The following is a 576,716-nucleotide window of genomic DNA, read 5'->3' as shown; positions in this document are numbered from 1 at the left end:
TTCTTTTTCTTTTTTTTTTAATTGAGTAAACTCATATAAAGGGCATATATCATGTGGGTATTGAGGTTTTACTTCTTTTTATTTTAATATGTTAAATTTTCAGCTTTATTGCAGTATAATTGACATATAAAATTGTAAGATATTAAAGTGTACATCATGGTGATTTGATATACATATACATTGTGAAAGGATTCCCCTCATCTAGTTAATTTTAAGAGATTCTGCATTTCTATCAAGCTCCTAGGTGACACCAGTGCTGCTGGTCTGAGGACCCACAATTTGGGGAGCAAGTTTTCAGATCAGGATTTGGCAAAATTTCTCTGGAAATGGCCAGATAGCAAATGTTTTAGGCTTTGAGGATGTGTTGGTTTCCTATTGCTACTGAAACAAATTACTACAAATTTAGTGACCTAAAACAATGCTCATTTATAACCTCACAGTTCTTTGGTAGGAAGTCCAGCACTAATGAGGCTCAGTTGGTTAGTGTCGCAAAAGACCAAAGTCAAGGTGGTGGCAGAGTTCTGTTCCTGGCATCTCTGGGGCCAGAATCTGCTTCTGCGCTTGTTCAAGAGGGTGGAAGAATCCACTTCAATGTGGATGGGTGCCATTGAGACAGGTTAGTTAGCTTGTCTTTAGGTAGACAGGGAGGTCCCTGGTGGAATAAACAAAAACAGCCATATCCTAAAACTCCAGGTTTTGAAATCATTCCTTGGCTCCCGGACAAAATGTAACAAGGCCTTGAGGTTAATCATAAAATTCCTTTTGGCCTGACAAATGGAGCAGATCTGATAGATAAGAGTGGGTTACTTTGCTAATTCCTTCAGGATGGGGCAAGCAGAACAAACCTCGTAGACGAATTTCATTAGAAGGTGCCAGTTCCCTTCTTCAAACAGCTCCCCTTCCTCAAACAGGCAAGGGAAGGTATAAAAGTAAGAGCTTTTGCCTCAGTCACAGGGCACCCCTATTCAGGACCCCCTCCCGCTAGGGAGCTCTGACCCTTTGCTTTCAATAAACTATCCTCTTTTTAAAACTCTTTGCCTCTCCTGGGTCCGTGCTTCCATTCTTTGGTCTCACGAGACACGATCCCGGCACTCACTCACTCAAAAGTCCCCTACATCATTTGGGGATCACAGAGACTTATTCCATCTTCACCCCCCACTTTCTTGGTGGCTTTTAGCTTCTCTCAGCTTCTTAAGGCAGACTGCATTCCTTGTCACTTGTTCCTTCATCTTCAAACCAGCAACAGCATGTCAAATCCTTCTCATACTGAATATCTCTGACTTTTTCACATTTCTCTGACCCCAACTGAAGAAAGTTCTCTGCTTTTAAGAGCTCATATGATCAGATTGGGCCTACCTGGATAATCCAAAATAATCTCAAAATTCTGTAACCTTAACTACATTTGCTTAAGTCCCTTTTTACATTTAAAGTCACATATTCACAGGTTCCAGGGATTAGGCTGAGGGATGGGGACATTATCTTGCCTACCACAGAAGATCATTGTCAAGGACAGTTGTCTCTGTTGCAACAACTCAACTGAAAGCCACCATAAACAATATATAAACGAGTGAGCGAGGACATGTTCCAATAAAACATTATTTATGGACACTGAAATCTGAATTTCACATATTTTTAATGTGTCACAAAGTAACATTCTTCTGTTGATTTTTTTCAATTATTTAAAAATGTAAAAATTATTTCTTAGCTTATGGGCAGTGGGAAGTAGGTACACAAATAGGCAGTAGGCTAGGCCTGTCTGCTGTAGTTTGCTGACCTCTAATCTAGATTTAATCCCTCTTGTCTCAGACCAGAAACCTATAAAGGGCAAAAATGTTCTCTTTGAATTGTGCTGCACTGTGGATATGTCTTAAAATGATCAGTTAACCAAAGCCCTCACCAGTAGGAAAATTCTGGATGCAAAGGTGATGTTTATGAAGATTGTGGGAAGAAAAATTTTTGCTCAGGAAACTGGTCCTTTTGTAAGAGCAAAGATTTTGAAAAAAAAATGAGCTTTAATGGAAAGAAACGCAAATATGCAGTTGTTAAATTAGCTGCATTCTACTTTGAGCTTTAATGACATAATGATAGGGGGAATCAGGTCTCATGCTTCAGGAGGTTAGCAGATAACCCAAGATGATATGGGAGTTTTTTTGTTGGTGTTGCTGTTATTTCTGTATTGATCTACCTGAAACATTTTGAGTTCCATTTATGCAGTTTTTTAAAATATTAGACCCTAGGGGCAAGATTTTATGTTAACCAAATTGGTACTATAATTAGGTGTGTAGTGAAGCCCATTTGTTCATAGAAGCAAGGCATTGAAATTATTATTCATCATAAAATAATTGCACAATGAGGTATAATCTGTAGTATTTGCAATGTATGAAAGGTGAGATTGGAATTTATAAGGATGATGCCCCAATTTCTCAAATCTGTTAGGAAAAAAAACAAATTTTGTTGTCATATTACAGCCATTCCAAATCTAATAAACCATATGGCTTTGGTGATGTTCTCCAGAAATGGACACTAAGACATGGATTCATATACAAATTATTTACTGAGGAAGTCCTCCAAGGAGAAACCAGTCAGGGAGTGAAAGGAGTAGGGCATGGAAGGGGAAGAAACCAAGAAAGTGTGCAGTTTCAAGGAAAGTCCCAGCCTCAACCTGATCCTGTGGAGAGCTCTGGAATGTATGTAAATCATACCTCCAAATTTGTTCAGACCAGAGGCAAGGAGCTAGGATTTCATACTCCTGCACCAGCCAAAGTTGCCTCTGGAGTTCATAACTAAGTCAATAAGGAAGGAAACGTAGAATCTTTTTTATTAATGTTTGTTTTTAACATTTTCTGTTAATTCTGGTTATTTATTTTTGAATTTAGTTTTTGGATAGGTAATATATTCACGTGATTCCAAAATCTGAAAGTACAAAAGAATACACAGCTAAAGCCTCTTACTAATCCTTGACCCCCACCTGCCAAAACATCTCCCCTCACTACTGTTCTTAGTCTATATATTTATGTATGTATGTATTAATGTATGTATGTATGTATGTATGTATTTACTTATTTACTGTTCTTAGTTTATATGTGGACATATATATATATAAACAAATATGCATATAGACTTTTAGTCTTGATTCTATGCCAAAGGTAGGATAGTATAATAACTGTTCTGCATATAAAAGACTGTTGTATTTTTTCACTTACTATATTTTAGAGCTCTTTCTAAATCAATACATAGAGAGTTTCCCCCTTATATCTCTGTTTTGACATCTGCGCGGTATTCCACTGGATGGATATGTAAACATTTACTTCACCAATTCTCTATGGATGGATATGTGAACATTTACTTCACCAATTCTCTATTGATGGACATGTGCATTGTTTTCAGTTATAAGCAGTGCTGCATTAAGTAACTTTGTGCTTGTATAATTTTTCTTGTGTGCAAGTATATCTGTAGAATAAATTCCCAATGTTTAATTGCTCATTGAAAGGCAAATAAATTTATAATTTTGGTATCTCTTACTAAATTGCCTTCCAAGGAGGTTATATTCCAATTTGTGTTCTCATCAGTAATACATGAGACTGTCAATTGCCCCACATTCTCACCACCACAGTGTGTTACCAAACTTTTAGATTTTTGCCAGTCCCATAGATAAAATATGGTATCTCACTCAGCACAGTTTTGATTTACATTTCTTTAATTTTGAGCAAAATTGAGCATCTTTTCATATGATGTGTTGATTCTTAATATACTAAAACTTTTCCTGTTGATTCAAAGACTGATATCCTTGCCTGCAATTAGAAAAGTAGAGTGAATGCAGATAGCCTTCTTGGAACACATGGGGTCAGAAAGTACCTTAGTGGTCATCTAGTTCAGTCCTGGTCTGATGCCTAAATGAACTCCCTGCCTTCCCCAGCAGACATGTTCAGAGTTAGAAAGTTCACAAATTGAAGACATTGTTATGTGGCTCTAAGATTTAGAAAGGTTTTTATGTTGAGCCAAAATCTTATGTAATTACTGTATGACAGTAATTACAGTATGCTCTTGTTAAAGTATACTATTCCTTTAGATAGCAATGAATATACCACAGGGAAATAATATTGGCTTCAAATATAGGTAAAATAACTTTTCTGTCCCTCAAATATAATTCTTCAGCTGATAGTCTTTAATGTGATATAATTATGACATATTGTCTTCATCACAATTACAAATAGAATTTCAAATGTAAATGTCACCTATGTATTATTCCTGCTAAAAATGAATAACTCAAATCTAACCACAAGGAAATCTCAGCTAATACTAAATTGAAAGACATTCTAGGAAATAACTGGCCTATACAACTCCAATATGTTGATGTCACAAAAAGGAGCTGCTCTAGATCAAAAGAGACCAAAGACATGTGCCAATTAACTGCAATCTGTGATCTTGAATTGGATTCAAGATTCCAAAGAAGGGGGAAAATGCCATAAATGATATTATTGAGACAATTGGCAAAATTTAAAAACAGGTTGAATATCAGACTGTAGCATTATATCAACATTAAATTTTCTGATTTGAATAATTTAGCTGTGCTCATGTAAAAGAATGTCCTTGTTCTTAGGAAATGCACACTGCAGAATTTAGGGGCAAAAAGGGCTTGAGGTCTGTAACAGCGACCCTATATCTTCTATTTTTCAAATTTAAACCTCTGATGTAATTCGATTTGACAGTGGTTTGGCTTGGGACTTTTTGAAAGTTTTTTTTCCTTCTTTGCTCCCCTTCCCTCCCGCCAAAGCTTGATGATTCTGTTTACTGTGCATTTGCTATGCATACCAGTTCCAAAGGTTCTGTTTACTTCGGACCAGAGTACACACCTGGCCCGGTAACTTGGGGGGAGTTTTTTGCATCTGTATGGGATTTACTCCTGACCCCTGGGGCAGACCACCCTCCAGGGAGCACTTTTTCCTGATGTTGCCTGGCCAACTTTTCCTTTCTTTTGCTCTGCCTATCCTTGCATGCCTATGAAAACTTTTGACAGTATTAAGAGCAGAAAGGCAGTCTTTGTGACAGGGAGTCCACTGTCTTCCCTTAATGCTAGCATTTTGTGATAAAATCTGCTTTTCTTTCCACTAACCTCACCTCTCGAGTTTTGGCTTTCGTGCGGCGAACAGTCGGATCTTTTGCATGGTAACAGGTCTGCGATTTACTCTCAAGTGGTTCAGGAAAAAAATAGAGAAGAAAAAGAAAAAGAGAGACAATAATTAAGCAAATGTAACAAAACGTTAATTGCTGAATGTGGGTGAAGGGAGTTTAGGATTTCACTGTAATATTGTTGCAACTTTTCTGAGTGTGTTTGAAATTATTTCAATATAAATTGAATATAAATTTTTGGAGAGAGTGACTTGAATATAATATCCCTTTAGAAGAGTGACTTAAGTTTCCACCAAAATGTAAATGACTGTTATAGGCACATTTACTGCAAAGGGACAGGTGATAATTGATTAAATCTAGACCAGTTGGAAATCACATATGGTCCTTTAGAAACACTTCATAAACTAAGAGAAATCAGTGAGTTGTTGAGTTTTGAAAACTGACCTCTGTATTTTCTTCTTGAACATACTTGTTTGAATTATTTTAACCAATAAGATCACAGTGTGCATAAGAGTAGAAAGGAACGGTGATCCGTTGTGGCTCCAGGGTCACAGTGTCACCAATCCCATCACAGAGGTAGTTGTGGATCAGGCAGAAGTGCTAAGGAGAAGACAAAGATGAGTGTGGCGATATAAAGTCATATTAAGGAGAAAGGTGATAGAAGAGGGAAAGATGGCTGTATTTGCTGTACTTAAATATAGGCAAATGTGTCTGAGTGTGTTCATGGATAGGAGGAATTGGTACCTAAAATACAAAAGAAAATGAAGTAAGTTATCTATCAGTTATCTAATCTTACTGTAAAACAAACCACCTCAAAATCTAGTGGCTTAAACAGCAATCATTTCTTTTCACTCACGTATCTGCAGGCTGGCTGGGGGTCAGCCGGTGCAAGCTGGGCTCAGCTGGGCTTGGCTCAGAGACCTGCTCCATCTCCTTGGAGCAGCCAGCTCCCCAGAGCATGTAATTTTCATGGCCGTGGCCAGCAAAAGGAAAGCAGCCCAGCTGTGCAAGCACATTTCAAGCTCCTACTTGCATCACTTTTGCTAAGATCCCTTTGGCCAAAGTGAATCATGTGGCTGAGGTTGAAGTCAAGAACTGAAGAAATAGATTCCATCTCTAGTGAGAGGAACCACAAAGTTAAACAGCAAGGGGTATGGAGATGGGGACGGAGGGAGAGATGGGAACAATAATGCCATCTACCACAAAAGAAATCAATTAGAAAGGGGAGAAAGGCTTAGGGTTTTCTTTTTTCTCATTAGAAGGCAAATTATTCTAGTCATCTGTATTTGAAGATTTACACTTTTGTTTTTCCAAATAGACTGCCAGGCAAAATCTTTCTGGTCCATGGAAAAGAGACTCTCCTTAGCTGCCAACCCTGTCCTCTCTGCCAAGTCACTTCACAGTAGGGACAGCATAGCCTAAAGAGAGGTCGGGTTGCGTAATGATTTAAAACACATTTAAATTTGGGTGTCACTACTGACTAGCTGTGTGACCCTGGGCAAATTGCTTAACATACCTGTGCCTTGATTTCTTCACCTGTAAAATGGGGATGATGATAATGGAACCTACTGCACAACTCTGAAGATGAAGAGAGTCAACTTAGAACAACACTTGGCACGTAGGTAGTACTATGTAAGTGTTCACTGTTATTATTACTCTTACTAATTCTAAGAACCCACGGCTTTAAAGCCTCATGGTGATTAAGCGACCCTTGGTGTGTGGCCCTCCTAAAAGATTTTAAATATCAGCTTGTTTTTAAGTCAAACCTACTTTCCAAAGGTTCTAGTGGTGATCACTCAGGCAGTCCATAAGCCAATAAAAAGATGCTATTTGAATTTTACCAGATTACAGGAATCAACTCAATTAATAGAACTCATTAATTTCTAACTCTTAATTCATTTACACTAATATGCTCATTCCATGGATGAATAGTTCCCCTAGCTATGTTCATGGCTTAAATTTTATTACATGTTTTAACATTATCCTCCTAATACTTTTCTTTGGCCTTGCTCCCTTCCACTATGTTTTCTAATTTCATAAGCTGAAAAGCACAGCATTGGATGGTGCACGGCATGGGTGTCTTCCAAAGAGCTCCCAGAGGAAACGTGGCAAACCCTCATTTATTTGGATTCCACTGACTCTGAATTTGTGATAATTTTGACACAGGGTAAATGAGAAGTTCTTGGTGTTATTATTATAGGATAAGGGTGCTGCACTCAAGTGTTGCCAGGTTAAACTTAACATATATCTGAAATGAGGCAATAAGAAAGGAAACTTGGAAGGGCAAAAAAGTCCCACATCTTTAAGGAAGACTTGGCCCAGCTTCAAGCTTGGACATGCACACAGCAGGTAGAATTAGGACATACAATTATAAACCACTCTGAGAATAAAGCAAAGTGACTAACTTTTAAAACTCTTCTGAGAGCATTTATGACCCAATTGGCCCCATAGAAAGCAGTTTGGAGACCTGAGGACCAGCCCTGCCTCAGGACAGCTGGAGTTACTTGGACATGTTGTCCAGCTTCTCTGACCTTGTTTCCTTATCAGTAAAATGGGGGTAATTTTTACCCTGCTGAACTATTTGAAGGATTTATTGTAATAATCTGTGTGAAGTCCCTGGCATTGCATCTGGTGAGAAGCCAGAGGCTCATTCCAATAATACTGTCACTACTCCAATTATTTTTTTTAAACTCATATTTTTAAAGTGACTTCAGATTTAATTTGAGTTACCCGGGAAAGAAAAGTTTCATTACCCTAGAGTCATATTTCATTTTTGACATTAAAAAATGTTCTCCAGATTGGTCTTTTGACCTACTTATCAAACATAGGTGGCTTTTGACTATTTCCAAAAGGTGAATCATCATTAAAGGACAGATATTTATTGCCATTCAGGATATTTTAAAAATCACGTATCATGGTTTGGAGGCAAACCTAACACAATAAGATTTTCAAAAATGTTTGAACAACGATTTCATCAATCTTGGTATTAATACAAAACCTCATAAAAGGACTACCTAAAAAGTGCTAGAACTTCTTAGACATGTGTATCCTATTGGGCTTGATTTAAAAAAACACATATAATATTATAATCTTTTTTTTTTTTTTTTTTTTTAATTAAATTTATTGGGGTGACAATTGTTAGTAAAATTACATAGATTTCAGGTGTACAATTCTGTATTACATCATCTATAAATCCCATTGTATGTTCATCACCCAGAGTCAGTTCTTCCATCACCATATATTCGATCCCCCTTACCCTCACCTCCCCCCCCCCATTACCCTCTGGCAACCACTAAACTATTGTCCGTGTCTATGAGTTTCTGTTTCTCATTTGTTTGTCTTGTTCTTTTGTTGTTTTTGGTTTATATACCACATATCAGTGAAATCACATGGTTCTCTGCTTTTTCTGTCTGACTTGTTTCGCTCAGCATTACTCTCTCAAGATCCATCCATGTTGTCACAAATGTTCCTATATCATCTTTTCTCACTGCCGAATAGTATTCCATTGTGTATATGTACCACAACTTCTTTATCCATTCATCTATCGAAGGACATTTTGGTTGTTTCCATGTCTTGGCCACCGTAAACAAAGCTGCAATGAACATTGGAGCACACGTGTCTTTATCTCTAAATGTTTTCAGATTTTTTGGGTAGATACCCAGGAGAGGGATTGCTGGGTCATATGGCAATTCTATTCGTAATTCTTTGAGGAACCTCCACACTGCCTTCCATAATGGCTGCACCAGTCTGCATTCCCACCAACAGTGTATGAGGGTTCCTTTTTCTCCACAACCTCTCCAACATTTGTTACTATTTGTCTTGTTGATGATAGCCATTCTGACTGGGGTGAGGTGATATCTCATTGTGGTTTTGATTTGCATTTCTCTGATGATTAGTGATGTTGAGCATTTTTTCATATGTTTATTTGCCATTTGTATGTCCTCTTTGGAGAAATGTCTCTTCAAGTCCTCTGCCCATTTTTCAATTGGGTTGTTTGTTTTTTTGTTGTTGAGTTGCATGAGTTCCTTGTATATTCTGGATACTAGCCCCTTATCGGAGGCACTGTTAGCAAAAATCTTCTCCCATTCAGTTGGTGGCCTCTTTATTTTGTCAATGGTTTCTTTTGCTGTGCAGAAGCTTTTAAGTTTCATATAGTCCCATTCGTTTATTTTAGCTTTTACTTCCGTTGCCTTTGGAGTCAAGTTCATAAAATGCTCTTTGAACCCAAGGTTCATAAGTTTAGTACCTATGTTTTCTTCTATGCAGTTTATTGTGTCAGGTCTTATGCTTAAGTCTTTGATCCATTTTGAATTAACTTTGGTACATGGTGACAAATAGCAGTCCAGTTTCATTCTTTTGCACGTGGCTATCCAATTCTCCCAGCACCATTTATTGAAGAGGCTGTCTTTGCTCCATTGTATGTTTTTAGCTTCTTTGTCAAAAATTATCTGTCCATATTTATGTGGTTTTATTTCTGGGTTCTCAATTCTATTCCATTGGTCTATGTGTCTGTTTTTCTGCCAATACCATGCTGTTTTGATTATTGTGGCCCTGTAGTACAGGCCAAAGTCAGGAAGTGTGATACCTCCATTATAGTTCTTTTTTCTTAAGATTGCTTTGGCTATTCGGGGTCTTTTGTGGTTCCAAACAAATCTGATGATTTTTTGTTCTATTTCTTTAAAATATGCCATTGGGATTTTGATGGGGATTGCATTGAATCTGTATATTGCTTTGGGTAATATGGCCATTTTAACTATGTTGATTCTTCCAATCCATGAGCACGAAATGTCTTTCCATTTCTTTGTGTCTTCTTCAATTTCTTTCAAAAATGTCTTATAGTTTTCAGCATATAGGTCTTTCACATCCTTGGTTAAGTTTATTCCTAGGTATTTTATTCTTTTTGCTGCAATTGCAAAAGGAATTGTTTTTTGTATTTCTTTTTCTGAGGTTTCATTGTTAGTATATAGGAAGGCAATGGACTTTTGTGCGTTGATTTTGTAACCGGCAACTTTACTGTATTCGTTGATTGTTTCTAATAGCTTTTTGGTGGAGTCTTTAGGGTTTTCTATATATAGCATCATGTCATCTGCAAAGAGTGATAATTTAACTTCTTCATTCCCAATTTGGATGCCTTTTATTTCTTTCTCTTGCCTGATTGCTCTGGCAAGGACTTCCAACACTATGTTGAAAAGCAGAGGTGATAGGGGACATCCCTGTCGTGTTCCTGAGCGTAGAGAAAAGGGCTTCAGCTTTTCTCCATTAATTATGAGATTAGCAGAGGGCTTGTCATATATGGCCTTTATTATGTTAAGGTATTTTCCTTCTATACCCATTTTATTAAGTGTTTTAATCATAAATGGATGTTGTATCTTGTCAAATGCTTTTTCTGCATCAATTGATATAATCATATGATTTTTGTCCTTTATTTTGTTTATGTGATGTATCACATTGATGGATTTGCGGATGTTGAACCATCCTTGTGCCCCGGGGATGAACCCCACTTGGTCGTGATGAATAATCTTTTTAATGCATTGTTGTATTCGATTTGCTAGAATTTTATTTAGGATTTTTGCATCGGTATTCATCAGAGATATTGGTCTGTAGTTTTCTTTTTTTGTGCTGTCCTTACCAGGTTTTGGTATCAGGGTAATGTTGGCCTCATAAAATGAGTTAGGGAGTACTGTCTCTTCTTCAATTTTTTGGAAGAGTTTGTGCAGAATTGGTATTAGATCCTCTTTGAAGGTTTGGTAGAATTCACTAGTGAAGCCATCTGGTCCCGGACTTTTGCTTTTGGGAAGGTTTTGGATGACTGATTCAATTTCGTTACTGGTGATCGGTCTGTTTAGATTTTCCAGTTCTTCATGGTTCAGCCTTGGAAGGCTATATGTTTCTAAGAACTTGTCCATTTCTTCTAGGTTGTTGAATTTGGTGGCATATAGTCCTTCATAGTATTCTTGGATGATTCTTTGTATTTCTGTGGTGTCCGTGATAACTTCCCCTTTTACGTTTCTGATTTTGTTAATCAGTGTCTTCTCTCTTTTTATCTTAGTAAGTCTAGCCAAGGGTTTGTCAATTTTGTTAATCTTTTCAAAGAACCAGCTCTTTGTCACATTAATTTTTTCTATTGTCTTTTTGTTCTCTATTTCATTTATTTCTGCTTTAATTTTTATTATTTCCTTTCTTCTGCTGACCTTGGGTTTTACTTGTTCTTCTTTTTCTAGTTCTTTAAGGTGTAACATGAGGTTATTTATTTGGGAGTTTTCTTGTTTCTTGAGATAGGCCTGTAATGAGATAAATTTCCCTCTTAAAACTGCTTTCGCTGCATCCCAGAAATTTTGGTAGGATGTATTTTCATTGTCATTTGTTTCTATGTATCTTTTGATCTCTCCTCTAATTTCTTCTTTGACCCAGTCCTTCTTTAAAAGTATGTTGTTTAATCTCCATGTATTTGTGTTTTTTCCCGCTTTCTTTTTACAGTTGATATCCAATTTCAAAGCCTTGTGATCAGAGAATATGCATGGTATGATTTCAATCTTCTTAAATTTGTTGAGACTGATTTTATGTCCCAATATATGGTCTATCCTTGAGAATGTTCCGTGTACACCAGAAAAGAATGTATAGTCTGATGTTTTAGGATGAAGTGCTCTATAAATGTCAATTATGTCCATTTCATCTAATGTGTCATTTAGGGCTACTATTTCGTTATTTATTTTCTGTTTGGATGATCTATCCATAGCTGTCAATGATGTATTTAAGTCCCCTAGTATAATTGTGTTTTGGTCAATTTCTCCCTTTAGTTCTGTTAGTAGTTGCTTGGTGTATTTCGGTGCTCCCTGATTGGGGGCATAAATATTGATGACTGTTATGTCTTCTTGTTGTACAGTCCCCTTCACCATTATGAAATGTCCATCTTGGTCTCTTGTTACCTTTTTCACCTTGAAGTCTGTTTCATCTGATATCATTATGGCTACACCTGATTTTCTCTGGGTACCATTTGCTTGGAGTGTCAATTTCCACCCTTTCACTTTGAGTCTATGCTTGTCCTTGTAGCTGAGATGTGTCTCTTGGAGACAGCATATGGTTGGGTTTAGTTTTTTGATCCAATCTGCTACTCTGTGCCTTTTTATTGGTGAGTTCAGTCCATTTACATTTAGGGAGATTATTGATATGTGAGGATTTCCTGTCATTCTATCTTTAGTTTTCTGGTAAGGCTGTGTCTCCATTGTTTCTTTGCCTTTTTGTTGTTGTCTATTATTTCTGTGTGGTGGTATTCTATGATGTTTCCCTCTGTTTCTTCTTTTATTTCAGTATATATTTCAATTCTGGATTTATTTTGAGTGGTTACCCTTAAGTTTATAAAAGAAAGTTTGATATTTAGAGTATTCCATTTTCTTCAGCACGCTTACTTTCTCCATTCCCATATTCCGGTTCAGGCCTTTACTCTCCCCCTTTTTGAGTTTTGGTTGCCACAAATTGTCCCTGTTGATGGTGGTCGAATAGCCTCCTTTAGTATTTCTTGTAGTGCAGGTCGTGTATTAGAAAATTCCCTCAGCTTCTGTATGTCTGGAAAGGTCTTTATTCCTCCTTCATATCTAAAGGATATCTTTGCTGGATATATTATTCTTGGCTCATGATTTCTCTCTTTTAATAGTTTGAATATTTGGTTCCACTCCCTCCTGGCTTGTAGAGTTTCTGCTGAAAAATCTGATGATAATCTAATGGGCTTTCCTTTGTATGTTACCGTCTTCTTTTCCCTGGCTGCCTTGAGGATTCTTTCTTTGTCGTTGATTTTAGACAGCTTCAATACAATGTGCCTTGGAGAAGGCCTGTTGGGATTGAGGTAACTAGGTGTTCTATTTGCTTCTTGGATTCGAGGATCCAGTTCTGTCCACAAATTTGGGAAGTTCTCATCGACAATTTGTTTGAATATATTCTCTGTTCCCTTCTCTCTATCTTCTCCTTCTGGTATGCCCATTATTCTTATATTGCTCTTTCTGATGGAGTCAGAAAGTTCCTGTAGAGTTCTTTCATTTCTTTTAAGTCTCAAGTCTCTTTCTTCTTCTCTCTGTGTCATTTCCAGGTTTCTATCTTCGATGTCACTGACTCTTTCCTCCATCTGGTCAACTCTATTACCTAAGCTGGTTATTTCATTCTTAATTTCTTCTATTGAGTTCTTAATCTCCAGAAATTCTATTTGGTTCTTTTTTAAGATTTCAATCTCTTTCGTAAAATGCTCATGCTGTTCTTTGATTGAGTTTCTGAGTTCCTTTAACTGCCTATCTGTGTTTTCTTGTATCTCGTTGAGTTTTTTCAGAACTGCAATCTTGAATTCTCTGTCATTTAAGTCACATATTTCTGTATCTTTAAGTGCCTTCTCTGGAGATTTTTCACTTTCTTTCTGAGTTATCTTGTTGCCTTGGTTATTCATGGCGATTACTGGTTTACTATTTCTCTTCCTAGACATCTACAGAAGTGGCTTCTGCAACAGGTTGATAGAAAGCGGTCTTTCTTTTGTTTTGCAGTACTTGTTGGTAGAATGTTTTATTATTTCTCCAACTGCAACTTATTTTCCTTCTCCCACACAGTGGTGCTATGTTTTCTCTGCACTATTCCAACTTCTCACACAATGGGGGGATTCCCTGGGAGACGGGCTTCTCCTTTGTTAATAGTTCGTCTAGGTCACAGGGCGCAGTGTCCCGGTGGGTATGCGGAGAGCTTTTGATGTTCCAAAGCTCTTCCAGCTCCTGATTCAGAGCCCGTAGGTTTCAGCAGTTCTGTTTACTCCTGCAGGGATCCGCCCAGATAGGTGGGGTCAGAGGCGGGGTGAGTTGTGAGAGGTGGCCCAGAGCAATGGCGGCGACCACCACCACAGCCGGTCCTGCTTCCACAGCTCTCTGCCCTTTGCTGGAACTAGTTGGGCTGTGAAATTGTGTTTGCAGTCCACAGTTCTCAAAACAGCAAATTTTCTGTTGTTTTGATCTGACACTGCTACTGTTTCGCTTTTAGCACCGGGCAGGTGGGGGCGGGGCGAGCTCTGGGAGGGGAGGGAGGGGGCGGCTAGTCTCAGTGCCTAAGGCTCCGTTCTCTGCTCGGCAGTGCGGGCATGAACCACCGTTTTCAGCCTTTTTCCCTCAGTCTTTTCTCCGAGGTCTCTGCCGTGAGCATTGGGTTCAGCCGTGTTATATGCTGTCCCCTCAGCCCTGTGGAGCCCTGGCGGAGCCCTAGCAGTCCGAGTTCTTCCTTCACTCGCAGCTGCGGTGGTTCCGGGAAGCAGCGAGCTCGGCGCACTGAGCTAGGTCTGCGTCCTCCGCCCGCGCGTCTCCGTCTCCGCGCACTTCTCCCTTTCCTCCTCCCTCCACTCGCGCGAATCTCCCACCTGTAGGTGATTTCAGTCGGTAGTGGGCCTCTTCGTGTTGCCTGTGTGCTGTGCAGGGAGTCCTTTGTGGAGTTTTTGTTGTTCAATTCGTTGTAAATTCCAGGGGAGCTTTACAGAGGCTCACCTCACGCCGCCATTTTTCCGGAAGTCCCAATATTATAATCTTATCTCATTTAAAAAATAAACTCTCAAAAAAAAGAAAGAAAGAAAGAATAAACTCTCAGCTTATATAAGAAACGCTGGGTTTTCAGTTGTAAAAATGATGTCATTTCCCTGATATCACATTTGGTAAGAAACCAGTTTCAATTTCTAAGCATAAAGAGGAATTTATAAAAACACAGTTGTTCCCTTTTTATTGATGCAGAAGTCAAACCTTGATACAGAGAAAGTTCCTTACCAAGAAAGTTCCAGAAGTGCTTAGAATCCAAAATAGGCGACTCAGGGAAGTTATAGAGGAAGATATGTGGCATAAAATAACAGTCACTGAATGGCCATCAGCAGAAGGACGAGGCTACCAAGAGAAGAACCAAAATACAAGAAAAAATTTTTTTTTAAATCTTACTGCTTGATTTTTAAAACAGCTTTATCCAGATATAAATCACATAACATACAATTCACCCATTTAAAGTGTACAAGCCAATGGTTTTAAGTATATTCATCGTGAGCAACTATTACTACAATCTAATTTTAGAATATTTTCATTACCCTCAAAAGAAATCCTTTAGGAGCTACCCCCCATTCTTCCCAACTCTCCCTCTCCCCAACAGCCCTAGGCAACAACTAATCTACCTTCTGTCTCTATATATTTACCTATTCTGGACATTCCATATAAGTGGAACCATAAAATGTGTGGTTCTTTGTGTCTGGCTCCTTTCACTTAGCGTAATGTTTCCAAGGTTCATCCACATGGTAGCATGTGTCAGTACTTCATTTCTTTTAATGGCTGAATAATATTCCATTGTATAGATATACCACATCTTTATCCATTCATCAGTTGATATGCATTTGGGTTGTTTCTGCTTTTTTTTTGGCTACTGTAAATTATGCTGCTATGAATATTCATGTACAAGTTTTTGTGTGGACATATGTTTCATTTCTTTTAGGTATATAACTAGGAGTGGAATTGCTGGGTCACAGGGTAACTCTGTGTTTAATGTTTCGAGGAATGGCCAAATTGTTTTCAATGGCAGCTGCACCATTTTACATTCTCACTAGCAATGTATAAGGGTTCCGATTTCTCTACATCTGATTTTGTTTTAAATCCAACTTTCAAGACTGCTGACAGTAGATCCAGACTATTAAGATGCAACGAATTAGAAAGATAACAAACATATAAAGTGTTTCAGGACTGCTGAAAATGTCATGAGCCTGTTGGGTGAAAAGGAGTCAGGAATAAATCTGATGTAAAATAAAATATTTTGAACATTATCATCATCAACCTAGATTGCTTGTCGCCACCTGTTCTTTTGGGTTTATTGGAAAAGTAAGACCAACCGTGTGTCTACCTCCTGGACAGCATGCATATTCATGTATAGCAACTTGAATTTAGGAGGAAAACTGAAAATGAAGAGGTCTTAATGGGAATAAATAATTGAGGATAATCATAATTGAGGGAGAAAATGAAGAACTATTTATGATATTATTTCAATGTGATATATTACCAAGGTAAATGTCCATATTCCCTCCCTGAAAACTCTGTCCCAGCCAGTCCTTCAGCTCCGACTGTTCCTGTCCCACCATCTGATGACTCTACTGCCCCATTTACCCCAGATTCTTTGGCATCTTCTCCACTTCTGCCTCTGAATACACAGCCTCTACTCCTCAGATTACTCTTTTGGCACCTTTTGACATATTCTAACGTCTGTTGTATTAATAGTTACTTAACTTTCGATGCACATATGCATTGCCTCTCTTCAGCACCTCCTGAATGCTGTCAGGGTATTAAATCTGTATTAAACTTCCTAATTCACCAAACACAGCTTGGGATTATGATGTGAGAATTTCAGAAGGGCATTCAATTTATCTTTGTTGGATGATTTAATTTTGGAGCATGACTTACAAATTTCAGTGATGTCACAAGATCACAAGGCACAATTTTTTTTTTTAACTTTTGGACCTTGAAAATAAGCCCCCCAAATGCCTATTTTTTTTTAAAAAAAAAAAACCAATATAACAATTTCCAAATAACAATACACACTAGCAGCCAGAAATAAATATTGACCATAAACTGACACCTAATCAAATGTCTGATTCACCCCATGTGCGGTTCACTTCCCGTCTGAGTACACACGCGCACACACACAAACACACACACACACACACTGCATCCACACAACTCCAAGAAAATTTACTTGCCAATATCTGCTTGTGAGCATACAAAACTTGAGCAACAACAATAAATTGGAGTTGCCACTTTCACAAAAACCTGAAAATCTAGTCCCAGAACTTGGAAGATAATTTTCATCCTCTTGAAACCATTGAGAGATTTTATTTGCAACTTTTTATGCTGCAGAGCTTATAAAATAAAATAATAATGCAACACAGTATACTTTGGTTTTATATAGCATCTTTCATCCAAGGAGCTTAAAGAAACTTACAAACATTACTCATTCACCTTCATAAAATTTTTTTTATTGGATTAACAAGATAGTCTGCCGAACAAAAGTTAAAAGCAATAAAAACAACCATATTTTATGGAATGACTGTTCCAAACATATCCAATTTCCATCTTATTGACTTACATGAAATTATTCAGCCTCTCATTAGTTTCAACCTCCAGGAGATAAGGCAACAATGAACCACTGAAGTATATACATAAAAAAAATGAAATAAAAATCAGAGTTTGTGTTTTATTTGTCTTTCCCCCATCTAATTTAGAACTTTAATTCTGAAGAATGAAAAAATCTATGCTACGTTTCTTACTTTTTCAATCCAATGTGTATTTTATGCTTCATGACAACCCCACTAACCCTGTAATTAATGGGGTTTGAGCTCTTGGGGAAAACTCTGCTGATGCAAAAGTGGCATATTCCTGGGACTGACTACCTAATACTTTTATGGCCTAGCCATTTGTTCTTTGATCCTGATATCGCAAAGCCCAAGTTTACTTAGGTCATATGTTTATGCATGTGGGGATGAGGTGGGGAGACTCTTTTACCAGCTGGAGAAAACATAATGAAGCTACTTGAGGATGCTGATTTATACGGTATAGCTACATTGGAGGTTTGTCTTCTCAGGGATTTCTGTCTATATCCCTAGGACTTTTAAGACCTGGTATTGGGCTCCAGTAATCTCCAGGGGTGTTTTCTTCAAGGAGGGTACTAGTCATTCAAATAAATTTTTTCTCAGACTAACACAAAAGCAAGACAATGCTCAAAATTAACATTAAAATAACATTGTCTTAGAACTAACTGCTTGCAACAGCAATAATAACACGGATTGTCCCTAGGAAAAGAGAAGCCTCCACACTTGAGTCACCTTGTGCTCCACCCCCAATGTTTTTCCATCCACATTTTTGTTTGTGGTCGGTTTGTTGGGAAAACTTCTCACTTTTTTGCATGTTGAGCTAGACCAGAAATTCTGAAAGTGTTTTATGATCACATATTTATGAGGTTCTAGGCTTTTATAAATGCCAAGGCAAATGTTTAGATGAAGGTAAAGTAAAATATTGCCCATAGCTTTATTTTTCCAAATGAATTATTTTAAAGGAATATTTAACAATGTTCAAATGTTCTAGCTGATGTGTGATTGTAGCTCTATTTAAGCTATGCCAAAATAGTTATTTTAGAGGGAAACAAGACAAAAGGTCCCGCTTGTCATTTGGCATGGTGCAAATAAAAAAGAATGAGGATTTATTGGTTTTAAAATATTTTATTAAAGAATATTAAAAACATACAAAAAGAGAATAATGAATACTTACATATACTTCACCACAAAAGAACAGATATTAACAGATATTGGCTTTGGTGACTTTATTTTCATAAAATGAAATGAAATACGGTTCTTCTTCAGCTAAAGACCCTTTTCCCTTACCCTTGTGGATGAAAAATACCAAAAATGGCCACATACCAAACCTGACAAGTTCAGGGGAGGCCTGTATAGTGGACTTTACAAACTCAGAGTAACCGCATATGATGGTCTGAACATAAAAATTCCTGAGTAGAAGCAGGTCATGGCTAGTAGTCACATCTTAAGCCTGTGGCTTCCTTGACAAAGGTCAGTCTTTACCGTAAGTGAGCCTGTCTATCATCTTTTTGCATTTAAGATAACATGCCTTTGAAATGTCAAAGTAATCCTCTTTTCCAGATCCCTCAGGACACAACCCACTGCACCACAGCATAAGACCACAGAACCTCTCATTGTAATCTGGTTCCCCGGAATACCACCTCTATGTGCTGTAAATATTAATTATTAACTATCCTGTACCCACCAGTGTAAAAGATGTATGTGTTTCTCTGTTTTGTCTTTTTTATCCAATCCCAGAAATTTCCCCGCTTTGCTTTCTCATACCTCCTTAATCTATCACCAATGGATTTCTTGTAACCCTTCTTATGTCTCCTCCTTTTATTCTAATGTATAAAACAAGCTGCAAAACTGCCAGTTTCTGGAGCATTTTCTCAATTTGTTGAGATTTTGCTTCCTGGCAGTTGTCATCAGTTTAGCTCAAATAAATTCATTAAAGTTCTCTACAGGTTTGGACGTTTCTCACTTCGACAACCTCTTTTCATTCTAAAGATAACCAGGATCCTAAGGTAGGTAGGTGTACATCATACTCATACTATATGAATCAACTGAAAAATTATTATTGTTGGCTATTTATTTATTGATCCTTAAACTGATGGAAGTGAAATTTATTTCCACTTTTCCCCACCATGACAGTGTCGCAATAAACACATGTACGTGTTTACTTGGGCACCTGTGGGAAAGTTGCTCTAAGGTGAATGTGAACACATGGAATCGTGGGTTGTTGGGTAGATATATAATCAATTTTGCTGTGTATGGTCAACCTGCTCTCCAAATTACTCATGTAAAAGCTCTTATAGGTTCAGCTCCTCACCATCACTTAGTGTTTTCAGACTTTCATACGTGTTAAATTTTTGCCAGTCTGCTGTGTGTAAATTATGTTTAATTTGCATTTTCCTGGTTACAAGAGCAGTTGATCTTTGAACATATTTCATATGTTTATTGCCTATCTCGGTTTCTTCCTCTGTGACTTGCCTATTCAAACCTTTGGCCATTGCTTTAATGGGTTGATTGCCATTTTGTTATTGATACAATGGTGTTCTTTATATGTTGAGATTACCAATCCTTTATGTTATATATATGAAAAAAAATATTCTCCCATTCTGTATCCTGACTTTGTTTTTAAGCCTCATCTATTTTTTCCTCTCTTTTTAAAACTACTGTTAATGGAGAATTTCAAATTATACCAAACTAGAGAAAATAGTGTAATAAACCTCTGTGTACCCATCACCTAGATTTATAATAACAATTATCGACTCTCCAGCCAGTCTTGTTTGACTTATACCCAGCATGCTGCCTAGCCTTTCCCCTACCCTCCACCAGTTCCTTCTCTTGCTTTCTGGGTTATTTTAAAGCAAGTCCCAGATATCGTATAATTTCATTCATAAATATTTCAGTATGTATATTTAAAAGGTGAAAACTTTTTTTTCAATGAGTAGTCAATGACTTTGTTTCTTTTCTTTTCTTTTTTAGTTTCAGGTGTATAGCATAATGGTTAGACATTTATATAATTTATGAAGTAATCCCCTCAATAAGTCTATTACCTACCACCACACATAGTTATTACCATGTTATTGACTATATTCCCTGTGCTGTACTTTACATCCCCGTGACTATTTTATAAATACTAATTTGTACTTCTTTTTTTTTTCAAGGCGGGCACAGCTCACAGTGGCCCACGCAGGGATCAAACTGGCAACCTTGGTGCCACCAGCACCACGCTCTAACCAACTGAGCTAACCAGCCACCCCTAATTTGTACTTCATAAATCCTAAAGGTGAAAGCTTTTTTAAAAAATGATGTGGCTTGATTTGTCACTTTGTTTTTGTCTTTTTCATACAGAAGTTTAAAATTTTTAATATGTTCTAATATGTCATTTCAAAGTTTTATTTTTCACATTTAGGTCTTTAATCAACTGAAATTATTTCTTTTGTGTGGAGTAAGGTATGATTATAATGTTTTTAAATTTGTTCCCATATTTAGCAAATTGTTACAGCACCATTTAATGAATAGGTCAGCCTTTCCAGACTTATTTAGAATGTAATTTTTGTCAAATACCAAATTTGAAACTATATGTAGGCCTGTTTCTATTCTTTTCCCATAGCCTATGAATCTAGCTTTGTGCCAACAATAATAATAATTTAAACGACTACAGCTTTATAATTGGTTTTATTATCTGAAAGACAATTTTTCCCATCTTCTCTTTGAGATTGCCTTGGCTAGTCTTGGTCCTTTACCTTTCTCATGCATTTTAAGTTAAGATTGTCAAGTTCCTTGAAAGATCCTGTTGAGATTTTGATTAAAATTACGTTGAATTTATAGATCAATTTGGGGATACTTTATATCTTTATGATGCTAAGAATTCCAATTTACAAATATTGCATATCTTACCATTTGTTTCTTATCTTTTATGTCTTTCATTTAAATTACATAATTTTTCTTTATGAATATCTTATGAATTTTTGTTAGATTTATTTCAAAGGATTTTAGCTTCTATTGCTATCTTAAATGTTATCTCTTTAAATAATAAAAAAAATTACATTTTAACATTTTTTGATGCTGGTATAGAAGAAGGCAATCGGTTTTGTATTTGAATTTTACATCTAACAACTGTGGTGAACAATCTCATTAGTTTTAATAGTTTGTCAATTCTATAAAGATAACCATGTCATCTGCGAATGACAACAGTTTTATTCCTAATATATTTTAACTATTTTTCTTTTCTTAATTCACTGGCAAGAAACACTAATACAATATTAAATAAAGTATTGATAGTGAGGATCTTTTTCTTGTTCTTAAGTTTAAAGGGAATATTTATAATGTTTCATGTTCATAGGGTTCAATCAGAGGAGCAGAACCACTGGGAGATATGTATTTGTTATGTATTTGCTACAAGGATTTGAACTTACACAATTGTAGGAGCTGGTTAAGCAGTCTCTGTTAGGCTGTTGTCCTCCCATCTGATGCTGGACCTTGAAGTCTACGGGCAGACAGTGGAGAAGGGAAGATGGATGTACAGGACAAAATTGAATTCATAGTCAATTATATCTCAATAAAACAAGAAAAAAAAACAAGATTGAACGCATCACAATGCACAAGCTGGAGCCCACAAGGACAAACTGAAACCTATGTTAGTTATTACCTCTGACTTTGGTGGCCTGGCCTCTGTTATAGAGCTCAATATACACACCTCACCCAGGAGTCAGGAAAATCCCTCTAGAAAAGAACCATGTTTGCTGAGAGCAAAGGGAATATGGAATGGATAGTGGAAGAAGATATTTATAAACACCAGCTATGACTACATGACTAGTTGCAGAAACAAAGAAAGCAATAATTCTTCCTTATTTTAATGTGAATAAGTTTATATATATTAACCAAATATTTTTGTTTTCTTTCCCTCTGAGTGTTAGTTATCAGGGAGCTGATAACTAAGTTATCCCTTAGTTATCAGGGAGTTATCAAATCACCTCACCCATCCCTATAACTATAATGGCCCTTATTATTGGCATAGTTGTGCTCTCCCCTTTTTTCTCAGGTGTTTTCCCCATTATTGCATTTGTCCCTTTTTGTTAACCAATTCACATATTTTTGGGGAGGAGAGTTAAAGTAAACATTAAATAAATAATGATTCTAGCAATAACTAGATCTTGGATAGCGCATTTATTTTCTTTTTTATACAATATCGATTTACAGTGATATTATATATTTTTATATTATATAGCTTTGGAACATATTAACATAATAACAATGAAACAGTGGCTGGATGATGATTTTTTCCTAAAGGGGCTATATCAGTTAGTGTTCAATCAGAGAAGCAGAACAACCAGGAATAAATATATGTACTTGTATGTATTTATTACAGGGATTTAATCTTACGCAGTTTAAGGAACTGGTAAAACAGTTTCTGTAAGTTTGTTGTGTTCACACCTCATGCTGGAAATTCAAGTCCACAGGGCAAGCTGAGGGCAAGGAAGGATGGATGAAAATTAGGGGAGAGCAAACACAAGTTGGAATGCACAAACACAAGCTGCAGCCGATTAGGACTGACTGAAATCCTTGTTAGTTCTTGTTACCTCTGACCTTGATGGGGCACTTGCTGCCGCTGCCTCACACCAACAAGGTGAGCCAGAAGACAAGTGAAAATATGTGTGAATTATAAAATGGTTGCTGTTTCACTTTCACCCTCCAAATCTCACCCAAGCATCTCTCTCGAGGGCCACTCTAACTGGAAACATACAGGAAAGGGACTGGGAAATGCAGTTCAGCTTAGCCAAGTCAACAAATGACAAACCAACAACAAATGCTTTGTTTTTTAAAAATCAACTTCATTGAGGTGAAATTTACAATAACATGTGCCCATTTTAAGTGTACAATTTGATGAGTTTTGACAATTGTTACTGATTACACCCATGTACAATCAGGATATAGAATATTTCCATTCCTCAGCCCCACCCCAAAGTTCCCTCCTGCCTCTTTATAGTTAATTCCCCTCTCACCCTCAGCTCCAGGCAACCATTGATCTGTTTTCTGTCAATACAGATTAGAAATGACAGTTCTAGGATTTTATATAAATGGAAGAATACAGAATTGCACTCTCTTGTGTGTGGCTATGTTCACTCAGCCTAAGAATTTTGAGATTCATGTATGTTGTTGCATGTGTCAGTAGTTCATTCTTTTTACTGATGAGTAGTATTTCATGGTGTGGATATATCACAATTTGTTTATCTATTCCCTTGTTAATGCACATTTGAGTTGTTTTCATTATTTTGGCTATTGTGAACAGAGCTGCTATGTTCATTCACGTATAAGGCATTGTATGGACGTTCCTTCTCTTGTACAAATGCTTAGGAGTAGAATTTCTGGTCTATTCAAATACTTTTCCATTTTAAAATGTGGTTTTGGGGTGGCTGGTTAGCTCAGTTGGTTAGAGCATGGTGCTAATAACACCAAGTTTGCTGGTTCGATCCCCGCGTGGGGCACTGTGAGCTGCACACTCCTTAGAAAGAAGAAATAAATAAAATAAAATGTGGTTTGTTTTTCTTCTTATGATCAAGTTGATAGAGTTCTGTATGTGTTCTGGATACAAGTCCTTTGTCAGATACATGAATTGTGAATATTTTATCCTAGTCTGTGGCTTGCCTTTTTATTTTCTTAAAGATGTGTTTCAAATAGCGGAAGTTTTTAATTTTGATGATGTCCAATTTATCAACGCTTTCCTTTTGTTTAGTGCTTTTTGTGTCCTAAGACATTTTTCCTACCCAAAGGTACACAAATGTTGTATGTTCTCTTGTATACGTTTTATAGTTTAACTTTTACATTAAGATACGTCTTCCATTTATTGTTATATATGTAGTGAACACTGAAGTTCATTTTAAAAAATATGGATACCTAGTTGTTCCAGTATTACGTTGTCATCTTTTTCATAGATCAATTGACCGTATATGCGTGGGAATATTTCTGGACTCCCTCGTCTGTTCCATTAATCTATATGCCTGCCCTCAGGTCAATATCACACTGTTTTGATGACTGTAGTTTTATCACAAGTCTTATAAAACCTTCAAGTTTATTCTTGTTTTCCAAAAATGTGTTTTATATTCTTGGTCCTCTTGCATTTCCATATAATTTTTATAATTGTTTATCAGTTTCTGTTAAAGAGTCTGCTGGAATTTTGATTGAGATTGCATTAAATCACTAGATCAATTTAGAGAGAATTCACCTTAACAGTACTGAATGTTCCAAACCATAATTGTTCTATCGCTCTTCATTTATTTCTGTCTTCTTTAAAACGATAAACCATGTTTTATCATTTTCAGTGTAGAAGTTTTGCACATTTGTTAAAATTGTCCCTACATATTTCATTTGTTTTGTTTTTTTTGCTTTTATAAACTGTATTTTTTTAACATTTCGATTTCCAGTTTATTGATTGTCACTGATCACTGTTCTTATCTTTATCGTTTCCTTTTTTTTAAATTTTTTTGGGTTTAGTTAGCACTACTTTTTCTAGCTTGTTACAGTGGAAACTTAGATAATTGATTTTAAACCTTTCCTTTTTTTCTAAAAATAAGCATTTATACCTATAGATTTCTTTCTAAGCAATGCTTTAACAGCATCCCACAAATCTGATATTCTATTTTTATTTTCATTCATTTTGAATTTTTTAAAATTTCTTCTTTGACCCATAGATTTCTTTAAAGCATGTTGTTTAATGTTCAAATATTGGAAGTTTTTAAGTTATCTTTCCATTACCAATTTTTAATTTTATTCCATTGTGGTCAGAGGGCATATGCTGTTTGATTTCAATCCACTTAAATTTACTGAGACTTTTTTATGGCATAGTATATAATCAGTCTTGGTGATTCTTCCATGTGCACTTGAAAAGAATGCGTATTCTGTTGTTGGGTAGAATTTTCCATAAAAGTCAATTATCTCAAGTAGGTCGATGACATTTAAGTCTTCTATATGCTTACTGATTTTCTGTCTACTTGATCTAATAATTATTGAGAGAGGAGTGTTGAAATCTTGAATAACTATGAATTTGTCTATTTCTCCTTAAATTTTTCTCAGGTTTTGCTTCATCTTTTTTGTAGCTCTGCTGTTCCGTGCATATGCACATAGGATGTATGTTTTATTGATGAATTGACCCCTTTATCATTATGAAATGTCCCTCTTCATTTCTGATAGGATTTTTTTTTTTTTTTAGGCTCTGTTTGTAGTAAACTCTCTCAGTCTTTGTCTGAAAAAGTCTTGATTAAATGATGGTTTAGTTGGATATTGAATTCCAACCTGATAGCTATCGTCTTTCAGTCCTGTGATGATGTTATTTCATTACCTTCTGGCCTCTAATCTAACATCGCTGTTGTAATATCTCTTCTCAGTTTAATTGTTGTTTTTTTATTTTTAAGGTGCTCTGTTATTTCCTGATGATAGCTTTTAAGATCTTCTATTTAACTTTGGTATTTTGATGTAACTTTGCAATGTGTCTAGGTTTGGGTTTATTTTTATTTTTCCCTCTTGGCATGGATGTGCTTCTTAAAACGGAGATTTATGACTTTAATGAATAAAGAAAAAATTGCCAGCCATTATATCTTAAAATATTGATTCTCCATCATCCCACCATTACCACAATCTTTCTATTTTTTCCTTGGGGAGTTCCTGTTGGAGATATATTTGACTATCTAATTTATCCTTGGTATCTCATAACCTCTTTTTCATATACTCCATAATTCATATATTTCATCTTTTTATATTGCTGTTTCATTTTGAGTAAATTCTTTAGATGTATTTTCCAGAGAGTTCAGTAATTCTCTTCAGCAATGTTAAATTTGATTTAAAAATCCACTGAGTTTTAAATGTCAATAATTATATATGTAATTTCTAGGAGATTAGTTTGGTTCAAAATCTGCTTGTTACTTTTTAAATAGTGACTTGTTCTTATGGATTACAGTGCTTACTTTATGTCTTTAATCATTTTAAACTTATTTTATCCTTTGCGTTAGGGTATTCTAGTAGCTGAAGTATATGGGGGATATAGAGCTGCTATTCATGTGCCCACTTAGTTTACTCATAATGGAATCTTTCTGCCTTACGTTTTGTAATTTCAAGTTTAAGCAAAATGTCAGTGGAGCTTTGTGCAATCCTGTGCATCTCAGACTTGGGATGTAGGCCTCCAAAGCATTCTTGCATTTGATTCCGCCAGGCAATAGAGACTGGGAAGAATTTTTATGTTAACTTATCATTTTAGGTGTTCTGGAGATTTTTTTCCCCAGAGGCCAGGCAAAGAAAGAAAAAAAGAAAGACTCTTCATTGTGAGCTTGTGCCAGCGGGTGGATGTTTCCCTTTCCCACCTTTTACTAATGGTTTATCCTTTCAAAGCCTTGGATTTATGTGGAACATGATAACTCTAGTTCCTTGCTCATGCAAGTCAAAGGAATTCATTATGCAGATAAACCACCATTCAATCAAAGGGTAAGACATTTATAGACAAAGACTTAGACAAATTCACCACTAACAAATCATTGTTGAGAAAAGAATCAAAGGATTTTTATGACGACGAAAGATGTTTGAACAAAGAAACAATAATTCAGATAGAAGTATGAACCATTTCTCTCTTTAGATTTCTCTTTATTCCATTTATCTGGGTATTTCCATTTCTCACCTAGAAGTACTTCTTCTGTGCAGGTATATATTTTTTTCTCCCTAAATTGGAATCATGCTGTACATACCATTTTGTTATCTGTCTTTTAGAAAATATGATCATTAAAATGTTTAGCATTACATATGAGAAAGTCTTTGATTTTTCATTTTTCAAATGGCTGTTTTGAAATTGTGAAGAGTCCTTAAAAAACTTTGACTCAAGCTACAATTTAATGTAATTTATTCTCATCTGTTCACTGAAATAAAAATAAAGGAAGAAATATCCACCTACAGAAGGTGGAGGGTTAAGAGAATAAACAAGTTGGTGAATACTTACACAAGTAGGGAATAAATACAAATCAGGAAAATTTGTTTTCACTAAGATAGTTTAATAGTCTTTTTTTTCCACTGTAAGATTCGGATTCTGATGTTAGTGTTTTAATGTCTTTATTATAACATGCTTTATCATTGCATTTATTTTTAGGGTTGTGCAATAAGATTCAGTATCTGTGGCTTTTATTTAATCACTCTGAAATACTTTGTTTATTAGTGGTTTCTTTCCATATGTAACAGTGACCCTATATCTTCTAGTTTTGAAATTTAAACCTCTGATATAATTCGATTTGACAGTGGTTTGGCTTGGGACTTTTTCAATTTCTTTTTTAAACATCTTTTAGAGTTTCTTTCTTTTCTTTCTTTTTTAAAAACTTTTATTTATTTAAGTGTGTTTTTCCAGGATCCATCATCTTCAAGTCAAGTAGTTGTTTCAATCTAGTTGTGGAGGGTGCAGCTCACAGTGGCCCATGTGGGGATTGAACCGGCAAGCTTGTTAAGAGCAAGGCGTGCTAACCAACCGCTCCCTTGAAAGTTTTTTTTCCCTTTCTTTGCTTCCCTTCCCTCCCACCAAAGCTTGATGATTCTGTTTACTGTGCATTTACTATGCATACCAGTTCAATGGGTCTGTTTACCACTGTGCACACCTGGCCCTGTAACTTGGCAGGGGTTTTTTGCATCTATATGGGATTCACTCCTGACCCGGGTGCAGACCACCCTCTAAGAAGAGCCTTTTCCAGGAGTTGCCTGGCCAACTTCTCCCTTTGTTTTGCCCCTCCTTGAGTGTGTCTCTAAAACCTTTTGGTGATATTAAGAGAAGGAAGGCAGTCTGTGAGAGGGAGTCCACTGTCTTCCCTTAATGCTGGCAGTTTGGAATAGAACCTGCTTTTCTTTCCACCAACTTCGCCTCTTGAATTTTGGCTTTCATGCGGTGAGCAGTTGGACCCTTTGCACGGTAATAACACATATAGTACTGTGACTAAAGGCCTACCTACACAAGATGTTAGAAACTTCCTTGTGGGCCTGAGTTTGTTAGGGGAGGGTGGCAGCTGCTGCGGCTTTCTGTTTCACAGAAACAGAAAAGGGTCATCAGATGTCATGGAAAGAGTCTCAGCTTTCTGGATGTAAGTATTTCCATCATGAGAAGAATGGTTAATTTAAGTATAAACTCTTTTTTTTAAATTTATTTTTAATCTAAGAAATTGTATTTTTTTCATTTATATTGCATTGCTTGAGACCATTGCCAAAAATTTCAAATTTGTGCATCTACAACATATTACAAATAAGATGAAGCTATTCACATTTCCCTTAATATAGTATATTACATTGGCAATGAATTAGCCAATAGCTAATTGGAAAGTTTTTGGGGGAGTAATTCATCCATAAGATCAATAGTGGAAAGGGGAGGAAACTCCTACTCCAATTTAACAGCTTGGCAATGACTTAACAGTAAACTTGACAGGGTTCCCAGAGTAAATAATTTCCATTTCCATCACTGTTTAAGAGAGTTTGTTAGGTACAAAATGTGTGAGTAGTAAGACATCATGAATTACTTGTTGGAGACCTTCTTAGGGTGAGAAGATAATTTCTTGTACAAGGGTGGGGGATGTTGCTAATAACACATAGAGAACAAAAGGTTTCGGCTAAGACTGCGGGAAATTAGTGACCACAAGACACATTTCTGGCACAAAGAAGGATGAGACTGTCATGCGTGGCGGCCTGCGGTGTCTCTAGCCCAGCTCCCCACATAAGAACGCAGGATATGGTGAGGCCAAAAAGGAACACCCACGGAGCCATGGATAGGAGAATCATACTACTATATTCTCGCTGATGGCTGGGTTGGAGAAACAGGAAGCAGGAACCACACTCTTTGCAACCCTCACTGCACCGCTTGCAGGCTCAGCCACCATTTTCTTGCTAGCCCCCATTTTTTCTTAGCATAGCCACAGTAGTTATATTAGTGGCCAATGGCTCACTGGTTACAGCTGACGGCCAACTAGCCACAGCTGATGGCCATCCAATCACAGTTGATGGCCATTTACTACCTGAGCCAGCACCTTTCTACGTGAGGCCAAGAGCCTGGAAACTGCACTCCTGGCTCTGTCCCCACAGAGACTTTGTAAAACCAGTAAGAACATTATGAGAGAAGCAAGTCTTAAAATCCAAGGCAAAGGGTAATGAGATAATAAAAGTATAACTGGTTATATGGAATGTACAGAAGTCCTGTGAGTCTTCAAAAATGCATTAGAGGCTGAACTGATATGAAAATTGGGAGAGGAGCTAGGAAGATCTCCGTTTCTAGACTGACAGGCAAAAGTGCCCCATGTACTTAATCTTTTCAGAAAGAATGAAAATCATATATCCTGACATTACTATTTTAGTAATTTTTAAAACACATCTTTTTATTGGGGAATATTGGGGAACAGTGTGTTTCTCCAGGGCCCATCAGCTCCAAGTCATTAACCTTCAATCTAGTTGTGAAGGGCGCAGCTCAGCTCCAAGTCCAGTCGCAGTTTTCAATCTTTAGTTGCAGGGGGCGCAGCCCACCACCCCATGTGGGAATTGAACCGGCAACCTTGTTAAGAGCTTGAGCCCTAACCAACTGAGCCATCCGGCCGCCCCTCCAGTGACTCAGCGGCAGCTCGTTGTCTTTAATCTAGGTGTGGAGGGCACAGCTCACTGGTCCATGTGGGAATCGAACTGGCAACCCTGTTGTTCAGAGCTCGCGCTCTAACCAACTGAGCCACCCGGCCGCCCCGACTATTTTAGTAATTTTTGATGAGATTGAAAAAATTTCTAGTTGTTATAATTTATATCATCGCAACAGTTAGTGTTGTTTCACATACATTTCAGTACTTTTAAAGATTCTTGTTCTTATTTCCTTCCTACCAGTCCCCTTCACTAGTTGCTCCATTTGCACACTTACATTATACAGATGTTCCTCAAGGTTTGTTTCCTTCCCTTTTCTTGATCATGCTCTCTTCCCTTGGGCAATCTCATTCAATCATTTGGCTTTGAATGATAGTCTATCCTGGTGACTTTCAAAACACAGTTCCAGAGCTGATCTCTCTTGTTAATAAAGTTGAATTTTCAACTGCCTGCTGGCCACATAGATGTTTATCTGCTTCTTATAATACAGGTTTGCTGTATTCTCCCTCAGATTCTTTGTTTTGTATTTTCGTGGTTTTTTGTTTGTTTGTTTGTTTGTTTGTTTTAGGAGGGTATAGCTCACAGTGGCCCATACAGGGATAGAACCGGCAAACTTGCTGTTATTACCACCACGCTCTAACAAACTGAGCTAACTGCCCACCCCTCTATTTTCATTTTTAAAAAGATTTTTATTAAAAATAGAACACACAATATTACATTAGTTTCAGGGGTACACCATAGTTATTCAACATATATATACCTAAAGAAGTGGTCACTGTAAGTGTCACGATAGCGTGACACCATACCACGCTATCACAATATTATTGACTATAGTCCTCATGCTGTACGTTACATCCTCATGACATTTGTTTTGTACCTGGAAAGTTGGAGCAGGATTTGCCCCAGTGGGCTCTGGTGCCTGTTGAGAACACCCTTTGTGTGTGTCACTTGTGGAGCTAATTGGGCAGTGTTCTGTTGTAATCTGAAGCCAACCTCCAAGTGTGTTAGTTTTGGGGCCTTTTAGGAGGGGCTCCAGTGCAGGCTCAGGTCACCCACTGCCTGTGACTGTTCAGGGACTACCTGATAGGAGCTACAAAGCAATCCATGTTTGTTTGCTGCTTGTGCTAAACCTAGAGGCACACGGGAGAGGCAACGCTATGAAATGAGGACATCTGCCACCTGCCAGCTCCCTTAAGGATCAGCCGCTGATAGAGCCTCATGCAGTATGTATGTTGGGTGAAGCAGGGTCTCAGGGAGCCACTAGAGTGGGAAGAGTTGTGGTTACCAGGTGAATGTAAATTCTGGTTTTGTGTCAGTGCTGAACCTAGAGCTCCTCAGCAAAAGTCTCAGAGCATGCTGAGGCCAGTTGCAGCCTGCTGGGGGCCTTCCAGACTCCAATAGTTTTCCAAGAAAGAGTTCAATGCAGACAGGCCTGGCTGCTTGGCGTTGAGGAAGTTTGGTGGAGCGGGGTCCCAGTGAGTCAGCAGGACGGAGCCCCAGAGCTCACCAGGCCAATCAGATTCGGATTTAGCCGCATGGGGGTGGGCTTAACACAGGGAAGATGGCTCCCACCTGCTGGCTGCATGGGAGGAGGACCTCACACAGGGAAAATGCCGAATGTCCTCCAGTCCTCCCCTCTGCAGCCACACACTGCAGTCTGCCGTCTCCCCGTATTTCTTCAATGTCTCCCGAGTCACTGTCCCTCCACCAGAGCCCAAGGTGAGTGCCTGCAAGTTAGTCCGTGCACAGGCCACTTAAGGGGACATCTGTGTTTCCCACAGCTTTCTGCCCCCGCCAGATGGTTGGAATTTCCACTGTTTTTCACAGCCAAATGTTGTGAGGGCTCCTCTTCCCAGCACCAATACTCTGGCTGGGGAACCTGGTGTGGAGGGCTGGGGTCCCTTGCTTCTCCAGGTGGAACCTCTGCAGCCAAGATATCCCTCCTGATTCTGAACTGCCACAGGGAGATTTGGGGCCCATTCAGGTTCTCTGCGCCTCCTACCAGTCTCAACATTGGTTTTTTTAAAAATGTTTTTAGTTATAAGACTTCTGTTCAGCTAGACTTCAGATGGTTGTCCAGGTTGATTGTTCTATAATTTAGTTGTAATTTTAATGTGTTCACGGAAGGACAAAGGCATAGTGTTTAACTACTCTGCCATCTTGTATCTCTCTAACTCTGTTTTAAAAAAATCTTGAATTCTAACAGCCAAAAGGTGGGAAAAAAACCAAATGTTCATTGACAGATGAATGGATAAACAAATTGGTATATGTATACAATGAAATAGTGTTCAGCCTTAAAAAGGAAAATACTTCTGACATATATTACTATGAGGATGAAGCTTGAGGACACCACACTAAGTGATATAAGCCTGTCACAAAAAGACAAATACATACTCATATGATTCCACTAGATGAGGTCCCTAGAGTAATCAAAATCATGGAGATAGAAAGCAGAATGGTGGTTGCCAGGGGCTGGGAAGAGTAGGGAAATAGGAGGTTGTTGTTTAGTGGGTATAGAGTTTCAGATTTGCAAAATGGAAAATTTCTGGAGATCTGTTGTACAACAATGTGAACATTCTTAACACTACTGAACTATACACATAAAATGGTTAAAATGGTCAATTTTATATTATATGTATCTTACCACAATTAAAAACAATTTTAATGGGGAAAAGAAAAAACATCTGATTTCTATTCTGAATAGGCAATACATACATGTGGCACCAAAATCAGAAGGTGCAGAAGTGTATACAGTGTCCTCACTATGTGCCTTACCTGTCTCTTGGTCTTCTTACCTGTTCTACAACCACCCAGCCCATCTCCCTTTAGTTATCAATTGATACCACTTTCTTTCTGTTCTTCATAGGTATTCTATGACTTGTTCTTTTGAATAGCTGCATGGTATTTCATCATACATATGCACCATATTTCCACCATTTCCCTGATAGTGGTCATTTAGTTATTTTTAGTTTGGCATTTCTTTGAAATCTCATCTTCTAATAAAAAATATGTATGTTTATTTAATTTACTATTTTTATTTTACTCATTTTGACAGGCACTATATTCACAGAGTTCAAAAATCAGAAAGCACAAGCGGGTAAACATTAAAATGTCTCCATGCTACTCCTGTCTCCCAGGTCAACACATTCTCTTCTGGACTGGTCATTTGCTTGCTTCTTCACAAATCCATTCACTGCCCTTTGTCTACTCTGTACTGCAGGAAACTACATTTCCCAAGATCCCTTGCCTGGTGGCTTCTGGGTAGCTTCAGGCAATGGGATGAGAGGCACTAGTAAAGACTGGAGTTGGGAGGAAGGCAGAGCTGAGATGTTTCTCTCCTCCCCTCATGCTTGAGTAAGGCTTCCTGCAGTTGCTGCAAGTTCTCCTTAGCTTCAGCCTCCTCAGTCAATCCCACCCCCACTAGCTCCCCAACCATGGTTCTACTACTGCTGCATTGGCCTAGCCTCTAGGGTCTGGTAACACCACCTCCTCACTGTATCTTTTCAGACCTAAAGGTGGTAGACATTTCTTGTTATTAATAACTTCTGTGTTACCTCATAGTCTCTTACTTGGCATTTTAACTTTTCTATTACCTACGTAACCAATTTCCTGTATTAAATTCCCTTTGAATGAAATCTTTAGAGTGGTTTCTTTGGCTAGATCTGACTGATAGTCACCTCTGGAGACAAACAATATTATTGATTTCTTATATGTCCTGTTAGAGGTATTTAATGCATATACAAGCAAATTACATCCATTCTCTCCCTCCCATTTTTTCACAAATAATAAAATATTATGCATACTACTTCTGTACTTTGCTTTTATCACTTAACAATAATCCTGGGATCTGTTCTATATAATATTCAAAGATCTTCCTCATTCCTCTTAATCTGTCACATGGATCCACAACACTTAAATAATTTGTTGGAACACAGCCATGCCTATTTGTTTGTTTCTATGACTATTTTCTCACTGATCCCTTATTGATGGATATTTAGGTTACTTAAGATTTTCTGCTATTACAAATACTTCTGCATTGATTAACCTTGAACTATACCACAGCAGGAACTTGGGATAAAATTTGAGAACTGAAATTGTTGGGTCAGTGTGTCTTTGAAAACTTTTTAAGCATAAAATTTCAAAAATGTATTCTTGATAAGCATGAGAACAGAACTTCCAGGGTTCCGAGGAAACAGGATGTTAAATTTCATTTGGGGGGGGGGTTATTTTGCATATGAAAACATGGTCAAAATAATTTCTCATGCAACAACACAATTTTGCATTATTAAATGTTCTTTTAAAATTAGGTATTTAAAAAAATCTTTCATGTATACAACAAAGTGAAGGCAAAAGGGCAAGCCTCTATAATTATCTTTCAATTTTTTCAGAAAGTTCACATACTACTAGGTTAACAGAGTTTAAGTGCTCTGTTGGGTTCTGTGGATTGTGAATTGGTACAGTGATTATCAACTGAGGATGACCAATTTGCTTACTGAAAGATTAGAAAAGAAAATCTCTGAGCATAGAAAACCTACTGCAACTCTCTCCCCTGGAAAGAATGTGAGGTTTGCATGGAGACAGTGTGCCAGTGAAGCCTTGAGGACAAGTTCCAAAAGTGCTAAGGGTGCAAATTGGCTTGACTTAAAAACATCATGCAGATTTGCATTTTAAAATTCTATTACTGAAAGCTTTACATTCTCTTGCCTCTTCAAGGCATTGTATGGATTGGCCCAAGAGCTGCCTATTTCTGCCAGTTAAATGTGAACCCTGGGGTCAATGTAATTTCTGGAAACAAAATTAAGTATGAGAAAGAGTATCATTACTGAATATTATCCCCAGTGCTATGGGTTGGCAAACCTCTTCTGTAAAGGGCCAGACTATACATATTTTAGGTGTCATAGGCCATGCAGTCCCTTTTGCAACTACTCAACTTCGCTGTTTTAGTACTAAAGCAGCCATAGACAATATGTAAATAATCGAGCATGGCTGTGCTTCAATGAAACTTTACCTACAAAAAAGGCAGGAGACAGGATTCTGCCAGAGGGCTATAGTCTACCCACATGTGTCCTAGAATAAAATGAGTCCTCACAGTTCAATATCACTTTAAGCCACAGAGTGCTTGGTGGCCTTTGGTGCTCTGGCTCTCCTTCACCTGAGCTGAGTTCTATGGGACAACTGTAACATCTAAAATGACTTTCCCTGATGACAGCCTGGATATGCTCTCTCTTTAGCTCAGAAGTCTTTTGGATGAGAGTAAGTGCACAGGGGATGCTGATATGATGTCCTTCAATGAATTTGGGGATCCATGGAGAGAATGTCATTCATGACAGCATTAGAGAGTGAGAGAAGAAGAGAAAAACAAAACCAAACAAAACAGAGACCCCTGGAGTCATTGGTCCCTGAAGGGAATTGTTTCCAAAGATGGCTGCCAACAATCTCTCCTATTCCTATTTATGCCTGCTGCATCTCCCATCAAGAAGAGAAACCTATTTCCCTCCCCTTGAAATATTGGGCTGACCTTGGGACTTGCTTTAGCCAATAGAACATGGCAGAAATGATGCAGTGCCAATTCCAGGCTTTGGCCTTAAGAGATTTGGCAGCGTCAGCTTTCATCCTCTTGGAAACAAGTTACTATGTAGAAAAACTTGAGCTAGACTTCTGAATGATGAGCGACCACATGGAGAATGAGAGAAAGGTCACATGGAGAAGAACTCAGGTGTTTTAGTCACTCCTGCCAACAAGACTGCGGTGCCAGACATGCAATTGTTGTGTATCTTTATATATAACATGAGTGAGCCATCTTGGATATTCCAATTTCAGCCTAGCTCCCCACTCAGTGTAGCTAAATGACTCACTCCACATAACATCACATGGAGCAGAGGCATCATCTCTGCCAATATCCAGTCAAATTGCAGAACTGTGAACAAATAAATAGTTGTTTTAAGCCACTGATTTTGGAGATGGCTTGTTATGCAGTAAGCCATAATTCCTTTGATCCCATGCCCCAACTGCAGGGGACCCACACTGGGGAATTCCTGGACTGAAGCTACTCTTGACTTTCTGCCCTTTACAGCATCCATACTTAACAACGCCTTAATCTGGCCTTTCCATTGCTTGGCTTTTATTTACCTTTCCATCACTATCTCTGCCTGCTCCACTGCAGTAAACTTTCCTTCTAGAGAACAGTGCAGCTTAGATATAAGAGCATTGTGTCTGGAGACTGACTGCATTGCATTAGCTGTGTGACCTTGGTCAAGTTGCTTAACCTATCTATGCTTAGTTTTCTTCACATGAAAGGTGAATAATAATAGTCCCAACTTCATGTGGGGTGGTAGTGAGCATTAATTTGTTAATACGTGTAAAACACTTAGACTGTGCCTGGCATTGTGCTGTAGATGATTTTGGTAGTCTTTGCTTGAATATTCCCTTCTGTGAAGGTGGCTATCTCTGCTTCTTTTTCTTTTTGTCTTTCCTTCTCTCTCAGCCCATCTGGAGCACTACATTTGACATGGAGCCCCCTGATGTGATAGCTTTCACTCATCCAGGTCTTCCTTCTCCAGTTTCCTGTCTGGAATCCTAATTTGACTTTTAGGCTTTGAGATTCTGTGGTCTCTTATCTTTCTGGGGAGACTATTCTGCCACTTGAAGGCAGGGACTATTGTATAAAGTTCCATAACTGCAATGCTGCCCCTGTAGTATATGCACATTTTCTTGAAATGAAAAACTGAGTAAAGGTTTGTGGTAGATTAAAGCTAGTGGCAGTGCTTTGGGTTAAGTAAGACTTGAGTTGACCTTGGAGGCCTAACCACTTGGCAAAGTAAGGGTGGGTACTTCTTTTGATGCACATGATATAGACCTTACACTTGTGGACTCTGCAGCCAGGCTGCCATGTCCAGTTCCTTGTACTGTCACTTAGTAACTCTATAATATAAGGTAAGTACTTACCTTAACTTTTCAGTCTCCTCATTTGTAAAATGGGAAATTTTACAATAATATTCCCTTCATGGACTGTTGTGAGAATTTAACAGCTTACATTAACAATATCTGGCATAAGGACATACTTCATAAATGTGAAACATTTTTTTGGTCATCATTAAGTCCCTCAATTTCCACCAGCTGCTGTCAGCTCTATCATCTGATAAGCTGACCACAAAAGAGCATGTGTCTGCACTTGTCTGTCACGAAGATCATCATACCCAGGTATGACTACAGATTCCCCAGACCCTACCTGAGCTGGTGTGTGAGCAATCAATACTGCTTAAGAAGGAGTGCCCCAAGTACATCCTATCCGGCCATTTCTTAAAGTGCTCTCTTAGCCCAAGACTAGGAAGGCTACCAGAGATATTTATATCTAAACTGTTACTTTAGCCCTTTCTAGAGTTGCTTTTATTGGACTGTGCTAGGGTACTACACTTTTGGTCTACACTGCAGGACATTATAAAGAATAGCCCCAGGAACTATAGACTTCTCTATAAACTCAGTATTGAAGAGAATACTTTCATTTCAGTGTCCTCTGTATAGAGAAAACTTTCTCTCATGTTCCACTGCTGAGAATAATTGTTCTTTCTTTGTAGTTTTATTAACTGCATGGTCTTGAGACACATATGATGAACCAGGTATGACTCTTGGCCTTTATCTGACAAATTTGTGGCCCTCTAGCAAGTGGACAGGTTCTTACAAGATATTTTGGGGGGATTCTATCCTAACTTCTTGCTTCATCATTTTTTCTACCCTCATTTTCCCTTTTTCCTGAACATCTTGCTTAATTTTTAAAAACAGCAATCCAACGCAAGTCCTTTTGTTGGATTGAAAAGGTAAAAATAAAGATTTAAAAACTGCTATTTAAGATAATTTTAAATCAACACCTTTTAAAAATATGTGGATAACGTAAACATGCATTCTGCCATCTAAGTTTAGCTTTGTCTTATGCACCTGAAACTAATAAAAAAAAAGTTTTTAAAAAAAATCATACAACTTATCTATGAGTTTCTTCTTGGCCTCATGTTGTTGAAAAGTTAGTGAATAAGATTCAAAAGATTTGAATAAGACAGTGAAAGAACACACCCACTAATTCTTTTTTCTTTTTTTTAAAGATTTTTATTGGGGAAGGGGAACAGGACTTTATTGGGGAACAGTTTGTATTTCCAGGACTTTTTTTTTCCAAGTCAAGCTGTTGTCCTTTCAATCTTAGTTGTGGAGGGTGCCGTTCAGCTTCAAGTTGTTGTCCTTTTAGTCTTAGTTGTGGCGGGTGCAGCTCAGCTCCAAGTCCAGTTGTCATTGCTAGTTGCAGGGCGTGCAGCCCACCTTCCCTTGGGGGAGTCAAACCGGTAACCTTGTGGTTGAGAGGACGCGCTCCAACCAACAGCCATCCGGGAGCTCAGTGGCAGCTCAGCTCAAGGTGCCATGTTCAATCTTAGTTGCAGGGGGCGCTGCCCACCATCCCTTGCAGGACTAGAGGAATTGAACTGGCAATCTTGTGGTTGAGAGCCCACTGGCCCATGGGGAAATCGAACTGGCAGCCTTCGGAGTTAGGAGCATGGAGCTCTAACCGTCTGAGCCACTGGGCCGGCCCCCACTAGTTCTTGATTCCAGATTCGAAAGATACATTGGCATAACATCCACTATAACCACCATAGCCACCACTACCATTGAACACCTACTATATGCTAGGAATTCTACTGGGTACATTACATTCTTTGTCTTATTCATGAACAAACAGGTGCCATATTGAATATATTCAACAAATAAAACTTATGTTGGCCATGAAGGTGCTGGGGATACAGTAAAATAAAACCAGAGAAGATCTCTGCTTTCATAGTGCTATAGTGGAATCAGTTGTCTTTCATAATGAATGTATAACTGCCTGCCTTTGAGCACATTGTCTTTGTGCTCTGGGCTCTTAGCATCATTGTAGTGATGAAGATGATGATGATGTCAGCTTATAATTATTGAGCATATACTATATCTCAGATATTGTTCTAAGTGCGTTACATATATTAACTCATTGAACTCTCAGACAATCCTGAGATATATGTTAATATTAACTCCAAGTTTTAGTTTAGGAACCTAAGACACAAAAGATTTACATCAGGGTTTTTGAACCTTGGCACTATTGACATTTTGGGCCAGATAATTTTTTGTTGTGGGCCTGTCCTGTGCATTGTAGGATGTTTAGCAGAATCCTTGACCTCTATTCATGACTAAATGCTAGTAGCAACCCCCTGTCCCCAGTTGTGACAACTAAAAATGTCTCCAGACTTTGCCAAATGTCCCCATGAGGGGTAAAACTGCCCCCAGGTTGAGAATCACTGGGTTAGATGATTCACACTAGTGAGCATCAAAGCTGAGAGTCAACTCAGTCACTCTGGCTCCAGTACTCAAAATATTAACAACACTAAACTTTATGAGTAATCATCTTGCTCAAATTATATTTTTCAGCAGTGGAAGTGCAAAAATTGTGCCCTAACTTTCTGAAAATGGTGGACATAGCATTGATGTTGAGATTTAATAATTATTAGCATTTTAATTATTCCATGTGTATCATCAGTCAGGGTCCCAGCAGGAAACAAAAGACATCCTCTAAGATAATTTGAGGAAGGTTTAATAAGTCGACTGGACAAAGGCGTAGGGCAGGAATAGGGAGAGAGTGCAGTACTCTGAGGCTGTTAACAGTGGTTGGCTTTTACCACCTCTAGACCCAATGGGATGAGAGAGAGAGAGAGAGAGAGAGAGAGAGAGAGAGAGAGAGAGAGAGAGAGAGAGAGAGAGAGAGAGAGAGAGAGTTGGAGAGAGAGAACTGTAGAGAGAGAGGGAGAGCTGTAGAGAGACACCTTGAAAGAAGCACAATTTTCTGTTGAGGGACCCAGTTAACCCAAGATGACCCTGAGAGGAGAGTGTCAGCAGAATAGATACCATAACTTCACTCACTTTCCTCCCTCTGATCTTCTAGTACTGCTTGTTGGCTAAGCCCAAAGCCAGAGAACAATGGTGCCCACTAATGTGCTCTACTCAGGTCAGCCTGCTGGGTGGAGAGCAGGGGGAGAAGGGTGGAGAGAGATCTGTGTACGCCAGTAATGTTTCTCATGGGATTTCCATCTATCGGCTTTGAGATTTTAAATGTTAACCCATTGGCTTTACATATTGTGATTTTTTTTTGTGAGAAGTCAATTTCATCTATTATCTTTGTATAGATTTTTCAATGACCTCCAATTTGTATAGATAGTTAACCAGCTTGTGTAGACTCTGAGGGGAGAAAGAGAAAATTATTGTACTATCTGCTTTGGAAAGATGTCATCAAGACTCATCTGCTGCACAAACGTTGGACGAGTCACTGCCTTTTCCCTTTAATTTTTAAAACTGTTACCAAGACATAAGGTTCGATATTATGTGTTTATGTTGGCAGAGCTTCAAATGTGAAAATTCTTTTCTAAGCAGTTTTTTGAAATATTTGGATATTTGCTTCAAACTTTTTGTCATGCCCTCAATTGATTAAACTTTCAGTTTGAAGAGTTTTTGCACAGTGTGCCTGAATTTCCAGTCCTTCCTTAAGAATTTTAAAGATCATATCTACACAACAAAAATAGTCTGTCATTTCATTGAAATCAAATCAATTTATGGAAAAAAATCACCACTATATAGCTAATTATGTGGCATCCTGTGTGTGAAACAGCTCTTGGTTTGACCATAATTTTTATTTTTCTCACAGTGGATTTTGGCACTGTTGGGCATAGCTTGGCTAAGTCTCTTTCTTGTCTATTCTTGAGTGCTTCTGTCTTCTCCATCCCTTCTGTTATATTCCTTATACATTGTGAGTTCAAACTCTTGCTCTGAACTGTATGTTCTACAAACATACTCGTAGAACTTTGGAGTTGAAAGTGCTGTTAGTAGCCACCTAGTTCATTCTGCCTCCCAGTGAACACTCTCTTGTGTAATATCTCTGACAGATGGCTATGCAGCCTGTGTTTCAGCATCATCTAGGAAAGGGAAACCTCTGCTTTGCAAGGCAGCTTGTTCCAATGTGGGCGAGCTCATCCTGTTAAACAGGTCATCTTTCCATTGGGCTGAAACTCATTTTCCTCTAACTTTCAGACATTTGGGCGAGGCAGCAGAGAGCAGTGGTGAAGGTCCCAGATTCTGAGCAAGACTGCCTTTGTTCGCGTTCCAGTACTCCTACTTATCATCTGTGTGCCCTTGTGCAAGTTATTCAGTCTGCTACTTTGTTTCTCTGTAAAATGGTGATAACAGGACAGTGGTAGCTTAGCATTGTATCAACTTTGCTAAGTTAGAAGTAAGATTCCCCAAATTCCCTTCTTTGGTTGGTTGTGGGTCAGGGTTGCCTCCAAGAGAAATGGGAAGATAGAGTGAGGTAAGAAGAGGAGTGTAGAACTGGTTCTGTTGCGGTCCCCTGTGTTGTTACAAACCTTCTGGTTTACATTACTCGTGCAGGACAGCAAATGGGCCTGCAGATTCTCTAGCTCCTGCTGGGTCTTCTTTCGTATCTCTGAATCCTGGACCACCTTTGTGTGAAATTCTATGGTCAAGTATATCAGCTCTTCTGCAGGTCATGTGCATCTTCGAACTTGGAGGCTTAGAGATGGCAAGAGACTGACGAAGGCTTCAATGTGGGACCAGTCTAACCAATATGAGTTCTGATGGGAGACAGATGTGGGTTTCAGCTCCCTCTTGCTCTCTCTTACTTCACATCCATCTTCCCTTCCCATCTACTGGCCATAGTGACTTTCGATCCAATACCAGATGCAGAAGCAAGAGCTATACATAAACTATACAGCTCCCCCTACTTTGTAAGTTCTAATCCCTTGAATAAATGTCCTGTATTACTCACAGTGGTTCTGCTTCATGATCAAATCCTAATGATACCAGTATATTGAGAAGAATACCCCTACTTGGGCTCTGAATTCCTTAACTATTCTATTTAATCATGTATCATGAGCTGGTAGAGCTGGATTTGAACGCAGGTCTCCTTGAGCCCAGAGCTTAGGCTGTGATCCACCATGGTATGCTGTTATATGAAGCCTCTCAAGTCTTTTTCATGAATCCTCTCAAGTCTTTTTTTCCCTTTTTTAAAAAGTATTTTATTGGGGAAGGGGAACAGGACTTTACTGGGGAACAGTGTGTACTTCCAGGACTTTTCCAAGTTAAGTTGTTGTCCTTTCAATCTTAGTTGTGGAGGGCGCAGCTCAGCTCCAGGTTCAGTTGCTGTTGTTACTTGCAGGGGGCGCAGCCCACCATCCCTTGCGGGAGTTGAACCGGCAACCTTATGGTTGAGAGGACGCACTCCAACCAACTGAGCCGTCTGGCCACCCTGGAGCTGAGCTGCAGCTCATTGACTTCATTCTAGTTGTGGAGGGCGCAGCTTGCTGGCCCATGTGGGAATCGAACCAGCAGCCCCATTGCCCAGAGCTCGTGCTCTAACCAACTGAGCCACCCTTCCGCCCCTTTTTTTTCCTTTTAAGCCAAATATTTCCTTCTAGTTCTCAAGATCTTTCTTAAAAAGTTTATTTCCTTTTAGTTCTTATTTTAGTACTTTCAATGTGCCTCACTATCCTAATTTCCCTCCTCAGTACTTACTTCAGTTTTCAATATACTTCCTAAAATGTAGCAAACTGGACTATCATGGGAAAATTACCCATCTGGATCTGGATCACAGTGAGGGAGAGTGAGTTCAGTCATCCAAGATGCCATCTTAAAAACTCCACTTGCCCATGGGCTTGCTTCTTCTTCCTCCACTTCCTTATGATGTACTTTTAAGACAAAAATATGGCCTTGTTTTTCTAATTGTATTAGCCTTTGGTGTGTTGTGATAGAAAGGGTTGCAAATCAGTGATTTTGGTACTTTGGTTCTTTTAATAGAGCTCTGGTTTGAGCTGGGTTTTGGGGGAGGCCACATCAAAGTGTTAGCTCAAGTTGATCTTTTATGGAAATAAGTAAATTTTTTAATTTATACTCAAATTGCCTTGTCTTCTCCATTATGAACTTGTATAATTAAATTATTCAAACCAAATATGGAAACATGTATTAAATTTATTCCTTTAAAATTTCATCTTGCTTATGGGGCACATCATTCCAGCCTGTGGAATTCTCTATATCCTCACACTGAGGATATTGTCCTTCTGAGCTTTATTCTTGCTAACCTTATGATTTTATAAAGTCTTTGTATGTTCACTTAAATTGTTAGTAAAAGTGCTGAAGAGAACTGACCAAAAGTAGGTATGATCTTAGAGATTTCTATCCTTGTTGGTGTTGATCCATTAATTAAAACATTTTTTGGTATCATTAATTAATCAATTACAAATTTGCCAAATTCTTCTTGAATGCCATCCATATTTCTACATTTTGTCCATGATATCATGAGACTCTATAAAATATCTAACTGAAATCAAGATACTTTATATCTAGTACTGTCGACAAAAGAACATCCAGCCTATAGAAAAGTCTTATAAGTGTTTATTTGAGCCAAGTTTTGAGGACATGCTTGGAAGCAAAATCTCAATAGATTGAGAAAATGTTCCAGAGAATGACAGTTTTGCAGTTTATTTTATACATTAGAATCAAAAGAGAAGTGTAAGGAGGGTTATATTAAATCCATTTGTAGTAGATTAAGGAGGCCAGAGACAGCAAAGTGGGGAAAATCCCTAGGTTTGGATAAACAGCAGAGTGGAGAAACACGTAGTTCTTTTACGTTGGTGGGTACAGGATAATTAATAATTAACATTTACATAGTGATGGTATGCTGGCAACAAGGTAACAATGAAAAGTTGTGCTCTGGTGGTCTTGTGCTCTGGTGTCTGAGGTTGTGCTTTCAAGGGGTCTAGAAAAGAAAACTACTCTGATATTTCAAAGGTATGTTATCCTAGATACCTGAGAACAATGGGCAGGGCTCACTTAAGGTAAAGATTGACCTTTGCTAGGGAAGATATAGTCCTGGGACATGATTATCTGCCATGACCTGCCCAGTTAGGAATTTATGATCAGACCATCCTGTATGGTTACTTTTGGTCACTGAGATTGTCAGGGCTTCCATGTGGCCTCTAAGCTTGTCACTAAGCTTGTCAGGTTTATTACACAGACTCTTTTTCATTAACAGTACCTATCACAGTGCCAGATATAGTCTGTGACATAGCAGGTACTCAGTTGAGAATTAAATTAATGGATGTTCCATAGCATTTCATGACCATTAAGAGTGTTCTGGATCATTATATGCATTCTATTTCCATGTGCTTACCTCTAAAATAAATTAAAGCATATCTGGTGAACACTGGTTGGTAAAATAAATGCAAAATGTCATAGCTATATTACTATTAAGAGTACAGAAGTTCTGCAATATATAGGACAGTCATGGGTTCCAGTTAACCATAGGACTTTGACACATATTATTGTTCATTTTTATGGTCTTGCATAGAATGAAATATTGGTCTGCTTTGAGTATATTGTTATTCTTTTTACTCCTCGAGTTCACTAAATTTGGGCAACCAAAGGAGGTTCAATTTCAAGTCAAATGAGTTCACTATATTGGTTTATTTTAATATTTTTGTTTTGAATTTGTTTTATTGGGCAAAGGGCTTTTGCTCCTTACTAAATTAACTTAGTTCATTCTAGCTCTGGTTCATATCTTATGTCAACGTAAGTTTCATGTGAAACATTTTTTTTTAATTAAAGTTTATTGGGGTGACAATTGTTAGTAAAGTTACATAGATTTCAGGTCCACAATTCTGTATTACATCAGCTATAAATCCCATTGTGTGTTCACCACCCCGAGTCATTCTCCTTCCATCACCATATATTTGATCCCCCTTACCTTCATCTCCCACCCCCTTCCCCCTTACCCTCTGGTAACCACTAAACTATTGTCTGTGTCAATGAGTTTTGTTTCTTCACTTATTTGTCTTGTTCTTTTATTGTTTTCAGTTTTATATATCACATATCAGTGAAACCATATGGTTCTCTGCTTTTTCAGTCTGACTTATTTCGCTTAGCATTATAGTCTCAAAATCCATCCATGTTGTCACAAATGGTCCTATTTCATCTTTCCTTACTGCTGTATAGTATTCCATTGTGTATATATACCACAGCTTCTTTATCCATTAATCTATCAAAGGACATTTTAGCTGTTTCCATGTCTTGGTCACCATAAATAAAGCTGCAGTGAATATTAGAGCACAATTGTCTTTATGGATAAATGTTTTCAGATTTTTTGGGTAGATACCCAGGAGTGGGATTGCTGGGTCATATGGTAATACTATTTGTAATTTTTTGAGGAACCTCCACACTGTTTTCATTAGTGGCTGCATCAATTTGCATTCCCACTAACAGTGTATAAGGGTACCTTTTTCTCCACAGCCTCTCCAACACTTGTTAATATTTGTCTTGATGATGATAGCCATTCTAACTGGGGTGAGGTGATTATATCATTGTGGTTTTTATTTGCATTTCTCTGATGATTAGTGATGTTGAGCATTTTTTCATACGTCTGTTTGCCATTTGTATGTCCTCTTTGGAGAAATGTCTCTTCATGTCCTCTGCCCATTTTTCAATTGGGTTGTTTGTTTGTTTTTGTTGTTGAGTTGCATGAGTTCCTTGTATATTTTGCATATTAGCCCTTATCGGAGGCACCGTTTGCAAAGATCTTCTCCCATTCAGTTGGATGCCTCTTTATTTTGTTGATGGTTTCTTTTGCTGTGCAGAAGCTTTTAAGTTTGATATAGTCCTGTTCATTTATTTTAGCTTTTACTTCCCTTGCCTTTGGAGTCAAATTCATGAAATGCTTTTTGAACCTAAGGTCCATAAGTTTAGTACCTATGTTTTCTTCTATGCAGTTTATTGTTTCAGATCTTATGCTTAAGTCTTTGATCCATTTGGAATTAATTTTAGTACATGGTGACAGATAGCAGTCCAGTTTCGTTCTTTTGCACGTGCTTTCCAATTCTGCCAACACCATTTATTGAAGAGGCTGTCTTTTCCCCATTGTATGTTTCTTGCTTCTTTGTCAAAAATTATCTGTCCATATTTATGTGGTTTTATTTCTGGGTTCTCAATTCTATTCCATTGGTCTATGTGTCTGTTTTTCAGCCAATACCACGCTGTTTTGATTATTGTTGCCCTGTATTACAAGCTAAAGTGTGATACCTCCAGTATTGTTCTTTTTTCTTAAGATTGCTTTGGCTAGTAGGGGTATTTTGTGGTTCCAAACAAATCTGATGATTTTTTTGTTCTGTTTCTTTAAAAAATGCCATTGGGATTTTGATGGGGATTGCACTAAATCTGTATATTGCTTTGGGTAATATGGCCATTTTAACTATGTTGATTCGTCCAATCTATGAGCATGGAATGGCTTTCAATTTTTGTGTGTCTTCTTCAATTTCTTTAAAGATGTCTTACCGTTTTCAGCATATAGGTCTTTCACATCCTTGGTTAAGTTTATTCCTAGGTATTTTATTCTTTTTGCTACAATTGCAAAAGGAAGTGTTTTTTTATTTCTTTTCCTGAGATCCATTGTTAGTATATAGGAAAGCAATGGACTTTTGTACGTTGATTTTGTAGCAAGCAACTTTACTGTATTCGTTGATTGTTTCTAATAGCTTTTAGGTGGAGTCTTTAGGGTTTTCTATATATAGCATCATGTCATCTGCAAAGAGTGACAATTTAACTTCTCCATTCCCAATTTGTATGCCTTTTATTTCTTTCTCTTGCCTGATTGCTCTGGCAAGGACTTCTGACACTATGTTGAAAAGCAGAGGTGATAGGGGAGACCCTGTCATGTTCCTGTATGTAGAGCAAAGGCTTTCAGTTTTTCACCATTAATTATGAGTTTGGCTGAGGGTTTGTCATATATGGCCTTTATTATGTTCAGGTGTTTTCCTTCTATACCTATTTTATTAAGCGTTTTAATCATAAATGGATGTTGTATCTTGTCAAATGCTTTTTCTGCATCAATTGATATAATCATATGATTTTTGTCCTTTATTTTGTTTATGTGATGTATCACATTGATGGATTTGTATATGTTGAACCATACTTATGCCCCTGGGATAAACCCCACTTGATCATGAGGAATAATCTTTATAATGTATTGTTGCATTCGATTTGCTAGAATTTTGTTTAGGATTTTTGCATCTGTATTCATCAGAGATATTGGTCTGTAGTTTCTTTTTGTGTTGTCCTTACCATATTTTGTTATCAGGGTAATGTTGGCCTCATAAAATGAGTTAGGGAGTAGTGTCTCTTCTTCAATTTTTTGGAAGTGTTTGAGCAGGATTGGTATTAGATCCTCTTTGAAGGTTTGGTAGAATTCACTAGTGAAGCCATCTGGTCCTGGACTTTTGCTTTTGGGAAGGTTTTGGATGACTGATTCAATTTCGTTACTGGTGATCAGTTTGTTTTGCTTTTCCAGTTCTTCACGGTTCAGCCTAGGAAGGCTATATGTTTCTAAGAACTTGTCCATTTCTTCTATGTTATTGAATTTAGTGGCATATAGTCCTTCATAGTATTCTTGCATGATCCTTTGTATTTCTGTGGCATCCGTGATAACTTCCCCTTTTTCATTTTTGATTTTGTTTATTAGTGTTTTCTATCTTTTTATCTTAGTGAGCCTAACCAACGGTTTGTAAATTTTGTTCATCTTTTCAAAGAACCAGCTCTTTGTCACATTCATTTATTCTATTGTCTTTTTATTCTCTGTTTCATTTAGTTCTGCTCTGATTTTCATTATTTCCTTTGTTCAGCTGACCTTGGGTTTCATGTGTTCTTCTTTTTCTAGTTCTTTAAGGTGTAACATGAGGTTATTTATTTGGGATTTTTCTTGTTTCTTGAGATAGGCCTGTAATGATATAAATTTCCGTCTTAAAACTGCTTTCGCTGCATTCCAAAAATTTCGGTACGATATATTTTCATTTTCATTTGTTTGTATATATCTTTTTTTTTTAAGATTTTATTGGGGAAGGGGAACAGGACTTTATTGGGGAACAGTGTGTACTTCCAGGATTTTTTTTTTCCAAGTCAAGTTGTTGTCCTCTCGATCTTAGTTGTGGAGGGTGCCATTCAGCTTCAAGTTGTTGTCCTTTCAGTCTTAGTTGTGGAGGGTGCAACTCAGCTCCAGGTCCAGTTGCTACTGCTAGTGGCAAGGGGTACAGCCCACCATCCCTTGCGGGAGTCGAACCGGTAACCTTGTGGTTGAGAGGATTCGCTCCAACCAATCGAGCCATCCTGGAGCTCAGCGGCAGCTCAGCTCAAGTTGCCGTGTTAAATCTTAGTTGCAGGGGGTGCTGCCTACCATCCCTTGCGAGACTTGAGGAATTGAACTGGCAACCTTGTGGTTGAGAGCCCACTGGCCTATGTGGGAATCGAACCGGCAGCCTTCGGAGTTAGGAGCATGGAGCTCTAACCGCCTGAGCCACCGGGCCGGCCCTGTATATATCTTTTGATCTCTCCTCTAATTCCTTTTTTGACCCTGTCGTTCTTTAAAAATATGTTGTTTAATCTCCATGTATTTGTGCTTTTTCCCGCTTTCTTTTTGCAGTTGATGTCCAATTTCAAAGCCTTGTGATCAGAGAATATGCTTGGTATGATTTCAGTCTTCTTAAATTTGTTGAGGCTGATTTTATGTCCCAATATGTGGTCTATCCTTGAGAATGTTCCATGTACACTAGAAAAAAATATATAGTCTGATGCTTTAGGATGAAGTGCTCTACATATACCAATTATGTCCATTTCACCTTATGCAGGGGTGTCCAAACTGTGGCCGGTGGGCCAGCTGTGGCCTGCAATCCATTTTTTATTGGCCCGCAGCAAATTCCAAAAATATATTTCGTTTACTTAAATAAACAAGGTGAACAATACGTACTTCACCTCGAGTGAGTGGTCCGGCTGTATGTGTATTTTACCGCATATGGCCCTTGGTGAAAAACGTCGAAAAAATTTGGACATCCCTGATGTAATGTGTCATTTAGGGCTGCGATTTCGTTATTTATTTTCTGTTTGGATGATCTATCCATAGCTGTCAATGATGTATTTAGGTTCCCTAGTATAGTTGTGTTTTGGTCAATTTCTCCCTTTAGTTCTGTTAGTAGTTGCTTGGTATATTTCGGTGCTCCCTGATTGGGGACATAAATATTGATGACTGTTATGTCTTCTTGTTGTATAGTTCCCTTTACCATTATGAAATGTCCATCTTTGTCTCTGGTTACCTTTTTCACCCTGAAGTCTGTTGATATCAGTATGGCTACACCTGATTTTCTCTGGATACCATTTGCTTAGAGTGTCAATTTCCACTCTTTCACTTTGAGTCTATGCTTGTCCTTGTAGCTGAGATGTCTCTCTTGGAGACAGCATATGGTTGGGTTTAGTTTGTAGATCCAATCTGCTACTCTGTGCCTTTTTATTGGTGAATTCAGTCCATTTACATTTAGGGTGATTATTGATATGTGAGGATTTCCTGTCATTCTATCTTTAGTTTTCTGGTAATACTGTGTCTCCATTGTTTCTTTGCCTTTTTGTTGTTGTGTATTATTTCTGTGTGGTGGTATTCTATGATGTTTCCCTCTGTTTCTTCTTTTATTAAAGTATATATTTCGGTTCTGGATTTTTTTTGAGTGGTTATCCTTAAGTTTATGTAAAAGAAAGTTTGATATTTAGAGTACTCCATTTTCTTCAGCATGCTTACTTTCTCCATTCCCATATTCGGGTTCAGGCCATTACTCTTCCCCTTTTCATGTTTTGGTTGCCAGAAATTGTCCCTGTTGATGGTGGTCAAATAGCCTCCTTTAGTATTTCTTGTAGTGCACATCGTGTATTAGAAAGTTCCTTCAGCTTCTATATGTCTGGAAAGGTAGTTATTCCTCCTTCATATCTAAAGGGTATCTTTGCTTGATATATTATTCTTGGCTCAAAATTTCTCTCTTTGAATAGTTTGAATATTTGGTTCCACTCTCTCCTGGTTTGTAGAGTTTCTGCTGTGAAATCTGATGATAATCTAATGGGCTTTCCTTTTAGGTTACTGTCTTCTTTTCCCTGGCTGCCTTGAGGATTCTTTCTTTGTCATTGACTTTTGACAGCTTCAATACAATGTGCCTTGGAGAAGGCCTGTTGGGGTTGAGGTAATTAGGTGTTCTATTTGCTTCTTGGATTCGAGGATCCAGTTGTGTCCACAAGTTTGGGAAGTTATCACCAACTATTTGTTTGAATATACGCTCTGTTTCTTCTCCTTCTGGTATGCCCATTATTCTTATATTGCTCTTTCTGATGGAGTCAGAAAGTTCTTGTAGAGTTCTTTCATTTCTTTTAAGTCTCAAGTCTCTTTCTTCTTCCATCTGTATAATTTCCAGGTTTCTATCTTCGATGTCACTGATTCTTTCCTCTATCTGGTCAACTCTACTACCGAAGCTGGCTATTTTATTCTCCATTTCTTCTATTGAGTTCTTAATCTCCAGAAATTCGATTTGGTTCTTTTTTAAAAATTTCAATCTATTTGGTAAAGTGTTCAGTTTGTTGTTTGATTGTGTTTCTGAATTCATTAAACTGCCTTTCTGTGTTTCCTTGCATGGTGTTGAGTTTTTTCAGAACTGCAAACTTGAATTCTTTGTCATTTATTTCACATATTTCCATATCTTTAAGTTCCTTTTCTGGAGACTTTTCATTTTCTTTCTGAGCTGTCTTGTTGCCTTGATTATTCATGGCAACTAATTATTTATTATTTCTCTTCCTAGGCACCTGCAAGATTGGGTTCTGCAACAGGTTGATAGGAATAGGTCTTTCTTTTGTTTTCCAGTACGTGTTGGTAGAGTGTTTTATTTTCTCTCCAACTGCAGCCTTTTTTTCTCTCTCACACGGTAGTGTTATATTTTCTCTGCACTATTCCAGCTTCTCACTCAATGGGGGGCGGTTCCCTGGTAGACGGGTTTCTCCTCTGTTAACGGTTTGCCTGGGTCATCATGCACTGTGTCCGTGTGGGTGTGCAGAAAGCTTTTGTAGTTCCAAAGCTCTTCCTTCACCAGATTCAGATCCCGTGTGTTTCAGCAGTTCTGTTTACTCTTGCAGGGATCCACCCAGTTAGGTGGGGCCAGGGGCGGGGTGAGTTGTGAGAGGTGGCCCAGAGCAATGGCTGCGACTAGCAGCGCAGCCGGTCCTGCTTCCACAGCTCCCTCCCCTTTGCCGGAATTAGTTGGGCTGAGAATCTGTGTCTGTGGACCACAGTTCTCAGAACTGCAAATGTTCTGTTCTTTTGATGTGATACTGCTACTGTTCCGCTTCTAGCACCTGGCAGGGGGTGGGGCGAGCCCTTGGAGGGTAGGGCGGGGGCCACTAGTCTCAGTGCCTGAGGTACTCTGCAACTGTGAGGGCTTAAAGCACCGTTTTTAGCCTTCCTCCCTCAGTCTTTGCTCCGAGGTCTCTGCCGTGAGTGTTGGGTTCAGGCGTGTTATATGCTGTCCCCTCAGCCTTTTGGGCCATAAATGGAGCCCTAGCAGTTGGAGTTCTTCCCTCTCCTGCAGCTGCGGTAGTTCCGGGATGCAGCGAGCTGGAGCACTGAACTAAGTCTGCATCCTGTGCCTGCACATCCACATCTCTGCACTTCTTCCTTCCCTCCTCCCTGCTCACGTAATTTGCCCACGTTTAGGTGAATTCAGTAGTGTGCCTCTTTGTCTTGCCTGTTTGCTGTGCAGGGAGTCCTTTGTGGAGTTATAGTTCTTTAATTTGTTGTAAAATCCAAGGGAGATTTCCAGAGGCTCACCTCACGCCACCATTTTTCTCATGTGAAAGAGTTTTAACCTCAAGATTTCCCCCACACACTTCAGGATTTCACAATTCTTACATTTCATATTTCAATAGAAAGTCCAGGTTAGGTTTAATAAAACATGAAACAAACGTCAATAAGAATGAAATTTGATTCTTAAAATGTTAATACTTAAAAGTAAATTATCTTTTTTCTTGTCTGTTTTGAATTTTTTTTGGTGTTATATTGTGCATTTAATCAGCCAAATTGGCATTAAGTTGCATTTGGGTAGCAGTTTCTCAGTGTGTGTGTGTGTGTGTGTGTGTGTGTGTGTGTGTGTGTGTGTGTTGGGGGAGAGGAGGTGCAATAGTGGAATTAAATGTATGACAGTTCTTTATTGTGTTAATTTTTTTCAATTATAGTTGACATTAAGTATTACTATATTAGTTTCAGGTGTATAGTATAGTGATTAGACATTTATATAATTTATGAAATGATCCCCCTGATAAATCTAGTACCCCCGTGGCACTATATATAGTTATTACAATATTATTGACTATATTTCCTAAGCTCTACTTCTCCATGACTATTTTGTAATTACCAGTTTGTTCTTCTTAATTCCTTCATGTTTTTCATCCATCCCCCCAAAACAGACTCTTCAATTGCAGCATTCTTAGCATCTATAACTTCTAGTTACTAAATACTATTAGCAACCCTGAGTCCTAGTGACAACAATGCATTCCCATCCCTATAGGTGGACCCACCTGTTGAGAACCATTGGGTAGTAAAGGAATAATACACTGAGAATCAGTATACCTCGTTTCTGGTCTCAACACTACCACAAGCTGTTAAGACTTGATCTCCTTTGCCTACATTTCTCTGTAGTATAATTATGGGGTTGAATTATATCCCAGGAGACCAAATGCTCAAGCTTAGGGTATATACGGCTTACTTGAATCTGAGGAGCAGCCCAGTTGAAACTTTTTACACACACATGCCTTATCTAATAGAATTTTTAATTAATTAGTTGGTACTCATAATTAATAGACCACCCATCATTACTACGCCTGTCACCAGGTTTCAGTTAGAAGGGGTTGTCACTTAAAAGTTACTAATAAAATGGAATCCCAACAGTTATATTATTATGAGTTGATCACTATTAATTTTAGTAAAGTCTCATATGAAATTGGGATATTGTGAATGAAGAATAACAAAAAGTAAAATAATGTGGATGAAGCTACCTTCCCAACACATTGTTGTTTCAGTGAGATGTCTGTGGTCCTTCCACACATAAGGATTTCTTTTATTCTCATTTTATTATTCTGTACTTTAAACACATAGTAAAATAGAAAGAATAAGAAATTGAACATACTTATACCTACTAACTAGTTTCAACCATTGTTAACCTTTTGTTATATTTGCTTCATTTCTGAACTATTTTAAAGTACAGATATCATGATACTTCACTCCTAAAACTTTTTACATTCATCTCCAAATAAATAACTTTCTCCTATATCACCACAATAACACTCTAAACCTAAGAAAATGAGCAATAATTCCTTACTATCATCTAATCCCCATTTCCTTGACAAATGTCCCCTATTGCTTAAAATTGTCTTTTATCATTGTTTTTCAGGGTCAGAATCCAGTCAATAATCATTGACTGTCTTTTGTAATTATAGCACCTCTGTTTTTTTTTTTTTTTTTTAGTTTAGACCTTCTTTTTTCTTATTTTATGACATTGACCTTTAAAAAATAATCAAATATTTTGTGTAATGTCGTACATTCTGATTTTTTTTACTATTATTATTTTCTTGTAGTATCCGTTAAGTTCTTTTTTCCACAATGAATCAATAAAGGGAAAGTTAGATCTAAAGGCTGAAATAGATTCAGGTTAAACATTCTTTTCAAGAATACTATATAGATGATGTAGTACATGTCCCATTTTTTATGTGTCTGTTATTAGTGATACTTACTTTGTTCACTAAATTAAGGTGGATTCTGCTTGTTTAAAGGATAATTTTTGAAAAGGGTAAGCACAGGACTCGTACAAATATAAAATGGACATATGTCAAAGATTGTATTTAACTCATTAATTAAGAGGGAAAGATGTAATAACTGGTTCAAAGGAAAAGCCAAAGAGCAGACACATACACAGACTGAATAAATGCTGAAATGGATTTGCTTAAATTGGTCAATATCTATAGGGCATTAGTCAACTGTATCTCTACTAGACAATTTACAGTTCTATGGCCAAGAATCATTTGCATTATTTTTGGTATAATACAACTTAAAGTGTTGTAAAGTAGCTCAAAGACAATGAAAGGCTCAGAGAGCCAAGGGAATCAGATAACCTATACACCTACTTTTCTGTTGAAGAGTGGAATCTTAGGTCCATTTCAAAGTCTTCTTCTGCAAGTTTTCCCTACATTTTAGATCTCTCTATTACAAAATTAGCATTATTTGCTTTCAACTAACAAGTTACTTATAGTGCCATGGGAATATCCAGTTTTCCATGAAGTAATGGAAATGTAAGGTTTTCATGTAAGTGTTTTAGCATCCATTGATGATTTTTGTCTGAATCAATTATTTCACTGAGGGTAGCAAAATGGTGATTGTTCTACTTTTATCATTTCTTCTCCATTTATTAGCAGACATTCTAAAGAAATGACGAGCTCTCCCTTACAGCTGGTATTATTTTATTACCCCTGAAATACAATTTCTACTGAAAAGGAAAAAAAAATGTGCTCACATCTTCCCCTTTAATTACCAATTTTCAGAGATAGGAGTATGTATAATAATCACCTCTAACGTTGCAAGATAAAGTTTTGTTTGGGGCTTTTTTTGTGTGCTTTTAAAAATTTCATGTATTTTATTCAGTTATATTCATTATTTTTTTATACTCAAATTGTCCCAAATTTAACCAGTGGGGACCTCTTCAATCTAATTCCCTTATCCTTTCTACATGCCTCCATTAATCATTGAGCATCTTGCTTCTGGCACAAAAGTTACACATGGCTGATGAAGAAAAAAATGAGAGAAGACACAAAATACCAATATCAGGAATTAAGGAAGATTCATTACTACAGGTCCTACAGACATCAAAAGGCAAGTGAGGAGATACTACGAACAGTTTTATGCCAATAGATGTTTTAATATAGATGAAATGGAAACATTTAATTTTATTGATCTTTTCCAAGAAACAGCTTTTGGTTTTATTGATATTCTGGTTTTTTTTAAATTGATATTTCTAATTAAAATGTAAAATTAAGCCAACAATATGGAGGTTCCTCAGAAAATTAAAGATAGAATTACCATATGATGCAACAGTCTCACCTTTGGGTATATATCCAAGGGAAATGAAATCAGTATCTCAGAGATATCTGCAATCTCATGTTCATTGCAGTATTATTCACAAGACAATGAAACAAACTAAATATCCATTCATGAATAAATGGATAAAGAAAATTATATATATGTATGTTATTCAACCATAAAAAAGAAAGAAATCCTACCATTATGCTAAATGAAATAAGTCAGATAGACGAAGACAAATACTATATGATCTCACTTATATATGGAATCTGAAAAAGCCAAACTCAGAAATAGGGAATAGAGATTGGTTGTTGTCAGGGATTGGGGGGTGAGGGAAATAGGGAGCTGTTGGTCAAAGGGTACAAATTTTCAGTGAGAAGATGAATAAGTTCTGGGGATCTAATGTACAGCATGGTGACTACAGCTGACAATATTGTATACTTGAGAGTTGCTGAGAGAGTTCATCTTAAATGTTCTCATCATACACACACAAAAGGCAAATTATGTGAGGTGACAGATGTGTTAACTAACTTTATTGTGGTAGTTGTTTTTCAACATAATCGTATGTCAAATCATCACATTGCAAACCTTAAATTTACACAATGTTAAATGTCAATCATAGCTCAATAAAGCTGGGAAAAATGCAACATGAAAGTATTTTTTTATTGGGGGAGGGGAACAGGACTTTATTGGGGAACAGTGTGTACTTCCAGGCCTTTTTCCCAAGTCAAGTTGTCCTTTCAGTCTTAGTTGTGGATGGCGCAGCTCATCTCCAGGTCCAGTTCCTGTTTCTAGTTGCAGGGGTCACAGCCCACCATCCCTTGTGGGAGTCAAACCGGCAACCTTGTGGTTTGAGAGGACACACTCCAATCAACTGAGCCATCCAGGAGCTCAGCGGCAGCTCAGCTCAAGATGCCGTGTTCAATCTTAGTTGCAGGGGGCACTGCCCACCATCCCTTGCGGGACTTGAGGAATTGAACTGGCAACCTTGTGGTTGGAGCCCACTGACCCATGTGGGAATCGAACCAGCAGCCTTCGGAGTTAGGAGCATGGAGCTCTAACCGCCTGACCCACCAGGCTGGTCCGGAAAGTATTTTTACTTATATCTCTTTTACACTGAAAATCTTGGTTCCTAATAATGTTAACATAATTATTTATTTGCTCCATCTTACAATATACATAAAATGGTTTTGAAACAATAATACTAATATTACTACTCACAAACTATGGAATGACGTTAAAAATTTGTTTGTAGTTCTTTTTGTCTTAGAATATGTACCATTAATGATATATAGACTTCAGTATTATAATGTCATGTCAAGTAATTATTTCTTCTGTGTGGTAATATTACCAGATATAAAGTTAGGTTCATTTGTTCAGATTTGTTTTAAATTTTAGGGCTTTGAAAATATTTAGTTCTGTTTTTGAGTAGTAGAAAATTTACAAAACTATATAAAAAGGTATAATCAGAAGTTTCCCTTTTAGCCCTGACTTCTTACCTCTCTTCACCCCAGAGTTGAGCATTTTGATTATTTCCTGGTTTATTATTTTAATATTACTGTTTGAAAATATATGCACATGTATATACGTGCCATGTTTCCCCGAAAATAAGACCTAGCTGGACAATCAGCTCTAATGCGTTTTTTTGGAGCAAAAATTAATATAAGACCCAGTATTATTATATTATATTATATTATATTATATTATATTATATTATATTATATTATATTATATTATATTATATAGACCCAGTCATATAGTAAAATAATTTTACTATATTTTACTATAGGACCGGGTCTTATATTAATTTTTGCTCCAAAAGACGCATTAGAGCTGATTGTCCAGCTAGGTCTTATTTGCGGGGAAACACGGTATGTAGGGGTGTGTGTGTGTTTTCCTATTTCTCCTCCTTTCTCAAACAAAATGTAGCATACTATAAACACTGTTCTCCACATTGCTTTTTTAACTTAATGATGTATTCTAGAAATCGATCCATATCATTACATAGAGATTTTAGTGGGTTGAATTGTGTTCCCCAAAACATATGTCCACCTGGAAACTTAGGATGTGACTTTATTTGAAATAAGGGCCTTATGGAGGTATAATTAAGGTAAGGATCTTAAGATGAGATAATTTTGAATTAGGGAGAGCCTTAAATCAAACTGAGTATCCTTATAAGAGAAAGGAGAGGAGGGTTTGAGCCACAACGTGCGGCAAGGCAAAGTGAAGGCAGAGGCAGAGATTACAGCAATGAAGTTTGCTACAAGCCAAAGAACTCCAAGGAATGGGGGCAGCCACCAGAAGCGAGGAGAGAGGTGTGGACTGGACTCGGCTGTCCTCCAAAGCCTCCAGAAGAAATCAATACTGACAACGCCTTGACTTTGGAGTTTGGGCCTCCAGAGCTGTGGAAGAATACATTTCTGTTGCTTTAAGCCACCTAGTTTGTAGTAATTTGTTAAGGCAGTCAGTGTAAACTAATACAGAGATCCAGAGATCCTGATTCTTTTTTTTTTTTTAATGATTACATCGTACCCCTTGTGTGGCTGTACAATAGTTTATTCAATTCGTTGGCTATTGGTGGACATATGGCTTGCTACCAAACTTTTGTTTGTACAAATAATGCTCAATAAATAACCTTGTTCATGTGTTCTTTTAAATCTGTTCAGATGTAATTTACATTTGATTCTTAGAAGTGGGATTCCTGGGTCAATCTGCAAATGCATTTTCACTTTTGCTAGATTATGCAAATTCTCCTCCATAGGGGCTGTAACATTTTGCACTCCCACCAGCAATGAATAAGAGTGCCTATTTCCCCACACACTCACCAACAGAGTGCATTTTCAATCTTGAATTTTTGCAAATCTGATAAACAAGAAATGGTATTTTAGTGTAGTTGTTATTTGCATTTCCCTTATTATGAGTGAAGGTGAGCATTTTTTCATATGTTTGAGATTCTTTTCTTTTTCTGGGAACTCTCTGATCATGTCTTTTACCTATTTTTCTATTTTTTTAAAAAAAATTTAATCTTCTCAATTGTTAAGAACTTTTGCAATATATAATCTGGAAATATTTTTTCTGCTTTAAAAAAAAATTTCTTTTGACTATGTCTATGCCTTTTTACCATGCAAAACAAAAATGGGTTTTTCCCCCCTTCAATTTTTAACACACGAAGATTGTTGATGCTACTCCTGAGCTATATCCCTCTGAGTCATTGCTCACCAATGTCTGACTCCTTTCTTCTTATGAGCCTCTCTCAATTAGAGTCAGAGATTTTAGCTATACTATAGCTCCTATCCTAGAGCTGTACTCCGTTTTCTTTTTATGTCTTAGATTGATTTCCCCAGAAAGCAGAGCCTGAGGCAGAGGTCGTATACGCTGTTACTTCACTGGGGGAGTGAAGCAGAGAAAGACAGAGAGTCAATACCAGGGTGTGTTATCAAGCTGACTACCTCTAAGTGCAATAATTTGCTCCATCTGTGGGAGTGTGCCGCAGAGAAGCTTTATCAATTTTGTCTCGGGACTGTCATGCCTGGTGGAGGCAGGAGGAAGAGGGGGATAGCAAAGAAAAGGGAATGAACTTATCTACTTGCTGATTAACCTAGTCATCAAATTTAAACACTTAATAAGGTCAACTCACTGAAGAATTGTTTTCTGGAAGGGTTATAGATAGTTTATTCAAAATGAGCAGGGGTACCACTCTTTCACCAGACACCAGGCTATATTTTTATTATCTGACTTGACAGTCCAGAAATTTTCTCAATAGTTAAGAAATAAGTGATGCATCCTTTGTGCAGGCACATGATTAGAGATGAATGGGGGTGGGGGGGAAGCACTCCCCTTGTCCTGAAGGGGAGAAATGGAGCATGAGCAAAACTCTGTACAGAGCAGTGACTTGTCTCTAGGCCCACTATTAGGCTTGATCCTTTGAGTAAGGTAGTGTTTAACTGAAATCTCCATTCAGTAATGCATGGTGTTGTGGATTATTTCTAAATCTTCAGACAAAGCCTCAGGGAGGAAGTAAGAGCTGATTTTTGATGAAATTGGAAGATCATTCTAAGTTAGCAGGGAGAGGGCAGGGATGGATGAAGCATCACCAGGGTTCCCTGGGGGGTAAGCACTGGGGCCTCACACAGGCTCTGAAGAATGACATTTAGTCAATTTGGGCTGCTATAACAAAGTACCAGAGACTGTGTGGCTTATGAAAAATAATTTATTTTTCACAGTTCTGGAGTCTGGAAGACCAAGATCAGGGTGTCAGTATGGTCAGGTTCTGGTGAGGGCCCTATTCCTGGTTGTACACTGCTGTTTTCTCATTGTATTCTCAAGTGGGGGGGGAAAGGAGAGAAGAGAGGCAGAGAGAGAGAGAGAGAGAGAGAGAGAGAGAGAGAGAGAGAGAGAGAGAGAAAGAGAGCTCTGTGGGGTCTCTTATAAAGGCACTAATCCCATTCATGAGGGCTCTACCCTCATGACCTAATCACCTCCCTAAGGCCCCACCTCTTAATACTGTCACCTTGGGGGTAAGATTTCAACATCTGAATTTTAGGGAGACACAAGCATTCAGTCCATAACAGATGCTAATGGCAGAAGAGAGCAACAGAAAAGGAGTGAAGACAGGTGTTGTCTATGTCACAGTGAGGGTCATGCCTGCCCACCTCCACAGAGTTGACTCCAACACCATACCCCTGAGTAACACAGTGCTCTAGTATCATTATGGAGGGGGGAAGAACACCTATACAGAAATCATGCCCGAGAGTTTCATGTGAGGCTTAAGGCATTCAAAAAGTGTGTGCTTGTGTGTGTTGACGGAGGGGGGAGGCAATATCTAACAAAAATGCAAATACATTTATAGATTGACTCAGGAATCCCACTGCTAAGAATCAAATTTGAATTACATCTGAATAAATTTCAAAGAACATATGCACAAAGTTATTTATTGAGCATTATTTGAATAAGCAAAAGTTGGGGAGTAACCCACATGTTCATCAATAAGGAATGGATTGAATAAGCCACTGTACAGCCACTCAAGTAATACTGATCAGCAACATTTATCCCAAAGACATAGATCTGCATATTGTTGAGTAAATTCCTTTGGAAACATTTAATCCCTCTAAATCACATCAATAAGCAGGCATCATGTTTGGAGCTTTAGAAGTTTTAACCGTCTTCAGGACATGAATGACAGAAAAAGTGCACTAATGGAAGACTCCCTCTTGTACCAATCTCTGCCTCCATCCGATGGCCTCCTGGGCTTTGAGTGAGGCCAGAGGAACCTTAGCCTCAGCATTGCAAAGGCTTAGGACAAGGACTTAATATGGAAGGTAATTCTCAGCGACTCTAATTTGGGAGCATCACAATTTGATACACTAAGGGAGGAAAGTTATAACTTAGAATATAATACTCAGAAACCCAGGACCATAAGAACGGAAAACACACAAAAACTGAGGAAGTTAAAGAGTTTATGATCTTCAGAATTAAATAATTCTGGTATATATTCCAGAGCTCCAGCTATTTCAAGATTTGAGAGCATGATATATGTATTCCCAAGAAGACCTTGAAATATTTTCAAAACAGCAGATGTATAAATTCTTTTTAAAGGGTAAAGAATAAATGTTTTGAAAGGGGAAAAACTACAAAAATAATTAGAGAAATCTAGTTTGAAAATACTCAAGGGGTTGGGCCTCTAGCTTTTTAAAAAAATTTTCATTAAAGTTTTTGGGGTGACATTGGTTAGTAAAATTATATAGGTTTCAAGTGTACATTTATATAAAACATCATGTATCTATTGCATTGTGTGCTCACCTCCCAGAGTCAGTTCTCCTTCCATAACCATTTTTTGACCCCCATTTCCCTCTTCTACCACCCCCTCTCCCTTACCTCTGATAACCACTAAACTGTTGTCTGTGTCTATGAGTTTTTGCTTGTCTTGTTCATTTTTTTGCTTTCATTTTTTTAAAAAATAACTTCTTGTATTATAAGAAATATACTTTTTATTATTTTGTATTTAAATGGGAAAGTTATTATACACATTTATACTCTGGGAAAATTATTATACACATTTTAAGTAGTGTCAAAGATAAAATGGATCAGCAGTTTTATCAAAGGACAGTAAACACTTCTCAATGGTAAGATTTAGTTCTCCCTCTCTCTCTTTTTTTTTTTTTTTTGACTGCATGGGAGGAAAATAATTTTATTTTTGGGTCTGACTGCTATACTAGTGTAGAGTAGAGTTTGACTAAACTTACAGAATGGTTATTATGCTCAGAACATTCAGGTATAGTCTTCTCAGGCACCAGATTATACAGTGTCTAGCTGAATAATAAAACTAAATTCTGCGTTGTTTTGTTTTGTTTTGATTTTAGGCCCTAAACTCAATGTTGGAAATAAATGGAATAAAATAAATAGATACTTGGCATGGCTAGGACTTCAGTTCTTGTTTTGCTTTTTATATTGTACTTAGACACACAATTAAAGCTTCTTGGGAGATGCCCTTTTTTGAACTCTTAAAAGGAGAAAAACACTTCCACACGGCTATGCTAACATATGGCCTCCCTAATGACAGCACAAACAAGACACCTACTTATCTTCAACAAATTTTAGCATAAGATATGAACAAATGATACATGAGTGCTGAATGTTCCTGGGTACATCCCAATGGGAAATGAAGATTTATATGCAGCAGGCTGGATGGGCACCCAGAAAATGTAGGTGCTGAAATAAGAAAACATAATCTGACAATGATGTATGTTATTCAAGAGTTGACTGAATGTTACCATAAATTATAAGCATGGAACTTTGGGATGATATTCAGAGAGGTTCAGTCCTTTTTGTTAAAGGAGAATGAACATAAACACAATTAGTTCGGCCCTGAAAAATTGTTAGCATCTCCTTTAAAATTCTTGGCTTTTTTTGGTGAAGAATTCCAGAATTCTCCATTTCCAGTAAATTGTTGTAGTTCACTAACTTATCTTCAATTAAATATACTTTCTGTGATCTGAAGAATTTAGGTAGCAACACATACACATAGTTTTCTGATCTCACCGTATCAGGAGCACTTGTTTGTGTACAGTCAGTCTGCTACACACATTTGAACTGTGGACTTTTAAGTCTGTGCAAGTTTGTCCTTAGTGTTATTTCAAAAGTGTGGGGACCCAGATGAGGGCCTCCATACTCCCTGTTGAAAGATGGCAGCATATAGGCAGCTCCCTCCTCCACTCATGCCCACCTCTGAACCCCCACACATACAGCTCACGCACAGTTCTTTTTCTCCACGGCAACATTTCTGTATGAAGTGCGGACTAAGGAGCAAGACCCCTGATTCCTATTTCTCCCCACCCCATCAGTACTGGGAAGAAGTGATGGTCCCTGGGAAGTCCTTTGCTGAGAGTCTGTGAGTCAGCAGTAACCATCCAATTCCTTTCCCCTCCGAACCACAAGTAGTACCAGCCTCTCCTCCTGATGTTTTGCCTACAAGGATTCTCACCAGAGCTGGAAAATGTTTTATTGCTCCTGCCCACTCCTTGCCCATTTTCCTCTTTTAGCTCCTATGGAATGGGATTCTCAATTAAGAGATTCATTTTGTGACAAGAAGATTATGCCACCTCATTTACCAGTCTCCAATCCTGAATAAATTCCACAACGGCTCCTTTTTTTTTTTTTTTAATTCTAACCTTGAGTCAGAGAAATATCTTAATGCCTTGCTAAAACCATAAATTTAACACCTCTACTGAGAATTGAGACTCCCTTGGTTTCAGGAAACTTTGCCTGTTTTGCAACATCAGAAGCCTTCATTTTGTGGTAAAGTGGTGGGTTAAAGGGGTGGTGGTGGCTGTGTTGGGGGCGGATGAATGTGCATTTCCTCACCTTAGCCTACTTTTCTATCCAAGCTCACAATCAGCACCCTTGTCGTCGTCGTCGTCCTTCTCCAATCTCTTCCCATCTGCCATCTTTTAGGCCATCTGCTAATCTCCCCATAGCAGTCCCCACTTTCCTGCCTAGATCAAGTTGGGATCACTGCCTGAAAGGCCTCCCCACTGCCTTCCCCCATTTCTGCCAGCCTAGGTCCTCCTCGTCTTTTCAAGGCTGCAGCCTCCCCAAGATTTCATCACTTTCACCAGGCAGAATGACCTCCTGCCTCAGTGGGCTTTTAGTATTTGGATGGTACCCCTCTCAAGACTCAGCCTGTGGCCCGTGCCACAGTCCTTTGTGCACTTATTTTACCTCCGACCAGAGTGTAAAGTCTGTGGAGGCAGAGGTTGTTCCTGATTTGGGTCACTAGGTTCTGTACTTGAACATCGTGTTTAATGTGAATTTCAGATAAATAACAAATACATTTTTGGTATAAATATGTTCCAAATATTGCATTGTATATACTTACACTGAAAAAATTATTCATTGTTTATCTGAAGTTCAAATTTAATTGGGTGTCCTGAATGTTTTTTTGCTAAACCTGGCAACTCTAGGCCTTATTTATCTCTGACCTCCTAAAGCCATTATCTATGAAGGGGTATCGTTCTTGCCTAACTAGGGGGCTCTATTCCAGAACAATAACATGAGGCCAGAGACCATGTGGGCCAGTTTTAATGGGCTTAACATTTAAGGGCTGAGGGCTAGGTCTATAGGCCCTGAGAGCAGGCATGCAGCATTTACTTACCTTAGCCTACTTTTCTGTCCAAGCCCACAGTCAGCGTCCTTGTCGCAGTCTGAGGACCCAATCAAGTCTGGTACTTGGCCTCAGAAATTCTATTGATAACAGTAACACTAGAATCTGTTGTTCTGGCTACTCATCCATGTCCTTTGTTGATAGATCCCAATGGATTCAAAGCCACAGTGTGTTTTCCTCATAGAGCTTTCTTCTGAGCACAACTCCTGTGGTTTCAGTCATTGTTAGAGGAACTTCTGCAAGGCCAGGGAAGTGTATTTAATATGTCATGCATCAATTTTTGATGTTCCGATTATGAATTCCCACTAGATTTTCCCCTTTTGGTCATGCATATGTTTTATAAATTATTTTATAGGTAATATTTCCATATTGACTGCTTATTTGTAGTCAATTTCAGTAAACATTGAGAGCAAAGAGGGCACACATGAATATACCTTTATTAGTTTCCTGAGACTGCCATAACAGATTACAACAAATTTTGTGGCATAAAACAATAGAAATTTATTCTCTCACAGTTCGGAGACCAGAAGTGCGAAATCGGAGGTTGTACTCCCTTGGGGGGCTCCAGGGGAGAATCTGTTCCTTGCTTTTTCCAGCTCCTGGCAGCTGCCAGTGATCTTGGGCTTGTGGCCGCATCACGCCAATTTCTGACTTTGTATCAACATCGTCTTTACATTGCCTCCTCCTCTGTATCTGTGGTATCTCCCATTGGCTCTCACTTATACTAAGGACACGTGATGGCATTTAGTACCCGCCTAATAATCCAGGGTTACCGCCTCATCACAAGATCCTTAATTTAATCACAACTGTAAAGATCCTGTTTCTAAATTAGGTAACATTTACAAATTCCAGAGATTAGAATTTTTGCTATTCTTGGGAGAAAGTTAGTCAACATACTATAATACTCTATGAATTAGTCTCTTCTCTCACACTAGAGTTAAAACTGTTTAGAAATATCCACCTACAGAAACCCTGAGGATAGAAGGAGGAAAACAATTCAGAAAAGTTCATTGAAGAAAGAAGAAAGTAGGAATTCTTTGCAGTCAATGAAAGAGGCTAATATAAACTCAATGAGATTGAAGTCCTGTTAGAGAAACATATTTTGATTTCCTCAGTACAGCTCACACATTCCATGTCAGCCAGCTTATTACATTTTATTTTGAAAAATATCACCCTGGATATTAACTAGACTCATTGTGGTGATCATTTTGCGATATATACAAATATCAAATCATTATGTTGTACATCTGAAAATAATACAGTTATATGACAATTACAGCTCAAAAAAATCACCATAGAAGATACTTGAAGATTTTAAATGATCTCACTCACTAATTTTTATCTTATCACTTTTTATTTGAAAGTGAATGTTGTGTTTTGAAACATCCATATTTTGCCTTTGTCCAGAACTCAACTATTTTAGGAAGATAAATCCTTATGTCATGCTGACTAAAAAATAAGAATAAAAACATATAATGAATTAAAAAGAATAAAAGAATAAAAAGATATACTTTCCTCTTTAAAAGATCTAAGAGAAAATTTTCAAATGTACCAAATTCTGTTAAATTCTAAGGAAAATAAAATCAAAATTTAAAGTGAGTGAAAACATTCTGTGGCACGAGCACTCTTAGGCCTTGAATTTGTGCTTCAGTGTTAGTTCTGTGATCTTGGATGAGCCTTCTGAGTCGTAGTTTCTTAATCCTCAAAGTCAGAAAGCCTGATTTATTTTTATTTTTAATAGTGGTAAAAAACCACATAACATAAAATTGACCATCTTAACCCCCACCCCTTGTTTTACAGTTCTCTCATGTTAATTATATTCACATTGTTATATAACAGATCTACAGAACTTTTTCATCTTATGAATCTGTAACTGTGTACCCATGCAACACCCCTTTTACCCATCCCCTCAGCCCCTGGCAACTACCTTTCTATTTTCTGTTTCTAAGAGTTTGACAACTTATGTAAATGGAATCATACAGTATTTGTCCTTTTGTGACTGGCTTATTTCACTTAGTATAATGTCCCCAAGTTTCATCCATGTTATAGCATATGACAGTATTTCTTTCCTTTTTAAGGCTAAATAATATTCCATTGTATGGGTAGAGCACATTTTGTTTATCCATTCATCTGTCAATGAACACTTGGGTTGCTTCTACCTCTTGGCTGTTGTAAGTAATGAATCTATGAACACGAGTGTGCAAGTATCTTTTTGAGACCCTGTTGTCAGTTTTCTTGGATATATGAGTATACCCAGAAGTGGGCTTGGGGATTATATGGTAGTTCTATTTCTAATTTTTTGAGGAACCTCTATACTGTTTTCTGTAACGGTTGCACCATTTTACATTCCTACCAACAGTGCACCAGAGTTTTAATTTCTCCACAACCTCACCAACACTTGTTATTTTCTGTTGTTTTATTTTTTTGTTAGTGGCCATCATAATGTGTGAGATGATATTTCATTGTAGTTTTGATTTAAGAAGGCCTGGTTTTTAGAAAGTAATTATCGTCTCAACAAATTTTGGTGATGCACACAAAATGTTTGGCACAATGCCTGGAATACAGCACATTTTCAATGAATGGTGTTTATCAATAATGTCATTGTCTATCCTGGTCCAGGCATTATGCGGGAGGCTTGAGACTCATAAACAGGAAGATCTGAGGCCCTTGCTCTGGAGAAGCTAGGACAGATGTACACGGAGAGTATACTGGCCTCTAAAACTAAGAAGAGAATTACAAATATTGTAAAAATGAAAAATACTTACATTAAAAACAAAATTGATTAAATTCAAACTCAATATATTTAAGGGTGAAATGTGAGCTGTTATTAAGCCAACCCAAGAAAAAAGAAGTCTTTCAATATACATGCCTGCAAGTTAAACAGCAAAATTAAATTTTTACGTGAAAGATTCATCTTGAATGTAAGGTATATGACAGATTGGAGATTAATGCCTGTAGCGAAAATAACATTTAAGAAATTCAGTAATTTTGTTTAGGTTTAAATTGCTATCATTAATGTACGTCACCTGGGAGAAAGGGAGTCATTCTAGCTGAGTTCCTTGCTGGCCCTCACCACATCCCTGCCAGCAAGCTCAGAAGCCCGACTTTGCAGATGGGATAATTGAGCCCTCAGGGTCTTCTGTCCTGGCCAGCTCTCTGCCCTCCACCGAGCCTGGGGCCTACCCCACCCTGGGCCCCGCTGGCCAGGTAGATGAGGGACCAGTAGTCCAGGTTAAGCAAGGTAAAGAGGGTGAAGATGGTGTTCTGGAAATGCTTGGGGTCACATTGGTAGAACAGTGCCAGGAGTACCATAGAGAAGAGGACTGGCTATTCAAGGCCAAGCCAGGTTCACAGGGGCCTGTTTCCAGGGTCTATGTTAGGGTCCTGGTTACTTCCTGGAAGCTGGTGAGGAAGCTGCGGGCAAAGGTTGAGAGGGAGGTTGAATCAGCGGGAGTGGAAATCTGTGCCCAGATGTTTCGTATTGTTTCTTTTCAGCCTTTATTTCATTTATTTCCACTCCAATCTTTATTATTTCCTTCCTTATTCTCACTTTGGGCTTTGTTTGCTGTTCTTTTTCCAGTTCCCTTAGGTGTAAAGTTAGACTGTTTCTTTGAGACTTTTCTTGTTTCTTGAGGTAGGCCTGTATTTCTAGTTCTAATTTCCCATTAGAATTGCTCTCACTGTGTCCCATAGATTTTGGGTCATTGTGTTTTCATTTTCATTTGTCTCAAGGTACGTTTTATTTCTTCCTTGATCTCATTGTTGACTCATCTCTGCCTTTCTGTTCGTCAATATTTGTTTTATATATTTAGGTGCTTCTCTGTTGGGTATATAGATGTTTACTAGAGTTATGTCCTCTTGTTGGATTGATCCCTTTATCATTATGTAATGACCTTCTTTGACTCTTATTATAGTCTTCATCTTAAAGTCTATTTTGTCTGATATAAGTATTGCTACCCAGCTTTTTTCTTATTTCCATTTGCATGAAATGTCTTTGTCCATCTGTTTACTTTCAGTCTATGTGTCTCTTTCAATGTGAGGTGGGTGTCCTGTAGACAGCATATGCATGCATCTTGTTTTCTTATCCACTCAGCTATGCTATGTCTTTTGATTGCAGCATGTAATCCATTTACATTTAAATTATTGATACGTACATAGTTATTGCCATTTTATTATTCATATTTTTGATCTTGTTTTGTTTCTTTTCCCCCTTGTTCTTGTTAAAGAAGTCCTTTTAATGTTTCTTGTAATACTGGCTTGGTGATAACGAATTCCTTTAGCTTTTTCTTGTCTGGGGACCTCTTTAGCTCTCCTTCATTTTTTTTTATTTTTTATTTTTTATTAGTTTTAGGTGCACTAGACAAAGTAATACTTAGACGTTTATCATTTATATCCCTCACACTGTGTGAACCCCCCTCCCCCCATCCACTATCCCTCTGACATTGCACAGAGCCATTACATTTCCACTGTCTCTATTCCTAATGCTGTACTCTGCTTCTTGTAAGTATATACATACATATATATATATATATATATATATATATATATATATATATATATACACACACATAAAATTATAGTTGGCATTCATTATTGTTCAGCTTCAGCTTCAGGTGTACAGTGCAGTGATCAGGCATCTACATCATCCCTGAGGTGGTCTCCCAAATGGGACAAGTGTCCATCCAATACCCTACAAAGTCTTGACAACATTATTGATTACATTCCCCAAATTAATTTTCAAAACCCCGTGGCCATCTTGTGGTTACTCACTGTTTACTAATCCCCTCACCTTCCCCCTTATCCCTATCCCTGCTCCCATCTAGCAACCCTCACTGATTCCTCTATGTCTCCAAAACTGTTTCTGATAAGTTCATTCACTTATTCTTTTCTTTAGATTCCACATATAAGTGGAATCATATGGTATTTGTCTTTCTCTGTCTGACTTATTTCACTTAACATAATGTTCTCTAGGTCCATCCATGTTTTTGCAAATGGTAAGATTTCTTTCTTCTTTATGGCTGCGTAATACTCCCTCCATTGTATAAATGAACCACAGTTTCTTAATCCAGTCATTTTCGGATGGGCATTTCACTTGTTTTCATGTCTTGGCTATTGCATATAGTGCTGCAATAAACATAGGAGTGCATAAAGTATTTTGAATTAGAGTCTTGGATTTCTCCGGATACATACCTAGGAGTGGAAATGCTGGATAATAAGGTAGTTCCATTTTCAGATTTTTGAGATACCTCCATACTGTTTTTTGGTTTTTTTTTAATTAAATTTATTGAGGTGACAATTGTTAGTAAAATTACATAGATTTCAGGTGTACAATTCTGTATTACATCATCTATAAATCCCATTGTGTGTTCATCACCCATACTGTTTTTTATAGTGGCTGTACCAATCTGCAATCCCACCAACAGTGCACAAGCGTTCCCTTTTCTCCACATCTGTGCCAGCACTTGTTGTTTGTTGGTTTATTGATGATAGCCATTTTCATTGGGGTGAGGTGGTATCTCATTGAGGTTTTTATTTGCATTTCTCTGATGGTTAGTGAGGTTGACCATTTCTTCATATGTCTGTTTGCCATCTGTATGTCCTTTTTAGAAAAATGTCTCTTCATGTCCTCTGCCCATTTTTTAATTGGGTTGTTTGCTTTTTTGGAGTTGAGTTGAGTGAGTATTTTATAAATTTGTGATATTAACCCCTTATCAGACATATCATTGGCAAATATCTTTTCCCATTCAGTAGGATCGCTTTTTGTTTTATTGATGGTTTCCTTTGCTGTGAAAAAAATTTTTAGTTTCATGTAATCCCACATGTTTATTTTTTCTCTTACTTCCCTCAAGCGAGGGAATATATCAGTAAAAATCTTACTCTGGGTAATGTCTGTGAAGTTTCTTCCTATATTTTCTTCTAGGAATATTATGGTTTCAGATCTTACATTTAAGTCTTTAAGCCATTTTGAGTTTATTTTTGTATATGGTGTAAGGAGGTGGTCCAGCTTCATTTTTTTGCATGTGTCTGTCCAGGTTTCCCAGCACCATTTATTGAATAGACTGTCTTTACCCCACCGCACATTCTTGCTTCCATTGTCGTAGATTAAGTGGCCATATAGGCATGGATTTATTTCTGGACTCTCTACTCTGTTCCATTGATCTATGTGTCTGTTTTTATGCCAGTACCATGCTGTTTTGATTACTGTAGCCTTGTAGTATAATTTGATGTCAGGTATTGTTATACCTGCCACTTTGTTCTTATTTCTCAAGATTGCTGAGGCTATCCAGGGTCTTTTATGGTCCCATATAAATTTTAGGATTATATATTCTATTTCTGTGAAAAACGTCGTTGGTAGTTTGATAGGAATTGCGTTGAATATGTATATTGCCTTAGGCAGTGTGGACATTTTAACTATATTAATTCTTCCTATCCATGAACATGGTATGTGTTTCCATCTATTTGTATCTTCTTTCATTTCTTTCTTCAGCATCTTATAATTTTCTGAGTACAGATCTTTTACTTGTTTGGTTAAATTTATTCCCAGGTATTTTATAGTCTTTGAAGGAATTGTAAATGGGATTTTTAAAAAATTTCTCCTTCTGATGTTTTATTATTGGTATATACAAATGCAACTGATTTCTGAATATTAATTTTGCATCCTGCTACTTTACTAAATTCATCTATCAGCTCTAATAGTTTCTTGGTGGAGTCTTTAGGGTTCTCTAAATATAGTATCATGTCATCTGCATATAATGACAATTTTACTTCCTCCTTACCAATTTGGATGCCTTTTATTTCTTTTTCTTGTCTGATTGCTGTGGCTAGAACTTCCAGCACTATGTTGAATAGAAGTGGAGAAAGTGGGCAGCCTTGCCTTGTTCCTGATCATAAGGGGAGTGGTTTTAGCTTTTCCCCATTGAGTATGATGTTAGCTGTGGGTTTATCATGAGGGCCTTTATTATGTTGAGATATGATCCTTCTATTCCCACTTTCTTAAGGGTTTTTATCATAAATGGCTGCTGGATTTTATCAAATGCGTTTTCTTCATCTATTGATATGATCATGTGATTTTTTATTTTTCATTTTATTAATGTGGTGTATCACATTAATTGATTTGCGGATGTTGAACCACCCTTGCATACCAGGGATGAATCCCTCTTGATCATGGTGTATGACCTTTTTAACGTATTGCTGAATTCTGTTTGCTAATATTTTGTTGAGGATTTTTGCATCTATGTTCATAGAGATATCGGCCTGTAGTTTTCTTTTTTTTTGTGGTGTCTTTGTCTGGTTTGGGGATCAAGGTGATAGTGGCTTCGTAAAAAGTGTTTGGGAGTCTTCCCTCCTTCTGGATTTTTTGGAAGAGCTTGAGGAGAATAGGTGATAATTCTTTTTTTGAACATTTTGCAAAATTCACCTGTAAAGCCATCTGGTCCAGGGCTTTTGTTTGTTGGGAGATTGTTGATTACTGATTCAATTTCCCTGGTGGTAATCAGTCTATTCAGGTTTTCTGTTTCTTCTTGAGTTAGCCTTGGAAGGTTGTACGCCTCTAGAACATTATTCATTTCTTCCAGATTGTCAAATTTGTTGGCATATAGTTGTTCATAGTAATTTCTTAAAATTTTTTGTATTTCTGTGGTGTCTGTTGTCACTTCTCCTCTTTCATTTCTGATTTTATTAATTTGCGTCCTCTCTCTCTCTTTTTTTTCATGAGTCTGGCTAAAGGTTTGTCAATTTTGTTTGTGTTCTCTAAGAACCAACTCTTGGATTCATTGATCTTTTGTATTGTTTTTCTGGTTTCTATTTCATTTATTTCCGCTCTGATCTTTATTAGTTACTTCCTCGTACTCCCTTTGGGCTTATTTTGCTGTTCTTTTTCCAGATCCTTTAAGTGTGAAGATAAACTGTTGATTAGTGATGTTTCTTCTTTCTTTAGGTAGGCCTGCAATGCTATGAATTTCCCTCTTAGGACTGCTTTCGCGGTATCCCATAGATTTTGGGTCGTCGTGTTTTCATTTTCATTTGTCTCGAGACATCTTTTTATTTCTTCCTTGATCTCCTGCTTGACCCATTCATTATTTAGTAACATGTTATTCAGCCTCCATGAATTGGTGTGTCTTCCAGTTTTTTTCCCTGTAGTTCATTTCTAATTTCAAAGCACTGTGGTCAGAGAAGACAATTGGTATGATTTCAATTTTCTTAAATTTATCAAGACTTGTTTTGTGGCCTAACATATGGTCTATCTTGGAAAATGTTCCATGTGCACTTGAGAAGAACATGTAATCTGCAGCTTTGGTGTGATGCTCTGAAAATATCGATTAAATCCAAGTGGTCCAATGTGTCATTTAAGGCTATTGTTTCCATATTGATTTTCTGTCTGGAAGACCTGTCCCTTGTTGTCAGAGGTGTGTTGAAATCCCCTACTATGATAGTGTTACTGTTGATGTCTGTCTTTATGTCAGTCAATATATGTTTTATATATTTAGGTGCTCCTATGTTGGGTGTATAGATGTTTACTAGGGTTATGTCCTCTTGTCGGATCGATTCCTTTATTATTAGATAGTGCCCATCTTTGTCTTTTAATATGTGCTTCATTTTAAAGTTTATTTTGTCAGAAATAAGTATTGCAACTCCAGCTTTTTTCTCATTTCTATTTGCATGAAATGTCTTACTCCAACCCTTCACTTTCAGCCTGTGTGTCTTTTGATCTGAGGAGAGTCTTTTGTATACAGCATATACAAGGGTCTTGCTTTCTTATGCACTCAGCCACCCTATGTCTCTTCATTGGAGCATTTAATCCGTTTACATTTACAGTGATTATTGATAGGTACACAGTTATTGCCATTTTTAAATTTGTAGTTAGATTGTTTTCATCTTTCTTCTATATACAGAAGTCCTTTTAGTATTTCTTGCAATGCTGGTTTGGTGGTAATAAATTCCTTTAGCTTATTCTTTTCTGGGAAGCTCTTTATCTCTCCATCAACTTTAAATGATAGCCTTGCTGGATAAAGCAATCTAGGTTGTAGGCCTTTGTTTTCCATCACTTTGAGTATCTCCTGCGACTCCCTCCTGTCTTTCAACTTTTCTGTAGAAAAGTCATTTGACAGTCTTATGGGAGTTCCCTTGTATGTAACCCTCTGTCTTTCTCTTGTTGCTTTTAGGATTCTCTCTTTGTCTTTAACCTTTGCCATTTTAACTATAATGTGTCTTGGTGTGGACCTGTTTGGGTTTATCCTGGTTGGAACTCTCTGCATTTCCTGGGCTTGTATGTGGGTTTCCTTCATCAGGTTAGGAAAGTTTTCGGACATTATTACTTCAAATATGTTCTCAATCCCTTCCTTCCTCTCTTCACGTTCTGGTATTCCTATGATGCTCATGTTGTTGCGCTTGATGTTATTCCCAGAGGTCTCTTAAACCATCTTCATTGTTTTTTATTCTTTTTCCTTTCTGTTGTTCTGTTTGGGTGATCTCTGCTAACTTGTCTTCTAAGTCGCTGATTTGATCCTCTGCTTCATCTAACCTGCTGTTAATTCCTTCAAGTGAGTTCTTTATTTCGGTAATTGTGTTCTTTAGTTCTAACTGGTTATTCATTATGATTTCTACATCCTTCTTTATGTCGTCTCTAAGCTCCTTAAACATTCTTATCATCAGTTTTCTGAACTCTGTCTCTGATAGGTTGGTTACCTCTGTTTCATTGGGTTCCATTTCTAGAGGTTTCTTCTATTCTTTTATTTGGGACATGTTTCTGTTTCCCCATTCTGGCTGACTCTCTGTGTTTGCTTTGATGTATTGGGTAGATCCCCTAGAGTTCATAGTTCTTGCTGGGTTAGCTTATGTAGTATGTGTCCTTTATATTTGACTTGCACTACTTCGTTCTTCTCCTCTGCGTGTGCTCCAAAGGTGACTCTTGTATTGTGTATATTGTCCTGCTAAAGAAGCTCTTTAATTGCTTTTCTTTTGTGAGTAGGTGGGGTTAACTCCTAGGCTGGCTAGTTGTTAGATTTAGCTCTGCCCACCGCAGGGTGTTCTGCTACGTGAGGTTTGACCACTTAAATGTGGTTTGGCCTCTACGGGCTCTTGTGCCTGTAGAGAATTCCCTCTGGGTGTGTCACTTGTAGGTCAAACCCGGTAGTACTCTGGTTTGGTCTGGAGTTGGCCTCTGGGTGTGTTAAATCTTATGCCTCTTAAGCTGGGCCCTGGTATGGTAATTTCAGAACAAAGCAAATTACCAAGCACAATAACAACAACAACAAACAAAAAAATCAAATACATTCACATGTAAAAACAACCGACAACCCCAACTCAGATATCAAAGATATAAAGACAAAACAAAACAAAACAAAAGAAGCAGCACCAGTCTTTGCTTAAGCCCACCAAGTAATCTCCAGGTTGTCCTCTGCTGTACCAAAGAATCCTCTGTGTATTGTGCAGGCTGAGCCGGTCTCCTGGTGCCTAGAGTGACGTTGGGACTGCAGATTTAGATGCGTGGGGCTGAGGGGTCTGGATGGTAGTTTCTACAAAGTCAGTGCAGTTTCTGCCCTTGCCTTCACATGTGTGCACTGAGAGTAGCATCACCAGCCCTGTGTCCAGTTCTCCTGAGTCTTAGGGCACTTCTTCCTTGTGTGTGTGTGTGTGTGTGTGTGTGTGTGTGTGTGTGGCGGGTGGGAGATTTCTGAGCTGTTGAAAGCCCGGAGCTGTGTCTGCTGCCTACTGCTGATCCCTGGGTGTGCCTCCACAATTGTAATTGCCCCGCCCTAGGCAGGCCAGAAAGGGTAGGGGTTGGGGATGGAGGGGTCTTCTCTCTCCCAGCCCAGCCATGTCACACTCTTCCCGCAGGCCAGAAAAGGTGGTGGCTGGGGGTGGAGGAGTCTCTTCTCTCCTAGTCCAGCAAAAACCACACTCTTCCCAGCCTCTTTCCTGGGTCATAGCTGCCTGCCAGTCTTCCCAGAGCCTGAGCACTAAGGCTCCTCTGTAATCTGACACTACTCCTCAGTTCAGGGTCCATTTTAAGTCTCTGGAAGGACGGGGGTAGGATTGCAAGACTGGGGGGAGGGGCCCAGGTATATAGTTTGTGTCCTTTATCTGAGGTAGAGCCCAACTGGAGGTCTCAGCTGAGGTTATTGCCTCAAATGCTGGATATGCTGCCCCCTCGGCGGGAGAGATCAGCTGTGGGACGCAGAGAAAGAGCCCACCTGCTGGCTTTTGCGATCTCTGTTCCCTCCTGGTGTCTCCTGTGTCTGCGGATGCCGACCACGTTTCCACAGCCACAGATGTGGACTGCGCTTCCACAGCCGCAGATGCGGGCCGCGTCTCCACTCTGCTCCCTTCCCTCTTCCCCTGCTCGCCCAATTTGCCCACCTTCAAGTAATCCTTGCACGAGTCTCTTAGCTGTTCTGCGGGATGAGCAGAGAGTCCTTTGATGGGTTATAGATGTCCCATTTGTGATAAGATTCAGAGAAGATCTCAAAAATTGTGCCCCGCTGCCACCTTTCCTATTTCTCCTTCAATTTTAAATGATAGCCTTGCTGGGTACAGTAGTCTTGGTTGTAGTTCCTTGTGTGTGTGTGTGTGTGTGTGTGTGTGTGTGTGTGTGTGTGTGTTTAATCATTTTGAATGTTTCCTGCCACTCCTTTCTGACCTGCAAATTTTCTGTTGAGAAATCAGCCGATAGTCTAATGGAAGTTCACTTGTAACTAGTTGTCTTTCTCTTGCTGCTTTTAGGATTCTCTCTTTGTTTTTAAACTTTGCCGTTCTAATTATAATGTGTATTGTTGTGAGTCTGTTTGTGTTCATCTTGTTCGTGACTATAGTTCCTGGGCTTGTATATCCATTTCCTTCACCAGGTTAGGGAAGTTTTCAGTCACTATTTCTTCAAATAAGTTCTCTATCCCTTTCTCCCTCTCTTCTCCTTCTTGTACTCCTATGATGCAAATCATGTTACTCTTGATGTTGTCCCTGAGGTACATTAAAGTGTTTTTGTTTTTCTTTAATTCTTTTTCCTTTTTGTTGTTCCTATTTGGTGTGTTCTGCTACCTTGTCTTCTAAGTCACTGATTTGATCCTCTGCTTCATCTAATCTGCTATTGATTCCTTCTAGTGTATTCTTCATTTCAGTTATTGTATTCTTTATTTCTGACTGGTTCTTTTTCATGGTTTCTGCATCCTTCTTTATGCTTACTATCTTTTGTTGATGTTCTAAGTTCCTTAAGCATTCTTATAACCAGTGTTTTAAACTCTGTCTCTGGTAGATTGGTTGCCTCCATTTCATTTAGTTCTTTTTCTGTAGTTTTCTCCTGTTCTTTTATTTGGGATGTGTTTCTTTATTTCCTCTTTCTGGCTGCCTCTATTTCCTCTTTCTGGTGTTTGCTTCTATGTATTAGGTAAATCTCCTATGTCTCTCAGTCTTTGCCTGGTGGCCTTATGTAGTATCTGTCCTGTGTGGTCCAGTGGCCTGTGGGTGTATTTCAGGAGTGTCCCTTGTGTGTATTGTGTGTATTCTCCTGTTGTAGTTGAGCCTTGATTGCTCTGGGTATGTAAGGGGGTTGGGTTGACTCTCAGGCTGACTGGCTATGAGGATTGGCTATGCACATAGTGTATGAGCTGCTGTATGGGGGCTGACCCCTCAGCGGGGGATTTGCCACAGTGGGCTCTTGTGCCTATTGAGACCACCCTTTGGGTATACCACTTGTAGAGCTAATCTGGTAGTACTCTAGTATGGTTTGAAGCTGGCCTGTGGGTGTGTTGTTTTGGTGTCTCTTAGAAGGGGCTCCCATGCAGGCCAACCTCAGCCTTGCTTATGGCCAACCTGGGGTTCTCTGGGAGAAGCTAGAAAGCTATATGTGGTTGGTTGCTGCCTGTGCTGGACCTGGAGGCATGTAGGGGTGGCCTCACTGTGAACCGAGGCTGGCTGCCATCAGTATTGTGCCTGGGGCAGCTTAGCAAAAGGCCCAGCCCCTCCACCCCCAGGCCAGTTGCCACCTATCAGCTGCCTGTAAGGCTCAGCCACTAAAAGAACCTCCTTAGGTGTGTGGGCCAGGCTGGTTCACCAGGAGTTGAGAGTGCCCCCAGTGATGCAGTACTAGCTGGGTGGGGTGGGGTCCCAGGGAGTCATGGGGTTTGGGCAGTGGTTTATTTTTACAAAGTTCATTCAGATTCAGTTCTTGCATCATTGGCGAGCCTGTGACCATTCTTCAAACCTCCCTGAGAACACTGTGGCCAGCCACTGCTTGCCTTGGACCCAGGAGCCAAAAGTGCCCCCAGTAATGCAGCAATAGCTGAGCAAGGCGAGGACCCAGTGTGTCACCAAGGTGGTGCACATGGATGGATTTTACCAGACCAATGCTATCTCAGATTTGGCCCTTTAAGGGAGGGTTCAACGTAGGAAAGATGGCGCCCTCCTGTAGGCTACATGTGAGGAACGCTTCAGTGTCCCTCCAGCCCTTGCCTCAAAGCCACACAATTCAGTCTTTCCCCATGTGTCTCTGGTGCCTCTCGAGTTGCTGCCCCTCCACCAGAGTCCAGGTAAGTGTTTGCAAGTGAGTGAGTCTGTGTGTGGGCCCTTTCAGAGGACGTCTGGGTTTCCAACCACCTCTGTCTCAGTGGGATGGACAGAGGGAGTCCTCCCTGATTTTCACTTTCAGATGCTATAGGGACTCCTCTTCCTGGCATAGGACCCCAGGAATGGAGAGCCCAGTGTGGACCTGGGAACCCTTCTTCTTCAGGGGGGACCTCCCCTACAGAGATGTCCGTCCTGGTGCTCAACCACTACCTATGGGTTTCGTGTCAGTCCATTTGGCATCTCCACCTTCCTAACAGTCATGATGTGGGCTCTTGTTTATATCCTTAGTTATAGGAGTTCTCTTCAGCTAGTGTTTAGATGATTCTTGATGTTGTTTGTTCTATAATTTAGTTGTAATTTTAATTTGACCCTGGGAGGCATCAGGCATAGTGTTTACCTATTTTGCCATCTTGGACCTTTCTAGGCATTACTTTTTAAAAGAGAAACCAATAATAAAGATACTAAAACTAACAAAATACATTTCTAGTGAAAAAAGACAATAATTTTATGCAACACACTTATGGAAAATTTTCTTCATGAATTAAAAAAATCTTTAGCAAGCTTAATCAAGAAAAAAATGAGTGGAATAAAATTCAAATAGAAGCTAATTATTATGTTACTGTAGAAATTAAAAAAAACAAGAAGATAATATTGTTAAGAAATTTGTGCAAATAAATTAAAGAACACACAAAATGGAATATATATATATATATATATATATATATATATATATATATATCCAAAGTTGATTCAAGAAGAGGTAGAAAACTTGAGCAGACTACTAATCACGAACAGTAATTTAATTGGCAATAAAATATATTTATACTCACCAAAGTCCCAGGTAGTTTTACAGGTGCATTTTATGAAATTTCCAAAATTCATTTTATGTAAACTATGTCAGAGAATTTTTTAAAAGTTACTTAATTTATTTCATGAGGTATAAGAAAAATTATAGACTAATCACATCTTATTGTAGATTCAAAGATCCTTAATAAAATAGTAGCAACTTAACTATAACCCTGCATAAAAAAGTAATATAGTTTGACTAGGTAGGGTTGTCCAGAAGCAGAAAATTTTATCAACAGTATTCATTTCATTAGCAGAGTGAATTAGAAGAACTACATGTTCATGTTAGTAGATAGAAAAAGCATGTGATAAAATTCAGCACTGATTCAGAATTAAAACTTACAGCAAACTGGGAATATAAGGTAATGGCCTTAACTTTAAAAAAAACCTAGAGCAAACTTCCTGTTTAATGGTAAAATTTAAGAAACATTACCTTTTTAAACTAGTCATATATGCCCATAATAAGCATATCTATTACAAATTGTGTTAGTGTCCTCAAAAATGAAACAAAAAAGGGAAAGCAATTAGGAAGCATAGGTCACCAAGGGAGACATGGTGCTGTTATTTGTAGACAACATGATTTGTCTAGGTAGAAAGTCTAAAGAAACCTAAGAATTAGTAAGAAACTTTAGCAAGATTGCTGAACGCAAGATCAATATATAAAAAACAGTAATATTCTTAAAGCCAAGAATTATATAAAATGCAATGTGTGTAATTATAGCATTTGTAATAGCAAAAAAATTATAAGAAAAAGTACTAAACATTGTTAAAAGACAAAAAAGAAGAGCCATGTAAAATCTCCCCTTATGATATGAAAAATTATGTAGCTCCATTTAAAAAATTAACCATTCGGCTACAAATACCATTATTTATCAATTATAAACATATTTTTTAAAGCATGTCTAAGATTAAGATGTGTCTTACAACCAATGGCTTCTTACTTCTTGTCCCTTGGGATAGATTGTGATGTAGCTGTTATTGTCTAAGCCTGGGTAAACTTTTGGCCGTAGCTGGTCATATTCTTGATACTTCAATTGAGTTATGTGCATTTTTGGACTACATTTGTTGAGTTAAATGGCTGTTTAAAAGGTCTTTAAATGGTAACATTATGATCTAGCATGAAAATGAAATTTTATTGTGTGCAGAAAGGCACAGAAGCAGAGTAGGGGGCATAAATTTGGTACCAAAGAAGCAAATCTCTTTTTAGAAAAATGACTGAAATTGCACATTTTCCTGCAAAGAACAGTCAAGGACCTAAGAAGAGAAGATACTCACAAGTAGGTGAAGCTGAATTATGTTTTTGTAGTGTGGCTGGGAAGAACATTTCAGAGACTGCAGCGGATGGACATTATCAATGTCCTTGATGGCACAGAGGTTATTACTATGTGGAAAAACAGATATTGAAATTTTATAGTCATTCAGAAAAGTCAGACTCTGAATGTCAAGAAGTTTTAGGGATATCTGAACCAATTTATTTCACTTATATTTTAATTTCTATGGACACATAAAAATATGATAGAAGTATGTATCTAAATAAGTCTAAAGAAGCTTTCTCAAAAAGTATAAAATAAGAAGTCTAAGTAATGAAAAACAACATGTCATAGTTGAATGGGCAGCAATTTTTCTTTTTTAGTGGCACATAAAATAAAGATGTATCTTAAAATATAGCATCACAGAATAGATGAAATCTACAAATGTGATGCAATTCCAAAATAATAATAATAATAATAATAATAATAATAATAATTTTCTTGGAACTTGACAACCCAATTCGAAAACTGTAAAAGAGTAGAGCTATAAGGTGGAAGGTGCCAGGGACAAATCACAGAGGGCTTTGTGGTTCAGTATAAGGAATTTGAACATGTTTCTAAGTGTGGTGAGAACTGATTAATTCTTTTTAAGCAAATTAGTGCTCATTTATGATATAAAAATTTACAGTAAAAAGAATAAATCATCCTGTCTGTAATGCAAAGAAATTTTATAGAATACCCCCAAATCTCCTGAACAGCAAGGAGGTGAATTTTCTCTACCAAGTATTGGGACTTATTACAAAGCTATGGTAAAATAAACCAGCATGCTAATAGTTCAGTGATAGACATATTGATTGAACATAGTAAAAAATTTAGAAACTGACCCAAACAATTATGGAAATTTGATAAATACCAGAGGTAGCACTGTAAATCAACAGCAAAAGGCTAGCTGGATAATGGGGCAACTGGAACAAATAGAAATAAAGAACGATTTGATCCTTAAACAAAAATGAATTCCAAGTGAATTGAAGGCCTCAATGTAAGAAGAAAAACTTTTCAATAGAATATGTAGGGTTTCCTCAGGAAGACATAAAAATAAACACAAACCATAAAAAAACCAATACATTTGACAACATTAGAAATTTTTTAAATCTATACAAAAAAGAGCTCATAAACAATAAAAAAACAAATCAGAGACTAAGAAAAAGTTACTTACAATCCATATAACTGATTGAGGATCAGTATATCGATATATAAAGAAATCCTATAAATCCAAAGAAAAATAAAAGGGGACAATAAGGCTTTCACAGATGAGGAAACTTGAATGATCAATAAATATATGAAAGTGTATGAAAAGATGCTTAATATATGAAATAAAATGATGTATTTATAACCAAAATGTTGACAAAATTAAACAATCTGACAACATCAAGTAAGGTCATGATATGAAATAGGAATTCCCATCCATTGTCAATATAACTGTAAGTGAATACAACTACTTTGGCAGAGAGCAATGCTCTCTGACCTTACAAATTCCCATCATTGATGGGAACCTAAAGAGGTTCTCATTCATGTATACAAACGAAAATACACAAGGATGTATATTGGTTCTATTAGTAAAAAATTGGAAACCTCATTTAACTTAAATAGGAGAAAATATTAGCGATCTTGGATTAGGGAAACATTTCTTAGATATAGCACTGAAAGCAAAATCTATAGATATAGGACTGAAAGCCTTTATTTTGAATGGGTTTCTATAATTCCTTCCAGTCTTTTGACTCCCAAATCTTGCACCTGCTGCCTGGGTTGTGGTTATAACTACTGTATTGGCACAAATTTCTACATGTGTTGGCACAAAGTGTAGAATCAATTTTATATGAACTTGGTCATTGTATTTGAGTTTTAATTTTATTTTTCCTTTGGGTAAGAATGAAATTCTTTATCCTAATAAGAAAAGCGTTACTATTGCCTTCTCAGGGGACTAATACAGCATTCTTTTAATTTGTTTACAATCTGAAACTCATGATGACAAAATGGATCTTTGTATTTTCTATGTTTATTACATCTGTTGTCACAATGCAGTCTGCGTTTATTGTAAACACCAAACATCTTGTTGCATTAAAAGCAAAGAACCATGATATATGGTATCAGTTATGATTTAAAATTCTATTGTTTTTCAACTTTTCTTCATTAGTGTGTTGTATAATCATTTTTAGGTAAAAGAGAAATAAATTTTTACCTATCGATATTTGAATTATTACTTATATAAATTGAATTAGACATAGAAATATAGAAAGCATCAAACCACATTATAACCAGCTAGGATACAGTTTCACTGCCAAAATGGGAAATCATTGTTGTTAATTTTTTAAAAATTTACTGGGGTGACAATTGTTAGTAAAACTACATAGATTTCAGGTGTACAATTCTGCTTTATGTCATCGATAAATCCCATTGTGTGTTCACTACCCAGAGTCAGTTCTCATTCCATCACCATATATTTGATGTCCCTTACCGATCCCCTCCCCACTTACCATCTGGTAACCACTAAACTATTGTCTGTGTCTATGACTTTTTGCTTCTCATTTGTTTGTCTTGTTCTTTTGTTGTTTTTGGTTTATATACCACATATCAGTGAAATCATATGGTTCTCTGCTTTTTCTGTCTGACTTATTTCGCTTAGCATCATACTCTCAAGATCCATCCATGTTGTCACAAATGTTCCTATATCATCTTTTCTTACCGCCGAATAGTTTTCGATTGTGTATATATACCACAACTTCTTTATCCATTCATCTATCGAAGGACATTTTGGTTGTTTCCATGTCTTGGCCACTGTAAACAAAGCTGCAATGAACATTGGAGCACACGTGTCTTTATGGACAAATGTTTCCAGATTTTTTGGGTAGATACCCAGGAGAGGGATTGTTGGGTCATATAGTAATTCTATTCGTAATTTTTTGAGGAACCTCCACACTGCCTTCCATAATGGCTGCACCAGTCTGCATTCCCACCAACAGTGAATGAGGGTTCCTTTTTCTCCACAGCCTCTCCAACAATAGTTACTATTTGTCTTGTTGATGATAACCATTCTGACTGGGGTGAGGTGATATCTTGTTGTGGTTTTTATTTGCGTTTCTCTGATGATTAGTGATGTTGAGCATTTTTTCATATGTCTATTTGCCATTTGTATGTTCTCTTTGGAGAAATGTCTCTTCAGGTCCTCTGCCCATTTTTCAATTGGGTTGTTTGTTTTGTTGTTGTTGAGTAGCATGAGTTCCTTGTATATTTTGGATATTAGCCCCTTATTGGAGGCACTGTTTGGAAAAATCGTCTCCCATTCAGTTGGTTGCCTCTTTATTTTGTCGATGGTTTCTTTTGCTGTGTAGAAGCTTTTAAGTTTCATATAGTCCCATTCGTTCATTTTAGCTTTTACTTCCATTGCCTTTGGAGTCAAATTCATAAAATGCTCTTTGAACCCAAGGTCCGTAAGTTTAGTACCTATGTTTTCTTCTATGCAGTTTATCGTGTAGGTCTTATGCTTAAGTCTTTGATCCATTTTGAATTAATTCTGGTACATGGTGACAGATAGCAGTCCAGTTTGATTCTTTTGCACGTGGCTATCCAATTCTCCCAGCACCATTTATTGAAGAGGCTGTCTTTACTCCATTGTATGTTTTTAGATTCTTTGCCAAAAATTATCTGTCCATATTTATGTGGTTTTATTTCTGGGTTCTCAATTCTATTCCATTGTTCTATGTGTTTGTTTTTCTGCCAATACCATGCTGTTTTGATTATTGTAGCCCTGTAGTACAAACCAAAGTCAGGGAGTGTGATACCTCCATTATTGTTCTTTTTTCTTAAGATTGCTTTTGCTATTCGGGGTCTTTTGTGGTTCCAAACAAATCTGATGATTTTTTGTTCTATTTTTTTTTTAAATGCCATTGGGATTTTGATGGGGATTGCATTAAATCTGTATATTGCTTTGGGTAATATGGCCATTTTAACTATGTTGATTCTTCCAATCCATGAGCACGGAATATCTTTCCATTTCTTTGTGTCTTCTTCAATTTCTTTTAAAAATGTCTTATAGTTTTCAGCATATAGGTCTTTCACATCCTTGTTTAAGTTTATTCCTAGGTATTTTATTCTTTTTGCGGCAATTGCAAAAGGAATTGTTTTTTGTATTTCTTTTTCTGAGATTTCATTGTTAGTATATAGGAAAGAAATGGACTTTTGTACGTTGATTTTGTAGCCAGCAACTTTACTGTATTCGTTGATTGATTCTGATAGCTTTTTGGTGGAGTCTTTAGGGTTTTCTATATATAGCCTCATGTCATCTGCAAAGAGTGATAATTTAACTTCTTCATTCCCAATTTGGATGCCTTTTATTTCTTTCTCTTGCCTGATTGCTCTGGCAAGGACTTCCAACACTATGTTGAAAAGCAGAGGTGATAGGGGACAGCCCTGTCGTGTTCCTGAATGTAGAGCAAAGGGCTTCAGTTTTTCACCATTAATTATGAGATTAGAAGAGGGCTTGTCATATATGGGCTTTATTATGCTAAGGTATTTTCCTTCTATACCTATTTTATTAAGTGTTTTAATCATAAATGGATGTTATATCTTGTCAAATGCTTTTTCTGCATCAATTGATATAATCATATGATTTTTGTCCTTTATTTTGTTTATGTGATGTATCACATTGATGGATTTGCGGATGTTGAACCATCCTTGTGCCCCGGGGATGAACCCCACTTGGTCATGATGAATATTCTTTTTAATGCATTGTTGTATTTGATTTGCTAGAATTTTATTTAGGATTTATGCATCTGTATTCATCAGAGATATTGGTCTGTAGTTTTCTTTTTTTGTGCTGTCCTTACCAGGTTTTGGTATCACGGTAATGTTGGTCTCATAAAATGAGTTAGGGAGTACTGTCTCTTCTTCAATTTTTTGGAAGTGTTTGAGCAGGATTGGTATTAGATCCTCTTTGAAGGTTTGGTAGAATTCACTAGTGAAGCCATATGGTCCCGGACTTTTGCTTTTGGGAAGGTTTTGGATGACTGATTCAATTTTGTTACTGGTGATCGGTCTGTTTAGATTTTCCAGTTCTTCATGGTTCAGCCTTGGAAGATTATATGTTTCAAAGAACTTGTCCATTTCTTCTAGGTTATTGAATTTGGTGGCATATAGTCCTTCATAGTATTCTTGGATGATCCTTTGTATTTCTGTGGTGTCCGTGATAACTTCCTCTTTTTCATTTCTGATTTTGTTTAGTGTCTTCTCTCTTTTTATCTTAGTGAGTCTAGCCAAGGGTTTGTCAATTTTGTTAATCTTTTCAAAGAACCGGCTCTTTGTCACATTAATTTTTTCTATTGTCTTTTTGTTCTCTATTTCATTTAGTTCTGCTCTGATTTTTGTTATTTCTTTTCTTCTGCTGACCTTGGGTTTCACTTGTTCTTCTTTTTCTAGTTCTTTAAGGTGTAACATTAGGTTATTTATTTGTGATTTTTCTTGTTTCTTGAGATAGGCCTGTAATGATATAAATTTCCCTCTTAAAACTGCTTTTGCTGCATCCCAAAAATTTTGGTAGGATGTATTTTCATTGTCATTTGTTTCTATGTATCTTTTGATCTCTCCTCTAATTTCTTCTTTGACCCGGTCATTCTTGAAAAGTATGTTGTTTAATCTCCATGTATTTGTGGTTTTTCCCGCTTTCTTTTTGCAGTTGATATCCAATTTCAAAGCCTTGTGATCAGAGAATATGCTTGGTATGATTTCAATCTTCTTAAATTTGCTGAGGCTGATTTTATGTCCCAATATATGGTCTTTCCCTGAGAATGTTCCATATACACTAGAAAAGAATGTATAGTCTGATGTTTTAGGATGAAGTGCTCTATAAATGTCAATTATGTCCATTTCATCTAATGTGTCATTTAGGGCTGCGATTTCGTTATTTATTTTCTGTTTGGATGATCTATCCATAGCTGTCAATGATGTATTTAGCTCCCCTAGTATAGTTGTGTTTTGGTCAATTTCTCCCTTTAGTTCTGTTAGTAGTTGCTTGGTGTATTTCGGTGCTCCCTGATTGGGAGCATAAATATTGATGACTATTATGTCTTCTTCTTGTATTTTCCCCTTTACCATTATGAAATGTCCATTTTTGTCTCTTGTTATCTTTTTCACCTTGAAGTCTGTTTCATCTGATATCATTATGGCTACACCTGATTTTTTCTGGTTAACATTTGCTTGGAGTGTCAATTTCCACCCTTTCACTTTGAGTCTACGCTTGTCCTTGTAACTGAGATATGACTCTTAGAGACAGCGTATGGTTGGGTCTAGTTTTTGATCCAGTTGGCTACTCTGTGCCTTTTTATTGGTGAATTCAGTCCATTTACATTTAGGGTGATTATTGATATGTGAGGATTTCCTGTCATTCTATCTTTAGTTTTCTGGTAAGGCTGGGTCTCCATTGTTTCTTTGCCTTTTTGTTGTTGTCTATTATTTCTGTGTGGTGGTATTCTATGATGTTTCCCTCTGTTTCTTCTTTTATTACATATATATTTCAGTTCTGGATTTATTTTGAGTGGTTACCCTTAAGTTTATGTAAAAGAAAGTTTGATATTTAGAGTATTCCATTGTCTTCAGCACGCTTACTTTCTCCATTCCCATATTCCGGTTCAGGCCTTTACTCTCCCCCCTTTTATGTTTTGGTTGCCACAAATTGTCCCTGTTGATGGTGGTCAAATAGCCTCCTTTAGTATTTCTTGTAGTGCAGGTCATGTGTTAGAAAATTCCCTCAGCTTCTGTATGTCTGGAAAGGTCTTTATTCCTCTTAGTTATCTAAAGGACATCTTTGCTGGATATATTATTCTTGGCTCATAATTTCTCTCTTTCAATAGTTTGAATATTTGGTTCCACTCCCTCCTGGCTTTGTAGAGTTTCTGCTCAGAAATCTGATGATAATCTAATGTCCTTTCCTTTGTAGGTTACCGTCTTCTTTTCCCTGGCTGCCTTGAGGGTTCTTTGTTTGTCATGGATTTTAGACAGCTTCAATATAATGTGCCTTGGAGAAGGCCTGTTGGGATTGAGGTAATTAGGTGTTCTATTTGCTTCTTGGATTCGAGGATCCAGTTCTGTCCACAAGTTTGGGAAGTTCTCATCGACAATTTGTTTGAATATACTCTCTGTTCCCTTCCCTCTTTCTTCTCCTTCTCGTATGCCCATTATTCTTATATTGCTCTTTCTGATGGAGTCAGAATGTTTTCGTAGATTTCTTTCATTTCTTTTAAATCTCAAGTCTCTTTCTTCTTCCATCTGTGTCATTTCCACATTTCTATGTTCGATGTCACTGATTCTTTCCTCCATCTGGTCAACTCTACTATCTAAGCTGGCTGTTTCATTCTTAATTTCTTCCATTGAGTTCTTAATCTCCAGAAATTCTATTTGGTTCTTTTTTTTAAAATTTCAATCTCTTTCGTAAAATGCTCATGTTGTTCTTTGATTGTGTTTCTGAGTTCATTAAACTGCCTTTCTGTGTTTTCTTGCATCTTGTTGAGTTTTTTCAGAACTGTAATCATTTAAGTAACATATTTTCATATCTTTAAGTTCCTTTTCTGGAGACTTTTCACTTTCTTTCTGAGCTGTCTTGTTGCCTTGGTTATTCATGGCAATTACCGATTTAGTATTTCTCTTCCTAGACATCTACATGAGTTGCTTCTGCAATAGGTTGATAGGAAGAGGTCTTTCTTTTGTTTTCCAGTACTTGTTGGTAGAATGTTTTATTTTCTCTCTGACTGCAGCCTTTTTTTCTTTCTGACACGGTAGTGCTATATTTTCTGTGCACTCTTCCAGCTTCTCACACAATGGTTGGAGTTCCTGGGAGACGGACTTCTCCTCTGTTAATAGTTCGCCTGGGTCACAGGCCACAGTGTCCATGTGGGTATGCGGAGAGCTTTTGAAGTTCCAAAGCTCTTCCTGCACCAGATTCAGAGCCAGTATGTTTCATCAGTTCTGTTTACTCCTGCAGGGATCCGCCCTGATAGGTGGGGTCAGGGGCGGGGTGAGTTGTGAGAGGCAGCCTAGAGCAATGGCGGCTACCACCACCACAGCTGGTCCTGCTTGCATAGCTCCCTTCCCTCTTCCGGAACTAGTTGCGCTGCGTATCTGTGTCTGCGGCCCACAGTTCTCAGAACAGCAAATATTCTGTTCTTTTGATCTGACACTGCTACTGTTCCGTTTCTAGCACCGGGCAGGTGGGGGCGGTGTGAGATCTGGAATGGTAGGGAGGAGGCAGCTAAGGCTTCTGTTCTCTGCAGCAGTGAGGGCTTAAACCACCATTTTTAGCCTTCTTCCCTGAGTCTTTGCTCTGAGGTCTCTGCCGTGAGTGTTGGGGTCAGCGGTATTATATGCTGTCCCCTCAGCCCTGTGGGCCATAAGCGGAGCCCTAGCAGTCCGAGTTCTTCCCTCTCCCACAGGTGCAGTAGTTCCGGGATGCAGCGAGCTCGGAGCACTTAGCTAGGTCTGAGTCCTTTGCCCGCGCAGCTCCGTCTCTGCACTTCTCTCTTCCCTCCTCCCCACCCTTGTGGAATTCGCCCACCTTTAGGTGAATTCAGTAGTGGGCCTCTTCGTCTTGCCTGTCTGCTCTGCAAGGAGTCCTTTGTGGAGTTATAGTTGTTCGAGTAGTTGTAAATTCTAGGAGATATTTACAGAAGCTCACCTCACGCCACCATTTTGATGACATTCCTTCATTATTAAATTTATAATTCTCTGAAGGAAGAAATCTGTTGATTGGACCTGCTATTTGTTTTAGTGGATATCTACTTAACTAAGTACAGTGTTTTGTATTGAATTAAGGGTAGACCAGAACTTACTGTATTCTCTCTAGTAGGGAAGGACACTGTTAAAGATAATATTTGTTCATAGTGTAATAGTCTTTCACTACAGAAAGACATTTGTTATGATTAGTTGTCTATTTTACGAACATATAACACATCAATATGGAGCACCTACACAGTGGGAAACATAAAGATGAGTGAGACACACCTTGCCATGAAGAGCTTTATAATCTGGCAAGGAAAGGATGGACATAAGTAATGACACCATAATGACAACAGCTGCAGACGAGATAGAAATAAGAAGGGTACTACCATAAACATTCAGAAGAAAAGTCATGATAACCGCTATGTATTTATTGAGTATTATTTATATGCCATGTATCTTACAATGGTGATTACTAATGCTAATACTCTAATACTAATACCCAGAGATATGACTTGGATACTTACTGTGTGCCAGGCACTGTTCTAAGCATATTATGTTTGTAAGGGTTCAGAATATACACTCCCAAAATACACCACTTTGGCATAATGATTATGAGTATTTTGAGGTGAAGACAATTGAGAAATAGTAGGTGCCAGAAAAGGTTTCTGCTTTCCCCTCCATTTGCCTAAAAGCAGGCTCAGACTCTTAATCATCTGAGATGGAGACACTTATCAGCCCAGAGACTGCCCCAGGCGGAATCTGTATAACAAACCTGACTGAAACAACTCTTATTTTCTGTTAGTTGCCCCCGTATATTTACCTTCCCACAGTTTGCTGGTCTTGGAAGTTTAAAACTCTTTTGTTTTGTCTTGTCACTTCTCTAAAAATTTATTGTTCTGTTAAGATGTTGTTATATAAGCCCACATTCTAACCATCTCTTTGAGTTACTCTTCTTGAGCTTGTTTCCTCCCCTATATACATATGTTGGCAAAATCTTTTGATCCTCATGACAATGCCATGAGGTAGTTATAATTATTCCCATTTTATGGAAGAAAAAACTGAGGCTCATAAAATTTCAGGAATGTACCCAAGGTCATACAGCTAACTAAGTTAACAAATTACGGTGGAACCCAGATCTGTCTGAATTCAAGGTTTAAGCTTTCTGAAGTGGCTTTGGGTCTTGTCTTCCCCATACCAGTAACTTAATGTGTCAGTTATCTAGCGCTGGGAAGCAAATCACCTAAAACTTAGTAGATTAAGACAACAATGATTTATAATTTCTCCTGATTCAATGGGTTGGCTGACACCAGTTCTTCTGTTGGTGCGACCTGAGTCAGTCATGCTACTGCAGTCAACTAAAGGGTGAACTGAGGCTGCAATATCTAAGATGGCCTCATTTATATGTCAGGCCCTTGATAGGAGCGATATACTGGCGCCTCTGGACTCACCTCCATGTGGCCTTTCATTCTGAGTTCTTCACAGCCTAATAATTCAGCACAGGGGTATCAGGGGTCCAAGAAAGCAAGCCCCAGTACATGAAGGCTTATCAAGCTTCTGCTTGTGTCTCATTTGCTGATGTCCAATCGGTCAAAGAAAGTCAGTTAGTCAAACCCAGAGTAAATATGGGAGGAGACTATACTAGGGCCTGGCTACCAGAAGGAGCAATTCATTTGGAGACATTAATGTAACAATCTACCACATTTATCATACAACTTTTTAAAAAATCCACTGAAACTCAGGTTCTTCATCTGTAAAATTAAGTGACAAAACGGAGTTAACTCTAAGATCCTCCTACTACTTGTGATTGGGAAATAGAGGGCATGGGTGACTTCTATAAGTTTTCCTTCTGCAGCTCAGCTCCATACTCCTTGACATGTTGCCCACTAACTTCCTCCTTTCCCTCAAAAAGAACCTTCCTAAACTTTCTCAACAGTCTCTGCAAATATATTTTTATGATCTGTAATGTCTACCTTAACTTAGGGGGAAAAAGAAGAAAAGAAAAATGAGAAATGTAAAAGCTAAAGCACTGTAGTGCAGTCCTTCTAAAATACACATTGTAGATCACTGAAGACCCCGGGGATGGGGGGCAGGCGGTGCATCTGTGGATGGTGTGTTGACTTCAGAGGAAAAGGCAACAAAATAACTTCATTCATTCACTTTGGTCAAATTTGAAACATAAGATTATCATTTTCACAGGAATCCTGTTATTTTGTTAAGGATCATTGCCTTTGTAGTGTAGCTGGGGGGATGGTGGAGTGGTGAGCGGGGAAGACCCCTGAGCAGATCCTGCAAAAAGGTTAACTTTTCAGCAATGTATAAGGTACCATGTTGGCTTGACAATTGTTAACATTATCAGTAAAGGCTGTTAGATGTAGCAGTAGGAAAAGCTAGACCTTAACACAAGGAGCAGGTAACCAATGGTCTAGGTCCTTTTAATGTGCTCATAACATGCTCATTCTCCCACCAACCAGTGGTGTGGGCTCAGCCCACCGCGTACCCTCCCCAGCTCTGGCTTCAGAGCGCTGGCTTCAGCTGTTAATGTTAACAGTGTTCTTGGGCTTGGCTAATATTATCTCATATTGTTTCCAAGTTATTGAATATGTTTGTTAAATTTACATTTTTTTCATGATTACTATTGTGTTGTTATGGTGATCCACAATACATGTAAATGGGTCAATGACTCATGAGTGGTTCATTGAAAAGTAGTGATGAAAAGAGTGATATAAAAGCTTCAACTCAAAATAATACCATAAACAAAACCAACAGGCTCCAGTTTGATTTTACTGTGAGTAAATGCTACCGCAAGTGAATCTGCTAGTGATGCCTTCTGACAAGTGTTGAAAAAGTTTGAACTGGAAGTATAACAAAACAATATCTGAAAATTGGATTTTATTTGGCTTGTGATCTGTTTAAATTTTACCCCACTGCCCCCAAGGCATAGTCTGTTATGTAACTTTGTTAAGTAGTGGGACCAAGACATTGAAACTTCTGTCATTTTCAAATAAAACCTTTCTGGTAAATTTATTGTGTTTATTCAAAACAAAATAAAATAATGCTTCACATTATGTAAATTATTAATCTTATACCTAAAGAAAGAGAAGAAACTGATCTTAAGAGATATGATTCAAAGTCTCCTTTCCTGTGGACAAACACATACATAAATTACATTACTTCTGGAAGCTTGTAAAAGCAAACTCAAAATTCGTGATACGTATTACACTCAAAGAAAAATCAGATTCGATACTGGCAAAAGTATCACGCACTAAGTTGTTATTATGCATTACAGTGAGGTGAAACCACTACTGAAGTGTCAAGTATGACTCAGTGCTTAGCAAATATGCTGCACATATAGGAAGAGGAAGGCCTGGATGACAGCTTGTTCAGATTATAACTGAGAAGTCATGCAGGAGAGATGTTTTGTTCATTAGTGGTTATTTGGTGAGCCACGATGTAGCTTGGCAAAGTGAGAGGTGTACCTGGAGCATGTTCAACTTGATGCTAATCCACACCCTGATGTATTTCCAGAAAATAATCCAGGGGAAACAACCAAACCACGTGACTTTGTACATTACAAGAAAAGCGAATGCTCTACATGTAATTAAATCATTTCTTTTCCAGCATCATGTGCAAAGAAATGAGCAATAAATAAAAAACTAGAAGTCTTCCTTTCCAGACTGAAATATGCTCCCTGGTGAGGGGAAAGGTGTCCACATGAGTTTCTGAAATGAGGAATGTAATTACAAAAAGAAAGTCCTCCACACATCGATAATATCAGTCAGTAAAGACTATTTCAATGACTTCAAATTGCTTGTTCAGATAGTGTACCTCAGTCAAATAATCCGGGTCTTGAACAGAATGAACTTGTCACATGATGGCTTGTGTTCAATCATTCATTCTACAGCTATTTATTGAGTGCCAGCAATGTGTTGGATGGATGGTCAGCCAAAAAGCTCTCTTGCATTGCCAGCCTTTGAGTAATAGTGCACAGATGAGGTACTTACATTTCCAAAGTGGCTGGTATAAACTATTTTTTTCCTTTAAATTGTAAAACAAAGAAATGTAATTTTTCTGTATACCAATAATATACAAAGCAACCAACATGCTTACTGGTCAACAGGATTTATATAGTCATAATAATGTAAATACCTAATTGATCTAGCCAAAATCTAGCCACAATGCAACTATATTGAGAGAATAGCCATAATTGGGATGGGAGTCGCGCCTGTAGGAAAGAGATGAATCCTTGTCTACTGTAGAAGGAAGACCATAGATAGGGCCATAAACTTTAAAATCAAGAATATTTGGAAATATCAAAATTGTTAAAGAGAAAAACACAGGTCCAAAATGGTGTCACCCATGCTAAAAACCCATAATACCAAACCTAGATTTCATACCCAATCTAATTATAGTTTCAACTTCTCCCAGATACATAATCTTAATCAACCCATCTGGAATTTTCTGGTCAACACCAATGAGGTAATCTGTCATGTGGGCCCTCTCCATCCTTCCCCGCCTCATACAAAGAAGAGACAATCTGCGTGATCAAATCCCTTCCAATTCTCTTCCCCCCCCCCATAAAATGATGATGTCTGGTTCCAAAATAATCCTATTTTCTTTTGTTAATAGCTCTCTTGCTCCACCCTTCTTTTTAAAAGCTTTCCATTTTGTACAATCCCTGAGAGTATCCTTCTAATAGATGGGATGCTGCCTGATTCAGGAATCATTTAATAAAGCCGATTAGATCATCAAGTTTACTCCATGGAATTTTGTTTTGTTTTGTTTTGTTTTTTAACAAGATAAACACCAAAACAATCAGTTAAAGAGTTGAAAGTTGCTGACTCTGGAGATATGGGCTTGCAGGATTGGGGAACTACTGTTCTTTGCAACAATCATGTTATAATTATTAAACTATAGGTATGTATAACTTCGCTTTAAAATATTTTTAAAGTAATGTGGTAGAAAATTTGGAAAATAGAGAAAATCGTAAATAAGATAAAAATCTCATACAATCACTTCACCTAATTATTTAAATGCCATACAATCACTTTCAAATGGCTTTAAAACAGTTTCTTAAAATCAGCAGATTAGTATGTTTATCTTTCTCATTTTTCAATAATAAAAAGAATGACAACTTGCGTATCAATATTTGAAATATTTTTATGCAAAAAGAATTACAAAGCTGCCCACCACCAAAGCAGAATGTCTGTTAAAAATAAGCTAACTACCCTCTTACATGAAAGTAAAACATAATTGCACTGTCAGATTTTTGTAATGCTTGCAATTATTTTTAAAATATATCCAATGCTAGGATAATTATGAGTATGAGAAGATAGAAATGAACTCTACTAACTGCATTTTGTGGAATTGAAGGATCAGCATTTCCTCCAAGATGACTTTTCAACTGAAAGGATAAACCTGCACTGGCTCACCTCCCTCCTCCTACCTTCCACCTCTCTCCACCTCCATTTGTGGAGTGTTTGGATCCATTTGTAAGTAAAACAAAGACCCTGACGTTATATAGTCTTTAGGCAAACTTTCTTCTTAATATTTAGTCTTCCAAGTGCTGGTGACAATGGCTTCAAAATCACACACACACACACACACACACACACACACACACACACACACACCCCAATTTGGGGAAAGGTTCAAATCCAGAGGAACTGAATTGGCTACCTACCCTGGGTGGGGCAGCATCTCATTTAACTACTGGCCCTGGCTATACCTCCAGGTGATGATGACACAGCAGATTGTCGGAAAGACTGGTCTTTATTTTTGTTTTGTTCTGTTTGTTTTTAGTAGCCTGATGTGCTGAATGTTTCTGCACTGAAAGTAGGGTCTCAAAACTTTTGTAAGAGATATAATCTCAAAGCACCCTCAAAGAACAGACCCACTTCTACTGCTGTTAGGTGCTGTAGGTATTCCAGAGTGTGAAATTTTATTTTGAAATCTGCTTACGTGCAGGAAGACTTACATCAGGGAATGGGGCTGTTGGCAGCCTTCCCATCTCCTGACATATTCAGACCTGATTGTGCTGGTCATATGTTTGCTTTTAGTCCCCTGAGAAAGTATGTTGTTATTAAAAATACTAGCAAGAAACGATAAAGTCATAGAAGTTTTTCTGGAATCCACCAACTAGCTTTGGATAGCTTCTGATTAGTCAGGTACTGCAGCAAATTTTGTCTATCATTTTAAGGATTTGTATCTGATTGAGGACTATCTCCTTTGCTCCACCATCTCTGACTCATGTGAGCAATTGTCTCTTCTGTATACTCCTTAATAGTAGCATGTTCGCTGACCTGAGATGAGTGCTTCTATCTTTTTCTTTTTGTTGAATTCTTAGATGATATTATTATTAACCTTGTCTTCTTCCTTCTGTGCCTTTGAAAAGTGAATGATTTCTCTTTTGCTCTGGGTTTTTCTGGCTATGATAAGAGATGATGGCTTTTGAGTCTCCCTTTTCTAATCCTAGGCCATTAGAACCCTACTTTTTCGAAAGGAGATATAAGGCTATGTGAGTTTAATTTCTCTAGCAATGCTATGTACTTCTGACAACGATGGGGAAACTGACCTTAAAATGGTTCCCTGCCATGTGGAACTGACCTAAAATGGTGGCCCAAGCAGAGAAAGATGTCCCCAGCCTAAGCCCCAGCCCACTTCCACATAACCCCCTCCAAGCCACACACCGAGCCAATCACCAGATGACACCCACCCCTTCCCCAACTCAAGGAAGTCCCCAACCCATAAAAACTTGTTCAAAACCTTGCTAGGGGCTCAGTCTTTTGGGAAGGATCCCGCTGAGCCCGCCGGCGTAATAAAGCTGACTCTCCTAACTCTGAGTGATGCTTGGGTTCTTTCCGGTCTTGGATTCTGCAACAACAAAACCAGGAAAATTTGGCTTTCTTTTTTATTTCATTTGTTTCCTTGGGAAATTGACTTTTTTAAACCAGTGTTCTCATATGGATGTTATTTTATTTTCCATCCCAGATATTGTAACTTGAGAAAGAACAAGATAACATTATTAACAATACTGTGTGCTATTTATAAGAATCATTATTTTAATATAAATATTAGAGATGTGAGGGAGGAACTAACTTTCCTCTACCCTGAAGTTTCCTCTGGCTGGTTTGATAATCAAATAGACATGAGACAGGTTAGTAAGGGAAAATAACCAAATTTAATACATACATATGTATGGAAGTCTGCATACATGAGAAAGTCAGAGACCCCACATGCAGGAGAAGTTCAGAGATAGAAAAGGGGATTGAGGTATTTAAGACACCCTGATCTAGGGATGAGATAAGGTGGTTTGGGGCTTCAAAGGATCATTGCAGGATGATAAGAGCAGATATTTAGTAAACAGAAGTTTGCCCTGTCATATAGATAGGTCAACAAATGTTATCTCTGATAATCTCTTGTGGGCAAGGCCCCTAATTAAAATTCTTCTAGATAGTTAAAGGGAGGGACAGAAGTTTCTCTTGAGCCATAAGTTAAAATTGCCTTTAGCTCAAAGCAGTTTGCATACCACTGAGGCACTTCTTGTGGTGGGCCATTTTGAACTGCCACAGAGGTTAAAATAATCACTATAATTTGACATTCCTATCCTTTGCATAAAGAAAAGATTTAATAAACATTGAATGAATGAAGTAACTAAATTCTTCTTCTCTTTTTTATTAGTTTCAGGTGTACAAAACAACATGATGATTAGACATTTATATACCTCACAAAGTGATAACTCCAATAAGTCTATTATCCATCTGAACTATACATAGTTATTACAATATTATTGACTGTATTCCCTATGCTGTACTTTATATCCCGTGACTATTTTTTAAAAATTATATTTGACATTCAGTATTATTTTATATTAGTTTCAGGTGTACAGTGTAGTGGTTGCACATTTATATAATTTATGAAGTGATCCCCCCAATAAGTCTAGTACCCATCTGACACTACATGCTGTTTTTACAATATTATTGACTATATTCCCCATACTGTGCTTTACATCGTTGTAACTATTTTGTAACTATGTACCAATCTGTACTTCTTAATCCCTTCACCTTTCTCACACAGCTCCCAAACCCCTCCCATCTAGTAACCATCAGTTTGTTCTCTGTTTCAATGAAACTATTTGTTTTGTTTTGTTTAGTTTCAGATGTACAAAACAACATAGTGATTATACATTTACACACCTCACAAATTGATAACCCCAAGTTTACTACACTTCTGATACTGTACATAGGAATAAAAATACCATTGACTATATTTTTTATGTTGTATTTTATATCCCGTAACTATATATTTATTTAAATTATAGTTGACATTCCATACTATTTTATATTAGTTTCAGGTGTACAACATAGTGGTTAGGTGTTTCTGTAATTTATGAAGTGATCCCCCCAATAAGTCTAGTACCTATCTGACACAATACATAGTTTTTATAATATTATTGATGATATTCCCCATACTGTATTTCACATTCCCGTGACTATATTGTTTTTTTTTACACTTTATTTATTTGACATTCAATATTATTTTATATTAATTTCAGGTATACAGCGTAGTGGTTAGGCATTCGTATAATTTAAGAAATGATCCCCCTGACTACTTTAGTACCTACCTGGCACTATACATAGTTATTGCCATATCATTGACTATATTCCCTATGCTTTACTTTATATCCCTGTGACTATTTTGTAACTACCAATTTGTACTTCCTAATCCCTTCACCTTTCTCTCCCATCCCCCTAACACCATCCTATCTAGCAACCATCAGTTTGCTCTGGATATCTCTGAGTCTATTTCTGTTTTGTTTGTTCATTTATTCTGTTCTTTTGATTCCACATATAAGTAAGATCATACGAGTGGTATTTGTTTTTCTCAGTATGGCTTATTTCACTTAATGTAATACTCTCTAGATCTATCTATGTTGTAGCAAATAGTAAGATTTCATTCTTTTTAATGGCAGAGTAATACTCCATTGTACGAGGTTGGACAATTAAGTTCACGAACTCATCCTAGAAAAAGTGCTGCATACCTCGTTGCTGAATATCACTACAGTTACCTTTGAAGTACTCCCTTTGGAAAGCTATGCACCAACGCCAGCACCTAGTCCACCCTTCAAAGCAATTTTGGAACTCTTTTTCTGGAATGGCAATCAGAGCTGTCATCATATTACCCTTGATGTCCTGAATGTCATCAAAATGTCTTCCTTTCAATATTTCCTTTCTGTTCAGGTAAAGAAAGAAGTCATTGGGGGCCAGATCAAGTGAGTAGGGAGGGTGTTCCAATACACTTATTTGTTTACTGGCAAAAAACTCCCTCACAGACAGTGCCATGTGAGCTGGTGCATTGTCATGATGCAAGAGCCATGAATTGGCGAAAAGTTCAGGTCGTCTAACTTTTTTATGCAGCCTTTTCAGCACTTCCAAATAGGAAACTTGGTTAACTATTTGTCCAGTTGGTACAAATTCATAATGAATAATTCCTCTGATATCAAAAAAAGGTTAGAAACATCGTTGCAACAAGTTTGCGAACTTAATTATCAGACCTCAATATACAAGTATGTACCACCTGCTCTTTATCCACTCATCTATCGATGGGCATTTCACTTGTTTCTGTATCTTGGTAATTGTGCATAGTGTTGCTGTAAACATTAGGGTGCATACATCTTTTCAAATTAGTGTTTTGGATTTCTCTGGATAAATACCCAGGAGTGGAATTGCTGGGTCATAAGGTAGTTCGAGTTTTAATTTTTAAAGCAACCTCCCTACTGTTTGGCATAGTAACTGCACCAATTCATAATCCCCCAATAGTGCATTACAGTACCCTTTTCTCCACATCCTTGCCAAGACTTGCTGTTTGTTGATTTATTGATGATGGCCATTCTGACAGGAGTGGGGTGGTATCTCACTGTGGTTTTTATTTGCATTTCTCTGATGATTAGTGACGTTAAGCATCTTTTCATATGTCTAGTGGCCATCTGTATGTGCTCTTTGGAGAAATGTCTATTCAGGTCCTCTGCTCATTTTTTAATTGGATTGTTTGTTTTTTTGTTGTTGAGATGTATGAGTTTTTTAAATAAATTTTGGATATTAACCCCTTATCAGATGTGTCATTGGCAAATATCTTCTCCCATTCAGTAAGATGCTTTTTTGTTTTATTTATGGTTTCCTTTGCTGTGAAAAAACTTTTTAGATTGGTGTAATCCCACATGTTTTTTTCTTTTTTTCCCCTTGCCCAAGGGGATATATCAGTAAAAATATTACTTAGGATAATGTCTGCAAATTTACTTCCTATATTTTCTTCTAGGAGTTTTATGGTTTCAGGTCTTACATTTAAGTCTTTAATCTATTTTGAATTTATTCTTGTATATGGCATAAGAAGGTGGTCTAGTTTCATTTTTTTGCATGTATCTACACAGTTTTCCAAGCACCATTTATTAAATAGACTATCTTTACCCAATGTAAATTCTTGCTTCCATTGTCATAGATTAAATGACTATATAGGCATGGATTTATTTCTGAGCTATCTCTTCTGTTCCATTGATCTGTGTGTTTGATTTTATGCCAATACCATGCTGTTTTGATTACTATAGCCTTGTAGTATGATTTGATATCAGGTAGCGTGATACCTCCCACTATGTTCTTGTTTCTGAAGATTGTCATTGGTATTTGGGGTCTTTTATGTTTCCATATAAATTATAGGATTATTTGTTCTAGTTCTGTGAAAAATGTCATTGGTAATTTGATAGGGATTATGTTGAATCTATATATTGCCGTAGGTAGTATGGACATTTTAACAATATTAATTCTTCCTATTCATGAGCATGGTATACGTTTCCATTTATTTCTATCTTCTTTAATTCTCTCTTCAAAGTCTTATAATTTTCTGAGTATCTGCCTTTTACTTCATTGGTTAAATTTATTCCTAAGTATTTTACTGTTTTTGAAGCAATTGTAAATGGGATTGTTTTCTTAATTTCTCCTTCTGATGGTTTATTGGTGGTGTATACAAATGCAACTGATTTCTGAATATTAATTTTGTATCCTGCTACTTTACTAAATTCATTTATCAGTTGTAATAGATTTTTGGTAGAATCTTTGGGGTTCTCTACTTATAGTATCAAGTCATCTTCATATAATGACAATTTTACTTCCTCCTTTCCAATTTGGATGCCTTTTATTTCTTTTTCTTGTCTGATTGCTGTGGCTAGAACTTCCACTAATATGTTGAATAATGGTGAAAGTGGGCAGCCTTGTCTTGTTCCTGATCTTAAGGCAAATGCTTTTAGATTTTTTCCCATAGAGTGTGATGTTACCTATGGGCTTGTCATATATGGCCTTTACTATGTTGAGATATGATCCCTCTATTCTCACTTTGCTGAAAGTTTCTACCATAAGTAGATGCTGGATTTTGTCAAATGCTTTTTCTACATCTATTGACATGACCATATGATTTTTATTTTACCTTTTGTTTATGTGGTGTATCACATTAATTGATTTGTGGATATTGAACCAACCGTGCATACCAGGAATGAATCCTACTTGATCGTGGTGCATGATCCTTTTAATGTGTTGCTGAATTTGGTTTGCTAATATTTTATTGAGGATTTTTGCAATTATGTTCATCAGGGATATCAGCCTATAGTTTTCTTTTTTGTAATGTCTTTGTGTGGTTTGGGGATCAGGGTAATAGTGGCTTCATAAAATGAACTTGGGAGCCTTCCCTCCTGGATTTTTTGAAACAGTTTGAGGAGAATAGGTGATAATCCTTTTTTGAATGTTTGGTAAAGTTCACCTGTGAAGCTGTCTGGTCCAGGACTTTTGTTTATTTGGAGCTTGTTGAATACTGATTCAATTTCGTTGGTAGTAATAGGTCTGTTCAGATTTTCTGTTTCTTCTTAATTCAGCCTTGGAAGATTTTATGCTTCTAGGAATTTATCCATTTCTTTCAGATTGTCTACTTTGTTGGCATTGATATCAATAGTGTAGTTATGTAAAACTAAAAATTTTCTGTCACCTGCTAAAAGGAGAAAGTGTTCTTCTTGGACTATTAGTGTGTTCTTGATAATAAGAGATTGTTACAAGTTGTTTTTTTGCTTTTTACCTTTCAAGTAATCTGCTTAGAAAGCAAAGGTTTTCTGTCTAATCAAAATAATTTCCTGTGCTTCATGTTGTCTTTACCATCAGGTCTTTGATGCCTTAAGAAAATTGAGTTTTCTTAATATTAAAAGAGCTAAGGTTTGTCATAACTATGTACCTTTCTGTATTTATCTTTTAAATCTTTTATTGCCACTTTGGTTAAATAGATAATTTTGTATTGCTTCACAATGACCTGTGATCCTGTTTAGTCATGTTCAAACCTTTTGCTGTTTTTAACAAACTTCCCAAAACAAAATTCTAAGTAAAGTCTTTTTGACCTTGAACTAACTGAGATTTTCCAGAGTGCTCCTAGGACATGTTAAAGAATTTATTCTCTCTCTCCTTATGAAAAGAGTGATATTAAACCTATTAGGCTTATTTGATATGCTAAATTACGTGAGTAGCATTGTCAAATAAGAAGTAATGCAAAATTTTCTTAGGTTATATTTATATAGATATATGTTATTAATGTAAGTATTCTAGAAATCATGTGAAATTCCTAAAAATCTAGTATGTCCTTGTATAATGTTACCAGTTTTAATTCTGGTTATCTTAAAATGTTGTATGTCAGAGAAATAACCAAATTCCCTTGTCAATTGTATTATAAAATCTCATTGGATTTTTAAGTCCTTCCTCATCATTTTTAAGGCTTTTTCATTTACAGAAACTTGTTTTACTCTAATGCTTTTGCAAAAAAATGCTTAATTTTCAAAGAGTCCTTGGGAAGGACTCTGACAAATACAGGTTTCTGATGATTTTCAGAACATGCTACTGAACTGCATAAGAATTTATAACACTAGTGGAGAAACTGATGAATTTATAAAATTGCTAACAAGATCAAGATCAACAAGAATCAATTACAGAGGACTGAATGAACTGATGAAAATAATTATAATTTTTATGACTTTTTATTTGAAACACTGCTGATTATTTGATGTTTTGTTTTTCCAGATTTAGGAAACCTCTCTTACGCTATCTATAGCTTGCAGCAATTTGGGAAATTATATCTTTGTAAACAGAATTGAAACATTTATCTTTTTCTCCCTACCTTATCCCTCAAGAATTATGAAATTCTTATTGAGTATTCGTATTTTCATGGCAATATACTTCTTTGCATAAATTCAATAAAAATGTGTTCTCAATGTAACAGGACACAATTGGAAACATTGGTTATATTACCAAGGCTTTGCCTGGAATGTCGTTTTTGAAAATGATGTTCATAAATCAGATATGACCAGACAGCTTTAAGGAACTAAAGTTGATTTTATGGAACCAATAAAGCACGTTGGAAAAATAGCCTGGTACCTTGCTTACAGGGTTCTCAGTAGCCTTACTGGGTGAGTAAGGAAGGTTACTTCTTGGACCTCAAGATATTCTGGGGACCTAGAAAAGAGGAAATTTATAGGTATTGCCGGACAAGTCTGATGGCAAGTCCTTGGCTTGGCTTTTTAGCTTTGAGAAGCTTTTAAGAGTTCAATCTGAGATTCCTTATAAAAATTCCCAGCAAAGTATACTTTAAAAGAGTCTGTATGATCAATTGCTATACTTGCTGCACTTATATAAATAATCAGGCCAAGTTTAACGAGACTAGACTTATTTTGTAAACAAATTAGCTTTACAGTGACTATCTTTAGTAGAAATGGAGATGATTATATAGAGAAAAATTATGTTCCAATAAAAAAACATTATAATACACCTTTGTGGATATCAGATTCAAGTCTTATTAATTGTCTTTGAGGTTTTGTTACCTACTTGAAAACTAGACTGGATCCTGAATTTTGCTAGTTCCCTCAAATATCTGGCTACAACTCTCCAAAGTAACATTTCTATTTTTCCCCCCTCCTTTTTGACTTGGAATCACTAAGAACAAAAACTGCCCTTTCCCCAAAGCCCTGCAAACTAATGCTGAATAACTTGATATAAATTTCAGAGAGGGCACCACCAGAGCTAATGTTTAGACAATCTTCATGCTTATTGCTGTGTAAGCCATTCAGAAAGTTCAGCAAAATATCCAATGACACTCTTAGAGACATTCAAACTGCAAACCAGGAAAGTCGGTCAGGTTGCCACTGCCTGCCCTCACTCCATCTGAAGATGCTTTGGGCCCAACACCTAGAAGTCTTCTTAACTGACTGTCCTCTGGACTCAAAAACTGAGTTTATAGCTTGTTCTAATCATTAACCTTTACTTTTGTTTCATATGTCGACTTAAGAAATGTCCAAACATTTAGAGAATTTTTATGAGTTTGAGCCAAACTGACGACAATTGCCAGGAAGCAAAATCTCAACGAATTGAGAAAATGCTCCATAGAATGGTAGTTTTGCAGCTTATTTTATACGTTAGAATCAAATATATGGTGATGGAAGGAGAACTGACTCTGGATGGTGAACACACAATGGGATTTATAGATGATGTAATACAGAAGTGTACACCTGAAATCTATGTAACTTTACTAACAATTGTCACCCCAATAAACTTTAATTTAAAAAAAAGAATCAAAGGAGAAGATGTAAGGAAGGTTACATGAAATCCATTGGTGGTAGATAAGGAGGTGGGAGAAAGCAAAAGGGGAAATCTCTGGAATTGGATGAAAAGGCAAAATAGAGAAACACATGCTTTTTTTTTACATTGGTGGGTATAGGATAGTTAATAATTAACATTTCATAGCACATAGAGATGGTATTTGGGGAACAAGATAACAATGAATTCTGTGGTCTGTGCTCTGGTCTCCTAAGGGGTCTGGAAAAGAAGATTATTCTGACATTTCAAAGTATGTTACCTTAGATGCAAAAATATGATAGACAGGCTCACTTAAAGTAAAGATTGACCTTTGTTAAGGAAACCACAGGCTTAGGACATGATACTTGCCATGATCCGCTTTTAGTTAGGAATTTTTATTTATTTTTGAAAAGATTTTTTTTTAAATATAGCTAATATACAATATTATATACGTTTCAGTTTACACTATACTTATTCAACATTTATATACCTAAATAAGTGATTATCATAGTAAGTCCAGGAAACATCTGACACCATACCACAATATCACAATATTATTGACTATATTCCCTATGCTGTACATTACATCCCCATGACTTATTTGTTTTATACCTGGAAATTTGAACCTCTTATTCCCCTTCACCTTTGATCCCCACTTTAACAATTCTTTCAAGTACAGTTGACATTCAGTATTATTTTACATTAGGTTCAGGTGTACAGCATAGTGGTTAGGCATTTATATAATTTATGAAGTGATCCGCCTGACTAGTCTAGTACCCACCTGGCACTATACATAGTTATTACCATGTTATTGAATATATTCCCTATGCTTTACTTTACATCTACATGACAAATTTGTACTTCTTAATCCCTTCACCTTTTACACCTGGCCCTCCAAATCCCCTCGCAACTATCACTCCAATAAATCTAGTCCCCATCTGACACCATACATAGTTATTACAATATTATTGACTATATTCCTTATGCTATAACCTACATCCCCATGACTACTTTCTAACAACTAATTTGTACTTCTTAATCCCTTTACCTTTTTTACCCACTCCCCCAAAACCCTCCCATCTGGCAACCATCAAAATGTTCTCTATATCTATGAGTACGTTTCAGTGTTGTTTGTTTGTTTGTTTTGTTCTTTAAATTCCACATATAAGCAAAATCACATTTCACCTGTTTTCCTCTGTCTGACATACTCCACTCAGCACAATATCCTCCAGGTCCATCCATGCTGCTGCAGATGGCAAGAACCCATTCCCTTCCCTGGCCGAACAATATTCTATTGTATAATCATATATGTACCATCACCTCTTTATCCATTCTTCCACCGAGGGACACCCAGGCTGCCTCCACATCCCGGCCATTGTAAACAATGCTGCAATGAACATATGGGTGCACACATCCCTTTGAAATAGCATTTTGGGTTTCTTCAAGTAAATACCCAGAAGTGGGATTACTGGGTCCTTCTTTGCTCTTGTTATAGCCTTGTTCTAAAGTCTATTTTGTCTGGTATAAGTATTGCTACCCCAGGTCTTTTATTGTTTGTTTGTTTGTTTCCATTTTCATGAAGTATCTTTTTCAATCCCTTTACTTTTAGTCTATGTGTGTCTTTTGATCTGAAGTGAGTCTCTTATAGTCAGCATATGTATGGGTCTTGATTTGTATCCATTCAGCTACCCTATGTCTTTGATTAGCACATTTAATCCATTTAAATTTAAAGTAATTGTTGGTAGATATGTAGTTATTGCCATTTTATTATTCATATTTTTGATCATTTTTCACGTCTTAAAAAAATCCCTCTAACATTCCTTATAATACTAGTTTGGTGGTGATGAACTCCTTTAGCTTTTTCTTGTATGGGAAGCTCTTTATCAGTCCTTTAATTCTAAATGATAGCTTTACTGGATAGAGTAATCTTGGTTGTAGGTGCTTGCTTTTCATTATTTTGAATATTTTGTGCCAATCCTTTCTGGCCTGCAAAGGTTCTGTTGAGAAATCAGCTGACAGTCTTATGGGAGAGTTCCCTTGTAGGTAACTAACTGCTTTTCTCTTGCTGCTTTTAATATTCCCCCTTTGTCTTTAATTTTTGGCACCTTTATTATAATGTGTCTTGGTGTGGGCCTCTTTGGGTTCATATTGTTTGGGTCTCTCTGAGCTTCCTGAGCCTCTATGTCTATTTCCTTAATCATGTTAGGGAAGTTTTCTGTCATTATTTCTTTAAATAGGTTTTCAATTCATTGCTCTCTCTCTCTTCTCCTTCTGGTACCCTTATGATGTGAATGCTATTATGCTTGATGTTGTCCCAGAGGCTTATTTGTTTTATACCTGGAAATTTATCCTCATTTTCTTGGATTTTTAAACTGTCCTCATTTTTTTGGATTTTTTTCTTCTTTTTGCTGTTCTGATTGGGTTTTCTGCGATCTCATCTTCTATCTAATCTACTGTTGATTCACTCTAATGTATTTTTCATTTCAGTTATTGTGTTCTTCATTTCTGATCGGTTCTTTTTTATGTTTTCTATCTCCATTTTTATGTTTCCTATCTCTTTTTTGAAGTTCTCCCTGAGATCACTGAACATCCTTATAATCAATGTTTTGACTCACTGAGCATTCTTATAATCAGTGTTCTGAACTCTGCGTCTAGTAGATTACTTGTCTCCATTTTGTTGTTGTTGTTGTTGTTCTTTTTCTAGAGTTTTGTTCTGTTCTTTTATTTGGGACATGTTTCTTTGTCTCCCCATTTTGGCTGCCTCTCTGTCTTTGTTTCTATATTAGCCAGGGTTACTATGTCTCCCAGTCTTAGTAGAGTGGCTTTATGTAGTAGGTGTCTTATGGGACCCAGTGGTGTAGTTGAGTGTTGGTTACTGTTTGCATGTCAGTAGGAGGGATTCACCCTCAGGCTGATTGGTTGTGAGGACTGGCAGTGAATACAGTGGAGGAGCTATTGTGGAGGGGCTGACCCTATGAAACAGGATTCACTTTAGCAGGGCTCTGGTGCCTGCCCAGTTTTCCCTTTGGGTGTTTTGTCCTTGGAGGTGGCATTTGATGCTCTGCCTTGGTCCTAACCTGGCCATCAGGCATGCCAGATCCACTTCCTCCTGGGAGGGTCTGTGCCATAGGCCAAATTCAGTCATAGCCTGTGCCCTGCCTAGGGCCACCTGGCATAAGCCACAAAGCAATTGGGAGATGGCCACCACCGATGCTCTGTTTAGTGGTGCATTGAGAGGCCAAGCCATGAACTGAGGCTGGCTGCCACCAGTGCCTGGCTTGGGGCTGCTCAGCAGGAAGTATGGGACACACTCAAGCCAGATGCTGAGAAAGCTGCCCTTCCAGCCCTTGACCTGAAGCCAGACAACTCAGTTTCTCCCTCTGTGTTCCTGGTGCCTTTCGACCTGCTGTCCCAGTGCTGGAGCCAGTACTTCCTCAGAGCGAGTAAGGCTATAGCACAGGTCCTTTAAGAAGAAAGTCCGGGATTGCAGCTGCCCTCCATCATACCCAGCCACAATCTCTGCTAGTTTTCACATCCAGAAGTTAAGGGGGCTTCTCTTTCCAGCACTGGAACCCTGGGATAGGGTTCCTAGTATGGAGCTGGGTCCCTTCCCTCCTCAGGAAGGACCTCTGCAGCTGAGGTACGCCTCCGGATTTTTCACCACCAATTGTGGGTCTGGGACCAACCTGTTCCATGTCTCTGCCCCTCCTATCAGTCTTGGGTGGCTTCCTTTATATGTCCTTAGTTGTAGGATTTCAGTTTGGCTAGACTTCAGGTGATGCTCAATGATGGTTTTTCTGTAGTTTAGTTGTAGTTCTGATGTGGTCATGCGAGGAGACAAGCACAGCTTTTAGCTACACTGCCATCTTGACCAGAAGTAGTCTATATACCACAGTTTTTAGAAATTAATACTTAATATACTAAAAACAATTGAATTGTACACTCTAAATGAGTAAATTATATGACATGTGAATTACGTCTCAATAAAGTTTTTTTTTTTTAAAGTAGCACATTGTTCTGCATCTTGCTTTTTAAATTTTAACAACATATTCTGGGAACTTTCTAAGTCAGGACATAGAGAATGTCTATTTATTTATTTATTATTTATTTATTTATTTATTTATTTCAGCTGCAGCTGTGCAGATAGACTATGGTTTACTAAGCAGTCCTTTAATGCTGGACACTTGGGTTTTCCCCCTTCTCCCTCCAGTTTTTTGCTATCCCAGACAGTGCTACAGTGAATAACCTTGTACATTCATGCAAGGTATCATGTGAACATATCAAGTCTATTGTAACACTTATGCATCTTAATTAATTTGTTAAGTGAAAATTACTATGTCCAATTATTATGAGTGAGGTTGAGGGATTTTTGTGTGTTTAAGGGCCATTTGTATTTCTTTTTTGTGTGAATTCCTTAATGACTGTTGCTGTTTTGTTGGGGTGGTTGGTCTTTTTTAATCTATCTTCTGTTTTTAATTAATTAATTTATTTTAATTTATTATTCAGTTATAGTTGACATACAATATTATATTAGTTTCAGGTATACAACATAGTGATTAGACATTTATATACCTTACAAAGTGATCACTCTGATAAGTCTGGTACCCACTTGGCACCCTACATAGTTATTACAATATTGTTGACTATATTCCCTATGCTGTGACTATTTTGTAACTGGCAATTTGTACTTCTTAACCTCTTTTATATTTTTAAGGACCTTTTACATATTAGGGAGGCTAGTCCTTTACCTTCATTAGGAATTGCAAATGTTATTTTCAATTTGTAATTTGTCTTTGTTTATGTTTTTATGCCTAATTTTTAATTTTTATGTAGTCAAATTTATCAATCTTTTGGTCATTCATAAAAGGCCATCCCTGATGCAAAGTAATGAAGGAATTTGCCCATGTTTTCTTCAATTGTTTTTATTATTTCAGTTTCTACATCTAGATATTTGAGCCATTTGGAGTCTATCCTGGTACATATTGTAAGACATGGATCCAGCTGTATCTGTTTTCAGATGTCAGATATAAGCCTTAGTTGTTCTGACAACAGTTTTAATAAAGTCCGTATTCACCTGATTTGAGATTCTACCTTTATCATATACTCAATTTTGATATATATTGTTTTATTGGACTGTTTATTCTGGTCACTTACTCTGTTCATAAACCGGTATCACACTGTTTTAATTAGTAACTTTTAAAAATATTGTATTTTCATATGTGGTCAGGCTTGTTCTCTCTCACTGCACTTCCATTTTAGAGCTTTTCTGGCTATCTTTGCTTATTTTTCCATCCTGTACTCTTTTACCAATACCTTATAAACCGTTTAGTTCAGCCTGACATGGAGATAAATGGCAAAGGGCCAGAATCAAGTCTGCAACGTAATCCATTTCAGTTTATCAAGTCTTTATGCATCTTTAGCAGAAATTGAATAAATCACTTGCAATAGAACTGTAAATACAACTTGGTATATAACTTTTTTCACTTAAGCACTTTTCTGTTATTACAGTCTTTTCAAACATAACATTCCATAATTTCTATAACTATTCATCTATTGTAAAACACTTTCCATTTTCCCCTATTATTTCTATTCCTTTTCATTGTGAAAAACAAAACAACCCTGTAATGAATTTATACCCGTTTACACTCCAACAAGCTAGTGTATGCAGTATCAACTTTACCACACTTTGCTCAGTAGCAACTGATTATCTCATTCCTTTGAAAGGTCACTTAGAGCATTTTAAGTCTCACAAATGAGTGGTGACTGGGCTCCACTGTATTCGGATTAGGGTCATGCAATACCATTTAGAAAATAAATTTTGCACAGTTTTCTCCCTCATGGAATGCTGGTATGGTCTGCTGAGGAGTAGATTTATTTGCATAATGGCTCAGGTGTCTTATGGAAGTTAATGGTTACAAGCCCCCCTCTAAAAAACACTTCTAGAGACTTGAACTATGAACATTTATATGGATGAATGAAAGTGGAACTGATCAAGGCCCACTGGCTTAAACAAACAGCAAGAGTCTTGAAGTAAAGTTTTCAGAAAGGTTAAGAGAAATGGAATTAATGGGTTAGCCTTGGCACTGAACTGGAAGAAGAGGTAAAGGTTCTCAATTGCAGAGGCTGAGAAAGCTTGGGGAGAAAGAGCTGCAAAGCTCTTTAGTTTAGTCTGGCACAGGAAGACTGCTTTACCTACAAATACTATTTGTGTAGCTTTCATAGCTGTCTTAGTGGCTGAAGTTCTTGCTTCTGTGTCTGTGACCCTAACCCCCAAAACCCAGCCCCTTGTTGACAGCACAATCCTCTTCATTTGGGTCTAGATTCCAAGGCTGCACCAGTCTGAATGGGCCTTCTCTCACTCATACTTCTGGTACGTTCTTGGGAATCCTGAGGCACATAGAGTCGGTAGGGGCTAAGGAACTATATTAGTCTGCCAGGGCTGCCATGACAAAAATACCACAGACTGGGCAGTTTAAACAATACAAATTTATTTTCTCACAGTTCTAGAGGCTGGAAGTCCAAGATCAAGGTGCTGTCAGGGTTAGTTTCTGGTGAGAGTTCTTTCTGGCCTGTAGATGGATCTATCTCTGACAATGCCTAGGGCATTGCCTAGTCCTTTGTAAACGCTCAATAAAAATTTGGTAAATGAATAAATGACTGAATAATAAAAGCTAACCTGTAATGAATATTCATTATGGGCCATGCATTAAGCTCTTTACATGCTTGATTTTATTACCTTATTTTCAATTAATTTTTCTAACTTTTTAAAGGAGAAACCCCAAGCTCAAAAAAAGTTAAAACCTTTTCCAAAGACAAAGCTACGAAGGACAGAGCTGGAATTTGAACCTAGATCAGGCTGATTCCCAATACTTAATGAAAATGCTAAACTATCTGCTTCAAATTCAACACAAGGATCATAAAGAAGGGAGGGAGGTCTTTGGGGAAATAGGGAAAAACTATGCATAAGTTACTTCTCAAATGTATCTTAAAGTATGTCTGAGTGTTGCCTGGCAGAAAAGGGAGCCATTGCTTTTAGAGAGAGAAAAAGCATCAACCGAGTCATGAAGCTCGGAAAAAGGAATGTGTATTTAGAAAACTTAATAAGTTCAGTGGGCTTTTAAGAGAAGGAAACTCAGAGCAAGCTGTAGCAGGGGGAAAGAGAGGTCACTTGGGTCCAAAATGTGAAGGGTTTTATATGCCAGAGGTCAGCAAACTATGACCCAAGGCCAAATTTGCCCCACAGCTAGTTTTTGTAGTCTCTGAGCTGATAATGATTTTTACATTTTTAAAGAATTGTTTTTAAAAAATGTGACAATGACTATGCATGACTAGCAAGGCCTAAAATATTTACTCTCTTGCCCTTTTCAGAAAAAAAATGTGCCCACCCCTGCAGTACGCCTTGAGAGGTTTAGGCTTTATCTTTTTTTTTTTTAATTTATTGGGGTGACAATTGTTGGTAAAATTACATAGATTTCAGGTGTACAATTCTGTATTACATCATCTATAAATCCCATTGTGTGTTCACCACCCGGAGTCAGTTCTCCTTCCATCACCATATATTTGATCCCCCTTACCCTCATCTCCCACCCCCACCCCCCTTAACCTCTGGTTAGGCTTTATCTTGTAATGGGCAATTGTTGCAAGTATTTAAGTAGAGAAAGGATATACAGGTGACCCTTGAACAATGTAGGGGTTAAGAATGCTGACCCCCAAGTAGTATTATAGAAAATCGAGATACAACTTTTTTATATATATAATAACAACATAAGCATTTTATTTTTTCATTAAGCTTCTTAGTTTCTTAGTACCACAATGGAATGATGAGAAAACAAGAACAATAAAACCCCCCACAAGTCTGCAAATCTCTAACACAGAGCAGAGACTTCAAGGCAATTGGGGTGGGGGTGGGGGGGCATGATAGAAGTGCCAAACAGTTCCAACATCATGTTTCTCTGTTTCTCTTTAGCCAGCTTGGCTGGGGGGGGGGGAGGGAGGTGGAATGGTGAGAAGGTGGCACTGTCATAAGTTGTCCTTGGTGTTTCTGTCTCATGACTGATACACGTATGATCTGCATGACCACTACACACAACTTGCCGGGGCCTCGCAGGTACCTGGCCACATGACCCTCTGCCTGCCCCAAATGCCCTGGGCACTCAGACCAGTGTTAAGACACTTCCCGAAGCCAGTTCTGCTGGGTGGGCACAGGAGGAGCATGAAGGATGGCAGAGAGCGGGCACCGCTGCTCTGGGTGTGAGAATCCAGGGAGTAGCCACCACTCATCTGGGAGTCACTGGGGGGTGGAAGGTGAGGTAGTTCAGGTGGCAGCAGTATACCTCTGGTGCAAACAGGCCATGCCTAGAGCTTCGCAGTGCCAGGCAGCAGGCAGTAGTTGCAGAGTCTATAGTAACACAGGTCGTTGACAAGGCTGTGCAAGTTCTGGGTGAACAAGGGCAGGTCCTGGAAGGCAGGGGCACAGCTACAGTCCTCTGCATTCAACGCCCCGAGTCACGCACCCGTCCCTCAGCATTTCCCTCCCAGAGTGTGCCCCACGCATTCTTCACACGACTGAGGCACAACTCCCACCCCTTTCTGTACCCTGTGAGCAAAGGTGCTGTGATGGGAAAGAGTGCGACTCGGTACCTCCCTAGTGTGCGCCCTGGGCCACCTCCACCCAGGGACTCAGACCCTTACATCTGTCGTCCCCAGTGTGTGCCCTGGCCCAATCTCTGCCCAGGTATAACTTTTGACTCTCCCAAAACTTAACTACTAATAGTCTGCTGCTGACCAGAAGTCTTACTGATAACATAAACAGTCGATTAACACATAGACCAGCCTATGTATATTATATGTATTATGTAATGCATTCTTACAATAAAGTGTTAAGAAACAAAATTCAACCTGTTGCCAGAAAACGAGTTCTTGATATTATCACAGGAAAGAATTCAAGGACACACCAAATAAGCCAAGCAAGCAGTGGGTTTATTAAAGGACAGTACATTTTCAAGAAGGTGAGAGCGGGCAGGCCTGGAGAAGAGCAGCTGCCCCAAAGAACAAAGTGGCTTAGAAGTTTATTACTCTTAAAATGAGAGTGCAAAATATTCAAGTTTTAGGGGTGATGTTATAGGCATCCGTAGGCGGGCCCTCACTGACCACTCTTTCTTGGCGGGAGAAGGGATTTTTGTCTTTATTTGGCTGTTGTCAGAACTGTCCTGGCGACACAAGGAGCAGAGATTTTTCCTGGCTGCCATACTAATAATATTATAATCCATTATAATTAGCAAAAGTTCACCTTAAGTGACAAGATGGTGTCCTGCGTCTGCTCCCTGCCATCAAAATCTAGTTCTAGCTGATCTGGTAGCTGCACTTTTCTTAAAGATGACCTCTCCTTCCTCCTTTGTCTCCCCTCACCTCCTTTTTCCTTTCCTCCCCTTCTCTCCCTGCAGCCCTATTCTTTCTGCCTACGGTAACAAACCTAGTAAATTTGGAGATCTAATTGGGTCTATTAAGTGATTTGTGAATCAGGCAGCATCCCATCTAGCAACTAGAAGGGTGCTCTGAAGGGTTGTACAAAATGGAAGTTTTGGGGCCTGCCCGGTAGCTCAGGTGGTTGGAGTGCCATGCTCCTAATGCCGAGGTCCCTGGTTCGATTCCCACATGGGCCAGTGAGCTGTGCCCTTCATAGCTAAAATTGTGAACAACGGCTCTCCCTGGTGCTGGGCTGCTGTGAGTGACAGAATGGTGACAAATGACTGGTGACCGATTGCCTCAGCTGGAGTGGCCTTGAACGGGGGAAGGGGGGGAGGCAGAAGAAGTAAAAAATGGAAGTTTTATTTATAGGAAGTAGGGTGGGGCAAGGGAACTATTAACAAAAGGGGAAAAAGGATTGTTTTTTGGAGGAGGACTTCATTTTTTGGGGGGAAGAGAACTGAAAGGGCTTTTATCATGAAGAGTGCCTCTTCTTTTTATGGGGGGTGGGGTGGAATGGTAAGGGCCCAAGTAACAGATTACTTTAGTAGTGCTTGACCAGAAAACTCCAGACTGGTTGATTAAAATTACATTTCTGGGAGAGGTTGATCCTACAATTAGATCAGGTATTAAATCTAGGTTTGGTATTATGGGCTTTCAGCATGAGTGATGCCATTTTGGGCCAGTGGTTTTCTCATGAGCAAAAGTAAGCTAGAGAAAAGAAAATGTTATTAAGAAAATCATAAGGAAGAAAAAATACATTTGCAGCATTTATTGAAAAAATTCAGCATATAAGTGGACTCGTGCAGTTCAAACCTGTGTTGTTGAAGGATCAACTGAGATTTAGGTTTTAGAAGGGAAGATCTAGTGACAGAATAGATTGCAGTGAGGTGGGATTGGGAGAGACAAGAAAGTCCAGGAAGAAGCCAACTGAGAGGCCATTGCAATGGTCCAAAGGATGGCTTTGAAGAGCATCAAGGAGAGAACGGATGCTACAGCCTAGGTGGTGCAAGTGCAGGATATTTTAGTATATGTGCTGCCGAAGCGAGCACGCAAGTGCAGGATAAATGGCTGCTTCACTGTGGGAAAAAGGGAAGGAAAAAAGAGAAGTGACTCTAAATTTGTTGTTGTTCCTTTGGATAGCTTCAAGGACAGTGTGGAATTGGTTTGGACTTGTTGAATTTGTGGGTCATTCAAATGCAGATATCTAATAGGGACAGTTGTAGTAAATGGGGGGATTAGATTATCCAGGGAGTATGAAATGTTCTTGTTTGTTGTTTTGTCTGCTTTTTGTTTTTCTTAATTCTGACTAGATTGTTTTTAACAAATGAGGTTCCCAAAGACAATGAGGAAAGGTGGAGATCAGGAAAGAATAGTTTTCTTACAGTAGCTTCATTATGGATTATATAGAAAATGTTCTCTTTCAAATAAGTGACTCATAAACTTTTGAAACACTACCCATTGAAAAGTTGGGGACTACCCAAATTATGATTTGGTACAGTTGTAAATAAATGTCTTCACGATGAAAATGTTTATTAATGCTGGCTGGAAAAAAATACACTATTTAAAATGGGAATTAAAAAAGAAATCACCCGCTTGAACCCACCAGGAGGATCATAGTGTCTATTAATGTCTGTGTATACAATTTACACAATAAACCATTTGTCATGGAGCCAACAAAATGACAGCTTCTTCTCTACTGGGTAAGAAAAACCTTACATTTAGAAAACCATTATGTAAACAACTGCCTTAAGGTCATAGCAAGGGCATATCATTGTAAGAAGGAAGGGAAGAGCACTAAGAAGTTCCTTCTCAGCCCTCAAGGCCTTTAGAAAAATTATTGTCTTTTAGTTCATTTTTGGATTGACAACCAAAGGTAGTCTCCAATTCAATGCCAACAGGGGTCCTCAATTTGGGGTGCAGTGAGAGGAGAGGCTTTATTCAGTGAAAACAGCTCAATTATGAAATAGCTCAGCTGTGTAATAGCATGGCTGTGAGACAGCTCAATTGTGGAACCACACTGTTGTGGAACAGCAGCTGTGAGGTAGCACTGGCGAGGCAGCCTGGGCAAGGAGGCCTTGCTGTTGCTGGTTTTGGAGCTCTAGCCAAGGAAATATAGCCTTTGATGAAAATTGAAAGTGTGCTCCCTTGAGGCAGAGATGAAGCTGGCTTATCTAGAGGAGAATACCTGCCCTTGGTCCCTAACTGCTTCATTTCTATGCAAATGAAGACTCCAAATCTTCACTGTTTGATTGGTCCAAATAGCACTGACTGGTCAGAATAGAGCCACTCTGATTGGTCAGTGAATATGCAAATGATGATATAGCTGCACAGCCCCAATTGGCTGGGGCAAGTCTTCAGCCCATTGGTTCATTTACAAGCAGTAGGATTTCCTTTATAAAGGTTGGCTCAGATGGCAGGAACACAGTGCAGGAGGCAGACAGCTCAGGGCAGCTTTCCCCTGCAATACAGTGTGCATGAGGGACCTCTGTAAACAATGGTTGCTACACTCTTATTATGAATTTGAGCCCAGTTAACCATGAAGAGTCCTTTTTGGCATGTATATTCTTCTCTGGGTCAACGAGATCTATTTTGGATACAAAGGTTTATTCTTTGGGATCTTAAAGGCAGTGTTTTATTTCCATTTTCTCCCTAATTTCTCAATAATCATTTGATTCTAAATACTATTTATTGCCTTGAGAGGAAAAATGACTTCTTTCTGTAGTTGGCAGATATTGCTAGAAATACATGAAAGTATCTTTTGGATGTCATTGGCCCAGTCAGCCCTACATTTTGCTCTTTCCCCCCCCTTTCTTCCACCTCCCCCACCCCCATCCCCATCCCCATCCCCAGTTCAAGCCGTTGTTTCTCAGTCCAGTTGTGGTGCTCCCTGGCCCATGCTGGTATTATGAGTCGTGAGCAGCTCTCCTCGGTTGCCCACTGCAGCTCAGCTCCAGGGAGAGCTATTGTTCACAATCTTAGCTGTAGAGGGCGCAGCTCACGCCCATGTGGGAATCGAACCAACAACCTCGGTGTTAGGAGCACCAGTGGAGCACGGTGCTCCAACCACCTGAGCCACGGGATTGGCCCACATTTTGCTCTTTCAATTTGTAATTTTCCTCTGTCTTGTTTTACTCCTTTCTCTTCTTTCAATGGCCCATTTGCTAGTTCTCTATTTGTTAGCATTTCATTAGGAGTGGGTGGGCAATGGGGAGGAAGAAGTGTATGAACTCAAATTTATAACTTTTGGAAAATATTTCAGTCAGGACACCTGAAGTTATGTCCCTTAAAGTTTTTTGTTTGTTTGTTTGTTTTAAATTGAGGAACAGTGTGTTTCTCCAGGGCTCATCAGCTCCCAGTCATTGTCCTTCAATCTAGTTGTGGAGGGTGCAGCTCAGTTCCAAGTCCAATTGCCATTTTCAATCTTTAGTTGTAGGGGGCGCAGCCCACCATGCCATGAACGGGCAACCTTGTTGTTGAGAGCTCACGCTTTAACCTGCTGAGCCATCCGGCCGCCCCTCCAGAAGCTCAGGGGCAGCTCAGTTCACTGGCCCATGTGGGAATCGAACCGGCAATCCTGTTGTTCAGAGCTCACGCTCTAGCCAACTGAGCCATCCAGCCACCCCCAAAGTTGTTTAGTTTTTGAAAAGTGTAATCTTACACAAACTAACTGTCTTTTGAACACTAATATCTCCAGCCAGCCTTAGAATTGCATTTTGAGGGCCACAGGCTAAGGAACTTCAGAGAATCAACCCTTGCATTTAAAGCACTAGGATTTGAAAAGCTACCGTGTAATTATGTAAATCAATGTTTTAAGTAATGCAACCTATACAATAATTTGTTTTTCCATTAAAACGAATACTGAGAGGGATGTTTTAATTGTACAGCAAATGCAGGTGCAATGCAAGTTCAAAATAAGTTTTGGGCTGGTTTTTGTGAACCTGAGTTAGCTGCTTGGTGATCAACACGATTTTTCATTCTACAGAAGCCTATCGGGCTTCAAAGTGAAGAACTTGACCTTGCTCCTCTGTCAGAGTTAAATAAGAAAATGATGTTTAAAAATTACGTCCTCTTTGCGGCCGGATGGCTCAGTTGGTTAGATCATGAGCTCTGAACAACACCGTTGCTGGTTCTTCATTCCCACATGGGCCAGTGAGCTGTAGCTTCCACAACTAGATTGAAGACAATGAGCTGCCACTGAGCTTCGGGAGGGGTGGCCGGCTGGCTCAGTTGGTTACAGCACAAGCTCTCAACAACAAGACTGCTGCTTCAATTCCCTCCATGGGATGATAGGGCTGTGCCCCCTGCAACTAAAGATTGAAAATGGCAACTGGACTTGGAGCTTAGCTGCACCCTCCACAACTAGATTGAAGGACAATGACTTGGAGCTGATGGGCCCTGGAGAAACACACTGTTCCCCAATATTCCCCAATAAAATTTAAAAAATTATGTCAGAGGAATAACTCGAGTCAGGTCTGTTCCTACGGCTTTCTTTACCCCCCTCAGGTTACTGGGCAGGAAACGTGTGGAGAGGAAGTGGATAAAAAATTTTCAATTCCCAGCAGCAGAGCGTTAGAAAAAATTCCACCCATTAGTGAGCCCTTGCCTCCTTAGAACAGTGTGGTTTGAAAAAGGGTTTCTCTTATTTCTTTTTAAAAAGCCTTTTTTTCTCAAGGGCTTGAATTGTGGTACAGTGTTCAAAATGCCAAGCTGGTTTTCGCTTTATACCATGTAATGAAGCCCTCCTCTACAGCCCTGAGACTGTTTAAAATAAAGTAACAATTTAGGTCGTGGAAATTCTAGGGGGGGTGGAGTGGGAAGCTAGGGTTGCCGACGACAACGAACTACAGCTCCCACAAGCCCTCCTGGGACTGCTATCCGACCAACGTCCCACCAGTCTTGCGCTTGCGCAGAAGACCCTGCGCAAAGAGGAGGGGGCGGGGACAGGATAACGCGCTCGGAGGAGAAACAGAAGAAGGAGGAAAAAAGAGACCATAGACTTCCATCTGGGCCTAGAGCGGCTCTTAAAGTAGTGGGGAGAGGAGGGCGGGCGGGGACCACGTTCAATACAGGCCGCCGGCGGTATCATGGCGACCCGGAACCCCCCTCCCCAAGGTGAGCGGCCGGGGCCCGAAGTAGTATCTGAGACGCGGCTCACAGCTCTCGACCTTGTTCCAGGGGCCCCTCTTCCTTCCCCTGCTCCAGGGTTCCTGGGGCTGTTTTTCTGCGACAGCCCCTTTGAGCACCCCTCTGATCTATACTCCCCTCTCCTCTCGGCGGAACGCAGGCGAAAAGCGATCCCCACCCCCAACACAGCCCACCTCCGGCCTTACCTTCACCTGTGGCCCCTCATTTCCATCTTCAGACGCATTTTTCAGTCTTAACTCTGAAGTAATTTCTTCTTGACGGACCCCCTAATCGGTTCTGTCAGGAGAACCCCTTCTTCCACCGATGAAAATGGACCCAGTTCTAGCCCTGGCCCTGAGATTTGCGGGTTACCCTTCATGTTGTGAAACTGATCTGACGCTATTGAAATTTGGAGGTTAACCCCTTACTGCTATGTAACTTTGGCCTGATCCTACTGAGATTTGGGGGAGGGGAACGACCCCTCACTGCTGTGTAACTCTGACCTAGCCCTGGTTCAGGCCCCCAGGCCGGCCCTGGGCCTTTGCAAAGGAGATGCTAGGCCCTTTTACTCTTGAGGCCTTAGTCTCAGGGATTGGATGTAACAAACTCTTAATGTTTCCATCTAGATCTTTTTAACTGTAGTCGAAAAGTAACAGTGCCTTGTAACATAAAAATTGTGTAGGACGTTTCTGATTTTGGTTGACTCTAAATGTATTTTCCCCATTTTGTATTTTGAAGAATATGAAAGTGATGATGAATCTTATGAAGTGTTGGATTTAACTGAGTATGCAAGAAGACACCACTGGTGGAATCGAGTGTTTGGCCACAGTTCTGGACCTATGGTAGAAAAATACTCAGTAGCCACCCAGATTGTAATGGGTGGAGTGACTGGCTGGTGAGAATAACATCTTTTTCATTACATTTCACTGGGAGCCTGACTGCTGCCGTTTTGTACATGGGACAGTTACTGAGCTCACTTACTAGTGGTTTTACACTGTTAATCCCAGAAGAGCTCTAACTTGAGACTTTTCTCTGTGATATGATTAGTGTAATCTACACTCAGAGACTCAGTGTTGGGTTTTGGTGATCTCCCTCCCCGGTGCCCACAATTGTTCCACTGTTTCCTCCACACCCTTCCTTTGATTCTTTATATATTTTTCCCCTTCTCAAATTTAGCTAATGTAGTGGATCTGCTTCACTGATAGTAAAGAGAAAGAAATAGATGAGTTAATTATATATTTTACTTGTTCAGTGCTAACAACTGGAAAAACCTGTGATACTCCCACAGTAGAACTGGTCTCCAGGATTGTCAGCTCTACTGAGAGCACTGAAAATTCTCAGTAAAAATTATTGATTATGATACAGATGATTGTGTTGATTTTTATGGGCTAGTTTGGATTGTAATACTTGAAGAAGAGTTGTAGAACACTGAGCCTTTGTTGGAATTAAAGGGTGGGTTGCTTATTCTAATAATATGGAATACATTAAGCAGTTAATAAGCATTAACCTAACCAGTTAACATTTCAGATCACATGATTACATAATTGCTATTATAGATCTAATTCTGTTATTCCTAGAATAAAAGATTAGTTAAGTAACGGGTCAGAAACAAGTTTGACCGTTTATTTTGAAAATGTTCATGACCATAGAGAATTTTTGAAGTTAGTGTGGGTGCTTAACATGTGCACAATCATTTCTTTCCTTAGATTCTAAATTAAATTAATCTTACATTAATTTAAATATTTACATATTTAAACTTGATAAGTATAAAATTAATTCTTTAAATTTGTATTTTACGTGCACCTTGGAACAATGGTGCACTCCTCCGTGCCTTTTTGTAAATGCCATTTGATGGTAGAAACACTCATTGTGAAGGTTCTGTGATAAAGAAGTACAGTATTTATTCATGATGTGTACTTATTAATGCTGCTTATGAAGAAAGCCTGTAATTAAAAGAGATGCCTGGTTAGGGTCCTGGTTATTCAGACGATTCTCCATAGGCCAGTTGTACCTTGATCCCCATAATTCAGGGTCTGGTCCCCTGTTTAAATAAACTCATAATTTGGTGCCGTAGGTGATTGGTTAAAGTGTCAGGGCCTAAAGCCCTATACTAAAAGAGATTAAAAAGTACTTGAGCAATAGAATTAAATCATTGTATGTTTTCTCCTTGTAGCTCAAACTCAGTGAGAAACTCCGTAATTGGCAGAAGTTTGCTTGGAAAGCCTATGGATAGAGCAGGGAAGTTGATTCATTTTAGTGGCTTATGCCATCAAGGACAGACATGCTTGTGGAGCACGCTGCCTGGGATGTTGTTTAGACTTGACTGCTGCTTGCTTCCTCCACTCCTTTTCTGAGCCTTTGTTGAGGACTTCCCACCTGAGGGACAGTCTTTATACTAATGCATGTTTGGATAATAGCCAGACGTCAGCCCAGGAACTGTGTAATAGGACTAATACTACACAGGTGATTTGCTACAATGACTTTAGATTCAGTATAGTAAATTTTTGTAATTTTCTTAGGATATAAAACAGATGTGCTACTGTGGCATACATGAAGGAAGAATGGTTAATAGGCATTAACTTAACTAGTTAACAATCAGACCAATTCAGGACATGAGTGGGAGGCTGAGGAGATTATATTTAGCTGTAGGTAACTATAGTTTTTTTTATCATAATAAGAAATTAAAACTAATGTCAGGGTGGGTCGTTGCTAGGAGAAATGGAGGTGTGAAGATTAATTAGAGGGTCTAGAAGATTAGTTGGTGTGGTCTGGGAACAAGGTAATGATGACTTTGAGAGTGGAAAGAAGACAAGAGTCAAATAATGGTTTGAAGATAGAGTATATAGAATTGGCAGTCAGTTGGACCCTGAAGGCAATGAAGAAGCAAATTCTGAGATGAAGATGAGGTGGCCAGTGTAGAGAATGGTGCTGTCACTTACAAATTGGGACCTTAGCAACAGTTGGTTTGGTTGGAAAGATGATGTTTGCTCTGGGACATTTTGAATACAGGCATATCTTGGAGATATTGGGGTTTCCATTCCAGACCACAATAATGTGAGTGGTAATCTTTCTGCTGGTGAAGGGTCTTGCCTTCAATTTGTGTAAAAAAATGCAACATCTGTGAAGCGCAATAAAGTGAAGCGCAATAAAACGAGGTATGCCTGTATGTAGTTCTGGGTACTAGAGGAGCTCATCCTGTAATTAGAAATGTAAATTTTCCATTTATGAAAGCATATTAGTTTCCTAGGGCTGTTGTAGTAACAAAGTACCACAACTAGGTGGCTTTAAACAAGAGAAATTTATTCTCTCTCAGGTTTGGGGGCTAGAAGTCTGAAAAGTGTTGGCAGGGTTGGTTCCTTCTTGGAGGCTCAGATAGAGAATCTGTTCCATGCTTCTCACCTAGCTTCTGGTGGTTGCCAGCAACCCCTGGTATTCCTTGGATTGTAGACTTAGTCCAGTGTCTGCCCCGTCATCACATGGCCGTCTTCCCTGTGTGTTTCTGCGACATAATGGATTAAGCCATATTGGATTTAGGGCCACCCTACTCCAGTATGGCCTCATCTTAACAAATTACATCTGCAGTAACCTTCCAAATAACTGAGGTTCTGGGAAGGAAATGGATTCTGGGTGGACACTAACCCAGGACAGAAGACTAGAGTTAGCAATCAGATTCTTTTGCACGCTGTGGATCTGGAATACTGATGGGAATATGAGCTCACTGAAGGAAGGAATCACACAGGCAGTATGGGGTGACATTCTTACAGGATAGATGATACAGAACAAGTTTAATATAGAGATAGATATAGATTATAGATTATAGATATAGATACAGATATAGGTAAGGAAACCATGGGAAAGGTGGACTGAAGTGTAGTCATGAAGGTGGAACTCCAGATGGACCTTAAAGAGTAGAAAACCTTTAGATAATGCAGAGCCATTTAGAAACCCCTAGAAACAGGGAGAGTAATAGCTTAAGCAACGGTGATGCCCTGTTTGGAAACTAACTGGGTTGGAGCAGAAGGTTTGGGTAGCGTGGGGGTTGGCCAGGTGTGTAGAACATCTTGACTGTATTGAAAAAACAAAACAAATCCCCTTTATTGTGGGGAATTTCAACTTTACAAATGTAAATGTAATGAACCACTGAATACTCAACATTCAGTTTCAGTAGCCAACCTTTTTTTCCTATAAATTCCCCTCCTTTTATTTCCATTCCTGAAGCACACCTCAGACAATTTAATTGTGCACTTTTGAGTAGCTTATATAACTGAAGGGAAACATTGAGGGTTTCTGAGCAGGTAAGGAATATGAACAGAAGAAATGGGAAGACATTAAGATTTTATTAGGAAAGCAATGAAAAGTAGAAGAGGGAGAGAGTTTAATACATCATTGATCTCATCTTTTGTTATTTCTTTCATTAAAGGTGTGCAGGATTTTTGTTCCAGAAAGTTGGAAAACTTGCAGCAACTGCAGTAGGTGGTGGCTTTCTTCTCCTTCAGGTATGTCAAAGCTTTAGTTCCTTGCCTTTGCTTACATATATAGCACTTGGGAACTGAGAAAGTCAAGTTTAGCCATTTCACTCCTGTCCATTTTAATAAAAGATGGAATTTTTCTTTTAGGCACCAGTTTATGAAAAAACTAAAGTGAGTTTTCAAAGCTGGCACCTGTCATGAAAGACAACAATTAAAATACTTTAACTTTTTTAAGCATAGTATGATCCCATTTATTAAAAAGACAATTATTGAAATTCGAGGTGCCTCATTTCTTTGTTTCCCTTTAAGCATCTCCCTAGCAAAATAAACATTTCAGCAATACTATAAACCTATTCATCCTGACCATTTTAAACATACATTTAAAATTCATACAGTATATAAAATTCAAAAGGTCTCTTTCTTTCCCGTTTCCTAGTCATCAGTTTTCCTTCCCAGAGGAAATTGCTGTTAGCAATTTCTAACATGTTTTTTAAAACCAGGGAACCATAATAATATAGAAAGTGGAAAATTGGGTTTAAAAAAATCATCCATAATCCTATTTCTGAGGCAGGTGGATTTGAAATTTTAGCTTTGTTCATGTTCCTCTTAGGTTTAAAAATGCTTTGCTATTAGAGGATGCTTATCAGAATATTATCTAGCATTCATGTCTGTTTGGTATTTTCCCAAAAATATTGTTCCCTGAAAATCAAATATAGTAAATCCTGAAATTGAAAATCTCTGGGAATGAATGTTAGCAGCAATTTTACCTGTCAGTCATACCAGATTTTAAATATAATTGATGGTTGTAGCAATCAAAATCTGGCTTCATCACTTAAGCCATTGACCATGTAATAACCAGTGTTGTTGCCTGAAGTACAAAGGGACTGGACTTGTATGTGTTAAGTATATATTTTGAGTTGTTTTCTAAATAACTTTTAAAAGTACATATTTTTTCTCTCTCTTGGTGGCATTATTAGGAGTTACTGCTTATTGTGGTAAGAGGTAAAAAGGAATACGGTTAATATCTAAATATAGTCCTCTGAGTGAATATGCCAGCATTTGTGTAGAAGAGAATTTTATTTAAGCTGATTTTGACTTGGGTTTATACAGAATCAAGAATTAAGGTATTTATAGAATTATCAAGAATTAAGGTATTTAATTCTACAGCTATTTGAAAACTCAGTTGTCATTTCTGTTTAGTGGAAAGGGGTACTGGACTGAAGCAGAGTTTCCTGAAATGTTCATAAAGTAGAATTATACATTGCAATCTACTGCACGTCAGTTTTTCAGAAGTCCATTTCAGTCCACTTGTTATGCACCATTCAAATCCACATGGCCACCTTCTACTTCTCTGGGCTTAGTCTACATACTTTGAGTTTACTAAGCAGAAGAACCTGGGACTTGTCTGCATTAAACTATTTTTCCCCCACAAATATGACTTACATTGAAAATTCGATAGAAGGAAACAAAGAGGAAATAAAAGTGACAAATGGCTTTTAGTCTAATTCCCTCATATTTTTTAGGCTCACTTTCATATTTTTGTTACCTGTACTTATATTTAAAGATAAATACTAGTTTACTTAGAACTTAAAACTTTTCTAGTAACTCAATATTAGGTGTCTTCCAGTAGGTATTTATCACACTGCCATCTTAAAATAGACAGTGGTATATAAATCTTTTAAACTTATTTTTTTAGAGTTGTATATTCCCATAATTCAGAGTCAAACACATGTACAACGCTTGTTACGGATTAGAGTAATACTCTGCCTTCTTCACTAACCCCCCATTTTCCCCTCCTCTTGAGGCAACCACTTTGAACTCTTAGCTGACTCTTAAGATATTTATCTTTTTTTCGTAAACAAGTTACTTGAACATTTCTTGATATTTCAGTTTGAGGTATTAACTATTGGTTTACCAGTATGGAATATGAGAATTTAGCTATCATTTATTGAACTTCTCTGTGCCTCCCAACCCCCATATCACATACTACCGTGTTTCCCCAAAAATCAGACCTAGCTGGACAATCAGCTCTCATGCATCTTTTGGAGCAAAACTTAATATAAGACCCGGTCTTATTTTACTACAATATAAGACAAGGTATAATATAATATAACATATAATACCATGTATAATATGATATAATATAATACCGGGTCTTATATTAATTTTTGCTCCAAAAGACGCATTAGAGCTGATTGTCCACCTAGATCTTATTTTTGGGGAAACAGGATAGTATGCTCCTCCCCTCCCCCCACATAATCTGAGTGTCATTACTTGAATCTGTAAATATATGTCTTGAATTATATTTGGGAAGGTTTTGGCCATTATTTCCTTTAAATATTTGTTCACTCCTTTCTCTCCTCTCCTTCTGAACATGACTCTGATTACATGCATGTTAGCATTTTGGTAATGTCCCAAGGCTTTGTTCATTTATTTTTTCAACCTTTTTTTTCAAATTGTGTAATTTCTAATGATGTAGGTTCTAGTTCACTGACTCTTCTGTCATCTACCTTTTGCTATTAAGCCAATCCAGTAAATTTATTTCAGATATTGTATTTTTCAATTCTAGAATTTCCATTTGGTTCTTTTTATATTTTCTGAATCTCTGGTGAGATTTCGTACCTTTTCATTGATTATAAGTGTAGTTTCCTTTACCTCACTGAGCATAGTTATAATAGCTGCTTTAAAGTCCTGATAGTTCCAGTATCTCGGTCACCTCAGGGTTGGCATCTGTTGATTTTCTTTGGAAACTAGGCTGCATTTTTCTGTTTTATCAAATAACTTTGGATTTTATCCTGGGCACTGGGATTGTTTATGTTGTGGAGACTCTGGGTTCTGTTTTATTTCTCTGAAATATGTTGATGTTTTGGTTTTAGCAGGCAGTTAACTTAGTTAGACTCAAATTGCAAACTATTTCACCTGTGGTGGGTAGCAGCTCAAATTTCAGTTTGTTGCTTTTAGCCTTAGCCAGAATGCTTGGTTCTGCCCCTTGAATGTGTGGTTCAGGACTTGGGTAGAGTTTACACGATAGAATTTAGGACTCCCCTTCTCTAGAGCTCTCCCTTCTGGCAGCTGTTATTGTCCTGGGCTCTGCCTCTGGTTCTTTCAGGCCAGAAAGATGGCATATTTTCTGTTGAAGTGTTAGCCACCCTGCAACTGCGTCCTGCACTCAGAATAAAGCCAGAAAAATGGGCAACTCATCTTTTATTGGTCACCCTTTCTACAAGTTTGAACTCCCTTTCAAAATCTGCTTGCTTTTTTGAATTCTGGAGCCCTTGTATTTTATCCAGGGATTATAGTTGCTGTCTATGGGAAAGTCCAGTCCCTAAGGCTCATCATCACCTCCATGCCTGTGACCCAACAACTACTGCCAGGAAAAGCTTTCACTTGCCATCTGATTTAATCACCACCATTTTGCTGAGGCTGGAGTTTGAAGTGATAGTAGGTGAATAAATACAGGAAGAAATGCAGCTAAATAAATTCTTCTATGTAGTCATTCACAGTGAAAATGGAAGCTAAGATTCCCACCTTATTTATATAAAATTGGATGTTTTTATTATTTGAAGTATTTTATGTGTGGTTCATAGTCAAAGCGATGCATTAAAAGGTTACAAAGAAAGCCTAAGCTTGATAGAAGTGATTTATAATGGTATACAAGGCTTAATTTTTTTATTACTCATGTGATTATTTATATTTTGATTTTATTATTTGGAGGGACCAGCTTACTGTATTGGTTTACTATACGCTGTTGTACCTGTTCAGATTTTGTAGTGTCTCAGTAGCATCATATGGGAATTTTTCTTACGGTTAATAGGCATTTAGCTATAGTTTTATTAAAAGAATTTATGGCATGAAACTTGGGTAGAGCATATTTCTTTTATATTCTACTTTCAAAATCAATTACCAGAAAGTATTCTTAATCTAAGTAGAATAAGATTTAGTGAAGATCTTTTATCAGGCTACTTTAGATTTCTTTAGTGACCTAATAACTGATTGGTTTCTGATGCCTTGTAATTAAACATCTATTTAATTAAAAGTTACGTTTTTATTAGCTGTATAATTTTGATAATCTCTTCTTTTTAGTTAATTCCCAAATTCCAAAAGTTATGATAGAATTATAGTATAGTTATAATTCTTGAAATTTTCCCCTATCATGTACTATACTTTTCTTAACATAGTGTTCATCACATCTAAGTAATTATTTATGCTTAATGTCTGTTTTCCCTAATGACCTGAAGTTGTCTGAGGGTGGGGACTTATGTCTCCCTTGTTCTTGGCTATAGTTTGGAGGCCTAGAACAGTGCTTGGCACAGATTAGGCACTCAGTATCTGTTAAGTGAATTGTGAATAAATTGTGATTTCTTCTGAGCTTCATAGATTTTTTTGAAATCTGAATGTATATATATATTCCTGGGTAATAGATTCATTAGCAACCTAGTTGGTTTAGAATTAACCATTTTTATTACATTTTTGTAGATTGCTAGTCACAGTGGCTATGTGCAGATCGACTGGAAGAAAGTTGAAAAAGGTGTAAACAAAGCTAAAAGACAGATTAAGAAACGAGCAAATAAGGCAGCACCTGAAATCAACAACATAATTGAAGAAGTAAGACAATGTACATTTTTGCCTTCTTTTTTTGGATGGGTCTGGCTTAGCAGAAAATGTGACTAGGGATTTTCTTTTTTTAAAAAAATTGGTGTTTTGGTCATGTCTATAGTATTAAGTAAAATTTGGGACCAAGCTGCCATTTAAATCAATTGTTTTTTTTAGTAGTTAATACAGTTTTCTCTGCCTATCTCCCATCTACTTGGATCTGCGTTTAAAAGCTGGTAACATTCTTTCAGAGTATTTCCTTTGCTTTTACAATTATGTATGTGTGTAGATAAGCTGTGGTAATACTAAAGCTACCTATTTTTTTCTTGAGGCGAAATAGTTTTAAAATGTGTATATTTTATTAATATATTAGTTTTACTAATGTTTTTATGTATATTTGGTCTATTTTCTTCTTCTACTCTGTTTAGAATTGAATTCTCCCTTGTCTTTGTTTTTGTTCTGTACTTTTACTTCTCCTAACTTTTTATTTTGAAAAATTTCAAACCAGTTGAAAAGTTGAAAGACAAATACAGTGAATACCCAAATACCCTCATCTGTTCACCAAATTGTTCACATTTTGCAGTATTTGCTTTATCTGTGTGGGAGATTTACACGTTTTTTTTCTGAACTGTTTAAGACATCATGACTTTACTCTGAAGTACTTCAGCATATATCTACCCACAGTATGGATATTCTCCTATACAACTACTATTACTCTTATTAATTCTCAAATATTTAACATGGTACAATAATATTTCCTAATATACAGTCCACATTAAATTTTTTTCACAAAATATCTTTTATACCTTTTTTTCATAATCAAGAATTATATTTTGTATTTGGTTGTCATGTTTCTGAAATCTCCTTTAATCTTGAACAGTTACCTCATCTGGGTTTGTGTGTGTGTGTGTGTGTGTGTGTGTGTGTGTGTTTTCTGTCTTTCACAACACTGACATTTTTGGTTGTTTTTTTTTAATTTTTTAAATAGACTTTATTTTTCACAGTAGTTTTAGATTCACAGCAAAATTGAGCAGAAAATATAGAGGGTTCCCATGTCCTCCCTGCCCCCACACATGCGCAACCCCTCCATTGTGGACATCCCCCACTGCAGTGGTGCAACACTGACATTTTTGAAGCATCTAGGCAGAATATCCCATTGTTTGTCTGATTGCTTCATGATTTTATTTGTATTAAACATTTTGTCAATGTGGTATATTTTTGATTCTGTACATTTTTTTCTTATTGGCTAAGTAGATTGTCATTATTATGCATGCTGTGGGAATTTATTAAGTAATCTGTGTTAATAACTTGCTGAATGCATCATTTATATCTGCCCTACTATAAGTAGATTTCTCTTTACCCATGAGATTATTGCTTGGCTGTGGCTTGGGTCCTAGAACAGTGCTTGGCACAGAATAGGCAATCAGTATCTGTTAAACATACCTGTTATCTCAGTAGCTGAGAAGCTTACTGGGCCTGGCTGGGGGCTGTAGCCTCCTTCAGTTTGTAATAGACAGCCTTGGCATCATGTGTGGTGGTTGGCACATGCTGTAGTAGGTGTACAAGCATTGTTGCTAAGTATTTATTGAATTGAGGAAAACATCTGAAAATGTTATTAGCTCCAGATTCAATAATTAAAAGTATTTTTTAAAATTTTGCTTTGTTTTCTTATTGTGGTAAAATATGCATAACAAAAATTAACATTTTAACTATTTTTAAACGCACAATTCACTGGCATTAAGTATATCCCCACTTTTGTGCAATCATTACCACTATCCATTTCCAGAACTTTATCATCCCAAACAGAAACGCTAACCATTAAGCAATAACTCCCACAGTTAACTCCTCTCCTCAACCCTTGCTAACCTCTGTTCTACTTTCTGTCTCAATGGATTTGACTGTTTATGTAAGTGGAATCATACAACACTTGTCCTTTTTTTATTTTGTCTGTCTTATCTCACTTAGCGTAATGTTTTTGAGGTTCACCCATTTTGTAGCATAATTAAGAGTATTTTTGTTTAAACTTACTTTATGTTTCAGGCAACAGAATTTGTCAAACAGAACATTGTGATATCCAGTGGATTTGTGGGAGGCTTTTTGCTAGGCCTTGCATCTTAAGGATATGAATATTCTACCACAGTGGAGTCACCTAGAAGAGAAGTGGTGGCGACAAGATGGGCTGTCAACATTACACGCCGCTAGACTCTCCAGGGTGATGAGAAACAACTAGCTGGACAATATCAAACTCACAACTTAGCGTTTTGCCATCTGCAGTTTGGCAAACTAGTATCTGCTATAAAACAACCTATATGGTACGTGTACAATAGTATTACTGAGCAGAACATGGCTTTCATTTATTTAAATCAGATGTTCTTTATTGTGCTTTATAGTATAGTGCCGATAATTACAAATTTGTATTATAGCTTCAACATTAGGGTTGACTTGTTTTGAAAGATACGTTTGCAATAAACTGAAGAGCTGTAATGCCTTTTTGTGGAAGGATTTAGAAATAGCAGAATTATTAATGATATTAAGCAGATTTAATACCAATTTTTAGGTTGTTTTTCTCTGCAATTCTTACTCTGCTTATATAATGACTGTAGTAAACAGTTTCAAGAAAGGCTCTCCTAAGGAAATGTTACATGTTTAAAGCTCTTTTTCTTTTTTCTTTTTGGTGTCTGTAGTTGTAAAAGTATATCTTCTTGTATGTAAGCTTCTAATGTTTTTATTAATGTATTTATCATGGCAGCCTGAGCAGGACTATTTTGAGGGTACATATAGGTGGGTCATTGATTCATTTTACTAACTTTGAGTGAACCTCCTTTCCCATTTCTAAAAGTCATAATTATTATTTTGGCCTCTTCTTCACAAAGAGATAAAAATCACTTTAAAATACTTAGTAGTGTAGTATGAATTTACTGTCTAAAGAACAGTGATTTTTCTATATAATCATGAAATTATAGCTTAAAGAGAATTGTCTCCTTGATCTAGTCTGAGAGTAAGAGCTAAGGCTTTCAAAGTTTTGGTAGCATTATGCTGGTTGAACACTAGGCCATTTTGACTTGATTCTCAGGGCTGACATCACACTCCCTTTGTGGCTCTTTTGCCCAGAAAAGCTTTCTGTATTGTTTGTTTTGTCTGTAGAGTTCTAGGTTGGAATTGGAAAAAACATTAGAACAACAAGTGTTGGAGTCTTCAGATTGGAAAGACTTTGCAGATATTTAGACTATCTCCTTTTGATAGGAAGTGCCCATAGTATATTTTGTGTATTGTAAAAATAAGGCATTTGATACTTTCAAGATTGGTTACAATCTGTGTGCTTTCATTATTGTAAGACCCCTTAAAATTGAATGTGGGATTGGTCTTCATTTTCTTCTCTTTACTCTCATTAGTGCCTCAGATACAATGCTAAATAAAACTCAAACTTTCTTAATATGAAGTGATTTTGCTTATAAATATTTGTGTTTTTTTCTTTGAGCTTTTCTCGGTTTCTGCCTTACAAGCTATTCATTACTGTGGAATTAAAAGGGAAAAATATTCTAAGTTAGGTAGAACCTTGGCTGCGCTTCTCTGCTCCCTATCTGCGTGATGCTTTCATCTGGTATAGTAGGATGGGCTACTATGGGGAGATCTAGTAGCTGGTTCAATTTGTTCATTTTGGAAATATTTATAGTGTCATGTGTATGATACACTGGGAAAGTGGGGGGAGGGTTTCACAAAAATGTTTGCCCTCAAATGGAGACTAAAATATTTCTGTATGAAAAGTTGTATAATAATATAGGAGAACCTGGCATATGAGTTGTAGGGATAACTACTTTCAGAGTCCAAACATGAATGAAAACTGAAAAAGATAGCACTTCATTTTTCTTTTTAAAGCTTTTTATTTATTTTAAGTGTGGTTTTCCAGGACCCATCAGCTCCAAAGTCAAGTAGTTGTTTCAATCTAGTTGTGGAGGGTGCAGCTCACAGTGGCCCATGAGTGGATCGAGCCTGCGGGGATCGAACTGGCAACCTTGGTGTTATTAGCACCATGCTCTAACCAACTGAGCTGACCAGCCACCTTCATTTTTACCTATACATTTCCAAGTACATGTTGATTTGTTTTTAAATACTTGTATAAAATGCAAAATATTACCAGTGCTTTCCATACTGTCTCCTCTCTATTAGTGCCCCTTGTTCTGACTCATGCCTGCGCCATTTTCCCACTAGTTTGTACACTACTTAAAGCAGCTGTATGTATGAATCACTAACCTATGACACACACTATGTAATGCTTTGCTCATGGTAGGTATTCAGTTAATATGGATAAGTGAAGGAGAATGTGAAAAGTATATTATTGTGCTAAAGTTGGTGTCAACCTATAGGAAACCTTCTCTGTATAGCAGTCTAGTGAATCAGGCTTCATCAGAAAAGACTTGGTGGGGCTTGGTTGGAATGAAAAGCTTATAGCCTACCTTTGTCTAAAATGAGGATTTTTATGTTTGAGGGCATGAAGGCTGTTTGCAAGATATATTGAAACTTGAGTATATGGGATATAGGTATTTTGTGGTGTAGGCTTTGGAAGGTATATAAAGACATTTTGACTCATTTTTAATTTTTGTTCTTATATCCTTCTCCAACGACCCCGTCACAAGAAAAGATGATTTTTAATAAGGAATATGAATGAAATATGTTCATTATAGAAAAATACATCAGTGTAAAGAATATACAGAATGTTTATGATATGTCATATTTAGACAATTATTGTCCATATTTTGGCACATAGCCTTTGGAGTCTTTTCCACCTGTATATGAACACATACCATGTATATTTTGTATAAAAATTGAGTCATAGTTTATGTACTATTTTATAAGTAGTTATTTTCAGTTACATTTTAGGAATATGGTTTTATAATAGTAGGTATATTTTTGATGAAAGAACATAAGTGCCCACCCTTATCCCCTTTTATGAGACACCCATTAATAATAGTTCTTTTTATAGACTATATTTTAATACAATTATATTACTTTTATTGTCCAAGTTTGGAGAGTATATATTGAATGTCCACTATGAAAGGTAAGGAATTTTGTGCGCATCCACCCTGCACCCCCTTTTTTTATTGCTAATATATTTGTAGTTTTTTTTAGTAGATGCCTTTATTACTTTAAATAGTATACTTTTTCTGTCTTTATTTACCAACTTTAGATAATATCTGCTAACTCCCTATAATTAAAGATGAAGAAAATAAGCATACCTTTTCCCTGCTGTCCTCTGGCTTTCTGATTTTTATTAAATTACCGTTACTTTTAATTGTACATTCAAATGATAGAATTCTGTGCAATTATTAAGAGGAATGTAGAACTATATAAATCAATCTAATAAGATCCACATGATAGTGATAAAATCAGGTTATAAACAGTGCGATCCCACTATTTTGAAAAACTACAGGTGAGTATAAGTGTGTACATGGATATTCTAGAAGCTGTCTCTGAGAGGTTGGTCTATAAGGATTTTCACGTGGTATTTTCAATATTTTTATGTTGTCTGAAGCCTTTATAGTGAGTACATATTAATTTGTCGTTAGCAAAAGTTAATTTTTTTTAGAACCAGGAATAGGAATTTAATAGATTATTGCTATTTTAGGGGCCTTTTTTTCACTTTTCTGCTTCATTCACTGAATTTATTTTTAAGTTGTTTTTCTCAAAATAATGCACATAGTTCAAGAAGTCAAATGGTATTTGACTACAAATATGGCTTCTGAAAAAAGGAGTACTTCTCTACTCTACCTCTCTCCAACTTAGTGGCTTTTCCCCCAGCGGAGTGTCAACTGTATTGGTTGTTTGTCTTGGTATTTACTACAACCATATTTCTTAGACTTTCTACTATGAAAAATGACTTGACTTGGACTTCCTATTATGGTAGATATGGATTTAGCTCTATAATACCTTCCTTTTGCATCCTTGTAATAACAATTTATTAAATTCTTATGAAGTTTTGTACATTACCATGACAAATATTGTTTGCTGTTGAATAAGGACAAAACTTCCTACAGTACCTTTATGTGGGTTCATCTGGAGTCTAGCTTTAGCCTGATCATGCGAATAGCTCTGGAGCATGAAAGGCACTGTGGCTGGCAGCATAATGGCTCCTCAAAGATGTTCAGATCCTAATCCACTGAACCTGTGAATGTATTAGGTTATGTGGCAAAGGAGAGTAAGGTTGCAGATGGAATTAAAGTTGCTAGTTAACCAATCTCAAAGAGATTATTCTGGAGTATCCTGGTGGGCCCAATGTAATCAATCACAAGAGTCCTTAAAAGAAGAAGAGGGAAACAGAAGAGAAAGTCAAAGAGAGATGTGACTATGGAAGAATGATCAGACAGAGGCTGTGTTGTGGCTTTGAAGATGGAGGAAGGAAGCCATGAGCCAAGGAATGCTGATGGCCTCTCATGAAGCTGGAAACAGCAAGAACACAAATGCTCCTGTTGCCTCCAGAAAGGAACACAGCCCTGCTGACAAGTTGATTTTAGCCCAGTGAGACCTATGTTGGATTTCTTACCTCCACACTTATAAGGTAATAAATTTGTGTTGTCTTAAGCCAGTATATTTGTGATAATTTGTTACAGCATCAATAGAAAACTAATGCTGGCACCACTGAGTTGTCCTCCCTTGTGGCAAGGGAACTGGCTTTTTGTATTCCCATATCAAGCATTGGCTACAGTCTGCCCTTAGGGGTTGGGGTGGGTAACCTCCCAGCCAGGAAGGCCCTGTCCTGAGAGCAATCCTCAGGAGAATGGTACAACTGTCAGCCATCAGCAGCTGATACTACAGCTGGGCAGCTGGTATACTAGCCTAACAAGATGGATCTCAGTGGGACACCAACAGTCTCCAGTGCAGTAAATCTAAGCCAGCACTGCATGTGTAAAACAATAGTTATGTCCTCTTGGGGGTAGAAGGGCAATAAAACAAATGTAGAACTGAAATATTTGAATTTGTAACGTAAAATCCTAGTACGTTCCAAAACATTAACTTCACATTTAAGTATGCATGTTAAAAATTTAAAAGCAATCCCTAAATGAATTACTATTGGTTGTGAACAGATAGATACATTTCAAACATACAAAAAAGCAAACCAATTTAAAGGCAGGAAAGGAAGAAGAAAGAAGCAAAGAGAAAGAATAAATAGGAAGCATAAAATAAGATGGCGAAAATAACGCCAAATATATCAATAATCACACTTCAAAAGGAGAAGTGAACAGAATTCACAATGATTTTATATCAACATCACTCTATGCACACTCAAGTAGTGGGATTAGAGCCACAGAAAAGGAAATGTTTATAAAATATCACTGTTCAGTGGAGAATTATCCAAGCCTCCAGATGTAATAAAGCCTCTTAATTTTCCTTCTAATCTTCCTGCCACCAGCCCCAATCTGGGATAGACTCAGCATTTACTGTTTCTTATGTCTCATGTGTTCTTTCTTTTTTTTTTTTTTTTTTAAGGAGAAAGAGCTCTCTCTCTTCCTCTTCTTTTTAAAAATTTTGTTATTTTTATTTTTATTGGGGAACACCGTGTTTCTCCAGGGCTTATCAGCTCCAACTAGTTGTCCTTCAATCTAGTTGTGGAGGGTGCAGTTCAGCTCCAAGTCCAGTCGCCATTTTCAATCTTTAGTTGCAGGGGTCACAGACCACAATCTCATGTGGGAATGGAACCGCAACCTTGTTGAGAGATCATGCTTTAACCAACTGAGCTATCTAGCTGCCCCTCGAGAAGCTCAGTGGCAGCTCGTCTTCAATCTAGTTGTGGAGGGCATGTGGGAATCGAACTGGCAACCCTGTTGTTCAGAGCTCGTGCTCTAACCAACTGAGCCATGCGGCTGCCCCTCGTGTGTTCTTTCTTGGATTACTCATATTTTTTGGTTGAAATATTTTTAAATTAGTTTTTTTTGGTAACATCGATTAGTAAAACTGTATATGGGTTTTCAAATGTATATAGATGATGTAGTCTGAGGTCTGACAAGTTCACGAACTCATCCTAGAAAAAGTGCTACATACCTCATTGCTGAATAGCACTATGGTTACCTTTGAAGTACTCCTCTTGGGAAGCTATGCACTAACGCCAGTGCCTACTCCACCCTTCAGAGCAATTTTGGAACTCTTTTTCTGGAATGGCCATCACAGCTGTCATCGAATTATGCGTGATGTCCTGAATGTCATCAAAATGTCTTCCTTTCAATATTTCCTTTATCTTCAGGTAAAGAAAGAAGTCATTGGAGGCCAGATCAGGTGAGTAGGGAGGGTGTTCCAATACAGTTGCTTATTTACTGGCTAAAAATTCCCTCACAGGCAGTGCTGTGTGAGCTGGTGCATTGTTGTGATGCAAGAGTCATGAATTGTTGGTGAAAAGTTCAGGTCATCTAACTTTTTCATGCAGCCTTTTAGCACTTCCAAATAGTAAACTTGGTTAACTGTTTGTCCAGTTGGTACAAATTCGTGGTGAATAATCCCTCTGATATCCGAAAAGGTTAGCAACATCGTTGCAACAGGCTCATGAACTTAATTGTCAGATCAGACCTTCATATAATACATCATCTATATATTTCATTGTGTGTTCACCACCCAGTGTCAGTTCTCTTTCCATCACTATATATTTGATCCCCTTTATGCTCTTCTACTACCCCCCTTTCCCCTTACCCTCTGATGACCACCAAACTACTGTTTATGTGATTGTCTTGTATGTTGCTTTCAGTTTTACATCCCACAAATGAGTGAAGTCGTATGGTTCTCGACTCTTTCTTTCTGACTTATTTCGCTTAGTATGATAATCTCAAGATTCATCCATGTTGTCCCAAATGGCAGTATTTCATCTTTTCTTATGGCAGAGTAATATTCCATTGTATATATATACCACATCTTCTCTACCCAATCATCTATCGGGGGACACTTTGGTTGTTTCCATGTCTTCACTGTGAATAATGCTGCAGTGAACATAGGGGTAACATATATCTTTATGGATAAATATTTTCAGATTTTTTGGGTAGATACCCAGAAGAGGGATTGCTGGGTTGTATGATAATTATTATATTTTTAAATTTTTGAGGAACCTCCACACTGCCTTCCATAACGGCTGCACCAGTCTGCATTCCCACCAACAGTGTATGAGGGTTCCTTTTTCTCCACAGCCTCTCCAACACTTGTTACTATTTGTCTTGTTGATGATAGCCATTCTGACTGGGGTGAGGTGATATCTCATTGTGGTTTTGATTTGCATTTCTCTGATGATTAGTGATGTTGAGCATTTTTTCATGTGTCTATTTGCCATTTGTATGTCCTCTTTGGAGAAATGTCTCTTCAGGTCCTCTGCCCATTTTTCAATTGGGTTGTTTGTTTTTTTGCTGTTGAGTTTCATGAGTTCCTTGTATATTCTGGATATTAGCCCCTTATCGGAGGCACTGTTTGCAAATATATTCTCCCATTTGGTTGGTGGCCTCTTTATTTTGTTGATGGTTTCTTTTGCTGTGCAGAACCTTTTTAGTTTGATATAGTACCATTCATTTATTTTTGCTTTTATTTCCCTTGTGTTTGAGGTCAAATTCATCCTCTCTGAACCCAAGGTCCATAAGTGTAGTATCTACGCTTCTATGCAATTCATTGTTCAGGTGCTATGTGTAGGTCTTTGATCCATTTTGAGTTAATTTTGGTATATGATAACAGATAGAAGTCTAGTATCATTCTTTTCCATATGGCTTTCCAATTTTCCTAGCACCATCTATTGAAGAGGCTTTCCTATATGCTAACAATGAAATTTCAAAAAAAGAAGTAAAAAAGACATTTCCTTTTGCAATTGCAACAAAAAGAATAAAATACCTATCGTATTTCCCTGAAAATAAGACCTAGCTGGACAGTCAACTCAAATGCATCTTTTGGAGAAAAATTCATATAACACCTGGTCTTATATTGCATCATGTTATATTATATAAGACCCAGTATATTATATTTATTGTATTATATTATATTATGTTATATTTTAACTGGTGTTATATTATACCTGATCTTATAGTAAAATAAGACCAGGTCTTACATTAATTTTTGCTCCAACAGACGCATTAGATTGTCCGGCTAGGTCTTATTTTCGGGGAAACACGGTAGGAAGAAACCTAACAAAGGATGTGAAGGACTTATACACTGAAAACTATAAGACAGTATTGAAAGAATTTGAAGAAGACACAAAGACATTGAAAGATATTCTGTGCTCATAGATTGGAAGAATCAACATCGTTAAAATGGCCGTATTACCGAAAGCAACATACAGATTTAATGCAATCCCCATCAAAATGCCAATGGCATTTTTTACAGAAATACAACAAAAGGTCATCAGATTTGAATGGAATCACAAAAGACCCCAAATAGCCAAAGCACTCCTAAGAAAAAAGAAAAAGGCTGGAGCTATCACACTCCCTGACTTCAACTTATACTACAAAGCGACAAAATAGCATGACATTGGCAGAAAAACAGACATACAGACCAATGGAATCGAATTGAGAACCCAGAAATAAACCCACATAAATATGGACAGACAATTTTTGACAAAGAAGCCAAAAACATACAATGGAGAAAAGACAGCTTCTTCAATAAATGGTGCTGGGAGAATTGGATAGCCACGTGCAAAAGAATGAAACTGGACTGCTATCTGACACCGTGTACCAAAATTAACTCAAAATGGATCAAAGACCTAAACGTAAGAACTGAAAAAATAAACTGCATAGAAGAAAACATAGGTACTAAACTTATGGACCTTGGGTTCAAAGAGGATTTTATAAATTTGACTTCAAAGGCAAGGGAAGTAAAAGCTAAAATAAACGAATGGGACTATATGAAACTTAAAAGCTTCTGCACAGCAAAAGAAACCATTGACAAAATAAAGAGGCAACCAACCGAATGGGAGAAGATTTTTGCAAATGATGCCTCCGATAAGGCACTAATATCCAAAATATATAAGGAATTCATACAACTCAACAACAAGAAAAAAACAAACAATCCAATTAAAAAATGGGCAGAGGACCTGAACAGACATTTCTCCAAAGAGGACATAAAAATGGCCAATAGACATATGAAGAAATGTTCAACATCACTAATCATCAGAGAAATGCAAATATAAACCACAATGAGATACCACCTCACCCCAGTTAGAATGGCTATCATCAACAAGACAAATAATAAGTGTTGGAGAGGCTATGGAGAAAAAGTAACCCTCAAACACTGTTGGTGGGATTGCAGACTGGTGCAGCTGCTATGGAAGGCAGTGTGAAGGTTCCTCAAAAAATTAAGAATAGAATTAACATACAAGCCAGCAATCCTTGTCCTATCTACCCCCAAAAATTTGAAAAAATTTTATCTGTAAAAATGTATGTGCTCCTATGTTCATTGCAGCTTTATTTACGGTGGCCAAGACGTGGCAACAACCAAAGTGACCTTTGATAGATGATTGGATAAAGAAGATGTGTTATATATACTCAATGCAATTCTATTCTGCCATAAGAAAAGATGAATTAAGGCCATTTGCAACAAAATGGATGGATGTTGAGATTATTATGCTAAGCGAAATAAGACAGTAAAAGTCGAGAACCATATGATTTCACTTGATATGTGTATACAAAGCTGAAATTAACAAAGGAACAAGACAAACAAATAAAGAAACAAAAACTCATAGACACAGACTATAGTTTAGTGGTTACCAGCGGGTAAGGGGGGACCGGGATGGTAGATGAGGGTAAAGGGATCAAATATATCGTGATGGGAGGAGAACTGACTCTAGGTGGTGAACACACAATGTGATATATACATGATGTATTACAGAACTGCACACCTGAAACCTACGTAACTTTACTAACAATTGTCACCCCAATAAACTTTAATTTAAAAAGAAAGAAAGAGAAAAGAAAAGATACTTAAACAAAATTCAACATTTCTGCGTGATGAAACTTGCAAATACTTATTTACCATTTGTCTTTTTCCTTAGTTTATGGTGGTTTTGGAATGCAGTTTTTTTTTTAATTGTATGTGGTCAAATTTAGCAATATTTTTCTCTTCTTGTTTCTGGATTTTGAGTCCTACTTAGGAATTTTTTTTTATACCCCTGAACTGTAGAAGAATTCACATAGGATCTCTTCTAGACATGTATGATTTAATTTTTTACTTTTAAATATCTGTTGTATTTGGAATTTATCAGACCTCATTCCATCTTTTTTTTTTTTAATTTATTGGGGTGACAATTCTTAGTGAAATTACATAGATTTCAGGTGTACAATTCTGTATTACATCATCTATAAATCCCATTGTGTGTTCACCACCCAGAATCAGTTCTCCTTCCATCACCCATCACCATATATTTGATCCCCCTTACCCTCATCTCCCACCCCCCACCCCCCTTAACCTCTGGTAACCACTAAACTATTGTCTGTGTCTATGAGTTTCTGTTTCCCATGTGTTTGTCTTGTTCTTTTGTTGTTTTTGGTTTATATACCACATATCAGTGAAATCATATGGTTCTCTGCTTTTTCTGTCTGACTTATTTCGCTTAGCATTATACTCTCAAGATCCATCCGTGTTGTCACAAATGTTCCTATATCTTTTCTTACCGCCGAATAGTATTCCATTGTGTATATATACCACAACTTCTTTATCCATTTATCTATCGAAGGACATATTGGGTGTTTCCATGTCTTGGCCACCATAAACAAAGCTGCAATGAACATTGAAGCACACGTGTCTTTATGTATAAATGTTTTCAAATTTTTTGGGTAGATACCCAGGAGAGGGATTGTTGGGTCATATAGTAATTCTATTCGTAATTTTTTGAGGAACCTCCACACTGCCTTCCATAATGGCTGCACCAGTCTGCATTCCCACCAACAGTGAATGAGGGTTCCTTTTTCTCCACAGCCACTCCAACACTTGTTACTATTTGTCTTGTTGATGATAACCATTCTGACTGGTGTGAGGTAATATCTCATTGTGGTTTTTATTTGCATTTCTCTGATGATTAGTGATGTTGAGCATTTTTTCATGTGTCTATTGGCCATTTGTATGTCCTCTTTCGAGAAATGTCTCTCCAGATCATCTGCCCATTGTTCAATTGGGTTGTTTGTGTTTTTGTTGCTGAGTTTCATGAGTTCCTTGTATATTTGGATATTAGCCCCTTATCAGAGGCACTGTGTGCAAAAATCTTCTCCCATTCAGTTGGTTGCCTGATTATTTTGTCGATGGTTTCTTTTGCTGTGCAGAAGCTTTTAAGTTTCATATAGTCCCATTCGTTCATTTTAGCTTTTACTTCCATTGCCTTTGGAGTCAAATTCATAAAATGCTCTTTGAACCCAAGGTCCATAAGTTTAGTAGCTATGTTTTCTTCTATGCAGTTTATTATGTCAGGTCTTAAGTCTTTGATCCATTTTGAATTAATTCTGGTACATGGTGACAAATAGCAGTCCAGTTTCATTCCTTTGCACGTGGCTATCCAATTCTCCCAGCACCATTTATTGAAGAGGCTGTTTTTCCTCCATTGTATGTTTTTAGCTTCTTTGCCAAAAATTATCTGTCCATATTTATGTGGTTTTATTTCTGGGTTCTCAATTCTATTCCATTGGTCTATGTGTCTGTTTTTCTGCCAATACCATGCTGTTTTGATTATTGTAGCCCTGTAGTACAAGCCAAAGTCAGGAAGTGTGATACCTCCATTATTGTTCTTTTTTCTTAAGATTGCTTTGGCTATTCAGGGTCTTTTGTGGTTCCAAACAAATCTGATGATTTTTTGTTCAATTTCTTTAAAAATGCTATTGGGATTTTGATGGGGATTGCATTAAATCTGTATATTGCTTTGGGTAATATGGCCATTTTAACTGTTGATTCTTCCAATCCATGAGCACGAAATGTCTTTCCATTTCTTTGTGTCTTCTTCAATTTCTTTCAAAAATGTCTTATACTTTTCAGCATATAGGTCTTTCACATCCTTGGTTAAGTTTATTCCTAGGTATTTTATTCTTTTTGCTGCAATTGCAAAAGCAATTGTTTTTTGTATTTCTTTTTCTGAGATTTCATTGTTAGTAGATAGGAAAGCAATGGACTTTTGTGCGTTGATTTTGTAGCCAGCAACTTTACTGTATTTGTTGATTGTTTCTAATAGCTTTTTGGTGGAGTCTTTAGGGTTTTCTATATATAGCCTCATGTCATCTGCAAAGAGTGATAATTTAACTTCTTCATTCCCAATTTGGATGCCTTTTATTTCTTTCTCTTGCCTGATTGCTCTGGCAAGGACTTCCAACACTATGTTGAAAAGCAGAGGTGATAGGGGACAGCCCCGTCGTGTTCCTGAACGTAGAGCAAAAGGCTTCAGTTTTTCACTATTAATTATGAGATTAGCAGAGGGCTTGTCATATATGGCCTGTATTATGTTGAGGTATTTTCCTTCTATACCTATTTTATTAAGTGTTTTAATCATAAATGGATGTTGTATCTTGTCAAATGCTTTATCTGCATCAATTGATATAATCATATGATTTTTGTCCTTTATTTTGTTTATGTGATGTATCACATTGATGGATTTGCGGATTTTGAACCATCCTTGTGCCCTGAGGATGAACCCCACTTGGTCGTAATGAATAATCTTTTTAATGCATTGTTGTATTCAATTTGCTAGAATTTTATTTAGGATTTTTGCATCTGTATTCATCGGAGATATTGGTCTATAGTTTTCTTTTTTTGTGCTGTCCTTACCAGGTCTGATGTTTTACGATAAAGTGCTCTATATATGTCAATTACGTCCATCTCATCTAATGTGTCATTTAGGGCTGCTATTTCGTTATTTATTTTCTGTTTGGATGATCTATCCATAGCTGTCAATGATGTATTTAAGTCCCCTAGTGTAATTGTGTTTTGGTCAATTTCTCCCTTTAGTTCTGTTAGTAGTTGCTTGGTGTATTTCAGTGCTCCCTGATTGGGGGCAGAAATATTGATGACTGTTTTATCTTCTATTTGTATCGTCCCCTTTACCATTATGAAATATCCATCTTTGTCTCTTGATATCTTTTTCACCGTGAAATATATTTCGTCTGATATCATTATGGCTACATCTGATTTTCTCTGGGTACTATTTGCTTGGAGTGTCAATTTCCACCCTTTCACTTTGAGTCTATGCTTGTCCTTGTAGATGAGATGTGTCTTTTGGAGACAACATATGGTTGGGTTTAATTTTTTGATCCAATCTGCTACTCTGTGCCTTTTTATTGGTGAGTTCAGTCCATTTACATTTAGGGTGATTATTGATATGTGAGGATTTCCTGTCATTCTGTCTTTAGTTTTCTGGTAAGGCTGTGTCTCCATTGTTTGTTTGCCTTTTTGTTGTTGTCTATTATTTCTGTGTGGTGGTATTCTATGATGTTTCCCTCTGTTTCTTCCTTTATTACAGTATATATTTCACTTCTGGATTTTTTTTGAGTGGTTACCCTTAAGTTTATGTAAAAGAAAGTTTGATATTTATAGTATTCCATTTTCTTCAGCACACTTACTTTCTGCATTCCCCTATTCCGGTTCAGGCCTTTACTCTCCCCCTTTTTATGTTTCGGTTGTGACACATTGTCCCTGTTGATGGTGGTCGAATAGCCTCCTTTAGTATTTCTTATAGTGCAGGTCGTGTATTAGAAAATTCCCTCAGCTTCTGTGTGTCTGGAAAGGTCTTTATTCCTCCTTCTTATCTAAAGTATATCTTTGCTGGATATATTATTCTTGGCTCATAATTTCTCTCTTTCAGTAGTTTGAATATTTGGTTCCACTCCCTCCTGGCTTGTAGAGTTTCTGCTGAAAAATCTGATGATAATCTGATGGGCTTTTCTTTGTAGGTTACCGTCTTTTTTTCCCTGGCTGCCTTGAGTATTCTTTCTTTGTCGTTGATTTTAGACAGCTTCAATACAATGTGCCTTGGAGAAGGCTTGTTGGGGTTGAGGTAAAGGTGTTCTATTTGCTTCTTGGATTCGTGGATCCAGTTCTGTCCACAAGTTTGGGAAGTTCTCGTCACCAATTTGTCTGAATATATTCTCTGTTCCCTTCTCTCTTTCTGCTCCTTCTGGTATGCCCATTATTCTTATATTGCTCTTTCTGATGGAGTCAGAAAGTTCTTGGAGAGTTCTTTCATTTCTTTTAAGTCTCAAGTCTCTTTCTTCTTCCATCTGTGTCATTTCCAGGTTTCTATCTTCGATGTCACTGATTCTTTTCGCCATCTGGTCAATGCTACTACCTAAGGTGGTTATTTCATTCTTAATTTCTTCTATTGAGTTCTTAATCTCTAGAAATTCTATTTGGTTCTTTTTTAAAAGTTCAATCTGTTTCGTAAAATGCTCATGTTTTTCTTTGATTGTGTTTCTGAATTCATTAAACTGCCTTTCTGTGTTTTCTTGCGTCTCGTTGAGTTTTTTCAGAAGTGCAATCTTGAATTCTCTTTCATTTAAGTCACATATTTCCATATGTTTAAGTACCTTTTCTGGAGACTTTTCACTTTCTTTCTGAGCTGTCTTGTTGCCTTGGTTTTTCGTGGCAATTATTGATTTAGTATTTCTCTTCCTAGGTATCTACAGGTTGCGGCTTCTGCAACAGGTTGATAGGAAGAGGTCTTTCTTTTGTTTTCCAGTACTTGTTGGTAGAATGTTTTATTTTCTCTCTGACTGCAGCCTTTTTTTTCTCTCTCACATGGTAGTGCTATGTTTTCTCTGCACTCTTCCAACTTCTCACACATTGGGGGGATTCCCTGGGAGTCGCAGTTCTCCTCTGTTAATAGTTCGCCTGGGTCACAGGGTGCAGTGTCCTGGTGGGTAAGCAGAGAGCTTTTGAAGTTCTAAAGCTCTTCTGCACCAGATTGAGAGCCTCTGTGTTTCAGCAGTTCTGTTTACTTCTGCGGGGATCCACACAGATAGGTGGGGTTAGGGGCGGGGTGAGTTGTGAGAGGTGGCCCAGAGCAATGTTGGTGACCACCACCACAGCCCGTCCTGCTTCCACAGCTCCCTTCCCTTTTCCGGAACTAGTTGGGCTGCGAATCTGTGTCTGGGGTCCACAGTTCTCAGAACAGCAAATAGTCTGTTCTTTTGATCTGACACTGCTATTATTCTGCTTTTAGCACCGGGCATGTGGGGGCGGGGCGAACTCTGGGATGGTAGGGAGGGGGCAGCTATTCTCAGTGTCTAAGGCTTCCGTTCGCTGCTTGGCAGTGAGGGCTTAATCCACTGTTTGCAGCCTTCTTCCCTCAGTCATTTCTCCGAGGTCTCTGCCGTGAGCGTTGGGTTCAGCCGTGTTATATGCTGCCCCCTCCACCCTGTGGGCCATAAGCGGAGCCCTAGCAGTCCGAGTTCTTCCCTCTCCTGCAGCTGCGGTAGCTCCGGGATGCAGCGAGCTCGGAGCACTGAGCTAGGTCTGCGTATGCGCCCATGCAGCTCCATCTCCGCACTTCTCCTTTCCCCCCTCCCCCACTCGTGCGATTCGCCCACCTTTAGGTGAATTCAGTAGTCGGCCTCTTCATCTTGCCTGTCTGCTGTGCAGGGAGTCCTTTGGGGAGTTATTGTTGTTCAATTAGTTGTCAATTCCAGGGTAACTTTCCAGAGACTCACGTCACACAACCATTTTGATGACGTCTCTCCATTTTTTTTCAGTTGATTTTTATTATGGTCCTATGTACATGGCATAATTTTTATCATTTTAACCATTTGCAAATGTACGATTCAGAGGCATTAAATACTTTCACAATGTTGTATACCCATCACCACTATCTATACCCAAACTTTTCCATCATCCCCAACATAAACTCTGTACCCATTAAACAATAATTTTCCCTTTCCCCTTTCACCAACTCCTGGTAATCTCTATTCTGATTTCTGTCTGTTAAGAACTTCTTATTCTAGGTACCTCATATAAGTGGTATCATACAATATTTATCCTTCTTTTTCTGGTGTATTTCATTAAGCAGAAAGTTTTCAAGGTCCATCCATGTTGTAGCATATATCAAAATTTCTTTTTATGGCTGTCCTGCATTCCCTGATACATTTTTATCATAAAATATATTTATCATTCTTTTATTTGATGAATAACAGTTGTAGTTTCACCCAAATCCTTACCTGAGCTTTTCTCTTTTTTAAGAATGTCATCTAACGTTGATTCTCAGTAAATATTGAATGGATCAGTGTTTCAGTGTAATTAAAGAAGCATTGCTACATAAAACAAGTGAAAAGTTAAGGATGAGAAAGCATCCAAGGAAAAGAGCTTTCTCCAGTTAGGAATTTTCAGGCATTTATAATGTATCAGATAATTCAAAGCAGAATGTCCTTTCTTTTTCTCTTGATTGTCAATCCCAAGGAAACTTACTGTGTTTTTTTGTAAGGGAAATGTGAGTGTAGGAAAATGAAATCTATTACTGGTCACAATCCATTAAAATCTTCACATTATAGGCCGGCCCGGTGGCTCAGGCGGTTGGAGCTCCGTGCTCCTAACTCCAAAGGCTGCCGGTTCGATTGCCTCATGGCCAGTGGGCTCTCAACCACAAGGTTGCCGGTTCAACTCCTCGAGTCCTGCAAGGAATGGTGGGCTCTGCCCCCTGCAACGAAGATTGAACACGGCACCTTGAGCTGAGCTGCCTCCCGGATGGCTCAGTTGGTTGGAGTGCGGGCTGTCCACCCCATGGTTGCCAGTTCAATTCCTCGACTCCCGCAAGGGATGGTGGGCTGTGCCCCCTGCAACTAGTAACGGCAACTGGACCTGGAGCTGAGCTGCGCCCTCCACAACTAAGACTGAAAGGACAACAACTTGAAGCTGAACGGTATCCTCCACAACTAAGACTGAAGGGACAACAACTTGACTTGGAAACAAGTCCTGGAAGTACATACTGTTCCCCAATAAAGTCCTGTTTCCCCTCCGCAATAAAATCTTTAAAAAAAATCTTCACATTATAAAATAAAGGGTAGTTATAAGTATAAAGTAATACTTAAAAATAGAACAAAAAGAAATGATTTAGCAATGTCAAGGCCTGTTATGGAGTGACATGCATGCCTTGGTTTAATTTGTCCTCAGGAATGTTTTTGGTTTGTTTAGCAAACACCTAAATAATTTTTTTTTTAGAAAAGAGAGATGAGCTATCTCTTCCAAAATATACTGGTTTTGGGTGGCGGGGGTGGGAAGAGGTGGTATTAACTGTTTTAAGGATGGTTTTTTGTCACAGGCAAGCAGCAAGTATACTAAAGTTAGGGCAATTAATAAGCTCCACAAAATGTCATGAAGTATCATGAGATACGTGCAAACAATTTTGGAGTTTCCTTTGTCGTTTATTGTAGGTAGTGGTTTCTCATGCTTAGTGGTGATATTTATTTTGTTTTTGGAGGGGAAGTTGTGGGGGTGGGTATGTGCTGTTTGAAACTTAGTGAACTCTCATAAAGCTTTTAGATGACTGGATCCACTGTTCTAAATTTGCTCTACACACCAAGGCTGCCAGCTTTCAGCATCTCTAAGAATTCTAACTAAAAATTGTTCTTTGCAAAAAGAGTTAGATACTTTAAATGTATGTTCTATAAAAATGATAAAATTTGTTTTTCCTTATAAAAATAATACATGTTCCCCTTTATGTGCAGGGGATACATTCCAAGACTCCCCAGTAGATGCTTGAAACCGTAGATAGTACCAAATCATAGATATATCCTAGGTTTTTTCCTGTACATACATAACTTTTTTACATGGCGGCAGCACTTTACAGCTTCTCTTTGGCATATCTGCATTGCCATCATCACTACTCTTGTGTTTGGGGGCCATTATTAAGTAAAATAAGGGTTAGTTGAACACAAGCACAGTGATACCACGCAGTTGATCTGATAACCAAGATAGCTATTAAGTGATTAATGGGCGGGGAGCAAATGCAGCGTCCAGATGCTGGACAAAAGGGTGATTGACATCTTAGGCAGGGCAGAGCAGGAGGGCACCAGATTTTGTTATGCTACTCAGAACAGTGTACAATTTAAAACTAACGGATTGTTTATTTCTGGAATTTTCCATTTAATATTTTCAGACCGTGCCTGACCACAGTTAACTGAAGCTACAGAAAGCAAAACCACAGATAAAGGGGGACTACTGTAAGTGTAAATTTAGAAATAGAGAAAAGTATAATGAAAACAAATCCGTAATGTTATTTCCCACAGATAAGATAGTCACTATTAAATTGTCTTGGCATATGTATAAGGTTATTTATTACAGCACTGTTTATGATACCAGAAGTTTGGAAATAACCCAAGTGTCCATTAATCAGTGGCTAACTAAATAAATTATGATATATTCACACAGTGAAATACTATTTATCTATAAAAATGTTTTATGTACTGAAATAAAAAATCAGCAGACTTTATTATTAAATGAGAAAAGCAAAGCAAAGAACAGTGAGTGCTACCTTTCTGAAAGAAAGGGTTGGGATATGTGAAATATATTCATATTGGTTTGGATGTATTTACTTAGGAAACGGTAAAGATAGATAAGAAATAACTAAATGTGGTTATATGGGGTGGGGGAAGAAATGGAGGTAGAGAATTTACATTGGGAGTGCGACTTTTCAGTATCCATACTTTTATTTTGATTTTTGAATCATGTAAATGTTTAACCTGTTTTTAAAATGTTAAACCCATGAACACTGTGGAGCTGAAATATAGCCCCATATTTTCTGTTCAAATTGAGGAAAGGAACATAATTCTTAATCAGAAGTACAATAACTTATTACAGCCAACATTGGAAATTTTAAGGTATTCATCTTTTTGAATTAATGCCTTTATTATTTATTTTTTATTTTATTAAATTTATTGGGGTGACAATTGTTAGTAAAATTACATAGATTTCAGGTGTACAATTCTGTATTACATCATCTATAAATCCCATTGTGTGTTCATCACCCAGAGTCAGTTCTCCTTCCATCACCATATATTCGATCCCCCTTACCCTCATCTCCCACCCCCCACCCCCCTTACCCTCTGGTAACCACTAAACTATTGTCTGTGTCTATGAGTTTCTGTTTCTCATTTGTTTGTCTTGTTCTTTTGTTGTTTTTGGTTTATATACCACATATCAGTGAAATCACATGGTTCTCTGCTTTTTCTGTCTGACTTATTTCGCTCAGCATTACTCTCTCAAGATCCATCCATGTTGTCACAAATGTTCCTATATCATCTTTTCTTACCGTCGAATAGTATTCCATTGTGTATATATACCACAACTTCTACCCAAAAAATCTGAAAACATTTAGAGATAAAGACACGTGTGGTCCAATGTTCATTGCAACTTTGTTTACAGTGGCCAAGACATGGAAACAACCAAAATGTCCTTCAATAGATGAATGGATAAAGAAATGCCTTTATTTTTAACAAAGACTGGTGATAGGGTTCAGGGCAGACTATCCCAAAATATGGCATCTTGGCATATTGTGTATTTTAAGCTGAAGGAGTTTGAGGAAACAGCAGGTGCAGTAAGGTCACTCTAACCGTACCCCGACTCTTCCCTGAAACAAGTCTTAAAACCCTCATGTGAGAGATGCCCTCATATCCAGAGGAAAGGAGCATTCTTATTTCTGAAGATGAATCCTAATGAACAGGCTTTGCTAGATTTCCCGTAGTTTACTACACTTACCCCATACACCTTGACTTTCATCAAACCTGGAATAAAAATACTCAGGTCTGTTTCTTGAGTCTTCATTTCCTTATGAAGGCTCCTTGTCGTGTAACACTTAGATAAAATAAATTTGTGTGCTTTTTCTCCTGCTAATTTGTCCTTTTCAGATTTTCTGACCAAGCCAGGGACCCTAAGAGGGTTGAAGAAAACCTTTCCCTTCCTTACACTGGAGAGTTTCTGGTTTACGATAATCCGAGAAACAGATTACTTGTTCATTTTTAGATTCAGAGGAGTATAGGTAATTTTGTTTTTTGTAAAGCAAGAGTTGATTAGGAATTGAGATGAAACTGAGATAGGCTCGTTCGTAATAGATTCCTTTTTCTTTTAAGAGAAACTGATCCAATATGAATGAATGGGATCAGCTGGCTAGTAAAGTCAGGACTTAGCTGCCTGTTGGTAGTAATTTAATTTGTAATCTCTCACCCCCAGTCGGGGTTGCTTGAGAACATATTTTATGTGAGAATATTATGTAAATATTCAATAAAACATCAGGGAAATGGCACAAGTAACAAGTTTTCTGGAAGAGTCTGAAAAGATTTAGAGGGTAAAAGAAAAAATATGGTGATGGAAGGAGAACTGACTCTGGGTGGTGAACACACAATGTGATATATAGATGATGTATTACAGAATTGTACACCTGAAATCTATGTAAATTTACTAATGTCACCCCCAATAAACTCTAATTAAAAAAAAAAAAGAATCAAGGCACAAAAAACTATAGAAACAAAAATTTTATAGCTAGAGACACATATCAAAACAAACAACAACAAAAACCAAGTAACCAAACAAAAACCCTGTCAGTTTGGGTTATTTATTGACTGATAAAAAGTGGCAAAAAAATTGATGAAGTGCTTTTAATTTGGGAATGAACCGACCCCACCTGTGGGGTGGGGAAGGAAGAGGGGGGAACCAAGTCCCGAAGAACTGCAAGAGAGGGGAAGCTGCAGGAGTAGAAATAAAAGGAAACTACAGATATCCAGATAAATCTGCAAATCTGCAGTTCCATGAGTTCGGCTCTATAATGAAATTTGGTGTTTTGGATGAAGAACTGGAAGAACTGCAAGACCCTAAATTGATGAAAATTCTGTTTTCAGCATTTGGGTTTAACAAGGGAGAAAGCAGAACTGGGAGATTTTTTTTTTTTCTAATGAGTTGGGAAGTTGTGGTAGCTGACTTCAAAATTCTCTTTTAGTTCCCAAACTGATTCTACAGTTGCAGTGCTTGTAGAGTTACTTCTTAAACCAAAAGCTCGTAGTAAAATGGAGTGTCACTTCTGTTGCATCATGAGAAAGTATATCATGAAAACCGAGTAGCTCTGTGAGATTGAACAATTTGTATGTATTGGAGTAAAACAGTGGTTCTCAAAATGTGGATCCTCAGCATAATGTTTTTGAGATGAATCAATGTGCATATTACTAGTAGTTCGGCCATTGTTGTTGCCGAGTAATATTCCATTGTATGAACATACTTACAGTTTATCTATTTGCCTGTTGATAGATACAGAATATTTCTGGCTTTTATGTTAAAGCGGCTATGGACATTTGTGCCCAGTTCTTTGTGTAGATATATTTTCATTTTTGGGGGGTAAATATCTAGGAGTGAAATATCTGGGTCTTAGGTAGGTTATGTTTAACTCTAAGAAGCTGCCGTGCTGTTTTCCATAGTGGCTGAACCGTCGTGCATTCCTGTCAGTAATGCAAGGGCATTCCAGTTGTGCTGCATCCTTGCCAACACCTTGAATTATCAGGTGTTTGAATTTTAGACAGTCTAGTGGGGGTATAGTAGTCTCTTACTGTGGTTTTAATTTGCATTGCTCTGTGATGACTCATGGTTTGAACACCTTTGATTTCGTGCCTACTTTTTAAAACTTTGTAAAATACTAAGCTCAAAGAGAGCCTGTACCTGTGGAATCATCTGATTCCAGAAGTCTTAGGGTGACAACAGCATAGCCATGTCACATTGGTATAAATCTCTACAATTCCCAGTGCTCTTCAGGTGGGTACTGTACACACAGTTCCCGACATGGTACTTTCGATAAACATTGGCTGAATTACAGTCTATTGAACTTACCATAAGTTACAACAGTTACCATAAATACGGCTAGGAATGGTTTTTCAGAAGGTGATATATCTGATTTAACTTGAATATTTCAATATCTTTGATTTTATTAGGCAGTAAGGCTCCTTGGAGGAAAAGAGTGTTTAAGATTATTTATTTGTTTGGGGGGGAAGGGGAACAGGACTTTATTAGGGAACAGTTTGTATTTCCAGGACTTTTTTCCAAGTCAAGTTGTTGTCCTTTCAGTCTTAGTTGTGGAGGGTGCAGCTCAGCTCCAGGTCTAGTTGCGGTAGCTAGTTGCAGGACAAGGGAGTCGAACTGGCAACCTTGTGGTTGAGAGGACGGACTCCAACCTACTGAGCCATCTGGGAGGCAGCTCAGCTCAAGGTGCCATGTTCAATCTTAGTTGCAGGGGGCGGAGCCCACCATCCCTTGCAGGACTTGAGGAGTTGAACCGGCAACCTTGTGGTTGAGAGCCCACTGGTCCATGTGAGAATCGAACCGGCAGCCTTCGGAGTTAGGAGCATGGAGCTCTAACCACCTGAGCCACCGGGCCGGCCCCTTTAAGATTATTTTTAAATAAAACGTTCCGAATAATGACAGAGTCCTTGAAACTAGAAGACTAGAAAAAGACTCCTGTGTAAAGCAGTTCTTCAAAAATACAGGGCATGTTCTCAGTTTCTTCATCTACCAAATGGGACAATTATTGAATCTGAGTCCCCTTTTAGCTCCAGTCAATGCTTGCTAATTATTTATTTATAATTTTAAAAAGTTATTTTAAATTATAATTGACATGCAATGTTATATTAGTTTCAGGTGTATAATGTAGTGGTTCAACATTTATGTATCCTACAGAGTGATCACAGTAAGTCTAGTAGCCATCTGTCACTGTACATAGTTATTATGATATCATTGACTCTATTCCCTATGCTGTACCTTACGTCCCTGTGACTTATTCTATAATAGGCAATTTGTACTTCTTAGTCCCCTTCACCTTTTTCACTCGCTATTTTGAATTGCCCTACAACTATTAGGTAGTTTTTTATGTATTAGATTTAATAACATGGTTTTAGAGGAAAAACAATATCCTTGTTAGTGTTGACAGTGAAATAATTTCCTTTCTTCTCTATTTAGGATAATTAAGTTAAAGGAACCTATCGATTTTCTAGCTGGGATAGTCAAAAATGCATGAATGTTTCTCCTAACATTTTATTATGAAAAGTTTTCAAACACACAGAAAAGTTGAAAGAATGTTATGTACATTCATATACCTACCACCTAGATCCTACAATTAACATTTTACTATACTTGTTTTATCTCATATCTTTCCATCTATCGCTCGATCCATCATTGCTTTTTTTACATATTTCAAAATAAATGACAGACACCAGTACCCTTTCCCTTAAAAGCCTATAAATTCTTTTTTAAGGATGGAGTCTCTCGGTATACTGCTGCATGCATATACCTGTTTTCTGGAAATAAGAGATGCTGGTGTATTTCCTAGAATAAATATCTTTAGATATTAGCCTTTAGGACAGTGGTTCTCAACCAGGAGTGATTTTACCCCTCAGGGGCCATTTGGCAATGTCTGGAGACATTTTTGGTTGTCATGACTGGGGTGTGTAAGTGGCATTAAGAGGGTAGAGGCCAGGGATGCGGTTAAACATCCTAGGATAGCCCCCCACAACAAAGAATAATCCAGCCCAAAATGTTAGTAATGAGATTGAGAAACCCTATTTTAGGAGATGGTAAACTTATCTCTCGAGTTACCTAGAAACAAACTGGAATATAAAGTTCTTTTGACACTCTGTAGGAGAGCCCTGTAAAACTGAGAGGAACAAAGGCTTGGAGTAAAGTACTTTTGTTGTTTTTTAACTTGCTTTTCTGCTTGTGAAATTATTTTACTGAGATATCATGTGCTCATCATTTAATTTGTTCTGCTCCTTATTTTTTTCACTTAGATCTAAAATGATCACACATTTTCTTGCAAAGTGGTCTGAAATGTGCTGATAACAAGAGACAAAGAACTCAACATTTTAAAGATAACTGGCAGTTATCTTTCAACTGCCACACCCAAATACCTCCTAAGGAATGAACAAACCATCTCAGCAGTTAGGGAGGAAAGGGGCGAGTCATATAGGAAGAGGGGTCTAAATGAGACACATGGACTCATCTGTTTTTCTGGTTTTCATGTATGTCATTGTTACCTTAACCCCAATGGTATGTCAATTTCAGTCATCTGAACAGAGTTTGCTCTGAATTTCTCATCTTTACTTTGTATGACATACACATACTCAGGAAGAATAAAAAAGGAGAAAAATAGAAAATAAATAATATAATAGCAGGTGTAAATCAAACCATCTCAGTAATTACACTAAATATAAATGGACGACTGTGATATTGTGATTTATAATAAATATCTATTTGGTCTTTGTCAAAAAAAAAAAAGGAGGGAAAACAAACATTTGAAAGACTAAAGCAAAAATGTAAATTCATACTCAGCAACAATTATTCATTCATGGTAATTATCAATGCATGCTTGCCTCTGAAAAGTTAGATGTTCCTTTTCCCTGTACCCACCAACCTCATCCTTGTCCACTGTCATTAGCCGATTGTCATAACAACTACTGCGGAGAGGAGGAGTACAAATCTTTATCATTTCTCCTGGTAACTGTATTTGAAAATCACCTTGTGATTGCACTCCCTCCAAGCATCACAAATGCAGACTGATTTACCACATTTATTTTGGTACATTATGGTACATTGTGGTATTTTTGTGTTTTTTCCCTTGAGATTATTTACTTATCTTTAAAGTAGATAAACCACTTATATGGTAAACATTCACCGATGCAGGAGGATATACAACGCAAATGAGTCTCCATCCACTCTGCATCCTCTTTCAGTGCCCCAGACAACCATTGTTCCTAACTTTTTATGCATTATTCCAAACACATTATATGCCTATCCAAGCATGTACTTAGAGTCTCCCTGTTCCTTCTCATGCAAATAGAAACTATACACACTGTCCTGTACCATGCTTTTTGTTTTAAATGAGGTATATACATACAGTAAAGGGCACAAATCTTAAGTATACAATTCAATGAACTCTTATAGAAGTGTACACCTGTGAAAACAATCAAGATAGAGAATGCTGTCAGTACCACAGAGGTTCCATGGTATCCAGAGAAGCCAAGAATGTTCAGTCGAAAGAAAGACATCCTCCTGTGAAGCTTTGAAGTGGCAGTGAAATATTTTGAAATATTTATTTATTTGGGAATACAGTTTTATTTTATTAAATTAGCATGAGGATGGGATGTCTTCTCAAGGGGTGAGACTTCTCTCACCATTATATTTATAATACAGATTAATCCTCGCAATATGTAAACATATTACAATTAAAGCCAATTTTTACCCATAAGAAATTCCCTTTTGGTAGTTTTAAATTATTCATGTTCCTGCAATACAGATTTTAACATCTGTCCCAATGAGTAATATGTCACAAAAATATCACTATTGTAACATCTTGTTGAAAGTGTTTCTCAAAGGGATGATTTTTGTATTTTAGCTAAGACAAATATTTGCTGTGTGAGATTTTCCTGTGCACTTTAGGATTTGTAGAATTACTGAAAATGAAATGTCACTAGTCATCACTCTGGCTGTTATAAAACAAATACCCAAACAAGGATAGAAATAAAATTATAACAACAAAAAACAACATACTCATATCGCAAAAAATGAGTGATGGTTTCATTACATTATTCTCTCTTGTATATTGTAAAACTTTTCATAATTACAAATTGAAAAATGTCACCTTATGTTTTTAAATTCTGTCTGAGGAAGTAGGGACATCTCTCTTCCAAAACTCCGTACTCAAGTAAGCATTGAACTTTTCACAAGCAGATATAAATTATTAGGGTAATACATTACCTGAATTATAGTGTGAACTGAGCAAAATATAGTGTTAAATACCATAGGTTTTCTTTGTCTATTCTCTTTAAATCACTTCACTTTAAAATTACAAGTCAAGATAAACCATAGTTAATAAGAGCTCTGTTCAACTATAGTAGTAGGATCTCTAGAAGACTGAGTTATTCATAAATAGGATTTAAGTTATTCTTATATACCTATGCTAAAGTCAAATACTGTCCTCGGTGCTGTTGGTGACTAAAATTGATCTCCAAAGAAAAATACATCTTTAAAAATGCCATCAATTTATTTTTTTCCCAATGATAGGGGAAACTTATCATTGATTTTAAATATTTGCAATAATGTGAAGACTTTGACATTCTGAGCTTTTTTTGTGTGGTTTCTTCCTTTTTTTAGTTTCAGGTGTACAAAACAATGTAATAGTTAGACATTTCATCCCTTACAAAGTGATCACCCCGCTCCCCCAATCTATTGCCCCTCTGACATCATATACATCTATTACAATTCCATTGACTGTATTCCCTATGCTGTACTCCATATCCCGTGACTATATATATTAAATTATAGTTGACATACAATATTATTCAACTTCAGGTGTATAGGGCAGTGGTCAAGCATCTACACCGTCCATAAACTGGTCTCCCTAATAAGACAGGTGCCCATCTGACACCCTACAAAATGTTTATAACATTATTGATTATATTCTCCAAACTGTCATATCCCCGTGGCAATATTGTAGTTAACCAACTTATGCTGTCTAATCCCTTCCCTTTCTCCCTCATCCCCACCCCCTCCCATCTAGCAACCATCAAATTTTCCTCTATATCTCTAAGACTATTTCTGTTTACTTTGCTCATGTATTCAGTTCTTTTGATTCCACATATAAGCGAGAGCATATGGTATTTGTCTTTCTCCAACTGACTTATTTCACTTAGTATAATGTTCTCTAGGTCCATCCATATCGTTGCAAATGGTAAGATTTCATTCTTCTTTATAGCTGAGTAATACTCCATTGTATAAATGTACCACAGTTTCTTAATCCAGTCGTCTATCGATGGTGCATTTCGGTTGTTTCCAAGTCTTGGCTATTGTAAATAGCACGCCAATAAACATAGGGGTGCATATATTTTTTCGAATTAGCGTCTTGGATTTCTCTGGATAGATACCTAAGAGTGGGATCCTGGGTCATAAGGTAGATCCATTTCCAGTTTTTTGAGATACCGCCATACTGATTTCCATAGTGGCTGCACCAATCTGCAATCCCACCAACAGTGCACCAGGGTTCCCTTTTCTCCACATCTTTGCCAGCACTTGTTTGTTGATTTATTGATGATAGCCATTCTGACCGGAATGAGGTGGTATCTCATTATGTTTTTTATTTGTATTTCTCTAATGATTAGTGAGGTTGAGCATTTTTTCATATGTCTATTTGCCATTTGCATGTCCTCTTTAGAGAAATGTCTCTTCATGTCCTCTGTCCATTTCTTAATCGAGTTGTTTGCTTTTTTGGTGTTGAGTTGAATGAGTGTTTTATAAATTTTGGATATTAACCCCTTATCAGATGTACCATTGACAAATATCTTCCCCCATTCAGAAGGCTGCCTTTTTGTTTTATTGATGGTTTCCTTTGCTGCCAAAATCTTTTAAGTTTGACGTAATCCCATGTGTTTATTTTTTCTTTTACTTCCCTTGCCCGAGGGGATAGATCAGTAAAAATATCACTCAGGGTAATGTCTGCAAATTTACTCCCTACATTTTCTTCTAGGAGTTTTATGGTTTCAGGTCTTACATTTAGGTCTTTAATCCATGTTGAATTTGTTCTTGTATATGGCATAAGGAGGTGGTCTATTTTCTTTTTTTTTTAAAGATTTTTTTGGGGAAGGGGAACAGGACTGTATTGGGGAACAGTGTGTGCTTCCAGGACTTTTTTCCAAGTCAAATTGTTGTCCTTTCTATCTTAGCTGTGGAGGATGCCTTTCAGCTTCAAGTTGTTTGTCCTTTCAGTCTTAGTTGTGGAGGGCGCAGCTCAGCTCCAGGTCCAGTTGCCGTTGCTAGTTGCAGGGGCACAGCCCACCATGCCTTGCGGGAGTCGAACCAGCAACCTTGTGGTTGAGAGGATGTGCTACAACCAACTGAGCCATTCAGGAGCTCAGCGGCAGTTCAGCTCAAGGTGCCGTATTCAATCTTAGTTGCAGGGGGTGCTGCCCACCATCCCTTGCGGGATTTGAGGAATTGAACTGGCAACCTTATGGTTGAGAGCCCACTGGCCCATGTGGGAATCAAACCGGCAGCCTTTGGAGTTAGAAGCATGGAGCTCTAACCACCTGAGCCACCAGGCCGGCCCCTAGTTTCATTTTTTTTTTTTTTTTTTTTGCATGTATCTGTCCAGTTTTCCCAGCACCATTTATTAAATAGACTGTCTTTACCCCAGTGTAAATTCATGCTCCCATTGTCATAGATTAAATGACCATATATGAATGGATTTATTTCTGGGCTCTCTATTCTGTTCCATTGATCTATGTGTCTGTTTTTATGCCAGTATCATACTATTTTGATTACTATAGCCTTGTATGATTTGATGTCAGGTAGTGTGATACCTCCCATTTTGTTCTTATTTCTCAAGATTGCCGTGAATATTCGTGGTCTTCTATGGTTCCAAATAAATTTTAGGATTATATGTTCTATTTCTGAGGAAAATGCCATTGGTAGTTTGATAGGAATTGCATTGAATCTATATATTGCCTTAGGTAGTATTGACATTATAACTATATTAATTCTTCCTATCCATGAACATGGTATGTGTTTCCATTTATTTGTATCTTCTTTGATTTCTCTCTTCACTGTCTTATAATTTTATGATTACAGGTCTTTTACTTCTTTGGTTAAATTTTTTCCTAGGTATTTTATTGTTTTTGAAGCAATTGTAAATGGGGTTGATTTCTTGATTTCTCCTTCTGTTAGTTTATTATTGCTGTATACAAGTGCAACTGATTTCTGAATATTAATTTTGTATCCTGTTACTTTAGTAAATTCATTTATCAATTCTAATAGTCTTTTGGTGGAGTCTTTGGGGTTCTCTGTAGATAGTCTCATGTCATCTGCATGTAATAAGTGTACTTCCTCCTTTCCAATTTGGATGCCTTTTATTTCTTTTGTTTGTTTGTTTGTTTGTTTTATTGCTGTGGCTAGAACTTCCAGAACTATGTTGAATAAAAGTGGTGAAAGTGGGCAGCCTTGTCTTGTTCCTGATCTTAAGGGGAAAGCTTTTAGCCTTTCCCCGTTGAAGATGATGTTAGTTGTGGGTTTATCATATATGGCCTTTATTATGTTGAGATATGATCCCTCTATTCCCACTTTGCTAAGAGTATCATAAATGCTGCGGGATTTTGTCAAACACTTTTTCTGCACCTATTGATATAATCATATAATTTTTATCTTTCATTTTGTTAATGTGGTATATCACATTAATTAATTTGTGGATGTTGAACCAACCTTGCATACCAGGAATGAATCCCACTTGATCGTGGTGTATGATCTTTTTAATGTGTTGCTGAATCCAGTTTGCTAGTATTTTGTTGAGGATTTTTGTGTCTATGTTCATTAGGGATGTTGGCCTGTAGTTTTCTATTTTTGTAATGTCTGTCTGGTTTTGGGATCAGAGTAATAGTGGCCTCGTAAAATGTACTTGTGAGCCTTTCCTCCTTCTGGATTTTTTGGTATAGTTTGAGGAGAATAGGTGTTAATTCTTTTTTAAATGTTTTGTAAAATTCACCTGTGAAGCCATCTGGTCCAGGACTTTTGTTTGTTGGGAGCTTGTTGATTACTAATTCAATTTCTTTGTTAGTAATCAGTTTGTTCAGAGTTTGTTTCTTCTTGATTCAGTCTTGGAAGATTGTATGCTTCTAGAAATGTATCCATTTCTTCCAGTTTGTCTAATTTGTTGGCATATAGCTGCTCGTAGTATTTTCTTAAAATTTTCTGTATTTCTGTGGTATCTGTTGTCACTTCTCTTTTATTTCTTATTTTATTAATTTGAGTCCTCTCACTCTTTTTCTTGGTTGTTTGGGCTAAGGATTTATTGATTTTGTATATCTTTTTTTATAAACTTTTTTTATTTTAATAATTTCGGCAGAGGTTTTTATTTTTTTATTTTATTTTAAGATTTTATTGGGGAAAGGGAACAGGAATTTATTGGGGAACAGTGTGTACTTCCAGAACTTTTTCCAAGTCAAGTTGTTGTCCTTTCAATCTTAGTTGTGGAAGGCGCAGCTCAGCTCCAGGTCCAGTTGCCGTTGTTAGTTGCAGGGGATGCAGCCCACCATCCCTTGTGGGAGTCAAATCAGCAGCAACCTTGTGGTAGAGAGGATATACTCCAACCAACTGAGCCATTCAGGAGCTCAGTGTCAGCTCAGCTCAAGGTGCCGTGTTCAATCTTAGTTGCAGGGGAAGGAGCCCATCATCCCTTGTGGGAGTCAAGGAATCGAACTGTCAACCTTGTGGTTGAGAGCCCACTGGCCCATGTGGGAATCAAACTGGCAGCCTTCGGCGTAAGGAGCATGGAGCTCCAACTGCCTGAGCCACCAGGCCTGCCTGATTTTGTTTATCTTTTCAAAAAACCAGCTCTTGGTTTCATTGATATTTTGTATTTTTTTTTTTTTAGTCTCTATTTCATTTATTTCTGCTCTGATGTTTATTATTTCCTTCCTTGCACTCCCTTTGGGTTTATTTTCCTGTTCTTTTTCCAGTTCCCTTAGGTGTAAAAATAGCCTATTGGTTTGAGATGTTTCTTGTATCTTTAGATAGGCCTACATTGCTGTGAGTTTCCCTTTTAGCACTGCTTTCACTGCATCCCATAGATTTTTGGTTGTTGTGTTTTTATTTTCATTTGTCTCGAGGTATCTTTTGATTCCTTCCTTGATCTCATTATTGACCCACTTGTTATTTATTATCATGTTATTCAGCCTCCATGTATTTGTGTGTTTTCTGGATTTTGTCTTATAATTGATTTTTAGTTTCATAGCATTGTGGTCAGAGAAGACGCTTGATATGATTTCAGTTCTTCTTAAATTTATTGAGACTTCTTTTGCGGCCTAGCATTTGGTCTATCTTGGAAAATGTTCCATGTGCACTTCAGAAGAATGTATATTCTACTGCTTTGGGGTAAAATTCTCTAAAAATATAGATTAAATCCAACTGGTCTAAAGTGTTATTTAAGGCCACTGTTTCTGTGTTAATTTTCTGTCTGAAGGATCTGTCCATTGGTGACAACAAGATGTTCAAGTCCCCTAGTACGATAGTGCTACTTTTGACATCTGACTTCATGTTGGTTATAAACTGTTTTATATATTTAGGAGCTCCTATGTTGGATGCATAGATGTTTACTAGGGTTATGTCCTCTTGTTGTGTTGATCCCTTGTTTATTTCATAGTGCCCTTCTTTGTCTTTTACTGTAGTTTTCGTTTTAAAGTCTTATTTCGTATGAAATAAGTATTGCTACCTCAGCTTTTCTCTCGTTTCCATTTGCGTGAAATATCTTATTCCATCCCTTTACTTTCAGTCTTTGTGTGTCTTTTGATCTGAGATGAGTCTCTTGTAAACAGCATGTGCATGGGTCCTGTTTTCTTATCCACTCAGCCACTCTATGTCTTTTGATTGGAGCATTTAGCCCATTTGCATTTAAAGTGATTTTTGATAGGTACATATTTATTGCCATTTTGTTATGGTATTTCTGGCCTTTCTTTGTTAATTTGTTTCCCCATTTTTTTCTGTTTAAAAAAGCCCTTTTAACATTTCCTGCAATGCTGGTTTGGTGGTAATGATTTCCTTTAGCTTATTCTTTTTCTTGGAAGCTCTTTATCTCTCCTTCAATTTTAAGTGCTAGCCTTGCTTGGTAGCAATCTTGGTTGTAGGCTTTTGTTTTTTTATCACTTTGAATATTTCCTGCTACTCCCTTCTGGCCTACAGAGTTTTTGTAGAAAAGTCAGCTGATGATAGTCTTTTAGGAGTTCCCTTGTATGTAACCCTCTGTCTTTCTCTTGCTGCTTTTAGATTTCTCTCTTTGCCATTTTAATCATAATGTGCCTTGGTGTGGGCCTGTTTGGGTTCATCTTTTTTGGAACTCTCTGCACTTCCTGGGCTTGTATGTCCCTTTCCTTCACCAGGTTAGGGACGTTTTCGGTCATTATTTCTTCAAATATGTTCTCAATCCCTTGCTCCTTCTCTTCTCCTTCTGGTATTCCTATGATGCGAATGTTGTTGTGTTTGATGTTGTCCCACAGGTCTCTTAAACTATTTTCATTGTTTTTTATTCTTTTTTCTTTTTGTTGTTCTCATTGGGTGATTTCTGCTGTCTTGTCTTCTAAATCGCTGATCTGATCCTCTGCTTCATCTAATCTACTGGTGATTCCTTCGAGTGTGCTCTTCATTTTAGTTATTGTATTCTTTATTTCTAACTGGTTGTTTTTTATGATTTCGCTATCCTTCCTTATGTTCTCACTAAGTTCCTTAAACATTCATATCATCAGTGTTCTAAACTCTGTCTCTGATAGGTTGGATGCCTCTGTTTCATTTAGTTCCATTTCTAGAGGTTTCTTCTGATCTTTTATTTGGGACATGTTTCTTTGTTTCCTCTTTTTGGCTGTCGCTCTGTGATTGCTTTGATGTATTAGGTAGGTCACCTATGTCTCTCAGTCGTTGGTGGGTGGTCTTATGTAGTATATGTCCTTTATATTCATATTGCACAGTCTCCCTATTCTGTCCCGTGTGTTCCAGAGGTGTCACTGTTGAAGTTGATCTTTAATTGCTTTTGGCATGTCAGAGGCTGGGATTGACCCTCAAGCTGATTAGCTGGGAGAATTAGCTCTGCTCCCCGTGTATGAGCTGCTGTGTGGAAGTTGACCCCCTCAGAGGAGGCTTGGCCCCTGTGGGTTCTTGTGCCTGTGGAAAATTTCCTTTGAGAGTGCCGCTTGTAGATTCAACCAGGTAGTGCTCTGGTTTGGTCTGACACTGGCCTCTGGGTATATTGGTTCTGGTGTCTCTTGTGCGGGGCCATTTCAGCACTGTATGTTACTGGCCTGTGGCTACCTGGTAGATTCCTCAAAGCTGTATGCGTTTGGCTGCTGCCCATGCTGGACCTGGAGTTATGTGGGGTGGTCTCTCTATGAACTGAGACTGGCTGCCACCAATATTGGTCTTGAGGCAGTTTTGCAAAAGGCCCAGGGCCCCCTTTGCCTGTTGCCACCTGTCAGTTGCCCGTAAGGCCCAACTATTGAAAGAGGCTTTTTAGGAGCATTTGTCTGGCTGTTTGACCCGGTGTTGAGGGTGCCCTTGGCCATGCGGCACTATCTGGGCAGGATTGAGTTCAAGTGAGTTATGAGCCGTGATTGGTGGTTTTTAAGACGTTAATGCAGATTCAGATCTTACACCAATACCTGGCCTGTGACCCCCTTGTATAGCACCCTGAGGGCACTACAGGCAGCCTCCATCTCAAGCTCGCAAATTCCTGAGAGCTGCTCCCGAGTGGCTGTGGTGCAAGTTTGGGGTCAAAACACCACCAAGATGACCCCAGGGCTCTGTGGGCCATCTGCTATTTTAAAAAACCTTTCCCACAGTTTGTGGGGGTGGGGCCAGTCACCCAGGCACCCAGAGTGTCCGTGGCAATGCAGCTGTAGGTGGGCGAGGTGGTGTTACAGGTGGGTAAAGGCTGTGATCAGTGGTTTCTACAAATTCAGTGTAGTCTCAGCTCCTGGACCAGTTCTAGGCCCATGTCCACTTTGCAAAACAAATGCAAAGCAAGGCAAACCAACAACACCAAAAAACAAACACACCCCCACAAAAACATGATAAAAAACAATCAGACAGAAGAATCAAAAATATATAACAGAGACAAAAATAGAAGAACAAGGCAGAAAAACAGAAACCAAAGCAATAACAAGACAAACCTGAGAAACAACAACAAAAAGAAAACAGAAAACAACAACAACAAAAAGAAAAAGAAGAAAAAGGAACAAAAAGATGAAAGAGAAAGAAAAGAAAAAAGATAAAAAGGAAACTGTGGTAATAAAAAAGGGAGGGAAGAAAAAAGAGAAAGACTAAAATAAAATAAAAAAATCCCCCCATTAAAAAAAAGGCTCTCTGTGTGCTTTAACCTGCAGGCCGCTTGCTCAGCAATAGTCTCAGGGCAACTCAGCACCAGCTGTGTTGAGGGGAAGGGCCCAGTGTGTCCTACGCAGGCCTCCCTCTTAGGCTTGCAATGAGCTGCCCGCAATTGGCTGCTGTGGCCTTACTCACCACCTGCAATTGACTGCTGGGATCTTACTCACCACCCAAAATCTCCAGAGGTTGCTGTGGGCTGTCCGCTGCTGCCAAAACCCTCTGTGGCCTGAGGAGGTAGGGGCCAGGCACCAGGGGCCTAGGGTGCCCCCAGCAGCACAGCTCTAGGTGGGCGGGGCAGGCCCCCAGAGCACCATGGGTCGTGGTCAGTGGCCCCCACCAAGTCAGAGCAGCATCAGCAACCAGCCCGCACAAACGTGCCACAAATGCCTTGGCCAGATTGCGCCACTGTGCAGCTCCCGGCCCAACACTCAGAAAAACTCTTAGTCTCTGACTGTCTCAACCAGCAGCCCGTGGATCAGGTAGAGCAGCCCGACAGTCAGGCGCTACCCTGGCAATGCTGCACACACACTGTGGAGAGCAGGGACCCAAGGCACCATGCACGCACCCAGGCACACGAACACGTGCAGGCCTGCGCAGATTCCACCAGACCAATGTGGTCCTGAAACTGACCCTCTGTGGGAGGGCCCAATCCTGAAAAATGCTCCCTCCTATACACCACCCGTGTGCAAGCTCCACACAGGGGGAACAATGGTCCCTAAACCTCCGGCTCCCTTGCCAAAGGTGCTCAGCTCAGTCCTTCCCCGTAGGTTCCTGGGCCCCAGCCTGCAGAGCCATTCATTCCGCCAGGGACCGTGGGAGTGCTCGCCAGTGAGCAAGTCCATATGCCGGCTCCACAGGAGGGCAACTGGGTCTCTAGTTGCCCTCTGCCCCACTGAGTTGAGCAAAAGAGAGTCCTCACTGAATTCTACTGCCAGCTATCGTGGAACTCCCCTTCCCGGCAGAGGAACTCTGGGCTGGGGAACCCAGTGTGGTGCCAGAGGGTCCCTCCCCCAATAGGGGAAGCCTCTGCCACTGAGGTGTCCCTGGCGGGGTTCACCCTCTCACCATGGGCCTGGAGTCAGCCTGCCTCACGTCTCCGCCCCTCCAATCTTGATGTGGTCTCTTCCTTAAATCCTTAGTTTAGAGTTTCTGCTCAACTAGTGTTCAGATGAATTCCAAGGTTGAATGTTGTATACATTATTTGTAGTTTTGGTGTGATCCTGGGAGGCAGTTGGCACAGCATCCATCTATTCTGCCATCTTAGCTCCTCCTGCGAAGTATTTTTTTTTTTTAAGTCAGAAATTTCTACAGATGCCTTTGCTCCTTTGCCAAGCCAGTCAGAGGTGAATTCCTGGGTGTCTAACACCTATTGTAAATACAGTGTTAATTTTTTAAAAAGTATAAATGGTAGGACCGAAATCCCACTATTTACTCTGGATTCATGGCAGTCTGGAAAATGGCAGTTTTGAGAGAGGCAGAGTGCTTTGAAAAGCATCATTCTAGTTTTGGCTCTACCACCTAAAGGCTTTGTAATTATGGACAAGTTACTCAACCTCTATGAGACTGTTTCTTTATCTGTGTGAGTAACAATGCTTACATGGCAAGGAAGTTGAGAGAACTGCAAATAGTAAATATCCAGTGCCTGGTACATAGCAGCTGTGATCAGAAGAGAGGGTTGTGGACTTAAGAGGTAGAGAATTAGGAAGAGACAGTCTTTAGAGCCATAGCAGAAAGGGTTTTGCTTCAATGATAACCAAGTAGAATATTTAATTTCCTATACAAAGTTTGAGATTCTCTTTTCTCAACAAGGAAGTATGAATATGTTTTGGGAATTTATTAATCTCTTTTTGTTTGGGAAAATATGCCTGGAGGTGGCATGGCTGTGGGGCTCTTAGGATCTCTCTGGTTCCCTGATATCACCTTTTTTCTAAAGTGCTGTAGTGTGGAGATGGCAATATCATGATAGGATTATCCCTTGGGGCCTTGGCTGGCTGCCCAAACCAGGCCACCCAGGTTGACTTCAACCTTGCAGATGAAGAACCTGAACTTTATCTGTGGCTGCAGTGTGGATAGTACTCTGAAGGGGCTGGCCCATGTTTAAAAGACACGGAATGCCAAAGTATTAATTTTGCAGCCTGGAGGGTATTCTGTTTCAAAGGCCAGAAAACTCATGGCTCTTAGCCAGATTAACTCTCTTCTCATTGAGGGAATTTGGGGAGATGAAGTAGTTGTTACAAAACAAAGCGGTAAGGATGGAATCAGAAGAAATGGCTTGTTCATCCTTTCTGTGTGTTTCTTAGCCAGTGTTGGATAAACATGGCCTACTTCTGGGTTTCTGGGCTTTCTTTTCTAGTTTGGAGCTTTACTTCCCTTTCTGTGGTCACACTTTCTCCAACAGGTGAAAGTCAATTGATTTAGTTTCCATTTAATGTATTATAACCACATTTGGTCTTTTTCCTTTCTGAGATTATAACCAGGATACAGAGACAGATCTTGGGGTGTGTGTGTGTGTGTGTGTGTGTGTGTGTGTGTGTGTGTGTTTGGAGGTGGGTGAGGGCTCTCATTAAGAAAAATATCTACAGTTAGATTTTAGTGTGACTATTTAGAAGGAAACCCAATTTGAAGTATTTATTAAGAATGTCCACAGCCACTCCACTAGCACCCTACAGGAGGGAAAGTGTGATGAAGAGTATGTCGCAGTGGGAAGAGACAGTGGTCTTAGCTGATTGGAATTATACAGTCTGACTGGCATGAATTGAGTGTGCCCCCCCCTCCACCCGCCAATTCATATGTTGAAATCCTAACCACCAGCATGATGGTATTAGGAGGTGGGGCCTTTGGGAGGTGATTAGATCATGAGGGTGGAAACTTCATGAATAGGATTAGTGCCCTTATAAGAAGAGACACCAGCGAGCTCTCTCTCTGCTCTCCAACATGTGAGGCTACAACAAGAAGGCAGCCATCTGCAAACCAGGAAGTGGACCCTCACCAGACACCAGATCTGCCTACACCTTGGTCTTGAACCTCCCAGCTTCCAGCACTGTGAGAAATAAATGTTTGTTGTCTAAACCACCCAGTCTGTGGTACTTTGTTATAGCAGCCTGAACTGAGACACTGACTTTCATAAATTTTACAGAAACACCTGAATATGTGAACACATAGCTAGGACTCCTCCCCAAAGCCTTAGAACGTGCCCATGAAGTGAGGGACGCTGTAAGCTTCACAGTAAAACCACATCTGCCAGGTTAGAGAAGTCCCACCTGTAGCAACCCTGACAGATTGCTCCTGCATGTGGCCTCTTACATTTCCATGTGGATTTTGCTAGTTCTCTCATAGAGGTCAACTGTATTCTCAAGCCTCCCCATATAAGTGTTACAGAAGAAGCCAAATGTGTTAAATGACTAAATAATTGACACTTTAAAACCTTATTTTTACCAGTCCAATGACCATTTAATCTTTCCCCTTATTTTCTATTTCTTTAATACTGTACCTGGTTGGAGTACTGTAGGGAGGGAGGGATTGGGATAAAGGTTCTCTAAAAGGGGCATAAGAGATTACAGATGCTATGCTAAGACATAGTTGCCTCTTTCTAAATGCTTGTGGCTTTAAGGAGCTGCCCAAGGAGACATGCTATCTATAGCCAAGTGATCTTTCATTACCTCTGGCAGACTTTATGAATTATCATCCAGAAGTGGGTAACATGGAAGGAAGTGACAGACTGATATTCATTCTCTCTATACAAGATGTGTCAAGAAGAAATGGGTTTAGATAGTAGCAAGAGATTGGGGTTAGATATAAGGGAAAACAATTTTATTTTGAGGAAGTATAGACTATTAAAGCAATTGTGGATCTATCTTTCTTGTAGCTCTTAGTGGATCATCAGATTCTCATCTTTCTGAGACAATTTAAGACACAGGTTTATCTCATGTTAGGAGACTAATCAAAATTACTGTTCAAGATTCCTTCCAGTTGAGATAACATTAAGTATGGGTTTACCTTATTTAAAGCAAATCCGATATCCTAAATTCAATTTAAAAAGGGTTTCAAGGTGATGGACAAGGGGGAAGAAACAACAGAAATTCATTTTGTCACAGTTCTGGAGGCTACAAATCCAAGATCCACTGTCAGCAGGTTTGGTTCCCTCTGAGGACTTTCTCCTTGGCTTGCACATGGCTGTCTTCTACCTGTGTCTTTCACATGGCCTTTCCTCTGTCCTGCTGTTTGGTTTTGTAAATAAAGCTTTAATGGAACATAGCCACATCACCCATTTGTTTATGTTGTCTATGGCTGCTTTTGTGTAACAATGGCAGAGCTCAAGAGTTGCCACAGACACCATATGGCCTGTAAAGCCTAAGACATTTGCTCTCTGGCCCTTTATGAATAAAGCTTGCCGACTCTTGGTTTCTATTATGATTAGATTTACATAAATTTAATTACACACATAGTGTTTGATATGAGATACAGTTTGGTTTTACTCAGTTGCATAGTTCATGAAGTATTTAATTGGGGTACATTTTATAGGTTGAAGATTAAATTTTCACATTAGTGAAAAATCTAAATAAATAGTCCTCTCACAACGTCTGTCCTTTTCTAGTTACGGCAGCTCAATGTTGTGCTAACTAAATAATCGACACAAAGTATTTTATGTTGAATCAGATTATGTGGACATATAACAATGCTAGGATTCTGTGATTGGTTTCAGGAAGTACTCACATGCCATTCTTACCATAAATGAAGTAAATGGTTTAGATTATGGCATTGCTGACATGGTAAACTGCTTTAAACCAGAAGATGATTTGACACTAGACTGTACCACCTATTGCTCCATTTTCTATTTTGCTAATGTATCACCTTAAATTTTTTATGTTACTTTGTCAGCTTTTTTATCTGCATTGCAGTATGCTTCCTGACATCTGCCTGAGTAGAATATTCAAATTGCCTTTTCATTTTGTTTATTGCTATATCCTTAGAGTTTAGAACAGTGCCCGGAACCTAATAGGTACTTGATAAATGTCTGTTGAATAAACGAATTAGTAAAATAGTGAATAGTGACTTCCCTTCCATTTTCTCAACCATGGGATCTGTGTGAATGATTGCATGTATGTACATAGATGTGGCAGAGAGCGCCAAGAGAAAGGTCACATTTAATCCCAAATTAATGGAGCATGGGGAAGAACCTCCAGAAATCCACAAATTACCTGAAGCTGTTCAGATTAATGAAAGGAATGATTGGATAGTAGCTAGGTTGACCAGGTTTAAAGTCAATCTTTACCGCTAACCATTTGGGCAAGTATTTAACCTCTCTCAGCTTCAGTTGTATCATCTGTAAGATGGAGGAGGGTGTGTGTGTGTGAAATAAACAAAATAAATAATCATTGAGAAAAAGTATATAGCACTCTATGATTAAAAAATTTATTTACGTGTATTACTTCTGAATCCTGGGAGGCAGCCAGGGCAAGTAAATAGATGTGACAGAACACAAAACCTTTTTTGTGGTTGTTGTTAATCGTAGTCCCTCACTGGATTCTAAGGAGGGTGGGTCCCAGAAGTGGAGGGCCTTTAGTATGCTGAGCAGGTGATGGGGGACAAGTTTGGACTTGTGTCAGGGCTAGACTGACTGCTTTATATAAGAATCAGCCAATACTAAGAACAGGGCAAAAACCTGGAGCAGAAGGTGGGAGAAGCTGAAGAAGGCAGGTGGCAGAGACCTGCTTGTGGACGTCAGGAAGAGGCATTCTTGTGGCGAGATGAGCAAGTGGGGCATGGAAAAGAGAACTAGCAAGAAGGATTGAAGTTGCTCTGCCAGGTGTGATGTAACCCCTTCCGACATCTACCTCAGATAATTCACATTGCCTCTGAATGCTTTGGCCCAATGAAATTATATCAGGAGAACAGAAAGAGGTGAGGACCCCGTGTGGAGGCTACCAGAAGGGAGGGGACAGCCAACATTTTGGTCACGTGATGGGTAAAGGAGAACTAATGCTCAATTCAAGCAGGGCCGTGGCCCAGAAAGGGTGGCCAGCATGCACAGCTCCACCTATTCTTATACTTACTTCTTAGGATATAGTATTGCTCATTTCCCCCTGAATGTCATGGAAAGGGCTGCTCTAGACTGAATGTTTGTGTCCCCCTAAAATTCATATGTTGAAATCTAATCCCCAAGGTGATGGTATTATGAGGTGGGGCCTTTGGGAGGTATTAGGTTAGTGCAAAAGTAATTGCGGTTTAAAAGGTTAAAAATAATTGCAAAAACTGCAATTACTTTTGCACCAACCTAATAATCTGGTCCTCATAGCAGAGCCCTCATGAATTGGATCAGTGCCCTTATAGAAGAGACCCCAGACAGCTCCCCAGCCCCTTCCACCATGTGAAGATGGGCATTTATGAATCAGGAAGTGGGCTTTCACCAGGTACCGAATCTGTGGGTGTCTTGATCTTAGACTTCCCAGTCTCCAGACTTGTGAAAATAAATGTCTGTTGTTTGTAAGCTATCAGGTCTGTGGTATTCTGTGATAGCGACCCAGACTAAGACAGGCTCTTATTTATTTATTTTAATCTCTCATCAGTTTATTATAATGAGACACTCTACTGCCTTGCACTCAGTAATTGCTTTTAGCAGGAGAACCTTCCTTGGCCTGATGAAATAGTCATCATGTTAAGCGATTAGGGTTGGAATTGAAGAAATCTAGAGCCCTTGCTTAGCACTTTGACTTAGCAATTAATTTTTTGATTTTGCACACTTAGGTAAACTGGAAAAGCACTTTGAACTCACTTTTGGATAATTAGCAGAAAGAATAAATGGCTTTGCAAGTTACAATGTGGTATGATGCAAACTGGGCAAATAAGAACAAAAATCAATACTTTCATATTCATACAAACCTCTGCCACAAAGAATTTTCATTTAATTTAATGTGATAACTCTGGGTAATTATGTGATATGATTATTCATACAACTTAATCAAACTCATATTTTGTAGCATCTCATACATAACTGCGATTGGAATATTTTAGGAAAGTCTATTATCTGAATTTAAAAATATCCATTGTATCTATTTATCAGCAAAGATGGAAAAATGTATCTTGGCTAGTTCTGTTTAGTCAGTTATTGCAACGGAAGGTGTTAGATAGTATCTAAGAAATACAATTATAAATAATGCAATGTGTACCTGCTTCTCATGCATACCCCCTGGTAAACATCCAGTGTAAATAAAGAAATAGAAATTGGGTCTAGAATGGATATAAAAATGCTTTAAAAGTAAAAGTTTGTCATGGACATTTAAAGACAAAAAAATCCTTTCTCCATTTTCTTTATTCTGTTAAATACATACATAAGTATTTTTTGAGAGTATCTAATGCTTTTACTAGCCAGTATCTTATTCAGACATTTGCCATCTGAGATAGGAAGGTATAAATAGAACCAAAATAAAGGTGGAAAGGTCAGAGGTGATTTTAAAGGCTGGATGTGTTTGTTCTAAATAGCAGAACATGATTCCTGACATGTTTGGAAGAATCCACATATTCACTTTTAGACACTAAGCTTTGCTTATGCTCAGCCTCATTAAATGAAATTAATTCTCATGTGGACTTGGGGGTAGGCACCTTTCAAAAGCATATTCCCTTTTCAGTAGTTTAGAAGCTTTCATTTGCTTCACTTGGATTATCCATATTCTCTTTCGGCTCAGCAATTTCCAGCTCACTTTAGAAAGTCATTTCATCCTTGGGTAGAAGTGCATTTCCAGATATATTGGGCACTTTTGATCCCTGTTGGCTCAGAAGCCTTCTTTGAAGATCACAGTCAGTGAAAACATTTTTCTGTGGATGACAACAATTGAGAGAATTATGGGTAACTCTTAGAGCTGGTGAAATAAGCAGTTCATTTTTCAATTGGGGTGGTTCTCTTGCAGATTAGCAGATGGGTTGGCAGTCAAGATTAAGGGAACATATTGAGAATTGAAAAAAAAACTTAATTAACTTCACTTTCCTGTTGATGGACATTTAGGTTGTCTGCAGTTTTTCTACTGTTACAAATAATGTTGCAATGATACTTGTGGGTGTTCCCCTGAGACTACATAGAAGATTTTTCTCTAGAATATGTTCCCATAGGTAGAATTGCTGGGTCCAAGGGAATATATATCTTCAATTTTACTAGATATTATCACATTGCTCTCTAAAGTGCCTGTACCAATTTACACTCCCATCAGCAGGACATGAGAGATTCTGCTACTCTACATCCTTGCCCAAACTCAGTATCATCTGGATTTTTTATTTTTGCTGGTCCAATGGAGGTAAAATTGCATTTCATTACTGTTTTATTTTGTATTTCTCTGATGACTAGTCATATGGAGATCTTTATATATATTTATTGGCCTTCAAGCTTCCTTTTCTGTGAGTTACCAATTCATATTCTGTTGGCTTGGTTCCCCTGCCCCCACCCCCACTGATTTATAGGAGCTTCTTGAAAATTATTCTTTGTAATTTTATTTCTTGCAAATAGTATCTCCTAGTCCATCAATTTACTTTTTCACCTTATCTTTTGGTGCATCTTATAGCTCAGAAGTATATAATTATATGTAGTTGAATTTATTGGTCTCACCTTTTGTATTGTAACCAATCCTTCCCTGCCCCATGGCCATGAACATATTTTTCTAAATTTGGTACGTAAATGTGTAAAGCTTTGTTTTTCACAACTGGAATTTATTTTTGTTTATTGTGTATATTAGTTCTCTATTGCTGTGTAACAAATTACCACAAACATGGAAGCTTGTAACAGCACAAATTTATCAGCTCACAGTTCTGTAGGTCAAAAGTCTGGCACAACAGCTGAGTTCTCTAATGAGGCTCTCACAAGGTTGAGATCTAGTTGTTGACTGTGTGGTCATCTGGAAAATCGAGCCCTCTTCCAAGCTAACATGGTTGTGGCAGAATTTAGTTGCTTGCAGCTATAGGACTGAAGTGCCCATTTCCTTGAGGGCTATTAGCCAGAGGCTGCTGTCATTTCCTACAGGCCATCCCCATTCCTTGCCACATTGTCCCTCTATCTTCAAACCAAGAAATGAAGAATCTCCCATGTGTGGAATCTGATGCTTCAAAGGTCCCTGATACTGAATCTCTTCAGGAAGAGTTCCATCCCTTTTAAGAGCTCCCTGAATAGGTCAGGCCCACCCAGGATAATCTCCCTATCTTCTATTTAATTTGTTTTCAATTACAATTCACATAAAAGATTAGTTTCAGGTATACAACGTAGTGATTAGACGTTTATTTAACTTACAAAGTGATCACCCCAACAAATCTAGTACCCATCTGACACCATACATAGTTATTACAATTTACTGACTATATTGCTTATGCTATACCCTACATCCCCATGACTACTGTGTAATAACCAATTTGTATTTCTTAATCCCTTCCCCCTTTTCACCCACTCCCAATCTGCCTCCCATCTGGCAACCATCAGTTTCTTCTCTATATCTATGAGTCTCTTTTTTGTTTTGTTTTTTCATTTATTTTGTTCTTTAGATTCTATGTGTAAGTAAGATCATATGGTATTTGTCTTTCTCTGTCTGACTTACTCTACTCAGCACAATACCTTCTAGGTCCATCCATGTTGTTGTATGTGGCAAGATTTCAATTTTTTTTAGCTGACTAATATTCTATTGTATATATGTACCACCTCTTCTTAATCTACTCATCCATTCAGGGACACCCAAGTTACCTCCATATCTTGGCTATTGTAAACAATGCTGCAATGAACATATGGATGCACATGACCCTTCAAAGTAGTGTTATGGGTTTCTTCAGATAAATACCAGGAAGTGAGACAACTGGGTCCTTCTTTCTCTTTTGTTATAGCCTTTGTTTTAAAGTCTATTTTGTCAGGTATAACTATTGCTACCCCAGCATTTTTGTTTGTTTCTATTTTCATGAAATATCTTTTTCAATCCCTTTACTTTCAGTCTGTGGGTGTCTTTTGATCTGAAGTGAGTCTCTTGTAGGCAGCATATGTATAGGTCTTTTTTTCTTATCCGTTCAGCCCTCCTATGTCTTTTGATTAGAGCATTTCATCCATTTACATTTAAAGTAATTGTTGATAGATATGTACTTATTGCCATTTTATTATTCATACTTTTTAATCTTTTTTATTTTTTCTTCTCCTTCTTAAAGAAGTCATTCTAACATTCCTTGTGATTTGGGTTTGGTGGTAATGAACTCTTTTAGCTTTTTCTTATCTGGAAAGCTCTGTTTCTGTCCTTTGATTCTTTTTTTTATTTAATTTATTGGGATGACAATTGTTAGTGAAATTACATAGATTTCAGGTGTACAATTCTGTATTACATCATCTATAAATCCCATTGTGTGTTCACCACTCAGTGTCCTTTGATTCTAAATGATAGCTTTGCTGGATAGAGTAATCTTGGTTGTGGCTCCTCGCTTTTTATTACTTTGAATATTTGTGCCAATCCCTTCTTGCCTGCAAAGTTTCTGTTGAGAAATCAGCTGACAGTTTTATGGGAGCTCCCTTGGAGGTAACTAACTGCTTCTCTCTGCTGCTTTAATATTATGTTTGTTTTTAACCTTTGGCATTTTAATTACGATGTGTCTTTGTGTGGGCCTCTTCAGATTCATCTTGTTTGGGACTCTGCGCTTTCTGGGCTTGTGTGTCTATGTTCTTTGTCAGGTTAGGGAAGTTTTCCATCATTATTTCTTCAAATAGGTTTTCAATTCCTTGTGCTCCCACTTCCCCTTCTGGTACCCCTATGATGTGAGTATTCATATTCTGATTTTGTCCCAGAGGCCCCTTAAACTGTCCTCATTTTTTTGGATTCTTTTTTCTTTTTGCTGTTCTGATTGGGTTTTTCTGCTACCTCATCTTCTAAATTGCTGATTCAAACTTCTGCTTCAACTAATCTACTGTTGATTCCCTCTAGTGTATTCTTCATTTCAGTTATTGTGTTCTTCATTTCTGACTTTTTAAAAAATGTTTTCTATCTCTATTTTTGTGTTTTCTATTTCTTTGTTGACGTTCTCCTTGAGGTCATTGAGCATCCGTATAACCAATGTTTTGAACTCTGTGTATGTCAGATTGCTTATTTCTAATGTATTTAGTTCTTTTTCTGAATCTTTGTTCTGTTCTTTCATTGGGACATGTTTCTTTGTCTCCCCATTTTGGCTGCCTCCCTGTATTTGTTTCTATATATGATGTAGAGCTGCTATGTCTCACAGTCTTAGTAGAGTGGCTTTATGTCATAGGTGTCCTGTGGGGTCCAGTGGTGCAGTCTCCCTGGTCATCAGAGACGGATCCTCCAGGTGTGTCCCTTGTGTGGGCTGTGTGCCCTCCTCTTGTAGTTGAGCCTTGGTTACTGTTTGCAGATCAGTGGGAGGGATTGACCCTCAGGCTCATTGGTTGTGACAACTGGCTGTGATTTTGGTGGAATAGCTGTGGTGCAGGAACTGACCCTACAGAGCAGGATTCACTTTAGCAGAGCTCTGGTGCCTGCCCAGTCTACCCTTTGGGTGTCTCATCTGCAGAGGTGGTGCTCCAGCTTGGTCCGAAGCTGATCACCAGGTACGCCGGCTCTGAGACCTCCTGGGAGGGGCCCCACCACAGGCCAAGTTCAGTTGCAGCCTGTGCCTGGCCTGGGGCCACCTGACATGAGCCACAAAGCAATCCATGGATGGCCACTACCTGCACTGGGCTTGGAGTTTCCTGGGACAGGCTAAGCCTCAAACTGAGGTTACCAATACCAGTCTTAGGGTGACTCAGCAAGAGGTGCGGGTCACACAGAGGCAGATGGTGCTTGTTTGGGGTTTGTGAACCTTTGGGAGATTTTAGGAAAGTAATAGCATAAACCAAGACAGGCCGTTGGAAAAGCCACTAGGCGTGGCTTGTGTGGTCCCACAAGTTGGGCCAGGCAGGGTCTGGAATCACCAAGGCAAAACAAGTGGTGTTGTCCAGGTTGATGGAGACTTAGGTATGACGGCAGCCTGCATCTGTATGCTGGGAGGGAGGGCTTAACAAATAAACAATGGCTTTTGCCAGCACTTCTGTCCAGTAGAAAGCTGCCCCTCCAGCCCTCGATCTGAGGCCAGGCAGTTCAGCTCCTTCCTATATGTCCCTGGTGCCTTTTGAGCTGCTTCTTCAGTGCTGGAGCTCAGAGCGAGTGAGTTCATCAGCAAATAACTCCATTGGCGGCCCTTTAAGAGGAACATCTGGGACTCCAGCCACCCTCCATCTTACTCATCCACAATCTCTTCTCATTTTCACAGCCAGAAGTTGAGGGGACTTCTCTTTCTGGCACTAGAACCCTGGGCTGGAGAACCTAGGGTGGGGTTGGAACCCTTTGCTTTTCAGGGGGTACCTCCACAGCCAAGATATCCCTCCTGATTTTTAACTGCCACATGTAGTTGTGGGACTAGCCCATTCTGCATCTCTGCTCCTTCCTTTCAGTCTTGAGGTGGCTTCTTCTGTATATCCTTAGTTATAGGACTTCTGTTTAGGTAGATTTCAGGTGATTCTCGATAATGGTTTTTCTATAATTTAGTTGTAATTTTGATATGCTCATGATAGGAGGCAAGCACAGCGTTTACCTACTTCACCATCTTGACTGGAAAAAAACATAATCTCCCCATCTTAAGGTCAGATTTGGGATCTTAATTACAGCTGCAAAACTTCACAATATTACCTAGATTAGTACTTGATTGCATAACTGGGAGGTGTGTATTATGGGCCTATAATCTTGGGAACCATTTTAGAATTTTGCCTACCACATGGTGTAAAGTAAGGGTCCATATTTCTTTCCACCTGGATCACCATTTTATTTTTACTTTGGAAAATTTAAAACACATACAAAAGTAGAAAAAATAATTTCATGAATCTATGTTCCCAGCAGCCAGTTTTTATGATTCCACATGGCCAATCTTGTTTTATCTATGTTCCAACTTTCTTCTCCCCACCCTTTAGATTATTTTTCAGGAAATTCAAGACATACCAGTTCATGTGTAAATGCTTCTGTATGTATCTTTAAAGACAATAACATGTCCTTCCATGTCCTTAGGGACGCTTCCATACCCTCAGGGATGCATTACCATCCCAGCATTAATATGTGGCCATACATGCACAGAGTATTACCAACCCAGGAAACACACCTGAGCTTTGGTGTCTGGACTTTGTATTGGGGTTTCATTAAGTAGGCACGATTGATTGAATCATCACCCATGTGGTTGAACTCAGTCTCCATCCCCTCTCTGCTCCCAGAAGTCAGGCTAATATCATGTGGCTCATAGCCCCAACTCTCTAATCATGTGGTTGGTCTTTCTGGCCTGGACAGCCTCTATCCTGAGTCATTTTAGTAGCATAAACTATAGGGTGTGGTCTGAAAGACCCACAATAAATAACAAAGACACTCCTATAACTTTGGAAATTTCAAAGGTTTAGAGATTACCTCCCAGGAACAGGGATAAAGGCCAAAGAAATTCTTTTTTTACCTTCCTTCCTTCCTTCCTTCCTTCCTTCCTTCCTTCCTTCCTTCCTTCCTTCCTTCTTTCCTTCCTCCTTCCCTCCCTCCCTCCCTCCCTCCTTTCCTTCCTTCCTAACCACAATATCATTATCACACCTAAAAAATAAAGCAAGTCCTTATTTTCATCAAATATCAAATAAATGTTTTATTTCCCCCCCCATTATTTCATTAAAAACAAACAAACAAAAAATCCCCAGTTGATTTCTACAAATCAGTATCCTAACAAGCTTTACACATTGCACTTGGTTGATATGTATCTTAAATTTCTTTTAGCTTATAGGTTCCCCTTTCCTGTTTTTTTGTGTGGTTTTTTTTGCAACTTATTGGTGGAAGAAAATGAGTCATTTGTTCTATAGAGTCTACCACATTATGGATTTTGCATAAGTTGCATATCCATGAAATTCACCCAGGTAGTGTTTACACTTGACATATTTTAATTCACTTAGCTAGAGAAGACAGTTGAAACACATCTTGTGGTACAAATTTCACAGGCACAAGCAAATACTCTAAAGACCTTTGTGAAATAGTCACTAGTTTAGTGAACAGCTTGGTGACTTGGGAACTCTAGACTATCTATTCTAGTCTGTCCTTGATCCGTCCTACAAGCTTAACTTCATGTCACCCTTATGTTAATGTATACTCCAGTGCTTGGAAAGGTCTAGGTTGTCAAGGCCTGTTCTATATGACAGACACTTCATAGAATTCTGTCACTATAGCCCTGCTTAAGGGGATTTCTAAGAATAAAACAAACTGGCCTATCTGTGACTTCCCATAAAGAGATGAAGATTTGACCAAACAAAGGCTTTTTTTTTTGGGGGGTGGGAGTCCACTTGTATGAATTCTGGAAAATCAAAACTGGAATTCTGGCTAGATTGGGAATTGGGTGTTCTGGGCCTAGATGAGCTTCAAGTCAGGATGGCACACATTTACAGAATTCAACTGTCAAAAGCTCAACTGAATAAAACTGGCTCTGTCTTAAAAACAGACAGTCTTTTTAAAAAGGTCTTTGAGAAGTATTCAGAGGGCTAAAATCGATGTGATTTATCTAATTCTGCTCCACCATAAAAGCATTGAAATTATGTCTTCCTTTAATATGGCATGCCATGAACAGTCCTGTCCTATCTAATGCATTTATGGTAATGGTGAAAACTGAGCCCAAGATAAGTTCCTTTAAAAATCCTATCACAGTTATCTTAAGATTGATGTACTACATGTCTTTTGTCTAAAAGAGCTTCATTGTCATGTTCAGAGGGAAAATTTATCCTCACAATGAGTATACATTAAATGATCTTAATATATTTTTAAAGAGACAAGGCTAAGGCTCACTGCTATGGCTTTAGTCCAGGTTTTTTTCCTGTTGACCACACTGAGGATGGATGTACACCATGACCATTCCATGGATCCTCTTATGGCCAGCAGGAGCCCTTGGTCAGTGAGGCTCCATGAGGTACTCTGACCAAATGCCAAGGTTTTTGGCAGATTTAAAATGTAGGTATACAAACATTTTATACCATTTTATACCTGAGTTCCACAGAAACTGGAACTGAGAAACACATATGCTCCCATATTACAAACCCAGTACTCTCTCCATCCCAAGATCTGTCTCTCCATTAGCTGTCCAGCAACATAACTATGAAGCCCAGAGCACCAGGAAAGGTCCTTTTGAGGAACACAGGCTGTTAACTATGGTGGGCTTCAGGGATGAAGTCAGGATTTTGTTCCTCCCTGGCTCCCATCACTAGAATCTTTCCTTTACCACTAAAGCCAGCTTTTGGGGAACAGAAGATTTGTTTACTGTGGGCTTGGGACTGTCTTGTGGAGGGAGGCTCTATACTTAGGAGTAAGTTTTCAGGAGGAAATGGCGCTCTGAATTTTTATTCCTCCAGAACTGCTAGAAGCAACCCCATGTTGGGAGCTAGAGCCAAGAAGGGGAGCCTTGTAAGATAGCCCTGAAGAGTGGTAGAATGTCATTTTACCATGTGGCTCAGAGAAGAGGAAGATGAGGCTGGCATCGTATGAGATCTGTTTTGGGGGCTGGAGTGCCTCCTGAAGAGGCTGCCATGGAGGGATGGACACAGGAAGATTTTGGTTCTGGGAGGTCGTTGCCAAATGGAACTAGGTGGGGTGTGGGAGTGAAGCTTTATGCTCTTCAGTGCCTGCATACAAGACTGACTTGGTCTGGGCTCTGAGGTGTCACAATTTAGACTGTTGTTCTGGAAAGCTTTGCTGAGGGGAACCTGGTAGGAGAGCTCTTTGTAGCCAGAACTCTTGGGATTTTTCTCCTCAGTCTGCTCCAGTGCCACTGTCTGTTCAGACAGATTATTGAGGGTGTGGTTACAGAGAGCTAGAGAGTGATGGTCCAGAGACTTAGGCTTTGGAAAATTCCCTTTTTAAGTTCATACATAAAGACTTGTGACTTTTATGTAAAGCAGTTGGGCTGCCAATTTGGCTGATAGGATGAGAACCTTTTTACAAGGCTTAGTCTGTGATTCCTTCACCTTGACTTTGAAGGAGCCATTACTTTCTTCTTGGTCAGTATCCATGTCAGGGACCCATAGTGCGGTCTGCTCTCCTTTCACAGAGACCTGATCTGTACTCAGCTTTGGGACCACAGAGTTTGGACTTGAGTATCTAGAAAAGCTTTCGTGCAGTCCTGCCCAGTCTGGCTCTTGTTTCTTTCCAAATCATAGTCTTCCAGTTTCATCATAACCGCCTGACAGCATCTTCCTGATTTCAGCATTCCATTGCAATTTCTTACAGCCTCTGCTCCCCTTTTCTTCTTCCTTACTCAAACACATCTATTCTCTCGGCTCCTTGTCTTTCTCCTCTTCCAGCATCTCTGCAATCTTTGCTTGTGTGTGTACGTGGCATTCTTCCTGGTACTTGGCCATCTGCCCTGGCAGTGCCCCGCCAATAGCTTCTTTAAGTTTCTATAGAGTCTCCTTCAGATGCACCCCTTCAGCTCCCAGAGATGAAATTTTTGAGCAAATGTGACCAGGGTTTCCTTGCTGCAGGGCAGGAATGAAGTCAGATGGCCATGCACCTCAGATCAGACCTGGCTGTCTGGCTTCTAGGTTTGTACCTCCATCATGCCCAATTGGATACCCCTTATATCCTGGGTGGAAAACTTCTGTTCACACTCTCCCTTAGCCTGAACCAGCTCTTCATTTTGTGCATTTCCAGGGGCACTAGCAGACCTTCAAGGATGGAAGAGAACTGTCTGAATTCCTGGTCCAATCCCACTCCACAGTAATCTCTGATATCATCTATATCACAGAAGGGTCTTCCTTTGGGAGACTCAGTGAGCAGCTGTTTCAAGTCCAAATCAGTCAGAGGGACCATGGCAGTGACCTCGTGAAGCAAACTCTTGTCAGAAGCAGAGCAGAAGCTTGAAGCAAGGGTGGGAGGGGTTTCCCCATTCCCACAGGCTTATGCTCCTCGTGTCTGTTTTTCCTGGACTTATTTTTCTTTCTGAAATTTCATGCATATCATGTAGAGCCTTAAGAGTATTTATTATTGTCCTTCTCTTTACCAGCACTGAAAGCTCTGAAGCCACTTTGGGAAAACCTGTGCTTTGTTCATTTCTTCTCACTGTTGAAAGTGTCATCTTTTTTTATTTTTTCTCTTCTCACCACCTTCCTTCAACTTCTTTGGTGATTTTTCTTCTTTAATGAAGATATTGTCAGATTCTGATGTTTGTCATCACTGCAAGGTTCTCAAGTGAATGTAAAATCCTCAATGCTTGGAGGTCAGAGTAGCAGGAAAAAGCTCATCAGATGCTTCAAGTCAAAACCAGTCGGTGGAAGAGTCAGATTTATCATACTTAACCCCCACACCAATCAAGTCCTGTGTTGAGTCTTTTCTATGATTCTTTCCACCCTTGTTTCAGGATGAAGACCTCCCACTTTTTCCTGTGCACTCTTCACCAGCTGTGGGTAGAAGAATGCTGGGCAGCGCTCTCTGTGTGAGTAAAAGCAGTGAGTGTAATCTGAACAGTTTAGCCAGCTTAGGATCTCAATGCTCATCTGCTCTCCCAACCTCCACTTGCCCAGATTTCTTTAAAAATGTGGGATTTGGAGGGTCTGGGAGAGAGGTGAAGTGGATCCTAGGGGTGTTTCTGACATGACTACAAATAAGTCTTGGCAATTGTTAATGTTTGGCTTCTTTGTCACAAGTGTGATAGCACTGTGAGCTGAAAATGTTCCATCGCTAGCGGGATGGGCCAGATGCAGCGGCCGCAGCTCTAGTTATCAACTAGGCCTTGAAGCAAGTCTATCAACAGTGGCCCATGCAGTTCCACGGTCCATGTCCACAGATCAAAAATCTCCTGTGAGAGTCAGGAAAGAGGAGAAATATCAACTCAAAGCCTGTGAAACATCTCAGGTGACAGCACGGTGGCTTGTAGTTAATGCCCAAGAGAACTTAGAGATCTGGCTTTTCCAAAACCTGTCATTAGAAAAAAAAAAATCTTCAAATATATGGTGATGGAAGGAGAACTGACTCTGGGTGGTGAACACACAATGGGATTTATAGATGATGTAATACAGAATTGTACACCTGAAATCTATAATTTTACTAACAATTGTCACCCCAATAAATTTAAAAAAATAAATTAAAAAGAAAAAAGAAAAAAAATGAGCAAAAGATCTAAGCGGACACCCACCAAAGAAGATATACAAATGGAAAATTAGCATATGAAAAGATGGTCAACATCATATGTCATTAGGGAATTGCAAATAAAAACAATAGGGAGACACCACTGCACACCTATTGTGAATGGCCGAAATCCAGAACATTGGCAGCACCAAATGCTGGTGAGGAGGTGGAGCAACAGGAACTCTCATTCATTGTTGGTGGAAATGCAAAATGGTCCAGCCACTCTGGAAGACAGTTTGGCATTGCTTACATAATTAAATATACTCTTACCATGTGATCCAGCAATCACGCTTCTTGGTATTTATTCAGAGGAATTGAAAACTTACATCCACACAAAAGCCTGCACATGGATGTTTATGGTAGCTTTATTCATAATTGCCCAAACTTGGAAGCCACCAAGATGTCCTTCTGTAGGTGAATTGATAAATAAACTGTGGTACATCCTGACAGTGGATGTTACTCTGTACTAAAAAGAAATGAGCAATCAAGCCATGAAAAGACATGGAGGAAAAGACATACTTCTAAGTGAAAGAAGCCAATCTGAAAAGGCTACACACTGTCTGATTCCAGCAATAGTTTGTTCTAGAAAAGGCAAAACTATTGAGACAGTAAAAAGATCAATGGATGCCAGGGATTGGGGAGGAGAGAGGGATGAACAGGCGAAGCACAGAGGATTTTTACGGTGGTGAAACTATCCTGTGTGATACAGTAATGGTGGATACGTGTCATTCTACATTCTACAAAACCTATAGAATGTACAATACCAACAGTGAACCCTAGTGTGAACTGTGGACTTTAGTTAATAATAATGTATCAGTATTTGTTCATCAATTGTAATAAATGTACCAAACTAAACTAAGATGTAAATAAATAATAGGGGAAACTGGGTTGGTGGGGGAGAAGGGACATTTGGGAACCCTCTGTACTTTCTGATTGGTTTGTCTGTAAACCTAAAACTGCTCTAAAAAATAGTCTGTTAATTAAAAAAAGAGAAAGCACTCACACCATAGGAGAACAGAACTTCCACAAGGTGTCTAGCAGATGAGAGTGGCATCTGGAGTACAGAGGACAGCAGTCACTGAGCCCAGTGCCTAGAGGAGAGAAAAGGGAATGGGGCTTCTCTGGGCCATGCCCTGGGTGCACTGCACTAGACTGTTGACATTAAGGGAGAAGGGAGTGGGGTTTGGGGAGGAGGAGTTGCTTGTGGTCAGAAGTCCAAGGAGTAGGGAAGCAACCCTGCCCCCTTTTCTTTTCTTTTCTTTCTTTTTTTTTTTGTCCTCTTCTTAATAGATGTTATACCTTCACTGATCTCTTGGAGTATCCAAAACATAATTACTTTTAAGACTCTTTCTGTTCATAATATTGACTTCACTTGTATTGAGTTCATATCAGATTCTTTACTTTACTAGATGTTTTTTCCTCAGCATGAGATTTCTTAATATGTACTAGAATTTTTTTTTTCACGTTCATTTGGAGTGTCTTTTGCTTTCTCTTTGTTTTCCTTTTCCTTTGTTTTGTTTTCACTTACATTCTAACTTAGTCTGTTGAGCTGTTTGGCAGCTGCCTCAACTCAGCACTCCTTTAATAGCAGGAAATTGAATACAAGAGTCATGCACACCTTCTATTTCCTCGGTTTATTACTCCGTGTACTATTGAAGAACCATTGTGCTTCAATGTGAAAAGTGAAACCACTGCTTCCACGCTGAACCAGTGGTATCTGTTAGAATGTGTTTCTGCATCTGCTCAGACTTCTCTCTTACAAGGTCACCAGCCATGACTTTTTTACAGGCTGAGGCTTCTGTCTCTGTGTGCAGAGACTGCATTAAAATTTTTGTGAACTTGACCCATGTAGAAGTTTGGTGCAGGGCAATGACTTTCTTCTTATCTCTACCTGCTTCTTTTGTACCAACTAATCTAGAATCTTTGCTTTCATTTGCTTGGGACACAGGGAAAACTTTTATGCAGTGAAAGAGGAGGGCAAAGCAGAAATGCAGAGAGAAGCAAAACCTAAAGATGAGGACAGAGGAATTCATGAGTTCCCCATTTTCCTCAAGATCTGTTCTCTTCCCTTCCTAAAGTCTGATTGTTTAACTTTTCCTTCAATTCCAGGACACACCTCAGTATCCATATAATACATCTTCCATATATTTTTTGTATAAGCAAAAATGCACTGAGTCCAGTGTGTTTGTGATTCCTCTGCCAAGCACCACTGCATCCCACACTCTGGGAGTTCCTGCTCCCAGAACTCCTGCTTAGGAGTAGCAGCATTGGCTCTCACAGTGCAGTGGGAGAGTTTGGACATCTCTCAATACAAGGAAACTTTGACAGGAAAACAGGGTTTGGTCAGGAAAACAGAGCCACTCTATGTATTGCAGAAAGCTAAGAGCTTGAGAGTTTACACGACGTGGGGAAGCCGGGGGAGTGAGGGGTCTGAGGGCTGTTGCTGGAAGACTATAGAAATAGTCACTGGTGCTTCCTTTTAGCATGAAGCACTGGGTGTAGGAGGTGGTTCTCAGAAGTTCTCCAGGAAATTAGCACAATTTTCAAGTGTTTAGAAATGACCCAACCAACTTTCTCTTCAGCAGCAAAGTGGGAACTTGAGAAGTTTAGGAAGCTATGGTATTTGGCCACGATGACTGCAAAGTGGGAAATCATGGACAATTCTGACAGTGTGGAGTGCACAGAGAGCTCTGAGAAGACAGGGTTTGGAGAAAAGACCTTAGAAGTGGGTGGTAACCATGCAAAGTTAACAATTAAATCTAAGGACCTTTGAAGGTGTGAAAATTGTCATGTATTGAGAGCCAGAGGACTTTTCCTAAAGCGATATGGCTGAACCAGATGATCTCTGAAGTCCTTTCCAATTTTAAGGTATTATCAATCTTTAACATGGTCCAGGTAGTGTCCCCTGTAGACTCATCAAGAGCAAGGAAAACATGAAAGCTTGTAGAGCTGGACCACTCTTAGTAAAGTGACATGAGCCCCTTGGATACTGACCTGTGTTTGAGAAGGTCATGCTTAATGTTCAGCACAGTTTGTTTTTCTCATAACTTTCCTCATCAAGCCAACCTTGCCTCCAATCCAGAGCCATCTCCCATTGGTTCTGCCCCAGCTTACCTGCTCAGTGCTAGTCCATGAATGATATCGTTATACCCAGCTTGGCTGGAGGGTACAGAATCACTTTTGCCTCCTCTGTCTCCTTGAACAATTTGCTTAACCAAATGCACAAGGACCTGGGACAAAGATTCATGCCTCCTTCCCTTTTAAAATATTATTCCACCTTTTTCAAACCTCTTCTTCAGTTGACCTGTTTTACTCTCCTCCCTGCACTGAATATGTAAAATATTTCTTGTACATTACGAACTTTGTAAAAGATTTACTTGCCTTAGCCACATGATTTTCCAAATGTGTTAATTATGCATTACTCACATACTCTGAGCTTTTGCTGGTAATGTCGTTTTATTGGACTGGAGAGAATGTTCTTGTAATGGTTACATAATCCTCAACTTGCTGACTGGGAATTTTATAATATGCTTAAGTGTGGGGGTCCTCATTTTTGATTCATTGTCCTGATGAAATAATCCTTCTGGTATTTTCACCCTTTTGTTGGATGTTAAGAAAGTCAGCATTTACTTTTATCTGAATATTCAACTTTAATTCCATAGACAAATATCATTGACATATAGAAGTAATATTGAAGGTCTAAACAGAGAACTCAAAATTCCTATACTAAAGATTAATTTTTTTTTACCAAAGTAAACCACAGAACATATTTCTAACCCCTCAAAATAGTTTCAAAAAGGATGCATAATTCAATACTCATAAACATAGTGAAAATAACTGACCAGAAATGGTACAATTTCTTCATCGTTGCCGTAAAAGGTATAAATACTAAATAGACTGACAGAACACTTGACAGCTCTTTCTTATACACTGTTATTAATCTTGAAACCAGCTTTATTTGTCAATTAAAAAATAAGTCAATGTCATCAAAATGGCGGTGTGAGGTGAGATTCTGTAAAGCTCCCCTGGAATTTACAACTAATCGAACAACAATAACTCCCCAAAGGACTCCCTGCACAGCACACAGGCAAGATGAAGAGGCCCACTACTGAACTCACCTAAAGGTTGGTGAGTCACGTGAGCAGGGGAGGAGGGAAGGGAGAAGTGTGGAGACTGAGCCGCGTGGGCGCAGGACACAGACCTAGCTCAGTGCTCTGAGCTCGCTGCATCTAGGAACTACAGCAGCTGCAGGAGAGGGAAGAACTCGGACTGCTAGGGCTCTGCTTATAGCCCACAGGGCTGAGGGGGCAGCATATAACACGCTGACCAAATGCTCACGGCAGAGACCTCGGAGAAAAGACTGAGGGAAGGAGGATGAAGACGGTGGCTTAAGCCCTCACTGCCAAGCAGAGAACGGAAGCCATAGGCACTGAGACTAGTCGCACCATCCCTACCCTCCCAGTGCTCACCTCGCCCCCACCTGCCTGGTGCTAGAAGTTGAACAGTAGCAGTGTCGGATCAAAAGAAGAGAATATTTGCTGTTCTGAGAACTGCGGATCGCAGACATAGATTCGCAGCCCAACTAGTTCCAGCAAAGGGGAGGGAGCTGTGGAAGCAGGACTGGCTGTGGTGGTGGTCGCCGCCATTGCTCTGGGTAACCTCTCACAACTCAGAAAGACCTCTTCCTATCAACCTGTTGCAGAAGCCACTCCTGTAGATGTCTAGGAAGGGAAATAAAAAATCAGTAATTGTCATAAATAACCAAGGCAACAAGGCAGCTCAGAAAGAAAATGAAAAGTCTGCAGAAAAAGAACTTAAATATATGGAAATATGTGACTTAAAACAGAGAATTCAAGATTGCAGTTCTGAAAAAACTCAACGAGATGCAAGAAAACACAGAAAGGCAGTTTAATGAACTCAGAAACACAATCAAAGAACAACATGAGCATTTTACGAAAGAGATTGAAATTTTAAAAAAGAACCAAATAAAATTGCTGGAGATTAAGAACTCCATAAAATAAATAAAGAAAGAAATATCCAGCTTAGGTAGTAGAGTTGACCAGATGGAGGAAAGAATCAGTGACATTGAAGATAGGAATCTGGAAATGAAACAGATGGAAGAAGAGAGACTTAAAAGAAGTGAAACAACTCTACAAGAACTTTCTGACTCCATCAGAAAGAACAATATAAGAATAATGGGCATACCAGAAGGAGAAGAAAGAGAGAAGGGAACAGAGAATATATTCAAACAAATTTTTGATGAGAACTTCCCAAACTTGTGGACAGAACTGGATCCTCGAATCCAAGAAGCAAATAGAACACCTAATTACCTCAATCCCAACAGGCCTCTCCAAGGCACATTGTATTGAAGATGTCTAAAATCAACGACAAAGAAAGAATCCACAAGGCAGCCAGGGAAAAATAGACGGTAACCTACAAAGGAAAGCCCATTAGATTATCATCAGATTTTTCAGCAGAAACGCTACAAGCCAGGAGGGAGTGGAACCAAATATTCAAACTATTGAAAGAGAGAAATCATGAGCCAAGAATAATATATCCAGCAAAGATATCCTTTAGATATGAGGGAGGAATAAAGACCTTTCCAGACATACAGAAGCTGAGGGAATTTTTTTTTTTAATTTATTGGGGTGACAATTGTTAGTAAAATTACATAGATTTCAGGTGTACAGTTCTGTACTACATCATCTATAAATCCCATTGTGTGTTCGCCACCCAGAGTCAGTTCTCCTCCCATCACCATATACTTGATCCCCCTTACCCTTGTCTCCCACCCCCCACCCCCCTTAACCTCTGGTAACCACTAAACTATTGTCTGTGTCTACGAGTTTTTGTTTCTCATTTGTCTTGTTCTCTTGTTGTTTTTGGTTTATATACCACATATCAGTGAAATCATATGGTTCTCTGCTTTTTCTGTCTGACTTATTTCGCTTAGCATTATACTCTGAAGATCCATCCGTGTTGTCACAAATGTTCCTATATTATCTTTACTTGCCACCAAATAGTATTCCATTGTATATATATACCACAACTTCTCTATCCATTCATCTATTGAAGGACATTTTGGTTGTTTCCATGGCTTGGCCACCGTAAACAAAGCTGCAATGAACATTGGAGCACACGTGTCTTTATATATAAATGTTTTCAGATTTTTGGGTAGATACCCTAGAAAGGGATTGCTGGGTCATATGGTAATTCTATTTGTAAGGTTTGAGGAACCACCACACTGCCTTCCATAATGGCTGCACAAGTCTGCATTCTCACCAACAGTGTATGAGGGTTCCTTTTTCTCCACAGCCTCTCCAACACTTGTTACTATTTGTGTTGTTGATGATAGCCATTCTGACTGGGGTAAGGTGATATCTCATTGTTCTTTTTATTTGCATTTCTCTGATGATTAGTGATGTTGAGCATTTTTTCACATGTCTATTTGCCATTTGTATGTCCTCTGGATAAATGTCTCACCAGGTCCTCTGCCCATTTTTCAATAGGGTTGTTTGTATTTTTGTTGTTGAGTTGCATGAGTTCCTTCTATATTTTGGTTATTAGCCCCTTATCGGAGGCACTGTTTGCAAAATCGTCTCCCATTCAGTTGGTTGCCTCTTTATTTTGTCAATGGTTTCTTTTGCTCTGCAGAAACTTTTAACTGTTATATAGTCCCATTCGTTTATTTTAGCTTTTACTTCCATTGCCTTTGGAGTCAAATTCATAAAATGCTCTTTGAACTCAACATCCATAAGTTTAGTACCTATGTTTTCTTCTATACAGTTTATTGTGTCAGGTCTTATGCTTAAGTCTTTGATCCATTTGGAATTAATTTTGGTACGTGGTGACAAATAGCAGTCCAGTTTCATTCTTTTGCACGTGGCTATCCAATTCTCCCAGCACCATTTATTGAAGAGGCTGTTTTTCCTCCATTGCATGTTTTTAGCTTCTTTGTCAAAAATTGTCCATATTTATGTGGTTTTGTTTCTGGGTTCTCAATTCTATTCCATTGGTCTATGTGTCTGTTTTTCTGCCAATAACATGTTGTTTTGATTGTTGTAGCCCTATAGTACAACCTAAAGTCAAGAAGTGTGATACCTCCATTATTGTTCTTTTTCCTTAAGATTGCTTTGGCTATTCGGGATCTTTTGTGGTTGTAAACAAATCTGATGATTTTTTGTTCTATTTCTTTAAAAAATGCCATTGGGATTTTGATGGGGATTGCATTAAATCTGTGTATTGCTTTGGGTAATATGGTCATTTTAACTATGTTGATTCTTCCAATCCATGAGCATGGAATGTCTTTCCATTTCTTTGTGTCTTCTTCAATTTCTTTGAAAAATGTCTTATAGTTTTTCACATATAGTTCCTTCACATCCTTGGTTAAGTTTATTCCTAGGTATTTTATTCTTTTTGCTGCAATTGCAAAAGGAATTGTTTTTTGTATTTCTTTTCTGAGATTTCATTGTTAGCATATAGGAAAACAATGGACTTTTGTACATTGATTTTGTAGCCGGCATCTTTACTGTATTCGTTGATTGTTTCTAATAGCTTTTTGGTGGAATCTTTAGGGTTTTCTATATATAGCATCATGTCATCTGCAAAGAGTGATAATTTATCTTTTTAATTCCCAATTTGGATGCCTTTTATTTCTTTCTCTTGCCTGATTTCTCTGGCAAGGACTTCCAACACTATGTTGAAAAGCAGAGGTGATAGGGGACAGCCCTGTCATGTTCCTGAACATAGAGCAAAGGGCTTCAATTTTTCACCGTTAATTATGAGATTAGCTGAGGGTTTGTCATAGATGGCCTTTATTATGTCAAGGTATTTTCCTTCTATGCCTATTTTATTAAGTGTTTTAATCATAAATGAATGTTGTATCTTGTCAAATGCTATTTCTTCATCAATTCATATAATCATGTGATTTTTGTCTTTTATTTTGTTTATGTGATGTATCAAATTGATGGGTTTGCGTATGTTGAACCATCCTTGTGTCCCGGGGATGAACCCCACTTGGTCGTGATGAATAATCTTTTTAATGCATTGTTGTATTCGATTTGCTAGAATTTTATTTAGGATTTTCGAATCTGTATTCATCAGAGATATTGGTCCGTAGTTTTCTTTTTTTTGTGTTGTCCTTACCAGGTTTTGGTATCAGGATAATATTGGCCTCGTAAAATGACTTAGGGAGTACTGTCTCTTCTTCAATTTTTTGGAAGAGTTTGAGCTGGGTTGGTGTTAGATCCTCTTTGAAGGTTTGGTAGAATTCACTAGTGAAGCCATCTGGTCCCGGACTTTTGCTTTTGGGAAGGTTTTGGATGACTGAATCAGTTTTGTTACTGGTGATCCGTCTGTTTAGATTGTCCAGATCTTCATGGTTCAGCCTTGGGAGGCTATATGTTTCTAAGAATTTTTCCATTTCTTCTAGGTTATTGAATTTGGTGGCATATAGTCTTTCATAGTATTCTTGGATGATCCTTTGTATTTCTGTGGTGTCCGTGATAAGTTCCCCATTTTCATTTCTGATTTTGTTAATTAGTGTCTTCTCTCTTTTTATCTTAGTGAGTCTAGCCAAGGGTTTGTCCATTTTGTTATACTTTTCAAAGAACCAGCTCTTTGTCACATTAATTTTTTCTATTGTCTTTTTGTTCTCTATTTCATTTAGTTCTCTTCTGATTTTTGTTATTTCCTTTTTTCTGCTGACCTTGGGTTTCACTTGTTCCTCTTGTTCTAGTTCTTTAAGGTGTAGCATGAGGTTATTTATTTGGGATTTTTCTTGTTTCTTGAGATAGGCCTGTAATGATATAAATTTCACTCTGAAAAGTGCTTTCACTGCCTCCCAAAAATTTTGGTAGGATGTATTTTCATTGTCATTTGTTTCTATGTATCTTTTGATCTCTCCTCTAATTTCTTCTTTGACCCAGTCGTTCTTTAAAAGTATGTTGTTTAATCTCCATGTATGTGTGCTTTTTCCTGCTTTCTTTTTGCAGTTGATATCCAATTTCAAAACCTTGTGATTAGAGAATATGCTTGGTATGATTTCAATCTTCTTAAATTTGCTGAGGCTGATTTTATGTCCCAATATATGGTGTATCCTTGAGAATGTTCCACGTACAGTAGAAAAGAATGTATAGTCTGATGTTTTAGGATTAAGTGCTCTATAAATATCAATTATGTCCATCTCGTCTAATGTGTCATTTGGGGCTGCTATTTCGGTATTTATTTTCTGTTTGGATGAGCTATCCATAGCTGTCAATGATGTATGTAAGTCCCCTAGTATAATTGTGTTTTGGTCAATTTCTCCCTTTAGTTCTGTTATTAGTTGCTTGGTATATTTCGGTGCTCCCTGATTGGGGGCATAAGCATTGATGACTGTTATGTCTTCTTGTTGTATACTCCCCTTTACCATTATGAAATTTCCATCTTTGTCTCTTGTTATCTTTTTGACTCTGAAGTCTGTTTCATCTGATATCATTATGGCTACACCTGATTTTCTCTGGGTACCATTTGCTTGGAGTGTCAATTTCCACCCTTTCACTTTGAGTCTATGATTGTCCTTATAGCTGAGACGTGTCTCTTGGAGACAACATATGGTTGGGTTTAGTTTTTTGATCCAGTGTGCTACTCTGTGCCTTTTTATTGGTGAGTTCAGTCCAGTTACATTTAGGGTGATTATTGATATGTGAGGATTTCCTGTCATTCTATCTTTAGTTTTCTGGTAAGGCTGTGTCTTCATTGTTTCTTTGCCTTTTTGTTGTTGTCTATTATTTCTGTGTGATGGTATTCTGCGATGTTTCCCTCTTTTTATTCTTTTATTACAGTATATATTTCAGTTCTGAATTTTTTTGAGTGGTTCCCCTTAAGTTTCTGTAAATTAAAGTTTGATATTTAGAGTATTCCATTTTCTTCAGCACGCTTTCTTTCTCCATTCCCATATTCCGGTTCAGGCCTTTACTCTCCCCCTTTTTATGTTTTGTTGCTACAAATTGTCCCTGTTGATGGTGGTTGAATAGCCTCCTTTAGTATTTCTTGTAGTGCAGGTCGTGTATTAGAAAATTCCCTCAGCTTCTGTATGTCTGGAAAGGTCTTTATTCCTCCTTCATATCTAAAGGCTATCTTTGCTGGATGTCTTATTCTTGGCTCATAATTTCTCTCTTTCAATAGTTTGAATATTTGTTTCCACTCTCTCCTGGCGTGTAGAGTTTCTGCTGAAAAATCTGATGATAATCTAATGGGCTTTCCTTTGTTGGTTATCGTCTTCTTATCCCTGGTTGCCTTGAGGATTCTTTCTTTGTTGGTGACTTTTGACAGCTTCAATGCAATGTGCCTTGGAGAGGCCTGTTGGGATTGAGGTAATTTGGTGTTCTATTTGCTTCTTGGATTCGAGTATCCAGGTCTTTCCACAAGTTTGGGAAGTTCTCAGTGTGTTTGGTCCTTAGTATGGGGTTCTGTAACGAATGTTGAATAGGTATTAGGAATTGTGGTTATTATTGGAGAGCTTTAATCCATTATGATGAAAGGTCTCAGCACTAGGGAAGTATGTTTAGTTCAGAAGAAGGAGGCCTGTGAGAAATGCTCCTGGTCTTCAAGTGCCAACAAGCCCCACATTTCACGACTTCTTCATATTGTTCTATTCTAATTCTTTTACACTAACAAAGGCCCATACTTCCCTCCCTCTGCTTCAGTCTTCCAGTTCATTCAGGAGCTAGCATAGACAGCCAATAAAAGGAAGCCAGAGCATGTGTGTGGTAGGGTTTTCTCTTCTGGGAAATGTTTGGGAACCCAATGACCTGTACCCAAAAGGAAGGACTGACTCCCTATATAGTAAGGGGTTTTAACGGTGATAGTTTTTCCCATTTCCATTGAGGACAATGTGAAAGGAAATGGAAAAGCTGGAACAGAAGGGATTAGGATGGATTGAGCAAGATCTTCCAAGTCCCTCAGTGCTCAAAGATTCCATACTGTGAACACATTGCCTCTGAGTTTATTTGGGTATAGTCCAGGTTTATGATTCAGCATTGGTTTTGTGTTGTTTAAGCTACCCCAAAGAATCCCCATACATAATACAAAATGCATACATTAAGAATAAAGCCTAGGATTTTTTTAAACCATTATGTTTAAAGTCATTTGGGGTGGGGGGAGTTTCAAATTATCTTTTTTCATTATATTCCCCACTGTTGTCCTTCTCATAAATGTTGATGTTGCATAATAAGTAGGATTGTGAACAAGTTTATTTGCTTATTCGTTTTGGTGAAGGAAGGGGGACTTTTTTGAGAAAAGAAAATTGGAACATTTGTATAAGAAAAGTTTATGCCAAAAGAGTATTCTCTGTTTTGGAAAAATAAGAAAGTCAGATCTGTTCTGAGTCTTTCAAGTTAGATAACAGTTTTAGAGTATGTCTTTACATCTTATAAAATAATCATTGTACACACTGTGTATCCACTTTTCCAGAATAAAGTACTTCTTGGTACGTACACTTGAGTGAACTTAGAGATACGAGTTGGGAGAGGAGGGAGTGTGCTCCTAGCTTCTTTTTCTTCTGCAGTAGGGAAGGCAGATTGGGTAAGGGCACATGTGCACACATAGCATTCACTGAGATACAGGCTGTCATGTTGCACAACCCCGGGGGACATCATGACATTGTATCCTATGTGAATGGCACTCTCTGGAATACAACAGTGTCAATGGTGAGCCCTGGAATTGTGCCTCACTTCATAATGTCCACATTTTGCTTCTAAATGCCACTTTTGGGGTCATACGTCATTTAGTGTCCCTAGGAAGCATTATCTACAGTCCAAGCCACCATGGCAACAATTTGAAGTCAGTATTATTAGAACAGAAGCTGGCAACTAAATCCAGTTTAAGATCCCTTCTTCCTCTGCATACCTGCTGGGGTGCGGAAGACAGACTCAGGCTTAGTCCCTTGCTCATGATGCTCACAGCACAGGGGTTGAGCCATCAAAGGCAGGAGATTTTGGTCCTTTCGTCTAGAGAGTTTGGTGACCATATTTTTTCAAAAAAAAGTCAGGACAAATGGTCTAGCAAAGGATTATTTATGGTGTGTGAATGTATTTAAAAGGAGTCTTAGTGATTTATGTGACAAATCATTGTGTAGAAAAGAATGAAACTGTGAAATTGTCCCAGGAATTTTAATTTATACTTACTACCTATCCTATGAATCACTACCATTTATTAAAGGCTTATTATTGAACCACCAAATGAAGTGCTTTACAGAAATTATCTCATTTTCTCCTCAGGACAACTGTGGGAGGTGGGCACTATTAATCTATTTTATAGAGAGGATAACTGAAGATCTGACATGAGAAGTAGCTTACTAAGATCATGTAGCAAGTAAGTGGTAGAGCTGACATTCCTACCCAGGCTGGCAGAGCCCATTCTTTTCAAGGATACAACGCTATACTATCTGTTCTATTTAATGGGGCATTTTACTCTTTTGTGGGCAAGTTTTCCTCTTTTGTTTAGGTCTAGAGTGCAGCACAATGCTGTAATTCCATTAGGCCTAGAGAATTGCAACTTTCTCCTGTTGGTGGAGACTAAAACATTCATTATCTCTTCAATTTAGTTCACAACAACAAATATTAATTAAGTATCTACTTGGTACCAGGCACTGGATTAGTAGTTATGGAATATAAAGATCAATGAATATTAATACTGCATTCTTCCTACTCTCAATATGTATAAATTAGAGAGAAAAGGCAAGCACACAAATAACTATCATATAAGGCCAATTGTAATAAGTGACATATTTGAGAAGCTAATTGTTATGAGAGTTTCAGGAAGGTAGAAATTAAATCCCACTAGGGAGGCTTCGTATGGAATTGGCATTTAATGAGGGCACTGGCAGATGGTCGGGCTATCATAGTGACTATGGTTGTATAGCAATTTACCCTCAAAATTAGTGGCATTAAATAATCATTTTAGTTTGCTAAAATTTTTATGTTCAGGAATTTAGGAAGGTCTCAGCTGAGCAGTTCTTGCTTGGGGTCTTTTAAGCAGTTTTGATCTGCTGTGACTGGGGCTGCAGTCCTCTGAAAACTCAAGTGCCTAGATGTCCAAGATGGCACACTCACAGGACTGGCATTGATGCTGGCTGTCACCAGGAACTCAGCTGGAAGCTCAGCTGGGCTGCTAACTGGAATGCCTACACATGGCCTCTATAGCATGGTGATCACAGGCAAATGTTATGTGGACTTTCCTGCCCTAGCCTTGGAAGTCATGCAGCATGTTTTACTGGTAAGGACAGAGTCACTATGACCAGCCCAGATTCAGCGGGAGGGGCCATAGGCCTCACCTCTTGATGGAAGGAGGGTCAATGTCTACCACAAGGGTATGACAGGTAGAGGTAGGGGCAGGGGGCCTTCTGCCCAGATAAAACAGTAAGATCAGGAAAGACAGGTGTTCAAAGTGTGTTGGAGGAATGGTGAGTTGTCTGGTTTGGCTGGGGTAAGGAGTATGATGAATGGGGAGAGATAAACTTAAAAAATTATTTTGGGTCCTGTCCATAGAGGGCTTTGAAAGCCAGAATACTGAGTCTGGATTTATTGAGTGATAACCTAGTGATGACATTAAAAGCATGGCTTTGGAACTCTTTAGGTCAACCCTTTACTGTAAGCTGTGTGACCTTGGGAGAATTCCTTAGTTTTCCAGAGACTGAATGTTGTTACCTGCAAAAGGGGATAATTATAACTTTGTTGCAGTTTTACTTTACAGGATACAGGTAATGAATGTAAATCATTTAGTATATAATAAAGGGAGGCAATTATTATTACTTTGAGAGTAATAAGGTAGCCAGTGATAGTATTGGAGGATAAAGTAACATGATCATATTCGTATTTGTCATTCAGAAAGATATCAGCAGGCAGCTAATAGGTCTGAAGTTAGGAAGACCAGTTAGGAAGAAATGACATTAACCTAGCTGAGAAGCCACGAGAGCCTAAACTGGGGTGGTGACTGGGGAGAAATTAGAATGATAAGAGGTTAAGTAGACAGGTTTTATTTGGTGGCGCATTGGCTACTTGGGTCAGAGGTCAGAAGTCAGAGTGCAGGTAGGTGCTTCTGGTGGGGTGCTGCAAAGAGGCAGCATTTCTACTGTCTAGGATTGCTCTTGCTCTCCACATAAACGAAGTGTCTTCAGCAGGGTTCTAGAGGCAGAACCTGAGACAGGGATTCTTGGATAAGTGATTTATTGGCGGACTGTTCTCAGGAGAATGCGAGTAAGGGAAGAAGGATGGAGTAGAGGAAAACCATTAAGAAAGGAGGTAGTGTCACCTGGAGACTGGCTTCAGCCAGATCTCACGGGAGCTCTGTAGCTGGATTGTACCATATAATTAGTTGTACCTTGAGGCAAGGTGGCCTGACATTTGTATTTCCCAGTTAGTCCTTGGCTTTGGGCTACCTGGGGGTAGTGGGGTAAAGTGTAATCTCCCTTGCTATATGGCTTTATTTACCCAAGAGCAATTCTCTGGAAAAGGGGGCAACTATGAGCTCTCAGCAACCACCATTCCTGGCAGCCGGGGAATGGGTGCATTGGCCTGGAAAGGGGGATTGGATGAGGCACCACCGTTGTGTCTTAAAAGGGTCGGTGTTGCAGTCAATCTGCTTGACACCTTTCCTGAGCCAGGGAACCAGTGCAACTGAACTTCTGCTCGGCGTGATTATGTTCATTATAGAAAATTCTTTAGGTTGCAGGCTGTGACAATAACTAACATTTTGTGTTTGGGAGGCCATCTTTTCTTCTTAAAGGACCATAGGGTGTGGCATCATGCACGGCTAGACGGCTGAAATGGAGGCCAGCAGTATTGTCTGGAGAGCCTCTTGGCCTGCAGATGGGCAGAGAAAGAGAGGGAAAAGGAGAGAGGCCCGTAGAACAAACAGCACACAGAGATGTGCATTACATCGTACTTACTGAAGATCTTTCCCCCTTATAATTTATGTACTTCTCAAAGGACCCAGCAGGTGCTGTTTATTTCATCTCCGGCTCTGTGATCTTCTGTTCCATGCACACTGGGTTTGATTGAGATTAGACAAATCACTATTTTCTTTGAAACAGGAGACTTCTGAAGCAATCTCTGTATGTAGTGTGTGATAAATTTAACTTTTCATATAGGTGCTGTTCGCTTCTTTAAAGTCAATATAAATGATTAAATGGAAGTAACATATAATTCAAAGTAAACACATAGACACATACCAAATCTTTAGATGAATGGTTTGGCTGCCTGCCACCAGAAACCTACCACTTCCCTTTTATTATTAGAAGCAAACACAAAACCAAATCAACAGTATCAAGGGTTTGTCCACTTGGAAAGGATATTGCATTCCAGAGCAGTCCAAAGGTTACATTTCTCATGATGACTGTATATTGTTTTCTTTAAAGTTCATGGATAATAGCTATTACTTTCTGCCTTCATACCAGCTTTCCAGCACTCACAGTCCTTCTAAAAGGTAGAAGCACACCTTTTGTGTATTTTGCAAAGTGGGCTTCTGTGTGCAGTCTTTGGGAGCCCTCCTACAGGACTGAGCCCTTCTATTTACTACCATGGTCCTACCGTGTTTTGTTATAGGAGCCTGAATGAACTAAGATATCCTCAATTTCAGAAGGAGAGAAAATATTCATGAAAACCACTCACAGACTATCACCATTCCTATACTGGACAGATAACTATATAAGAATGAATTACTAGAGGTCAGAGGTTATGTTTTGACCAGATGACCACAATAAATGGTTTCCAAATGTGTTAGATTGCATCTCATTGAGTGAGCTAATTAAGTCCTAGAGGTTAAATGCTAGTAGTGGGGTTTGTCACTTCCACCAAGATTAATATTCAAGATGAGCATGTTCTGTATTAATTAAAATGAAAAACAATCACCTTCTGTTATCCGATGTGTAATGAAAATATGAAGCGTCAGGAAGCCCCGACTTGTAGTGACAGATTTTGGACAAGTCTTTAAGCCTCAGATTCTGTATCTCTATCTAAAGTTATAATATTTGTCTGACCTGTTACACAGTATCACTGGGAGCATCTCAGGAGTTAGAAATTGAAAGGAACTTTATAAACTCCTGAGCAATGTTCAAATATTGCAAACTAGGGGACATTAAAGAATTATACAATTAAAATGTCCTCCTTTATTCCATTACATAGGAAATATATACTCATAACAAAAATATAGAAAAGTGAAAAAAGGGGGAAACAATTATAGGATTAAAGGGTTATTAGATTAAAAGTGATACTTCTTTGAGTTCGATGATATAGTAGGTGGAATGGTGGCTACCGAAAAGGTAGGTCTGAGTCCTAGCCCCTGGACCTGTGAATGTCACCTTATTTGGGAAAAGGGTCTTTGCAGATATAATTAAGGATCTTGAGATGAGACCATCCTGGATTAACTGGGGGGGCCCTAAATCGAAAAGGCAAGCACCTTATGAGAACAGGAGAAACACAGAGAAAAATGTAGGGAAGGCCATGTGAAGATGGAGACAGAAATTGGATTAATCCTTTGGTCAAGGATTGCCAAAGATTGCCGGCAGCCACTGGAAGCTGAAGAGACAAGGAAGGAGTGTTCCTTAGAAACTTCAGATGGAACATGGCCCTCCTGACACTTTGATTTCAGACTTCTGGCCTCCAGAACATTAAGAGAATACATTTCTATTCTCGTGAGTCACCCACTTTATGGTAATTTGTTATGACAGCCTTAGGAAACTAATACAGATGCTCACAATAAACAAAGTCGTACGAATTTCTTCTTGTCACAATAAGAAGAGTATTGAAAAACAAGGAACACTTGTTGCTGACAATCTGCAATGCATGGCTTTTCTAATGAAAAAGTTTACTTTCTGCCCTTTTGTCATGCGGGGAGTCATGCGGGGTCTCTGCTCCCGCTCCCTGCACAAGAACACAGGTGTCAGTGCGGGGCTGCCTGCAGGGTCTCTGCTCCCACTCCCCACATAAGAACGCAGTATATGGTGAGGCCCAAAAGGAACACCCACGGAGCCATAGGTAGGGAAGTCATAGGACTATATTCTCGCTGGCGGCAGGGTTGGAGACACAGGAAACAGGAGCCACACATTCTCAACCCTCACTGCGCCGCTTGCAGGCTCAGCCACCATCTTCTTGCTAGCCCCCCATTTCCTGCTAGCGTAGCCACAGTAGTTATATTAGTGGCCAACGGCTCACTGGTTACAGCTGACAGCCAACTAGCCACAGCTGATGGCCATCCAATCACAGTTGATGGCCATTTACTACCTGAGCCAGCACCTTTCCACATGAGGCCGAGAGCGTGGAAACTGCTTTCTGGATCTGTCCCCACACCTTTTAAAAGAGAACAGTCACGGGGTGGCCAGATGGCTCAGTTGGTTAGAGCATGAGCTCTTCCCGCTTTCTTTTTACAGTTGATATCCAATTTCAAAGCCTTGTGATCAGAGAATATGCATGGTATGATTTCAATCTTCTTAAATTTGTTGAGACTGATTTTATGTCCCAATATATGGTCTATCCTTGAGAATGTTCCGTGTACACTAGAAAAGAATGTGTAGTCTGATGTTTTAGGATGAAGTGCTCCTCTATAAATGTCAATTATGTCCATTTCATCTAATGTGTCATTTAGGGCTACTATTTCGTTATTTATTTTCTGTTTGGATGATCTATCCATAGCTGTCAATGATGTATTTAAGTCCCCTAGTATAATTGTGTTTTGGTCAATTTCTCCCTTTAGTTCTGTTAGTAGTTGCTTGGTATATTTCAGTGCTCCCTGATTGGGGGCATAAATATTGATGACTGTTATGTCTCCTTGTTGTATCGTCCCCTTTACCATAATGGCAAGTTAGGAGAAGGTTGGGAAGGAAAGCAATCACAGCAAATCATAAGTCTGAGTCAGTTGAGTGGCCTTATCTTGGATTAAGGAAAGATTTTTGGCATAGAATTAAGTAGGTGAGCATTTCCTCTTTAAAGTGGAGCATGAAAATAAAAGAATAAAAGGGATTAGGAATGGAAGCAGTTAAGGGATAAAGAAATAACACCTAATTGATTCAGAATATACACTATCTTTGGCTCAGACGTAATCTTTCCTATTTTTGACTTTACATTTAGTTATGTTTAAACATTTTAATAAAGATATCAATTCTTGTTAAGTAATGGAAAAAATTAATTACTTAATTTGGGTGAGTTTGGGCAAAGAAAGTCCTTGGCTATTTGAGCAACCTTAATGTGTACCTGGCATGTACAGTTCAACCAGTTGAAGCTCAAATTTATAATATGGATTTTTTTTGTGTGTGGAATTGACCTCTTCCCCAGAATGATATTTAAGAGAAGTCCTGTCCAAGGCAGAAGTAACCTTAATTTAAAGTCTGCCTGGTTCCTATTTTGTCAATACCCACCCCTTCAGTTTCTTTTTCACTACTCACTCAATGATGTTCAATTCCTATTGTTGTTTTGTTATAAAATAAAAAGAATAATAAGCACCAGTTGCATCTAGTCAGTTATGTGTTAGTAAATACCGTTTGATTCTCCTGATGACCTTGAGAGGTACCTATTACCATCCCCATTTTAAAAACATTTTTATTAAAATATAGCTAACATACAATATTATATTAGTTTCAGGGGTACACCATAGTTATTCAACATTTATATACCTAAAGAAGTGATTGTCATGGTAAGTCCAGCAACCGTCTGACACCGTCCATACTATCACAATATTATTGACTATATTCCCTATGCCTTACATTACATCCCCATGAATTACTTGTTTTATACCTGGAAATTTGAACCTCTATTCCCTTTCACCCTTTTCCCCTCCTTTTTAAATTTTTTTCAATTTCAGTTGACGTTCAATATTATTTGATATTAATTTCAGATGTACAGCATAGTGATTAGACATTTATATAATTTAAGAAGTGATTCCCCTGAGTAGTCTACTACCCACCTGGCACTATACATAGTTATTACTATATTATTGACTATATTCCCTATGCTTTACTTTACATCCTCATTTTGTAACTACCAATTTGTACTTTTTCATCCCTTCACCTTTTTTACCCTACCCCCAAACCCTCTCACATCTATCACCCTGATAAATCTAGTCCCTATCTGACACCATACATAGTTATTACAATATTATTAACTATATTCCTTGCACTATACCCTACATCCCCATGACTACTTTGTAGCAACCAATTTGTACTTCTTAATCCCTTCCCTGTTTTACCTACCCCCAACCCCTCTCCCACTAGGCAACCATCAAAATGTTCTTTATCTATGAGTTTGTTTCTGTTTTGTTTGTTTGTTTATTTTGTTTTTTAGATTCCACATATAAGCAAAATCACATTGCATCTGTCTTTTTCTGTTTGACATAGTCCACTCAGCACAATACCATCCAGGTCCATCCATGCCACCACAGATGGCAAGAACCCATTCCGGTCCATAGCCGAGAAATAGTCCATTGTATATATGTACCACCTCTTGTTTATCCATTCTTCCATCAATGGACACCCAAGCTGCCTCCACATCTTGGCCATTGTAAATAATGCTGCAGTGTTCGTATGGGTAAACATGTCCCCTGAAAGTAGCACTTTGGGTTTCTTCAGATAAATACCCAGAAATAAGATCACAAGGTCCTTCTTTGTCTCTTGATACAGCCTTTGTTTTAAAGTAGATTTTGTTTGGTATAACTGTTGCCACCCCAGGTTTGTTTGCTTGTTTCCCTTTTCATAAAATATCTTTTTCCATTTTTTATTTTTAGTCTGTGTGTATCTCCCTATCTGAAGTGAGTCTCTTGTTGGCAGCATATGTATGATTCTTGTTTTCTTATCTATTCAGCCCTCCTATGTTTTTTGATTGGAGCATTTCATCCATTTACATTTAAAGTAATTGTTGATAGATATGTAGTTATTGCCATTTTATTATTCATATTTTTAATTTTTTTTCATCCCTCTAAGATTCCTTGTAATACTGGTTTGGTGGTGATGAACTCCTTTAGCTTTTTCTTGTCTGGGAAACTCTTTTTCTGTCCTTTGATTCTAAATGATAGCTTTGCTGGGTAGAGTAATCCTGGTTGTAGGTCCTGCTTTTCATCACTTTGAATATTTCATGCCAATCCCTTCTAGCCTGCAAATTTTCTGTTGAGAAATCAGCTGACAGTTTTATGGGAGCTCCCTTGGAGGTAACTAACTGCTTTTCTCTTGCTGCTTTAATATTCCCTCTTTGCCTTCAACTTTGGCATTTTAAATATGATGTGTCTTTGTGTGGGCCTCTTCAGATTCATCTTGTTTGGGACTCTCTCTGCTTCCTGGACCTGTATGTCTGTTCTTTACCAGGTTAAGGAAGTTTTCCATCATTATTTCTTCAAATAGGTTTTCAATTCCTTGCTCTCTTTCTTCTTCGTCTGGTACCCCTATTATGAGAATGTTGGTATGATGATGTTGACCCAGAGGCCCCTTCAACTGTCCTCATTTTTTGGATTCTTTTTTCTTTTTGCTGTTCTTATTGGGTATTTTATGCTATCTTATCTTCAAAATCACTGCTTCAAACCTCTGCTTCATCTAATCTACTATTGATTTCCTCTAATGTATTCTTCATTTCAGTTATTGTATTCTTCAATTATGACTGGTTCTTTTTTATGTTTTCTAGCTCTATTTTTATGTTTCCTACCTCTTTGTTGAAGTTTTCCCTGAGATCATGAGCATCCTTATAACCAGTGTTTGAACTCTGCAGGCTGGGTTGGGGGAGGGCTCAACAAAGAAATAATGGCTTCTGCCAGCACTTCTGTCTGGGAGAAAGTTGCCCCTCCAGCCCTCGCCTCAAAGCTAGACAATTCAGTTCCTCCCCATATGTCCCCGGCACCCCTCAAGCTGCTTCCCCAGCATTGGAGCTCTGAGCAAGTGATTCCATCAGTGAGTAAGTCCATGCTCTGGCCCTTTAAGAGCATCACCTGGGACTCCAGCCACCCTCCATCTCACTCAGCCACAATCTCATCTCGTTTACACAGCCAGAAGTTGTGGGGACTTCTCTTCCTGGAACTGGAACCACAGGCTGGCCAGCCTAATGTGGGGCTGGGACTCCTCACATTTCAGGGGGAACCTACACAGCTGAGATATCCCTCATGAATTTTAACTGCCACACATGAGTGTGGGACCAGCCCATTCTGAGTCTCCACCTTTCCTACCAGTTTTAAGGTGGCTTCTTCTGTATGTCCTTAGAGGTAGCACTTTTTTTCAGCTAGATTTCAGGCAATTCTCAATGATGATTGTTCTGTAGTTTAGTTTTAATTTAGATGTGATCATGAGAGGAGGTAAGCACAGCGTTTACCTACTCTCATTTTGACCAGAAGTCCACCATTCCTATTTTATACATGAAGTAGCTAAGAAACTGTGACATTGGAGGTACTGTGTAGTGAATGGCAGTCAAACAGACTTGGATTAGATTTCTGGCTCCCTGTGCAGAAATAGGCTGTGTGACTTTGGACAGAAAAGTGACATGACCACTGTAAGCCTCAGTGTTCTCATATATAAAATGGGACAATACTCCATTTTCTTGTGTTCTAAGGAGCCCTTTATCTTCACTTTTTATTTTGTTTGAAATTGAGATGTGCCTTCTAATTGCTGTGTCTCATAAAGTATTTTTTCACCCTGTAAAGCTGCTATTAAATTGATGAAGTCTTGCCATTGATAGCATTTGATAATTGAGGGATTTAATAATGCATACCCTCCAAGGTTCTTATGATGTTTATGTATTATATATGTAAGTGCTTGGTACAGCGTCAGAGCTCAAGAAATGTTAAATTTATTACGTCTTAGTAACTTGGTCATAGGTTATATTACTAGTAAGTGGCAAAGCCTAGATTTGAACCATGTTTATAACTGTAGTTACAGAGCTCCTCCTTCTCTAGCCAAAAATTGTAGCTCCAAGTAGTGAGGGAACTAGCTCATTATATTAGCTGAGAGTTGGTCCTCCATATCATGATCCAGACTCCTCGATTCTCATAATTCTGCCTGCTCTTCCTAATTTTTAATATCTTCACCAGACATAAATCCTGTTGAACTTATCAACATTCTAAATTTTAAATTGTAACCCTTAAATCAATGCACATAGCACTTTTATAATTATTATTTGTTATATTAAGTTGTCATGTTATCTTCTGGAGAGTGAGCTTGTGGAATAATAGGAACTAAATGAGATAAAATAAGCTAGAGCAAATAGGAAGGTAAATCTTAAAATTATTGAAATGAAGTTAAGCCTATAGCCTATTCCAATGTCCTCTGTTTTGTGGGGGGGGGGTTTCCTTACAGAGGAAGTCATCAGTTTATCATTGAGCTAATGATAGGTGTCAATGTCCCCTTACCCACTGAAAGTGACTCTGAACTGGGGAGGGGAGTATGGCCAAGAATCTCAACCACAAAGGTAGTGTAGTAGATATTATTATTATTATTTGCCTGCCCAGCATCCAATCTTTCTTCTTTTCCACTGGAGAAACTCTGTCCTCCCTCAGTCCTTGTAATTTTTTGGAGGTATGATTCATCCTAGGTGTGGTTGAGAAACCCAGGCCTGGACAATCAGCACATTTTATCCCTTTGACTGCAATATTTGGTTGAACAAATAACTTACAGTTTCTGCGTAAACTAGTTTGAGTTTTCACTTTCTAATACTTTCGATTGAAAGAGTCCATCTTCACTAATATAATTGGAAATCAAGGCCAGTTGGTGATTGGGGACAACTCTGATAGCCACAGGCCAACCCTGGAACTAAACCCTTAATGAGGAGTTGATGAAGTTTCAGGGTCCTCCGGCACCATCAAGGAAGAGGGTTGCTCTGATAGACTGACACAGGTGTAAAATCAGTCAGGCAGATATTTTCATTAGCAGTGAGGTTATGATACCACAGATCAATAATCATAATTTAAACCATAGAATTTCCTCTTTTTGAATCCAGTACTTCTCAGCCAATCATTTGGACTTAATTTAGTCTTTCTTTTCTGGGAAGGGAGTACAGATAGCAGGTGGGGGGTATTTGGTAGGGTAGTATAAATGAATAAACTCATGGTCTGGTTTGTAAGTGAAACTCCTATGAGTTTCATTATCATGAGCTAGTCCAACTGGTGATCTCAACTTCAGATAATTTAACACATTTGAATTTCTGACCCTTCAAATTTGAAAATCACATACAAAACAGAAACAATTAGTAGCAAGTAAAAAACCACCTTAAAGATTACCAAAGAACACCAAATTTTAAAATTACTATTTATTGTTTTCTCTTAAGGTGTTTATTCTTTGAAATGTATTCACTCATCTAAGATCCTTGGTGCATTGTATGGGCAATCAGTGAGGATTTGGGGGCTGATTGACTTGCCTACTTTTTCCCCAAGACCTCAGCCACCAAACTTTGTGATCCTTTGTATGGTTGCTGAGATGTTAGCTGTGAAAAGTGGCCGTCATAGCCCTGGTAAGATGTTCTAAGATGTTACTTGATAAAGTGATTCAGTCTTTCATAAAGATTATATCCATGATTACCTCGGTAAAGCATGAGGTTCCAGAGAAAGGGGTAGAAAATTGAATGTCCAATTTATTTTACAGTACGGCTTATGGCAATATCTTCAAGATAAAGAATGCCATTTAGAGGATTTTTCTCTTCACTAAGAAGGCTTGATATTCCCATGTGAATTGGAAATATTAAACTATTCATAGACTTGCTAGGATTTTTGTTTAAGTGCAACCGATGCTGAATATCCACTGTGTACATGGCATGGGTTAAATAAGTGTTCCTTTTTACACAATCTAAGTGCACAATACTGTCAAAATAATTTCATAATCATTTCATAAGCCAGATAAAGGCACTTGCCATAAAGGTTGTAATGTTTTTCAAATGTCACACCAGTAACTGAACAATTATAAAATTTAGGGCGCATCTTGTTATTAATGTATCATTCTTACTATGACATTAACTTCCTCAGAATTGCTTATTTGACATTTTTCTAATCCAGACTATGTGAAGAGCTTCACAATGCACATTGCCTGATTTTTTTCTTTTTTTTTACATTTTTTAAAAAACAGTGTTGTTTTTCTTTAAAAAAAAAACAACATACAAATTAACTGCAAACACCTTCTTGTAAAAATTTTTCAAATGATGTAAAAGCAAATGTACCCTTTTATTCCTACCCAATCTTATTCCCCTTTCCAGAAGGTACACTGTTAACTGTTTAATGTATCTACTTCCATATATGCATTTATGAAAATATATGTGCATATATCAGCATATGGTTTTATTCTTTGGTAAGTGCGTTTATAAATTGGATTATAGTGTATTGCTTTGCAACTTGCTTTTTTCATTTAATAAGATGTGTTAGGGATCTTTCCATATCAGTACATGTAAATTAGTTCATACAATAATTCAACAAATATCTATTGAGCATTACTGTGGATTTTATTGTTGTTCAGAAAATATTCACTTTCCTTTCCCCAGCTCCTCAGGGGAGGAGTATATTTCCCTGCTCCATTGATGCGGAACTTGCTCATATCACTTGTTTAGACCAATGGAATGTGGGTATTGGAAGGGGAAGTGTGCCAGATCCTAGTAGAGACTTTGAGAGGCATTGTAATTTCCATTAGCCTTCTTGGGCTTCTGCTGTCCGCTAAAAGAATAGTATGTCCTCCATGTTCTTCAGCCTGATCCCTGGCACAGGAAGACACATGGAACAGACCTGAACCCAACCCACTACCTGGAACAAAGTTGCTACAGTTGACTGTACGTGTAGAACAGTGAGCAATAAATAAATGTTTGTTGCTATAAGCCATTGAGATTTGGGGATTTCTGTAACTCAGCATGATCACAGTGAAAGTTGACTGATACAGACACTTGCTATTTGCCAGACTTTGTTCTAGATGCTGGGAGAACAACAAAAATCCCTGCCTCATGGAATTGACATGGAAAAGCTGGACAGTAGTCCATGGAATGATTGAACTATGCATTGAATTAAGGAATTGTTTCTTTTCAGTCTTATAGGCCTTTTGTAGAAAGTGCTTAGCACATAATGTCTGTGCCCTCAATGCTACTGCTAACTTCATCCCCTCCTTCCCACCACCACGGCCACCTATTCAGTTCTCCCCACTTCACCATCTACCTTGACTGACCGCAGAAGAGCCCACTGGTTCTTCCTCTAGGTTCTCCCCACCTTAAGTTGTCCCAATGCATTATGATAGGTGCAATTTCTAGCCATGACTGTGCCTCATGCAAGACTCAGTAAACCTTTTTTGTTCTTTACCAAACACAAAGTCTGGCCTTCAATGTTCATCCCCTCTCAAGTTTCCAACTTCATCCTTTCCTTAGTCTTGCACTCTTGTGTTCTGCTAGATGACCCTGCTTACTGTACAGGGCATACATCCTGTAGTGAACTTCGTGGTAGGCCACCCAGAATTTCCCCTTCTGAGATACTCACTTCCATAGCTGCTGGGAGTTTTGGCAGATGATGGCTTTCATACAAGTCTCTGTGGATTTTTCTCAGGTGAAGAGAAACAACTCATCCAAGACAGAGAACAGCTTACATTCAATGACTAGTTGAAAGAAGGGGCTCTAAAGACTTAACCCTCTTGTTGCAAGGCAAAACAACTCTGAAAAGTCATCCCAGCTTCAGAACTCATGAGATGGCTAATGCCTTTTTTGTGATTATATTGCAGCCAAACACCTTCCTCTGCCTGATCCTACTTCCTTCAGTCCCCACAGGGGCTGATACCAAGGACACTTTTTAATTCTTTTTTTTTTTTTAATTTTATTTTATTAAATTTATTGGGGTGACAATTGTTAGTAAAATTACATAGATTTCAGGTGTACAATTCTGTATTACATCATCTATAAATCCCATTGTGTGTTCATCACCCAGAATCAGTTCTCCTTCCATCACCATATATTCGATCCCCCTTACCCTCATCTCTCACCCCCCACCCCCCTTACCCTCTGGTAACCACTAAACTATTGTCTGTGTCTATGAGTTTCTGTTTTGTTTACAGTGGCCAAGACATGGAAACAACCAAAATGTCCTTCGATAGATGAATGGATAAAGAAGTTGTGGTATATATACACAATGGAATACTATTCGGTGGTAAGAAAAGATGATATAGGAACATTTTTGACAACATGGATGGATCTTGAGAGAGTAATGCTGAGCGAAATAAGTCAGACAGAAAAAGCAGAGAACCATGTGATTTCACTGATATGTGGTATATAAACCCAAAACAACAAAAGAACAAGACAAACAAATGAGAAACAGACACTTTTTAATTCTAAATGCTAAGCTCCATATCAGAGTCTGCTTCCTGAGAAACCTGACATAAAACACACCCTGTTGGTCCTTGGGCCTTTCTCACACTTTGGGACCTTTGATCATGCTGTTTTCTCCACCCAGAACACCTTCCCTATAATCCTCTGTTAGTTAAAACTGTTCCCATAATTCATGGTCTCCCCAGAACATCATCTATTCCATAAAGTTTACTTTGACTCCTCAACCCAGGAGCCCTTGCTCTCCCTTTGAACTCCCCATTAGTGACACTCTTTTCATACTTCTCACATAGTGTGATGGGAGCTGGCAGGTTGTAAAGGAAGAACTTGGGCTTTGGAGTCAAGCACACTGGGACTCCTCCACTTACTAACTGCATGACCACAGACTCCTCAGTTTTTCTCATCAATAAAGTAAAGGGAGAAAAGGCTACTTCATAAGCTATTGTGAACATTAAATGAGGTAACACAGATAAAGTGTCCAGAACAGAGGAGATGCTCAAGTTCAAGATCGTTCCACACTCTCCTTTCTTCTCTTCTTTATTATAGCTTGTATCTTTATTGATTACACCAGTCTTTTGTGGACTTGTCTCATGTGCCTATGGGCTTGGTAAAGGCTGGAATATGCCTTGATTATCTTTGTATTCATAGAGTATTCATAAATATTGAACTGAATACCACTGCTGGGAAAAATCTTCTAGTTTGTTTTTGGAATTAAGAATTTCCATATTGTATCCCATAATTCATAAACTTATCACACAAATAAGTGGGTTCAGAATGTCTAATTATGGGTTTTCAATAGGAACTCTAGCTGCAGAGAGTTCTGGTAACCCTCCTGCTGGTCTTGTCTCTCACTGCAAGCACCACATGTGAAGTCAAATGGCAAACAAATGTGCACTTAGAGAGTCTGGATTCAGATAACAGCTAAAAAATTCAAAGGCAAACCATATACACTGATATTCCTATGACTAAAGTTTCTTTTAACTGAATTTTTTTTGTAACCATAGTTAAGAATTCTAAAATAATCTTAACGGTTAGAACCGGGGCAAGAAGTGACCAAGTTAGCACAGTGCATAGCATACATATGTTCAGGACATGTTTTGTGAATGAATAAAAAAAATGGATGGATGAGTGTGGCTGAGCCATGGATGAAGTTCTTTGGAAGGAATACATTAACCTTCTCAGACACACTCAGATCATCTTCAGAGAAAACTGAAGGGCAGAGTCAGACTATTCTCCTATGTAGCCACTCAGGTTCCTGGGGTAAGTGAAAGACCCCTCTTGTGTCCAACAACATTGTTTGTGAAACATAGATGGTGATAATGCTGTGGTGTTGGAAGTTAAATTTATTTAAAACCCCAGTATAGCTTTAAGTCCAAGTTTCTTAATAGACATTAATGGCTTGTGTCACAGGTTGGGTTCTCTTTTTTTTTTTTTTTTTTGTTCTCTTTAGAAGATGAGACTGAGTGTAGTGTGCAAGATGTTTATTAAGGAGAGCCCTTGAGATCAACACCCATGGGAAGGAGGAGAGTGAAGCAGAAGTGAGCAAAGGGAGAAGTTGAGCTAGAATTCAGGCCCAAGGAAAGCTTTGGTCTACCTTACAGGGTGCTCTAGAGCTAGACAGTCCATCAGAGTTGTCCCAAGTTGGGCCAAAATAATTAGGCCTTTCTACCCTTGCCTTAATCAGTCATTGTATGTGGTTTGTCCCTAGAATGATGTGATTTGGGTGACTATAGAGCTCTGCAGCTGAGGAAGACCCTGAAGGGGCTGAGGGCTGTCTGCTTACTATACTCACACAGCTGAAGTATCACGTGCTTCCATATAGGGGGCTTGGGAGATGTATCTTCATATTCACATAACATTAAACCCTATCTCTGTCCTTCCCCCATACCTCTCCTCTGCCATCCTTGCCTTCCCTTTATACTACAAGCAGTGCTTGTAGTCTCCAAGCCTTTGCTCATGCTGCCTCTCTTCTTAGAATGTCCTTTCCTCCTTTTTGGGCTAACTTCCACTTGTCCTTTAAGATTAATCTCAGAACATTATCTTCTCTAAGATGTTTTTCTGGATTCCTCAAAACAAGATAAGATGTTTGTCCATGGTGCTTACAAAACATACTGCATCTCATGCTTCTTTACCACTCTATTGTGTGTCTGTCTCATTCCAGACTGGGAGCCCCTTCAGGGCCCAGCACCAGATAATGTCTGATTCAGATATGGGGATTCAATTAAATGAATGATTGGATGGAAGAATGATGGGGCTCGTTAACAGTATGAGTATGTGAGTGTGTAGTCCTATTTGCTAAGAAGTTACAAAGTAAGTCTATTATAACATCATAAGTGTTTATTCAGACTTTTAAACTTGAAATAAATAGGTCTCTTAAGTCCTCTGAATCCTTTTCATTTGGCTGGCAGGCTGTTTTGCAAAATGGATGGCATATATGATACTTTTCTGAGCTGCTATTTCCCAACCGACAGGTTGGGACACTTTGGTGGGCCACAAAGATGTTCTTGATGTGTCACAATATCCTCCATTTCCTCATTCTCTATTATTGATTTCTAACTGGTAGGGTAGAATGTGGTAGATAGAGGAGGTGGGACAACATAGGCAAATATGTGAGTGTCTAGAGGTTAGGTGTTTGAGGTTGGGTGGCTACAGAGCTGAATCACTGAAGGGCTGGATGGGATGAAGCATGAGGCAGGAGGCAGCACACCCTGCCTTGTTTGTATATCCTGCTTTGCACAAGGTTGGTGAACACAGAGATTTCAATGACTGTAAATGATGTTGTAACTGAAGCTTCCTAGTGTGGAATCCAGTACCACTGCCAAGTCAGGACTTGCTAAAGATGGAAAATGAAGCAGAGCATGAGTTGAGGATGTAGACCAGGCACAGAGGGGCTTTTACGTGGTAAAAAGGAAAATTAGCTCTGTATATGTCCGTGCAAAGAACACTCATATATTAGAACTCTTGTGGTTACAAATGATAGAAGATTACCTGGAACCACCTAAAGCAAAATGTATATGGCTTATGTAGAAAACCCAGGTAAAGGCAGAGAGACAACTGGCTTCTGGGATGACAGGAACAGAGGCTAGTCCCTCACTAGGGTGGAGAATGCTACTTTCTCTGTGTCAGTTTTCCTTTTTCAGACAGACTTTTCCATGAGACTGGACCATGGATGAGAGTAGCTGCCAGCTCTCATCTTCCAAGATTTCACTCATCCAATTCATAAAACACTTACCTATAGAGCACCTATTACATGCCAGACATTGTTCTAGATACTGGGAATAGCAGGGGAAGAAAAACAAGGGGAAAAAAACACAACACTTCTGTTTATATTCTAGGGGAGGAAATTTGGACAATAAACCAAAATAAAGAGGAATATTTTTTAATTTGTTTTTTTATTAGTTTCAGGTGTACAAAGTAATGTAATAGTTAGACATTTAAACCCCTCATAAAGTGATAACCACTCCCCCCAGCTATTACCCCTCTGACATCTTATATAACTGTTACAATACTATCAACTCTCTTCCCTGTATTGTACTCCACATCCCATGACTATATATACCTATATATTTAATTATAGTTGACATTCAATATTATTCTACTTCAGCTCTTTGGGTGTATAGTGCATTGGTCAGGCATCTACACAGTCTATGACGTGATCCCCCTGATAAGTCCAGTGCCCATCTGGCACCTTACATGACCTTTACAACATTGTTGATTATATTCCCCATACTGTATTAACTATAAATTTTTATTGCTTAATGCCTTCACCTTTTTCACCCTGCCCCCAACCCCATTCCCTTCTATCACCCTGATAGATCTAGTACCTATCTGGCACCATATCTAGTTATTACAATATTATTGACTATATTCTTTATGCTATACCCTACATCCCCATGACTACTGTATAACAACCAATTTGTACTTCTTAATTCTTTCCCCTTTCATCCATCCTTAATTCCCCTCCCATCTTAAAGAAGTGCCTCTAAGAGTTCTTGTAATATTGGTTTGGTGGTGATTAACTCCTTCAGCTTTTTCTTGTCTGGGAAGCTCCTTATCTGTCCTTCAATTCTAAATTGGCAGCCTTACTGGGTAGAGCAATCCTGGTTATATGTATGTTGCTTTTCATCACTTGGAATATTTCCTGCCACTTCCTTCTTGCCTGCAAAGTTTCTGTTGTGAGATCAGATGACAGTCTTATGGGGGCTCCCTTGAAGATACCTACAACTGCTTTTCTCTTGCTGCTTTTAAGATTCTGTCTTTGTATTTAACTTTTGGCATTTTAATTATGATGTGTCTTGGTGTTGGCCTCTTTGGGTTTATCTTGTTTGGGACTCTCTGTTCTTCCTAGGCTTGTATGTCCATTTCCTTCACCAGGTTAGGGAAGTTTTCTGTCATTATTTCTTCAAATAGGGTTTCAATTCCTTGCTCTCTCTCTTCTCCTTCTGGTACCCCTATAATGCGAATGTTGGTATACTTGATATTGTCCTGGAGGCCCCTTAAGCTCTCCTCAATTTTTTCAATTATTTTTCTTTTTGGTACTCTATTTGGGTGGTTTCTGCTACCTTATCTTCTACATCACTGGTTGGATCCTCTGCTTCATCTAATCTACTGTTGATTCCCTGTAATATATTCTTCATTTCCATTGTTGTATCCTTTATTCCGACTGGTTCTTTTTTATGGTTTCCATCTCAATTTTTATGCTTCCTATCTCTCTGTTGAAGTTCTCCCTGAGATCACTGAGCATTCTTACAACCAGTGTTTGGAATGCTGTGCCTGATAGATTGCTTATCTCCGTTTCACTTAGTTCTTTTTCTGGAGCTTTGTTCTGTTCTTTTATTTGGGACATGTTTTTTTGTCTCCCCATTTTGGCTGTCTCCTTGTATTTGTTTCTATGTATTAGGTAGGCCTGCTATGTCTTCTGGTCTTAGTAGAATGGCCTTATGTAGTAGGTGTGCTGTGGGATTCAGTGGTGCAGTCTTTCCGGTCACCTGAGCCATGTGCTCCAGGTGTGTCCCTTGTGTAGGTTGTGTGTGCCCTCCTCTTGTAGTTGAGCCTTGGTTGATAATTGCACATCAATGTGAGGGGCTGACTCTTGGGCTCAGTGGTTGTGAGGACTGGCCTTGACTACAGTGGAAGAGTTGTTGTGCAGGGGCTGATCCTACAGAGCAGGATCTGCCTCAGCAGGACTCTGGTGCCCCCACAGTCCCCACCATGGGTGTGTCCTACTTGGAGGTGGCTAGGTAATGCTCCAGCTCATTTTGAAGCTGGCCACTGGGAGGCGCCAGCCCCAGGACCACTTTGGAGGGGATCTACTGTAGGTTTACTTAAACCACAGCCGGCTCCCCACCCAGGGCCACCTAGCTCAAGCCAGAAAGAAATCTGCAGATGGCTGCTGCCCATGCTGTGCTTAGAAGCACCTTGAGAGGCCAAGCCATGAACCAAGGCCGTCTGCTGCTTATGCTCGCTTAGGGCTGCTCAGCCAGAAGTACAGGACATGCTCAAGCCACATGCTGCTTGTCTGGGTTCCATGAACCTTTGAGAAACCCTAGGAAAGTCTGCAGCTTGAGACAAGGGAGGCAGTCTACATGAAAAAGCCACTGAAAGCAGTCTAGGTGTGCCTGAATGTTGGGCGGGGCAGGGTCTTGAACCGCCAGGGCATGGCAAATGAACAGTGGAGACTCAGCTATGGCAGCCACCTGTGTCCGCACACCAGGAAGGAGGAGAGCTCAACAAAGAAACAGTGGCCTCTACCAGCTTCTGTGTCCAGGAGAAAGCCACTTCTCCAGCCCTCATCCCAAGCCTGACAACTCAATTTCCAACCATATGTCCGTGCTGTCTTTCCAGCTGTTCCTCCAGCACTGGAGCTCAGAGCGAGTGATTCCACTGATGGGTAAGTCCGCGTGTGGTCCCTTTAAGAGGAGCGCCTGTGAGTGCAGCTGCACTCAGTCTCACTCAGTCACAATCTCTGCTCGTTTTCACAACCAAAAATTATGGGGACTTCTCTCCCCAGCACTGGAACTTTGGGCTGGGGTGAGATTGGTAAATCTCGCTCCTTTAGGGGATGGGGGGCTGTGGGGGCAGAGCCCCAGAAAGAAGTTTCCAGGCTCTCGGCCTCACATAGAAAGGTGTTGGCTCAGGTAGTAAATGGCCAACTGTGATTGCATGGCCATCAGCTGTGGCTAGTTGGCCGTCAGCTGTAACCAGTGAGCCATTGGCCACTAATATAACTGCTGTGGCTACGCTAGAGGGGAGAAGGAAGAAGAGAGAGAAAGAATGGGGACTAGCAAGAAGATGGTGGCTGGGCTGGCAAGCGTGGATGGCGGTTTGCGGACAGTGTGGATCCAGCCTCCATTGAGAGTATAGAGCCGCCAGAGAGAATATAGTGGTATGACTCCCCTAACTATGGCTCCGTGGGTGTTCCTTTTTGGTCTCACCATATCCTGTGTTCTTGTATGGGGAGTGGGAGCAGAGACCCCGCCGGCCTCCCTGCATGACAGGGGCTCCACAGCCGAAATAGCCCTCCCGATCTTTAATGGTCACACGTGGGTGTGGGACCAGCCCATTCCGTGGTCTGCCCTTCCTACCAATCTGGAGGTGGTTTCTTCTGCATGTCCTTATTTGAAAGGCTTCAGTTCAGCTTGATTTTAGGTGATTCTCAATAATGGTTGTTTTGTAGATTAGTTGTAATTTTGACGTGGTTGTGAGAGAAGGTAAGCACAGTGTTTACCTACTGCGCCATCTTGATTATCTCTAAGAGGAATGTTTTATAGTATGTCAGAGAGTGATAAGTGCTATGGAAGAAAAATATCAAACATAGAAAAGGGATAGGGAGTGCTGGGTGCGTGTGCGTGTGTTGTGTGTGTGTGTGTGTTTCATTTTAAATAGACTAGTCAGTGAAGTCCTTCCTAGGAATAACATTTGAGCAAAGACCAGAAGGAAGAGAGAAAGTGAGCCACAAAGTTAACTGCAGTTTTGGAGAGAACAACAAGTGCAGAGGACATGAGGTAGATGTGGGTTTGGCATGTGTACAGAACATCAGCAAGGCCACTTAGACTGAACTGGAGGGAGCAAGGGGAAAGAGCAGGAGGTGAGGCCAGGGAGATAAGGGGAGGCGGGTCAGATTGTGCAGGGATTTGTGGGTCATAGTAAAGACTTTGACTTTTGATTTAGAGTAGGAGACGGGCAACCACTAGATGATTTTGTGAGGGGGAGCAATGTTATCTTATTTGCATTAGGCTCTGGCTTCTGTGTTGAAAATGAACTGTAGAGAGGCAAGGGTGGAAGTACAGAGATCAGTTGCCTATTGCAATAATCCAAGTGGGGTATGATGGGTGCTTGGACCAGATTGTGCCACAGGTTTGCTATCTGAGAGGGACTTCTCCTGTTTCCCAAGCTCCAATTAAAAGGGTAATGAGCACTATGAAGTCATAGGGGTCAAATGGCCACAAATATGGCTGGTTGCCCCAGTGGGAGCAGTTGAGTGGAGTGGGAGAAGGAGCAGTTTACCTTAAATGTGGAGAACTGTTTCTAGAAGAGTGAAAGACAGACCACAATAACTGTCTACTTCATTGTTTACTAAAGACTACTTTACAATTTTAGAAGCAGTCTCTTACCTTTGCCTGTATGTTTGAATCAATCTGAAAAAAATGACCTGCCTGTAACTCACATAATATATTCTACTACATCCATAGACTAATCTGCAGAAAACAGAGCTAAGACTTTTGTGAAGAACCGAGCCATAAGATTTCATCCTGGCACAATGTCTTTCAGAGTCCTTGTCTTCCTTCTTAGAGAAGTTTTCTTTGTTGAAACATAGCTTACTCAATTTCTTATTTACTGTCACAATAAATGACCTAAATGGTTCCATATGTGTGCACCCGTTTTTCTCAAAAATTACTTCTTTAGAATGCCATCTCATTGTTCTGAAAACAGAGAATGTGTGATGAACATTGCATTATTTGTCATCTTTGCTTCTGAGTGATTCTTGAAAATGCAGGACAAAAATTTAGGAATCAAAAGAGTAAAATAGGCTCTTCCAATATTGCTGTTACAATTACAATGAAAGATTCTAAATACAGAAATGGTCTCCCTTTCACTTATCTGGGTGGTCTTATATATTCAACCATTATGCAAACTCAATGTGTGGTCCTTGAACAGTGCATTCTTCCCTCTCAGTTCTTTTTCTTATTCAGTACTAAAATATTTATCACTTACAATTGTAGTGCGCTCCCACCTCAGCTTTTATTATATTTATTACTCTTGGTTTAGATTGAGTTTAATGTTATCATCTTGTATCCCAGAAGGAGAAGCTGTATATTTCTCTCTTCTTTGTTTACAAGCTTACCTATGGCCTTTCTAGAATGAGAAGTTCAGACTTCGTCTCTATTGTATACTCTCTGAGTACCACAAGGTACACCTCGGTGGGAATAATTCTTGGTAAGGCACCATTCTGTTCACCTTTGATTTTGTGGTCTACATCTTCTGACAGCCACAAACAGAAGATGGTATGTAATCAATTTATAATGTACGAAGGAAAATGTGACAAGTAGTCACCAAGCTATCTTCATAAATACTACTAGATACCCTGTACAGTGGTACCTCGGTTTTTGAACGTAATCCTTTCCGGAAGACCGTTCGAGTTCTGAAACGTTCAAAAACAATCGACAGCTAGGCCTCAGGATCTTGCACTCAACGGAAGCTGCGTGACATGTTCGACTTCCGAGGTGTGTTTGAAAACCGAAGCATTTACTTCCAGGTTTATGGCATTCGTAAACCGAAAAGTTTGTCAATAGAGACGTTTGAAAACCAAGGTACTACTGTATATCCTTGTCTTATAACCCTTTTCATTATTCCAGAGGCTACTATTATCCTCAATTAATCTTTCTCTACTTTTTCTATTTTATTATTTATTTATTTTATTTCTTGAGTGTGGATTATTTTGTACGTACAAAAGAATGTTATATAGATAACAGACACCCATGTGTCTACCATCTAGCTGAAGCAATAGACTATTACCAAGACCACTCAAATTTCTGTATTTCTCTATGAACTTAAAAAACCACTCCTCCAGCACTTCCCTAAATTTTGTGTTGATCACTTCCTTGCTTGTCTTTATAGGCTTACTACATTTTAAATGTATCCCTAAGTAATACATTCTTCAGTTTGACATTTTAAACTTCATGTAAATGGTGTAATATTGTATCTGTTCATCTGTGACTTGCTTTTTGTGATCAGCATTATGTGTGTGAGAGTCTAGGGCTGTGGAGACCAATTATGCTTGTTGCATACTGCACAATTCTAGGGGGAGCTCTTTGCTTTGAGGTCCAGGGAAATGGTAACTCCTGGAGTTGTATAGCATACAACCTGCTTGGCTGTACCTGATGGCTGTGATAGATTGTGTTTCCAAAGATGGCCATAAAAATCTCTCCCATCCCATGTGCTTTTTTGCAATGTGACTTCATCATGGCCCCTTCAAGATGTGTTTATTTCCCCTCCCCTTGGATTTGGGCTGGCCCTCTGACTTATTTTGACTAACAGAATGTAGGAAAAGTGATGTTAGATGACTTCCAAGGCTAGAAGTTTCTGCCTTCACCACTTGGAATGCTCCTTCTTAGAATCCAGTTACCATGTAAGACATCTGATTACTGTGACACTGCCATGCTGTGAAGAAGTCCAACCTAACCATATGATGAGGTAGAAGCCACTTGCAAGCGCATTATGTGCCAGATATATGAATGAAGCCTTATTGTACCTTCTACTTTAGCTTAGTCACCAACTTAATGTAACTGAGTAAATGACCCCAGCTGATGCCATGTGGAGCAGAACTGGTCAGCTAAGCCCAACCAAATTCCTGACTCACGAGCAAATAAAATGAAAATAGCGTGGCTCTTCAGAATATTCATGGTTGTTCTAAATTGGAATAGTTAGTCATTGTATATGGCTATCTCAGTAAGGAAGGTGACTTTGGACAAGGCAGTTCTCTGTAGCTGAGGCAGTCCCTGAAGGGTTTGACAGCTGAAGGCAGATGGCCAACAGTACTCCCAATAGTTGAGGCCACAAGTACTTCCTTGAAGGGGGATCTTGGAAGTGCATCACAGAGCCCACAAGTTTTTTTTTTTTTTTTTTTTTTTTGTATGTGACTATTAACCCTTTTCCTGTTGATGGATATTTGTATTTTTAAGATTATTAGATATTCTCTTGTATTTTCTAAATATGTTAAAGTTTTGCTATTCATATTTAAATTTTGAATGAATCTGGAAGTGCTTTTTTTCATGATATGAGGTAAAGATCAATTTTTTTCATACAAATAACTTAATTTGCAATGACGCCTGTCATATATCAAGTGTCTCTGTATGTTTTGGTGTCCTGCTGAGCCATCAGTTATGTTATTGTGTTCTGGCTCATTTGTCTTCTCTGATCCAATATCACAGTGCCTTAATGATTATAAATTTATAAGGCTTGGAGCAGGGTTCCCTCAACATTTTCCTTCTTCTAGAGTGTCTGGGCTATTCTTGACTCTGCTCTACCATATAAATTTTAAATCAGTTTTTCAAATTCTACACACACAAAATCTATTATGAATTCTTTGTTTTATACTGTTTTCTATGAAAATGTCTTTATTTTAGAAGTGGTCTGTATCTTACTGAAATTTGAGAAACATTGAATTGAGGTCATTGGCTAACCACTTGAAGTGGTTGAATGGTAGCCCCCCCCCCCCAAAGATATGTCCACACCCTAATCCCTGGAACCTGTGAATGTGACCTTGTTTGGAAAAAGGGTTTTTGCAGATGCAATTAAGTTAAGGATTTTGAGATGAAGGGTTATCCTGGATTATCCAGGCAGGCTCTGAGTCCAATGTTAAGTGTCCTTATAAGAACAAAAGGAGAGACAAAAGGGAAGAAAAGGAGGCAAAATATCCACAGAGGCAGAGATTGGAGTGATATAGTCACAAGCCAAGGAACAACTACAGCCACCAGAAGCTGGGAGAGGCAAGATTGTCCGTTAGAGCCTTGGGGGACGGGGGAGGGGGTGTCTAGCCCTGCTGACACCTTGATTTCACACTTTTGTGATTTCTCCACAATTGTGAGAAAATAAATTTCTGTTGTTTTAAACCACCCAATTTGTGTGATTTGTTACAGTAGCCACAGAAAACTAATACACCACTCATTCCTTATTTTCTCTAAGCTCTTCTGTTTGTTAGATCTCAAGAAAGCAACATGCCAGGGGCATATTATTATCAATATACCTATAAATAAATATAAATGTCATCAGTGAATTTAAGTCAGATATTACGTACTGGAATTTTCTAAAGAGTCTGTATGAGAAATAACCACATGAAAAAGATGTCTGCATCTTCTGCAAGACAGCAGCCCTAGTTACCAGGAGAAGGTCAAAGCAGAACATTCCTGTAGCTAAAATGAGTGCCCTCAGTCAATTCTGACAACAGAGCATAGAGAGGAGAGCCACAAGTTTGTAAGTTGTGCTCAAGACAAACCAACTTCATACCACATTTCCCTGAAAATAAGACCTAACCGGAAAATAAGCGCTAGCATGATTTTTCAGGATGACATCCCCTGAACATAAGCCCTAATGCATCTTTTGGAGCAAAAATTAATATAAGACCCGGTCTTATTTTCGGGGAAACACGGTAGAAAAACCTTGGTCAGTCTTACTCAGGTATGCAGTTCTCAGGTTAAAAAAAGATGGTGCAAAGGCAGTGGGCATCTTGGTAATGGCATCCCTCAACATTCCTATCACTTGAATCACCTGTTCCAGTTTGGACTGGTTGCAAATGTCTGATGCACAGCTGTCATCCCAGGATATCCCTTCACTGTCTACCTGGGGATTCTCTTAATCTGTTTCTTATGTTGGAGTTCCTGTTTCCTAAGTCTTATATCTTATTTTGTCTTGATTTACTCTTCTCATTTTGGTGAACACTTCTTAGGAAACTGTGCTTGAGGAATAATTATTTTGAGACCTTGCATATCTACAAATAGATTTATTTACTTACTCTAAAATGGTAGTATAATTTTCCTTCAGAATTTTGAAGGCATTGGTCAATTGTTTTCTTGTTTCTGTTGCTGTTGTAAAGAATAAAGTCATTCTGATATCAGATTTTTTTATGAAACCTATTTTTTTCTGTTGTAGAAGCTTCTGTTTGTTTCCGTTGTTCCAAAATTACCTTGATGTAGTCCTAGTTTCTTCCATTGTGCTGTGTTCTAAGTAGGCCTTTTTATCTGACAATTCATGTCTATATGTTTGGAGAAACTTTTTTTATTCCTTTCAGTGATGATTTTCTCTCTTCTACTTTCAATATTCTTTCTTTCTATAACTCACATTTCCAGATGTTGTACCTCTTGGTCTGGTGCTTTCATTCTCTTACATTTCTTACATTTCTCTTACATTTCTTTCCTCACCATTATTCCTTTTCTTTTGTTTATCAGCTTCACTATTGAGTTGTTCATTTCTGTTACCTTCTTACCATACTTTTACTTTCCAAGACCTCTTTTTTGTACTCTATTTTAATAGTAGTATTCTGTTCTTGTTTCTTTTCTCTGATTTCTTTTAATATGTAAATGAAATTGTTTTAAAGTTTTTCTTTGCCCTGTACAGATTATGTTTCTTTCAGGTCACTTTCATCAATTTGTTTACTGGTAGTTTTTGTTTGTTTTTTACTTTGGACTCTATCTTTTGTATTAGAGGTTTGCCTATGATGTTTGTTAGACCTTGTTTGCTCATGATTTAGTCTAGGATTAAAGAGTTGATTGAAAGCTCTGACCACATGAATGAAACTTTGTTGACTTTGAGCTTTACTGTTGAGTGATCAGAGTGAGTCATTTGGAGGTGGGGGGAATCCCTAATGTCAGTATCTTCAAGTATTTCTTTGTGGATTGGCTGATCTCCCTAGAGGAGTATCTGCTAGTTTTCTGCCAGGAAGGTAAAGGTTTGGCTGCCAGAGCTTTGTAATCCAGCAGGGGGAAGACTTAGGGGTGCTGTGGAATGGGATCTCAGTATTTAGCATTTAAAGATTTGGTCACCTACTCACTTGGTTTGCAGTAATGCACTCCTACCTTCAAACAATCCAATTCAAAAATGAGCAGAGGACATGAAGAGAAACTTCTGCCAACAAGACATACAAACGGTCAACAGATATATGAAAAAATGTTCAATTTCACTAGCTATTAGGTAAATGCAAATCAAAATCACAATGAGATAACACCCATACCAGTTAGAATGGCTATCAGCAAGAAGACAAATAGTAACAAGTGTTGGAGAGGCTATGGAGAAAAAGGAACCCTCATACACTGTTGGAAGGAATGCAGACTAGTGCAGCTGCTATGGAAAGCAGTGTGAAGGTTCCTCAAAAAATTAAGAATAGAATTACCATATGACCCAGCAATCCCTTTCCTGGGTATCTACCCCAAGAATCTGAAAAACATTTATCCATAAAGATATATGTGCTCTAATGTTCATTGTAGCATTATTTACAGTGGCCAAGACATGGAAACAACCAAACTGTCCTTCCATAAATGATTGGATAAAAAAGATGTGGTATACGTGTATCTATATAATGGAATATTACTCGGTCATAAGAAAAGGTGAAATATTGCCATTTGTGACAACATGGATGGATCTTGAGATTATTATTCTAAGCAACATAAGTCAGGCAGAAGAAGTTGAGAACCATATGACTTCACTGATATGTGGGATATAAAACTGAAGGCAACAAAGACACAAGACAAACAAAAATAAAAAAACTCATAGACACAGACAATAATTTAGTGGTTACCAGAGGGTAAGGGGGCAGGAAGGATGGTAAAAGAAAGTAAGGGGGTCAAATATATGGTGATGGAAGGAGAAATGACTCTGGGTGGTGAACACATAATGCAATATATAGATGATATATTATAGAATTATACGCTTATGTAGTTTTGTTGACCATTGTCAACCCAATAAATTTTAATTAAAAAAAAATTTGCCTATTGTCTGCAGTCCAGAGGCCCCCTGTTGTCCCTGTATAGAAAATAAACCTCCGTATTTGTATCATTTTGGGGAAGGACAGTTGCTTTATCTTTCAGCAAAGCTTTATAACTTTCTCTATAAATGTCATGCATATCTTTATTCAATTTAGTCCTGGGTAACTTTTTTTTTTGCTATCGTAAGTGGTGTGTTTTGAAACATGTTTTCCATCTGTTGTTGTTGTATACAAGTGAAATGAATTTTAAATCTTACCATTTTAATCAATCATTCTCAATTATTCTATTAACTCCAATCATTTGTCAACCGATTATTGCCTTGGGTTTTCTGTGTTAGCAATGAAATACTTTTCAAATTATGACAGTTTTTCTCTCTTTTCATTCCTTATAACCTATAAATTCTCTTTCTCATTTTACTTAACCAGATAGGATCTCTAGTTTGACATTAAATAGAAGTGGTAATAGTCCATGTCTTGTTCCTGATCTGATTTTAAAGGTGAAGTTCTCATGCTTCACATTTAGGTATGAGATTGGTTTTAGGTGTTTGGTAAGTAACTTATTAAGTTATGTTCTACTTTTAGATTGTTAAGCAATTTTATTCCAAATAAGTTTGGAATTACAATGAATGCTTGTCCTGCATTTATTAAGATAATAATTTGTTTTTTTCTCTCTTAATTAGTGAATAAAAGTAATGGATTTTCTAATATTAAAATAACTTTGCCTTCCTTGGATAAGCATAGCTTAGTTGTGATGTTTAGTTCTTCTATTCATTGCTAGAGTCAGTTTGCGTACATTTTTTTTAATTACTTTTTTTTCAAAGATTTTATTATTATTATTATTATTATTTTTATTGGGGAAAGGGAACAGGACTTTATTGGAGAACTGTGTACTACTTCCAGGACTTTTTTCCAAGTCAAGTTGTTGTCCTTTCAATCTTAGTTGTGGAGGGTGCTGTTCAGCTTCAAGTTGTTGTCCTTTCAGTCTTAGTTGTGGAGGGCGCAGCTCAGCTCCAGGTCCAGTTTGCAGGGGGTGCAGCCCACCATCCCTTGTGGGAGTTGAGGAATCGAACTGGCAACCTTGTGGTTGAGAGCCCACTGGCCTATGTGGGAATCGAACAGGCGGCCTTCAGAGGTAGGAACATGGAGCTCCAACCACCTGAGCCACCGGGCCGGCCCCAGGTTGCGTACATTTTGTTGAAGGTTTTTATATCTGTGTTGGTGAGTAACATTGTGCTGTAATTCTTACTCTGTTTTTTTCTGTGTTTGCTATCAAGGTTGTATAGCCTCATAACAGCTGGAGAACTGGAGAGTTTCATTTCTATTTCTATTCCCTGGAAGATTTTTCATGATATTGGAAAGACATATTTTCTTAAATACTTGGTAGAACTTTACTGCAAAACCATGTGGGCCTGATGTGTTTATATATTGATTTTATTTCCTTGGAGCTTTTAAGAATATCCTAAAGTTCTATTTTTCCTGAAGGTCAATTTGGGTTGGTTATACTTTCTAGGAGTCAGGCCATTTTGTGTAAGTTACAAATTTATTGACATTAAATTTTCCATAGTATTGTCTTTTCAATAAACCAACTTTTGACTTTGTTGGTCCTCTCTGTTGTTTGTCCTCTGTTTTGTTACTTAGGTCTATTATTTCTGCTTTTTCTATTTTGGGGGGTTTATCCTGTTTTTCTTTTATTAACTTCTTAAGTCCAATGCTTAGCTCATTACTTTTCGTTTTATCTTATTTCACAATTTAAAAAACTTTTTAGTTTGAAATGATTATTCAAAGGAAGTTACAACAATAGTACAGAGCGGTCCTCTACCATTTACCCAGTTTCTCCCACTGTTTACATCTTGGGTAACCATAGTATAATATCAAAATCAGGAAACTGTCTTTAATAAAATGTATGTATATAGTTTTATGCCATTTTATCACATGTATTGATTTGTGTAAACCACCATCATAATCAAGATACAGAATGATTCCTTCACTACCAAGATCTCTTGCCTGCTAGTCTTTTGTAGTCATACCTCTTCCTCTCTAATGCATCACTCTAACACCTGGTAATTAAAAATCTGTTCACCATCTCTAGTTTTATCCTTTTGAGAATGTTGTATAAATGGACCCATACAGTATGTGACCTTTGAAATTGATCTTTTTTATTTGGCATAATGCCCTGGAGTGCCATTTAAATTGTTGCATGTATCAGTAGCTTGTTCTTTTTCATTCCTGAGAAGGTGTTACACAGTTTGTTTAACTATTCATCTATTGAAGAACATTTTAGTTGTTTCCAGCTTTTGACTGGTACAAATAGCGCTGCTATGTACATTTGTTTACATGTTTTTGTGTGGACATAAGATGTCGTTTCTCTGTGATAAATTCCCAGCAGTACTTTTGCTGGATGATGTAGTAAATATGTGTTTACTTTTTTAAAGAAATTGCCTAATTATTGTCCAGAATTGCCATAACATTTTACATTCTCACCACCAATGTTTGAGAGATCTAGTTTCTCCACATTTGATTTTTTTATTTTAACTTTTCTGATAGCAGTATTTCTCTAATGGCTAGTAATGTTGAACTTTTTTTTTTTTCATGTGCTTAATTGTCATCTGTAAATACTCTTCAGTGAAATGGCACATCATGTCTTTTTCCCATTTTCTAATTAGATTGTTTGCTTTTTTTACCATTAAATTTTAAGAGTTCTTCCCTTTTTTAAAAAAACAACACAAAAACACATGATAGATTTTTATTTTAGTTAAATGCAGTGGACCAGTACACAGCATTATTTTTCGTTTTTTTTAAATTAAATTTATTGGGGTGACAACGGTTAGTAAAATTGCATAGGTTTCAAGTGTACAATTCTATAATACATCATCTATTTATCACATTGTGTGCTCAACACCCAGAGTCAGTTCTCCTTCCATCACCATGTATTTGACCCCCTGTACCCTCTTCTACCATCCCGCATCCCCCCCTTACCCTCTGGTAATCACTAAACTGTTGTCTGTGTCTATGAGTTTTTGTTTCTTTGTCTTCTTCTTTTGTTGCCTTCAGTTTTATATTCCATATATATATGTGAAGTCATATGGTTCTAGATTTTTTCTGTCTGACTTATTTTGCTTAGCATAATAATCTCAAGATCCATCCATTTTATCGCAAATAGCAGTATTTCATCTTTTCTCGTGGCAGAGTAATATTCCATTGTGTATATATACCACTTCTTCTTTATCCAATCATCTATAGAAGGACACTTTGGTTGTTTCCGTGTCATGGCCACCGTAAATAATGCTGCAGTGAACATCGGAGTACATATATCTTTATGGATAAATGTTTTGAGATTTTTCCATAGATACCCAGGAGAGGAATTTCTGGGTCATATGGTAATTCTATTCTTAGTTTTTTGAGGAACCTCAACACCACCTTCCACAGTGACTGCCCCAATCAGCATTCCCACCAACAGTGTATGAGAGTTCCTTTTTCTCCACAGCCTCTCCAACAGTTGTTATTATTTGTCTTGTTGATGATAGCCATTCTAACTGGTATGAGGTGATGTCTCATTGTGGGTTTGATTTGCATTTACCTAATAGGTAGTGAAGTTGAGCATTTTTTCATACGGGGCTGCCAAAAAAATGTATACACATAACTTATTATTCATCTTTTGTTATCGGTATATAGTGACTATTACAATTTTATACAGTTTTTTTCTTTTCTTAAAATGTGTATACATATTTCTGGCACCCTCTGTATATCTGTTGGCTGTTTGTATGTCTTCTTGGGAGAAGTGTCTGTTCAGGTCTTCTGCTAATTTTTAATTGGATTATTTGTTTTTTTGTTTTTGACTTGTACGAATTCTTTATATATTTTAGATATTAGACCCGTATTGGAGGTGTTGTTTGCAAATACCTTCTCCTATTTAGTTGGTTGCCTTTTTCTTTTGTTGATAGTTTCTTTTGCTGTATAGAAGCTTTTTAGTTTGACGTAGTCCTATTCATTTATTTTAGCTGTTACATCCCTTGCCTTTGAGGTCAAATTCATAAAATCCTCTTTGAACCCAAGATCCATAAATTTAGTTTAATTTTTTTGTTTTTTTAATTACAGTTGACATTCAATATTATATTAGTTTCAGGTATGCAGCATAGTGGTTAGACATTTATATAACTTATGAAGTATTCCCCCAATTAGTCTAGCACACATCTGGCATTATGCATAGTTATTACAATATTATTGACTACATTCCCTATGTTGTGCTTTATACCCCCCTGACTATTTTGTAACTACCAATTTGTGCTTCTTAATCCTTTACCTTTTTCACACAGCCCCCAAACCCCCTCCAATTTGGCAACCATCAGTTTATTCTCTGTATATATGAGTCTATTTCTGTTTTGTTTGTTTGCTTGTTCTGTTCTTTAGATTCCACATATAAGTGAGAATGATAAATGGTATTTGTCTTTCTCACTCTTACCTATTTCCCTCAGCATAATACCCTCTATGTCCATCCATATTGATGCAAATGACAAGATTTCATTCTTGTTTTATGGCAGAGTAATACTCCCTTGTATATATGTACCACAACTTTTTTATCCAGTTGTTTATTGATAGACATTTTGGTTGTTTCCATATCTTGGCTATTTTGAATAGCACTGTGGTAAACATAGGGATACATATATCTTTTTGATTAGTGTTTCGGATTTCTTTGGATAAATATCCAGGAGTGGAATTGCTGGGTCATAATTTAATTTTTTGAGGAAACTCCATACTGTTTTCCATAGTGACTGCACCAATTTGCAATCCCACCAACAGCACACGAGGGTTCCCTTTCCTCCACATTCTTGCCAACATGTGTTGTTTGTTGATTTATTGATGATAGCCATTGTGACAGGTGTGAGGTAATATCTCATTGTAATTTTAATTTGCATTTCTCTAATGATTAGTGATGTTGAATGTCTTTTATGTCTATTGATCATGTGTATGTCCTCTTTGGAGAAATGTCCATTCAGGTTTTCTACCCATTTTCTAATTGGATTTGTGTGTGTGTTGAGTTGTATGAGTTCTTTATACATTTTGGGTATTAAGCTTTTATTGGATGTGTCATTGGCGAATATCTTCTCCCATTCAGTAGACTGTCATTTCATTTTGTTGGTGGTTTCCTTTGCTGTGCAAAAACCTTTTACTTTGATGTAGTCCCATTTGTTTATTTTTTCTTTTGTGTGCCTTGTCTGAAGAGATATATCAGAAGAAAATATCACTAAGAGCAATGCCAGAGAGTTTACTGCCTATGTTTTTTTCCAGGAGTTTTATGGCTTCAGGTGTTAAATTTAAGTCTAATCCATTTTCAGTTTATTCTTGTACATGATGTAAGAAGGTGGTCCATTTTTTTGTTTTTGTTCATGTTTCTCTTACGCCTTTTATTGAGTAGACTGTCTTTGCCCCATTGTATATTTTTGCCTCCTTTGTCTTGAGAGTTCTTTATATATTCTAGATACAAGACTATTGTCAGATATGTTTTACAAATATTATCTCCAGGTCTATAGCTTATTTTTTCATTCTCTTTAAGAGTCTTTTACAAAGCAAAAGATTTAAGTCTTTTTTCTTATTTTTTTATTTTTTGACATTCAGCATTATTTTATATTAACTTCAAGTGTACACCATATTGCTAGACATTTGTATAATTTAAGAAGTGATCCCCCTGACTAGTCTATTACCCACCTAGCACTATACATAGTTATTACCGTATCATTTACTATATTCCCTATGCTTTACTTTACATCCCCATGACTATTCTGTAACTACCAATTTGTACTTTTTAATCCCTTCACCTTTTACACCTTGCCCCCCAACCCCCTCCCATCTATCACCCCAACAAATCTAGTACCCATCTGACACCATACATAGTTATTACAATATTATTCACTATATCCATTATGTTATACCTTACATCCCCATGACTACTTTGTAGAAATCAATTTGTACTTCTTAATTCCTTCCCGTTTTTCATTCACACCCCTACACCTCCTCCATTCCTCCTCCCATCTGGCAGCCATCAAAATGTTTTCGGTATCTATGAGTTTGTTTCTGTTTTGTTTGTTATTTTTATATTAGCAAAATCACATTGCATCTGCCTTTCTCTGATATACTCCACTCAGCACAACACCCTCCAGGTCCATCCATGCCACTGCAGATGGCAAGAACCCATTCCCTTCCATGGTCAAGAAATATTCCATTGTATACGGGTACCACCTTCTCTATTCATTCTTCCATGCCAGACACCCAAGTTGGCTCCACATGTTGGCCATTGTAAACAATGCTGCTGTGAACATATGGATGCATACATACTCTCGGAGTAGCATTTTGGGTTTCTTCAGATAAATACCCTGAAGTGGGATTAGTCAGTCCTTCTCTGTCTCTTGTTATAACCTTGTTTTAAAGTCTATTTTGTCTGGTAGAAGTATTGATACTATAGCTTTTTTTTAATTTCCATTTTCATGAAATATCTTTTCCATCCCTTTATTTTCTGTCTGTGTGGTCTTTCAATCTGCAATGAGTCTCTTGTAGGCAGCATATGTAAGGTGTTGTTTTTTGTTTGTTTTGTTTTGTTTTTTAATCCATTCAGCCCTCATATATCTTTTTTTAAATTAGTTTCAGGTGCACAAAACAATTTGCTAGTTATACATTTATCATTTATATCCCTCACACAGTGACAAACCCCCTCTCCTGATCCACTACCCCTCTGACATTACACACAGCCATTACATTTCCACTGTCTCTATTCCTAATGCTGTATTCCACCTTTCGTAAATATATATATATATATATATATATATATATATATATATATATATATATTTGACATTCATTATTGTTCATCTTCAGCTTCAGGTGTACAGTACAGTGATCAGGCATCTACATCATCCCTGTGGTGGTCTTCCTAATGAGACAAGTGTCCATAGGATACCCTACAAAATCTTTACAACATTATTGATTACATTCCCCAAATTGACTTTCATTTCCCCATGGCAATCTATCCCAAATTTATAAAAAAAAAACCTCACTCAACTCAACAACAAAAAACACACAACCCAATTAAAAAATGGGCAGAGGATGTGAAGAGACATTTTTCTAAAAGGGACATACAGATGGCAAACAGACATATGAAAAAATGCTCAACCTCACTAATCATTAGAAAGCACAATCAGTAACCTCCTATGTCTTTTGAATGGAGCATTTAATCCATTTACATTGAAAGTAATTTTTGATAGATGTGTAGTTATTGCCATTTTATTTTTCATAATTTGGTGTGTTTTTTTCTGTCTTAAAGAAGTCCCTTTAACAGTCCTTGTAATACTGGTTTAGTGGTGATGAATTCCTTTAGCTTTTTCTTGTCTGGGAAGCTGTTTATCTGTCCTTTGATTTTAAATGATAGCCTTGCTAGGTACAGTAGTCTTGGTTGTAGATCCTTGCTTTTCATCACATTGAATATTTTATGCCAATCCCTCCTGGCCTGCAAAGTTTCTGTGGAGAAATCAGCTGACAGTCTTATGGGAGGTCCCTTATAAATTACTAGTTGCCTTTCTCTTGTTGCTTTTAGGATTCTGTCTTGGTCTTTAACTTTTTCCATTTTAATTATAATGTGTCTAGGTGTGGGCCTGTTTGGGATCATCCTGTTTGGGATTATCTGCATTTCCTGGACTTGTATGTCTATTTCCTTTACCAGGTTAGGAAAGTTGTCAGTGATTATTTTTTCAAACGGGTTCTCAATGTATTGCTTTCTTTCTTCTCCTTTTTGTACCTCTATCATGCAAATGTTATTACACTTGATGTTGTCCCAGAGGTTTCTGAAACTAGCCTCATTTTTTTGTCTTTTCTTGTTGCTGTTCCAATTGGGGTTTTCTGCTACCTTGTCTTCCAAATTGCTGATTCCATCCTTTGCTTCATCTAGTCTGTTGGCAATTTTTTCTAGTGCATTCTTTATTTCAGTTATTGTATTATTCACTTCTGACTAGTTTTTTTTTTATGGTTTCTATGTCTTTCTTTTTTTTAATGCTTGCCATCTCTTTGTTGAAGTTCTCACTAAGTTCCTTGAGCACCTTTCTAACCATTGTTTTGAACTGTATCGCTGGTAGGTTGCTTGCCTCCATTTCGTTTAGTTCTTCTTCTGGATTTTTTCCCCCTCTTCTTTCATTTGGGATGCATTTCTTTGTTTCCTCATTTTGGCTGCCCCTCTGTGCTTGCTTCTCTGTATTAGGTAGATCTGCTATGTCTCCCAGTATTACCAGGTTGCCTTATGTAGCAGATGTCCCGTAGGGCACAGTGGCACAGTCTCCCTGGTCACCTGTACTGGGTGCTCCAGGAGTGTCCCTTGTGTGGGTCTTGTGTGCTTTCCTGTTGTAGGAGAATCTTGATTGCTATTGGCACATCAGTGGGTGGGATTTACCCTCAGGCTGACTGGCTGTGGGGTTTGGCCACATCCGTAGCTTACAGGCTGCTGTGCAGGAGGCTTACCCCACTGAGTGGGATTCACCCCATCAGACTCGGGTGCCTGTTGAGACCACCCTTTGGGTATGCCACTTGTAGGGCTAACTGGGCAGTGCTCTGTTATGGTCTGAAGCCAACCTCCAAGTATGTTGGTTCTGGGGCCTCTTGGGAGGGGCTGCAGTGCAGGTCACCCACTGCCTGTGACTGGCAGGGGGCTACCTGTTAGGAGCCACAAAGTGATCGGCAGTTGTTTGCTGCCTGTGCTAAACCTGGAGGCATGTGGGAGAGGCCATGCTTTGAACCAAGGACAGCTGCCACCAGTTTCAGACCTGGGGTAACTCCGCAAAAACTAGGACACCTGGAAGCCTGCTGCCACCTGCCAGATCACTTAAGGTTCAGCCACTGAGAAAGCCTTGTGCAGTATGCAAGTGGGTGAGGCAGGGTCTTAGGGAATCACTAGATTGAGAAGAATTTTGGTCACCAGGTTAATGTAGACTCTATTTTGGTGCAAGTAGTCAGCCTGGAGCTACTCAGCAAACGTCTCAGAACACACTGAGGCCTGGGGCCTGTGGGCTCTGGTAGTTTTCCACAAAAGAGTACAATGCGGCAAGGGCTGGCTGCTTGCAGAGAAAGTGCCTCTGGGGGGGTGCCCAAGTTGGGTGGGGCAAGGTCCCAGCTGAGTCAGCAGGATGGAATAGTGGAGCTCACCACGCCAATCAATTTCATATTTGGCCTGTGGAGGCAGGCTCAACATAGGAAATATGGCACCCACCTGCCGGCTGCAGGGGAGGAGAACCTCGCCAGGAAAATGCTGACTGTTCTCCAGTCCTCCCACTGAAACCATACACCTCAGCCTGCCCCCCCATATGTCTCCGATGCCCCCGAGGCACCATCCCTCCACTAGAGCCCAAGGTGAGTACCTATGAGAAAGTCAGTCTGTGCGCGGGCTGTTTAAGAGGACCCAGATGGGTTTCCCACAGCTTTCCATCCCTCCCAGATGGTTGGACTCTCCACTGTTTTTCACAATCATATGTTGTGGGGATTCCCCTTTCCCGCACAAATACTCCAGGCTGGGGAGCCTGGCTGGGTGTTGGGGTCCCTTGCTCCTATGGGCGGAATCTCTACGGCCAAGATATCCCTCCTGATTCTCAACTGCCACAGAGAGGTTTTGGGCCCATTCAGGGTCTCCGCTCCTCCTACCAGTCTCAACATGGCTTTTTATTTATATTTTCAGTTATAGGACTTCTGTTTATATAGACTTCAGATGGTTCTCTGGGTTGATTGTTCTATAATTTAATTGTAATTTTAATGAGTTCACGGAAGGACTCAGGCACAGTATTTACTCTGCCATCTTGGATCTCTCCCCTGCAATCTATTTTGTTGTTCCTTTTGATTTGGGTTGGTATTCTATTTCATAATTTCTATCTTCCCCTTTAAAAAAATTTTTCCTTCTACTTGTTTTATTTCTAACTTTTTGAGTTACTTTTTAGCCTTCCGACTTTTATTTTTCCCCCAGCTTTATTGAGATATAATTGACATATAACATTGTATATGTTTAAGGTGTACAACATGCTGTTTTGACACATTTATATATTGCAAAATGATTACCACCATAACATTAGCTACTACCTTCATCCTGTCACATAATTACCATTTCTTTTTTTGTGGTGGGAATATTTAAAACGTACTGTCTTAGCAACATTCAAGTATATGATACAGTATTACTAGCTATAATCACCATGCTGTATATTGGATTCCCCAGGACTTGTTAATCTTATAAATGGAAGTTTGTCTCTGTTAACCAATATCACACCATTTCCCCACCTCACAACCCCTGGCAACTACCATTCTACTCTCTGGTTTTATAAATTTGTTTTTTTAAGATTCTGCATATAAGTGAGAGTGAGATCATATAGTATTTTTCTTTTTCTGATTGACTGAAGAGTGACGTAATGGTTCATACTTATTAGAGCTGTTTTAGGCACAGTTTTTGTCTCTAATTACTTTGGTACTGCATATTCCTGAGATTAAATAGATTAGAAATAAGCAACGATATCACAGTGTTTATAAACCAGAAGAAACAGAATATGGGATGATTCGATTCTATCATTTTATGTTACCACTTGGAATTTGTATTTGTTTTTAAAATTTAAAACAGTGAAGCAAAGCACAAACTGTGATATTTAATATTTTTGTTGGTAAGTGAAAATATTAGTTCATACATTAAAATTTTTTAATTAAAATTTAAAGTTGAATTTTAAAGTTAAAGTTGAAATGTATTCTTTTTAATAATTAATTGTTCAGTTTAAAACTAAAGAAAGAATTAAGAACATAATGATATTATATTTTCTCATGTAGAGATGGGTGTGCTAAAAGATGATCCACTCTGGGTGTCAGATTCAGTAGGTAGATGTATTAGTTAATAATCTGGGTTCTCCAGAGAAACAGAACCAGTAGAATATATAATATATACTGGAGGTGCCAAAAAAATGTATACAAGTGGACACTTTGGTCAACGTTGCTCAAGTAGTAGTTCGCCATAATCAGAAGTGTCTGGGTGCTGATGGTAACCACTTTGAGCAGCTCTTATAATTGCAGAAGTCAAACGTGACTTGTACTCATCTTTTGCTATTGTGTATATTGAGTATTACAATTTTAATAGTTTTTTCCTTTCTTAAAATGTGCGTACTTTTTTTGGCACTATATATGTCATATATATATATATATATATATATATATATATATATATATGAGATATATATATATCACATATATATGAGATATATATGGATATATATATATCTCACATATATATCCATATATATCTCATATATATGTGATATATATATATATATATATATATATATATATATATATATATATCTCAAAGATGGGAATGCTCTTTGTATATATATATGTTACCCCTATATATATATGGTAAAAGTCCCAAGATCTGCAGTCAACAAGCTGGAGACCCAGGAGAGCCAGTGGGGGTAGTTCCACTACAAGTCCCAAGGCCTGAGAACCAGGATATCCGATGATGTAATTCCAGTGTGAGCCTGAGTTTGAAGGCAAGAGAAGACTGATGTCCCAGCTTGAAGATAGTCAAGTAGAGAGATAGAGTTCTTTCTTACTCAGCCTTCTATTCAGGTCTTCAATTGATTGAATGAGGCCCACCCACATTGGGGTTAGCAATATGCTTCACTCAGTCTACCAATTCAAATGTTAATCTCATCCAGAAACACCCTCACAAATACACCCAGAATAATGTTTAACCAAGTGTCTGGGCACCCAGTGGCTCAGTCATATTGATACATAAAATTAACCATCACAAGTGTGGGTTACTGGTTTGATCAGATAATATTTCTTTATACATTACTCTCTCCACCTCATACAAATCACAATACTGTGACCTCCACCCACATACATTAAAGTAGTTCAGGTCATGGGCTGTGTCCAAGTTAGCTTGGAAAAGTTATTATTGCCCCCTAAAGCAAAATACCCACAGCCTCTGAGGACATTACTCTTGGTAAATGCACTGTGTCCCCTGCAATTGTGATAACACTCATTCATACGTAAAGAGAAGACTTAATCAGAGTAAAGGAATGCACTCCAGTGCCCTACAGAAAATGTAGAATCTCAACACAAATATGTTCAAGTAAATAATTCTAGTGTAGAGAATGCTTGTACTGAAGCTAAGAAAATGAGAAATAAATTAGGCCATTTATAAATTCCGTGGCTTAAAGGACAAATACTATTTTGTGAATAGGAAGTTTGACATAAGACATTCTGATTAAGTGATCTTGGATATTTTGTAGGACAAATCTTTTGGCCTAAAATCAAAGAGTATATAATAAGTGCCTGCTATAACATGGTTAGTTTGTTGGATGGGTGTCACTCTTATCCTGTGTCTATATTAATATGGAGAAGGTCCTGCTGTATGCCTGACTGAATAAGCATATTCCCTCTGGAGCATACAGAATGAAACCCATATGGTTCCCTGGAAAATTTCTTTTCCATTTATGAACTGTTTCTTGGCTCTCAATAAACAATACAGGCCTCGTTTGTGTATGTATTTGACCTTACTAGTTTCTTTTTTTCCTTTAGTTATCTTGCAACATCATTCATTGTAATGTTATGTATCAATCTTGAGTGGCATTTATTACAGTCTCTGACTTACAGATCTTTATATAGATCCTTCTCCCTCAAAACTGTTGAAACCATAAAAAGCATCAGAATATAGGTATTCATACCTCAGCATAAATCTTTACTTTTTTTACTGCCAGGCAGATAGTATTCCAAACTATTTTTAGATGATAATTTGGTATCTGAAATGGTTAATCTACCCATTCTTTACACATAGCTATTTGTATGAAACATGGTCTTTAAAAAGACAAGTTATCAATATCTGAAACCTCTAAATGCATGAAGAACTCATTGCAACATGGCTCCCTTCTTTGGATCTGTGATCTTATGATCTTTCTGACACCACTGTCCCCATTCAGAAAAAAATTGTTCACTTGCAAGAGGCCCTTAGGCATAACATGACATTTATGATGTATAGAGTGTACATTTCATGTTTATTACTCATGTATTTCCTTTGGTTAAAAACTGATATGCAATCTACAATATTCAAATAAATGACTTGACACATTTTATATAACACATGTTCAAGTAATTAATTTTCTCATGGAAATGTCACACCATTTAACTCATAGTTATGAGCCAAATATTTGTGCAGTAGTTTATAATGAATATATGCATAATCACAGATTGCCCTATTTTCTTTGTACTCAAATGTAATTTAAAGGGACAGAAATAGGGTGCAGTGGACTTCACTTTATTTAATGCTTAATAAGTATTAGGCTGTCAATAACTCCTTGTTGGATGAATAAATAAATAAATGACTAACCAATATGGCAGATTTTATCAAATCCTATGAGTTTAGGTTTTTGGTTAGTCTTAATGGAATCTTATTATTATATTACTAACACAATTAACTGTGTGGGATATGTTTTGAAAATACTTGGTTACCAAAGAGTGTAGCAAAAATAATTATGGCTATATGGTGAGCAAAAAAAATGACACAAAAATCAATTTATATGCATCAAGTAGGGAAGCCCTGTATCAGTCAGATTATTTCCAGTGGCAGGTAAGAGAAATAGGCTCAAACTGGCTTAAAAGTAAGGAAATCCATTACCATGCCCAAAGGTAATACGAACTCCAGGCATCATTTGAACAGGGCTCTGCTTTCTTTCTCTCAATTCTCTTGGCTCTGCCTTCCTTAACGAGTTTCTTTCATCCTCAGTCTGACTTCCTTCATGGTTGCAAGGTGGCTGCCAGTGCCAGCAGCAGCTGGGACAATATGCTTCCTTGCTCATGTTCAGTGGGAGAGCAAGAAAGCATCTCCCCCGAATCATGGCCTAAAAGTCTTTTCCTGCAGTGTGATTGGCTGGGATAAGTTCATGTGAGCACAGTTGCTTGGGGAATGCCATAAACTGATTGCATTTAGCCTGGGTTTCTCAACCAATTGCTGGCAAGAATGATAGGATTAACCTATTAGCTAAGACTGACTAAGATCTATTCCTGGAGATGAGAAAAGAGTCAGCTTCTCTTGAGTCAATTGGGCTGTGTGGAAGTGAGGAGGATGTTTGAGCAAAGTTGGGTTCTATTAGGAAAGGGGAAGAAGGAAATGGATACTCTGCAGGCAAATAACAGTGTCCATTCCAACACTTCTTTAGAATTTTTTTATTATTTTTCTTTCTTTAAATTTTTTTTATTAGTTTCAGGTTTACAAAATAATGTAATAGTTAGACACCCCTCACAAAGTGATGACCCCCTCCCACAATCTACTATCCCTCTGATATCATATATAGCTGTTATAATTCCATTGACTCTATTTCCTATGCTGTACTCCATATCCTGTGAATGAATCTATATATATATATCTATATATAATATATTTAATATATTTAATTATAGTTGACATTCCATATTATTCTACTTCAGCTTCAGGTGTACAGCGCAGTGGTCAGGCATCTACACAGTCCATGATATGGTCTCCCTAATAAGACAAGTGCCCATTTGACACCCTACAAAATCTTTACAACATTATTGATTATATTCCCTAAACTGTATTTCATATCCCCATGGCTATATTGTGATTATTTAATAAACAAATTTTTAAGATAATAACCTTAAAAAAATTTTTATTAAATACTTTATTTTTCTACAGCAGTTTTAGATTAACAGCAAAACTGAGAGCAATACATAGACATTTCCTATGTATCCCTTTCCCCCACACATGCGTAACCTGTAACCTCCGCCATTAGCAACATCCCTTACTAGAGTGGTACATTTGTTACAATTGATAAACTTACATGTACACATCATTACCACCCAAAGTCCTTAGTTTACATTAGAGTTTATTCTTTATGTTGTACAATCTATGACATGTATCCACCATTACTGTATCATACAGAGTAGTATCACTGTCCTAGTAATCCTCTGTGTTCTACCTATTCATCTCTACCCCCACCCTAACCCTTGGAACACCTCCCGTCCAAAAGAAGATTTGAAAGAGTCAATCAGTCAGAAGTATTCCTATATCTCCACAAAAATTAGGATTGATTTTGTCCTAAAGGTACATTCATCAATGAATTAAAGAAATGAGGGCAGTGTGGGGGTTCCTCAAAAAATTAAGAATAGGATTTCCATAGGACCCAACAATCCCTCTCCTGGGTATGTATCTACCCAAAAAATCTGAAAACATTTATCCGAAAAGATATAGGTGCTGCAATGTTCATTGTAGCTTTATTTACCGTGGCCACGACATGGAAACAACTAAAGTGTCCTTCAATAGATGATTGGATGATGAAGATGTGGTATATATACACAATGGAATACTATTCTGTCATAAGAAAAGATGAAGTACTGCCATTTGCAACAACATGGATAGATCTTGAGATTATTATGCTAAGTGAAATAAGTCAGACAGAAAAAGTAGAGAACCATATGATTTCACTGATATGTGGCATATAAAACTGAAAACAACAAAAGAACACGACAAACAAATGAAGAAACAAAAACTCATAGACACAGACAACAGCTTAGTGGTTACCAGAGGGTAATGATGGAAGGAGGGGGTGGTAAGTGAGGGTAAAAGGGATCAAATATATGGTGATGGAAGGAGAACTGACTCTGGGTGGTGAATACACAATGGGATTTATAGATGATGTGATATAGAATTGTACACCTGAAACCTATGTAACTTTACTAACAATTGTCACCCCCATAAACTTTAATTAAAAAAAAAAGAATGAAAGAAATGAGGACAGGATGGGAGAATGTAGTCAGTCTTTTCCAAGTTTTTTTTTTTTAAATTCACTTTCCCCTTGACCTGTATCTATCAAGATCCCATCATACTTTGGTTCTTTTTACCTGCTATCTATTCTCTTACTCTCTTTTCAAGAGTGATCATCTTCTTTGTGTCATCTCTGGGGAAAAAAAAAGTCTAAGAATCACCAAAATAAAACCTTTAGCATTTCCTATATGTTTTCCTTCTTCAGCTAAACTTGATCTGAAAATTAAAAGCCTTGCCATCCCATCAATGTTTATTAAAAATAATGTGGGTTTATCAGTTGCATTCTGTAGGGTTTCAGCACTCCCACAGTTATTTAACTTTTTCTGAAATTACTTAAATTTATGACTTGCATAGAAAACATTGTGCCTACAGCTTGGATATCATGCTTGCCCACATCTGGTTTAAGAGGCAAAGAAATGGTGGGTCATTGGCTCACTGAAGAGCAGGTTGACAGGGCTCTGGCCACTTGGACGAAAGGATAGAAACCAAATGAGAGGTCTACTGAATCAAACAGAGGGACTTTGGGATGAAAACAAAACAGGCTTCCAGGATTCATCCACTTTCTGTGCAACCCAGTACAAGTTTTGGGTGAATATAGTGGACAAATAGGTACAGCTTATGGTTTTTTGAAAGAATGATTATATTTTCTGTAAGGTCCTACTTTATGTAACAACCAGGACCAAACATTAGGGAAGGCAAAATCTCTTATATGTAAAGAAGAGTGCTATCATTGCCTATAAAATTTTTTAAACTTTTCCATCTTTCCCCATGCATATGTTGTATAAAATGTTTCCTATGAAAAAATGGGGCCATTCTTATGTATGACTTTGTGTCTTGCCTTTTTTACATTTAAGCATTTCTCCATGTTATTAATCTTCAGAGAAATGATTTTAAATAGTCATGTTATGAGCCACACTATGTAAGTACCACAATGAATAATTATCTCCTTTTTATTCTTTAAAACATTTTAAAATAGAGATATAATTTACAGATTGTGAAATACACAGATCTAAAGCATACAGTTTGATGAGTTTTGACAAATACAGATAGACCCTAATCAAGACAAAAATATTATAAGTGGAATTATACAGTATACTTCTTTATATCTGGCTTCCGTTTTGCTCAACAAGTACTTTGAGATTCACCCATGATGTTGTGTTTTCCAGTAGTTCATTCCCTATCATTGCTAATATATCACAGTTTGTTTATTCACCAGTTGATGAACATTTGGGTTTTTTCCAATTTGGGTCTATTATGAAATATACTACTCTAAACATTTTTTAAAGCAATTTTAGAGGAGATGAGAAATGGTAAGAAATGACAGATAGGTCCATGATTATTTTCTTAAGAGAAGATACAGAGAAGTGGTTGAAAGACTGGGGATGGAGGGGTGATGGAAAATGAAACAAAAGGGGCTTTTGAGAAACGTACTCCAAAGGGAAATTAATTTTTTTAAAAAAAGAGAGGAATTAAAATGAGCAAGGATAAGATGAAACAGTAAACAAACAATAGAGAAATGAAAAAAGAAATGCCTATAAAAACTAGAAAAAGTAATAAAGAATTAGAACCATGAAACTTCTGTTTCTAATCATGTTCTTTGAGCACTCTGGAATGTAGACAAACTTTTGAGCCTCTTCAATTCTCATTTCAGACCCTCACATGTTCCTGATGCTCTCTATGTTTTACACGAACATTTTCTACAGGCAACACTCTTTCCCTTGCTTGCCAGAGCAGAAGAGTGTTCAAAGCGGCTTTGATCAGGGCAGCACACTCAGGGCAGTCTGTAAGAGAGGAAGCTAGGAGGCTTTTTAATTTAAAAATAAGTGCAGCTTTGTCTCCCAAGTTTCCTTAATTGAGGCAGAAGCTGAATCTAGGACACAGACTGGTGGGAGATTGGCTATGGCATAGTCACATGGAGCCTGGATTCTGAGTGAGAAGGGAATGGTGAGCACCAGAAAAGCATGTGTGAGTGAGTGAGTGTGTGTGTGTGTGGGGGGGTGGGTGTGTACAGTTATAGGTAAGTATCCTCAACTGTCAAGCCTGTCAGATTAAGATGTCAGAATGGGCTATGAGGGAGAGAAATAACTGCACCCACAGTAACTGTGTTATTTGATTTTGTAGACACGTTGTAGAAGGATTTAAATGCCTTCAGCCAGAGATGGAAGAAAGGAAAAAGGGTACAAGATGGCTGGAATTATTTTTGTCTTAAAGAGGCTGCAGGCCTGAGAGATGAAAATTTAGTTTTTACTGTGATGTTGCTGACATTTTGACCTAGAATATTTGTTTTCTCTTGAAAACAAAGAAGAGGCACAAAAGTAATTATAAGAAATGGGAGGAAAGAAGGGTGAGGAAATATATAACGTATATGTAAAGACATCGCTGATGGAGTTGGATGGTGCTTTATGGCAGTCTTACCTCTCCCCCCCCACACACTATCAAATGGCTTTGAAATGAAGTTGATGGATAAATGCATGACAGGAGGGAAGGGAATGGGCCATGGATGTGTTCTGGTCTACAACTACTGAAAGGTGTTAACACGGAGGAGGGATTTATTTGATCTATAAATCCCTGCGAGACATAACCATGAGAAATACGTTGTGGTTTACAAACATTCTGATTGAAAAAAAGAAGAATTTCTTGATGTGAGAACTATTGGAATACAAAATAAAATAAGATACTATATATTGTCACACTGGGAGGAGTAAAAGTGTTGTGCAAATTCAAAGCATCATTATCATTTAACCCTTAAGGGAGATGGTGGTAACTCCACCATTAAAACTCACCAGAGCTGCCAGGCTTACATCCTCACAGCTTCAAGTTCAGGGAGAAGAAAGCACGACAGGAGCCAGAGAAGAAAGATATAAGTTCAAGGTCAGGCTTGGGTCATGTGGCCACCCTGGGCCAGTGGTTGGGAGCAAGTCCCATCCAAGACTCACGGACTGAGTGAGGCGAGAGTGAAAAATTTCAGGAGCTATTATTAGCAGAAGGAAGGACAGATTATCAGTAGGCAAAAAGAAGAGATGCCACCTAAAGTAGAAATGAGGATTGGGCATTCAGAAATGATAATGGGAGGTTAGCAAAGCAGATGGGTGGGTCTAGAACCCAAATAAGCCTCTGAGAGCCAACAAGATTTGACTGTCACTGCCCTGCAGACATCAACACTACACCACTTGATAAAGCAGCTTGGCAACCTCAGGCACATATCACCTCCGTTTGTCTTTCCTTAAGTGATAAGACTTACAACCCAGCAGTAAGAAGATAAATTAAATCATTGCTTCTAACTTTTCCAGCAGAATACCCCCAAAAGACATGGAGAGTGAGCACTCTGGATTTTGGGGTGGGTGGTGGAACAGGAGGCTGGCAGTATATTTTGAAAGAGTCTGCTGCAAAACTGAAATTTACTTGAAGTCTCATGCTTTTTCTTGAAATGTTTATTAACTTTGAATTTTAGTCCATAGACTTACCATGTAATTAAAAAAAGTTTTTCATTACTAACCATTTAAAATTTTCTCATTTTTTAAAAATAACATTGACACTCCCAAGTGACAAAAAACAAAACAAAAAAACAAAAACAAAAAACAAAATCCATCAGGATAGTAATATAGATAACTGATCCCACAGTGGCTGCGGATCCCAAAATACAGGTGCTGGGGACCAGATGAGATCACAGTGTATGCTGGGATCCCTTGGGGAAGTGAAATATTCTGCCTGCTTTCCCAAATTCCCCAAAGGTTACCACTTCTATTTGATGGACTTTACTCCACCCCTGATGTAAATGGTTGCATCTGTTGAACAATCTTAAGAGATGTATGTAGCTGAAGACCATCTACTTGGTTTCAGGTGATGAGTTAGGGCAGACATTAACCTTTCAAGAACTTGGTGAATTTTCATATCATAAGTATTAAAGCATATTCTTCGCAGGAATCAAGCAGAGGTAGGGGGCATTTCCATACGCGGTGTTGTGGAGAAATTGGAACTGTGCATGTGAATGTGAAAAAGAGTTCTCTTTGGGAAACCACTTTAATACAGAAAGTACAGTTTTCTGTTCCATTGTATAACCTGGGGGAGGGAGTTGGGAGGCTCACAATAACAATATCATCCACTTTCAAGTTAATCCTATATTCTGGCCCTTTACACCTGTAATCCTGTTTAATACTCACAGCAGCCCTATGAGGAAGGCTATTATAAGTGAGTAAACTGAGACTCTGAGATAGTATATAACTTGACCAGGATTATAGAATTAGGATATAGACAGTTTGGGATTAGAGTCCAGCCCTATCTGACTCCAAAGCCTCAGGGGATATTGATTGCTTTCCTTACTGCAGTCAGCTTTAATGTCTGTGTTTTCATTTGGGTTCTCCCAGAAGCAATTCTGAGAAAGGGATTGGGAAGCATGTAGTTTATTCAGGAGGTGATCCCAGGAAACACTGGTAGGGAAGTGGGGAAGGGAAACAGGGAAGGGATGGCAGCCAAAAAATGCTCCATTATTAAGCATGTTCCCACTCTGGGTGACTGGAGCTCAGTCCTGCAGCAGAACTTTGAAAAATGACTTATCTTGCCTAGGGGAGGGGAAGGAAGCTGGTGCATTTTTAAAAATCGAGCTGTAATGGACCTATAATATTATATTAGTTTCAGTTGTACAACGCAATATTATGATGTTTGTATACGTTGTGAAACGATCACCACTATAAGTCTAGTTGATATCCATCACCTTATAGTTACAAAAAAGTGTTCTTTCTTGAAATGAGAACTTTTAAGATCTACTCTCTTAAAGCCGGTGCATTCATATATTGTTAACTCCTCTCCGTCATTGGTTGAAGGTTGTTGGGTAGGGATGGGGCATTAATTCCTGCAGGCAAAGCTGGCTCTGGTGGCCAGAGAATGCCCTCAGCCTAAGAACTGAAGGTGCTGGAAGTAGAGGTCAGGCTGCATGCACTGAAGTGCAAAGGGTGAGGGCAAATAAGGTACAGATGCTTGGGGACCGTGAACCTCTCCCCTGCCCAGAGTGCTGGCTAACTTTGTGTTCAGTAATGAGACTTAAATGGTGCTGATCCCCTGGCTCTGCACCGTGTTAGGCACGGCCAGAGGAATGAGTCATTGGAGACCAAAATTGGTCTATTAGAATTTATTTGGCATGTTTGAGCTGTGGGAGGTCAGGCTAGAAAAGACCATAACATCCATGTGCAAAAAGAGGTACGGAGTTCTATAGGAGGTGTTAAACGAGGTTGTTCCCCCTTCAATGCTTCAAGGAGGTTTCGTTACATTGTCTCTAGCAAAAAGGGTTTCGTGGCACGACCAAGCCCTCCTGCTCCACATCCTGGTCCCCAGGCCTCCATCTGGACTGCCCAGGCCCGCTGATCACAAGCCCCTAGAAAACAAATAAAGTACAAAGCAAGAAAGGATAAAATGGTAGGGCTTCTCCAGGCCTAAGACAAACACAAGCTGGCAGGTACAAGGTACAAAGCAAGACAAGATGGCTTTTAAGATAAGAAGGTTCCTGTTTCTTGCCTAAACATGGCCTAACACAGAGGCTCAATATCCCCCTCTGCACCACCATAGGAGAGTGGCAGGGAATCCAGACACCTCCTGGCTAAGAGGGAAGGCCACTATGTTGTGCATAGAGGGAACAATGGTGTTATTTTTCTTACTAGAGGAGTCTGTCTTAGACATATGATTGCCCAGAAACCCACTGATGTGCTCGCCACCTATAAGAGATACAAAAGCAAAATGTATGCAAGTTACTAGAGAGGATGGAGGTATGACAGAGGATACACTGACACTTCTAGATGCTGTGTTCTGGATGTTGTGTAACACTCTAAAAACTCTCCCAGGTCTCTTAGCAATTAGCATGTGTCATTAAAGTCTTATCTATAATTATACTCTCCAATCTAAATTCTAGCTTTGAGTTTTGCCTCATCTTTTCTTTCCAGAGCACATGAGTAGTTCACAGGTCTGTAAAATAGACAAACCCTGTAGGGGGTTTGATGTCCCAAATGACACTGAATATTTTACTGAGAAGGTGAAATTTTAAAAAGAATTCCTGAAAGGTAATGCTCCTTTCCTTTGAAGATCAAGCTTTGTGGTTGATAAGCTGTTACTGTTAGTTTGGTCAACACTCTATTTTAATAACAGAAAACTTGCCTTGAAAGGAGCCAAAGAAGCAATGGGGCTCAATGACAGGATGAGATGGTCTGCCTGAAGCTAGGTTTTCCAGGCAGGAATTTCCACCAATTCTCATGAATATTTTTTCACTTTCCCCTACCTGAAGCTATCAGAGCCAACTTTGAGACATATATATAAGGACACATTCAGAGAAAACAAACTGTTCCTACCTTTCTTGGACTGTTTTTTAAAAAAAAAAAAAATCTGAGGATTGCAGTATTTTAATATGCAAATCTAATGTAGCATTCACTATAGATAACACTGTATGACTTATCAAAAATGAGTAGTTTAGAGACGTCATCAAAATGGCGGTGTGAGGTGAGTCTCTGTAAATCTCCCCTGGAATTTACAACTAATGAAACAACTATAATGCCACAAAGGACTCCCTGCACAGCAGACAGGCAAGACGAAGAGGCCCAATACTGAATTCACCTAAAGGTGGGTGAATCGCGTGAGCAGGGGAGGAGGGAAGGGAGAAGTGCGGAGACGGAACTGCGCGGGCTCAGTACACAGACCTAGCTCAGTGCTCCAAGCTCGCTGCATCCTGGAACTACTGCAGCTGTGGGAGAGGAAAGAACTCGGACTGCTAGGGCTCCGTTGATGGCCCACAGGGTTGAGGGGACAGCAAATAACATGGCTGAACCCAACGCTCATGGGAGAGACCTCAGATAAAAGACTGAGGGAAGAAGGCTGAAAATGGTGGTTTAAGCCCTAACTGCCAAGCAGAGAACAGAAGCTTTAGGCACTGAGACTATCCGCCCCCTCCCTACCCTCCCAGAGCTCGCCCTGCCCCCAGCTGCCCGGTGCTAGAAGCAGAAGAGTAGCAGTGTCAGATCAAAAGAACAGAATATTTCCTGTTCTGAGAACTGTGGACCACAGACATGGATTCACAGCCCAACGAGTTCCGGCAAAGGGGAGGGAGCTGTGGAAGCAAGACCGGCTGTGCTGGTGGTCGCTGCCATTGCTCTGAGCCACTCTCACAACTCACCCGCCCCTGGCCCCACCTATCTGGGTGGATCCCTGCAGGAGTAAACAGAACTGCTGAAACATACAGGCTCTGAATCTGGTGCAGGAAAAGCTCTGGAACTTCAAAAGCTTTCCACATACCCACACGGTCACTGCACCCTGTGACCCAGGCGAACTATTAACAGAGGAGAAGCCCATCTCCCAGGGAATCCCCACATTGTGTGAGAAGCTGGAATAGTGCAGAGAAAACATAGCACTAATGTGTGAGAGAAAAAAAAGGCTGCAGTTGGAGAGAAAATAAAACATTCTACCAACAAGTACTCAATCCCAACAGGCCTTCTCCAATGCACATTGTATTGAAACTGTCTAAAATCAATGACAAAGAACGAATCCTCAAGGCAGCCAGGGAAAAGATGACGGTAACCTACAAACGAAAGCTCATTAGATTATCATCAGATTTTTCAGCAGAAACTCTACCAGCCAGGAGGGAGTGGAACCAAATATTCAAACTACTGAAAGAGAGAAATTATGAGCCAAGAATAATATATCCAGCAAAGATATCCTTTAGATATGAAGGAGGAATAAAGACCTTTCCAGACATATAGAAGCTGAGGGAATTTTCTAATACATGACCTACACTACACGAAATACTAAAGGAGGCTATTCGACCACCGTCAACAGGGACAATTTATGGCAACCAAAACATAAAAAGGGGGAGAGTAAAGGCCTGAACCGGAATAGGGGAATGGAGAAAGTAAGCGTGCTGAAGAAAATGGAATACTCTAAATATCAAACTTTCTTTTACATAAACTTCAGGGTAACCACTCAAAAAAAATCCAGAACTGAAATATATACTGTAATAAAAGGAGAAACAGAGGGAAACATCATAGAATACCACCACACAAGAATAATAGACAACAAAAAGGCAAAGAAACAATGGAGACACAGCCTTACCAGAAAACTAAAGACAGAATGACAGGAAATCCTCATTTACATTTACATAATCATCCTAAATGTAAATGGACTGAACTCACCAATAAAAAGGCACAGAGTAGCAGAGTGGATCAAAAAACTAAACCCAATCATATGCTGTCCACAAGACACACATCTCAGCTATAAGGACAAGCATAGACTCAAGTGAAAGGGTGGAAATTGACACTCCAAGCAAGTGGTATCCAGAGAAAATCAGGTGTAGCCATAATGATATCAGATGAAACAAACTTCAGGGTGAAAAAGATAACAAGAGACAAAGATGGACATTTCGTAATGGTAAAGGGGACTGACTATACAACAAGAAGACATCAATATTTATGCCCGCAATCAGGGAGCACCGAAATATACCAAGCAACTACTAACAGAACTAAAGGGAGAAATTGACCAAAACACAGTTATACTAGGGGACTTAAATACATCATTGACAGCTATGGATGGATCATACAAACAGAAAATAAATAATGAAATAGCAGCCCTAAATGACACATTAGATGAAATGGACATAATTGACATTTATAAAGCACTTCATCGAAAACATCAGACTATACGTTTTTTTCTAGTGTACATGAAACATTCTCAAAGATAGACAACATATTGGGACATAAAATCAGCCTCAACAAATTTAAGAAGACTGAAATCATACCAAGCATATTCTCTGATCACAAGGCTTTGAAATTGGATATCAACTGCAAAAAGAAAGCGGGAAAAACCACGAATACATGGAGATTAAACAACATACTTTTAAAGAAGGACCGGGTCAAAAAAGAAATTAGAGGAGAGATCAAAAGATACATAGAAACAAATGACAATGAAAATACATCCTACCAAAATTTTTGGGATGCAGCGAAATCCATTTTAAGAGGGAAATTTATATCATTACAGGCCTATCTCAAGAAACAAGAAAAATCCCAAATAAATAACCCACGTTACACCTTAAAGACCTAGAGAAAGAAGAACAAATGAAACCCGAGGACAGTAGAAGAAAGGAAATACCAAAAATCAGAGCAGAACTAAATGAAATAGAGAACAAAAAGACAATAAAAAATTATTGTGACAAAGAGCTGGTTCTTTGAAAAGATTAACAAAATTGAGAAACCCTTGGCTAGACTCACTAAGATAAAAAGAGAGAAGACACTAATAAACAAAATCAGAAATGAAAAAAAGGGAAGTTATCACGGACACCAGAGAAATACAAAAGATCATCCAAGAACACTGTGAAGGATGATATGCCACCAAATTCAATAACCTAGAAGAAATGGACAAGTTCTTAGAAACATATAACCTTCCCAGGCTGAACCATGAAGAACTGGACAATCTAAACAGACCGATCACCAGTAACGAAATTGAATCAGTCATTCAAAACCTTCCCAAAAGCAAAAGTCCAGGACCAGATGGCTTCACTAGTGAATTCTACCAAACCTTCAAAGAGGATCTAACACCAATCCTACTCAAATTCTTCCAAAAGATTGAAGAAGAGACAGTACTCCCTAACTCATTTTATGAGGCCAACATTACCCTGATACCAAAACCTGGTAAAGACAACACAAAAAAGAAAACTACAGACCAATATCTCTGATGAATACAGATGCAAAAATACTAAACAAAATTCTAGCAATCGAATACAACAATGCATTAAAAAAGATTATTCATCACGACCAAGTGGGGTTCATCCCCGGGGCACAAGGATGGTTCAACATCCGCAAATCCATCAATGTGATACATTACATAAACAAAATAAAAGACAAAAATCATATGATTATATCAATTGATGCAGAAAAAGCATTTGACAAGATACAACATCCATTTATGATTAAAACACTTCATAACAGAGGTATACAAGGAAAATACCTTAACATAATAAAGGCCATATATGACAAACCCTCTGCTAATCTCATAATTAACGGTGAAAAACTAAAGCCCTTTGTTCTATGTTCAGGAACACGACAGGGCTGTCCCCTATCACCTCTGCTTTTCAACATAGTGTTGGAAGTCCTTGCCAGAGCAATTAGGCAAGAGAAAGAAATAAAAGGCATCCAAATTGGGAATGAAGAAGTTAAATTGTCACTCTTTGCAGATGACATCATGCTATTTATAGAAAACCCTAAAGCCTCCACCAAAAAGCTATTAGAAACACTCAACAAATACAGTAAAGTTGCTGGCTACAAAATCAACGTACAAAAGTCCATTGCATTCCTATATACTAACAATGAAATCTCAGAAAAAGAAATACAAATAACACTTCCTTCTGCAATTGCAGCAAAAAGAATGAAATACCTAGGAATAAACTTAACCAAGGATGTGAAGGACCTATATGTGGAAAACTATAAGACGTTTTTCAAAGAAATTGAAGAAGACACAAAGAAATGGAAAGACATTCAATGCTCATGGATTGGAAGAATCAACATAGTTAAAACAGTCGTATTACTTAAAGCAATATACAGATTTAATGCAATCCCCATCAAAATCCCAATGGCATTATTTAAAGAAATAGAACAAAAAAATCATCAGATTTGTTGGGAACCACAAAAGACCCTGAATACCCAAAGCAATCTTAAGAAAAAAGAACAATACTGGAGGTATCACACTCCCTGACTTTAGCTTGTACTACAGGGCTACAATAAGGAAAACAGCATGGTATTCGCAGTAAAACAGACACATAGACTAGACCAATGGAATAGAATGAGTACCCAGAAATAAAACCACATAAATATGGACAGATAATTTTTGACAAAGAAGCAAAAAACATACAATGGATAAAAGACAGCCTCTTCAATAAATGGTGCTGGCAGAACTGGATAGTCACGTGCAAAAGAATGAAACTGGACTGCTATCTGTCACCATATACCAAAATTAATTCAAAATGGATCAAAGACTTAAGCATGAGACCTACACAATAAGCTGTATAGAAGAAAACATAGGTACTAAACTTATGGACCTTGGGTTCAAAGAGCATTTTATGAATTTGACTCCAAAGGCAAGGGAAGTAAAAGCTAAAATAAACGAATGGGACTATATGAAACTTAAAAGCTTCTGCACAGCAAAAGAAACCATTGACAAAATAAAGAGGCCACCAACTGAGTGAGAGAAGATCTTTGCAAACAGTGCCTCAGATAAGGAGCTAATACCCAAAATATGCAAGGAACTTATGCAACTCAACAACAAAAAAACAAACAACCCAATTGAAAAATGGGCAGACAACCTGAAAAGACATTTCTCCAAAGAGGACATACAAATGGCAAATAGACATATGGAAAAATGCTCAACATCACTAATCATCATAGAAATGCAAATAAAAACCACAATGAGATATCACCTCACCCCAGTTAGAATGGCTATCATCAACAAGATAAATAGTAACAAGTGTTGGAGAGGCTGTGGATAAAAAGGAACCCTCATACACTGTTGGTGGGAATGCAGACTGGTGCAGCCGTTATGGAAGGCAGTGTGGAGGTTCCTCAAAAAATTACGAATAGAATTACCATATGACCCAGCAATCCTTCTCCTGGGTATCTACCCAAAAAATCTGAAAACATTTATCCACAAAGACACGTCTGCTCCAATGTTCATTGCAGCTTTGTTTACGGTGGCCAAGACATGGAAACAACCGAAATGTCCTTCGATAGATGAATGGTTAAGAAGTTGTGGTATATATACACAACGGAATAATATTCAGTGGTAATAAAATATGATATAGGAACATTTGTGACAACACGGATGGATCTTGAGAGTATAATGCTAAGCAAAATAAGTCAGACAGAAAAAGCAGAGAACCATATGATTTCACTGATATGTGGTATATAAACTAAAAACAACAAAAGAACAAGACAAACAAATGAGAAACAAAAACTCATAGACACAGACAATAGTTTAGTGGTTACCAGAGGGTAAGGGGGGTGGGGTGTGGGAGATGAGGGTAAGGGGGATCAAATATATGATGATGGAAGGACAACTGAGTCTGGGTGGTGAACACACAATGGGATTTATAGATGATGTAATACAGAATTGTACACCTGAAATCTACGTAATTTTACTAACAATTGTCACCCCAATAAATTTGAAAAAAAAGTGAGTAGTTTAAGTGTGTCACTTAAATAACTGATTTCTTTGTAAAAATCCAAATTCTTAATCATATAGGGCATACTCATTGAGTCAAACACTCTGTAGGACTAAGTTACACAATTATAAATGAGGCATCTCAGTGATTTCTTAAATTCTTCCAGGAGATTTAGTATTAAGTCATTTCCTCAGGTAGTAAAGTCAATTTTTGGTTTAAAAATGACAGACTATTCACCTAAGCAGGAAGTAGTTGAGGCCCTAGGAGGTCTCTGATCCATGAAAATGATGTTTCTTCTTATACTATATTCACCCTCTGTGTACAGTTTTGTATAACAGGGATCATATTTTATGTATTATTGTATAACTTGTTACATTTACTGAATATATGTGTCCTGACAATTAAGTTCGCGAACTTGTTACAATGATGTTGCTAACCTTTTTTGATATCCCTTTTTTGAGGGATTATTCATTATGAATTTGTACCAACTGGATGAACAGTTACCCATCTTTACTATTTGGAAGTGCTGTAAAGGCTGCTTGAAAAAGTTAGACAACCTAAACTTTTTCCAACAATTCATGGCTCTTGCATCACAACAATGCTCCATCTCATACGGCACTGTCTGTGAGGGAGTTTTTAGCCAGTAAACAAATAATTGTTTTGGAACACCCTCCGTACTTACCTGATCTGACCCCCAGTGTCTTCTTTCTTTACGTGAAGATAAAGGAAATATTGAAAGGAAGACATTGTGATGACATTCAGGACATCAAGGGTAATACGACGACAGCTCTGATGGCCATTCCAGAAAAAGAATTCCAAAATTGCTTTGAAGGGTGGAGTAGGTGCTGGCATTGGTGCATAGCTTCCCAAGGGGAGCACTTCAAAGTTGACCATAATAATGTTCAGTGATGATGTATGTACTACTTTTTCTAGGATGAGTTCTCTAATTTAATTTTCTTACCTTAATATGGTGCCAGTTGAGCAGTAGACTTGTCAGGGGATCACTTTTTAAGTTGTACAAATGTCCATCCACTATACTGTACACCTGAAACTAATATTGAATGTCAACTGTAATTGAAAAATGAAAAAAAAATTTATAGAAATGTGGTAAGTCTGCTTTCATGTGTAATTCAAATCTACGAAGTATTCATTCACGATGAAAACGGAGAACAGCTATTGATCATCCTGCAGACTATTGTGTTTCCTGGGATTGGAAGCTATTTTTTAAAATATCCCCACTTTTCATTTTTCTCTCTTCTTAGAAAATTAATCCCAGTTTTTAAAGTAGTCCTTTGTTTTAACTTTTGGACCTTTGAATTCTAGTAAAGTGCATTGATCCTTTAGGTTAAAGTTTCTTTTTCACGGGAGTTACAGAAAGATTCAATTGTCTAAAAGTTGTTAAAAGGGTTACCGAGTCTTTTTGCTTTCAATGTCTAATCCCACGTTCTTCTCTTGTAGAGAACAACCATATTGATGAGTTTTAAGGAAAGTTGTCTGAAATGTGTGTCATCACACAGCAGCTTAACCGTTTGTTTCCTTCTACCTGCCCCCAAAGAAAGGAGAGTCTGTAAGATGGATCCTTTCAGGGACTTTGCTAAACCTTTGTGTTTGCACCTTATGCCTCCCTGTTTGGTCCCAGAAAGATGACTGGACAGTCAATGATGAGTAAGATTCCTCACGGAAGGAACAACTCAAGCCAGGCGCAGTCATGTGGGGACCAACAGGAGAACACACGGGGTTCACAGAGGTGGGCACAGCCCCCACCTTCCTCAGGCTAAGGAAAGCCTCAGCCTCTGTGGCTCCATTCCTTCCCAAAACCTGCAAGGGAAGTGATTCAATGAGGTGCTCTCCATCTATTCATATACATATAGGTTTTGTCCTTCAGGGAAGTTGAGACTTACAGTCCACCTGTCTGCAGGCAAGGGTGATTGACTTAAATCCATTTCCTATTATGATGTATAGGATTCACAGATCTTGAGATTGACAAGCTTTATCTCCTTTACTTCCCGCCAAACTAATAAAAGCTGATGCAATGCCAGATTCGGGGCTTCCAGTCCTTGAGATTGGGGGTCCCTTGGTCTGCTTAAACTCTATTCATGACCACTGTCTTTTCTTAACCCTGTGCCGCCCTCCTCACTCCCCACAACTCACGTAGTGTTGGATGCGACAAATATGGGCCAGGGTGATGGTGAAGCAAGTGAGGCATGTAGACCCTAGGTGGTTAAACATGGTTTGGCCTGGAGGCCTGGAAATGAAATGGAAAACTTCCTGGGTTCCTCCTGCTCTATGGACTGTCACTGACCTAGTCTTCTGAACTGGGAGGTGTTCTCAATACATGATATTGGCTCTGGGGAAAAAAGAGTTGCTTCTTGAAGAATACAGGGCCTGCAAATATTAAAGTAATGTTTTCTCTCACAGGGATTTTGTCCAACACAACCCTCTCTAGTGGGAACTGAGTTAACTCAGAGCATCATTTTCCTAATTAGAAGAGCCAAAGCAGTGGTCCTCAAGAGAGGAAAGCATGGAACAAAATCACCCAGGGAATTATACACATTATATCTTCCCCTTTCTCTGCAGAGTCTGATGGTAGTAAGCATGTCAGAATGACCCAGGCGAGTGGGTGCAGGTGATTTTGATAAGTTTCCTAGGCAACACAGAGAGGACGCTCTCTCTCACCCAACTGGGAATCACTGTGCAAAAGAAAGACCCAATGTTATTTATGAAAGTTTGACTCTACTTCTAGGAATCTATTATGCAGAAAAACTTGTACACACATTCAAAGATAAGTGCACAAGAATGGGAATTACAGCACTTTATTATAGCAATGATAGTAATAATAACAACAAAGACAACAACAATAACCTTAAAGCCCATGAGTACTGGTTAAATGTATGGTTTAGCCATACTATTGAATTTTATGCCTTGGTTAGAAAGAACAAGGTATCACTTGGTAGCTCTTCATGCACTAACATGAAGTGATCTCCAAGGAATATATTTGGGTAGAAATAGCAAGTTGCACAATAAAATGTATAATGTGATATATTTGTGAAACAAAAATAAACAGAAAACAATGAAATCATGTGTATACATGTTTAAGTACATAAAAAATTCTGGAAAGAGATACACAAATGCTTAACTCTGGCTACTTAAGATGGGAGTAGAATAGGGTGGAATTTTCAGTGTTTTAAATGGACTTCGGCACTTGACCTTTTTTTTTTTTTTACAACTCACATTCATTAATATATTTTTCATCCAATGAAAAATTAATTAAAAAGATAAATGCTCAAACAAGTCTCCTTTGCCTCACATGGTGCTCAGCTTCCTTTCTATTACAACCTCTTCAGTTATCTTCACCACCACTAGCTCCTCTTATTCACACCCACACCAACACTGCCACCATGAGTATCATGTGACACATGAATAAAGGGAAATAAACAAAAGTTCAAGATAGTCTACAGGGGAAGGAGAAAGGGAAGAGCCACAAAGTACACATCCTGTGACTGGCCACTTTCTGCTAGACATTGTATATGTGTTACTCAAGATGATCCTAGAGATAGCATTTTACAGATATTGTCCAAGCCAATCATAGTCTCTGTTTTGAATACACCTTAAAATATGGACTTGAATTAGGAATAAGTAGTTCTATTCTTAGGTCAGGCCCTCCTAATCCCCCATTGGGATTAGCCATCATCTTCCTAATTGGACTCAATGTCTTCTGTTTCATCCCCCTTCAGTCTGCCACAAGGGATATTTTTTTCTACTATAAAGCTCATCATATCATTTTCTTGCACAAAATTCTTCAAGCATTTAACATTGCCTATAGAACAACATCAACATTCATAAGCATAATTTCCAAGTCCCTTCACGATCTGGCCTCTGACCATCTTTTCAGTTCTGTCTCCTATCAGGTGCCCCACCCTTCAGGAGCTATTAATAGTTTTTCTAAGCTCCTGGCAATTCCTTGAACTGCCATGTTTTTGTTCTTTGGGTCATTGTATATGCAGAATATTGAGGATTCTCTGACGAATTCCTATTTATCTTTCAAGACTAAATTCAATATATCTCAAACCTTTTCTGACTCCTTTGAACTGTATCACCTTTACTTACTCCATGCCCTGAATACCTCATGTTTTACAGATATTTGTATTTTTAAAACCTGTTTGATTTTCGTATTAGACTTTTAGTTCCTTGAGAATAGTGACCTTGTTTTCTTTATTATTTGTATCCTAACATCTAGAAGTCATGTAATACACAGTAAATAAATGTTTATTCTATAAATAAATAAAAATGGATGTAGAATCTATTGAAATCAGTTTTGGGGGATAAGAATTTGAAGAAGAACATATATAGGAAGCTCATTATTTGAAATAATCTTGTAGGAGTAAATATTGAGAGTTATTGCTCTGTAAGATTTGGGCAACGGGTGGACCAGTTAGCTCTGTTGTTTAGAGTGTGGTGCTAATAAAACCAAAGTTGTGGTTCGATCCCCGCATGGGCCACTGTGAGCTGCGCCCTCCTTAAAAACAAAAAAAAAAGATTTGGGCATCAGATGAAACAGAAGAATTCTCAGGAAGTAAGAGTCTGACTTGAATAAAATGTGATTATCACTGATTTCAAATATTTCCCTGTTTACGAAGCTTTGATTTTTGCATACAGGTCAAGCACAGAGTAAACAAAGAAAGAGAAGTAAAAATCAGACCCATAAACAAACTCAGTACTGAAAATATAGTTCCTGTTCCACACACAACAGATGAGGTGTGGACCTTAAAGAAACAAATGTGACTAAAGTAAAGAAGAAATGTTGCTTAGAGTTATATTTTTTTGTTCTCACCCAGAGTACCTGTATTTAGAAAATTGATGTTAAAAGCAGATGAAACAAATTCTAATGACTGAGGAATGATTTTAAAATAGAACACTGATAGTAGGCCACAATACTTTCTTATAGTTACTCATCTGGGTAAGGACTTCAAAACATATTAGCTATAAACCAAAGACTCCAGACAAACATTTGCAACTCAAAATGTTTAGGCTGTCTCCAGTACAATGGCTATTGTAAACATATACAGACACACCCTCAAAGTTCAAATATGTGTTGATTAAATTCTATTAATAAGCCTTTGCTTTATATCTTAAGAGAGTGGAATAATGACACAACTCATGAAGAAAGAAAAAAGTACTCCTGGGAAAAGAGTTCAGAAAAGAGTTAACATACAACGCCTAACTGTTTATCCATAGAAAGGCCTACTTACAATGTTGGCCCTTGGCTAGTATCTGGGAACTTGGATTTCAGGAACATTCCCACCATTTCCAGAACTGATAAGAGTGGCTCACTGAGCCTGTTTGTGCAAACATTAAGGTTTATGCTGAACACCTGCTTTCCTGCTGGGAGTCTGGGGTTTGAGTACATGCCAGGCAAAGGGTGTCTATGTGTCCAGCCCCCAATAAAACTCCTGGGCACCGAATCTCTAACAAACTTCCACAGTTGGCAACATTTCACATTGTGTTGTCACACTCATTTATGATTCCACTGGAAGAGGACTCTTGGAAAATTGCCCTGGTCTCCTCTGGACTTTGCCCTGTGTGCCTTTGCCTTTAGCTGATTGTTGCTTTGTGTCCTTTCACTGTGATAAATCTTAGCCATGAGTAAAATTATACTCTGAGTCCTGTGAGCCCTCCCAGTGAAACTCTGGACCTGTGGATGTTCTTGTGGATACCTGCCACACACTCAAACACCAAATGTGGATGCTTTTATGACCTTACTTGAAGATTATTTTCCTTAATATTCTCATTGTCTCCCAGCATATCTTCCTCTTTGATGTGCTGCAAACATCCAGTCAAAGCAGAACCTGTTTTTTAAAAACAATCTCATTGTTACATATATAGTTCTACAAAACAAAATACAGTTGATCCTTGAACATCATGGGTCTGAAGTGCATGGCCCACTTATTTGCAGATTTTTTTCAATAAATATTGTAAATTGTTTTCTCTTCCTTATGATTTTCTTTTTATTTATTTTTTATTATTAATTTCAGGTGTACAAAACAACATGATGATTAGACATTTCACCCCCACAAGGTGATAAACCCAACAGGTCTACTATCCATCTGACATCGTACATAGCTATTACATACCATTGACTATATTCCCTATGCTGTACTTTAGATCCCTTGAATATATATATATATATATATCTATATATATATATATATATATATACACACTGGGGGTGCCAAAAAATGTATACACATGACTTGTATTCATCTTTTGTTATCGGTATATATTGAGTATTACAATTTCAATACAGGTTTTTCCTTTCCTAAAATGTGTATACATTTTCTGGTACCCTCTGTGTGTGTGTGTGTGTGTGTGTGTGTGTGTATCTATATATGTAATTGTCAAAATAATTGACATTTGACATTCAATGCTATTTTATGTTTCAGGTGATTTTCTTAATAACATTTTCTTTAACGTATGTTATAAAAATACAGTATACGAAGTTTGGACAATTAAGTTGCAACTCATCTTAGAAAAAGTACTACATACTTCATTGCTGAATATAACTATAGTCACCTTTGAAGTACTCCCCTTGGGAAGCTATGCATCAATGCTCATGCATAGTCCACCCTTCAAAGCAATTTTGGAACTTTTTCTGTAATGGCCATCAGAGCTGTCATCGTATTACCCTTGATGTCCTGAATATCATCAAAATGTCTTCCTTTCAATATTTCCTTTATCTTTGGGTAAAGAAAAAAGTCATTGGGAGCCAGATCAGGTGAGTGGGGGGGGGTGTTCCAATACAGTTATTTGTTTACTGGCTAAAATCTTCCTCACAGACAGTGCTGTGTGAGCTGGTGCATTGTCATGATGCAAGAGCCGTGAATTGTTGCCAAAAAGTTCAAGTCGTCTAACTTTTTCAGACAGCTTTTTCAGCACTTCCAAATAGTAAACTTGGTTAACTGTCCTGTTGGTACAAATTCATAACAAATAATCCCTCTGATATCAAGAAAGGTTAGCAACATCATTGCAACCAGTTCGCGAACTTAATTGTCAGACGTCGTACAATACCTATAATACAAAATATGTGTTAACCGACTGTTTATGTTATCAGTAAGGCTGTTAGTAGTTAAGTTTTGGGGGAGTCAAAAATTATACCAAGATTTTTTACTGCATGGGGGGGGGGTGGTCAGTGCACCTAACCCCTGCATTGTTTGAGGGTCAACTGTATAGTTAGAAGTTGAAATCTCCCCAAATAGGCCAGCCTTTTCTATCTAAACTTAAAGTATCTGAATATTGTAACTGACAATGAAAAAGTCTGTAGGTATATGCAGCTCTTTGGGGATATTCTCTTTTGATGTCAAGACACCTGACTCACTTTTCTAAAAAGTGAGATTTCCTTTTTTCTACCTGTCAAATCCTTACTCAGCCTTTAAGATTCAGTTAAAATGTCACCTCCTCAGTGCAGCTTCTAAACTACCCCAGGCTATAAGTTTATAAGTTGGAACATTGTATTTTGTGCCCATCGCTTCCATAGACTGATCATGTTACATTAATATCATTTACCTCCCTCTCTCTTGAATTTCGAGATTCAGAACAAGGTCTAACCATCCACCAATTCCCAGAGTGAAAAAAGCAGGTACCTATAAACAATTTGTCACATGATATTAAATGAATCACTAGGCATCTATTTGATTAACAGATGAATTTAAATATACTTATATTTGTGGGACCTTTTATTAATTGTGGTACTCTGAGATATAATTGAGTGAAATCACAATTTTGAAAAATTTCTGAAAATTCTAAAGCACTATATTACTCTTGATTATTGTTGTTAATCATCATAATCACTGAGAGTTTGTATTATTATAAAAAATATAAGTTCTGGCATTTTCAAAATGTGGAATTGAGAATCACTGTTCTAGCTCTTGCCTGAGCCTATATGGAGCCAGACAGTATCTCATCTATTTAGAAACTGACCAAATATGACCACAAAGGAAGTAGCAAAGGGCTCACAGTTGTACTACTTCAAAGCAAACCATGTAAGAAGAAAGCAGTATTGGCCAGTGGTGCTGGTCTCTTAAAAATCAGCAAGGACCGCCTACTTATCAAATACAGTGGCCTTTTCTCCTAAAACTCTGCAGTGTCTGAAGCTGTTCCCTTCCTGTTTCTTTTTATTTATATTTTTAAAAAGATTTTTATTAAAATATAGCTAACATCCAATATTACAATAGTTTCAGGTGTACACCATAGTTATTCAACATTTATAGATAAAGAAGTGATCACCATGATAAGTCCAGCAACCATCTGACACTGTACCACACTAGCACAATGTTATTCCCTATGCTGTATATTACATCACTATGACATTTGTTTTATACCTGGAAATTTGAACCTCTTATTCCTCTTCACCTTTTCCCCCTTTTTTAAATTTTCAATTACAGTTGACGTTCAATATTATTTGATATTAATTTCAGCTGTACAGCATAGTGGTTAGAGATTTATATAAATTAAGAAGTGATGCCCCTGACTAGCGTAGTACCCACCTGGCACTATACATCGTTTTTACCAAATTATTGACTATATTCTCTATGCTTTACTTTATATCTGCATGGGTATTATGTAACTACCAATTTGTACTTCTTAATCCCTTCACCTTTTCCACCCTGCACCCAACCCCTCTCCCATCTATCACCCTGATAAATGTAGTACCCATCTGATAGCATACATAGTCATTACAATATTATTGATTGTATTCCTTATGCTATACGCTACTTCCCCATGACTATTGTGTAACAACCAACTTGTATTTTTTAATCCCTTCCCCTTTTTTACCGCTCACTCCCCCAGCACCTCTCTCATCTGGCAACCATCAAAATGTTCTCTGTATCTATGAGTTTGCTTCTGTTTTATTTGTTTATTTTGTTCTTTAGGTTCTAACATACAAGCGAAATCCCATTGCATCTGTCTTTTGTTGTTTGACATACTTCACTCAGCACAATACCCTCCAGGTCCATCCATGACACTGCAGATGGCAAGAACCTATTCCCTTCCCTGGCTGAGCAACATTCCATTATATAGATTTACCTCCTACTCTTTCTCCATTCATCCACTGACAGACACCCAGGCTGCCTCCATATCTTGGCCATTGTAAACAATGCTGCAATGAACATATGGATGCACATGTTCCCTCAAAGTAGCATTTTGGGTTTCTTTGGATATATATGCAGAAGTGGGATTACTGGGTCCTTCTTTGCCACTTGTTATAGCCCATATTTTAAAGTCTATTTTGTCAGGTATAAGTATTGTAACACAGCTTTTTGTTTGTTTCTTTTCATCTTCATAAAATATATTTTCTCATCCATTTACTTTCAGTCTGTGTGTTTCTCTTGATCTGCAGTGAGTGTCTTGTAGGCAGCATATGTGAGGGGTCTTGTTTTCTTATCCATTTAGCCACACTATCTTTTTTTTTTTAACAGGACTTTATTGGGGAACAGTGTGTACTTCCAGGCCTTTTTTTTCCAAGTCAAGTTGTTGTCCTTTCAATCTTAGTTGTGCAGGGTGCTGTTCAGCTTCAAGTTGTTGTTCTTTCAGTCTTAGTTGTGGAGGGTGCAGCTCAGCTCCAGGTCCAGTTGCCGTTTATTTCTAGTTGCAGGGGGCACAGCCCACCATCCCTTGCGGGAGTCGAATCAGCAACCTTGTGGTTGAGAGGACACATTCCAGCCAACTGAGCCATCCAGGAGCTCAGCAGCAGCTCAGCTCAAGGAGCTGTGTTCAATCTTAGTTGCAGGGGGCAGAGCCCACCATCCCTTGTGTGACTCGAGGGATTGAACTGGCAACCTTGTGGTTGAGAGCCCACTGGCCCATGTGGGAATTGAACTGGCAGCCTTCGGAGTTAGGAGCATGGAGCTCTAACCGCCTGAGCCACTGGGCCAGCCCTAGCCACACTATCTTTTTTTTTTTTTTTTTTTTTAAATTAAATTTATTGGGGTGACAATTGTTAGTAAAATTACATAGATTTCAGGTGTACAATTCTGTATTACATCATCTATAAATCCCATTGTATGTTCATCACCCAGAGTCACTTCTTCCATCACCATCTATTCGATCCCCCTTACCCTCACCTCCCCCCCCACCCCCCTTACCCTCTGGCAACCACTAAACTATTGTCCGTGTCTATGAGTTTCTGTTTCTCATTTGTTTGTCTTGTTCTTTTGTTGTTTTTGGTTTATATACCACATATCAGTGAAATCACATGGTTCTCTGCTTTTTCTGTCTGACTTGTTTCGCTCAGCATTACTCTCTCAAGATCCATCCATGTTGTCACAAATGTTCCTATATCATCTTTTCTCACTGCCGAATAGTATTCCATTGTGTATATGTACCACAACTTCTTTATCCATTCATCTATCGAAGGACATTTTGGTTGTTTCCATGTCTTGGCCACCGTAAACAAAGCTGCAATGAACATTGGAGCACACGTGTCTTTATCTCTAAATGTTTTCAGATTTTTTGGGTAGATACCCAGGAGAGGGATTGCTGGGTCATACGGCAATTCTATTCGTAATTCTTTGAGGAACCTCCACACTGCCTTCCATAACGGCTGCACCAGTCTGCATTCCCACCAACAGTGTATGAGGGTTCCTTTTTCTCCACAACCTCTCCAACATTTGTTACTATTTGTCTTGTTGATGATAGCCATTCTGACTGGGGTGAGGTGATATCTCATTGTGGTTTTGATTTGCATTTCTCTGATGATTAGTGATGTTGAGCATTTTTTCATATGTTTATTTGCCATTTGTATGTCCTCTTTGGAGAAATGTCTCTTCAAGTCCTCTGCCCATTTTTCAATTGGGTTGTTTGTTTTTTTGTTGTTGAGTTGCATGAGTTCCTTGTATATTCTGGATACTAGCCCCTTATCGGAGGCACTGTTAGCAAAAATCTTCTCCCATTCAGTTGGTGGCCTCTTTATTTTGTCAATGGTTTCTTTTGCTGTGCAGAAGCTTTTAAGTTTCATATAGTCCCATTCGTTTATTTTAGCTTTTACTTCCATTGCCTTTGGAGTCAAGTTCATAAAATGCTCTTTGAACCCAAGGTCCATAAGTTTAGTACCTATGTTTTCTTCTATGCAGTTTATTGTGTCAGGTCTTATGCTTAAGTCTTTGATCCATTTTGAATTGACTTTGGTACATGGTGACAAATAGCAGTCCAGTTTCATTCTTTTGCACGTGGCTATCCAATTCTCCCAGCACCATTTATTGAAGAGGCTGTCTTTGCTCCATTGTATGTTTTTAGCTTCTTTGTCAAAAATTATCTGTCCATATTTATGTGGTTTTATTTCTGGGTTCTCAATTCTATTCCATTGGTCTATGTGTCTGTTTTTCTGCCAATACCATGCTGTTTTGATTATTGTGGCCCTGTAGTACAGGCCAAAGTCAGGAAGTGTGATACCTCCATTATAGTTCTTTTTTCTTAAGATTGCTTTGGCTATTCGGGGTCTTTTGTGGTTCCAAACAAATCTGATGATTTTTTGTTCTATTTCTTTAAAATATGCCATTGGGATTTTGATGGGGATTGCATTGAATCTGTATATTGCTTTGGGTAATATGGCCATTTTAACTATGTTGATTCTTCCAATCCATGAGCATGGAATGTCTTTCCATTTCTTTGTGTCTTCTTCAATTTCTTTCAAAAATGTCTTATAGTTTTCAGCATATAGGTCTTTCACATCCTTGGTTAAGTTTATTCCTAGGTATTTTATTCTTTTTGCTGCAATTGCAAAAGGAATTGTTTTTTGTATTTCTTTTTCTGAGATTTCATTGTTAGTATATAGGAAGGCAATGGACTTTTGTGCGTTGATTTTGTAGCCGGCAACTTTACTGTATTCGTTGATTGTTTCTAGTAGCTTTTTGGTGGAGTCTTTAGGGTTTTCTATATATAGCATCATGTCATCTGCAAAGAGTGATAATTTAACTTCTTCATTCCCAATTTGGATGCCTTTTATTTCTTTCTCTTGCCTGATTGCTCTGGCAAGGACTTCCAACACTATGTTGAAAAGCAGAGGTGATAGGGGACATCCCTGTCGTGTTCCTGAACGTAGAGCAAAGGGCTTCAGCTTTTCTCCATTAATTATGAGATTAGCAGAGGGCTTGTCATATATGGCCTTTATTATGTTAAGGTATTTTCCTTCTATACCCATTTTATTAAGTGTTTTAATCATAAATGGATGTTGTATCTTGTCAAATGCTTTTTCTGCATCAATTGATATAATCATATGATTTTTGTCCTTTATTTTGTTTATGTGATGTATCACATTGATGGATTTGCGAATGTTGAACCATCCTTGTGCCCCGGGGATGAACCCCACTTGGTCGTGATGAATAATCTTTTTAATGCATTGTTGTATTCGATTTGCTAGAATTTTATTTAGGATTTTTGCATCGGTATTCATTAGAGATATTGGTCTGTAGTTTTCTTTTTTTGTGCTGTCCTTACCAGGTTTTGGTATCAGGGTAATGTTGGCCTCACAAAATGAGTTAGGGAGTACTGTCTCTTCTTCAATTTTTTGGAAGAGTTGCCACACTATCTTTTGATTAGAGCATTTAATCAATTTTTATTTAAAGTAATTGTTGATAGATATGTAGCTATTGCCATTTTATTATTCATAGTTATGATTTTTTTTTTTCTGCCTTAAAGAACTCCCTCTAAGATTCCTTGTAACATTGGTTTGGTGGTGATGAACTCCTTTAGCTTTTTCTTGTCTGGGGAGCTCTTTTCCTGTCTAAATGATAGCTTTGCTGGGTACAGTAATCTAGATTGTAGGTCCTTGCTTTTTCACTTTCAATATTTTGTGCCAATCCCTTTTGGCCTGCAAATTTTCTGTTGAGAAATCTACTGACAGTCTTATGGGAACTTCCTTGTAGGTAATTAGCTGCTTTTCTCTTGCTGCTTTTAAGATTCTCTCTGTGTCTTTAACATTTGGCATTTTAATTATGATGTGTCCTGGTGTGGGCCTCTTTGCGTTCATCTTGTTTGGGACTCTCTGCTCTTCCTGGAAATATACCTATTTCTTTCACCATGTTAGGGAAGTTTTCAGTCATTATGTCTTCAAACAGCTTTTCAATTCCTTGCTTTTTCTCTTCTCCTTCCGGTACCTCTATGATATGAATGTTGGTATGCCAATGTTGCCCCAGAAGCTCCTTAAACTATCCTCATTTCTTTGGATACTTTTTTCTTTTTGCTGTTCTATTTGGGTGTTTTCTGCTACCTTATTTTCTAAATTGCTGATTCGACCCTCTGCTTCATCTAATCTAATGTGTCTTCCCTGTAATGTATTTTTCATTTCAGTTATTGTATTCTTTATTTCTGACTGGTTCTTTTTTATGGTTTCTATCTCCCTTTTTATGTTTCTTATCTCTTTGTTGAAGTTCTTTCTGAGATCACTGAGCATCGTTGTAACCGGTGTTTGAAACTCTGCATCTGGTAGATTGCTTTTCTCCTTTTTGTTTAGTTTTTTTCTAGAGCTTTGTTCTGTTCTTTCATTTGGGACATGTTTCTTTGTTTCCCCATTTTGGCTGCCTCTCTGTGTTTGTTTCTATGTATTAAGTAGGGCTGCTATGTCTCCTAGTCAGAGTGGCCTAATGTAGTAGGTGTGCTGTGTGGCACAGTCACTATCCTCACCAGAGTTGGGTGCTCCAGGTGTGTTTCTTGCGTTTTGTGTTTGCCCTCCTTTCATAGCTGAACTTTGGTTGCTGTTTGCACATCATTGGGAGGGATTGACTGTTGGGCTCATTGGTTGTGAGGACTGGCCGTGACTGCAGTGGAGGAGTAGTGTAGTGGTACAGGGGCTGACCCTACAGAGCAGGATTTGCTGTAGCAGGGCTCTGGTGCCTGCCTAGTGAGCTCTTTGGGTGTGTCTTCCTTGGAGGCGGCCTGGTATTGCTCTGGCTGGGTCCAAAGCTGGCCACCAGGTGTGCTAGTCCTGGGGCCTCCTAGGAGGGGTCCCACCTCAAGGCAAGTTCAGCTGCAGCCTGTGCCCTGCACAGGACAATCTGGCATGAGCCACAAAGCATTCCACTGATGGCCCTTGCCCATGCTGGGCTTGAAGATGCCTCAAGAGACTAAGTCACAAACCAAGGCTGGCTGTTGCTAGTGCAGGACTTGGGGCTGCTCAGTCAGAAGTACTGAATATGCCGAAGCCAGATGCAGTGTGTTTGGGTTTTGTGAAACTTTGAGAGATTTATGGAAAGTCCACAGCATGAGCCAAGACAGGCTGTTTATGAGGAAAAGCCACTGGAAGCAGCTTGGGGGTTCCCAAAAGTTGGGCAAGGTGGGAACTCAGGGGATCAGGGTGAATGAACGGTGTTAGCCAGGTTGATGGAGACTCAGTTATGGTGGCTGCCTGCCTTTACACACTGGAAGGGGGGTGCCCAACAAAGAAACAATGGCTTCTGCCAGCTCCTCTGTCAGGGAGAAAGCTGCCCCTCCAGTCCTTGCTCTGAAACCAGACAACTCAGTTCTTCCTCATTCATATATCTCTGATGCCTTTCAAGCTGCTGCCCCAGCACTGGAGCTCAGAGTGAGTCTGTCAACAAGTAAGTCCATGCAGAGGCCCTTTAAGAGGAGTTCCTGGGACTGGAGCTGCCCTCGTCTCACTCAGCCACAATCTCTGCTGTTTTCGTAGCCAGAAATTATAGGGACTTCTCTCCTTATCACTGAGACCTTGGGCTGGGGAGCCTAGTGTGGGGTTGGGACCCCTCACTCCTCTGGGGGTCCCTTCACAGCTGAGATATCCCTCCTAATTTTTAATGGTCCCATGCAGGTGTGGGACCAGCCCGTTCTATGTCTCTGCCCCTCCTACCAGTCTCAAGGTGGCTTCTTTTGTATGTTCTTAGTTTTAGGGCTTCAGATCAGCTAGACTTCAGGTGATTCTCAAAGATGGTCATTCTGTAGTTTAGTTGTAATTTTGTTATGATGATAAGCAGATGTAATCACAGCATTTACCTACTCTGCCATCTTGTCTGGATCGCCCCTTATGTTTCTTGAGACTCTCTTTCCTTGCTTTCTAGGACACCACACTCTTTTATCTGCCTTCCAATTCTTCTGCCTTTCTCTACTTTCCTGTCTGGCTTTCCTTTCCCTTCCCACCCCTTAAGTGTGTGCTCATTCACTCATGTTCTCTCCATGGCCCTCTTATCTTCCTATTCCCTCCCTTGGAAAACAAGATAGCTAACAATTATTGAGCATTTGCTATTTAATTTAACCCTCAAATTATTATATAGGTAGTATTATTATCCCCCTTTTAAAGATGAGAAAGCTAAGCACAAAGAGATTCAGTAAGTAGACCAACATCACATAGTTTGTAAGGAGACAGGCTGGGATTGAAACTCAGGCAGCCTGGCTCCAGAGTTCAGACTCATTAATTTACTGTTCTATCAGTCATTCTAAAAGGCATCTACAAAGTAAGACCCTTTGGTTTAAGATCTGGACATCAATGGCAGTAGAGTGCTGAGTCTAGAAGAACTGAGAATTGGCTGTTTTCTTGTGAATTCCTCAACAGGATCTCAAAATCAGCTTACTTAATACAGAAACCACCCTTTGCTCTAAAACTGTGAGACCAGGTAACTGAAAAAAATCTTGATAACACTGACCCCCCAACTAGTACCCTTTTTGACTATCTTGTCTCTGGTATTGATGCTACCATAATGGTGGAGACTTCACTGATGAGATATTTGAGTTCTGTGACTGTATCAGTCCAAAGTGACTTCTTAGCTCTCCATTTACTCTTGGTGTGATGGAAATATCACAACCACTGTCTATTGCACAGTGCTAGGCACTTTGTCATCTTCTGTGAAAAATATCGTGGAATGAATGAACACATTTCTATCAGATTGTAAGTGTCTGAAAAGTAGGGGCCATGGCTCTCCTACATTGTATTCTGTAAGGTTCCCACTAAGTAACACTAAGTAATCCTTCAATTAGGTACATGTCTTAAGTTCCATTGATTGGAATCAAACTTTTTGGGTGGACACATTTGAATGCAGTGGAAAGCTTATTTCAGGATTTAAGAAATATTTGCATCACTTTTAAGGAGCTTATTAAATTCTGAAAAGAGCCAATTTAAAAGCCTTTTTATTGAACCAAGAGTGAAAGTAATGAAAACCAATTTTACAAAGTTAAAAAAAACAGTGGCACTCTTAATAATAATTGTTTTTGAACTCCCCATTGCTTAACTCAATACATTTTGTTTCTGAGTAAAACTTTTCTTTTCCTCTTGGGAACATCTTAACCAACCCCAAAGTTACATAGTAATTGAAATTGTTAACTACTCTGCCAAATGCAGATCATCTGCCTGGGAGTCTGAATCACTTTTAAAAGCTCATGAATATTGCTCGTGCTGCAGAAATGTTCATGGATAGTTTAAAATATTCTTGCAGATTCACTTTAGTTTTTTTCCTCAAGTTAAATTAAGGTATTATTAAATTTCATATGTTTTATTAGATATAATATGTCTAGTCCAACTGTATTCTCATGAAATTATTTCAGGCTATCTGGATTGTTATATTCTCTGTCTCCCTCATTGCATGTGTAGATGCTAGCTTTTGCCATGTGATGGGACTCAGGGGGATTTGCAGCTTTCTTCTTTGTACTTTTATGTATTCCTTGACAGTTTTAAAAGAGCATTTCTCATCTTTTATAAAATCTTTATCATTACTTGGTTTAAAAATTTTTACTTTCTGTGTTTCAGATTCAGTTCAGACAGTAAGTACCTACTGAGCTTCTACTATATATACTAAGATGCACCACTGAGTAAGTTGGGGTGTTTTTCCTTAATGAGCTTTCAACTCAGTTGGAGAGAAAAACACATTACATGGATAAAAACACGTATGCTAGTGGTCTGCACAGGAGACTATGGAGATAGAAGAGTACTATTGGAAGAAAGAGCCTGGGTATGACAAAGAGGACAAATAGTAACTGATCAGGTGGCCTGGGACAGGAAAGGCAGAGGGGCCAGCATGAGAAAAGGCCTAGAGATAATAAACAGTGGGGTTTGTGTTGCTCCCTATAAGCCTCACTGGGATCACTGGTGAATAATGTGCTGAGCACAATCAGTATGGAGAGATACTAGAGAGGTGTCCAAGACCAGCTCAAGAAGGGCTTCCTTGCTTTTCCAAGCCAGCTATGCCATGCTACAAAGCTTGGCAGGAAATGAGGCACTGTGGAAGGGTTTTCTTTTCTTTTTTTTCAAAGGGACAGTGGGAATGTAAATTGGGTCAGCCACTATGGAAAACAGTATGGAAGTTTCTCAAAAAATTGAAAATACAACTACCATATGGTCCATCAATCCCACTTCTGAGTATATCTCCAAAGGAAATGAAAACAGGATATTGAAAAGATATATGCCCTCCCATGTTCGTTGCAGAATTATTTACAATAGCCAAGATATGGAAATAACCTAAGTGTCCATCAATGAATTAATGGATAAAGAAGATGTAGTGTATATATACAATGAAATATTAGCCACGAGAAAGAAGGAAATTCCGCCATTTATGACAACATGGATAGACCTTGAGGGCATAATGCTTAGTGAGATAAGCCAGACCTAGAAAGGCAAATATTGTATGATATCACTTATATGTAGAACCTGAAAAAGCCAAACTCATAAAAACAGAGTTGAATGGTGGTTACCAGGGGGTGGGGGAATTAGGGAGATATTGCTAAAGGTACAAACTTGCAAATAGAAGATGAATAAGCTCTGGAGATCTAGTGCACAACATAGTGATTATAGTCAACAATACTGTTATAAACTTCAAAGTTGCTAAGAGACTAGATCTTAAATGTTTTCACCACAAAAAAGAAATAATAATTATGTGGCATGATAGAGATATTTACTAAAGCTATGGTGGTAATCATATTGCAATATATAAATGTATCAAATCAACACATTGTACACCTTAAACTTACACAACATTATGTGACAATTATATCTTAATAACTAAATAAATGTTTTTAAAAATTAAACTTAAATTGAAAAAGCAAAAATAAAATAAAATAAAAAGGTCAGGTTTGCAATTTAGGTAAATCACTCAGGTGGCACTGGGTACGGATGTGAGACTGACAAGGCTAGAAGGTGAGACCAGTTAGGAGGTGTTTGCAATGATCTGTAGAAAAGATAGCTTGAACTAAAGCAGTGGAATCAGGTCAGGAGTAGACAAATGGGTGATGGGTGTGAAGTAGGTGGAATTACCAGGGCGTGTTGTTTGATTGGCTGTGGAGGGTGAGAAGAGAACTCTAGGATAATCCTCAGGTTTCTGTCTGTGTGCTTTGGTGAGATGAAAGACAGGAGAAAATTTTCAGGGGAAGGAATGATGAGCTCTGTTTCGGACTTTTTGGGTTACAGCTGTCTGTGGAACACCCAAGAGGGTTTGCATAGCAGGAATTTGGATATAGTATTCTAAAGTTCAGGGGACAGTTCTGGGCTAGGACAAAGATTAGGAAGTGTTTGTGATTAAATTCTTGAGGTCAGGTAAAATCAATCAGAAAGCGCATGTGAACAGTTATGGACTGAGGATGACACCTTAGAAAGAATCAGGTAGAGGGAGAGAGGAGCATGAAGGAGACAGAGAAACAACATTGGGGTGGAGGTGGGGTGAAAAGAGGACCAGGAGAGGGCAATGCTTTTGAAGCTGGGCTAGTAGAGACATTCTAGAAGAGACTAGTGGACCACTGTCAAATCCCTTATGACAATCCAGAAGGTAAAGGGTGGGGGTGGTGAATGTCCATTGGGTTTGGCAATTAGAGGGTCATTTTTAATCTTTGTTAGAGCAGTTTCAGCGCAGGAGGCAAAGTAGATTTTCTAACCCTGATCTGCATGAGGGCACACCTAAGGTTAAGGGGAGATTTTTTTTCCACCTTAAGCCAGTCCAAGTCAACCAAACTGCTTTGTATCTCCATAGGTGGTAGGAGGATTGTTTTCTAGTCTGTTTCATGAAGGGGTAGGGACCTGGAGGATTCCAGCCTTGTTTGGGCTCCAGGCCTCTCTCCTGGTCCTGCAGGCTGTAGGCTGTAGTAGTCTCTTAGTGACCACGGCTGAGAAACAGTCCAACTTGGGGTAGGGCAGCCAGCACCATGTTTGGTGGTTCACCACGTTAGTTTGCATCATCTTCTACATTTTTGTACTCCAGTAGTTTTCTTACTTCCTTTGCACTCAGTTATTATATAAAAGGAATTTGTGCTGGCAACTGTAACTAACTAACTAAAACTAACTAACTAACTAAAAGGAGATTGTCATATTTTTATCTAGGCTTTATATATGTCCCTTAGTGAAGGGTTTTAAAGGATATCTACTGTCTTATATTGCCAGAAATGGATAGATATTTTTTTCTGTACATTTAAATACACTGCATATATATATAGTGTTTTTTCTTGGCCCCATAGCTATCATATTTAACAAAACAACTTGCTTGAGCTTTTGTCGTATTAAGTTCTTGCAAAGCCTAAAATATTCTTGGGGAATTTTCTCTTATTTCTTGTCACGATGTACCACTCATTCAATATGTTGCTAGATTCAATTTTCTAATATTCTATATTTAGGATTTTAGTATCTACACTTGACCCTTGAACAACATGAGGGTTAGGGGCACCAACCCCTATGCAGTCAAAAATCCACATATTATTTTGACTGCCCCAAAACTTGGTTGTCCCTTGGTATCTGGGAGGGGTGTGTTCCAGACCCCCTGCGGATACCCAAATCCACAGACGCTCAAGTACCTTATATAAAATGGTGCAGAACATTGCATACAGTCAGCCCTCTGCATCCACGGATTCCCAACCACCAACTGAAAACAGTACAGGTAGTTGAAAAAGATCCTCATATAAGTGGACCCATGCAGTTCAAACATGTGTTGTTCAAATGTCAACCGTATATCAATAAGTGAGATTGACCCATAGTTTTTCCTTATTCTACTCACCCTTTTCTTTCTCCTTTCCTCCTTTTCTTCTTTCTTTCTTAGGACTCTTTTTTCTGTTGTCAATATTAGGATTATGCTAGTTAGCATCACAGAAAGAGAGTTAGAAACTTAATATTTTTCTAAGTTCTTTAACAGTGCAACAAGGAGAACATCTGTTCTCTGAAGGGTTAGAAGACATCTCCTATTAAGCACTCTGGGCTTGGTGACTTTTTAGCACTAGATTATGGATTATCTTTTATATTTCTTCAGCAATTATTGGTTTATTCAGTTTTCCACTTTTAATTTAAAAAATTATTATATAGTAAAATTGACTTTTTATTTTGATGTATGGGTCTATGGCTTTTAATACATGTAGGTTTGTGTTATTCTTACCATAATCAGCATGCAGAACAATGACAACATCTCCCAAACTTTCTCATGCACCACTTTATAGTTACACACTGCCCCTATCTCTGGTTCCTGGCAACCACAGACCTGTTCTCCATCACTACAGTTTTATCTTTTCAAGCATGTCATGTAATTGAAATCATACAGTATGGAACCTTATGTCAGGTTTTCTCCACTTAGCAAAATGCATCTGAGATTTATCCATGGTGTAGCATGTATTGGTAGTTTATTTTTATAGCTGAGAAATATTCAATTTTATAGATTATCACAGCTTGCTTATCTATTCATTCATTGAAGGACATTTGTGTTGCTTCTAGTTTTTCGCTATCAGAGCTAAAGCTGTTATAACATTTGCACCAGGTTTTTGAGCATATAAATTTTCATTTCTTTATGATAAATACCCAGGAGTGGAATTTCTGGGTCACATGATAAGTGTATGTTTAACTTACAAGAAGCTGCTCAACCATTTTTCCAGAGCCGCTATACCATTTTGCATTCCCAACGGCAATGTATGAGAGTTCCAGCATCACTCATTTTTGTTCACTTTACTTGTCCTTAACTATGTTTCCCTATAATGTTGACGGTGACTTTTTGCTGCATAGATACATTTTCATGGTGAGCTTTTGTGGCTGAGTTTTATTTTTATTCACTTGAACTGTGAGCTAACTAAGGATTCATGTCTTTCAACCATTGTGGAAAATCCTTAGTTATTACAACTTTGCAGTTTATTTTTTCCACATTTTAATTTATTTTTCTGGAACTCTATTAAGTATATGTTGAACACTTTCATGCTTTTCTACATGCCTCTATTTATGTCTCTTTCATATTTTCCTTCTCTTAATCTGTTTGTATTGCATTTTGGGAAATTTCCCGAGAAACGTCTTCCAAGTGACCAATTCTTTCTTCAAATATATCTAATTCCTTAAATTGTGCATTGAGGTTTTAATTTTAATTATAATATTTGTTATTTCTAGAAGTCATTTCAATTATTCCTTATCTTTTTTTGGTAACATAGTGTTCTTTTCTCACATTTTTATTTTTTTATTCTAAAAATATTTGAAATATTATTTTACAATGTTTATTTGTGATATGGTTCTCAGATTTTCTCTATTTCCTTGCTTTCTCACTCTCTGATTCTCTCACCTAGAGAATAAAGGAAAGAAAAGAAAAAAAAAGAAAGGGCATCTTTACTTAGAAGAAAAATACAGGTTTCCTCCACTATCCAAAAGTTCCTATGAAACCTTTCATAAGCCGAAATGGCATAAAGCAAAGAAACAATTACCTTTGGACAGGGCTTCCTAATGGATGCACATGAATAAGTCGAGATAAAGCACAGATGCTCACAGATACAGTTCAAAGCAATGGGGCTTGATGCTGAGTTGCTGAGTGTAGTTCCTGCGGAAGGAACTTGGTAGTGCCACTCTCACTGCTCATTCTCAGTTTTAACAGTCATCTCTGTTACATGTAACAGTTACATGTAAGTCATGTAACTTACTCCCAAATATATATTTTTTTCAGTTCTAACATCTCTTTTCAATTCCCTAATATTAAATATACAGAGAACAAACTGATGGTTGCCAGAGGGGCATGGGAGGATGGGCAGAAAAGGGGGAGAGGTTTAAGAAGTACAAACTTTCGGTTATAAATTTATGGGGATGTAAGGTACAGCGTAGGGAGTAGAGTCAATAATAGCATAATAACTATGTATAGTGACAGATGGATACTAGACTTATTGTGGTTATCAGATTTGTAAGGTTTATAAATGTTGAATCACTATGTTGTACAACTGAAACTAATATAATATTGTATATCAACTATAATTCAAAATTATTTTAAATGCTAGAAAAATAAAATTTGGAAAAAAAAAAGATGTGGAACTGGACGTTGCCTAATAGATATTAATAGGCAGAATTGGAAAACAGTTAAGAACAAAGGCCTTCGGTGTGGACTGCCAGGATTTGAATTCTACTTCCACCACTTCTCAGCTGAGTAACTTGGGCAAGTTGCTTCAATTCTCTGTGCCTATATTCTCACCTATAAAAGGAGAATAAGTTCGCTATTATGTCTCAAACACATCATTTCTAAAACTGATCTCTTCAACCTCCCCCTAAAAGCACATCTTCCCTCTTTCTACCTCCTCCCCTCATTAGATTTGGGCTCTTTCTTGTCTCATCAGTCCCTGGAGCCCTTCCATCACTTTCTTTCCATTCCTTGGCCACTACACTACACTATGTCTGGCTTACTTTAAGAACCCTTTTTTTTGCTCTGCTTTTAGACAGTTTCCCTTTTAATCCATCCAGTATTTTTGCCATATAATGTACTTTTAATACTTCCTGCTTATCTATGATTCTTTATTAAAATCTTTTTCATTTTCTTTTTCTTTCTGATAACAAATTGCAAAAACTCCAACTGCTACACAACAGAGAAAATTAAAGACTGCCAAACTTCCCCTAGGAACACTGTTCGCAGTTTGGTACACATTTTATTTAATATTATACATAACCATTATTAAAATCAGGTACATACTTTATTTAATATTATATAAAACCACTGTTAACATTTTTCTTTCATATTTCCACTATTAACAATTTGTGCATATTCTATGTAATATTCTACATTACCATTATTAACATTTTGGTTCATATTTTATTTAATATCATCCATAAAGCTTTTCAACATTATCACTGAACCATATAAGTTGTTGACATATTTCTACAGTAGTGATGTAGATATATATCGTTACTTTTCAAAAATTGGTTTTATTAAATATTGATTGAACACAAAAATATGAATGTGTGTAAAGTATAAAGAATTTTCATACAATGAACACTCATGTTCACACCACTCTGTTTAAGAAATCGAATATTATTTCTTTTTTAAATTTTATTTATTTTTAATTAAAGTTTATTGGGGTGACAATTGTTAGTAAAGTTACATAGATTTCAGGTGTACAATTCTGTATTACATCATCTATAAGTCCCATTGTGTGTTCATCACCCAGAGTCAGTTCTCCTTCCATCACCATATATTTACCTTCATCTACCTTTACCCTCATCTCCCACCCCCCACCCCCCACCCCCCACCCCCCTTACCCTCTGGTAAGCACTAAACTATTGTCTGTGTCTATGAGTTTTTGTTTCTCATTTGTTTGTCTTGTTCTTTTGTTGTTTTTGGTTTATATACCACATATCAGTGAAATCATATGGTTCTCTGCTTATTCTGTCTGACTTATTTCGCTTAGCATTACAGTCTGAAGATCCATCCATGTTGTCACAAATGTTCCTATTTCATCTTTTCTTACCGCCGAATAGTATTCCATTGTGTATATATACCACAACTTCTTTATTCATTCATCTATCAAAGGACATTTTGGTTGTTTCCATGTCTTGGCCACTGTAAGTAAAGCTGCAATGAACATTGGAGCACACGTGTCTTTATGGATAAATGTTTTCAGATTTTTTGAGTAGATACCCAGGAGAGGGATTGCTCGGTCATACGGTAATTCTATTTGTAATTATTTGAGGAACCTCCACACTGCCTTCCATAACAGCTGCACCAGTCTGCATTCCCACCAACAGTGTATGAGGATTCCTTTTTCTCCACAGCCTCTCCAACACTTGTTACTATTTGTCTTGTTGATGGTAGCCATTCTGACTGGGGTGAGGTGATATCTCATTGTGGTTTTGATTTGCATTTCTATGATGATTAGTGATGTTGACCATTTTTTCATATGTCTATTTGCCGTTTGTATGTCCTCTTTGGAAAAATGTCTCTTCAGCTCCTCTGCCCATTTTTCAATTGGGTTGTTTGTTTTTTTTGTTGTTGTTGAGTTGCATGAGTTCGTTTTGTATTTTGGATATTAGCCCTTTATCGAGGCACTCTTTGCAAAAATCTTCTCCCATTCAGTTGGTTGCCTCTTTATTTTGTCAAAGGTTTCTTTGGCTGTGCAGAAGCATTTAAGTTTGATATAGTCCCATTCATTTATTTTAGCTTTTACTTCCCCTGCCTTTGGAGTCAAATTCATAAAATGCTCTTCGAACCCAAGGTCCAGAGGTTTAGTACCTATGTTTTCTTCTGTGCAGTTTATTGTGTCAGTCTTATGCTTAAGCCTCTGATCCATTTTGGACTAATTTTGGTACATGGTGACAGATAGCAGTCCAGTTTCATTCTTTTGCATGTGGCTTTCGAATTCTCCCAGCACCATTTATTGAAGAGGTTGTGTTTCCTCCATTGTGTGTTATTTGCTTCTTTGTAAAAAAAATTATCTGTCCATATTTATATGGTTTTAATTTTGAGTTCTCAATTCTATTCCATTGGTCTACATGTCTGTCATGTTCCTGAACGTAGAGCAAAGGGCTTCAGTTTTTCACTGTTAATTATATTAGCTGAGGGTCTGTCATATATGGCCTTTATTACCTTAAGGTGTTTTCCTTGTATACCTATTTTATTAAGTGTTTAAATAAATGGATGTTGAATCTTGTCAAATGCTTTTTCTGCATCAATTGATATAATCATATGGTTTTTGTCCTTTATTTTGTTTATGTGATGGAACCATCCTTGTGCCTCTGGGGTGAACCCCACTTGGTGGTGATGAACAATCTTTTTAATGCATGGTTGTATTCGATTTGCTAGAATTTTGTTTAAGATTTTTGCATCTGTATTTATCAGAGATATTGGTCCGTAGTTCTCTTTTTTTGTGGTATCTTTACCAGATTTCGGTACTAGGGTAATGTTGGCCTCATAAAATGAGTTAGGGAGTACTGTCTCTTCTTCTAATTTTTGGAAGAGTTTGAGCAGGATTGGTATTAGATCCTCTTTGAAGATTTGGTAGAATTCGCTAGTGAAGCCATCTGGTCCCGGACTTTTGCTTTTGGGAAGGTTTTGGATGACTGATTCAATTTCGTTACTGGTGATCAGTCTGTTTAGATTTTCCAGTTCTTCATGGTTCAGCCTTGGCAGGCTATATGTTTCTAAGAACTTGTCCATTTCTTCTAGGTTATTGAATTTGGTGGCATATTATCCTTCGTAGTATTCTTGGATGATCCTTTGTATTTCTGTGGTGTCCGTGATAACTTCCCATTTTTCATTTCTGATTTTGCTAATTATTGTCTTCTCTCTTTTTATCTTAGTGAGTCTAGCCAAGGGTTTGTCAATTTTCTTAATCTTTTCAAAGAACCAGCTCTTTGTCACATTAATGTTTTCTCTTTTTTTCTCTATTTCATTTAGTTCTTCTATGATTTTTGTTATTTCCTTTCTTCTGCTGACCTTGGGTTTCACTTGCTCTTCTTTTTATAGTTCTTTAAGGTGTAACATGAGGTTATTTATTTGGGATTTTTGTTGTTTCTTGAGATAGGCCTGTAATGATATAAATTTCCCTCTGAAAACTGCTTTCGTTACATCCCCAAAATGTTAGTAGGATGTATTTTCATTGTCATTCGTTTCTATGTATCTTTTTATCTCTCCTCTAATTTCTTCTTTGACCCAGTCGTTCTTTAAAAGTATGTTGTTTAATCTCCATGTATTTGTGGTTCTTCCTGCTTTATTTTTGCAGTTGATATCCAATTTCAAAGCCTTGTGATCAGAGAATATGCTTGGTATGATTTCAATCTTCTTAAATTTGCTGAGGCTAATTTTATGTCCCAATATATGGTCTATCCTTGAGAACGTTCCATGTACACTAGAAAAGTATGTATAGTCTGATGTTTTAGGATGAAGTGCTGTATAAATGTCAATTATGTCCATTTCATCTAGTGAGTCATTTAGGGCTGTTATTTTGTTATTTATTTTCTGTTTGGATGATCTAGCCATAGCTGTCAATGATGTATTTAAGTCCCCTAGTATAATTGTGTTTTTGTCAATTTCTCCCTTTAGTTCTCTTAGTAGTTGCTTGGTATATTTCAGTGCTCCCTGATTGGGGGCATAACTATTGATGACTGTTATGTCTTCTTGTTGTATCGTCCCCTTTACCATTATGAAATGTCCATTTTTGTCTCTTGTTATCTTTTTCACTCTGAAGTCTGTTTCATCTGATATCATGATGGCTACACCTGATTTTCTCTGGGTACCACTTGCTTGGAGTGTCAATTTCTACCCTTTCACTTTGAGTCTATGCTTTTCCTTGTAGCTGAGATGTGTCTCTTGGAGACAACATATGGCTGGGTTTAGTTTTTTTCATCCAATCTGCTACTCTGTGCCTTTTTATTGGTGAGTTCAGTCCATTTACATTTAGGGTGATTATTGATATGTGAGGATTTCCTGTCATTCTATCTTTAGTTTTCTGGTAAGGCTGTGTCTCCATTGTTTCTTTGCCTTTTTGTTGTTGTCTATTATTTCTGTGTGGTGATATTCTATGATGTTTCCCTCTGTTTTTCCTTTTATTACAGTATATATTTCAGCTCTGGATTTTTTTTTTTGAGTGGTTACCCTTAATTTTATGTAAAAGAAAGTTTGATATTTAGAGTATTCCATTGTCTTCAGCACGCTTACTTTCTCCATTCCCATATTCCGGTTCAGGCCTTTACTCACCCCCTTTTTATGTTTTGGTTGCCACAAATTGTCCCTGTTGATGGTGGTCGAATAGCCTCCTTTAGTATTTCTTGTAGTGCAGGTCATGTATTAGAAAATTCCCTCAGTTTCTGTATGTCTGGAAAGGTCTTTATTCCTCCTTCATATCTAAAGGATATCTTTGCTGGATATATTATTCTTGGCTCATAATTTCTCTCTTTCAATAGTTTGAATATTTGGTTCCACTCTCTCCTGGCTTGTAGAGTTTCTGCTGAAAAATCTGATGATAATCTAATGGGCTTTCCTTTGTAGGTTGCTGTCTTCTTTTCCCTGGCTGCCTTGAGGATTCTTTCTTTGTCGTTGATTTTAGATAGCTTCAATGCAATATGCCTTGGAGAAGGCCTGTTGTGATTGAGGTAATTAGTTGTTCTATTTGCTTCTTGGATTCAAGGATCCAGTTTTTCCACAAGTTTGGGAAGTTCTCATCGACAATTTGTTTGAATATATTCTCTGTTCCCTTCTCTTTTTTCTCCTACTGGTATGCCCATTATTCTTATATTGCTCTTTCTGATGGAGTCAGAAAGTTCTTGTAGAGTTCTTTCATTTCTTTTAAGTCTCAAGTCTCTTTCTTCTTTCATCTGTGTAATTTCCATGTTTCTATCTTCGATGTCACTGATGCTTTCCTCCATCTGGTCAACTCTACTACCTAAGCTGGCTATTTCATTCTTAATTTCTTCTATTGAGTTCTTAATCTCCAGAAATTCTATTTGGTTCTTTTTTTAAATTCCAATTTCTTTGGTAAAATGCTCATATTTTTCTTTTATGGTGTTTCTGAGTTCATTAAACTGCCTTTTTGTGTTTTCTTGCATCTCGTTGAGTTTTTTTCAGACCTGCAATCTTGAATTCTCTGTCATTTAAGTCACATATTTCTATATCTTTAAGTTTCTTTTCTGGAGACTTTTCATTTTCTTCCTGAGCTGACTTGTTACCTTGGTTATTCATGGAAATTACTGATTTATTATTTATCTTCCTAGACATCTACAGGAGTGGGTTCTGCAACAGGTTGATAGAAAGAGGTCTTTCTTTTGTTTTCCAGTACGTGTTGGTAGAATGTTTTATTTTCTCTCCGACTGCAGCCCTTTTTTTCTGTCTCACAGTGTAGTGTTAGCTTTTCTCTGCACTATTCCAGCTTCTCACACAATGGGGAGATTCCCTGGAAGGCGGGCTTCTCCTCTTCACCTGGGTCTCCTGTTCACCTGGGTCACGGGGCACAGTGTTATGTGGGTATGCAGAGAGCTTTTGAAGTTCTAAAGCTCTTCCTGCACCAGATTCAGAGCCTGTGTGTTTCAACAGTTCTGTTTACTCCTGCAGGGATCCGCCCCCATAGGTGGGGACAGAGGCGGGGTGAGATTTGAGAGGTGGCCCAGAGCAATGGCAGCGATCACCTCCACAGAGGGGCCTGCTTCCACAGCTCCCTCCCCTTTGCCGGAACTAGTTGTTCTGCGAATCTGTGTCTGCGGACCACATGTCTCAGAACTCCAAATATTCTGTTCTTTTGATCTGACACTGTTACTGTTCAACTTCTAGCACTGGGCAGGTGGGGTGGGGAGAGCTCTGGGAGGGTAGTGAGGGGGTGGCTATTTCTGTGCCTAAGGCTCTCTTCCGTTCTCTGTGGCAGTGTGGGCTTAAACCACTGTTTTCAGCCTTCTTCATTCAGTCTGCTCTGAGGTCTCGGCCGTGAGCGTTGGTTTCAGCCGTGTTATATGCTGTTCCCTCAGTCCTGTGGGCCATAATCTGAGCCCTAGCAGCCCGAGTTTTTCCACTCTCCTGCAGGTACGGTCGTTCTGGGATGCAGCAAGCTTGGAGCTGTGAGCTAGGTCTACGTCCTGCACCTGAGCGGTTCCGTCTCTGCACTTCTCCCTTCCCTCCTCTCCTGCTTGCGCAATTTGCCCACCTTAGTCGAATTCATTAGTGAGACTCTTCGTCTTGCCTGTCTGCTGTGCATGGAGTCCTTTGTGGAGTTGTATTTGTTCGATTTGTTGTATATTCCAGGAGAGAGTTCCAGAGGCTCACCTCACACCACCATTTTGATGATGTCTGCTTTTTCACTTTCTTTTTTTTTTTTAATTAAATTTATTTAGGTGACAATTGTTAGTAACTCAAAGACGCTTTTTCACTTTCTTGATGTCCTCTGAAGCAGAAAAGTTTTAAATTTTGATAAAGTACAATTTATCTTTTTTCTTTTGTTCCTTGTGCTGTAGGTGTCCTACCCAAAACAACAACAACAACAACAAAACAACAGAGACAAAAAACATTGCCTAAACCAAGTTGAAGAAGATTTACTCCATATTTTTCTCCAAGAGTTTTAAAGTTTTAGCTCTTATATTTAGGTCTCTGATCTATTTCAACTTAATGATCATATATAGTGTGATTGACCATGTATTGGTGTTTAGCAGTGGTACAAATTTATTCTTTTGTACATGGATATCCAGTTGTTTCAGTATCATTTGTGGAGAAGATTATTCGTTCCCACATTTAATTATGTTGACACCCTTATCAAAAATCTATTGACCAGAAATTGAAGAGTTTGTTTCTGGACTGTCAATTTTTTTCCATTGATCTGTATGTGTATCCCCATGCCAGTACCATATGACATTGATTATTGTAACTTTGCAGTAAGTTTTGAAATTGGCAAGTGTGAGTCATTCAAGTTTGTTCTTCCTTTTCAAGATGGTTTTGGCTATTAGGATTTTCTATACACAGGATCACATCTTCTGTGAATAGGGATAATTTTACTTTTTATTCCAATCTGGATGCTATTTGTTTGTTTGTTTATTTTTGCCTAATTGCCTTGGCTGAAACCTCCAGAACAATGTTAAACAGATGTGGCAAGAGCAAACATCTTTGTCTTTTCCTGACCTTAGGGAGAAAGCATTCAATATTTCACTATCAGGTATGTTGGTAGCTGTGGTTTTTCATATATGGCTTTTATTAGGTTGAAGAAGTTCCCTTCTATTTCTAGTTTTTCCTGTCTTTCTTTTTAATCAAAAAAGGGTGCTGGATTTTGTCAAATGCTTTTTCTGTGTCTACTGAGATGATCATATGATTTTTATCTTTCATTCCATTAATATATCACATTGATTTTCAGATGCTAAACCAACTCTGCGTTCTTGGAATAAATCCCACTTGATCATGATGTATAATCCTTTTTATATATTGCTGGATTTGTTTCCTAGTATTTTGTTAAGGATTCCTGTGTTTCTATTCATAAAGGAAACTCATAACTCTTCTTTTTTTGTGTGATGCCATTGCCTGGTTCTGGAGTCAGGGTAATGCTGATCTAATAGAATGAATTTGGAAATGTTCCTTTCTCTTCTATTTTTTGGGAAGAGTTTGTGAAGGATTGGTGCTAATTCTTCTTTTAAATGCTCAGGATGAGGACTAGAAATGTGGATGTAACCCAAGTAAGCACAAAATAATAAAATGTCTCAGCTTTCAGAAGCTCAGAGGAATGAGGCAGTGATATTTATGAGGATATCAGGACGAGGAAGAATTGAGAAGCAAGGCTGCAATAGAGGAGAAAAGAAAGTTCTCACAGAAATACTGTCAAAGGTACTCCCTGCTTATGCCAAGGACTCTCGCATCTTGTAGAAAGGCTCTAGATTGCTGAATGACCTCATTCTTCAAAAGAAATTTTCCAACTGGGCAAATATTTCCCTATTATAGGCCAGCTTGAGCTTGTTCAGAAGTGTTAGCTCTGCTGACCTCCCCTGTGCTTTCTTCATCCATGGGTGTGTTTAACACAGATTCTTTGAACATCAATAACAGTGCTTCCTGGTGCTTGTCCTGACATGCACCAAAGTGTCTTCAGTTATTTCAGGGGATATCCTGTAATTCTTGGAACTAGTTTACTTTAAATTTATCTTAAAAAGAAATACTCGCCATTTTAGATGTTTCTTTGGGATAGATGTGTCAGGGGAGGTGGAATGGGAAAATAGGTGTCATGGAAAGAAAACAAAGCAAGAAGGTAAGTTGTATGTTACAGAAGACCAAGAATCTCAGATCTGGGTTGTTTAGAAGTGTTCACTCTGTCCTAATCATTGATTTATCTCTATGTTTGGAAGAGGTCCTGCTATATAAGAGTAGATACTCAATAAATATATTTGTTAAATGAAAAACTATTGAATCAATAATATAAAACTCTATGTGTGTGTGGGAGAATAGACAATAGGTGTGGAGTATCTATGGAAGTACAAAGGTGGAGGTGTCAGTTTGCCCAAGGCAGATAGCATGTATGAATACCCAGGGCAATAGGTGGATGTATTGTGGGAGCCTCAGGTTCTAGATTTTCAGGCAGCTCTAATTTAAGATATTTTGTTCTGTCACTCTCTTAAGAAAGCCATTCTTATTAGATCTGCTTTTCTGTTTGGAAAATATCCTCCTTGTGGAAGGCCTTGTGTGTATGTGGAGTGTGGCTGTGGTTGGACAGTGGTCAGTGTGTGAGCTGTTGCATCTTAGAGAGGACACTGGACTTGGAATCAGAGGGTTGGATGCCCAGCTCTACAACTTGCCACAGAGGCGGGATCACCAGAAACATTTATAAACAAGTAAGGGAACAACCTGTCATGGAAAAGAGTCAAATGACACAGGAAAGAGAAGTGGCACCCCAGGAACATAAAAGAGTAGAATTGTTGGTTAAGGACTCTAAATTAAGTATGCTTAAAATGATTAAAGAGATAAATTAAGCGAGAAAAATTACAAGAGCGGGATCCCATTTAAAAGAAAGAACATATAGATTTAAAAAGAATAAAAAAACTTCTAGAAATGAAAAATATATTTTTTGAAATTAAAACTTCAATGTATTGGCTATAATCACTTTTAAAAATGTAAAATTACTTGGTAAAATTGAAAATGCTTCATTCTTTTGAAGAAATTACAAGTACAAAAATAAACACTGGAACAAAAATGTAAGCGTTCCGAAATATCAAAAGAAATTTAAAATTTTTTTTATTTATTATTTTAAAAAATTTTTTTCATTTCCATTCTTTATTATTATTATTAGTTTCAGATGTACAAAACAATGTAATAGTTAGATATTTATTATTTATATCCCTCACACAGTGATAACTCCCCTCCCCCATCTACTACCTCTCCGACATTGCATACAGCCATTACATTTCCACTGCCTCTATTCCTAATGCTGTACTCCACTTCTTGTAACTATATATATATAATTGTAGTTGACATTCATTATTGTTCATGCCTGATCAGGTGTACAGTGCAGTGATCAGGCATCTACATCATCCCTGAGGTGGTCTCCCTAATGAGACAAGTGTCCATTGGATACCCTACAAAGTCTTTACGACATTATTGATTACATTTCCCAAATTGACTTTCGTATCCCCGTGGCAATCTTGTGGTTATCGATTGTGCTTTCTAATCCCCTCACCTTCCCCTTATCGTCATCCCCCCTCCTATCTAGCAACCCTTAGTTTTTCCTCTATGTCTCCAAGACTGTTTCTGCTTAATTCATTCATTTATTCTTTTCTTTAGATTCCACATATAAGTGAGATCTTACGGTATTTGTCTTTCTCTGTCTGGCTTATTTCACTTAGCATAATGTTCTCTAGGTCCATCCATGTTGTTGCAAATGATAAGATTTCATTCTTCTTTATGGCTGTGTAATACTCCATTGTATAAATGTACCACAGTTTCTTAATCCAGTCATCTACCGATGGGCATTTTGGTTGTTTCCATGTCTTGCCTATTTTGTATAGTGCTCCAATAAACATAGGGGTGCATAAATTTTTTCGAATTAAAGTTCTGAATTTCTCCGGATGGATAATTGGGAGTGGAATTGCTGGTCATGAGGTAGTTCCATTTTCAGATTTTTGAGACACCTCCATACTGTATTCCATAGTGGCTGTACCAGTCTGCAATCCCACCAACAGTACACAAGGGTTCCCTTTTCTCCACATCCTCACCAGCACTTGTTGTTTGTTGATTTATTGATGATAGCCATTATGACCGGAGTGTGGTGGTATCTCATTGTAGTTTTCATTTGCACTTCTCTAATTGTTAGTGAGGTTGAGCATTTTTTCATATGTCTGTTTGCCATCTATATGTCCTCTTTAGAAAAATGTCTCTTCATGTCCTCTGCCCATTTTTTAATTGAGTTGTTTGTTTTTTTGGAGTTGAGTTGAGTGACTTTTTTATAAATTTGGGATATTAACCCCTTATCAGATATATCATTGGCAAATATCTTCTCCCATTCAGTATGCTCCCTTTTTGTATTATTGATGGTTTCCTTTGCTGTAAAAAAAAAAAGAAAAGAAAAAAAACTCTTTAGTTTGATGTAATCCCACATGTTTATATTTTCTCTTACTTCCCCTGCCCAAGGGGATAAATCAGTAAAAATCTTACTCCGGGTAATATCTGTGAAGTTTCTTCCTATATTTTCTTCTAGGAGTTTTATGGTTTCAGATCTTACATTTAAGTCTTTAGTCCATTTTGAATTTATTCTTGTATATGGTGTAAAGAGGTGGTCCTGCATCATTTTTTTTGCATGTGTTTGTTCAGGTTTCCCAGCACCATTTATTGAATAGACTGTCTTTACCCCAACGTAAATTCTTGCTTCCATTGTCATAGATTAAATGACCATATAGGCATGGATTTATTTCTGGGTTCTCTGTTCTGTTCCATTGATCTATGCATGTGTTTTTATGCAAGTAACATGCTGTTTAGATTACTATAGCCTTGTAGTATAATTTGATGTCAGGTATCGTGATACCTCCCCCTTTGTTCTTATTTCTCAAGATTGCCAAGGCTATCTGGGGTCTTTTATGGTTCCATATAAATTTTAGGGTAATATGTTCTATTTCTATGAAAAATGTCCTTGGTAGTTTGATAGGAATTGCGTTGAATTTGTATATTGCTTCAGGCAGTATGGACATTTTAACGATATTAATTCTTCCTATCCATGAACATGGTATGTGTTTCCATCTATTTGTATCTTCTTTAATTTCTCTCTTCAGTGTCTTATAATTTTCTGACTACAGATTCAAAAAAAATTTATAAATTACAATAGCAAAGAAAACACATCATGAAGAAAAAGAAACAGTAAATATATATAATACACATGGTGATTACAATTTAAATAATCTATCAGATTTGAGACCAAAAATATTTGTCTTATCAGTAAATGTGAATGGGCTTAACTCAGCTACTAAAATAAAAATATTTTCAACATGGCTCACAAAGCAAGACCCAGCTATATGTGGTATTCAGGAGATACATCTAAATCAAAATGATTCAGACAGGCCCAAAATAAAGCCACATGCAAATGGAAATAATAAGCAAGTGGGGACAGTGATCCTTCATATCAGACAAAGTACAATTCGGCCAAAATAATTAAACATGACAAAAAATAGGATACTTTATAATGTTAAAAGCCAATTTCACAATGTAGGTATATCAGCTATGCAAATCTATGCACCAAATAACTGTCTTTAAAAAGCAGAAACCACTGATGCACGGAGATACAGATAGAAACACACTGATAATAGGTGTCTGTAGCACTCCACTCCCAGTGCAGAATAGATCAAAAGGGAGAAATATAAGTAAGAATATGGAAGAAGTAAACAACATAAAGTAGATTTCATTGCTCTTTATTGAAGTTAAAACCTACTAATATAGAATACACCTCCTTTCTCAACTATACGTGGAATAGTCAGAAAAATTGATTGAATATTAGGTCACAAAAAAAGCATCCATAAGTTCTATACAGTGGAAATGTTACAAACAATACTTTTTTATTCTTTAAATTAAAATTTATTGGGGCGACAACAGACAATACTTATTATAGTAAAATAAAACTAGAATTAGAAACAAAACCCCAAAAGCTCTTCCAACTAGAAATTTAAAATTTTCTATTAAACAACTCTTGGGTGAAAGGAAAATAAAGTCAAAATTACAGAACGCCAAACACACACACACACACACACACACACACACACACACACAACACCAAAACAAACCCAAAACAAATAATGAAAGTACTACATATCAGAGACTACTGGATACATAAAAAAAAACATTTTACTAACAATTGTCACCACAATAAATTAAAAAAAAATCACCAATGGGCTTTATTTGTCGCTGTGAAAAATCTGAATTTTAAACATTCTTGGACTGTGGGCTTATATCCGTCAGCTCGTTCAACTTTAGCACCTACTCATCCTCAGTAGCTTTTCCAGAACTGCTACCTTCACCATGAAGCTCCATGAATTCTCCCAATTCAAACTTGGGCTTCTTTAGCATCTTGACTTTTCTGTTAATAACAAAGACATCAAGGAGAGGATAAATAGATTGGCAAAACTTTTCTATGTTTTTTCCAATGCTATCTGGAATAAATTTATTGACCATTTCTTTCAAGTCATTTGTCTGCACCTCGGGTCATGATTTCCCTCATCTTCTTCTGGATTTGGCGGACCTATTGATGCTGAGCAAAAGAGGCCATTCGAATCTGATTGTTGTTTTTTTTTTTAGTAAAACCAACACAGGATAGATGAAGCAAACAACCATCGGTAGTCATGACATCAACATGAGCTTCAATCATGGGCTGCCATTTTTTTTACCATGGAGCACATTTTGTCACTGGTAAGATCCATGCCATGGAAATTAGCCAGTCAGTTTTTGCCCTGAACATCCTCAGTAACTAACTTGAGTTTTCTAAACGTAACTTCATCATTCTGCAGATCAGCTAGGCTCACTTCAAAAACACGACCCTTGAGACCATCAGATGCAATTTTAATTCCTTGAGTTCTCGTGACTAGTGTTTTCCCAATATTTCTTATATTGAACATAGATTGTGCTTTCACATCATACCAATCTTTCTTTTTTCTTTGCTCCCTTCTTACCGCCTTGTGTAAGGCACTATTCTTGCCGACCGCCATGGTACTGCTCAGAGAACCAAAAGGGCTGGATACATTTAAAGTAGAGATCAGAGGAAAATTTGTAGGCTTAAACACATCAATAAAAACAAAAGAATGAGATACCTCCATACTGTTTTCCACAGTTTATTGCAGCACTACACACCATAGCCAAGACATGGAAACAACCAAAATGCCCATCGGTAGATGACTGGATTAAGAAACTGTGGTACATTTATACAATACACAGCCATAAAGAAGAATGAAATCTTATCATTTGCAACAATATGGATGGACCAAGAGAACATTATGCTAAGTGAAATAAGTCAGACAGAGAAAGACAAATACCATATGATCTCACTTATATGTGGAATCTAAAGAAAAGAATAAATGAACAAACTAATCAGAAACAGTCTTAGAGACATACAGGAAAAACTGAGGGTTGCTAGATGGGCGGGGTGGTGGGAATAAGGGGGAAGTTGAGGGGATTAGAAAGCACAATCGATAACCACAAGATTGCCATGGGGATACAAAAGTCAATTTGGGCAATGTAATCAACAATGTTGTAAAGACTTTGTAGGGTATCCAATGGACACTTGTCTCATTAGGGAGACCACCTCAGGGATGATGTAGATGCCTGATCACCGCACTGTACACCTGAAGCTGAAGCTGAACAATAATGAATATCTATTATAATTATATATATATAGTTACAAGAAGTGGAGTACAGCATTAGGAATAGAGACAGTGGAAATGTAATGGCTGTATGCGATGTCAGAGGGGTAGTAGATGGGGGGAGGGGCTTATCACTGTGTGAGGGATATCAATGATAAATGTCTAACTATTACATTGTTTTGTACACCTGAAACTAATAAAAAAAACCCAAAAGAATGAAAATGAATTAATTATACAATCTTATAAAGTGAGAGAAAGAACAACAAATGAGTCAAAAGAAACCACAAGGAAGAAAACAATAAAGAAAAAAGCAGAGAAATAATGAAGATTTGGAATAGGAAAACAGTAGGCCCAAGTAACAAAATAAATTTCTGGTTCTTTGAAAAATTAACAAAACATAAACCACTAGCTAAAGTAATCAAACAAACACAGCTACAAAATAAGAAAGACAAAGAAGAAATAGACAAGGATGGAAGAAAAAAAGTTAATGTGAAATACAAATGGGTACAGAATGAACCAGACTGTTTTTCATACGTGTAACATGAGTTGCATAAACACTCTAAACATGGAGGGACAAGAGGAGTGGGGAAACAAACGTAAGTCATTTGGGAACACAGTATTTTGACTAACTACATTAAGACTAAGAAAAAAACAACAGCAACCTGAAAACATATAGTGAACTCTAGTTAGTAGGTTTGTTTTTTATAATGACATTAGTTACATATACTGAAATGGTTTTGGGGGGTCTTTTAGAGTGAGCAAATAAGTAAATATTTGGAGGGTAATTGGAATCAGGTTTCTCATTGTTTGAGAAAGGCAGTACAGATGTGGAAAAGAGAACTCGAGCATGTTCTCTATTGCGTTGATTCGAGTGTGAGGTATCAATATAAACCCAGGGTTTTACTATATCTATTTCTGTATATATCTACATCTGTATCTATCTAACTATAGACAGAAATGGAAAGAGATTTATACATCTATAGCTATATGTGCATATCTATAGCTACCTATATAGATATCTCGAATATTTTGTAGTGTCAGAGCAAAGGAAATGCTTGGAAAATGATGGGGGACAATCAAAAGAAAGAGGAGTAAGCTTAGAGGGACGCTCACTGACCAAATGTGGGACAACTTTAGGATCAAAATAAATAATAATAGTAACAGATGATAATCCACTGAATAAAATAAGAATCTGTAGACCATTCTGAATAAATGAATTAATAAATAAATAGAGAGGAAGAAAAACTTCCTTGTAATTGTATGCCAACTAATATATGTAGAAGGAATGATGGAGTTGAGAAATCACCATTTGGCAACCACCATGGCAATAAATGATTTGGGCAAAATCCTCAATTGACGTTAGTAGTTTATTGAGGAACTTAGTATTAACATAGCCTCAAAATATTTCCTCACAAAACTGTTATTAGTTGCAAAGGAAAAATAGTAACTTTACAGTGGACAAACTTCGCATACACCACCACTTTAAACCAGTGATCAAAGTTAACTTCACCACTGATGGTTAAAATACATATTATGTACCTACTCCTTTGATGAATGAGAAGGACACAACATTCCTCTTGTGGTGTTCCTGCCGAAAAGCCATAAACAAAGAGCCATTAAAAACTAACAAACATGAATCTATTCATGAGGAAACATCGGTCAAAGCTAAACTGAAGAACATTCAACCAAATATCTGGCCGATTCCCTTTAACAATATCAAAGTCAGGAAAGACAAAGAAAGATGGAAGAACTGTTCCAGGTTAAAGGAGAATAAAGAGACATGACAACAATGATGTTGGATCAGATTCTGGACCAGGTTTTTAAAATTAACTTTTTGCTCAAAAGGACATTTTGGGGGTAATCGACAAAATTTTAGTATTTTAGATTAGACAATAGTACTTCATTAATACTAATTTTCCAATTTTGGTTATTGTATTTCAGTTATGTAAGAGATTGTCATTATTAGTAAATATGCACTGAAGTAGTGAGTGGTAAAGGGGCATGATGTCTGCTATTTACTCTAAAATGGAAAAAAATGTATATAGAGAGGGAATGATAAAACAAATATGAGAAAATATAAAACAATTGGGGGAATCTGGGTGAAGGATAAGGTAAACAGGAGTTCTTTGTACTATTCTTGCAACTTTTCTAATTGGTTTGAAATTATTTCAATTTAAAAAGTAACAAAAGAAATATTTAAAAATATTTGTAAGAATATGTAGGAGAATAATTTTGTTCTATAGGATTTTTTGAATTCACATACAAAGTACAAATCATAACGGAAAGACTAATCTATTTGAGTAGAGTAAAATGACACATTCATGTATAATAAAGAACTCTGTAAATGGAATTAAAAGACGAACCACGAACAGTGAGAATATATTTGCCATGCCTAGAATTAGTATCCAGGTTATATTACAAAAATTACAAATGATCAAATAGAAAAATCAGCAAAGGATGTGAATAATGAGTCACAGAAGAAGGTAACAAGCATATGAAAAGATGACTAACCACACTAAGAATTAGGGAGAAACAAATTAAAATAACAATGGTACCCCATTTTACATTTATTTAGATGATTGTTCAAAATTATACAATTTGTTAATACCCATTGTGGAAAGGATGAAGGGGAAAGGGAAATTTCTTAATTGGTTCAATGATTCTGGAGATTGTTTAGCAAGATCTAGTGAAGCTGAATGTGTGAACAATTCCACTTTTGGGTATGTAGCCTAGATAATTTTTTTTCAGTTAAAGTTTATTAGGGTGACGATGGTTAGTAAAGTTACATAGGTTTCAAGTGTACAATTCTATAATACATCATCTTTGTATCACATTGTGTGTTCATCACCCAGAATCAGTTCTCCTTCCATCGCCATATATTTGATCCCATTTACCCTCATCTACCACCTCCCTTCCCCCTTACTCTCTGGTAACCACTAAACTATTGTCTATGTCTATGAGTTTTTGTTTCTTTGTTTGTCTTGTTCCTTGTTGTTTTCAGTTTTATATACCACATATCAGTGAAATCATATGGTTCTCGACTTTTTCTGACTTATTTTGCTTAGCATAATAATCTCAAGATCCATCCATGTTGTCACAAATGGCACTATTTCATCTTTTCTTATGGTACAATAGTATTCCATTGTGTATATATACCACATCTTCTTTATCCAATCATCTATCGAAGGACACTTTGGTTGTTTACATGTCTTGGCCACTGTGAATAAAGCCGCAATGAACATCGGAGCACATATATCTTTACGGGTAAATATTTTCAGATTTTTGGAGTATATACAGAGGAGAGGGATTGCTGGGTCATATGGTAATTCTATTCTTAATTTTTTGAGGAACCTCCACACTGCCTTCCATAGAAAGGAACAGGAGAGACTTGTTCATTGCAGCATTGTTGGTAACTAGTGAAAAACTGGAAACAACCTAATTGTTATCAACAGATGAGATCAACAGATGGATTGGTAAATTGTGATATTATCATACAATGTACTTAAAATGAATGGAATATATCTACATGTGTTAACATGTAGAAATCTCAGAAACAAAATCTTAGGTGAAAAAAGCAGGTAGCAGATAATTATAGTGTAAAACTTATAACTGCAGAAAACAATATATGTTGTTTATTAATAAAAAAGGAGATAGAGCCCCTGTCCTGGAAGAATTTGGGGGCATATGAAGAGAGGAAAGTAAACGCATGATTACAGTGCAGTACCACGAAAGTCACAATTCGATTGGGCACCTAGTACAGATAGGGAGCGGGGTGGAGAAGGTGAAGATGAACACCTTCCAGAAATGGCAAAGCCTTCCATGCCTCCTTCCCACACTGAACCAAGTCTTGAAAAAAAGAAGGGGTTACCCAGGTGAAAGATAGAAAGGAAGGGTGTTTCTTTCAAAATCCCAGAGGGGAGAAACCACAGAGCCTGGTTTGGAAACTGCCAGTGGTTTCTCAGAGCTGGAGTAGAGGAGGGGGGGCAAAGAAAGGGATGGAGGGCGGGCGTTGGAAGGCAACCCCTGACATACAGGCTTTGACCAGGCTAAGGAGTTTGCCTGCCTCCTGAAGGCGGGGAAGGCTAAAAGAATACTGAAACAGGAAAGTAACAGGCGCATGAATCGTAAGAGGATGGCTTTAGAGGAAAGATCAGTTCGTTGGGTTTTTTTTTAAACATAATTTTTAGAAAGAAAACTACGCAAGAAATAACGTGCCTCAAATGAGACAGCGGAGGTGGTGACTGAGAGATACCAACCAGCCTGTACAACGCTTAGGACTCAGGGAAGGATTAGCTGTAGGTGTGGGGAGAGGAATCAAGGAGGCTCCTAGCCTGGGCATCTTGGGTGCATGATGGAGTGACGGGGGCCGCATTTTGTGCCAACCGACCCCGCCCCTGGCCACTGTGATTGGACCAGGAACGAGCACGTTACAAATGTTTAGTTCAAATACAAAAATGTACAGAGGGCTGAAGATGGTGGTTACCAGTGAATGGGTTTTCAAGGGGGTGGGAGAAGACTGTGGGGACAGAACCCCAAAAAGCAGTTTCCAGGCTCTCAGCCTCACATAGACAGGTGCTGGCTCAGGTAGTAAATGGCCAACTGTGATTGCATGGCCATCAGCTGTGGCTAGTTGGCCGTCAGCTGTAACCAGTGAGCCATTGGCCACTAATATAACTGCTGTGGCTATGCTAGCAGAGAAGAGGAGAAGAGAAGAATGGGGGCTAGCAAGAAGATGGCGGCTGGGCTGGCAAGCGTGGATGGCGGTTTGCGGACAGTGTGGATCCAGCCTCCAGTGAGAGTATAGTGCCGCCAAAGAGAATATAGTGGTATGACTCCCCTACCTATGGCTCCGTGGGTGTTCCTTTTTGGCCTCACCATATCCTGCGTTATGTGGGGAGCGGGAGCAGAGACCCCACAGGCTGCCCCGCATGACAAAGACAGTTGAAGTCTGTGTGGCTTTGGATCCACCTGGAACGTTTTAATTACAAAATAAAAGCTGCTATAAATGCAACATTAACTGGTGTTACATTTCTGTAAGCACACGGGTGTCATGATTTTCTGCACTTTTCTGTGTATTTGAACTAAATTTAATAACCAAATGGCAAAAAATGGGGCAAGAATCGGAGGAGCAGAAGTCTTTGAGCTCTATTAAGGGGTTAAACCAGAAAGCGGCGGGGGTGAGGAACGCTGTAGCCGTCAGTCTTTGTGTGCGCAGAAAGCCTGCAGAGAGATAAGCTTTGAGAGGCCTGCACCCCACAGAGTGGGTGGTGGAGCGCGGGGGAGGAGGAGCGCGCGGGGAGCTTCCGGCCGAGCCCCACCCCGGTCCCGCCCAGAGTCCCGACCCGTCGCAACCACTCCCTCTTCTGTGACACCGCCTCCTGTCTCTAGGTAACGCGTTGTGAGTAGAGGCTTAAACATCGCGGCCCGCCGCAAAGCTGCTACCACCTGTGGGCCCCTCTCCTGTAGGACCCTTGACCCTTGGAAGCTCAGAGCCATGGCCTTGCCGCTGCTGCCGGGCTACAGTTTCAGCCGCAACGTGAGTAGTGAGGGTGCCCGAGGTCAGAAGAGGTCGGGGTCTGGGGTCCAGACGCGGCCACCTCCCGGGACCCTACTGGAAGCCTCTTGCCGCTGCTTCGCCAGATTTAAATTGGGCGCAACTCGGACCTAACTTAGTAGGCCAGTGGAACCCTTACTCTTTGCTTCTTTTTCCCCCGTCCCTCCGACTGCATCTGGATGCTTTTCCTACATGAGATACATGAGTACAGCCTTTAGAGGTGGCAGGACCCTAGAAAGTAGCAGATGGTAATGATGATAATCATTGTTGAGCATTTAAGGTGTGCGAGGCATTGTGCTTTAATTACCTTCCTTGCTCAGCGTTTGATGCTCCTTACAACCCTTTGTATTAAGTACTATTTTTATTTCCCAGTTGAGGAAACTGAGGCACAGAGCGATGAGTCACTCATTATCCAGAGCTACACAGTCTCAGTGGTGAAGCTGTATTTCTTCCAGACAACCTGTTTCCACAGCCCAGTAGGCTAATCGTTATTTTTAATATCTTGTGTGAAAGAGATACATTTAGTTTCTGTTACTAAATTGAAGAAACCTGGCACTCTCAAGGCTGGTAGGTGGCAGATAGGTAAGGGTTCTTTTATGGAGAGAAGCACCCAAACTTTGAGGAGTTTTCTCTTTATTTGGAATTGGGAGAGGTTCAGTTCAAAACAAGGTACAAAGCAACACAACACAACAACATAAAAAAACCCTGACCATGAAAAAACTTTTGCCAATAAATAGCATCTTGTTTAAGCAGCAGCAGAAAAAAAGATTCAGGCTTTTGTTTCCACTGGATAGTATTCTTTACTTGGGTTTTCCATCTGTATCTGTAGGAGGAAGGTAAGTAATACACCTATAGGAGGGAACTAGATGGAGCTGCTCAAGTTATTTCGGTAAATCTCTGGTAAATTTAGAAAGCAGGCAACAGATTGAAGCATTCAATTTTATGCATTTTGAACAGTGTCTTTATCTACTAAGTTGTGGGCCCCAGAGTACTGGTTTTCTTTGTAGCTTCAGCTCACTGCATTCTGACCCCTGCAGGTGAGCTGACCACTCGAACTTGTTTCTGGAACACTGGTTTGTACCTTTCTTGGCTGATGGGTAGAGAGAGGCTGGCCTTCCAGTTTAGCATTGCTCTTTGGTAAGATTAAGCCAGCTGCACAAATAAGAAAGACCCCTGAGAGGCAGCACATAAAAAAAAAAAAGATTCCAGAAGTAAAGAAGCATACTGTGTAAAAGTAATTGTAATCAAAATGAAAAGTAGAGCCCACAGCTTTGGGCCCAGCCACACTTGAGATTACCAACGCCTACCTCCTGCAGAAGTACCACAGCTCTCACGTGCAATGATTAAAGGTGGGAAGCAAAAACAGTAGTTGGATGTGATATTTTGAAATCTGCAAGGCTGTACTGACTGTACTTTTGCTTTTAACTTTTTTTTTTATTGTGAAGTACAACACGTATAGAAAAATGCACAATGGATGATCGTTGAGTGAACAACAAAAAATAAAATATTACCAGCACTTCTAAAGCATCCCCCTTGACTAGAAGTGCCAGATTCAACACATAAAAACACATATCCCAAATATTGCATGGGACCTATGTATAAGAAAAGTTTTCTTGTTGTTTATTTGAAATTCAAATTTAACTGAGCATCTTGTAATTCATGTGGCAATCCTAGCATTTCCCCTTCCCTATTCTCCAAAAGTAACCACTACCTTGGCTGCTATTATAAGTTTTGCTTGCTTTCGAAATTTGTGTCAATGGAAATGTCCGGGGTTTATTTTTTTGTGACTGGCTTTTTTTAGCTCAACATTATGTTGTTGAAGTTTGTTTGTGTGGCTGTCTGTAGACGTAGTTTGTACATCTACAGACATTTTTCATTGCTCTGTAGTATTCCACTGCATGAATATGACATCATTTATATATACATTTAATATTGACAGAGATTTGGTTCGTTTGGAGTTATTAATAATAGTTTTCTGTGACTATTTGCATGTATGTCTCATGATACAATTGCTAGATCATGTGGTATTCATATGTTTGGCTTTAGTAGATGCTGTCAAAGTATACCAATTTAAATTCCCATCAGCATTTTATGTTCCTATTGTTCCACATTCTTCCTAACACTTGTTACTGTTAGTCTTTTAAATTTTAGTTATTTTGATCAGTGGGTATAGTACAACTCTAATTTTAATCTGAATTTACACATTTATTGACCATTTGGATATTCTCTTTTTGTGCAGTACCTGTTTGTCTCTTGTCTAATTTTCTACAGGGTTGCCTGCCTTTTTCTTAGTGATTTGTAGGAGTTCTATATAGATTTTGGATATGACTCCTTTGTCAGAGATATGTGTTGCAAATATCCTCTAGTCTGTGGTTGGGCTTTTCACTCTCTGGATGGTGTTTTTGAGGAATAATTTTTCCTTTAGAGTAGTGCTTTTTGTTTCCTGTTTAAGAAATAGTTCCTTATACCAGGGTCATGATGATATTTTCCTGTGTTATCTTCTGGAACTTTTGTTGTTTTTTACTTTTAATGTTTAGATCTGTAATCTAACTAGAATAAATTTGTGAATAAATGTGTGTGTGTGTGTGTGTGTGTGTGTGTATGAAAATAGGTAGGAGTTTATCGTGCGGGGAGGCCTGTGGGGTCTCAGCTCCCGCTCCCCACACAAGAACACAGGATATGGTGAGGCTAAAAAGGAACACCCACGGAGCCATAGGTAGGGGAAGAGTCATACTGTCGTGCGGGAGACCCTGCTCGCTGCACCATTTGTCATGCAGGGAGGCCTGCGGGGTCTCTGCTCCCGCTCCCCACACAAGAACGCAGGATATGGCCAGGCCAAAAAGGAACACCCACGGAGCCATAGATGGGGGAGTCATACCACTATATTCTCGCTGGCGGCATCTGCCTCTCTGCAATCCGCTCTTGCTAGCCCCCATTTTTTCCTCTCTCTGCTAGCATAGCCACAGCAGTTATATTAGTGGCCAATGGCTCACTGGTTACAGCTGACGGCCAACTAGCCACAGCTGATGGCCATCCAATCACAGTTGATGGCCATTTACTACCTGAGCCAGCACCTGTCTATGAGAGGCCAAGAGCCTGGAAACTTCTTTCTGGGGCTCTGCCCCCTCACATACCACGATAGTTTTGCTGGCAGCTGGGTTGGAGACACAGGAAGCAGGAGCCACACTGTCCGCAACCCGCTGTTCTAACTGCAATCCGCGCTTGCCAGCCACTATCTTCTTGTTAGCCCCCATTTTTCTGCTAGCGTAGCCACAGCAGTTATATTAGTGGCCAATGGCTCACTGGTTACAGCTGATGGCCCACTAGCCACAGCCGATGGCCATCCAATCACAGTTGATGGCCATTTACTACCCGAGTGAGCACCTTTCCACGTGAGGCCGATAGCCTGGAAACTGCACTCCTGGCTCTGTCCCCACAGAGTCAGTTTGTATTTTTTTCCCCATATGGATATTCAGTTGACACAGAACCATGTGTTAAAGAACAAAATCCATGAATCAGGCAGCATCCAATCTAGCAGATAGAAAAAAATTCCAAAGAACTGTACAAAACAGATTTTATAGGCAGAAGGGAGCAGGAACCAGGAATCTGTACTAGGCAAAAAGCAGATTAGTTATTGCAAGGTTATTTTCCTTATAGTGGATGGCAGGGTTTATCAGGCAGGTTACCTAACTAATGCTGATCAGGAGATTCACGATTAGCTGGTTTAAGATTCTATTTCTGGGAGAATTGAAACTAATTAGGTTTCAGTTTGGTGACAGTTTGGTGACATGGGGCATATCATAAGTGACTCCATTTTCGGTCTGTTGGCTTGAACACACTTTTGGAAAAGGCTACCCTTTCTCCACTTCTCTGCAAAGCTTCATTTGTCATAATTCAAGTATTCAGATATGGGTGGGTGTGTGGGTCTGCTTCTAGACTCCTGAGTGTATTTACTTTATGCCTCAGACCAATAGAGGGAGAGAGAGGAGAGAGAGGAGAGAGAGGAGAGAGAGGAGAGAGAGGAGAGAGAGGAGAGACAGGAGAGACAGGAGAGACAGGAGAGAGAGGAGAGAGAGGAGAGAGAGGAGAGAGAGGAGAGAGAGACACACGGGAGAGTAGGGGAGGGGAGGGGAGGGAAGGGAAGGAAGAAGGGGAGAGCAGAGGGAAACTAGGGTGTGGGGATAGAGTTCCGGAGAGCAGTTTCCAGGCTCTCGACCTCACGTGGAAAGGTGCTGGCTCGGTTATTACATGGCTATCAGCTGTAATCAGATGGCCATCCGCTGTGGCTGGGTGGCCATCAGCTGTAACCAGTTAGCTATTAGCCACTGATATAACTGCCGTGGCTCCGCTAGGGGGTTGGTTGGTTGGGAGAGAAGTGGGGCGTATTGTGTGGCTCCAGTTTCCTGTGTCTCCAACCCAGCTGCCAGCGAGACTACAGTGGTATGACTCCCCTATCTATGGCTCCATTGGTGTTCCTTTTTGGCCTCACCATATCCTGCGTTCTGGTGCGGGGAGCAGCACCAGAGTCCCCGCACGACATAGGGAATGACAGTATACTTAATAGATCCCTGGGGTTGTCATTCAACAAATCAGTATTTATGTATTGAGTATCCTAGTATGTGCCCAAATCAGGTGGCTGCATTTTAAAAATTGTTGCAGTAGTCTTGGGACTAAATGTGCTGTGTGGCCGTAAAATTAATATTGTTTTAAAAACTTGTACTTGGGTAAAAGATTGAATACTGCCTGGCATAGAATGGTCAGAAAGTCAGTAAAGCCAAATCTGGCCCTTTTATCACTTTCCTCCCTCCCCCACTCCAATTACAGAGCCTTTCTCGCTGAATTAAATTATCAAGTGAAAAACCTGGGCCTCCTGGAGATAGCATAATTGCTGGCTGTTTGGGTTTAAAGTTATAACACAAGCTAACTTTCACTGCTTTTTCTCAGAAATTAAAAAAGGACATTGTTTTCCCTTAATTAGCTGCTGGTAGTAATGAGCAATATAGATTGGTTTCCGTCCACAGCTAGGTGATGTGCAACCTATACTTCTATCTCTGAAATATAAGAAGTATTGTGCTTTTTAAATATAAGCATTTATACCACTGATGACATTAAATTTAATGTGAATTAATTGAAAACCTTTGGGAAAGATCACAACTAAATTCCAGACACACAGTATTTCTTTTCCCAACAGTTTACATGCTGGATTTGTATTGAGCTAAGAGAATCTCAGGCATATTTGTCAAAAATGATAGGATATTGAAGTTAAAAAGGGACATTTCCAGCCAAAGCTGAAAATCCTTTTTCTCCATCATTTTGGACAGAGGTCGTGTAGTTGATCCTGAAAGTCTCTAATGAATGATGAGGAACACACTTTCTGTTTTTTATGAAGCTACCTTGCCACCATCTTTGGAGGATTTGTTGTAAATAGTCCATCATCTGATTTATAACGAAGCAACTGTTTCCTTAAGAAAAAAAATTATTTGAATTCACAACAGTAAAATAAAACAGAAATTCAGAATCTCTCTGTCTCTTACAAAAAGTTGCAGGCAATACCGTGAATTTTATTTTGATCTAGACTAATATAAGTCTATAAATATGCAGGGAAAACTGTTCTTTGGGAAATATACCAGTGATTTAAATGATAAACAGCTGAAAGAGAAAAACACGGTAATACATAGTACACATATTGTCTTCATTATGTGATGTTAGATAAGTCAATTTAAATTTAGCTCGATGACAAATATAATCATAAAACAATCACTCTATTCACAAGGTGGAGGGTTTTCCCAATCTAAAATTCTGCCTACAGATTTCTGATTATGTTCTTAGTGGTCAATTCCATTGCCTTAAAATAACCTGCATCAGGTCCAAACCCCTTAACCTGACACCTGGGGCCATTAGTTTGCCACACTCACTGTGTGGGATCAATTTAATGAATTATGACCAACATTTTTTTTAAAGAAACAGAGTAGAGTAGAACAAAAAATCAGAGTGTATTAATTATGCTTGGGAAGGGTAAGTATTGTTTTACAAACTTTTGTTTCTGTCACGTGTGTATGTGAACTGGATTGCGCTCAAATCTGTTTGTTACTGTGGTTGCAGTTAGTTTGAAAACCACTCTCATTAGAGCCATCTCCACCAATTTTTGCCTTTGTTTTAAATTTAGATCTTCAACTTCCTGCAAGACCATATCTAGTCTCTTGCCATTCAGGAAGCCTCAACAGATCCTGTTAACCATTAACATTTAAAAGTGTACAATGCAGTGGCATTTAGTATATTCACAGTGTTTTTCATCTATCACCTCTAACTAGTTCCAAGACATTTTCATCACCCCAAATCTCAATCTTTTTATCCCAGAAGAAACTTTGAAATGATTTTCAGGTCTCGGGGAACTCCTGAGTAAAAATGATTTCTACAGCCCATGGTACCTCAGCATGATCCATGAGTTGTAGATGTAATGATCCAGTAATAATGTTTCTTTTGAGTAAAGAGTAATAGTTTTCTGTACTTGTTGATTTTTGCCAACTTATTCACCTTCCCTGTGTGGTTTCCCTTTGCCACAAAGGATATCAACTCTAATGCAAATGGGAGTGTAATAGAGGAAATGTCAGGTGTTGTTTTTTTTTTTTTTTTTTTTTTTAATTTCTAATGGTAAAATTTCCTGCTTGATTTTTGTTGTTGTTGTTGTTCTTTTCCCCTTAGCTGAGTAGGACTAAAAATCCTTTCATAGTTTCTACTATAGAGGGTACTATGGTAGTAGGTATGAGATGTGATATATGCTATGAACAAGAGTAGCTTTCTCCCAGATTTAAAACTAAAAATGATGTTTAGCCACCTTTTCTCGAGAAACAATCAAATAAGTAGTTAAGCTTAGCTTACTTTTCTTTCCTTTTCATACATTTAAAAAATTCATAAGGCAGCATAATACATTTCTGTTAAATAACTGCTTTAACCCAAGATGGGATTTACTTTCTCAAAAAGTAGGCTCAGTTGATTTAATTTAACTAAAGGTTGTAAATTCATTTTAATTAATCTGCCTACAACATTAAAATATATTGACAATGTTAAATCAGTAAAGCTATTAAAACCATGACAAAGCAATATGAATAACGTAGCCTAAGACACAATTTTATATGTGTTGACATAAGAAATGTCCAAACCTGTAGAGAACTTTAATGAGTTTACTTGAGCCAAACTGATGATAGTTGCCAGGAAGCAAAATTTCAACAGATTAAGAAAATGATCCGGAAAATGGCAGTTTTGCAGTTTATTTTATACATTAGAATCAAAGGAGGAGATGTAAGGAGATGTACATGAAATCCATTGGTGGTAGATTAAGGGGATGGCAGAAAGCAAAAGGGGGAAATCTCCGGGATTGGATAAAAAATATGATGGAGAGACACATATTTCTTTTACATTGATGGGTACAGGATAGTTAATAATTAACATTTTACAGCACATAGAGATGGTATTCGGGGGAACAAGATAACAATGAGGGGTTATGTAGTCTGGTGCTCTGGTGCAGCGGTTGTGTCCTGAGGGGCCCTGAAAAAGGGGGATTACTCTGACATTCCAAGGGTGTGTTATCTTAGATGCAAAAAGACAATAGACAGGCTCACTTAATGTAAAGATTGACCTTTGTCAAGGAAGCCACAGGCCGAGGATGTGATTACTGGCCGTGATCTGCTTTTAGTTAGGAATTTTTATGTTTAGACCATCCTATGTGGTTAATTTCTGTCTCTGAGTTTGTAGGGCCTGCCATGCCCCTGAGCTTGTCAGGTTTAGTATGTGACCCCTTTTCATTCACATATGAGACTTAAAATTTAAGTTTTTTGCTGACTGACATGATCAGGCTCAAATATAGGCAGTTACAAAGTTATTGTAATCTTGAGCTCCTTGTAGACTTGTATATACTCGTACACAAGAACATTATTTTTAAACGAATAATTTATTCCTTATTGTAAGTTAATTACTTTTTCAATGTGAAACCTATGCTTGCATTTTGCCATATAAATACTCAACTCTGGGTCATATGTGAGATAAGCTCACTTAGATTTCGTTTTTAACTGAAATGAGATTATTTCTGGCCTTCCTCTTGAAACCTCTTAAACAAGGAAAGCTTTGCTTATACATGTGAGAAGTTGAAAACTGCAGCAAAGTGGTCACTGTTTTCCTATGAATGGCAGAATACTTGACTTTCACATGAATTTGGAACTGGCCATAGGTGTGTGTTTAACTTTATAAGAAACTGCCAAAATGTCTTCCAAAGTGGCTGTACCATTTTGCATTCCCACAAGCAATGACGACAGTTCTGTGACAATCTTTGTGAGCGATTGGCATTTTCAACGTTTTAGATTTTAGCTATTCTAATAGGTATGTAGTAGTAGCTCATCCTGGTTTGTTTTTATTTCCCTAATGGCTAGTGATGTTGAACATCTTTTCATGTGCGTATTTACCATTGTATATCCTCTTTGATGAAATGTCGGTTCATGTCTTTTGCCCATCTTTCATTGGGTTATTTGTTTCCTTACTGTTGCATTTTGAAAGATGGATATGTGGTTTGCTAATATTTTCTCCCGGTCTGTGGCTTGAATTTTCATTCTCTTAAAACAAGCCTAGAAAATATGTACACATTTTTAAAGATAAAATATGACATGAATCCAAACTGACATTTCCAATGAAATGAAGGATTATAAGGTTTTTATTTAACTTCTTGGATTCTTTAGTTATCTTTTACTTACATTGAAAATCTTGATTCATAAGGATGTAAGTATAACTACTGCTTTATCCTAAATGTCAGGGATGGGGAAATTTCCCCTTACCCCTCTTGGTTATTTCTGGCTGGTCCAATAATTAAATTGACACAAGACAGATTAATATGAGGGAAAAAAACCTAATTTTGGACATACGGAGGTTTCATAGATATGGGACCTAAAGAAATGACCAAAGCTGACAGCTTTTATACTTGTTAAACAAAGAAACAATAAATTCATGAAGTATTAATAAAACAAAGAAAATTAGGTTTGGATACTAATTAGTGTAAAAACTAGACAGAGTTTTGTCTACACAGACTTCTTGGCCCTGAATTTCCTATCTCTGGTGATAAGGATATCTGTCTACCTCCTGGTACAGGGAAAGTACCTTTCACATGGGAGATTTGTTTGCTGCTTTCAGGGGGGCAGAGAGAAGGGTAACAGTGTCCTTCATGTACTGGTTGTTTCTCAAGTAACTTTAATTCAAAATAATCAATATGTCACATTGGCATATTTTGGGGCAGCCTGCCCTGAGTCCCATCATACCATAAATAAAAATATATATCCATAGGATAGTTTTTGATTAACAGTAACATTATTATTAATAGTTTGAGTTTTGGAAATAGTTTCAGATTTCTTTGTAGTTCTTTTGTTTTTAGAATATATCCTACTAGGAATGTATGGTCAAATTATTAAGTTTTAATTTCATTGAAATGATTACTGATAGCATGGTTAAGTCACCAACTCAGTATACAGTTAAATTCATTTGTATCATTTTGCTTTTGATTTTTAAGTTAAAAAGTTTTGTTTTAATGTAAAAATAAAACATTTATGTGGCTTCAAAGTTAAATTTACAAAGTGAGGTGCGTTCAGACAAATGTAGCATTTATCCTGGTCCGTTTAATCTTATTCCCTCTCTCTATAAGTAACTTAAAAAAAACCACATCCTATTTATTTAGTTTTGGGTTATCCTTCCTGTTTTGTTTTTTAAAATAGTAAATTCTTAAATATTTTCACATAATCTCTTATTAAATAAATGGTAGAATACACATTCTCTTGCATCTTTTCTTTTTCCTTTTAGCAGTATATCTTGGAGATGTCTTCATTCCATTGGAATGTGTATTCCATTCACAGCTACATAGTACTCCATTGTGTGGACATACCACAGTTTATATAACCCATCCCATTTTGATATGTAATTGTGTTATTTCCAGTCTTTTGCTATTAGAAATAATGCTGCAATAAATAGCCAAAGTTGTGCTTCAAAAGAAACCGTCAAAAAAGTGAAAAGATAACCTATAATATGGGAGAAAATGTTTTCAAACTGTATATCTGAATAGCCCCAAAGTAGAAACAACCCAAATGTCCATCAACTGATGAATGGAGAGACAAAATGTATATCCATACAATGGAATATTATTTGGCCATAAAAAGGAATGGAGTACTGATACATGCTATGACATGGATATAAACCTCAAAAAACATATTACAAACAATATGCAAAAAACTTCATATTATGTGATCCCATTTATGTGAAATGTGCAGAATAGGCAAATCTACAGAGACAGAAAGTAGATTAATGGCTGCCTAGAGGAGTGTGGGGAAAGGAGGGAAAGGGGAACCAACTGCTAATGGATATGGGGTTTCTTTTGGGAGTGATGAAAGTGTTCTAAAATTAGTTTATGGTGATGATTGCACAGCTTTGTAATTATGGTAAACTCCATTGAACTGTATATTTTAAATGGGTGAACTTCATGATATATAAGTTACACCTTAATAAAGTTAAAACATAAATTGCTAAAGAAAGGAGTTGGTGGTGGAGAATTGCTAGGCAGACAAACAATAGGTGTCTATTTACCAGATCACAAGATGGTGTTGATTTAAAGTATTCTGTTAGTTGCTCCCAGTAACTATTGAAGTGTCCTTGAAATCACATTGTTTCAGACTGGACCACTTCTTTTTTTTTCTTTTTTTAAAATTAATTTCAAGTGTACAAAGCAACATAATAGTTAGACATTTAAACCCCTCATAAAGTGATAACCCATCCCCCAAGCTACTACCCCTCTATTATCTTATATTGCTATTACAGTACCATCGACTATTTTCCCTATGTTGTACTCCACATCCCGTGACTATATGTACCTATATATTTAGTTACAGTTGACATTCAATATTATTCTACTTCAGCTCTTCAGGTGTACAGCGCATTGGTCAGGCATCTACACAGTCTATGATGTGATCCCCCTGATAAGTCCAGTGCCCATCTGGCACCTTACATGATCTTAACAACATTGTTGATTATATTCCCATAGTATTAACTATCAATTTGTATTTCTTCACCTTTTTCACCCTGTCCCCAACCCCATTCCCATCTATCACCTTGATAGATCTTGTACCTATCTGGCACGATACCTAGTTATTACAACATTATTGAGTATATTCCTTGTGCTATAACCTATATCCTCATGATTACCCTCAAAATACCCAATTTGTTCTTAATCCCATCCCCTTTCACCCATCTTTAATCCGCTTCCCATCTTAAGCCCCTTTAAGAGTCCTTGTAATACTGGTTTGGTGGTGATGAACTTCAGTTTTTTCTTGTCTAGGAAGCTCCTTATCTGCCCTTCAATTCTAAATGACAGCCTTGCTGGGTAGAGCAGTCTTGGTTGTATGTCACTGCTTTTCATCACTTGGAATATTTCCCTGCTACTTCCTTCTTGCCTGCAAAGTTTCTGTTGAGAAATAAGCTGACAGTCTTATGGGGGCTCCCTAGTAGGTAACTGCTTTTCTCTTGCTGCTTCTAAGATTCTCTCTTTGTATTTAACTTTTCACATTTTAATTATGATGTGCCTTGCTGTTGGTCTCTTTGGGTTTATCTTGTTTGGAACTCTCTGTGCTTCCTGGGCTTGTATGGCCATTTCCTTCACCAGGTTAGGGAAGTTTTCTGTCATTATTTCTTCAAATAGGTTTTCAATTCCTTTGCTCTCTCTCTCTTCTCCATCTGGTACCCCTATGATGCGAATGTTGGTATGCTTATATTTTCCTGGAGGCCCCTTAAACTCTCCTCAATTTTTTGGATTCTTTTTTCTTTTTGCTGTTCTGGTTGGGTGTTTTCTGCTACCTTATATTCTACATCGCTGGTTGGATCCTCTGCTTCATCTAATCTACTGTTGATTCCCTGTAATATAGTGTTCGTTTCCATTATTGTATCCTTTATTTCTGACTGGTTCTTTTTCATGCTTTCCATCTCCATTTTTATGAGATCACTGTCCATTCTTATAACCAGTATTTGTAATTCTGTATCTGATAGATTGCTTATCTCCTTTTTGCTTAGTTCTTTTTCTGGAGCTTTGTTCTGTTCTTTTACTTGGGACATGTTTCTTTGTCTCCCCATTTTGGCTGCCTCCCTGTGTTTGTTTCTATGTATTAGGTAGGGCTGCTATGTCTTCTGGTCTTAGTAGAGTGGCCTTATGTAGTAAGTGTGCTGTGGGGTTCAGTGGAGCATTCTTTGTGGTAACCTGAGCCATGTGCTCCAGGTGTGTCCCTTGTGTAGGTTGTGTGTGCCCTCCTCTTGTAGTTGAGCCTTGGTTGATAATTGCATATCAATGTGAGGGACTGACCCTTGCGCTCACTGGTTGTGAGGACTGGCCTTGACTACAGTGGAAGAGTTGTTGTGCAGGGGCTGATTCTATGGAGCAGGATCTGCCTCAGCAGGACTCTGGTGCCTGCCCAATCCACCCTTTGGGTGTGACATACTTGGAGATGGCTAGGTGATGCTCCAGCTCATTTTGAAGCTGGCCACTGGGGGTGCCAACCCCGGGAATACCTTGGAGGTGGTCTGCTGTAGGTCTACTTCAGCCACAGTGTGAGCCCCACCCCAGGCCATGTAGTGGGAGCCAGAAAGAAATCCGCAGATGGCTGCCGCTCATGCTGTGCTTGGAAGCGCCTTGACAGGCCAAGCTGTGAACCAAGGCTGGCTGCCGCTAGTGCTGGTTTAGGGCTACTTGGCCAGAGGTACAGGACACACTCAAGCCAGATGCTACTTACCGGGTTTCCATGAACCTTTAGAGACCTTAGGAAAGTACAGCTTGAGCCAAGACAAGTGGTCTGCATGAAAAAGCCACTGGAAGTGGCCTGGGTATGCCCAAAAGTTGTGCAGGGCGAGCGAACAGCGGAAACTCAGAAATGGCAGCTGCCTGTGTCTGCACACCAGGAAGTAGGGGCTCAACAAAGAAACAGTGGCCTCTATCAGCTTCTCCATCCAGGAGAAAGCTGCCTCTCCAGTGCCCGTCCCAAGCCAGACAACTCAGTTCCCCACCATTTGTCCCTGCCACCTTTCCTGCTGCTGCCCCAGCACTGGAACTCAGAGCGAGTGGTTCTGTTGGTGGGTAAGTCCATGCGTAGTCCCTTTAAGAGGAGCGCCTGTGAGTGCAGCCACGCTCAGTCTCACTCAAATCACAATCTCTGCTGTTTTTCATAACCAAAAATTATAGGGACTTCTCTCCCCAGCACTAGAACCCTGGGCTGGGGTGGGGCTGGTATCTCTCACTTCTTTAGGGGATGGGGGGACCCCCACAGCCGAAAATAGCCCTCCCTATCTTTAATGGTCACACACGGGTGTGGGACCAGCCCGTTCAGCGTCTCTGACCTTCCTACCAATCTGGAGGGGGCTTCTTCTGCATGTCCTTAGTTGAAAGGCTTCAGTTCAGCTTGATTTTAGGTGATTCTCAATAATGGTTGTCTTATAGATTAGTTGTAATTTTGATATGGTTATGAGAGAAGGTAAATACAGCGTTTACCTACTGCGCCATCTTGGTTGTCTCTTGAACCCTGGGCCACTTCTTAAAGCTGCCATTCATACTTTGGAATTGACATAATATTCCATTGCTATTCCTAAATGTTAATTTGGGGTTCAGAAATATAGTCATTTTGCCTACTCGTATTCAGGGATTAAGCACCTAACTTTGCTCACTTTTGTATTCTGTCCTGAACTTTATAGCTGTGTCACTTATGATACTTTTGTCTATAAGTAACAGAATACCTGACTAGCTGTAGATTAAACCAAGTTAATTATCTCATATCATAAGAACTCTAGAGGTGTGGCAGTTTCAGGTTTAGGCAGTGGCTGATGAATGTCATAAAGGACTCAGACTCTTTTATCTCTCCATTCTGCTATCTTCATAACAGGCTTTTTTCTTTCTTAGGCTTGTGTCCTCATGGTTGCAAGATGGTTGCCTTAGTTCCAGACATCACAACTTCTCATAACTATGTTCAAGACAAGTAGGGAGGAGAGGGGAGGGGAAAAAAGGCTCTTACATCAGAAAAAGTGTTTCCCAGTCTCTTAGTAGGTTTGTCCCTTGCATCTTATTGGTTAATGTTGATTCATGTGGCTTCTTTGCTACAAGGGGATTTAGGAAGTTGATTTTTCACCATTTATTTTTGGAGCTGGGAAAGAGAAAAGGGAGTAAATAATGGCTGTTGGGAAGTAGCAAACTTTGCCACACCAGTCACAGACTCCATACCTGTGAGTTTAGATGCTCTCCTCATCCTTGGTATCCCTTTCTTTAAAATTTTTTTGTTTGTGTTTTTTAATTATACAAGTAACACATGAGTACGTCATCATTGTAACAAATTCAAACAATGCCATTCTTTCTCGACAATCTTCTTTTTCATAATTGAAAACAAGCCACATACTCTAGTTAACATGTTGCGTACGGATCACGAGAATCTTCGTTTTTTTCTGAGCCATGCGATAAGGACGGATAACGAGAATTCTCGTTTTTACTGTTGACTCTTTTTACTTTGCACATTTTATTGAATTATTTGTGTTTCGTTAATAACAAAGGAAGCTGCTTTCTGCAGTATCACACCAGGAGGGATTACTAACATCATAGGTGAGTAAATCCTAAAAAATTCCATAGAAAAATAATAAATGACATAGAAGCATTTACGCTTTAAAGAGAAGAGTGCATTTTAAAGTAGTTGCTTTTAAAAACCTGCTGGAACAGAGGGGTATGAGGGATTTAAACCCTGCTGTATGCAACGTGTTAAACCATCATGCTTCCTTTCAGTCCTTTGAATGTATTTTGGTCTTTTCCACTTATTTATTTTTGTAACTCGTCCCCTTCCTTGACAGAATTCTCATGCCTCTTCCTCTTCCCATCCAGATCCTACCTAGCCTTCCCTGGAAACTAATCCCCCTCCTTATTAAAGCCTTCCCTGATCATCTCAGCAGGAGTCATCTCTCTGTCTATATAATCCTGAACACTCATATTGTTCAGACCACTCATTTACTGCCTTATTGCCTGTGTTGTGTTTTACGTTCCTTGTGTAATCATGGCATTCTTCACTGGCTGAGAAACTGTGATTGACTGCTTTTTGGATCGCACTTCCTTACCTATGGCAGGCCCTTAATATGTGCCTGTCGATTGCCCCTGTCTACCTGTAGCAGCCATGCCTAAAAACTAGAGAGGATAAACATAGCTTGGGAGAATCACCTCTGGAATTAGTTTCTTGCTTGTGTCTTCCACTGCTGCTGTGGAACAAAATACGTGTTATTTTAGGAACAGTGCTTTTGTGGTTTAAATAGGTTATAAGCCTCTCAGGATGCATAGTTTATACAAAGTGACCAGGACAGCATGAAGATGTCACTTTGCAAGTTGTGACTAAAAGCCTCCCTGTGGCCTATTGTGTCATGCAGAGGGACATTGCTCTTTTCCTTGTTGGCATCCAGTTTGGCTTTTTCTGGAGGCAGCAGACAGATTGTTCTCTGAGCATTCATCAGGCAGGACCAGCCTCCCAACAACAGGATTCTAGATATGCAATTTTGCAAATGTAAATACATTTCCTGGGCCATTTCCTGAGGAGTTCATCCTATTCCTATAGTTGTAGAAAGAGCAGAGCCAACTTTGTATGTGTGTTGGGAATTCCCCACAGCAAAGGGAAGGGACAGGTTGTAATTTCACTCCCTCATTAATCAGGCCCCATGATGCCTGAATTTGACCTGGCAACTCCACTGTGACAAAGTGACCAGCTTGACCAGTTGAAGGCCAAACAAATTCTTTGCTTCCCTAACTGTGTGTTTGGCACCACAAAGGAGGGAATGATCACAACTGCTAGAGGTTTGGGGATCAGGTCAATTCACATGGCTTAATGGTTAATTTAGACTACCTTTTCTTCTTCACATGAGCTTGGTAATTGAAACAGATGTTTGTTTTATCATTTATAGAACCACTTGCATCTCATTTCTGTGAGACTTTAGTCATTTATTGCTCATCTGTGTTTATGTTCATACTTATAAACGGCACCTAAGTGGAACCTCTCCTAGTTACCAAGGAAAGTGGACCCTCTCTTTCCTTTTATTGTTAATTGAAATTTTTATTGAGATCACTGTTGATTCACATGCACTCATAAGAAATAATACAGAGAAATCCTGTGACCATTTACCCAATTTCCCATTAGTAACATTTTGCAAAATTATAGTATAATAGCACAACCAGGATATTAACATTAATATAATCCACCGATCTTAGATTTCCCCAATTTTACTTGTACCCGTGCATGTATATTTAGCCTACACGTTTCATCACATGTGTAGGTTACTGTGATCACTAAGACAGTTAAGATACAGACTAGTTCCATCATCACAAAGATACCTCCTGGTGCCCTTTTATAACCACACCCATGCTCTTTCCATCACCGCCCCCACCTAAACACACACAACATCCCTAACTCCTGGCAACTACTAATCTGTTCTCCATTTCCAAAATTTTATTACTTTGAAAATGTTATGTAAATAGAATCATAAAGTATGTACCTTTTAGAATTTTTTCCCCCCACTTGGCATAATTTCCTGGAGATGTGTCTGGGTAGTTATGTGTATCAATTGTTGATTTTTATTGCTGAGTAGTATTCCATGTTATGTACAACAGTTTCTTTAACCATTTACCTGTTAAAGGACAGCTGGGCCTATTCCAGTTTGGCTGTTATGAATAAAGCTGCTTACAAACATTCATGTACAGGTTTTTATGTGGACATATATTTTCATTTTATGGGTTAAATACCCGAGAATGCAATTGCTAGATCATACACTGTGTTTCCACAAAAATAAGACCTAGCTGGACAATCAGCTCTAATGCATCTTTTGGAGCAAAAATTAATATAAGACCTGGTCTTATTGTACTATAAGTAAAATGCTTATACTAAATTTACTTATAGAAAATAAGACCAGGTCTTATATAAGACTGGGTCTTATATAATATGATATGATATGATATAATATAATATAATATAATATAATACCTAGTCTAATATAATACCAGGTCTTATATTAATTTTTGCTCCAAAAGACACATTAGAGCTGATTGTCCGGCTAGGTCTTATTTTGGGGGAAACACGGTAATAATTGCATAATGAGTTTTATAAAAAAAATACCAAACTATATTTGATAGCAAATATACCATTTTATATTCCCAGCAGTAGTGTATGAGTGATCTAGTTTCTCTGCATCCTAGTCAGCATTTAGTGTTGTCACTATTTTTTATTTTAGCTATCTGATAGGTATGTAATGATATCTCACTGTGAGTTTAATTGGCATTTCTCTGGTGGCTAATGAGTTGCATATCTTTTCATGTGCTTATTTGCCATCTGTATATCCACCTTGGTAAAATGTCTATGTCTTTTGTCGGTTTCTAATTGGATTGTTTTTTTTTTTTTACTACTGTTGAGTTTTGAGAATTCTTTATACATTCTAGATATAAGCCCTTTGTCTAAGATGTGGATTGCACATATTTTCCCCCAGTCTGTAGCTTGTCTTTTCATCCTGTTAACTATCTTTTGCAGAACAGAAAAGTTTCTAATTTAGATGATATCCAATTTATCAATTTTCCCTTTTATACACTGTGCTTTTGGTGTTACATCTACGAACTCTCTGCCCAGCCTTAGATCCTGAAGATTTCCTCAATTTTTTAAATAGTTCTACATTTTACGTTCAAGTCTGTGATTCATTTTTTGTTAATTTTTGTGTAAGTTGTGAGATTTAGATCATGATTCATTTTATTTTGCCTATGGATATCTAATGACTCCAGCTCCATTTGTTGAAAAGGCTATCCTTCCTTCACTGAATTGCCTTAGCACCTTTGTAAAAAAAAAATCATTTAAGCATACTTGTGTAGGTCTCTTTCTGTGTTCTCTATTCTGTTCCATTAATCTATGTTTCTATCCCTCTGCCAATATCACACTGTTTTTACTACTGTAGTAATATAGTAAACATTAATAATAGGTATAGTGATTCCTCCTACTTTATTTTTCTTTGTCATGATTCTTCTTTGTCTAGAGCCTGTACCTTTCCATATGAATTTTAGAATAAGCTTGTCTATGTCTACAAATAACTTTGCTGGGATCATGATAGGAATTGCATTAAACCTTTAGATAACTCAGGGAGAATTGGCATTTATTATGTCATGTCTTTCAATCCGTGAACATGATATGTCTCCATTTCTTGAGGTCATCTTTCATTTTTTTCATCAGCATTTTAAAATTTTCAGCCTACAGTTCCTATACGTATTTTGTATTTCACTTTCCTTGGAGTGATTATAATGACACTGCATTTTTGTTTCCTTTTCCCTTATCTGCCCCCCACCCTGCCAGCAACCCTCAGTTTTTCCTTTGTGTCTCTGAGACTCTTTCTGATTAGTTTGTTCATTTATTCTGTTCTTTAGATTCCACATATAAGTGAGATCATATGGTATTTGTCTTTCTCTGTCTGACTTATTTTGCTTAGCATAATGTTCTCTAGGTCCATCCATATCGTTGCAAATGGTAAGATTTAGTTCTTCTTTATGGCTGCATAATACTCCATTGTATAAATGCACCAGTTTCTTAATCTAGTCGTCTACTGATGGGCATTTTGGTTCTTTCCATGTCTTGGCTATTGTGAATAGCACTGCAATAAACATAGGGGTGCATAGATTTTTTTCGAATCAGCATTTTGGAATTCTCTGGATTCTCTTTGGAACTGCTGGGTCATAAGATAGTTCCATTTTCAATTTTTAGAGCTACCTCCATACTGTTTTTCATAGTGGCTGCACCAATCTGCAATCCCACCAACAGTGCACAAGGGTTCCCTTTTCTCCACATCCTTGCCAGCACTTGTTTGTTGATTTATTGATGATAGCCATTCTGACCAGAGTGAGGTGGTATCTCATCGTGGTTTTTTATTTGCATTTCTCTAATGATTAGGGAGGTTGAACATTTTTTCATGTCTGTTTGCCATCTGTATGTCCTCTTTAGAAAAATGTCTCTTCAAGTCCTCTGCCCCCTTTTTAATTGGATTGTTTGTTTTTTTGGTGTTGAGTTGAATGAGATTTTTATAAATTTTGGATATTAACCCCTTATCAGATATATCATTGACAGATATCTTCTCCCATTTAGTAGGCTGCCTTTTCGTTTTATTGATGGTTTCCTTTGCTGTGAAAAAACCCTAAATTTGATATAATCCCATATGTTTATATTTTCTTTTACTTCCCTTGCCCAAGGGGATATATCAGTAAAAATATTACTAAGGGTAACGTCTGCAAATTTACTTCCTATGTTTTCTTCTAGGAGTTTTATGGTTTCAGATTTTACATTCAAGTTTTTAATCCAATTTGAATTTATTCTTGTATATGGTGTAAGGAGGTGGTCCAGCTTCATTTTTTTGCATGTGTCTGTCCAGGTTTCCCAGCACCATTTATTGAATAGACTGTCTTTACCCCACCATAAATTCTTGCTTCCATTGTCGTGGATTAAATGACCATGTAGGCATGCATTTATTTCTGGACTCTCTATTCTGTTCCATTGATCTATGTGTCTGTTCTTATGCCAGTACCATGCTGTTTAGATTACTATAGCCTTGTAGTATAATTTGATGTTAGGTATTGTTATACTTCCCACTTTGTTCTTCTCAAGATTGCCGAGGCTATCTGGGGTCTTTTATGGTTCCATACAAATTTTAGGATTATATGTTCTATTTCTGTGAAAAATGTCCTTGGTAGTTTGATAGGAATTGTGTTGAATCTGTATATTGCCTCAGGCAGTATGGGCATTTCAATGATATTAATTCTTCCTATCCATGAACATGGAATGTGTTTCCATCTATTTGTATCTTCTTTCATTTCTTTCTTCAGTGTCTTACAATTTTCTGAGCACAGGTCTTTTACTTCTTTGGTTAAATTTATTCCTAGTTGTTTTATAGTCTTTGAAGCAATTGTCAATGGGACTGTTTTCTTAATTTCTCCTTCTGATATTTTATTATTGGTATATACAAACACAACTAATTTCTGAATATTAATTTTGTATCCTGCTACTTTACTAAATTCCTTCATCAGTTCTAATAGTTTTTAGGTGGAGTCTTTGGGGTCCTCTATATATAGTATTATGTCATCTGCGTATAATGACAATTTTACTTCCTCCTTACCCATTTGGATGCTTTTTATTTCTTTTTCTTGTCTGATTGCTGTGGCTAGAACTTCCAGCACTGTGTTGAATAGAAGTGGAGATAGTGGGCAACGATGCCTTGTTCCTGATCTTCAGGGGAATGGTTTTAGCTTTTCCCCATTGAGTATGATGTTAGCTGTGGGTGTATCATATATGGCCTTTATTATGTTGAGATATGATCCCTCTATTCCCATTTACTTAAGGGTTTTTATCATAAATGGCTGCTGGATTTTGTCAAATGCTTTTTCTACATCTATTGATATGATAATATGATTTTTATTTTTCATTTTGTTAATGTGGTGTATCACATTAATTGATTTGCGGATGTTGAACCAACCTTGCAAACCAGGAATGAATCCCGTTTGATCATGGTGTATGACCTTTTTCATGTATTGCTGAATTCTGTTCGCTAATATTTTTTTGAGGATTTCTGCATCTATGTTCATTTGCATCCTGTAGTTGTCTTTTTTTGTAATGTCGTTATCTGATTTGGGGGTCAGGGTGATAATGGCTACGTAAAAAGTGTTTGGGAGCCTTCCCTCCTTCTGGATTTTTTGGAATAGTTTGAGGAGACTAGGTGATAGTTCTTTTTTGAATGTTTTGTAAAATTCTGCTGTAAAGCCATCTGGCCCAGGGCTTTTGTTTGTTGGGAGCTTGTTAATTACTGATTCAATTTCCCTGGTAGTAATCAGTGTGTTCAGGTTTTCTGTTTCTTCTTGAGTTAGTCTTGGAAAGTTGTATGCTTCTAGAAAATTGTCAATTTCTTCCATATTGTCTAATTTGTTGGCATATAGTTACTCATAGTAATTTCTTAATTTTTTTTTTATATTTCTGTGATGTCTGTTGTCACTTCTGCTCTTTCATTTCTGATTTTATTAACTTGGGTCCTCTTTTTTTGATGAGTCTGGCTAAAGGTTTGTTGATTTTGTTTATCTTCCTGAAAAACCCACTCTTGGATTCATTGATCTTTTGTATTTTGTTTTTTTTTTGGGGGGTCTCTATTTTATTTATTTCTGCTCTGATTTTTATTATCTCCTTCCTTGTACTCCCTTGGGGCTTATTTTGCTGTTCTTTTTCCAGATCCTTTAAGTGTAAGGATAACCTGTTGATTTGTGATTTTTCTTGTTTCTTTAGGCAGGGCTGTATTGCTATGAATTTCCCTCTTAGGACTGCTTTCACTACATCCCATAGATTTTGGGTCATTTTGTTTTCATTTTTGTTTGTCTTGAGATGTCTTTTGATTTCTTCCTTGATCTCATTATTGACCGCTTCATCATTTAGTAACATGTTATTCAGCCTCCATGTATTTGTGTGTCTTCCAGTTTTTTTCCTGTAGTTGATTTCTAATTTCATAGCACTGTGGTCAGAGAAGACAATTGGTATGACTTCAGTTTTCTTAAATTTATCAAGACTTGTTTTGTGGCCTATCATGTGGTCTGTCTTGGAAAATGTTCCATGTGCACTTGAGAAGAATGTGTATTCTGCATCTTTGGGGTGAAATGCTCTGAAAGTATCGATTAAATCCAACTGGTCCAATGTGTCATTTAAGGCCGCTGTTTCCATATTTATTTTCCATCTGGAAGACCTGTCCCTTGTTGTCAGTGGTGTGTTGAAGTCCACTACTATGATAGTATTACTGTTGATCTCTGTCTTTATGTCTGTCAGTCAGTATCTGTTTTATATAATTAGGTGCTCCTATATTGGGTGCATAGATGTTTACCAGTGTTATGTCCCCTTGTTAGATTGATCCCTTTATTATTATGTAGTGCCCATCTTTGTCTTTCAATATATTCTTCATTTTAAAGTCTATTTTTTCAGATGTAAGTATTGCAAGTCCAGCTTTTTTCTCCTTTTCATTTGCATGAAATAATCTTACTCCAACCCTCACTTTCAGCCTCTGTGTGTCTTTTGATCTGAAGTGAGTTTCTTGTATACAGCATATGCAAGGGTCTTGTTTTCTTATCCACTCAGCCACCCTATATCTTTTGATTGGAGCACTTAATCCATTTACATTTAAAGTGATTATTGATAGGTACCTAGTTATCACCGCTGTTTTGTTATTTGTATTTCTGTTCTTCATTAGTTAGATTGTTTTCATCTTCTGTTTACAGAAGCCCTTTTAACATTTCCTGCATTGCTGGCTTTGCGGTAATGAATTTCTTTAGGTTATTCTTTTCTGGGAAGCTCTTTATCTCCTTCAATTTTAAATGATAGCCTCACTGGATAAAGCAATCTAGGTTGCAGGCCTTTGTTTTGTATCACTTTGAATACCTCCTGCAGTCCCTTCTGGCCTGCAAAGTTTGTGTAGAAAAGTCATTTGATAATCTTATAGAAGTTCCTTTTTATGTAACCCGCTGTCTTTCTATTGCTGCTTTTAGGATTCTCTCTTTGTCTTTAACCTTTGCCATTTTAACTACAATGTGGCTTGGTGTGGGCCTGTTTGGGTTCATCTTGATTGGAACTCTCTGCACTTCCTGGGCTTGTATGTCGGTTTCCTTCACCAAGTTAGGAAGTTTTCAGTCATTATTACTTCAAATATGTTCTCGATCCCTTGCTCCCTCTCTTCACCTTTTGGAATTCCTATGATGTGTATGTTGTTGCACTTGATATTATCCCAGAGGTCTCTTAAATCATTTTTATTGTTTTTTATTCTTTTTTCTTTTTGTTGTTCCGCTTGGGTGATCTCTGGTAACTTGTGTTCTAAATCACTGATTCGATCCTCTGCCTCATTTAACCTGCTGGTAATTCTTTCAAGTGGGTTCTTTATTTCATTATTTATTAAAGTTATTGTATTCTTTAGTTCTAACTGGTTGTTCTTTATGATTTCTCTATCCTTCTTTTTGTTATGACTAAGCTCCTTAAGCATTCTTATCATCAGTGTTCTGAACTCTGTCTCTGATAGGTTGGTAACCTCTATTTCATTTGGTTCCAATTCTGGAGATTTTTTCTGTTCTTTTATTTGGGACGTGTTTCTTTGTTTCCTCATTCTGGCTGACTCTCTGTGTTTGCTTAGATGTATTAGGTGGATCCCCCAGGATTCTCAGTCTTTGCTGTGTGATCTTATGTAGTATGTGTCCTTTATATTTTCCTGATCGTGTGCTCCAAGGGTGACCCTTGTGTAGTGTGTATTCTCCTGTTAAAGTTGAGCTTTAATTACTCTTGGCTTGTGAGTAGGTGGGATTGACTCCTAGGCTGACTAGTTGTGAGACTTGGCTCTGCCCATAGTGGATGAGCTGCTGCGTGAGGGTTGACTAATCAGATGAAGCTTGGCCCCTATGGGCTCTTGTGCCTGTAGAGAATTCCCTCTGGGTGTGTCACTTATAGGTCAAACCCAGTAATACTCTGGTTTGGTCTGGTGTTGGCCTCTGGGTGTGTTGAATCTTGTGCTGCTTGGGCTGGACCCTGGTGTAGGGCAGTTTCAGAACAAAACAAATCAACAAGCACAACATGAACAACAACAGCAAAGAACAAACCAGACACACTCACCTGTAAAAACAGCCAGTAACCCACACTCAACATAGGCAAAAATATCAAAAAAACAAAGCCAAAAAAACCCCCCAAAAACAAAGCAGCACCAATCTTGGCTTAAGCACACCAAACAATCTCCAGGCTGTCGTCTGTTGTACCATAGAGTCCTCTGCATCTTGAGGAGGCAGAGCCGACCACCTGGTGCCCACCGTGTCCCTGGCACTGCAGTTCTAGATGAGGGGCTATTGGAGTATCGATGGCAGTTTTTACAAAGTCAGTGCAGTTTCTGCTCTTGTCCGCACATAACATGCTCTGAGAGTACCGCCACCAGCCACTAGGAGGTGGGCTTCTTCCCTGTGCCCAGGTCTCCTGAGTCTTAGGGCACTTTGTCCGTGGGGGGGTGTAGAGGGCACCAGATTTCTGAGCTGCTGAAAGCCCAGAGGTGCCTCTGCCACCTGCTGTTGACCTCTGTGTGTGTCTCTGTAGCTGTAATTGTCCTGTGCTGCAGCCCAGAAAAGCTGGGGGCTGGGAAGGGAGGTGTCTTCCATCTCCCAGCCCAGTAGGGTCACACTCTTCCCAGCCTTTTCCTTAGGTCACAGCTGTAAAGCGGCTTTTTCTAGGTCCTGAGCACTATAGCTCCTCTGTAATCTGATACTACTCTTTAGTTCAGATACCAGTTTGAGACTCTGAAAGGGCAGGGGTAGAATTGCTGTGGGAGAGTGGGGGAATGGGCCCAGGTATGGAGTTTGCCTTTTGTCTTTTTTGTGTGACCTAGGGTCCAGCTGGAGGTCGCAGCTGAGGTTACTGCCTCAAAGGCTGGATATGATGTTCTCTGGGCAGGAGAGATCAGCTGTGGGACGCAGAGAAGGAGCCTACCTCCTGGCTCTTATGATCTCTATTCTGTGTCCGGAGGCCTCCATGTCCTGGCAGCTACAGATGCGGGCGAATCTTTGCAGCGCTCCCTTCCCTTTTCCCCTGCTCACCGGGATGCCCACTTTCAAGTAATCCTCATAAGAGTCTCTTAGCTGTTCTGTGTGATGAGCAGAGAGTCTTTTGATGTGTTATAGATGTTCAATTTGTGTTAAATTCCGGAGGCGAACTCAGACCACCGCGCTGCCTCCATTCCTATTATGTCACTCTCATGACATCGTGTTTTTGTTTTTGGTTTTGGAGCTTAGATTTTCTTTTCTTTTCTTTCCTTATTTATTTATTTATTTATTAAAGTGATTTTATTGAGGAAGGGGAACAGGACTTTTATTGGGGAACAGTGTGTACTTCCAGGACTTTTTCCAAGTCAAATCATTGTCCTTTCAATCTTAGATGTGGAGGGTGCAGCTCAGCTCCAGGTCCAGTTGCCGTTTGTTAGTTGCAGAGGGCGCAGCCCACTATCCTTTGCGGGAGTCGGACCGACAACCTTGTGGTGGAGAGGATGCGCTCCAACCAACAGAGCCATCTGGGAGCTCAGCTGCAGCCCAGCTCAAGGTGCCCTGTTCGTTGTGGGGGTGAAGCCCACCATCCCTTGCGGGATTCGAGGAATCGAATCGGCATCCTTGTGGTTGAGAGCCCACTGGCCCATGTGGGAATTGAACTGGGAGCCTTTGACGTTAGGAGCATGGAGCTCTAACCACCTGAGCCACTGGACTGGTCCCCTCTTTTTTTTTTAAACTAAAGTTTATTGGGGTGAATATTGTTAGCAAAGTTCCATAGATTTAAGCTGTACAATTCTGTAATATGTCATCTATATATCACATTGTATGTTCAACACCCAGAGTCAGTTCTCTTTCCATCATCATATATTTGATCCCCTTCACCCTCATCTATGACCCCCCTTTTCCCTTACCCTCTGGTAACCACTAAACTATCGTCTGTGTGTATGAGCTTTGTGTCTTCATTTGTTTTTCTTGTTCTTTTGTTCTTTTCAGCTTTATATACCAATGTCAAGTGAAATCATATGGTTCTCTACTTTTTCTGTCTGACTTACTTCGTTTAGCATTATAATCTCAAGATCCATTCATATTGTTGCAGATGGCATTATTTCATCTTTTCTTATGGCAGAATAGTATTCCATTGTGTATATATACCACATCTTCTTTATCCAATCATCTATCGAGGGACACTTTGGTTGTTTCCATGTCTTGGCCACTGTAGATAAAACTGCAATGAACATTGGAGCACATATATCATTACAGATAAATGTTTCCAGATTTTTTGGGTAGATACCAAGAGAGGGATTGCTGGGTCGTATGGTAGGTAATTCTATTTTAAATCTTTCGAGGAATCTCCGCACTGCCTTCCATAGCGGCTACACCAATCTGCATTCCTACCAACAGTGTATGAGGGTTGCTTTTTCTCCACAGCCTCTCCAACACTTGTTACTATTTGTCTTGTTGATGATAGCCATTCTGACTGGGGTGAGGTGATAGCTCATTGTGGTTTTTATTTGCATTTCTATGATGATTAGTGATGTTGAACATTTTTTCATATGTCTATTGGCCATTTGTATGACCTCTTTGGAGAAATGTCTGTTCAGGTCCTCTGCCCATTTTTTAATTGGATTGTTTGTGTGTTTGTTGTTGAGCTGTATGAGTTCCTTATATGTTTTGGATATTAGCCCCTTATCACAGGCATTGTTTGCAAAAATCGTCTCCCATTTGGTTGGTTGCATCATTATTTTGTCAATGGTTTCTTTTGCTGTGCAGAAGCTTTTTAGTTTGATAGAATCCCATTAATTTATTTTAGCTTTTATTTCCTTGCCTTTGAAGTCAAATTCATAAAATGCTTTTTGAACGCAAGGTCTATAAGTTTAGTACCTATGTTTTCTTCTATGCAGTTTATTCTTTTAGGTCTTATGTTTAGGTCTTTGATCCATTTTGAATTTATTTTAGTACACGGTGAGAGATAGCAGTCTAGTTTCATTCTTTTGCGCGTGGCTTTCCAATTGTCCCAGCACCATTTATTGAAGAAGCTTTCTATTCTCCATGGTATGTTTTTTGCTTCTTTGTTGAAAATTATCTGTTCATGTGTCAGTTTATTTCTGGGTTGTTGATTCTGTTCCATTGGTCTGCGTGTCTTTTTTTGTCCCAGTACCATACTGTTTTGATTATTGTTGCCCTGTAGTACAAGCTGAAATCGGGGAATGTGATACCTCCAGCATTGTTCTTTTTTCTTAAGATTGCTTTGGCTATTCGGGTTCTTTTGTGGTTCCATACAAATTTATTGATTTTTTTGTTATATTTCTTCAAAAAGTGCTGTTGGGATTTTGATGGGCATTGCATTAAATCTGTATATTACTTTGGATAATATAGCCAATTTAACTATGTTGATTCTTCCAATCCATGAATATGGAATGTCTTTCCATTTCTTTGTGTCTTCTTCAATTTCTTTTAAACATGTCTTACAGTTTTCAGTGTATAAGTCTTTCACATTCTTGGTTAAGTTTTTTTCTAGATATTTTATTCCTTTTGTTACAATTGCAAAAGGAATTGTTTTATTTAAATTTATTTTTCTGATATCTCATTGTTGGTATACAGGAATGCAATGGACTTTTGTTCGTTGATTTTGTAGTCTGCAACTTTACTGTATTCGTTTATTGTTTCTAATAGCTTTGTGGTGGAGTCCTTAGGGTTTTCTCTATATAGCATCAGGTCATCTGAAAAAAGTGACAATTTAAGTTCTGCATTCCCAATTTGGATGCCTTTTATTTCTTTCTCTTGTCTGATTGCTCTGGCTAGGAATTCCAATATTATGTTGAAAAGCAGAGGTGATAGGGGCCAGCCCTGTCGTGTTCCTGAATGTAGAGCAAAGGGCTTCAGTTTTTCACCGTTAGTTATGAGATTAGCTGAGGGTTTGTCATATATGGCCTTTATTACGTTAAGATGTTTTCCTTCTATACCTATTTTATTAAGTGTTTTAATCATAAATGGATGTTGTATCTTGTCAAATGCTATTTCTGCATCAATTGATATAATCATATGATTTTTGTCCTTTGTTTTATTTATGTGATGTATCACATTGATGGATTTGCATATGTTGAACCATCCTTGTGCCCTTGGAATGAACCCCACTTGGTCGTGATTAATAATCTTTTTAATGCATTGTTGCATTCGATTTGCTAGAATTTTGTTTAGGATTTTTGCATCTGTATTCATCAGAGATATTGGTCTGTAGTTTTCCTTTTTTGTGCTATCCTTACCAGGTTTTGGTATCAGAGTAATGTTGGCCTCATAAAATGAGTTAGGGAGTACTGTCTCCAATTTTTCAGAACAGTTTGAGCAGGAGAGGTATTAGATCCTTTTTGAATGTTTGGTAGAATTCACTAGTGAAGCCATCTGGTCCAGGACTTTTGCTTTTGGGAAGGTTTTGGATGACTCATTCAATTTTGTTACTGGTGATCGGTCTATTTAGATTTTCCAATTCTTCGTGATTCCACCTAGGAAGGTTATATGTTTTTAAGGACATGTCCATTTCTTCTAGGTTATTGAATTTGGTGGCATATAGCCCTTCATTGTATTCTTGGATGATCCTTTGTATTTCTGTGGCATCTGTGATAACTTCCCCTCTTTTATTTCTATTTTGTTTATTAGTGTCTTTATCTTAGTGAGTCTAGCCAAGGGTTTGTCAATTTTATTAATTTTTTCACAGAGCCTGCTCTTTATTTCATTATTTTTTTTCTCTTGTCTTTCTGTTCTCTATTTCATTTAGTTCTGCTCTGATTTTTATTATTTTCTTTCTTCTGCTGACTTTGGGTTTCATTTGTTCTTCTTTTACTAGTTCTTTAAGGTGTAATGTGAGGTTATTTATCTGGTTTTCCTTTCATGAGATAGGCCTGTAATGATACAAATTTCCCTGTGAAAACTGCTTTCACTGCATCCCCAAAATTTCTGTAGGATGTATTTTCATTCTCATTTGTTTCCATGTATCTTTTTATCTCTCCTCTAGTTTCTTCTTTGACCCAGTCGTACTTTAAGAGTCTCTTGTTTAATCTCCACATGTTTGTGTGTTTTTTTGCTTTCTTTTTCCAGTTGATATCCAATTTCAAAGCCTTGTGGTCAGAGAATATGTTTGGGATGATTTCAGTCTTCTTAAATTTGCTGAGGCTTCTTTTATGTCCCAATATATGCTCTATCCTTGAGAATGTTCCATGTACACTAGTAAAGATATATAGTCTAATGTTCTCGGATGAAGTGCTCTATAAATGTCAATTATGTCCATTTCATCTAATGTGTCATTTAGGGCTGATGTCTTTATTTATTTCCAGTTTGGATGCTCTATCCGTAGCTGTCAATGCTGTATTTAGGTCCCCTACTATAATTGTCTTCTGGTCAATTTCTCCCTTTAGTTCTGTTAGTAGTTGCTTTGTATATTTCAGCGCTCCCTGATTGGGGGCATAAATATTGATGACTGTTATGTCGTCTTGTTGTATAGTCCCCTTTACCATTATGAAATGTCCATCTTTGTCTCTTGTTACCTTTTTCACCCTGAAGTTTGTTTCATCTGATATTATGGCTATACCTGATTTTCTCTGGATACCATTTGCTTGGAGTGTCAATTTCCACCCTTTCACTTTGAGTCTATGCTTGTCCTTATAGCTGAGATGTGTCTCATGTGGGCAGCATATGGTTGGGATTTGTTTTTTGATCCAATCTGTTACTCTTTGCCTTTTTATTGGTGAGTTGAGTCCATTTATATTTGGAGTGATTATTAATATATGAGGTTTTTCCAACATTCTATCTTTGATTTTCTTGTAGGACTGTGTCTCCCTTGTTTCCTTGCCTTTTTGTTGCTGTCTATTATTTCAGTGTGGTGGTATTCTATTGCTTTTTCCTGTGTTTCTTCTTTTTTTATGTTATATATTGCGGTTCTCGATTTTTTTTGAGTGGTTACCATTAAGTTCATGTAAAAGAAAGTTTCATATTTAGAGTATTGTATTTTCTTCAGTATTTTTACTTTCTCCATTCCCTTGTGCTGGTTCGTTCCTTTACTCTCTCCCCTGTTATGTTTTTGTTGTCACAGGTTTTCTGTGTTTGTGCTGAGTTGATTTCTGTGCTGCAGTTGCAAGCTGTCTTTTTCCTCCTTTTTTTTAAGCATTTTTTTTCCCTTCTTTACCCTGAATGTTACGTTTATGTGTATAGTGTGTTATTTCATGTAGGGTATGTTTTTTTCCATCCTTTTACTTTCAGTTGACCTATGCCATTGAATTTGATGTGAGTTTCCTGTGAATGGCATGTAGTTGGTCATGCTTTTCTAATCCACTCTGCACATCTCTTTTGATTAATGTATTTAGATCACTTGCATTTATGGTGATTATTGATATGTTAATGCTTAAGTCTGATATATTATTATCTATTTTCTGCCTTTTCCTTTGTTTCTCTTTTCTTGTCTTCCCTGTGGGTTACTGGAATATTTTTTTAGGATTCCATCTTGGTTTATTTATAGTGTTTGTCAGTGTATCTTAGTGTAGTTCTCACAGTGGTTATTATAGATGTTACAATATGTATGTGTAGACTTCTGTAGACTGTGGTTGATTACTATTAGTGTTTTACAACTTGAAATGAAGTGTGGAAACCTCATTCCCACCTAGGTCCCTATACCTTTCCCACTTTTAAATATGATTTTCATGAGTATCAGATTGTTGTAAGTTGTGTTTTAATCCTTACTATTGTGGGATCAGGGACTGTTGATGAAGATGGGACTGTTGATGAAGATGTTCAGATTCCAGTCCTAAAACATACTGAGCACAATTACAGAATCACCACCCTCTCCCACCCTTGGGCTTCTGTCATCCACTGTCCTCACAGCTATGGGATGAGGTTGCCTCTGTCCCTGTAAGTCTCTAGCAATTTACTCAGTATAGTTGGAAGCTGTGTTATATTGTATCCCACCTTTTCACTCTGACCCAGGATTTTGGAATCCATAGGTCCTACCCTTAGTGGTCCATGGTCTCTAAAGCCTACAGACTCTTTGCTGGGTGGGAGAGGGAAGTCACATGAGACTGTTGCACAGACTTCGTTTTCTGGTGTCAACTTTTTTGACCATAAGTTTCCATCAGATGCTATTATAGCCAGTGTGTTATTATAGGTGTTCTGAACTTCAATGTTATGAGGAGCTCACTTCAGCCTACCTACCCCTGACTCTGACTCTGACTCTGACTCTGACTCTGACTCTGACTCTGACTCTCCCTCTCCCTCTCCCTCTCCCTCTCCCTCTCCCTCTCCCTCTCTCTCTCCCCCTCCCCCTCCCCCTCCCCCTCCCCCTCCCCTCCCCCTCCCCCTCCCCCTCCCCCTGCCCCTGCCCCTCCCCCTCCCTTTATCCCATGAAAAATTCCCTAGTTTTACCTTGAGGTAGACTTTCCTTCATAATATCCATAAAGAACGTAGTGGGCCTGATCATGAACTCCTGGTTTCCATCTGAAGACGAACTGCCCATGTGTATACAACTCACAGCTGCCTTTAGCTTTTCTGTTCTTCTGGTCTCTGTGGAACCAGTTGCCCCTCTCTACAAATTTTAAAATTAATCTCAAGTGGATCCCTTAAGTCAGTGAAGGTGATATATTTTACTAATATTTGTTGCACTCAAAGTTTTTTGTTTATTTTTTCTATTTATTTTTGCAAAGTTTGAGAAGAGATTTATTTTCCTCAATGTATAAAGAAAATTACCCTGTAGATCACTTAATAATAATATTCTGTAAAAAAGCATTAAAGCACAGCTTTTAGAGACTAAATCTATTAGTTTGTAATGCTTTCTACTGCAATGGCATACCTAACCAGTAGAGGCTTAAACAAGCAGGGATTGATTTTTTTCACCAAGCAGGAAGTTTGGAGGTAGGTGGCTGCTGGCATACATTTAAAGGCTCAGCTTTGTCTGCACCAGCATCTCTAAAGTCCTTTCCACATTCCTGCCCATGATCCCAAGTTGGATGCTGCAGCTCCTGGCATCATGTATACATCTGAAGACAAGAAGAGATGACCTAGGGACAGCATCACCTGATTTCCCTTGGCTCAAGAGGACAGGAGCCTTTTCCAGAATCCCAGAACACACTTCTGAAAAAGAAGCTGAGGAAACAAGTGGAGTATTTGGCCTTTTCTGACTTCTGAATGGAGATGGGCAAGGAAGAAGGAATTTGGGAATGGATGTAGTAATCAGCTGCAATGAGCCGGTGATTTTAACTGACTTGGCGAAGTCTTTAGAATTCTTTTTATTGATTGGTGCTTTGAGTTGAATTATTTAGAAAAAAATCAGAGTTTTCTGAGGAAGGCACTGTATATCTCTCTAGATTGTATTAATTTAAATTTTATTTTCCACTCTACTGATTTAAATACATTATTAAATATATAACATCAATCTTATTGTTAGAATGAGTTCATGGCTAAGAATCATTATTAGCACAATACTTTTCCAGGTTAGGTTTGGAAAGGGAAGAAAAGTAGCTTAAAAATGTTTGAAGTTTTTTTGGCATGGATTTTTAAAATTTTTACATTTGGGGTATCTTTTTGTGTAGTTTAGCTTTATCAATAAGTAATGATAGCTTTCTTGCTCTTATGGTTCTGAACTCTAAGATCCCATTATACCCGAAGCAATTTTGTTGTTATTTTCTCTGGGAGGTTCACAATGTTTGCTGAGTGACTTCTTTTTCTCTGTAAAAGTACAGAAAAGAAGAAAAGAGAAAATGAATTTCTAAAATAAATATGATATGAAGGGAGAAAAAAAAATCTATTCACGGAACAGAAGCAAACTAGTCCTAAACCTGATCAGGCAGGAATATCTAAGAATGATAGTTACAGGTAATTCTATATCATATTTTCCACTAACCTCAAGAAGTAACATGTTTCCCCGAAAATAAGACCTAGCTGGACAATCAGCTCTAATACGTCTTTTGGAGCAAAAATTAATATGAAACCCGGTCTTATTTTACTATACTATAAAACTGGGTCTTATATAATATGATGTGATATAATGTAATATAATTAATATAATATAATATAATACTGGGTCTTATATCAATTTTTGCTCCAAAAGACGCATTAGAGCTGATTTCCAGCTAGGTCTTATTTTCGGGGAAACGGGGTAGTTAGAAAAGTATTGTTAATGTACATTGAAATGTTAAACGTTAGTTGGCTCTCTTCAGTTCCCAAATTTCCAGTAACTGCTGGGGGCTATAAAAGGGTTTCTACATCACTCTCTAATATATGTCCTGCTTTAAGGGGTTGAGTCTAGGTACAATGATCTGATCTAATCCCTCCCTTCCAGGTCATGGTGGTCATTTTCATTAATACGTTTGTCAAAAGCAAAAGTATTAATTCAACCCTGATGATTTAAACAAGGGAAGACCTATTACTTTTCTCTGAAAGGGCACAAACAATGCAAGGCCTAATGCTTAAGGGCTCAGGTATTGAGTTTACCTCTTGAATTCATCACCTATACCAGTTGAGTGAGCTTGGAAAAATTACTTAAACTCTGTGCCTGAGTCTCCACATCTATAAAATAGAGATAATGATAAAACCTACTCAGAGATTTGCTCTGAGAAATTAAAAGAATTTAATGCTTCTAAAGTACTTAGAACAGGGCTACATATGTTAGCTATTATGGCTACCGGAATCATATTCACATCTGCAGATAGACTTCTAGCTCATGGTGGCCCTAATGAGCTGTCAGTTTCTTACCAAGCACCTCACTCTTCCTGCCTTTGTCATATGGTTGTTTAGCATCTGGGCTTTGGAATTCTGCCTAGAAAGAAACAAAGAGACTCTGATGTGCTTTGAAAGAGAGGTTATAAATGGATAAACTCGTGCTGATGACTATAGCCTGATTCTCAGTTTGGGTTAGCTTTATGGTTTCTGTAGTGGTCCTGACAAATTATTGATTATTCATTAATCAATCCAACCATGTGATAAAATTGCTGTTCCAATCTTTAGCAACATGGAAGAGGTGGTGATATCAGCTATTAATTTGATATGAAACATCAAGGAGAGTCTGGATTTGGTTGCTGTTTTTCCAATAGTTATGTCATAAATGTGATGGGATCTAGAAATTGAGATATCAAGGGGTGCTGGATCTGGAGATAGTATGTAACTGACTATATTATTTGCTAAGACATTTGTCTGATTTCTTTGGACTGAGACAGCAACATTTCACAGTCACTAGGTCAAAGGGCTGGTTGACATGTGATACTAAGAGATTATAATGTAGCAAATATCAGCTTGTGTGTTTGTGTCAGGAGGAGAAAACATTTGAAACAGGTGTTTTATGGAATTTCACATCATACCAAACGAATCCTCAAGCAATTAGTTTCTAAGGTATTGAATTTTGAATTGAAATTTCAAGTTAATACTCCAGTAGTACAGAAATGGAATTTTGCATGCTGTGCTGATTAGAATGACAGTAGAAATTGGCATTACTGAACGTTAAAGAATGTGTGTGTGTGTGTGTGTGTGTGTGTGTGTGTGTGTGTGTGTGTTTTGTTTTTGGTTTGAATGTGTGAATTCATAACTCACAAGCCAAGAGTTTTGGAAAGGTTTTAATAATAGTTCCTTTCATGCTAAAGTATTCTTCCTAAGAGTTAGGTCTGGCTAATTTTAATTTATTTAGCAAAAAATTGGCAATATTTAGGAAGTTATCTAGCTAATACTCGTTGGATAGAGAAATTGCTTATCAATTTAGCAGGAACTTGAGTGAACTACCTTCTGAATTTTATATATTGTGGTTTCTCTGCAATTTTCATAGCACTAGTGGTTTTATGTTTAAAATAAAAAGGCCCTGTTGTGTGGTATTCTTTTTAAAAAAAAATATATTGGGGTAACAATTGTTAGTAAAATTACATAGATTTTAGGTGTACAATTCTGTATTACATCATCTATAAATCCCATTGTGTGTTCACCATGCAGAGTCAGTTCTCCTTCCATCACTATATATTTGACCCCCCCTTACCCTCATCTCCCCCCCCACCCCCACCCCCGTACCCTCTGGTAACCACTAAACTATTGTCTGTATCTATGAGTTTTTGTTTCTCATTTGTTTCTCTTGTTCTTTTGTTGTTTTTGGTTTATATACCACATATCAGTGAAATCACATGGTTCTCTGCTTTTTCTGTCTGACTTATTTCACTCAGCATTACACTCTCAAGATCCATCCATGTTGTCACAAATGTTCCTATATCATCTTTTCTTACCACTGAATAGTATTCCATTGTGTATATATACCACAACTTCTTTATCCATTCATCTATCGAAGGACATTTTGGTTGTTTCCATGTCTTGGCCACCGTAAACAAAGCTGCAATGAACATTGGAGCACACGTGTCTTTATGGATAAATGTTGTCAGATTTTTTGGGTAGATACCCAGGAGAGGGATTGCTGGGTCATATGGTAATTCTATTGCCTTCCATAACGGCTGCACCAGTCTACATTGCCACCAACAGTGTATGAGGGTTCCTTTTTCTCCACAGCCTCTCCAACACTTGTTTCTATTTGTCTTGTTGATGATAGCCATTCTAACTGGGGTGAGGTGATATCTCATTGTGGTTTTTATTTGCATTTCTTTGGTGATTAGGGATGTTGAGCATTTTTTCATATGTCTATTTGCCATTTGTATGTCCTCTTTGGAGAAATGTCTGTTCAGGTCCTCTGCCCATTTTTCAATTAGGTTGTTTGTTTTTTTGTTGTTGAGTTTCATGAGTTCCTAGTATATTTTAGATATTACCCCCTCATCGGAGGCACTGTTTGCAAAAATCTACTCCCATTCAGTTGGTTGCCTCTTTATTTTGTTGATAGTTTCTTTTGCTGTGCAGAAGCTTTTAAGTTTCATATAGTCCCATTCGTTTATTTTAGCTTTTACTTTCATTGCCTTTGGAGTCAAATTCATAAAATGCTCTTTGAACCCAAGGTCCATAAGTTTAGTACCTATGTTTTCTTCTATGCAGTTTATTGTGTCAGGCCTTATGCTTAAGTCTTTGATCCATTTTGAATTAATTTTGGTACACGGTGACAGATAGCAGTCCAGTTTCATTCTTTTACATGTGGCTATCCAATTCTCCCAGCACCATTTCCTGAAGAGGCTGTCTTTCCTCCATTGCATGTTTTTAGCTTCTTTGTCAAAAATTATCTGTCCATATTTATGTGTTTTTATTTCTGGGTTCTCAATTCTAGTCCATTGGTCTATGTGTCTGTTTTTCTGCCAATACCATGCTGTTTTGATTATTGTTCCCCTGTAGTACCAGCTAAAGTCAGGGAGTGTGATACCTCCAGTACTGTTTTTTTTTTTCTAAGATTGCTTTGGCTATTCGGGGTCTTTTGTGGTTCCAAACATATCTGATGATTTTTTGTTCTATTTCTTTAAAAAATGCCATTGGGATTTTGATGGGGATTGCATTGAATCTGTATATTGCTTTGGGTAATATGGCCATTTTAACTATGTTGATTCTTCCAATACATGAGCATGGAATGTCTTTCTATTTCTTTGGGTCTTCTTCAATTTCTTTCAAAATTGTCTTATTGTTTTTAGCATATAGGTCCTTCATATCCTTGGTTAAGTTTATTCCTAGGTATTTTATTCTTTTTGCTGCAATTGCAAAAGGAATTGTTTTTTGTATTTCTTTTTTGAGATTTCATTCTTAGTATATAGGAAGGCAATGGACTTTTGTACATTAATTTGTAGCCAGCAACTTTACTGTATTCGTTGATTGTTTCTAATAGCTTTTTGGTGGAGTCTTTAGGGTTTTCTATATATAGCATCATGTCATCTGCAAAGAGTGATAATTTAACTTCTTCATTCCCAATTTGGATGCCTTTTGTTTCTTTCTCTTGCCTGATTGCTCTGGCAAAGACTTCCAACACTGTTGAAAAGCAGAGGTGATAGGGGACAGCCCTGTCGTGTTCCTGAACGTAGAGCAAAGGGCTTCAGTTTTTCTCCATTAATTATGAGATTAGCAGAGGGCTTGTCATATATGTCCTTTATTATGTTAAGGTATTTTCCTTCTATACCTATTTTATTAAGTGTTTCAATCATAAATGGATGTTGTATCTTGTCAAATGCTTTTTCTGCATCAATTGATATAATCATCTGATTTTTGTCCTTTATTTTGTTTATGTGATGTATCACATTGATGAATTTGCGGATGTTGAACCATCCTTGTGTCCCGGGGATGAACCCCACTTGGTCGTGATGAATAATCTTTATAATGCATTGTTGTATTTGATTTGCTAGAATTTTGTTTAAGATTTTTGCATCTGTATTCATCAGAGATATTGGTCTGTAGTTCTCTTTTTTTGTGTTGTCCTTAGCAGGTTTTGGTATCAGGGTAATGTTGGCCTCATAAAATGAGTTAGGGAGTACTGTTTCTTCAATTTTTTGGAAGAGTTTGAGCAGGATTGGTATTAGATCCTCTTTGAAGGTTTGGTAGAATTCACTAGTGAAGCCATCTGGTCCCGGACTTTTGCTTTTGGGAAGGTTTTGGATGACTGATTCAGTTTCGTTACTGGTGATCAGTCTGTTTAGATTTTCCAGTTCTTCATGGTTCAGCCTAGGAAGGCTCTTTGTTTCTAAGAACTTGTCCATTTCTTCCAGGTTATTGAATTTGGTGGCATATAGTCCTTCATAGTATTCTTGGATGATCCTTTGTATTTCTGTGGTGTCCGTGATAACTTCCCCTTTTTCATTTTCTGATTTTGTTAATTAGTGTCTTCTCTCTTTTTATCTTAGTGAGTCTAGCCAAGGGTTTGTCAATTTTGTTAATCTTTTCAAAGAACCAGCGTTTTGTCACGTTAATTTTTCTATTGTCTTTTTGTTCTCTATTTCATTTAGTTCTGCTTTGATTTTTGGTATTTCCTTTCTTCTGCTGACCTTGTGTTTCACTTGTTCTTCTTTTTCTAGTTTTTTAAGGTGTAACGTGAGGATTTGTTTGGGGTTTTTCTTGTTTCTTGAGATAGGCCTGTAATGAGATAAATTTCCCTCTTAAAACTGCTTTCGCTGCATCCCAAAAATTTTGGTAGGATGTATTTTCATTGTCATTTGTTTATATTTATGTTTTGATCTTTTCTCTAATTTCTTCTTTGACACAGTCGTTCTTTAAAAGTATGTTGTTTAATCTCCATGTATTTGTGTTTTTTCCCCCACGTTCTTTTTGCAGTTGATATTCAATTTCAAAGCCTTGTGATCAGAGAATATGCTTGGTGTGATTGCAGTCTTCTTAAATTTGCTAAGGCTGATTTTATGTCCCAATATATAGTCTATCCTTGAGAATGTTCCATTTACACTAGAAAAGAATGTATAGTCTGGTGTTTTAGGATGAAGTGCTCTATATATGTCAATTATGTCCATTTCATCTAATGTGTCATGTAGGGCTGCTATTTCGTTACTTATTTTCTGTTTGGATGATCTATCTATAGCTGTCAATGATGTATTTAAGTCCCCTAGTGTAATTGTATTTTGGTCAATTTCTCCCTTTAGTTCTCTTAGTAGTTGCTTGGTATATTTCGGTGCTCCATGATTAGGGCATAACTATTGATGACTGTTATGTCTTCTTGTTGTATAGTCCCCTTTACCATTATAAAATGTCCATCTTTGTCTCTTGTTATCTTTTTCACTCTGAAGTCTGTTTCATCTGTTATCATGATGGCTACACCTGATTTTCTCTGGGTTCCATTTGCTTGGAATGTCAATTTCCACCGTTTCACTTTGAGTCTATGCTGGTCCTTGTAGCTGAGATGTGTCTCTTGGAGACAGCATATGGTTGGGTTTAGTTTTTTGATCCAATCTGCTACTCTGTGCCTTTTTATTGGTGAGTTCAGTCCATTTACATTTAGGGTGATTATTGATATGTGAGGATTTCCTGTCATTCTGTCTTTAGTTTTCTGGTAAGGCTGTGTCTCCATTGTTTCTTTGCCTTTTTGTTGTTGTCTATTATTTCTGTGTGGTGGTATTCTATGATGTTTCCCTCTGTTTCTTCATTTAATACAGTATAAATTTCAGTTCTGGATTTTTTTTGAGTGGTTACCCTGAAGTTTATGTAAAAGAAAGTTTGATATTTAGAGTATTCCATTTTCTTCAGCACGCGTACTTTCTCCATTGCCATGCTCCGGTTCAGGCCCTTACTCTCCCCATTTTTATGTTTTGGTTGCCACAAATTGTCCCTGTTGATGGTGGTCGAGTAGCCTCCTTTATTATTTCTTGTAGTGCAGGTTGTGTATTAAAAGATTCCCTCAGCTACTGTATGTCTGGAAAGGTCTTTATTCGTCCTTCATATCTAATGGTTATCTTTGCTGGATATCTTATTCTTGGCTCATAATTTCTCTCTTTCAATAGTTTGAATATTTGGTTCCACTCCCTCCTGGCTTGTAAAGTGTCTGCTGAAAAATCTGATGATAATCTAATGGGCTTTCCTTTGTAAGTTACTGTCTTCTTTTCCCTGGCTGCCTTGAGGATTCTTTGTCATTGATTTTAGACAGCTTCAATACAATGTGCCTTGGAGAAGGCCTGTTGGGATTTAGGTAATTAGGTGTTCTATTTGCTTCTTGGGTTCGAGGATCCAGTTCTGTCCACAAGTTTGGGAAGTTCTCATCAAAAATTTGTTTGAATATATTCTCTGTTCCCTTCTCTTTCTTCTCCTTCTGGTATGCCCATTTTTCTTATATTGCTCTTTCTGATGGAGTCAGAAAGTTCTTGTAGCGTTCTTTTTTTTCTTTTAAGTCTCAAGTCTCTTTCTTCCATCTGTGTCATTTCCAGGTTTCTATCTTCAATGTCACTGATTCTTTCCTCCATCTGATCAACTCTACTACCTAAGGTGGTTATTTCATTCTTAATTTCTTCTATTGAGTTCTTAATCTCTAGAAATTCTATTTGGTTCTTTTTTCAAATTTCAATCTCTTTCATAAAATGCTCATGTTGTTCTTTGATTGTGTTTCTGAGTTCATTAAACTGCCTTTCTGTGTTTTCTTGCATCTCGTTGAGTTTTTTTCAGAACTGCAATCTTGAATTCTCTGTTTTAAGTCACATATTTCCATATCTTTAAGTTTCTTTTCTGGAGACTTTTCATTTTCTTTCTGAGCTGTCTTGTTGCCTTGGTTATTCATGGCAATTACCGATTTAGTATTTCTCTTCCTAGACATCTACAGGAGTTGCTTCTGCAACAGGTTGATAGGAAGAGGTCTTTCTTTCGTTTTCCAGTACATGTTGGTAGAATGTTTTATTTTCTCTCCGCCTGCAGACTTTTTTTTTCTCTCTCACACAGTAGTGCTATGTTTTCTCTGCACTATTGCAGCTTCTCACACAGTGGGGGGATTCCCTGGGAGACAGGCTTCTTCTCTGTTAATAGTTCGCCTGGGTCACGGGGCACAGTGTCTATGTGGGTATGCAGAGAGCTTTTGAAGTTCCAAAGCTCTTCCTGAACCAGATTCAGAGCCCGTATGTTTCAGCAGTTCTGTTTACTCCTGCAGGTATCTGCTGAGATAGGTGGGGCCAGGGGCGGGGTGAGTTGTGAGAGGTGGCCCCGAGTTATGGCAGCGAACCACCACCACAGCCAGTCCTGCTTCCCCAGCTCCCTCCCCTTTGCCGGAACTAGTTTGGCTGCGAATCTGTGTCTGTGTTCCACAATTCTCAGTACAGCAAATATTCTGTTCTTTTGATCTGACACTGCTACTGTTCTGCTTCTAGCATCGGGCAGGTGGGGGTGGTGCGAGCTCTGGGAGGGTAGGGAGGGGGCGGCTAGTCTCAGTGCCTAAGGCTTCCGTTCTCTGCTCGGTAGTGAAGGCTTAAACCACTGTTGTCAGCCTTCTTCCCTCAGTCTTTTCTCCGAGGTCTCTTCCGTGAACGTTGTGTTGAGCCATGTTATATGCTGCTCTCTCAGCCCTGTGGGCCATAAGCGTATTCGTAGCAGTCTGAGTTCTTCCCTCTCCTGCAGCTGCAGTAGTTCTGGGATGCAGCGAGCTCGGAGCACTGAGTTAGGTCTGCGTCCTGCATCGGGGCAGCTCTGTCTCTTGCACTTCTCTCTTCCCTCCTCCCACGCTGAGGTGATTCGCCCACCTTTAGGTGAATTTAGTAGTGGGCCTCTTCGTCTTGCCTGTCTGCTGTGCAGGGAGTCCTTTGTGGAGTTATTGTTGTTCGATTAGTTGTAAATTCCAGGGAAGCTTTACAGAGGCTCACCTCACGCCGCCATTTTGATGACGTGTTTATGTGGTATTCTTAGGCATTGTGACTACCTGGATAAAAATGGGCTGACAAGACTTCATAGCAGTCGCCTATGTATATGGGTAGGTTGATAGGTATACCTCATTTACCCTTTGCTTCTTCCAGTTCCTTTTCTTCCCCTTGCTGTTGTGATGGTGACCAAGAAAGGAAGGGCTAGTCTTTTTGAGGGTGCTTCAGGCTCAATCCACTAGTTTAGTCTCCTTCAGAAATTTCAGAAATGAGAAACAGTCTGTACTGCTAGAACCATGCTTGGGAGCTGTGCTCTATGTAGGCTAAGGAGCCAGGTGGTGGAAGTACTTTGTCCTCCTTGTTATTTTTCCTCTTCCTCCCTTCCCCCCCCCCACTTTCAAAGTGGAATTGAGGCTGACATAAATCTTTTAAGTCACCTTCTAATCAATCTTTCTTAATACATCCAATCATAGATGTTGATTTCTTTACTTGATGTCTACCATAGCAGTGCTATTCAGAGTGTGGTGTGTGTTTGTGACATTGGGACTGTTTAGAAACTTACATAGTAATTTGACTTGATATGTTATATAGAAACTTATATAACAATTTGCCATGATATCTAAGGTATGATCAGTGGGCTTGTAAGTTTTTATATCAGTTTTTTATTTCAATTTATTGGAATTTATTGCATATTACAAAAATATCAGTCTAAAATGATTTGGGAAAACAAACAATCAATCTTACCCTTCCTCAAACATTGAGTGTCCCTGTTTTTTAGGATGTTCCTTTCTTTCCATTCCCATTGTCTTCACCCTTGTGCAGGCCTTTTTTTTTTTACCTTGTTTGTCTGCTTAGCTATGTTAGCAGCTTGTCTAGTCTGCTTGCATTTCACCTCTCATTCCAACCCATCGTATTTTTAAATGTTATGTGCAAAGAAGTGAAATAATTCTGTTCCTCCATTTCTGGCACAACATCATCATTAATCTGTGCAAGGTCTCTCTCATGTTTTATGTAATTTTATTCCTCATCATTCCCTCTCCACTTTATATAGGCTTCCATACAAATATCTTTGTACATTCTTGAATTTGTATGTATCCTTATAAAATATGTAGCATTTTTAGAAAATATGTAAATTATATTGTGGGCCATATATATAATTTATTTTTCACCTGACAATATGTTTTAGGGATCTGTCTGTGTTGCTGTATGCACATCTGATGCGATGGAATAAATTGTGTCCCTCCAAAATTTATATGTTGCAGCTCTAATGTGATGGTATTTGGACATGTGGCCTTGGGAAGTAATTAGGTTTTAAATGAGGTCACGAGGGTGGGGCCCCCATGATGAAATTAGTGCTCTTATTAAGAAGAGACACCAGAGAGGTTGCTCTCTCTCTCTCTCTCTCACTGTCATGTGGGGACACAGTGAGAAGTGGGCAGTGTACAAGCCAAAAAGAGAGTCCTTACTGGGCAACTAAATTGACTAGCACCTTTATCTTGGACATCCATATCTCCAGAAATGTGAGAAATAAATTCCTGTTATTTAAGCCACCCAGTCCATGCAATTTTATTATGTCAGCCTGAGCTAATACATCTGGTTTATTCTTCTTAGCAGTGAGGTGAAGTTAACATCCATCATAGTGTACTTACCCATTAAACCATATATTCTTATGCATTCCATCAACACGGATGTCTAGGTTGCCACCAAGTTCCCCAAAATATCATGACACATCCTCATATATATCTATTTATTAGCTACCATGAAAATTTCTCTGAGTTATGTAACCAGGAGTGAGATTCTTGAATCAGAAGGAATACACATCCCAATTTTTCCAAGTAGTACTACATTGCTTCCCAAAATGACAGTTAACTTCCCCATCAACAAAGTACTAGGATTCCTGTTTCCCTATATCCTCTCCAACCTTTGATATCATCCAACTTTCTAATTCTTGCCATTCTTTTTTTACAAGATTTTTATTAAAATATAGCTAACATACAATATTATATTAGTTTCAGGTGTACATCATAGTTATTCAACAGTAACCACCTGGCACTATACAGAGTTATTACCTCATTATTGATTATATTCCCTATGCTAAAGAAGTCATCACCATGATAAGTCCTGCGACCATCTGACACTGTACCACACTATCACAATATTATTGACTATATTCCCTATGATATACATTACATCCCTAAGTCTTATTTATTTTATACCTGGAAATTTGAACCTCTTATTCTTCTTTATCTTACCCCCTCTTTTTAATTTTTCAATTAGAATTGACATTCAATATTATTTTATATTAGTTTCAGGTGTACAGAATAGTGGTTAGACATTTTTTTAATTTAGGAAGTGATCTCCCTGACTAGTACCCACCTGGAACTATACATAGTTATTACCATATTATGGATTATATCCCTATACTTCACATCCCTGTGACTATTTTGTAACTACCAATTTGTATTTCTTAATCTCTTCACCTTTTTCACCTTGCCCCCAACCCCCATCCCATCTATCACCCAGATAAATCTAGTACCCATCTGATACCATACATAGTTATTACAATGTTATTGACTATATTCCTTATGCTATAACCTACATCCCTATGACTACTGCATAACAGCCAATGTTAAACAACCCTTTTCACCTATCTCCAACCCCCTCCCATCTGGCACTCAACCAAATGTTCTCTGTATCCATGAGTCTGTCTCTGTTTCGTTTATTTTGTTCTTTAGATTCCATCTATAAGTGAAATCATGACATTTCTCTTTCACTGTCTGATTTACTACACTCAGCACAATACCGTTTAGGTCCATCCATGTTGTCACAGTTGGCAAGATTTCATTCTTTTTTACAGCCGAGTAATATTCTATTGAATCTATGTACCACTTCTTTATCCATTCATCCATTCAAGGACTCCCAGGTTGCCTTCATATCTTGGCTTATGTAAATAATGTTGCAGTGAACATATAGATGAGCACGTCCCCTTGAAGTAGCATTTTCAGTTTGTTTAGATAAATACCCAGAAGTGGAATTACTAGGTCCTTTTCAGTCTCTTCTTATAGTGTTTGTTTTAAAGTCTATTTTGTTTGCTATAAGTATTATTACTCCAACTTTCATTTGCATGTTTGTTCCCATTTTCATTAAATATCTTTTTCCATCCCTTTATTTTCAATCTGTGCATCTTTCTATCTGAAGTGAGTCTTTTGTATGCAGCATATGTAAGGGTCTTGTTCTCTTATCCATTGAGCCCCTCTATCTTTTGACTGGATTATTTAATCCATTTACATTGAAAGTAATTGTTAGGTAGGTAGTTATTGCCATTTTATTGTTCTTTTTTTTTTTTTCATCTTAAAGACATCCCTCTAACGTTCCTTATAATAGCGGTTTGATGGTGATGAACACCTTTAGGTTTTTCTTGTCTGGGAAGCTCTTTATCTGTCCTTTGATTCTAAATGATAGTTTTGCTAGGTAGAGGAATCTTGCTTCTAGGTCCTTGCTTTTGATAATTTTGAATATTTCGTGCCAATCCCTTATGGCTTGCAAAGTTTCTGTTGAGAAATCAGCTGATAGTCTTATGGGAGCTCCCTTGTAGGTAACTAACTGCTTTTCTCTTGCTGCTTTTAAGATTCTTTCTTTGTCTTTAACCTTTGCCATTTTAATTATGATGTGTCTTTGTATTGGCCTCTTTGGGTTCATCTTGTTTAGTACTCTGCACTTTCTGGGCTTGTATATCTATTTCCTTCACCAGGTTAGGGAAGCTTTCTGTCATTATTTCTTCAAATAGGTTTTCAATTCCTTACTTTCTCGTACCATTATGATGTGAATGTTGGTATGCTTGTGGTTGTCCCAGAGGGCCCTTAAAGTTTACTCAATTTTTTGGATTCTTTTTCTTTTAGTTGTTCTGATTGGGTGTTTTTGGCTACCTTATCTTGTAAATTGCTGATTTGATCTTCTGCTTCATGTAATTTGTTGATTTCCTGTAATGTATTCTTCATTTCCATTATTGGATTCATTTTTTGTGCCTGGTTCTTTTTTATGTTTCCTATCTCTTTGTTGAAGTTCTCCCTGAGATCATTGAGAGTCCTTATAACCAGTATTTGTAACTCCATCTGGTAGATTGCTTGTCTTCATTTTGTTTAATTCTTTTTCTGGAGCTTTATTCTGTTCTTTTATTTGGGACATGTTTCTTAGTCTCCCCATTTTGGCTGCCTTCCTGTGTTTGTTTCTATGTATTAAGTAGGGCTGCTACTGTGTTTCCCCGAAAATAAGACCTAGCTGGACAGTCAGCTCTAATGTGTCTTTTGGAGCAAAAATTAATATAAAACCCAGTCTTATTTTACTATAATATAGTACTGGGTCTTATATAATATAATAATATAATACAATATAACATAATATAATATAATATATTAATATAATATGAGACTCGGTCTTATTTTACTATAGGAATGGGTCTAATATAATATGATATAATGTAATACTGGGTCTTATATTAACTTTTACTCCAAAAGACGCATTAGAGCTGATTGTCCGGCTAGGTCTTATTTTCGGGGAAATACAGTATGTCTTCTGGTCTTAGTAGAGTGGCCTTATGAAGTAGGTGTGCTGTGGGGGCTCAGTGGCACACTCCAGGTGTGTCCATTGTATGAGTTGTGTGTGCCTTCCTTTTATAGTTTCGCCTTGGTTGATAATTGCACATCAGTGTGAGGGACTGACCCTCAGGCTCACTGGTTGTGAGGAGTGACTACAGTGGAGGAGTTGTGGTACAAGGGCTGGCCCTACAGAGCAGGATCTGCCTCAGCAGGACTCTGGTACCTGCCCATTCTGTCCCTTGGTTGTGTTGTCCTTGGAGGCAGCTGGGTGATGCTCCATCTCATTTAGAAGCTGGCCACAGGCGGCGCCATCCCCAGGGATACCTGGGAGGGTACCTGCTACACGTCAAGTTCAGCTGCAGTGAGTGCCCCTCCGGGGCCACCAGGCAGGAGCCATAAAGAAATCTGCAGATGGCTACCACCCGTGCTGTGCTTGGAAGCGCCTTGAGAGGCTAAGCCTCAAACCAAGGCCGGCTCCTGCTAGTGCTGGGCTTTCGGCTGCTCAGCCAGAGATACAGGGCATGCTCAAGTCAGCTGCTGCTTGTCTGGGTTCTGAGAGCCTTTGAGAGACCATAGGAAAGTCTGCAGCATGAGCCAAGGCAGGCCGTTTGTTACGAAAAAGCCGCTGGAAGTGGCTTGGGTGTGCCTGAAATTTGGGCAGGGTGGGGTCTCAAAGAACCAGGGCATGACCAGGGCATGACGAATGAATGGCATTAGCCAGTTTGATGAAGACTCAGATATGGTGGCCACCTATGTCTGCACGCAGGGAATGGGGAGGGCTCAAAAAAGAAACAGTGGCCTCCCCCAGCTCCTCCATCCAGGAGAAAGTTGCCCCTCCAGCCCCTGTCCTAAAGCCAGACAACTCAGTCCCCCCCCACCCCATATGTCCCTGCCACCTCTCCAGCTGCTGCCCAGCGCTGGAGCTCTGAGCCAGTGATTCTGTCGGTGAGTAAGTCTGTGTGTGGTCCTTTTAAGAGGAGCCGCCCTCTGTATCATTCGGTCATAATCTCCACTGGTTTTCACAGACAGAAATTATGGGGACTTCTCTCCCCAGCACTGGAATCCTGGGCTGGGGAGGGGCTGGGACCCTTCACTCCTCCAAGAGATATCACCAAGTGTGTGTGCAGGTGGCGGCATTGGGGGGCTGGTAGAAGTGTTGGCAATGGATTCTGTAAGGGACAGAGCCAGGCTGCAGCTCACCATCCTAACCACTGCCTGTAGCTTTCCTCCCGTAGCCGTCAAGCTGGGCGGTTTATCTGCTCAGTGCGGCTGTTGTGGCCTGGCTCCCTAGGGCAGGGCTGCTCAGGCCCTTCCCCATTCTTCCTGGCTGCCTTCACTTTAAGAGGAAATGAGGCCTTTTCTTTTTACTATTGGGTATTTTAATTTTTATTTTTATTGAGGTGTAATTGACATATAACATTACATTAGGTACAGGTGTACAATGTAATGATTTTATATATATATGTTATATATATATATTATATATCTATATCTATAGATATATATCTATATATCTATAGATATAGATATGATCACCACAATAAATCTAGTTAACATCCGTCACCATACATAGTTAAAAAATTTTTCCTTGTGATGAGAACTTTTAATATTTACTCTCTTAGCAACTTTCAAATATATAATACACTATTATTAACTATAGTTACCATGCTGTAAATAACATCTCATGACTTATTTATTTTATAACTGGAAATTTTTTATAACTTTACTCATTTTGCCCACCACCCCCAACCCTTCACTTCTGGTAACCACCAATCTTGTCTCTGTATCTATGAGCTCAGGTTTTTTTTGTTTTGTTTTGTTTTTTTCCAGGTTCCACTTATAAATGAGATCATATGATATTTGTCTTTCTCTGTCTGACATATTTCACCTAGCATAATGCCCTCAAGGTCCGTTCATGTTTTCACATGTTGCAAGATTTCATTCTGTTTTATGGCTGAATAATATTCCATTATATATACCACATTTTTCTTTGTGCATTCATCCATTGGTGGGCACTTAGGTTGTTTCCATGTTTCGGCTATTGTAAATAATGGTGCAGTGAACACAGGGGATGCATATATCTTTTCAAATTAGTGTTTTCATTTTCAGATAAATACCCACAAGTGGAATTACTGGGTCAAATGGCAGCTCTAATTTTAGTTTTTTGAGGAGCCTCCATACTGTTTTCCATACTGGCTGCACCAATTTACATTCCCATCAACAGTGCACAGGGTTCCCTTTTCTCCACAACCTCACCAACACTTGTTATTTTTTGATAATAGCCATTCTAACTGGTGTGAGGTAGTATCTCATTGTGGTTTTGATTTGCATTTCCATGATGATTAGTGATGTTGAACATCTTTTCGGATGTCTGTTGTTCATCTGTATGTCTTCTTTGGAAAAACGTCTGCTCAGATCCTCTGCCCATTTTTTTTATTATTTTATTTTATTTTATTAAATTTATTGGGGTGACAATTGTTAGTAAAATTACATGGATTTCAGGTGTACAATTCAGTATTACATCATCTATAAATCCCATTGTGTGTTCCCATTTTTAAATAGAATTCCTTTTTACTATTAAGTTGTATGAGTTCTTTGTACATTTTAGAGATTAGCTCCTTATCAGATAAATGACTTGCAAATATTTTCTCTCATTCAGTAGGTTGTCTTGAAACAAGAAAAGACAAAGAAACAATGGTCCTTTTGAAGTTCCTCTCAGACTTCCTTGCCAGTGCATCATGCTTTGCAAGAGGCTACAGTCCTGGCTGTATATAATCCTGGCAAGGATTCAAGTTCAAGTAGCAAATTCAGGATAATGGTTACTTCTAGAGAGGGAGACAAAGGCATGAACTCTGAAAGGGGCTTCAGTTGTACCTGAAATGTTTTATTTTTTATACATGGCTGTAGGGTACACAGTTGTTCATTATGATAAGATATATGATATTTATTGTATAATACATTATTATGGATATTGTCTGGAATTTGCTACTTATAATTTCCATGTTTATATTATCCATAAATAACACTATTTTAAAAAATATTTTCAGGCTTTATATATGTGGAATGAGGAAATTTTATGTGCCCTTTTAGAACCTATTGTTTTTGCTTCACATTTTTTTGAGATTTATCCATATCGATACATGTAATTTTAGACCTTTGTATTAATATTCCATTTTATATAAAGCAAACACAATTGAGTTATCTTTTCTGCTATTGATGGATATTTAGATTGTTTCTGACTTTTCACTCATTCAAACACTGCTGTAACAAATCATCTGATATATAGCTCCTCCTGCACAACACAAAATATATTTTGGGGTGGACTTGCTAGGCCGTAGGGTACATATACCTTTCACTTTGCTAGGCCTTGTCATCTTTCTCCGCAGAGGGAATCTTCTGCTTTACTTTCTTACTAGCAGTGCATGCGAATTGATGTTGGCCCACAACTTTGCCAGCCTTTGGTAGCATTATCTGGACTTTCCTTTCTATGCCCAGATCCCCAGAAAAGATGGGAGGGAAGTGAGGAAGAGGGAGGGCAAGGTTCTATAATTAGGAGGAGAATGTCAGCTCTGAGGAATTTCCTGTTACATTTATTTTAATGAGGAAAAGATTTTATTCTCTATTTGGTGAAAATAATGTTTAGACTTCTGTGGGGAAACAAACATTTTTACTCTGAAGTACAGGAATTTTTTTTTCCCGTTTGCATTCTTGGCAAATAAGGAGAATAGACTAGTTAGCAAGCTAATGTTCTAAGTGTTCACTTGCGGCAATAGTTATTTTTAAATATTTTAAGTAGCATGGAACATTAGGTTTATTATTATTGCTTTTCAAAGTTTTGAATTTGTTAAAATGAATTGAATTTAAAATGTGACACAACTTTATGGATAAAGATTGATCATAATTATTTGCCACTCTAATATGTATTCTGTAATGGGAAAAATAAATGATGGTCAATGTGTTTATCTTTTGAAACAAGTAAGCAAAGTCATAAATGGTAACTTTGGCCATTTTATGTTGTCTCGTGTTCACAGGTGGAAAGGAAGAAGTTTCATAAATCTCAAAATTGGGGCTTTTGCAACAATGTTAGCATGCTGGTGAGTGAAAGTAAACCAGGAACAGGTGGAAAACTGCTTGTCCAGCAAAAGATGAAGCCTAAATACAGTGTATTTGCTAAAGAAGTGGGAAGTGACACACCATCCTGGGTAGCTTTTGATAAACAGGTAAGTCACATGACATTGGGAAAAATGCAATCTTAAAATGTTACATGTACTAATTAAGTATATTTGAGAAAATAAGAGTCCTCAATGTAAATGTTAAGGCTAGTCCTTCTGAAAAGACACATTCAAGAACAAAAGTACCCTAAACAAAGAAAAGTTATCCCTGCTCCTGTTTCTGACCAGGTGCTTCGGTTTAAAGATGCCAAATGTTCACCTTTGTTGGCTAATGCTTATCAACCTTTCTCTCATCTCCTCTCCTGGACAGGATAAGCTTCCCTTCTCTGGACACTAAGAGTCTGGTCAGGCTGATCAGAGGACCAAAGGGTGACATGGCAAGAATTGTAGAAGTGAAGGAAAGAGGTGCTATTATTTGACAAGAGTCTGAACTTTAGTGTGCATGTTTGTACACATAACATACACATATACTGGCATACTGACAGCTGACAAAGGCAATCCATTTGAATATCTTAAAAAGAGACTAAGGTCAAAGGGGAAAAAAAATCCCAAGGTGACCAGTTATTTCCCATAAGGCAGCTGTATGGGTATGCTGTGTTTTATGACAATCCTGTATCACCACCCCATGTTCTGTTATCCAAAAAAGAGCCTGTTATTACATTATTTAGGTCCTGTAATTAAAAAATAATTTAGGACTAGATAAAGAACTCAAACCTAGTATGCTGTTTACCAGGTGTTTTTTAGCAGCCTTAACATAGATTTGTTGGCTATACTTTGATTCCAATGAAAATGTCTTCCAATTCAGTAGAGTGACATATCCCATGTCATCAGTGTTAGGGTCCATCAATTAGAAGACATTTTTTTTTGAAGCCCAGTTCTGATACTTAACGGCAATCTAACTGACTACAGGGAAGCTTCTTTCCCGGGAAGCCATCTCTACATTGAACATGGACCAACATTTCTCCTTTTTTTATTTATTATTATTTTCATTACCTGGCTCAGTGCTGGACCCAGAGTTCAGAAACAATTTCTGGGCTAACTTACTTGAATGGATCACACATGGTTTCCTGGTAATATCAATCTTATAGGTGTTTGCACATCATCATTCTAGAATATTTAATTTGCAAGGGCCAAAGAAAAGATTGTACTTTTACTTCTGTCAAAATGAGGGTTATTTAAAAGAGCTGAGTAGAGTGACCATGACTATCCAACTTTCATGACCCAATCTTCCTAAAGGCCATCATTGTCATTGATAGACTTTTATTGTCACTTGGAATTATTAGAAAAGCAAACTTTTACTCATTTAGAGAAAGCATCAGCTTTCAAAGAATGATAATGATTTTAAAACTCTCAGGTTCCCAAATGGCTTTTAAGATCCAAATTGCATGACCCAATAGGGCAAATGCTTTGAACTAGAATGGAGAGATAAACTTTATGGTTGTTTAAAAAAATATGAGGGTTATTTACAATAGTTGAAACTAATCCACTACTGAATAACTAATGTTGTAGACCACAATATATTAAACTTCTTTTGCATTTAAAGCTGAAAATTCCTTTTCATGTTTTTCTCAATATGTGCCTTTCAAGCCTATTTTGTAGCCCTTTAATTACTTATAAAATTATGTAGACTATTTCATGAAGTTGGAATAATTTTAACTTCCAACTACTTGAGAAAATGAAGAGCTGGCTCATTTGAGGCCTAACAAATGCAACATAATTCTTTCAGTTATTTTGTTGATCAACTTCAATTAAATAAATATTCATTGAGCTTTAAATGAGACACTAAGACTATGAAATATTTACATGCTCTGATGAGATTGTGAAATACAAACTGGATCCTGGTTAATACCCATAGCAAATTATAAAGCACTTTCTAGATTCGTGGTTCAACAAAACAAGTCGATACCTGTTAATCATTTTTCTTAAAAATGAGACATTTTCAACTCGTTGCCAGTTTTTCCAATAGCTTTTAGTCATAGCTGTATATAACCATATATATGTATGTGTGTGTGTGTGTGTGTGTGTGTGTGTATATATATATATATATATTTACATTCTCAAACAAAAAAGTAGGAATAAAGGCAGTTCCTTGGAAAATATCAAAATTAATATTTGTAGTAGATGCTCTTGGTGCCTACCCATATCCACATTAAGGGTGGCCCCCTGCCCCCGCTGCAACAAATGCTTTGGCAAACTGTTCACATCTGTAACCCACTATGGAGTGTTGCTCTTGGCCAATGGACATTGCATCACCCAGAGAAGCCTGGGAGGTTACCCTGGTCCCTTCATCACAAGGGGTTGATTGATTTGACAAGGGTAAAAAGCTTAGCTTCTTCAAGGCAGGCACCTTTGTATTCTGATATAGACTCATAGCTCCTTGTATAACCAGCCAAGGCAAAACTTCATGTGAGAATGCATTCTTGCTTGGCTCATTTCCCTTCCCTTGGCTGCTCCCCTCACTCCCTTCCAGGTTTCTCTCATGAGTATGCCCAACAAACTACATGCATCTAAATCCCTGTTTCAGGCTCTGCTTTTGTGGAGCCCAGACTAAGACAACATTCCAGTTTTTATCTATAATTCTAGAAGTGACCCTTAAAATGCTCTGCTCAGGCCAACCATCAAATTACAAGCAGAGAAGATACTATTTGCAGTCACCAAGAAGAGCCAGCATTTATTATCCTATGTGGCCCTCATGGCAGATATTTCTAGCTGTTCATCTTTTATTCTCCCTTCCCTTCATTCTCACAGAGAGAACACCAGTTTTATTCAGGCTGGAGATGTGATCACTTAAAAATATTTACATCCCCAGGCTCCTTGCAGCTAGGGCTGGCTACATGACTCACTTCTGTCCAATAACATATGAGTTAAGGTCTATTGGGTGTGGTTCCTAAGAAAGTTATTTTTCTCATTAAAAGAGTTAGGCTCAGTTGGCATGTTTTTCCTGCCCTTTGCTCTACCTTTGTTTTCCTGCCTGGAACTAAGACAATTCTTCAGGGCACAGCAGCCACCTTGTAAGTGCAGCAAAAATAAAGGGGACCTAGAGCCCTACTGATATTATGGAGTCATTGTTATCAGGCCTGGGTTGTCTCTTTCTGAACTCCTTGTTATATGAGGAAAAATCAGCCCCTATTTCAGACGTTCTTAATCCAAGGAGACCTTTGGAATTGTATGGAGGTATTTTGGATTGTCACAATGACTGGGAGCAGTGGACTAGAGGGAAGTGAGTGAAGCACTTATGTTGGGTGCAAAATTTAAGGGGCACCCCAAAACTCAGTAGTCAAGGTATGTAATATTTTAATGCAATATCTTTAAAAATCAAAATTTATGCAAAAATTCTTGCCAACATTTCAAATAAAGATAGGGTCAGTACTGCCATGCTGAGCCATATTGGAGCCTGAGCCAATGTCATGCAGGGTGTCAGGCGGGGTCTCAGCTCCCACTCCCCACATAAGAACGCAGGATATGGTGAGGCCAAAAAGGAACACCCGCGGAGCCATAGGTAGGGGAGTCATACCACTATATTCTAGCTGGCGACTGGGTTGGAGATATAGGAAGCAGGAGCCACACGAAACGCAACCTGCCGTCCGCTTCTCTGACAACCAAACCCACTTGCTAGCTGCAATCTGCCGTGCTAACTGCAATCCGCTCTTGCTAGCTCAGCCACCATCTTCTTGCTAGCCCCCATTTTCTGCTAGCGTGGCCACGGAAGTTATATTAGTGGCCAATGGCTCAATGGTTACAGCTGACGGCCAACTAGCCACAGCTGATGGCCATCCAGTCACAGTTGATGGCCATTTACTACCTGAGTGAGCACCTTTCCATGTGAGGGCGAGAGCCTGGAAGCTGCACTCCTGGCTCTGTCCCCACAACCAAAAAGGAAAAATCAGTAATACTGAGTCTATTGTTGTCGTGTGGGAGACCCTGCTCGCTGTGCCATTTGTCGTGCGGGGCAGCCTGCGGGGTCTCTGGTCCCGCTCCCCACATAAGAACGCAGGATATGGTGAGGCCGAAAAGGAACACCCACGGAGCCATAGGTAGGGGAGTCATACCACTATGGTCTCACTGGAGGCTGGGCTCACCGGACACGCGACCTGCCATCCGCCTTTCCGCCAACCAACCGACCGACGATTCCTCCACTCTCCTCGTCTCTCTTCCGCTCTCCTCGGCTCTCCTCTTCCACTCTCTTCGGCTCTGCTCGGCTCTGCTTGGCTCCTCGGTAATCCTCGGCAATCCTTCGTAGCCACAGCAGTTATACCAGCGGCCAATCGGCTAACCGGCCACAGCCGACGGCCAATCAGCCACAGCCGACGGCCATCCACCACCAGAGCCAGCACCCTTCCATGTGAGGCCGAGAGCCTATAAACTACTCTCTGGGGCTCTGTCCCCACAATCGTTATTTAACATTTTGACATTTTGATATTTTATTCATGGATTTTTGCATTAATTTTGATGTTTTAAATTGCCTTGCCCTGGGGCCAGCCCTAACCAGAAGGTACTGCTGCTATTGAGTAGCTGGAGGCCAACCATGTATTTTACATTCTGCATGTAGGGATGGAGTCCCAGAGAGCAGTTTCCAGGCTCTCTACCTCACGTGGAAAGGTGCTGGCTTGGGTAGTTAATGGCCATCAGCTGTGATCAGATGGCCATCAGCTGTAACTAGTTGGCCATCAGCTGTAACCAGTTAGCCATTAGCCACTAATATCACTGCCGTGGCTACGCTAGCAAGCGCGGATTGTGGCTAGCAAGTGTGGTTAGCGAGCGGATTGTGGATTGCGGATTGTGTGGATCCTACTACCTGTGTCTCGCCCGGCCACCAGTGAGACTGGGGTGCAGGAAGACCCCTTGTTAGGTGTGGGGCCAGAGTCCCAGAGAGCAGTTTCCAGGCTCTTGGCCTCACGTGGAAAGGTGCTGGCTGGGGTTGTAGATGGCCATTAGCTGTGACTAGTTGGCCATCAGCTGTTATCGGTTAGCCATTAGCCACTGATATAACTGCCGTGGCTGAGCTAGCAAGCCTGGATTGCAGATTGCAGATGGTGTGAATCAGACTTCCTTTGTCTCTCCCGGCCGCCAGCAAGAATATAGTGGTATTAACCCCTTATCTGTGGCTCCGTTCTTGTTCCTTTTTGGCCTCACCATATCCTGTGTTCTTGTGCGGGGAGTGGGAGCTGAGTTCCTGTATTACACTGCAGTAGGGGAAAGGCAATCCCTCATTGGAAAGAATGTTCTACCTAAAATGCCAATACTGCTCCCAATGAGAAACACAGTCCTACCTGCTTAAAAACTCTGGCATTGGGAGGATTTATGCAAATAACGAAGCATAATTTTGCCTGATACTACACCTACCCCCAAATAACCACCAAAGACTAGTTAATTTACTGAGTTCCTTTAAATATGAGCAAGCACATATTCACTCACACCAATTAGTTCTAGTCAGCATCCCAGCACCTCCATGAGGAAGAAGCAAATGTGGATGATTGCTCTCACTCTATGTGAGGAATCGTTTACAAGAAGTGGGGCAGGGGCCACGGTTGAAGGTACTGTAATTGTCATGTAATGTTAACCTTTAAAATTAAATGGCCAGTTATTTTACCAGTAAAAATGAGTTTATTCAGGCACGGTGGAGGAATTAAAACTTGGGGCATGTAAACTATGGCAAATCATAGGCAAGTCTAGAGAACAAAGGAGGGGAGTGTTACTTTATAGAGAAAAGGAGGACGTTGAGGGGTCGTTATGAGTGAAAGTCCATTGGAGGAGAATGAGAATTCAGGGTGGTGATGACTTCTCATTGGCTGAGTTGTGGCGTTTCCCATTGGCTGGGTGGTTGCTGGTCAAGGAGAAAATCTTCCTTACTACTGTTACTGAAAGACTAGGGTTTGGCTGCTTGCCTCACAAAAGCTAAAGTTGGAGACACAAGGGTTGGTGGAAAGAAAAGGAGGTTTATTTAAAATGCCAGCATTCTGGGAAGATGGTTGACTCTTGTCTCAAAGGCCATCTTCCCCGTTCCTAGAACAGCCAGAAGGTTTCACAGGCACATAAGAAGAGGCAGAATAAAGGAAAGGGGGTGTTAGTCAGGTGATACCTGGGTGCTGACATCCGGAAAAATGCATCCTAGTGTTCTGTTCATTCCGAGATAATGTTATCTGGGACCTGGAAAATTGCAAGGGAGTTGCAGCCTGGTTATCGGCGTCTAGAGGTCTAAGGGCTGAAACAGTTTCTTTTAAGCCTGTGTTGTGGTGATTAACCAGATTAACAAGCTGTGTCTATAACCTTGGGAAAACAGAGCAATTGAATCAGGGAGGAGGGGAAGGAAACAAAGAAAAGAAGACAACTAAATAAATTAGATTGTTAAATCTTGCAAAATATACTGTCACCTTTACACTCCTGCTGAAGTAAAGTATAATCTTGGGAAAACAGAGCAACTGAATCAGAGAGGGGGGTAAGGAAACAAAGAAAAGAAGAAAAAAGAAAAGAAACTCGATTGTTAAATCTTGCAAAATATACTGTCACCCCTATACTCCTACTGGAGTAGTAAAATAAGCCTCTTCCTGTTGGGGATTACAAGGTATGCTTCTTTGTGCTGGAGTCTGCAGATGGCAGTGGGTGGTAGTGTGTGAGAGCTCTCCCTTCAGGGCTTCCCAACTCTGATGATTTTAAATGAGGTTTCCTTTATTCATTTCCACTTGCCTCTCTGAGCTTCAGTTTTCTTGACTGTAATGTGGGGCTTGGCTAGCTGATCTCTAACGATGTTTTACCATGCCTAAGACTTTAGTCCTAGTCTGGGACATTGTGGAGACAGAGTCGCAGAGAGCAGTTTCCAGGCTCTTGGCCTCATGTGGAAAGGTGCTGGCTTGGGTAGTAGATGGCCGTCAGCTGTGACTGGTTGGCCTTCAGCTGTTACCAGTTAGTCATTAGCCACTGATACAACTGCTGTGGCTGAGCTAGCAAGCCTGGATTGCAGATTGTAGATGGTGCGGATCATGTGGATCCTACTTCCTGTGTCTCTCCCGGCCGCCAGCAAGAATATAGTGGTATGAACCCGCTATTCATTGCTCTGTTGTTCCTTTTTGGCCTCACCATATTCTGCATTCTTATTCGGGGAGCGGGAGCTGCGACCCCACATAACACCCTGCATGACAGACACTTAGTCTGCCACTAAAGGCAAATTCAGCTTGTTCATCTTAGAACAGAGCCCAGACCCTGGATCTCCTGGCCTGGGGCTCTTTCTAATTACACCAGGCACCTAGTGCTTCATTATTAATTGAAATTTGGCATTTAGTAGTTTATGATATGCTATTGTTGCTATCGTATGTGATCTATCATTAGCTGCTATTATAGAAAGTCAGACTAGTTAGACATTTTCAAATGACTGAATGTTTTTATGTGACTTTTATCTGGATGTTAAGTACCATTTACATCGACTCTACAATTATGCTCTCATTTCATTTCATCTGTCAATGGGTCCTAGTTAGCCTAATTTGTTTGCTATTTTGCAGATGACTCTATTATAGTTAAGTGGCAGGATAAAGGTTGATCCTATGGGATATGCATGCATTTAAAAATGTATTATAATTTCATTTTTCCCATGTATTGTAAACATAATAATTATAATCAAAACAACTGACCACAGAACTAGAATTTTAATAACTTTGCATTCATTGACATTGGGTTTGTGCCAAGTTGATTATTTATATAGTACTGTGTGAATCTATGCTTTGAACAAAGTAAAAATAAATTTGTAAACTATAGTTTGATCTCTTAGGTCACCTTGATTTTTTTTAAATTGAACAAGTTGGTTTATTACTCATTGCAGTGAGGGAAGACACACACCCTGAGTAACCATGGGATGTCTAAGTAAGCAGGTGTTAGAAAAGACTTATTATAGGATTTGGGCTTGTGTTAGGTAATTTTGGGGAGGGCTTAAGGAATTGGAGCCTTGCTCTGGATTGGTTGCTATCAAGAGGTGGGGGTGCTTCTATGATTGTGTATCTTAATAAATCTCACTTATAGTGAGAGCAGACTAGAGCGAGGCTACAACTGTAATTGAGAGAGAAGCAGCCATCACTCCTGTGAGCTAGGAGAGGGGCATGTTTGACATTTTGTGGCTTGGACAATGTTCATGTTTTGTCTGTGTTCAGATGTGGTTATGGAGTGGTCTTGTTTTTGTCTTGATCCATTGTGGTCACAGACTGGCCTTGTCTGAGATTGATACTCAACAGAAGAACACCAAGGCCTTGCTGTGGCTGCCAGCTCAGCTTGTAGCAGCACCAAGGCTAGCTGATAGTGCCAGGCTGGTTCCTGCATATCAAGGGCTGCTTTTCTCTTTCTCACCCAATACTAGCCAAAAATTTTAATTTACCTACAGGTGATCAAGGAGTAATCACAAGTACATTAGAATCTCATGATTAGCAAAGAACAATACACAAATACAGATTCTTGACATTTTGTTTAAAGCCAATTAGAAATGTTATAAAATATAATCAGACTATATAAAAATAAAATGCAATTAAAAATTTAAAAGTAACTGGAAGATGTGTCAGATATACCTTTAAACCATACCCAAAATTTCAAGTGAAAAATTTTCTGTAGGTTCATGTAATTTTGAGATTATCTGTATCATATTAGAATCATTTTATAAAAGACACCAATATGTATAATTATAACATAATGTAATTACAATACATTGCAGTTTAAATCCCATGTTTTACATCACAATTACATAAATTTTCAGCTATTTAGTTCCAAAGGAGAAATCAAAGCCTTGCCTGAAATCAAGCATGTCATGCCCCAAATTCCCATCTATGCATTCTGCATTTATCACTAAGAATAAAACACAAAATTAAATTTGTGTTAAAGTGTTAAAGTTTCCAGTTTCATCATGCAATATGGGTTTCTCTAAATCTTTTGAAATTCAAAAGGCATTTAATAAAAAATTCCCAATTTGGAATGTTTTTTGAATAAAAAGAATGAGATGCATAAATGAGTCTCTTATTAAAGAAGAAAAAGTTCTTTCTTCCCTCTTTTCTAATAACTAGAGTTTAGTTGTTAGACAAAATTTTAAGACCCTCTCCTCAGGCCTAAACTTTTTATCAATAACTAGGCCTATGGCTTATTTTCATTATCCCAAAGTTAAAATTGTCTTTTTGAGCTTAAACTTGAGTAGATAACACTACATACCCATTAGAATGGTTATTATTTAAAAAGACTGACAAGTACTAAGAACAACTGGAAGTTTCATAATTCCTGGTAGGAATGTAAAATGATACCACTGTTTTGGAAGACAATTTAGCAGTCTCTTAAATAGTTAAACACATAGTATCACAATCCAGTAATTCCACTCCTACATATCTAAGAAAAATTAAAACATGTTCGCAGAAAAACTTGTATATGGTCATTATTCATAATTGCCCCAAACAGGAACACCCTAAATGTACATCAACTGATGAATGAACAAACAAAATGTGGTATAGCCATGCAGTGGAAACTATTCAGCAATGAAAAGAAACTACTGACGTATACAACATGAATGAAACTGAAAAACATACTAAGTGAAAGAAAGCAGACACAGAAGACTTCATATTATATGATTCCATCTATCTAAAATCCTAGAAAAGGCAAATACATCAGAGAAAGCAGATCAGTAGTTGCCTGGGCCTGGAGGTGAGAGAGGGAAATTTTGGGGGGTGATGGAAATGTTCTAAACTGGAGTGTGGTGATAATTACACAACTGTATAAATTTATGAAAAGTTGTTGAACTGTATACTTATAAGAGGTAAATTTTACGGTGTATAAATTATAGATTAATATATTAGTTTGCTAGGACTTCTATAACAAAATACCGTAGACTGGGTGCCTTAAACCACAGAAATTTATTTTCTCACTGTTGTGGAGGTTGGAAATCAAAGATCAAGGTGCTGATAGGATTGGTTTCTCTTAAGGCTTCTCTCCTTGTCTTGCAAATGGCCCCCTTCTTGCTGCCTCTTCACGTGGTTGTCTTCTGTGCACACCGATTTTTTTTAATATAAAATCTTTGTCACGTGTAACATTGTAGTTCACAAATTAAGAACTAACAGTTGCTATTTGATTTGTTGACTGATAGTTTAAGCTAATTTATATTTTGTTCTGAAATTTTAATGTTTATTTATGTACTCTCCCCTTCTAAATTCAGACCAGTTGCAAGTTTATTGACAACATTTAAAAATTTATTTACCTTTCTCAATTTTGTATTTGCAGTATTCTGCCCTATAATAAGCTCACTGTTTTGTAACACTGATGGTGAGTGATAGTACAAATACTGACTATATAATGTGTGTTCTTTTTTTAAAAAATATTTTTGAAATAATTTCAACTTAGAGGAAACCACAAGGATGGGCCAAGACAGTTCCTATGTATTCTTTCTGCAGCTTTCCCCAATGATAACATTTTATATAACCATAGTACGTTATCAAAACCAGGAAATTGACATTGTTATAATACTAAACTTGCAGGCTTTATTTTAATTTCACCAGTTTTTCATCTTCTCCTTAGTTTATAGTTCTTTAAATTTTATCACATGTATAGATAGATTTGTATAACAACTATCACAATCAGGATACAGAATAACTGTTCCTTTAAGATTTTATTGTTTGAGTCTTCATATTAATCAACTTTATTGAGGTAAACCTTATTTTAATTTTTGAGGTCTAATTTATATATGATAAAATGTGCCCATTTTAAGCATACTGTTCCATGAGTTCTGACAAATGTGTGCATCTGTGTAACCACCACCCCAGACACCATGTAGAATACTTCTACCACTCCAGAAAGTTCCCTCATGCCCCCTTTCATTCAGCCCTCTGCCATTGCTCTGACTTCCCTCATCATAGCCTGTTCTTGAACTTCATATAAGTGGAATCTTACAGTGTGTCCACTCAGGTATCTGGTTCTGTTTGGGATTTAAGATTTGAGTCACAGCTTTGATAATATATATATGTATGTAAATAAAGTATAGCCAATTCATGTAATAATACACCATGGCTGATTTCAGGGTATTTGTATAATCTTTTTTTCATCCTCTGGATTCATATCCTTTATTTTTAAACATGCTGGTTTTATTTTTTTTTAAATAAATTACTCTCCTAACCCCATTCAGAAGTTTTAAAAGATTTTAAGATGTTAGAATTGTCTATATCCTTCTATCTATTTTATTAATAATTATGCTCCTCCATTTAAATACCTGTTTTGACCATGAAATTCATTGTGCTGTTTAGTGTGGTGATAGTTCTTTTAATAAAGAGGATTCTCCAGGGACACATGTCATTATCATAAACCTTTTATCAGAGGTATAAATAGTTGAGAGAGCATGGTAATTTATTCTAGGACATAAGAAATGGGAGGTGACAGGGAGGGCATGAATGCCACATATTCAAAGGGAGGCAGAAATGCTTATCTTCATTCTTTTTTCGAAGTTGTCCCATTGCCTTTTCTTTCTCCCCATCTCTCAACCTCCTTATCCTTTTCCCTTCCATTCTTTTAATTTTTGTCTTCATTTCTTTTTCTCTTTTATTGGACTTAAGTCTCTTTGTCCTTTTTCTTTACTTCCATCCATTTTTATTCATCTTACATCCTGAGTGCCCTTTTTAACTTTCTTCCCTTTTCCTACTTTGTCTTCCTCTGCTTCAGGCCTTGAAATTGCTGACTTCTCCTGTTCTTCCTCTGTCTCTTAGTCTTGAAGACCCATTTCAGAAGTCACTTCCCCTGTGATGCTTCAGGTGGTTTACCCCTTCCCTCTCCTACTGAGCATTTTCAAACCCCTGTTAGAATAGCCCTATTACTTCTTCTCTGTGTCTTCCACTGAGCTAGAATGTAGTGGGTATTTTTGTGGCAGTTCAGGAAATAATTGTTAACTTATGGCCTCAAGCTAGGCAGCTTGAGTTCAAATCCAGATGTCACATTCTCTTACCTCGAGACCTTGGGTAAATTATCTACCTCCTAAACCTTGACTTTTGTAAAACAAGGATCATACTATTACCTACTTTATAGATGTGTTGTCAGGAGTAAATGAGATAGAGTGTAAAAGCACTCAACACATTGCCTGATCCATTATAACTACTTAATGTTAGCCATTTTCATTAATCTTTGAATTCTCAGAGCCTAGCACAGTGCCTGACACATAGCAGGTGCTCAGCAATGTATCCTGAATGGATTTTTAAAAATATTGAGTCTTTCCAAATGGCTTTTAGATATATCTCCAATGCATTTAAAATTATTTGGAGGTACCATACCGTTTTGCAGTTATTTGCATAACATCAAGTAGTCTAATGTCTCTTACTTGAGGTGCATATAGTCTAATGTCCCTTAATTGTCCCGTACAATTCTTGTAGCTGGAGAGATTGACTTACTGTTGAACCTTTCATACAGAGCTTTGAACTTAGCAGGTGCTCTGGAACTGGGTTGGTCTGTATTAACTTTGGTTTTGATAAAAGCGGCTTTCCATATCAAGTATCTATTTTGTGATCTTAGCTCTTGATAAACTTGTGGGTAATATACTTTGAAACCAGTGGGATAATCCAATGTCCTGGGGAATCTAGTTTATTAGTAATTACTAGAATTAGAATAGATTCTATTGGAAGAGATCATAAAAGACATCGAAGCATCTTTCTTCTGACTCTTTTGGGTGGAATCCAGTCTTTTAATATACATAATATGTCAAAGTGATGGCGTGGAGAAGTATTTTTGCCTCAGTTCTCATATTATTCCTTCTGAATATATGTATAATATTTGGTAAATTTCATATATATATCAAATATTTTTCCTTTATATTTTCTATTGTAGGTGGTTTTTCTTTTGTATCTTTAATATTGAATATTTGAATATTCAGTTTATGAATCTCCACAATTAGCAATGTGATTTCTGGTGGGTGGGGGACCCCCTTCTTCTAGTGCTATTTTTCTAGGAAGTCTGATTTTAAGCAGTGGGTTTGAACTTCTTTTCTTAGTAATATAAAGTGTTTTTCAATTGCCTTGCTCAATAGATTCTATAAGGATGTGAAAAGACTATTTTAGATGTGGTTTTGACAGTATATTTAAGCTTCCAGCTTTGTATCCTACACTGATTTATGTATTATTAAGTATTTTTATACATTTATTTTCTCTCCAAAGCTGTTTTATACACACACACACACACACACACGTATAGTTTTAATCCTTTAAATAGTGCGGCACTGTCTTGTGGTTAGCAAGTGTTCATTTTCTAATTTTGGCTCAAAGGTTAACCAACAAACAGAGTTTAAGTGGTTTGTACCAGTTATAGGTTAGTGATAAAGCTAAAAAAAATATTCTAGCATTCTAGCCACATCTTTTCCCCCTTTTATGCATTATAAAATCAGGTCTTAAGAAGAAGTAAACAAGTAAAAATAAATGTGATGAATGCTTATACTGTCCATAGAGGTGCATTTCATCTTAAACTCTAGATTTAGTCATGAAAATTTGAACATAAATTACAGATTTATAATATTTTTGTAATACAAATTACTTTGGAAGTCCTCTTTTTATGATTTGTATTTTTTGTCATTTATTTTACTTGCCTTATTGACTATCTCTTATGTTCAACAAGCTAAATGAGATTCAGATTTGTATAACTTGAATTTTCTTAAAAGATATGCCTATTTAAACACAGTATCCATAGGAACATAAATTTATCAAAAAAGAAAAGTGAGAGAAAAAAATGAGAATTTGGAGTGAAATTATAGCTTAAGATTTGATATTTGGATGAAACTGTCTTCATAGTGCTAATTAAAATGACTGCAAAATTTTAAAATATGGAGAAACCATTTTATTTAGTGTTGAAGGCCAGGAGTTCCATCTTCATGCTGAAAACTTTGAAGAATTTCCACTAGATATAGTGCAGATGGGATCATATTGAATAAATATACCAAAAACAAAATTTCAATTTCACTTTCTAAGAAAGTGACAAGAATTGAGTTGGGGGTTAGGACAACTTGTAGAGGCTTCCACTTGGTTTACTTTCACAGCTATTAATGGGTTAAGTGTCTCTAGGAGGTCTAGGAATAGTCAGAGGGAAAAGCAGGCCCTCCATTAAAGCATCTCTGATGTGACAGGCAATGCACATGAAGGACTGGCTACACACACTCTGTTCCTGGAGTGGCGGCAGTCAGGTCAATTTATAAAATGTTTATATGGAAAAACTTGAAATTTTTCATGCAGGGGACTATCCATGGCCCCAGCTTCCTCCCTACTTCTTTTAACATGCTGTATATGAATTTCTATCAACCAGCCTCCCACTGAGATGAGAGGAGGAATCAGAACATTAGAACAGACTGTGAAGGAAGGGAAAGACAACTTACCCACCCTATTGTGGGGAAAACACCAGTCTGGATAGACTGCTCTTTGTTTGAGAATGAATGAAGAAACCCAGCCTAGGGTTGCTAAAAAGACTGCAACATAAATGGAGAACATAGTATTTAAGAGGCAGAGGAAGAAAAAATATTTATTTCAAAAGTATGTTTTCTATAGGAAAATATGTTTCCTTTGTGCTTCCTACTGAGTGCAAGAAAGTAACAAAACAAAGTAAGCAGTTAAAGCAGACTTTGAATCGAAAGCTGGAAGGAGAAAATAGAATAAGAGAATACATTCAAAATATTGCTGAATGAGACTAGGCCAAAAGGCAAAGGGAGCTCACTTGAAGAAGGAAGAAATGCGAGGAAGCTAAAAAAAGAATGCATTATATGTAGTAAAGAAAAAAAATGAAACAAGAAAATGGGATGAGTAACAGAAAAACTCAAACTTGAGAATTCTCCCAAAATGCAGAGGAAAAGATTGTCATGGTCGCATGTGGGTTGTTGAAAGAATTCACAAAGCATGGGTAGAGAAGTCAAAACTTTATTTAAGAAGTGAGATATCGGCAGAGGAGTTGCTGGGGTTAGAGTCTAGAGTAGATAGACAGCTGCACCCTGATTCTGTTTAGCTGGAATTTTCTATTCTCCAACCAGGATGTAAATTGCTTTAGTCTGCTGGGGAATTTTCCATTGTGGTCAGCTTTGTCCGTTGGGGTGGAAGAAGGTGTGGTTAAACTTGTTATCACAACCTTTGCAGATTTATGTAAGCATAAGCTGGAGCCAAATGGCTGCCGCCTAGGTTCGTTCCTGTTTTCCCATACCTATCTTATCATTCTCCCATCTCTGATCGGCAATGAAAAATCTTAGGAAATTGGGATGAGGGTCCGTCTTCTGTAACTGCTTCAGAGCTGGGCAGGGGCGTAGAGCTGTCCCTACCTACAAGATTGCCGGTTAAAGATGGTGGAATGACCAGGCCTTGGAAACTTTGGGTGTCTCTCTAAAAATTGGACCAAGTTGGGGGCTTCAGACTGGGAGTTGGAGCTCTTATCTATGGTACTGAGGGTTGTTTCAGAGTTATTTGTGGGGATGGGTTGGAAGCCTTGCATGAGTGCCATCTGCAATTTAATGGACTTGATTCTGGAAGAGACAGATTTAACCAGGTTAAAGCAGCATGGCTCAAATAGAAGTAACCCAAGAATAAGGAGGGGAACCAGTAAAGGTGACAAAAGGGACCACAACTAGGATCTCCAAGAGTGAAAAGGGGATCCCAGGTAGGGTGTAAGTAAAGAAGAAAACAAGAGCTTTTAAGAGAAAGGTGATAAAAAGCAGCTCCAGGAGTCTGGGGTTAGTTATTAGTCCTTAGCAGTCTTGGGAGAGTGACTTGTTCCTCCGTTTGAAATGGAGCTTAAGGTGTTCACTTGGTTCACAGGAACAGAAGTGACAGTCTTCCTTCTGGGGGAGTCCTGCGGAGACTTAATGAAAAAGGTTTGATTAGAGGTAAGTGGACCCAGCTACTGACTCTCTGAAGCCCAAAAGTAGTTGGGATGATTGGGAGAACTACAAAGGGTCCCTTCCATTTAGGAGCTAACTGGTCTGTCAGGTACCCCTCCCCCTCAAGGCTTCTAATAGTACTTGGTCCCCTGGCTTTCCAGAGCTACAATGTGTAGAGGGGTCCGCCTAGGGGAGGTGCCGGTCCCCTATATTTCCTAAGTGCCTGCTGAACCTCTCCCAAGTTAACAACATAGGAAATAACAGAATTGAGGTCAGAATCTAAAGCAACGGACAGCAATTAGAGCCAGGGCTTAGAGGTCTCCTGACAAAACTTTTTTTAGAGTTCTTTATTTATTTTTTACTTGCCTTTTAATATTTTTATGGTAGTGACTTTTATATTTAAGTATGTTTAGAATGTCCGTTCTCATCTTGAGGTCAGATATACTCACCTATATTTTGATTTAGTTTAGTTTTTTTTTAAATTTATTGGAGTGACATTTGTTAGTAAAATTACATTGATTTCAGGTGTACAATTCTGTATTACATCATCTATAAATCCCATTGTGTGTTCACCACCCAGAGTCAGTTCTCCTTCCATCACCATATATTTGATCCCCCTTACCCTCATCTCCCACCCCCACCCCCCTTACCTTTATAGTTCTTTTTAAGGTCTGATAGGCTTGTTTTACATTCTAAGGTATAGACCGATGGTAACGAACAGGCTGAGTATGAGCCCAAATCTGTGGGCTCTATTTATCCCCACGACGGAGTAGGAAATAGGTCCAGAGTGAGCTGTCAAGACAGAATAAATGACTCCCGTATCAATCAAGAAATTAATAGGGTCACCTGCAGTTCCTCCCCTGTGATGAGAATGGCCTTTATATCTTCAATAGAGTACAAAACATTTATTAACAGATCTCAATTATCTTTTAACATATGACAAGAAGCCAGAAATAGATGAACTCGGACCTATCTAATAACTAATATTTCAGCATTTTAGTTTGAAATACCTATTCTATAATTTTTATTATTTAACATAACTTAGCAAAACTAAATCTTTGGTTACCAACAGAGACTGGGAAACCATGTCCAAGCATCTGTATCATATAGTTATTACTGAAAAGTTTCATCTAAAACTTTATTTTAGTTACTTCTTATCTCTATGAGATTTTAAAGTTAATTATTACCCAAGCTATTTTCTTTACAAATTTTGTAACAGAGATAACATGAATTTATTTTTGTAAACCCAGGTAAAACAAAAGATACCATATTTAATGTTAATAACCTTAAAAGACATGTCTATTTAACCGAAAGTCAAATCAGCCTTAGCAAATATATTCTTAGAGCACGTGATCCTGAAAAGTACTTGGGTCTCTTTTAATTATTTATTTCTAATTTATGTAAGTGCTTAATCTTTTTCTTTAAGCCAATCAAATATTATAATCTGGTAATACCATCTGGAGGCAGAGACATTATATCACATATAAAACATAAACACAGGTATCAGAGATCATATATATAAACAGAACTACCAGCAATTGCAAAGAAGAAGAACTAAGATCTTTTAATTGTCCTCAATAGGACAGTTTCTTAGAGGCTGCAACAAAAGGGTGGAGGTCTGGCTTGAGAGACTAGCAGTTGTTTTCAAAAATGCCCCCCCCATTTCTTCAGTTATCTCAAACTCAGGCAATAGTGGCTAGAGTTGGGAAAATCTTTTTTCGAGGAGAGAGGTCAAATTTTGTCCAATTCTTGAGAAGACAGCCAAGAGGAGAGTCTTGGGGAATAGAGGGACCACCTCCCATGACTATGGGGGTAGTGTTTCATGATAGCTGGGTGGGAGATCAAGAGGTGTCCCTGAGTCTCTGAAGGAGTTCCTCCAACTCTGGGTTATGGACTTAATCAGTACCTTACCGTGTACCTGAGAGGGAGCGAATGAGAGAAACTGACTAACAGTTAGCTACAAGGGCATCCCCAGCGCTAAAGCTGAGGGTTGTGGACCTGGCCTGTGGAATTCCTGGCACCCCATAGACTTCCCTAGGCATATCCACTTACTGACTGATGCCCCAGTGAGTGAATGGAGGTGTTTCCCCAGAATACTGGATGAAAGTGGAAAGTAGAGGAGGGAGGGAGGGAGGGGGGCAGAGGGGGAGAGGGGGAGGGAGGGAGGGAGGGAGGGAGGGGGAGAGAAAGAGAGAGAAAGAGAGAGAGAGAGAGAGAGAGAGAGAGAGACAGACAGACAGACAGATAGACAGACAGACAGAGACAGACAGACACTGATTTACACCGTTTGGCCTTGGGAGTCCCCTTTGGTGTACAGGTCAGGCTTTTGATTCCACTGGAGAGTGGCCCCAGCCAGGAGATGTCAGTTCCCACCTACCCTGTGGGGAATCCATGAGAGACTAGTGAAAATGAGAAAGGAGACCTACTAGCATGTGTGGGTTCACCCTGGATGAGCTGCTGCTGCCAACTGCGCCACACATTGGAGAGAGTAGGCCTCAGGGAATAGAGCCACTAGGGAAGAACCCCGGTGGGGATAGGATAGAGCCTAACCATATGGGTCACCAAAATATCATGGTCACAAGCAGGTTGTTAAAGGATTCACAAAGCATAGAGGGTAGAAGTCAGAAATTTTATTTAAGAAGAGAGACATTGTCAGAGGAGTTGCTGGGGGCAGAGTGTAGACAGATACATGGAGATTCTGTTTAGCTGGGGTTTATATTCTCCAACCTAGATGTAAATTGCTTTAGTCTGCTGGGGAATTTTCCATTGTGGTCAGCTTTGTCTGTTGGGGTGAGGAAGGTGTGGTTAAACTTGTTATCACAACCTTTGCAGATGTTGTGCAAGCTTAAGCTGGAGCCAAATGTCTGCTCCCTAGGCTCATTCCTGTTTTCCCATACATATTTTATCAAAGGTCAGATAAGACCAGTGAGATAGATACTGAAAGGTTGGGCAGAGAATGGAGTTTTAACATACAGACAATTCTTCCTGAAGAATTTGAAGCTAGATTAAAAGCAACTGAGTTAATTAAGCAGGCCATAAGAAAATAATAAAAACAAACTATCTTGACTATAAAAAGACATAGAACTGCAGATGGAATGCTTACTATGCACCAGAGAAAGTAACAAGAGACCAATAATTCGCCATATTCTGGCAATTTTATGTTAATTTCAAGGATAATGTAAAGAAATCAAGCATTTTGACAGAAAAAGTAGTTTAACCCCAAAGAATTTCACATTAGATTCTTTGCAATATTAAATGCCAGTAGACAATAAAGCAATGTCTGTAACTTTTAGGGGAAAGTGTTTGTGACCTAGAGATTCTAGACTCAGCCATGGAGTTATTCATTAGTGAAAACAGCAGAAAGATGTTCTCAGATATATAATTTCTCATAAATATGCCATCCACATACCTTCTCTGCAAAAGTTTCTTGAAGATATACTCCAGTTATAAGGAAATTGAACAGTTCAACCATGGGGAAGGCAGGAAATAAAAGGATTAGTGGTAAGCAATGGCAACAAACTTACAAGTAATTATAAAATATAAAGTTAAAAAATAGAATATAAACATTTTAAGTTTATTGGAAGATAAAAGGATAATAATAACATAAAGAGTCCTAAATGCAAGATAGGGATATAACAAGAAAAAAAAATATTACTTTTCTCTATTTAAGTGAGTTTCAGTATATATTATTTTTAGAATTAATACTTGAACTGACAGTTGTTTAAAAAGTGAAAGTAACAATGAATAATTAAAATCTCTCTCAGTCAAAAGTAAAAAAGCTTATCTTTGTATCACCTTTTTCTAGGACCTGTAAATGTTCTTTAACTCTGTTTAATAAACATATATATTATACTTTGTGTTTTTAACGCTTTTTTAAAAGACTGTAGTAAAAATACACCAGAACATGAATATTGTATACAGATTGGTGGTGAGATTTTTGTGGTATGTTAATCTTCAGTTAGTATGGGAGTGAAAACATATGCATTTTTAAAAGGTATGTATAATTTGGCATAGTTATATAATCACAATTACATTGGGAAAGACATTAACAAAATAGTGTGTTCTAGACAGTAGAAATACCTTGCACTTTCTGTTCCTATTTTTGTATTTTTGTAATGCATATGCATTAATTTTTATAGTGGGAAAGTAAACTTCATTAAAATAAAAATTCCTATAGATACAGCAGAGTTACAATTACAGGCAATTTATGGTACTGAATGCTTTGTTCTCCACCCTTCAAATTAAAAATAAACTAAGCATTTAACTTAAGGCATTAGAAAAAGCACACATACACCAAAAATAAAGGACATCTGAGAACTGAAGAAAAAAATCATAAACATAAAAGCAGAATTTTATAAATCAGTAAACAAAAATAGATTTGAAAAAGAAGTCTAAGTTGATTCTTTAAATCAAACAACAGACTTAAACTTCTAGCTTATTTGCTCAGGAAAGCAAACAAAAATACACAAATATATTTAAATCACATTCAGAGAGAGAGAGCAAAATGTGCAGCTATGGTAATTATGAAGTGAAATGAATATTATAGTAAATATTAACTAGCAAAATTGACTCAAGGAGAACAAAGCTGGAATTGGCCAACATTAGAGAAACTGCCAAAGAGATACTCCAATTGTTAAAGTGATTGTTTCTAAGTAGTAGGATTATGGACTATTTTTTTTGCACTTTGTGCTCTTCAGTAGTCTCAAAAATTCTACAATAAGCAGGTACTAATTTTGAAGTCAGATATGAATAAAGACCAATTGAAAGAAACAGAATCCCCCATCTCCCAAGACAAAGTTGTTCCTTTTTTGCTTTAAGACAGAAAGCAGCTGCCTTTCTAAAATTTAAGTGAAGGGAAATATTGACCCACAGTGAAATGACTGCCAAGGTTCAGGGAGCCTGTTAATGGGCCTGAGAGGTCCTGTGACTCCAGGCTGACTGATGGGCTAGGGACCACTAACGGCAAATTGAATTTCTAGATCACCGGCTGCCTTCATGGCTTTCTGATGTCACCAGAACGGTAGAGTAGACACACCAAGTGCCATACAAACATAGGAATGCTAAATCATCATTCTTCGAGATTCAATGGAATATCTGTTTACAAAGTAGAAAACTATTTACAAAGTACTCCAAATTTTGCACATTTGAATTGTAAGTTTTTGCTGTGTGTGCGTGTATGTTTTTTTTTACTAGTAACATGAACAGGTGAAGTGTTCTTTATTTCATTCATGAAATAAGTAAAGGAAGATTGTGATTTTTGGTTTAGGCCACTCTAGATATACTACACTCAGAAAAGACTACATTGCTCACTCCCATTCTTGCAGAAATAAAGCTGAATATGGCAAGGCTCGCTCCTGCATGTTAGAAACACTAGAGTATAGTCTATGATTTGCCATGAAAAATGTAGAGGGAGAGAAGCAGGTAAGAAAAGTATTTTCTCTCTATAAAAAGATCTTTTTTTTTTCAGAAAGGAAAACTAATTATGTATATATCCTCTTTATCTTGTTAAATGTGTACTTACAAATGCAACCGTTTATTCACACCCATTTTTAAAATGCCCGCTTGGTAATGTCACTTTGCTAGGACCAGATAAATGACATTTTGTTCTCCGTGGATGTTATGTAGTGAGAAAGGTAAATGAAAGAGGATGTTAGAATATGATGAGTAGAGAGATACATACAAAATGTGATAAGGGCTTTGCAACAGAGAGAGTCTGACTGAGGTAGCATTTCCTAAATTCACGTTCCCAAAGAACGTGAACTCATTGAACTGACCTCAAATTAATCAAAATTATCTAGAAGTAACTTTGAGAAACACCCACGAGTGTTTGTGGCTCACATTAACATATCGAAGGACATGCAAGATCCAGAAATAAACAAAAATCTGTGGAACTTTGTACAACTCAGTATTTCCCCAAAATGTGTGTCCACAACTCAGTATTTTTATAGAATGTGTGTCCATGGAACCCTCTTTTCTGCAATCCTTTATAAAAAGTTCAGGGCTCCTCTGGGTTGAGGGACACACTTTGAGCAATCTCTATTGAAAGTGTACACTAAATGGAAAAAAACATTTCTTAATTCAAAACATTGGCTTAATTTTTGAAGGTTTTCTGTCTTGAAAAATAGAATCAAATCACACCTTTAACATTACATCAGCTTCTTTTGTGTGAAGCACTCCAGCTACCGCTTTCTGATACTTTCTTCTTAAAAGACTGGATTTTCAACAAAGGGGAAAATCTGTGATATACTCAGTGTTATTTATAGAGAATATGAACTATCAAGTTCCTGGTAAGGCTTGGCCTTATTTATTTCTTTTATTATGGATGACATCTAACAGCAGAGTATATGTGGCCTTTCATCCTTGCCTTGCCTTTTGAATTAAACAGGGGTGCTAGAAATATGATGGTATTATTTCTCTTTTCCTAATATCCCCTTGTCCAAATACTGTCATTAACTCCAAGGTGTTAATGAAGTCTGTTATTCATCCATATGTTAATTTAAGAAATCTTTGCTGAGGAGTGCCTGCTCTGTTCCAGGCACTATTCTAATATTGGATATATGGACAGTGTGAACGAGACTGACAAGCTTGTAAACGTACAACCTAGTGGGGAAGATAACCAATGAACACAAAAAAATTAACAACATAATCTCAAACAGTGCTAAATGCTATGATTAAATCAAAACAATAAGCTAAGGATTTTTTTCCTCCCAGTTGAGGTGAGCACTATAGATTGGTGACCAGGGAGGGCTTCTCTGTGGAGGAGACATTTGAGCTGGGAACCAAATGGCAAGGAGCTAGTTGATTTTTCTGGATCCAGATAAATGGGCACAAAAGAAACTAGAGAAGTCTGGAGTATTCTGGGTCTATTTTCATTGGCTATTTGTCAAGTGGGCAACTGAAGCTCTTCTCTGTTTCTGTCTTGTTGATGCTTTTGAAGCCCTTCTGGAGAACAGTGTTTCTAAGTGGTATACATTTGGGTCTTGTTAAGAATAACAGCAATTTGAAAGAACAGTTGCTAGTATTATATACTGGATATCTAAAGAGCTTTGGAATTATACAACTGTTGAGAATTCAGTTCAGATTCAAAACTTATCTCCTCAGTGGTGGTCTATGATTCACCCGATTTGGCCCCCATCACTCTAAGCTCCTCCACAGCCCCCCTTGGCACATTATGACTATTAACTAATTTTTATCTGAATCAGTTTCCTTTTCGAGGAAATGTTAGTGTTGGTTTATCTGTAGAAATAATAAATTCCAAGTTGAACAGTCACTGAATTTATGAATTTAACAACAACCCATATGGATTATAGAATTCCTATAATAACAAATACATTCAGGGAATAAACAGAATAAATCACCTAACTTACTATTAAAATCCAACATTCCTTGTTTTCTTTTTTTTAAACACAAGTAGGAGGGTGATTTTATTCATCAACACCTCAACAACACAGACTGCAAGGAACAGGAATTTAGATTAGCAAATTCTCTGTACGCTAACGAACTCTTTCTTCTTTACTGACTATGCTGGCAGTCTGGCTGGGAGGAAAAACCCTGATAAAATCAAGATCCCCTTACCTCTCCTCCCATCGCATTGCACCCCATCTCACCAGCCAGAAACAGAAGTCTTATAAAGAGGTCTTGAGGAAAACATCTTGTCCTGGTTTTTTTCTGTGCTAGTGGGCTTGCTGAGTACATCGTTGGCCTGGGATACAGGCAGAGTTCAAACCAAGTCTATGTTGTCAGGCTCCTGGTCTCCTTTTATTTGGAGTACTCCTGACTGTGCCCTCTCTGATTAAATACTGTAGAGGCGACTAGTGTTCCCACGCAAGGTGGCCAAGATGTGGTAGAGTGGCTTATCTTTGATTCTGGCAATCTCTTGAATTGTGTGCAGGGCCATGCCTGGGTGGGCATACTGGCAAAGGCTTTTGGGAACCCCACGAGGAAGGAAGTAGGGAGAATCAGTTTCCACGACAATTCTCTCCAGTGGAATCTTTTTCAGAGCATCCCGGGCCTCAGAAGCTGAAGTGTAAGTCAGGACTGCTGTGAAGCCCACATACATATTGGGAAAGTACTTCAAAAGGGGCTCAATGACTGGGTAACTGTTAGTGAAGCAGTGCCTATGGATCTTGTAGTCAGGGGGCACAAATTTTTTCATGATGTCCAGCAGATCTTTGTCAGCTTCTCGGCAGTGGATCACCAAGGGCTTCTTTAGAGACACAGCCAGCTGCAGCTGTCTTTCAAATATCTTGTGCTGCTGTCGGATAGGTGTAGTGCACTTATAAGAGTAATCCAAACCCATTTCTCCAAATGCTAGAGCCTTGGGGTGCTGTAAGGCTTTCAAAAGATTTCTTTCATGATACTCACTGTAGAATTTTGCAAAATGGGGGTGACAGCCAAAGGCTCCCCAAACCAGATCGTCTTTCAACAGATTCTGCCATAGGCCATCCCTTAATATGCGAGGATCACAGAAATCAGTGATGCAGCCCTGAAATTCCTTAGGGAAGGAATGGCTGTAAATTTTTCTGAACTTGGTAAAGGTCCCTTTGAAAGACAACTTGGAATAGAGCATGTCCAAGTGACAATGGGTATCAATGAAACCCTCTTTTAGCCTTTGTTCCCAGTGGCTCTTTCGCAGGGAACTAGATGCATGTCTTCCCCAAGTACATGATGGTGTCTCCTCTTGGAATGTTCTTTTCTCCTCTTGGAATGTTCTTTTCTCCTTCATCTTTGCTTCTGAACTTCTGGGAAAACGAAATGAACTAGAATTCTGGGAATGACCTTTCTCTGATGCCTTCAGGTCTCTGGACCAGTTCTGGGAGCGCACTGTACAGCTCGAGGAATAATTACTGGAGAAGCTGCGGCGGCTCTTCCCAGCCTGCAATATATTGTTGTTGCTGCTACCCAGGCAGGGATTTTGAGAAGGCTTGTGACTGCTGGTTTGGTAGCTGGCATAGTCATGCAAAGGACCACTGTACAAAGGACGCTGATATATGACACGGTCAGTGGTGAAGGATGAAGGCTTTGAAACTCTGGAGAGACTCAGTGAGACTGGCTTCTCCTGGGAGACTCTGGCTGCAGAAATCTCATCCAAGTTAGACCAGTCACTTCCTGAAGAGGGGTGCTTAATCACCACTCTCCTTTCTTTATGCTTTTGGATTTCTGAATTAGCGGCATGCTTGTCTAGAAATTTTAGGGCTGGAGAGCCTTTTTCAAAAATGACTGCTCTTTGGTCACCAAGTGGCTTCATACTGGGTTTCTTTTGAGGATCTGTAAGCACTACCCTGTCAAGGTAGTCACTCATCTTTATAACTGTCTTTTCCTTCTCTGCTCTGACCTCTGGGGCTGAAGGTTTCTGTTTCTGAGGACTAGAAAAGGTGACAGTCTTAGCTGGTCTTTGTCCATGCTTTCCTGTGCTCTGTTTTGCACTAGTGGCAGCCTCTCCCTTTCCTTTTGACACTGATTTTACCAACATGCTTTGGATAGACATCCCGTAGGTCACTGAGGAGCCTTGGTCTCTCTGCCTGCCTCTCCCTCTCTGGACCGTGTTCGGTTCCTCAGTGTTACCATCTTGACCCCCAGCTTTGGCTGCAAATTCAGGGTTCATGGAATTACGGGAACTGTGTTTGGAATCAAATCTAAAGTTGCAGGCATCCTCTAGAGAACCCATTTCTTCTAGAAAGGGGCTGGCACAGCGTGTAGGGAATGGCACAGATGAGATTTCACAGACAAAAGGAACCCGGAATGCTCTGAATCAGACAGTCTTTAGAGGGCGCTCCACCCACACCTGGGCCTGAGGAAAGGGAAGAGGAGGAATTTCCTTGGTGGGATGAGCCCCAGGAAAACTTCCACTTAAAAAGGCCAAAAGGTACTCCTTCTGGGCTTTCAGGCACTCAGGGCTGCTGGCGTCTCCCGAACGGCGATGTCGAACTATGAGCTGGACAGCCGGAAGGGGCCGCGCTACTGGGATCCCAGAAGTGTTTGATTTGCTGGGGGATCCTACCTCTGTGCCGCTCCTGTGGTACCGGACTATGCTCTGCTCCGACAGCTACGGACCGTTCCTGGTTCTTTTACCACCCCATCATAGTTTTCACTGTTCCAGAGATTTCAAAGGCCTTCCACTGAGTTTATGATTCCAAAGCGTTTTGGAAAAGTCGCAAAAATGAAACCTACCGAAGGCTTGGATTAGCGTCCAAGCCTTCGGTGTGTTTCCGAGATTACTAACCACGCTTTTCCACACAAAGCACTTCCGGTATGACAGAGCACTTCTGGGATATTAAGACACTTCCGGGGCACCATAAACCTCTTCCGTTTGATTTAGGAGAACGTTCCAAGATATAAAAGCCCTTAAAAAGACTGCAGGTCCTGTAGAGACCACACACTGGGCACCCCTGAACTGGGCTTCTGGACTAGAGGTATAGGCCTCCACCAATTTGTAGAAGGGCAGAGCAGAACCCAGTACCAGAACGGAGTGGGAGGGGTGCAGGGAGCCGAGGCGGGAGGGAGCGGAGAGGGGGGTGCAGGGAGCAGAGTGGGAGGGCGCAGGGCACAGCTCACCCGGTCCACCAGTCCTGGCTACCAGAGCGGAGCCCGTAGGAGGCAGGGTGCAGCCACCCGTCCTGGCCACCGGAAGCACTCCTCCTAATCAGCGGCCCCTCCACTTCCACCTCAGGTCAGTCCACCCCTCAGCTTCCGCTTCCCCACCCCTGCTCCCCACTCCCACCTCTGGCCACCGGAAGCACTCCCCCTAATCAGCGACCCCTCCACTTCCACCTCAGGTCAGTCCACCCCTCAGCTGCCGCTTCCCCGCCCCTGCTCCCCACTCCCACCTCTGGCCACCGGAAGCACTCCCCCTAATCAGCGACCCCCTCCGCTTCCACCTCAGGTCAGTCCACCCCTCAGCTGCCGCTTCCCCGCCCCTGCTCCCCACTCCCACCTCTGGTCACCGGAAGCACTCCCCCTAATCAGCGACCCCCTCCTTCCACCTCAGGTCAGTCCACCCCTCAGCTGCCGCTTCCCCGCCCCTGCTCCCCACTCCCACCTCTGGCCACCGGAAGCACTCCCCCTAATCTGCGACCCCTCCGCTTCCACCTCAGGTCAGTCCACCCCTCAGCTGCCGCTTCCCTGCCCCCTGCTCCCCTCTCCCACCTCTGGCCACCGGAAGCGCTTCCACCTCAGGTCAGTCCACCCCTCAGCTGCCGCTTCCCTGCCCCCTGCTCCCCTCTCCCACCTCTGGCCACCGGAAGCACTCCCCCTAATCAGCGACCCCCTCCTTCCACCTCAGGTCAGTCCACCCCTCAGCTGCCGCTTCCCCGCCCCTGCTCCCCACTCCCACCTCTGGCCACCGGAAGCACTCCCCCTAATCTGCGACCCCTCCGCTTCCACCTCAGGTCAGTCCACCCCTCAGCTGCCGCTTCCCTGCCCCCTGCTCCCCTCTCCCACCTCTGGCCACCGGAAGCACTCCCCCTAATCTGCGACCCCTCCGCTTCCACCTCAGGTCAGTCCACCCCTCAGCTGCCGCTTCCCTGCCCCCTGCTTCCCACTCCCACCTCTGGCCCAGATGACTGCTACCCTGATCCGGCAGCCCAGCCAGGTCTCCACCAGAGTTGTCACCATTGCTTGCTATTTGTTCTTTTCTCTCCCCCATTCTTTTCGAAAAATGCAGTTAATAGTTTTTAAATCATAATTCAAATATAGATGCTTTCAAAGACATATTTATAATTGTATTTGCCATTTTCAGTCCTGCGTTTTTTTTTTCACTCAATATTTCTGCATATCAGAATTTTTCTTATTGCTGCATAGTTTTCAAAAACCTCCTACTAGTACCTTCATCAAAATCCAGGAGTAAGTAGATGTGCGATAATTCACCAGATACTTCCCTTTTTGTTAACTCTTTATGTTCCCTTACTCTAGTTTTTTTTTCTCTAATAAAAGAAAATGCTGCAAAGAACGTCTTTGCATGTATGTTTGTCCATTTTTTGGTTTGTTTCTTTGGGCTGCATACCCAGAAATGGAGTTCCTGAGAAGTATAGTAATTTCAAAATGGCTCCTCATAGCACCAGATTGCCCAAGAAGAATTGTAGTAATTTAACATCCCATCCATGCTGAATAATCCTACCAGGTCCATTTAATAGGAGAAACAAATTCAGTGCCTCACTTATTTTAATTTGCATTTAACTGATAATTTCTTAGAGTGAACACTTTTATTTATTGACACATTCCTGAATTTTAAGTTCTTTTTCATTTCTTTTTTTTAGGGTGTTTTAAAAGTTAATTTTAAAAATTATAAAATAAATTAAACTTTTGTCATATTTTCCAAAATTTTATTACTATTGTTAATGAACAAAAATTCAACTGAGTAAATTTAAAGATCTAATTAGCTTTATTGAATAAGTTGTGAATCGGATAGCACCCCACCTAGTAAATAGAGAGGTTGTGGGGACGGAGCCCCAGAGAGTACTTTACAGGCTCTCGGCCTCACGTGGAAGGGTGCTGGCTCGGCTGTGGCTGATTGGCTGTCGGCTGTGGCCAGTTAGCTGATTGGCTGCTGGTATAACTGCTGCGGCTACGGAGGACTGCCGGCTATGGAGGACTGCCGAGGATTGCCGAGGAGCCGAGCAGAGCCGAGGAGAGCGGAAGAGGAGAGCCGAGGAGAGCGGAAGAGAGTAGAGGAACAGAGTGGAGGAGTCGTGGGTTGGTCGGTTGGTGGAAAGGCGGATGGCAGGTCATGCGTCCAGTGGGCCCAGCCTCCAGTGAGACCATAGTGGTATGACTCCCCTACCTATGGCTCCGTGGGTGTTCCTTTTTGGCCTCACCATATCCTGCGTTCTTGTGTGGGGAGCGGGAGCAGAGACCCCGCAGGCCGCCCTGCCTGAAAAATGGCGCAGCAAGCAGGGTCTCCCGCACGACAGAGGTCCTCTGAGAAGTTGTACAAAATAGAAGGTTTTTACAGGCAGAAACTGAGAGGAACAGGAAAGTTATTAGCAAAAGAAAAGAAAGGGTTGATTCAGGCAAGGTGACCTTTCTTTAGGCGGAAAGCAGCAGGTCTTATCAGGCAGATTATCTTGCTAGAGAATTCCAGACTGGTTTAAGGTTACATTCCTGAGAAGGGCCAAAACTGCCATTAATTCTTGGTTTGCTGTCTTGGTGAAGTGACTCCACCTTGGGCATGTTCCTTCTTTCTCTCTCCCACCCTCCCTCTCCCCTCCCTCCTTCCCTCTCCTTCCTTCCTTCCTTCTTTCCTTCCTTCCTTCCTTTCTACTTCCTTCTTTTTTTAACAGTATGTTGTTTGTTTTTTATTTGTATTTTGGTCTTTTGAAGTTATAACTTGTGTTTGTAGTCAAATTTTAATTTTTCCTTTCATAATTTTCTTTTTCTCCTAGGCCTTGAATGGTTATCCTTCCTTTCAAGGCTTTGACACATTTATAAGTGTTTTTTGGAGGGTTGATTTGTTACATTTAAGTTAACAATCCATCTGGTATTTAACTTGGGTTATAGTTTATTTTAAGTGGTTTTTCCAAGTTAGTACTTTTCTAAGTTAGTACTTTTTTCACTTATTGATATGTGACTCCTCTTTCACCATGTGGTAAATTCCTATATGTAATAGAGTCTATTTCCAAACCATCTATTCTTTTCCACATGTTAGTATGTCTCTTGTTACTGCGGTGTAGCACTAATTAAACAATTGAACCATTATAGTATGCTATAAAATCTGGGAGTGTTAGGTCTCCTACATTACCCTTTTCATAATTATCTTTAATAGGCTGGCATTTTTATTTTATCAAGTAGACTTCGAATTATTTTTTTAAGTCTCTCTAACATACCAATGAAATACCCACTTGAAATACGGCATTTTATTCTGCTTATCCAGAATATACTTCACCTATCCTGATAGTCAACTTCTTCTGTTTCTTCTAGTAAATATTTTTAGAGTTTTATCAGGGTCACAGAGTTTTGATTAAAACTAATTTTAAGTGTTTTGTAATTTTTTTTAATTCTCTTGTGAACATACTTTTTCCTCCCACTGTATTTTCAGCTGGTTATTGCAAGTGCATAAGAATATTTTTGATTCAGTTGAGGTTATACTGAAATCTTTCATTTATTCTTAGGTTTTCAGCCTTTACCTAGGCCATTATTTTATCTGCCTATAATGATACTTTTGTCTCTTCCTTTCTAATTTTTACTTCATACCTTCTCACGTTGTCCAGAACTCCTAAAAACAATATTAAATAATGATGTTGGTAGGGCATTTTTGTTCTGTTCCTGGTTGTAGTAGACACATAGTTTAATTTTAATGCTGAATATTTAGGCTATTGTTTTAAAGCAGATGCTTTTAAATCTTGTTAAGGAATTACTTTTATATTTTAAAATATATGTTGTAGGAAACAATATGAGATCATTACATATTTACCCTTATTTCTTAATTTGGAAACTTTTTTGTATCTGGGAGGAAAATGCTGCTTTTTGTGTATGTAGGTGACTTATAACTGTTACCGACTATTTAATTCTGTTTGCTTGTAATTTAGTTAGGATCTTTGCTCTATAAATCATAAGTAGTGAAATTGTTCTGGAGCAGTTCTCAACTTTGGCTTGCACATTGTAATCATATGGGGACTTTTAAAAATCACTGATGCTTAGGCCCAATCTGAGAGATTCTGATTTATGTGTGTGTGTGTGTGTGTGTGTGTGTGTGTGTATGTGTGTATGTGTGTGTGTGTGTGCGCGCGCGCCCCAAGCATCAGGAGTTTGAAAAGCTCTACCGGTGATTCTGATGTGCATCCAGGGTGACAACTATTGCTCCATAGTTTACTTTTTTATGGTATGTCTATCAGGCATTGGAATTCACCTTTGTGGCTTTCCATCATTTTTGGTATTCTGGGGGAGTTACATAATGTAATTTTTTTCCCTTGGAAGTTTGAGAGAATCCATTAGTCAATCATCTTGGTTGGAGCCTTTGTTGGGGCAATTTTTGGGTAATTTGTTCACTTCTTACGTGGTTATTTATGCATTGTGTTTTGATAGTTCACAATCTTAAGCTTACATAATTTGTCGTAAGATAATTTACATATTTTTTTCCTTTAAAGTTTATTGGGGTGACAATTGTTAGTAAAGTTACATAGATTTCAGGTGTACAATTCTGTAATACGTTAGCTATATCTCACATTGTGTGTTCCCCACCAAGAGTCAGTTCTCTTCCCATCATCATATATTAGACCCCATTTACCCTCTTCTAGAGCTCCGCTCCCTCCTTCCCCTTATCTTCCGGTAACCTCTAAACTATTGTCTATGTCTATGAGTTTTTATTCTTTCATTTGTTTCTCTTGCGTTCTTTTGTTGTTTTCGATTTATATATTACATATCAGTGAAATCATATGGTTCTCTACTTTTTCTGTCTGATTTATTTTGCTTAGCATTATAATCTCAAGATCCATCCATGTTGTCACAACAGGTACAATTTCATGTTTTCTTAGTGCTGAATAGTATTCCACTGTGTACATATACCACAACTTCTTTATCCATTCATCTATCGAAGGACATTTGGGTTGTTTCCATGTCTTGGCCACCGTAAATAAAGCTGCAGTGAACATTGGAACACACTTGTCTTTATGGATAAATGTTTTCAGATTTTTTTAGGTAGATACCTAGGACAGGAATTGCTGGGTCATGTAGTAATTCTATTTGTAATATTTTGAGGATCCTCCAGACTGTCTTCCATAGTGGCAGCACCAATCTGTATTCCCACCAACAGTGTATGAGGGTTCCTTTTTCTCCACAGCCTCTCCAACACTTGTTACTATTTGTCTTGTTGATGATAGCCATTCTGACTGGGGTGAGGTGATACCTCATTGTGATTTTTATTTGCATTTCTCTGATGATTAGTGATGTTGACCATTTTTTCATATGTCTATTTGCCATTTGTATGTCCTCTTTGGAGAAATGTCTCTTCAGGTCTTCTGCCCATTTTTCAATTGGGTTGTTTGTTTTTTTGTTGTTGAGTTGCATGAGTTCCTTGTATATTTTGGGTATTAGCGCCTTATCGGAGGCACTGTTTGCAAAGATCTTCTCCCATTCAGTTGGTTGCCTCTTTATTTTGTCGATGGTTTCTTTTGCTGTGCAGAAGCTTTTAAGTTTGATATAGTCCCATTCATTTATTTTAGCTTTTACTTCCCTTGCCTTTGGAGTCAAATTCATAAAATGCTCTTTGAACCCAAGATCCATAAATTTAGTACCTATGTTTGCTTTTATGCAGTTTATTGTTTCACGTCTTATGCTTAAGTCTTTGATCCATTTTGAGTTAATTTTGGTTCATGGTGACAGATAGCAGTCCAGTTTCATTCTTTTGCCTGTGGCGCAACTTCCATGGGGTGATGTGGAGAGCTTTTGAAGTTCCAAAACTCTTCCTGCACCAGATTCAGAGCCCGTATGTTTCAGCAGTTCTGTTTACTCCTGCAGGGATCTGCCCAGATAAGTGGGGACAGGGGCAGGGTGAGTTGTGAGAGGTGGCCCAGAGCAATGACAGTGATCACCACAGCCAGTCCTGCTTCCACAGCTCCCTCCCCTTTGCTGGAACTAGTTGGGCTAGGAGTCCATGTCTGTGGACCACAGTTCTCAGAACAGCAAATATTCTGTTCTTTTGATCTGACACTGCTACTATTCTGCTTCTAGCACTGGGCAGGTGGGGGCGGGGTGCATTCTTGGAGGGTAGGGAGGGGGCAGTTAGTCTCAGTGCCTAAGGCTTCCGTTCTCTGTGGCAGTGAGGACTTAAACCGCCATTTTCAGCATTCTTCCCTCAGTCTTTTCTCCGAGGTCTGCCGTGAGCCTTGGGTTCAGGTGTGTCATATGCTGTCCCTTCAGGCCTGTGGACCATAAGCGGAGCCCTAGCAGTCTTGAGTTCTTCCCTCTCCCGCAGCTGCCATTGTTCCAGAATGCGGCGAACTCAGAGCACCGAGTTATGTCTGTTCCTGTACCCTTGTGTCCCAGTCTCCGCCTTCTCCCTTCCTTCCTCCCCTTCTTGCACCATTTGCCCACCTTTCTGTGATTTCAGTAGTGCCCGTCTTACTTTTGCCTGTCTGTTGTGCAGGGAGTCCTTTGTGGAGTTATAGTTGTTCAATTTGTGGTAAATTCCAGGGAAGATTTCAAGAGACTCACCTCACACTGCCATTTTTATGACGTCTCGATAATTTATATCTTATAATTTATTATCTCTTTGTCATGCAATGTTTTATTTACTTATATATTTTTTTGATCGTCTTTGCTAGAATCTTACCTGTTTGAGAAATTTTTGTTCAGTCCATTGCTCACGGGTTCAGAACTCTGACTGCATTTCAGAATTACTTGGGAAGTTTTAAAAAATACTAATGCCACTCTTACTTGCTTCAAGATTCTGATATAATTTATTTTTTATTCTTTTAATAGACTTTGAGGAAAAAACACGGTTATTGGGGAATATTGGGGAACAGTGTGTTTTTCCAGGACCCATCAGCTCTAAGTCAAGTTGTTGTTTTCAATCTAGTTGTGGAGGGCGCAGCTTACTGGCCCATGTGGGAATCGAACCGGTGACCTTGTGATGAGCACTGCACTCCAACAAACAGAGCCAACCGGCCACCCCTGATATAATTTATTTAGGCTTGGCTCTCGTCGTTCTCTTCAAGGTCCGAATTCGATGCCTAGGCTGAGAATTGCTGAGTTAGCACATTGAACTAAGTTAGTTCTGATAAATTCTCTAAAGTAATAATCTAAATCCCGTAAGTTACTCAAAATCACAGATTTGCCTGCATCTTACAGGTTTGTACGTCTTTAAATTTTATTAGATCCTATATTTGTTGTATTTAAAAATTTATTTTCAGCATAATAATTATGTAAACCAAAATCAATTTCAAACTGTAATAAAGAATGAAAACATTTATTTGAGCAAAAAGAGCTGCAGCCTCGGAGACACAGATTCCAATAGCAACCTAAATCATGTTCCACCAAGGCAAAGGGAGGCCATCTTTTATAGAGAAAGTTCCTGCCCAAGTTCCCAATTTGGTCTGTTTTAAACATTTCTGATTGGATGGGCCAGGTCTCAGTCCATTGGTCAGAAGATGAAACCAGGAACTTCTTGTGGTTGTGGTTGACTCTGGGTGTAAACAGGCTGGGACAGAGTACTGGGGGTTGGAAGCTCAGTCTGTGGCTTTTCCTGATATGCAGAATATGTGATGGGCTTCTGTCAGCAATGGCTGCTAGCCTTGTTATGAATTTGGGTGCAGTTAACTAAGAGAAGTCTATTTTGACAGATAATATTTATTCTTGGGATTCACAATTATTATGAGTGACAATTTTTGTTTATAGTTACATGATACATTTCCAATTGTATTACTTTGTGATCAATGACTATAACTTGCATAATTTCTGTGTTTTAAATTTATTAGAATTTTTTTGTAAGTTAACTTATATAGGGAAGGAAAAAAAATAGTTATCCCTTTACCCTTTTAGGTTCTTGGCTCAGTTACCCCCTGTAATAAAGGACAGAGCAACAGAAGAAAAACAAATAGAAGTTTAATAGCAATGGGAGATATATGGGGGAGATACCCAGGAAAACTGTATACATGGGAGATACCCAGGAAAACTGAGTGACTCCCAGAAATGGCCCAAGCCATCATCTTAAATACCATATTTACTAAAGATGAAAAATGTGGGAGTGGGAAATAGGGGGAGGCCAGTTACTGGGAGGTTATCAGGCAAAACACAATAAAACAGAGTATGGTTGTTATGAAGGTTTAAATCCATGCCTTCTCCATTTATGTTTCTAAACATTTAGTTTTCCCCCTCTTCCTGGTACAGAGAGGGAGACACTCTTACAAATGGAGATTTTCCTTATAAATGTAAATGTCTCTTACAAAAGCGTAACTTTTAGTCGGATTTCAGAATCTCTCCTGTGTGTTTTGTTTTGTAAAAATAATCAGCTCAAGATAATCCCTATGCCAATGAGGCGTATTTTGGGGTTTCATATGATAAGTTACATATGATAAATTTCTATAAATATACCATTGGCATATATAAAGGAGCCATTCTCTATGTGCAATACAAAATTTATTATGGTTTATTTCCTTAATTCTAAGACTCCATAATCGTAAGAGAAACTATTGATTTAATAACAGCTTTTGGGGGAAGAATAAGTACCACCACATTAAATGTATATAAATTTTGTATTGTTTACTAACCTATAATAGCATGCATTTATCCTTATTATTATCTAGTACTTTCTTCTTTAATGTCTCACAATGTAACTTTTTCATCAAATAGAACCTAGACATTGGTCATTCACAAATATATACCAGTAGCATTCAATACATAGAGGTTGGTGAGAGCTATTAATATTCTCTTCACATTTTCCTACCTGATTATAAAGAGAAAAATTTTTTTCAAATTGAATACTACTATAGGGGTGGAAAACTTCCCTTCTTTCCTTCTAGGTTCTTTGTCTGGTATAATAATTAAATTGACATAAGACAGATTAACATCAATTTCAGGTGTGTACCATATAGTATAAAATAATATTGAATGTCAACTGTACTTGAAAAAAATTTAAAAGTGGGGGAAAAGGTTAAGGTGAATAAGAAGTTCAAATCACAGGTATAAAACAAGTAAGTCATGGGGATGTAATGTACAGCACGGGGAATATAGTCAATAATATTCTGATAGTGTGATACGGTGTCAGATGGTTGCTGGACTTATCATGGTGATCAGTTTTTTGGTATATAAATGTTGAATAACCATGATGTACACCCAAAAACTAGCATAATACTGTATGTTAGCTGTATTTTAATAAAAATCTTTAAAAAAGGTTAACCTAAAAAAAACAAACTTTGTGCATACAGAAGCCCCATAAAAACATGGGACTCCTTGGCAGTTAGGTATTTGAAGCTTGTATGCCATCCCGAGCTAAAGAGAAGTGGGTAGATGTCTGGGGCTTCAAAGGGGAGGAGGACAATTCACAGGTAAACAAATATTTGCCATGCTATGCAGGTACCGTGTTTCCCCCAAAATAAGACCTAGCCGGACCATCAGCTCTCATGCGTCTTTTGGAGCAAAAATTAATATAAGACCTGGTCTTATGTTAGATAAGACCGGGTCTCTTATTTTACTATAAGACCGGGTCTCATATTAATTTTTGCTCCAAAAGACGCATTAGAGCTGATGGTCCGGCTAGGTCTTATTTTGGGGGAAACAGGATAGGTCTTTCTGATATAAAAAGTTTGTTCTGGTAATAGCTCCCTTGCTGGTACAGGGCCCCTATCTAAATTCTTTTAGGTAGTTAAGGGTGTGGTAAAATGTTCTTCCTGCATCTAATGGGTCCTGATTGTCTTCAGCTTGAAATAATCCACATGCTTAAGTGGTACATTCTAGGGTGGCATATTCTGCTCTCCCTCACTACCTTTACTGAAAGCTTGATAAAGTCCTAGCTCCATTGTCCTTTTAGATGTTCCAGCAACATCTTTTTTCCACTACTATTTTTTTTGAGGTATAATTCATATAACATAAAATTCGCCATTTTAATGTGTTCAACACAATTTGGTGTCCAGTGTCTTTTTTTTAAGTTGAGGTAAAATTTACATAACATAAATTAATCATTAGCCATTTTAAAGTGTACAATTCAGTGACATCTAGTATATTCACCATATTATACAACCATTGCCTCAATCTAGTTCCAAGACATTTTCATCACTTCAGAAGGAAACCCTGTATCCGTTCAACAGCATCTTACCAGAAATGTTCACTCAGCACAAGTATGACGATATTCTAGTAGTGGGTTTAGCTAACTTCTAACTGGAATCAGGCCAGATGCATTCCCCAAGAGAGCAGCTGAACATAGGAGCGTTTTGGAATGAAGCCCAAAGGTACCAATTTGAAGGGTATAGATCTCTGGGCTTACTAGATTCTTAAGAACCTGATCCAGTAAAGACAGTGCCTGGTTGTTTGTAACTGATCCATTCATTTTGAATACAATCATTTTACTAACTAAAACTCATTTCTGCCAACCGTTATGGCAATTAGCAACGCTTCTTGTGTTGATAAGAGATAAACTACTGAGGCATTTTGTCAACCTCTTCTGAAATGTGGGCTTCTGAGAGAAATTTGCTAAACACTCCCAGAGCATACATTTCTAGTTAGGGTTACTGACCACCCCTAGAGAGTATATTGTATTTAACAGACTCACTCATGTGTATCATATTGTCCATGTTGAATGACCCTGGTATTGCATCATGTGCACAATTAAATTTTGCAACTTTAATTATAAAAATTGATCAAAAATGAAAGCAAAGGGAATATTAAAATTGGGGACCAATGCCCCATGTGAAGCTTGAAATGACAGCCTAAATCTACTGTTCCCTCAGTTGTCCTCAATTATCATGTCTTTCTCAGTGTGTGACCGTGTTACTATGTTGAGAGTGATTCCAGTGGTTAAAGATGTTTTTTCACATATAACATGGCACCTAAGCCTGAGGAAGCTATTTCAACTAATCTTCAACTGAAGAGGCAATCAGTCCTCTGCTTCAACATGGGAGAAAAGTGGACTGTGTTGTATTTACTGAGAGGCACAGTTTTCCAAAATGGTTAAGAAATTTGCAAGGGTATTTTGACTATCTCTGATTTTTACTGTAACTACTTTAGAATCCACCCCTTCTCTCTGAGCATCCCTACCCACCCAAACACACACACAAAATAAGATGAGACTGGGTCTGGCATTGAGCTGAGAGCTCTTTGAGGTCCCTGAAGAATGTTAAGGTGAGGTCTCTGTTGCACTTGAATTTCAGATGTGTCTGTATTAATTGCCTCAAGGCAGGCAATTAGCAGGACCAGAAGTCAAGATAACTTTATCCTAGAACCAAGGTAGCTTTGTGTTACTTTTAATGGGTAAAAAATGATAAAACTTATATTCATTTTGTGAAAAAGAGTATTATTTTGTCTATAAACATACATATAGAATCCCACTGTGAAATTCCAAAGACAGATTATAGTTCAGTTTATGGTAGAGCTGAATGATGGATTTATTGCCTGAATATAATTTCCTCATTTTAACCAGACAGTGATGAAAATGTAAAATAATCCTTATATACTGAAACCTAGATTGAATACCCATTCTCATAGCTGATGTGTAGTATGTCTTCTTGCAAAAATCTCCTCAACCTTTTGCTTTACAGTAACAAAAAATATACAGGCGGTAGCTTTATTAATTTTAAGTTTGCTGATTTTTTTTTTCATTTCTTAGTTTCTAATTATGATTCCGACAGGTATTATCTTTTGATGCCTACGTAGAAGATGAAGTGCATGATAAAAGTCAAGAAAACTATAGAATAAGACGCTATAAAATCTTCTTCTACCTTGAAGATGACACAATTCAAGTAAATGAACCAAAGGTGAAAAATAGCGGACTGCCTCAAGGTATCTAAAGTATCTAAAGAGTTACTGTTCTTTCATTTCTGATTTCTGCCTTTATATTCTATCTTTTTCTAGCTTTCTAAAGAGTTATTGTTCTTTCATTTCTAATTTCTGCCTTTATATTCTATCTTTCTCTAGCTTTATAAAAGACCCCATGCTACTGATTAGGTATCTAACTTGTTGACAGTGGTGAAGTTAAACATGCTGTTAGCTTGTAGTTATTGATAGTGACTTATCAGCTTTCTACCCTCACCCCCAAACACACCTCAACATCGGCCATTTCTTTCACTCTTCTATGACATACTTGTATCCTTTCAGGTAGTATGACCAAACTGTCCCATGTCTTTGACGTTTTTCTTTAACCTTTTTGGTCTTTTTGCTATGACCACATTACTTCCTTAACAACACCCTTAGGGGAAGAGAGAACACTGTTCTCTACTGCCACTTCCAGATTGGTGTTCTCTCTTTCTTGAATTCACAGCCATTAACTTTAACTACCCTCTCCTCATCCTCATACCCATTAACTACAGAATTTGATGGTACTTAAATGAAGGGTCATTGTTCCTTCACCCCACGTATGCCAATTATCTTTATCTGTACTCCACTTTGGCCAGGTATGTGTTATCTCTGTGATGTGGCCACCAGAGAAGGTTGCATTATTAGAAGCATGGCCGAGATCAAGAGTGGTGACTGATTTTTTCTGTTTGTGTTGTGAGTTCTTCATTTGGGATGATGCTAAGTTCTGTGTGTCTTCAGGGGATAGCAACCACCATGGTTAAAGGACTGAAAATGTGTCATGCATAAGGCAAAATAGTGAAAAGGGTTTTTGTCCGTAAAGGGAAGACGCAGGTATGCCTGATAAAATGTCTTCAGAAATCTAAAAGGATGTCACGTAGAGGAGGGGTGACCTAATTTTCTTTATCCTCAAGGGCAGGACCTAGGAGGTCAGGATTCAGGTTAGAAAGAAGAGTAGTTTTCTGGAAGAGAACCACCAGAAGTTGTAGTGGATGGCTGTGGATGAGCATGATCAGGGTTGGGTGGAGGGGTGGAGGAGAGGGCAGCCACACATTCGTATAGATCTATGGCCCTGGGGTCAGGTCGGGTTATTTTTCACTGATAGCTTAGTAGAGGTGTAGGAAGGCAGTCACGTGTTTGTTTGGTGTTTGGTATAGATGAGCTTTCAAGGCCCCTCTAATCCCTGATGAGCCATGATTCTTGGGTACATTGTTGTGTCTCTGTCTTGGAGTATTGCCATCTTCAATGTCTTAGGTCTGAAATTGGCCTTTTATTTATTGTAGTCTCTACTCCTTTTACTTTCTCTATTTGTTCATACCCACCATCCTTGTTCTTCATTTTCCTAGCAATACATATCCTGAATCTGTCCATGTCTGTCCCTCTTTCCCCCTCTTTCTACCATCCTAACCTAAGCTACTTTCCTTTCTTGACTAGAGGAATGGAATAGCTGCCTAATACATCTCTCTACTTCCATTTCTGCTCTTCCTACAACCTGTTCTCTATGCAGCAGCTAGAGTGTTGTGTGGGATATTACCTTGGTGTAGTGGTGGCCTCCAAGAAGCATACATGCAGGATTTCCTAAAGACCACACAACAGAAAGCTCATGGGCCATATTAAAATGCATGAATCACACAATGCATTAAGACAATTTAAAATATATAGCATATATATCAAGAAGCCAGGGGAAAGAAGTGGGGTAGATTCACACACTTAGGACAGGGTAAAAGTGGATGGAAGGACCACCCTGTTTGAATCCTGAGGTAGGCAATGGTCCTGGCACTCTATGCTGCATCAGCTTTTCCTGCTAATAGTGTGGTTTGGAGACCAGAGTTGAAGTTCCAGGAGGACCACACACAGAAGGGACCTTGGGCTAATGGCACATACTCTATAAGAGAGATACAGAGAAAAGTGGGCCTGGCCACAGCTGTAGCTCACCAATAAGTCTGCTGAATAGTCATGGGTTTTGTCTGTGTTTTTTAGGCAAAGGGCACATAGGGCCAGAATGGGTGTCACCAATGAATGAGTGGCTGAATTATGGCCTCATGAATATTGAGTACTCACGAATATTTAGTACCTCTTGTAGATTAGTATATCATGAATATTTAGAGCCCAGGTGCCTAATATATATTTAATATATACTGAAAATTGGTTATCTCTTGGTTCTTCCATCCCCTTTCTATGTTTAACGTATACATGCTCTACTTACTATCTGCTTATAGTTATTTAACTCATGTTATGATTTTCTGTCTATGTTGAATAAAATTTTTGCTTACTGACTACTTAACTGGGCCCAGTGCTTCCATATTGATATACCACAATAGATTCTAGGGGGAGAAACAGGAATTTTGGGACCATGGGCCTCTGAGAGTAAGTCTGTGATGAGTCAGTATGTAAAGGACTTCCTTCAATGCTTATGAGATTGAGTTTTTTCTTAAGGCATGGCTTTAGTGTGTCTAGATGCTGAATTTGGAGCCAGTCAGCAATGCTAAGAAGTGTTTCTTGAATCTTGTTCTGTGCCAAGCACTGTGGTGGGTTTTGGGAAAATGGACAAAAGGAATAAGATCCATTATATTCCTATCTCATTGAGCTTATAGGCAAGCAGGTTAGAGAGAAAAGGAAGCAAGGTGACTAGTCCAAGAGTTTTGCAGTTATTCAGGTTAGAAATGCTGAGTGTCCAAACCAGGACAATGATGGTAGGAATAAAAAATAGGGGAAAGATTTTAGAGATATTTGGTTGGCAGAGTTAATAGGTCTTGACCAGCGATTAAATATAGAGTGAGGAAGGGGAATATCTAATGATAAAGTACCCGCTTTATCATTATGTTATTTAGTACCCTAACGACCATCATGAGCTTTTACAGAAAAGGAAACAGGGTTAGAGAGGTAATTTGCTCCATCTGAATCTTAACTGACTGCCTGGGAGGCTCACTGTGTGGTTGAGAAGATGGTGATGCGTTAATAGAGCCCAGGAGCATGGAGCAAGGAGCAACACTGGGATTGGAGCTGAGGTGTGTTTGTTTGGGTCATGAGGCCTTTGAAGGTGTGTTGGGACATCTGTATAGTGATGCCCATCATGCAGGTGGAACCTTGAGATGTTTTTAGGAAAAAAGTAAAGACTATAGATGTTGACTGGGACTCAGTGGTGTCTAGATCAGGCTTATTCTAACCTGTTGCAAGACAGCTGCTGTTGAAGTGGTGGAAAGAGGAAGAAGATTCGATTTAGTGTGTGCTTGGTTTTGCTAGTGGAGGGAGAAGGTGAGGATTGATTTGAGGAGGCATTATGAGCTGTCTTCATTATTCTTTGTATTCTAACTGATATACTCTGTACTCCCTGGTCTTTTCATTTGGAGAACTTATGACTTAATGGTAAATCTTTTAGGAAATATGGATATGCCTTGGTATTTTTTAAAAAGTCTTCACAAACTTTTAAGGTTGGAAGTGGGACATTTTTGTAAAGGTAGAAGAGGTCTTTAGGCTCTTTAGAGTCATTTTTAGCATGTATAAAAGGCAGTTTTTAAAGACTGACAATAATGTATTAGAAGTTTGAAGGATTACTTCAGAAAAGAACGAAAATTTACAACCTTTAATTTCTATGAACATCTGTGTGTGTATGTTACTTTACTTACTTTACTTAAGTGTGTATGTTAGATAAGTGACAGTATCACTTTAGCAAAAAAATATTTTCTTACAAGTTTTTACTTAAATGCTTTACTCTGATATTGTCCAACCAAGTTTTGCTTATTTTTTGATTACCTTCCCCACATGACACCAAATGTACACAAATGATGGGCTGGAGGTCATAGGACACCCCAAACCTGCATTGTTTTTATTATGATTACGTTTTAAGTGAAAGCTCATATTCCTTTAACTCACTGGCACCTGTCCAGTAAGTCTCAGTTTTATTAAACTATCCAAGAAGAGAAATGAAATGCAACCTCTGTAAGGATCTTGGAAAGGCTTTTATTAGGGTTTTTCAATTCTCTTAGCCTCTTGATTTCAAATCACACATCAGCAGATTCCAAAGGCAAATTAAAGATCGTCATAATGATTTATTTGAAAATAATTTTCATGTAAGTAGTAAGGAATGTTACTCATGAAGACTCAGAAAACACCCTGAATAAAAGACAATTTTAAAGTCTCTTTTGAAAATTTCAGAATTTCTAGTTGGCTCATTTTGATCAGGATATTTCCCTGAGTGAAGACACAGCTCAAGGGATCTGTACAGAATACACAGTGATCATGATATGTAATGAGACAATTTGTCAGCGGAGTGGAGATACCTGGTGGGCTCTAGCAAGTCCTGTGGAAAGCAAACACGAATAACTGCTGTATCATCAATCTTGGTTTAGTGAGAAACCAGTCTTTTGACATACTTAATGTGATGATTTTTGTTAAGGAAGGTCTTTTTGGACAGAGGATACCCTGGAAAATTATTTAAATTAGGGTTTCCAGGTGGGAATTTATGCCCGTTCTCAGAAATTTTCCCCGCTTTCCTGTTCCTGAATCCCGAGATATAAACTGTTTTCTGTTCTCCACAATGAATCGTTTCCACAAAGTGACGGCCAATACTACCAACCACCTGGGTTCAAGGAGCCAATTTTCCCGATTTCCAGACCAACTTTTCTTGGGATTCGGAAACAGAAACGCGAAAAAAAATTCCCGAGAATGGACAGGAATTCCCACCCGGAAACCCTAGCAATAAATAGGAAAAATGTCTAAGAGATACACTGTGAGTAGTTCGTTTATTTCCCATTGTGGGTATTACTGGGTTCAAAGAGCCGATTTTCCCGATTTCCCGACCAACTTTTCTTGGGATTTGGGAATGGGAAAGTGAAAAAAATTCCTGAGAACAGGCGGGAATTCCCACCTGGAAACCCTAATTTAAACGCCTTCTTAAGCTTTCCTGAGTTAAATGATTGGGGAAAAGAAAACAAGCTTAATCGGTGGCTTAGACCTCAGTGGGATGAGTAGGTAGTGTTCCTTTCAGTTGTATTTTGAGAGGCATGAGCCTGCTTTTCATGAGCCTATGGACCCTGGGAAGAGGCTAGGGGTCACATTTAGGTGTCACACACTCACTGATGATGTTCCTGTCACTTCCATAAGGTTTCAGTATTTTTCAAATGAACTCGGAGATCAGATGCACCTGTTTTTTATTTGTTTGGTTCGTTTTTATTTCTCATGGAGCTGACCATTCAGAAATTAATGCACCTGGATAAATTAGCCTCCCTTTTAGTTGCCTCTTCTATCGTGATTTTTTTTAGGCAGTGGGGAGTTTGGAAAAAGCGAGAAACAAAAGAGGCATCCCTTAGTGAGATGCCAAAATAGGCATTCAGTTCCATGCAGCTTCTAATCAGAACAACGCATTTTTAACGTTCACGAATCCTTGTTGGCAGAGATATATGTGTGTGTTACAAGTCACGTCACTGTCGCACTGCAAGACTCACTTTCATTTCTTGCCAGGATGTCACTTTTTTTTTGGTTAGATGTGTTATATTTATAGAATTTGTTGTTGTTCTGTTGGAATGTAGTTAAAACGTTACACCATGCCAAGAATGTCAGAGGTTAATCCCAGTAGTTTTACCTCCAACTGTCTAACAGAATAATTGTTTGTCAAATACTACCAACTCCAACTAATCTATGTTAAAGAAAGGATAACGATTAGAAATGTGCCGTAATTTTCTGGTAAGGTCTGTACCAGTTGTTCTCAGCTGAGAGTAATCATCTCTCCAGAATCTCCGGGCCCACCCCAAGAATTTCTGATTCTGTAGGCCTGGGGTCAACAACTGGTTTCCACTGGGTTCTTAGTGTATCCCTGGTTAAGAATAGTGATTTCCACTAGTGACTTGTTTCAGCCCTTCAACAGGGTAGTATTTCTTATTTTTATTTTTATACTCTAAGATAATCTACCTTAATCAGGCAAATGTAATCACAAAATAGAAGTCAGTCATTCATATGTCATTCATATTGGGCATATACCATATTTAAGTACTGCATTCCATAAAGCGGAGGCGGGGTGGTGGTAGGATTGCCAGATGAAATACAACATACCTAGTTAAATTTCAGATAAGTGATAAAGAAGTTTTTAGTATAACTATGATCAAAATATTGCATGGGACATAGTTATACTAAAGATTATTAATTGTTTATCCTAAATTCAAATTTAACTAGGCATGCTGTATCTCAGTTTGCTAAATTGGCAACTCCAGAGGGTGGACATTGGGGAGGGAATTGTCACTGAATGGAGCAGAGTAGAATTCAAGAGTGGAGATAAGTCATTGATCTGTGAAGGTAGGTGGTTGGTGCATGTTGGCTGCTTGATGAAAATTTATTGAAGAAAGAAAGGAAGAAAGGAAGGGATGGAGGAAGGAAGGAAAAAAGGGAAAATGATAGACAATGCTCATAACACAACGGAGGCATCATAAATGGTACCGGGTGCTTTGAGGGATCAAAGGAGGCAACACCAGTATCCACTAGAGAAGAAGGCATTTGAGTGGTACCTCAAAAGTTTCTCCAGATAAAGATGGAAGAGGAAGAAGGCACATTAGTCAAAAGAAACAGCATGAGATAAAGAGGTGGGATGAGCAGTTGGGAGGTATTTGGGAGCACATTATTCGGTGTGTAAGGAAAACTAGGTAAGAAGGCAGTGATCAAGAGGACATTAGAGCACCGAACATGCTATCATTTGGGGCTCATTCAATGGCTGAGGGAAGATGCATAAGCTATGTTATTTTTTATTATGGTCAGAGATGTAGAATTTAATTTTTTTCTTCTTTTGCTACAAGACAGGTGTCAGGCTATCTATATAAAAAAGTTATTTTTATGATACCAGAACTCCATAGATGACATTAGATAAAAATAAAAGTGGCTTAGTCATTTTAGTGAAGGAATAATAATGAAATCAGGAGGAAAAGCTATTCTGTCATGTCTGGTCACAGTGAAGAGTCTTAATATTTTTAGGATTCAGACTTAGTAGACACAATGACAAGTGACAATTCTAGTTGTATATTCATTCACTTAAGAAATATACTTGCCTCTAGACTTGGATGTACCCTAGGTCTGCAGTGTTACCAAAATGAACTAAGAATACTTAAGATACAAGTAAGAGGTTGGAGTCTTAATTCTGGAAGGTGAGTTCCTTAAAAACTAAATTTAGTGGTATGAGCAAAGATCTAAAGCAAATCTCAAGTGAATGAAATGAAAATGCATTAAACATGAATGGATACATCATCATTTTGATCTAAACCACAGGGAAATGTTAGAAAGTTACAGTTTCCAGAGTATTATCAGATAGCAAGGCCTTTAAAAAGGAAGATGTGAAATATGAAGGTAAGGAAGATCTTAAAAGCAGGCATCTGATGCCTGGACATCTTCCCAAGTTGTCTTTTTGGGGCAGTTAAGAAGGTAAATATTTAAAAATTTAAAGGACAGATACGGTACTTTTGTTTTGCTGTTTTGCAGCATTATTTTTATGTATGTATTTATTTAAAGAGTGAACCATTATTTTTTTGTATAATTTAAAAATTTTTTCTAAAAAATTATCTTTCAATTACTGTTGACATATATTATTATATTAGTTTCAGGTGTACAACATAACATGATGGTTAGACATTTAAACTTCACAAAATGATAACCCTAATAAGTCTGTTACCCATCTGACACTGCACATAGTTTTACAGTATTATCGACTATATTTGCTATGCTGTACTTTATATCCCAGTGACTTTTTTTTAATTATACATGATATGTGGAATATAGCCATCAGTATTGTAAAATCTATATATAGTGTCAGGTTGGTACTAGACTTATCAGAGTGATCACTTCATAAACGATATGAATGCATTATTTTTATTTATATACCTTGATCGGGTACTTTTCAATGTGTGCCAAAGACATGGCATCCTGCCCATTTCTTTGATATTCTAGAACAAATTCCTGCTGGTGGAGTTTCTGCCATTTATCATGGAAGACTATAAACACAATAAATAGAAATTTCAGTCCCCAAAGGACACAGTTGAGAGACCCCACGAATGTATTATTGAAAGCTCTCATGTGTAACTGTACATTTCAAATGGCCCACATTAGTTTTCTGATTAGCATGGAATTGTGACTTTGGATTTCTTGTTATTAAAATTTTCTTGTTTAGTATTAGACCTGCCTTCTCTTTCCAACCCATGGGTGGTCAGGACTCTTTTTTTGATACCACAAAGACCTTCCCTGGCCTTTTCTGAGAACCATCTAGTAAGAGCAGTGTGGGAACTAAGATGAGGAAGAGGGTAGGTGTCTGGGATATACAGGTTCCTAAGGGAGGTGGAGGGGACGGGCAGTGCAGTGGTGTTGGCCCTGGAGGGGGGATTGCTGCAGCTAACAAATGGGCCCTCTCCAGAAATTTGCCCTTAGAGAAGAGAGAGTCTATTCTTTTGGTAGAGCATTTTCATCATCTCTCTTTCCTTTTCATGATGGCTGGCAGCTCTTCTCCCTACTTCTGTCCTATTTTGCCTGTAACACTCCCACCTCTCCTCCACTGAAGTTAATTTGTGGCTGTAGGACCCTGAGATGCAGTTCAGTGCCAACTGTGGAAAGTAATAATATTTACTTCTTAGCTTGAAAATCCAGGTTCAAGAGCTTTTTCTGCCATTTGGTAGGGCGTTACCTTGGGCACGTTACTTAACCACTCTGAGCTTTGGTTTTCTCATCCATAAACTGAATATTTATATTCATGCATTATTATCTGCCTCATAGGATTATTGAAGATTAAATGAGAAAATATATATGAAAGCATATCCTAAGGCTATGATGATTATGATAATGATTATTATTTAAAAGCTCAGTGGGTGGGCCAGTTCTTCCCACCTAGAAAAATGTAACATTCCTATTTAGAGTCTTGCAGAACAGAAATCAGCACTAACTTGCTTATTTGAATTTTTATAATGAAATACAAATGATAGATGGAGTTTCTGAAGAAGCTCCTGGCTATTGAATAAATCTTACATATTTTAAAAACTGTCACAATATAAGTATTTTTAAAGAGATACATAATGATTCCTGAAAATACCTGAAATGCCCATGCTTTTATAGATATGTAAGTATGCAATTTGTTTTAAATGTCTAATCTTGAATGATTAAGTAATTTGCATACTGTTTTCAGTGGCATGAATTAAAGGCTAATTGAAGTGTAATTTTTTTGCAGTAAAATTATATCTTTTATGTATTACATTTAAAAATATTCTAGGCCAGTTCTAATTTTATAGTTTTATTATTTTAATTTAATGTGCCAAGTAATTAAAAGTTGCTACAAAGAAAATAAGATGAAAATGATTTTAGTTAATTTACCCTCAACAGAGTGAAAAGACGATTAGCAGAATAATGGAACAGAGCTCAGCACAGTTCCTGGCACATAAAGATATTCATTAAATGTTCCCTAATGAGTAAGAATGAATAATTAATAAGTATTTCTAGATGTTGGTAAAAGATGCCATTTACAGTGCTATATAAACTGAAGAAGATTGCTTGACATCTTTATACTAAAATACTTCCATACAGAGGTCACACAAACCAATTTTACTTGAGCCATTAGACAATCAGTTTGCTTATCTTTTCTCCTTTTATTTTTTCATTTTAAAATTTTCATTTTTTATTTTTCAATTACGGTTGATGCTCAATATTATTTTATATTAGTTTCAGGTGTATAGCGTAGTGGTTAGACATTTATATAATTTACGAAGTAATTCCCCCCAATTAGTCTGGTACCCACTTGGCGCTATACATAGTTATTACAATATTATTGACTACATTTCCTATGCTGTACTTTATATTACCATGACTATTTTGTGACAGCCAATTTGTCCTTCTGAATCCCTTCACTCTTTTCACCCAGCCCACCAAGTCCCTTCTCATCTGGCAAATGTCAATTTGTTCTCTGTACCCATGAGTCTGTTTCTGTCTTGTTTGTTTCTTTTGTTTTTAGATTCCACATATAAGTGAGATCAAATGGTATTTGTCTATCTCTGTCTGACTTATTTCACTTAGCATAATACCCTCCAGTTGCATCTATGTTGTTGCAAATGCTAAGATTTCATTATTTTTTATGTCTGAGTAATATTCCTTTGTGTATATGTACCACATCTTCTTTATCCAGTTGTCTACTGATGGACACATATGTTGCTTCCATATCTTCATTATTGTAACTAATGCTGCAGTGAATGTAGGGATGCATACAACTTTTCAAATTACATATTTTCAGTTTCTTCAGATAAGTACTCAGAAGTGGGACTGCTGGGTCTTAAGGTAGTTCTATTTTTAATTTTTTGAGGAATCTCCATACTGTTTTCCATACGGGCTGCACCAATTTGCAGTCCTTCTGACAGTGAACGAGGGTTCCCTTTTCTCCTCATTCTCGCCAACATTTGTTTGTTGATTTATTGATGATGGCCATTCTGAGAGGTGTGAGAGTATATCTCATTGTGGTTTTAATTTGCATTTCTCTGATGATTAGTGACATTGAGCATCTTTTCATGTGTCTGTTGGCTACTGTATGCCTGTTTGCAGAAATGTCTATTCAGGTCCTCTGCCTATTTTTTAATTGGGTTGTTTGTTTTTCTGGTATTCAGTTGCATGAGTTTTTTTTTTTTTTTTTTTTTTTTTAACAAATTCTGAATATTAACTCCTCCTCAAATGTATCGTTGGTGAATATCTTCTCCCACTCAGTAGGCCGTCTTTTCGTTTTGTTGGTTTCCTTTGTTGTGCAAAAACTTTTTAGGTAGTCCCATTTATTTATTTTTTTTGTTTCCCTTGCCTGAGGAGGTGTAGCAGAAAAAGTATCATTAAAAGCAATGTGAGAGAGTTTACTGCCTATGTTTTCTTCCAGGAGTTTTATGGTTTTGGGTCTTATATTTAAGTCTTTAATCCATTTGAGTTTATTCTTTTTTTAAAATTTATTTTTTAAATTTATTGGGGTGACAATTGTTAGTAAAATTACATAGATTTCAGGTGTACAATTCTGTATTACATCATCTATAGATCCCATTGTGTGTTCATCACCCAGAGTCAGTTCTCCTTCCATCACCATGTATTTGATCCCCCTTACCTTCATCTCCCACCCCCTACCCCCCACCCCCCTTACCCTCTGGTAACTACTAAACTATTGTCTGTGTCTATGAGTTTCTGTTTCTCATTTGTTTGTCTTGTTCTTTTGTTGTTTTTGGTTTATATACCACATATCAGTGAAATCACATGGTTCTCTGCTTTTTCTGTCTGACTTATTTCGCTCAGCATTACGCTCTCAAGATCCATCCATGTTGTCACAAAAGGTCCTATATCATCTTTTCTGACTGCCGAATAGTATTCCATTGTGTATGTATACTACAACTTCTTTATCCATTCATCTATCGAAGGACATTTTGGTTGTTTCCATGTCTTGGCCACCGTAAACAGAGCTGCAATGAACATTGGAGCACACTTGTCTTTATCTATAAATGTTTTCAGATTTTTTGGGTAGATACCGGGAGAGGGATTGCTGGGTCATATGGCAATTCTATTCGTAATTTTTTGAGGAACCTCCACACTGCCTTCCATAATGGCTACACCAGTCTGCACTCCCACCAACAGTGTATGAGGGTTCCTTTTTCTCCACAGCCTCTCCAACACTTGTTACTATTTGTCTTGTTGATGATAGCCATTCTGAATGGGGTGAGGTGATAGCTCATTGTGGTTTTGATTTGCATTTCTCTGATGATTAGTGATGTTGAGCATTTTTTCATATGTCTATTTGCCATGTTTGTGTCCTCTTTGGAGAAATGTCTCTTCAGGTCTTCTGCCCATTTTTCAATTGGGTTGTTTGTTTTTTTGTTGTTGAGTTGCATGAGTTCCTTGTATATTCTGGATATTAGCTCCTTATTGGAGGCACTGTTTGCAAAAATCTTCTCCCATTCAGTTCGTTGCCTCTTTATTTTGTCGATGGTTTCTTTTGCTGTGCAGAAGCTTTTAAGTTTCATATAGTCCCATTCGTTTATTTTAGCTTTTACTTTCATTGCCTTTGGAGTCAAATTCATAAAATGCTCTTTGAACCCAAGGTCCATAAGTTTAGTACCTATGTTTTCTTCTATGCAGTTTATTGTGTCAGGTCTTATGCTTAAGTCTTTGATCCATTTTGAATTAACTTTGGTACATGGTGACAAATAGCAGTCCAGTTTCATTCTTTTGCACATGGCTATCCAATTCTCCCAGCACCATTTATTGAAGAGGCTGTCTTTCCTCCATTGTATGTTTTTAGCTTCTTTGTCAAAAATTACCTGTCCATATTTATGTGGTTTTATTTCTGGGTTCTCAATTCTATTCCATTGGTCTATGTGTCTGTTTTTCTGCCAATACCATGCTGTATTGATTATTGTAGCCCTGTAGTACAAGCCAAAGTCAGGAAGTGTGATACCTCTATTATTGTTCTTTTTTCTTAAGATTCCTTTGGCTATTCTTGGTCTTTTGTGGTTCCAAACGAAGCTGATGATTTTTTGTTCTATTTCTTTAAAATGTGCCATTGAGATTTTGATGGGGATTGCATTGAATCTGTGTATTGCTTTGGGTAATGTGGCCATTTTAACTATGTTGATTCTTCCAATTCATGAGCACGGAATGTCTTTCCATTTCTTTGTGTCTTCTTCAATTTCTTTCAAAAAATGTCTTATAGTTTTCAGCATATAGGTCTTTTACTTCCTTGGTTAAGTTTATTCCGAGGTTATTTTATTCTTTTTGCTGCAATTGCAAAAGGAATTGTTTTTGTATTTCTTTTTCTGAGATTTCATTGTTAGTATATAGGAAAGCAATGGACTTTTGTACGTTGATTTTGTAGGCAGCAACTTTACTGTATTCGTTGATTGTTTGTAATAGCTTTTTGGTGGAGTCTTTAAGGTATTCTATATATAGCATCATGTCATCTGCAAAGAGTGATAATTTAACTTCTTCATTCCCAATTTGGGTGCCTTTTATTTCTTTCTCTTGCCTGATTGCTCTGGCAAGGACTTCCAACACTCTGTTGAAAAGCAGAGGTGATAGGGGACAGCCCTGTCGTGTTCCTGAACGTAGAGCAAAGGGCTTCAGTTTTTCACCATTAATTATGATTTAGCTGCGGGCTTGTCATATATGGCCTTTATTATGTTGAGGTATTTTCTTTCTATACCTATTTAATTAAGTGTTTTAATCATAAATGGATGTTGTACGTTGTCGAATGCTTTTTCTGCATCAATTGATATAATCGTATGATTTTTGTCCTTTATTTTGTTTATATGATGTATCACATTGATGGATTTGCGGATGTTGAACCATCCTTGTGCCCTGGGGATGAACCCCACTTGGTCGTGATGAGCAATGTTTTTAATGCATTGTTGTATTCGATTTGCTAGAATTTTATTTAGGATTTTCGCATCGGTATTCATCAGAGATATTGGTCTGTAGTTTTCTTTTTTTGTGCTGTCCTTACCAGGTTTTGGTATCAGGGTAATGTTGGCCTCATAAAATGAGTTAGGGAGTACAGTCTCTTCAATTTTTTGGAAGAGTTTGAGCAGGATTCATATTAGATCCTCTTTGAAGGTTTGGTAAAATTCACTAGTGAAGCCATCTGGTCCCGGACTTTTGCTTTTGGGAAGGTTTTGGATGACTGATTCAATTTCGTTACTGGTGATCGGTCTGTTTAGATTTTCCAGTTCTTCATGGTTCAGTCTTGGAAGGCTATATGTTTCTAAGAACTTGTCCATTTCTTCTAGGTTATTGAATTTGGTGGCATATAGTCCTTCATAGTATTCTTGGATTATCCTTTGTATTTCTGTGATGTCCGTGATAACTTCCCCTTTTTCGTTTCTGATTTTGTTAATTAGTGTCTTCTCTCTTTTTATCTTAGTGAGTCTAGCCAAGGGTTTGTCAATTTTGTTAATCTTTTCAAAGAACCAGCTGTTTGTCACATTAATTTTTTCTATTGTCTTTTTGTTCTCTATTTCATTTAGTTCTGCTCTAATTTTTGTTATTTCCTTTCTTCTGCTGACCTTGGGTTTTATTTGTTCCTCTTTTTCTTGTTCTTTAAGGTGTAACATGAGGTTATTTATTTGGGATATTTCTTGTTTCTCGAGATAGGCCTGTAATGAGATAAATTTCCCTCTTAAAACTGCTTTCGCTGCATCCCCAAAATTTTGGTAGGATGTATTTTCATTGTCATTTGTTTCTATGTATCTTTTGATCTCTCCTCCAATTTCTTCTTTGACCCAGTCGTTCTTTAAAAGTATGTTGTTTAATCTCCATGTATTTGTGGTTTTTCCTGCTTTATTTTTGCAGTTGATATCCAATTTCAAAGCCTTGTGATCAGAGAATATGCTTGGTATGATTTCAATCTTCTTAAATCTGCTGAGACTGATTTTATGTCCCAGTATATGGTCTATCCTTGAGAATGTTCCATGTACACTAGAAAAGAATGTATAGTCTGATGTTTTTGGATGAAGTGCTATATATATGTCAATTATGTCCATTTCATCTAATGTGTCATTTAGGGCTGCTATTTGTTGTTTATTTTCTGTTTGTATGATCTATCCATAGCTGTCAATGATGTATTTAAGTCCCCTAGTATAATTGTGTTTTAGTCAATTTGTCCCTTTAGTTCTGTTAGTAGATGCTTGGTATATTTTGATGCACCCTGATCAGGGGCATAAATATTGATGACTGTTATGTCTTCTTGTTGTACAGTCCCCTTTACCATTATGAAATGTCCATCTTTGTCTCTTGTTATCTTTTTCACCTTGAAGTCTGATTCATCTGATATCATTATTGCTACACCTGATTTTCTCTGGGTACCATTTGCTTCGAGTGTCAATTTCCACCCTTTCACTTTGAGTCTGTGCTTTTCCTTGTAGCTGAGATGTGTCTCTTGGAGACAGCATATGGTTGGGTTTAATTTTTTGATCCAATCTGCTACTCTGTGCCTTTTTATTGGTGCGTTCAGTCCATTTACATTTAGGGTGATTATTGATAGGTGAGGGTTTCCTGTCATTCTGTCTTTAGTTTTCTGGTAAGGCTGTGTCTGCATTGTTTCTTTGCCTTTTTGTTGTTGTCTATTATTTCTGTGTGGTGGTATTCTATGATGTTTCCCTCTGTTTCTTCTTTTATTACAGTATGCATTTCAGTTCTGGATTTTTTTTTTTTGAGTGGTTACCCTTAAGTTGATGTAAAAGGAAGTTTGATATTTAGAGTATTCCATTTTCTTCAGCCCGCTTACTTTCTCCATTCCCATATTCCGGTTTAGGCCTTTACTCTCCCCCTTTTTGAGTTTTGGTTGCCACAAATTGTCCCTGTTGATGGTGGACGAATAGCCTCCTTTAGTATTTCTTGTAGTGCAGGTCGTGTATTAGAAAATTCCCTCAGCTTCTGTATGTCTGGAAAGGTCTTTATTCCTCCTTCATATCTAAAGGATATCTTTGCTGGATATCTTATTCTTGGCGCATGATTTCTGTCTTTCAATAGTTTGAATATTTGGTTCCACTTCCTCCTGGCTTGTAGAGTTTCTGCTGAAAAATCTGATGATAATTTAATGGGCTTTCCTTTGTAAGTTACCGTCTTCTTTTCCCTGGCTGCCTTGAGGATTCTTTCTTTGTCGTTGATTTTAGACAGCTTCAATACAATGTGCCTTGGAGAAGGCCTGTTGGGATTGAGGTAACTAGGTGTTCTATTTACTTCTTGGATTCGAGGGTCCAGTTTTTCCACAAGTTTGGGAAGTTCTCATCGACAGTTTGTTTGAATATATTCTCTGTTCCCTTCTCTCTTCCTTCTCCTACTGGTATGCCCATTATTCTTATATTGCTCTTTCTGATGGAGTCAGAGAGTTCTTGTAGAGTTCTTTCATTTCTTTTAAGTCTCAAGTGTCTTTCTTCTTCCATCTGTTTAATTTCCAGGTTTCTATCTTCGATGTCACTGATTCTTTCCTCCATGTGGTAAACTCTACTACCTAAGCTGGTTATTTCATTCTTAATTTCTTCTATTCAGTTCTTAATCTCCAGAAATTCTGTTTGTTTTTGTTTTTTTAATTTCAATCTCTTTCGTAAAATGCTCATGCTGTTCTTTGATTGTTTCTGAGTTCATTTAACTGCCTATCTGTGTTTTCTTGCATCTCGTTGAGTTTTTTCAGAACTGCAATCTTGAATTCTCTGTCATTTAAGTCACATATTTCTGTATCTTTAAGTGCCTTTTCTGGAGATTTTTCACTTTCTTTCTGAGCAGTGTTGTTGCCTTGGTTATTCATGACAATTACTGGTTTACTATTTCTCTTGCTAGACATCTACAGGAGTGGCTTCTGCAACAGGTTGATAGGAAGTGGTCTTTCTTTTGTTTTCCAGTACTTGTTGGTAGAATGTTTTATTTTTTCTCCAACTGCAGCTTATTTTTCTTCTCCCACATGGTAGTGCTCTGTTTTCTCTGCACTATTCCAGCTTCTCACAAAATGGGGTGATTCCCGGGAGACGGGATTCTCCTCTGTTAATAGTTTGTCTAGGTCACAGGGCGCAGTGTCCTAGTGGGTATGCGGAGAGTTTTTGATGTTACAAAGCTCTTCCAGCTCCTGATTCAGAGCCCGTATGTTTCAGCAGTTCTGTTTACTCCTGCAGGGATCCGCCGAGATAGGTGGGGCCAGGGGCGGGGTGAGTCGTGAGAGGTGGCCCAGAGCAATGGCTTCGACCACCACCACAGCTGGTCCTGCTTCCACAGCTCCCTCCCCTTTGCCGGAACTAGTTGGGCTGCGAATTTGTGTCTGTGGTCCACAGTTCTCAGAACAGCAAATATTCTGTTCTTTTGATCTGACACTGCTACTGTTCCTATTCTAGTACCAGGCAGGTGGGGGCAGTGCGAGCTCTGGGAGGGGAGGGAGGGTGCGGCTAGTCTCAGTGCCTAAGGCTCTGTTCTCTGCTCGGCAGTGAGGGCTTAAACCACTGTTTTCAGTCTTCTTCCCTCAGTCTTTTCACCGAGGTCTCTGCCATGAGCATTGGGTTCAGCTGTGTTATATGCTGCCCCCTCAGCCCTGTGGGCCATAAGTGGAGCCCAAGCTGTCCGAGTTCTTCCCTCTCCCGCAGCTGCGGTATTTCCAGGATGCAGTGGTCTTGGAGCACTGAGCTAGGTCTGCGTCCTGTGCCCGTGCTGCTCCGTCTCCCCACTTCTCCCTTTCTTCCTCCCCCCCCTCCCCCCCCTGGCTCACGCGAATCTCCCACCTGTAGGTGATTTCAGTAGTGGGCCTCTTCGTCTTGCCTTTCTGCTGTGCAGGGAGTCCTTTGTTCAGTTTTTGTTGTTTGATTTGTTGTAAATTCCAGGGAAGCTTTACGGAGGTTCACCTCACGCCGCCATTTGTCCTCCGTCCGTCATTCGAGTTTATTCTTGTATGTAGTGTAAGAAAGTGATCCAGTTTCATTTTTTTGCATGTATCTGTTGAGTTTTCCCTACACCATTTATTGACAAGACTATCTTTACCCCACCGTCTATTTTTGCCTCCTTTGTAATAAATTAATTGACCGTATAGGCATGGGTTTATTTCTCGGCTCTCTATTCTGTTCCATTGATCTATGTATCTGTTTTTATTCTAGTACCATGCTGTTTTGAGTATTATGGCCTTGTAGTATAGTTTGATATTAGGTAGCATGATACCTCCACCTTTGTTCTTCTTTTTCAAAAATTATGTGGGGTCTTCTGTGGTTCTATATAAGTTTTAGGAGTATATGTTCTAGTTTTGTGAAAAATGCCAGTGGATTTTGATAAAGATTGCATTGAATCTGTAGATTGCTTTGGGTAGTATGGACATTTTAATGATGTTATTTCTTCCTATTTATGAGCGAGATATATGCTCCCATTTATTTCTATCTTCTTTAATTTCTTTCTTCAGTATCTTACAGTTTTCTGAGTACTGGTCTTTTAACTCCTTGGTTATTTATTCTTAGGTATTTTATATATATGTATTTTTGATGCAGTTGTGAATGGAATTGTTTTCTTAATTTCTCTTTCTGATAATACAGTATTGATATGTAAAAATGCAACCGATTTCTAAATATTTATTTTATATCCTGCTACTTTACTGAATTTATTTATCCGTTCTAATAGTTTTTTGGTGGAATCTTTGAGGTTCTCTGTATGTATTATAGTGTCATCTGCAAATAATGACAGTTTGATTTCTTCTTTTCCAATTTGGATACCTTTTATTTCTTTTTATTGTCTGATTGCTGTGGCTAGGACATCCAATACTATGTGACATAAAAGTGATGAAAGTGGACATCGTTGTGTTGTTCCTGATCTTAAGGAGAATGCTTTTAGCTTTTTCTCATTGAATTGTGGGTTTGTCATATGTGGCCTTTATTATGTTGAGATATCTTCCCTCTAGTCCTCCTTTACTAAGTGTTTTTATCATAAAATGGATGCTGGATTTTGTCAAACACTTTTTTGCATCTATTGATATGATCATATGATTTTTGTCTTTCATTTTGTTTATGTAGTGTAATCTTGTTAATTGATTTGTGGATATTGGACCAACCTTGCATTCCAGAAATAAATCACACTTGACCGTGGGTTATGATCTGCTGAATTCAGTTTGCTTATATTTTGTGGAGGATTTTTGCATCTGTTTTCATCAGGCATATTGGTGTATAATTTTTTGGTGATATCTTTGTCTGGTTTTGGAATCAGGGTAATGCTGGCCTCATAAAATAAGCTTGGGAGCCTTCCCTCCTCTTGAAGATTTTGGAATGGTTTGAGGTGGATAGGTGTTAATTCTTCTTTGAATGTTTGGTAAAATTCACATGCAAAGCCATCTGGTGCAGGAGTTTTGTATGTTGGAAGCTTGTTAATTACTGATTTGGTTTCATTAGTAGTTTGATCTGTTCAGATTTTCTGTTTCTTCTTGATTCAGCCTTGGAAGTTTGTATATTCATAGGAATTGATCCATTTCTTCCAGATATTCCAATTTGTTGGCATATAATTGTTCTTAGTATTTTCTTATAATCCTTTGTATTTCTGTGATGTCCATTGTCACTTCTTTCATTCCTGATTTTTTTATCTAGTTTCTGTCTTTTTTCCTGGGTGGTTCTCGGTAAAGTTTCATCAGTTTTGTTTTCTCTTTCAAGGAACGAGTTTTTGGTTTCATTAATCTTTTGTATTTCTTTACATTTTATTTCTACTCTGATATTTATTATTTCCTTCCTTCTACTCATTTTGGGTTTTGTTTGCTGTTCATTTTCCCAGTTCTCTTAGGTGTAAAATTTGACTATTTATTTGAGATTTTTCTTGTTTCTTGAGATAGGCTTGCATTGCTATGAATTTCCCTCTTAGGACTGCATTTGCTGTGTTCCATAGATTTGGGGTTGTTGTATTTTCCTTTTCATTTGTCTCATGATATCTTTTGATTTCTTGCTTGATCTTATTGTTAACCCATTCATTGTTTTGTAGTTTATTATTTAGCCTCCATGTGTTTGTGTATTTTTCAGCTTTTTTCTTGTAATTTATTTCTAGTTTCATACCTTTGTGGTCAGAGAAGATGCTTGATATGATTTCAGTCTTCTTACATTCATTGAGACTTGTTTTGTTGCCTAACATATGATCTGTGTTGGAAAATGTTCCATCTGCACTTGAAAAGAATGTGCGTTCTGCTGCTTTGGGGCAAAATGCTCTAAAAATATCAATTCAATCCATCTGGCCTAGTCATTTAAGGCCACTGTTTCCTTGTTGATTTTGCGTCTGGAAGATCTATCCCTTGATGTCAGTGGGGAGGGTGTTAAAGTCCTCTACTATGACTCTATTACTGTCAGTTTCTCCCTTTATGTTGGTTAATATTTGCTTTATGTATTTCAGTGCTCCCATGTTGGGTGCATAAATGTTTACAAGGGTTATATTCTCTTTTGGGATTGATTTTTTTATCATTATGAAGTGTCCTTTTTTGTCTCTTATTATAACCTTTGCTTTAAAATCTATTTTGTCTGATATAAGTGTTGGTACCCCAGCTTTTTTTTTCATTTCTATTTGCATGAAATACCTTTTTCAGTGCCTTTGCTTTCAGTCTGTGTGTTTCAATCTGAAGTGGGTCTCTTGTAGACAGCATATGTATGGGTCTTGTTTTCTTATCCATTCAGCTACCATATATCTTTTGATTGGAGTTTTTAATCCATTTATATTTAAAGTGATTACTGATAGGTACATAGTTATTTCCATCTTATTATTCATATTTATGTACTTTATTTTCCCCCTTCTTCTTAAAGAAGTCCCTTTAACATTTCTTGTAATACTGGTTTGGTGGTGATGAACTGCTTTAGCTTTTTTTTGTTCAGGAAGCTCTTTATTTCTCCTTCAATTTCCAATGATAGCCTTGCTGTGTAGAATAGTCTTGGTTGTAGGTGTGTGAAAGTGTTCCTGTTTGTCTGGGAAAATACATGGTAGCAATGTCTGGCATATTAGGTCACTCTGTTATGCCCTTCTTCCCTACCATCCTAGTATTTATGGGTTACTAAAGTACTTCCCCAGTACCACTTAGGGAACTCTAATAACATGCAAGTCTGGTCAAATAAGTCTTGACCTCCGAAGTCTCAGCTCCCTGTGGTACCATCAGAGTTTGAACATACTAATGCTGTCTCCATGAAACAGCTCTTTGCCAAGTGACTGTTGTCAGAAAGCATTCAGGGCTGTTAGAGTTGTGCTGTGACTTCTTCCTTGTTAGCCTCATGATGAAATAGTTTTATTTTATTTATGCCATAGGGACTTTTATCCGGCGTCATCGGGTTTCTCTTCCACCTCCTCATGATGATCAGTTTTATACTGTGTATCATTTCAATATCAACATAGACATTGTCTTTTATGGCTGAACATTCAAGATTTATGACTGTGATGCATTCACAAAAAACTTTTTGAAGAAAATAGGAGTCAAATTAAACCCTCCAGGACGATGTCCAGAAGATCCTTACCTGAAGATATGGAGAAAGGTAAGAAGTTGATACATTTGTGAGTTTTTATCTTCAGAATGATAACCCCTTCAGAAAGTTAGTAGAGTGTACTGTTACTTCTGATGCAAATGTGAGAGAACTTTTGAGGCCATAGTCACTGGAGTTGCCTTCTTTTGGCTTCATTCACTGCCCCTGCCCTCACTTCTCTCCATGGAGAGTTTTCCTTCCAGACCATAGGAGTTCTCAGTGAGCTGCCCACTTAGGACCATTTCTAAGAGCCCACAGACGGTTTTGTGGTCACTGACAGCGAAAGAGTTGGGCCCACATTTACCTGGCTTGTCTTTTCCCATTTAGTTGCCTAACTCTGGAGAAATCTTTGCTTCTGTACTATTGATTTAGTGAGTCAAGCCCTCACTACACCTTTTACCTTTTTCTTTTTTTCGCGGGACTCCCAGTTCCCCTTATGGTAGCATCAGATGCAGAGATGTTCTGGAGGAGTGAGAAGAGTATGATTTCAATATACCCCCATTATGAAAGGATGATTGTTTTCAAAGTCTGACCCCAGTTAGTGTAGGGAGGAAAGAATCAGTGTTAGTAGTAGTATTATTTTCTTTCTAAAGTTTTTTTTTAATTATCCCTTGGCCCAAATTTTATGTTTTATAGAAGAATCTGAACACCCAAAAGGGCAAGTGTCATGTGGAAGATCACTAACTAGCCAATCTTCTTGCTGGGACTTGAACTCAAATCTCTTCATTAGTACCCTGGTTTTCATTATTCTCATTTGTTTTTCTCTTTTTATTGAAGTATGATTATACATAGTAAAATACACAGAAATTAAGTATACGGTTGGGTGAGTCTTAACAAATGCATATACCCATGTAATCCACACCCAAATCAAAATATAGAACATTTCAGTCACCACCCCTCCAGAAAGTTCCCTCAGTCCTTTTTCCAATGAATCCCTCTTCTCACCAAGTGATAACAACTATTCTCATTTCTATCCTATAGATAAGTTTAATCTTATTTTTATTGTTTCTAGATTTGTAATTTATTTCTTTGCAGAAAGATAATATAAAATTGAGAATAAAATTCTCCTTGTTTTGATCTCTTGTTAAAAGCTGAATGTAGGATCATTCCTGCCTCCTAGCCCCATCAGAATTATTCTTCAATGTTGTAGGCATACAACCTTCCCGAGAAATATATATTGTTGATCCTGGAATATCTAAGGTGAAATCCTTGTGGCATTATACCTGTGTGTATTGGTGTGCAAGAAGATTTATGGTTTGGGTTCATTTTTATTTTTCCAAATGCCTTAGATAAAAACAGTTTTTAGAGCTAGCAGAGAGAACCTAAAAGAAATGGATCCATATGAATTACCACCCTTTGCGTATGGCTGCACTCATTCACTAACAGTTAGTATTTTATGATGGTGATTGTGAATGATGATGCATTATATGAAATATATAGAGCACTGTGCAATTTCCTAGGTTTATAATAAAAATAATCTTTTGTGCCAGGAATCAAGAATAAATACCAAGAACAGCCAAGAAATGTTTTAAGTAATTTCCTTTTAGATTGGGAAAATCATTTTAGCATTTATTCCCTCAGGGAGAAAGCTCTTCAATAAATATAGAAATCTGTGGAAAATTAGGAGTTTAATATGAGGCTTTTATATTGATTTTAATACTTTTACTTCTCCAGTGTTTGCCGTCTTGAAATTTAAAGTTAAAATTAAACAGTTTAATGTAAACTGAAAATAGCCCCAATGGTGTGTAATCAATAATGCATTTCTTAGAGGAGTTATAATACCAAAGAAATATTTTTCAATTGATGAAAGTAGAAGTCCCATTCCTTCATTTAAAGATCAAGGATAAGACTGAAGAGCCTTTGGAAGGCCATCGTGTCTCCCACTGTGTTGGGGCAAGTCTGCACCTAGACTGCCCTGGACAGATAAACAAATTTGAGAATTTCCAAATCAGATTACATAACACAATGTAATCTCCCTTGCCACTGAGCACTTCCTTATATAATGATCCTATTTGGCTACATCAGATAGAATGGGGGTACTTTTGCTCCAAGGGCTGAGAACATGCAAACAGAGAAGAGTTGCACTAAGAAGACTGCAGAGCTCGTGGTTGCTGGGTTGGAAGACAGAGCCCAGGCAGTGGTTCTGTGCTGATTGGGATGTTTTCCATTAGCTCTGCTTCTGTTTCTATGACCTTTCAAATCCTCAGTATCTAAAGCTTTTGAGCAAAATAAACTACAAATATATTTCTTCCCTTTTACCTTCACAAAAATCTTTGGCTGAATAAGAAGGCTATGCCAATATGAATTTTCAGTGAAAAGACAAACAGTTATTTTGGTTGAGATATAATTAACATAGACTCATGTACAAATCTTAAGGATACAGATCAAGTTTTGAAAAAATGTGTACAATTTAGTAATCAGCATGAAAATCAAGATACAGAATATTTCCATCACCCCAGAAAGTTCCCTTGTCCCCCTTTCCAGTCAATCTCCCTCCAAAGGGCAATTGCTGTTCTAATTTGTCACCGTACATTAGTTTTGTCTTTTCTTAAACAATAATTTTAGTTCTTTGAGAAAATCAGTCTTTACAAACATTACAGAAATATATTTTAGTGTATTAAAATAATTTCTAATATGACAGGCTTCCTAATACTTAATTATATTTTTAAGGTTAAAACATTATATGTGCCTATATATATGGATATTGTTAGTTGAAATTTTTAAAAAAATCAGAATATTCTATGGAAAAGGTATCTTTATGTTCTTTGATTGCTTGCATCCCAGAAGTGCTTATACCCAAACCACAACTGTTATTGACCTTTGCTCCATTTTCAGAATCTAGACTACATAAAGCGCTTACATCCCCATGGGCCCTCCAACGCCCTGAAACAGTTCCTCGAATATGATGGGAAGGTTTTGCGTTTCTTCTGCCTGTGGGACAATTCAACCTCATTGTTCGGAAACCGTAGAGAGCTCATCTTGCATTATTTTCTGTCTGATGATACTATCGAAATCAAAGAATTGCTACCACACAACTCAGGCCGAGATGGTATGCCATTTTTCCTCCAGAGGAGAAAGCTGCCCAAGGTGAGCAGTATACAGAGAACCATTTTCCCAGTTTGCTTGTAGTCTGAAAGACTCTAGTCACTTACTGAAATGTTAAGTATTATGACTATGTGATAACAGTTACCATATATTAGTGCAAGTGTTTAGAAGACTTTCATTTTGTGCCCTATATTAATATATATCTTTGAAAGTAATACAGAGGATATGACAAATTGGAGTTGGAATATTCTGGGCTTAAGGCAAGTAAAGGAAAAAAGTCAGATGCAAGAGAAAGCATCTATTTATCATTGAGTTCACAATCAGTCTTATGAAGGTAACTGACTCTCTAGCAGTGACTCATGGCCTTGGATTGGGCACTGGCCTCTGGCCTCTGTAGCTTACTGAGGAGATTCCATGATATTGGTTTGGGTTCTGAGTGTGCACACAAACATACATGCATACGCACAGGAGTGACTCTTCTGAGAGTAGCCACCAGTCACCAGCTAGCCACTGGGTAGTGGCAGTGACAGCTTTTGCATTTTATTTACTATTAAAAAGGAGTTGTCAGATTGATTTCTATACATATTTATGGCAATTTGAGAGCTAATATAACTTGGGTACAGCCAGAAATGACACAGAGACAGAAGACCTGGGTTAGACTTGTGGTTCTGCACTTCATAGCTGGATCATCTTGGGCAAGTCACTTAACCTTTTTGAGTGTATTTCCTTATCTCTAAAATGCAGTTAACACAGCCTCCATCCTGAGGTAACTATAAAAATAGAATAAAATAACATAGCAAAAAATACTATCAAAGGACCTATAAAGATTTATAAGGACACACAAAAATATAAAGGCTTTTTCACAGTTCCATGTTATGTTTTATTTCTTACTTGGATCAAGTATTTTTTAACTTAATTTTTAGTGCTATAGAAGGGGTTACTGAAACTCCCATTTCTGATGCAAACAACTGCTGGTTATATGGTCTACACAGGAGGCTCTCCCAGATTCTCTGAGCCCACCCCCAGAAGCCCTGCTGTGTTGCTGGGAGGGGATAGCTGGGGGAGGTAGGCAGGATTTGTCACAGAGGGAGCTCTGGGGTATGCATAGCAGGTAGCCAGAAGGTACCAGGGAAGCCTGTTTTTAGAATGGCTTTGAAAAATAGGCTGAATATAAAATAATAATGACACATCTGAACTTTGCAATGTACCTTTTCATCAATTGCTTCATTTATTCATTAATTCAACAAATATTTATTGAGTGTCAATTGTGTGTCAGCTCTGGGATTATAGTGAGAAAGAAAATGGATTAAGTCCTGCTTTGAGGAGCTCATGGGGAAGAGACACAATAGTTGTGGGTGTTCCCCTGATATTCTCAATATCTTTTGAGAAAGCAAGGAATAAGTACTGTTGTTACTATAGATGACAAATTCAAGTTTTGAGTAGATTCCTGGCCCCAAGGCCTGTAGCTAGTAAGTGGTAGAGAGAGTTTGCATCCAAATGTCCTGTTTTTCTATGTTACGTGGCTTACTTATGCCCCACACATTATAAATGCACATGTTTGAACTTAACATTTTATGTCACATGTATCAGAGATGATTCAGATTTCTCATCTGTATGTGATAAACTGATCACTGTCAATTTATAAGTTGAAGTATTTCCTGCAGCTCATGCAACTGCTTGGACCACCTCTAGTGCATATGGAACTGAGGAGTGCCCTGGCTTGTTCCAGGCCACAGTCTCTGCTGGAGGCTGTTCTTGCCACCTCACTGCACTACTTCTCTCAGCCAGCAAATGCCTCCTGAGCTCAGGATCAGGCAGGGTGATATGTGGAGTAGAGAAGAGTAGGCAAGGCATGGTTTCTTCTTCAGGGTTGTTTGTAGTTGAGTGAAGAGGAAAAAGATGACTGCTGGTGAAGCAATTAGAGAACCACAAAAAGTGGTTTAATCCTGCAGTAGGTGCTGTGGAGCTTTGGACTGTGGACAGGCCAATCGGATGGGGAAAGATGGGGCTTTATCAGGGCCTTAACAGATGGGTGGAGTATAGACCAGCCTGCAGCAGGTGAGGAAGTACAGGAAGAGGTGTATGGCGTAAGTTGTCTTGTCTTCCCTGTGGGTGGCAGAGAAGAACCATATAATGCCATATAATGCATATTTCCCTCTTGAGCCCCTCAACAGGTCCATCTTTGTGTTTAGAGGCTATCCACCACATCTTGTTTTGCTTTTGTTTTCCAGTATGGCCCACCTGGAGTCTATCAACCAGGCGAGATGACGGATGAAATAGTTCTCAATATGTATGGTGGCCTGGCAGTGAACCAAGTGCATGGCTACCTGTTGGATAAATACAAGGTGAGAAACCTCATGTTTTAATACTGTTTCCAATATGATGTCCCTGGAATCTGAAATGTAGAGTGAGTTACATATTCTTTTCTTGTGAGGCTGTGAATAAAATTGATGAATATATAAATGTATGCATTGCATTGCTGTTTATCAATAATAAACATGTTTAAGTGCATATGTAAATTATGTATTACATTGCTATTGGGTAGCAGTACATTGCTAAAAGAATGTTTTAAAATGTTAGTATCAACTGGTTGTCTTTTGATTTGATTTTTAAAATTTGGTTATAAATGATATAATTGAGGGTTGTGTTTTTTTTAATTTCATTTTTGCTTTGGGAAGGGTTAGGTCTTTGGAGGATCTGCGGTGCCAACACTGTGTTCCTTTCTTTTTTATTAGCTAGGAAAATTAGAACAAGAGTTTTACAAAGACAGTGACCTGTCCTTAGGAACCACCATCAATGTGTGGGGAAGGAAAGTGCTCCTTTGTGACTGTGATGAATTTACGAAGACTTATTATAAGAATAAATATGGAATTGGTAAGTGATATGTCTGTCAATTAGAAAATAATATTGAAACTTAGAATCTTTGTTCCCTAGTTAACATTTTTACTTTTGAGTTTCAAATGCTTAGCTCATAATAGCTACCATTATAGCTATCATTTATTGAACATTTGCTATCTGTCAGGCATTTGTTGTCTTATTTCTTCCTAACAACAATTCAAGAAGGATAGGCCCATTATCTCCATTTTAGAGGTGAAGAAACTGAAGCTTAAAATGGGCTAACTTGTTGAAGGTCATGCAGCGAGTAAAGGGTGAGCTAAGATTCGAACTTGTTTGCCAGATGCCAGAGGCTTCCGTTTTCCCTCATAGCCCTCTGCCTCACTACAATTTGGGTACATGTTTTGGTCAAGCAGTTGCAATGGAAATCTAAATGCTTTTCTTTTCACTGAATTCTTGCTTACACAGTGGATATATTTGAGTTCTCTGGGGCATTCTCTTGTGCCAATTTGGTCTACCTTTCCTGGGGAGGCTCAGCCGGGTTTGTAGCTTCTCTGTTCCTAGATATCAATTGCATCCAGGTTAGTTCAGTTCAGAATGAAAACCAGTGACTTATTTAAGCACCTACTAGGTGCAGGTCATTCTAATAGACTTGGGAGCTCCAGAGTTGGGTAAGGAGTTTCTAGGCTGGAAGGGGAGCTGAGACCCACTGCATGTTAGATGGTGTTATGAGGGTCGTAGAAGCAGGTGGAAGATCTGATATGAAGCCAGAGAAACAAACCCCGGGGGCGGCTGGGTGGCTCAGGCAGTTGGAGTGCTGTGTTCCTAACGCTGAAGGCCGCTGGGTCAATTCCCACACGGGCCAGTGAGCTGCGCCCTCTACAGCTAAGACTGTGAACAATGGCTCTCCCTGGAGCTGGGCTACAATGAGCAGCCGTAAGTCAGTGTGAGCTGCTGTGCGCTGCCGTGAGCGGCTGACCGACAACTGGTGACCGACTGACAACTGGCGACTGACTGCCTCAGCCAGGGGTAGCACAAGGTTGATAATACCAGCGTGGAACAGGGAGCTGTGTCCTACACAACTAGACTGAGAAACAACGGCTTAAAAAACGGGGCGAGGGTTGGGGGGAAAGAAGCCCCTTATTTGTTAAACCTGCCAGCCATCTCTGCCCGATTCCTGGGCCTTCTAACCCAGGCTCCTGACACACGGCACCGGTGCTAGGCTAAGTAGGGGCAGTGAGAGTTGCCGACCTGCTAGATTGGAGTTTGGAGCTGGAGTAGGGGATGCTTACTTCTCCACTGAGTAGTCATGTTAGTGCACTTCCCGGAGGGATGAGGTGGAAGCCAGAAGCAGCCACAGCTTTCTAAAAAACAAGATGCTTTGTCTCTAGGATGAGAGGAGGCCCGCTTTGTGCCTTGGTATCCCCATTGTGTAGTGTTCCTGGCCTCCTGGGAACCTTTACTATGTGATAGAAAGCACATCAAATGCACCCAGGGGTTGGAATAAAAAGAACAAAACCCTTTCAGTTTCACTCTTTGGTTCATTAAGGGAATTTGTTCCACTGCATCTTCCTGCCAGATTAGTACCAATCTGTGGGCCTTATGGGGCCATATTGGTGGCCCCTTCTTATTTTCTATCATTGGTCTTCTTTAGTGGACACAGTTGAGCATATTTGTTTTGGGGACTCTGTGAAAGAGGCAGCTGGGAATGTGCAGGTGGTGGCTGCTGAGAAGAAGCTGCTAGTGAACCTTAGATCACTGTGAGGAGAATTTGATCTTTAAAAATGTAGATGCCTATTTAGATTCAATAAGTCTTTAGTGCAGACTTGAAAGTTTGAAAAAAGAAGCATATAAAAGATGAGTCACAAAAATACTTATTTGTGTCCTACTGACAGATTATCTTGACATAAAGGATATGGTGAAGGTTCTAAAACATCACATGGTCCCTTAAACATAAAGTCCAACATTTGGTTGATGTTTGTCTCTCAGCTTGATTTTGAGACTAAAGGTTGTGTTTGGGAAAATGAATATAGTGCTGGAGAGACATGGTTCATTGTTCGTCTCTTAATGGGTTTGCAGGGGTCTTTCAGAGGCAGCGTGAATTCACTGGTGCACTCGGCAAATGTATCAGCTTCACATGACCTATAGTTCTTTTCAGCTGAGCCCTAATGCTTTTTTCCTGCTCACTTCTTTTGTTCACTCTATAGACTTACTGTATTTTGTAGAAAAAAGTAGTTTGTGCCTCCAAAGCTAATATAACATGAGCATTATGCATTTAAACAGAAAATTATGCAAATGCAAAATTGTGATGCATTTTACAGTCATGCTGACTTTTTGTATTTCTCATAACATATGTTAAAATATCCCATTTAGCAGACGCTATTATTATACAACAGTTCTTGAGTAACAACAGTGTACTTAATGCAGCTAATGACTAGAAATTATATCAATGATGTAGGGTAGGCGGGGAGTGAATAAATACTCTCTGATAATCTTTACATTTGCTTTCCTTAACTTTTTGGTAAGGTTAAATTAATACACTTAATGTTACTTAGATAGTTACTTCTGATATTTTAATTTTATGTATAATTCATGTTCCAAAATTCATAAGACTGAGCAAATTCTATACATTATATTTTGGTATTTTTGATGCCCGAACCAGGACAGAGTCCCGCCAATAATTATAGTCACAATTCTCCCTTGTCAATAATTGTGGTCAGTAGAATACGTAGTGTCTCCACTCTGCAGTGACATAGGAAGAAGCTGACAAATGCCCACAACACAGCTAGGGACCTCCCTAAGAGGAAGCCAACGGGAGATTTCTAATGCAGTATATAACCTTGGTGCTTTAGTACCTTCTTTTAACTAATGATTGCCTGACATATTTTGTGGGAGAAAAAAATGGCAGACAGACTAAGAGAAGGAGTTGGCTGCAGTCCCAAGAAAGGCACATGAGTAAGCTTTCGGTTTATGTAGAAGCACAGGGCTTGATAGAATTCTAAGAAATATCTGTACCCCCCTTTAGAACCAATCTGACTCCTAAATAGATGAGATTCTTTCATGCATTTAAGGTTCTAAGGAGAAGATGATTCCATAGAATTCTTCCACAGAACAGTCCGGTGTGACTCCTCCACTAGGCAGCTTGGCCATCCCACTGGCTCAGGCTTGCCTGCCAGGCTATAGCATGTCACTCCCTCATTATTTCATGTGGATGAAAGACCGGCAGATGGAGGCCTGTTGGACTTTTCTGTAGCATGAAGGTTGGAAAAGGCTCCAGGGGCTCCAGCAGCAGGTGTTTCTTTCACTGAAGGGATGTGAATGTAAACTGTTTGTACCTAGAATTCCTTCCTTGGGTTATTATTTCTTTGTCTATGAGTGGACTTTCTTATTATCAATTCTTAGTGCTTGGGACAGCCAAACCAGTAACACCACCATTCATTCCCATTGCCCTTGAACATTTATTAGGCTGTATTAACATTAAGGATGAGCAAAAAACTTAAAGCACCTTTAATTTTGTGGAGTCATTTCTAACCATCTCTGAATTCTTGGTGTAAGAAGGACATCCAAGATGAATGTTTAATGACCATTTGAGCAAATTAGCCATCCCAAGGTACAGTGACAGGGTGAAAATCACTTCCAGTCTCACCACATGGCCTCGATGGACCTAACAAATTTGCCTCTTTTTCCTCCCACCTGCTTCTACGACCCTCATAACACCATGTAACATGCAGTGGGTCTCAGCTCCCCTTCCAGCCTAGAAACTCCTTACCCAACTCTGGAGCTCCCAAGTCTACGAGAATGACCTGCACCTAGTAGGTGTTTAAATAAGTCACTGGTTTTCATTCTGAACTGAACTAACCTGAATGCAATTGATATCCAGGAAGAGAGAAGCTACAAACCCGGCTGAGCCTCCCCAGGAAAGGTAGACCAAATTGGCACAAGAGAATTCCCCAGAGAACTCAAATATATCCACTGTGTAAGCAAGAATTCAGTGAAAAGAAAAGCATTTAGATTTCCATTCCAACTGCTTGACCAAAACATGTACCCAAATTGTAGTGAGGCAGAGGGCTATGAGGGAAAAAGAGGCAAATTTGTGAAGAGTATTGAGGATTAGATGAGTTCTAAGGATTTTTCTAGTTAGAGCTAGAAAATTATGTGATTCACTAATTATTTGACCCAGAAATGAGCATCCCATCATAATCATTCAGCGTGGGTACTGGGTACAAGCAGAGGTAGATTTACCTTTAAGTTCATAAAGTTAACGAAGATTAAGCTTTAGGGTTCTTCTTTTGCAGGGTCCCCAGTCCAAAGCCTTGGGCCTAATTTTGTCTCAATAATTTGGCATTCTTTGCCTTGAAGAGCTTCTCCCAAAATTATATAAGCCTCAGGCCTCCCAAAACCTGAGTCCATATCTGGCTTACTAGAACATACAAGATAAATTTTGAGGTAATTGAAGGCTTTTCCCAGCATTCTTTCCAACTGAGATGGTGAATAGCAAATCACTGTGTCTCCTTTAAGACTCCTTTTAAATATATATCACCTCTGTAAATTTGTTGAAATCTAGATAATTGTAGATAGACATTCAACATATATTTTCACAAGTCACTTGGAATTCGAGGAATCAGACTATTTGAAAGATGTGTCTCAGAATCCAGCAGTGCCAGTTTAAGAAGATATTTGGGAAGGTGCCTTGTACAAAAATGTATACTTTTTAATTTATTCACCAAATATTTTTTTAACACTTGAAATATGCAGAGTGCTGGGATGATGGAAAACTAAAGACAGGAAACTTATTCAGGCGCAAATCCAAAGCTTTGTGAATATAAGCAATTACCCAGAAAAATATATTGAGTTAGAGTATCCTCAAAGATGAATGTGAAACAGAAACTCAGGCACAGACAATAGTTTAGTGGTTACCAGAGGGTAAGGGGGGTGGGGGGTGGGAGATGAGGGTAAGGGGGATCAAATATATGGTGATGGAAGGAGAACTGACTCTGGGTGGTGAACACACAATGGGATTTATAGATGATGTAATACAGAATTGTACACCTGAAATCTATGTAATTTTACTAACAAATGTCACCCCAATAAATTTAAAAAATAAATTAAAAAAAAAAAAAAGATGAATGTGGTGTTACAATAGACATGATGGAATGGAACACTTATCGGCTTTTATACACTAGATGGCACTGTGGGTGCAGAGGAACACTCTAAATTGGTTCTTTTTTACTTAAAACTTGCAAAAATTATGTAGTTGAGAAAACAACACTATGTTACAAAACGTATAATTTTAGGGGGAAGTATAGAATGCATTCTTAATTAGTTTGCGATTCAATATGTGCCCTCTTTTGGTTAAACTACTCAGATTAGTATGTAGAGTTGTACATACATGTATCCTGTAAGAAGACACTGATCATGTCTCAATTTTCTAATAATCACAGAGTTCTCCCTGCCATCCCTATAATTCTTTCCCTGAAATAAAGGTACCAATTGCTGACGGGTTTCATGTAACAGTTAGCAGTGATAGGGTCTACTGCAATTCTGCCTAAATCCAAGATTTGAACTTTCCTCTTTATTACCAAAGCTGCTTCTTAGTTGCCACAAAGATAGCAATAGGAGAGGCTCATGAGTCACTTCTCTTCTGGCAGCCTGGCCGCCCCCTTTTGTTGAGCCAGTGAGAAATATCTGATGGCGTTCTCTTTACCAGTATGTCTTCTGTGAGCAGTTTCTGTTAGGATGGAACAGTACTCATTGGGGGATTATGTTTGAGGGGATTTCAAATACAGGATGTTAGGAAGTCTAAGGAAATGTGAAAGTTGAAAATGTTTTCACAGTAAAGAAATATTCTCAAACCCTTGACCTTTTGAACAATCAGTAGAAAAAATAGTCCCTCAATTTTAAGAGTTAGGTTGCCTTGGATGACAAATTGATGCACATTTTCAATTAGAGAGGTGTGCACTAAGTCTGTACTCTTCTACCGTGTTTCCCCGAAAATAAGACCTAGCCGGACCATCAGCTCTAATGCATCTTTTGGAGCAAAAATTAATATAAGACCCGGTCTGATTTTACTATAAGACTGGGTATAATAATATAACATAACATAATATAATATATACTGGTCTTACATAAATTTTTGTTCCAAAAGACGCATTAGAGCTGATGGTCCGGCTAGGTCTTATTTTCGGGGAAACACAGTGTCTATTAGAACTTTGACAATGGAAAAGGAAATCTTTGCTACTCTGGAATTCCTTTCAGTCACAAATAGCAATATCTATGGATACTCAGGCTTGGGGAAGGAGTAGAAATTTAGATTCCTTGGGTTGTATTGTTTTGTTTTGTTTTGTCTTGGGAAAGATTCTGGAGTCTGCTTTGCCATTTTTTGTGGGACAAACAAGTGATTTGAATCTATCCAGTCAGTGTGTTATTTGCTGTGGAGAGCACACTTGCTTCTCAGAGATTGTACAGCCTCACAGATGAGTACCTAAAAGCTCATAGGCTATTACAAGTATGTCTGCAGCTCTCTCTCCATTTCTCCTTCCTCACAGATGATAAGTAAATAAAGAAAACCAACAGTATTTACCATTTAACACTCCTTTTGAGAGAGTAGGCTGTGGCGATTTTAAAAGTTTTATTTGTTTGTTTTGTTTTGGTTTTATTTTCATTTTTTTGCTTCATCACATTTTAGTACAATTGCAGTCTTTTCTTGGGCAGAGCAACCTGAAGCACTGATTGGTGACAAAAAGTTTTGTTTTTGTTTTTTAACTAGATAGTGAAGTACCATGGCCTAAAGTTGAGTTGGAGGAAAGGGAGAGGTCTTCAAAAGTGGCCACAGGAGGAGGGGACAGTGGACAGGGATGATAAAGGCAAAAGAGTCAGGAGTCATTCCTGTTTGGAAAGGAATTTTATTAGTGACTGTTGACTAAAGATAGGAAAGGGCTGAAGTACAGGTTAATATATGGAATGGGTGGCATAAAGTTCTAAGTTTGAATTTTCATATCATTGGAAAAATCAGAGACGAACAAAAAATATTCAGAAATGGGATGTGATGACAAAAGATAAATGTTTACTTATTCGACAGTTTCTTTTGTTTTTTTTTTGTCTTTTGAACCAATGACGATTATTGAGTGAGTTCTGTGGTTTTTGTAAACATGATTGAAACTTACCCTCATAGGATTTTGCTGTGTTTTGTTTGAAAGAGTTTAAAATAGTCTACAAAGATCTCCATGTTCATCTTGAAAACATAACAAACTTTTCAAAACAGCCATAAGCAGGACAAAAAAATATTGATGTTTCATTTGCTTTTGTTTTGTTCTAGAGAACTTTACCTCTATTTCATACAAGGCTCCACCTCCTCCAAAAGTAGAAAGGAAATTTCCACCTTATACCGGCTTTGGTTCTGAAGAGGATTCTCTCTGCTCTTGTATAGGCCTCCTGCCCAAACCTTGTCCTCATCTGAAGGACATCAGGAAATTCATGGAAAAAGACAGGTGCTTGAGGGAACCATGATTTTGGTCTAATCTTTCCCAGATGTGGTCAAGATTTATAATACAGTCCTCATGACAAAATAAATGACACTCAGCTCATCTAATTTCAAATGTATGGACATGTTGTTACAGCTTTTAAATGAAGTTGTTCAATGTGCAAGTATTAATAGGTTTTTACTTGAAAGGTTACTTTATTTATTTTATTTTTCCCAGTTTAGCCAAGATATAATTGACATATAACATTGTGTAAGTTTAAGGTGTGTAATGTAATGGCTTGATATATATATATATACATACACACACACACATATACACACACACACACACACACACACATACATGCATATATATATATACATACACACACATATATAAATGATCACCACACTAAGATTAGTTAACATCCATCACCTCACATAGTTACAGTTTTTCCTTGTGATGAAAACTTTATAAAGATTTACTGTCTTTGCAATTTTTAAATATATTGTACAGTATTGTTAACTATAGCCACCATGTTGTACATTGCATCCTAGAATTTATTTATCTTAAACCTGGAAGTTTATACCTTTTGAATACCTTCATCTAATTCCTCCATCCCCCACTCCCTGCCTCTGGCAACCATCACTCTGATGTCTATTTCTTTAAGTTTGGTTTTTTTAGATTCCACATATAAGTGAGATCATACAGTATTAGTTTCTCTGTCTGACTTATTCATTTAGCATAATGCCCTTAAGTTTCATCCATGTTGTCATAAATGTAAGGATTTCTTTTTTATGGCTGAATAGCATTCCATTGTGTATATATACACCACATTTTCTTTATCCGTTCATCTGTCAGGGGACACTTAGGTTGTTTCCATGTCTTGGCTATTGCAAATAATGCTGCTATGAACATGGGGGTGCAGGTATCCCTTTGTGACAACGATGTCATTTCCTTCAAATATATACCCAGAAGTGGGATTGCTGTATCATATGTTCTATTTTTAAAAAATTTTTTAGGAACCTCCATACTGTTTTCCGTAGTGCCTGCACCAACTTACATTCCCACCAACAGTGCACAGGGTTTCCCTTTACTACACGTCTTTGCCATTGAGTGGTTATTTTAATAATAAGTGTCATCTGGAAGCAACTAAAGTCATAATAGTCAGTGGGATTGCCAAGCAGTCAATATATATGAGTTTGTTTCTGTTGCAATTAATTATGTATATATCTCCTCAAGTTGGTCCCTGGGAAATAGTATAGAGTAGGGGTCAGCAAACTTTTTCTTAAAGGGTCAGATAGTAAATATTTTTGGCTTTGTAGGCCATATGGCCTCTGTCACAGCCACTCAACTCTGCTGTTGTAGTGTGAAAGCAGTCACAGATAGTCCATAAACAAATGTGTGACTATGTTCCAGTAAACTTTGTTTATGGACACTGACATTTGAATTTCATATAATTCTTACAATCACAAAATATTCTTTTGATTTTTTTCCAATGATTTAAAAATGGAAAAGCCATTCTTAGCTCACAAACCATACAAAAATAGGTGGCCTGCTGTATTTGGCCCATAGGTTGTAGTTTGCCTACTCCTGGCATTAGAGGCTTCAGTGATTTATAAGTGTTTTTCAGAATGTTATTTGGCCATTAATGTAGTTGTTTTTTTTCAATTACAGTTGACATACAATATTAGTTTCAAGTGTACAATATAGTGATTAGACATTTATACAACTTACGAAGTAGTCATCCCCTCTGATACCGTACATAGCTATTACAATATTATTGACTATATTCCCTATGCTGTACTTTACATCCCTGTGGCTATTTTTATAACTGACAGTTTGTACTTATTTATTTATTTATTGGGGTGACAGTTAGTAAAATTACATAGATTTCAGGTGTACAATTCTGTATTACATCATCTATAAATCCCATTGTGTGTTCACCACCCAGAGTCAGTTCTCCTTCCATCACCATATATTCGATCCCCCTTACCCTCATCTCCCACCCCCCACCCCCCTTACACTCTGGTAACCACTAAACTATTGTCTGTGTCTATGAGTTTTTGTTTCTCATTTGTTTGTCTTGTTCTTTTGTTGTTTTTGGTTTATATACCACATATCAGTGAAATCATGTGGTTCTCTGCTTTTTCTGTCTGACTTATTTCGCTTAGCATGGTACACTCAAGATCCATCCATGTTGTCACAAATGTTCCTATATCATCTTTTCTTAGCACCGAATAGTATTCCATTTTGTATATATACCATGACTTCTTTATCCATTCATCTATCGAAGGACATTTTGGTTGTTTCCATGTCTTGGCCACCATAAACAAAGCTGCAATGAACATTGGAGCACACGTGTCTTTATGGATAAATGTTTTCAGATTTTTTGGGAAGATACCCAGGAGAGGGATTGCTGGGTCATATGGTAATTCTATTCGTAATTTTTTGAGGAACCTCCACACTGCCTTCCATAATGGCTGCACCAGTCTGCATTCCCACCAACAGTGTATGAGGGTTCCTTTTTCTCCACACCCTTTCCAACACTTGTTACTATTTGTCTTGTTGATGATAGCCATTCTGACTGGGGTGAGGTGATATCTCATTGTGGTTTTGATTTGCATTTCTCTGATGATTAGTGATGTTGAGCATTTTTTCATATGTCTATTTGCCATTTGTATGTCCTCTTTGGAGAAATGTCTCTTCAAGTCCTCTGCCCATCTTTTAATTGGGTTGTTTGTTTTTTTGTTGTTGAGTTGCATGAGTTCCTTTTATATTCTGGATATTAGCCTCTTATCGGAGGCACTGTTTGCAAAAATCTCCCATTCAGTTGGTTGCCTCTTTATTTTGTCGATGGTTTCTTTTGCTGTGCAGAAGCTTTTAAGTTTCATATAGTCCCATTCGTTTATTTTAGCTTTTACTTCCATTGCTTTTGGAGTCAAATTCATAAATGCTCTTTGAACCCAAGGTCCATAAGTTTAGTACCTATGTTTTCTTCTATGCACTTTATTGTTTCAGGTCTTATGCTTAAGTCTTTGATCCATTTTGAATTAATTTTGGTACATAGTGACAGTCCAGTTTCATTCTTTTGCACGTGGCTATCCAATTCTCCCAGCACCATTTATTGAAGAGGCTGTCTTTCCTCCATTGTATGTTTTTTGCTTCTTTGTCAAAAATTGTCTGTCCATATTTATGTGGTTTTAGTTCTGGGCTCTCAATTCTGTTCCATTGGTCTATGTGTCTGTTTTTCTGCCAATACCATTCTGTATTGATTATTGTAGCCCTATAGTACAAGCTAAAGTCAGGGAGTGTGATACCTTCGGTATTGTTCTTGTTTCTTAAGATTGCTTTAGCTATTCCGGGTCTTTTGTGGTTCCAAACAAATCTGATAAATTTTTGTTCTATTTCTTTTTAAAATGCCATTGGGATTTTGATGGGGATTGCATTAAATCTGTATATTGCTTTGGGTAATATGGCCATTTTAACTATGTTGATTCTTCCAATCCATGAGCACGGAATGTCTTTCCATTTCTTTGTGTCTTCTTCAATTTCTTTCAAAAATGTCTTATAGTTTTCAGCATATAGGTCTTTCACATCCTTGGTTAAGTTTATTCCTAGGTATTTTATTCTTTTTGCTGAGATGGCAAACGGAATTGTTTTTTGTATTTCTTTTTCTGAGATTTCATTGTTAGTATATAGGAATGCAATGAACTTTTGTACGTTGATTTTGTAGCTAGCAACTTTACTGCATTCGTTGTTTCTAATAGCTTTTTGGTGGAGTCCTTAGGGTTTTCTATATATAACATCATGTCATCTGCAAAGAGTGACAGTTTAACTTCTTCATTCCCGATTTGGATGCGTTTTATTTCTTTCTCTTGCCTGATTGCTCTAGCATGGATTTCCAACACTATGTTGAAAAGCAGAGGTGATAGGGGACAGCCCTGTCGTGTTCCTGAACATAGAGCAAAGGGCTTCAGTTTTTCACCATTAACTATGAGATCAGGTGAGGGCTTGTCATATATGGCCTTTGTTATGTTAAGGTATTTGCCTTCTACACCTATTTTATTAAGTGTTTTAGTCATAAATGGATGTTGTATCTTGTCAAATGCTTTTCCTGCATCAATTGATATAATCATATGATTTTTATGATTTTTGTCCTTTATTTTGTTTATGTGATGTATCACATTGATGGATTTGCGGGTGTTGAACCATCCTTGTGACCCGGGGATGAACCCCACTTGGTCGTGATGGATAATGTTTTTAATGCATTCTTGCATTTGATTTGCTAGAATTTTGTTTAGGATTTTTGCATCTGTATTCATCAAAGGTATTGGTCTGTAGTTTTCTTTTTTTGTGTTGTCCTTACCAGGTTTTGTTATCAGGATAACGTAGGCCTCATAAAATGAGTTAGGGAGTACTATCTCTTCTTCAATTTTTTGGAAGAGTTTGAGCAGGATTGGAATTAGATCCTCTGAAGGTTTGGTAGAATTCACTAGTGAAGCCATCTGTTCCAGGACTTTTGCTTTGGGGAACTTTTTGGATGACTGATTCAATTTCGTTACTGGTGATCAGTCTGTTTAGATTTTCCAGTTCTTCATGGTTCAACCGTGGAAGGCTATATGTGTCTAAGAATTTGTCCATTTCCTCTAGGTTATTGAGTTTGGTGGCATATTGTCCTTCATAGTATTGTTGGATGATCCTTTGTATTTCTGTGGTGTCTGTGATAACTTCCCGTTTTTCATTTCTGATTTTGTTAATTAGTGTCTTCTCTCTTTTTATCTTAGTGAGTCTAGCCAAGGGTTTGTCAATTTTGTTAATCTTTTCAAAGAACCAGCTCTTTGTCACATTAATTTTTTCTATTGTCTTTTTGTTCTCTATTTCATTTATTTGTGCTCTGATTTTTGTTATTTCCTTTCTTCTGTTGACCTTGTGTTTCACTTGTTCTTTTTTTAGTTCTTTAAGTTAAAACATGAGGTTATCTATTTGGGATTTATTTTGTTTCTTGAGATAGGCCTGTAGTGATATAAATTTCCCTCTTAAAACTGCTTTCGCTGCATCCCAAAAATTTTGGTAGGATGTATTTTCATTGTCATTTGTTTCTATGTATCTTTTGATCACTCCTCCAATTCCTTCTTTGACCTGGTCATTCTTTAAAAGTATGTTGTTTAATCTCCATGTAGTTGTGTTTTTTCCTGCTTTCTTTTTGCAGTTGATATCCAATTTCAAAGCCTTGTGATCAGAGAATATGCTTGGTATGATTTCAATCTTCTTAAATTTGCTGAGGCAGATAATATGTCCCAATATGTGGTCTATCCTTGAGAATGTTCCATGTACACTAGAAAAAAAAAAGTATGGTCTGATGTTTTAGGATGAATTGCTCTATAAATGTCAATTATGTCCTTTTCATCTAATGTGTCATTTAGGGCTGCTATTTCGTTATTTATTTTCTGTTTGGATGATCTATCCATAACTGTCAATGACGTATTTAAGTCCCCTAGTATAATTGTGTTTTGGTCAATTTCTCCCTTTAGTTCTGTTAGTAGTTGCTTGGTATATTTCTGTGCTCTCTGATTGGGGGCATAAATATTAATGACTGTTATGACTACTTGTTGTATAGTCCCCTTTACCATTATGGAATGTCCATGTTTGTCTCTTGTTACCTTTTTCACCCTGAAGTGTGTTTCATCTGATAGCATTATGGCTTCACCTGATTTTCTCTGGATACCATTTGCTTGGAGTGTCAATTTCCACCCTTTCACTTTGAGTCTGTCCTTGTCCTTGTAGCTGAGATGTGTCTCTCGGAGACAGCATATGGTTGGATTTAGTTTTTTGATCCAATCTGCTACTCTGTGCCTTCTTATTTGTGAGTTCAGTCCGTTTACATTAAGTGTGATTATTGATATGTGAGGCTTTCCTGTCATTCTATCTTTAGTTTTCTGATAAGGTTGTGTCTCCATTGTTTCTTTGCCTTTTTGTTGTTTTCTATTATTTCTGTGTGGTGGCATTCTGTGATGTTTCCCATGTATCTTCTTTTAGTACAGTATATGTTTCTGTTCTGGATTTTTTTTTCTTTGAGTAGTTACCCTTAAGTTTATGTAAAAGAAAGTTTGATATTTAGAGTATTCCATTTTCTTCAGCACTCTTACTTTCTCCATTCCCATATTCCGGTTCAGGCCTTTACTTTCCCCCTTTTTATGTTTTGGTTGCCACAAATTGTTCCTGTTGATGGTGTTCTAGTAGCCTCCTTTAGTATTTCTTGTAGTGCAGGTCATGTATTAGAAAATTCCCTCAGCTTCTGTATGTCTGGAAAGGTCTTTACTCCTCCTTTATATCTAAAGGATATCTTTGCTGGATATGTTATTCTTGGCTCATGATTTCTCTCTTTCAATAGTTTGAATATTTGTTTCCACTCCCTCCTGGCTTGTAGAGTTTCTGCTGAAAAATCTGATGATAATCTAATGGGTTTTCCTTTGTAGGTTACCGTCTTCTTTTCCCTGGCTGCCTCGAGGATTCTTTCTTTGTCTTTGATTTTAGACAGTTTCAATATAATGTGCCTTGGAGAAGGCCTGTTGGGATTGAGGTAATTAGGTGTTCTATTTGCTTCTTGGGTTCGAGGATCCAGTTCTTTCTACAAGTTTGGGAAGTTCTCGTCGACTGTTTGAATATATTCTCTGTTCACTTCTCTTTCTTCTCCTTCTGGTATGCCCATTATTCTTATATTGCTCTTTCTGATGGAGTCAGAAAGTTCTTGTAGAGTTCTTTCATTTCTTTTAAGTCTCAAGTCTCTTTCTTCGTCCATCTGTATAATTTCCAGGTTTCTACCTTCTATGTCACTGATGCTTTCCTCCATGTGGTCCACTCTACTACCTAAGCTGGCCATTTTGTTCTTCATTTCTTTTATTGAGTTCTTAATCTCCAGAAATTCTATTTGGTTCCATTTTAAGATTTCAATCTATTTGGTACAATGTTCATGTTGTTCTTTGACTGTGTTTCTGACTTCATTAAACTCCCTTTCTGTGTTTTGTTGCATCTAGTTGAGTTTTTCAGGACTGCAATCTTGAATTCTCTGTCATTTAAGTCACATATTTCCGTGTCTTTAAGTTCCTTTTCTGGAGACTTTGCACTTTCTTTCTGAGCTGTCTTGTTGCCTTTTTTATTGATGGCAATTACTGATTTATTATTTCTCCTCTTAGACATTTGCAGGAGTGGCTTCTGCAACAGTTTGATAGGAAGAGGTCTGTCTTTTGTTTTCCAGTACTTTTTGGTGGAATGTGTTATTTTCTCTAAGACTGCAGTCTTTCTTTCTCTCTCACACAGTAGTGCTGTGTTTTCTCTGCACTATTCCAGCTTCTCACACAGTGGGGTGATTCCCTGGGAGACGGGCTTTTCCTCTGTTAATAGTTCGCCTGGGTCACAGGGCGCAGTGTCCGTGTGGGTATGCGGAGAGCTTTTTAAGTTTCAAAGTTCTTCCTGCACCAGATTCAGAGCCCGTATGTTTCAGCAGTTCTGTTTACTCCTGCAGGGATCCGCCCAGATAGGTGGAGCCAGGGGTGGGGTGAATTGTGAGAGGTGGCCCAGAGCAATGGCAGGGACCACCACCGCAGCTGGTCCTTCTTCCACAGCTCTCTCCCCTTTGCTGGAACTAGTTGGGCTGTGAATTTGTGTCTGCAGTCCACTGTTCTCAGAACAGCAAATATTCTGTTGTTTTGATCTGACACTGCTACTGTTCTGCTTCTAGCACCAGGCAGGTGGGGGCAGGGCGAGGTCTGGGAGGGTAAGGAGGGGGCGGCTAGTTTCAGTGCCTAAGGCTTCCATTCTCTGTGGCAGTGAGGGCTTAAACCCGTTTTCAGCCTTCTTCCCTCAGTTTTTCCTCAGAGGTCTCTGCCTTGAGCGTTGGGTTCAGCCGTGTTATATGCTGTCCCCTCAGCCCTGTGGGCCATACATGTAGCCCTAGCTGTCCGAGTTCTTCCCTCTCCTGCAGTTGTGGTAGTTCCGGGATGCAGCGAGCTCAGAGCACTGAGCTAGGTCTGCGTCCTGCGCCCGCGCAGCTCTGTCTCTGCAGTTCTCCCTTCCCTCCTTCCCCGCTCTCGGGGTTCATCCAACTGTAGGTGAATTCAGTAGTGGGCCTCTTCGTCTTGCCTGTCTGCTGTGCAGGGAGTCCTTTGTGGAGTTATAGTTGTTTGGTTAGTTGTAAATTCCAGGGGAGATTTACAGAGGCTCACCTCTCGCCGCCAGTTTGGTGATGTCCTCCAATTTGTACTTCTGAATCCCTTTCCCTTTTTCACCTATCCCACCTACCCCCCTGCTAGCTGGCGACCATCAAAATATTCTCTGTGTCTGTGAGTTTGTTTCTGTGCAATTACTGTGGTTTTAATTTGAGAAGTTTAGTTGGGTTCAGTAACCATATATTGCTCACATGGCTGAATGTAATTTCAAAAGATGGACTTTCAAAAGTATTCCTAATATACCAGGGTGCCAAAGAAATGTATACACATTTTAAGAGATGTTACCTTAAAATGTGTATATGATTTTTGCACCCTTTATATAGGAGGAAATATCTGCCACTGAGTCAGGTATACAATGTGGTCACTGTCCATGGCCACTTTTTGCTTTTGCAAGGTGAGCAGGCCCTAGGGAAAGAAGTCGGGCCGGGGGCGGGGCGGTAAGTGGTGGGAAAATGTTACAGATGCTTCAGTAGGATGTGGGCTAAACCATTGAAGTCCTGTGTGAGGGAAATAAAGGGTCAGGAGAACCAATGGAGAAATGTGATAAAGGGAACATGTAGTCAGACCAGGAGAAGGAGAAGAAAAAGACGGCATTTTGAATTGGATAAAATTTAATGGGTCAGATGCTGTTGTAGAACATTTTGAAGTAGAGAGAACCATAGTTTTGCTATAACTGTAAAAATGGTCAAAATACAAAGGTTGCCTGGAATGTCTAAAAGGCGGCCTTTGCCGTGACATGATGTCCTTTGTCTTTCAAGAAATAATTCTTTATTTTTAAGGACTTCAGAGTTTTAGATTTTCAGTTTTAGAATCAATGCTACTGAAAATGTGGCACCCACGTTTGTTAGAAATGCTAATTCTTGTGCCGCACCCCAGACCTACTGATGCAGAAACCCTGGGCGTGGGGCCGGTACTCTGTTTCACCATACCTCCATGGTTTCTATTGTGCACCATGGTTTGAGAACCACTGATTTTAATCATCTAAGAGGGACACCAACTCATAGTCCATCATCCTCTCTTGTGATAGCAGTGTTTACAGGGAGGTTCCAGGGCAGAATTTTTTTTTTTATGAGTTTGTTTATTTTGTTCTTTAGGTTCCACATAGGAATGAAATCACACTGCATCTGTCTTTGTCTGACATGCTCCACTCTCCTCATGCTTTTTTATAATTCTGCTCTGTCACACCTTTCTACCTCCAGGCGATCACTGGTTTGCTTTCTGTCACTAGAGTTTGCATTTGTTAGAAATTTTTATCTGGCTTCTTTTAAATAGTAAGTACTATTATTTTGAAAATTTTCCAAGTTATTGCATGTATCAGTTGTTCATTCTTCATTGTTGAGCAATAACCCATTATATGAATATAGCATAATTTGTTTATCCATCTGTTTGTTGATGGACATTTGGATTGTTTCCAGTTCTTTTTTCTTTTATTTTTTTAAATTAGTTTCAGGTGCACAAGACAAAGTAATACTTAGACGTTTATCATTTATATCCCTCACACTGTGTGGACCCCCTCCGCCATCCACTATCCCTCTGACATCGCACAGAGCCATTACATTTCCACTGTCTTTATTCCTAATGCTGTACTCCACTTCTTGTAAGTATATACATACACACACACACACACACACACACACACACACACACACACACATATATATATACACAAACTTGTAGTTGACATTCATTATTGTTCAGCTTTAGGTGTCCAGGCATCTACATCTTCTCTGAGGTGGTCTCCCTAACGAGACAAGTGTCCATCGGATACCCTACAAAATCTTTACAACATTATTGATTACATTCCCCAAATTATTTCTCAAAACCCCGTGGCCATCTTGTGGTTACTGACTGTTTTCTAATCCCCTCACCTTGCCCCTTATCCTCACCCCCCCCCCCATCTAGCAACCCTCAGTTTTTCCTCTATGTCTCCAAAACTGTTTCTGATTAGTTCATTCACTTATTCTTTTCTTTAGATTCCACATATAAGTGAGATCATATGATATTTGTGTTTCTCTGTCGGACTTATTTCACTTAACATAATGTTCTCTAGGTCCATCCATGTTGTTGCAAATGGTAAGATTTCTTTCTTCTTTACGACTGCATAATACTCCATTGTATAAATGTACCACAGTTTCTTAATCTAGTCATCTACCGATGGGCATTTCAGTTGTTTCCATGTCTTGGCTATTGTGTATAGTGCCAGGGCAGAATTTCTGATGGATACTTTTCACTAACTGCTGTTTTTAAGGGCAGGAACCTGAAAGAGGCGGGCAGAAAGAATGTTCCTATTGTAAAAGGAGAGGGAATTTTTCTTATAAGTAAACAAAATGAAACATGATCCAGGGTGTTGCTTCTAGAACCTGGGGAAAGCAGTTCCTTTTGGGTAGTTACCTTAGTCTGTCTTTCTGTCTATACCACGTCAACTTGCCCACAGAGCTGAGTGTAGACAGCATTCCATGTTCTTGTCATGCTGTTGTCTCTGAAGGATGGTGGTACAGGCACAGATGTCTCTAATTTTGTTTCTTTCTGTCCACTCCTCATTCTGTGTCAGGAATCCACTTACCTCAAGCTTCCACACAGTGACCTTGATTCCATAGTAACTAGTACGTTCAGCTGGCAACTTATACATGAGTTTGAATAATCCAAGGTTTTAAAACTGTGAGAACCTAAGGAAGATGATCTCACAAAGTATGCAAAGAACAACTTCTTAATGCAAATAAATAAACTGTGAATTGATATGTGCAATTGTACATGACATATATTGGTAATATGTATTTCTATTAAAAATGTACTGGGTGCTAGTTGTTGTATGAGGTTAATAGTGATCTATTATGAGTCGTTGGAGGAAATAGTTTCAAATTAAAGCATGTGAGGGAATGAAGACCTTTATTGTCTGGGTAAAAATTCACTGTGGTGGCCTGCTGGGCAGATTGTCTAATCTGACTTGGGAGAATCAGAATAATGTCTTTCTTGCTGCATCAGGCTGAATTAGTTATTTTGTTCTCTGTGTGCCCACAATGCTCTTCTGATCACACCTCTAATAATAACAGGATTACTAATAATAAAAAGCAATTTATGGTTATTATGTGCTAACTACTTTACAGTACTTGATCTCATTAAATCCTCAAAGCAACTTCATAAAGTAGATAATATTATTGTACCCATTCTTCACACGAGGAAACTGAAGCTCAGAGACACTATACAACTTTCCCAAGCTCACATAGCTGATATTTAGTTGAACTAGAATTTGAATCCAGGGAAGTCTGACTTCTGGAGTTCACTTTTCTTGCCACAGAACCTGTATGTATCACAGTGTATGGCAATTACTTGTGTATGTCATTGTGATCTCCCTCCTTGAGAAAAGGGACTAGTTTCATTGCTTCCCTCAGAGTAGAATAGTGCTTGCTACATACTTGGGGCTCAATAAATATTTGTCCAGTAAGCGAAGGAAGGAATAAATAAGTGAGTACATAGAATAAACATTCACCCTTCTAGTCTTAATGATAGATAGAAGAGACAGGTGGACTTCCTACTAGGAAGACTATTATTCCAGACTTGTGCTATTCATAACCATATAACATCCAAAATTCTTAGTTTAGTCCTAATCTCTGACTTGTTTCAGATATTGTCTATGTGCTGACTCCATCAGTCATTTTTTTCCTCTTTAAAAAATTTTCCCCACAATAAAAATAAGCCTTCCCATCTCTCCCAACCATAAGACTATAGCTTTATCCGTTTTTGAGGGTTTTGGTAGGTATGTAGCCCTCGGTGAGTCATTCATTTTCTTTGTTAACATATGTTTACTGCGTACTGCTATGTGTCAAATACTGATCTAAGGGGTTGAGACACATCAGTGAACAAAACAGACACAAATCCCTACCCTCAGAGAACTTACATTCTAACTGGGGAGGCAGAAAATAAACAATAAAAATAATACATAAGTACATTCTGTAATATATGGAAGGTATTAAGTACCATGGAAAAAAATAAAGAAGGTAGTAAGTTGCTATGAAAAGAATAAAGAGGAACTGAGAATGTGGGGTTGAGAGGCACCCGCTGTTTCAATTTTTAGTAGTGTGGTCTGGATGGATCTTACTGAGGAGAGGTAACATGTTTAGGCAGAAGGACAGTTGGTGTAAAGGGCCTGAGCAAGGAGCAGGCTTGGGGTGTGCAAGGAACAGCTAGGAGGCTGACACCATTAGAACAGATGAATAAAGGGCAGAGTAGAGTGACTAAGAGAGGTAATGGGGGGATCAGGTAACATAGGGCCTTGTAGACCATTATTAGGATTCTTTTGACTTTGAATGATAAGGGGAGTCATTAAGAGATCTGAACAGAGGAGTGACTTGATCTGATTTACATATTAAAAGAATGACTCCAGATGCCTTGTTCTGAGTAGACTGTAGAAGGGCAATGGTGGAAGTAAAGACCAGGCCAGAGGTTACTACAGTAGTCCAACAGAAAAGGTATGATGACTTAGATCTGGGTGGGTGCCATGAAAGTGATGAGAAATAGATTCTGGAAATATTTTGAAGGACAAACCGATAGGATTTTCTGACAGATGGGGTATGAAGTGTGAAAAAAGAGAGGAGTAAAGGATGAATCTCAAGGTTTTGGCCTGGGCAACTAGAAAGATGGAGTTGCCATCTACTGAGATGGGAAAGACTGTGTGTAGGTAGAGTAGGTTTGGGGCAAGAGCAGAAGTTCAGTTTTGGAACAAGTTAAGTTTGAGATGTCTGTTAGATAGCAACTGAAGATATTGAGTAGTCAGTTGGATATATGACTTTGGAGTTTGGGAGAGAGGTCTACACTAGAGATAGAAATTTGGAAGTCATCAATGTGTAGATGGTATTTAAAGCTTTGAGACTAGAAGAGATCACCAAGGGAGTGAATATACACAAAGAAGTGGATACCAAGTTATTTCTTGTTATCCCCGGGATACCCCAAATTAAGAGATTGAGGAAAAGAGGAGGAACCAGCAAAACAGACTGAAAATTAGCAAACGAGGTAGGAGCAAAACCAAGAGAATGCATGATTCTGGAATCCAAGTGAAGCAAGAGTGTCACAGAAGAAGGAATGATCATTTGTACCAATTGCTGCTGCTTGGTCAAGTTAGACACAAAAATGAACCACTGACATTGACATTGTGGGGATCATTGTGGACCTTGACAAGAGCAGTTTAGGTAGAGCAAACCTGATGAAAGTGGATTTAAGAGAGAATGGGAGAAGAATTCAAGACAGTGATTATGGATAACTCTGGGCTGTGTGTAGAAAAAGTTAAGACATAGCTGCTGGACCTAGGAATTTATCACTTGTTTTCAGACAGTGGGAATGAACACATTAAAAAAACACCCAGCCAAGAATACAAGTCTATACAGTACTAAATAGGGTGCCACAAATTATGGTCTGTGCAGGAGGTATGAGTTGGTGGTCAGCTGGGAGGGCAGCCATGGTCAAGGAGAGCTCTACTGATTGGGCCCAAATGGGTGGACAGGGCCCAAATGGGTGGACAGGACCCTGAGCAGGCACAGGAAAGGATGAAGGTGTGCCCTGGCGGTGGGGATGATACCAAGTGAAAGGCCTGCAAACAAATGAGCACAAAATGGAACAGTAAATGAAGTGGCTTGTGTGACTTGAGTAGAAGAGTAAGTTATAGGAAGTCATGCCAAATAGCTGTATGTGTGTGTGTATTTGAACCTTGATTTCTCAATGGCCTGGAAAGCCAGATTGAACAGAATAGGTGGTATAATAGGAAGCAGGGAAAATGCCAAAGTTTTTAGAGTCCTGGGAGTATTGTGATAAAGAATATTTAGAGAAGTTTGATAAATTAGCTTAATAGTCAAGGAAATATCTGAAGATACTTGCAGTGTTTTTCAGAGTTTGCGCTGGGGACCACTTCATTAGAATCTCTTGGGGAGCTTTATTGAAAATGCAGGTTTCAGGAGATGTAAGCTAACTAGTGAATCCATATCTCTGGGGGTGGGACTCTGTATTCTGTATATTTAACAAACTCCCCAGGTGACTTTTATACACGATAAAGTTTCTGAACTGCTGGTCTGAAGATTTTGTTTGAACAGATTATGTTCCTGATTGATGAGCTCTCCACAACACTAGAATTAGGTGAAAAATGGCATATTAAACATGAGAAATCCACACTTAACATACACATTTATAAATTTATGTAAGTTCTAAGAAGCTAAATTTACAGGAGCATTCATTTGCCCTGACATTTGACCTCATTCAGTTGTTTCAGTGATATTTCAGGCATCTGTAAAAGTTATGGCTCTTTCATGAGAGAGGGTTACCAAATCTTTTTGTTACTTGTAAATCCAATTATGTACCAGAGAAGATGCCTGACAAGGTATAGCTGCAACCCTGCACCGTATGAGGTCTGTCTAAAGCCTGGGGAAATAGGAACTCAGAAAACAGCCATGGAGATCTGGTTATTCTGCCCACACTGCCCTGGGGCTACCCTTATAAATTGCTACTTTTCATCTCACATGAGGCCTCAGACTGGGAATCTTGGTGCCATGTTTTTTCAGTCCTGCTCCCTTGGACAATCTGAGAAAGGGGCAGAAAAAAACACTTTTGTCTTGTTGATGATCGACATTCTGACTGGGGTGAGGTGATATCTCATTGTGGTTTTGATTTGCATTTCTCTGATGATTAGTGATGTTGAGCATTTTTTCATATGTCTATTTGCCATTTGTATGTCCTCTTTTTACTAACAATTGTCACCCCAATAAATTTAATAAAATAAAAAAAAACACTTTATACCTCTGGAAATCAGAAATGTTCTTTGTTTTTGCTTTTCTGTTTTTTTAATTAAATCACTGTGACCACAAGGAAAGACTGAATTTTAACAAAGGAGAATTTGAAAGCAAGAACCTTACTTCTTAGAGTTGTGACAGGGAAGTGACGAAGTACATGGCTTATTTTACTCTATGCCACCTTGGGGTACTGATTTTGATTATCAAAGACCTCTGCAAGGGTTTAGGATTTGTTATGTAGCTCACATTTCACCAGCTGATATCCACCAACATGCTTCTGCTGACAGACCATAAATTAATTTCTTCAATGATGAGGTCATCAGCTTTGGGAACTTTTGATTCTAGACTTGATCCCATCTTCAGTCTACTAGATTATTCTATTCATGCATAGAATTCTAAATGCAAATTTCAATCTATATGGATCTTATAACAACTTTCTACAAACATTTATTGAGTACTTAAAAGGTAAAAAATGTTATATTAGATAATGGTTAGTAAGATGCAGTCTTAGCCCTCGGAAAACAGACTTAGAATGGCTACTTAGAATTTGGATGATAAGTGAAATAATATTTAATATAGTATTTGAAAGGGAAAAGCTGATTATTTCCTTGAAGTGAGTTGGAGGATACTGCAGAACTGGCGGAATGCCTCAGGAAGGAGAGGACGTGGGGCTAGAAGAAAAGAAATGGGCATGAGAAAGTGGAAGGTGGCTCTAGGTACCCGTGGAACACACCTGCTGGCATGCTTATGCTTGGGCAATGAGGGCTAGGTGCTATTCTTTTTGCTGACGTGATTGTTGTGATTGTTGATTAGCTTTGTGAGTAAGGGACAACCATTTAATGAAGCTGGTTTGAGTAGTGTGTTTATGACATTTATTTTGCATATATTTTCCCAATGTGTTACCCTGGACAGCTAAAGAATAAGTGATATTTTACTACATCAAGAAAATTCATCTGCATATAGATATAAAGCCTTAGTAAGAAGATAGTTGAGCTTTTTCAACTTCAGAGAGTTTATCCTACTATCTTAAAAGCATAGCACACCTGGGGGATGGGGAGATGCATGAAATGGGTGAAGGAGGTTAAGAGGTACAAACTTCCAGTTTCAATCTATGTGGTTATAAGTAAGTTATAAGTAAGTTATAAGTAAGTCATGGTGATGTACAGCATGGTGACTATAGTAAACAATACTGTATTGCATAGTTGAAAGTCGCTAAGAGTAGATCTTAAAAGTTCTTATCACAAGAAAACAATTTTGTTACTATGGTGACAGATGTTAATGAGACTTATTGTAGTGATAATTGCACAATATACGAGTATGCAAATATCGAATCATTATTTTGTACATCTAAAGCTAATATAATGTTATATGTCAATTATATCGAAATTAAAAATAAATCCATAGCACACCTTTTGCAGGTTTTATTTTATATACATAATGTGTAGAAGATTACTTGTATAATGCTGTAACCCTCATTTCTCTTCCATCTAGCTATGGCATCGAAAGCAATGTACTCCGGTTCTTAGCAAAACTAATCACAAACCAATATGCCAACATGGGCAGGCTGTTTATTATTTCATATTTTCTCAGTGATGACACAATTTCAGTGTTTGAACCCACAGAGAAGAATTCGGGTAAGAGACATACCTCTCATAGCAATTTCCTCAGAACAATTAACTGTCTCTTCATTTTGAAAATTAGTATGATCTGATTTTATAGCCTAGATGACCTAAGATAGTGGCTTTCACTTTTTTAACTACTAAAGTTTAGTTTACAAAGGTGTCTAAATGGGAACCCAGATATAAAATGCAAAAAGTGGGACAGTTTTGATTGGCTCAGGTCTGGGAGACTTGGGATGCCTCCTTTTGGACATTATCCCTCCTTCCTCTGTGGCCTCAGAGGCACCTCTGAGGAATCCAAGGGCTTCAAAATCATGGGCTGGCTATTGCCAGTTGCACTCATAGCCAACAAGACAAGAAGGAATCTGTATTCTTGATAGTACTGCTTATAAAATTTTTGCTTAACTAAATGACAAGAACCCCAGATTAACAAATTTAATCTTCAGAGTCCATCTTCCCTTGGCTCTTCTGTCTGTTGACGCTGTTGCCAAGTTTCCAGCACCCAGGCCCATGGAGTGCCCTGGACAGTGTGCCGACACCATGGCCCTTGCTGAGGAGAGCCATTGATTTTGACTTACCAGATTATGGAACTGCTGGGCTGTGTTCTTTGTCCCAACATGTTTAAAACTTGTCTGTGCTGAAGACACTTATTTGGGAAGAATAATCAGTGGTGTTCTGGTTAATTGGCTCTCTGAAAAAAATTTTAAAGGCCCTAATTTGTACCATTTGCCAATTTCTGTGGTGTAAATACCCCAGTCATGGCCAATTCCAATTTCAAGCAACCAACAGTTTAACCACTAGCTTGGAAATTCCCTGAAATTTGGTCAGCCCTTAAGAGCTGGTATGAGTCACTCAGCACACCAATGAATAATGAATAATTAGTATAGTTAAATCAGGCTCCACAGTGATTTGAGTAATGGATCAAATCTTAAAATATGAAACAAATAGGGATGAATATCAAGTCATGCTCTTAAAGGTGAAAAAATCAACTCTATGTCTAGAATTGGGAAGATATAGCCAAGCTAGTTGCAGCATATGTAAAACAGTAAGAGCGCTAGTAGTCAACTACATGCTTGCTAGTAATAATAGCAGCCATGATTGAGTACCTACTATTATCCTTACAAGAACTTTACTAGGTTAAGTTTTTGTTAGTCCAGGTTCTCTAAGAGGCAAACCCCAGGATGGGATTAAATGTGCAAGAGATTTATTAGGGGAGATGCTGGTGAGGGAAAATGTGGAAGGAGCCAGAAAATGCCAGGAGAGGCCTCAGACTGCAGTGCATGTCTGACTCCTGCAAAGGACAGAAGGAAGAAAGAAAGGGGGAGGTCTTAGACTGCACTGAAATTCTAAGAAAGTTTCATTAAGGCCTGCCGGGAGTCCTAGAGCCAAAGTCAGTAGTTGGAGGAGCCCCCATATTGCAGAAACGGACCTATCTCAGTATCCCTGCCTTGCTTAGTCATTTGTTGGCAGCAGCCTGTGGGAAGCATGACCTTGGCACAAACCTGGGGATAGATTTCAGAATATATCAGCTGGGGCCTTACATCACCTATATTCCCCACAGTGGGTGATCTGAGAGGTACATTTTCATAGCCCCCAAAAATTTTATCCTCATTTTACGAATGAGAATTCAGAGAGATACAGAGAGATTAAATAACTTATAAAGATCACTGAGCAAATGACGGAGGCAGGGTGGACTCCAACTCTATTTGGCTCCAAAGCCTAGTCTCCACCACCTCTGGTTTCTGAATATGGTAGGAGGAGTGTGATGAAGCTGACCCCACAAGCTCATCTGGTCTCAGGTTGTAGTCATAGGTCTGAAGATTTCAGTTCACTATCAGAAGATTACTGGAGTCCCCATGTTCAACTCTGCTCGCTGTTTTCCAAGAGGTCAAAAACCAAGTAATGCCCAGAAGAGTGCCGATGAAATGCTGAGAATTCTGGAAGCAAGAAATAGGAGGCATTGCTAAGAGAAGCAAAGATATTTTAACTATAGAAAAAAGAGTTAAGGCGACTCTCATTGTTAGCTTCCAACAATTAAGCTCCTTTCCAGAGGTGGGGCATCTTACACTTAATCTGCATGTCAGAATAAGTGTAAGACATCATCTGGCACACATGGGTGGAAATAAACTCGTGAGGAATTTTCTACCTGATGCTGTTCAGACACGCTCTAAAGATGAGTATATTCCTGATGTCGCAGTTCCCTACATGCTGCTGGGCATGTAGCTGGGCATGATAAGTGTTTATTCAAGTGTTTGGATTGGGAAGGGACTAGAGAGAGGAAAGAAAAGGCTGGAATGCCATACCACTTTTTTCTTTGCACACTCACCTAGGAAGTCTCATTTCTTCACCCATTGTCTCATTCTTCCCCTCATTCTGAGAATAATAGGCAATGTGAGTTCACAGCTAAGTTGTATGTTCTGGTTTTGAGCATGAAGTAACTCTAAAGGCAAGTTGTATGGTTCTTTCAAGAATAAAGGCTACTCATTAACTTTTTTTTCATAGGGAATTCTGGTGGGAAGTTCTTTTTTTATTATGTTTCAGGTGTACAAAAACAACATAAGACTAGAAACTTATACCTCTCACAAAGTGATAACCCCAGCAAATCTACTACCCGTCTGACACCGTACATAGCTTTTACAGTAACATCGACTATATTCCCTATTCTGTACTTTATATCCTGTGACTGTATATTTTTTAAAATTATCATTGACATTCAATATTATTTTATACTAGTTTCAGGTCTACGGAAGTTCTTAAAAAGAATGCGTGTTAAGAGGCCCGGACAAGAAGTCTTTAAAAGTGAACTATCAGAATATATCAAGGTCGAGGAGCTGTATATTGGAGCCAAAGTGAATGTGAATGGCTACGTGTTTCTTTTGCTCAGTGCTGATGAGTACACCTTAAAATTCATGGAGAAGAATTCAGATAAGGTGAGCTTACTTTGTATAATTCTTGACTTGCCTCTCAGCACTCTGCAGTCTGTGTTTTTCTTTCTCTAGGCCTTTTCTTCTTCATCTTGCTATCCGTTTTACATTGTGCATTCACACATGTGGGCATGAATAATGGATCCGTGCAACTTGGCCACAAGTCCTTTGACAGAGGCCAGGTCCCGGTCTACTCTGTTTACACGCTGGGTCCTTCGCTGCCCAGCATCACAGATGCCAGGCACAGGCAGGAGGCAGGCCCAGAGTTGAATCAAGTTTCCTGGTTTTCTGCTGACGCCAACAATGTTTTCAGAAAGAAATTCAGCAACTGTAGGAAAGGAAGAAAATCTGGTGCCACACACTGTGCTGTCCCAGTTAATTGGCACAGTCCTACCGGGAAGGCCAAGACCTGAACAAACAGAAACCCCAAGGGAACCCAATAGTTGCTGGGGTTGCAACTTCCCATAACAGGAGCCACCTGAGGCCTAAATAAGAATTCAAAGACAAATTGGCAACAGTGAACTCAAAGAGTGTTTTCATTTGAAATAAGATGGCAGATGGGTAGCGTTACTAAAAGTACTATTATGGCAATGCTGTTCAATAAAAATAACATATTGATAAAATCTTGATTTTAAGTGTGGACCAGTTTGGTATACAAACATGTCTATTTGAGAGTCATTGCCTAATATTGAAAAATCTATCTAGAAACTGCTTTAAAAATCTACCTGTAGGAAATAATATTTATATGCAGAGAGGAGGGGTGGGGGGGGAGAGAGAGAGAGAGAGAGAGAGAGAGAGAACGAACCAGAACCAGTTCTATTTTATTTATATATAAAATGTTCAGGGGTAAGTTGCTAAGATCAGTCTCTGTGTATATTATACCACATCATCTGTGTCAGTTTGGGTCCTCTGAAGCAGATGCCAAGACAGAATTAGACGTGTAACAGATGTATTGGAAGAAATGCATATAAAGGATAAAGGCAGAGGAAGCAGGAGTAGGTGGGGAGACAAGAGATGCAGGTTTGACCCCTGAGAAAGGAGAGGGAAGGAAGGAGGATGGGGGATGAAGAGCCTCAGATGCAGCATAGCTCTGAGAAAGTCGCAGCCAGGCCGATGGGGAGCCGAGAGCAAAGACTGCCCATCAGAGAAGTCCCGTGTCAGGCAGAGTGGCCCAGTCCTGGTGCCCCTGCCCTGCTGTCATTGGTCAGAGCAGTCTGAGGAGAGTGGCCTCAGTGGGAATACTGCACTGATCATGAAGGTACAGCAGCTGAGCGCTGTCAGCTAATAATGTTCTTTTCTGCTCAGGCTCTCTGACACTCCAGGACTGCCACATCATCTCTCATTTGCAGTGTTAGGAATTCAGGTTATTGTAAAACCATGAACCGATATCTCTTCAAAAGCACTGAAGTCAGGTGAGAGGCTCAATAACAGGGTAATTAGATTTCTGGAGCCCATTATGCTTGTTGGGGAAACCTGACTCCACATTTGAGACGCCTTAGACATGTAACTTCCCTGAGCTTCACTTTCCTCATCTTTGAAATGGGAGTAACAACAGTTCCTCTTTCATAGATTTGCTATGAATATTAGATGAGATAATATGTGTGAAGTGCTCAGCTCTATGTGGCCCATAGCAAGCTCAGTCATTGTCCAATTTACAATAGCTATTATACATTAGGGCTTGATTTTCAAACACAGGGTAAACCTATACCTTCATATAAAATACAGTTGACCCTCGAATAACATGGCGGTTAGGTGCACTGACTCCCCTACACAGTCAAAAATCTGAGTATAACTTTTGGCTCCCCGAGAACTTAACTACTAATAGCCTACTGTTGACCAGAAGCCTTACCGATCAATAACATAAACAGTCAATAAACACATGTTTTGTATGTTATATATATTATATACTGTATTCTTACAATAAAATAAGCTACAGAAAAGAAAATATTAAGAAAATCATAAGGAAGAGAAAATACATTTACAGTATTTATTGAAAAAAATTCACATATAAGTGGAGTCCTGCAGTTCAAACCATTGTTCTTCAAGGGTCCACTACACATGCGCGCGCACACACACACACACACACACACTTTTTTTTTTAAATTTTTTAAATTTACTTTTCAATAACAGTTGACATACAATAATGAATATATATATTTTTAAGCTATAAAGGGCTTTTCTCCTTTCAAAAGGTAAAAGAAGGGTAGGACATTACCTGGTATCAGCATCCCAAGTGAAAACTGCATTATTTTAAAACTGCCGTTAACAAGGACATTCTAAGCAGCGAAAGATTAATATACTCTGAGGAGTCTTTTCAAAAGAGCTAAGAGATCCTATCATGGAAATAGATGAAAGGAAATGCAAAAAAGGGAAGGAATGGGGGGGCTGCAGTAGGTGCCAAACCCCCTGGTGGAAGAGAAGGAGCTTTATACTAAATTACCATCAGAGTTTTTATTTTCGTATGTAGTGTTCTCATTTTTTAGCTCTTAGCTGTAATTATTTACAACCTTATGCTTTATTGGATTGAATAAAGAATATTCTTACAGAGTCAAAAACCAAATCATAGAGTAGGAGAGTAGGAGACAGAAACTGGAGAGTGCATGGAGAGTGAATGTAAGAGGATTGCACTGTGTGTGTACCTTTGACACCCAGCCTTGCTCTGCTCGGTGTATCACAAGGTGGCCAACAAACAGTTCCAGGGGTTCGCTCTAAAGATCTGGAGAAAATGGGAGTTCACTCATCCAATTTCGAATCCCCATTCTGTCCATTAGGGTCTCCCAGCATACAGCACCAGTGTCTAAAGGTTACAGGGAGGAAGCTGCTGTGGTGGGAGCAGGAATTGTTTTTTGATTCCTGTGGCCTGCTGTCCCTTAAGCTCATTTCTTTCTGATCTGGGCCTATGCTAACATTAATCCTTGTCCTAAAGCCTTAACTGAAGAGATGCAAATTTAGTCTTGTCTTCTCTGTGGTGATCTCTATGGAAAGACATGCCCCACTAACTTCAGATTCACAGTGTGAAGTCTTTTTCCTGGCCACCAGAAAGATGGGGCTCCCTATGCCTCAGGCATTTTTAAATATCTTTCCTTTCTTTTCCCCCTTCCAGTTTCCTTTGAGCAAACTTGAACTTGCCCTAGAAAAGCTGAAAGAAAAAATACCAAAATCCGGAGACATCAGGCAGGTATTTAGGGCTGCTGACGCTGGGTTCATGAAGAAGATGGATTATAATACATTCAGGTAAGCCATATTCTGCTCACAATAATCTGTTTTCCTCTCAAGATTGTTCAAATATCAGAAAAAACAGTTCCTTCCCTAGTGCTTCCTAATTAATGCTACATACTTTTTATTAGAAATTGCCATTTCTTTGCATTCGTATTACTTTGTAGTCCAGTTTTGCCCATTTTTAGTACATCTTATACATTTGCTTAGTAAAGAAGTTTATAGGTGAGAACAGAGAGAGAAACGTGTAGAAAGACAGTTGGTCACATTGTCTTGTGAATCATGGTGTTGAAGGATCGGGAATGCTGGCAAGGGTGCATCTGAATGAGAAATGCAGGAAAAAAATGCAGTTAAGAACACCTCTCCAAAATCTGGGCAATCCTTAGGAATGTGATCCAGTTGGAAAAGATAGTGGAAGCTTAGTATACTGAGTATTAGAGAAAGGTGGTATGTATGAGTGTGTATGTGTATGCTCATACACATCTGTGTATTTCTATAAGAATATAGAAATCAAGGGAAAATATATGATAGTAGTTAAAATAGCATAAGAAATCATGAGCAATAAAGATTTTCTCTAAGGTAAAGCTGAATTCTGGGACGGTCCAGTGAGTGGCTGACCTAGGCAAATTTCCAAACAGTGGAAACACAGGGAAATTCAAATTCAGGGTCTAGTACAATTGTGAGGCTTCTCTTAGACCGAAAACAAAGTGAATGGAGCCTTCAGGAGAATATAAATTAAATCATAGATGGAGGACAAAGGGGACTTTCTCTTTAGGCTGAGAATTCTGGCTCCTGAAAACAATAGTGGCTAAAAGCTATATTGGAAACTTGGCTTGATGCAGTCCAGATATGGGCTGAGAAATGAGGAAGTGAGCCCAGGAGAGGGTGGCAGGGAAGGCTCCAACTTTGTGCCTGAAGTTACCTATTGCATCAGGGCTTGGTGACCTGAGCCCATCATTAGGCCCCAAGTGTCCCAAAGCTCATTTGTTGTTTTAACAAAGCTCTTTTGTTTTTCCAAAATATTCTTTTGAGAGAAGCAGTCAGAGGATATATTTTTATTGTTTAGAATTCCCAACCTTCTGGGATTAATAAGAATTTATAGTTCGTTGTTATTGTTCATAGTAGTACACATGTTCATGGTCTTTTGAAAAATAAATGGAGACAGAGTAAAGAACAAAGACAATTGCTCAGGCCACGGACTAATGTCAAGCAGTAGAGGAGAAAACAAATTTCCACCAGAAATGAGGGAATGGTTTCGTTTTATTATTTTGTGTCCTTTTATGAAAGCATCCATTCTCCCAACACTCTAGCAAAGTCTATTGGAAACACTTTAGAGAGTTTATGGGGCTTTGGGGGAAGCACTTAGGCCAAGCAGGAGATCCAAGAAAGAAAAGTTGCTCCACAGATGGAGGCCTGACCCTGACTGTGGGTGGAATAAAGGACCACTACACTGTGATTGGAGGATGGTCCCAAGACACTACATGCTCGGAAAGAAGCAACTCCTGATTTTTAGGCCCTCTCCTGGCCAGAAATCCCTTAAGATGAAAATCAGATCAGGTCATGACTGGCTTGAAAAACCATTCAGTGGCTTGCTGTTGTCCTTACAGTAAGATCCAAATATTTTACTGCAGCTGGCAGGGCCTCGAGTGATGCTACTCTCTGTTTACATTTCCAGTGTCATCACTTCTTTTTCTCCAGCCCTGTCCTCTGCCCTTGCTGGCTGTCACTCAGTTTCTCAAACACATCAAGCTCTTTCCAGCCTCTAAGCCTGTGCAAACGTAGTACCCTCTATTTGGAATGTCCACACCACCATCCTCTGCTGGCAGAGTTTAGGACTCATCTTAAATGTCACTTCCTCAGATGGACTTATTTTCTGACTATCCTACCTAAAGTAGATCACTCACTTATTCTTCGTCCTTTGTTTATATTTTTCGTAGCACAACTTACAGTTTACTTAGATATCTGTACGTGGTGTGTGTGCTTGTGTGGGTCTTATCCTATTAGAATGTGAGCTTTCTAAGGGGCAGGAACCTTGATGGCCCTGTTCACTGCCTTATCCCTTGTTACCATGTTAAAGTTCTGGCTGCTCGCCGCATGAAAGCCAAAATTCAAGAGACAAGGTTGGTGGAAAGAAAAGAAGGTTTATTCAAAATTCCAGCATTCTGGGAGGATGGTAGACTCTTGTCCAAAGACCATCAGCCCCCACCCCCCCAGTATGGCCCAAAGGTTTTATAGGCCTGTAAGGAGAGGCAGAACAAAGGAAAAGGGGCTGGGGTGGGGAGGTGGTCTTGGCCTGGAGTAAAGAGTCACTGAAAATGCGCTTCCCAGAGGCTGGTTTGTTTCAGGGATAGGCGTGGATCTTTCGCAGATGCAAAAACTTTTTTCAAGTCAGTGTCCTGGAAGTTTCCTTGAGGAAAAGAGTCATTGATCCTGGTATGCATACAGTCCAGAGTAAACAATAATGGAAACTGGCATGCATGGTAAATATATAGTAAATAGAGTCATTAAGGTTTGGCGGGGGTGGGGGTGTGGGGGTGTTGGGGGGCTGAGGAGAAGGGAAGCAGAGAAAAAAAATTCAAAAAGTCCCAAGCTAAACTACACCGTTAAATTGAATTACACTAGAGGATTAAATCTCAAGATAGAAGATACAGTGTCACCCTTACAAGTACGCATCATAGTTCCTGAGCAGAATAATGACCTAGAATTACTCTTTGGGGTTCTAGTTTGAAGGTGGTGGCATTGTCTCCAGATGAGAGTGTAGACCAGAAGTCAAGTCGTCCACTCTATATGACGTGCTATGTGGTGGACACTGTGCCTTCTGTGGTTGGCCCACAACTGTGAGTCCCTAGTTCATGGTCTTCAACCCTCTCTTTTGCTTCTCAGGTTCTTTCCTGGGCAAAGGCAAAGGAACTACATAGCTAGTTGTTATCACACCACACCTTATAATTCTGTGCTTGGCACTTTTACTAGCTAATATGTTTCTTTTATTTATATGTATATGTATATGTGTATATTCTGGCTCTTCTCACCAGAATGTAATCTCCCTCAGGGCAGGGACCTTCTCCTGTTTTCTGCTCTATTCTTAATCACTTTTCACAGTGCCTGGCTGATAGTAGGGTGTTAATAAATATTTGTTAAGTGGCTACATTTTATCCAGCCCTCACTGCTCTGGCTGTCAGCCGAAGGCTGAGTTATCCGTATTAGATCCTCAAGCTTGGACCTTTCTCCTGAACTATAGACTTGGAGATATGAATGCCTCCGGGACAGCTCTCCCTTGGATGTCCCGTAGGCATCCCAAAATAACTTCCTCTAAATTGACCTCATTTTCTTCTCCCATAAAGTTGCAGCTGGGTACTCTGTCTTGGTAGGGGCCACCATACTTGTGCCCAGTGCCTGGGCCAGGGTTTGCCTTGTCTCTCACCTCTCCCCTATCTTGACCTCTCCCAACCTCTTGAAATTGCACTTCTTAAACTACTTTTTTCCATCCCCAGCTGCACTTTTGCTGTCCAGTTTTTCATCACTGTTCACTTGGACTCTCTTGAGAGCTACATAACTGATCTCCTTTTCTTAATTCTCATGTTCCTAAGTTTTGCCAGAGCGACCTTCCTAAAATCTGATCATGTCATTTCTCTGCTCTAAACCCTGCCTCAGCTTCTTATTATCTTCAGGGCAAATCCCACTGGTCGTGATCTGACCCTTGCCTATACCCCTCTCTTTATTTTCATCTCACTAGAAAATTACTTTTGTAGGAGTCACCATTTATAGAACACTTACATTGGGCCAAACATCATGCTAAGTGCTTTTCATCTACTATCCATTGGTAGCCCCTATTGAGTTATTTGTTTACTTCTCTGCCTCCACAATTGGCTCCTGCCAAGTACAATAGATGTTTGTTGAATAATTTAATGAATGGTCCTATTTCTCAAGGAACATTCAGTCTACAGCAAACAAGTAAATAATTGATTACCTTGCACTGGGGAAGGGCAATCTATCTCTTACTGTAGGAGAGTCAGGGATAGCTAGACCTCACTCACCCTTACAAGCCAAGTGATTTGGGCAACTCACTTCACCTATGTGAACCTCACTCTTTTGTCTATAAGGCTTGCTTCAGGCACTGATATTCTAAAACTCTTAAAATGTAGCTTTATATATACACTTGTAAGATGTCCCCTTTTCAAATCCATACATTGAGATAGACTAGTAAAGTAGGCAGAGGCAGGATTGTGGCATAAGTCTCTGGGCTCTACCTCTGTGGCCCTGATTCTTTTCCCTGCTTACATACCTGACACTGTCAGTATTCACTTGGGGACCCAGATCCTAGACCTGCTGCTCTGGCCGGTGGTCCAAGTCTCAGGCATTTTTTTTTTCCCTTAGAGATTTGCACTTCTTCTAAAGGAAACCTTCAGGGTGGTAGCTAATAAACTATCTCTGCATAAGGTGCCAGGGTTGATAATGGACTAATGTATGGCTCGTCCTGAGATATTTGCCTCAAAATGGAGGAATGCAGGGATGGGAAAAAGAGGCAGTTTGGGGAGGGAATGTTTCTCTTCTGCCTTGTGTGGGTCACTAGTTCTGCCTGTCTGGGATCCTCTTTTCATGGTCTGTCCGATTGGCCTATGAGAGCTGCTGCTTGTTATCAAAGAGTGCAGAAAGCCTTTCTCAGAGCCTCGGATACCTGAAGGGCAGATTTCAGCAGGGAGCTGGGCAGGGACTAGGCTTGGCAGGGCTAGTGTTTCGTGCAGTCGGGAACATGGGCAGGGTGAGGCTTCCCAGTCTGGACCCTGGACTCTGAACCACAGGCGGCAGCAGCAACAGCAAGGTCCTTGTGCCAGGAAAGATGTGGCCAGTCCCTCTCTCAGGCCACCACCCCGAGCCTTGACCTACTCATCAGAGATGGCACCCGCCCCATGTAGCCTGCGTTTATTTTGGTTTTCTGTGTGCTCACCTCTTCTCCCCACCTGGGTGGAGCTCTCAGAGGGCAGGGCCCATGCCCAGTTCTCCCTTATGTCTTTTCCAGATACTTCCAGTACCGTGTCTCGGGCCTCAGTGAATGTAATGAATGATTAGAGTTCTTCCTCCGACCCCTATTATCATCTGCAGGGTCAGGAGATTTCCTGTGAACATCCACATAATAAATTCCTAAGATGTAGAGCCTCAAAAAATTTTCTTTCTTGTAAAACTAAAATTCTTCCTGAAGGAAGTAGTATAATATAAATCCGATTTTGGACTGCAAACCTTAATCCAAATTTCAGCTCTGCCTTTGTCAGCTTGGTGACTTTGAGTAAGTTGCTCAACAGTGTTTTCACCTGTAAAATGAGGATAGTAATACCGACTATGTACAGCAGTTGTGATGACTAAATTTGATAATGGATGTAAAGTTCTTATTTTAGCACATTGTAGTACATAGTGGGTACTAGAAAATTAAACCCCTTTATCAATAATTGCAACTTGGTGTCACTGAAAATAGTAGTAGGAATCTGTGTTCTGTTTTTGGTATTTCAATTAGTTATATATTTACCCATGATGAGGTCATTGAAAACACTCTTTAATAAATGAGGTTGGAAGAAACTCTTTAAAAACTTGGAGGCCATGAAAGTGGAAAATAAACATCAATATTGGTGGACTAAGGTTGGAAAACATTAATATAATCCACCCTATTACTGTCCTTTGCCCCAAGGAAGAAGATTATAAATTTAGTGCTTAGATCATTGTAATGATCTCATCCTGATTTATCTAGGACAATTATCTCTTCTTTTATGTGGTTTTGCTCTATCTTTATTTGAACAACTCTGTGTACATTATTATTGGTGTTTTTATTGTAAGCTGTCTAATATCTTGTAAGGAAGCCGTTAGTCTGTGAATCTGTATGAACAAAAGCAAAGACAAATTCCAAAAGCACTCAAACATCTATGTCATTGAGAATCAAATAGACACTTTGACAGTGTTCATAGCATGTCTTTGAGATGGGAGCCTCAGCATACATTTTTGAAAACACCATTTTGAACCTTCCTAAAAGCATTAAATATAAATAATGTGATGTCATAAAAAGAATGCTGGCCTGGAAATCAAAAACACTGAGATCTTTGATTTGATTCTGTCACTGCCTGATAGTGTTTGTATTGGTGAGGGCTGAGTTTTAAAAAGCAGAATCCTCTCTGGCTAGTTAAGCAGAAAAGGAATTTATTAAAAGGATCCTGGGTGGTTCACAGTATCTTTGGAGAAATAAGCCTGAGGCTAAATTCTAGGAACAGTGCCCAGAACTGGGCTGTAGAACTTGTCTGATGAGAAAATGGCCTCTGTTACCACTGCACCACCCACGACTCATTACTACATTTGCTGTGCTGCCAAGAATTCGATTTTACTGCAGCCATCAGTACCACCGCTTTTGGCAACCTTGTATCCTTTGCCACCCCAGAAAGCTTGACTTCTCTGAGACCAAATGTGGCCCATACCTAACTGTTTTTGTCTGTTAATCCCTTTCAACTCAAAGCCTTATGTAAGCTTCCCTGATTGGTGGAGCCTGCATCACCTGCCTATTTTCAATTGCAAGGAAGGCTGGGAAATTGAGCTCTGACTTCCATGTTGGGGTGACAGGGAACATAATATGGGACTTCCCCCAATATATAAGGGTAATTTAAAAGGTACCCTTTTAATTTGCCATGATAGCAAATCCAAGCCAAGATGAGCCAAATAGGGAACATAAAATGTTAACATCAGGGACTAAACTCCTTGTTTGTAACCAAACCAAGCAAAACACTTGCCTAGTTTTAGCACTTTGCAAATACTGTTCTGACCACCAAGCAGCTAAACAAAATACAAAGCCCTCCCCTACATTCTGCTACTTTGGCAAACTCTGACACACCTTTCTGAGTTTAAATTGCCTTAAATGAAGGTATTGGATTAGATTCAAGTTCCTAGATTGAAGGCTGGCAGTTATATTTGGTTTGGCTTTTGTTTAATGTTTTGAAATTTAGGAGTTTAAACGTAAAACTATATATCCGGTGCCTCTTGAAAAGTAGAAATCGGGCCTATATTTCCCCGTGGTATCAACCAGTTGTGGGTGAGTGGCAGTTGCCCAACTCAGAACCTATTTATTCTCTGTATTTCTTCCCAGTCTCTACAATTCCTTATTGTCCTATACCCTTTCCCAGTTATTTTACCTATATACTCTAGTAGGTTTAGGTAATCCTTGGACTAGATCATTATAAGGTCCCTTCCAGCTATAAAATCCCATTATTTTCTTACCCTAGGTATAGTGGAAATAGGCATTTAGGAATCACTGTTTAAAGAACCCAAAATAGAACTGAAGACTGATTTTTAAATTAGAACCCGAATATGACTGTGTATCTAAAAACCCAAAAGACTCCATTTAAAAATGGTTAGAACTATTAAGAATATTCAGGAAAGTAGCTAAATACAAGAAAACTACATAAAAAGCAATAGTTTTACTTTATACCAGTAATAACCAGTTAGAAAAAGTTATGTAATGGGGGATACTATTCACTATAGCAACAAAAATAATGAAATACCTGGGAATAAATTGGACAAGAAATGTGTAAGACTAAAATGAATAAAATTTCAAAACTTTATTATATCTCTGAGTGGGAAGACATGATTGTAAAAATTCTCATCTGTCCAAATTATATTTGAAGCAATTCCTATCAAAATTACAATGTGGGTTTTTGTTGTTGTTAGATTTGGTTTTGTTTTGTGGGTTTAGAGGAAGAGAAATTGGCTCATTGATTATGAGGTTCCTCAAGAAAAATAAGGGATTAAGAAATGTTGAAAAAGAAGAATATTAAAGTCTAGTTACTAGAATTTATGTAGTTTATAGATATTTTAAAACATCAAAATGTACTAGTAGAGGAACAAACTAAAATATTAGTGAACTAGAGTATAAAGTCCATAAAAGACCCATGTTTATGGACTTTATTGTAAGGTATATAGAACTTTTCAAATCAGTGGTGAAAGAATGGATTATTAATAAAGGTTTTAGTGGCAATTGATTGGGAAACATTTAATACATTTGTATTTTGTGGTAGAGCACAGTTTCCAAAAACTATGAAGGAAAAGTTGACTATATTGATTACAAGAAAATGGTATATTTCTCTATAGCAAAAGATACTATAAACAGACTTAAAGACAAAGGATAGACTGAGAGAAAATATTTACAGCCAGTATAAGAACCAGGGGATTACGGGTGGGGGGTGGGGGGTGGGAGATGAGGGTAAGGGGGATCGAATATATGGTGGTGGAAGGAGAACTGACTCTGGGTGATGAACACACAATGGGATTTATAGATGATGTAATACAGAATTGTACACCTGAAATCTATGTAATTTTACTAACAATTGTCACCCCAATAAATTTAATAAAATTAAATTTAAAAAAAAGATTTATGAAAAACTTTAAAATCAACAGACAAAAATGGGTTAAGAACACGATAGACAATTCTCAGAAGAAATATAAATAGCCTTTAAATCTATGAAAAGAAGGCCAGTAATGGTGCAAGTTGAAACAACAATGAAATAAAGTTTCAATGGGATATTATGTTGGCAACATTTTAATTTTTTAAATTGGGGAATATTGGGGAACAGTGCGTTTTTTCCAGGACCCATCAGTTTTCATGGGATATTATGTTGGCAACATTTCAATTTTTAAAATTATTTTAATTGGGGAATATTGGGAAACAGTGTGTTTTTTCCAGGACCCATCAGCTCCATGTCATGTTGTTGTTTTCAATCTAGTTATGGGGGATTTGGCTCAGTTCCAAGTCAAGTTGTTGTTTTCAATCTAGTTGTGGAGGGCACAGCTCAGCTCCAGGTCAAGTTGTTGTTTTCAATTCAGTTGTGGAGGGCACAGCTCACTGGCCCATGTGGGAATCGAACTGGTGACCTTGGTGTTACGAGCACTGCGCTCCAACCACTGAGCCAACAGGCCGCCTACTGGCAGCTCAGCTCCAAGTTCAAGCCGTTGTCTCTCACTGGCCCATGTGGGAATCGAACCAGTGACCTTGGGGTTATGAGCACTGCACTCCAACCACTGAGCCAACTGGCCGCCCTGGCAACATTTAAAAAGAATAATATAATGGACTGCCGGTGAGCATGTGTGATAACAGGTACTCTCATTTTCTATTGGTGGGAATTTAAATTGGTTCAGCATTTTGGAGGGCAATTGTTAGTATCATGTCTAATGTTTAGACTCCTTTGCCTAGTAATTGCACTTTCAGCAACTTTTTATTCAGAAAAATTTTGACAAGTGGGTTGTAATGGATGTGTGTGTGCACAATATTTATTGCAACAAACTTTGTAATAGAAAAAATTTGGAAAAATCAAATACCTAACAGTAGGGGAATAGTTAGATACATTCTACTGTATTAGTTTAAGACAGTACTGTTCAGCCATGAAAAAGACTGAGATAGACCAAATATGCATACCTGAAAAAATATTCAATGTATTGGCTAAGTAATGCTGCAGTTACAATTAACCCCCGTATCCCAGGGAATTAAATCAACAAAGGATTATTTCTTGCTTGCTCTATGTCCATTGTTGTCGGAGGGAATTTTGTTCATAGTAGCCACTCAGCGACTGAAGCTGACAGAACAGCCACTACCTTGAATGTAGTGATCACTGTATCAGAGAAAGAAAAGACCTTTGGAGGGTCGAGCCCAACAAATTCTTAGCTAGGAAGAAATATGTATCATTTACACTCTTAATTCATTGATGAGTACTAGTCACATGGCCCCATCCATTTGTTCAGAAGAAAGAGGGAAACCAGATGTTGGTGAATAGCACTGATGGCTACCATATATATGTCATGCTGTTTTGTAGATAAAGCAAAATTTTGAAGTCTGTATAATATGATCTGATTTATGCCATAAATCTAAAGGTTATGTGCGCATGTATATTTATATAAATATTTCAAGGATTGTATATCCTTTGAAGAAATCCTAGCAGGCTACACACCAGGCTGTTAATAGAGTATGTCTCAATCTTTGATTTTTTTTTTTTAACAATGAAGGAATTGTTTTAAAAAATAAAAAAAGATAAAAACAAATAAAACCCAAACAAATAAAACCAAAAAGCCTGGGCCAAGAACACTGAACATTTTTTATTTCTTGTTTCAGTTTCCAGAAAGAGCTAATGGCAAATGCTGGCAGAATGTTTTGAGCAAAAGTCAAGCATCTCAGAATCATAGAGCAGGGTATAAGTTATTTCACTTGAAGTGCTACTCTGATTATTGATTAGAGTCAAATAATTTCAGTGTGCTTATTAAAATTCTTATGTTATAGGCCAGAATATCTTAATGTTACAAAATTCTAGAGCTTTAAAATTAAATTTTGGGATGGAATAGTTTTTATAACTTTAATATTCTTACCAGATTAGCAGCAAAGTCTTACCCATTCATTCTCCCCCAACATTTTATGAAAAATTTAAAACATTCAGAAAATTTGAAAGGATTGAACAGTGAACACCCATATACCCACCACTTAGAATGTATTATTAACATTTTACTATATACGAAAGGACAGACAATTAAGTTCGCAAACTTTCCACCGTGTAAGTGCACGGTGGGAAGTTCGCGAACTTAATTGTCCAACCTGTAGGCATATCTTGGAGATATGCGCGTTCGGTTCCAGATCGCTGCAATAAAGCGAATCGCAATAAAGGGACTCACATGAAGTTTTTGGGTTTTGTGCATATAAAAGTTATGCTTCAGGTGTATAGCACAGTGGTCGGGCATCTACACAGTCTATGAAGTGATCCCCCTGATAAATAACAACTATATACAATGTCAGAGGGGTACTAGATTGGGGGGGGGGTTATCACTTTGTGAGTGGTGTAAATATCTAACTATTACATTGCTTTGTACACCTGAAACTGATAAAAAAAAAAGTTATACTATATTGTAGTCTAAGTGTGCAATAGTATTATGTCTAAAAAAAGCAATGTATATACCTTAATTTAAAAATACCTTGCTAAAAAATGTTATCCATCATCTGTGCCTTCAGAGTAATCTTTTTGCTGGTGGAGAAAGGTTCTTTCCTTGATGTTGATGGCTGCTGACTAGTCTGGTGGTTGTTGAAGTTTGGGGTGGCTGTGGCAATTTCTTAAAATAAGACAACAGTGAAGTTTGCTGTATCAGTTGACTTCCTTTAACAAATGATTTTTCTGTAGCATGTGGTGCTCTTTGATAGCATTTTACCCACAGTAAATCTTCTCTCAAAGTTGGAGTCAGTCTGCTCAAGCTGCTTTATCAACTAAGTTTTGTAATATTCTAAATCCTTTGCTGCTTTACCTTGCACTATTATGGTATGGAGATGGCTTCTTCCTGAACCAACTTCTGCTAACTTCAAACTTTTCTTCCGCAGCTTCCTCACCTCTCTCAGCCTTCATGGAATTGAAGAGAGTTAGGGTCTTGCTCTGGATTAGTCTTTAGTTTAGGGGAATGTTGTGGCTGGTTTGATTTTCTATCCAGACCACTAAAACTTTCTCCATATCAGCAGTAAGGCTGTTTTGCTTTTTCATCACCCGTGTGTTCACTGGAGTAGCACTTTTAATTTCCTTCAAGAACTTTTCTTTTCCATTCACAAATTAGCTGTTTGGTACAAGAGGTCTAGCATTTGGCCTGTCTTGGCTTTTGACATGCCTTCCTCACTAAGTTTAATCATTTCTAGCTTTTGATTTAAAGTGAGAGACGTGTGACTCTTCCTTTCATTTGAACACTTAGAGGCCATTGTGGGATTATTAATTGGCCTGATTTCAATAGTGTTGTGTATCCTTAAATAGGGAGGCACAAAGAGAGGGATAGAGATGGAGGGAATGCCAGCTGGTCAGTGGAGCAGTCAGAACACACACAACATTTATTAAGTTCGTCATCTTATATGGGTGTAGTTTATGGTGCCCCCAAATAATTACAGTAGTAACATCAAAGATCACTAATCACAGATCATCATAATAAATAGTAATGAAAAAGTTTGAAATATTGTGAGAATTACCAAAATGTGACAGAGACACGACGTGAGCTAATTCTTTTGGAAAAATGGTTCCAGTAGACTTGCTTGATTCAGGGTTGCCACAAACCTTCAATTTGGAAGAACCACAGTATATCGCCAAAATGCCGTAAATCGAAGCACAATAAAATGAGATATGCCTCTATTTGCTTTATCAGGCATCTCTCCATTCATATGTCCCTCCATCCATCCATTAATAGATCTTAACTTTGGTGCATTTCAAAAAAAATCAGTCGTCAGTTATTTCCCTCTAAATTCAGCATGCTTACCATTTATTTAGTGTTTTTTTTCTTTTGATGGAAGATTTATGTTCAATAAAATGCACAAACCTTAAGTATCATTTGCTGAGTTTTGACAAATACATACACCTGTGCAACCCAAACCCCTATTAAATCATAGAACATTACCATCACCCCAGAAAGTTCCCTTACACCCCATCCCAGTCAGTCCTGGCTCACATTTCCCATTCAATAAGTGACCACTGTTCTAATTTTTTTCACTGTAGATGGTTTTTTCCTGTTCTAGAATTTCACATAAATGGAATTATACAGCATGTACCCTTTTGTGGATTCGCTTATTCAGTGTGATTTTGAGATTCATCCATATTGTTTATTGTATCAGTAATTCCATTTTGCTGAGTAGTAGTCCATTATGTGAATATACCACGATTTGTTTATTCTTTCCCTTGCTGATGGATACCTGGGTTAGCTCCAGTTTGGGGGCTAATATAAATAAACCTATTCAGGACATTCTTGTACAAATCTTTTTGTGAACATAAATTTTTATTTCTCTTGGTTACATACCCATGAATGGAATTACTAGGATATAGGTATGTTTTTAGTTTTATAAGAAGCTGCCAAAGCTTTTACCAACATGGTTGTACCAGTTTACATTCCCCCTAACAAGGTACAAGGATTATAATCGCTTCACAGCCTTACCAGTGTTTGGTATTGTTAGACTTTTAAATTTAAGCCATCTGGTAGATATGTAGTAGAGTCTGTCTCATTGTAGTTTAATTTGCATTTTCCCATGTTGAGCACTTTTTAAAATGCGCTTATTGGCTATTTGTGTGTGTGTGTGAAGTGTCTTTTCAAATCTTTTTCCAGTTTTTGTTCTCTGTTTGCTGTTGTATTATTGAGTTGTAGTTGTTTATACTTTCTGGATACTAGGCATTTGACAGATACATGTTTTGCGAATATTTTTCTCCTAGTCTGTGACTTTCCTATTCACTCTCTCAGTGGTGTCCTTTGATGAGTACTGTATGCATTTTACATTTTGATGAAGTCCACGTTGTCAGTCTTTTATTTTACGGTTATTGCTTTCTGTAATCCCAGTTAACTGAGGAATGTTTTTGGCTACCTCCAAATCACCAAGATATTCTATGTTTTCCTTTAAAAGCTTTATGATTTACCTTTCACTTTTAAGTCTGATTCATCTCAAATTTTGTATATGCTGTGAGATAAGCATGAAGGTTTATTTTACTTAAATTCTTAAAATGCTTATTTGAAATTCTTATATTATGGGCCAGAATATTTTATATTAAAGTAAAAATAAATTTCAGATATTTAAAATATAATTATGAAATGGAAGAGTTTTTTAAATTTTCAAATTCTTATTAAATTAGTGACAATGTCTTACCCATTTGTTTTCTTTTTCTCCTTTTGCCTATTAAAATTGCAAAATTTCCTTTGCAAAAGAAGCTCAAGTGTTGATTTTAAAAAATATTTTCTTATAGTTTTCAACAATATCCTTATGTAATACATTTCCACTTCTTGAGAATCAAAGTATCCTCACTAAATTGATATCCCAGTTAACTGAGGAATGCTACATACCAATGATCTTAACTGAAGGAAACTATATACTACACGCATATGGGATATTATATTTTTCAAAGATAGCCGCAGTAGTATCTTCCATCCTCCATGTTCACAGTGTGATCATGACACTTTCCCCTGAGAGGTGGGGTCTATGTCATTTTCCCTTGAATCTGGAGTGGCCTTGTGATTCACTTGTAATTAGTAGAATGTGACAAAAGTTATGCTGTGTGACTTCTGAGGCCAGGTCAGAAAAGATAATGTAGCTTCTGCATTGTCTACTGTGACACTTGCTTTTGGAGCCCCGAGCTACTATGTAAGAAATCCTACCACCTTGTGGCTGTCATGCTGTGAAGAAGTCCAGGCTTTATGGAGAAACCATGTGTAGGTGGTAATTCAGTTGACAGTTGACAGCCTGAACTGAGATCTCGGCTAATGGTCCTTGCTGTGCAATGGAAAGACACCTTCACATAACTCAAGACATCAGTTACATAATCTTCTAAATTGAAACTTCAGGTGTTCTTCTGTACCCTGTCTGAATTCCTGACCCACAGAATCCATGAACATAACAAAATGGTTGTTTTAAGCTGTTATTTTTTAGGATAATTTGTTAAACAGCAATAATAACTGGAGCGACATGCACCAATACATTCCAGGGAATTAGAAGACTGAAAATATGTAGCCCTCAAACTACTATAAGTATTTAATTTTTAATTATTTGAGAGACAAGTTGATATCCTTTTATGCCTCAGAGTCATGGCTTCCCAGTTCTTTAATTGCAGAGGTGGAGAAAGCCTGTGGCACACCCTGGAAGTTGCTCTTGTGAAAAGATTAACATATCTAATTAGAATGCAAAATATGCCCCCCCTCCAAAAAAAGAAAAAATATTCTTTGTACTCATACCTTCCACCTGGAAAAATAGTAGTAAACTCTTCCCTTCCCCCTTAACTGAGGCAGGTGAGTTGGGGGCTTGCTTTTGTGAGTTTAGATGTGTTTTCCATTAAAAGAAGATGTGGCCTCATTTTCCAGGACCACATTTTATTTTTTAAATTCTATTTTATTTTTAAAATTTCACACAAGATTCACTCTTCTTGGTATAAAGTTCTATGATTGTGACAAATTATTAGAGTTGTGCAACCACCATCACAATAAAGGTACATAAGAGTTTTATCACCCCTACCTCGCCCCTCCTCACCTCCCACCAAAAAAGAAATATGCTTTCTCTTGAGTAAATACCTAGGAGTGGAATGTCTGGATCATATATAGGCATATGTTTATCTTTGTTAGAAACTACCAAACTTTTTTTTTTTTTAGAGGTTTTCTACATTTTTGCTAGAGTTTTTCCTATATACTTGATATTTTTGGTGCTATTATAAATGGTATCTTTTTTAGTGGTTGCCCAAGAGTTTGCAATATATATTTACAGTTAATCCAAGATCCAAGTCCACTTTTAAATAACATATCGCTTAACAGGTAGTTGGGGAACTTTATAATAACAAAATATTCCTAATTCCTCCCTCCCATCCTTTGCATCATTACTGTCATTCATTTCACTTACATAGAAGCATATATATATATATATATATATATGCTATTATTGTGAACAAAATGCTGTGTCAGATCACTTAAGAATAAGAAAAATGAAAGTTTTTATTTACCTTCACTTATTCCATCTCTCATACTCTTTTTATGTAGATCCAAGTGTCTGACCCATACCCAATTTCCTTCTTTCTGAAGAAGTTCTTTTAACATTTCTTGCAAGGCAGGTCTCCTGGCAACAAATTCCCTCAATGTTTGTTTGTCTGAGAAAGTCTTTATTTCTCCTTCACTTTTGAAGGATAGTTTAACAGGATACAGAGTTCTAGGTTCATGGTTTTTTTTTCCTCTCAACTCTTAAGTATTTCACATCACTCTCTTCTTGCTTGCATGGTTTCTGAGAAGTAGGATATAATTCTTAGTTTTGATCCTCTGTAGGTAAGGAGTTTTTCTTCCTCTGGTCTCTTTGAACATTTTTTTCTTTATGTTTGATTTTTTTTAACAGTTTGAATATGATATGCCTAATTGTAGTTTTGTGGGGGCACTTATCCTGCCTGGTGTTCTCTGAGCTTCCTAGATTTGTGGTTTGGTGTTTGACATTAATTTTGGGGAGATTCTGCCATTATTGCTTCACGAGTTTCTCCTGTTCTTTTTTCTCTTCCCTCTCCTTCTGATATTCCCATGATACCTTTAGTTGTTGTCCCAAAGTTCTTGGATATTCTGTTCCATTTTTCAGTATTTTTTTCTCTTTATTTTTTAGTTTTGGATGTTTCTATTGACATATCCTCAAGAGCAGAGATTCTTTCCTCAGCTGTATACTAATGAGCCCATCAAAGGCATTCTTCATTTTCTTCGCAGGTTTTTTGATTTCTAACATTTCTGTTTGATTCTGTCTTAGAATTTCCATCTCTTTGCTTATATTTTCTATCAGCTCTTCTTTTTTTTTTTTTTTTTTTTTTTTTTAGTGGTACCACAATTTATTCAGCCATTCCTGTACATGTACATTTTCACTTTCTTTTGCTGTCATTTCATTTTGGCCATTGATAACAATAGTGCAATAAACAGCTTTGTACATGTAAACAGTACTTTTAGTTTTATGAGATAGGTTCCCAGGAAGAGGACTACTGGTATTTTAATTTTAATAGATTTTGCTGACAGCGTTCCAAAAAAGATAAAAGAGTTTACTTTTCCTCCAGTTATGAGTTAAGAGTATCCTTTTCCCAATAACCTGGCTAACAAATATAGATACCTCTCTATTTCCTGATAGTCTGATAGGCTTAGAGTAATATGTAATTGTTATACCACTATAATGCCAGCACCTCTTCATGTTTGTTGGCCATTTGGATTTGCTTTCCAGTAAAGTGTTTATTCACATCCTTTGCCTAGTGTTCAAATATTGTTTAATAGAGGCATTAACCTTTTGTCTCAGCTATTCTTGAATATTGTCTACTGTTTCCACTAGATTCTTTTGCATATTAATTATAGTCATTTTAAATTCACAGTCTGATAATTACAACATCCCTGCCGTATACTGATTCTTGCTCTGTCTCTTCAAACTGTGTTTTTTGCCTTTTAATATACCTTGTAATTTTTTTTGTTGAAAGCCAGAAATTATGTACTGGGTAAAAGAACTCTGGTAAATAGGCCTTTAGTGATGTGTGGGGGGATGCCTTCTCTATTGGTATGATTAGGTCTCAGTCTTTTAGTGTGCCTGTGTCCTTTGGCTGTGAATTTCACAAGTACATTTCAGTTTCCTCCCCCTACTCCCCCTAAGTGGGACAGGATGGCTGGAGGGGGCTATATTTGGGTATTTTCCTTCCCCACATAGAAGTCTGAAGGGGACTAGAGTTGAGTAAATTCCCTTGCCCCAGGTCAGTTAGGCTCTGATAAAACCTCGGTAGGTTAGGCTCTGGTAAACTAGTTTATCTTGAGGGAAGGCTTTGTTAAGAAGAACAGAATTTGGCATATTTCAAAGTGGTTATTTTCCCCCTCTCCCTGCCAGAAGCCAGAGGAGATTTTCCTTTAGTATTCACTATGAGACCCTGATTGAGCTCCTGGAGATAAGATTCACAAAAGTGTGGGGTCCCCTTGAAGACTGGCTTCCCCTAGAGTTTTTATCTCTTAGATTTGTCCACACTGAGCCTTCAGAAATGTGTCAGTTACAGCTCAGATTTTCCTACCTTGCTTCTAGTCCCCATGGAGGTTTCTGCTCTGGTAAGTCATGATTCTCTGCATCTGCCTGCCTGTCTTTCTAATTTGAAGGGCAGTAGTTTGTCCTGTGACCTCACTTCTTTGATGGATCTAAGAAAATTTGTTGGCTTTTCAATTTGTTCAGCTTTTTACTTCCCAGATTGTTTTTTAAAACAATTGTATCATTTTTCAATTTTACCAAGAGTTTTTGAGAGTTCAAGCTCCTCCACATACTTACTACTCTTGGTATGTTCTGTCTGTTTAATTTTAGGCATTCTAATAGATGTGTAGTAGTATCTCATTGTGGTTTTGATTTGAATTTTCCTATTGATTAATGATTTTGAACATATTTTCATGAGCTTGTTTGCCATCCATAAAATCTTCTTTGATGAACTTTCTGTTCAAATCCTTTGCCCATTTTTTTTCAGTTATTTTTCTTCTTTCTGAGTTTGAGAATTCTTGATATCTTCTGGATACAAGTCCTTTATTAGATATATGATTGCCAAATATTTTCTCTTTGTGACTTGTGGTTTTATTCCCTTAAAAGGATTTTCTGAAGAGCAAAAGTTTTAAATTCTGATTAAGTCCAATTTATTAGTTTTTGCTTTTGTGGATCACGCATTGGTATTGTGTCTAAGAAATCTTTGACTAATCCAAGGTCACAAAGGTTTTCTACTATGCTTTCTTCTAGAGACATTGTAGTTTTTGGTTTTACATTCAAATCTATGATCCACTTTGAGTCAATTTTGTGTTTGTGGTGTAAGGTATGGGTTCAAGTTCTATTTGTATGTAGATACGCAATTTTTTTTCAGCACCATTTGTTGAAAGAACTATCCTTTCTCCACTGGATTGCCTTTGAACTGTTGAAAATCAGTTGTCTGTATATGAGGTTGGACAATTAAGTTTGTAATCTCATCCTAGAAAAAGTGCTACGTACTCATTGCTGAATATCACTGTGGTCACCTTCGAAGTGCTCCCCTTGGGAAGCTATACACCTATGCCAGCTCCTAGTCCACCCTTTAAAGGAATTTTGGAACTGTTTTTCTGGAATGGCCATCAGAGCTGTCGTTCAATTACCCTTAATATCCTGAATATCATCAAAATGTCTTCCTTTCAATATTTCCTTTAGCTTTGGGTAAAGAAAGAAGTCATTGGGGGCCAGATCAGGTGAGTAGGGAGGTGTTCCAGTACAGTTATTTGTTTACTGCCTAAAAACTCCCTCACAGACAGTGCCCCGTGAGCTGGTGCTTTGTCGTGATGCAAGAGTCATGAATTGTTGGCGAAAAGTTCAGGTCATCTAACTATTTCATGCAGCCTTTTCAGCACTTTCAAATAGTAAACTTGGTCAACTGTTTGTCTTGTTGTTGCAAATTCATAATGAATAATCATGTTAACAAACTGAAACAGAAAACCAATACAATCACCTCAAAAGGACTTGATAAAAATCTAAGGACTTTATAAAAATATAAATCTAAAAATTTATGTTTATCTTTAGTCTTTTAGGAATAGAAAGGAATTTCCTCAACCTGATAAAAGATGTCAAAAAAAGGTTAGCAACATCATTGCAATGAGTTCACAAACTTAATTGTCAGACCTGTGGGCTTGTTCTATACTCTATGCTGTTCCATTGAAATATTTGTCTGTCTTGTCACTGATACCATACTTTCTTGGTTACTGTATCTTCATAATAAGTCTTGAATCAGGTACTGTTAGTGTTAGTCCTCCAACTTTTTTTTTTTTTAAAGTTAAATTGGCTATACTAGGTCTTTGTATTTCTTTTTGAATTTTGGAATCAGCCTGTCAATTTCTACAACAAACCCTGTTGGGATTTTCATTACAATTGCATTGAATCTATAGACAAATTTGTCAATGGTATTGAGTCTTTTGACTCATGAACATAATATATCTCTTCATTTATTTGGGATTTAATTTGTCTGAGAAATACTTGATAGTTTTCAGGGAACAGTTCTTGCACATCTCTTATTAGATTTATTCCTGAACATTTCATATTTTTGATGCCTTTGTAAATTCTGTTTTTAATTTCAATTTCCAATTGTATATTGCCAGTATTGATATTTATATATTTATCTTATATCCTGCTACATTGCTAAACTCACCTATGTGTCCTAGTAACTTTCTTTTTTATTCTGCATTGGTTTTCTACATTGACAATCATGTTGTCTGTGAATAAAAGCAATTTTACTTGTTTATTTTCAAACTGGATTTTTTTTATTTTCTTCTTGCTTTATTGCACTGGTTAGAAGTGCAAGTACAATGTTGAATAGAGGAGGTAAGAGATAAAATCTCTCATTTCTAAAATTAGGGGGAAGGCATCCAGTCTTTCAACACTAAGGGTAATGTTAATTATGGGTTTTTGGTAGACATCTTTTATCAGGTTGAGGAAATTCCTTCTATTCCTACATTGTTGAGTGCTAGATTTTATCAAGTCCTTTCTCTGCATCTATTGAGATGATTGTGTTGGTTTTCTGTTTTAGTTTGTTAACATGGTGACTCACATTGCTTGATTTTTATATGTTAATCCTTGCATTTCTGGGATAAACCTCACATGGTCATCATGTTATTTTCCCTTTTATATATTGTTGTATTTGATATGGTAAAATTTTGTTTAGAATTTTTGCATCTATTTTCATGAAGCCTCATAGAATGAGTTGCCTGCCTGTTATGGTGTCCAGATCACTTTACCTGTTGAGATTTCATTTCCTTATTTGTAAAAAGAAGAGACTGGATAGATGATCTATTCATTATTTTCCATTATAATGGAAAATGGTCTTTTCCATTGTTCGTATTTATTTTTCCATTATTTATATTTATCTTTAGTCTTTTAAAATTATTTTGCATGTATTTCATTTATATAAAAGTACAATAGCATCAGCATATTATTATTGATAAATATATATATGTGTGACTGCTCAAAATTTTTTTAATAGAGAGGTGCTTGATCATAGAATGTTGGCAAACACCACTGTATATAAAATTCTCCCAGCCACCAGGGCTAGGCTTTCTCATAGGCCTTAGTCTTTTCCACCTGGAATACTTTGCTATTAGTGTTTGAAGTTGTGTTCGACACTTGTATAAAACTTCATTTCATCCTTAAAATAAGCCTAAAGGCAGACTTACTAGTTAGCCCAAGGTCACAGAGCTATATGTAAGGGCAGAGCTGGGATTCAGACCTAAGTCTGTTTGATTCCAAATCTGATATTTCTCTTTTAAATTTAAATTGTAATTATGAAATTTTAAAAATACCAAAATGTAGAGAACTAGTAACTGTTAACATTTTGTATACATTTTCTTCTTATCTTTCTGTTTAAAAAATAAATGAGAAGTGAGCCTCAACATCGCTTTCCCTTACCAGTATCAAAATGTGTATATAATCCCCATGCTTAATTTATATATATACTTTTTTCCAAATATATATAATTTTTTCCATATATATATATCCCAAAAAATGTATACACATTTTAAGAAAGGAAAAAACTGTATTAAAATGGTAATACTCAGTATATACCGATAACAAAAGATGAATGCAAGTCATGTTTGACTTCTGCAATTACAAGAGGTGCTCAGAGTGGTTACCATCAGTGTAATTTTAATAAAGTTTTTTCCTTTCTTAAAACGTGTATACATATTTTTGGCACCGTGCATGTGTGCTTACAATATTGTTTTGTGCATTTAAAAGTGTTCACAATGGTACAACACTTTATATATCCTTTTGCAACATGCTGGTTTCACTCAACATATAATATTGAGATATTTTCTTGTTAGTACATGTAGATCCAGTTCATTTATTCTCATTGTTTTATAGTATTCTATTTTATAATTAAATACAGTTTATGACTTTCTTACTTACTGTATTAGTTTCCTGTGGCCACTGTAACAAATTACCACAAAGTAGGTGGCTTACAACAGCAGAAATTTATTGTCTCAGTTCTGGAGGCCAGGAGTCCCAAATCAGTATCACTGGGACAAAATCAAGATGTTGGCAGGGTCCTACTCCCTCTGAAGGTTCTGTAGGAGAATCTGATCCTTGCTTCTTCCAGTTTCTGGTGGCTACTGGCATTCCTCGGCTTATGACCACGTCACTCTAATCTCTGCCTCTGCCTTCACATCATTTCCTCCTCCTCCTCTTCCTCCTCCTCTTCCTCCTCCTCCTCCTCCTCCTCCTCCTCCTCCTTCTTCTTCTTCTCTCTCTCTCTCTCTCTCTCTCTCTCTCTCTCTCTCTCTCTCTCTCTCTCTCTCTCTCTCTCTTTGTCTTATAAGAATATAAACATTTGATGGCAATTGGGGCACCCCTGGATAATTAAGGATAATTTAGGGTAATCTCTCAAATTCAAGATCCATAAACTAATGATATCTGCAAAGACTATATATTTTTTCAAATAAAGTAACATTTACAGGTTCCAGAGATTAGGACCTGTTAATCTTTGGAGGTCATTCTTTAGTTTCCTACACACATGAACAGTTATTTTGCTATTATAGACAGCTGCAAGGGAACATACTCGTCCATGTCTCTGTAAATATGTGATAGTTTCAAGTAGGAACGGAGAAATAGAATTGCTGGACTATATATAGGCTGTGAGTATCTAAGGATTATTAAATTATTCTTCAAAGTGGAAGCACCAATTTGTATTTTCATATTTTGCATATTGCTCATTTTTCTGTTGGGATTCAAGTTTTATTGCTTTGTTCTTCTTACATTTTGGATATGATTCCTCTGTTGGTTATATGCATCGCAGACACATTCTCTGTCTGGTCTTCTCTTTGCGCTTTCTGCACTGTATCTTTTGTCATATGGAAGTGTAGATTTTTAATTATAAATGAATTTATCCACTTTTCCCTTTATGGTTTGTGAATTTTGCAACCTTTTAAAGAAATTGTGAATACCATTTGAATCTCCAGTTGTTCCAGCAGCATACATTCTGTCCTTTTCCCAGTGGAGTGTATTGACACATTTAACATATTTCATGGATCCATGTTTATATGAGTTGATTTCTCAGCTCTCGGTTTTGTTAAATTTGTCTACTTGTCTATCCCTAAGCCAGTACCGCCTGTTTTAATTAGTTACTATAGTATCATGATAAGTCGTGATACCTAACAGGGTTCTAATTTTTCTTCTTCTGACTATTGCTAGGCCTTTAATTTGCCTTATCAACTTTATGATTCCTTTTTCTAGTTCTTTAAAAGCCAGATTGGATTTTGACTGGAATTATGTTGAATTTATACATTAATTGGGGGCAGAATTACTGTCACTATGAAATAGAGATTTTCCATCTGTGAATGTAGTATATCATGTTTTATAATACTGTATAGTTTTGTTGCTATTGCCAATATTGTCTTTTTACATTAAAATTACTTTTCGTATTTGGATACTGCTGGTGTATATAGATGCTGTTAATTTCTTACATTACTTTTTTATATGTTGATCTTATTTTCTCTTTTGAGTTCTGAGGGTGTAGGTTCTTTTGGATTTTATTTGGACAATATCATATAAACTGTAAATAATGGCAGACTTCCTTCTTCCCTTTTAATTCTTATAACTTTTTCCTATTTTCCTTATATTGGTTAGAAGCTATAACACAATATGTAAGATAAGTAGTAATAGCAGGTATCCTTAGATTTATCCTGACCTTAAAAGAAATATTTCTTTTTTTTCCAGTAGCAGTTCACATTCAATATTATATTAGTTTCAGGTATACAGCACAGCGGTTTAGACATTTATATAATTTACAAAGTGATTGCCCTAATAAATCTAGTACTCACTTTGCACCATGTATAGTTATTAAAATATTATTGACTGTATTCTCTATTCTGGACTTTACTATCTTGTGACTATCCCAATTCATACTTAATCCCTTCATCTTTTTCACTCAGCCCCCCAAACTTCTCACAGCTGGCAAACATCAGTTTGTTCTATCTATGAATCTGTTTGTTTTGTTTGCGCGTTTATATTGCTCTTTAGATTTCACTATAAGTGAAATCATATGGTATCTCTCTTTCTTTGTCTGACTTACTTAGCATAATATACTCTAGGTCCATCCATATTGGTGCAAAGATAAGATTTTGTTTTTTTTAATGGCCAAGTAATGTTCCATTGTATACATGTATCACATCTTTACCCAGTCATTTATTGATGGACACTTAGGTTGCTTCCTATCTTGGCTATTGTAAATAAGGTGGCAATGAACATAGGGGTGCATATGTCTTTTCAAATTAGTGTTTTGGATTTCTTCAGATAAATATCCAGAAGTGGAATTGCTGGGTCATGTTTTTAGTTTTTTGAGGAATCTTTATACTGTTTTCCACAGTGGCTGCACCAATCTATAATCCCACCAACAGTGCACGAGGGCTCCCTTTTCTCCACATCCTCGCCAGCCTTGTTATTTGTAGATTTATTGATGATAGCCATTCTGACAGGTGTAAGATGATATTTCATTGTGCTTTTTATTTTATTTTTTTATTATTATTTTTTTAAATTTGTTGGGGTGACAATTGTTAGTAAAATTACATAGATTTCAGGTGTACAATTCTGTATTACATCATCTATAAATCCCATTGTGTGTTCACCACCCAGAGTCAGTTCTCCTTCCATCACCATGTATTTGATCCCCCTTACCCTCATCTCCCACCCCCCACGCCCCTTACCCTCTGGTAACCACTAAACTATTGTCTGTGTCTATGAGTTTTTGTTTCTCATTTGTTTGTCTTGTTCTTTTGTTGTTTTTGGCTTATATACCACATATCAGTGAAATCATATGGTTCTCTGCTTTTTCTGTCTGACTTATTTCGCTTAGCATGGTACACTCAAGATCCATCCATGTTGTCACAAATGTTCCTATATCATCTTTTCTTAGCACCGAATAGTATTCCATTGTGTATATATACCACAACTTCTTTATCCATTCATATATCGAAGGACATTTTGGTTGTTTCCATGTCTTGGCCACCGTAAACAAAGCTGAAATGAACATTGGAGCACACGTGTCTTTATAAATGTTTTCAGATTTTTTGGGTAGACACCCAGGAGAGGGATTCCTGGGTCATATGGCAATTCTATTCGTAATTTTTTGAGGCACCTCCACACTGCCTTCCATAATGGCTGCACCAGTCTGCAGTCCCACCAACAGTGTATGAGGGTTCCTTTTTCTCCACAGCCTCTCCAACATTTGTTACTATTTGTCTTGTTGATGATAGCCATTCTGACTGGGGTGAGGTGATACCTCATTGTGGTTTTTATTTGCATTTCTCTAATGATTTGTGATGTTGAACATTTTTTCATATGTATGCCATTTGTATGTCCTCTTTGGAGAAATGTCTCTTCAGGTCCTCTGCCCATCTTTCAATTGGGTTGTTTGTTTGTTTGTTGTAGAGTTGCATGAGTTCCTTATATATTTTGGATATTAGCCTCTTATCCGAGGCACTGTTTGCAAAAATCTTCTCCCATTCAGTTGGTTGCCTCTTTATTTTGTCGAGGCTTTCTATTGCTGTGCAGAAGCTTTTAAGTTTGATATAGTACCATTCATTTATTTTAGCTTTTACTTCCCCTGCCTTTGGAGTCAAATTCATAAAATGCTCTTTGAACCCAAGGTCCATAAGTTTAGTACCTATGTTTTCTTCTATGCAGTTTGTTGTTTCAGGTCTTATGCTTAAGTCTTTTACCATTTTGAATTAATTTTGGTACATGGTGACAGATAGCAGTCCAGTTTTCTGTGTTTATTTTCTAATTTGTTGAGCTGACATTTCTTTCACTGTCAGTCTTTATTTTCTTTGTTTCCTGTTTTTAATGCTGTAGCTTTATTTATTTTTACTTTATACTTTCTTTTTAAAAAGATTTTTATTAAAATATAGCTAACATACAATTTATATTAGATTCATGTGTACATCATAGTTATTCAACAGTACCCAACTGGCACTACGCATAGTTACTACCACATTATTGATTATTTTCCCTATGTTAAAGAAGTGATCAGCATTGTAAGTCCAACAACCATCTGACACCGTACCACACTATGACAGTATTTTTAAGTATATTTCCTATATTATATGTATATTACATTCCCCAAGACATATTTGTTTATACCCTGAACTTTGAACCTCTTATTCCCCTTTATCTTTTCCCCCTTTTTTAAAATTTTTCAATTACACTTTACATTCAATATTAGTGGGTATTAATTTCAGGTATACAGCATATTGGTTAGACATTTATATAATTTGCGAAGTGATCCCCCTGTCTAGTACCCACCTAGCATTATGCATAGTTATTACCATATTATTGATTATATTCCCTATGCTTTGCGTTACCCCCATTACTGTTTTAGAACTACCAATTTGTATTTCTTAATCCCTTTCACCTTTTTCACCCTGCCCCCTACCTCCCTCCCATCTGTCACCCCAATAGATCTATACCCATCTGATACCATACATAATTATTAGAATTTTATTGACTGTATTCCTTATGCTATACCTTACATCCTCATGACTACTGTGTAATAACCAATTTGTACTTTTTAATCTCTTCCCATTTTTCACCCACCCCCAAATCCCCTCCTATCTGGAAACCATCAGTATGTTCTCTGTATCTATGAATTTGTCTCTGTTTCGTTTGTTTGTTTATTTTATTGTTTAGATTCCACTTATAAGTTGAAATCATATGACATTTGACTTTCGCTATCTGACTTACTACACACAGCACAATACCCTCTAGATCCACCCATGTTGTCACAGATGGCAAGATTTCATACTTTTTCATGGCTGAGTAATACTCCATTGTATATATGTACCGCCTCTTCTTTATCCATTTATCCATTCACGGACACCCAGGTTGCCTTCATATCTTGCTATTTTAAGTAGTGCTGCAATGATCATATGCATGAGCATGTCCCCTCGAAGTAGTATTTTGGGTTTCTTCAGATAAATACCCGGAAGTGGAATTACTAGGTCCTTCTTTGTCTCTTGTTATAGTCTTTGTTTCAAAGTTTATTTTCTCTGGTTTAAGTATTGGTACCCCAGCGTTTTTTTGTTTTGTTTTTTCTATTTTCATGAGATATCTTTTTCCATCCCTTTATTTTTAGTTTCTGTGTGTCTTTTGATCTGAAGTGAGTCTCTTGTAGGCAGCATATGTAAGGGTCTTGTTTGCTTATCCATTCAGCCCCCATATCTTTTCACTGGATTATTTAATCCATTTACATTGAAAGTAATTGTTGATAGATATGTGGTTCTTGCCATTTCATTATTCATATTTTTGATTTTTTTTCGTCTTAAGGAGGTCCGTCTAAGATTCTTTGTAATACTCGTTTTGTGGTGATGAACTCCTTTACCTTTTTCTTGTCTGTGAAGCTCTTTACCTGTCCTTCAATTCTAAAGGATAGCTTCGCTGTGTAATCTTGATTATAGGTCCTTGCTTTTCATCACTGGATATTTCATGCAAGTGCCTTCTGGCCTGCAAAGTTTCTGTTGAGAAATCAGATGACAGTCTTATGGTAGCTTCCTTGTAGGTAACTAAGTGCTTTTCTTTTGCTGCTTTTAAGAGGCTCTCTTTGTTTTTAAACTTTGGCATTTCAATTATCATATGTCTTGGTGTTGGCCTCTTTGGGTATATCTTATTTGGGACCCTGAGTTTCATGGGCCTGTAAATCTGTTTCCTTCACCAGGTTAGGGAAGTTTTCAGTCATTATTTCTTCAAATAGATTTTCAATTCCTTGCTCTCTCTCTTCGTCTGTTACCCTTATAATGGGAATGTTTGTATGCTTGATGTTGTTCTAGAGGCCCCTTAAACTCTCCTCATTTTTTGGACTCTTTTTTCTTTTTGTTGTTCTGATTGGGGGTTTACTGCTACCTTATCTTCTAAATCATTGATTTGATCCTCTGATTCATTTAATCTACTGTTGAGTCCCTGTAATGTATTCTTCATTTCCGTTACTGTATTCTTTGTTGCAGACTGGTTCTTTTTTTTGTTTTCTGTCTCCATTTTTATGTTTCATATCTGTTTGTTGAAGTTCTCCCTGAGATCATTGAACATCCTTATAACCAGTCTGCATGTGGTAGATTTTGTGTCTACATTATGTTTAGTTGTTTTTCTGGAGCTTTGTTCTATTGTTTCATTTGGGACATGTTTCTTTGTCTCCGCATTTTGGCTTGTTCCCTGTGTTTGTGTGTGTGTGTGTGTGTGTGTGTGTGTGTGTGTGTGTGTGTGTGTGTTAGGTAGGGCTGCTATGTCTCCTCGTCTTAGTTCTGTGGCCTTATGTAGTAGTTGTGCTGTGGTGCTCAGTGACCCTGTCTTCCTGGTCACCTGAGTCACCCACACTCTAGGTGTCCCTTGTGTGCATTGCATGTGCCCTCCTATTGTAATTGAGCCTTGGTTGCTGTTTGCACATCATGGGAGGATTAACCCTCTGTCTTATTGGTTGTGAGGACTGGCTGTGGAGGAGCTGTTGTGCAGGGGCTGACCCTACAGAGCAGGATCTGCCTCACTAGGGCTCTGAAGCCTGCCCAATTCATCCCTTGGGTTTGTCATCTTTGGAGGTGGCTGGGTGATGCTCCAGCCACTGAGCATGCCAGCCCCAGGGCCTCCTAGGAGGAGACCTGCTTCAGGTCATCTTTAGCTGTAGCCCATGCCCCACCTGGGGCCACCCAGGAGGAGCCCCAAAGCAATCCAAACATTGTCACAGTCTGCATGGTGCATGGAAGTGCCTTGAGAGGCCTAGCCGCATACCAAGGCCGGCTCCTGTCAGTGCTGGGCTTAGGGTTGCTCAGCCAGACATACGGAGTATGCTGAAGGCAGATCTTGCTTGTCTGGGTTCTGCAATCCTTTGAGAGACCCTAAGAAAGTCTGTAGCATGAGCCAAGGTAAGTGGTTTGTACCAAAAAGCCACTGAAAGCACCTTGGGTGTGCCCAAAATTGGGGTAGGGCTGGGTCTCACAATCACCAGCACATGGCAAATAAATGGTGTCAGTGAGCTTGGTGGAGACTCAGATATGGTGGCCATCTGCGTCTGCACACTGTGAAGGGGGAGGGCTCAACAAAGAAAAGAAACAAGGGCTTCTGCCAGCTCTTCTGTTCACGAGAAAACTGGCCCTTCAGCCCTTGTCCTGAAGCCAGACAACTCAGTCCCTTCTGCCCTGCCACCATATGTCCCTCTTGCTTGTCCAGCTGCTGCCCCATCACTGAAGTTCAGAGCCAGTGATTCCGTTGGTGAGTAAGTCTGTGTGTGGTCCCTTTAAGAGGAGTGCTTGGGACTGCAGCCCCCCTCTGTCTCACTCAGCCACAGTGTCCCCTGGTTTTCACAACTAGAAATTATGGAATCCTGGGCTGGGGAGCCTGGTGTGGGCTGGGATACCTTACTCCTTTGGGGGGACCTCTGCAACAGATATCCCTCCTGATTTTTAATGGCCACATGCAGGTGTGAGACCAGTTCGTTCTGTGTCTCTGCCCCTCCTACCAGTCTTTCGGTGGCTTCTTCTCTATGTCCTTAGTTGTAGGGCTTTGGTTCAGCAAGATTTTAGATGATTCTCAATGATGTTTTTTTGTAGTTTAGTTGTAATTTTGATGTGTTCTTGAAAGAAGGCAAGCACAGTGTTCACCTACTCTGCCATCTTGACCAGAACTCCTAATATTGTTATACAGTAGTACCTCCATTTTCAAACATCTCCGTTGACGAATATTTCGGTTTATGAATGCCATAAACCCAGAAGTAAATGCTTTGGTTTTCAAACATGCCTCGGAAGTCAAACATGTCACACGGCTTTCGCTGAGTACAAGATCCTGAGGCCTAGCTGTCGGCTGTTTCAAACGTTTCAGAACTCAAGTGGTCTTCCAGAATGGATTACGTTAGAAAACTGAGGTACCACTGTAATTTCCTTTTGACCAATTAATAATATGTTTTAAAATTTCTGAACATGTATGACATTGGCTTTCTTTTAGCTCTTGATTTCTATTTTTATTACATTTAGTTAGGGAATATGGATTCCATGATACTGATTCTTGGATATTTATTCAGACTCCCTTTATAATTCTGGGAGTAAACTCTTCTGAAATGTATTTTGAAGTTTAACTGGGTAGGCAAATAATTCTAGATTTATAGTTATTTTCCCTTGAACTGGTGAAGATATTGTGTTGTCTTCTGCCCTCCATTGTGGTTGTTGGTAAGTCTTTTGTTAATATAATTGTTCCAGTGTATTAGTTTGTTTTTTTCCCCTCTGGTTGCCTTTTTCTTTGTTTTGGGGGTTCTGCAGTTTATTGCAGTGTATCTTGGTATTATATGTAATTCTTCAATTTGAAAATTATTCTGAGCTATTATCTCTTCAGGTATCTTCTGTTATCTATTCTGTTTTCCGTTTCAAACTGTGAATTTTTTCTTTCTTCTTGTCAAATTTCTCCCTCTTCTCCATGTCTTTTAACCTTTCATTAATTATTTTCATTCTGTACTTCATTGTTGGAATTTTCCTTAAATCCATAATCCAGTTTATTGATTCAATGATTATACCTTCCAATTCCTTAAGTACTACTTAGTTTTATTTTTTAAAAAATATTTCCGTTATTTTCCATGGCATCTTGTTCTTCTCTTATGCTTTCTCTCTAATAATTTCAAACATAATAATTTCATAATCTATTACTGATTTTTGTTCTATTGTCCCCAGTTCATGGCATACTAATCATTTTGTTATATCTGCTGACTCTCACTCATAGTATGGATTATTTCCTTTTATGTTTTCTAAGCTCATCTTAAACTGAACTTTCTTCCCCATTGAAGTGTTCACTTTGCTTCTTGGGTTTGCCCTTCAGACCAGTTTTTTTGTTTGTTTTGTTTAAATCCTTTCATTGTGAATTAATTTTAGATTTACAGAAAAGTTTCCAAAATAGTACAGAGATTTTCCATATACTCCTCGTCCAGCTTCTCCTGATGTTAGCATCTAACTGCAATGCAATTATCAAAACCAGGAAATTAACACTGGGACAATGCTATAAACACCTTATTTGAATTTCACCAGTTTTCCACTAATGTCCTTTTTCTGTCCCAGGATCCTATCCAGGATCCCACATGGCACATTTAGTTGTTTATTCTTAGTCTTCTCTGATCTGTAACAGTTCTTCAGTCTTCCTTTGTCTTTTTTTATGGCCTTGATGATTTTGAAGAGTATTGATTAGTTATTTTGTAGAATATCACTCAATTTGGATTTATCTACTGTTTTCTCCTATTTGGACTTAGATGATACATGTTTGGCAAGAATACTGCAGAAATGATGTGTCCTTCTTAGTGCATCATATCAAAGGGTTTATGATGTCAGTATGTCTTAGTGCTAGTAATATTGACCTAGGATACTTGATTAAGATGGTGTCTGCCAGATTTTTCCATTGTAGAGTTCCTTTTGTAGTGAATAAATACCTTGAGAGAGTTAATTTGAGAGTATGCTTTTTTTCAAACTTTTGTCCACTAATTTTGGTATCCAGCTGTAGAACTTTCAAAAGGTTTTGGTTTTGCCTCTCCAAGCTGGCGTATAAACTGGACCTAATTCATCTTAGTTTTGATGTTAATTTATTGCCTTGGAGCTTTCTCACTAAGTGGTTAAAATAAATTTGTACTCCAAATTCTTTTTAGGCAGAATATTGGCTTTGAGTTCTCTCAGATAACTTATTATTATTTTTGTACTCAGAGACTCAGCAGAGAAAAGATCCATTGTCATCGCTCTTGGCCAATGGGTAGAGTTTATTAATCCTTTCACTTCAATTGCAGCCTTTTACAGTTCTAGCTTTGTGCACAGGTTTCATGTGTTAAAGTTCCAAATCACTACCCTCCTTGGCCAGAGGCCTCGTGTCTTGTGCCTGAGTGAGCATTAAAGTCCAAGCTCTTACCTGTTAATAGTGTTTGATTCCCATCTCCCCCCAAGTGTCATCCTATTAACTTGTATACCTTCCTCTCTGGCTGTCAGCTTCCTCTTTGCCTTGGCACCTGGGACATTTTCTCTCCTTTTTTTACAAGCTCATCCAGGAGTTTGAGTTTTAATTGCTGCCTCATCTACCATTTTGCCATATACAATTTCTCTCCCATGCTATATGAGCTCTCTAAAATTACACTGGAGAAAATACTATCTAGACATATTATTATTAGGGAATGTCACATTATTATTAATACCTATGTTGAAGTGGATTTGGCTTTCTTCATATAGGCCTAGTTAAAATCAGCTCCACTATTTAAAAATCTTAATAACTCTCAGACTTTTCTCTTTCTATTTTTGAAGCATATCCATTCTTATAGCCTTGAGTTTTATGGGATGCTAGAAAAAATTCTTGGCATTTTAGAATAAATAAACCATATAATGTCGTGCCAAAACAGATAGACTATTTCTTATGTTTCTAAAGAGTGGAAAAAGGACCAACTCTTTTTCTGAGGTTTTATATATACATATATATTTATACTGTGTTTCTTTTATTTCTTTTTCCATGATTATATTCTTGTGGGAGTGGGTAAATCATTAACAGTGAAACTACTATTTCATCCAAAATACAATGTTCTAATGGTCTCTTTTCTAAATGAAGTTTCTGTGAATAAAATAAGGCAGCCATGTGGCCATCTAGTTGGTAACAGATGACCAGGTTAGTGCCACCCATGCTTTCTTCTGTAATTAGCATCCAAATTTTGTTTTTTTTAAAAATGATAACAGTAACTAAATGCTAATTTTCAGTTCCTCAGAGGGAGAATTCTGACATAAAAATTGTGATGTAAAATGAAAGAATACTGTAGAGCAGGAAGGGAATGATACTTAGGCCACAAAAGGCTCTATCTGGCTGTTGTTCATTCAAGTAAATTTTGCAACCCAAAGTACTGTGTATGGAAGGCATGTCTCATAGTATAGTGTTTAACCATGTATGTTTATCATTCATCTGTGCCAGTTCCCATGGTAGGTGATGGAGGTTCAGAGATGAATGAGCTGCCTTGGAAAATGTCAGCCTGATCTCTGAACTTCCATCACCACTGTGGGACATGGCACTGCTGATTCCAGGCTTCTCAATCTGGGTCATTTTCTTCCCACACCATTTTGGAGGGGGTTTCTCCTTTGCTGTCCAGTTTTCTCCTACCCCTGAAAATGTGATTCATATTATATTTCTTCTTTTAAGATGTTTCTGACTGCCGACCTCACAGAGATCCCTGCCTCTTTGATCTCATTGCATTTATGGCTGGTGCTACTCAGCATATCTTTTTTATTTCCTTATGCATGTTAGTTGAATAAATGAACGCATGAACAAAGGCAGTGCCCTTTGTTTACATTCAGTTTTCACTCACTTAGAGCCTCTGCTCATTTTTAACAGTTGGATTGTTGTTTTTTTGGTATTGAGTTGTATGCATTTTTTATAAATTTTAACCCCTTATCAGATGCACCATTGGTGAATATCTTCTCCCATTCAGTAGGATGTCTTTTTGTGTAGTCCCATATGTTTATTTATTCTTTTGTTTCCCTTGCCCGAGGAGATACATCAGTAAAAACATTATTAAAGGTCATATCTGAGAGTTTACTTCCTGTATTTTCTCTAGGAGTTTTATGGTTTTGGGTCTTACATTTCAGTCGAATCCATTTTGAGTTTATTCTTGCATGTGCATAAGAGGGTGGTCTAGTTTCATTTTTTTTTGCAGGTATTTGTCCAGTTTTCCCAGCACCATTTATTAAAAATACTGTTCTTATTTACCCCAATGTTAATTCTTGATTCCTTTGTCATAGATTAAATGACCATATATGCATCGATTTATTTCTGGGCTCTCTATTCTGTTTCATTCATCTCTGTGTCTGTTTTTATGCCAGTACCATGCTGTTTTGATTACTGTGGCCTTGTAGTATAATTTGATACCAGGTAACGTGATACCTCCAGCTTTGTTGTTCTTTCTCAGAATTACTGTGGCTATTCGGGTTTTTTTATGGTTCCATATAAATTTTAGGATTATTTGTCCTAGTACTGTGAAAAATGCCATTGGTATTTTGATAGGGATTGCATTGAATCTATATATTGCTTTGGGTAGTATGGATATTTTAACTATCAATTATTCCTATCCAAGAGCATGGTATATGTTTCCATTTATTTGTATTTTCTTTCATTTCTCTCTTTAATGTCTGAGTAAAGGTCTTTTACTTCCTTTGTTAAGTTTTTTCTTAAGTATTTCTTTTTAAATGCAATTGTAATTGGGATTGTTTTCTTTCTCTTTCTGATAGTTCTTTATTGGTATATAAAAATGCAGTGATTTCTGAATATTAATTTTTTATCCTTGTACTTTACTAAATCCATTTATGAGTTCAAATAATTTTTTGGTGGAATCTTAGAGGTTCTATATATATGGTATCATGTCACCTGCAAATAATGACAGTTTTACTTCTGCCTTTCCAATTTGGATGCCTTTTATTTCTTTTTCTTGTCTGATTGCTGTGGCTAGAACTTCCCGTACTATGTTGAATAAAAATGGAGATAGTGGGCATCCTTGTCTTGTTCCTGAATTTAAGGGGAATGCTTTTAGCTTTTCCCCACTGAGTATGATATTAGCTGTGGGTTTGTCATACATGGCCTTTACTATGTCGCGATACATTCCCTCTATTCCCACTTTACTAAGAGTTTTGATCATAAATGGATGCTGGATTTTGCCAGACACTTTTTCCGCATCTATTGACATCACCACATGATTTTTATTTTTCATTTTTTTATTTGGTATATCATGGTAGTTGATTTGAGAATATTGAATCAACCTTGCATACCGAGAATATGTCCTACTTGATCATGGTGTGTGATCTTTTTATTGTATTTCTGAATTCTGTTTGCTAATATTTTGTTGAGGATTTTTGCATCTCTGTTCATTAGGGATATTGCCTATAGTTTTCATTTTTTTGTAATGTCTTTGTCTTATTTTGGAATCAGGGTAGTGGTTGCCTCATAAAATGAGCTTGAGAGCTGTCTCTCCTCTTGAATTTTTTGAAATAATTTGAGGAGAATAGGTATTGATTCCTTTTTGAATGTTTGATAAAATTAACCTATAAAGCCATCTGGTCCATGACTTTTGTTTGTTGGGAGCTTGTTTATTACTGATTCGATTTTGTTGGTAGTAATCTGTCTGTTCAGATTTTCTGTTTCTTCTGTATTCAACCTTGGGTGGCCTTATGTAATATCTGTCCTGTGTGGTTCAATGGTGCAATCTCCCTGATCTCCTGTGCATGTGATCCAGTAGTGTTCCTTGTGTGTATTGTTTGTGTTCTTCTATTGTAGTTGAGCCTTGATTGCTTTTGGCACATTGGTGGATGGGATTGACTCTCAGGTTGACTAACTGTGAAGATTGGCTATGCCCACAGTGTATGAGCTGCTGTGTGGAGGCTGACCCCTCAGAGGGGGATTCGCCCTAGTAGGTGCTTTTGCCTGTTTAGACCCCCCTGTGGGTGTGCTGCTTGTGAGGCTAATCAGGTTGTGCTCTGGTGTGGTCTGAAGCTGGCCTTTGGGTATGTTGTTTCTGCTTTCTCTTGGGATGGGCTCTGATGCAGTCCAATCTCAGTCTTCTTTATGACTCGTCCATGGCTACATGGTAGGAACTACAAAGCTATATGTGGTTGGCTGCTGCCCATGTTGGACCTGGAGGCATGTGGGGGTGGCCTTGTTCTGCACCAAGGCTGGCTGCCACCAGTATTGGATCCGAGGCAGCTTAGCAAAATACCCAGGGGCCCCCTAGGCCTATTGCCACCTGCTGGCTGCCTGTAAGGCTCAGCCATTGAAAGAACCTCCTTAGTTGCACAGGCCAGGCTTTTTGACCCAGTATGGAGAGTGCCCTCAGCGATGCAACACCAGGTAGGCACGGCGGGGCCTGGGAGTATTACCAGATGTGGCTGGTGGTTTTTACAGCATTAATGCAGATTCAATTCTTGCACCAGTGCCCAGCCTGTGACCATTTTGCAAAGTGTTCTGAGAACACTGGAGCCAGACATTGCTTACCTTTTGCTCGCCAGCCCCCCAGTGGTACATACGCAAGAGAGGCTGCAGCATAGGATTTGGGTCGCTGCCTGTCCCCAAAAGCTCCCTGGGCTGCCTCAGGCTGTCTGCTGTTCTAAAAGGCTTATGTGCCTTGGGGGGCGGGGCCAGCCACCGCGATGCCAAGGGTACCCCTGGCAATGCAGCTCTAGGTGGGGTTCCAGGGAGCCTCAGGTGTGGGTGGTGGTTTTTACAAAGTTAATGCAGTTTTGGTTCTTACACTCGTGCTAGGTCTGTGACCATTTTGCAAAAATACCCTAAGGAAATTGTGGCCAGCCATCGCTAGCCTCAGGCACTCAGGTCCCTGTGAGCTGCCCAAGAAAGGCTGTGGAGCATGTTGGGTCACTGTACAACACCAAAATTTTCCCGGTGTGCTGGGGGCATTCCACTGCTATAAAAAGCTTCTGCAGCTTATGGGGCAAGACTGGGTGCTTAGTAGTCAAGAATGTTCCAGGCAATGCAGTACTAACTGTGTGGGGCGGGGACCCAGGGCGTCACTAAGGTGGAGTGTATGTGTGGATTTTACTACATCAGTGTGGTCTCAGATTTGGCCCTTTGATGGGAAGGTTAAACAGAGAAAAGATGTGGCCATCCTGTAGGCTATACGTGAGTCAGGCTTCACACAGGAATAATGGTAGCTGTCCCTCTACCCCTCTCCCTGGAGCTGCACAACTCCGTCTTTCCCTGTATGTCTCTGGCACCTCTCAAGTTGCCACCCCTCCACTGGAGACCAGGTGTGTGCAGGCTCTGTAAGATGGCGTCTGGATTTCCAGCCTCCTTCCATCTTACCAGGATGGGGAGACAGAGTCTTCACTGATTTTCTCTGCCAGATGTTGCAGGACCTCCCCTTACCAGCTCAGGACCCCTAGGCTGGGGAGCCTGGCCTGGGGCTGGGACCCCTTCCTTCTCCAGAGGGGACATCTGCCACTGAGGTGTCCCTTCAGCCTGTCCCATGTCACCACTCCTACCAGTCTCGATGTGGCTTCTTCTTTATATCCTTAGTTATAGGGATTCTATTTTGCTAGTGTCAGATGAATCTTGAGGTTGATTGTTCTATAATTTATTTGTAATTTTGGGATGTTGCAGGCATAGTGTTTACCTAGTCCACCATCTTTGACCTTATCCTGATTTTGGCCTTTCTTTCTTTTCTTTTTTTTTTTAAATAAATTGGTAAAGTCACTTTTTTTTTTTTGAAGATTTTATTGGGGAAAGGGAACAGGACTTTATTGGGTAACAGTGTGTATGTACTTCCAGGACTTATTTTTCCCAGGTCAAGTTGTTGTCCTTTCAATCTTGGTTGTGGAGGGTGCAGCTCAGCTCCAGGTCCAGTTGCCATTGTTAGTTGCAGGGGGTGCAGTCCACCATCTCTTGCGGGAGTCGAACTGGTAACCTTGTGTTTGAGAGGAAGCACTCCAACCCACTGGACCATCCGGCAGCTCAGCTCAAGGTGCCGTGTTCAATCTTAGTTGCAGGGGCATATCCCACCATCCCTTGCGGGATTCAAGGAGTCAAACCCGCAGCCTTGTGGTTGAGAGCCCACTGGCCCATGTGGGAATCGAACTGGCAGCCTTCGGCTTTAGGAGCATGGAGCTCCAACTGCCTGAGCCACCAGGCCGGCCCGATTTTGGCCTTTCTTAAAGAATAATTTATTCTACCACATAGTAATAATAATAGGTAACACTTCTGTGCTGCTTATTATGTGACAGGTGCTGTACTAAATGCTTTCTATATATTAATTCATTTAATCTTTACCACAGTCCTAGGAAGTTAGTGCTATTATTTTGCCTATGAGGAAGTGGAGGCACAGATAGGTTAAGAAACCCACCTAAGATCGCATATTAAGTGTCAGAACCGGGATTTGTACCAGGCAGTTTAGCAGTTTCATCATGAGTTAAGATTTATAGTAAAACTAGCTAAGTTTGATCCCTTATTCTGCCTCTCTGATGCTTTAAGTTCTTCATCTGTGAAATTAGAATAATTTAGGAGATTACTGGAGGGAAAGTGATTTCATATAGGCTAAACAGCCAGTAAATGCTCAGTGTTATTAGTTCCATTCACATCCCTTCACCACTGGCCATGTTGAACTTACATTTTCTGGGTCTAGAAAGCATTTGTGTAACTCTGGCTGGTCCAGCAGCTGTTACCATCAACTTTGAGATCTTTGCTCTCATTGAAATCTTCTTACTTGACTCTACCCTTTCTGGATGTCTCTCTTCTGGAATGAGGGCAATTGGAGTAGGATTAAAAAACTTCCTGGGTATATATATACCCCTTTAATTTTTCTTCTCATTATTATATGTGGTTTTATACTTACCTATATTTTATCTTATTTCAGAAATGGATTTAAGGTGAGTTACTAAGATGCAAAGAATTCTATAACATAACATGGATTGGATATACAAATAATAAAAGTGAGAGAAAAAATAAAAGTAGGAAAGAACCATGGATCTAGGGTAAAGTTGACACAGAAGAGAGTATTTATAAACTCTAAAGTCGTGGGCATTAAGTAGACGTCATCCACAGGCTGGCTCTTAACTTCCTAGTGGTCAGCACAAAATAGGAGACCATGAGTATGAAGCAACAATAAACCAGTTGCTTAGGAGAAGGAATCTTAATGCAAATCCAGAGAAAGACATTCTCCACTAGCCACTCACAGAGTGGACCCTCTGGTGGCTATGTGGTGTTCTCAAAAGGATACCTATATGACAGCCAAGGACATGAGCTCCAGGTGGCTGTTTCTGACACCATTCCTCAGAACTAAACAGTAGCATTCCACCAGACTACTGTTCAGTCAAAGCAATTCTGTAAGTACATTGATCATGCGCCATGGCTCAGAAGATGAACTTCCTGAGGTCCAGCTTAACCCGGAGTGCAAAGATGCCTCTTGCTAACCTCTAGAAGGAGAGGAGAGGAGAGTGCAAGAAGGTGGGACCTAGGAGAGGTATCAATCATCTATTGCCACAATTTTGCTGTATAATAAATGACCTCAAGATCTCAGTATCATGCAAAATAAGCATTTATTAGCTCACACATCTGTAGGTTGTCAGGGGTCTGTTGGTCTGGGCTAGGCCCTGCTGGGATAGCTCTATTTCATGTCTCTCATTTTCCCTCAGGGAGTACTAGGCTAACCTGGGTATGTCATTCTCATGGAGATGGCAGAAATGCTGTCAGGGAATGAGAAATATGGAAGACCTCTTGAGGCCTAGACTCAGAACTGACACACCTTGGCTTCCATATCATTGTATTGACCAAAGTAAGTCCTGTGACTTACCCCGTTGTCAAGGAGCAGGAAAGCAATTGTGCCACTTTAGAAGGTGGAAGAAGAAAGTCACATGGCAAAGGGTGCAGATGCAGGGAGGGGTGAAGAATTGAGGGCAGTGATACAACATCCCACAGAGGGAATACAAATGACTTTGGGAAAAGCTCACTACCTGCTGAGGCATGGAGTCCCTCTCCCCCTCCCCTGCTCTCGTTGTACCTGCTGCCATCCTGCAGGTCTGGTCAGCCTGCAGGAAGTTTGGGCATGCATTGGCTGTGGCTGCAACTAGTCACTGTTGCTGCAGATCAGCTCTGAGCAAACTGGACTCTGGGAGTGATCATTGAGAGGCTTGGGAGGGACTGTCCTCTAGCACATGTTAGAGCTGCTCCCTCCCACCCGGAGTAGAGAACATGACCTCTGAAGTATCAGGGAAGTTGGTTTGTGACTCACAATCAGCTTCCCCATTTTCTTTTATCTTAATTGATTCTTGCTCATTTTTCCTTCATTTTTTTTAATAAGTAGAAATGTCAAACTCTTAATATATGAACATATTTACTTTATTTTTTGATTTAGAGCCATTTATGCTTTAAAGATGATGATACCAGCATATGGATTTCATGTATGACTTTTGAAACTTCTATATTTAGGCCTGGTATTCTGTGGTAATACACTAATATTCACTGTAAAATTAAAATACAGAGTGTTTAAAACAAGGAGCCAGGAATAAGTTCTCAGACTCAAAATGATTTCTCATTGACATTGCAAAGTTTAAAATTTCTAGCCACTGTCAAAATGTAGTTGGGTCAATTGCCTAGGTTGTGTCTATGACTTCTGATTCAGATAAATGATTTAATCCTCATCCCAGTGCTGCCCTCTCCCACTCAGAATTCTTCATAGAAGACCAAAACAAATCCAAAAATAGACAACGACAATAAAATGTAAGAAATTTTCCTACTTCATATTCTGATAAGGAAATGAATCATTGTATTCATTGATGGACTTATATTTCTTCCTTTTCTGATTCATTTTCTGGCATAGAAGACCCATTGTCCCCATGACAGGCTGTTAATTGAACATAAGCCAAAGAAGCTACCCTGGAGCCTCTATGTGATTACGTGGTCATAGGGAAGGGCCACTGTAAGGGTTGTGCAGATTCTGAACTGCCCAACTCTGGGGACAGTGTACATGAAGAACCTCTTTTGGAGTCCCTTTATCAGTGGTGGGGGTATTGGGACAAAGCTCCCAGCTTTTACTCTGCCACTTATCCTCTTCTTTCCCTATCAAACCCTCACCCCACATTTGACTTCTTGGACTCCAAATCAAAAACTTGTCTTTTTCTCTCCCTTCCACCTTCCCTCCCTCTTTTCCTATTGACTTGGGCATATTTATTGAGGATGGACATAGTGGGATCCCCTTTTTCTTTTTTTTAAATTTATCAGGGTGACAATTGTTAGTAAAATTACATAGATTTTAGGTGTACAATTCTGTATTACATCATCTATAAATCCCATTGTGTGTTCACCACCCAGAGTCAGTTCTTCGATCACCATATATCTGATCCCCCTTACCCTCATCTACCACCGCCTCCCCCTTTACCCTCTGGTAACCACTAAACTATTGTCTGTGTCCATGAGTTTTTGTTTCTCATTTGTTTGTCTTGTTCTTTTGTTGTTTTTGGTTTATATACCACATATCAGTGAAATCATATGGTTCTCTGCTTTTTCTGTCTGACTTATTTCGCTTAGCATTATACTCTCAAGATACATGCATGTTGTCACAAATGTTCCTATATCATCTTTTCTTACTGCCGAATAGTATTCCATGGCATATATATACCACAACTTCTTTATCCATTCATCTATCGAAGGACATTTTGGTTGTTTCCATGTCTTGGCCACTGTAAACAAAGCTGCAATGAACATTGGAGCACACGTGTCTTTATGGATAAATGTTTTCAGATTTTTTGGGTAGATACCCAGGAGAGGGATTCCTGGGTCATAATGGCAATTCTATTCGTAATTTTTTGAAGAACCTCCACACTGCCTTCCATAATGGCTGCACCAGTCTGCATTCCCACCAGCAGTGTATGAGGGTTCCTTTTTCTCCACAGCCTCTCCAACACTTGTTACTATTTGTCTTGATGATAGCCATTCTGACTGGGGTGAGATGATATCTCATTGTGGTTTTGATTTGCATTTCTCTGATGATTAGTGATGTTGAGCATTTTTTCATATGTCTATTTGCCATTTGTATGTCCTCTTTGGAGAAATGTCTCTTCAGGTCCTCTGCACATTTTTCAATACGGTTCTTTGTTTTTTTGGTGTTGAGTTTCATGAGTTCCTTGTATATTTTGGATATTAGCCCCTTATCGGAGGCACTGTTTGCAAAAATCTTCTCCCATTCAGTTGGTTGCCCCTTTTTTTGTCGATGGTTTCTTTTGTTGTGCAGAAGCTTTTAAGTTTCATATAGTCCCATTCATTTATTTTAGCTTTTACTTCCATTGCCTTTGGAGTCAAATTCATGAAATGCTCTTTGAACCCAAGGTCCATAAGTTTAGTACCTATGTTTTCTTCTATGCAGTTTATTGTGTCAGGTCTTATGCTTAAGTCTTTGATGCATTTTGAATTAATTTCGGCACATGGTGACAGATAGCAGTCCAGTTTCATTCTTTTGCACGTGGTTATCCAATTCTCCCAGCACCATTTATTGAAGAGGCTGTCTTTCCTCCATTGTATGTTTTTAGCTTCTTTGTCAAAAATTATCTGTCCATATTTATGTGGTTTTATTTCTGGGTTCTCAATTCCAGTCCATTGGTCTATGTGTCTGTTTTTCTGCCAATACCGTGCTGTTTTGATTATAGTAGCCCTGTAGTACAAGCTAAAGTCAGGGAGTATGATACCTTCAGTATTGTTCTTTTTTCTTAAGATCGCTTTGGCTATTCGGGGTCTTTTGTGGTTCCAAAGAGATCTGATGATTTTTGTTTATTTCTTGAAAAAATGCCATTGGGATTTTGATGGTGATTGCATGAAAGCTGTACATTGCTTTGAGTAATATGGCCATTTTAACTATGTTGATTCTTCCAATCCATAAGCACGGAATGTCTTTCCATTTCTTTGTGTCTTCTTCAGTTTCTTTCAAAAACGTATTACAGTTTTCAGCATATAGGTCCTTCACATCCTTGGTTAAGTTTATCCTAGGTATTTTATTCTGGTTGCTGCAATTGCAAAAGGAATTTTTTTTTGTGTTTCTTTTTCTGAGATTTCATTGTTAGTATATAGGAATGCGATGGACTTTTGTACATTGATTTTGTAGCCGGCAACTTTACTGTATTCGTTAATTGTTTCTGATAGCTTTTAGGTGGAGGCTTTAGGGTTTTCTATATATAGCATCATGTCATCTGCAAAGAGTGACAGTTTAACTTCTTCATTCCCAATTTGGATGCCTTTTATTTCTTTCTCTTGCCTGATTGCTCTGGCGAGGACTTCTAACACAATGTTGAAAAGCAGAGGTGATAGGGGACAGCCCTGTCGTGTTCCTGAACGTAGAACAAAGGGCTTCAGTTTTTCACCATTAATTGTGATTTAGCTGCGGGCTTGTCATATATGGCCTTTATTATTTTAAGGTATTTTCCTTCTATACCTGTTTTATTAAGTGTTTTAATTATAAATGGATGTTGTATCTTGTCAAATGCTTTTTCTGCATCAATTGATATAATCATATGATTTTTGTCCTTTATTTTGTTTATGTGATGTATCACATTGATGGATTTGCGGATGTTGAACCATCCTTGTGCCCCGGGGATGAACCCCACTTGGTCGTGATGAATAATCTTTTTAATGCATTGTTCTTTCGATTTGCTAGAATTTTGTTTAGGATTTTTGCATCTGTATTCATCAGAGATATTGGTCTGTAGTTTTCTTTTTTTGTGTTGTCTTTACCAGGTTTTGGTATCAGGGTAATGTTGGCCTCATAAAATGAGTTAGGGAGTACTGTCTCTTTTTCAATTTTTTGGAAGAGTTTGAGCAGGATTGGTGTTAGATCCTCTTTGAAAGTTTGGTAGAATTCACTAGTGAAGCCATCTGTGAAGGTTTGGTAGAATTCACTAGTGAAGCTATCTGACTTTTGCTTTTGGGAAGGTTTTGGATGACTGATTCAATTTTGTTACTGGTGATCGGTCTGTTTAGATTTTCCAGTTCTTCATGTTCAGCCTTGGCAGGCTATATGTTTCTAAGAACTTGTCCATTTCTTCTAGGTTATTGAATTTGGTGGCATATAGTCCTTCATAGTATTCTTGGATGATCCTTTGTATTTCTGTGGTGTCCGTGATAACTTCCACTTTTTCATTTCTGATTTTGTTAATTAGTGTTTTCTCTCTTTTTATCTTAGTGAGTCTAGCCAAGGGTTTGTCAATTTTGTTAATCTTTTCAAAAAACCAGCTCTTTGTCACATTAATTTTTTCTATTGTCTTTTTGTTCTCTATTTCATTTAGTTCTGCTTTGATTTTTGTTATTTCCTTTCTTCTGCTGACCTTGGGTTTCACTTGTTCTTATTTTTCTAGTTCTTTAAGGTGTAGCATGTGGTTATTTATTTGGGATTTTCCTTGTTTCTTGAGATAGGCCTGTAATGAGATAAATTTCCCTCTTAAAACTGCTTTCGCTGCATTCCAAAATTTTTGGTAGAATGTGTTTTCATTGTCATTTGTTTCTATGTACCTTTTGATCTCTCCTCTAATTTCTTCTTTGACCCAGTCATTCTTTAAAAGTATGTTGTATAATCTCCATGTATTTGTGTCTTTTCCTGCTTTCTTTTTGCGGTTGATATCCAGTTTCAAAGCCTTGTGATCAGAGAATGTGCTTGGTATGATTTCAATCTTCTTAAATTTGCTGAGGCTGATTTTATGTCCCAGTATATGGTCTATCCTTGAGAATGTTCCATGTACACTAGAAAAGAATGTATAGTCTGATGTTTTAGGATGAAGTGCTCTATGAATGTCGATTATGTCCATTTCATCTAATGTGTCATTTAGGACTATTTCGTTATTTATTTTCTGTTTGGATGAGCTGTCAATGATGTATTTAAGTCCTGTAGTATAATTGTGTTTTGTTCAATTTCTCCCTTTAGTTCTGTTAGTAGTTGCTTTGTATATTTTGGTGCTCCCTGATTGGGGGCATAAATATTGATGACTGTTTTGTCTTCTTGTTGTACAGTCCCCTTTACCATTATGAAATGTCCGTCTTTGTCTCTTGTTATCTTTTTCACTCTCAAGTCTGTTTCATCTGATATTTATGGCTACACCTGATTTAATCTGGGTACCATTTGCTTGGAGTGTCAATTTCCACCCTTTGACTTTGAGTCTATGCTTTTCCTTGTAACTGAAATATGTCTCTTAGAGACAGCATATATTTGGGTTTAGTTTTTTGATCCAATCTGCTACTCTGTGCCTTTTTATTGGTGAGTTCAGTCCATTTACATTTAGGGTGATTATTGATATGTGAGGATTTCCTGTCATTCTATCTTTAGTTTTCTGGTAAGACTGTGTCTCCATTGTTTCTTTGCCTTTTTGTTGTTGTCTATTATTTCTGTGTGGTGGTATTCTATGATGTTTCCCTCTGTTTCTTTTTTTATTACAGTATATATTTCAGTTCTGGATTTTTTTTTTTTTTGAGTGGTTACCCTGAAGTTTATGTAAAAGAAAGTTTGATATTTAGAGTATTCCGTTTTCTTCAGCACACTTTTTTTCTCCATTCCCATATTCCAGTTCAGGCCTTTACTCTCCCCATTTTTATGTTTCGGTTGCCTCAAATTGTCCCTGTTGATGGTGGTCAAATAGCCTCCTTTAGTATTCCTTGTAGTGCAGGTCGTGTATTAGAAAATGCCCTCAGCTTCTGTATGTCTGGAAAAGTCTTTATTCCTCCTTTATATCTAAAGGTTATCTTTGCTGGATATATTATTCTTGGCTCATAATTTCTCTCTTTCAATAATTTGAATATTTGGTTCCATGCCCTCCTGGCTTGTAGAGTTTCTGCTGAAAAATCTGATGATAATCTAATGGGCTTTCCTTTGTAAGTTACCGTCTTATTTTCCCTGGCTGCCTTGAGGATTCTTTCTTTGTCGTTGATTTTAGACAGCTTCAATACAATGTGCCTTGGATAAGGCCTGTTGGGATTGAGGTAACTAGGTGTTCTATTTGCTTCTTGGATTCGAGTGTCCAGTTCTGTCCACAAGTTTGGGAAGTTCTCATCAACAATTTGTTTGAATATATTCTCTGTTCCCTTCTCTCTTTCTTCTCCTTCTGGTATGCCCATTATTCTTATATTGCTCTTTCTGATGGAGTCACAGAGTTCTTGTAGAATTCTCTCGTTTCTTTGAAGTCTCAAGTCTCTTTCTTCTTCCATCTTTGTCATTTCCAGGTTTCTATCATCGATGTCACTGATTCTTTCCTCCATGTGGTAAACTGTACTACCTAAGCTGGTTATTTCATTCTTAGTTTCTTCTATTGACTTCTTATCTCCAGAAATTCTATTTGGTTCTTTTTTTAAAGTTTCAATCTCTTTCGTAAAATGCTCATGTTGTTCATTGATTGTGTTTCTGAGTTCATTAAACTGCCTTTCTGTGTTTTCTTGCATCTGTTTGAGTTTTTTCAGAACTGCAATCTTTTATTCTCTGTCATTTAAGTCACATATTTCCATATCTTCAAGTTCCTTTTCTGGAGACTTTTCACTTTCTTTCTGAGCTGTGTTGTTGCCTGGTTATTCATTGCAATTACTGATTTATTATTTCTCTTCCTAGACATCTACAGGAGTGGGTTGTGCAACAGGTGATAGAAAGAGGTCTTTCTTTTTTTTTCCAGTACTTGTTGCTAGAAAGTTTTATTTTCTGTCCGACTGCAGCCTTTTTTTCTGTCTCACATGGTAGTGCTATGTTTTCTCTGCACTATTCCAGCGTCTCACACAATGGGGGGATTCCCTGGGGGACAGGCTTCTCCTCTGTTAATATTTCGCCTGTGTCACAGGGCGCAGTGTCCGTGTGAGTGTCCGGAGAGCTTTTGCATTTCCAAAGCTCTTCTTGCACCAGATTTAGAGCTCGTGTGTTTCAGCAGTTCTGTTTACTCCTGCCGGGATCCGCCCAGATAGGTGGGGCCAGGGGCGTGGTGAGTTGTGAGAGGTGGCCCAGAACAATGGTGGCGACCACCACCACAACCGGTCCTGCTTCCATAGCTCCCTCCCCTTTGCCAGAACTAGTTGGGCTGCGAATCTGTATCTGCGGTTCACAGTTGTCACAACAGGAAATATTCTGTTCTTTTCGTCTGACACTGCTACTGTATCGCTTGTAGCACCGGGCAGGTGGGGGCGGGGTGAGCTCTGGGAGGGGAGGGAGGGGGCGGCTAGTCTCAGTGCCTAAAGCTTCCGTTCTCTGCTCGGCAGTGAGGGCTTAAACCACTGTTTTCAGCCTTTTGCCCTCAGTCTTTTCTCTGAGGTCTTTGCCATGAGCGTTGGGTTCAGCCGTGTTATATGCTGCCCCCTCAGCCCTATGGGCCATAAGCGGAGCCCTAGCAGTTGGAATCCTTCCCTCTCCCATAGCTTCTGTGGTTGCCGGATGCAGCGAGTTCGGAGCCCTGAGCGAGGTCCGCGTCCTGTGCCCACAAGGCTCCGTCTCCACACTTCTCCCTTCCCCCCCCCCCACTCGCGCGAGTCCCCCACCTTTAGGTGAATTCAGTAGTGGGCCTCTTCATCTTGCCTGTCTGTTGTGCAGTGAGTCCTTTGTGGAGTTGTTGTTGTTTGATTCATTGTAAATTCCAGGGGAGCTTTACAGAGGTTCACCTCACGCCTCCATTTTGATCCCGATCCTCCCCCTTGTTCCTTAATTGTCCCCTCATACACATACACACATGCCCATCTGTAACAGAGCCTATGGAATTTGGTGAAGGACAGCCACATGCCAGTGCCCTTAGTGCACTCGAGACCTCTTTGTAAGGTTGACTAATCAGAGTAAAACTAACTGTGCAGTGTAGGGGGGGATCCATGCATGTTGCAAAAGTGATTTTATTGCATGAAAAGTTGTATTTTGTTTGTTTGTTTATGTATTCATTTAATTTTAGAAACTAGTTATGGTTGCAACCAGATGTATAATGGTCTCAGCAAGGGCAGGCTATTTTGAGAAGCAAACAGATCAAAATATGGAAAGGGTTGTATTAAAATATGCAAAACACATATTTTCTGAATTAGAAATTAAACAGGAGGCATTCATAAGAGACTGAACATTACAGACAACTAGGTAATAAACCAGGTAAATGCTTTTAGAAACATCCCCAAACAGACAAAAATGAGAAAGGGATTAAAACAATGAGAAAGAAGAAAGCAGAAATAGAGGTAGAGAGGGAACTGGACAAATGGATCTTAGGTAATAATAAAAGCTAATTGTTTTAGAAAAATTATTCTCGATGCTAAAAAAAATGTATCTGAAAAATGATAGAACTCAGTCTATTCCAAGCAAAATATATTAAAAGAGATCACTGGAAATACCTTGGTAAAAATTTAAAGGATGTAGTTAAGGAAGCAATCATAAACATCAAAGCAAAACATGCACAAAACAAAGCTTAAAAATACCACCACCAGCAGCATAACCAATGACCTAAAAACCAAAAAGATATGGCCTCAGATAACACAAGGAGACAATGGATTAAATCTTCAGTGCTTTGAGGGTAAACCAATTGGGGACAAGTTGTTTTTTGTACATGGGGATAATGTTTTTAAATCTTCAAGAATATAGTTACTTTAGTATATATATATAGTTTCTTTAATAAGTTACTCAAAGCAATGCATTATTTTATTAAATTATTCCAGAAAATGAAGAGAAAAATCAGAAATTAAGAACTCAAGAGACATATTATTTATATAAAAATTTGATAAAAGCTCATGAAATATCTAATAACAGAATTATGGTGTAACATTTTGGTTTTACAAGAAAATGTGATAGCACAAACTATATTAGTTAAATGAAAAAAAGCAAACTATAAAATGTTTACAACTATTAAGAAAAGAAGACAATTAAATACCAATGCATCAGAAAGAGACTGCGTAGAAATGTGTGGGGAGTGTGTATGGCCTTTCTCTTTCTTTTTTTCCCCTTGGTTTTATATGTTATCCAAATTCTCTATAATTAGAAATGTGTTCCTTTTATAATGGAATAAAGCCAATAAATTTTACAGTTTAAAGTGTGTTCAGAAAGAATTAAGAATGTGATTATAGTTTTTTGGTATGAGTAAGTCTTGAATTACTAAGTTGATTGTAAGCACAAGGTGGGCACAGCTCTGGTCTTGTGTTCAGCCCATTATATGATCAGTAAATACCTGTGGGTTTATGTGGAGTCACCCTCCATGTAAGGCGCACCCTTACCCTCCCTTGTCACAGGGCTCAGCATGACCTCTAAAACATCTGGCAACCAGTTAGAAAGTTAAAAACGGAAAGCTGAACAAGTGAGGTTTGCTTGGAGACAAATAATCCCCAAACACAGCATGGGTGTTAATGAAAAGGAAGATGGCAGAAAATGAATAAATTTGCTTGTAAATGAAATTAATATTCATTCCTTTCTGCTCACATTGCAAGTTAATCATGATCATCCAGACTTCCATTTGCTGTTCCCAAAAAATCTTGATGTTTTTTAAAAAACAAAAAACACTGTTGTCGTAGCTTGTTTAAATGCACCAAATTGTAGAAAAATTACAGATAAGCGTTTTAAAGGGTTTCTCAAATTGTACCTCTATGAAGAATACTATTAATAACATACAGTAATTGCTATGAAATGCATGAGAGTATTTCATTTTGTTTGGCTGCAGTTAAATAGCCCCAAAGTAGAGTGCACCAAGACTTACCAGATTTCAAACTAAATACAATAAAAATTACCATGTACATTCCACTACATGTCAAAATAGAAAAAGCCATAGAATTTGATGTGAATTGAAGACTAGAGCAGTCACCAAGAGAATCTAGAAGCTGCTTACATTTATTTGGAATAAGAAAACAGGGTCAATGATTTTCAATGTAGACGTACTTCTGTTCAAGAGACTATATTTTAAAAAAATCAATTTACAAAGCAGATGAATTTGGCAGTGATTATTTGTACTGTCAAAAGATTCTTAAGGTTCCAAAGGACTTATTTCAGGGTTCAGTGTGCTTGCTTGTTATTGAGAACTTGACAGAAATTAGGAGAATTTAAAGCTAAGGTGTTAGGTGCCATTACCAATTAAAAATGACCAAAATGAAGATAGAGTATATGTAATAGAGAGTGAAAGAGGGCATTTCATTTGATATCTAAGAATTACGCATCTGTGCAGCTTCTCAAATATATCCATTATATAAAGGAAGGCACAACTAGAGTTTATTAATTTATCACTTCAGAGTGAATCCTGAATATGACTATTTAAAACAAAGAACTGGAAGATCTAAATAGACTGGTCAACAGTAAGGAAATTGAAACAATTTTCCAAAACCTCACCAAAAGCAAAGTCCAGCACCAGATGGCTTCACTATTGAATTCTACCAAACATTCAAAGATGATTTAATACCTGTCATTCTCAAACTCTTCCAACAAATTGAAGAAAAAGCAATACCTCCTAACTCATTTTATGAGGCCAACATTACCCTGATACCAAAACCTGGTAAAAATAACAGAAAAAAGAAAACTACAGACCAATATCTCTCATGAATACAGATACAAAAGTCCTAAACAAAATACTAGCAAATGAAATACAAAAATACATTTAAAAGATCACAGTTAGTGGGGTTCATTCCAGGGACACAAGGATGGTTCAACATGCACAATTTGATCAGTGTGATACACCACATAAACAAAATAAAGGATAAAATCATGATTATATCAATGTGCAGAAAAAGCATTTGACAATATACAACATCCATTTATGAATAAAACATTTAACAAAATGGGTATAGAGGGAAAGTACTTCAAGATAATAAAGAACATATACAAGAAACCCTCAGCTAATACCATACTTAATAGTGAAAAACTGAAAGCTTTTCCTCTAAAATCAGAGCTGTCCCGTCACCACTGTTACTCAACATAGTATTGGAAGTCCTAGTCAGGCAAAAGAAATAAAAGGCATCCAAATTGGGAATGAACAAAAATTGTCACTTTTTGCAGATGACATGATTCTTTATGAAGAAAACTCTATAAAGACACCACCAGAAAACTAATAGAAACAATAAACAAATACAGTAAAACAGCAGGATCCAAAATCAGTGTACAAAAATCCATTGTGTTTCTATATTTCAGAAAAAGAAATGAAAAAAAAACCACACAATTCCTTTTGTAATTGCAACAAAAAGAATGAAATAACTTGGTATAAACTTAACAAAGGATGTGAAGGACCTATGCACTGAAAACTATAAGATATTACTTTAAAAAACTGAAGGCACAAAGAAATGGAAAGATATTCCATGTTCATGGATTAGAAGAATCAACATAGTTAAAATGGCCATATTACCCAAAGCAATATACAGATTTAATGCAATCCCCACCAAAATCCAAATGGCTTTTATTTTTCATTTTAATACTTAATCCAATATCCAAAATATCATTTTAACAAGAAAAATGTATAAATTATCAGCGATAATTTACACTATTTTTTACCATAGTAATCTTCCCAAGTTCAATGTATATTTTATAATTACAGCACTTCTCAATTTGGATTGGTCACATTTCAAGTGCTCAATAGTCACATGTGTGCAGTAGCTACCATATTGGACAGTGCAGCTCTAGGGTTCTGAACAAAGATTCCTCAAGTCTGAGGAGCCAAGAGTAAGCTGAACTATGTAGAGGAGTGATATGCATTTCTCCATGGTGGCCGCTTTCTGCACTGGAATGTACAAAAATGGGCAAAGGGATGCATGACTGCTTTGTGTTAATATGTTCTTCTGGACTATGCATACACTGGTTCAGCTTGCAGTAAGGTTGCTGGATAATACACTGTACCACTCTCTCTTCTGTGATTGCAGTTACCTTTAGGCAAAAAAGGCCTGAGCATTCTTGTCCAGTGGAGAGAGTCCCTGGGAAGGAGAGGGACTGTGTCTTAGCTCTTTCAGGGTTTGGCCCAAGGGGCACGCTAGTGAAATATGGCTCAATAAATGATGATGGAGGTCTACAAATAGTAAATGGCATTCAGAACACAGACAAGATGAAAGACTAGTGTGAAATATTTACACTCATACATTTGTGTGTTACAGAATTTATCCAAATGGCATTTTTTTTAAACACACAATGGGATTTATAGATGAAGTAATACAGAATTGTACACCTGAAATCTGTGTAATTTTACTAACAATTGTCACCCCAATAAATTTAATTAAAAAAAAAAAGAAATAGAACAAAAAATAATCAGATTTGTATGGAATCACAGAAGACCCCTAATAGCCAACGCAATACTAAGAAAACAGAACAAGGCTGGAGATATCACACTCCCTGACTTCAGCTTGTACTACAAAGTGACAATAATCTAAACAGCATGGTATTGGCAGAAAAAGAGATACATAGGCCAATGGAATAGAATTGAAAATCCAGAAATAAACCCACATATATATGGGCAGATAATTTTTGACAAAGGAGCCAAAAACATACAGTGGAGAAAAGAAAGCCTCTTCAATAAATGGTGCTGGGAAAATTGGAAAGCCACATGCAAAAGAATGAAACTAGACTGTTAGATCTATCACCATTTACCGAAATTAACTAAAAATGGATCAAATATCTAAACATAAGACCTGAAACAATAAACTGCATAGAAGAAAACATAGGTACTAAACTTATGGACCTTGGGTTCAAAGAGGATTTTATGAATCTGACCTCAAAGGCAAGGGAAGTAAAAGCAAAAATAAATGTGTGGGACTATATGAAACTCAAAAGCTTCTGTATAGCAAAAGAAATCATCAAGAAAACAAAGAGGCAACCAACTAAATGGGAGAAGATATTTGTAAACAACGCCTCAGATGAAGGACTGATATCCAAAATATCTAAAGAACTCGTACAACTCAAGAACGAAAAACAAACAATCCAGTTATAAAATGGGCAGACGACCTGAACAGACACTTCTCCCAAGAAAACATAAATGGCCAACAGATATATGAAAAAATGCCCAACTTCACTAGCTGTTATGGAAATGGAAATTAAAACCATAATGACATATCACTTCACCCCAGTTAGAATGGCTGTTATCAACAAGAGAAATAACAAGTGTTGGAGATGTTGTGGAGAAGAAGGAGTCTTCATACACTTATGGTGGGAAAGTAAACTGGTACAGCCACTATAGAAAACAGTATGGAGGTTCCTCAAAAAATTAAGAATAGAATTACCATACGACCCATTAATTCCTTTCCTTGGTATCTACCCAACAAATCAGAAAACATTTATCCATAAATATATGTGTACCCCCATGTTCATTGCAGCATTGTTCATTGCAGTCAAGACATGGAAACAACCAAAGTGTCCTTCAATAGATGATTGGGTAAAGAAGATGTGATATATGTGTGTGTGTGTGTGCATGTGTGTGTGTGTGTGTATACACACACACACACACACGCACACACAATGGAGTATTACTCGGCCATAAGAAAAGATGAAATACTGCCATTTGTGACAACATCGATGGATCTTGGTATTATCATGCTAAGTGAAGTAAGTCAGACAGAAAAAGTCAAGAACTATATAACTTCTCTCATATGTCGTATGTAAAACTGAAAGCAACAAGTGAACAAGACAAAGAAACAAAAACTCATAGACCCAAACAACAGTTTAGTGGTAACCAGAGGGTAATGATGGAGGGATGTGGTCGAAGAACATAATAAAAGGGGGTCAAAGATGCGGTGATGGAAAGAGAACTGACTGTGGGTGGTGAACGCACAAGACAATATATAGAGGATGTATTATAGAATTGTACATTTGAAACCTATATAATTTTGCTAACCAATTTAATAAATAAAAAAGATGGAAACCCCTGACAGATGCTCCTCTAAAAATAAATAAAAATAAAATAAAACAAGTGTACTATTTTCCTTTTACATTCTGCAGATAAATTCTATGATTTTATTTATAAAAAACATTTCCCCCTTTTTTTTTTTCAAAGTAAAGTCTCTTAACAGAGGTAACTTCCAGTTTAATACAACTTGAAACTACAGTAACCCCTGTAACACGGTTGTTAGTTTCCTAAAAAATGCCGTGTTATGTGAACCTGTGTTATACGAAACAAAGAACTAGTACCAAAAAAAAGGGGGGTAGGGTCCAAAAATTAAAAATATACTATTGTATTTTTATAATTAAGAGAAATTATTAAAGCAACTTTCACCAAAAGTATAACATGTGAAGATATATTAAATAATGTTTTCTTCATCACCACCACTAAGCACCATTAACTGAGGCATTTTCTTTTTGACAAGATATCCTCATCCTCTGAGCTTAATACTCCATGAACAAAATGGATTTAAAATTCTAATAAATTTTAAAATTCTGCAGTCAAATCTGATATGAAATCCATGCTCGAATAAAAAATTTCAAATGAGATATCTTTTGCTCTTAAAAGCTCTTATTCTCCATGTTGTTCAGGGATTTCCCTAATTTCAAATGAGGTATTTTTTGCTCTTAAAAGCTCTTCTTACGCTCCATGCTGTTCGGGGATTTCTTTAATTCTCAAGCCATGTTCTAGGATGCCGTGTTGACGAAGTTTTTCCCCAGTTCTCAAACCGTGTTAGAGCGAAACCGTGTTATAGAAATGCCATGTTATACGGGGGTTGCCTGTCTCTTCACTGTGGAACTATGAGAATAATAAAAATTGCTTATAGTTTATTGAGTGTTCATAGTTCCAGGCACTACGCTAAATGCTTTTCATACCTTGCTAACTTAACCCTCATTTTCTTTTATTCAGCAAACTATTTATTATAGAGTGCTTACTATTTGCAGGGGCTATTTAAAGTCTTGGGGATTCGGCAGTGAACAAAACAGACCAATATCCCTGACCTTTGTGGACCTTATGTTCTAATGGGGAGAGAAAGACAATGCACAGAATAAGAAAGTAAATGATATACTAGGTTGGAGAATGATGAATTCCCCTGAGGAAAAGAAAACAAAGAACGGGTTACGGAATGACAGACTTGTAGGGGAAGGATTCACACTTTTTAAAAGGATAGTCAGAGAGGTCTTCATGGAGAAGATGACACTTGAGCAAAAGAGAAGATGGCCTACAGGAGGTGAAGGACCAGACTGTAACCATCTTGGGAAAAAGCATTCCAGGCAGAGGGAATAGCAAGTGCAAAGACCCTGAAATTGGAACATGCCTGGCTTGTTTGAGGAAGAGCAAGGAGTGTAGTGTGGTGGGTGCAGAGGCAAAGAGAGGTGACGAGGTCTGAGAGATACCAGAAGAGAGGACAAACCACGTCAGGTCTGGTAGGCCATTATGAGGCTTTTTATGAGGCCGTCATGAGACTTCAGGAGAGATGGCAAGCCCTCAGAGGGTTTTGAATGGAGACGTGAAATGATAAAACTCACATTTTGACAGGACCATCCTGGCTCCTGTGGTAAAATAAAATTCTACGAGACAAGTGATCTTGGCCAGTTACACAGATGAGGAACACGGTCTCAAAGAAGTTAAGTAATTTACCAGAGTTCCCATTTATTAGTGAATTAATGGGACTGGAATTTTAATCCAGGACTGTGTAATTCGAAACCTCACACTTTTCTCTCTGAACCACACCACCTCTCAATTGCAAACAGGTTTGTGACCCAAGCTGGAGTAGATGATTTTCTTTTAGTTTGCAGTGACCTCTTTTTTCCCTTTTCTCTGGAGTTCCTTGGCTTCTCTGGCAAGGCTACCATGCCGCACAACTCCAGGGGACACTATTTATACCATAAGTCTATAAATGTACTCTGTGGAGGTGGGCAGTGCCCAGGCAAAGTGGCACTATGTAATGACCGTGTTCTCCAGTGAGGTTGAAGAGCTTTGTAAATGGTTTTGAACTATGATTAGGCCGGTAGCAAAACCTGCTTGGTCAGACATTTGTATTGGCCCTTTTTTGATATACAAGGTGTGATCAAAAGATAGGGCGAATGTTTAAATAAATAAAAAATTATTACAGGGGCGACCAGATGGCTCAGTTGGTTAGAGCGCAAGCTCTGAACAACAAGGTTGCCGGTTTGATTTCCACATGGGCCAGTGAGCTGCACCCCCACAACTAGATTGAAGACAACGAGCTGCCGCTGAGATTCTGGAGGGGCAGCCAGATGGCTCAGATGGTTAGAGTGCAAGCTCTCAACAACAAAGTTGCCGGTTCAATTCCCACATGGAATGGTAGGCTGCGCCCCCTGCAACTAAAGATTGAAGACGGCAACTGGACTTGGAGCTGAGCTGCACCCTCCACAACTAGATTGAAGGACAATGACTTGGAGCTCATAGGCCCTGGAGAAACACTATTCCCCAATAATAAAAAAAGTCATTAAAAACAAATTTATTACAGTAAAAGACGTATTGCCATTAATCCCCCTCAGAATACACCCCCTCACTTCAAACACACTTATCCCATCGTTCTTGCCACTGTCTGAAGCAGTTCTGGAAGTCCTTTTTCATTCATGTCTTTAGTTGTGCTGTCGTGGCTGCCTCAATGTTGGGAATAATTTTGACTTTGGGGAAGAGCCAGAAGTCGCATGGTGCCAGGTCCGGTGAATAAGGTGGATGATGGCACACTGTAATGTTTTTATTAACAGAAATTGCCGTATCAGAAGCGATGTGTGACATGGAGCATTGTCATGAAGGAGGATGAAACCATTTGCCCCTTTCTTGTTAATGTGTTGTTCTTGATGCATGATTTATGGCACACTTTAAAACACATCTTCTCTCAACTGTAGCTCACATGTGACTGACTACACCGAATAAGTTGAAACTTGTCACACACTGTTACTGAGGTTTGACTCACTGCTTCCCATATTGAAGATCCCTGTCTTTCTGTTGGATGGCACTCAGCAGCAGCATTCACTGTACTTTTTTTTTTATAATTTGCGTTTTATTTTAATTTATTTTTTAATAAAAGTTTATTGGGGTGACAATGGTTAGTAAAGTTACATAGGTTTAAGGTATACAATTGTGTAATACATTATCTGTATATCACATTGTGTGTTCACCACCCAGAGTCAGTTCTCCTTCCATCACTATATATTTGATTCATTTTACCCTCATCTGCCATTGCCCTCTCAAGATTTTCAGTTTTGATATTTCTATTTTTTGTAAGAAATGGAAAGTCACTGATAACATGATCTAATTTATATTTTAGAAAATCACTTTTGGGAGTGAGAATGAATTGAGGGTGTGAAGATGGAAACAAACTTGGAAGCGATAAGCCAGTTAGGAGGTTATTGGATCAATCCAAGGAAAAAAAGACTATGGTGGCTTAGACCCAAGTGCCAGAGGTGGTGATGGAGAGAAGTAGGCAGATTTGGGGACTGTTTTGGAAGCCATGCCAGCAGCTGTTGAATTGGATATGTACACACCATATTTTTTGATCACACCTCATATCTTTCCATTTCTCCTTCCTCTGACACATATTCTATCAGCTGCCTCTTCCACCGTCTGCTGTCTGGGAACACACTAATCCAACAGTATGTCAGGATGGGATGTAACTGATGGTAAGGCAGGGTTTTCTGCTTTGTATGGGCAGCCTAGGCCGACAAGTGTAGGAGAAAGCCTGAGGGAGTATAGGATGTGAGCAGGTGTGTGTCTGGCTTCTGATCAGATGAAGTGAAACACATTTTATTTGATGAATATCATATTGAAGGAAATGATAAAGGGTGCTACCTAATTGTCATTAAAATTGTGACTTGGTTTAATTTAGCCTCAACCAGTTTTTCTTCTAAGCCTTAGAGCCCAAGGTTTACACTCTTGAGCCATTGTTTTCTTCGAAACTAAATTTGTTCAGTTTGTATGAAAGACATTGCTAACCACTAAACTATTATCTGTGTCTATGAGTTTCTGTTTCTCATTTGTTTGTCTTGTTCTTTTGTTGTTTTCAGTTTTATATACCACATATCAGTGAAATCACATGGTTCTCTGCTTTTTCTGTCTGACTTATTTCGCTCAGCATTATACTCTCAAGATCCATCCATGTTGTCACAAACAATGGGATTTATAGATGATGTAATACAGAATTGTACACCTGAAATCTATGTAATTTTACTAACAATTGTCACCCCAATAAATTAAAAAAAAAGAAAGACATTGCTTAGACTTAACAGTTCAATATGTAAGAAAATGCTCTGAGATCCAGAACTTTAAAATGAAGTTTCGATTTACCATTACTTGACTGGGTGACTTGAATGGAATTATGTCTCGTAAAACTGTTTAGTGCATTTCATGTTTCAGAATTCTGCAGTTACCTCAATATCCTAGAGCAGTTTGGCATTGTGGTTTTTCTTTCTTTCTTTTTTTTTTTTTTTTTTGGAGTCTTGTAACTTTAATTACAAAAACAGAGAAAATCATGGCAGTATTCCTTATAAGATTAACTAAATAATATTGTGAGGATCTGTATAAAATATTAATGCAAAGAACATAGTGCAGTGTTGGGTAAAGGCAAAGGTGACTTGGTATTTGAATCTTTGAGATTTGCAATAGTGATCACAGAATACTTGATCAAAAAAATTACAGCTGCTTTTAAAAATGCATGTTTATTTCCCTTAAATGATTGGGTAGGAAGTACCAAGATGAGACTTTGCTCTCAGACCTTATTTCAGGTTCATTTTGAAGGTTTAGGTTAGGAAGACCTATGTTTGATGGAAGTTGGCTTTGTTTCTGTGGCTGCTGCTAAGCAAAAATGGAGTATGCAGAAAATAAGTTGGTGAATCTTCAATAGATTAAACATAGAATTGCTGTATGACTCAGCAATTCCATTCCTGGGTATATGTACCCAAATAATTAAAAACAGGTGTTCAAATAAAAACATTCCATGAATGTTCATGGAAGCACTATTCACAATAGCCAAAATGTGGAAACAACCCAAATGTCCATTGATGCATGAGTAGATAAGCAAAATGTGGTATATCCATACAGTGGAATGTTATTCAGCCATAAAAATAAATCAAGTACTGATACATACTACAACATGGAGGAACATGAAAACATTATGCCAAACAAGAGAAGCCTGACACAAAAGACCACACTGAATGATTCCATTTATATGAAATAACCAGAATTGTAAAATCTGCAGAGATAGAGAGCAGATTAGTGGTTGCCAGGTGGGGAGAGGGCTAGAGGGAAGGAGAAAAATGCAGTGACTGCTTCTTTGGGGTGCTGAAATATTTTTGAACTAGGCATAGGTAGTGATTGCACAACATGATTGTACTAAATGCTAATGGTGGCAGCCACTTGAGTTCTGCAAGGCAAGCCTTGTACTTCCTGGTTGGGATCGCCCGTGCCAGGACCTGCCTCGTTTGGGTGCAGTGGCCACACTGTCAGCCACTCTGGGGCTCCTGTGGTGTTCTGTATAACTGAGGGCAGTTTTAAGTCTGGGGCAGCTTGTTTGAAACTCACATAAAGCCATGGAAAGTCATGGAATACTGAGCTGTTTAAAACCCAAGCGTACAGAAACCCAGCAGGTATAAACTTTAACTGCAGTGAGACCAGGATAAGTTCAGTTTATCCAATGAAAAGGAAAATAAACTTTTATGATCTGATGTTGCTAGAATAAGTTTAGTTAAAGGTGCGTGGAAAGTTTCTTGTCATTGCCGCACACGTTCTTTTCCCTGATCCTTGGGTGCATGCCACTTGTTCTTCACACTGTTTTCTACCCTCAAAAGGAAAAAGCTTTCAAGTGCTTGTTTCTCTGATGATGAAAGTAATATTTGATTATTACAGAAATTTGAAAAAAGACTATATATGTTATGTATGTGTCATATATATATATACATACATATGTATGTATGTAGCATATATATAACATATATATAAATCTCAGCAATCAGATATTATGCTATAGATGTTTTGGCACATATCCTTCCAGTCTTTTTTTCTATGAATATACATGTACCCGTATCTTCACTTCCATCATACTGCAGTTATCAACATAGCATGAACGTCTTTCATACCATTATTTTATTGTGGTAACAGACACATAACATAAATTTACCATTGGTGACATTTAGTACATTCACAGTGTTCATGCATGTATCATGACTGATTATTCCATGACCATTTTCTAAATGAGCTGGGGGCTTTCCTTGGAGTAATTTCTCCATGGTCACTTAGTCCTCTGTCAGAGATGGTTGGTAACTCAGGGTTTCTGAAATTATTTTCTCTTACTTATTTATGCTGGTCAGTCATAGCCCTAAAGCAGAGGTCATGGATGGTAAAGGGAATAGAGGCCTGTATAAAATCAGCTCAGAACCCACTCCCTTTGGAAGTTTTCCCTGATTGAGTCCCACTCCATCCAGTCACTCCGTCTCCTGTGTCCCAAAAGAAGAAGGTCAGAATAGAACACAGGAGCATGGGCTTTGACTGCAAGGGTTCACATTCTGGCTTTCACGACATTGGGCACATTCCTTAACATTTTTGTGCCACAGTGTCCTCATTTGTAAAATGGGGATAGTAGTACACCTTCTAGGCCAGATGAGATGATCCATGCCAAAAGTACCCAGCAGCACAAGACCTGGCACATAGCTTGTACTCAGCGAATGGAGAGGTTTCTTATTACTCAGTTCATTCACGTGGCCCTCCCAGTTTGTGGTTTTGAGAGCTCATCTGTATGCTTGGACAGCCCAAATAGATTATAGACCCTGAAAAGTTCAGATGCCAAAGTGACTGTACAGTGCTTTCCACACAGTGAGCCTCTGGCCAATATTACTGATTGACTGTCTGAACCAAACTGACTTGCTACAGTTGTGGGGTCTTCCTGGTTGAATTTGGCCTTCATTTCCCGTTAGAAAACAAGACAAAAGAACAACAGCAATAGCAAAACAGAAGCAAAGCAAAACAAAAAAACCCCCAGAAATTCCAAGAAGTGGATGTAGGTGAAATGCAGTTCTTTCAGATAGGTCAACATCATAGCTGTGGGCTTTCCTATACTCTAAGGAAATTCTTAACTAGGAGGACTTAGAATTATTAAATGATAATTACAATGACAAGAAATAAATAAAAGAACTAAAAACCATTATTCTGAAAGACCAGTCTGTAGCAGAAGAACACATAAAATCTTGTATTCCCTCATTTATTTGTGATTCTTAGGAACTGAATTATTTCCAGTAAGTAAATTTTCTTGAAGGTGGAAGCTTATTCATTTAACTAGCATAACAGTTTGCCTTTTAACTATTTTGGTGTAATTCTTTCCAATGCATGCTGCATGGTTTATAGCTTTCATATAAAGAAAAAATAATTCAGCCAATTTGTTAGGCTTTGACTCTTCATCGTTAATATGTTGTTGTCATTTTTTTTTCAGTTTTGCCAAATAATCTCAGTTCCATTTGCCTTCTAAAGACTTAGACAACTGAACCCTTACACAGCTCTTTTCACATTTAACTTTTTCGTTGTTTTCCTCATTGGCAGAATGTGTCAGTTTTTACTTTTTACTACAGAAATGTGCATAATTGCTTTCCCAATCTCCAAACACCTTTCTAATTTACTGATCCCCAAATCTGTTAACTATTTTGTGTAAAGTAAGATTAATAGTCATTGCGTGAAATCATGTATTTAGTGACAGGTTTTTTGACCATTCAAGTACTTAAAAAATGTACTTCCTGGTTGCAGCCTGTTATCTGGTAGACGTTTGACTCTGGACAAAATGCCATTTTATTTATAAGCTGTAATGCTTATGGTTTTCCATTCTAGCACTGGTGTCTTCCTGCTACTCATAAGCTTATTAGAGAAATTAAAGAAAAATAATCATCTGTCCTCTCCACAGTTGGTAAAAGTTTTATAAAATGGGATTTGGTTATTTTTAATATAAAGAGAAGTAAAATATTCTTAGATATAATTACATGAGTGATTTTTCATTTTCTTTACAGAGACATAGTGATGACTACAGCTGCTGGAAAACTCATAGAACAAGAAATTGTAACCATTGCACGTCACTACAGGGTGCCCGATGACCCTTGTCTAGACATGAATGTCCTAATTGCAGTGGCCCATGAACAGCTCAAGAAAAATAGTTTTGAGAATTTTGAAATACTCATTTATAGATGTGTATACCAAGATTGAGAAAAGTAAGCTTTTATTTTATTGATTTTAGTAAATCATTTAAGTTTCTGTGAACCTGAGTAATGAAGGAATTTATATATATATATATATATATATATATATTTTAATTAAATTTATTGGGGTGACAATTGTTAGTAAAATTACATAGATTTCAGGTGTACAATTCTGTATTACATCATCTATAAATCCCATTGTATGTTCATCACCCAGAGTCAGTTCTGTGAAGGAATTTATATTTTATTAAAAAGGGCAAAAAGAAAATTGACGTTGTCTTACATACTCCACTGTTTAGCAAAGCCACCGTAAATCATTTTTTGGAGAGTATCTGGGTAAAAGTATTTCATAGTGATGGTGAGCTTTGTTTCTTTATGGAATAGAGGAAGCCCTATATCTTTAAAAGAATGGGATGCCCTTTTGCATTTTCTTTTTTTCTTTCTTTTTTAATTTATTTTTTAAATTTATTGGGGTGACAATTGTTAGTAAAATTACATAGATTTCAGGTGTACAATTCTGTATTACATCATCTATAAATCCCATTGTGTGTTTACCACCCAGAGTCAGTTCTCCTTCCATCACCATATATTTGATCCCCCTTACCCTCATCTCCCACCCCCCACCCCCCTTACCCTCTGGTAACCACTAAACTATTGTCTGTGTCTATGAGTTTCTGTTTCTCATTTGTTTTCTTTTAATTGGTTTCTAGAAGCTTTCAATTGAAACATAGCAAATCAAGATGTTAGAAGGTTTAATTCTGAGATGTCTTCTTTTTTTAGTGATGACAGGTTTATAAATGTGACTTTTATAATATACAGAACAGGAAATTTGCAAGTAAACTTTCCATAGAATTCCCATAGAATTTGAAATTATTTTTTCTTGAAAATAGCGAAGCTTAGTATAATCTATTTCAAGTACATTTATCATGTTTGTATTGAGTTTTATTAAATCATTGTTATAAATAACTTGAGCCCCATCTTAATGGTTTGATGTTCATTTTACCCACAGACCTGATATAGTGGGGTGAGGGTGGGGGGATTACTCATCTGGAGTTAGAAAATCTTAGTTCCAAATCTAGCTTCTAATTTTGTTACTACACACCACTGCCATCTCTCTTCCCCATGACCCCTTCCCTTATCCTCAGACCTGAAGTCTGCACTCAAGTGGCCAGTGTCATACCCTAAATATCTTTGAAAGTCCTATAGATTATCTTATTAATGAACATGATTGTTTCCCCTAATCCATATATATCCTCATCGAGTTTTTATAAACATGATATTTTTCCTTGAATCTTTAAGCTTACCTGAGCTTCCCAGAGGATGTGTGGCCTAAGCTTTGCATGACCCTGGCCCTGCCTTCCACCCTGGTGGTACCCCTTCCCCAGGGTGAAAAGTGTGTCCCTCCTTCTCTAAAGGAGCACCTCTCAGAATAATGGGGCTGCTTGATCAGAGAACTCTGAGGTTCTTCCAAATCCGACAAGTTTTAATTCTAGACATAAATATTCTCTCATCATCTCATAACTTCATTGCAAAGAAAGAAGCCCACTTGCTTTCCTGTTGGTAATAATTTTGCCTGTTGCTGAGAACATTGGCTGAGTGAGTGCATTGGACAAGCATTTCTGTGTCCCCAGCAGACAGGGGAAAAATGACTTTCGGGCTGCTGTGGAGAAACCATCTGACAAAATTATGAATGTTAAGACCCCAGCTGGGCCTTCTGGGTTGTGGCGTTTGGGTCCAAGGAAAAGACTAGAAAAACACCCTCAAGTCATATAATGCTTGCATTGGAGGCTCTAGATGCCTCTCAAATTAAGAGATGTTCTCAACTATCAGAACCATTTTTGACTAGTGGTCAAGACTCCAGGTCGATTACTTAGAGCAACAATCATAGCTGCAGCCTTAATAGGCTATACTATCACCAACCAAGGATCTGAATCTTGATGGAAAGGCATTTATAAGGACATAATCTGGTGACTTCGGAAATGGAAAAAGTTGATGAAATGCAATATGGCTATTTTTCCTTACTGTGAATTCCAATACCAATTTTCATGTGCACAGTTTTAGAACATAATGCATTTTCATTCCTATAGAATACAATTGTTACTCGAGAGAACCAATGTGTATGAAAGCTCATTTATTTTGTTTTAATCCAGAAAAAAAGTATTACCCAGCAAAGACATCAAAAGGCTGTGCAAGTCCTCCAGGTTACCTTTGACTGATGATCTTCTAGGATCCTTACTGTCCATGTAAGTGAGAGCTGCACATTTCATGGGAATTGTCCTGCATATTTTTGTTTGGGGTACTGTTCCTGGTTTTACATTTACCTTTAATTACCTTTGATTTACCCTTGACTGTTTTGATTATATTATTGATGATGCACCTCCATTTAATTATTACAAAAGGAAAAGTTAGTTATGATTTTGAATGCTAGCGAGTTTATTATGAATTATTATTATTATTTTATTTTTTATTAGTTTCAGGTGCACAAGACAAAGCAAAACTTAGACGTTTATCATTTATATCCCTCACACTGTGTGAACACCCCTCCCCCCATCCACTATCCCTCTGTACGTTCCCCAAATTAATTTTCAAACCCCCATGACCATCTTGTGGTTACCGACTATTTTTCAAAACCTCTCACCTTCCCCTTATCCCCACCCCCCCGCCCCTCTAGCAACCCTCTGTTTTTCCTCCATGTTTCCAAAACTGTCTCTGATTAGTTCATTCACTTATTCTTTTCTTTAGATTCCGCATATAGGTGAGATCATATGGTATTTGTCTTTCTCTTTCTGACTTATTTCACTTAACATAATGTTCTCTAGGTCCATCCGTGTTGTTGCAAATGGTAAGATTTCTTTCTTCTTTATGGTTGCGTAATACTCCATTTTATAAATGTACCACAGTTTCTTAATCCAGTCATCTACTGACGGGCATTTCGGTTGTTTCCAGGTCTTGGCTATTGTGTATAGTGCTGCAATAAACATAGGAGTGCATAAAGATTTTTGAATTGGAGCTTTGGATTTCTCCGGATAGATACCTAGGAGTGGGATTGCTGGATCATAAGGTAGTTCCATTTTCAGATTTTTGAGATACTTCCATACTGATTTCCATAGTGGCTGCACCAATCTGCAATCCCACCAACAGTGCACAAGCGTTCCCTTTTCTCCACATCCACGCCAGCACTTGTTGTTTGTTGATTTATTGATGATAGCCATCTTGACTGGGGTGAGGTGGTATCTCATTGTGGTTTTTATTTGCATTTCTCTGATGGTTAGTGAGGTTGAACATTTCTTCATATGTCTGTTTGCCATCTGTATGTCCTTTTTAGAAAAATTTCTCTTCATGTCCTCTGCCCATTTTTCAATTGGGTTGTTTGTTTTTTTGGAGTTGAGTTGAGTGAGTTTTTCTAAATTTGTGACATTAACCCCGTATCAGATATATCATTGGCAAATATCTTTTCCCAATCAGTAGGATCCCTTTTTGTTTTATTCATGGTTTCCTTTGCTGTGAAAAAGCTTTTTAGTTTGATGTAATCCCACATGTTTATTTTTTCTTTTTAACATTAAGACACACAAGCATACACACAGGTTCCTGGGACAAAACAAAAATGTACATCTTCATTGGTTATAAGGGTATTAGATGTAAAATTCAGGGTAGATTTTTCTTTACTATTATTATTTTATTAATTTCAGGTGTACAAAACAACGTAGTGATTAGACATTTACACACCTCATAAAGTGATAACCCCAACAAGTCTACTACCCATCTGACATTGCACATAGCTATTAACAATACCATTAACTATATTCCCTATGATGTTCTTTACATCCTGTGACTATATATATTTTTAATTATACTTCACATTCAATATTATTTTGTATTAGTTTCAGGTGTACAGTATAGTGGTTAGACATTTATATAATTTATGAAGTGATCCCCCGCTGATGAGTCTAGTACCCATCTGATACTATACTTAGTTTTTACAATATTACTTACTGTATTCGCCATACTGTATTTCACATCCCCGTGACTATTTTGTGACTACCAATTTGTACTTCCTAATCCCTTCACCTTTCTCACCCATCCTCTTAAACCCTCTGAAATCTGGCAACCATCAGTTTGTTCTCTGTATCTATGGGTCTGTTTCTGTTTTCTTTGTTCGTTTATTCTGTTCTTTAGATTCCACATATAAGTGTGATCATATGGTATTTGCCTTTCTCAGTTTGACTTATTTCACTCAGCATCCCATCTATGTCCACCTGTGTTGTGGCAATTGGTAAAAATTCATTCTTTTTAATGGCAGAATAATACTCCATTGTATATATGTACCACAACTTCTTCTTTTTAAGTTTTATTTATTTATTTATTTTTATATCAGTTGCAGGTTTACCAGAAAACATAATTAGACATTCGTAATCCTCATCAAGTGATAACCCCCCTTGCAGTCTACTACCCATATGATATTGTACATAGCTATTCCAATACCACGGACTATGTTCCCTATCCTGTACTTTATATCCCGTGACTATATATTTAATTATAGTTGGCATTCAATATTATTCTACATCAGGTTCAGGTGTACAGCACAGTGGTCAAGCATCTACGCAATCTGTGAAGTTATCCCCCTATAAGTCCAGTACTTATCTGACACTGTACATAATATATATAATGTTATTGATTATATTCCTCATACTGTATTTCACATCCCCATAATTATTTTGTGACTACCAATTTGTACTTTCTAATCCCTTCACCTTCGCCCCTCATCCCACAAACCCCTCTCCCATCTAGCAACCATCATTTTTTTCTCTGTATCTCTGTGTCTATTTGATTGTTTGCTCGTTTATTCTGTTCTTTAGATTTCACATATAAGTGACGTCATATGGCATTTGTCTTTCTCAGTCTGACTCATTTCACTTAGGATAGTATTCTCTAGGTCCATCCATGTTGTCACAAATGGTTGAGATTTCATTCTTTTTTATGGCCAAGTAATACTTCATTGTATATACAGATGTATACACATTTTAAGAAAGGAAAAAAAAAAACTATATTGACTTACAGTACACAATATATACCGATAACAAAAGATGAATACAAGTCTTGTGTATACATTTTTTTGGCACCCTCTTATATACCATAATTTCTTTATCTAATTGTTTACTGATGGGCATTTCAGTTGTTTCCATATCTTGGTTATTGTGAATAGTGCTGCAGTAAACATAGGGGTACACATATCTTTTCGAATTAATGTTTTGTATTTCCTTGGATAAATACCCAGGAGCGGAATTGCTGGGTCATAACAGTTCTATTTTTAATTTTAACAGAACCTCCAAACTGTTCTCCATAGTGGCTGCACCAATTTGCAGTCCCACCAACAGTGCCAAGGGTTCCCTTTTCTCCACATCTTCACCAACACTTGTTGTTTGTTGCTTTATTGATGATAGCCATTCTGGCAGGAGTGAGGTGATAGCTCATTGTGGTTTTTATTTGCATTTCTCTGATAATTAGTGATGTTGAGCATTTTTTTATATGTCTTTTGGCCATCTGTATGTCCTCTTTGGAGAAATGTCTCTTCAGGTATTCTGCCCATTTTTTAATTGAATTGTTTGTTTTTTTGGTGTTGAGTTGTATGAGTTTTTTTATGTATATAAATTTTAATATTAACCCATTGTCAGATGTATCATTGGCTAATACCTTCCTTCATTCAGAAGAATATCCTTTTGTTTTTTGATGGTTTCCTCTTCTGTGCAAAAATTTTCAGTTTGATACAGTCCCATTTGTTTATTTTTTCTTTTGTTTTCCTTGTCAGAGGAGATATATCAGTATAAATATTACTAAGGGTAATATCTGAGAGTTTACTTCCTATATTTTCTTCTAGGAGTTTTGTGGTTTTGGATCTTAACGTTTAAGTCTTTAATCCATTTTGAGTTTATTCTTCTATATGGAGTAAAAAGATGGTGCAGTTTTATTTTTTTGCTTGTATCTGTCCAGTTTTCCAGCCGCATTGATTGAATAGACTGTTTTTACCCCAATGTATATTCTTGCTTTCTTTGTCATAGATTAAATGACCATGTAGGCATGGATTTATATCGGAGCTCTCTATTTCGTTCCATTGATCTGTGTGTCTGTTTTTATGCCAAAACTATGCTGTTTTGATTACTATGGGCTATAGTATAGTTTGATATCAGGTAGTGTGATACCTCCAGCTTTATTCTTCTTTTTCATGATTTCCATGGCTATTTGGGGTTTTTTATTGTTCCATATAGATTTTTGGATTATTTGTTCTAGTTCTGTGAAAAATGCCAATATATAGATTGCACTGAATCTACATATTGCTTTGGGTAGTATGGACATTTTACCTATATTAATTCTTCCTATCCTTGAGCATGGTATATGTTTCCATTTATTTGTATCTTCTTTAATTTTTTTCTTCAATGTCTTATAATTTTCTGAGTACAGGTCTTTTACTTCCTTGGTAAAATTTATTTCTAAGTATTTTTTTGATGCAACCGTAAATGGGATTGTTTTCTTACTTTCTCTTTCTGGTAGTTCTTTATTGGTGTATAAAAATGCCACCAATATCTGAGTATTAATTTTGTATCCTACTACTTTACTGAATTCATTTATCAGTTCTGATAGTTTTTTGGTGGAATCTTTGGGGTTCTCTCTGTGTAGTATAATGTCACCTGCAAATAATGATAGTTTTACTTTTTCCTTTCCCTTTTGGATGCCTTCTGTTTCTTTTTCTTGTCTGATTGCTGTGGCTAGGACTTCCAGGAGTAGGTAGAATAAAAGTGGAGAAAGTGGGCATCCTTGTCTTGTTCCTGATCTTAAGGAAAATGCTTTTAGCTTGTCCCCATTGAGTATGATATTAGCTGTGCATTTGTCATATATGGCCTTTAGGATGTTGAGATATGTTCCCTGTATTCCCACTTTGCTGAGAGATTTTATCATAAATTGATGGTGGAATTTGTCAAATGCTTTTTGTGCATCTATTGATATGACCATATGATTTTTATTTTTCATTTTGTTTATGTGGTGTATTAACGTTGATTTGCAGGTATTGAAGCAACCTTGCATATCAGGAATGAATCCCACTTGATCGTGGTGTGTGATATTTTTAACATATTGCTGAATTCACTTTGCTAATTTTTTGTTGAGGATTTTTACATCTATATTCATTAGGGATATTGGCCTAAGTTTTCTTTTTTTGTAATGTCTTTCTCTGGTTTTGGGATCAGGGTAATGGTTGCCTCATAAAATGAGCTTGGGAGCCTTTCCTCCTTCCGGATTTTTTGGCATAGTTTGAGGAGAATAGGTGTTAATTCTTTTTTGAATATTTGGTAAAATTCACCTGTGAAGCCATTTGGTCCAGGACTTTTGTTTGTTGGGAGCTTGTTGATTACTGATTCAATTTTGTAAGTAGAATTTGGTCTGCTCAGATTTTTCTATTTCTTCTTGATTCAGCCTTGGAAGATTCCATGCTTCTAGGAATATATCCATTTCTTCCAGATTGTCCAAGTTGTTGCCGTATAGTTGCTTGTAGTATTTTCTTAAATTTTTTTGTATTTCTTTGGTGTCCATTGTCACTTCTCCTCTTTCATTTTTGATTTTATTTATTTGGGTCCTCTCTCTTTTTTTCTTGATGAGGCTGGTTAAAGGTTTGTCAATTTTGTTTATCTTTTCAAAAACCAGCTCTTGGTTTCATTCATCTTTTGCATTGTTGTTTTAGTCTCTATTTTATGTCCATTCTGATCTTTATTATTTCCTTACTTGTACTCTCTTTGGGCTTATTTTCCTGTTCATTTCCCAGTTCCCGTAGTTGTAAAATTAGACTGTTTTTTGAGATTTTTCTTATTTCTTGAGGTAGGCCTGCATTGCTATGAATTTCCCTGTTAGGGCTGCTTTTGCTACGTCCCATATATTTTATGTCATTGTGTTTTCATTTTCCCATGTCTCAAGGTATGTTTAATTTCTTCCTTGATCTTATTGTTGACCCATTCACTATTTAGTAGCATGTTATTTAGCTTCCATGTGTTTGTGTGTTTTTCAGGGTTATTTTAATTCTAATTGATTTCTAGTTTCATACCATTGTGGTCAAAGAAGACTCTTGATATGATTTCAGTCTTCTTAAATTGATTGAGACTTGTGTTGTGGCCTAACATGTGGTCTATCTTGGAAAATGTTCCATGTGCACTTGAAAAGAATGTATATTCTGCTGCTTTGGGGTGAGATGCTCTAAAAATATCAATTAAATTTATCTGGTCTAGTGTGTCATTTAAGGCCCTGATTCCTTGTTGACTTTCTGTCTAGAAGATCTGTCCATTGGTATCAGTGGGGTGTTAAAGTCTTCTACTATAATCGTGTTACTGTTTCTACTACAATTGTGTTATTGTTGATCTCTGCCTTTATGTCAGTTAATATTTGTTAATTATTTAGATGCTCCTAGGTTGGGTGCATAGATATTTACTAGGGATATGTCCTCTTGTTGTACTGATCTGTTTATCATTATGTAATGTCCTTTTTTGTCTCTTACTATCTTCATTTTAATGTATATTTGATCTAAGTATTGCTAGTCCAGTTTTTTTCTCATTTCCATTTGCATGATATATCTTTTACCACCCCTTTATTTTCAGTCTATTTGTGTCTTTCAATCTGAGGTGGGTCTCCTGTAGACAACATATACATGGTTCTTTTTTTCTTATCCATTCAGCTGTCCTGTGTTTTTCGATGGGAGCATTTAATCCATTTACTTTGAAAGTGATTATTGATAGGTACATAGTTATTGCCATTTTATTATTGATGTTTTTTATCTTTTGTTTGTGTGTTTGTTTTCACCCTTCTTCCTAAAGAAGTCCTTGTAACATTTCTTGTAACACTGGTTTGGTGGTAATGAATTCCTTTAGCTTTGTCTTGTCTGGGAAGCTCTATTTCTCCTTCAATTTTAAATGGTAGCCTTGCTGGTTAGAGTAGTCTTGGTTGTAGGCCTTTGCTTTTTATCACTTTAAGTATTTCTTGCCACTCCCTTCTGGCCTGCAAAGATTCTATTGAGAAATCAGCTGATAGTCTTATGGGAGCTCGTTTGTAAGTAACCAGTTGTCTTTCTCTTGATGCTTCTAGGATTCTCTCTTTGTCTTTAACCTTTGCCTTTTTAATTGTAGTGTGTCTTGGTGTGGGCCTGTTTGCGTTAATCTTGTTTGTGCCTCTGTACTTCCTTCGTTAGTGAAGTTTTGGTCATTATTTCTTCAGGTAGGTTCTCAGTCCCTTGTTCCCTCTCTACTCGTTTTGGTACTCCTATGATATGAATTTTGTTATGCTTGATGTTGTCACTGAGGTCCCTTAAAGTATCTTCATTTTTTTTCCTTTTTTAAATTCTTTTTCTTTTTGTTGTTCCAATTGGGTGTATTCTACTACCTGTCTTCTAAATTGCTGATTCGACCCTCTACTTCGACTAATCTGCTTTGATTCCTTCTAGTGTATTCTTTATTTCAGTTATTTCTGACTGGTTCTTTTTTATGGTTTCTATGTCCTTCTTTATGCTTACTATCTCTTCGTTTGCGTTCTCACTTAGTTCCTTAAGCATTCTTATAACCAGTGGTTTAAACTCTGTTTCTGGTAGGTTGGTAGCCTCTATTTCATTTAGTTCTTTTTCTGGAGATTTCTCCTATTCTTTTATTGAGGACATGTTTCTTTTTCTTTTCATTCTCGGAACCTCTCTGTGTTTGCTTCTATGTACTAGGTATACCTCATATGTCTCTCAGTCCTTGCTGGGTTGCCTTATGTAGTATGTGTCCTGTGTGGTCTAGTGGTACAGTCTCCCTGATCACCTATGCATGTGTTCCAGTAGTGTTCCTTGTGTATGTTGTGTGTGTTCTCCTGTGTAGTTGAGCCTTGATTTTTTTTTTTGCAACATCAGTGTCTGGGATTGAGTCTACAGTTGACTGGCTGTGATTATTGGCTATGCATATACTGTATGAGCTGCTGAGTAGGGACGGACCCCTCAGAGTGGCATCAGCATGCTCTTGTGCCTATTAGTGCTCTGGTGTAGTCTAAAGCCAGGCTTGGGTGTATTGTTTCTGGTGTCTCTTGGGAGGGGCTCCCAAGCAGGCCAATTTCGGCCTTGCCTGTGAGAGACCTGAGGTTACCTTGTAGGAGCTACTAAGCTATATGTGTGGTTGGTTGCTGCCTGTGCTCAACCTAGAGGCATATGGGGGTGACCTTGCTGTGAACCAAGGCTACCTGCCACCAGTATTGGGTCTGGGGCAGCTTAGTAAAAGGTCTAGGCCCCCCCCCACCCCAGGCCTGTTGCCATCTCCAGGCTGCCTTTAAGACCCATGTGTTAAAAGAGCCTCCTTAGGTGCACTTGCTGGTCTGGTTGACAAAGTGTTGTGAGTGCCCCCAGAAATGCAGCACTAGCTGGGAGGGGCAGGGTCCCAGGTAGTCATGAGGCATGTGCAGTGTTTCTTACAAAGTTAGTATGGTTTTAGAATTGGCCCTTTGGGGGAGGGTTCAACACAGGGAAGATGACGCTCTCCTGTAGGCTACACATGAGGCTGGCTCCACACAGGGACAATGGAGGCTGTCCCTCAAGCCCTCACCATGCAGCCACACTACTCAGTGTTTCCTCATATGTCTCTCCCACCTTTCGAGTTGCTGCCCCTCCACTGGAACCCAGGTGAATGTCTACAAATGAGCAAGTCTGTGTGCAGGCTCTTTGAGATGATGTCTAGGTTTCCATCTGCCCCGTGTTTCACTGGGACAGATGGACAGACAGATTCCTTGGTGATTTTCACTGCCAGACGCTGTGGGGACTCATCTTCCCGACACAGGACCCCTAGCCTGGGGAGCCTGGTGTGGCGCTGGGACCCCTCCCTCTTCCAGGGGGACCTCCGCCACTGAGGTGTCCCTCCTGGTATTCAACCACTCTCTGTGTGTTTGGGTTCAGCCCGTTTCGCATCTCCACCCCTCCTAACAGTCTCTATGTGGCTTCTTCTTTATATCCTTGGTTATAGGGGTTCTGTTTAGCTAGTCTTCAGATAATTCTTGAGTTTGTTTAATCTATAATTTAGTTGTGATTTTGATGTGATCCTGGGAGGCAGCAGGCATAGTGTTTACATAATCCACCATCTTGGCCAAATTCAGGGCAGATTTTTCAAAGCAGTAATTTCTGATGGCTATAGATATGCCATAAGAGGACCTAGTGTTATTAGCACAAGGCTTTATCCTGCTAGAGCACCAGATGTAAAGCATAGAGATTATGATGTTGCAAAAGGAGAGCACGGTTTATTGCTTTCTAAAACATGTAACTTCTCCTTTTCAACCTGACATTTAACTTCCTGGCACCACCGTCTTACCCATTTAGACTCTGGTCATGTTTTATGCTTCCTATGACATTACTCCAGCCCCTCCTTTGATGTACTTATCTTGATAATTCTGATATTTTGGGCTGTATACAAACATTGTTATTATTGTTTTGACTATATTATCTCAATTACTTTGTGAGAACAACTTGGTGAGGTCAGAACTATTATCTTCCTATTTTATATTAAGATGCTGAGGTTTAGAGAGATGAGGTATTCTGTGCCATAGTCTAGAAGAAGAGCTGTGACTTAACCCCTGATCCGTTCAAATGTATACCTCCTGCTTCTAACCATTTTTGAGTTATTGTCCAAATAGCCAGTAGATTAGAATATATTGGTAGTTCTACCGCCTTCCTACTGCTTGCATCCCCACTCTCTCCTTTCCATTCCCACTATCTTTACTCTTGTTCTGACCCACATTTCTTTTTGACTGTTTCAGGGCTTCCACGTTGTTCTTTCTTTCACCAGTCTCTAAATTTTAAAATCTGTCTTTACATACAGCAGGTAAATACCTGTTGAGAGCAAAAATGTCATAATGTCATTACTTTACTCACAAACCTCTGTACCCTCTCTTTGCTCCATAAAGGAAGACCAGACTCCTTAGATTTAAACTCCTTCTCCCCCTTCTCCATCATGGAGCTTAGGGTTGTCAGAGCAGTGTTCTCAAGCAGGGGCTTGAATAGGGAGTCCTTATCTGAGACAAAAGGAGAACTAAGTCCCATGAAGGAGACCTAGGATTTAAGGTGTCAGGAGGGGAATCAAGAAGACGGCCAGACCAGTTGGGTGTGTGTGTGCATTGGATTGATGTGGGGTTATTTTCTAGACTGTCAGCTCCATTTACCTTTATTTGCCAGCAGCAGTGTGAGGGATAACTGGGTCATCCTGGTGTAAAGGACCTGCGATGAAGTAGGCAGGCCTAGGACTCAAGGTTCTTCAAAGTTACCAGATTCCTAGAGCTCCACTTCCCATTCCCAATAGTCCAGCCAAATGGGCCAGTTAACATTTCACATGGATACCTCCTGCCTTCCCACTTTTTTTCCCCTTTTCTCTTACTATATTTTTCAGTAGAAAATAGTTTCCAATTTTCTTTACTTGCTAAAAGCTTGCTTTTCCTTTAAAGCTCATTTCAAGTAGCACCACATTTCAAGAAGCCCTTTTGGATTTGCTTGGCTGGCAGTAATCATCTCCTAAGGATTCTCACAACATTGTGTTTCATTTTCTGTCCCTCACCTTGTAATGAAGATTTTTGATTTGACGTTTGATCTATTCAGATGCAGAGACCTACTTCTAACCTGCTTGATTTACCACCTATAAACAAATTGTAGTGCACTGTTACATCGTGACAATTTTACTCCTACCTTGTCGCTTACATTCTTTGAATCTACTTACTACCTGTTTGATCTTGTACAAGATTTTTTACCTGCCTGATGCCGATTCCTTACCTCTAGAATGAGATAACAATACCTATTTCCCAGTGGTTCTGAAAATGAAGATAACATATGTAAAGTACCAAGCACAGTACCTGATACTAAATATAGATTGGGGATGAGGAGAAAAGTTTAAGTCAGGGACCATAGACCCCATAGTTTGACTTAGAAATGAACAAGAAGGAACCTGTGTCTTTCTACATAGAGGAAGCCTTGGTTTTTAGCAGTTGGATCTTAATGCCTTTCATATATTAAGCTGTCTTGTAGTCAGGAAGCTGCAGATGTTTATTAGATTATCTCTTGATGGTCTCGAGCATGAATTGTCTTGGAAAGTCCAGAATGTGGGAGCCTGGCCTCTGGAGGACATAGATGTTTCTTATCCAATACTGGGGCCACCAAGTCATCATCCTCTCATCCTCTCAGCAGACTGTTTTGTCTTTGCCTTTACAATTTGACATTAAAGGCAGAAAGACTATCCCACAACTCGCTTCGAAGTTGTCCCAGTCTCAGAATCAACTGCCTCTTAGCCCAGCTTAGCTTGGAGGAGGTCATCCCTCTGAGCCACTAAGCAGACCATGTTCAGTCTAACTTTGCTTCTAATTGTGCAGTGACCCTTCTCCACCCTCAGGGGAAACTTCAGACTAATCAGATTAGAAAATGTCTCATTCCCATTCCCCTCTCCCTCCAATATGCCCTGCAATGATTTGGGTCACATGCTTGATGTTTTGCATCATCTCCGCAGATTCCTTTCAAAGACTGCCCTAATTCCTAATGGGCCCATCAGCCTGCAGCTTACATTTATATTCTGCATTCTTATTGTTCCCCACAGACTCCACAGGGCTTTCCAGAGCCTTGACCAGACTCTTTCTGCACAGCCCTCCCATGGCACGCTAAACCAGAGCCCCTCTGACGTCTATAGTCTCCCGTGGGAGGCAGACGTGGAGTTTGTTGATTTGGTTTGATGTACACTCTGCCCAGGGGCAGTTTTACCTGCCTTGGGATAGAGCTGGGCAGCTGTTGAATAGTCGTATAGCCCTGAATTCCTATCAGGAGACGAAAAATAATATAGCTAAAGATTTGGATGCTTTCTTTCACCCAGTGATTGGTACCCATGTGTTTCTCCTGGCCCTGTGTTTTGGTACTAAGATTTCGGCTTATCTCCATTTCCATTTGTGTGTGTGTGTGTGTGTGTGTGTGTGTGTGTGTGTGTGTGTGAGATTTAGTAGGTATTTTCCTTATTAACACAACTCAAGCTGGAATCAGGATTTCAAAATCTTTCCACATTCTGATACCCTGCCCCTATCAGTTTGTGCTGTAGTAGTTGGTATGAAGTTACCTTTCTTACCAAACAAAGTCATTTCATTAATGCACAGAGCATCAGACTTCAATGTTCTATGTAGTGGTACCTATTACCCATTAATAATAGGAGTAACACTCTGTATTAACATAGTGCCAAATGCCCTAGACTAGTTTGGAAATCCTTGAGTACACTAAAAGGAACATTTTAGTTGATGGTAAGTATGATTCCTCATTTTGTAAGTGCAAACATTGAGGTATAAGGAGGCTCTCTCAGTGAAAGCGCATGCTTCAGGCCAAGATGAGTCTCTAATGGAATTAGAATGAAAACGCTTTAAGGTATCTTAAATCTTTGTTCCTATCTGAGCTCCTAGGGACTATGTCTCATTCGTCTTTGCAGCCTCAGGGACTTGTCCTATACTAGTATGCTGGGCAGAGGGGAGAGAAACATGGGCTTGATTTCTACCAGGCCTGTTTCTGAAGTCCAACTCTGCCTCCTGCCCATGTGACCCTGTAAATTGACTCAACCTCTCTGAGCCTTCATTTGGATATTAATATTTCCTCACTACTAATAAGAAATTCTGGTTCTCAGACAGTAACAATATAGAGAATATTCTGAGGTCATTCCATTCTTTGTTCCTTGAGGGACTGTGGAGTGTAGAGGCAGCCTCCTCCCCTAATTGTGACCTTCTGAATTGAGACTTGGAATAGATGGAAATTCAAGTGGAACTCTTTCCCCAGCAGCTCTGCCCCAAGCTAGTCTTTTACAGCTGGCTTTGGGCTCCATGGAATGCCTTAGAATTGGCCTCCCAAGAGAGCTGGTGCCTCATCCAAAAATATCAGTTAAAATGGAAAAAGTTAACAGGGCTTTAAAATCATCTCATTATACTCTACCCAGCCTCGCCCCTTGCCCCCCTCTCAGCAGCATGGTTTGGGCTGAGGTGATTTCATCCAGTAATACCTGGCAATAAAGCTGAGGGGCAAGGGTTGAGCCACGTGGCAGCTATTGTTGCAGTGTTTGGTGTACTGGAAGTTTCTAGAGAGAAGCCCCCCTACATCCCCCCCCTCTCGCACACACACACACACACACACACACACACACGTGCGTGTGCACATGTTTTCTACCTTTTTAAATATAAGGTGATTTGTAGTTTGAGAAATTTTAAAAAATTCAAAACTGGACTAACAGAGCATTGACTGTGTGTATGGTCAGTACTTGGCAGCTGTCACACGCATCACTGAGGTGATCTGTGCTGAGATCGCAATTGGAATTTAATGGCCTGGCTATTTGAAGTAACCAGAGGTACTTGGCAATGCCATGTTGCCAACTCTACATTTTTGTGTCATTACTGCTCAGTGGCCCAGAGCTCCATTTTTTTCTCAAGTGTCTGTTTTTTAAGAATCTCACCAGGTGTTTCAGTGTGTACCTCTGGGTTGGCTGGGTAATGAACTGAAACCAAACACAACTAAGTGAGTAAAAAATGTGTCTTCATTGCCCTCCTTTCCTTCCAACCCTGGTGATGCAGGCAGACCATTCCCTTAAGTTATGAGATGGCCTTTGCTGCAGAGGGGAACCCATGTTAGTCTTCAGCAAAATACAGCTGCTGCTGTGCCTTTTTCCTCCACAGATGGTGGAAATAAAGCAGATCAGCATTATTCCCTGTGGCAAGGAGATGGATGGCTTCTGCAGTTTTCAAGCCATTCATCATTTTTGGGAGGGGGAGCAAGATCACCTGTCAAATGACACATTAGACTTACTTCTAAGAACTCCCACCAACAAAGCATCGGGAAGCATGTTTGAGGATCGTTATTATCTAGAGAGGAACCAGAGAAATTGCCTGCCCTCCCTCTTCTTCCACAAACATGTCACATAGTTTGTATAGGGAAGGAAGTAGTTGCTTTCCCAAGTATCAAAGGGAAAGAAGAATTTATGGAGGTTTTAGGAAAGCACTTTAACACTGTGAGCTGGGGCTTTAAAGTATGGAGGCTGACTTTTTAACAAGCATAGAAACACTTAAAAGCCAGAATTAGTGTTGCCCTTTAGGGCAGTCACCCTGGAATCCTGTGCACCAATTCCAACAGTGTTGCCATAGAAAGTTCTTTGGAATTGCCTTCTCAGCCTTTTCAAAAGAATTTCCTCCAGAGTGCAAATCATCGTCCTTTTGACCATGGATCAGAATCTTAGCAAGAGCCAAATGTTGTTTGGAGAGAAGCAAAGTAGGGGATTCAGGTGGAGAATCAGGGTGCTAACATTTGTTATCAGGTGCACAGCATGACTCTGAAGTAAGGAGATACATTTTCTATATGATTCATAATTTGAAAGGATGGATGGGTTTGGCACAGGGAGGACTCCATGATGGGCAGGTAATACTCAGGGGTGAATGTAGGCACTGACCCACTTGTTCTCACTCCCCTAATAGTCAAGCCTTTCTCCATCTCTGAACTGCGTACCCTGGTCTCCTTTTCCTCCAACCTGGACTTTTTTTTTTTTTTAAGAACTGGAGCTCTCCTTTGTATCCTAGTCTAACATTAGCATATATTAGATATAGTGTATATTGTAATGGCAAATGAGGACATGAAAAATCTCACTATATTAGTGGTCCAGCAGAGGAAGCTGTGGCAGAATTTTGGAGCAGGGAGGAAGGCTGGGAAACTAATTTCTCATCAACATGTTACCAGCTTGTGCTTCTTCCTTTCCATATCTGACTTGTACCAGTTTACGACCTTGAAAAACATGTTTCAAGGTCTCACATCTGCTTTTTACACTTTAAAAACATTTATTTATATCAAGCTGATATATGTTCATAGTAAAAAATAATCAGATCATTCTAAAAAACTTATTGTAACAGAAGTAGTTTCCAGCTACATCCCTCCCCACCTCCCAGACCCATTTCCAAGAGGCAGCCACTTTCAGTCCTTGTAGCTGTTTCTTCAGACGTTTAAATAGCATGCACATATTGTTATCTCTGTATTTCTCATTTTTACATACTACTACCTTCCTGGTAATGATGCTTGAGAATTTAGCATAATATTGATTCCCATATTGTTCTTTCTGGACGTTCTTAGGATATTCTCTTTATTCCTGGTGTTCTGGAAGTTCATGATGGGACCTTATAGGGTGTGTGTGTGTGTGTGTGTGTGTGTGTGTGTGTGTGTTCGTCTATATATATTCACTGTGCTTAACATTTTATGTGCCCTTCTGGTCTGGAGACTGTCCTTTGGTTCTGAGAAATTGTGTATTAATTTTTAGTAATTTCTTCCCTTCCATTTTCATTTTCCTTTTGTGAGAGCTCCTGTCATTTTGATTTTGTATCTCCTGAATTTGGATCTTTTCTCTCCCCAATTTTCTCTTTGTCATTATGATGTGCTTACTAAGGGATTTCCTCAACTTAATTTTACTCCCCTTGTACTGCATCTGTTAACTATGTGCTATCATATCTTTTATTCCAGGAGCACAGTTTTAGTATGAATGTCCCTTTTTGTAGTCTTCTGTTCTTTTTTCTTGGATATAACATATTGTCTTATCTCACACCTTTCCCTCTGCTACTTGAATTGTCTTTGCTTCTCTGATCCCCCCTTTTTTTCTGTTGCTATTTTGGCTTCTATCCTTAATGCTGGAAGCTTTGGGGGGATGGATCTTGTTGATTGGTGAGTTTCATTGCGTGAGTCATCTCCTAACCCTCATTTTCATTAGGTAATCCCCAGAAAGTGGAATCAGTAGATCTTTCTAGGACCATTCAGAGTACTGAGAGAAGAATCCTATCTTTTCTGGAAATGAAAAGGGAAGGAAGAGGGCTGAGAGGCCCAAGTTCATTGTGTAATGCTCTCTCGTCTGCTCTCCATTATGCTTCATCTCCCCAAGACTGAAGCTTCCTTAGTTGAATTTCTCTGGAGAACAAACCTCACTCTCCCACAGAGAAGAATACATTGTAGAGGAAGATATTTGGGCTCCAGCTGCTCTTGCTTTATTCAGGCTTTCAAAAAGTCCTTGTTTTCAATCCCACACAACTTATCCCTGCCTTCATTGGCACCTGGAGTCTGCAATCGCTGAGCCTCTCAAGAGTGTTGTGGGCCTCATTGGCTAATCTCTTAAGTGCCCCCTGCCTCCACCATAGACATTTAGAGTTCAGCTACCCTTCCTCAGCTCTGCTAAGTTACTTACCAATCCTCCACCTGCTTTCTATCCTGCAAAAGATTTTTAAATCTCTTGTCCACTGTTGTCTTTTTTGTATCTGTCTTTGTCATTGTGGGTTATTATCTATTTTTATTTATTTATTGTCATTTTGGTGGGAAAGGAAGATAAGAGTTTATGATTGATCTGTCATGATTTACTGCAACTCTATTCACTTCCCAAGAGCGAAGAATTCTTCCAAGATGCATTGGCTAGTTTCATCCTTTTTAATTGAAAGATTATTTGTTGTTTTCTCCCTTGCTCCTTTTGGGGTGGATTCCATACCCATGGAGGTCCTCTAAGACAGAACCAAAAAGAAAAACTTGGAATATTATATACCACATTAATGCAACTCTTCTCTGAGGCCTGGCTCTGGTACTTTGGAAAGATTAAATCTTTCAAACATTTTCCCTCAAAAAGATTTTATGTGTCGGTTCTGAGCTGTGTACTCTTTCATTTACAGCTTTTGGTCCTTCCTGAATATCATTTGATTTGGGAATATCCTTCCTAAATATCCTTTGAAATGGGTAAATAGGTATGTTGAGTCTGACATATAAGTTTGGCAGGGAAGAAGGTTGGGGTCCTATGGGTAACAGGTAAGCATGAATAAATATCAGTCATATTGGTAATACCCTTTGATAATAGAACCTCAAGTGGTGATTTCCAGAAACTTCTGTAAGTTCTAATACCATCATCCAGGGAAAATGTAGATTCAGGCATGAGGACTCAGTTAGATAAAAGGAACTTCAGAGGGGCCTTCCTGAGGAAGCACCATTTGACTTGAGACTTTCCAGACAAAGGGACCAGAAGGTGTAAATGCCTTTCATTTCTGGGAACAATCTTGGCATCCTCAGAGAACAAGAAGGCTAGTATGCCTGAAACATTGTAAACTGGGAAAGAATTTGTCGAGATTACATAGGGTCTTATAAGCTTTGATAAGGAGTTTAGCTTGTGTTCTAAATAGACTGAGAAGCCATTAGACAGTTGCAAGCAAGGAAGTCATTGACGTGATCTCTGTTTTAGAAAAATCATTCTGGTGGTGGATGGCCTGCAGCAAGGTAAGTGCAAAAACAGCCAAGACCAAAACAAAGCTATTGCTGTAATCCAGGAGAGATGGTGACTTAGAATTAGTGGATAGAGGAGATGGAGAAAAAGAGACTTGTGATAGGCTATAGGGTAGAACCCACAGGACGGATTAGTGGATTCTATATGAGGGTGAAGTCTGATGTGATCCTGGAACTGTTTGGTAGTCTTTTGGTTGGTTCCAAAATTACTCAAATATTACACTTCTAAAACCTCTAGGATTAAGTAAGTGCCTCCTGTAATTGATGTAATGAGGATTTACTGACAATTAAATTCTGTATTGTAGGAACAGTAGAAAAACTTATCTCATCAGTGATCTCATCCAATCTCCTAGTCTGGTGGCTTTAAACACCATCTATAATGCTAATGACTCTCACATTTCAATCTTCAACTTGAACCTCTTCTCTGAACTTCAAACTCATGTACCCTCCTGCTCATTTCCAGTCAACTTGTAACATATCTGAAATCTATTCTCCCGATCTGTAGCCCCTGCAGTCTTTCCTATCTCAGTCAGGGCAGCTCTGTTTTTCCAGTTGCTCAAGGAAAACCCTTGGAGTTGTCCTGAATCCATTCTCGCCTCGCCTCGCCTCTCCTCTCCTCTCCTCTCCTCTCCTCTCCTCTCCTCTCCTCTCCTCTCCTCTCCTCTCCTCTCCTCTCCTCTCCTCTCCTCTCCTCTCCTCTCCCTACACACGCACACACACACACACACACACACGCACACTATACAATCCTTCAGGAATCCTACACTCAAAATATGTTCAGAATTAACCACTCCTCACTGCCCGCCACTTCCACTGCCACCAGCGTCATCTAAGCTGCCAATATCTCGTATCTGGATTACTGCAAAGGACTGCTAATTGTCCTAGTCTGTTTGGCCTTGCCTCCTACATTCTGTTCTCAAAATATCAGCCAGAGTGATCTTTAGAAAATATAACTTAGATCCCATTACAGCTCTGTACAATGTGCTCCAGTGGCTCTTAGATTTCCTCAGTATAAAAGTCAAAGGCCTTTCATGATCTCATTCTCTGACCTCAGCTCCTACTCAGAGTATTAGGGAACACTTTTCTTCAAAGGCTCCTTGCTAAAGGAAAGTTTCTTATAAAACATCTTTAATTGATTGAGTTTTAGTTCTCCCAAAGCACACACAAAATAAAAGACATAATCGTCCTGCATTTTGGCTACAAATATTTCCATAAACAGAGCATGTTCTCTCAAGGAGTTCAAATGACAAGCAAGCCAAAATTCAGAGGATAGGCAGTGGTGGGGGGCAGCATATTGGAGTTGTATCCCAGAATCCTTGACCAAAGAAGATGTACACAAAAGAATTACTGAATTCCCTTTCCCCTCTTCTGATCATTCTGTTTACTCTATCTTGTTTAGATTGATGAGTCTATGTTACTTCATCTTGTAACATTTAATTTGTTGGTACTAATTTTTATTAATTTATAAATATGAGCTATTATTTTCTTAATATTTTGAGGAAAAAGCGAGAAAAGTCCTTTGACTGACTACGAGTATATTGTTTTCCTACTTTTATCATCATTGAATTTGCTTATAATTATCCTGTATTCATCCTTGCGGTAGTCACTTAACTTGTGCACCTCACCTGTTGTTTGAGTTGGAGGTTCTGAGAGAAAGGCAGGAGCTTGGGGCATGGTGCATGGAACAAGGCCTTACTGACCACCTTTGTGTTTTCCTTCAAAAAATGGTGTTACATGACCAGTGTATGGGGGGTGGGAGATGAGGGTAAGGGGGATCGAATATATGGTGATGGAAGGAGAACTGACTCTGGGTGATGAACACACAATGGGATTTATAGATGATGTAATACAGAATTGTACACCTGAAATCTATGTAATTTTACTAACAATTGTCACCCCAATAAATTTAATTTAAAAAAAAATTGGCAGAATGTGGTCAAATTCAGAATAAGTAGCATTGAGGTATGACAGAAAGAAATATTTTGGTCATTATAGCAATTGTGTTGACATTACTGGGTCTTAATGGCCAAAACTCTATTATAGTTAAGGATGAATTTATGCCAGTGTCCATAATTAGGAAATAATAGTCAAATAGATTGATTATTTTTGACCTATAGTTTTATGGTGCAAGATAATCATTTGTTTCTTTGTAATGAAATTGGGCTTAATTTTTTCTGATTATAAATTTAAAGCCATTCAGATGATTCAGGAAAGTCTAAAAAGCAAAAATATAATCTATCTTCCCAGAGATACCTAGTCTTAATACCTCAGTTTATTGTTACTAGACTTTTTTCTATGCCTTTTTATATAAGTATAAACCTAAAGTGAGATCATAACTCTACATGCTATTTTATAACCTCCTTTCCACTCAACAATATGTCATGAATATACATTTCCATGGCAGCATATATAGATTAAATAACCCCTTTTAACATCTACATAATAAATGATAAAGATGTCTTTTATTTTTCCTAAAAATATATTAGATAAAATGAATCTAGGCTTCCCTTAAAGATTTAAAAGGCATGCAATTTAAGAAATACAAGGACATTTTATTTTACTGACATATAGTATCAACCGCATTAAACTAAAAAGACCTTCAAATATTGTTAACAAAATATAGCAGTGGTCTTAGTTACTGAATAAACTAATTTGTTTTGGGGGCAACTGTAACAAATATTTATTGAACACCTACTAAGTGCCAGTGTTGATCTAGGTAAGGGGATTCTTTGGTGAATTAGATGAGTGAGATCTCTCCTTGCAAAGAATTTACATTCTGAAAGGTTGGAAACAGATAAAAACTAATAGTAAATAAGAAAAATACCAGATATCAAAGCATATTATGTTTTCATGGTAGCATTTAAGCTGACATTTTGGTCCTGAATTCTGCAGATTGAGTCAAATCATACACTAATCATATTTTCAGATTTGAAAACAGTGAAGAACAAATCAATTACGAGTCATTTTTCTGTGCCCTGAACTGGAGAATAAATCCGATGCCCGAACTGGTAGAAATATCGCCTGTGAAAGAGGTAAAATTAACACCTATTTAAAAAACCAGCATGGTACCTCCTTTGCATTTTTAATATCTTTAATCTTAAAGTTATTTTTCCATGTAAAATACTAACATCAGTGCTTTTGGAAAAAATACTTAAGTATTTCTGGGTATTTATGTTAAAGGCGAATTCACTTTCCATGCTGAGCGAACATCTGTTCTATAAGAGCTTGACTTTACTTATGCAGCTGAATTTTTTTTAACCTTAGTCACATCCAATTATATGGAAGATAGGATAATAGGTTACAGTTATAAATAGATATAAACACTGTTATCAAGGGATTCTGGTAACATCATCATGAGCCACAAGAGCAAATTTTAAATGGTGAATATGTCAAGAATTCCCAGTGTATCTGTGGCTGTGCACACAGGTTTGCCTTGGGTCAAACAATACAGTATGGGGATGAACATTTCACAGTGGAGCCAAATTTAAAATAAAAATAAAAAATAGTAGAAAAATGCTTGGTTAGGGAAAACAAAGTTCATGTGATCAGATGGTGCTCTCAACATTGTGGAATTGTCTGAATTCTCTAAGATCTTTGGACCAATTGTCTTTAAGGAGTGAGTGGGTGGGTGGTGGTTTGTTTATATTTTAACATGCTCCAGAAATTGATTTTCTTGGGAAAGTCCCTTGATAAAGCAAATGTCATGTGTTTGATACTCCCAGAAAGGAGGCATTTATTCCTCCCAGTCTCTGCTGACCAGCTCATTCTGGCCTGAACGGGTCTGGTGTCCCTGGGGAGTTCCCTCAGGCATGCAGCTATTCTGGAGTGTCAGGCAGCCTTAGAACTTCCAGATGGTGGAGAGACAGTGGTGCCCTTTGAAGTCAAACAGAGCTAGGGTTGAATTCTAGCTCGGTAACTTACTTAACTCGTTCATTTATAAATTTGATTCTCAGACAAATCATAATTAAGTAGCCACTCTCACTAGGTTCTATGCTTCATGCTAGAGTCCGGAGACAAAGGTCATTATTGCTACCTTTGAGGTACCCACTGCTGATGGGGGAGTCAATACAATCATGATTTGGAGTATGGTGTGTTACAGCCTGCATGGGATGTAATGAGATGAGGGAGAAGATGCTTATAAATCAGACTGGTGGGGCAGGGCAGGAAGTCTTCTCAGGGGAGGTGATACTTGAAATTTCAATGATGAATAGTAAGAGTTAGCAAGTTAGGAAAGTGGAATGGTATGGAAAACGCATTCCCAACAGAGGTTCTGGGACGTGTGGTAGCATGGTGCTTATGCAGAGCCAGAATGAATTGGTGTGGCTGGAATGAAGGCACAAAGTGGAGAAGGATGAGGCTGGAGTTACCTGCAAGGGTGAGGTTTGAATATTGTCCTGCAAGGTATGAAGACCATGGATAAATTCCAAGGAAGAAAGTGACATGATCAGACATACGCTTTAAAGGGAGCTTGGATGGTAGGTGGATTGGAGAGGAGGTATGGAGACAGACCCATTAGGATGCTCATGACATTTCATCATCATCGTAATAACAGCAAACACTTGAAGCATTTACTATGTGCCAAGCACTGTTCTAAGACCTCAAAATCTATTAGATTATTTAATCCTCATAGCAACCCTATGATGTAGGTACTTTTATTATTCCCATTTTAGAGATGAGGAAGTTAGAGAAACAGCAAGGGTCTGGTAGAGTCAGAAGTTTAATAACTCAGATCTGTTTTACTGCAAAGAATAAGAAAGAAAATATTTTTAATGCAATTATTATTGAAGATACTGGATTTAATTAACTAAAATCCAAGATACCATCACAAAAACATATCGATACTGTCATTTCTTTTCACTTTTGAAGTTAATTTTTATTTTTATTAAAGTAGTATGTAGTTTAGAAGTCAAATAGTGGAGAAAAAGTAAGGAAAAAAGGGCTCCAACATTGCCCTCTGTTCCACCACCACACTGGTATCCCACCTCATTTCTTCACCAGTGGCTACATTCACTTGTTTGAGTTGTTTCTTGTATTTACTTTCATATTTCTTCTTTTCTTAGTGTTTAAAAATTTTTCTTATTAAATTTATTGGGGTGACATTGGTTAGTAAAATTATATAGGTTTGAAGTTGTACAATTTTATAATATATCATCTATATAGTGCATTGTGTGTTCATCACCCAAAGTCAGTTCTCCTTCCATCACCATATATTTAACCCCCTTTATCCTCTTCTACCACCTCCACTTCCCCCTTACCTCTGGTAACCACTAAACGGTTGTCTGTGTCTATAAGGTCTTGTTTCTTTGTCTTGTTCGTTTGTTGCTTTCAGTTTTATATCCCACATATGAGTGAAGTCATATCATTCTTGACTTTTTCTGTCTGACTTATTTCGCTTAGCATGATAATCCCAAGATCCATCCATGTTGTCACAAACGATACTATTTCATCTTTTCTTATGACAGAGTAGTAATTCATTGTGTATATATACCACAGCTTCTTTATTCAGTCACCTATTGAGGGACCTTTTGGTTGTTTCCATGTCTTGACCACCATGAATGATGCTGCAATGAACATAGGGGTACATATATCTTTACAGATAAATGTTTTCACATTTTTTGGGTAGATACTCAGGAGAGGGATTGCTGGGTCACATGGTAATTCTATTCTTAATTCATTGAGGAACCTCCATACTGTTTTCAATAGCAACTGTGCCAATCTGCATTCCCACCAGCAGTGTATGAGGGTTCATTTTTCTCCACAGCCTCTCCAACACTTTTTACTGTTTGTGTTGTTGATAATTTTTCATTTATCTGTTTGCCATTTGTTTGTCTATTTGGGAGAAGTGTCTGTTCAGGTGCTCTACCCATTTTTCAATTGGATTATTTGGTTTTTTTGTTGTTGTTAAGTTGTATGAGTTCTTTATATGTTTTGGATATTAGCCTCTTACTGTTTGCAAATTATCTCCTCCCATTTGGTTGGTTACCTCTTTGTTTTGTTGCTGTGTAGAAGCTTTTTGGTTTGATGTACTCCCATTCATTTATTTTAGCTTTTACTTCCCTTGCCTTTGAGGTCAAATTCGTAAAATCCTCTCTGAACCCCAAATCCGTTAAATTTAGTACCTGTGCTTTCTTCTATGCAATTTATTGTTTCAGGTCTTATACTTAGATCTTTGATTCATTTTGAGTTAATTTTGGTATATGGTGACAGGTTCATTCTTTTGCATATGGCTTTCAAATTTTCCCAGATGACATGATTCTTTATATAGAAAACCCTAAAAACTCCACTGAAAAACTTAGAAACAATAGACAAATACAGTAAAGTTAAAGGATACCAAATTAATGTACAAAAATCCATTGCATTCCTATATAATAACAATGAAATTTCAGAAAAGGAAATGAAAAAGACAATTCCTTTTGAAATTGCAGCACAAAGAATAAAATACCTCGGAATAAACTTAGCAAAGGAGGTGAAGGATCTATACACTGAACACTGTAAGACATTATTCAAAGAAATTGAAGAGGACATAAAGTAATGGAAAGATATTCCGTGTTCATGGATTGAAAGAATCAACATTGATAAAATGGCCATATTGCCCAAAGCAATATACAGATTTAATGCAATCCCCATCAGAATCCCAATGGCATTTTTTTCAAGAAATAGAACAGAAAAAATCATCAGATTTGTATGGAACCACAAAAGACCCCGAATAGCCAAAGCAATCCTAAGAAAAAAGAACAAAGCTGGTGGTATCACACTCCCTGACTTCAATTTGTACTGCAAAGTGACAATAATCAAAACAGCATGGTATTAGCAGAAAAACAGACACACAGACCAATGGAATAGAATTAAGAACCCAGAAATAAACCCACATGTATATGGTTAGATGATTTTTGACAAAGGAGCCAAAAACATGCTCTGGGGAAAAGAAAGCCTCTTCAATAAATGGTGGTCCATATGGTCATTTCGCAACCTTTAATGCTTATCTATGTAAATATTTAATTTTTACATGTAAAAAGAGAAATGATAAATGGAGTTTTTATTCAACTTTTTCATTTATTGTTATAGTATTCTGTGCTGGATAGTATCCATTTGTCCCACTAGAACTTTTCTCCAGCCCCCTCTACCTTGCTCTGAGACCCAGGCAGCTGACTTTTGTGGATTATATCAGTGGGGACCTGAGCCCTCTGGCTTATAATTGGGTTGGCCAATGGGATGCAGTACCGCGAGAGTGGAGGGTGGGAGGAAGGAGAAATCATCTTCCTCCCTGACAGTCACAATAGATTGACTGCTTCCTGCTGCCAGGATCCACAGCACCTATCTGGAGGTTCTCTCCATATAGCTGCCCACTCCAAGTTCTGGTTACTACCCCCCACCAACTCTCACTACCCCCCACCTCCTGTCTCCCTTCAGCCCCAGGTGGTAGTAATGGCTCCCTGCTCCTATAACCCTGAGGGACCAGAATAGCCCCTATTGGTTTTCCTGAACACTTCTGCAACTTTGTAAGTAGTCCCTTTATTAAACTCTTCTCAACTTACACAGTTTGCATATGTTCTCTGCTTCCCGTGGGATCCTGAATCGTACATGTACTTATTTTTGCTAGTTATCAATTGCCTTTGTTGTTTTCCTTACTTCCTACTTCTCTCCTTTTTCTTTCCACTCAAGTTGCCACCCAAATGATTACCTATATGTTGGAGATTTCATCATTTATTGTACAAAAATACAATTATATTATGCACATTTATCTGCAGTATGTTTTTCTTAATAGTAAATAATGGGAAATTTCTCTAGTTTAATATGTATAGACTTATGCCATTCTTTAATAACTGTAGTGTGGATATAGAATAATTTATTCCTCCAATTCTGTTTGATAGTCATTCAAGTTGTTTTTACATTTTTGCCTCTGAAAACATGTGCTTTACTACTTTAATTTTTATTTTCCTGATGACTGTTGAGTTTGGATGAAATTTAATTATCTTTTGATACTACAATCCACAATAAGAAAGACATTTTTTCATAGTAACCCAGCATGTACATATACAATGGGACAAAAGTTTCATGAACCAATATTATTCTAACTACATTTGGTACAGTATGATCTTTTCTTTCCTTTCTCTCTTCCTTCCTTTCTGTTTTCATTTCATTTCTTTATTTTGTTTCTTTTCTCTCCTCCCCCCTTCTTTTTCTCTTTTGAGTGTAGTTCGTGACCCATTAAATTGATTTAAGGACTCACAAAAGGATCAGCTCCCATACTGGAAAAGGAGTCAGAGTGTGGGAAGCTCAGAGATCCATTCTTCCTTTAACTATCCCTCCTCCATTTCATCTGTTACCTGCTCTGTCAGTTAGGACAGTTAATGAACAATGGACCTCAGGTGCTTTAGGGAAGATGGTAAAGCAGAAAGTCTGGAGCATGAACCTGACCTCAAATCCTTAGCTCTGTGATTGACTAACTGGGTGAATTTGTACAAATTACTCAACATTTCGGATTTCCCCATCTCAAAAATGGAGATAAGAATAGTACTTCCAATTACATCATAAAAATGGCAAAGTGAGGTGAGCCTCTTGAAATCTCCCCTGGAATTTAGAACAAATTGAACAACGATAATTCCACAAAGGACTCCCTGCGCAGCAGACAGGCAAGACTAAGAGACGCACAACTGAAAGCATCTAAAGGTGGGCAAACAGGGCGAGCAGGGGAGGAGGGAAGCAGAAAGTGTGGAGACGAGGGCGTGCAGGATGCAGACAGAGCTTGGAGCTCTCTGCATTCTTGAGCTACTGCAGGGGCAGGAGAGGGAAGAATTCAGACTGGTAGTGCTCCGTTTATGGCCCACAATCCCGCCTGAGGGATCAGCATATAACATGGCTGAACCCAACGCTCACAGCAGTGACCTTGGAGGAAAACTGAGGAAAGAAGGCTGAAAACTGTGGTTTAAGCCCTCACTGCCAAGCAGAGAAAGTAAGCCTTAGGCACTGAGACTAGCCGCCCCCTCCCCACCCTCCCAGAGCTCATCCCACCCCCATCTGACCAGTGCTAGAAGCAGAAAAGTAGCAGTGTTAGACAAAAAGAACAAAATAGTTACAGTTCTGAGAACTGCGGCCTACAGACACAGACTCACAGCCCAACTAGTTCCAGTGAAGGGGAGGGAGGCTTAGGTACAGGACTGGCTATGGTGGTGGTCGCCACCATTGCTCAGAGCCATCTGTCATAACCCACCCGCCCCTGTCCCCATCTGTCTGGGCAGATCCCTGCAGGAATAAAAACAGCCCCTGAAACACACAGGCTGTGAAACTGGTGCAGGAAATGCTTTGGAACTTCAGAAGCTTTCCAAATCCCCCAACAGAGGCAGTGCCCTGAAACCCAGGCAACCTGCTCACAGAGGAGAAGCCCACCTTCCAGGGAATTCCCCCATTGTGTGAGAAGCAGGAACAGTGCAGAGAAAGTATAACACTACAGTGTGAGAATAAAAGGCTGCAGTCAGAGAGAATATAAAACACGCTACCAACACCTACTAGAAAGCAAAAGAAAGACCTCTTCCTATCAACCTGTTGCAGAACCCACTCTTGTAGATGCCTATGAAGAGAAATAATAATTCATTAATTGCCATGAATAACCAAGGTAACAAAACAGCTCAGAAAGAAAACGAAAAGTCTCCAGAAAATGTACTTCACGCATGGAAATATGTGACTTCAATGACAGAGAATTCAAGATTGCAGTTCTGAAAAAACTCCGTGAGATGCAAGAAAACACAGAAAGTCAGTTTACCAAACTCAAAAGCATAAAGCACAAAATGAACATTTGACCAAAGAGATTGGAATTTAAAAAAAGAACCAAATTAAATTTCTGGAGAGTAAGAACTCAATACAAGAAATGAAGAATGAAATGGCCAGCTTAGGTAATAGAGCTGACCAGATGGAGGAAAGAATTAGTGACATCAAAGATAGAAACGTGGAAATGACACAGATGGAAGAAGAGAGAGACTTGAGACGTAAAAGAAATGAAAAACTCTCCAAGAACTTTCTGACTCCATCAGAAAGAGTAATATAAGATAATGGGCATACCAGAAGGAGAAGAAAGGGAGAAGGGAACTGAGAGTGTATTCAAACAAATAGTCAATGAAAACTTCCCAAACTAGTTGAAAGAACTGGATCCTAGAAGCAAATAGAACATGTAATTACCTCAACCCCAACAGGCCTTCTCCAAGGCACATTGTATTGCAGCTGTCAAAAATTAACGAAAAAGAACTAATCTTCAAGACAGCCAGGGAAAAGAAGACAGTAACCTACAAAGGAAAGCCCGTTAGATTATCATCAGATTTTTCAGCAGATACTGTACAAGTCAGGAGGTAGTGGAATCAAATATTCAAACTATTGAAAGAGAGAAATTATGAACCAAGAATAATATATCCAGCAAAGATACCCTTTAGATACGAAGGAGGAATAAAGAGTTTTCCAGACATACAGAAGCTGAGGGAATTTTCTAACACACGACATGCACTATGAGAAATACTGAAGGAAGCTATTTGACCTGAAACAAAAAAGGAAAAGAATACAATACCATGAGTAGTAGTATGAACAGACAGAAGCAGGAAATGGCAACCCTTACACAAAATAGGACACTGTATACTTAAACATAACATACAGAGTAAAGAAGAAAAAAAACATTTAAAAAAAGAGTAAAAAGACAAATTGCTACTTCAGCACGGAAATCAACTCACAGCATAAATAGGGATAATTTGTGACAACAAAAACATAATAGGGGAGAGAGTAAAGGTCTGAACCATCACAAGGGAATGGACAAAGTAAGCATACTGAAGAAAATGGAATACTCTAAATATGAAACTTGCTTTTACATAAACTTAATGGTAACCACTCAAAAAAAATCCAGAACTGAGATACATAACATAAAAATAGAAGACATAGAGGGAAAAAGCAGAGAAGACGACCACATTAAAATAATAGACAGCAACAAAAATGCAAAGAAACAAGGGCGACACCATCCTACCAGAAAATCAGAGATAGAATGACAGGAATATTCTCATACGTCAATAATCACCCTAAATTTAAATGGACTGAACTCACCAGTGAAAAGGAACAGAATAGCAGGGTGGATCAAAAAACTAAATCCAATCATATGCTGTCTCCAAGAGACACATCTCAGCTACAAGGACAAGCATAGACTTAAAGTGAAAGGGTGGAAATTGACACTCCAAGCAAATGGTACCCAGAGAAAATCAGGTATAGTCATAATGATATCAGATGAAACAGACTTCAGGGTGAAAAAGATAACGAGACAAAGATGGACATTTCATAATGGTAAAGGAGATTATACAACAAGAAGACATAACATAACAAGAAGATAAGTGATCAATATTAATGCCCCCAATCAGGGAGCACCGAAATATACCAAGCAACTACTAACAGAACTAAAGGGAGAAATTGACCAAAACACAATTATACTAGGGGACTTAAATACATCATTGACAGCTATGGATAGATCATCCAAACAGAAAATGAATAACGAAATAGCAGCCCTAAATGACACATTAGATTAAATGGACATAATCGACATTTATAGAGAACTTCATCCTAAAACGTCAGACTATACATTCTTTTCTAGTGTACATGGAACATTCTCAGGGATAGACCATATATTGGGACATAAAATCAGCCTCAGCAAATTTAAGAAGATGGAAATCATACCAAGCATATTCTCTGATCGCAAGGCTTTGAAATTGGATATGACTGCAAAAAGAAAGCAGGAAAAAACACAAATACGTGGAGATTAAACAACATACTTTTAAAGAACGACTGGGTCAGAGAAGAAGTTAGAGGAGAGGTCAAAAGATACATAGAAACAAATGACAATGAAAATACTTCCTACCAAAATTTGTGGGATGCAGCGAAAGCAGTTTTAAGAGGGCAATTTATATCATTACAGGCCTATCTCAGGAAACAAGAAAAATCCCAAATAAATAACCTCATGTTACACCTTAAAGAACTAGAAAAAGAAGAACAAGTGAAACCCAAGGTCAGCAGAAGAAAGGAAATAACAAAAATCAGAGCAGAACTAAATGAAATAGAGAACAAAAAGACAATAAAAAAATTAATGTGACAAAGCTGGTTCTTTGAAAAGATTAACAAAATTGACAAACCCTTGGCTAGACTCACTAAGATAAAAAGAGAGAAGACACTAACAAAATCAGAAATGAAAAAGGGGAAGTTATCACGGAAACCACAGAATTACAAAGGATCATCCAAGAATACTATGAAGGACTATATGCCAGCAAATTCAATAACCTAGAAGAAATGGACAAGTTCTTAGAAACATATAGCCTTCCAAGGCTGAACCATGAAGAACTGGAAAATCTAAACAGACCTATCACCAGTAACAAAATTGAATCAGTCATCCAAAACCTTCCCAAAAGCAAAAGTCCGATGGCTTCACTAGTGAATTCTACCAAACCTTCAAAGAGGATCTAATACCAATTCTGTACAAACTCTTCCAAAAAATTGAAGAAGAGACAGTACTCCCTAACTCATTTTATGAGGCCAACATTACCCCGCTACCAAAACCTGGTAAGGACAACACACAAAAAAGAAAACTACAGACCAATATCTCTGATGAATACAGATGCAAAAATCCTAAACAAAACTATAGCAAATCGAACACAACAATGCATTAAAAAGATTTTTCATCACGACCAAGTGGGGTTCATCCCCAGGGCACAAGGATGGTTCAATATCCGCAAATCCATCAATGTGGTATATCACATAAACAAAATAAAGGACAAAACTCATATTATGATATCAATTGATGCAGAAAAAGCATTTGACAAGATACAACATCCATTTATGATTAAAACACTTAATAAACTAGGTATAGAAGGAAAATACCTCAATAAAATAGATATAGAAGGGACACCTTATTACCTTGTTGTAATACTAACCTACCTTATTTCAAATCCTCCTACAAAATACTAATGCTATGATTAAGTTCCAGTGTGTTTGCATCCACAGCATTCCGTTTTGAATACAAAGTGTTAGATTAATGATAAGCACCTATTTTATTAAAACACTTAATAAAATAGGTATAGAAGGAAAAGGCCATATATGACAAGCCCTCAGCTAATTTCATAATTAATGGAGAAAAACTGAAGCCCTTTGCTCTATGTTCAGGAACACGACAGGGCTGTCCCCTATCACCTCTGCATTTCAACATAGTGTTAGAAGTCCTCGCCAGAGCAATCAGGCAAGAGAAAGAAATAAAAGGCATCCAAATTGTGAATGAAGAAGTTAAATTGTCACTCTTTGCAGATGACATGATGCTATATATAGAAAACCCTAAAGACGCCACCAAAAAGCTATTAGAAACAATCAACGAATACAGTAAAGTTGCTGGCTACAAAATCAATGTACAAAAGTCCATTGGATTCCTATATACTAACAATGAAATCTCAGAAAAAGAAAAAACAGCATGGTATTGGCAGAGAAACAACTCATAGACCAATGGAATAGAATTGAGAACCCAGAAATAAATCCACATAAATATGGACAGGTAATTTTTGACAAAGAAGCTAAAAACATACAATGGAGGAAAGACAGCCTCTGCAATAAATGATGCTGGGAGAATGGATGGCCACATGCAAAAGAATGAAACTGGACAGCTATCTGTCACCATATACCAAAATTAATTCAAAATGGATCAAAGACTTAAGCATATGACCAAACACAATAAACTGCATAGAAGAAAACATAGGTACTAAACTTATGGACCTTGGGTTCAAAGAGCATTTTATGAATTTGACTCCAAAGGCAATGGAAGTAAACGCTAAAATAAACAAATGGGACTATATGAAACTTAAAAGCTTCTGCACAGCAATAGAAACCATCGACAAAATAAAGAGGCAACCAACTGAATGGGAGAAGATTTTTGCAAACAGTGACTCTGATAAGGGGCTAATATCCAAAATATACAAGGAACTCATGAAACTCTACAACAAAAAGAAACAACCCAATTGAAAAATGGGCTGACAACCTGAAGAGACATTTCTCCAAAGAGGACATACAAATGGCAAATAGACATATGAAAAAATGCTCAACATCACTAATCATCAGAGAAATGCAACTAAAAACCATAATGAGATATCACCTCACCCCAGTCAGAATGACTATCATCAACAAGACAAATAGTAACAAGTGTTGGAGAGGCTGTGGAGAAAAAGGAACCCTCATACACTGTTGGTGGGAATGCAGACTGGTGCAGCCATTATGGAAGGCAGTGTGGAGGTGCCTCAAAAAATTAACGAATAGAATTACCATATGACCCAGCAATCCTTCTCCTGGGTATCTACCCCAAAAATCTGAAAACCTTTATACATAAAGACATGTGTGCTCCAGTGTTCATTGCAGCTTTGTTTACAGTGGCCAAGACATGAAAACAACCAAAATGTCCTTCGATAGATGAATGAATAAAGAAGTTGTGGTATATATACACAATGGAATGCTATACGGCGGTAAGAAAAGATGATATAGGAACATTTGTGACATCATGGATGGATCTTGAGAGTATGATGCTAAGCGAAATAAGTCAGACAGAAAAAGCAGAGAACCGTATGATTTCACTGATATGTGGTATATATACCAAAAACAACAAAAGAACAAGACAAACAAATGAGAAACAAAAACTCATAGACACAAACAATAGTTTAGTGGTTACCAGAGGGCAAGGGGTGTGTGGTGTGGGAGATGAGTGTAAGGGGGATCAAATATATGGTGATGGAAGGAGAACTGACTCTGGGTTGTGAACACACAGTTTGATATATATATATATATATATATATATATATATATATATATATATATATATATATATATATATATATATATATATATATATGATGTATTAAAGAATTGTACACCTGAAATCCATGTAACTTTACTAACAGTTGTCCCCCCAATAAACTTTAATTACAAAAAACAAAACAAAACACAATAGTACTTCCATCAGGATGTTTGTGAGAATTGAGGCGATACACGTGAGCCACTTACCACAATACCTGTTCCAAAGTAAGGTCTTACATGTTAGCTATTATTACTGTTTGTAAAATGGAGACCTTACTTCTTCAATTCAGGGGTCTGGGCCTTCAGCAGTCAATTTCCAAGTCTAAGATCAGTGATTCTATTCTTAAAGATAAGAGTTAGAACAGTTACAGAACAGGAATATAGCATTAGAAAGGGCTTGTGCTTCAGCAGGAGATTCTTCCAATTGTTACTCATTTGTGGTGAGAAGAACTTAACTCTTGGGGTCTCATCAGTTTTGCTAAGGAAGCCTAGAAGTTGTTTAGTCTATGAGGAGATATTTGGAAGGGGCCCTTTCTTTTCAGCCAGTTTTTTTTTAAAGATATACATATAAAATGGTAACCGAATGATTTAACCAATGAGAATTTAACTGTATTCCTAGAGTATGCAGTACTTTGGTACTCCTAAACTTGTTATTGTTTAATAAGAGGATATAAGATTGCTTGGGAATGTTACCAGTGAGTCTCTAAGCTCATGTACGAGGTTTGACAATCATGTTTGCAAACTCATCCTAGAAAAAGTGCTTACATACCTCATTACTGAATATCACTACGGTCACCTTTGAAGTACTCCCCTTGGGAATCTATGCGCTGATGCCAGCACCTAGGCGACCTTTCAAAGCAATTTTGGAACTCTTTTTCTGGAATGGCCATCAGAGCTGTCCTCGTATTATCCTTGATGTCCTGAATGTCATCAAAATGTCTTCCTTTCAATAGTTCCTTTATCTTCCAGTAAAGAAAGAAGTCATTGGGGGCCAGATGAGGTGAGTAGGGAGGGTGTTCCAACGTAGCTGTTTACTGGCTAAAAACTCCCTCACACACAGTGCCATGTGAGCTGGTGCATTGTCATGATGCAAGACCTCCTTCAGGACCATTTTTGCACACAGCTTTCTCATGCCAAGATTTTCAGTTAAGATTTTCCTGTTTCTCTGTCAGTGTTTACTGGGTCTGCTATCCTTCGCACAGTCAGCCAATGATTTTGATGCACAATACGACAAATTTTTGCAATTTTTTCATCAGTTTTGCTTGTTGCTAGCTACCCTGACCTCTCCTCTCTTCATCAGTGGTGCGTTCTCTCCCCTCAGAAAAATGTTCAATCCATTTGTACACTGCCATTTTCTTCGTGGCATTATCCCCATAAACATGGATTAATGTGTCCCTGATTTCACTTCCACTCTTGCCAAGTTTAACAAGAAGTTTAGTGTTTATTCATTGCTCTAATTCAAGTTCAGACATTCTCATCGCGACACACAAAAACACGCAACAACAATAATGAACACTGCTCAGCAAGATACCACCACACATTGACACGAACAGAACTGTGAGACACTGATATACCAAGGTTATGAAACCTTACCAAGTTGTTTGTACAGTGCTGCCAATATAAGCACACAGTGACAAGTTTGCAAACTTAATTGTCAGACCTTGTAAAAATATTTAGTGTGAATAGATTGAACATAATATTTCATAATTCATGCAGTAGAATCAATAGTGAAAAGTATAATATCTCCTGAACCATGTAAGTGAACCATTAATATTAATATTAATATCTAATAATACCCTGAATTGCTCTGGGTCAGAGCCTGTCACATGTTGGGTTCTCCAGGAAGCAGATGGAATCTAACATTGAAGGATATTTATTCAGGAGTGTCCTTGGCTCAATATCCATGGAAGGGAGGGGAAGAACACAGGAGTGGGTTGAAGGACAAGTTGAGTGTGATGCAGACCTAAAGACAGCCTTGGTTAGCCCACAGGGAACCCTGGAGCTAGAATGGCCTTTCAGAGTTGTCCCAAGTTGGGCCAAAATGTCCTGGCCTTTATCCCTGTGGGTTGGTTTAGTAAGAGGTATAACATTGGGCAGTGTGGCTCTTTGCAGCCAAGACAGCTCTGTAACTGAGGCAGTCCTTGAAGGACTGGCAGCTAGGCCACCAAATCCTTTTTCAAGTGGATTCTGGATAGTACATCACAGGTGGTAACCAACCACTCTTGAAGCTCTTGTTGATTTCTTGGTATCTGCTGGGGTCTTGGCAATGTGGCACATCTTCTTCCCACACCTGCTCCATGGTTAATGTCTGATCTTGCACCTGTGGCAGGGAACTGATAGGGCAGTAGTAATGCCAGAAGAGGCCATGTGGGAGTTGGACCAGATGTGTAGGTCCTTGGAACCCAGAGAAAACTTCTCACTTAGAGCTTTGGGAGTTGCCAATATTTGGGAAGTCTGCCATAGCCAAAAAGTCATAAGTGGGACCTCAGAGCAAGATCTACAAGGTTGTGAAAGTCACCCAGCTCTGAGTGTAATGTGATGAGATTCAAGTTATGTTGAAAACAAGGAATGCGCTCCTCTGTGGAAGCCAAGGGTTGGGCAGCTGCACACTTTCTCCAGTGTATGAGCGGGACAGGCTGGATGTGGTTGAAGTTCCAGAGATGCCATGGACACCTCTCTAGAAAGTACTGGCACCAGCCACCATTTGGAACCTGGATGTCTTTACTCCTAGCTGAATGTTATCCTCCACAGGATCTCTTCCCTGAACTGGGGACCTTGCTGACAAATAGAAAGAGACTTCTTGGCTGATAAGAGCTGAGCAGGCCTCAATACTAGATTCAACACCAATTCTGTTTGTATCAGTTTTAATGGCTGGGGATGGATGGTAGGAGTGGGCATTTGGGACACCTTCCCAGTCTACCTGGATTAACTGAAGCCAAAAAAGAGTAACAGGACCACAGGTGTCAGCCTGTGGGGTGGTCTGGTACACCAGACATGGGATTGGAAGGGCAGGGCGTCAATGAGGTCTAGCAGGGTGTCTCTCCAAAACAGAGATCACAGTGGTGGGGAATCCTGAACTTAGCACTATTCATCGAAAGGAGCCAGTCAGCAGGCTTGAACCAAGCCTTCAGCCCTGCCCTGGGAACAGAGCAGGTTAAGTCCCTATACGAGTGAGATTCCAGCAGGAAACACACACACACACACACAAACACACACTACACACATAAACACACACACCCCACACTACACACACACACACACACACACACACACACACACACACACACAAAGGAGTCAGGGATGTGGATTTAATGAAGGGACTTTTTTTTTTCATTTTTAAAAAATTATCTGTAGTTTTCAATTACAGTTGACGTTCAGTATTATTTTAGTTTCAGGTGACCAGTATACTGGTTAGACATTTATGTAATTTATGAAGTGATCCCCCAATTCATCTACTATCCACCTGGCACCATGCATATTTATTACCATATTAGTGACTGTATCCCCTATACTTCACTTTATACCCTCTGCCTATTTTGTAACTGTCAATTTATCTTTCTTAATCCCTTCACCTTTCGCACCCTGCCCCCAACCCCTCTCTCATGTATCACCCCGAATAATCAAGTACACATCCGACACTATACATAGGTATTACAATATTATTGACTATATTTCCTCTGTTGTACTTTACATCCCTGTGACTATTTTGTGACTACCAATTTGTACTTAAATCCCGTTGCCATTTTCACCCAGCCCCCCAAACTCCCTCCCATCTGGCAATCATCAGTTTGTTCCCTGTATCTATGAGTCTATTTCGGTTTATTTTTTGTTTATTTACTTAGTTCTTTAGATTCCACATATAAGTGAGATCATACGGTATTTGTTTTTCTCTGTCTGATTTATTTTGCTTAACATAATACCTTCTAGGTCCATCCATGTTGCAAATGGTAACATTTCATTCTTTTTCATGGCCAAGTAATATTACATTGTATATATGTACCATCTCTTCTTTATCTAATTGTCTACTGATCGGCACTTAGGTTGCTTCCATATCTTGACTATTGTGAATAACACTGAAGTAATCATAGGGGTGCATATATCTTTCCAAATTAATGTTTTTGGATTACTTTGGAAAAATACCCAGAAGAGGAATTGCTGGGTCATAATGTAGTTCTATTTTTAATTTTTTGAGGAACCTCCGTACTGTTTTCCATAGTGACTGCACCAATCTGCATTCCCACCAACAGTGCACGAGGGTTCCCTTTTCTCCATATCCTCGCCAACACTTGTCTGTTGATTTACTGATGATAGCCATTCTTACAGGTGTAAGGTGGTATCTCGTTGTGGTTTTTATCTGCATTTCTCTGATGATCAGTAATGTTGAGCATCTTTTCATATGTCTATTGGCCATCTTTATGTCCTCTTTGGAGAAATGTCTGTTTAGGTCCTCTGCCATTTTTAATTGGATTATTCGTTATTTTCGTGTTGAGTTGCATGAGTTCTTTATGAATTTTTGGATATTAACCCCTTATCAGATGTATCATTGGTAAATATCTTCTCCCATTCAGTAGGTTGCCTTTTTGTTTTGTTGATGGTTTTCTTTTATGTGCAAAAACATTTTAACTTGATGTAGTCCCACTTGTTTATGTTTTATACTTTTTCATTGCGAGAGGTGATATATCAGAAAAAATATTATTAATAGCAATGTCAGAGAGTTTACTGCCTATGTTTTCTTCTATTAATTTTATGGTTTTGAATCTTACATTTAAGTCTTTAATCCACTTTGAGTTTATTCTTGTATCTGGAGGAAGAAGGTGGTCCAGTTTCATTTCTTTGCATGTATCTGTCCAGTTTTCCCTTCACCATTTATTGAATAGACTGTCTTTACCCCATTGCACATTCTTGCCTCCTTTGTCATAGATTAAATGACCATATCGGCATGGATTTATTTCTGGACTCTCTATTCTGTTCCGTTGATCTATGTGTCTGTTTTGATGCCAATACCATGGTGTTTTGATTACTATAGCCTTGTAGTATAGTTTGATATGAGGTAATGTGATACCTCCAACTTTGTTCTTCTTTCTCAAGATTGTTGTGGCTATTCAGGCCTTTTATGATTCCATATAAATTTTAGGATTATTCTAGTTCTGTAGATTGCATTGGGTAGTATGGATATTTTAATGGTGTTAATTCTTCCTATCCATGAGCACGGTATGTGCTTCCATTTATTTGTATCTTCAGTTCTTTCTTCAATGTCTTAAAATTTTCCAAGTATAGTTTGTTGTTGTTGTTGTTGTTGTTTTATGTCCTTGGTTAACTTTACTCCTCGGTATTTATTTTTTTTAATAAAGTTTATTGGGATAACAATGGTTAGCAAAAATTACATAGGTTTCAAGTGTACAATTCTGTAATACATCATCTATATGTCACATTGTGTGTTCACCACCCAGAGCCAGTTCTCCTTTCATCACCATATATTTGATCCCGCCCACCCAGAAACCAGAGAACAAGGAAGCTCAAGGACCAGTATAATCCACATAGGCCAGCCTCAGAGCAGAGAGCTCAGTGAAAAGGGCAGGGCAGAAAATGGATCTTGAGGAATAAATGGAGTACTACCCAGCACAATCTGTTATCAGAATAGACTTGGGCTCATATGAATAAGGCCCATATCCAGGGTATAAGACCAGATCCAGACTAACAGCTCCTGTGGTTGGTCTGCTGAATGTCATGACTGGTCCCCCAGACTCAGATGCGGCTCCCCTACCAGTGATGGTTAGGTCGCATCAGCTAATAGGACTGGCATCCAACAACAAACAAGAAAACTTTACTAACAGGACTGTGGTTGTAGCTGGTCCAGCTTTGATTAGTCCTGCTGCCCTTTGGTGAGAGGTTTTCCTACGTGGATAAGTGTAAGCTGAGTGTCACCTACCCTGACTGTTGACTGTAGCCTGTAGCCTGTTTTCTCAGTAGCCCCTTTGGTCAGGCCTCTGCCTGGCCCTTGGAGCAGCTTGTAGTGAACCATTGAGGCTGTAATCTAACTCTCACTCCATAATTTGACTGTCAATGGTCTCAGCATGTTGCCCTAGTTCTGTCACAGTCCGGAGACCCCGTTTCCACTCTATTGTGTTTGCTCACAGATGGTAGCTGTAACACTGGCAAAATAGGTCCCACTATTTAGAGCCGGTCTGGTTAATCTCAGAAGTCACGTTTTAAAAAATAACACTAAATCAGTTCTCATATAAACTTCATAAGTTGCACTGTGTAACTGGCATCTTATCTTTTGACGTTTCTGAGAAAAATTGGATGTGGCTTCATTTTATGAGCACTGGAATTGCAGAAACATTAGCAATTGGCTCTAAAGCTCCCTTTTCACAGCAGGATTATATATAGCCTTGGCAGTGGGAACTGGGGGCAGGTGGGTGCATCATCTTTGGGCACCCCACTTGTTAAAGATCTCCTTTTGGTATTTAGAGGATGGAATATCCTGTGACATTTTATTGTCCCAACAATCTTGTGGGAATAAGTGTCATTCCCAGTTTACAGATAGGAAGCTGAGATTAAAGGCATTCCTAAAGGTAAGGATTATATAGTTAGGGGCCAGTGCCAATGCTTTAATAAACAGTTATTTTTAATATTGGAGGTTGAATATAACAGTTAAAATAAAAAACATTATTAATCATTCTCACTACATTTAAAAAGTAACTTGTAAACACCGATTACCTTACACAAAACAATAACCTAGTAGGAAGCAATACTGCTGAAATCTACTTTGACTTAAAGCGTTGGATAATGTCTACTTGTATGCATAAGTCTGTCACTAAAGTGCAAAAAAATCCATGTCTCCTTGAAAACTTTACTTGCCCTGTAATGCAGTTTTAAGGAAAGGTTTCTTGTTCAGAAGGTACACCTGTGTTTTAGCTATACTCACACAGATGACAGCTCTATGGAAGCTTGGTTTTGAGCAAAGGGAAACAATTGTGAAATAGTGTCATTACAATAAAGGCATAAATGGATAGAAATATAAGCAAATCTCCTGGCTTAACATATGAGCTTTTCCTTATGTCATCAGAATGCTCTTGATTATCTGAACAACTATTTGTGAAATTTCTTCCCAAAATTAGTTTTAATTTGATTTACTGGAATTTAACTGTTTTTTATGATTTTGTCAACTTAATTTGATTATTTCTAAGGACATGTCAACTTATTAAAAGGAAGAAAATCCAATAAAACCATACACACTACTACACTACTGGACTTCTTTTTTTTAAAAACAAATTTATAGGTATTTCCTGTGGAAACATCCTTTTTTTGACTGACTGGAAAGGAGTGACAGGGTGAAATCACTAACATGACTATCAGCCTTACATTTGGAAGGGATAAAAATAACCTTGTTTCAGTGAAGCGTGGAATTTAATTGGCTCCTGATCTTTTTCCCTCATGCGTCTGGTGGCCAGTACTACAGTAGAAAAATTTTAAAACTAGAAGGAGACATAATCCAATTAAATTTCCTTTTAAAAATGTCAAAGCAAATAAATCCAGGGCCCATGAGCTCACACACAGCTTTGCTGTTCTTGCACTGGGCAGCTGCTATTTACTGGGTTTCCATCCAGTGCCATCTTTGCTTCCTATTTCAAGGGTATGTGATTTTACAGATCGGCAGCTACATTTTTTCACCATTGATGAACAAGTAATTTATTGCCAACTTGTTTGACATCTTAAGTAGCTCTAGTGACAGCCAGCTTGGAAGATGTCTTAGGGCCCTCTTGCAGACAATGATTCCCAGCCATTTTAGAGTCATGATTTTACATCATTGTTGAATTTCACTCTCCATTTCACAGTTCTTCTTTCTTGCAGAAAATGCTATGTGGCACATATTGTTTATGCTCCAGATTAAATTGAACTTTTTTTGAAATTTGTGCACTGTCTCTTGAGTTCTCTGGAAATCACATTGGAAACTCTAGACCTATCCACAGTTTGTCAGGAAGTTGCTTTGTTCCAAGCTGTGCTGTGACTTTCATAGACATTTTATTAGTTTTGATAAATATAAAATTGCATAATGTCTTTGTTTGACTTCCTCTAGAAGCCAACTTGGAGACAAGGATTTGAGTATAAATCTTTTTTTTTTTGGTGGGGTGGGAAGTGAAAGGAGCACTAGTAAGGGAGTGGGGAAGTGAGAGATGCAAGAAAAGGAGCTTATACAGGGCATATTATCAAACCAGTAACAAATGTGGATGACTAGAGCTTAATGCCTCTGGGAAACAGGGATCCAGTGGCTGGCATGTACCTCACAATTATCCCACCCAAAGTGCAAGGGAGCTGTGGTATTCATCCATCAACTCCCATCAGTCCTTGTTTGAGGACTGCTCCTGAAGTAGGGGGAAATAATTAATTCCCAGGCGCTTGTGGCATGTCACAGGGACAGCCAAAGCAGGCCTCAGAGGCCAAAGAAAAGCTCTCAGACAAAGGAACACAGGTACTAGCAGTTGGAAGTCAGGCTGGTGTGCTCTAAGAGGAAAGTGTGAAGGAATCAGGAGGGGGACTGGCAAAGCCTGCTACACAAAGATATTTAAGATTCTAACATGCACCATTGGGCGAGCTGTTTTACAGCAACACAAGCAGGCTTGTCCTCAAGTGAGGGGGGAGTGTTTGGAGGGGCATTAATGGCACTGTGTCTTTTACTGTAATTAAATTTTTTAAAAAATTTAAACATGCACTGTGTTTTTTTATCACACTTCATAATCTGGAGTTTTCTTTGCATTTTGTAGTGTATGATGAATAAATTTCAGTGAAGACAAAGACTATTTTAATTCACTGACTAGATTGTCATAAATATTCTGTAATGTTAGGAACATTTGTAGATTTATTATAACAATTAGGCAGTGGTAGTATGGGGATTTCTCATGTCACCAAAGATCTCTTTATTTTGCAAGGAGATTGGCCTTTAGATGAACCCAATTACAAGCAAAAGTGATGAAGAAAATATCTTTTCCCTTTACTTCATTGGTGCCCCCCAACACACTGCACCGAGTTTCTAAAGTCTTATCTCCTGCTTCCTACCCTCCTTTGGATCCCAGTTTGACTCCTGTTTTCCATTTAAACTAGTACTTGTGAAAAATCTCCCTAAAATTGAGTGTTGGCTACAATTCTGGTACCAATTCCAATATGTGGGTTCTTTCCCCATATCAAGTAATTATTTTTTTTGTTTTGTTTTTGTTTTTTTAGTTAAAATTTATTGTGGTGGCAGTGGTTATTAAAGTACATAGGTTTCAAGTGTACAATTCTGTAATACATCATCTATATATTACATTGTATGTTCACCAAGTAATTCTTGACAACAGCTGGGTGTCCTACAGTTCAACTCAATTCTGACACTCAGAATTGTACTTTGTGCTATGTGCTCCAAACCACACTGGGCTACTCACCCTTTCTTGAAAATAGATTTTTAGATCTCCAGGCCTTTGCTTATGCTGTTCCCTATGCCTGGAACACCCTGGAGATAGCCTCAGATCCTACAGGGTAAGGGTTTAGTCCCATGAGATTTCCTCCCCACTTCAGACACTATTCGCATGTCCAGGTTGTCAACCTGTGCTTCTGACCTACTGGCTGTAAATTGAAAGTTCCCACGACCCCCTCCTTAGGTTTGATTAATTTGCTAGAGAAGCTCATAGAACTCAGAGAAACATTTTACTTAGTAGATTACTGATTTATTGTAAAAGGATATAACTCAGGAACAGCCAGATGGAAGAGATGCACAGGGCAAAGTGTGGGGAAAGGGTGAGGAGCTTCCATGTCCTCTTCAGGTGGGCCACTTTCCCGGCGCCTTCACATGTTCACCAAACCAGAAGTTTGGAGGTTACTGCAATAATAGGACTTCAGTGTGTCCTTTTGATAGGACACAATTCAACCTGTAACACTACCCCTTTCTTTTATGACCACTTCAAATCAGTTATCTTCTAGTTATTGCATGTTCTACTGCAGTCGAGTCTTTCAGATGCGGATCTCATTCATCCCAGCTTCAGCTGCCCTGGTTATGGTACAATTATCTCTCCACAGGGTTGTTGTAGTAACCTCCAAAGTAATTTTCCTCCTTCATTCTTCATACATCCAACAAGTTATCTAATTCATTGCTAATCAGATTTTTCTGGCTGAGACCCGTCAGTGACTTTCCCTAACCACAGCATAAAGTATAAACTAGCACAGAAGCCCCCAACTTTGGCTTTATCTTTTCCTTCCAACCATCTTTCTTGCCACTTTGTCCTATGTACTCCAAACCACACTGGGCTACTCACCCTTTCTTGAAAATAGATTTTTAGGTCTCCAGGCCTTTGTATATACTGTTCCCTATGCCTGGAACGCCCTTCATTACTTAAATCTCCTGACGAACTGCTTCTTATCCCATAAGACCCAAATGAAACATCACTTGCTCAAGTTGCTTCCACAATTTCATCACATAGAATTATAGAGTCCTTACTTGTTTTTCTGTGACACCTTGTGACTTTGGATACAAATTTAGCATTAGGAAACATATAGCACCTCTTATATAAAACAACCTTGATGATACAAATATAAGCAGCCACAGTTATGGACTTTTCCCCTCTGTTGATATTAATTGACCACTGCAGCATAAACAAAAAGCATGCATGTGCATATGTGCACATATATAGGTTTACATATACAAGACATTTTGAGATCTCTTTGAATCATGTTTATTACTTACATAATTTTGTTGCAACCCACCTCATCAAAATAATTCTTAAAACTCTAGAGTGAAGGTATTTATTTTTCTGAAATTAGCAAATGCATATACACATATATGTATGATGTATGTTATATATAAAGTATATGTGACTATATATTTATGCATACATCTATATATATAAAGTATATATGAAATAGCTTATCCCCAAGAGCATACAGTGAATGATCCAGTGCTCTTTCCATTGTTAGGCTGAAGAAATAGTAATCAAGCAGCCAGTATAGCTAGCACTTTGGATTTTAAAACAATGAGTTCTTAATAAAGTATAGGAGGAGCTATCATTGCAATAATGCTGCATAACAAACAGCCCCACACATTTCAGTGGTTACAACAGACATTTATTTTTCTTGTCCATGAGCCTATAGGTCAGCTGGGTTGGGTTCCAGCTCTGCTTGTTCCACCTGTCATTCTGACTAGTAGCATTTTGGGCCATATTCTTCTGATGGTGATGGCAGAGGTACAGAAGGCCAAGCCAAATCATGCCAGCACATTAGGGCCTTTGTTCGTGGTACATCTGCTAATATTACATAAGCCAAAGACAGTCATGTGGCCAGTCCCATATCAAAGGGACAGGAAAATCAACTCGATGGAAGGCGCCACAAAATCCCATCTCAAAGAGCATGAGTGATAATTATAATACAGGAAGGGATGAAGAATTGAGCACAAGAATCCAATATCCTCGTGATCTGAAAGTGGATGGTAGAAATGTCTGCTTTGAAAATTAACTGTTTTCCAAGAGCTTATGTAACAACAAGAAACAATTCGATGTTGCATTTGCAAAACTGTGCTTTGAAATGTGGTTCTAATTATATCCATCTTTGTTTTCTTTTCTAGAGATATGACGATGTGTCAGTCGGAATACCATCAGTTATTTCTTTGAAATATATTGACTATTTAAAATTTTTAAAGGACACATATGGCATAGAGGAGCAGTAACATGACAATTTTGCTCAACTCCTTTTGATTTTCTGCTCTAATTTTGCCAAGTTTATTTCAGGAGATGTAATTTCATTAAAAACAAAAAAGAAACACGGTTCATATTGAATTGAAATCCATAGACTATAATTAATCTCCTTTTGTCATTTTAGTTTTTCATAACATGATATTATATTGCTGATGTACCAGCACTAATAAAAATGTCATATAAAGGAACATCGAGCATTTTTATTATATGTGAGATTTATTAATAACAAAGAATCTTATGGTAATTTTGTAACCAACATAATTTGATTTATTATAACACAAAAATAAAATGACTTTTGACAGCTATATATGAAAATATAAAATCAAATTATATCAGAGCAGTAAGTTGTTATTCTATTAAACATTTTTTGAAATCTTTTTGACACATTTGTTATATAATTAAACTTTGTAGCAACCCATCTTGTCAAAATAATCCTTAAACCTCTCTTGAGTGAAGATATTTATTTTCTGAAATTAGCAAAGCTATGAGAAGAAAAAGAGTCCCCGCAACACACACTCACCACACATAAAACTTTGGGAGAGAAATTGAAACATATGCAGTATTTATATTTTTAATGCCTTTTTTTATATCTAAAGTTAGCTGTTAATTTAGGAATATATGCATGTGTATATAATTTTAGTATGGCCAAAAATGTATTATATCTAAAATATTTAGGGACATGAATGCTGAAGGTTTTGGGAGATCTTTTTGGTTCATTTTCCACACACACATACCACCCACCCGAGACGTTTAAATATTCTAAGACGACAACATTTCCCTCCTGCATTTCTCTAGTTCTATTTTTATTTTTCTTCTAGGCCTATGCATCATGAGTCTCAGCAGAACTTTTTTCATGTAGTATATATTTGATTAACACTCATAACCATGGAACTCTGGAAATTTCATTATGAGAAGTTTGTCCCAATCTAACCCGTTCTTCAGTCTTGAGTGCTGTGTGTCATAAGTCCAGTTGCCTGGTGTTCTCAAAGACAATGGAAGTCTGTGGAGAAGGGAGTTTGACCTTTACCTTTCAGGGAGTGCTCTTACGAGAGGAAGAGGAACTTGATGACACCTCAGGGACCCTTCTATGTCATTATTCTTTCACTCTCATTTGCGGTATCTTGCCTAGAAACGAGCTGGCTTCTTGGCACTCAGACGTACCAATTTGCTCAATAACAATGGCTCTTTCATTTTTAAAATTGAAGTTAATTAATAAACTGTTTCTATATATAAACGTAGGATAATTCTACGTGTGCCATTGTTAAAATAGACTCCATAGAACTTTTGAATAAACTAGAATACCCAATTTACTCATATATGGTAGAATCACTTACCCATAAAATATAATTTTTGACGACTTGATTTTTGTCCCATTTGTTTTTTAAGACGGCTGACAAGTGCCAAGCCATTTTGTCACTAAGATTTTCCATTCCTGAGAGAACAAGCTTTTAGAAGGATGACACTTTCCTGGAACTTTTCAGGCTGACGTATTTGTCACTTACCTATTCAACTCTTCAGTTAGTTGTCTTTCCCTTAACTTTTTAAATATGTAGATAATTTAGCTTTTGCACAGGCTTGTAATATAATTCATTTGAGAAGTAGGAGGAGAAGAGATAAAGAAGTAAATCAATGATTTGCTCCTGAGTTTGTAGGATGACCACTGCTCATTCTATTGCATAGATATTTGTCACTGCCCTGGTTATTCGAAGTTCAAGCCCACAGTTAGCAGTTAAATGGCCATTATAGGAATCATGCCGATAAACATGATACATTGCAGCCATAGAGACACTTTAAATAATTATTCTTTTTATAACTAAGCCATATACTGAAGGAGATTTATAATTTAGAGATAATATCTCCATTAGTAAAGTTTATGACCCAATAAACAGCTCCCACTCTAGTAATAGAATTTCTGTACCTCCCTCTTTTGCTGGTGGTCTCAAGGTACTGAAGGGAAATGCTATCTTAGGAAAAACACTCTCATTATATAAATATCAATGAATTGTCTTACAATTAATCTGGAAATATCTCCGCCCCCCGCCACCCGTCGTCCCCCCCACCACCGCCTTGGTCCCACTTAGTTCCAAAATGCTGATATATTCTGCTTAGGTTTCAAGAAGTAGATATCTGGTTGTCAGCGCAAATAAACCCTGTGACTCAAATCTTTGGGGGGGGGGGGGAAGACTCCTAGAGTTTCTGTCTCTTCCCTCTGAAAAATAAATTCCAGCTATTGCCAATATTCCAGAGTAATAATTTTAAAAGTTTCACAACCTTTGCATACACTTAAATTTTTAGCTGTCTCTTTCCTCTGACAAAGAGAAATCCCAGTTATTGTCATTGTTCCAGGGTAATACTTTTTAAAGTTTTACAACCTTTGCATATACTTATATTTTTAGCTGCTAACATTTTCTCATTTCGATGGAAAAGCAAGTGCTGCCTGTGAATGTCTGGGTGAGCTGAACGTAAATATAGGCAAATCTTTTCTACTAAGCATGAATTGTTTTTTTAGTACTCCTGCAACTGTGGAAATGATTGATAAAGTCATTGGAAAGCCCAAATCAAATTGTCTTTTCAAAAGAAACTGATTAAAAGCTGTTCAAGTTTACATTAAATGGTTTGCTGAGTCATTGTTGTCAAATAGGGATGTTGTCAGCAGATGACTGATTTCCAGTGTTTACTTGCCTTTTCTCCTTTTTAACCTAACCATTTGAACTGTTTGAACCTGTTTGAAAAATAATGTGGGTAAGTCTCTGGGTTGACTTTAGTGCTTACTAAAATAGTTACAATTTTAGACAATAGGTAATGAAGAGCACTGTAACTTTCAAGTATTAGGATAGTTTAAACATTTTGCCTAGTTTATGTATTACCTTTGATCCAATTAATGCCAGACATACCATTTCTTGGTCTTTTTTTTGGTATGTTATGCTATTTGAAGTTTTGTTATTTGGGGTTGTGGATGTAACCAAACAGAGAGTTCATCCCTCCTGGCACACAGTGGAACCAAACTGAACTCTGAGAATTGCAGTGGAGAAATTAGGGTTGTTTTATTGCTAGGCCATGTAAGAAGAACAGGGAAGCTACTGCTCAAAAGTTCAGCAAACTCCCCCGATGGCTTACAATCAGAGGGTTTTAAGGAGTTAGGGAGCACAAGTATGTGGAAGCGCTGGTGGGTTGAGTTTTAATTAGAGAACCTGAATCTTGGCCATTTATAGTCAAGGCAGAATTCTTGATTCATCCTGAAACCTAATTTTTTTCTGGTATATGACTAATGAATGACAGTACCATCCATCTAGTTGTCAAAATGACCCAATCCTTATTTTTATTTCTTCTCCCTTATCTCCAACATTCTTAATATGTCATGAATCTATCCACTTCTCACCAACTTCACAACATGACTGACATTTCATTATTCCAAACCACCCATCATGTCTCTGGCAACAGCCTCCCAGTCAGCCTTCTTACCACCAAACTCACTCTTGTAGTTCATACACACAAAGCAGCCAGAGATTTTAAAATACAGATATGATCTTTGCATTCTCCAAATAAAATCTTTCAGTAAATGCTCATGCCCTTCACATGAAGTTTAAATTCTTGAACATGAGTTAACACACAAAAGGTGGTCCGTATTCTCATCCTGACGCCCCTCTGCAATTGTCATCTCTTACACTTAACTTTGTCTCCACGCTCCAGTCATAGTTAAAACTGGGGATATCTGAAGCAATTTGAAATGGCTTTTCAGTTCCTGTTCTGTACTCTGTGAATGGCCTCAGCAGTAATGAAGAGCAGTGGTAGCAAGGGAGGAAAAAGCAGACAAAAGTCATTTTATCAGGTTCCTGTTTTGGTCAGATCTTATACAGGCTCCGTAGGAAAAAGGAAACACAAAGATGACTGGTGTAACTATTTCTAGAGGAGAATGCATTTTCTGTTTTTCACCAAACCATCAGCCTCTCTGGATTTCAATATGGTGGGGTCATAGCAAGCATTCCTCTATTGGCTTTACACAGATGCAAAGCAGCACTCAAGAAACTGGGAGATTGATGAATAGTTGGTTTGATGTATTTGAACCATTCACCACTTTGAGTTCAATGTGCATTTCTGTTAAAAATAGACAATGGGGAGAGGCGGCCCTCCCTTTTCTTCTGTAATTTGCACAACCTCAAGCCTGAATGCTTAAACTAATGAGTGTTTAGAAGGAAAGGCTCCTACTGATTCTAGCGAGTTATTAAGTTTCTACTTGCAGAGTCGCCATGGACTTTTTCATCTGCCACATTTTTCAGCCATTTCCCTGTGCCATGCACCAGACACATAATGGGCTCAAAAGTCCCCTTGGAAAGAATTTTGCTGAGGACCAGGAACAAATGCACAGATGCACATTCTAATCTCATAACTGTTAGTTTTGGGGAACTTCATTGACCTTGAATGAAAAAATTAGACATTGTTTAAACCAATATATAACCTGGTAGAAAAAAAGGTGAGTGTGGGGGTGAATTACAATTTCTCTAAAATTAATTGCACAGTCAGCACTACCCTTTGGAATAATGTTGCTCCATTATCACTACAGGTTGATTTGCTGAACAGATTCATTGATCTTGCCTCAGTGGGTTTTCCATTTTTACGCATTACATTCTCTTGGGAATTGAAAAGACTGTGTCTGAAAATGCTCAGTCACCTCGAAAAGACTCATTTTCTAAAAGGTCTTAAGCTGCCTTCAACTTGAAGGAATTCAAATTTTGCTCAAACAAATATTAGGGCAGCGACTCCACTTGAGTATATGTTTAATATTTGGAAACTTTGAAAGGTCATTTACAGACTGTGTAGGGGAGCAGAATTTGTGACCCCAAATTATGTCTCTTTGGCATAAGGATTATTTTAGTCTGATTTTTTTTTAAACTGCAGGCACAGGAAAAGCTCTGAGTAGAAGTTACCATTTTGTAAGAGACATTTACATTTATAAGGGAATCTACATTTATAAGGGTGTCTTTTTCTTGTACCAAGAAGAGGAGGATGACCCTAAATTTCTAGAAACTGTTATCAATGGAGAAGGCAATCTTAAATCTTAATATTAAATATAAAATGGAAAAGGCAAGCAAATCTGCATAACAACCTTATCCTTGTTTACTGTTCTTTTCCTGGTAGGCTTGCATAACTGACTCCCCATCCCCAAAATCTTTAGTCTTTAGCTGAAGATGGATGGTATTTAGGGTGATAGCTTGGACCATTTTGGGGAGTTACTCAGTTTTCCTGGGTCTCTCCCATATATACAGGAAGTATACATATTATTAAACTTGTTTTTTTCCTTTTTAATGTGTCTTATGTCAATTTGATTCTCAGACCAGCCAGAAGAACCTAGAATAGTAGAGTAAAATGTTTTCCTCCCTGGCAGTCAGCATAGTCATCAGGATTCAGTTTTACTGGCTGGACACTACTCACCCTGAAGCTGCTGTAGCTGAGAGATCTTGGGCCTTTTGACAAAAGCTAGCAGAAGGTAAGAGTTCTTACCACTTCCGTCTCTCTGGTCTCTGCCTGCAGGGTCCAGCAGAAGTGAGAATGGTGAGATTTTTTTTTTTTTTTTACCTCGTTTGAAATTTAGATTAGCAGGAGAAAATATTTGTGGAACTAGTTCCTTGGGCATAGCATAGGAAAACGAGTACTTTTGGTTTTTATTGATACTTTTTCTTCAAGAGATGTCACTGTTTTTTCTCTGTCCTTGTTTGTTATGTATGTAGTTTCTCTTGTTCTGAAACTGGAGGCTAAACAAGTCCGGGGGCTCATACTGCCTGCTCTGCTCAGCCAACAGATCAACACAGGAGTTGGGTCATAGAATAAGCGTTTATTATCAGAGCACCAGTGGTCTGAGAAGGCAGCGGGTTAACACCTCCAAAAACTGCCTTAACATTCTCAATCTGACTTGGGATATTTAAGAGAAAATCTGGGCATTCCTTCAGAGGCTACATGATGGTTCTGAGGGTCTGCATGGAGTCTTCCCTCAGGTGATGTGGCTCCCCTTCCTGGTCACCAACCCAGGAGCAGTGATTACAACAACCTGGAAAGAATGCTAGGCCGTAAAGATTGTGATCAGTAAGCAAGCTTAAGTTTCAGGGTAATTATCTAAAGCAGGAAACTGGGACAGGGGACATCATATCCTAAGCCCAGGAACTGGGAAGGGACATTCCAAACTCAAACCACAGGCAGGAAGGGGGTTGATCAATTGTTAAGCTCTAGAGTAGGAGGAGGCAAGGCCAGGGACATTGCAAGGCCTCTTTTGTGGGGGGTTCCAACCGGGCCCTATTTCAGTTCTATGTCTTGAGAGCTTAGCTTTGTGATCAGTGAGAGTATTCTGTCAGTCTCCATCATCTGGAAGGTGCACTTACTGGGGTATACCTTGGTGGCCAGTTGAATAAACTGGGGTCTGAGATATGAAGTCACAAGCAGCACTCTCTGTCCAACTATGACAGCTCTTGGGAATTTGTCATAAAGTGTCCCAGTCCAAAAGGGGCCTTTGTCGTCTCAACCTTCATTGTTTTGTTAGTGATGGAAAAGTCCCATTTCAATAGTGCCTGCCAGTGTCACAGATTAGCAAATTTGTGACTGGAGGTGTCTCATATTTTTGTGGGAAAATGGAGACACCATTTACACTATTCCATTCTTACTACCTGTAGCAACGAAGGGCTTTTACTTTACTAGTAAACTATCTTTGGGAGTGAACTGTCTGGATCTTTTGAAGGATCTATATCTTTGCACCCTCTTTGAGGATGCCTCTTGCATCCATGATTAAGCCATATAAAGTCACTATGGAGAAAATCCTACTCATCAAGGCCAGACAAGGCTAATTCTTTGAATTAGAAAAACTTCTAAATCGAAAAGGGTTTTATAGAACTCTCATTTTAAACAATTGTTTCATTGGTATCTATAAAAAGATCAAGTTAAAAATGAATAAAAAGAAAATAACTGCTAGCCTTTAGGGACTCCCTTGGGGCTTCTAAGTTTTCAGAAATTAAACTTAGAACAAAATTGAAGGTTCACATCCAATTTAAGTTCCCATTTTTAAAACCAGCCCCATCTCCTCAGCAGATTCTCAACTCTTCCGCCTTTCCAGAAAATCCCTTAAACACCAGCTGCCCATTTTACGTTCCCTTTCCCTATAAGATTTACAGAGAGCACTCCAGCCTAATCTCTAGGCCCAAAGTTACTCATGTAAATGCTAAAGCCAGGAAATAAAGTCAGCAGAAGCACCCAGGATGGACAATAAGGTTTGTTTTGCTAGGCTCTATAGTTACGATCTGCCGGCTTCAGGCCTTACTATATATACAATGTCCTTTGTGGATATATTCTGGACCCCCCCACCACAAAGAATCCTTGTCCCCTATATAGAAGCAAATCTTCTAAATTATAAAGTCCTTTTTTTCCCTCCACTTTCAGAAGATCTTATCAAATTTAGAGAGGAACTGGAAAGATTAGTGGCTATTCACAACTCCACTCACAGGGATCTTGTTTGGCTGAGGGGGCAATATTCTTCCCACCCATGATTCTACTGTGGTTTATAGACGGGCTGGACAACTCCCGGGGGGAAACCCCCCCCAAAGTGAATTGGTCTAAGGTTAAATTGTGCATTCAGAAAGGAGAGCATCAGAAAGCCTTTGTTAAACACTTTAGATATGTATTTTTAAGGTATGCTGTATTCTAGAACATAAATCTTTTTAATTTCTTAAAAATTTATTTTTCAATTACCGTTGACATAGAATATTAGTTTCAGATGTACTAAACAACATAGTGATTAGACATTTACACACCTCACAAAACGATAACCCCAATACATTTATTGCCCATCTGATACTGTATATAATTGCTACAGTATTTTTGACTATATTCCCTATGCTGTACTTTACATCCCTGTGACTATTTTTTTTTCAATTGTAGTTGACATTCAATATTACTTTATGTTAATTTCAGGTGTACAGCATAGGGGTTAGACATTTATATAATTTATGAAGTGATCCCCCTGATAAGTGTAGTACCAACCTGACACAGTACATAGTTTTTACAATATTATTGACTATATTCCCCATACTGTACTTTACAACCCCATGACTGTTTTGTAACTACCAACTTGTACTTCTTAATCCCTTCACCTTTCTCACTCAGCCCTCCAATCCCTTTCCCATCTAGTAATCATCAGTTTGTAGAACATAAAAATCTTTCAATTTCTATCTTACTTGGAAATCTCCCTGATACACAGAAGCAAGTTTAGTTGTATGGGTCAGCTCTTTGTTATTCAGCTGCAATCTAATTTATTTGGGGGAACTGGGAACAACTGTCTTTGTCTTGCAAATCTTTGCAAAACCAGACTTACAACTCTAGAAACAATTCAAAATCCCACCTATCTTTATCAATCCCCCCAACCTTGCCTATTCATCTCAAAATGCTTGTAAATACTGGGATGTTAGAATTGTCTTGCAGTTAAGAAAAAGAAGGAACAATTTAAATAACAATTTCCCTGGGCCTCTGATAATAAGCAAATATACCCCCAAAACTCCATCTTGGAGAAAACTCGAATATGTTCTCTCTGCCTTTGTGATGTAGATTTTCTACTCCCATCTTCTCTAGGACCTAAAATTCATTCTTTGAAATAAAAATGTTTTTATCAGAAGAAAAAGGAGGGAGGGGATAATAAGAAAATCTTATCTACAAATATTAGTAAAAAATTGCTCTAGCCATCTGAGCAGGTAAACTTACCTCTTTCCAACTGCTAAAACAAAATTTAGATCCAACTGTTCTTTTATAAACTAGTGAGTTTTGGATTATCATACCTGTCTCATGGCTAAAAGGTCTCTGTTTGCATCTGTCTATATGTTTGTGTGTGTGCCTAAATATATTGTAGATGTATGATATTTTTCTACCTCTGGATAGTATTGCCAAAATTATTTTTTAAAACTCGATTTAATTGGCTTAAAAACAAGCACTTGTGAATTGAGTATTTTCAAGTTCACATGATCGAAGATATTTTTTGGTAAATAAAAGCGGTTAATCAAATAGGTATGTCTTTAAAATTATCACCATTAAACATAATGAAGATAAACAACTTTTATTCTACCTGGGTTTATTAGTCAAATAAGTTCATGTTATCATTGTATCAAAATTTGTCAGCCAGAAAAATGACTTAAGATGAGGACTGGCATTGTCTAATGTATGGTGAACTTTTTGTAGGTAATGTAGACATGGTTGTTGGGAAGAAGTAAATTAAATAGGTGTAAGGGGGTTTAAAATTTTTAGATGAACTTTTCAGCAATATTTGTGTTTTATGGTATTTGTATTTTAAATTAGTTTTCCAAATATTTTTGGTAACTTAGAACTTCAGATTTTTGCTAAGTGAAGTTAAATGATGGGAAATTCGTTGAATATCTAGATCATTTCCAAGTAAGATAAAAATAGTAAAACATTAATTACTGAACATAGGTTTAACTACTTTTGGCTTCTTATAGTAGATAAAGATAAACATGAGTCTCTTAGTAATCATGTCTTGTGTGACGTTGAAAGATTGTATTAAAAAGGGCATGTGTTTCTAGAAATTATGAAATGTATTCTTAAATTTGCCAATCTAAAGAATGCTGGTATAACAGATAATTTACATTTGCTTACTACTCAGTTTTACTTGAATATAAAGTTTCTAAGGATTAAGAATTCTAATATATGTCATTGAAATGACTAGAAATAATAAGGGATACATCTCCATATTCATGGAAAGTGAGATATGTGTTTTCAGTAAAACACGGTGTGAGGAATGGAGATAATATTTTTGTTGAAGGAAAAGTAAGTTGTAGAAGGTTTATGGAAAAGGAACCTTTGGAAAGGAACTTAATGCACGGTTAACATTGGCTAAGATTGGAATGAATGTGGTTTAATATAAAAAATAAGCCAGTGTAAAATTAAGAATTGGTTTTCGCTCTTTTAAAATTACAAAATTTTCTTGGACTATTGGTCTACTCTTGATAATCAGAGATTGTAAAGGGTTTCTCCTTGCCCTAAAAATAATCTGCCTAGAAAAGTTTTGTGTTTTATCAAAATAATACTGTGTGCTTCATGTCCTCTTAATAAGATATTTGATTACTTAAGAAAATGAAATCTCCTCAATATTAAACAAGCTACGTTTTACTAGCAACTATGTAACTTTCTATATTTGCCTTTGAAATCTTTTATTGTTACTTTGATTAAATAGATAATTAATTAGTGTTTCATAATGATCTGTGACCCTATTTAGTCAAGTGTCTAAACCTTTTGATATTTTGTACAAACTTAGCAAAATCAAATTCTAAGTGAAGGCATTTTGACCTCTAGTTAACCTTGTGGGTTTTTTGATGGGTCCCTGAAAAATCTAAAAAGATTTGCTCTCTTCTTATGAAAAGAGAGACATTATACTACTAATTGTGTTTACCTGCTATGTTAAATTACATGGGAAGCATTATCGTATAAGTGATGCTAAACCTTCTTAGATTATATTTGTGTGTCTACATGTTAATATAAGAATTCTAGAAATTGTATGAAATACTTAGAAGTCTGATATGTCTTAGTATAATATTATCACTTGTAATTCAAATTATCTCAAAATATTGTATGTCACAGAAATAAGCAAATTTCCTTGTCAATTGCACTGCAATGAACTCTTTAACCATGACCATTTTTAAATCTTTTGTCATTTACAGTTATTGTTTTACTATGATGCTTTCACAGATGTGCTTCATCTTCAAGGAGACTCACGGAAAGTACTCTAGAACACAGGTGTCTGATAACTTTAAGATCATAACACTGAACTGGGTAAGAATTTCCAGAACTAATGGAAAAACTGGATTTAAGCAGAACAATAATAACATGGTAATAAATGAACTGAGGAGGGTGATTATAATTTTTATGACTTTGAAAAATCGCTGATGTTTTAGTTTTCCAGATTTAAGGAAACTTCTTTTCTTTTCTCTTAAGCTATCAACAATTTGGTAAAGTATATCTTTATGAGCAGAGATGAAACAATTACTTGTTCTCCCTACCTCATCCTTCCAGAATTTGGAAACCCTTAGTGAGTATTCTCATTTTCATGGAAATATAGTTATTTTCATAAATTCAATAACAATCTGTTCTCCTTGTAGCAGGACACAATTGGAAACGTTGGTTACATTACCAAGGCTTTGACTAGAATATCGTATTTGAGAACATGCATAGACTCATGACCAGACAGTTTTAAGGAACTAAGGCTGATTTTATGGAGCCAATAAAGCCCCTCCCTTGGAAAAAATTGGCCAGGTACCTTGCTTACAGGGTTCCTGGTAGCCTTACCAGGTGAGTAAAGAAGATCACATCCTGGCAAATACAGAAATCTCAGCACATTTTGGGGACCGCAAGAAGAGAAGTATTCACCCAAATCTATAAGTATTGCAGGCAACTCTAATAGCAAGTCCTTGTATCAGCAGAGCATGTAACAGAGTGAAATGCTCAGCCTCCCTGACCATCTTGTTCAAGCCTTCTTTGTCCCCATGGCCTTCAGGCTAATAGCTTCTGCTTAGTCTTACATATTGACATGCTAATCATTAGAGTAATTCTGCTTTTTGTTTGAGTTTTACAAAAACAGTCCCTTGCCAGAAAGTGCCTCTCCTGAGGAAATAAGGAAAGTATGAATTGTTAATCAAAGATTTGCAGGAAGCTCGTGACCAGACTCACATCAACTAGCACAATCTCCCTCAGACCCCTGCTGGCGCCCGATGTCTGTGGTGGTCAGTCACCTCTTGCCCTCCCATTTGCCCTTCCCTTGACATAAAAGAAGCCTGAACTCTGTACTTTGATAAGATGGATTTGAGGAACCACTAGGATGCCCATCTTCTCAGTTGGCTCCTTCGTGATCAATAAAACTTGCCTCGCTCCAAACTCTGACATTTCAGTTTTGGCCTTTTGAAGCATTAGGCACACAGACTTTGAATCAGTAACACACACTTTCCGTTTTTGCTGGAGGCTGCATCTCCCTGGTTTGCAAACTGTTAACTGAATGAAGACTCTCCTTTTTCGCTCTAGTACCTTTTGGATTTGTTTACAACTGGATCCTGAATTTTTCTAGTTTACTTATATTGGGCTACAAATCTCCCAACTAATGTATCCAGTTTTCTTCCATCCTTTTGACTTGGAATCATTGACAGCTAAAACTGTCCTTTTCCCCAAAGCTCTGCAAACTGAAACTAGACAACTTAATGTAAACTTCAGAGAAATCCTAGCAATATCCCTCATTTAAACAATCTTCATGCCTGTTGTGTGGCCCACTTAGAAAGTTTACTTGAATACCTGATGACGTCATCAGAGACATCTCAAAACTGCAAAAGATGCTTCAACCTTTACATCTGAAAATCTTCTCTCTACTGGTTTCCCTCCTGACTCACATGGGGTTTACGGTCATTAACCTTTATTTTTCTTCTGTTTCCATAGAAATGCCTCTTATTAAATACCTGATTGCTTATACCATTTAGGTCTAACTTTAGGAGCCTACCTACAAGACTGTCTCCTGAAATGAACTGAACGGACCTATTCTCAGGACTGAGAGGCCTGTTCAGTGAGATGGAGCAATCTACTAACTTAGTTTCTGGATTGTGAAACTTTTGGGGGAAGTTTCAAACCTGGGACTCTAGGTGAGCAGAATTTACCACCCCAAAATATGCCTTTTGGTGTATTGATTATTTTAAGCTGATTATTAAAAAAACAACAACAAACAAACAAAAAAAACAACAACCCCCCTTCCCAGCAGATATGAGAGAAGCTCTGAAAACAGTGGAAGTTCCCCTTTTATAAGAGACATTTATATTTATAAAGGGAATCTCTATTTTTGAGGATGTCTCCCTCTCTACCAGGAAGAGAAGGATGGCTCTAAATCACAAGAGAGTCTTATCAATGGAGAAGGCATAGACTTAAATCTGTATAGCGACCTTACCCTTTTTTGCTGTGCTTTTCCTGGTCATCTGCCATAACTGAATAACTGACTCCCCACCCCTAATATCTTTTGTCTTCAACTGAAAGATGGTAGTTAAGGTGATGGCTTGCACCATTTCAGGAAGTTACTCAGTTTTTCTGGGTCTCTCCCATGTATACAGGAGGTATACATGGTATTAAACTTTTGTTTTTCTCTTGTTAATTTGACTTATGTCAATTTGATTCTTAGACCAGCCAGAAGAACCTAGAAGGGTGGAGGAAACTTTTCTTCCCTGAAAAATATCATACCAATCAAGATAATTAACTTATTCCCTCCCTCCGAAATTTTCTCATTTTCCTTTAAAATCCCTCTCTTCTACATACCCCCATTGTAGGGGAGGAAAGATGATTTCCACTTTACCCTTCTGAGTACTTGGCTGACACCTGTAGTAAAAGACAAGTCAATGAGAGAAAAATAAACAAGTTTATTAACATGTGTAACTAATGTATACATGGGAGATATCCAGGAAAAATGAGTAACTCTTAAAGGTGAACAAGTGTAAGGTTTGTTATGCATATTTTTCAGTGTCTTCTCCACTATAAGAGTTTCTTGTGATTTAGTCATCCTTCTCTTACTTGTAAAGAGAGGGAGATGCCCTTACAAATGGATATTTGCCTTATAAATATAAATATATCTTATGGAAGGGTATTTCTACTATGTTTTCAGAGCTTTAACTGTGTCTGCTGTTTTTTCAAAATAATCAGATCAAAATAATCTTTATGCCAAAGAGATATATCTTGGAGTGGCATATTCTGCTATCCTCCACCATCCCCCAAACCCAGGCAAACATTTCCAGTTATTGCCTATCACGAATAAAGCTGATATGTATAAGTGTTTGGATATATGCTTTCATATTTCTTAGGTAAATATACCTAAGAGTAGGAGGGCTAGATTTATGGTTGATATGTTTAACTTTTTAAGTAACTGCCAAGGTGTTTTCCAAAGCAATTGTACGATTTTACTTCCTTTCCAGCATTGTATGAAGTCCCAGTCCCTCCACATTTTCGCCAATAGTTGGTATAGTCAATCTTTTAAATTTTAGCCATTTTAATAGATGTGTAGTAGTATCTCATTATAGTTACTTTCTTATTATTGAGTTTTGGGAACATATTCTAGGTACAAGTCCTTTATATGATATGTGATTTCCAAACATTTTCTCCCAAACTGTGGTGGCCTTTTCATTCTCTTAGCAGGGTCTTTTGGAGGGCAAAAGTTTTTATTCTGATTGTCTATTTTATCAATTCATTCTTATGTGGATTGTGGTGTTGGTGTTGTACTTAATAAATCTTTGCTTAAATCAAGGGCAGAAATATTTTCTTTTAGAAATTTTATAATTTTAGGTTTTTAATTAAAATTAATTACACACACACACACTCATAGTGTGAGGCATAGATACAAGTTTTCTTTCTTTTTCTTTTTCTTTTTGTGCATGTGGATATCCAATTGTTATAGTACCATTGGTTGAAAAGACTATCATTTCTACACTGAATTGCCTTTGTATTTGCTGAAAGTCAGTTGTCGATATACCAGGGGTGCCAAAAAAATGTATGCAAATGACTTGTATTCATTTTTTGTTATTGGGATATATAAATATATATATTGTCAAATTTACTGGGGTGACAATGGTTAGTAAACTTACATAGGCTTCAAGTGTACAGTTCTGTAATACATCATCTATATATCACATTGTGTGTTCACCAGAGTCAGTATATATTGAGTATTAAAATTTTAATACAGTTTTTTTCCTTTCTTAAAATGTGTATACATTTTTTTTGGTACCCTCCTTATGTATAGGTTTATTTCTGGACTTTCTATTCTGTTCCATTGATTTGTATGTCTATCTCTACACCAATACTACACTGTCTTGATTCCTATAGCTTTATAATAAGTCTTGAAGTCAGTGTTTATTCTCTCATTTCACTCTTCTTTGCATAGTAGTTTTGGGTCTTCTAGATCTTTTGCATTTTCATATGAATTTTAGAATAAGCTTGTCAGTTCTAAAATCCTGCTAGATTTTTTATTGGGATTGTGCTGAATCTACAAATCAATTAAGGAGAATCGACATCTTAATAATACTGAGTTTTCTGACCCACGAACACAGTATATTACTCCATTTATTTAAGGCTTCTTTAATTTATCTCTGCAAAGTTTTATAGGTTTTAGTGTGCAGGTGTTGCATGTTTTTGATATACTTCTCCCTAAGTATTGCATACTTTTCAATGATAATGTAAATGGTAATTTTTTTAAATTTTCAGTTTTTGATTGTTTGTTACTAGAAGATAGTAATACAACTGATTTTTGTACATTGGTCTTGTATCCTTCAAACGTAATAAACTCATTTATTAGTCTTGTGACTTTTTTTAGATACCATCAGATTTTTTATGTACATAATCCACACAGATGATCACAGGTGATCAGATTTTCTACATACGTGATATTAATACATGAATAAAGTTTTATTTCTTCATTTAAAATTTTGATGCATTTTATTTTTTATTTTATTTATTTTATTTTATTTTACTTTATTACTGCATTGACTAAAACCTCCAGTACAATGTTGAATGTAAGTGGTGAGGGTGGATATCCCTTTCTTATTGCTGAACTTAGGGGGAAAGCATTTCATTTTTCATGATTAAATATGATTCTAGCTGTAGAGTTTTGGTAGACTCTGTCAGGTTTAGGAAACTCCTTTCTGTTCCTACTTTACTGAGAGATTTTATTAGGAATGATATGGGATTTTAAAAATGGTTTTCACTGTGTCTAATAAGATCATCATAAGACTTTTTAAAATTTTTGTTAATTTTGTTAATACATTAATATTTTTTATTAACATGAAATTCATATAACATAAAATTAACCATTTTAAGGGTAAAATTCAGTGACACTTTATACATCACAGTGTTGTGCAACCATCACCTCTATGGAGTTCCAAAACATTTCATCACTCCTAAAGGAAACACCATACCCATTAAGCAATCACTCCCAATTACCACTTGACCCTGGTCCCTGGCAATCACCAGTCTGCTTTCTGTCTCTATGATTTTACCTATTCTAAATACTTCATATAAATGCAATCATAAAATATGTGGCCTTTTGTGTGTGACTTCTTTCACTTAACATAATATTTTTGAGGTTCATCCATGATGTAATATGTATTGGTGCTTCATTTCTTGTACTGTGGGTCAGCTGGTGATTATTTTGATTTTTTTAACGTATCAAAATGTCTTTATTTTGCCTTCATTTTGGAAAGATATTAAAAAACAATTTTTTTACTTATTGTGAATAATAATTTAACATATTAAACAATTTAAATAATCATTTAAATCTCTTCACTGCTGGTTGGTGAGGACATGGGAGCCTGTTTCAGAAGGAATGGGGGTCATCCAGCCTGGACCCCCGTGGTAAGTGCCATCCATTGCAGCCTGTTATGTATGTCTTCTAAATGACACCTCACATAAGCAGTTCTGGAGGCTGAAAGTCTGAGATCAGGGTTCCAGCATGGTTAGATTCTGGTGAGTGTCCTCTTGTGAGTTGCCAACTTCTCATTGTATCCCAATAGTGTGGAAAGGGTTGAAAGATACTTTCACAGGGTATAAATGCTTAAGTTGAAAGTTTTTTCTCTTTATTCTTTAAATACATTACCTCCCTCACTTCTAGATTACATTGCTTTACACAAGAAATCTGTCAACTTAATTTTTATTCCTTTGTATGTAATGTGTCTTTTTCTTAGGCTAATTTGAATATTTTCTATTTATTACTGGTTTTAAGAAATTTGTTTATGATGAGCCTTGGGCTAGTTTTATTGTGCTTAGGGTTTGTTGAGCTTTTTGGATTTGTAGACATATAGTTTCCATAAAATTTGGGAAAATTTGACCATGTTTTATTCAAATGTTTTTTTGTTTCCTCTCTCTCTCTCTCTCTCTCTCTCTCCCCTCCATTGCTGACTCCCATTGCATGTATATTAAGCTTCTTAGAGTTGTCCTACAGCAACTCACTGATACTCTGTTCATCTTTTTTTTTTCATTATTTTTCTCATCTCTGTGGTTCATTTTGAAAAGTTTCTACATTCACTAATCATTTATTCTATAATATCTAATATACCATTAATCTTATCCATTATATTTTTCATCTCATGTATTGTAGATGGTGTTAGATTTAGGTCTTTTTATATCTTCTTTGTCTCAACATGTTAAAATTTTCCTCTAGCCTCTTGTACTTAAGGAATACAATTATAATAATGGTTTTAATGTCCTTGTCTACTAATTCTATAACCTATGCAATTTCTGTGTCAATTTAGATTGATCGGGTTTTCTCCACATTATGGATAATATCTCCGTGTTTGCTAACTTTTCATTAGATGCCAGGCATTTCAACTTTCACCTTGTGGTTACTGAGTATATTTATGTCCTTATAAACAGTCGTGAGCTTTGTTCTGGGGTTATGATTAAGTTACTTAGAGTCAGTTTTATCCTTTCATGACATGCTTTTTAATCTTTGTTAGGCAGGGAAAATTAGCCTTTAGTCTAGGGCTAATATTTCCACAGTACTGAGTACTCTGGCCAATTCCAAGTCATTAATGATTTTTTTCTACTCTGGTGGGAATAAGAATGTTGTAGGCAGAATTCTAATATGATCCCAAGTGAATCACACTTTTATATAATCTCCCCACCATTGAGTGTGGATATGAACTGTGAATAAGATGCTATAACCACTACTGTGATTAATTTACGTTATACTGTACAGTTGGTGTTAAGAAAAGCTTATTACTTTGGATGGATCTGACCCAATCAGATGAGCATTTAAAAAAGGACTAGGTTCTTCCTGACCAAAGAAATTTGATGCATAAGAGGGATTCAAAATGAGGGAGATTCTCCCTTGTTGGTTTGGAAGATGGAGAGGGCCACATGACAAGGACCTGAGATCAGACTCTAGGATAAGAGCAGCCCCTGCTGACAGCCAGTGAAAAACTGGTGCTTCAGTCCTAACAACTAAAAGGATCTAAATTCTGGCCAAAATGAGCTTGGGAGTGGATTCTGCCTTGGAGCCTCCAGAAAGGAACCTAGGCAATCCAACACCATGGCATAAGCCTGTGAGAACCTGAGCAGAGGACCCAGCTAACTTACATTCAGACTTTTGACTTAAAGAACTATGAACTAGTAAATGGGTATTATGTTAAGCAACTAAGTATGTGGTAATTTGTTATGCAGCAATTGAAAATTACTATAAGAAACTATTCTTGGCCTTTTGTGACCTTGGAAGATTTTTTCCTATAATTAAAAAAAAAATTTTTAATGGGGAATATTTGGGAAAAGTATGTTTCTCCAGCACCCATCAGCTCCAAGTTGTTGTCCTTCAGTCTAGTTGGGGAGGGTGCAACTCAGCTCCAAGTCCAGTCGGCGTTTTCAATCTTAGTTGCAGGGGACGCAGCCTACCATCCCATGTGGGAATTGAACCGGCAACCTTGTTGTTCAGAGCTCGCGCTCTAACCAACTGAGCCATCTGGCAGCCCCCTTTCCTATAATTCTTTTGGCTAATTCTTTCCCTGGCCTCAAGTGTTTCCCTCACATGCATACGCGGATCAGTACTCAGTGGAAGACTGAAGTGGGACCTTCTACATGTCTTTAGAGTTCTACGTTTTGTATTTCTCTTTTCCAACACTCTGCCTGAGAACTTTAGTCTTCTTGATCTCTCTGAACTCCAAGCCCTGTCTACTCAACTCAGGGAGCTTCTAGGCTATGCCTGAGATCTTTCGCCCTGTACTTCTGAAATTCTCTCCAGGCTATAAGCTGGGAAACAGTAAGGTTCACCTCATTTGTTTCCTATCTCTTAAAGATCACTGCCATTGGTTGGTTGATATTCAGTGTCTTAAAAACTATAGTTTCACATCTTTTGTCTATTTTATTTTGTTGTTTCAAGACAAAAGTAGAAGATGTAGCTTTTTTTGTAGTGTTAATTGGTAGTGTTCTAATTTTGTATTTAAAAATTAAGCATCCTGCAAAACATTTTTCTCTTTGGTACCATGTGCATCGTATTTATTGCTATTTTCCACAGTGTTTAGCACAATGCCTTACAATTACTAAGCATTCAATAAATGCTTGACTTGAGTTTTTAAAATTCACACTTTTTTGTAGCAACCATTCAAAAATACTGTGGATAATATCACCTGAAACATTAGTTTTCACTAGTAGCATTGCATAACTACACCAAAACTGGTTATTATAATGTGTATTATATACATACATAAATGCAAATATATTCTCTACTGTCTTAGCCTGGCTTTCCCTAAGAGCAGATCCTAAGATTAAGGCTGTGGACAGATAGTTTATTTAGAAATATGATTCCAGAAAACAGATGTTCACAAAAAGGAAGTGGTGCAGAGAAGGAGGAAAAGAGGCAATCCAAGCACAGGGATTGGCCACCACTGTAGAAGACTGATGCTCAGTCCAACTGGGATCTTCTGTAAAGTGGTAAGAAATGAGTCTCATTTATTTAGTTAGGGGAAATCATTTCTCTATTGTCTCCTGTTCCCTACTGGTCAAGAATTGGCCGCATGTGTATTAAACTCCCTCACACTTTCTGGTTATCCATGTATGAATGTAGAGGGGTTTCCTACTGATAGAGTCAGAGAAGCCTCAGAGAAAGAAGTGAAATATATGTGTCACCAGCCAAGGAAAGACACTGACCCATTACACCTGTTCAAAGCCAGTCAAAGTCTGAATCCAACTAGCAGTGGCTGGAATCAGAGGAGAGGCTAAGAGGATTTTGGAATGGTACGGAGGGCTTGTCCAATACACATAAAATTATGTATGTTATTTAGGAATGTAATCTGTTACTAGTTTTTAACAGTCTTTTAAATTGATACCCATGCAATTTTCAGTAGCCTCAAGCTGCAGAACACTAGAAACTCCCAGAAAGTCATGAGAAGGAGCCACAAAAGATGAAGACACCCAAATCAGCAATAGTGTTCTTGACATAATAATTTTTTCCAGCTTTATTGAGATGTAATTCACATGCGAGGTCTGACAATTAAGTTTGCGAACTTGTTGCAACGCTGTTTCTAACCTTTTTTTTTTTTTTTTTTTTTTTTTTTGACATCAGAGGGATTATTCATTATGAATTTGTACCAACTGGACAATTAACCAAGTTTACTATTTGGAAGTGCTGAAAAGGCTGCGTGAAAAAGTTAGATGACATGAACTATTCACCAACAATTCATGGCTCTTGCATCATGACTGCACCAACTCACATGGCACTGTCTGTGAGGGAGTTTTTAGATTTTCTTTTTTTTATTGGGGAAGGGGAACAGGACTTTATTGGGAAACAGTATGTACTTGCAGGACTTTTTCCACGACAAGTTGTTGTCCTTTCAATCTTAGTTGTGGAGGGAGCAACTCAGCTCCAGGTCCAGTTGCCATTGTTAGTTGCAGGGGGTGCAGCCCACCATCCCTTGCGGGAGTCGAGGAGTCAAACCAGCAACCTTGTGGTTGAGAGCCCACGCTCCAACCATCTGAGCCATCTGGCGACCCGGGAGCTGAGTGGCAGTTCATTGACTTCATTCTAGTTGCAGAGGGCACAGCTCGGTGGCCCAAGTGGGAATCGAACCAGCAGCCCATTGCCCCGTGCCCACGCTCTAACCAACTGAGCCACCCGTCCGCCCTCGTGAAGGAATTTTTAGCCAGTAAACAAATAATTGTAACACCCTCCATACTCACCTGATCTGGCCCCCAATGACTATTTTGTTTACCCGAAGATAAAGGAAATATTGAAAGGAAGACATTTTGATGATATTCAAGACATGAAGGGTAACGCAACAGCTCTGATGGCCATTCCAGAAAAAGAGTTCCAAAATTGCTTTGAAGTGTGGACTAGGCACTGGCGTCGGTGGATAGCTTCCCAAGGGGAGCACTTCAAAGGTGACCATAGTGATATTCAGCAATGAGGCGTATAGCACTTTTTCTAGGATGAGTTTGCGAACTTAATTGTCAAACCTCGTATAACTGTTTAAGGTGTACAATGTGTTAAATTGATACATTTATATATTGCAAAATGATTACCACTGTAGCATTAGCTAATTCCCCCATCACATCACATAATTACCATTTCTTTTTTGTGGTGAGAGCATTTAAGATCTACTCTCTTAGCAACTTTCAACTATATAATATGATATTGTTAACTATAATCACCATACTGTACATTAGATCCCCAGAACTTAAATTCATCTTATAACTGGAAGTTTGTACCCTTTGACCACCATCTTCCATTTACATCACCCTCCAGTCCTTGATAACCACTACTCTACTCTTGGTTTCTATGAATTTGTTTTTTTAAAATTCCACATATGAGTGATATCATATAGTATCTGTCTTTCTCTCTCTGACATATTTCACTTAGCATAATGCCCTCAGTTTCACCCATATTGTCATAAATAGCAGGATTTTCTTCTTTCTTGTGGCTGAATAATATTCCATTGTATATATCTTTATCCATTCATCCATGATGGGCACTTAGGTTGTTTCCATATCTTGGCTATTATGAATAGTGCTGCAATGACCATGGGAGTGCACATATCTCTTTGAAATCCTGCTTTCATTTTGGAGTAATGATTTTAAAAATTATTACTGTTAGAAGTTTGGCTTCTTGCCAAGATGTAGTAACGGGGTCCAGGTTTGCTTTGCTGCCTGAAACAACTAAAAAACAGGCAAAATATATGAAACAATGCTTTTTCAAGACTCTGTGTTTCAGGCAATGACGGACAGTGATCCATGAGAGACAGGAAACAAATGTGGTGAACTCAAATATTGCCCCAGATTACTACCTTGAGAGAGTTTCTGACCTGTGGCACAGGAAGAGTGAAACCAAGTAGAATATGGTGGGCTCCCTGACTAGAAGAAATGGGGCTTAGAGTCCAGGACCACCGAGGGATCTCGAGTTCACAAGAAAGATTACTTGAGAGAACTGTACAGAGATAAAACTTCAAAAATCTTCAGACAGTCCCTTGAGTATTTAGGTGAGTATTGAGCAATGCATGTATTTGAAGAAACTATCCAAGATTGGGGAAATAATCACCTGAAAGGATTAGAGGAAACAGTACCTCGTGTTCATACAAAACTGGTAATAGTGCTTATTCTCAAGAACCTGACTGCAGAGTCTCATAACTCATGGAGTATTGTACTCAGAAGGTTTTTGCTTTAGTAATGAGGAATAATTAACTTATCCTACCTAACAAATTTTCAAAGCAAGACCTAAAAGGATCAAACTGTTTACAAGTAATTTTGCTATGTCCCAGGGGAAAAAAACTTAAGAATGTTTATACACTGATATGTGGTATATAAACCAAAAACAACAAAAGAAGACAAACAAATGAGAAACAGAAACTCATAAACACAGACAATAGTTTAGTGGTTGCCAGTGGGTAAGGGGGGTGGGGGGTGGGAGATGAGGGTAAGGGGGATCGAATATATGGTGATGGAAGGAGAACTGACTCTGGGTGATGAACACACAATGGGATTTATAGATGATGTAATACAGAATTGTACACCTGAAATCTATGTAATTTTACTAACAATTGTCACCCCAATAAATTTAATTAAAAAAAAAAAAAGAATGTTTATAAAAATACATACATACCCAGCACCCAAAAAGGTAAAATTCATAAGGTCTTGCATCCAATAAAATGTAACCAGGAATGCAAGAAATAAGGAGACTTCAATTCACAATGAGGAAATCAATAGAAACTGATCCAGACTGACACAGATGTTATAATTAACATTTAACTACAATGAAATAGCAATTGTAACTTTTTAATATGATCAAAAAGTTAAGGAGAGACATGGAAGACTTCAAAGAAAGACTCAAAACACTATTGATAAAAACTACAATGTGTGAGATGAGATGAAAAATATAATGAATGAGATTAGTGTCGGATTAGACCTTGCAGAAGAAAAGATTAGTGCATTTGAAGACAGCAATAGAAATTATGCAAAATGAAACACAGAGAGTAAAAAGATTGGTGAAAAAAATGAATGGGACATCCGTGAGCTGTGGAACAACTTAAAGCACTCCAATATGTAATTACAGTAGCAGAGTGAAAAGAAAGATGGAAATAGTGGCCTGAAAATTCCCTAATTTTATGAAAACTAGTAACATATGGATGTAAGAACCTCAAAAAAACTCAAACACAAGAAATATAAAGAAAACTACACCAAGAAACATCATAAATAGCTTGAAACTAGATACAGAGTGAAAATCTTTAAAGCAGCCACAGAAAAGTGACATATGCACAGAGAAACAAAAATAAGGATTTCAGCAGATTTTTTTATCAGCGAAATTCAAGCAAGAAGGTAGCGGACCAACATCTTTAAAATCCTGAAATAGTAAAACACAATGTAGAATTCTATATCCAGTGAAAATATCTTTCAAAAATGAAGGCAAAACAGGTACTCAAATACCTATATACAAATGTTCATAGCAACATTATTCACAATAGCCAAAAAATGGAAACAGCCTAAATGCTTCTCAACAGATAAATGGATAAACAAATTGTGGTATAAACATACAGTGCAATATTATTCACCCTTAAAAATTAATGAAGTTCTATACATGTTGTCACAAATGGTACTATTTCATCTTTTTGGAGAACCGATTCTGGGTGGTGAACACACAATGTGACATACAGATGATGTATTACAGAATTGTACACTTGAAACTTATGTAACTTTACTAACATTGTCACCCAATACACTTTAATTTTAAAAAAAAAGAATTATCAAGTGTGGAAGGCAAAAAAGAAAATAACTGATGCATGCTAAAACATGGATGAACCTCAAAAACTTACGCTAAGTGAAAGAAGGCAGATACAAAAGGTCAAATATTGTATGATTTCATTTATATGAAATATCCAGAACAGGTAAATCTATGGAGACAGAAAACAGAGTGGACTTGAGGGAGGGAGGAAGGAATGGGGAGTGACTGCTCAATGGATACGGGTTTTTTAGTTAGTTTGTTTGTTTGTTTTTTGCAGTGATTTAAATATTTTGTAACTAGGTAGAGGCAATGGTTGTACAACATTGTGAATGTACTAAATATGGCTGAAATTTACATTTTAAAATGGTTAATTTTATGTTATATGAACTTCACCTGAGTAAAAATATATCAGTTAACTTTGGCTTGAAAACTCAATATACTAAAGGTGTGCATTCTCCCAAATTGATGTACAGATTTAATGCAATTTCTTTCAAAATTTCAGAAAGAATTTTTGGATATATAGACAAGCTATTCTAAAATTTGTATGGACAAGAAAAGGAACTAGAATAGCTATAGCAATTTTGAAAAAGAATGAAGTGGAAAGAGCGTATCTGATTTAAAAATATATAGAGATACAATTATCAAGACTTTTTGTCATTGGTGAAAGGGGAGATATATAGATCAATGGAAGAGAGTATAGAACTCAGAAATAGGTCCACACAAATGTGACCAACTGACCTTTGACAAAGGTGCTAAAGCAATTCAATGGAGGAAGAACAGTGTTTGAACAGATGATGCTGAAGTAATTGAACATCCAAAGGCAAAAAACAAACAGAAAAGAAAACCTTTGACTTAAACCTTACACTTTATACAAACATTCCTTCAAAATGGGTAATGGACTTAAATGTAAAATGTAAAGCCATAAAACATTTAAGAAACATCTAGAAGAAAATATACAGGATAAGGGGTAAGTGACGAATTCTTAGATTGGACATTGAAAGCATGATCCATAAAAAAAGAAAGATAAATTGGATTTAATCAAATTTAAACATTTACTCTGCAAAAGACCCTGTTAAGATGAAAAGACAAGCTACAGACTAAGAGAAAAATCTTTGCAAACCATATATCCAACAAAGGAGTAGGATCTAAAATATATAAAAAAATCTCAAAACTCAACAGTAAACAAACAGTCCATTAAGATAGACAAAAGACAAGAACAGAGATTTCACCAAAGAGAATATACAGGTGAAAAATAAGTACCTGAAAAGACATTCAACATTATTTAGCCATTGGGGAAATGCAAACAAAGTTACAATGCAATATCACTACACATCTATCAGAGTGTCTAAAAAAAGTAGTGACAACAACAAATAATGGCTGGATGTGGGGAAGCTGGATCACTCATACACTGCTGGTGGGAATATAAAGTGGTACAGCCACTCTGTAAAACAACTTGGCAGTTTCTAAAAACTAAAATGTAACTACCATACAACCCCGCAATCTCAGTCCTGGGCATTTATTCCAGAAAAAATGAAAACATGTTCATACAAAACATATATATAAATATTTATAGGAGCTTTATTCATAATAGTCCCAAACTGGAAACAACCCAGCTATCCTTCAATGGGTTAATGGTTAACTGCAATACCTCAGTACTGTAAAATGCTATTCAACAATAAAAAATGAACTATCGATACAATGCAACAACTTGGATAAGCCTACAGAGAATGATGCTGTGAAAAAAAGCTAATCCACAAAAAAATTGCACATTATTCCATTTATATAAACTTTCTCGAAATAAAAAAAAAATAGAAGTGAAGAACAGGTCAGTGGTTGCCAGGGGCTAAAGGGGTAGTGTGGATGGTGGGAGAAGGAGAAATGGATGTGGCTACAAAATGGCAATATGAGGAATCCTCGTTATGTATCTGTATCTTGATTGTTATCAATGTCAATATCCTGGTTGTGATACAGTACTATAATTTTTCAAGATGTTATCATTGGTGGAACTGGGTAAAGGAAACATGGGATTTCTTGTTTTTCTTTTTTAACTGCATTTGAATCTACTATTAGAGAAAAATAGAAAATTTAATTTGAAAATGTTTTAAAAGGAAGGCAAAATAAAGACTTTCAGAAACAATAAAGATGAAACTTTATCTGAGAAATTCTCTCCAAATTGGTCTACAGATTCAAAATGATCCTAATCACAATGTGAGCAGGCATTTTTGTAGAAATTGACAAACTGATTCTAAATTTCCTATGAAATGCAAAGGTAGTCTTTCTGGCAAATGGAAAATCACTGGGGAATTGTACTAAATATTTAATAAAGAAATAATACTGGTTATACATAAACTCTTCCACAAAATTGAAGAGAGAGAAATACTTTCCAACTTATTGTAAGTGTTGGGCATTACTCTGATATAAAAACTAGAAAAAAATATTTAGAGGAAAAGAAACTACAAATCAATATCCTTCATGAACATAGATGTAAAAATTCTTAACAAAATTTTAGAAAAATAAATTCAATAATCTATAGAAATGATAATACATCATGACCAAGTAGAGTTTAGCTCAGGAGTGTAAAGTTGGTTTAGCATTCAAAAATCATCAATGCCATTAATGTAACAGATTAAAAAAGAAAAATCAGATGATCATTTCATTAGGTTTAGAAAAAGAATTTTAAAAAAATCCAAGATCTATCCCTGATTTAAAACTCCAAGAAAAATAGTAGAAGGGGACTTTTTCAACACCTACAAAAAACCTACAGCTAACATCATACTTAAAGGTAAAAGACCGAATAGTTTCCTTCTAAGATCAGGAAAATACTAGAATGTACACTCTCACTACTTTTGTTCAACATTATACTACAGGGTATACAGATAAGCACATGAATGGATGCTTAACATGAATAGTTTAGGTAATGAAAATTAAAACCATAACAAGATATCTATACATACCCAATAGAACATTTAAAATTACATCTTAGCTATTGCCTCACACCTGTTAGAATGCCTATCATCAAGAAGACAAGAGACAGAGGGTAAGGGGGATGGTAGAAGAGGGTAAAGGGGATCAAATGTGTTGGAAGGAGAACTGACTCTGGATGGTGAACACATAATGTGATATACAGATGATGTATTATAAAATTGTACACTTGAAACCTATGTAGTTTTGTTGACCATTGTCACCCCAAAAGATTTTAATGAAAAAAAGAAAACAAACAAAAAAATAAGACAAGAGACTAACAGATGCTGGCAAGGATGTGGTGAAAAGGGAACCTTTATACATTGTTGGTGGGAATGTAAATTGATCCAACCATTATGGAAAACAATATGGAGCCTTCCTCAAAAAATGAAAAACAGATCTACCATATGATTGAGAGATTCCACTTCTGGATATATACCTAAAGGAAATGAAAACAGGATTTCAACATAATATATACATCCCATGTCTATAGCAGCATTATTCACAATAGTCAAGATATGGAAACAACCCAAATGACCATCAATGGATGAATGGATAAAAAAGATGTGGTATATGTACAATGGAATATTATCCATAAAAAAGAATGAAATATTGCCATTTGCAACAACATGGATGGATCTTAAGGGTATTACGCTAAATGAAGTCAGATGCAAAAGGACAAAAACCACATGATTTTACTCATACGTGGAATATAAAACAAAAAAACAAATGAACAAAACAAAAACAAACTCATAGACACAGACAACAGATTGGTGGTTACCAGAGGGGAAGGGGATGGGGAAAAGGTGAAATGGGTAAAGGGGGTCAAATGTATGGTGATGGATGCAAACCGGACTTTTGGTGATGAGCATGCTATAGTGTATACAGATATCAAACGATGATATTGTAAACCTGCAACCTATATAATGTTATTACCAATGTTACTGAAATAAAAAAATGATGTGGTACATATACAAAATGAAATATTCAGTCATGAGAAAGAAGGATATCCTTCCATTTGTGACAACATGGACGGATATTAAGCATATTATGCTAAGTGAGATAAGTCAGACGGAAAGACAGACAAATACTGTATGGTATTAGTTATATGTGGAATCTAAAGATATTAGACATAGGAAACACAGTAAAATAGTGGTTACTAGGGGATGGAGAGGGGAGGCAATAAGAATGATGGTGTCTAAGGGTACAAACTTGTTACGAGTAGTATATACATCATTAGAGATCTAATGTATAGTATAATGCATATAGACAATAATATTGTACTATAATTTTGTAATGTGATAAATATAACTACATTGGCAATCATATTCCAATATATAAATGTATCAGTAAAAAAATAAAATTGCATCATAGCAGGTGTTGGTGAGGATGTAGAGCAACTACAACACTGCTAGTAGAAATGTAAACTGATACAACCACTGTGGAAAATAGTTTGGTGGTTTTTTCTTTTAAAGTTAAATATACCTTCTTATAGCCATTCTACTCCTAGGTGTTCATCACAGAGAAATGAAAGCACATGTCTATACAAGGGCCTCTACATAAATGTCATAGCAGTTTTATTTGTAACAGCCACAAACTGGAAACAAGAGGGCCAGGGGGAAGAAGCGGGAGAGTAGATAAAGCATTATAGAAAGTATGCCAAAATATTAACAATTGGTGAATGTAGATGAAAGGTAAATGGGTATCTATTGAAATATTTTTTTAAATTTTTCAGCAATTTTTAATTTTTCCAAATGAAAAGTTGAGAAAAAATAAACTTGATTTAAGACTTTAACATAACATGTTGCAAGTTTTTTTAAAAAATTTATTGGGGTGACAATTGTTAGTAAAATTACATAGATTTCAGGTGTACAATTCTGTATTACATCATCTATAAATCCCATTGTGTGTTCACCACCCAGAGTCAGTTCTCCTTCCATCACCATATATTCGATCCCCCTTACCCTCATCTCCCACCCCCCACCCCCCCTTACCCTCTGGTAACCACTAAACTATTGTCTGTGTCTATGAGTTTTTGTTTCTCATTTGTTTGTCTAGTTCTTTTGCTGTTTTTGGTTTATATACCACATATCAGTGAAGTCATATGGTTCTCTGCTTTTTCTGTCTGACTTATTTCGCTTAGCATTATACTTGCAAGATCCATCCATGTTGTCACAAATGTTCCTATATCATCTTTTCTTACTGCTGAATAGTATTCCATTGTGTATATATACCACAACTTCTTTATCCATTCATCTATCGAAGGACATTTTGGTTGTTTCCATGTCTTGGCCACCGTAAACAAAGCTGCAATGAACATTGGAGCACAAGTGTCTTTATGTATAAATGTTTTCAGATTTTTTGGGTAGATACCCAGGAGAAGGATTGCTGGGTCATATGGTAATTCTATTCATAATTTTTTTTGAGGAACCTCCACACTGCCTTCCATAACGGCTGCACAAGTCTGCATTCCCACCAACAGTGTATGAGGGTTCCTTTTTCTCCACAGCCTCGCCAACACTTGTTACTATTTGTCTTGTTGATGACAGTCATTCTGACTGGGGTGAGATGATATCTCATTGTGGTTTTTATTTGCATATCTCTGATGATTAGTGATATTGAGCATTTTTTCATATGTCTATTTGCCATTTCTATGCCCTCTTTGGACAAATGTCTCTTCAGGTCCTCTGCCATTTTTCAATTGGGTTGTTTGTTTTTTTGTTGTAGAGTTTCATGAGTTCATTGTACATTTTGGGTATTAGCCCCTTATCGGAGGCACTGTTTGCAAAAATCTTCTCCCATTCAGTTGGTTGCCTCATTATTTTGCTGATGGTTTCTTTTGCTGTGCAGAATCTTTTAAGTTTCATACAGTCCCACTCGTTTATTTTAGCTTTTACTTCCATTGCCTTTGGAATCAAATTCATAAAATGCTCTTTGAACCCAAGGTCCATAAGTTTAGTACCTATGTTTTCTTCTATGCAGTTTATTGTGTCAGGTCTTATGCTTAAGTCTTTGATCCATTTTGAATTAATTTTGGTATATGGTGACAGATAGCCGTCCAGTTTCATTCTTTTGCACATGGCTATCCAATTCTCCCAGCACCATTTATTGAAGAGGCTGTCTTTCCTCCATTGTATGTTTTTAGCTTCTTTGTCAAAAATTATCTGTCCGTATTTGCGGGGTTTTATTTATGGGTTCTCAGTTCTATTCCATTGGTCTATGTGTCTGTTTTTCTGCCAACACCATGCTGTTTTGATTATTGTGGCCCTGTAGTACAAGCTAAAGTCAGGGAGTGTGATAACTTCAGTATTGTTCTTTTTCCTTAAGATTGCTTTGACTATTCGGGATCTTTTGTGGTTCCAAACAAATCTGATAATTTTTTGTTCTGTTTCTTGAAAAAATGCCATTGGGATTTTGATGGTGATTGCATTAAATCTGTATATTGCTTTGGGTAATATGGCCATTTTAACTATGTTGATACTTCCAATCCATGAGCACGGAATGTCTTTCCATTTCTTTGTGTCTTCTTTAATTTCTTTCAAAAATGTCTTATAATTTTCAGCATATAGGTCCTTCACATTCTTGGTTAAGTTTGTTCCTAGGTATTTTAATCTTTTTGCTGCAATTGCAAAAGGAATTGTTTTTTTGTATTTCTTTTTCTGAGATTTCATTATTAGTATATAGGAATTCAATGGACTTTTGTGCGTTGATTTTGTAGCCGGCAACATTACTGTATTCGTTGATTGTTTCTAATAGCTTTTTGGTGGAGTCCTTAGGGTTTTCTATAATAGCATCATGTCATCTGCAAAGAGTGACAATTTAACTTCTTCATTCCCAATTTGGATGCCTTTTATTTCTTTCTCTTGCCTGATTGCTCTGGCGAGGACTTCCAACACTATGTTGAAAAGCAGAGGTGATAGAGGACAGCCCTGTCGTGTTTCTGAACATAGAGCAAAGGGCTTGAGTTTTTCACCCTTAATTATGAGATTAGCTGAGGGTTTGTCATATATGGCCTTTATTATGTTAAGGTATTTTCCTTCTATACCTATTTTATTAAGTGTTTTAATCATAAATGGATGTTGTATTTTGTCAAATGCTTTTTCTGCAACAATTGATATAATCACATGACTTTTGTCCTTTATTTTGTTTATGTGATGTATCACATTGATGGATTTGCTGATGTTGAACCATCCTTGTGCCCTGGGGATGAACCCCACTTGGTCGTGATGAATAATCTTTTTAATGCATTGTTGTATTCAATTTGCTAGAATTTTGTTTAGGATTTTTGCATCTGTATTCATCAGAGATATTGGTCTGTAGTTTTCTTTTTTTGTGTTGTCCTTACCAGGTTTTGGTATCAGGGTAATGTTGGCCTCATAAAATGAGTTAGGAAGTACTGTCTTTTCTTCAATTTTTTGGAAGAGTTTGAGCAGAGCTAGTATTAGATCCTCTTTGAAGGTTTGGTAGAATTCACTAGTGAAGCCATCTGGTCCCGGACTTTTGCTTTTGGGAAGGTTTTGGATGACTGATTCAATTTTGTTACTGGTGATCGGTCTGTTTAGATTTTCCAGTTCTTCATGGTTCAGCCTTGGAAGATTATATGTTTCTAAGAACTTGTCCATTTCTTCTAGGTTATTGAATTTGGTGGCATAAAGTCCTTCATAGTATTCTTGGATGATCCTTTGTATTTCTGTGGTGTCCGTGATAACTTCCCTTTTTCATTTCTGATTTTGTTAATTAGTGTCTTCACTCTTTTTATCTTAGTGAGTCTAGCCAAGGGTTTATCAATTTTGTTAATCTTTTCAAAGAATCATCTCTTTGTCACATTAATTTTTTCTATTGTCTTTTTGTTCTCTATTTCATTTAGTTCTGCTCTGATTTTTATTTCCTTTCTTCTGCTGACCTTGGATTTCACTTGTTCTTCTTTTTCTAGTTCTTTAAGGTGTAACATGAGGTTATTTATTTCGGATTTTTCTTGTTTCTTGAGATAGGCCTATAATGAGATAAATTTCCCTCTTAAAATGGCTTTCGCTGCATCCCACAAATTTTGGTAGGATGTATTTTCATTGTCATTTCTTTCTATGTATCTTTTGATCTCTCCTCTAACTTCTTCTTTGACCCAGTCGTTCTTTAAAAGTATGTTGTTTAATCTCCATGTATTTGTGTCTTTTCCTGCTTTCTTTTTGCAGTTGATACCCAATTTCAAAGCCTTGCGATCAGAGAATATGCATGGTATGATTTCAGTCTTCTTAAATTTGCTGAGACTGATTTTATGTCCCAATATATGGTCTATCCTTGAGAATGTTCCGTGTACACTAGAAAATAATGTATAGTCTGATGTTTTAGGATGAAGTGCTCTATAAATGTCAATTATGTCCATTTCATCTAATGTGTCATTTAGAGCTGCTATTTCGTTATTCATTTTCTGTTTGGATGATCTATCCATAGCTGTCAATGATGTATTTAAGTCCCCTAGTATAATTGTGTTTTGGTCAATTTCTCCCTTTAGTTCTGTTAGTAGTTGCTTGGTATATTTTGGTGCTCCCTGATTGGGGGCATACATATTGATGACTGTTATGTCTTCTTGTTGTACAGTCCCCTTCACCATTATGAAATGTCCATCTTTGTCTCTTGTTATCTTTTTCACCTTGAAGTCTGTTTCATCTGATATCATTATGGCTACACTGATTTTCTCTGAGTACCATTTGCTTGAAGTGTCAATTTCCACCCTTTCACTTTGAGTCTATGCTTGTCCTTGTAGCTGAGATATGTCTCTTGGAGACAGCATATGGTTGGGTTTAGTTTGTAGATCCAATCTGCTACTCTGTGCCTTTTTATTGGTGAGTTCAGTCCATTTCCATTTAGGGTGATTATTGATATGTGAAGATTTCCTGTCATTCTATCTTTAGTTTTCTGGTAAGGCTGTGTCTCCATTGTTTCTTTGCCTTTTTGTTGTTGTCTATTATTTCTGTGTGGTGGTATTCTATGATGTTTCCCTCTGTTTCTTCTTTTATTACAGTATATATTTCAGTTCTGGATTTTTTTTTTTGATTGGTTACCCTTAAGTTTATGTAAAAGAAAGTTTGATATTTAGAGTATTCCGTTTTTTTCAGCACGCTTACTTTCTCCATTCCCGTATTCCGGTTCAGGCCTTTAGTCTCCCCCTTTTTGAGTTTTGGTTGCCACAAATTGCCCCTGTTGATGGTGGTCGAATAGCCTCCTTTAGTATTTCTTGTAGTGCAGGTCGTGTATTAGAAAATTCCCTCAGCTTCTGTATGTCTGGAAAGGTCTTTATTCGTCCTTCATATCTAAAGGATATCTTTGCTGGATATATTATTCTTGGCTCATGATTTCTGTGTTTCAATAGTTTGAATATTTGGTTCCACTCCTTCCTGGCTTGTAAAGTGTCTGCTGAAAAATCTGATGATAATCTAATGGGCTTTCCTTTGTAAGTTACCATCTTCTTTTCCCTGGCTGCCTTCAGGATTCTTTCTTTGTCGTTGATTTTAGATGGCTTCAATACAATGTGCCTTGGAGAAAGCCTGTTGGGATTGAGGTAACTAGGTGTTCTATTTGGTTCTTGGATTCGAGTGTCCATTTCTGTCCTCAAGTTTGGGAAGTTCTCATCAACAATTTGTTTGAATATATTCTCTGTTCCCTTCTCTCTTTCTTCTCCTTCTGGTATGCCCATTATTCTTATATTGCTCTTTCTGATGGAGTCACAGAGTTCTTGTAGAGTTCTCTCATTTCTTTTAAGTCTCAAGTCTCTTTCTTCTTCCATCTGTTTAATTTCCAAGTTTCTATCTTCGATGTCACTGATTCTTTCCTCCATCTGGTCAACTCTACTACCTAGGCTGGTTATTTCATTCTTAATTTCTTCTATTGAGTTTTTAATCTCCAGAAATTCTATTTGGTTCTTTTTTAAAATTTCAATCTCTTTCGTAAAATGCTCATGTTGTTCTTTGATTGTGTTTCTGATTTCATTAAACTGCCTTTCTGTGTTTTTTTGCATCTCGTTGAGTTTTTTCAGAACTGCAATCTTGAATTCTCTGTCATTTAAGTCACATAGTTCCATATCTTTAAGTTCCTTTTCTGGAGACTTTTCACTTTCTTTCTGAGCTGTCTTGTTGCCTTGGTTATTCATGGCAACTACTGATTTATTATTTCTCTTCCTAGACGTCTACAGGAGTGGGTTCTACATAACGTTGATAAGAAGAGGTCTTTCTTTTGTTTTCCAGTACTTGTTGGTAGAATGTTTTATTTTCTCTCCGACTGCAGCCTTTTTTCTCTCTCTCACACGGTAGTGCTATGTTTTCTCTGCACTATTCCAGCTTCTCACACAATTGGGTGATTCCCTGGGAGACGGGCTTCTCCTCTGTTAATAGTTCACCTGGGTCACAGGGTGCAGTGTCTGTTTGGGTTTTTGAAGTTACAAAACTCTTCCTGCACCAGATTCAGTGCCCGTATGTTTCAGCAGTTATGTTTACTCCTGCAGGGATCCACCCAGATAGGTGGGGCCAGGGGCGGGGTGAGTTGTGAGAGGTGGCCCAGAGCAATGGCGGCGACCACCACCACAGCTGGTCCTGCTTCCACAGCTCCCACCCCTTTGCCAGAACTAGTTTGGCTGCGAATCTGTGTCTGCGGTCCACAGTTGTCAGAACAGCAAAT

The 576,716-nt window shown here is 38.2% G+C and overlaps 2 protein-coding genes and 4 pseudogenes across 2 annotated transcripts; 2 read left to right on the top strand and 4 right to left on the bottom strand.

Moving 5' to 3' along the window:
- Positions 1-116,992: 116,992 nt before the first annotated feature.
- On the top strand, positions 116,993-129,713 carry FUNDC1 (FUN14 domain containing 1). The gene is made up of 5 exons (XM_019718198.3): positions 116,993-117,196; positions 117,947-118,103; positions 121,629-121,704; positions 126,154-126,282; positions 128,311-129,713. Exons 1-5 carry the CDS (start codon positions 117,169-117,171, stop codon positions 128,386-128,388), a joined length of 468 nt encoding a protein of 155 aa, XP_019573757.1. The 5' UTR covers positions 116,993-117,168; the 3' UTR covers positions 128,389-129,713.
- Positions 129,714-173,611: 43,898 nt separating this feature from the next.
- Positions 173,612-179,112, bottom strand: LOC141566992 (ubinuclein-1-like; annotated as a pseudogene).
- A 13-nt stretch (positions 179,113-179,125) lies between these two features.
- Positions 179,126-182,583, bottom strand: LOC109438361 (ubinuclein-1-like; annotated as a pseudogene).
- A 100,942-nt stretch (positions 182,584-283,525) lies between these two features.
- On the bottom strand, positions 283,526-284,320 carry LOC109438360 (small ribosomal subunit protein eS1 pseudogene; annotated as a pseudogene).
- A 6,074-nt stretch (positions 284,321-290,394) lies between these two features.
- Positions 290,395-557,698, top strand: EFHC2 (EF-hand domain containing 2). Its single transcript, XM_088794715.1, is given in 15 exon segments — positions 290,395-290,532; positions 339,998-340,186; positions 378,233-378,383; positions 399,138-399,361; positions 402,185-402,436; positions 404,626-404,739; positions 405,130-405,268; positions 412,545-412,716; positions 429,179-429,321; positions 432,040-432,236; positions 435,334-435,464; positions 496,292-496,489; positions 498,628-498,720; positions 518,719-518,824; positions 542,221-557,698. Coding segments are annotated over 15 exon segments (2,253 nt in total). The 5' UTR covers positions 290,395-290,490; the 3' UTR covers positions 542,323-557,698.
- Positions 361,467-367,605, bottom strand: LOC109438359 (3'-5' RNA nuclease TATDN2 pseudogene; annotated as a pseudogene).
- Positions 557,699-576,716: the final 19,018 nt, after the last annotated feature.

The sequence above is a fragment of the Rhinolophus sinicus genome, chromosome 18, assembly GCF_057876585.1.
Source record: "Rhinolophus sinicus isolate RSI-liver-muscle chromosome 18, RSI-T2T, whole genome shotgun sequence".
Taxonomy (NCBI): domain Eukaryota; kingdom Metazoa; phylum Chordata; class Mammalia; order Chiroptera; family Rhinolophidae; genus Rhinolophus; species Rhinolophus sinicus.
This window is presented reverse-complemented; position numbering and strand designations above follow the sequence as displayed.

What these genes read in the sequence shown, in the direction of transcription:
- FUNDC1 (XM_019718198.3), top strand. Translation starts at nt 117,169, where the DNA reads ATGGCGACCCGGAACCCCCCTCCCCAAG. An exon ending in CCGGAACCCCCCTCCCCAAG is followed by an intron (nt 117,197 to 117,946) that starts GTGAGCGGCCGG and finishes TGTATTTTGAAG; the next exon opens with AATATGAAAGTGATGATGAA. An exon ending in TCAACAACATAATTGAAGAA is followed by an intron (nt 126,283 to 128,310) that starts GTAAGACAATGT and finishes TTTATGTTTCAG; the next exon opens with GCAACAGAATTTGTCAAACA.